Consider the following 470,572-nt stretch of genomic DNA (forward strand, 5'->3'; position numbering starts at 1 on the left):
CCCCAGATCAGCAAGGCCTCTGGAGCTACTACCACCTCCGCCTCCTGTTTGTGGGGTGCTTGGGCCCTCAGGAGGAGGGTAACGTGCAAAGGACACCAGCCAGCCCCCTTCCCCGTGCTTCTGCCCCGCCCCCAGCCCAGCACTGACATCAAAAGGCTCCCAGCACTGCTCTCCGAGGATGTCCTGTGAGCAGCCAGGACTGTTCACGCAGAGGCCAGTCCACGGTTTGCAACTCTAATTGGGTGCTTTTGCAATGGCAGTGAGTTGATTAAAAACATACACACTCACAGAAGACAGAGAGCACTAAAGACTAACTTTGCAAATGTGGTGTAAGACTGCAGCAATGAGTATCCATGGCAACTTCCCAAACTGATGGCTGGACTTGCTGGGGCTATGCAGGGCCCCAGTGGCCTGATGGGGGGCCCTGAATCTCCCCCTCCCTTCTTTATTTGGGGATAAAGAGTCGGCCAGGCTGGAGGCCAGAAAGGTGGTGTTCCGGGCCTGAGCATCGCAGGCCAGCAGGTGGCCTGGGCTCAGGCACCCAGACGAGAGGAGGAAGGGCAGGCCTTTGTCACTACAGGTGCCACGTGTAGATGCGGCTGACCTGGGCCTGGCACACTGAGGGGGTCTGGTCCAGACGGGTGAAAAATTCTCACCGGAGCTGCTTACCTGAGCTGCTTACTCGATGCCTTGGATGCCAACAGGTACCTTAGCTTATCCAGGAGACACACGAGCTTTCTGCCCTCGTCTCCTCAAGCTCTTCGCTCCTGAGGGCTGTGTCTCTCACACGCTTCTCGAAATTTCTCGAGAAAGCAAAAGCATAATTATTACTTAAAAATATCATTTCAGTAGATTCGTGCCATCAGGAAAAGTAAAGAGAGAGAGAGGCAGCTGGTAATAATAACAAGTTACACTGAAAATGTCCCCAAAATAGAGGCGACCACATACAAATGATCCGCCACCGCCCAGCTCGGGGGGCAGCAGGCCACTGCCCAGCACCTGGTTTTCTGCATAAAGTCTCTCTGGCCCACGACCACCCATCCTCCAGACGGCCCTGCACTACGGAGCCAGAGCGCAGGCAGACGGTGTGGCCCGCACGGCCTCTCGGACCACTGCCGGCCTGTCTCCAGGAAGTTCGCTGACTCCTGGCCCGGACAGGAAGAGCCCTGTGCTCTCTGCTCCCTCCACCATGCCGGGCAGCTGCCTGCAACCAGTCCTGAGGCCTCTGAGGCTGCCGTGTCCGTCTGTCTGTCCACTATTGGCCAGTCTAGATTTATCTTTACATTATTACAGGGCCTGGCACATTTTGGGCCTTTAAGTAAGTCCATATTGTATAATTAATTGTTTCTGTCCCCCTTATGTGAGGACGTCTCAGCTGATGTCCCATTTTTCAGTGGGGTCAGGCGTGGTCAGAAAGGTCAGGTCTGTCCTGAGCTGCACCCCATGCAGGAAGCCCACAGTCACTCCCTTCTCAGCCGGTGACAGGGGCGTGTCCTGTCTCCTGAAGCTCCTAGCCACACCGGGCCAGCTGGAAGCTGCCCCTCTAATGCACTCACAGCTTGAGCCAGGTTGGCAGCAACCTGGAGCGGGGACACTTAACTCCCACTGGTCGTGACAAGCCAGGGCAGGGGTGGTGGTCTGCTTTAGGCAAGTCTGACATGCACATTTTTTAAGTAAGAGATTGCCATTTTGTTTCATTCACAGGAAAGTAACTTAACTCATGTTTCTGAAACGTTTCTAAGCAAGTATCATGCAGGACATGAAGCAAAGTGTTCCTGTACTTGGAACTGGTAGCCAACACTATTGCTGTAAAACAGGCAGCCTGGTCCAGTACGTTTAATGTGCCCCCGATCTCACGCCCACTCTGAGTCAGCTTCTTCACACTCTCCCCGAGTAACTGAAGGCCACAGCTGCCGACCGCAGCTCTGCGCCAGGCCAAACGATCCCAGGTCTAGGCTGGTGGGATCCACCCAGGGAGACCAGAGGCAGCCCAGAGTTCCTCCAGTGTGAGAAGGTGTCACGTGGGCCTCCGGGAGCTCTGTGTGTGCATGTGCCCAGGCGTGTTCCAGCCCAGGTCCCGGTGTATATATGTGGGGAGAGGCGGGTGTTTCTGGAAAGTGGTGGTTGCATGTGAAATGCTCTCACGTTGCTGTCTTCTGCGCTCTCCTCTAGGAGACGGCATCTGACTCGAGACCAGCTGTTCTCTGAGCGTCACACGGGCAGAGTGTCCTCTGTCTCAGCCACGGGTGTTAGATGCACATTCAGATCACTTCCTGGGGACGAAGGGTTCTCTCTGGGCGAAGGCTCGGGGCGAAGGAAAGCATTGGGCGCTGCTCTGAGGGAGCTCCTGGGGGTCTCCCTACAGCTTAATGAAAGAGCAACAGACAAGCAGGTCGGCCGCAGACACGTGGACCTTGACTGATTACCATGCTGTACGCATTAAGTTTCTGGTAGGAGCGATCAGCGTGGCCCCCCATGAAGCCGCCGTGTCCAAATTAAGCAGGTCCCTCTTTAGCATTTTCTCCAGAAGTCCGATTCCCAGGTTGCTGCCCACACCAGGTAAAGACTCGACTCTGCTGGCCTGAGGCCCACAGGCCAGCTCAGCCAGGGAGAGCATTTTGATTGTCAGTCAAGATGGACTCTGGGTTCTGAACCTGCCTATTCTGTCCGAGCTGCAGGGGCCAGCGGGCACAGTGACACAGGGCTTCCTGCCCCTGAGGGTTCACTGAGGCACTTTTGGAAGAAGCACAGGCCCCATTCGTCATTTTTCTGTCTCCTTCAAGGGTTCCTTCTACGGGTGTAATTGCTCCCCTTCCTCTGTCATAAACACCCACTGTCTGTGTCTCCTAATCCAAATGATGCTCGGGCTTCTGCCTGAATCTGCTTCCCGAAGGGCTGCTCTCATCGATCTCAAATACTCGTAAATGCTATTGCTTCTCACTGTGAAAGACCCTCTATTTTCAGGTCAACAATGCCAAATAAACATTGGTGCACGATAAACTGGAGTGCGGAGTTCCCCAGAGAGGATGCATTTGAACCTGAGACTCCACCGTGCTCTGCTCCTCCAGGCTCCTGCGTGGAAGCCCCTCCCCTCCCCTGGCAGAATCCACAGCTGCCTTTCCTCCTCCTCCTCCTTCTCTCCACGGTCACTCAGCTCCCTGTCTTCATCGGGTACAAGGAGCCTGTCCCTCCCACAGGAATCTGGTTCCCTTCAAACCAGTGGCAGCTGTCCAGCCTCTCTGTGCTGGGATTTTCTGATGCCCCCAAGGCTTCTGCCCACAGGGTTGGTTCTTCCAGATCCCTCAGGCCAGTGAGCTGTTACAGAGGCTGGGTTTGCTCATCCTCAGGACCTGCGGGGTGTGGGGCGGCCCCCGGCTCCCTCCCCTGCCGCCTCCTTCGCTGTGAGTCTGGCTCTGGATCTGCTGCAGCCCCGTCCCTGCCTCGTGTGTGGGGTGGACCCACTCACGTCAGAACCCTGGCCACAGCCGATAATGCAAAACAGCAGAAGAGTGAAAAAAGTGGTTTTGACTTGGACCGAAGATGTATTACATCATACTTATTATTTTTGGTACCCACTGCTACCAAACACCAGCGGGCCTTGAGCGCAGTTACTATCTTCACAAGGTGGCAATTAAGAGAAGCACGTGTGAAGAGCCGTCTTTTTCTGGGGCACGAGTCTGAATAAAGAAAGATGTGGAAATCACTGCCTTTCCCTAAAGTAGCTCAATATCCAGTTGCTAACAGAGGTCTTGTACTCTGTTTTAATCTAAGAACATGCACGTGAGCTGTGGGAGAGGGGCGGTGGGTCGGGGTGAGCGGAGGAGGGAGAGATGGCAGGGGTGGGGAGGGGAGAGGAGCCGCGAGGTAGGGACCCTGAGGAGGGGAGTGGCTGGGCCCCCACATGCCTGACTGTGAAGTTGCACAACTACATCCTGGTGCCCACTGCGCCCTGTTTGGACTTTGCTCTGTCCCCAGTGGCCCCCAGAGAAGGGGCGAGCTTGCTCCAGCCCAGGAGGGGAGTTCCTCGCCCTGGCCTTGCCCACTGCTCCCTCCCTCTGCTGGGCAAGCAGAGCCCTCTGTCTCAGGGAAGGCAGGACGGTGCAGTGCAGCACACTCAGATCCTACCTGCTCCCACCTGAGCCCAGGCGGACGGGACCTGGGAAAAAAGAGGGTCTCACCAGGCCCCACTCACCATTTCTGGGTTTGCTCAGATGGCCTGGCAGGCAGGATGGCTTGGGTGCTGGTCCTTCTTCTTTATTAACAACGGTTGCAATAATAAAATCAGGTCGTATGACTACCATCAGGTGACTGCACCTGAGCGGGTATAGTGGTCGATGGTCCCTGTGCTCACCACACAGCACACCGTACAGGAGACAGTGCTCATTGTAGCATAGCCTGGGAGCCACACTCTACAGTATGGCTCAGTACGCATCATGATATCATGTGATATACATTAAAATGATATAATGAGACTTGTGGGGATAGTTTGCTCTGTCCAAACACAGCCCAGATAACAAACAAGGAAGCACGAGGTATTCCGTGAATTCAGTAGTGAAGACCCACAGACACCCTTCGACCACATCTTCCCCTCGGCCTGCAGACGTCCTCCTGATGTGGCATCTCTGCCGAGGGGCCTCACACTTGCTCTCGGACTCAGCCCCACCTCCTGGGCCACCTGCTCCACCTGAGCTGGGTGCCTCCTCCTCCAGGCCCCGCCCCAGCGCCCAGCTCGGGGGACCTCCGCTGTCGAATTTGAAATTGCAGATGTTGCTTCACTCGGTTCCGCCCTTGACCAAGCTGGGGGCTGCAGTGTCCTCCAACTTCGCCTCGTGGCCCATTAGCCGGTCATGAAATCCAGGTAGTGAGCTGTGGTCAGGGTCAAAGAGGAAGAGAAAACAAAGGAAGAGGAACAGAATAGAACGTATCAGGATTCATTGGACCCAGTGAAGATCGGCTTGTTTGCAGAAACTGTGTGTGTACTGAATCAGAATAAAATGTGTTTTTTACATTTTATTGTGAATTACGATTTAAAAAATGTTCGAAATCCCTAAGCTAGGAAGCTGGCATTTTCTTGCTCATTTCGTTTCCTTCACTGCCCAGGAAGTGTCTGGTCCCAATTAATGCTCATCAAATGAATACACCAGTTAATACCGGGCTGGCGAAAAAGTCCACAAAATAAAGGCACACCTAAAATTTGTATCAATAACTTTATTAATTTAAATATTTTGAGGATGTCAGCCATCTTCTGCGTGGTATCATGCTGATTGTTCTCAATTCCTGTCTCGACTGGACCGCTATCAACTTCAACTGGTCCACCTGACCATGGCGCATCCCCCAGTGAGAAATCCCCAGCATGAAACTTCGCAAACCATCTTTGACATGTTCTGTCAGTCACAGCACCTTCTCCATACACTGCACAAATATTATCTTGCATTTCACCTGTGTTTTTGCCTTTCTTGAAATGATAAAGCATACTAGGCCAAAAATGTTGCGTATTTTCTTCCATCTTCAATATTAAAATGACTATAGAAGAATTCACCAATTTTGATAAGTTATTTAAAAAAATGCATGCTGATATGACAGCTGTCACAATACAAGCGAACAAAATAACTTCAAATGAAGTTAAAGGCAACTAGGCGCTACTGGAGCCATCCTATGGAAAAAAAACAAAGGAACCTTTTGGCCAACCCGATATATCAACAAAGGAGTTAAATTGATGGACAGGCAGAGTGGTTGCCTATTCTTCTCAACTTGCTTGGTCCTGACAACTGGGTTCCAGTCCCTGACTCTCCCTCCCCAAAGCCTCACCCCCACCCCCAGTGCTGCCCACGTCTGCACACTCTAGCCGCCTGCACAAGGGTGGGGGCAAAAGCCCCGCCCCGCCCCGCCCCTTGGGCATTTGCAAAGCTGCAGCCTGGCCCCACTGCACCCTGGCCCCACTGCACCCTGTGGTTCGTGATATCGCTACCTCTGGGAAGCACTAGTCTCTCCCTGGTCCCCTCCCGCACAGGGGAGGGAGGGCGCCTGTGTCGTTATCAGTGGCAGACCCACCTGAGCTCCACTTCCCTTCCTTTGCCAGGGTCTGCAGGCTGAAGCTTTGCTGGGAGACAGTCAAGATCCCACAAGCTGGTGTTTCAGAGCAGTGAATAGGGAAGGTGACCACTACCTGCAGGTCTCTAGCTCACAACTCCGGGAGCCCTGCCAGCTGCTGCATCTCAGGAAGTGCTGGGTGAGAACCAGAGGCCTCGGGGCACAGTGCTCTGCCCCCCTTCCTGAAAGAATCCATAAGCTTTCCTCCTAGAAAACACTTCCAGTTTGATGGGTCCCATTTGTCACACAGTTTTCTCTCTGGGTGCCTTCGGGAACTGAGTCGGTGCCGAACATTTGGCCTGAGATTAGGCGCTGGGCCAACTCCCTCCTCACATGCTGTGTCAGCAAACTCACGCAGAGCAAAGTGACCGAGGCCACGCCCCCTGGAAGACACCGGCCTCCCTATGGCCAGAACCACTTTCCCCAGGGCTCCTCTCAGACCTTCTCTCTCTCAAGAGAGGAGCAGAGTGCACAGTGACTTGACAGCTATTGAGAACGAGAGGAAAGAGGCTCAGGGACCACAGATCGGCTGATCCCGGGAAGCAGAGAGCAGGGCTGGCCAGTGGGTTCTCCTTGGGACCACCGACACTTCTCTTGCTTCCCTGAGGTAGTGGTGGCTGCATCTGTTTTCCTGTCCTGCACTTTGCATATAAGCTGTGTCCAGTCTAGTGCACCTTGGCACTCAGTTGGCAATTATAAATGATTGTTAATTGAATGGATGAGTATCATTAGAATGCAAAACTTCTAAGTGGTCTGTTTATTCCAGAAAGCAGAATAAATTTCTCTCCTGAAGTAAAGCGTATTAAGCTATAAATTAAAAACAAAGGAAAAGCTACATGTTCCAAGTGGTCTAATTGATTGGGAGTGTGCTGAGGCTAGGGATTCTGGCTTTCATTTCCACACCCCCAGTGCTTACACCATCCCCAGCATAGAAAGTGTGTGATAGCATTGAATAATGGAAACATTTCAGTTTCCAGAGTTGACGAAAACATCCTACCTCCAACTCCCACCCCTACCCGCCCTGCCCTCCCGGCACCCGCCACCCCCTCACCACATACTCAGTCCGATCTGAGGCCAGAAATTCCTTAATCAGAAATACTTTCTTTTACATTGATGTCCTGACCCTTTAAAAAAAACCTTTGTGGGCCCTCGCTGGGTAGCTCAGTTGGCCAGAGAGTCATCCCGATTGATTCCTGGTCAGGACATGGACAGGAAGCAACCAATCACCCTGACTGGTGTGGCTCAGTTGTTTGGGTGTCATCCTGTAAAGTGAAAGGTTGAGGGTTCGATTCCCGGTCAGGGCATGGGCGTCCTGACTGGATGGTTGCAGATTCCGTGCCTGGTCCATCGGGCCACGGGAAAGGGGCAACCGATTGATGTTTCTCTCTCATATCGATGTTTCTCTCCCTCTTCCTCTATTTTCCCCTCTAAGCATGTCCTCAGGTGAGGATTCAAAGTGAAACAAAGTAAAAAAGAAATAAATAAGAAACAATTCATGAATGCATAATTAAGTGAACCAACAAAATCTATCTTTCTCCTTTCCCCCCTCAAATCAATAAATAAAACAATTTAAAAAGGAGTTAAAAAGTCTTATGATTTATAACCAAGAATGGGGGAGCTCGCCAAACCCTTCTACGACAGCATGTTTTGAATGGAGGGCCAGGAAGACAGCAGATGCAAAGGGGAAGCTGGAGGTGATGTAACTGGCAGGAAAAGCCAGGGAGAGGGTCTGAATTCTCCCCCCGCCACCCCCACTCCTCCCCTCACCCACACATGCCGCCTCTGGTCCCTGCAGACCAGAAATGCGGTCTAGACCTTGACCATTGCAATGAAGTGATTGTATGCTGTGAGGGGCAGAGCCTGTCATTTGCCCCCTAAAGAGAATTGGGCCTAATTATACACAGGGAGGCTGCAACCTGGTAGAAAAGGATAGAGACCACCCCCAAACCAGATTTAGATGGAAAGCTCGTGGGTGGGTTTTCTAGTGGCAGTGAATCCAGGGGGCTGAGCACCCAATCTTGGCGGCAGGTGTCACGGCCGTGGGCCCGGAGCACGCAGTCTCTTGGTGTCAGGCTTCACGAAGGAATGAACAGTGAGACTCAGGAGTGGGCTTCAGATTCTTCCCTGTGGAGCTCCGCCTGCTCGGTCAGTTGGGTAGAACAGTCACAGAGACGGGACAGGGGTCCTGAGGCCTAGGGGAGCAATGACTCTTCTGGGGGCACACAGATCATTGTCAAGAACTGGGCCTGAATCCCAAATCCAGGTTCTCAGGCCCCCTGCAGGTCTGCCACCTTCTCCCTTGCTAGCAGGCATGTCCCTGGAAGGCTTGAGGGAGTGGTGGGGGTGCTCACAGGACCAGACTTTGGGAGGATGGTGCCAGCAATCACATAATTGTTTAGAGGAAATAATTAACTAGGGTCTCAGTACAGACAAGTGATGCTCTATTCCTAAAGCTTAGGCCCTGGGATAGTGACGCAGTAGAATCAGCTGCTGGTCTGGGCAGTGGCCTAAGGACACAATTACTAGCAACGATCAACTCCCAGACACACCGCAGGGGCGCAGACCTTGCCCGCTGGGAGGGAGCAGAGGACGTGAGACAGAGACCAGAGCCAGGGAGGTGTCAGGAGCACGCACACTGCCTCACGTGAAGAGAGTCCAGCTGCTCTGGCGGAGCTGGGTCCGTCCTGCTCCGCCTCCTGGTCGGGACCCCGAGGAGGAGCCTCAGGACCTGAGAGCGGCAAAGAACGGTTGCCTCCCAGAAGTGTGTTCTTTCAGTCCGAGCAGCTGAAACACACCTCCCGGTGAGACATTTCCCAGGCTGCTGTCTTCCAGGCTAAAATCTCACCTCCAGACTCCACACTGCAGACCCCACGTGCATGTCCAACAGGGCAAGTCTCTGCATAAAACCTGGAGTAGGGAAAAGCACAGGGCAGGCAGTGAATGAATGGGAAGGAATGAATGAGAAGTGAATGAAGGAATGATTTACTTCATCTCATGAGACAAATACATATTCATTCATTTCTGCAAACAATTACCGAACGCCCAGCAGCTGGCCAGGAAGATAATACATTGTTCTTTCCTGATGTGGTAATTAAACCAGAGGCGGAGCCGACCCATACATAATACCGATTGTACGGGGAATGGTGCAGGTTCGGGGTGTGCTGTGCATGAAGCAGACAAAGGGAAGAGAAAGGAGGCAGCTGGAAAAGGGGGTGTGAGGCAGGAGGCAGGGAGACAGGGAGACAGGTGTCCCCCCCGGGTCCTTGGTGCAGACTTGTCCTAGAAGGATAATGGTTTGCAGGCAATGGTGAGCACCAGCCCAAACATAGTCTATTTCTGGCCACTAGCATTGACCCCATGACTGCGACAGGGCCTCAGGAAGGAAGTAAAAGCAGGGAGGTCAGGTTGTGACCTCAGAACCTGGAAACTCCGTGGCTGCAGAAATTGAGGACTGCTTTCGAAGCATTGGTGGTCCCAGGGCTTTCGGGAACACAGAGTCTCTGAGGATGGTGGCTCAGCCCCTTGTCGAAGCTTCTGTGCCTCTCAGACATCACTGGAAGCTGAAAGGAGGGGAAAGGAGGGAGGAAAGAGAGGCCCGAGGGGGACGGGAGATCGGGAGAACTAGCCATGGACCGTGGCAAGGTGCTCAAGTCTATTTCATTAGATAAAAGAGTCCCAGACTCTAAGTTCCATGTCTTCTGAAATGCCTGCTCATGGACACCTTGCATCCTCCCCCAGGCCCTTTCCCTCCCATCTCTGGCCTTCTTCATTCAGATTCTTTCTGTTCAGTGATAGTCATGTATCAGCTGCCCAGGGCTGTTGGGGTTTGTACGGCCTCCTTCCTCCTTCAAAAGGAAGAGGGACTCAAGCTTCCGGGGGGTCCTGCATGATCTCAGTGAATTCTAACAGTAAAACACGAGGCCTCCCCATTGTACGGGTGAGGACATTGAGGCTGTAAAGGGCATCTCTCACAGGAGCAGAGAGAGTACGCTGGACCCAAAAGTCAATGCCTTCCCAGGGTGAGCGCTCCCCTTCTCGGATCTGACCAGCCTCTCACCCTGATGCTCTGTGACTAGTCTCCCTCAACCTCTCTGCTCTTGCTGTCCCGGGCATGAGGTTCCCCGAAACAACTCCGGTGTTGAAATCCCCAGGAACTTTAAATAAGAGGGTTTATTATGTGGGAATCAGAACGAAGGTATAAGAAAGACAGCAAGGTCATCATCAGGCATCAAGCCTGCGTAGCCCAAAGAATAATGAACTTGGAGCCAAGGTGAGCTGGTCTCATGTGGTGAAAATGAAAACAAAAACAAAAACCTCAGACAAAGCTGGGGGGCAGAGGTCACTTGGTGACCTCATGTTATATTATTAATATTTTCCAAGGATGGATGAAAACGTGCCAGGAAACAGCGGTGAGGAAGGGGCCCTTCAGCTCGGAGCCCCGTGGTAGTGTCCGCACAGGTCCCAGGCCGACCCCGGATGGACTGAGAGCTGTACTCACTGGGAGCACTTGGAGGGAGAGGAGAGGACGAAGGCTTTGGATCACGTTTAAGGCTGGGGGCTGGGAACACAGGCCCAGGAATAAATGAAGAACCAGAGCTGAATATTAGCTCCACGGGTTTTGTTCTTGGGGCTTATCTCCTAAAAGTTAATGAGTTCTTAAGGAGTAGATTCAGTTCCGTACAGAGTGGACTGAGGTGTGGGTGGAATGTCCTGGAGATCTGTGTCTAAAGACAGAGAGACACGGATTCAAGGTCATGCCCCGGGACATTCAGAGAGAAGCTGGCTGGGAATGAAGCCCCCAGGCAGAAAGAAATGAAGGGAAACCCGAGGAGAGGCGGTTCTAAGTGGGCAGGGAAGGGCCCCTGGGAAGCCCACCATTGACCACTCAGGTCACGTGCCATTGAGCACCCCTGTCACAGGCCAGCCACACAGGCACATCCCGGGTCAAGAAGGTGTGGTCCATTTCACCACCTAATGAGTAAATCTCCTCTCCACCTGTTTACTGTCTTTACAGCATTGCTGATGACACTTCTTGATGATCATTCATTACATTTTACAAGATAAATACTGAACCAGAGACACTAGCTGGCCCTCTGAGGGCCTCAAGGAAGCCACTTGGAGTTTCAGTGTTGAAGGACCCTCACCCTGGGTTTAACCTTCCTCGTCATATTCTTCTAATGACATTTGGTCACATTTGCTGTTATTGCCCTTGACGTGGTAGCTGGGACCCAGCCCGAACTGGAGGCTGTTTGCAGTTCAGAACCTGAGTGGCCTAGTTGTCCTCCTGGCGGCTGGGGCTGGGTGCCGACCCACAGGGAAGAATCCCCACAAGCTGTGTCCCGTCCACGTGTCCGTGCGGGTACGTGAGGCGCAAAGCTCCTGGCACTGCACATTTGTGGGATGCATGGATGAAGGAGTTTTTAAATCGACCTCATTACGTGAATAATTAACATAGAGTAAGAACGTTTAACTTGGCCCTGATCGGGCAGCTCTGCTGGATAGAGCGTCATCCCTGTATGCCAAGGTTGCGGGTTTGATCCTTGGTTAGGGTGTAACAGGATGCAGCCAAGGGGAGGGGGCCCGCACAGGGATTTGTAATGGGGTCCAGAACTCAGTGTCCAGGAAATGTTAGAAAAAAAAAGTACATATATGTAGGACGTCCTCATCCCCACAAGTCTGAACTGGGGGATGGGACTCGTGGAGCAGGGCCATTGAGAGCTGTTTTGAATAGCAACAGTTCTACAGCTAACCTCTGGAACGGTCATTTAACACGTCTATAACCTCTAACTGGTTTCATAAATAGCTGTGGCCATGCTTTGAGCCAGGGGGATGGGAGTGACTTCAGCCCATGATGTAACTGGGAGGCAACTCTTCCTGGTTACAGCACCTGCGTGAGAGCTTGGAAAGGACTGGCTCCACACCACAGGGCCACACCTGCCCGGACTTACTATGGCAGCCCAGTAAAGCTGGAAAAAAATACGGGAATGCTGGCAGCTGTGGCCAATTCTGGGAGGAGTCAGAAAGGATGCTGCAGAGGAAGACTGGTGCTAGGATTTAAATACAGGTGTAGCAGCCATTCGGGGTCTTGTTTGGGACCACATGGCTTAGGCAGAGGAGAGCCATGGACTTCTATTTCCCTTTCTGAGATACGGTACCCAGGACTGGGCAGAGGGGGAAGGAAGGACTGTGCGTTTGAGGGTATTCTAAAGGATGCTGGGATCTCAATGAAGACATTAGGTTATTACTCTTAAGTTTGCATAACTCTTTAAATAAATAATCCCTTCCCTTTTCACCCATTCCTGGCATTGAAAGATGTCTATCCCTGGCGGCAGGCAAGGTGAACGTAGTATGGGGTGGGGGACCCCCAGAGCACAAGGGTGGGTCCATTTGGTAATGGTATATCATTCAACACCCTCCTACGTCGCCCCAGTCTGTTCTGGAACAAGGGCACATACAGGATCCAGCCAATGAGCGCACAAATAAGTGGAACAACAAACTGATGTCTCTCTCTAAAATAAAGTTAAAAAAAAGAATTTAAACTTATCATTCTATAGTTTCAGAAAGAGTTTCTAGTGTTAAAAGTGTAGCTAACTTTCACTGAGTAGTTTTTATGTACCAAGTGTTATTTCACTCAATATTCAAAATAACACTATGTGGTTATTACCACCCATTCACAATAAAAGATTACGGAGACTTAAAGAAGCCATATAACATGTCCAAGGACCAGTCTGCCCGAATGCGGAGCCCGCGTCCAAGATACCATACTGATGGCCTGTCTATAAGACCAGATGTGAAGACTGCCGCAAGAGTGTGTCAGAATGGGTAGGTGCAGAAAATGAGATTTTTCCAAGAGTGAAGGGCAAGGCAGGAAGCCAAGCCATAGATTCTTCCCGTGAGCCAGAAGTTTAGAAATGCTCTGACTCTTACAATATTTGTGAAATGAGGTAATTGCCCAAACACAGTGGGTAGATCCCCAGGGTTTATCATCACAAAAAAAGGTCAATTCAAGTTGCCCATCCATGTGCACGCCGTCCAGGAAAATAAGGGCCAGCTTCCACCCAGACAGAATTGTCCTGCCCTGGAGTTGGAGGGGAGGGGACCAGGTCAGATGGTGGGCAGAGCTGCAGGGGCACCACCCAGTCCTTCTGACAGGACACTCCTGAGGCTCTGTGGCCTCAACCCAGGGCTCCCTGGAATAGAATACAACAACAGAGACATTTTTTCTCGATGAAACAAAAATTAAATTAAGAGAGGAACATTCTCAATGTTCAAATTCCACTCATAAAGTGTTCTTGGAACTTGAACGCCTCCTACCACTTGTCTGCTAAGAGGTACAGAGAACAAAACAAATGGAAAGAAGAGTAATTGAATACATGGACAACATCACCAGCAGTGAATTATGCTCGTTTTAATAGTTTATTTTTATGTGTTCATCTGCTTATGATTTGATAACGCACACTTAAAATACAGGTGTGCTCTCTGCTAGTGCTTTTATTCCTGGCTCACATATGGGGATTAAAAAGGGTGGGGGGTGGTAAAGAGGAAGATGCACCGGCCGCAGAGGTGACATGTCACTGTCAGGGACAGACGACCAGCTACGAGGCTCCACGAGGTCACTTGGCCTCTCGCAGCTTTGGTCTCCTAACCGTAGAATGAGGACCAATGGCGCCCACCCGGTCACGTTGTTGGGAAGGTTCAGATCGACGAGGAAGGCCCCTGGAACGGGAGCAGGTGCTCAAAGGTAGTTTTTGAGATCATTGTCTTACAAAGCGGTCCGGAGAGAAAACGGCTCTGTGATTTTCAGTTGCTGGTTACTGGGGCCCGTTTGACGAAGCCTGCCGTGGGCATTGTTGCCACCCGTATTTAAGCAGATTTTTGTGACTCTTCAAAGGCAGAAGGGACGTGACAGGAAGTGAGATCCACATCTCCACTCACTGTTCTTCACGTTACCATCCCCATCCTGAGATCAGGACATCATTCTGTGGAGTTGAGACCGTGTGTGAGTACAGTCAAGGTCAAGCTCACGGTAGCTTCTAAGAACACAAGTCTGTTTTCATTCATTTTATATGACCAAGGTGGATTGACGGGGCTTCTGTTCTGCAGAAACAGAGAAGGAGGCAATCTGTGCGCTGGCTTTTAAACCTTGTCCTTTGGAGAAATACACAGCCCTTCCGCCCACATTTCACGGGCCAAGCCAGTCCCACGGTCCCTTTTCCTTCACCTGAGAAAGGGCGGGGGGTGCAGCCCTCTGTGCTTGAGCAGCTGGAGCCAGACATGCCTGATGAACAGCGCTAATGGCCACCAGAGTCACCAATCACTCTGGAGCACCTCCCTCTGCGGAGCATCGGTCTGTGGCCACCAAGCCTGCAAAGGGCTGGAAAACTGACCTCAGAAGGGGCCAACTGCTTGGTTGAAGGGGCTGGGGTGCACAGGGGAAGTCGACACACAGCTACATCTGAGAATAACACACAGTCGCTGTTTTACCACTTGAAAAGCAGTGAGAAAGCACCTCAGGTGCCAGCTATGCCTGGGAAGCAGAGTGTCATAATGTGTGCATGTCAAGACAACTTCAGGGGGAAGGAACCTGAAATAGTCATAAAGAAAGCGCAGCACTAAGGGGGCCATGAGAAGAAGGAAGAGTGTTCCAGGCTGGGGGGCAGAGGGGCAAGGCTTGGAGACAGACATTTCCAATGCATTCCGACAACCGGGAGCAAACCCATGACTGTAGATCCAATTGCGAAAAGTAAAACAATAAGGCTTCTAGAACGGAACATCAGAGAATGTCTCCATGACTCCGAGGCAGAGGAGAACACAAGAAGCACTACTTGTAGAGGAGAAGATATAGAAATTAAACAGTAGTATTAAACTATTTTAATCAAGCGTGACTTCTGTTCATCAAAATACCCCTTTAAAAGAATGGAGGCATCCGCAACATCTAAGAAAGCTTATACGAAGCATTGGTGAAGGAGCCCTTCTGATCAAAATGAAAAGAACAGGCAGCCCCACGGAGGAGCTGGCCAACCATCTGAATAAGCACCTCACAAAAGAGATTATCCAAACACCCAATAAACACCGGGAAAGGTCCTAAACCTTATCAACCAGGCGGGAAATTCAAATGAAAGCTGTAATGAGATAGCACCTCACAACGGAGAGAATAGTTAGTGATATACTGAAAGAGAGTGACAATGCCTGACACTGGTGAAGCTATGAAGTGAGTTACCCTCACCTATGGCTGGTGGGAGTGTGAGGGGGGGTGACCCCACTGGCGATCTGTCTGTCGGGCAATGAACAGCCATTCGCCCCATGACCCAGCAATTCTGCCAGGTGTGCCTCTTCCCAAGATGTCACCATTGACATCCGTTGCAATAGCTAAAACCAGAAAGAACACAAATGTTCCTCAACAGAACAGACAAATAAATTGTGCCATTTCCATACAATAGATTCCTATAAGCAATGAACATATGCTGTATGCAATAGCATAAATGTAATGTGGAGCAAAAGAGGCCAGGAACAGGACTATTTACAGAATAAAATCTGTACTATTTTATTTATGTAAAGGTTCAAACAGGCAAAAGTAACCCAGGACATTAGAGGGGAGGGCAGCGACAGTGGTTACTGTTGGAAAGGAGTAGCCCTGCCCTGGGGGCGGGGTGGGGATGAGGCAGTCGGGGGCAAGGCTTCTCATGCTTCTCTCTGTTCACCTGGGCAGGGCCTCCGTGTGAAATGCTCGGGGCCACGTACACTTATGGCTCGTGCAGTTTTGGAGTGGACCTGCTTTATGTCAACCAAAGTTTTTTTTTTTAAAAAGTGGTGAACTTCAAGAAGTATATGTGTGTACGTGTAACCAAATACATTCGTGATGTTTTTTCAATGTTCACCTTGTAACAGGGTGCAGCTAAGAGGGGCTCCCAAATAGGGATTTATAAGAGGGTCCAGAAGAGCTTGGAGATGATTGGCTCCACCCCACAGGGCCACACCCACCTGGAATGCTGGCAGGTGTGACCAACTGTGGGAGGAGCCGGAAATGGGGCTGCAGAGGAAGATTGGCGCTGGGGTTTAAATGGAGGCACAGCAGCCATTTGGCGTCTCTCTTTTTGGGACCACTGGCCTGCTTAGGACAACACAGCTTTGCTGTCTTGGTTGGGACCATGCGACTTGGGTGAGAGTCAGGACCACGAGGCTTTGGAAGTGCTGCCTTCTGCCACGTGGAGGGTGTCGGGAGTACTGTGCGCGTTCGTGGAAAACTGTAGTTTGCATTATTTCAAATAAATAGTAAATTCCATTCCTTTTCACCGATCTCTGGCATTAAGAGACGTCTTTCCTCAGGTGGTGGGCAAAACAAACCCAGTAAGTGGGGAGGAACCCCCGGAGAAAAAGGGGGGTCTTTTATATCTTCAGGACCCCCCGCCCGGTCTGTTCTGTAACATTCACATTTGGCAAAGTCACACTTTTCATAACCATCCCTCCCCACCACACACACAGAGAACACAATGAGTTTGTGCAGGATCTCATTTAAAAAATACAATTAAGTGTCCCAATTTGATTCCCTCTGGGAAGTTAGGGCCAAGGCTAGTAGCGGATCTTCTGCCATCTGCGCCACCCCATCACCGCCAGAGCCTGCAGACACTGAGTTTCTGCTGCAGCGACCACATGAGCAGGGTGTCACTGTTCCCCTTTTCATGTTGTTCAACAGGAGGCTCAGCGACCCCTCAGGTCCTGGCACAGACCCAGGCTGGCGGTCGCCCCTCACCTGTGCTTTTTGTCGGAGGCCCACTGCCTCTCCTGAGGGACCAGGAGCACCCTTTCCCGGAATATTTGTTTACTTACACGCATCAGCTGAGCTTACAGGTAATGTGGCTGTTCAAAGCTATCCCTTGGTGTGTAACGAGGGAAGGGGGCACTTGGCCACTCTGAACTAAGAGACACGTTCTCTCCTTTCCCAGTAGCCCCTCTGCCAGGCCCACGTGCGCTGAGCAAATATGTCAGAAAGGTGCTCCTTTGAGTTTTGTTGTCTTTTTTCTTTTTCTTTCGTTTTGGGTCCTACATGGTAGAACCTGAAGCGTCCCACCCTAGAGTTCGAGCCGGAAGATCTTTCCAAGCGCCCTGAGCAGATTTCTCCAGCTCACAGAGTTCAGCTCACGCCCTCCTCCCCCCACATCTGAAACCTCTGAACTGAACAAACTCACATTCCTTTTAGGTGAGATAGCAAGTTCCAAAGGATGAAAACAGTTTGTAACAAATGTGCTAGCGTATTTTGAAAACGGTTTGTACTTGAAGGAATGCAGGAGGGTGAGGCTTTCAAAACTGATCTTTGCCTGGAGAGAAGATCTGCCTTCCATCACACTCTGAGATGCCTTGGCTCAGTCCTGGACAGATGCGCACTGTTTTTCCTTCAGGAGGAAATGCCACTGGAGGGAGGAGAGGGGAGTCCTCCCTGCCCTCTTACTTCCGTCCTGTGTGCTTCCGGGGTCCGGCCCAGGTGTGACCTCCAGCCCCAATCTCGTTCCTCCCTCTGAATCCCTCACTGTCTGTATATTTCCTTTGATACTTACTCAGGTCAGTTTTTATGTTGCATCTGCTTATCTCCCAAAGAAAACTGTGAGCTATTAGGGCTATAACAAATTTGAAATTAAGACAGTGCCAGAAACATTTAGTGACTAAATTAATGTTTATATGTATTGTATAATTGCACGCATTTCAAATAAAATTTTAAAATTCTAATTAGGATGCTTTTGGCTGCAAGAAACAGAAAACGTTGACTCGAATGTCTTCATCGGTTAGAGATGTAGGATCTCATGTAACAAGATGTCTCAAAGGGGGAAGCTCTAAGTTTGGCTTATCTGGTAAATCCATAATATCTTTGGGGGCCAGGGACCTTCCTTTTTCTGCTCTGCTCTCTTCTGCAGGTCGGCTTTGTCTCCAGGACAACGACCCTCATGGTGATAACATAGCTGCATAGTTCCAGGCATCTCATCAAAAACCACAATGTCCAGAAGGACACTTTTTAGTTGTATAACAGTCTTTCCCAGGAGCCCCTCAGCAAACTTTCTCTCACATCTCCTTGGCCAGAACTTGTTTATCCTAAAACAATCAGCAAGGGAGATGGATTGCTGTGGCTCGCTTATAGTCTGGGGTTTAGGATTTGCCCTCGGCCTTGGACAAGGTCACCTTCCCAAAGGGGGAGACCTGGACAGAGCTGTGGTCCTGTAAGCAAAGCAGATGGGGCACCATTAGAGATAAGGCACAATAATGTCTTCCACCGGAAGGCCCGGAAGATGCACAGTAAAACACATCCTGGGTACATTTTAAAACAGGCTCCCTGAGAATCTGTCTCTGGACTTCCAGGGCTTTGAAGAACCCTGATGTCACAAGGAGAACATGGCCCTCAAAGCCAGGAGCAGGGGTCAGTGTTCCAACTCCAGCCTGCCCTAACTCCAGCCGGCAAAACTGGCACCCCCACAGGGAATTAAAGAGATAAAAGCACTGGTGGAAGATCTTGGCAACTTGCTGGGCTTACTGGACACTAATTTTATCGCTGAGCCTGCGTGCCTCAACCTCTTGCTGTAAGGAGACGGCAATCTGGTCATGCCTCGAGGTTACCCCCCAATGTCACCGATCTCCCCCATCAGTCCCAGGCCCTACTGGACTAGCCGCCTGGGGCCCATGGATAAAGATGGTGGGTGCCACAAAATCCAAGGACGTCCCCATCTGGTGAGAGGGCGCAGGCTTCTGCTAAAGTCTTCTAGGGAAGCTCCGTATTTTCAAAGTAGCATGACAAAGCCCCTCTCGTCCACAGAACATAAAACTCCACACCGTCCATATGCAGCCCGCACAACTGAAGGGTGGGAGATTGGAGAAAAGCTTCATGAAAATGCAGCAGCTTAAGAAGTAGGTCTGTGGATCGCCATGTTCCTTGAACACAGCCCTCGGTCCTCCTTCCACAGCTGGCCCCTCTTTTCCCACTGGCCGGTGGCTCTGCCGGGACAGAGGCCAGGTCTTTTCCTGCTCATTCTTCTCAAACGTCCTCCACCTTCGAGGGGCTGGGGACAGGGAGGTCAGAACCTGAGGCAGAGAGCGAATGTTTTCCATTTTAATATTTATTAAAATGAACACACACACATAACAGGAAACAAAGAGGTTATCAGTAATGTTTTCTATACTTGAAATTATTATAAGAAATACTAATTTTACAATTAGTTTCCATTATCTTTTTTCCTCATGTATTATGTTTTACCTGCTAAAAATATTTAGGCTCTTCCTTTCACTTCAACATATTTGTATAATAATTTTGCCTTATGCTAGATAACTGGAAGGTTGAAAGCTCCCTCCCTCCCTCCCTCCCTCCCTCCCTTCCTTTTCCTCTCCCCCCCCCCCCTTCCCTCTCCTCCTTCCTTCCTTCCTTCCTTCCTTCCTTCCTTCCTTCCTTCCTTCCTTCCTTCCTTCCTCCCTCCCTCCCTCCCTCCCTCCCTCCCTCCCTCCCTCCCTCCCTCCCTCCCTTCCTTCCTTCCTTCCTTCCTTCCTTCCTTCCTTCCTTCCTTCCTTCCTTCCTTCCTATTTTCCTCCCTTCCTTCCTTCTTGTTTTTAAAGTGCTGTCCCCAATGCGAAGTGCTCTCATTTTTAGTATCAGGTTGTTAGCTCCTGACTGCTTTGGACCCCCTGGTGCCGAGAGTAGACTATGCTGCAGAGTCTGACAAACTTGACCTTACCCAACTTGCTGACCCGAGGGAAGGCTCCTCCTCAGGGTCCATCCTGGTGCACGGGGGAGGGGGGGTCCAGCTTGAGCTTCCTGTGTGACATCTTCACCCCAAAGACCTGTCGAGTCTGCCCCTTCCAGGCTGAGGGGCAGTTCAGAGGTGAACCTACTATCTTTGGTTTCCAATCCTTGTCTCTATATGTCACTGTAGAAATGTTTTTCTCACCCTTGCCTTCTTTTTAATCTCTTTTCTATCTCCCAGCCGTGCACACTTTTAGCTTCCTTGATGGGAGCCAGTGGATACTAAACTGAAAATTCTGAGAAGAAAAAATGGAAGCAAATTCATATGTATGAAAATAACAGGTTTGGGGAGGGATTCGTGTCCATTTGTGCTTCTTGAGCTTAAGTAGGACATGGATTCCAAGAGCCAGCGTGCGCCAGACTTCACTGTGTAAACAGAACGGCATGGCATCAGGTCTAGGTGGACGGAGAAGGGAGGAAGCAAAGGGAGCCTCCTTTAGTCAAAGAAGCACCACTGCTTCTCTGCGGGAGGGAGCCGGGCGCTGAGCGCACCTCCTCGCTGCCTGCTCGGGTGTCTATCTCCAGATGGCTTCCAGGAAACACAGCTGTGTGGGGCTTTTCATAACTGATGGTGATTCAGAGAAACACTTCCCGGCCTGGCCTTGGCCTCGGTCCTTCTCGTAGCCTGGGGCCCGGGTTCCCTTGGGTGAGCGCAAGAAGACATTCTGGGCAGGGCATTCCACGGGGACTGTGGTTCTGCTTGGGACTTCGGCCTCCTGTTTCATTCAGATCAGCAGCTGAAGTCATGGATAAGGGACCAGAGATGCGTTTTCCGTTGGGTCCCAGACAGCAGCTTTCAAAACTGCGTCCCATCCCGGAATGTAGTGATGTCTCGGCTCCCGACACCCAGGTGGCCAAAGGAGAATCCTCCTCTTCACGCAGGAGGTGCCGACACGTGTTTGCTGCCTAAGCTGATGGGGATCGGAGCCAAGGCAGGCTGCTGAGACAAGGAGCTGGGGGAACGGAGCTTCAGGCTTCATCAGCGTCTTCTTCCTCCGGGTGCTCCTCCCTCCCCGCCCTGCCCAGGCCCTCTGCTTTCTGATCCGCCATCTCTCCCACACCCCGGGCACAAAACCACAGCCTTGGGGAATCCTACTGGAGATTGAGACGGTAACTCTTGACAGGTCGGGAGTGTGACTGTTAGTTACAACAGGCCGTGTCTATATCACACTATTCACCACTTGATTTTCATTTTATGTCTATTTTTTCAGTTTCTCGTGTGTGCGTCTCATCTCTCCAACTACGCATTCAGATTCTAGAGGGCAAGGACTAGGCTTATTCTTCATATGCCCCCCACTTCCACTCTCCACCCCAGAGCTGACCACAGGTGTTCACAAAGACTGGCTGTTTGCCTGAAAAACTATTTTGCATTTCACTGGAGCTTAACAAGTGATAAAATAAACAAAGACATATATTTTCTCTGGCATAACCTTTCTGCAACCCACAACCTCCACGGCATTTAAGAGACTTCTTCCTGTTGAGATAAAGGGGAGAGGCTGAACTTCACAGGATGGTCCATCTAAAGTGTCTGGAGGAAGGGAAACCACTTTGCTAACACACAGAGGCTATCACTTCTAATGGAGCCCACTTAGTAGAATTACACTTAAACAAATCAAAACGCGAGAGCAAGGTTCAAAACGTTCTCTGTGAATGCTCACTGGCTTCCCCGGGGCAATGGGTGTTCTTAGAAAACTCTTTGAGTCCCTTTTGCAGTGAGACCTGCACGTCCGCGGGGACCCACGGCTGAGAGAAGGGCTGAGGCACCGGCCTCCGCCCTCGAGTTCCTGCTTACTTGGTGGCGCTAAGGGTGGGACGCGAGCTTTACAAATGCAGTTGTCATTTTCTGCTCATGTCATCGTCACTGTGATCACGGTGATTTTGAAGGTGATTTTCACTCCAGTGTCGAGTGCTTTGAGGTTTGTTTTCTCCCAAACCCCTTAGGGTTTCACCAATAATTCATGACCCATTCACATGTTAAGTGCCCCCTCACCGGTACTTATTAATCCAACATTGCAAATGACGGCCTATCCTGGGGGCAGCGGTGGCAGGGTCCCTGTTGGGGGCCGTTGCTGGGCTCCATGCAGTGAGAGGCAGGGGATGCTGTGCCTCCCCACTGCCCTGGTGTCTTTCTCAGGAAGAAAGCTGAGCTTAGGAACTGCAGCTGGGAAAGCAGGAGGCGTTGTCTCAGTTCAGCCTGGCCTGTCCTCCAGAAAAACACCGTGAATCTAGGTCCGAGCCTGGAATTTTCAATTTAAAATTTTCACTATATTCCAAAATCTTTTTATTTATTAATTTCAGAGAGAGAGAGAGAGAGAGGCATCAATTTGCTGTTCCACTCATTTATGTGTTCATGGGTTGCTTCTTTTATGTGCCCTGACCGGGGATCAAACCCACAAACTTGGCATATCAGGACAACCATCTAACATTCTAACCAGCTGAGCTACCTGGCCAGGGCATCGGTAAAGGCCAAAATCTTATGAATTGGGTAGGAGAAGAGTTCCTGCCCACGAACGCAGCCAAGGCTGTGTACTTCGGGGAAGGACCCCCAACACGGGCAAACTCCTCCTCTCTGACAATGAACTCAGGCCTTCAGATCCAGTTACATAAGCAGTTGCTTCCTGTGAAATCAGTTCTGCACTGAGGCGGCTTTAGTTCTGCTTCCCAAACCCTGTCTGTACGTGGAACCAGCTGTGGAACCAGCTGCTGACGGGGCCAGTGCCCTCGGGGTTCCTTCCCAGTTGTCTGGCGGGGATGTCGCAGGATCTCGTTAATTACCCAAACGTCCAACTGCCTTCCTGCCAGGCACAAAAAAGCTTCAGGACACCCTTCTCTGCTCCCACAGCATCTAATTTTTTCTAGCCCGTTTGTCAAGGTGATCCTCATTCCTCGAATTGCTTACATTACAACCGCCTCCATGAGATGGTCCCCAGGGTCCACCTTTGCTCTTCCATCCGTAGATGGAAGCTACGGACCACGTTTTAGCATCTTGCCAGCGCCTTCTAAGTGCTGTGTGCAGAGGAAGATGGAGGCAGAAAGCAGGGAGGGAGTCCCTCTCAACCAGGGCCACACGTCACCCTGCAAGTGTGCCCAGAGCCATCTCTCTGTCACCCACAGAGACAGTCCCCTGATTCTCTGACCCCAGAAGGATAAGAAAATGAGGTTTTCTAGGTGGAAACTTGTCCTTCAACACAAGAAACCAGTTACCTGTTCCACGAGGCCCTAGAATCTTTCTGCTTGGGCCTGGCACTGCGGCTCAGGCACTGACGAGGGACCTACCTTCAGCCAGCCGTGGCTTCCTCTTTTTGGAGGAGAAACATAATGAGGGTTCCTATTGCCCCAGGACCACTGGGAGACATGAGTGAAACAACATACTGAAAGCACTTAGAAACAAACATAAAGCACTCAATAATTAATACCCAAGATTCCAAGTCATTAGTTCTAACTAAGCTTTTTTGTATTAGTTGAAACTTTCTGCGCCCTTATCCATACAGTTTCTATGCCTTTAACCGTACTGGCAAGTAAGGGATCAGTGCACACCAAACACAAGTGAGCATCACCCAGACCTAGACAAGTGTGAACATTACCCAGACAGGTGTGAGCATCACCAGACAGGTGTGAGCATCACCCAGACAGGTGTGAGCATTACCCAAACCAGTTAGGAAGATAATTCATTGTTATCATTCTCCTAACACAGTCCGAAACCCAAGCAGAAGGAGTTGGGATCACTCCCTCCACCTCTGGAAATAACAGTCCCCGGGGAATTCTGCCGGAAGGCCAAGTCGTGCGTTTTGTGGGAGAGGAAGGAAGCAGGGGTCTCCCGTGTAAACAGGGCAGGCCTGCTGGAGGAGGGGGAGTGGGGTGGGTGACACGGAAGCCTGGCACCCTTCCTCTTTGGAGTCAGAAAAAGTCCAGCGTGAGCTGGAGTCCCAGAGCCTGAGTCCGAGTCACCGAGGGGACTCAGCCAGTGACACGGCCCCACTCTCCTCAGCTGTGGACATGCACTGTCTCTAGCAGGGCAGGAAGGGCACTGAGGCTTGGTGGGATCCGGGTGGGCCGGGGCCACAGTGCTTCCTCTGGGCTCCGCCCTGCACCCCTGTTATGGACTTTGGGACCCCTCCCTGATATGCTAAGTCACCAGCCTGGCCCTGCTTTCAGAAGGCAGACCAGGAGCCCCGCCCACCCTGGCTCCTCCCGATTCACTTTTCACTTGGTGCTGTGAGCCCCATGAAACATGGAGGGAGGTGCCACCGGGCTGGATCACGTGGGCAGGCTCCCCGGGCTCAGCGGTGAAGCTGCCCTCGGGGGAACGTTTGTCCACCTGTGTCTCATCTGCTGCCCTCTCCCCTTCATTGCCTGCGACCTCTCATGATACTGAGTGTGTGACACAGCACCGAGTGGTCCCTGGAGTGAGTTGGGGTGTGATCTTGGGGGTCACATCATCTGCTGGGATGCTACTCAGTGAAGCCGTGGGGAGCGGCGCAGCCTCCAGTGCCACCGCTGGCTGCCGCTCCTCCAGGGGCCTCGCCCCCCTCGCCTTCCTTCCGCTCTGCCCTACAACCTCCTGATCCGACACACTGACACAACGGACCTGGACAGCTGCACGTGTCGGGACGTAGAGACGAGGCACAGAAACTGACGACAGAGTTGGCCTGTCGCACCCAGGGTCGGGGTGTGTTTGTTTTCGACCACAGCCGCGTGCGGGCCCTTGTGGTTCTAAGGCCTGGCCATCCTGGGCTTTGTCCTCAATCTTCGGCGTCTGACACAAATGCCACTGCTGGGCTTTATCCTGGCCATTGTCCGATATGATTGGTGGCCGGAGAGAAAACTGTGATCAGATGCCCATCAGTTCTCCGTGTCTCCCTCTTAATGGCTGAACTGTGTCCCTCTGAAATCCAAATGTTGAAGCCCTAACCCCGAGTGCCTCTAAATGTGACTATGTTTGGAGACAGGGCCTTGAAAGAACTAATTCAATGAGGATGAAGGCATTGGGGTGGGCCCTACCCACTATGACTGGTGACCTTATAAGAAGAGGAGATTAGGACCCAGACGAGAACAGAGGGACGACCGTGAGAAGACACAAGGAGAAGACAACCATTGACAAGCCGAGGAGAGAGGCTCAGAGGAACCGCACAACGGTTTCCTGATCTACAGGAAGGACTGATGTACAGGTCCGTCCCTGATCTACAGCAGCTTGATCTAGGAGACTGATACAGTCCTCTAAAGTCAAACTAGGAAATATCTGACAGTTGCAAGGAAGAATTAAAATGTTTTCAAAGGAAAGTTTGGTAGGTCATTTTTCCTTGGATCCTTACGACAACCCTATGAGATAGCGCGTCCATGTGACAGATGGAGGGACGGAGGTTAAAGAGAGTAGCAGCAGACACTCATGCAGCAGGAACCAGAGGGGCTGGGGGACCGAGCCAGCCCGCCCTGCTCCATTAGCTCACTCTCTCTTGTCCATTCCCTTTCTTGAAGAAACCCACTTCAGTGCGAACATCCTGGGCATCTGTTTTCTCCCCAGGTCACTATGGGAACAGGAAACAGGGAACAGGGAATGTCCTGTAAGGGCCGGAGCTCTACTGCTTTTTATTCTATACACTTTTGCCCGAATCCATACTTCTCTCTGTTTATGAACCAGTGTCTCACCTGGAAATCTTCGTGGTGACAGAACCGAACACACAGAACACACATTCATAAAGACCAGGTGTCCATGACCAAAGTCCTGCTCCGCCAGGGGACAGACAGGGGCATCAAAGCTGCATCATACATGGAAAGTCAAGTGTGGGAGGGGGTATGGGAGTGTTAAAATGCCTGAGCACGTGGGGGTGCTAGGGAGTGTGTTATGGGCACCTGAAACAGATGGACCTGCCTAGATCTGATTCACGTAACTGGCCACCCACTTGTTCTGCGCTGTCAAAACTTTAAGGACAAATACTGCCTGCATCATTTTACCCAAGTACTATTCCCCAATCCACAGGTTTTACGCATGATTTAAAAAACGAACAGCTTTATTGATGTATAATTAACAAAATAACATGCACATATTTAAATGTACAATTGAGGAATTTTGACTTTGTGTACACATGAGGAACTCTCACCATAAAATCAAGACCTTGAACATACCCATCAGCCCCAAGTGCCCTTGAACCCTTTGTCATCTCTGCTCCCTGCCCCCCACCCTCTGACTCCTTCCCAGGCAATCAATCACTGGTCTGTTGTCACTATACATTAGTTTGCATTTTCCAGAATTTTACAGAAATGGAATCATATAATAGGTACTCTTTTAGTCTGTCTTCTTTCACTTAGCACAATTACTTTGAAATTCACCCATACTTTTGCATGTATAACTAGCTTATGTCTTTGATTTCTATGTAGTATTCCACTGTGTGGAAATACCTTAATTTGTTTATCCATTCATCTGTTAAACAACTTTTGTTGTTTTCCGGTTTGGGGTTAGTATAATAAACCTGCTACAGATATTCACATTCAAGTCTTTATGCGGATAGATGCCTCCACCTCTCTTGTGTAAATAATCAATGGAATGGCTGGAGCAAATAGCAGGTGTAGACTTAACCCTTCATAAGCTGTCAGGCTAGTTTCCGAGTAGTTGTGCCATTTTATATTTCTAACCGCAGTGTTGGAGAGTTCTAGTTTCTCCACATCCTCGCCAACCCTTAGTATGGCTCATTTTTGAAATGATGGTCACTCTGGTAGGTGTACAGTGATTTCTCATTGTGGCTTTAATTTGCTTCTCCCTAATGACTAATGATGTTGGGCATTTTTTCCTGTGCTGACTTTGCCATTTGTGTATTTTCTTTGGTAAACTGTGTTTAGATCTTTTTCCCATTTATAAAAATGGGATCATTTGTCTTTTTGTAATTGAGTTTTGAGTTCGTGATATATCCCAGATCTAAGCTTTTTCTGTGGTAGGTGTTTTGCATCGAATTGAGTATAATACACAAACGGGGAAGGCTTATTAAGAAGAGTTGAACCACGCTGTGAAATGAAATATGCATCATTTATTCCATTAGTATTGTGGGTATAAATTATGCACGCAAGAGCTGCAAATAGCCTAGAGACGCATTACTCATGGGCTGAAGGAAATCTCCCTGCCCCGGCCTGTCCGGGTCTTCTTCATCTCCTTCCTCTCCTCTCAGGCCTTTTTTGGTTTGCACTCTCCCCTCTGACTAACGCATCAGGCAAATCACGTTCAGGATCAGAACCATGTGACCGCTATCTCAGTCTTTAAGGCGGAGGCTTCATTAGCCACCCCCCTGCTACCCTGGCTCTTCCTGTCAGCGGAGGTCAGGGAGGGCCAGCTGTCTGGGGCACCTGTTTTCTCCTCACTGGGCCAGGCGGAGGGGTTTTCTAGATTCTCCTAACTTTCCGCAGGAAAAGACCAATGTTTTGGTTGTATATTACCTTGGAGACTTGTCCCCCTGATATGAAATATAACTCTCCCTTTGCTACTAAATGCCCCTTCCTGGTGGCACAGCAGGGAGGTCACCGCTTCACCCCGTCTCCTGGGTGGGGCGGCATTGTCTCTCTGAGCTTGATAGGTTGCGTGTCATGAAACGCACTGGTTGTCTGCTCCTTGCTGGGAAAGCACAGGCTGCGTGAGGGCAGACACTTGGCCTATTTTGTTTACAGTTGTATTCATTGGCCTTCGAATAGTGCCCGGCACATAGGAGAGGCTCAGTGCATTTGTTGAATGAATGAATAAACAGAGTGGCCAGCCTTGACTGGTGCATGCAGGGCTGAGAATGAGGACAGTTTCCACTAAGGCCACCAGCTAATAAATATAGACAGTAGGTGCAGACCCCGGACGTGCCTGCTGGACAAGGGGCCCCTGCAGCGGAAGTGGGAGGATGCTTCCCTGGGGGCACGTCTGCTGGGCCCTGACAAGGGAAGAGCCATCCTCCTGCCTGAAGGGGTCAGAAAGACTTCCAGAGCGGGGGACGCTGAGCGCTGCAGAAGTTCTCGACACACGCTAACCAGGGCGAAGTAGGAGCCACCTGTGAGGAAGAGGGGCCCGGCAGAGGGCCCAGATCCTCCAGAGATCTCGGCGAGCTGCCTCCCGTGCCCACCAAGGCAGCCACGGGTGTTTCTCTCCATCACTCACTTTCCCTGGCGTCTCCACCATTCAGTGAGTTACGAGTGGACTCTTTTTAAAACCCCCAAAGTAATGGGAAAATTGCAAAGGATAGTGAGAGAGTTTATAAACTCATGAAAAAGGTTACCCTTACAGTGATTTTTATAAATCCTGTAAATCTCGTGCTTTTCTTTTGTCCCCTTCTGAGCCCCTACCTTCCTACTTCTCTGTCTGCCTGCCGCTTCCCTTGAGTCGCTCACTGTCATCTCCACTCAGCACAGGTGGAACCTGCCCGTTCTTGGACACCCCTGTTCCCCGGGCCAGGTCTTCTTCACCACTTGCCAAAACTCCTATTGGTTTCTACTTGGCCCGAGCCTACCCTCTGTTGGGTCCACACAGCTTCCTTAGTCTCTTTAAAAACTTTGTTTGTTTATTTATTTATAGAGAGAGGGAGAGAAACATTGATGTGAGAGGGAAACAAGCAATCGGTTGCTTCTGGTATGCACCTTGACTGGGGGTGGAACCCAAAACTGGGGCATGTGCCTGGACCAGGATTGAACTGGAGACCTTTCAGTTTGCTGGATGATGCCCAGCCCACTGAGCCACACTGGTCAGAGCTCATCTCGTCTCCTTATGATGCTTTTCTGCTGTGCTATTTCCCTGCTCACAAGCTATTACCTGAAGGGTTGGAAAATCATCTCTTTCCGGTCTCACCTGAATCTTCTCACACACATGCTGCTGAAAGCACTGTGAAGTAGTGATAAGTTGTGGTTCCATTCTGTGCTTATAGCCTAGGGAGGTAGAGTGCTACTAAAGAAATAATCATCCAATAAAAAAATGTGCAAATTGTACAATGCCTTCAATGACCTTAACAAAGGGTGGGGAAGAAGACTAGTACAAGAGAACCAGGTTTAAACTGGGGGATAAGAAGAGGGAACACTTTTTTGAGGAAGTGACATTTGACCTGTCAGTTGGAGGATGAGGAAGAGCCAGCCAGGGAAGGACACAGGGATGAGGGGAAGAAAGGTGCAAAGCCCCAGGGTGGGGAGACCTGGGCATGTGGAGGAAATGACAGAAACCTCGATGGTTGGAGTGTGGTCAGTTCAGAAGCAGCTGGAAAGAGAAGCAGGGGTGAGAGAGACCACACCAGGCCTTCCGGGCTGTGCTGGGAGTGACAGACCCTGCTCACTGCTGGAGAGGGAGTGACTGGAAGCCAGAGACCTTAGCAGGCCACTGCGGCAACGGGGGGGGGGGGGGGGGGGCGCGAAAGCAGAGGTTGGCCCCAATGGGGGGCAGGAGACAGATGAACGAGATGCCTTTGATGTAAATGAACGGGACAAAGAGGAAGTGGCCGTGGCTTAGGTACAGAGCAGGGTGCAGAACGATGCCAAGAAGGGCCCCAGATGTCAGACTGGTGAAAGGAGGTGTTGTTTCCAGAATGTGGGAGAGAGAGAGGGGCACGTGTGGGGGCACAGTCTCAGCTCAGCTTCAGGCAGATGAAGCCAAAGGGAGCGTCCCAGCTTCCCTCCTGTGGCTCATTACACTCAGATCTACAGTTTCTACCACTCAAGTGACAGCGAACTCTCTCTCCGGAGTATCCGTGTGTTCTCTCCCAAACAAGGTAAAATTCACTGGGGAGCAGGCCCTGGGTCTGGGGGTCCTTCAGATCGCTCGCGCCGTCCATCTATGCCATGCAGTGGGCACTCTGCGTGCCCCTCGGTGCACACGACTGCGGGACCCAGGACGGAGCGAGTGGGTGAGGCTGGGACCTCACGGTGCATTACCATGATTTCTCAGAGAAGAGAAATGCCACCTCAGGGCCCACCGTGTTTTAAGTTACGACCTTGTCGTTCAGCCTGATGACACTTCCTGGGCTTCCTCAGTACCTACACCAAGCAGCCATTCCGTGCTTACCGTGAGGAGCAGATGCTCATTCTCACTGACACCGCGCTGGAGTGGTAGGAAGGAAAAGTTACACATGGTCTCTTCCTGAACCCACTCCTCACCCAAAATGCACAAGTTCTGTCTTTTGCACATGGTTTGAATTTGCCATTGAGACAGACCAACTTCATCCAATTGAACTAAACCTCGGGAGAAATCAGGCCATACAGCAAGGGGTGGAACAGTGGTAGCCGAAACCGGTCACCCGGTCGTGCATGGTAACACCTCACCACACGGAAGTTAGTCCTGTAGGAGAAGGGAAAACAGCTGGCCCCCGCCAAACAGCGGGGTTCAGTGAAGCCTCGGGGGCTCTGCGGGAAGTTCCACAGCTGATGGACTTCTGCAGGGGGTGGATTCACTAGCAATTTCATGAATCAGCCTCAAACAAAGAGATACAGCAAATGCCTCTTCTCATCTGCTCCAGGGCTTCTCCCTGCTGACAGCCCCTTCATTCCCCCTGAGAGATGAGAATCGAGAAGTTTCCATTTCCCTAACTATCCTATAGACACCCGAGGGAAGACCCTGTCCACCTTCCAGAGCCAGATAATCCATGGCTTCGGGAGTCCCCCCCGCCTCCCTCCCCCCTGAGGTGGAAGCTTGAGGCCGTTTACCAAGGTGTCATGTGGAGTGGCCGGCCAGGTGGCCCGTGTCCGATGGCTGGTCTCATAGCAATGTGACCGGCTCCTCCCGTCTAAAAACTTCTACAGCGTCCTTGGTGTTCTCATTTATTTCCTCACCTGTCACTCACCTGCTTCACTTTCCCCACCCTGTTGGCGAGGAATGGATCCCATCTGCAAGGGGTGGTTCTAATGCAAAGAAAAGATTTCAAGACTGATGTGAGAACACAAGAAAAATCACAGAGATTTAAACAAAATAACTAGCAGCGATTTGTTATTACAATCACATTCTTCATTTTTTACAAAAAGTCCTCACCCAAGGATATGTTTATTGATTTTAGAGATTGAGGAAAGGTGATAGACAGAGAGGGCGGGGGGGGGGGGAGAGAGAGAGAGAGAAAAGTTGATGTGAGAGAGGACATTGAATGGGCTCTGACTGGGAATCGAACCCCTAACCTTTCGATGTACAGGACAACGCTCCAGCCAACTGAGCCACCCGGCCAGGGTGCAATCACATTCTTCATCTGAACCTGTGGCCTGGCAGAGGAGTAGCCACAATCAGCCATCTGAGCATGAACTGGGGTACGAGACAGAGAGGCTTTCCCAGGGGACTTGCCTCCCAGTGCCAGCTCTCTGCCCCGCCCTCTCTGGTCCACCCGGTTCCAGGGGCTTTGCAAGTAGGCCGACCTGCCTGGCTGCTCCGGGTGTCTGACGTGACCCCGGTGAGAGCCACCTCCTTCATAGCCGGGGAACAGGATGAATGAAGGCAGTATTTCTCACAGTTTTTCACCTGGTTTTCTCAGGGGATGTGGAGGAAATGGTGATTTCAAATGGTCGATGGGCGAACACAGGGATGAAGAGACTGGGCGAGGGATGGGCGCAGGGAGCAAGCAAGGCAGGCTGGGCTCAGCACAGGAGGGGGGCTGGGTCTCCGTCCCTGGGGACCCGCCCTGGGTCAGCAGCACCGGGAGGGAGCGTGTTAAGATGTAGGTGTGATTACTGCTCAGGTATGGTGAGGCCAACAGATCAGGAGATGCCACCCCCAAATGGAGAGTTTGTTACTCAGTGTCCGAGTGGTTGAGGTGCCCCATGCCCTGGGGGGAGGGGTCACACGGGGAAGCCCCAGGGTCCGTCAGGAGGCAGAGGAAGTGAGGGGGCAATGGGGGCAAAGAGGCTTTATAGGAAAAACAGGTGAGGCAGGACCAGCAGGCTCAGGATCAGTTGGTGGGAATAATTTCAGGGTCCCTGGTCGTCTGGTCCCTGGCCCTGGGTGACCAGGGAGGGAGCATAGTGGCTCTGAGTGTAAGTCCATGAAGGGGGGTGGGGCTGATTTGTCTACGAAAGGTGCGCTGTCAGGTGAGTTGCGTCTCCTTGTTAGTTAGGGTAGTTAGCTGGGTGACCTTGGGATGGGCAGTCCCTCCAGGCTCAACAAGGCCCCAAGAAATGAAAGCATCAGAAGAGAGAAAACAGGACATGCTTAACGGTGAGAGGCAGGCTCTTTGATGAAGCTCCTGAGATAAAGTATGAACTGACCAAAACTTTACTGAAAATCCTAAGTCAGCTTTTGCCTCTGAACATTTGCATTTAGCGTGTTTCTTCCTTCCCTTTCACTTCTCCTTAGCGCCCAGAAACCCTGTGGTTGGGAAGCCCAGGAAAACCACGACGGAGTTCTCTGTTGGCATTGTTGCCGGCATGAAAGAGAGAAATTACCCCACGTGGGTTTTCATGCATCCTGAAATCTGTCTCAGTTCCACAGCGGCACTTAAAGAGGCGCTAACCAGTCACTGTGTGCCTTGACACCACCCAGAAGTACAGCATATCCACACTTCTAGGGCATCCCCGAGATTCTGGAGTGATGGGTCCATCTAGACAGTGTTACCGCCTCTCTCAGCTACACCACTTCACACCTTTCTGAGAGTGAGCAAATCACCGGGGTCCAATAGGCATGACAGTGTGAGCAGAATGTCACCGATGGCTTTGCAGTGTGCCCTAATGGGACAGCCCTGCCGTGGGTCATGTCTGGGATTGCTTCCCCGAGGACACTCCTTCCTGGCCCCCGTCCTGCCCTTTTCCCACAGGGCAGAAGAGCTCAATGAATCCCAGGATTGTGTCTCCTGGCTCATTTGCTAAATAAATACTGGAGTCTGATAGCAGAGCTCTCTTTTGTTTGGTCTCACTTTGCAGGCAGAGTTGACAACCCACATTCAAAACTGCAGTGGCACTTCCCACAGTAGTAACATTGCATCGCCCAACCCGCACTAGAGGGAGACTGTGAAGAAAAACGCTTGCCCGAGGGTTTTCCGAAGGGTCTGGGCATGCGTACTGCAAGCATCACCTTCCCCACTGTGTGGCTGGAAGGATCGCTGATAGAGGCCCTTGTCTGCTCCAAAGAAAATGAGCCTGCATTTCATCTCTCCCTGCTCTGCCCAGCCCCTCCCAGTTGGTGGCCAGATGGGCCCTGATGAATGTCATCCCATTATCAACGGTCCCCCACTGTGAACAAACCTCAACCCATTCTGTTCTCTGGTTAATACATATTTCAGTAAGTGTAATGATTAAACAAACAAGTTAATGGGAATGCAAGAATTGGAGTGAATTCATCGGGAACATCTGTGTCTGGATACAGTTGAAGTCCATTCCTGTGAAGAGAGGTGCCGACATCACTGAAAGTGAAGAGCGAGGATGACAAGGGTCCAGCGCACACACCCTGCCTGGGTCGGAGTTCTGGCCTGGAGCTGGGCCATTGCAGGGAACCACGCCTGCATCTACAGCACAGTCATCTGGGTGCACCCGGGAGAGTGGACAGACATGCTCCCGGGGCCCTGGGCCATGTGTGTGCTCACTTCAAGTTGCTGTCTCCGTGGTCTCCGTGGCCCTGTCAGTGCCATGCCTGGTCCTCTTGCTATCAGTGACCTTCCTCATCTCATGCCCCTGCCCTGGATGTGGCCATCAAACTCTCTTAAATTGTCACTTTCTTCTCCGCCCACACTGTGTTCCCTCACCGGTCTGTGCTGTAAGGTCCTTTCTGTTACTGCTCTCCAAAGTTTCAGTGTCTTCCCCGACACCCGCTTTCTGTACTGTGCCAAGTTCTACCCTGGACCATTTCTTCTACTTGAAAGGAATACTTGCGTAACTCGGTCCAGTTTAGGTTGCGCAGCTCAGCAAGGCTCTGCTCTGTCCCCGTATGCTTTCTTCGAGGCACCAGACAACGCGTCATTCTTGGATCCCTAGCCCACCGCTGGAGGCGCCTCCATCCAAGGGTGGCTGGGAGGACACTGCAGTTGGAGAGAATGACCCATAATCCCTTCTCTGCCTTCTCGGTGGTATCACTGTGTAAGCGACCATTGCTGTCGTGTGGATAAAGTGGGGGCCTGGGTGAAAACGTGTGTTCTTTCAGGCTTCCCGACCACGGCACACGCTGTGTTCTCTGCCAGCAATGCCCCCTTTCAGGTCTTTACTGACTCGGCCCCTCTTGACGGTTTAAGTTCTATTTCATTTTAATACCCAGCTAAGATCTCGCCCTCTGTGTGCAAACACCCTCCTCTGTGGCCCCATAAGAACTTGTTGATGCTTCTAGGCCCTCTTGGTCTATTATCTGGACTGTCATTGTGCCTGGGTCCCCGTTTCATTACTAATCCATGTGGGCTTCCAGGCCATCCTGTCTCCATTGCTCCACGTCCCCAGGGCCTTCCCCAGGGCCCCGAATACCCGAGTCCCCAACCGCTGTGAGCAGGGCCCGCGGATGAAGACGGAGAAAGCGATGGCTATCAGTGGTGTGTGTGTGTGTGTTTTGGGGGGTGGTACAGGGTCGTAAAGAAAGAGAGACTTAGCTCCTCTGTGTCCATTTTCCCATCTGCAAAGTAGGTGTGATGATGACAATATGTATGTTTACATTGTGGGGGAGGTTGTGAGAATTAAATGAGTTAATATCCATAAAGCACTTAAATCCCCACTTGGAACTGGCTCCTAATAAATGATCAGTAAATGTTAGCTGTCATTTTCTTAGAGAGATGAGCCAGCTTTGACTACTTACCAGAATGAGGAGTGGCATCTTAAAATGCTCACCTACCCACATTCCAATACTCAGTTTTCAAACCCTAGTGAGCTCCGCCCTCCCACTCTCCTGTTCTCCAATGGCCAACCGATCAAACAAGGGCTGGATGGGCTGGGGGTCGGGGTAAGAGAAAAAACAGAATCAGAATAGCAAGAAAGCTGTTTGGTCAGCCCTTGAGTCACATAGAATACTCGGTACTTGTTCATTTGTCCCAGAACATGTGACGAGTGCCAAAGCTGATGAAGCATTTTCTCTTGCGGGTGGCGTTGTAACTCATACAAGTTCTAGCATGTGTGACAAGTCCCAAGCAAGCGCTGGGTGCTAAAATGTCTCTTCCTCATCAAAATGCGACGAGTACAGGGTTCGACAATTCTGAAGCTGACGAGTGCCGAGGTGAGACTGTACACGGAACAAGGCACAGTATGAAATGAGCCAAGAGAGGTCTAATGACTCCAGTTCTGAATATAATTCTGCACACATAATCATTCCATGCTGGGAAAACAACAAAGGTTTTATTTATTTTATCGGCAGCCTTGGAAGTAAGCAAACTTGTAAAACAAACAAAAGCAAAAAAAAAAAAAAAAACTTTGGTAAAGCTAGAGAAGAACCCCAAAACAACCCAAAAGTCAACCTTGACCTGGACCAGGAGGTATTTTTACATTATTCATACTTTTATAATAAAATTCATACAAAGCTACTCATACTTTCATAATAAAATATATATTGTATGTCATGTCTTATTTTATAGGTAGAAATGCATATAAATGGTCATATGTGTCATGGATATATATGGGTAATGGTTTTCATAATGGTCTCTTATCCTCTTATCATTTTAAATGGAAATCAGAACTCGGTACATTATAGAACCCGCACCCAGTTCCAGCAGGTGATCCATCCGGAGGAGCTGATGCTCACAGAGCAGTTGTCCCCGAAGCCCGGGAGAAGCATAAGCAGAGAGCAGCCAGTTTCTGAACAACTCAAGGTCTTGGATTCTCACTCTTCTGGGTCTCGGACTGCCCAGTCTCTGTGTGGGTCAGACTCGGAGGTGTGCAAAGTGACCAGGAAAGAGCCAAATTGGTGGGTGTTGCAAAAATGCCTTGTGTTGTGTCACACCTGTCACCAACAAGGTCCCTGGGGGAGCTGAAGGGGCAGGGTGCACTGAACCCTGACCTGGATTTATGGCTGGGGTTGGGGAGAAGGATGTGGCTGTCATTCTGCTACCACTAGCCGCAGGCCTTTCAAACCTCAGAGCACAAAGATGGGTCCCCGGAGTCTGCAGAACGCTGCCTGCATGGATTGACTCCTGCGGAAAGGGAGCCGCCCGCTCGGGACCCTGTGTGTGCCTCTGAGGCTGAACCAGATTCGGGGGTCCTGTTACTACTTCTTGATCCCTTGAAAGAAGAAGTCTTTTGACTCTTTCTGCAGTTTAAACAAGCTTAACCGCAGTTTGATGTCCCCCAAACCAGAGAAGTGCATGTCTGAAACGTTCCACGTTTGAGGATGTTTTCTTTGGAAGGTCTGAGCCTGCAAGGGATTGTTTTAGAAAAGCCTCCCTCGGCAAGGGAGGCAGTAGGAACCATAGCTACAAAACCCTCTTGCAATTTGTACAATTGTGGTATTTTTTTTAACCATTTTAACCCTTTTAAGCTGCACAGCTCAGTGGCATTTACGTTATTTTACAACCGTCACCGCCATCCATTTGCAGAATGCGTTCATTCTGCAAAACTGAAACTCTGTCCCCATTAAACACGAACTCCCTGTGTTCTCCCCTCCCAGCCCCTGGCAACCACCCTTCTACTTTCTGTCTCTATGAGTTGGACTCTTCTCAGTACCTCATTTGAGTGGGACCATCCAGTCAGTATCTGTCCTTTTGTGACTGGCTCACTCCGCATAATGTCCTCAAGGTCATCCATGTTGTAGCGTGTGTCAGAATTTCCTGTCTTATAAACCCGAATAATATTCCATTGTATAGATGGAACTCATTTTGTCTATCCACGTATCCATCAGTGGACATTTGGGTCACTTCTCTGGCACTTTTAAATGAGATATATCCTGCTAACCTTATTCCCATCTTTGTGCTCTGAGGTTTGAAAGGCCTGCGGCTAGTGGTAGCAGAATGACAGCCACATCCTTCTCCCCAACCCCAGCCATAAATCCAGGTCAGGGTTCAGTGCACCCTGCCCCTTCAGCTCCCCCAGGGACCTTGTTGGTGACAGGTGTGACACAACACAAGGCATTTTTGCAACACCCACCAATTTGGCTCTTTCCTGGTCACTTTGCACACCTCCGAGTCTGACCCACACAGAGACTGGGCAGTCCGAGACCCAGAAGAGTGAGAATCCAAGACCTTGAGTTGTTCAGAAACTGGCTGCTCTCTGCTTATGCTTCTCCCGGGCTTCGGGGACAACTGCTCTGTGAGCATCAGCTCCTCCGGATGGATCACCTGCTGGAACTGGGTGCGGGTTCTATAATGTACCGAGTTCTGATTTCCATTTAAAATAAAAATTTCAGAAAATTTTATTCCCATAGCCCTTACTATATGCCAGCAAAAACAATGTTTTTCTTTTGCTCTGATAACAAAAAAAATTAAAACCCAAACTGGATTAGTAATTGGATTAATACTTTTAAATGACTTAAAGTCTTTGACGTTTACATTGAAACCAACCCAGGAATCCCTCCCCTCACTTCTGCCACCAGCAGCAACGTGGGGGGCGGGGCACCATGGAGACCAGAGTCCACTGGGATGTTTTTTAAAGAAGCAGGGTCAGGTGTGGGAAGGGTCGGGCCCAGGAGGTGCACGGATTGAGAAAGGGGCAAGGGCACCTCTGAGAGGAGCTTTAGGACTAAGACATCCGTTGATAGTGGAAGTGAGGGAGCCCAGAGAGTCCAAGAAGGCTCACCTGTGAGCACCAGGCACCAGGTAGTATTCTGGATGATTAGAAGTGCATCAACATATGGAAGGTTAAGGGGCCTCTTCCTGAGCCTCCAAGTGAACTGCACGCCTCAGACAGCACTCAGCCCCGGGACTTTTAGATACAATCAAATAACTGTGTTTTGCAGCTTCCATTTCGCTAAGAGCTTTTTTTTTTTTTTCCCTTGCTATATGCTCGTGTTATACTGTTTTTGACATGGCGGAATTAATCAATAATTGTTAGTTGGTCAGGGTACTTAGTCCATCCTCACCTGTGTATTACCACCTCTTACACTACATCACGCGTTCTGCCTTCAGATTCGTCCTAGGTGATCCATTTACTTTATATACAACTCTTTGTAATACAACGCAGCGTAGAATTTTCTCCACTGATAATGTAAGTGTTCTGAAAATGAAGGCATTACTATGAAACCAGTGAAGCTAAGTCTTCAACCTCCTTCACTGTCTCCAAGGCCCTAAAAAGGGTCCTAGCCATTTTGTAACCACAATTTATTTATTTATTTTTTAAATGAGGGTTCCCTTGAGTTTTATGTGTTTTAAGCCCTTCACAATCTGGATGTGCCCTGTCTGTGAGTCAGGGCTGAGCTGGAAAACCAGGAGCCTGAGTCACCTTTTCCCAAGGGTTTCGAAAGCTTTTTCCATCTGATAAAGGGGAGGACATTTGCCATTACGTCAATGGTTCCATTTATGTCCGATCAGCCACCCACCCTCGATAACCCCCTGTCCCCTTTCCAAATCTTTCCCACTCTTTATAGAACGATTTTGAAAAGAGATTGGCTGAGCAGAAATGAAAACGCAGCACCAACCTAACTGAGATGATTGTCTCTGTTGAGATGAGAATCTGTGGTTGCATTTTAAAGTTTTGCTTCATTTCCCTGCAGTCGCCCCAATTCTGGTTGTCTTCCCCACCTCGGCCTGGAAAGGCAGCCTCCTGTCCCTGGCGGGGCCACATGTGTGCTGCTGGCAATCCGCAGAGGCGTGAGGCTGAATCAGATCATTCTATTTGCAGAGAAATTGGGTTTGAGCAGCAAACCAGTGGATAATCCAAGTGCATTTTTAATGTCCTTCCCTCCCTTTTAACACTGTCCTTCTACCCAGACACACTCCTCAGAACAAAGGGAGACAAAGGCCCCTTTCCCAGGCTCTGCTGGTTGTCTCCCAGCAGTTGGGCTTTTCAGGGGACTGGGGAGAGCAGCTGGCAGAGGCAGGCTGGGGTGGGGGGAGGGAGGCTAAGCCCTCCCCCCAAGGGATGGAGGCTGGATTTTGGTGACAGATCACCATAATCAGTGCCCACATGGAGAAGGAAGGGCAAACAATAAAAATCTATATTTTCAATGAATAAAACATGGCCAGGTTCACTTGGGGAAAGTGAAATAATGAGGGAGTCCTCGGTGGGTTTGCACACTGAAGTGTTTCTCTTGCACAATTCTCTGGAATTGCTTTGAGTTGCCCGGTGATATGAGGCCCTGGTGGTGATTTTTAGAGTTGGGGTGGTGCTTCTCTGACGTTAACTCCCACAGAGCCCAAGAGCCATTTGGAGAAGGATTTTGTACTTTTCTAAATCCCAAAACTGAACAGTCCTGGCTGGAGTGGCTTAGTGGATTGAGCACGGGCCTGTGAACCAAAGGGTCACTGGTTGGATTCCCAGTCAGGGCACATGCCTAGGTTGATGGCCAGGTCCCCAATAAAGGGTGTGCAAAAGGTAACCACACATTAATATTTCTCTCCCTCTCTCTTTCCCTCCCTTCCCCCTCTCTAAAAATAAATAAATAAAATCTTAAAAAATACATTAAAAAAACAAAACAAAATTGAACATAGTCTTTCTTTTTTTAATAAACTTTTAAAAAGATTTTTTATTTATCTTTAGAGGGGAAGGGAAGGAGAAAGGGAGAGAAATATCAATGTATGGTTGTCTCTCATGCATCCCCTGCGGGGAACTGGCCTGCAACCCAGGTATGTGCCCTGACTGTGAATCGAACCACGATCTTCTGGTTTGCAGGCCTGCACTCAATCCTGCACTACACCTGCCAGGGCTGAACATAGTTATTCTTAGGAAAAAAAATACATTCAACTTTGTGTTATAACATTAAAATTTTTAATTAAAATATAAGATACATGAAGTACATAGATCATAAATATACAGTTTGATAGATATTTACAAAGTCAGCATAGCAAAGACGCCAGAATAGTACACAGAAAAGTAACCAAGCAAGAGAACCCGCAGCCCTCCCTTGGCCCTCGCCCACTCATTTCTTACCCCCTCACCACCCAGTCCAAGGTACCCATGACCCTAAACATTTTAATACCTCAGAGTAATTTAGCTTTTTCTTGAATTTTATCCAAACGAAGCTATACTATGTAGACATCCTTATTTCTAGTGTATTGTGCTCATACTGTATTTGTGAGATTCCTCTATGTTTTGCATATTACAGTAGCTTAACCCTTTTTCATGTGTGCATAGTATTCCACAGATGAACGTAATGTGCTTTACTTTTCCATTCTACTATTGATGGCAACATGAATCAGTTCAAGCCCTGCTACAAACATTCTTATCCATGTCTTTTGGAACATAATTAAGCATTTTAGAGGGGTATTCCTAGGAATGAGATGATTGGATCACAGGGCATATCTACATTCAGCTTTAAATAAAAACCGAAAAGCAACCAAACCAACTTGTTTTTCAATCAGTTTTTGTCCAACAGTTCTAAGGATATAGCACCCTTTCTGACTATGAAGGAAATACAAAAAAAGAAAGACAGAGAGAGGGAGAGAAGACATACCCCCACCGTCCCAAACTTGCAATCTGGTCAAGGGACCTGCTGGGAAAGAGCGAAGAGATAGTACAACTTGTTTGCCTGTGCACTGCATGGAGGTTATTGATGCCCAGTACCAGGAGGCCAATGTCACGGGTGGGGGAGAACACCCAGGCCTCTTTCCCCCTAATGACAGCAGGAAAACTGTCTTTACGGGGACATGCAGGCCTGGGTTTATTGAATCAGTCCCTTTTGTGATATCTACTCTGTGACCCCCCAAAGGGGCTCGCTCTTGCACCCACTCTTTCTCTGTAGCAACCTGGCCTCTCTGCCTTTAATTCTCACTCCATCATTAGATGGCCACAATACCCATGGATGAGGTAATACAACATAAAAAATCAATAATAATAATATAGAGGTTTCTCCTTATGGAAAGTTCAGCCAAGGTTTTTGAACTGACCTTCCTCTCCTAAACAACCCACATTTTAATATTCAAAACATCCCCTTATTAACATGGAATAACTGACAAAATAGGAAAGACCCAGCAGACCAAAGCTGGGTGGAAGGGAACTAGGAGCCCGCAGGGAGTGCTGAGGACACTCTGGCCCTTGCTTCTTTGCCAAGGCAGGTATGCTGGGGCTTCAGATTTGGAATCTTTGAAGAGTGAGAAGCTAGAAGCGAGGGCCCAGAACTGACCCAGGTGGGCAGGCTAATAGGCCACTTTCTCCATATAAACTGGGACTTCAGAGATCTACAGCTTTGGGGTAAAGGTGAACCAGAAATAAAACCACCCCCACTTTCCACCTCTCAGAGAGTGCAGGTAACATTGCCTTGGTGCTAAGCAGAACACAGGGGAACAGAAAAGGAAAAGGAAAAGGAAAACGATGAACCGCCCTTCAGAAGTTCGATGGCAAGCTGACTCTCACCAAGAAACGCATCGTAACCTCACGCTGCCTGGGTGGTACAGGAAACCTCAAGCCATGAGTTTATTTTAATGAGGTTCCAGGCTAGTAATGCCTGGGAGGTGCCTGGGAGAATGAACCACAAGTCCTTTTTGTATAAGTGTTTCTTCCACATTGGCTCATAAACACTTCTACAGAAAAAATGAGCAGCACACAGTCAGAAATAACCAGGCGCACAGGGAAGAAAGGCATCATAAGGAAAAAACAAGCAAAACAACAAACAGAACAAATATGCCTTTAACATTTAGATATTGGAATTACCAGACCAAGATTATTAAACAACTATGCTTCCTGTGTATAAAGAAGTAAAACAGACCTGAAAATATCTGCAGGCAACAGTAATCTATAAAAGCTGATTCAGTATATTTGAAAAAGAACCAAGTAGAATTTCTAGAAATAAAAATACAATGCCTAAAACTTAAAATTCCTTTGGTGGATTCAATAGCAGATAAACACAATTAAAGAGAGAATGATTCGATGTTATGACATCCAAGATCCCTTAAGAGGAATCATTATTTTGAACACAAAGAAAGACAAAATGTCACCAACCAAACTGTGGCCTTCCTTTTACCTCTTAGAATTTTAAATTCATTCTTATTGAAAACACTCTTTTAAACTTACATTGTTTAAAAAATCTGCACTGGCATATCCCATTTTGTGTAGCCATGAAAAGGAAATTGATTGAAATAATCTGGTTAAAAATGCTCCTAAAACTTCTCTGCAGTCAGAATCTGATTCTTGTAGGTCATTAGAACTCAGTCCTAGACTGTGTTTTTCCCACGCTCCTGATGCAGCATTTCTTATAAAATGTTTCCAGGATCTTCTTCCAAGTTCCTAAGACCCACCCCCCTTTTTTTTCTTCTGGTGCTTTCATGACCTCACCAGAAATGATCAATCCATAAAAGGCTTTTCACTGAAGTTCAGTTCCACGCAAAGGTTTTAGATGATGACTGAGACTCCTATTCCTTCCCCAAGTCGCCTTGCTCGTTGTCTGGAGCATCAAAGATCTTCAGTGGTCCCATCCTACTGCCAGGAATACCCATCCTGGTCACACCCAGACAGACAGTGATTATGAAACACCATCAGTCATAACACACAGCCCCATTTCAGGATGTTAAAATGTGAAAAGAGCATGAATCTCAAAGGGGATAAAATATGGTAGATGGAGAGCTGTTTGAAGCCAGACTGTGGGGTTTGGGGACCCTTTTGCTTTATATTCCCACCTCCCCATTTTCACCTCCATGGCTCCTCTGGACCTGGGCTGAGCCTCGGGTGCTCTGAGCAGGAGCTGTGTCCTGCTGTGTGGAAGAAGCCCAGCCCTTCCTCTCCTCCCTCGCTCTCTCCCTCACCTCCTCTTTCTTCTCTTGTGGCTCCTTACCATCTGAGCTCCCTGCTGCTGCCACTGCCCAAGCCTCGTCTCTTGCTCTCTGTGGGTGATACTCCCTTTCCATTTTCTCGACAGCACCTCTTGCCCCAAGCCTGTACCTGCCCCTTGTGAAGCTTCATTAACACCTTAGTACTGAAGACAAGACTCAGTGCATAGACACATGTTCTATGAAGCGGTGGTCACAAACGGAGTGCCTCTGAGCCAACAAATATTTTTGAAATTTTTGCTCTTGGGCCCTGTGAACAGAGCTCCTGAAGGGACCATCAGAAGCTCAGTTGCCTGGACCCTGTCCTCCAGGATGGGTGGTTAGAGTGTGTCCTTGACCATGAGAACAGTGCATGATGGCCTAACAGGGCTTTGTGAAGTCCTAGTTAAGTGTTTGATATACATTTACATTTTAATACTACATACGATAGGTCAGAACACAAGAATTCATAATTGCATTTCTATTGGACATATTTGCCCCTGCTCCACTGATCCAGGCTTCATTTTTTTTTTAAACACAGGACAGTTTATCTTCTTATCTTATTACAGATCCTGTAGAACTAGGATCTCAAATGAGACTGCTTTGTGTAGAATTATACATCTATCATAAATTGTGAGGATTTTTCTTACATATCATTCACACATCATTTCTATTCAACCAAAGTTATTAAAGAGATTCATTTATAATTGGAGAAGGGAAGCATGGGCTTCCTATTTGCCAGTGCTTTCACAAATAGAAAATTTATTTGTAAACTTTCTCTCTCAAGACAGCTTCCTGAGCTGTGAGCTCACTTAAAGTTTGATGGTTCTGCATGAATGTGAGTCTTAAGGTTTGTGCATTCTTTTCTTACTCCTGCCGTAACCCATTTTCTCAAACCTGGTGGCTTAAACAATATAAATTATTGCTTGCAGTCCCACAGGTTAGGATCTGACACAGTTCTCACCAGGCGAAAATAAAGGTGTCATCAGAGCTGCCTTCCTTCTGGGGGCTCTTGGGGACACTCCATTTCTGGCCTTTTCCAGCCTCTAGAGGCCACCGGCATTTCTTTGCTCATGGTCCCCTTCCCCCATCCCCAAATCCAGCAATCTCTCTGATCCTTTTTCTATTGGTTCATCTCCCTCTTCACTTTTAATGACCTTTGGAATTACACTAGGTCCACCCAGAGAGGCCAAGACGCTCTGCCATCTTCAGGTCAGTTCATCAGCAACCTTAATACAATCAGCAAACTGAATTCCCGTTTGTCATGAAACAGAACATATTCACGGGTCCCAGGCATTAGGACGTGGATTTCTCTGCGGCCATTATTCTACCTCCTTCAGTCTGGATACCATTCGAACGAACTGGCAGACCGGAAGGAAGGGAGCCTTGACCTGAATCGCGTCCTGACCCAAGCGCCATACATGGGAGAGAACTGGGCCTCGAGAACCTATGTGAGTGACAAGAGTTGTACCTGTAGATGATCTTTTTTGGTGGCAAGAGTGCCGAGGGCCTACTGGCCCCAAGAACATTTCTATCACCGACAGATGTACCACCTAAGTGTGGCTCATACTTTCAGCATAGATGAGCATTTCAAGCATTTTTTCTGGGCTTGCCATGATTATATGTTTTATTATATTGATTGTTTATGCTATTTCAGTTGCCCCCACTTTTTCTCCTTTTGCCTGCCTCTATCCAGCCCCCTGACCAGGCAATCCCCATATAACTGTCCGCATCAGTGGGTCATGCATATACGTTCTTGGGCTCATCCCTTCACCTCTTTTCATCCAGTCCCCCCACACCCTCCTCTTTGACAGCTGTTGTGGAGAGTTCCCTCTGGACCTCAAAAGGGGGTAAACAGTAGGATTAGTGGGAATTTTTGAAACTAGGGAGGTTGAAAAGTTTACAAACTCTCTTTTATCACTCAAATTCTGCCTAAGTTCAGCAACTTACCGAAATTACCTTGGGCCTCCACACCATCCTACTCAACATGGAGTGAACACGGCATATCCATTTTATTCTCTGTGTTAACCAGTGATGAGTTGCAGAGAAGACAATGCACCCTTTCTAGTTTAATCAGAAGAGGACTTTTTAGGGTTTAGAATGGTTTACCAAATCACTGGGAGGGCTGAGGAAACAGACTGGGGACTACCCTTCTAGAAATGAGCCCCCAAAGTTGCACTGCAGAACTGGCCACCTGAGTGGCTGCCCTTGCTGCTGCTTTTGGGGGTGTTGCCTGCTGAACCAGGATGCTGCCCCCAGAGCTGTTGTTTTTGTAGCTACCCACCTGGGCTTCAGGAGAAAGCCACCTCCAGGAAATCAGAAAACAGTGTGGGCCACAGCTGCAAACTATACAAGCATGAACTTTCAGCTACATCTTGTACCTCAGAGCTGCCTGCCTCGTGTCCAGCCTCTTGCCTGAGGTAACTCAGCTCTGAAGTCAGGCCTTCCAAAAAGGACTTGCTCGAACAACATCATTACATCTGGAGCCTCGAGGCTGGGAAGTGTGGGTTTGAGCTGTCTAGGGCCTGGGTGAAGGCAAGCTGTCTAGGAGAACTGGGAGAGAGGCTGAGGAATGGGCCCACGCTGTCCATCATCACCATTGGTGAGAGGGTGGAGAAGACTGAGTTCCTGGAGACCCAAAAGGACCGCCATGGGAGGTGATTTCCTGCCCTGATGATGGCCAGTTTGGAGTCTGCTTCATCCTCTTTTCTGCCTTCAGCATTTCCTGGGCTTCTGTTGGTTCTGTGTTTGGGTTGGGTCTTGTTTTAGCTGAACAAATTCCCTTTCTGCAGCTTAATGGCTGCCCCTGTGAAAAGCACACATATTTTGCCTGCATATGACTCTCTTTTCCTTTCATCCTTCAGGAAAGACACACCAGGGTGGAGCCCATGGCACTGGTCCAAACGAGACAGCCTGACAAAATGGCCGCCGCCGGCAGAGCCGTCTGGCTGGCTCGAGGGAATCGGGAATGAATGACCGAGGGCAAACAGTGGAATGGTGCCAGCGGAGGCTGGCTTCTAGCAAGTAGTCTCCTGTGACATGTGAAAGAAGAGGCTGGGAAAAGCCCAGCTGTGGGCACCTTGCCATTGGCTGCTGCTAGCTTCCTGCCAATATTACTCAGGGTGCAGTGAATTCTGTTTTCTATAAACAACCCTTCCCTGCTTGCTGTTCTACTGGCCTCCCTGTGGTTGAGAGTCACCTGTAAGGCTTCCTCCACCAGTCAGGCTTAGGCCTATTTGCCACGTTAAAAAAGGGTCGCCAAATTCCTCACCAATGAGAGAGGACACTCTGGTATCCCTAGAATGCTACTTTTAACTTCCACGTGCTTACCAGCAAGATCCTCAGCTGATCTCCCCTGACCAAGGTCAAAGATAGGTGATAAACAGACAGATGAAGGACAGATATGGTAAATATAGATACATTTGATATGAGAAATAAAGATGAAAGCTAAACAGGTAGATAGATAGATGGTAGATAGATGACAGATAAATGAATAATAGATAATGAATGGGTGGCTGGGAGGATGGTTGGATGGATAGATGAGGAATGGCTGGCTGGCTGGATGAATAGGTAGATAGACTGACAGATGATTGATGGCTGGCTAGATACATAGATGACAGATGGATGAATGGATGGATGGACAGACAGACAGACAGACAGATAATGTGCAGACATCATGGCACCAGTCCTTCAGGGAGCCTGAGCATTCACACACATGTTCACCATCAGGCACCATCTCATACCTCAAAACTTTCTTCTCTGGTCCCTGATAGCATCCTCTCCTCATCAGCTGCCAGAGTCATCAGGGACCACTCGGGGATGCTGCAGCCCTTTCTCCCCAGTTAGTGTCCTCTTGGGGACCCCCTCTGAGTGTTCCCAAAACTGAAGAACCTCCAGGGCACTGAAAGACACAACATCTCCTTCTAGTCTCTCAGCCCCAGGGGAGGCCGTGTCCCATGCAAAAGTGAGGAGAATGCCCCCCTTTTCAACTCTGTCGTGTGTTCTCATCTGAGCCCTGAATCAAGGTGGCCTACGCCCGGAATCTTGCAAGACCTTCCTGAAAACAACCCACTTCACACTGGCTGTAGCTCTTCTTTCCACGATGCTAACCGTGCCCTGGGTGCGTGTGAACTCTCAGCCAGAAATACTCGTCTCCCAGTCCTTCTTGGCCAGGACCCTCCCATCAACTCAGGCCAGCCCACCTGCAGGTGTGTGCGCCGTGAGTGGCGTGTTGAGCGTGCTTGTGTGCTAACATGTTGGGAGCCCAGTTTAGTCTTAGTTGGAAGCCCCTTATTTGCTTAGATGGAGGAAATCAAGAGATGGAAGACTCTTGGTAAGCTGGGGGGGGGGCCAGGAACAGCTGTAAAGGGGACGGTGGAGAAGAGCTCACCTTAAATGACAATAGTTTCCAACTGTGCCAAATGACACTGCCACACTCCTAGGTTCCTACTCTTTAGAATGTCTTTTCTGAACTCCAAACAAGACCCATGGTCTGGTCCTGGGACCATGACATGTGATGACTCAGGCCCTGAGTTTGGCTGCAGGCCCAAAGGGGTCAGGAGGGTTTCTAGCCCCAGCTTAACCCCAAGCCCCCATGGGTGGGTGAGAGAACCACCCACACCTCTGCTGGTCCCAATGTGCCAGAGGACAGGTCACTTGATCAGAATGGAAGGGAGGGTCCATCCAGGAGAAACTGATGCTGAGTGGTGCTCACACATCATTGAGAGCGTGGTACCGCCTGAGATAATGCGGCAAGAAAGACAAGATGCAAACAGGAGTATTTGCTTGCCCATGCAGATTTCTGTATTTTTCTGGGAGGCTACATTAAATATAAAGCCTAGTGTAAATCTCAAGTGTGATGTGACCACATGAACCAAGGGAAAGTTCTAGAGCTGATGTTATAACCATAATAAGGCCTTTGCTCTTGCCATCTGCAGGGGCCTGGGATGGACCAAGCCCTTCTAACGTGCAGACCTAACCTGAGGATCAGCTTCCATGGTTTCCTGGCCCAACCCATCCTCCGTCCATGCCTCATAGGCCATGGCAGTGGAAAGGGTCAGAGCTGCCCATGGGGGCAACACCTCACACAGGCCTGTTGGGAATCTAAGATGCTGTGTAAATGCTATAGACCATGAGTAGCAAACGCTTGGAGCCAGCAGGCAGGACAAACGCACGAAATAACTAAGAAAACATCTCTCGACCATTTTGTTTTGGGCTGATTTTTGCTGCTTGTTCTGTGTGGCCGCTTGGAGATGAGGCCACACGTCAAGCAGGGCTGGTGACCCAGGCTTCAGGCACAATCCCATCATTCTTTTCCAAGTCTGAATCCAGAATTTGCAAAAAAAAAACACCCCAAAACAAAACAAAACAAGAAAACCTAGCTTCCTTGTGTCCTGAGAGGAGAAATTCCTAATACGAACTGTTTGGGTTTTTTTTCTTTTTTTTTCTCCCCCCCTGGAGGTAGAGGATGAGGCAGACTGTGTTATGCATGAAGTCTTCACATCTGTTTGTAGCAGCCTAATGAAACACAACACTATTTCAATAACTGGTATGTATCCCCCGGACTCCTGAGCCTCCTTAAAGTTAGAACACGGTTATGTTAGAAAGGCAAAGAAATAAACTCCTATTTCAATCAGAACAATAATCTCCCAAGTCAAAACAGCCCTCATTCTGGATTGCCAGAGTGTGTTCTTTCTCTGCACACTCTCAGTCCCATGTAGGATTTTTATAGCTTGGCTAGATGTTGACCGGAATTGTCATGTATAGTCATGACCCTGTTATGCTAACTGGTTTCTCGTCAAGAAAGGGGTCTTTTATCACTTCAGGAGCCTGGTCAGTGCTCTCTCCCCTGTGGCCGTGATGTTAGATAGTGCTCTCACGCGCCCCAGGTGAAATACAGCCTGACTGCTAGAAGGAGGCCAATCCCCACCCGACAGGGTCTGGGCCCTCAGCACACGAGTGGGGCGCCAGCAGACAGAGCCCACAGAGCCCAGAGAGGCCCCTGTCTTTGTGGAGCTGAATCGGCCACCTGCCCAGGAGTGTCCTTGAGGATGAGACACCACAGAGCAATGGCTGCAAAGTAGCTTTTAAATCAGGCGTCTGTTTGCATTAACAATAGCTCAGGAGGTTGCAGAGAGCTGCGTGAGGCAGCTGTTTTGGAAGCAGAAAGAAAGTGGGCTCCTCGGCTGGCTGCCAACAGCCCTGCATAATGATTCTTCCACTTGCCCCAAGGGCTGAAGCCGAGGAGAGTTGGCCTGTGCATTCACCACAGCCACCCCCCCCCCACCCCCCAAAAAAAAAATAAAAAAAAAAAAAAGATCCACAGTGCTCGTTTTCACTCTTGTGTGTTTTCTAAATCTTCCACCACGAGCCCACCACGAGCGTGTCTTTCTTTTCTTTTCACCCTGAATTAATCCAAGTTCTGGATCATGGGTGGGTCAGGCAACTGGAGTATCCCAGAGTGGGTGACCCTGTGGGGACAGGTGGCAAGCCTACCTCCAGCCAGTTTAGTCCCAGAGCCCGTGGGGGTGTGCCTCCCCGCCACCCTTCATCAGACCCCAAGGGTGAACGTCCAGAAGCTGCTGCTTCACCTTTGCAAGCTGGACTCACTGTAGCTCAGTGGCCCCCAGAAGCACGTCCACAAACTCTGGCCTCAGGGCCTTTGCACTTGCCCCCCACCTCCTTCCTGGGCTTGGCCGGCCCTCCCCAGGTATTTATAAGCTCCCACCCTCCCCTGCAGGCTCCCTGCAGGGAGGCCTTCCTGACACCCCACCCCCACCTCCAGGCCTCATCCCGCCTCCTCTTATTTTTCTCTCTAGCACTTACACCATCTCACACCCTCACCAGTTGCTGTTTCCGTTTTACCCCCACCAGACAGCAGTCTCCTTGAGGGGAGGGATTTGGGTCCATTTTCTGTGCTGCTGCCGCACCCTCGACAACGAGGCCAGAGTCCACACTCAGGAAAATCCGTTTCTGTGCAGTGGAGACTCAACTGCGTATCCCGCTTCTCCATCTAGCTTTCGATCACATCGCGTTTCCCATTTCCACACATGCACTGACTACGTTATGAACCAGAAAAAACATCCGTAAGCATGTCTAACAGTCTCACTGGGCAGAGCGCACTCATGTTTGTGGTAGTCCAACTGTTCATCACGTTTTGGTCTGGAGCCCCCAGGAGTGATTACAACTCTGGATTGTCTCCCAGGAAAAAAAAATGTGCTTGTGCCTCAAGGCATGTTTCCCACCCACCTTCGGGGAGGTCCCAGACCCCTCCTGCCCCAGAGACTGGGAACCCAGGCTTTAGATCAGGGACCCTTGTCCCCTCATGTCATTCCTCCCCAACACAGACACTTCAGGATTGGTGGGGATATCAGTAAAATGATGTTTCCATCTTTGTGTTGAACGCTCTGCCACCGGGCCTACCTCAATTACCCACTGAGGGAGTTTCCCACAATCCCCCTCCCTGCCTGCCCCACCCTGTTGGCAGGATAAAAATACTACCTATCTGTTTTCCCTCAAACAACCTAGGAATAATAGCCTCTGTTATGGACTAAATGCTTGTGCTCCCCTAAAATTCATGTCTTAAAGCCATAACCCCCCAATGTGACTGTATTTGGAGATAAGGCATCTGAGGAGTCGACAAAGGTTAAATGAGGTCACCAGGGTAAGGCCCTGATCCAATAGGGCTTCTCTAAGAGAAGAGGAAGAAAGACGCTGGTGCTCTCTGCCACTCGGAGACACAGGGAAAAGGTGGTCTCCTACGAGCCAGAAAGAGCACCCTCCCCAGGAACCCACCATACTGGACCTTGATCTTGGACTTCCAGCCTCTGGAACTGTGAGAAAGCAGATTTCTGTTGGTTAAGCCATCCAGTCTGTGGTCTTCGGTTATGGCCCCCAGGCTGATTGATACAGCATCCCACACCTCAGAGAGTGTTTATTTGCTAGCTCCAATTTTGATAACAAGGAAATTTGAGGCCCTGAGATGGCACTTTAAAAGCGAAGCTAAAGTCATCTCAGCAGACCTGTGAAGGAAGAGGGCTTTGTGTCTGGACGTCTGGAAGTTCCCTGGGAAAAAAGCTCATTCAGGAGGCCTCAGTGCTGCTGAGGGGGCACCAGACACTCTTCAGACACCCTTGTATCCACTGCAAAGACTCGGTCCAAACAGGACAGTCGAGATTAAAACAGGGACAACAGGGTGGCCAGACACAGTGCTGGTCTCCACAGATTGGTGGTTTGCCAGAGGAGCGGGGTGGGGCGGGGCAGGAGCAATGGGTGAATTGTTTTTGTTTAAATCAACTGCATAAAAGTAACTAAATGACTTTATAAATGAAAAGAAAGAAGCACCATGAGACACACTTGGGGCATGGGGTCCCTCAGCGTGTGAGGGACCCTCCCCTGGGGCTGGTGCGCAGGCGGCCAGGACGCAGCGTGAGCAGGCACGTGTGAGGCTTGGGAGGGACCTAAGGCTGCACCTGGGGCTGAGCCGGCTAGCAGGCGATCTGCGGGAGCAGCTGAGCCCAAAAGGATCGCATCTGCTGAGATTCTGCTCCCTGAGGAGGGAAGGACGGTGTCGGAGCGGTCCCGTGACAGCCCCCCTTGCTTCCTTCCGTGCATCCACTTCGGAAACCGGCCGTGTATGCACGCACCCGCACCATCCTCCACGGCACAAAACGCAGACGCAGTGGGCAGGCGAAGGCTAGGCTGTTCCTAGACAGAATGGAAACCCGGCCAACCGGAACCCCTTCTGGAAGAAGGCAGGCAGTAAATACACACGCATGCGAAGAGAAGGAAAAGGAATTTCCATTGTCCAGACACCCCCATGCCCAGCAAGTTAGACTTACAGCAGAACTTCAGGGGAGATGCCTCCCTCTGCGGAAGAGTGGGCGTGGGGCTCCCCGGAGGACAGGACGGACACCAGCTCACCGCCCCCAGCTGCGCCCAGGTCCCCCTCTCCCTTTCATCTGCTTTTTCCCAGCCTCTGCTTCCTCGCACCCACTCAGGTTCACGCCCCATCGTTTACTGGAAACCTTGGAGCCGTCGCAGATGAACTTTTCATTGTCAGATGTGGTTTTTTAATTGAATTTATTGGGGTGACATTGCTTAATAAAATTATAGATAGGTTTCAGGTGTGTAATTCTAAATACATCATCTGTGTATCGTGTTGCGTGTCCACCACCCCGTGCCAGATGCGATTTCTAATGCTCGCTCCTTGAAAGCTCCTTCACTTCCCACTCAGTTCTCCCCCCCCCCCCCCCCCCCCCCCCCCCCCCCCCCCCCCGCCATCTTTTCTCTCATCCTCAGTGCAGCATAAGCTCTCTACCATGTCCTCGGCCCTCTTTCCCTTTTTCCCTCTCCGGTCTCCCCGGTGGCTCCATCCACTCCAGAGCCTTCTCTCTCACAGCCGGGGGCCTCCCAGCGCAACTCCCTGGGCTGAATATCCCTCCCCAGTCGGGAATCTGCGTTTTCCACCATGTGAACATTTTTTGTACATCCCCTGGTCACTGCCCAGCATTTCTCTTCCCGGCATCCAACTCAGGAGCTTGGTACTTTGAAAAATCTCCTTTGTTCTGAAGACATACAGTGTGGAGCAAAAGTAGGTTTACAGTTGTTCATTTGGAAAACAATACCATAATGAATAAATAATAATACAAGAATGAAGTCCCCACTTCCCGGGCTCACAACTGGAAGTCTCCTTTTGCCCCGCCCTGTACTGTCTTCCTTTTATATCCCGAAAGGGACCAGTTACCAAGTTCTCATTCATTGTCATTGTGACTCTGCCGTCAAAAACCTCTGGCCAGTCATCTCCCTTCTGACCGTATGAGAGTAAACAAACAGGAATCCGAGCCGTATATCTGAAACAGCTGTCTTCAGACCGGGGCCAGCAGGCAGGAGAAAGACTGTGGGTCTCTGGTGGAGGGGAGGCCAATGGGCTGCCCCGCTTTCTGTCTGAAGGCGCTTTCTGCCTGCAGCTGATGGAAGGGATCTAAGGAGAGATGAGACCTTAAGAGATCAGAATATAAAGAGGTTAGACCGGGTCTAAGATGTGGGGGCAAGGGACAAGGACAGGAGGAAACCACAGAGAAAGAGTCCACCCATTTGTTACTGCGCAGTAATCACAGAAAATGTGGAAAGAACTCCGTGAACAAGGCCGAGAATCCCAAGGGTGCTGTAAACTGAGTTCACCCAGGCCAGGACGGATTCAAGCCCAAACCAGACAGAAAGGAGGGGCTTGTTAATCCCAGAAGGTCTTCAGGGGCTATTTCTGAATCTATTGAGTTAAATGCACAGTCTTTCACACAATGTGTTGCTAATATGTTGGTGAAGATTTTTTTTACATCTTTGTTCAGTTTCGGTATCGGGGTGATGCTGCGTTAGCAATGCTCCCTCCTCCTTTGTTTTTAGAATGAATTTGTGTAGGCTTGGTATTGCTTCTCCTTAAATGTCTAATACAATTCAGCTTGGAAGCCTTCTGGGTCTGGAATTTTCTTTATGGGAAGGTGTAATTCTAAATTCAATTCCTTTAGGAGATAGAGGTATATTAAGTATTTCCATTTTTTCTTTTTTAATATATTTTATTGATTATGCTATTACAGTTGTCCCATTCCCCCCTTCACTGCCCCATACCCTACACACCCCCTCCCACCCACATGCCCCTTTAGTTCATGTCCATGTGTCATACATGTAAGTTCTTTAGCTTCTACTTTTTCCATACTATTCTTACCTTCTCCCTGTCTATTTTCTACCTACTGTCTATGCTACTTATTCTCTGTACCTTTTCCCCCTCTCTCCCCCCACCACTCCCCTGTTGGTAACCCTCCATGTGATCTCCATTTCTGTGGTTTTGTTCCTGTTCTAGTTGTTTGCTTAGTTTATTTTTGTTTTTGTTTTAGATGTGGTTGTTAATAATTGTGAGTTGGCTGTCATTTTACTGTACATATTTTTGATCTTCTTTTTCTTAGATAAGTGCCTTTAACATTTCTTATAATAAGGGCTTGGTGATGATGAACTCCTTGAATTTGGTCTTATCTGAGAAGCACTTTATCTGTCCTTCCATTCTAAACAAAAGCTTTGCTGGATAGAGCAATCTTGGATGTAGGTCGTTGCTTTCCATGACTTGGAATACTTCTTTCCAGCCCCTTCTTGCCTGTAAGGTTTCTCTTGAGAAATCAGCTGACAGTCTTATGGGCACTCCTTTGTAGGTGACTCTCTCCTTTTGTCTTGCTGCTTTTAAGATTCTCTCCTTATCTTTAATCTTGGCTAAAGTAATTATGATGTGCCTTGGTGTGTTCCTCCTTGGGTCCAACTTCTTTGGGACTCTCTGAGCTTCCTGGACTTCCTGGAGGTCTATTTCCTTTGCCAGAATGGGGAAGTTCTCCTTTATTATTTGTTCAAATAAGTTTTCAATTTGTTGCTCTTCCTCTTCCCCTTCTGATACCCCTATAATTTGGATGTTGGAACGTTTAAGATGTCCTGAAGGTGCCTAAGCCTCTCCTCATTTTTTTTTTTAATTCTTGTTTCTTCATTTTTTTCTAATTGGTTGTTTCTTTCTTCCTTCTGGTCCACTCTACTGATTTGAGTCCCAGTTTCCTTCCCAACACAATTGATTCCCTGTACATTTTCCTTTATTTCACTTAGTGTAGCCTTCAATTTTTCATCTAATTTGTGACTAAAAATCAACCAATTCTGTGAGCATCCTGATCACCAGTGCTTTGAACTGTACATCTGATGGATTGGCTTCCTCTTTGTCACTTAGTTGTATTTTTTCTGGAGCTTTGATCTGTTCTTTTGTTTGGGCCATTTTTTAAAATCTTGTCACACCTTTTACGTAGTAAGGAGTGGATCCTTAGGTGTTCACCAGGGCAGGTAACCCGTGTGGGTGGGTTGTGATGCTACATGTGTGGAAGGGGTCTGAGAGGGAACAATGATGCTTGCTCCGCTCTCTGCCAGATTTCAGTCATTTCCCCCACTTTCCACAGCAAATTGAGCCCTTCTGGTGCTGATTCCCATTTGGGTGTGTTTGTGTACATTCTAGGGCCCCATAGGTCTCTCCAGTGAAATCTCCCATGAGGCTGGGAGTTCCCACTCCCCCCGTTTTTTCTACTGGTTTATCTGCATATGAATGTGGGACCACCCAGTCTGCCTGCTGCTGCCTTGCCCCCTCCACAATCCACTGCCTTCCTGGGCCCGCCAGCCACCGCCTTGCCTACCCTGGTCCTCCAGTCACCACCTTGCCATGAGTCCTCTCCACCCAGCTGCCCTCCTCTGCCCCACCTACTGGTCTGGATGAATGTGTCTTTAACTCCTTGGTTGTCACACTTCCATACAGTTCGATTTTCTGTCAGTTCTGGTTGTTTTTTGTTTTTAAATTGTTGTCCTTCTTTTGGTTGTGCGAGGAGGTACAGTTGTATCTACCTACGCCTCCATCTTGGCCGGAAGTCCTATTTTTTTCTTTTCATAGCTTTGGTACTATGCCATCTTTCTGAGAATTTGTTTATTTTGTTTAAGGGGTTGAATTTATTGGTGTAAGTTGTTCATGTTATTCTCTTGGTATTCTTTCCCCAATTTTTTAATCTCTCAATTACAGGTGACATACACTATTCTATAACTGTCTAATATATATGGTCCCTCTGATAGGTCCAGGGCCCACCTGGCACCATGCGTAGTTACTGCAACATTACTGACCACATTCCTCTACTGCACTTTACATCCCTGTAACTATTCTGTAACTACCAATTTGTACTTCTTAATCCCTTCCCTTCTTCCACCCGGCCCCCAACCCCCTCCCATCTGGCAACCATTGAGATGTTCTCTGTATCTTCAAGCGTGTCTGCGTGCGTGCTCGCACATATATTAATGCAGAGAGAAAGCGCCAGCAGGATGTGCTTAGTCTATTAAAAGTGTGATATCTGGGTGGTGAAAATATAGCATTTTATCATATTTTTATTTCATAACTGAAAAAACTTATTACTTAAAACGTGCACACACACACACACACACACACACACACACACACTAGCCCCTATGAAAAATAATGTGGCTGGGTATTGGGGACAGCTCTGCTACACACAGTTGCTCAAAGGTCTGGCTTCTTTCATCTTGGGGACCCACCAGCCCCAATGCCTGGCCTTGCAGGTTTTGTCAGAAGGGGTTGAAAAGGAGAGAGTTTGAAGGGAGCTGGTTTATGGGCCAGACTTTTCTAATAATGAAAGGTTATTTTTTCAGAAAAGGTTTGTATTCTGACCTTGCTCCTGTGTTCTTTCTGTTAGTCCCTAGTTCATGCCCTCACTCCATCTTTTCTCGAATACGGTGGTAGACAGCACACCCCCACCCCTTAGCATGGACCCACTGGTATTCTTCCTACAGATTGCTATCGTATTAATTACTACTCCTAAGACGGAAGTGGTTCCTGCCTACACTGTGAAGTCCCAATTTTTCAGCCTGACGGGCTCAGAACTGGGTCCCAACGCACATGTCTAACCTCAGCAACTAATGTCCCCTGCGCTCTGCTTGGCCTGTTCACCACCTGACTCCAGCTTTCCCGGCCTCTGCTCACACAGCCTTGCTGGGACACCACCCCGGCTGCTGAAATCCCACCTGCCTTCCCATGCCCATCTCCATTTCCCCCACGTACCATCCCATAAACGCCTTCCTCTGAAGTTTATTTTTAAGGTTTAATGTCAACAGTAATTGTGTGGTCCATCGCCCTCATCAGTTTTAGCCTTTTTGGAAGCAGAAATTCTTATCATTCACAGAACTAGTTTCATCTGCATCGAGTAGTTCTATAAAATATTACATAAATAAATGAACCAATGATGTTATTTATTGGCTATCCTCATTCAAACATTCTATTCAGGGTCTAAAATAAAGACCCGAAGGTCCTCCAGTTGTACCTTTTTGCTAAAAGAGGTAGAATGTACCCTCCATCTTCACAAAGTTTTCTGAAAGGAAGATCAAGTAAGTAAGCGTGGATGACATTCTATAATCCACAGTGAAGAGTCCATATCAAAACCAGGTTCAGAAGACTCGTTTATTTCTCTCCTTTGGAGACTGTGCTCGGAGCGTCCGACAGATAAGGTGGACCAGCCGGGTTCTCAGTCACGTCCCTTGTAACTACGATGCGGCTGCACTGACTTCCCTTCAGCTTTGCAATCCCTTCAGCTTCAGAGATAAGGGCTCACGGGGGTGGGGAAGGAGCCCGGCCTCAGTCACAAAGGGCTCTTTTCCCGTGGAGCAGATTGAGAAGGTGGACCTGCTGGGATGCACTAGTGACAGGAGTTGTGGGGGGGGGGCACTAAAAGAAAAACTCTTAACCCCAGACAGGTGAGTCTCTCTGAGTTTCCTTTGGGGGGGGGGCGCGAAGCTCAGACTCACCTCCTGGAGTTGCGGCTACACTCGATATGAATTCCAGACAAAAATACAGAACATTATGCCCACAGGGCCAGACCTGCAGAGACAAAGTGGGTAACCCGGCCCCCCCATCTACCTACTCAGCAGGGACTCCAGGGCAGGGCCAGGTATCTTGATGGATAATGTCCCACTAGGAAGTTGGCACTGAGTGACAACCATTTTGCAGATGGGAACAGACCTAGAGAAGTACTGTTAGGGGCTGATTGGTCCCCCCCCACCAAACCCAGTACCTGAGAACTTGATTGTGTTTGGAGACAGAGTCTTTAAAGAGGCCACTAAGGTCAAATGAGGCCCTGAGAATGGGCCCTAATCCGACCTGACTGGTGTCCTTATAAGAAGAGGAGATTAAGGCACAGATAAACACAAAGGGACAACCGTGTGAGGACACAGGGAGGAGATGGCCATCCACACTCCAAGGTGATAGTTCCCAGAAGAAACCAACCCTGCCAACACCTTCATCTTGAAGCCTCCGGAAGGGTAGGGAAATCCGTTTCTGCTGTGCAAGCCACCCAGGCCTAGCACACTCACGCAGTACTCAACACCGGGGAGCTGAGAAACAGCCTGCCCTCTGACCTGCACCCTAGCTTTTCCCTGCCAAAGCCGCTGGGTGGTAACTGAGGAGGTGTGGCCTGGCTCCTCTGGCTTTCAGAAACTCCCCAGGAGTCTTGTCATCATGGGCATAAGACTGCCTCTCTAGGCTCCTTTCTTCTGAGAGTAAGCTCAGTAGGTCAAGAGACAAAGAAAAGCCCAGGGGACCTACGGGAGGAGATGCTTCCATCCTCCGCTTGTGTCTGGGGCTGCACCAGCTGTAACTGCTCTGGCCCGACTTGGCTCCTGTGCATCTCAGGCTGCCTCAAGGGAGGAGTGACTTCATTTCATGGGTAAATACGGGTGGAGAGTCACATTCTCCTACCAGCGTCACCAGTGCTTCTTTCCCGTAGAGCAAGTGGCCTGCCGGGAATGCGTGTTCTTACTCTTCCATGCCCACGTCTTGCCCCTACCGTGCAGAGAAGCCTCCCCACCTCTGAGACTGGCCAAGAAGGATGCCTGATTGGGACATTCCATTAGCAGCACATTTCACTCTTGCAATCAAATGAAAGCCCCGGATGGACAGTCCACACATATAATAAGCCCCAGGTGATGACGTGCGTCAAAGTTTGAGAAGCCCTGTCCTGGAAAATGTGTGCATTCTTTTATCCCAGCTCATTTCCAACCACTGAGAGAGATGCTGAGCAACACGGTTTAATAATAAAGTCCCCCCGCCCCCTCCAGCCCTGAGAAGCAGCTCAGTGACATTGTCCCATGCCATAAAGTCTCAGATTGTCTTCAGTGGATTTTCTTCCACTGGGAAACCCTCAGTCAAGGTTTCTAAGGGTCCTTCTGCTGACACTCAGAGCCTGGTCTCCAGCAGCAGCAGTTTCTGAGCACAGTATGTAGACACTGATAAGTCACCCTGTCCTTCGTGTGGCTTATAGTTTCATTGGAGAGAAGAGAGGACACAAGGGAAATACAGAAACAGGGCAGTGTGGGCCGAGACCCGAGGGACTCACAGACTGTAAAAGCTCCCTGAGGGGAGAGAGAAGTCCAAGGACACAGCAGTCAGGGCAAGTTCAAGGAGAAGACAATTAGCCATCAAAGTCAATGTCAAGGCCCTGGGAATGCTCTCTTACAGAGACAAGGGGAGAGAAAGGGGTCTCCTTCTGCCCAGCCACCCCCGACCACCTTGAGTCATGCATTGCCTCTCAGTTTCAGCTTTTGATAAGAAAAAATTCAACCACACCCCTAGAGAAAGTTTAAAATGCTTAACATTCTCATGGCCACTTGGTATTCCCACAGCATGTTTTCCTTTGATTTTTGCAACTGCCATGAATGGACGGGAGAGGGATGACATGCCTTACGACAGAGGAAAGCTACGGTTTAGGATGATGGGCAGCTCAGGACTCCTGGGCACGGAGACCACACGCGTGTTGCTGTCTGGCTGTCCGTCTCACCAGTCCCGGATCCTGCTCAGCAGCCCCCGTGGAAAATCGTGCGACTCCCCAATTCCAGGTTTTCCTAGGGGGTGTTCTGAGATCAAGCAGAACTCTTTTTTTTTTTTTTAAAGATTTTATTTATGTACTTTTGAGCAGGGGAAGAGAGAAAGAAAAGGAGAGAAACATCGGTGTTCAAGAGATACATGATCAGTTGCCTTCACACGCCCCCAACTGGGGACCTGGCCTGCAATCCAGGCATGTGCCCTGACTGGGAATCGAACCAACAAACTTTCCGCTGGCAGGCCGGCCTGAGCCATACCAGCCAGGGCTCAAGTAGAACTCCTGAAGAACTCAGAATTTGTTTGCTTCATACCTGGCAGTGCCCAGCTCCTCCTTCGTTGAGGGGAAGGGCTGTGTCCCTTGCACAATCCCCAGCAACCGTTGGCGGGAGCAGCCCAGCCGGGGTGGCTCCGTCGCCATCAATCATCATTATCATTCTTACAATCTTATCTCCATCCAGAGTAAAGGGAGCTGTAGGTTCTGTACCAGCTGACTGACAGATCCATTTACACAATTGTCTAAACAAGACAGAAAGGAAAACACTCATTAGCTTTGAACAGAACCAGAAAAACCACAGACTTCTCAAAATGAGCTGAGCTGCCGATTTTCTTCTTAAAATTTGGAGTTAAGGCTGCAAAGACTGGGGAGAGATGGCATATGGTGTGATATGGAGGGGTCCCCAATGGGACGCCCCAGGGTCATAGTGATGAGTTTCTTTCTCCATTGTCTTTTAACTTATTCTTCCAGACCCAGATGTCTTTGATTTCTCACGCCCATCATTTGCACATGAATGGGGAGTCTGGTCAGCGGAGTGACCTACATTAGACACATCCAGGCTAACACAAGGACGGGTAGGACTCAAAACAGTTAGGAGGGGAGGGAGAGATTACAATGATGAGTTCTTCTCTCCTCATTCTGAAACTTCCTCAGCAATGTCCAATTCTAGGAATTAGGTAGAACTCTTCAAAACAAAGGCAGGTCCCCCCTTCAGGGCAGTGAGGGGGGAAATCAAGGCATGGAGAGAGAAGGGGGTGTGTCAAACTCTCAATGAAAGACACATTTGGGGGGGTCTCACACCCTAGAAGCCATTTGGTATTGGTAATCTCAGTACGCAGCTCATTGGGCGAGTAGCAGTCTGGCTTCTTTGTTGCAGAAATTTATCACAAATTCATGAGTAGCTCACAGAAGGCCTAGGAGGGCCATGCATCTCAGAACACTGCCCAAAATACAGCACAGAACCCCACTAGTGAAGCCCCTTCTGAGCTTTTAAAGAAATAAAAACAGGTGGAAACTTGGACAGAATAATCTCTTTCAAGGAAATGACCCAGACCCCATCCTTTATTCCAGTGCTCCAATCTGGACCACTCACTGTCCCTACAGAATTGGGGCCCAAACTGACCCACAAACTTTGCCTCTTGCTTTTGTGCCCCCTTGACTTGACTTTTTCTGTACGTCATCCCTGGCCCTGTCCGCCAACCTCATCCTGGTCACAAACCCGTGTCAGAAATGCTTTGTGTGTGCTCTGCTGATGGCCTCCAGCCCAAACTTCCCTGGTCACATGGCTGTTCACACTGTCCCTGCTTCTTAACAAAACCCAGGGGAGTCCTCAAAGTCCTGCTCTTGGGACTATAGGTTCTTACTGTTATTTCTCTCAAGTAACATGTCTCCCAAAATAACCTGCCTAGAAGAAAAAAGGGGGTGTCATTTAGAGTCTAGAATTACCTGGCTACACTAGTCTGGGATTTAAACTGGGGGCAGGCAGGTGAGTTTCAGGCATGTGGCTAAGTTTCACACTTGCACAGGTACAGCTAGAGAACCCATGGCTGAGAACGACTCGAGATAACTCCTGGTGGAGGCACACAAACACGTCTTTTCTCCTACCTTTAAGTTCTTCTAGCTGGGCTGAGCAGCAGATGAACAGGAGAGAAGTGTCCAAAGTTCATCACGCAGCTGTGCATTGGGGATGTCGTAATGAGACCCCCCCAAGAGGCTCTGGGCATCATGCAGCGGACGTGCCATTCTGGAACTGAGGAGGGCGGAGAGCAGGCATTTAGGCGGGAACATAAGTAGTTCACAGGTAGCCAAGAAAGAGCAGAACATGTGGTTAAAAAAAAAATCCTGCCACACAACCGAGAAGCAATGGGACAGAGGGAAGAGACAGGCTTTGCTACTTTTCTTCCAGTCTGGCCCATGCGTGCTAAAGCCAATATGCTAAGGTTATTCTGCTAAGATTCCTTCCTGAAGCTGGTTTTTCTATCTGAATCTTTTTAGGCAGAAAACGGGGAGATAACAAAGCCTTTCTGAGTCTTGCATTTCTTCATAACCAGCTTAAAATCAACCTCTCCAAAACCATTTTGGGCAGCAAAACCTTGGTCTCTTTCATTACGGTTGTAAGAAACGTCCAAACCTGTAGAGAGTTTTTGTAAGAGTTTATTTGAGTCAAACAGAGGGTACGCTGGGATCTCAACAGATGGAGAGACACGCTTCCAAGAAGTGACAGTTTGCAGCATTTGGAATGAAGGAGGGAACATTAGGAAGATTCCAGGAAGGTGGGAGGAAGCTGCTGACTTTTTCCACTGAGCATCACGTCCTCAAAGCCCATCCATGCTCCACCATGTGTCTGGGTTGCCTCTGTGAATAGCGCTGCTGTTAACGTGGCCGACAAATGTCTCGAGACCCTGCTTTTGATTCCGCTGGGTAGACACCCAGAAGTGGAATTGCTGGATTGCAGGGAATTTTCTGAGGAGCTGCTGTACTATTTTCCACAGCGGCCTCACAATTTTACACTCCCATCAGCAAAACACCAGGGTTCCGATTTCTGCACTTCCTCCTGACACTTGTCATTGCCTATTTTTTTAGGGGGGGGGGGGAATTTAATTTTATTTTTTGTTCTTGTTGTTTGATAGCAGCCATCCTAGTGCGTATAAGCCTCCTTTAAAGCAGGAAACATTTAAAATCATACAAAATACATGAAGTTAGATTACAAGGGTTAAAATTTTTCAAAATGGTATCTTTTTAACAGTTTGAAGTTTACGGAATACTTTAAAATACATTACCTGATGTTTATCTTTATAACCATAAAACAGGTTTGGTCCTCAACCCATTTTACAGATGAGAAGACTGAGGATCATTGACGGAAACCAACAGAGGAGACACCACTGAGAACCCAATCCTTTCTCCTTCGTGTTTCTCATGGGAGTGCATTATCACAATGTTTGCTAGTTTCAAAATGACTTCCCTGGGCCTGCACTTCAACCTCAGAGGCCTTGAGGCTTCCGTTTGTCCTTCTGTCGCCCACCCCAAAGCTCCCTTCTGTCTTCACGCCTTTCCCCGAGTGCCTGCGGAACAGGTGGGACTCAGGCTTCAGAGGAGGCCTGACTCAGACTTGCCAACTGCGTGGCCTCAGACACGACCCCGTGTCCCCTCAGCAGCAGAACTGGGCTAATGAAAGCTTCTCTGAAGGTCACGTGAGGCAAAGAGATGTTGGTGCCCTGCTGCCCTGTGGTGCGTCCTTGCTGCCACGGTGCCTGGTCCAGTCCCAACCAGGAACCGAGCAGCTTTGCTTCGCTCTGCCCACACAAATCACGAAATTGGGCAGACCTGAGGCTCTGCCCTGGGGGCTCAGCCTGGAGGTGACCCCCACGCGTCACCACAACTTCTGGTGTGGCGTCTCTCTGGTATCTCTCGATTGCTCCTCGACCTCCCCCTGCCCACCCTTATCCACGCCACAGAAACCCCCACCAGCCTCACAGAAAGGCTCCGCTACCAGATAAGCGGCCGAGGCCCCCACCCCCAGTCCGGTGCCCGCAGACATGGGTGCCCCGGCTGGAGAGCCAGACCCACACGGGTGACCCGGTGGTCCACTCGTTCACTTCTGCTCTTACAACCGAGTGACCTCAGGCGGAACACTGAGCCTTCGCAGGCTGTGGTGAAGATCGCGCGGTGTACTGTTTGGAGAGGACTCTGCGCCCTGCACAACCTTATCCAACCTTAGTTGCTATTACAGACGAACCAGGCTGTAATCCCCGTGCAGGTGACCCTGTTTTGCCTGGGTCATGGTCTCCCCGAGAGGGTCTGTACTTCATACAGAAACAGGGAACTCCCCATCAGCGCTGTCCGATACTGCTTTCGGGGATGGTCGTATGTGCAAACTGAGAACACGGACCAGATCCTGGTCAGCTCTTCTTTTCCAAGGTGCATAGAATACAAATACCCAAAACCACGTTTGTGTAATTATATACACAGCCTTAGACATGGAAATGTATATACTCGAGCCATCTGTTAAAGCCTGATTTGCTAAGCAGGAGCTCGTGAAGATGTCTGGAGCATACATAATTTTATAGCTGTTTTCCCTCAAATGCTCAGACTTCAACACTCTTGGGAATGTTTTCCCAAGAATGACTCGGCCCCTGGGGTGTGGGTGGGGGCTGCCGTGAGTCCAGCGAGCGAGTCAGAGCTGTGCGCATGCTCCAGACCTCTGACCGTTCCCCGTTCTTATCAGGAGCAACTGGTACCTCTCTCCCCGCGTAAACAGTCAGGGAGAGGGAAGGAAGAAGCCTTAAATATTTGCTTTCCTTTAGAAGACCACCTACAAACTGTTGTCGAGACCCTGCAGGCAAAACAATCTGTCATGACTCCAGCGCTGGGCGAATATAAACACCTAGAGTGTTTGGCAGGGAGCAGGGGTTTCCAGATGTTTCCACAGGGTTCGTGGGGGGAGGGGAGGAGGTGTTGCCCTGCTCTGCTTCTCCTGGTCGCCCCCCGTTCTTCTTCTCCTCTTTTCTCTTCTTCTTCTCGGTGAAATGCTTGACCCCAGACAGTTTGGATTGGAGATGGTATACGTGAATCAGAGGAGAAGGTGGCTCCTACTACAAAGCCCGGTCCCCTTTCTTTTCCCCTAAAGGACACCAGTGCTGAAATGGTGGCTCCTGTGGCTGCAGGAGGCTGTCGGAGGGAGAAGTCCCAATGCCTCAGTCTCCACGAGTCACCTGAGGCCGGGCGGGTGAGCAGCGGAGGTGGGAGTAAGGTCCTAGGGAGCCCCGGAACCAGAGCTCGCCTTGGCCTGGACCAGGCATTCAGGTCGCACTGGAGACCCCAGGGCAGAGAGGACTCATCGGGAAATATTTCACAAGGTGGATGTGTGGTCACTGTCGCCCATGGCGTTTCCCTCTGGCTGTCTGGGGTGGCCTGGCGGAGTGGGGGCGGTGCTCAGGGGGCTGGGTGGTGGGGAGCTGGGGAGTGGGGTGTCGGGAGTGGGGGTCTGCGTGTAGTGAGTGGGGTTGGGAGCTGGGGGAATGGAGGAATAGGAAGTGGGGGGTGCAGCCCCTGAGGAGGCTGTTTCAGGTGAGGTTCTCAGACTTTGGGGCATTCGTTTCCTCAACTTTAAAGTGTGAGGTGGGGGGTCTTGCTGTTTCTCCCCCCCTTTCCCAGTGGAAGTCACGGAGAGCTTTCACTGAGGCAGCGCTGGAGAAGGTAGCCCTCTTCTCAGGTGTAATTGTGACTTGCCCCGTGGAGTTACCAGTGACTCCAGGAGCAGGAAAAAGACGGGACCTGTGTTCTCTGTTTTAGACCAGCTGCCCTGCAGGCTCCCCTGCTTTCGAGGGGAGGTCCAGGCCTCCTTTCACGGGCCGTGAGGGGCTGTGGGAGGGAGAGGCCTCTGCCAGGTGACTGGGGCACCGATCGCCCAGTGGGGGTGGGGGGGGCGAGCAGGGCAGGGTCCTGCCTGGCCTGGCCTTAGTTGGCAACCCCACCCCATGTCCTCCTGCCTTGGATCCAGAGCCCTGAGCAGCCTCCTCCTCTGGTGGCTTCCCAGGCGCCTGCCCTGACAGTGGCCTGTGACGGGGGTCTGGTCCCGGCAGCCCGCTCTGCTCAGGGACGTCACGCCTGCGAGGCCACCTTAAGACCTAAGAGTGTCATTTGTGGACACTGCTGAGGCAGTGCCACCACGGCTTTCATCACGTCCCCCGACACCCCTGTGAGCCAGACAGCAAGTAAGGGTTATCACGCTCTGAGCCTCCCTTTCTCAGTTTTAAAAACTAAATTATTTCACATTAAAAGTGTTATGGTAAAACGGACCTTTTCGAGTGGGTTATGATAGGGAAGCACTTAGCGGTGTCTGGCACCTGCTAAGTACTGGTTCAGTGTTAACAAGGAAAACCAACCAGCCGAGTGCACAACTGAAAAACACTTGTGGATTTTGGCATTTGAACGAGATCTCGGTCTGAGTTTCTGAACCGGCTCACCACCTCCATGGAGCAATTATGGGTTTGGTTGGGTTTTATCCCCAAATCAAAACCCTGGGTCTGTTTTTAAGTTGTTAAGAGGGATTTGAACATCAGGAATATGGTTGGAATACAGTCAGCTAATGGAGGGTTTAGGTCCCCGTCCATTTTCCCCCCACCGCAGGGCCTCCCCAGCCATCCACCCCACCCCCACGCCCATGGCCGGCTGTGTAACTGTGGAGGGGCTCTAGCGGCTGGCAGACAGTGCTGGCCCAGCCAGCCTTTCTCAGCAGGGCTGGGATACAGGCCGGCATGACTCTTCCTGAATGCTGCTGCCTAGGGGACAGCCTCACACCCTCCAGCGGACTTGAGTTTGTGGTCCTGAGCGCGTCCCTGGGGAGCGTGCTTGACAAGCAGGACTCCCGAACCAGGAGCACAGACGCTGCTTTGACCACCTGCGGGACACGGACCCCCCTTTGAGCCACCCCGGTGTCTTGCACACACCTGAGCCCCTGGACTTGCCCGGGCCACAGCACTGGGGGGCAGGGTAACTCCCTCTTCATGCAAGCTCTCTATAGAAGGAATCTGGCCTCACTGCACATGCAAAACCTGGGCTCTGGCAGAGCGCTGGGCACACCGGAGGGACTCAGGAGACAGCTGCTGTGTGGAGAAATGCCTGGAGAGTTAGTATGTGCAGCCCTATCTCCTTGAGCTGCGTCTGCCCGCCCGTGCTGCTGCCTCCTGTGTTAGGAGATGGAGCCCGTGAGAGCAGGGAGGTCTTATCATCTTTGCCCCTCCTGTGCCCCTCAGCTGGCCCGAGGCACTTGTTCCAGCTACTCCAGTATTTGGACAAGTTCCGGCCACCTTTTATCTGAGATCCTGACAGTCAGCGACAACCTCAGGGAAGGCTGGGCAGGGAGGGCCGGGGAGCCCAGATACACTCGCCTGACACCTGACTCCCCACTTTAGAGGGACCTGCCAACAAATCCAGGGCTCAGTGTAAGGGATGGGGGAGTCACAAGGCAGGTGTGCGCCCCTCGTGGCGGCTGTTCCCTGGCGGTGTGTGTACAGACACTGGGAAGGGAGTGGGGCTGTTGGGTGGCTGGGAGGGTGAAGTGTCAGCACTGGGCAGGCGGGACAAACAGGACAGTAGGGCCTGGCAGAGAGCAGGCCGGCTGCCGGGAGACGGTAAGTGCCGATAGAAGCCTGGGGCTCAGACCCCCAACAAGCTCCTGTCCAGGCCCCGGCACGGAGCCCTCTGACCTTTGCTTTGTGACTCTCTTACTCTTGGATGCAAAGGAAAGAGACAGATTAAAAACAAAGTGAAAGCTTTCGTGCTCTGTCAGCTTTCAGGGAAACCAGGCCGTCACCCGCAGGAGTCAGAGGACTTTCTCCTCCAAGACCAAGATGAACTCCAGGTTCCCGACAGTCAACTTGCTGCAAAAATGTGCGGCCTGAAGCTTTGTCTGCTGGGGAAATTCATGTGATAAACTGATCAGAAGACTGAGCCTGGAGTCCAAGCCCTGGTCCATGGTGACTCAGTTTCCTCCCCTGGAAAGCAACCGACCCCTTGCTCCAGGAGGCAGCACCAGCCAACAGAACTTTCTGGGGTGAGCGAAGTCTCCCAGATCTGGGCTGCCCGGTGAGGTAACCTTGTCACGTGGGACCGCAAAGGTGTCTGGTACCACAGAGGACCTAATTTTTATTTAAGTTGATTAATTAATATTTAAATGAGCATTTAATTCACCGGCCCATGTCCCTCTGAGATCTAACCTGGTTCTGACATTAGGTCCCTTCCCACAGGTCCACCCTTACTCTCGTTCTCACGACTATCTCCTCCACTGAGTGGTAACAGAACTTATTCATTCCATGGGGCCTGTGGCTTATAGGACTGGAGTCAGAATGGGAGCGCTCTCAGAGAGACAGTTCCCTTTGAAAGGTAAAGACAATGCTGAAAAGGATGCCCTGGACATTAATGCCACAAGCCCACCCACTCCCCTTTTCAATGATGCTAAGACAACCCCAAATTGTAAATCAAGGTCAGCTCTCAGGCAGATCCAGGCAAGAGCACACTTCCATTATTTTCTTCCTTCCACGGACACCCTCCCCACCCGCCCCTTGGGGTCTGTCCTGATGCTCGTGATTATAGACGTTGTGCTGAGACAGATGGCTTCCTAGGACAGAGTGCTTCAGGACCACAGGGCTGCCAGGATGCCTGGAGGACCCAGACTCCAGCAGGCTCAGTGAGAACAGAAGAGCAATATTCCTGCGCCCAGGGCGCAGCGTGGCCAGCTCAGACTTTGCTGTATTCCCACCTACTTGGCAAGCACTGGTGATGGATTTATGGATCCAGAACGGAGGCAAGAATGCAGTCAGCTGACTTCCCTGCCTTAGGAGTCTAGCACGCAACTGAGGTAATGGGGCTGAATCCAAATTGCTTGATTGGGCTTTTGCGGTGGTTCTTGCTCCTTGCTACTGACTCCTGTATCAGAAAGCCCTGTGGGGAGGGCCATGCGCCCGGCAGACCCTGCTCTACCGGACTCCAGAGATCACATGGAGGGAGGCGCGTGAACGTCATGCAGCAAGCACGTGACAGCACTCCACGTCCGTGCAAAGCTCTGGTGCGTGATGTGCAGAACCAGTCAGATTGGAGGGTGTGTCGAGGCCGGCAGCCAGGACACACCTGTTCTCTGTGTCAACAGTTCCTCTTGGCACATGTTTTTTCTCTTCTAGCTGCTCTAGAAGGAAGAAAAGTGCAGCAACAGCGTCTCTGCTTCATGGTCCAAGTGGGGTCTGATGCGGGTCAGGTCGTTGTAAGCGCCGCACGCACACAGACTGCAGGGGGCCTTGCAGCTGGAATCTGCTTATCTTGCTGCCCCTCGCACAACGCCTGCTTCTGGGCACTGCTGCCTCTGCGCGCCCCCCACAACCAAGCCAGACCCCTGAGTGGTGGGACCACGGTGGAGCAGTGGGGTCGCCTTATCCCATCTCCTCTATTCAGTGAGTCCTGCGTTGTGTTACAGAGACAGAGGGGAAGGGATCCCTGAGCCTTGGGGTGACAACAGCTACTCTCGGGCCCAGTGGTCGCCGACACCTCCATGTGACTCCTTTTGTCACTCACAGCAGACCCAAAATGGGACTGAGGCAGCATTTGGAGGACCCTCCCTGCCTAGATGTGTAGCCATCAGCAGTTTTCAACTTGGTTACTCCACCGAGCACGGCATGCATAGCTTGCTTAGAGGCAAAACAGAACATAAAAAACATCTACACTCGAATGAAAGCTTCGAACTGGACTCAGCTATTTCCAGAAGCAACAATAAAAGGTCGATAAGCTTGCTGATGACTTTGTCCCCGGAGACCACTATTTTCTGAAGCCTCTGTTTTTCCTATAAGACCCACGAGTACAGCCCACGCCGATTCACTGGCTCGCATGAGCCCCTCCCTGGTTTTTCACCGTGTCCGTCTTTTCTGCCTGCCCAGGCCGCTGGCTCTATAATATCCGCTGGTGTTAGTGGTGGCCACAGCTTTCTTTCACTCCAGCACCTGTGGTGACAATGATCACTCTAATCAATGAACAGTGAGCAATGAAAGAGGAGCTGGGGGAGGGGGCTGGTCAAGCAGCGAGAAACTCTCACTGTGACCATCAGGATCGGCTGCATTAACTGCCCCAGAAGCACAGAGAACGGCAGGGCCCCTTGCTTGAAAGGCAGGATAAAACTGCCGCTAAGGATACTGAAATACAGTAGTCCCCCCATCCAAGGTTTCACTTTCTGCCATCTCAGTACTCATGCTCAACCTTGGCCTGAAAATATGAAATGGTAGATTCCAGAAATAAACAATTCGCACGGTTGAAGCCGCATGCCGTTCTGAGCAAAATCTCAGAATGGCATGTGGCGAAATCTCACTCCATCCCGCCCACCCAGGACATCAATCCTCCCTCTGCCCAGCGTCTGCATGTTGCACGTGCAATACAATAAGATATTTTGAGAGAGAGACCACATTCACATAACTTTCATTACAGTATATTGTTACGATTGTTTTAATTAGTCGTCATTGTTGTTAACCTCGTACTGATTTAGAAATTAAACTTTATCGTAGGAATGTGTGGATGGGAAAAAGCATGGTCTATAGAGAGGGGTCAGTATAATCTGTGGTTTTAGGTATCTACTGAGGGTCTTGGAATGTATCTGCTATAGGTAAGGGGGGCACGACTTACAATAGCCAAAAGGTAGAGACAACCCAGTGTCCACTGGCGCACGAATGAATGAGTGAAATGTGATGGATATGTTCAATGGAATGTTATTCAGCCTTGAAGAAGAAGGCAGCTCTGACATCTACTGATAGAAGATACCTAGGAGTCCAATTCGGACACAGAAACTAGAACAGTGGGTGCCAGGGGCTGGGGGAGGGGAATGGGAGTCTTTAATGGGGACAGAGTTTCAGTTTGGGAAGACAGGAAAGTTCTGGAGGTGGGTCGGGGGGATGGCAACAACATGAATGTCCTTAATGTCACCACACAGTATCCTTAAAACTAGTCAAAATGGTACATTTTATATGTATGTTTTACCGCAATTCTTCAAAAGTAAGTAATTTTAAAAATATCTTCCAGTTTTGCTAACAGTTACTCATGTTACTGAGTGATTTCTGTGTGCCAGCTGGGTGTTTTTCCATACGACTACCTGTGTTATTTTGTTGAATTTCCATAATAATCTTATGAAGCGAGGGCTGTCATCCTGTCTACTTTTCAAGATAAAGCTGAGGCCCAGAAAGGGTCAGTAGTTTATCCAAGGTCACAGAGCTTGTTGGTGGTGGTGGATCTGAGGTTTGAACCCAGGCAGTATGATTCCAGATTCCTCATTTTTAGCCACTGTGCAATATCACTTCCAAGATGAATGAGCAATGAGTATGTTATACGTTATTGTTGATTTCATTGTCATCTTGTGATCTTCAGTCAGTTGCTTTGCAACTCTCTCCTTGAATATAAAACTGGAATTGAGACCTCCTTCACAAAGCTGCAGTAGGGGGTGGTATAGCCAAATCCAAGTGAAATGACCTCTCAAACAAAGGGTGAGTCCCTGAATCACTTACTCAGAAGGTCTTTTAAGATTGCCTTCCATGACCTTCAAAGTCTCATTCGTTCCAATGCCAACTCTATTACTTACTTGCTGTGTGACCTTGGACAAGTACTCTGACTTCTCTGAGCTTCTGCTTCCTTATTTAAATAAATGGAGATCATAACCCTTTTCTTGCAGGATTGTCGTGTGACTCAAATGTCCTGAGCCCTCATTGGCTTGTGGATATAAATATAATCACATCAGTGTTAATATGCAAATATCCCTGGCTTAGGGCCCCACCAATTCATCAGACAACTCATGCTCTGAATTCATTTCACAGTCCCCAGAGACTGAATGTCTCAGTATGAGACATACACACAGAGGATCTATAAAGCCATATGTATGCTAAGTAGATTGTAGCTATTATTTTTATTGCTTTAAATAGCATATCAGGTCAAGGCAGAATAATGTCTATATTAACAATTTTCTGACTAATCCTCACCCATTTTGAATAGGGAAATTAGGGGATCCGTCTTCGAGTTGCAATATGCATATTCTTGGGGGAAAAGGAAGACTTTCCAAGAACTACATAAGCACGGAATCATTTTAAAGGAGTCTATTTCTTCAGACTTCCTTAAAACTGGCCTGCCTGAGAGTGTGCCTGTAAGGGAGGCGGGGCCCTCTTTTTCCACCTACAACGCAAAGCGGCCCTTCCACCGTCTTCTCGCGGTACATTGTTTCCAGGAAACATAAACTTCCCAGGCACCCAGGAGACCATTTAAGGGAACGACTGTGAAGGCCGGTGATGGAGTGAGGGAAGCAGGCAATTCTTTTTTTCCTAACACAAGTGAAAAGGGATCTTATCCTGTATACTCCTCGGTCACTAAATGTAATTTTGATGGGTTAAGTTATTATGTAATCATTGGCATATAACTCAGAAAGAGTGCAAAGAATTGAGGGAAATTTCCAACTCCATTCTCAACCACTTATACAATCAACGTTTGTTTCTCTTTACTTGTACCAAGAAGAAACTTAGGAGTAGATGTAAGGCTGAACTGGGCCTCATTCTAATGTAGGATCATACCTGGATATCTGTACTGATAATTTTTTAGATGTTCTAATCTTTTATTGAGAAAAATATTTTGAATTAAATTTTAATATTATGTTTTATTTAAATTTGTCAAAATGTGTGCTATGTTATTGTTTTGATCAATTATAACAAGAATGCAATCTAGAAAAGAAAAACATTTAACCAACCGAGTTTCATGGCCACCAGGATTATTGAAATCTTTACACTTCAATTTATGTATGTTTATCAGAGAACTAAGGTGGGATGATTCATAAATTATTATGATTTTTAGGATTAGAATTATGATACAATTCTGTTTGGGAAACTAAATAGAAATAGACAAAAAGGAAAGTAATTAGTGTAGAATTTCCAACCACTGAATAAAATTTGGTCATGTACCCACGAAGGTGGATATTGGGGATCATCTAAGAACTGGATTACACTGGATAATTCCACTGGATTCCTTTAAAAGAATGATGTAATAGTTGTATTTTAAAATAGCATTTACAATACATTGGGAACCTCCTTTTGACCACTTAAGTGTCGGTGAAAAGCCTTAGACAGCAACTCAAAAACGTGTGAGGAGGGTCAAAATTTCATGAAGAAAAAGGTTAAGAGTATGTGAGGAAAATATCTGAAGACTGTCGACCATTCCTGACCCAGCAAATGACCCCGGAAGGATAGAATTGAATTTGCACTTAGTCCATCTTTACTGTGAAAAGATAATTTGAAACATATTAAAAATTTTAAGAGTTTCTTTTAGCAAAAATGGATTAGAATCAAGCAGTGCCAAACCAGAAATGGTTAAGAGCGTTCTGCCAGGAGCCAGGGGCAGGATTTATACGGAGAAGCTGCAGAAGCAGGGAAAGGAAATATTTGATTAGCTGCGGCTTAAAGCCTTGCTGTCTATATGTGATTGGTTGTCCTTAGGTTTTGATTTAATCACCTTTCAGGTTTAGATTCTGGTTTGCTTAGTAAGCTGCCGTAGCATTAGACTCGCATTAGTCTAATGGCCTCCTTGTTTAATTAATTTTACGCTACCCATAGCCCCCAGCCAAGGGAATGTACCAGGAAGCTTGGTTGGGCCTCCGGACGGTGCTTGGAGTATGTGTGTGTGTTAGGGTGTGTGTGTGTGCGTGTTGGGGGTTGTTGGGAGGTCTGTGTGTGTATTGGGGAAGGATTACATATTAGTCTGTGCATCTATGTGTTGGCATGTGTGTATGGAGCGTTGAGAGGTGTGTGTAAGTGTGTATGAGTGTGTGCTGGTCAGCATGTCCATGTGTGGTGGGGGCGTTGCCATCTTGTACTGTGGCTGTAATTCTCCCCCCACCAGGCCCCCTGGCCCGCTCTGCTCCCCATGACGAGCCTCACGTCTCACCCACGGGCAGATCAGACCCACGCTGATGTCTGAATCCCAGTGTCGTCTCCGGTTGTTGGGTCTGAACACGGCAGGGGAAGGGAGGGTGGTATGAAAATAAGGCTTCGGGAATTATTTCATCGTCACGTCACAACTGCTGGGGAGGACCGTGGCTTCTCTTACGGTAAAAGCAGGAAAGTATAAAAATAGCCAAATGAGGAAAGAGTTCTAAACTATGGAGCTGTCTTCAATCCACGTTGGTTTAATAGCACCTCTTGAAAATACATGATGACCGTGCAAGCCGTCTCAGGTGTCTCAGAGCACGGGAACCCAACACTGTCCTCGTACGTACAGCAGAAACCCCGGCTGGGCGACTGTAGCTTTAAATCCTCCTCCAACTTACTGAGTCAAGAGCAGTGTTCCCGGTAGAAAAGGATAGAAAGAACCGCCCAAGGAACTTAAAAGCCTAGAGGCTTTTGCTACTTAAAAGCCCTTGCTAAGTTAAAGGAACAAGAAATCCTTTAACTTAGCAAGGGGCTGCCACAACTGTGTAGTTGATGTCTCAGCAAATTTTATTCTTACATCCAACCCCTGTCACCTGGGTTGAGAGGAGATGTCCTTTACTACAGACTTCAGGAAGGAAGCAGACCAGCAGCAGATGGCACCTGTATTGGGACAGCAGCTGTCCCCGCACGCTGCCTGCACAGCCACGGCAAGAACATCTGAGAAACCCATGACACGGAACAGGTCAAGTCACGTTTTTCACATCTCGAAAGGGCTCTCTGCTTTATGAGGGATTCCCAGCAGAGTTTATTTCAACAGAGAGTTCCTGGCTAGTCATCCCTTTGCATTCCAGTTTTTAAGACAAGAGAACCATAATTAGACATTAATTATGGAGTGGAGAACAGTGCTGACTACACGTAGGAAAGTATTCATTCCATGAGACGGAAATTCCTTGAGATGCTTCATTTTGTTACTGCAGTGGAGAACAGTGCAGTCGAAGAATGGTGTTCTCATGTATTAATCAATACATGCAGAATTTAATCTGTCGCCATGTATTACATATATAAAGAAATTGCATATACCAGAAGGTTTAAAGATTTTATAAACAGTGACTACGAAAATGTTTCCCATATTAAATGACAAAATTGTAAAACTGGAATCCTCATTCATTGCAAATTCTTCAGTCTGTTAATGTAGAAAGGTCTTCAGGGAAAGAAGATCATATGAGTTATATGACAAATATCAGATGTTAGGCTGTGACTATGGCAGAAGAGGGATCCCATAGAAATGAATGCACACATCACGGCTGACCCTCCAAGGAAAAATAGAAGGTTCCTCTGCTGCATGTACACAGCTCTGCTCGTGAAATATCCGCGAGCAGTAAAACCCCTGGGACCCAGTTTCCTAAACTAAATGAAGCCCACGGCTCCTCAGTGTGAACCGCTGGTCCTCACTGGAGACCACATCTTTAAAAGATGGTGGTGAGGGCACAGGATGAAACAGTGAGTGGTAAGATGATTGCAAAGAAGGCCAATAGATGCTCCAGGAAAGGAATCCCAGTCGGTCATTTAGCGCGGAGGGACAAGGGTACAGGCGGGCTGCTTGGGGAGGTCCAGACTTCCGTAAGAAGGAGGGGCGCACCTGTTACCCGAACCCTGCTCCACTCCGCCCACGCCTGCCCCTTCCTCCTGCTGCAGTCCAGGTGAACAAGGGCACCTTGGGTCAGGTAGAAAGACCCACTTCCCAGGCGTCCCCCGCTATACCCAGAGCCCTAGTCAGCTCGTATGAAATCCAGAAAATGGCGCTTTTCCCATGAAAGTGCAGTTTTTATTAAAATAAGAACATAGGTATCTACAGCAGCACTGACTGGGAGCTTTCCTATGCTTTACAATACATGCATGCGTCAGGAGTCTAAATGTAATGCGGGGAAATAGAAATGCTATCCCACCACTCTGGCACATACTCAGAAGGAAGGTATTTCTTGGTTTAAAGAATGTGACTGAGCCCCTGCTTCTGGCGACCTGGCCATTTTAATGCTCTGGCTGGCTGGCTGTTGTCCAGCTGAGGGGAGATCCCTTCAGAATTGTAGGACTCCGTAAAAGGCCGGTTTCTCATTCATGAGAGACCCCAGGAGGAACAGCTGGGGAAGCGGGGAGAAGGAGGGAGAGATGGGGGGGACAACAGTGTGAAGCCTCTGCTGAGTCAGCTGGGAGCGATCTTGCAGATTCTGGGGCAATTCGAGAAAAGGTTCTCTTCCTTCTCATAAGCGTTATCTCATCACGGACTGAAGGGATATCTTTCCAGCTTCGTAGACAGGCAGCCTCGCACCATGGGAAACACTCAGGCGTTGGAAGGGCGCACCCCTCACCCCAGCGTGAGGACAGGGCGAATTTCTTTGCACCCACAGCAGTTTCCCAGCGGATAAATGGGAGCCATAGCCATCCCTCCACCTTGGCCCATGGTGAAGATGAAATGAAATAACACCCTTTTCATGTTTAGCATAGGCCCTAGCCAACAATAAACACAGTCTGTGGCTCCTGCTATTAATAGATGTTGTTATTAATAGGAACATGCCCCTGCTAATCTTCACCTGTTATTTGTTATTCTTTCATATGCGCATGGTTTCAGTTCATTCGCCTTTCACTTACTTTCTGTTCTATTAATTGCCTTCCTGTCTGTCCCAACTGTCGTTCGGACCTGCACCTTTTTTGCAGGAAAGAGAAGGGCTTTCACCCCAGGCACGCTAGTTATCAGGGGAGGGAGTGACTTTCTCACCCCAGGCTCCAGCGTCTTGAAACTGACATGAGTCACCCACTGCAAGCACTTAACAGGAAAGGATGTTGTCACTCAGCTTAGTGTTTTCCCATCAAGTTCAAAAACTTCCTTTGGAGGGAAGAAGCCTTTCCTTTAATGATCACTTCAAAACTTTGGAACAAAATAGTCTTACGAATAGGAACCAAACCAAAAAAAAAAAAAAGTCAGTTTATAGACACAGCCTGGAGAGCTAGCTCTCTCTATGCCATTGTGGAGTTTGAATGGTATGTGTGGGCCATAGGAAGCTACAGGGGGTTTTGATCAGGGGATAGGCGGGATCTGTCTCATGAGTGGGAAGGCAGGGGACCTAAGGGAGGAGCTGTGAGGAGCTGCAGCCACATGGCAGAGGCTTCCAAGGGCCCCACGTGCGGTCAGGACCTGAGGCTTCACAGGCAAATTCTACCAAACATCTGAAGGAGAATCAACACCCAGCGTTCTCCAACTATTCCCCAAAATTGAAGAGGAGGGAAAGCTTTCTACTCATTTTACCAGGCCAGTGTTACCCTGATACGAAAACCAGATAAAGACCTTACAAAAATAAATAAAATAATAAAATTATAGGCTCATACCCCTGATGAACATAGCTGCAAAAGTTCACAGTGAAATACTAGCAAACTGAATTCAGCAATACATTAAGGGATAATATACCGCGACCAAGTGGGATTTATCCCAGGGATGCAAGAATGGTTCAATTACCACAAAATAGTTAATGTGATACATCACATCAACAACACCAAAGATAAAAGTCACATGATAATCTCAATAAATGCATAAAAAGCCTTGACAAAATTCAACAATCATTTATGATAAAAACTCTCAACAAAGTGGGCATATGAGGAACTTACTTCAGCATGATAAAGGTATATCTTTATACTCAATGATAAAAAGCTGAAATCTTTTCCTTTAGTATCAGGAACTAGACGAGGATGTTCACTCTAATCACTATTATTAAATATGGTTATTGGAAGTCCAAACCATTTTTGCACAAAAAAAATGAAAGACATCTAAATTGGAAAGGAAGAAGTATGACTGTCATTATTTGCTGGTGGCATGATGCAATCATAGAAAGCTCTAAAGAATTCATAAAAAAATAAGACAATAAATGAATTCAGTAAAGTAATAGGTTACAAATTTGATATACAGAAATCCACCATGTTTCTATGCACTAATAACAAATGAGTGAAAAGAGAAGAAAGCAATCTCATTTACAATTTCATGAAAAAGAATAAGATACCTAGGAATAAATTTAAGCAAAAAGGTGAAAGACCTCTGAAAACTATAAAACATTGAAGAAATAAATTGAAGAAGACAAGAATAAATGGAAGAATATACCATGCTCATTAAAATGATTAATATTGTTAAAATGTCCATACTATCTAAAGCAATCTGCAGACTCAGTTCAATCCCTATGAAAATACCAGTGGCAATCTTCTTGAAACTAGACTCAATAATCCTCAGATTTATACAGAATCACCGAAGACCATGAATAGCCAAAGAAATCTTGGGGAAGAACAAAGTTGGAGGTATTATTCATCCTGATTTCAAACTACTACAAAGCTATAATAATCAAAACAGTATGGTTCTGGCAGAAAGACATATAGATCAATGGAACAGAAATAAACCAGAAATAAGCCCTTACATACATGGTCAAATAACTTACAATGAAGGAACCAAGAATATACAATGGAGAATTAACAGTCACTTCAAGAAGTGGTGTTTGGAAAACTGGACAGATATATGCAAACAAATAAAAGGGGACCACTCTTTTAGACCACATACAAAAATCAACTCAAAATGTAAGACTTGAAACCATGACACTCATGGAAAAAAAACATAGGTAGTAAGCTATTTGACATTAGTCTTACAACATTTTTTAGATATGTTCCTTTGAGCAAGGGAAATGACAGCAAAGATAAACAAATGGAACTTCATCATACTAAAAAATTTCTGCAGTGGAGAAAACCGTCAACAAAAGGCAAAGACAACCTACCAACTAGGAGAAGATATTCATAAATGATATATCCAATAAGGAATTGATATCCAAACTATATAAGGAACTCATACAACTCAATAATATAAAAATAAACAATCTGATAATAAAATGGGTGGAGGAGAGACATTTCTCCACGGAAGACAGACAGATGGCCAGCGGACATATGAGAAGATTCCCATCCTCACTAGTCATCAGGAAAATGCAAATTAAACCACAAAAACCCCTCATAGACACAGACAACTGTGTGGTTACCAGAGGGAAGGGGGGTGGGGGAGGTAAAAGAGGGTAAAGGGAGGACAAATAGTGATAGAATGGACTTGACTTTGGTTGGGGAACACAATACAAAATACAGATGATGTACTATAGAATTGTACACCTGAAACCCATGTAATTTTATTAACCAATGTCACATCAATAAACTCAATACATTTTTTAAAAGTCAGCAAATAATATGTGCTGGCAAAGAAGAAAAGGGAACCCTCGTGTACTGTTAGCTAGACTGCAAATTGGTGCAGCCACTATGGACAACGGTACAGAGTCTCCCCCCAAAAACTAAAAATGGAACTAGCAAATGACCCCGCAATTCCACTTCTGGGTATTTATCTGAAGAAATTCAAAACACTGCTTAGAAAAGATAGACGCTCTGCTATGCTCATTGGAGTATTATTTATAGCACCCATTATATGGAAGCAACCTAGATGTTCATCGATAGATGAATGGATAAAGAAGCTATGGCATATATATACAATGGAGTACCATTCAGCAATAAAGAATGAAATCCTACCATTGACAGCAACACGGATAAACCTAGAGGGTATTTCATTAAGTGAAGTAAGTCAGACAGAGAGAGACAAAAACAGCATGATTTCACTCACATGCGGAATTTTTTAAAAATCAAAAATGAACGAACAAAAGCAAACCTAAGCAGAGCCATAGAAACAAAGAATAAACAGACGGTTGCTGCAGAGGAGGGATGGGTGAACAGGTGAAGGGGAGTACGGTCAGTAACAGTGTGATAACTTTGCTTGGTGACAGAGGGGTACTAGGCAGAGTGTGGTGAGCACAGTGGAAGATACGGAAATGTCGAATCTCTGTGTTTTACACCTGCACCTGATATGACATGGTGTGCCAACTATACTGTAATAAAAATATGAGTGATAAAAATATTTTTAGTTGAGGAGAAGGCTGTATACTCTTATAGTATGGGTGCTCTTTCTGAGCATGAAGGAAAGATCAGATATATAGGATTAAATACAAATGACAGGTTTTTTATGATTAAAAAAGAAACTAAGATAATAGTAAAAATTATTCTACTGGGAAAACAATTTCAATACTCAGAGTGGGGAACTGTTTAGAATGTCTAATATTCAAGGAACTCTAAAAATTCAGAAGAAAAAGACACGCTCATTGAGAAAATGGCGAGAAGACACACAGACTTCCCACAGAAGAATCCAAAGGTCAGCAACCGTAGCAAACGATGTCCAACTTCACTGATAAAGTGTAAAACAAAGAGATGTGAAAATGTAAAATGACATGGCAACATAAAATATGCAGCTGACATTCATAAAGAGCAAGGCAGCAACGTCTGATGCTTTTAAGAATGCAGAAACAGTAGCGGGCCACAGCATTAGGGGAGTGGGGATTACTCCAATTTGGGAAAGTAACACATCAGTCGATGTTTATAAAATTGCCTATATTCTCTTACAGATGTACCTCATTTTCATGAACCTGTTCTACAGAAATCAAAGCACCAATATGTAAGTGTATGGGCAGGATGCTAAAAACAGCATTGCTAACGGTGGCAAACCGACGAGTGAACACAGCCTAGACTCAGGCTGGATGCTGTACGGGGAGGAAGGTTTGGAAGCTGGGTCCGTCTGCACGATGAAGTCATAGACGACTTTTAAAGAGACGTCGGTGGTGCCAAATGCTAACCTGGATGTCGTGGTAGGAGAGGAAAGCCATTCCGGAGTAATCTACACAGCATGATTTATACAGCATTTCTGTAGAAGTCCGCAAGATGACTTTTTCTGTACCTGTGCACCTACGTTTGTGGGATGGCGCAGAAGCAGTGGCCCGATCAATAGACAGCAGTGCTGGGTCGTCTGTGCAATTTTTAAATTTATAAATCAAGTGTATTTTAAAGGAGACAGTTTTTCGCACCTTCCCCAGATTTGCGGGCCCCGTTCTGTTTGAGCGAGTGGGCAGAGCCTTTGAGACTACATTCTGACCAGACGCTCAGAGGACCTTGGCGTGGCGGCCACAGACTGCCCCGACCACCCCTGAGGAGGTGCTACAGGACACGTTCCCTGCGACAGTGTGGGCAGCACAGGGGGGAAGACAGAGAGTGACAATGGTGGGCGGCAGGGACCCCGAGGAGAGGAAATGGGAGCAGGAGGGCTTTGCTATGTGAAGGGGCGCCTGGCTGCCTCTGAGCCAAGAAGGAAGGCGAGCGCCCACAAGTGTATACGCAGGGAGGTTCGGAGACGGTTCCAAGGGTAGGCAAAGAATTTGGGGAGTTCGGGGGAGAAAGAAGAACCTGGGGAGAGACCGCGGGGGCTGGCTGTGCTCAGAGGATGGGGTCCGCACTCCAGCGAAGCCGCAGGTTGTGGGTGTCACCCCAGCACCAACAGGACCAGATAAAACGCACAGAGCCTTCTCCCCAGAGAGGGCAAGGCCGGGCGACTGTGCATCCTCCCAGGCGTGAGGGGCCCAGATCGCGGTTTGTGACACGCAGTGTCTCGAACCCAAATTAGGTCAGATTTCTCCCCGCACCTCCATTTATTAAGTGCTGGATGTCGTCCAAAGCATTTCTAACGTGTCAAATTCTTGAGGGAAATCCTACCATACCCACTTCCAGACAAGAAAACTGACGATCAGGAAATCGGCGAGCTTTTTCCAGGGTTCCCTGTTTGTCGCAGCCCTGAGTGGCAGCACTGGAGTCAGCGTCTCCACCCTGTCCCCCCATCCCCCCACCCCTCCACCCCCATGAAAGCTCATGCCAGCACCACAGAGGGTGGGGGAGGGGCTGGCAGACCAGCCCAGAGCCCCAGGAGCCCAGAGAAGGAGCCTGGTGGATAACCACAGCCATTTGTTTGTCTCCAAGCACAAGGAACAGACTGGTCTCAGCCCCTCAGACTGAGCTGGTGGGTCTTCGGGTCTTTCTGGCACCTTCCTTTCTCAGCCTGCTCCCAGTAGCTTTGTTGACCCCACTGACACAGCACTGTTACCTTTCTGATGCCAGAATGCAGAGCAAAGCAGGGATCAGGGCAGCAAGCCAGGCTCCTCCCCAGATCCCCAGGGCACAGCTGGGAGTTCACAGTTAGGCCAGAAGAGTCAGTCAGTCCTATCTGCCCTGCGCTCCTCCCCTCCTGCTGGGACAGTCGTGTCCCTTCCCTGTCTGTCCTCAGCCCATCCTTAGGGCAGGCGGTGGTCCAGGCTCCGGGCCTCCAGCACAGTGCTGAGAGGAGGGGGGTTGGGAGCTGGCTATTGGGGGCTCACCCAGGATGACTGTGTGAGGGCCTGAATCTCTTGTTAAGGGAAGGTCTCAGGTGGGGAGAGCAAAGCCGGACTGTGTTCATCTTCTATCCTTTCATTCAATGAGTGCCTGCTCCGCGCCAGGCTTCTCAGGTGCCGGGACACACCATCATCTGAGAGAGTTCACTGCGAAATCCCCAGAGTTTTGTTCGCTCTGTATCCCCAACATGAGGGACAGTGGGCAGCAGGCTCTCTCAGAAAACATCTGTTGAGGAAAGGAATGGCAGGCCTGACCCAGCCCCTTGGACACAGTCTGGAGAAGCAGATGCCCAACAAGTCACTGTACAACCGATCGGCCCCAACTTCGGGGACGATTGTGAAGGGTTATGAAGTTCAGGATGAACTTGCAGTTATTTCGGAAAGCTGGAAAAATGCTTTCCTTGAGTTAAGCTTGCTTTTCAGGCTGTTCTGTTTCAACGTGGGGAACTTTTTTTTTTTTTTTACAAAATTAGCTTAAGTCTTGGGCAGAATGGCAGCTGTAGAATGGAAAAATAAATTCTGGTTGGTGGCAAGAACAAAACACAGAAAACCAAAACAAAGTAGGGTGTGTGGTGTGTGTGTGTGTGTGTGTGTGTGTGTGTGTGACCACCCAAGCCTCCACATCTGCACAGAGGAAGGGTCCATGGGCTCCTTCAACAGCATCCCTTGGAGGTTCTGTGTCAGGTGTTTGCCATCTATAACTTGGTCCCTCCCCTTCAGGTGATGCAATACTTGACAAACCTTTTGGTCGAGATGCTCTAAAGTGTACCCCTCCCTCGTCCTCATTCCCCAGTCCCACAGTACGGTCAGAGGCTATCTCGCCCAGTCCCTGCTGACGCCAGGCATTGGAACACTGTCTGCTGGAGTAGGTCCTCCCTACAGGAGGGGCTTAGCTGTCTTCCTCTTGCCCCATGAGCCCCCTGTGAAGAGCAGCTGTTTCCCATGGCTTAATTGCCCGAGGATTTTAGTAAGTTCTTGATCATTAAAAAAAGAAAAGAAAAAAAGCGGTAGCCTGGCTGGTGTGGCTCAGTGGAATGAGTGCAGGCCTGCAAACCAAAGGGTCGCCTGTTCGATTCCCAGTCAGAGCATGTGCCTGGGTTGCGGGCCAAGCACCCAGTAGGGGGCGCTCTAGAGACAACCACACATCAATGTTTTTCTCCCTCTCTTTCTCCTTCTTTTCTCCTCTCTCTAAAAATAAATAAATAAAATCTTTAAAAAATATGCAGCAGATGGTGGCCTCAGTGAGAGGCAACGCATTTTGCAGCAAGAAGACGTCATACCTTGGACTGTTTTGCAAAATCAGAACCTTAATCAAGTAACTTAACCTTCTTAAATCTCTGTTTCCTCATCTGCAAACTAGGACTGATAATGGTATCTATCTGACCGGGTTGTTGAGGGGTAAGAACAAGTGAGATTGCCCTGGTTGGCGTAGCTCAGTGGATTGAGTGCGGGCCTGCAAAGCAAAGGGTTGCTGGTTCGATTCCCAGTCAGGGCATGTGCCTGGGTTGTGGGCCAGGTCCCCAGTGGGGGTCACAGGAGGCAACCACAAACTGATGTTTTTCTCCCTTTCTCTCTCCTTCCCTTCCTCTATCTCTAAATATAAAAAAATAAAATTAAAAAAAAAAACAGGTGAGATCATGTGTCCAGGGCTGTCCAAACTTTTGGCATCTCTGGGCCACACTGGAAGAAGAATTGTTTTGGGCCACAAATGAAATACACTGCAACATGTTATCAGAAAAAAAAAACCCTCATAATGTTTTAAGCAAATTTACGATTTCGTGTTGGGTGGCATTCATAGCCGTCCTGGGCCGCAGGTTGGACACTCCTGAAATAGCCCAGGAGTGAGGGGAGATCGTGGCAATGACCATGGAGCCTGCCTACCTCACCCCCTGCCAGTGATGCCCAGCCCTGGGCCCCAGGAGAAGACTGAGATCACCTCTTTTCCAACGTCTTCCTTCCCTGGGAAAGTGCCTGCCTGTGAGGCCACTGTCTGTGTGGCTTAGTCCTTTGCCAGTGCCATGAAAAAGTACCACAGACCGAATGGCTTACAAACAACAGAAGTGTACTCCTCAAAGTCCTGGGGGCTGAGTCCAAGATCAAGGCAGCAGCATGGCTGGGTGAGGGTCCTCTTTCTGGGTCATCATGGGAGCCTTGCCACTGTCCTCACGTGGTAGAAGGGATGAGGGAGCGCTGGGGGTCCTCTTTAAGCAGGGTGCGAATCCCACCCTCATGACCTAGTCACCCCCACAGGCACCACCTCCAAACACCGTCATCTTTGGGGATCAGGGCTCCAACATACGAATTCAGAGGGACACAACATTCAGACCACAGTGGTATAAATAGATTAAAACAAGACAACAGAAGTGACTGGCGAAGCTTGGCCCAGGGTGCCAAGCCCAGTGGGACCCTCTCCAGGTGGCTTCCTGAGGCTGGAGGTGGAGGCTAGTTCAGCCTTTTTGTCCAGTTACAGCTTGGTTGCCACTCAGAGAATCCTTTAAACTCCTGAGTAAAAGCAACTGGGTTTCTTCCTGCCCAGGATTCTAGAACCCTGAGCCCACAGGACACACCTACTTTTAAATCTCTGAACGAAACCATACAGACTGTTTATACCTGCAGAAGGGTGACCACAATGGCCCCTTCCCTCTGATGGTGGAGACTCTTCAGGTGAGTGTCACTTGGTGCTGTTCTCAGGGGCCAAGAGCATGAGTCACCGACCTGTGAGAAAATTCTGGCTCCAACTCAAAGCAAACAGAAGCCCGATTCATAGATATAGGTAAGAAGTGAAGGGAAAAGAAACAACCACAAGTAAGAAGCCAAAAGCAGCGGCTCCACCCTCTAGCTGGGGCTGGACTCTGTCACCGTGGCTCTGGCCAGGGCCGCTGGCCGCCACCCAGGCCCAGCACAGCGGTGGCACCAGGCCTTTGGACTGCATGTGACGTAATTCCCACAGCTCAGCAGTTCGCCAGAGCAATGGCGGAGCTGCTGGTTATGAGCAGATAAGCGGGGGATATCAAGGACATCCCGGCCCGTGACCCCCGCCCCCCACTTCCAGCTCTGGAGCTGACACCTGCTTTTCCACCTGCTCCTCTCTCCCACCTGGCGATAATGATCCTTCTGGGGCAGCAGAAGTGGAAACCAGAACCCACCTCCCTGCATTCGGCTCTGCATCCGTGGGAGCCCCCCAGGAGGTCGGAGGAGTCTCTCCCCACCTGTTGTGAGAGATGAACAGGCAGAAGGCCTGGGCCGGCTCAGCCCAGTGGGTGCTGCCGCCTTCACACCAGGGTGACAGCGCTGTCAGGGGCCCCAGCACCCCCAAAGAGACCAGAACAACAGCCACCAGACCCAGAGGCTGGAGGCCAGCATCAGACCCCAGCTCCCCTCACCTCTCAGGCCCCTCATATGCTCCTGTGTAAAATGGGGAAGTGGGCCTGACCCCCCACAATGCCTGAGAGGGGGCCTCTGGAGAAGGCAGTCTGTGAAGGCGCTGGGTTGCTGCTGAACCCCGAAACCCTCCTGCCCCTCAGTCCCCTGTGGTCAAGGGAGCACCCCAATGTTAGGGCTGCCCTGGGAAGGCATCTAAGGAGGCATTATCGCTGCATATCACTCAGTGCGTCTCAGCGAAGCCCTGCAGGTCAGCAGAACAGAAGGTGGAGTCTGGCCTCCGCTGGGAGTAACGTAGAAAGTGATTTATGTTCTGCGAGAAGTTTTGTCATTTGCTCATTTTTGGTGACAGGCTCTTGCGGGAATTCCTACACTCGAACGTACCGGATCCTCGACCCCGCAATAAGCCATTCTGAGCTGACACCTGAGTAATTCAGAAATGCAGCCTCTCACTCAGGCAGCATGAGAAGTGCTGGACATTCACAGGCCACGAATCCATTTTCATTCAGGAAAACACATGAGAACACCTCACGGAGCAATTTCGAGAGCCACTGCTTCAGGGTTAAAGCAGCGGGGGCCTGTACCAGTCTCGACCACTTTTCCTTTCTCTTGTCGGCACGGCTTACACAATATGCAAAATAAACTCCGGCCTGGAAACTCGGGCTCATCATTTTTTGTTCTAAACAGGTGGAAGCTTCTCACTGCTGCTGTGTGGTCCTGACACCCCCCTCACCCCCAGTTAAAAACAAATAAAAACAGAAACAGCCCCCTTCCCCCAACACCAAATAAAACACCACATGTCTTCGTTGGCCCAGTCACCCCATCCGACACGGGCGAGCGACGGCTGTCAACACCTGGGCCTCCTGGATGCTGGGTAACCGGAGCAGACCCCAGGCAGCCTGTCCCGGCCGCTCTATAAATACACTGAAACCTGAGGAATGAATGCAGGTCTTATTCTAACCGTATTCTTACACGGCCTTGATCTGCACTCTGGTTCATTAAAATGCTGAAGTCGCCCTGTTGATCAGGGACCTTTGAGCTACAGAACACTCTCAGAGGCTGCGAGAAGATAGGGAAGAAAGGTTTTAGAAACTGCATTGCTGCCCCAAGGAGTCTTCCTTCTAAGGAGAAGGAGGCAGAGTAAACATAAACAGGTTCTACGTGGAGACACGCAGTAAGGAACGCAAACTCGCCAAGGCGAGCGACCCACCCAGTTGTGGCATCAGTGGAGGTCGTGGCCGGGGGACTCGGCGGAAATGTGGTCAGGTAGTAAATTCACCGCAGGGCAGCAAATACGATCGCAGGTTGTTGGCTTTTAGACATGCCGGTCGGCACAGGTCACGTCCTCCAGCGTGACTCCTGCATGTAGGCACCCAGGGGCAGGAGGTGTCAGCGGGCTGCCTGGGAGCAAAATGTGGGAAAAGGGACACCCTGGAAGATAAGCCAGTCTGCACGTGGACCGTTGACACCCATGCACATGTCTGTCCTTGAACTCACGAGCATCGGTGTGGGCCAAGGCCCTTCCCCCGCACCCCTTCCTGCTGGGAAGGCTGGCTGGCTGTGATGCACAGGCCGGAACCTACCCGCCCAGCTGCACTGGAACGAGAGCATTTTGGGGCCAAGTGAAGGAATATTTACAGGATAATAGAGGCTGGAGGGGAAAACACGTAAAATAACGGGGCTCAGGAGAGTTTTATTTAGAAAAAAACTTAATGACACAAAACTTGTAGAATTTTGGCCTCCTAGTCTTGGGATCTTTTCAATTGAGCCTGAAAAGTTAGCTGTACATGCAGAGCGCGCTGCCATAAAAGCAGAGGGATAATAAGGTGGGTGTTCACGACCGCTCGTTGATTAAAGCCATTATTTTCTGAAAAATTCAATAAAATCTGCACACGAAACACCTGGACACCATAGAGTTCAAATACTACGCCTCTAAAATGGTCAGAGACGCCCCAAACTCTCCACCCCCCTCCCAGCTCCCCTTCCGGTTCCTCTAACAGCCTAAAAAGCAAGGGAAACGAGGACAATGAATCGCTACTGGCAGACAGAAGAGCCAGCTCTGGTGTTTGGGCCTGGTACTGAGCATTCGGAAGAACCACGGGGCCCCCATTTCACGGCACTGCGTTAAACACTCTGGGCTCTTCTCCCAGAGCTCTCACAGCTGGCTCCCTACAGCCTCCTTCCCCAAGGGCGAGCGTATCTTCTGGGCTCCCCAGGGGCACAGATACCCCAGGCCAACCCCCCAGCATCAGCTCCGGCAGGGCAGGGGGTGTACCCTCAGGAGGCAGCCTCTTCCTGTCTGCGTAAGGTGGTGCTTCACACACTCAAGGGTATCTCGGTCAAGGCAGCTGCTTCTTGCCCTGCCTGGGCTGCCATGTTCTGAAACAGGCTGTCCAAGAAGCAATATACTTATACATGTCTCACGGGGCCCGGCGAGCTTGCAAATTGCAAGAAAATACAACAGTATTTTAACAGGCTAGCCAGCTGACAGGGGTCCTGGGACTTTTATATGGGGACTCCAGGACTAATCCTATCAAAACTAACACAGGGTAGAACAATATTTAGCCGGGGAAAACTGCTGAAGGATGCTAGTGTGTGGTCCTCTGTTTATTAGAATGGGATCGAAGGGCCGGCTAATAATGATTTCTCGGGTTATTATGCGGGCCCTGGGTTTGAGGAGGAGAAGGCGGTTCAGAGAATGTTTACCTTCCACGGAACAATTCCTGATGCCTTCCAAGAAAAATCCCATTACTGCTTTCACACCCCAGAAGCTGGGCTGCACATTTACGGGGCTCTTTCAGGCACTCACTTTGCAGAAGGCCAAACAAGGTTTCCCATATAACACATTATTTTTATTCTTCTAGCTGTGGGGTTGGCAGCTTTTTCTGTATCATCTGCCAAGATCCTGAGCTTTTTCCCTAAAAAAAACCTCAGGATCTTGGCACGAGAGGGAGAGGGAGGCCAGCTAAGAGGGGCAGTGGCCTGCCCCTGACCCTGGCAATGGCCCCTGCAGATGGAGTCCACCCTGAGCTCTCAGAGCTGGGGCCCACTCTCCAAATGTGACCCTTGAGTCCAGGTGAGTCTGATGGGAACTCTGTCCGACCACTGCGCCCTCACACCTCCTTTTCCACATTTTCTTTTCTCTGTGTCACATGCTTACATGCTCTGAATGCACACACGTGTGCATGCACCCATGTGTACATGCACACACATAAGCAAACACACATACCTGTTACACAGATACTCGCACAAGCACGCACACACAGCCCCCGGGAAAACAGCAGAGGCAGACGCACATGCACGGAGCCGAGAAGGCGGAAGCAGAGGGGTGGGCTGGGTGCACAGAGTCCTGTTTCCAGGCAGCTCTGGTCGAGATCTGGGTCAGGGGATGTCGGAATCCCAGTGCCACCCCGGCCAGCTCCCTACGTACTGTTGGGGTCAGAACGTAATCTGAGGCTTAGTTTCTTTTTCTCTAAAATGAGGATGACACCATCTACTCCAGATTCTTTTGTCTTTCAGAATTAAATGAAATGATACATACTAAAATTCTTTATAAGTTGAAATGCCATGAAGAGTCATATAGGAACAAAGAAAAAAGAAAATATGTGCCCCCTATGTACACCTATCAAAATGCTCACTTATTTTGAATCCAGGGCAAGAAGTTAATTAAAGCCCTTTGACTAAAAAATCACGACTCCATCTAAAGCCACAGTGTTGTCATTGTCATCGCCTGTGTTCATCACCTGCTGGGGAAGACGGGACGGCCCGGGCCTGGGAGCCCCGGGCTGATTGGGAGCCGCTGTTCCATTGCACATTAACAGAATTATAAGACTAACAACTTACACTTTTATTTACAATTCTGATAGTTTGTTCATCACAGATTTGTTGCATTAAGTGTCAAGTGTTGCAGTGAAATATTATTCATCTGGACTACTGGGTTCTTCAGTGCTCTTTGAATTTTGCAGGGGTGGCGGTGGGGGGGACTGTGTCCCTTGCTCCCCCAGCTCCAGCCCCAGGAAACTGGAAGTGGATGTCACCCGTGATTGCCACCGGTGGGTCCTCTGTGCCTTCCCAGCCAAGCCACTTTACCTGTCCTCCCCATGCGCCCAATCCAGAGCACAGTAAAGCTACTGTAAAGGCTCCAAAACTAGTCGCAAAGCTGGTCCTTGATGTCAAGGACCCTTCAGCCTGGGAAACCAAGCTGATACGGTCTGGGGACAGTCTGCATTGCCGAGTGACACAGGACAGTGGGGCACATCCTGCTGTTGTAAGTTCTGCTGGAATCCAGAATAGGAGGAAGACTTCTAGGAGCCATGACCCCTCTTCAAAGGATTCATCAGTGTGATCCTTAAGTGAAATAAAAATTTGGACTAGCACACACACACAAAAAAAGGAGAGACATTCCAACAGAGGAACATGGCATGGGTGGAGATGGTGCACGTCCCCCTGTCCTTTTGTCTGGCTCGTGGGGCAAATCTCAGTTCTGAGTGACCGAGACACACGGACCCTATGGCAGTGGCAGCTCTCTCTCTGCAGAAGGGCTCAGAGTCTCCTCCCTCCTCCATTGCGCCTGAAAACTCACAGCACCTGACGATTGTTTTGGACCATTTTGGCCATTTCAGCGCCAAACCTTCAAATGGGCCTTAATGACGTATTTATCCACAACACCAAATACAGAAATCCAAGGTCATCAAAAACAAAGGAGGTCTGAGAAACTGTCCCAGCGCACAGGAGCCCAAGGTGTCCCGGACGGCATACTGGCACAGAATAAGGACGTCAGATGAAGACCAAGGAGATGTGAATGGAGTACAGACTTTAGTTAATAATGTATCAATATTCACCCATCAGTGCTTTATTGATGTAAGGCTTTAATAACAGAGTGAACTGTCAGAGCACAGGAGGGTTCTGAAACTATTCTAAAACAAAAGGTTTATGAGTGTGAGGTCTTCATGGTGGGGTCAGATCAGAATCAGGAAGAGAGATAAAGATAAAAATCTGAAGATGTCAGAAGTCCAAGTCACTTGGGCTGCAGGTTCTTTTCGGAATGTCCTCAAAGGGGCAGCCCTTGAGAGAGCACGTGGCGAGGTGCTGAATTCTGATAAAAAGGTCGGAGGAGGGGTGCAGGGGGCTCAGTGTCCCTCCAGCCAGTAAAACCTCCCGTTGGTCCCCGCAGCCTGAGTGTTCGGCACCGAGAGTGACTCAAGTGAACATCTTCCTGGCAGAAGCACCAGGCACCAGACGGAATCAGGGTCCAGGTGGCTCGGACTTCCTCTGCCCCGTACCATCCTGGATAGCTCTGTGATCGGGGCCACTGTGGCCAGGCGCTGCTCCAGAAACTGGGACTCCAGGCTGGTCCTTGTCTGTCCAATGGCTCTTCCATGGCAGTCTGGACACCCGTCAGTCAGTCCGCCGCTCTCTCCATCGCCCAATCCCAAAGCAGCAATGCCGGTGCCGAGAGGATGAGAGTAACGAAGGGAACAGTGTGGTCCAGGGCACAAGGCCGTTCTGCAGACGCACGGTCCCAGCCTCTGCTCTGGGCCCCTTGTATTCAACTGCTCTTGGGAAACTGAGGCCCGTGCGGAGAAACATGGGAGGTCTTCCTAAAAGCACACCCTGGGTGTATGTGCACACATGTATTTTGAACACACTTGCACACTTGCGCACCCACTGCCAGGCCCAGCACTCTCGGTTAACAGGGCCAGACAAGCAGGAGAGTCCTGTGAGCCCACAGTCCCCTTGGGGGGCTGTCTTCCTCCCCCAACAGAGGATCAGCCCTCCTGGGCTCCGCTCAGACTTCCAACCCCCGGTCAGATAATGGCTCATCCCCCTCATTTGCCTCCTCATTTTCAAAACCATAGAGGAACTGCACCACTCCTTCCTTCTGATGTCTTGGGTCTCTGCCACCTGCCTGGGAGAATTCTCGCACTCTGTACCAGGCAGTGCGACCTCGGGGGCAGTCAGAGATGGGGACGGTGTCCGGTGTGGGCACGGAGCCCCACCACCCTGGGGACTTCGCAACAGCAGGACCGAGACCAGCTACCTCACTCGGCAGGGAGCCTGGCCAGCGGCCCGTGCACGGTTTGCTGACCCGGGTGCAGAGAGCCAGCTGAACTGTCCCCAAAGTGGGCACTGCAGGCACCATGTGGTCAAGGCCCACAGAACTGCATTCACTGGCCCTGGCCGGGCTCTGTCAGGGCCCTGCCTCCTCATTTTGGGGACACAGTCTCAACAACTTGGTGTTGGTGGCACAGTCTCCTTGTTGTCACCCAGCAGGTGCCTCCCACGCCCTCCGGGCCTTTCTTTGGCAGGAACCAAAGCTTTCCTTGCTGACTTCCCGGAACACCTGGGCCTTCGTTTCTCTAGCCTGTCTCCACTGTCGGTGAGCATGCCCCACATAGAATTGTCACCACTTTGTTAAACTGCTGTGGACACCTTGAGTTACCACCACCCCTTCAAGAGCAGTGCTCTGTTCTCAAGCACAGTCTGGGGTTCAGAAAAAAAATGAATGGCAAGCTGTTTGATCTATCCGTTTCCAACTTGTTCCTTTCTAACATTACTGGGTAAACATTTCATTAGAGTTTTCAATGGTTTTCTAGCTCTATCAGCCCTTCCACATTCATTGCCTAGCATTTTTCTGCGAAGCAGAGCGTTCCTTTATCACCGGAAGCTACTTGACCAGTGTGACGGGCAAAATGAACAAGGGCTGTGCTGTACTGACCTTCAGATAAGATGCTGATTCTTTGTTGCAACAAATAGTGAGAGCGGAGGGCCCCCCTGCCTGCCCCCGCCCCCATCATTAGAGTTCATAGATCTTCTATTTCAGTGAAAGAAACATAGCCCACAGGAAGTTTCCTTTTTCAACGTTATGTAGCTAATACGCGACAGAGTTAGGACCTCTTACACCCAGTCTTATACTCAGACCAAACTTCTGACTATGACACTCCGCTGCTCCCCTACGATCTATGGTTCATTCAAGTTTCCAAACACTCATCTGAAAGCACAGATTCTTGCAGCTCACTCGGTTACTCCTGGATTCAGACACTCAGTTCACGGTGCTTCCTGGTGTCTGCCTGTCCTGGGATTTGACTTGCTCTTAATCATCCTCCTCCTCCTCCCTGTTTCCAAGATTGTTCTCACCCATAAAGACAATGGAGGCAACCCGGAAACTGAGGGACTCTTGTGGTTTTTTTTTGCTAGCATTACCGTTCTTCCCCAAGGGGTGGCCAGCCCTTTGTCATTCATCTTTTTTTCTATAAACAAAGCTATAAACGTCACAAACACAGTCCAGAGAGCCCCGAGAACTTCCAGATGAAACACATTCTCTTCCTTTTTCCTGTAATTCTTATCTGAATATTCTCCACTGCAATCCCACCAAGCAGTTTTGCGTTTTTCCTAGCCCCAAACTCCTTTTCTCTTCTCTATTCTGTTTAAATTTTTTGAAGTAGGTATAGCCTCCCTGTTTGGCTCACTTTGTCCTATGTACTTTGTCCAACCTATAAGCCAGAACCCTACCCCATTCTGTATCTGTATCACTACCTCCCAAATAAATAAAGTCCATTTACGTACTTGTGGGTTAAATGAACTTTTATTAACTGGCACAAATCTATCCTTTAGAACATTGGTATTAAATATGAGCCGACAATTTTGTCCTCATTTATCACGAGTTAGGGAGGGCATTACATCCTTTACTCGTAAGATCTTCTTTTATCCTTGTAACAGCCGTTTAAGGGGATAGTCTGTCATCTCCATGTCACAGGTGAGGAAACCAGGGGGCAGAAGTCTAAGAAGTGACCCATGTTAGGAGGTGGCAGAGCCAGCGTTCAAAGCCAGACCTGTGACTTGGGAGCCCGCACTTCCCAGCACTCTCGGTGACACTTAGAATCCCTTTGCCACTTGGAACACGCCGGCCAGTGAAGGGGTGGCTTTGACATCAGGTCGCTCACATGCTCTGCTGTCACACGGATTCTGAGCAGCAGGCCCCCACTTTTAGGTATGACGGGGAACCCTGGGCCAGATCAATGCTCCTTCCAAAAATCATAGCTGGGTAAAACATTTTAAAATAATTTCCCCTGCATCAGAGAGCCACTGAAGCAAAGAGGAAGAAAGGGTCTGAATTCCAAGGACAACAGAACCATGAAGAAGTGGGTTGACTTTGTGTCGCTGTGCGAGCTCTTGGTGCGTTGGCCGAGTCCGAGAATCAGGGCCTGCCAGGCGGAGGTTGCTGCTGAGGACAGAGGCTCGGCAGAGCTTGCGGACTTGCTGGGCGCACTCGAAGGGCCCACCACTCCAATGAGAGTGAAGGGCAAAGAGGCGGACCTGCCACAGTGCCGGGTTTTCTCCCATGAAATTTCTCAAAATCTGCAGATAGGCAGGAGAGCAAGCAGACATCCAGGAAAATGGCCTGGGTGTCCACGGAGCTCTTGTTCCCACTAAAAGCCTGTGCAGTACTTAGAACACAGACATTGAAAGGTGGAGAAAGGAAAATAGGCTAGGGGCCTCGGGGCCCGGCAAAGGCCAGGGTGCCGAGTTCTCTAGGTGTGTTGATCGCTGTGGGTCTGCTTGCCTTACAAACCCAGAACGGGGACTGAAGAAACCGTCCCCTGGAAGCTGCCATGGGCAAAGGCCCGGAGAGGGGCCGAGGGGCCGACAGAAGCTCGCTCTCTTCGGCCAAAGGGCCAGGCAAGGGCAGCCTAGCAAGACAGAAGACTTTTTCCAAAAAGTTATTTATTTATTTATTTTTGAGAAAGGAGAAGGGAGGGAGAAAGAGAGGAAGAGAAGTATCTGTATGAGAGAGAAACATCAACCAGTTGCCTCTTGTATGTGACCTGACCAGGAATTGAACCAGCGACCCAGGTTCATGCCCTGACTGGGAATCGAACTGGTGACCTTTCTCTTTGCTGAACAATGCAGCCTCACCGGTCAGGGCAAGACAGAAAACTTACAGGCGATAAATGTCCTGCTCCAGGCAAGCATCGTGGAAAAGACTGTGGTCTCACCCCCACCCCCTCCAGGCAAGGAGGGAGTCTTCCTCCGAGGGAGGAGCCTAGACTTCCGCCCTCATCACGTCAATTCAAGGTCCCAACACTGCTCAGGGGAGTGTGAGAGACGGCCAAGTGCAGGGCTAGGCTCTCTCACCCACCCCTGCTGGTGGGAGGCCTCCTTCCCCGCAGGGAGGCTGGAGACCACATGGGGAGCCGGGGCTTCCAGCCCCAGCAGCAGTATTGAGGCAGAGCCCTCTTCCTTGGCCAGAGCAAAGCCAGTGAAAAGAGCAGGTTTAGGGAGACCCACAGTCTCCTAACACAATAGGAAACCGTGTAGGTTTCCACTGAAAATGCCCGGTCGTACCGAGGACCAGGACGGTCTCACGCAGAATGAAAACAAGGCAGCCGGTAGATGCCCGCACGGAGGTGAGAGATGTTCGCAGGGTCCGTCGGAGACTTTCCAGCAGCTGTGATAGAATACTTTAATAAAGCACGGCGGTGTGAATGCACTTACTGCTCCCCAAGTGTCCACTTCCTGGCAGTTAAGATGGTAAATTTTATGTTACCTATACCTTATCACAGTTAGCAAACTTTTAAATGTGTCAACAAACAATTATGAACTTGCTTGAAAGACGTTCTGTAAAAGCCTCAGCAGCAGAAGATGTAAGGAAGAAGCAAATGGATCTCTTAAACCTGAGAAGACGATAACCAATTTAAAAAGCTCAGAAAACAGGCTCAGACAGAATGGCATGAGGAATGAGTCACTGAACTGGAAGGCAGACAATAAACACAAAGCACTCCATCTTCACAGGACAGAAAATAGACTGAAGAAAAAATGAACAGACCCTTCAGAGACTTATAACAAAATATCGAATGTTCACATCATTGGAGTCCTGGAAGGGAAGACAGAGGGGGCAGCGCTGAAGAGACACTCAGAAAAACAAAGGCTGAAAGCTGAACAAACTTCAAGTTAGATAAACCTAAAGAAACCCACACCAAGACGTTTCTAATCAGAAGTGAGGGAGGCCAGGAGGAAGTGACGCACTGGTTTTCAAATGCCGGGAGAAGAGGGCTGTCGAACTGCAATCCCGTCCATGGAAAACAGCCTTCAGGGTTGAAGGGGAAATCCAGATACTCTCAGATGCAGGAAAACTAAGGGGGGGGGTGTGTGTCACCAGTGCACCTGCCCTCAAAGAATGGCTAGAGAAAGTTCTCCCGGCAGAAAGAAAATAAAAGAAGAAATCTTGAAATACCAGGAAGGAAGAAAGAGCATGGCAACTAAAAATATTAGCACATATAATAGTCTTTCCTCTTCCCTTGAGTTTTGTAAATAATGTTTAATAGTTGAACAACAACGACAACAAAAATGAAAATAAAATGGCAAACGTATGCTTTAATTTATCAATAGTTATGATACATTCAAGTTTCCTCAATATACCTATGAAAAGACAGAGATTAACAGAATGGATTTGAAAGCAAGAGCTGGTACAAGATTCCTACAAGAAACTCACTTTGAGTACAGGTCTATCTCAGAGATATTGCAGGGGCAGTCCAGACCACCGCAATCACGCAACATCACGACAAAGTTGTAATCTGTTGGCTGATGAACCTTGTGCCTTCAGTGTGCAAAAACATAGCATCTACAAAGCAGAATAAATGAGGTATTGCCTGCATAACTGTATAGCTTGAGAGTTAAAGAATAAAAAAAGACACTCATGTAAGCATTAATCAAAGGAAAGCAGGAGTGGCTATATTAGTATCAGATAAAGGAGACCACAGAGCAAATGAAGTGGCCAGAGACAGAGAGGGACATTATACAATGATGACAGGGTTGATCCACCAGGAGGACATAGTGATTCCAAACGTAAATGCACTAAAACAGCAGAGCTGTAACTAACTGCTAGAACAAAAAGGAGGAACGTACCTGGCTGGCATTGCTCAGTGGATTGAGCATGGGCCTGAGAACCAAAGGGTCTCTGATTCGATTCCCAGTCAGGGCACATGAAGCACAGGGGTGCACGAGAGGCAGCCAAACACAGATGTTTCTCTCTCTCTCTTTCTCCCTCCCTTCCCTTCTCTCTAAAAATAAGTAAATAAAGTCTTTTTTTTAAAAAGGAGGAACACACAAGCCCACACTTATAGCTGAAGACTTTGACATCCCTCTCTCAGCGGTTGTTAGAACAATTGGATGGAATGTCAGCAAGAATATGGAAGAACTCAACCACACCGTCAATCAAATGGATCTTTTAAAAGTGGCATTTATTGACCCTCCATCCAATATCAGAATACACATTCCTTCCGGGTGCTCATGGAATGTCTACCATGATAAGCAGGACCCTGAGCCATAGAACAAGCCTCAGACAATTTGTAAGAATTGAAATCTTACACAGTATTTTTTAACCACAGTGGAATCAAACTGGGGACAGAAGCAAAAGAGGAACCTCCTCAGACACTTGGAAACGAAACAACACACTTCTCAATAAAAACTGAAATGAAAAATTGTGGGGCACAGCTAGGGCAGTACCTAGAAGGACATTTATAGCACAAAACATGTACATTAGTAAAGAAGAAGCATCCCAATCAATAATCTAGGCTTTCATCTTAAAAGCTAGAAAGAAAAAGGCAAAATAAATCTAAAGCCAGCAGAAAAGGGAAACTGCAAAGATTAGAGCCAAAGGCAATGAAACTGAAAACAGAAAAAAAAATAATAGGGAAAATAAAGGACACAATGAGCTAGTTCTTTGAAAAGATCAGTAAACTTGACAGACCTCTCACAAACGGACAGAAAAACAGGGAGAAGACACAAACTACCTTCTATCAAGGGTGAAATAGGGGAAGTCCCAACAGACCGTGCGGACACCAGAAACGTAGCACGAGAATCCTGTGAACACTCTACACACAAAAACTTGACGGCTTAATAAAATGGACTAATTCCTTAAAAAATACAAACTACCATAACTCATCCGATATGAAATAGATCATTTGAATGGCCCAGTCAATATTAAGGAAATTACAGTCATGATTTAAAATCTTCCAGAGAAGCAATCTCTAGGTCCATATGGTTTTGGTAGAGAACTCTGCTAAAAACTAACACCAATTGCACGAATTTTTTTCCAGGAAGTGGAAAAGGAAGGAACACTTCTGAATTCATTTTCTGAAGCTAATATTACCCAGGCTCATAATCAGACAAACGTGGTACAAAGAAAACTACATACTAATATTCCTTATGAGTATAGAAGCAAAAATCTGCAATGAATATTAGCAAATAGAACTTCTAAAACTCCACAGTTGAAAACAAATGATCCAGTCAGAAAATGGGAAAAACACATAAAGAACAGGGAGCTGAGCTGTGTGACTGTCCAATTTTGCCCAAAGGGCCCTGGCCAGAAGTCACGGCCAGGCAGGGGAGTGAAGGGGTGGAGTGAACTTTCTCCCTTCCCCCTCCCTGGGAGCCCTTCAGTTGAGACGGTGGCGCTAACAAGGGACGGTGGCCTCAGTCGCTGATCCACTGCACGGAGGAGAGATTCTCTGGCGAGTGAGCTGCCTTGCGTCCCACAAACAAGAGGCAAATCTTCGGTATGTTAGAGGCTGCAGTTTCTGGAATCACTGGTTCCTGCAACCATAACCTGTTCTGTCTGACAAACGCAGTAGGTGAACTCTAATGTAACAGCTTAATACCCAATTCACATTGCTTACGTCTCTCTATCACGGAGCAATGATACGGCTTCCAGTTGTCCCCACGTGTCATCAAGGACGCTGCAGGGACTCCCTTTGTTTGTGCACTCACTTTGCTCAGGATTTTCTTGGAGTAGGATCTAGGTGAAGACTGTTCCCCAGAATGTTTCTGAAAGCGGTATTATGGGGTGAAAGAAAAGAAAGGTTTCTATGATTCTGTATAGTAGTGCCTTTCTTAGCGTCTGCTATACAAAATTTGGCCGTCATAACTTTGATGGATGAGTCCTCTTCTAATGCCTGCCACCACCAATATTGCCAACTTTTACTATTACCATGGTTTTGGCAAAACAAATGGGCATAAAGGGATTCTTTCCTAATATTTCAGTTTTCATGGTGTTGGTTAGAAGTGAGGTTAAGCGTCTCTTCATATATTTGTTCGCTAATTGCGATTCTTCTCTTCTAATTTCTAGAAGAGATGTTTGTAATTGAGAAACAACACAGTAGCTTTGTCTGGTTGAAGCTCTTCCTTTGTTTCTTCCCCGAAATAGGATCAATTATACAGAGAGGTGAAAAATACACTATCACTTTCTCTGACTGCAGCTCCTTGTGTGGAACAAACTCAGCTCAGCTGAGATGAGCCTTAACTAACCCTCTCAAGCTGAGATTCTCAAATGTGTTTTCATTCTGTTCATCCAAATGTTTAATTAATTTCGGTGATGGTTAATTAATAAACACCCTTTTCTGCCATCTGGAACCAGCTCCCTGCACCTCCTGGCCGCACTGTTTCTCCAGCTCAGTGAAGAACTCAGTGAGTGCATGAGTCCCCTTTTTGGACTGTCTTTCTGCTTTTCCTTCTGATGAGTAACGTTTCAGGGAACTCAAGGTGGGAAAATTGCTGCCTAGAGGAAGCCTAGGAGAATTCACTTGAATTTTCTGTTTGGTGCTACAAATTTCTGCTGCATTTCTTTGCTTCTTTCTATGTCTCTATAGAGCCATAGCAAGTTGTTCACTAGCCAGGTGGCTAAAACACCCCAAAACTCAGAATAACAACAGGGCTTTTCAGGTCTTGCCACCGTGGACTTTCCCAGTCCCCCTCCGAATAGCGCTGGACACCCTTATCACAGGAAAGGGCTCACCCTCCGAGGGTGGCCCCTCCTCTGGCATCCCTGCGCTTCACTGCTTGTGCTGTTCCCTCGGCCTGGAGTGCCCTTCCCCAGCTTTCCCACCCAAGAACTCCTCTTCTTCGTTCTCACCGTGTCGGCCTGTCTGTGGGGGCTCCTCTGCCACCTCGGGCAAGAGCTCATCGCTCTCCCGCCACGTCGCCTCTGCAGGACGCATCATCACAGTTGCACCTTCCTCAGGGCACAGCTCTGTCCCCCTTTGGGTTCAGAGTCCTCCAAAGCACATCTCTCTCTCTATTTGTTCCTAGTATATATTGCAGTGGAGAGTGAGACGTTGTTGTTCAGTGAGCGGCACCAGGTCGAACCATTTAGCAACGCTTTCTGCTTCCACCTACTGACTGGGTCCCACACTGTCCCTGAGTGGTCATCAGAAGTGAAGCTGGAGTGGCTCCTTCGAGCAAAAGCGTCCAGATGAGCATCGTAAGGCCACGGGGCATTTTGTAAGAGCTGGGATTCAGGGCTCTGCGTTCCAGGCCTGGCGGAGTCTTCACTCCAGCCCCCTCCCCTCACTCACCATGACCTGGGGCTGTGAAATACTCTCAACATACACGGGGCAGGGGTCAGCCCAAGTCCAAGCACACAGGTTTACAGCTAACTAGCATTGGACAGGGGAGCCAATAATGCTTAATGGATAAAAGACAGTCTTTTCAATAAATGATGCTGGGAAAACATATGAACATTCATATGTAAAAGAATAAAAGCCCCTATCCTACACCATTCATAAACATTAACTCAAAATGATTAAAGATTAAATGTAAGACTGGAAACCATAAAACTCCTAGATGAAAACACAGGACAAAGCTCCTTGACCTTAGTCTTGACAATGGTTTTTTGGACATGACACCCAAAGCAAAGGCAATAATGAGCAAGCGGGGTGACAGCAAACTAAAAAGCTCCTGCACAGCAAAGAAAACCACCAGCAAAATGAAAAGACAGCCCACGGAATGGGAAAACATATTTGTAAACCATGTATCTGATAAGGGGTTAATATCCAAAATATCTAGAGAACTCACCCACCTCAATAGCAAAAACAAATGATCCCATTTGAAAAGTGGGCAAGGCACCTGAACAGACATTTTTCCAAAGAAGACATCTGCTGGCCAACAGGTGCATGAAAAGATGCTCAGCATCACTAATCACTGGGGAAATGCACACAAAACCACAATGAGGTATCACCTCACACCTCTTAGAACAGCCGTTACCAAAAAGACAAGATAACAAATGCTGGCGAGGATGTGGAGAAAAGGGGACTCTTGTACACATGGGAAACAGTATGGAGGGTCCTTTAAAAAATCAAAAATAGAATAAACCATATGACCCAGCAATTCCACTTCTGGGAATACATCCACGGGCAATGAAAACACTGCGTCCAAGACACGTCTGCACCCTCACGTTTCTAGCAGCCTGTGCACAGTAGCCATGGAAACACCCTAAGTGCCCATCAGCATGGATGGCTGGATCAAAGCGCTGAGATCCATTCACAGTGGAATATCACTCAGCCATAAAAAAGAAGGCAAGCCTGCCACTGAGTGCATTAGGCCAAGGGACGTAAGTCAGAGAGAAAAGGACAAACACTATACAGTATGAGCTCACTTATGTGTACAGTCTAAGAAAAAAACAAACTCGAAAGAGATCAGATGGGTGGTTGTCAGAGGTGGGGGTTGGGATAGGGAATTGGATGAAGAACACATTTCCATTTTAAGATAAATGAGTACTGGGGATGTAGTGCACAACATAATGACTTCAGTTAACACTGCTGCGTGGTTATTTAAAAGTTGTCACGACCCTGGCTGGGTATCGCAGGTGTTTAGAGTGTTGTCCCACTACACTAAGGTTACTAGTTCGATCCCCACTCAGGGCACATAAAATAATTAAGCAATGAATGCATAGACAAGTGGAACAACAAGTTGGTATTTCTTTCTTTTTCTCTCATTGTATCTCTTTCTCCCTCTCTTCCTTCCTCTCTCCCTGCCTTTGTTTCTCTCTCTAAAAATAAAAAAAGGTTGTCAGCAGAGTAAAGAATTCTTATCACAAGGAAAAAACATGTTTTGTATTTCTTTTTGTATTTATATGAGATAGTGAATGTCAACGGCATTTAACGTGGTAACCATTTCACAATATATGTAAGTTAAATCATTGTGCTGTACACCTTAAAATTCTGTAGTGTTGTATATCAATTATATCTCAATAAAACTGGGGAAATATGTGCTTATTCCAGGACTGGACTGATTTCTACCTCAGGTGGTAATCGTCACAAACAGAGAAGAGCTTTCTAAATGGTAAGGATGATCTTACACAGTCATATCTTGGAACACATCATTGCTCTTTTCAGTTAAAATTATATGTGTGTGGAACTTTGAAAAGCCAGAGTGTTTCTCTCTGTGAACCTGGTTGATATCCTTGTTCCAACACTTGCACAGCCCTAAGCAGCTGGGTGTGACCTACATGTGGGCGGGGCTTTCATTCTCGAAGGTCCCCGTGCTACCTGCTGGGCCCACTGTATGAAAGGGACGGGTGCAGACTGCCGCTCATTTGAGTTCCTTAACTGCTTAGACTCCCAGGAGGATGATCAGCGATTGAAAGGGGACTGGAGGAAAGCAAGCAGGAAAAGGAGTGACATGTAACCCCTCTGCAGGGCACAAAGCTACTTCTAGCAATAAAGGTGAAGGTCATTTTCTTATGAGCAAATCACCATTAGAGATCCAAGTCTCAAAAATGATTTCACATCCTTGCGTAGTGTCATCAAAAATCCCCCCTTACACGTGGAAATCTTCAGATGTTGTTGAAGAAACTGCCTTCCAGCGGCCCCACCCCCCAACAGGGGACGGCAAAGGACAAAGCTATCTCCTCGCCTAAGGAAGGGCCTTGGGCTTCGTGGCTCCCATCTGCTCCTGTGCTCAGTTTTAACAGCTCCAGTCACCGGAAGTGAAACTTCTAGGAGCCTTCCACGGGAAATGGGGTATGTTAACTTCCAGACAGTTCAGGTTGTATCAGGGTGCAGCCAAGAGGGGGCCCCAAATGAGGATTTGTAACGGGGTCCAGAAGAGCTTGGAGATGATTGGCTCCACCCCACAGGGCCACACCCACCTGGAATGCTGGCAACTGTGACCAACTGTAGGAGGAGCCAGAAATGGGGCTGCAGAGGAAGATTGGTGCTGGGGTTTAAATGGAGGCGGACCACGCATCTGTTGAGGACCTTGTGGCTTCGGTGTCTTGGTTGGGACCACGTGGCTTTGGAAGTGCTGCCTTTTGCCACGTGGAGGGTGCTGGAAGGACTGTGCATGTCTGTGGAGAACGTCAGTTTGTATTATTTCAAATAAATAATAAATTCCTTTCCTTTTCACTGATCTCTGGCATTAAGAGATGTCTTTCCTCAGGTGGTGGGCAAAACAAACCCAATAGGTGGGGAGGAACCCCCAGAGAAAAAGGGGGGTCTTTTATATCATTCAGTACCACCCCTGGCCTGTTCTGTAACAAGGTCAGTATTATGGACCATTACTCCATGCTTTTGTTTAAAGATGAGTGAGAATTCGTAAGTAATGTTCTTCAACCAGAAAGTTCCCAGAACACAGGGTGCAAGGGGCGTTCGGAGCCCTCCCAGCCAGGGATGCACGTGAGTCAGCTTCATTATGTCTGTTCCATGGTGGACTTTGGGTTCTGAAACATCTGTGGCCTGAAACCTTTGTGGCTGTCGTGGTAGGGGGAGAACACATTCTTTTTTAAATCCTCACCTGAAGTATATTCATTAATTTGAGAGGGAGGGGGAGAGAGAGAGAGAGAGATAGAGCTTTTGGTGTATGGGTCGATGCTCCAACCACTCGAGCCACCTGGCCAGGGCCAGCACATTTAAAGAAGTATAAAAGCTGAGATGAGAAACTTTACCAAAGTAACAAAACATTTTAAAGTTCACTGGCAACAGAATGTTCAGTTCGGAAAAATAGCTCTAAGTGACAGTGCCCAAGAGGACAATGAAGTGACGGAATAACATGGATGGCATGTGGGAGACGCTGAAGACAGGACAGACTTGAATATTCAAGTCCCTAACTGTGTCACTGTTTGAATCTTGGATGTCTGAATACCAGGAAGAAAAGTAATCTAGCGGCCAGTAAACATTAACGAAAGGCCACATGCAAGGGTCCAACTGCCCCAAGAAGAGGTCCTCTGCTCCCCACCCTGTCTCACTGCCACATCCTTCCCTCAGGCTGCATCTCAGGCCCCCCCAGACCAGCTGTGACCCACACCTGCCATAAATATCCCATCTCCTTCTGGAGTCCCCAGGGACCTTTGGACATTACTCAAACCACGGTCTTAGCTTCTTTCCGGCCTCCCGCCTGGGCTGAGTGGGAGAAGGACTCCCCGGGGCAAGGGCGCCCTCGGGGATTTTGCTGCTCATTCCAGGAAACCACTTTGCTGTCCAGCTCCGAGTCCAGCTCCCATAAAAGGAGCAAGTCACGAGTTGGCAAGCTTTCCTCCAGGGAGGTGGCTGGAACGTCATTCAACTTGAACCCACTTCTCCGTGGCACAAGGACAAGAAGTACTGTTGGCTTTGATTTACAGAGAGTTTAGAGAGAGCGGGGAGGTTTGGGGCTAAGAGTCTCTTAGCAAGAGGGGAATCACGAAAGTGGCTTGGACAGTTTCACGGTGTTGATCACAGAGGCCAGCTTCACCATGTTAAAGAGGCACCGAGGGAAATGGGCCGACACAGCCAAGGGAGTCCAGGCCAGTAGGGGCTCTGCTGGCCCTGCTCTTGGGTGAGCCCTGCCCTCAGTGCAGGACAGCCCAAGGGGAGAGGAGGAAGGGATTCAGCCACCCTTTTGTTACGGGCAGATGGAAGACCAGGGCTGAGGGGGAGGAGGCCAGAGTTTCAGAATTTCTGAATTTTTTTGTGTAAGATGACATTCAAGCCTGGATCCTAGACTCACACCCACAGGTACCTTCTGAGAGGCCCAGGGCCACTTTCCCGAATCCCTGCCGCTCCCCACTGACCATCCCACCCTGCCCCCCACTGCAGGGGGCACTGCTGCTCATCTCAGGGCTGCCTGAGGCCGGAACTCACGGGGTGTCTCTGCTCTCCTGGGCCCACCGTTTCTTAAAAGGCTGCTCCTTAGTGGCGGGTGGTGTTGGACAAGGCTGCCTGCCAGCTCCCTCGTTGCCGTCATCTGTGGACCTTCTGGTCCCTCGGCCCTTCCTGAAGACTTTGGTACCTGACTCACAGTCATCCTGTCCCTTTCCACCTGGTACCAGCCTCCCCATTGATTATTGCCATTATCCTCAGTGACTTTGCCCTGTGTGTGATGACTCAGATTCTTGACCATCGGATCCTCACCTTCACCACAGATGCCCACACAACGTGGACATTGTGGCCATGTGGGCAGCTCCCCCTCCCAACTCTAGATGCCCTCCCACCCCCTCCCTCCCCCTCATCCTCCTGCCTTCCTCTCCCTTCCTAACTGGCTTAGCTGCCAATGATCATCTCTTCTGCCATTCCTTGCAAACATTGCCACCCCTCTGCCCTCTTTAGCCTTGCCTGGGGGTGAGCGAGTATATTGGGCTTCTGGGTGCTTAGCCTGAGGCTGCTCGAGGAATTACTCAGCCTGCACAGCTGCTGGTTCCTGCAGGCAGGGGAGAACCCGACACTTGCTGATAGTCCCTTCGCTGCCCTTCACCCGTTCCTGCCTCGAGAACAGACATATAAGGCCTGCATCTGTGGCAGCTGGGGGAAAAAACCTGAGAGAATGGTCCAGATGCAAGCTCTGACATCACAGAGCCTCTGAACTAAAACCGGCCCTGCCTCAACTGGAATTCTGATGGTGTGCCGCATTTTCTTCAGACATACACATTTCAAACGGATGCAGGGATCTCTTTAAATTCACTGTCATCTGTCTCACTTGAGTCCTCATTCAACAATAAATACCTGTTTGTTAGGCCTCCAAAACAACTCTTAATGATCTCCCCACCCTAATTCCCCAACCCAGGCCACACGATGCCAGTATTTCCCGCTGACCCTAAGTGGCCTTCCTACTTCCTCTGTGTCCTTCCCAGGCCAGCAGGGTCATCTTCCCAAAGTGTGACTTGACTCATATTACATCCCCGCTTAAAACTCATTGTTGCTCATTGACTTTAGGACAAGTGCAAACATACTTCGTTTCCTCTGCCACTTTTGCTTTTCTATGAAATGGAAGTAATGGTACTTGACTTGCATGAAGACAGGAAGCTATATCCCGTAATTTCTTGCCATTCCTTCCGGCTCAGAATGGCTGCCTTTCATGACCTTCCTTCCAATCACAGATGGGAACACTCCCCTCTAGTTGGGTCTTTGTATCTTTCCCCTCCTCTCATGCTGTCCTCGCCCTCCTCCTTTTCTTTCTCAGGCTCTTCCACTTCATTTTCAACCAACTGTCTTCCTTGCATGCTTTCCAGGGGAGCCCTCTTCAGTCCTCTCTCATCAGTCAAACAAATGTCATTGGTTAAGTGTAAACCCTAGTCTTGGGAATTGGTGAAGACTTTCCATTTGCCAAGCACTGTGGTAAAAACTTTACATGTGTTATTCCTTTGAATTCCCACAAGGACAGTATCTTTCTTTAGGAAAAGAATAATATAACCCACACGTTATAGATGAGGAAACTGAGGCTGAGATCAGTGAAGTGACGCGCCCGAGGTCAACAGGCCAGTAAGTCGCCACCACGGTTATGCACTGAGCTCCATATTTATTGAGTTTCTGTGTGCAGAGGCTGTTCACTGGCTGTGGATACTGCCAATCACCTACCCTCTCATGTCTGGCCCAACAGAATCCGACAGTATCAGGGAATCAGTGCTTCAATGTTTAGTTTCCTGTCTTATCAGAAGGAATAAGTCAGAGGTTTCCACAGAAACAGAACCAATAGGATATATATATATATATATATATATATATATATATATATATATGTGTGTGTGTGTGTGTGTGTGTGTGTGTGTGTGTGTGTGTGTGTGTTTAGGAAGAGATTTATTTTAAGGAATTGGCTCACTGGGTTGTGAGATCTGGTAAGTCTGAAATCCACAGGGCAGACCAGCAGGTCGGGAATTCTAGCAGGAGTTGATGCTTCTGTTAGAAAGCTGCTTGGGAGCAGAATTCCTGCTTTCTCAGGGACCTCAGTCTTTTCTCTTAATGTCTTCAACTGATTGGATGAGGCCCACTCACCTTGTGTAGGGTAATCTGCTTGACTCCACGTCCACTGCTTTGAATGTTAATCTCATCGAAAAGGTACCTTCTCAGGGACATCTAGATGAGTGCTTGTACTTGACCCATAAAATTACCCATCACAAAAGGGTGAAGATAAAAACAAACTAACTCTCTGGGAGCCCAAAGTGGAAGGACAGCACTTTGGCCAGAGTCAAAACACAGAAGCACCTTCACTGATGCCCTGCATTCAGGTCTGCTCTCTCCTCTGTCCTGGTGAACCACGACAATGTCCTAACACCATGTGCTTATTGGGTGGTTGATGACCTCATCCCAAATCAGGAATTCTCTCCCTCTAGCAGTACTTACCACCTGGCACAGGAGTGCTCATAGGTCAGTATGTAAATGTTTGGCATGAGCCCCATTACAGAAAACACCTGTGGCTCAGAGGTACCTACTGTACAGTTCAACAAAACACTCTGGAATCAATAGGTACAATTATACTATATTTTGTTAGCTTCTGGTAAGGCTACCTCTTCCTTCTTTGAATCAAGTTAGGGAATGACAAGGTGGTATTGGGCTAGTGGAAGCAACTGGAGAAGCAAAAAGAGAAAAAATTCTTCTAAGATACTAAGCCACCTCAGCTAGCTCCTGCTAGTTAAAGGGGTACATCTTGATTCTACTCCAGGTATGGATAACTGAGATGAGCAGGGTTATCGACAGATTATTTTATTTTCTTCTTGTCCATTGGCTTGGAATTTGGAGAACATTCTGAGTCTGCTTCTTAGAAGCTGTCTGTCCCAGACAGGACATAGCTCTGTCTAGAAAAAACTCACTTTATCTTCTGTTGGGATTGGGTTCAACTGTACATAATAGAAAATGTAAACAGTAGTGGCTCACACATACATGATGTATTTTACCGCATGAAGGAACTTTGGATGAGGCAGCCTAAAGCTCTTTTATCACCCTTAGCACTTGGCTGCCATCATCAAGGTGAGTACAAGGCCCAGAATGGCTGCTGGGACTCCAGACACCAAATCTCCCTTTTAAAAAAAATGAAAAGTAAGAAGAATAGAAGTCTTCTTTAGCTTTCTGGCCCTCTTTAAGAAAGAAACCTTCTAGAAGGCCTTCTCAACAGCTTTCACTTATGATGTGCTGGCGAGAACGTAGTCACATGACCATCACTAGCTGCAAGGCAGGATGGGTATATTATCACCCCAAATGATACAGGAGTTGTTTCAATAAAAGCAAAAGTAGACACGGATGGATGTTGGGGAGCAGAAACTGGCAGACTCAGCCATACTTTCCTTCCTTCATTCACTGCCAACAAATCCTACCTCCCAGCACCACGACGCTACTTTTATTTCCACACCTCAAACTGTGAAGTTGCTGAAATACTATGAATGAACGATATGATGCCAGATGTTTGCCTAAAAGTGAACACCTGAGGCTGCGGGTTGGTGTAATGGGTGAGTGTACAGAGGGCACAAGAGACAGTTGATCCCTGTTGAACCTGGATGACAGACACACGGAGCTGTGCCTTACTATTCTATTTATATGTGTGTTTGAAATTTTCCATAATAAATAGTTGTTATAAAAAACATACACTCACCATGTTGTCTTGCGTTGTTCATGGGCCAACACTGCCTGCTGCCACGCTCCTCAAGGACTGAGTCCCTCTCTCCTTTTGCTCACCAAACAGGCCTCATACCTGTTTGGTCAATGAATGAACAGATGCTCCTCCTTCTTTCTGAGAAACCTCAGCCCTCATCTTGTCTGCTTGAAATTCTTCATCCCTTAGAGCCCAATACAAATGCCACCTCATCCACACAGGTTTACCTCGTGCAGCAACCCAACACACACCTACCTGCTCCTTCCTCTTTGGCTCCCCTGTGTATTACCTCATTGCTCCGGCATTTATCACGTGGGTGGTCATTAGTAAGTCACTGGGTCATCACTGGCCATCACTGGGTTGTCATATTTAAATTCATTAGAAGGACAGACACCATTTCTTAGCCATTTCATGCCGCCTTTGGCCAGCACAGTGTCTGGTCTATACAGAAGCCTCTGATAAATGTCTGGCTTGAACACAAAATCTAAGATTTATTTGGGCTTTAAAGTTAGTCCAATCTGTGAACACAATGCATTTGTATTTACAATGAAATTGAGAATTATAGTGTAGGGCCCAGAGGCTTTGCTTACTTAGTTACAGACACTGAAATGAGGCTGAAAGTCAATCATCAAAAGGAAAAGGGAAGAGGATGTAAGAGAGAGGCAGTCAGCCAAGAAATGCCAACCAAAAGAGAGAAAAGGGCTCTTAGAGTTCTGGGAAGGGACAGCGTCATGAAAAAGCACAGAGTAAAGACAGAGAGAGATGGAGACGGCCGTGGGTAAATGATCTTTTTATTGTTTCAGGGAACACTCCATGCCCGAGTGTTCCGGTAAAATGCATCAGTGAGGCTGGAAGGGATATTGATGTCTGGCTGGCCACTTAGCATTCTCCCAGCCCATGCTGCACCTTCCAGGAAGTAGTGTCCCTCTGTGTCATCCACAGTGCCATTGATCTGGGGCCCTGATTTCATGACCAGGACCTCCTTAGAGCTTTGCACAGATACTAGCTTTCTGTGAGAGAGACTCATATAGGTTCATTCTTCTCAGGGAAGTCCTGAGACCTGAGCCATCTTCTGTGGCTTACCCCAAGTGTCTGTAGTTACCACTCTTGGAGCACCAGCATGGGCAAAGGAAGAAGAGATGAAGATTAGCCTGGAGCCCAGCCCATGTTTATGCAGTGAAGCCCATCATCCAGCTCCTTGCTTGGCCCCTCCTCCCTCCCCACCAAAGACCAGGAAAAAATAGCCTCTGCAGTGGGTCTGGCTCTCCTGACTCTGGGTGGCACTTAGGACAGTGGGGGATGAAGGGAGACCCAGACAGGGGGTGAGCACCCATGCAGGTATCGAGGTGAGGACTGGGAGGGGGAAGAAGAGTGAGGAATAGGGGTGTCGGCATGGCACACTTCGCAGCTGGCCCAGGTAGAACTGGCCCTAGGAGCAACGACACAAAGCAACATCATGTGTGGGAGGCAGGTGTGGGAGAAGCACCCACCATCCTGGAGATATTTCGGCCCCGCACTTCTCTCTCATCCTCTAACTCTCAGTGGCAATGCTTTCAGACCTCTAGGGAGAAAATGACCATTATTTCGGTGGGTGTGGACATTCACTATCACAGGCAGCTCTGGGACAGGTGCCTCTCTCAGCTCACAAACAGGTGACCTCTCAGGGACAGCCTTGATGAGCTGGAAGAGAAGGAGGAGTCACAAAGCCACCTGCCTCTCAGTTATAAAGGACTTTTCACTTCCCTGAGTCAAAACTCACTGCTCTGCTTTCGGAAGAAATCCACGTTCTTCAGGTGTCTGCCCCTGAGGACAACTTGTGAAAAACACAGTGAGTTCAATGAGCTCCTGACCCTGAACTTGAGGAGGGAGGGCTGTTCACTGTGATGGGGCCACGTTGTTGGGGCACGTGGCTCGCCACTCCCAGTGCAGGTCTCAGTGAATTTGTTCAGGAAGAGAAGGCAAACTGGAGAATGGAGAAGGAGCAGAATGCAAATATACATCGTTTCTCCTCTCCATGAATCAATCACTTCATTTCTTTCCTTCCCCCCAGTGCTGCCTACATCAAACTGTTGTGCTAACTGCCTTGTTTTTACTCTGAGCAACAGAAAGCTGCGTTTGGGGGGAGCAGCTGTGGTGAGGGGAGCAGGGAGGCCAGCCCTGTGCTCTGATCACAGGGTGGCCCAGGTCCAAAGTCAGGGCAGCCCTGAGCCGAGGTGCAACAAACACAGTTCAAAGTGTTCTTTGCTGTGTGGACACAAGGGGCAGGGGCGAACGGGGCCGGGGGGAAGCTGACTGACTGTGATGATAACCTTATGGGGCAAAAGTCTCCCAGCACTGATAGAGAAAAAGGTTTCAAAGTGGTTTCTTGACGGGGTTTTCTCCGCATGAAACAGAGCCGTGTTGCACAATCCATTTCAATTCCTCCGAGCAGGCAAGGTCTGAGCCTTGGCTCGCTGGCTCCCTGTCTCAAGGGAGAAGGTGTTTACTCCACTTCAAAGCCAAAGTCACAAAGCTCGGTCTGGGGGACAAACTGGTCAAGTGGCTCACTACGGTCCCCGAGGCCCAGAGGCTGGTGGGCAGGTGTGAGAATGTGGGACAGCTGTTTTCCCTCCCAAAAATTAGGATTCGTGCCTCATCAGTAGATGTTATATTTGTCCCAATAAGCAAACAAAATGTCACATGTAGACAATGGTTCCTAAGTTGGGTAGCAGGAAGCTTCTTCCCCTTTTCCCAAGCATCTCCGGAGGTCTCCTTTATGGTGCGCAAGGCAATAAAATCCATGAGGCCCTAATGACAAGGCCATCAGCCAGTACACTACTCTGAAGTCCAGCTGCACCCCCCATTCTCAGATGGAGTTCTAGAATTGGAGAAGAGGGGAGACGGGGGTCCTTTATTGGCCCAAAGAGCACAGAGAACCCCGTTCTCTGGAATATTACAGAAAACAGCGGTTTAGGTCAGAGCAGGCACTGTGATCTGCTGGAAGGCGACTCTGCTCCAAGGGAGGGTGTGGTGTCTCTGGTACAGGACCTCACAGTGTGAGTTTGGGCTTGAACCCTTTTCTTTTGCTTGAACCTGACTGTGAGCCAGCTACTACACACTATAAATCTAAATTTCTTCCTTTGAAAAAAGAGGATTTGAATGCAGTAAGAGGATCTGCATATAGGATTGTGGGGACAGTTACTGGAACGAGGGCGTGCGTGTGACCCGAACGCTACGGGGCCCTTCTCATCTTCCTTCTCCTTGTGCCCATCTCAACAGGTTGTCACAGACAAAGAAAACACACACTCACACGCCTGTGAAGAGGGCATGTCCTTATAGTCCTCCATAACCTGAATTTTTTCCTCTCAACATCTGACCATCTGTATTCTCTCTTTGCACAGCTCTTGTCTCCAAACCCACTTTTCCCACCAATGAGAGAATAGATTGAAGAGGTCAAGAATTGCTGTGGGCTGACTGTACGGATCAAGCCAGGGGAGATGGTTTGTTGGGAGGTAGGGAAGGTGTAGATAAAAAGTGGAAAGATTTTAAAGGTACAAACAATACAAAACTCATAGGGCTGGTGATTGTGGATAGAGTCAAATATACAATTGCTTATTATTCGTGCATTCTATATTCGTGAATTTGCCTACTTGTGAAAATTTACTTGTAACCCTAACATTGATACTGGCTATGGTCATTCAAAGACAAGGGCACGGTGGTGGGAAGTTTGAATCTGAAGACACTCCACATTCTCGTCTCAGCTCTCGGACAGTAAACTGTGGTGCTTGTCACAGTCTATTTAGTACCACAGTTTATGCATTTCTGTGCTTCGTGCTGGTGATTTAACTATTTAAAACACCCTCCAAATGGAGGGCTGACATGATGTTCAGTGTTTCTAAGCACAAGAAGGCTGCCATGTGCTTTACGAAGAAAATGCGTGCTTCATGGAGGCCTGAGTAATAGAGCTGTTATTTGGTGCTAATGAGCCCACAATGTACAGGGGTGGACAAATGCAGGTTTACAATTGTCTGTAAGGAAAATAATACAATAATTAATAAATAGTAGTATAAGAATAAACTGTGTTTCATATAAATTGTAAACCTGCTTTCACCCTATGGGGTATATTAAATAAGGTGTGTTCAGCCCTGACCAGTGTGGCTCAGTGGGTTGGGCATTGTCCTGCACAGCAAAGGGTCACTGGTTAGATTACTGGTCAGGACACATGCCTGGGTTGTGTGTTTGGTTCCTGGTCAGGGCACCTTCGAAAGGCAACTGATTTGTATTTCTCTCTCACATTGACGTTTGCTCCCTCTCTTTTTCTCTCACTTCTCTCTCTAAAAATAAATAAATCTTTAAATTTTTTTTGAAAAAAAAAGATGTCTTTAAATAGAAATGAACACAGTACAAGTTTTATGTATTAATTTTTTGACCAAAATGTTGTGACTAGAGAGCCTGACTCTGTGTTTCCCTAGGAGCAATGAGTCCGGGTTCACAAATTCAGTGTTCACGGCAACTTCACAGAGTGAAGTTCACATCACTGTGAATGACGAAGATCAGCCGTGACTCCCTCCCAGGCTTCTGGCCTGAAGAACTACGTGGAAGCTGGTGTCATTTGCTGACCCAGAGGCCTCATCAGGGAACAAAAAACCCTGGAGCCTTCCTCTTCTCCTGCACATTATTTTGCCATCATGAGCTATGGCTGGACAAGTGTCACCCTATTTTGTGAACTTACCTGGATCCACTAAATCAGAAGACCATTCAAGGCACTTCATTCAGTCCAGTATATTTGCTCCTGAGTTTCCTGTGCATTCTGCAATTTAGTCCACTTATCTACCCATGGCATCTCTTTTCCTAAACTGTGAAGTCCTATGGGCGTGGTGTAAAGAACCTATTTCCGACATAGTATTTGTCACATGGTGGAAGACTACTGAATGTGTTAATATTTTCATGTTTATACAAAATGACTCTCATGCAACAGTTTTATGCTGATGCTCACTGCTTCCTTCTTCACACTTGCCTCCTCTGGCCTCTGGCAACCCTGCTTCCCTCTGCGCACTGTGACCACAGTAATTGTCTCTCCTCTTTCTCCTTCACCGATTTATGTTGGCATTGCTGAGAGGTCAATCTTCAGTCTTCCTTCCCTTCTTTCTACCCGACTTTCAACCACCTTGCAGAGTCATTTTGGCCGTTCCCCTCTGTGCTTGGCTTCCTTGCCTCTTCTGAAGGCTTTCCCTTCTGCCCACTGGAAATCGCTGCATGGATATCCCCACAAACCCTTCATGCCCAACACGTCAAAAACCATCTTCTTCCCTTTTCCCTTTGTTTATTCATCTGGACAGGCAGGGCCCCTGGGCTGAGTTCTTGAAGCTGACACAGGGCACAGGGAAGCGGAAGACCAAGCCCGGCAGGAGCTGGAGTTCTTAAAGTCAAGGGCACCCAATGTCAGTATCCAGAGGGGAGTTGAAATGGAACTTCCATTTGAAAGGGCTCAGTGGACACGTGGAAGGCAGACATGAGACCCCAACCCGCATGCCAAAACAGGCTCGGAGGGAGAGGCTTCTGGGTGGGAGGCCACCCGTGGGACTGCTGTGCAGAAGCAAAGACATGAGCACGTGAAGATGTCACTTTGGATAACATCCACTCCTCCTACATGTCCTTCTTCCTTTCACTCAGCTGTCCGAACTAGAAACGTCAAAGTCATTCTCGATCCGCCCCTTGCCTGTAGCCCACACCAGTTAGCAGTCCTGCTGCAGGGAGCTTCTGGGGACCGCCCCCCAACATTTTCACCCTGTCCCTGTTATCTCTGGTCTGAAGCACTTCGAAAGCCTCAAAAGCAAACTCAGTGTCTACAGCGTCTTCCCACATCAACCACTCCCAACCTGCCACCAAAATTCAGACCTTCATTAAAATCATCAGTGGTCTCCTCTTCACCTCTAGGATAAAATCCCAACTCCTGAGTAGGACACCTGAAGTCCTACACATGCCAACCCTCGCTTGTCCTCAGCCTAGTCTGCTGCCAATCGCTCTTGCTTTAAACCCAGTCCTGCCCGGAAATGGGAGGCCCGCCACACACCGCATCACACCTTGGAACATACATGCTCTCTTGCGTTTCCTACCTGCAAATTCTGGCTCATCTTTCAGAACTCTTCACAATGTCACTTCCTCTGGAGGGCCTTCTGGCCAGTCCCCATTTTCTGGGCTCCTGTGTTGCTTCACACTCACCTCCTCTAGCACGTACCCCAGTATTCTGGGATGCCCATGTCCACACCCCCCCACTAACCAAACCAACGGGTTTCTTACATACAATGCTAGCTTCTTACAAACACTCATATTCCTGGTGCTTGCTTTAGCTTTCCCATTATGGACACTTCAGCATTTGTTAAATAAGCTGTCAGCAAAGATGACAAATAAGAACAGAAAGAAAGAAGACACATTATTGTAAGACAGGCCCCAGTGACTCCACACCTCCCTGTCTTGATTTTCTCAGGGTGCTGGGGCAAAATGCCATGAATTGGGTGAATTATTAACAAAAGCAATTTATCTCTCACAAATTTGGAGGCTGGGAAGTGATACCCCACTTCCTCCTGGACATCCTTCTTCTCGCCATGATCTCACCAGTTGGAGGGGGTGAGGGAGATTTTGGGGCCTCATTTCTTTGTTTTAAAGATTTTATTTATTTATCTTTAGAGGGGAAGGAGAGAGGGAGAGAAATATCAATGTATGATTGCTTCTCATGCATCCCCTGCTGGGAACTGGCCTGCAACCCAGGCATGTGCCCTGACTGGGAATCAAACCACGATCCTTTGGTTTGCAGGCCTGCGCTCAATCCACTGAGCTACACCAGCCAGGGTGGGCCTCATTTCTATAGGGGCTCTAACTCCATTCTTGAGGACTCTGTCCTCATGACCTAATCTCCCCTTCAAAACCCCACTTTCTAATACCATCACCTTGGGGGTTAGGACTCCAACATTTGAATTTGGGGGACACACAGTTGGTTTCTCCCACTCCCCAAGAGCTCCCATTGACTAAACACCCACACTCAGGTAGAGAAGTTTCCTTAGCTTGTCCCGAAAGCAGGACAAGAGGACAGGGGGTGAATAATTCCTGTGCTCTATTGGGGGCTGCGCATTGAGAATGAGGCCAGAGAAACTGACCCAGAATTGATGTAAAACATGAGCACGGCTCTTAGGTCATCAGAGCTGGGAGATTCTTAGCTCTTACCTAGTCTATACCTGTAATGTGTAGGTGAGCAGACTAAGGCCCCGTGAGGGGATGTGACTTGTCTGAGGGAGTGACAGGTGTGTTTGTTACAAGGCAAAGGGACAGACTAAGAGAAAGCAACAGCTGGACAGGGGAATAGATGGAGCCAGAAGCAAATCTAAGTCAATTTAATCCCAAACACTGGTGACGTCTTTCCTCTGCTCGGTAGACACCTACTCCTTGCGTGTACATAGAGTTCACAGCATGTTTGCATTGCTTTAAAAAGAGCTTTTTAAAATTTATATTCAGTAAACAAGGAAGTATGTTGGCAGGTTTTATTTAAGATGCAGTCATCCCTCAAATTACTGGAAAATAGATTTGAAGGACCAAAACAACAGATAGAGCAGGTCTGAGGCTGTTAGAACAGGCAGGCGAGAGATGACAAAGTCAGGTCCAAAATGGGGGTCAGGCAGGGTGACAAAGAGAGAAGAGACTTGGTAGACGAATATTTAGGAGGTAAAGAGCATCTCTGAGCAGTGAACCAAAGAGTGGTATGAAATAAGTGGAGTTTATGATCTGAAGCTGCTCCGAGACGGGAAATTTTGGAGAATCCAATAGGAGAAGGAGGGCAGTCTCTACCACGAAATAAGATTCTGCGCCCTGACCAGTGTGGCTCAGTTGGCTGGGTGCTGTCTGTCCCACGAAGAAAACCATCACCAGGGTGTGAGCTGCAGGCCTGGTTTTCTCCTGGGTGTGTTTTCTGTCGGGTGTCTTCAAGAGGCAAGTGGTAGATGTCTCTCTCTCACCTCAATGTTTCTCTCCCTCTCTTTCTCCCTCCTTTCCCCTCTCTCTAAAAATAAATAAATAAATAAATAAATAAATAAATAAATACATAAATAAATAAATTTTTAAAAAGAACTAAGATCCCAAGAAAGCACACCCTGAGCAAGTGGGAGGCTGTGCCATGCTCTGAAAAAGCCGAGGGTGGCTTAGATCTGGGTTTCCAGACAGTGGTGCATGGTGACCCCAGACAGGTGAGTGACATGCAGGCTTCTCCTGTCCTAGTGGAGAGAATCCAGTGGCTCTATCCTGTGCCCCCACAGAGTGGGGTGTGCAACCTCCCGCCCTTCCCCTCACCCAGAGAACTGATCCCACTGTGAGAGCCCTGAGGGAGTAACTTGAAAACTGTTTCTTCCCTTGAGACAGATGATCTTTTCCTCCGCAACCCTCCCTTCTGCTGCTCACTCCCAGGAGGGAGTGTTTGTGTGCCAGGGAAAGGGAGAGGGTACAGCTTAAGTGCCCAAGTGCTGGGCCCTGGAGATAAAAGGGCTCCATGGCTTACTAGCTGTCCGACCTGCCCAACCCTGGCCTGTTGCTTGTTTCCACCCTGGTGTTAACAGGAGCAGAATGCTTTAGAGCTGGGGTTAGGGCTCACGGGACGTGTGGGGTCTGTGCTGGGCTCCCATTCTCCCCCACTAACCCTGGGCCAGATATTCTGGTCTCCCCCCACCAACTGCACTTTCTATCCACTACCTGCCCACCTTTCCAACTTCCAAATGAACTCTGATTAGAGTAGAAATCAGATCGTTTTCAACTCCAGTTTGATTTCCTTGTACAGACATTTCCTTAGACTTGAGATGCTAGTCAGTGAACTAGAAGCAGCCTGCCCCACATTCAGGCTCCGCATGTATCCCCTCTTATGTCTTATCCTTATGGTTCACACTGACAGCAGCAAAGATGATGGTCCACCTTGCTGCCAGGATTCTCTGGGTTTAGTCATAGGAGCGAAACGAATTCCAAGAGTAATTCAAATAAATCCATTACCTTAGTATTTTACCTATTTTTACATTGGGCAATATGAAATTGTTGTTCTTTGGCCATTTTGACCTACAAAAAGACAGGTTCCTCTGGTCCAAGTTAGTATTTAAACCACTGATGGAATTCCTACTAATGCAGATGGGCTGGGGAAAGCATCATTGCCCAAGAAAACAAGTAGAGTTCTCTTCGGAGGGAACGATCTTTCTCTTGGGGAAATCCCTAAATAAAAGACTTGATGAAATCCCTTCATGAGAGATTTCCCTTCATGAGAAGACCAAAGGGAGCTGAAGCTGCTCTGCTTAAGCAAACTGGGAAGTCCTTCAGGCTTTTTTGTTTAGTTTTGTTTTTTTTCCCTGTAGTCTCAAACAGAGGAGGTTCACCTTTTGTTGCAGGAAGAGTAAGATAAGGGAAGTCTAGGCCCCTGGAGAGCAGACCCTGGTGCTAAGGAACAGACTGAAGAGTAATGGTCTTGAGCCTGGCACTGGGACTGGAAATATCAGGAGCAGAAATGCTTCACGGCCAGTTTGAAGGTGAATGGCTCTCTCTGCCACCTCCACCCAGAGCCCAAGTTACTTACTGGCCTTGGGTTAGTGGAGTTTGGAGAATGCCTGTGCCAGAGCACATGTGCACTGGAGCAGAAAGGAAGGTTCCCCTCGGAGTCAGGAGAGGAAGGGAGGGGCTCCAGCCCACACCACCTCTTGATCAGAGGTGTTGGGGGCATGCCCACATGCAAGCATCCCATTGGACCTCTCAGAAATATTGCACAGCTGGGCAGGCGCTGGAGGTCCTGCAGTTTCATGTGTGGGACTTGAAGTCTGGGGGATTTGGGGGCATGAGGAACCCTTCATTCAGAGAGCCCACGTCACGCTCACCCTCCAGGCTGACTGTTCCCATGAACACTTTTTTGCTCTTTCAAGAAACTCTTGCCCAGGAAAGTAAAAGTTCCAAGTAACTGTGTTCCAGGAACTTCCTAGAAAAATCCATTCAAAGGAACATCACACTGGTGGACTTTTCCATAGGCAGCATCGGTGGCTGTTTTCCATAGACAGCATCGGTGGCTGTTTTATACTTTTCCATGGACAGCATCGCTACCCCCTTGACTCAAAACCCTCACAGTGCTGTCTGTGTTCGCCAATCCTAAACCTGAAAACTCTAATATCCTGAACTTTATCCAATCTGAACTACCCTCCAACCCTGCTGCATTGAAAGACAATCTTGCCCTACCTAGTGTAGCTCAGTGGGTTGAGCATAGGCCTGGGAACCAAAGTGTTGCCAGTTCGATTCCCAGTCAGGGCAGAAACCTGGGCTGTGGGCCAGGTCCCCAGTAGAGGGCGTGTGAGAGACAACCACACATTGACATTTCTCTCCTTTTCTTTCTCCTTCCCTTCCCCTCTCTCTAAAAATAAATAAATAAATACTGAAAAGAAAGATCATCTGAAACCCGCCCCAAAGCCTTGTAAATGCTCCGACTTTGATACATATTCTGAGATGCTACTAAAACAATCCAGGTAGGGCTGTCCTTGACCATGATGAGCCACGGACATGGCTTATCAGCAGGTTATGTGGTGGAATTTATTCAGAAGAGCTTTAGCAGGTGTTGGGGGTACAAAGTCAACAAACTCATCACAAGTAACCTATTCAATAATGGATCATGATTTTTAAAACACAACTGTGGTAAGTACAACAAAAAAGGAAGTGCAGAGCCCCAAACAGGCACCGCCGGACGCATCTCATAGAAGCAGGGGCGTGTGGAGGAGCCACGAGGGCTGAGCCTGTCCAGGAAGCCAGTGAGGCTGGAGCTCAGCCCCACGCTTCCCTACATGGCTCACTTTTCATGATGGGGCAGGGCAGGGTCTCAGGTTTCCTAATAGGGGCCTGAATTTACAGACTGAGAGAAGCACACCCTAGCCCACAGTGAAGGGATCTCAGAAGCTGGCTGTGCACAGCAGCAAATGGGACAAGGAGAGGAGAGGTGAAGGGATGGGCACTGATGGGGAGTCAGGCAGCAGATGGGATAGAGGACTGGAGGTGAGCCATTGAGAAGTATGAGGAAGACTACTCCAGAGCCCTTTGTGATGTGGCTCAGTTGCTTGGAGTACAGTCTCATATACCGAAAGGATGGGGGTTCAATTTCTGGTCAGGGTACATACCCAGGTTGCGGGTTCATTCCTCAGTTGGGTTGCTTATTGGAGGCAACAAACTGATGGTTCTCTCTCACATTTATGTTTTTCTCTCTCTCTCCCCCATTCCTCTTTCTCTAAAATCAATAAAAATAATTTAAAAATATATTTTATTGATTATGCTATTACAGTTGTCCTATTTCCCCCCTTCACTCCCCTCCACCCTGCACACCCCCTCCCATCCACATTCCCCCACTTTAGTTCATGTCCATGTGTCACACTTATAAGTTCTTTAGCTCCTACATTTCCCATGCTATTCTTACCCTCACCCTGTTTATTTTCTACCTACCATCTATGCTACTTATTCTCTGTGCCTTTCCCCCCCTCCAACTTTCCTATTGATAACCCTCCATGTGATCTCCATTTCTGTGGTTTTGTTCCTGTTCTAATTGTTTGCTTAGTTTATTTTTGTTTTTGTTTCAGGTGTGGTTGTTAATCATTGTGAGTTTGCTGTCATTTTATTGTTCATATTTTTGATCTTCTTTTTTTTTAGAGAAGTCCCTTTAACATTTCATATAATAAGGGCTTGGTGATGATGAACTCCTTGAACTTGACCTTATCTGAGAAGCACTTTATCTGCCCTTTCATTATAAATGAAAGCTTTTCTGGATAGAGTAATCTTGGATGTAGGTCCTTGCCTTTCATGACTTGGAATACTTCTTTCCAGTCCCTTCTTGCCTGCAAGGTTTTTTTTTTTTTTTTTTTTTGAGAAATCAGCTGATAGTCTAATGGGAACTCTTTTGTTGGTAACTCTCTCCTTTCCTCTTGCTACTTTTAAGATGCTCTCTTTATCTTTAATCTTGGGTAACTTAATGATGATGTGCCTTGGTGTGTTCCTTCCTGGGTCTAACTTCTTTGGGACTCTCTGAGGTTCCTGGACTTCCTGGAAGTCTATTTCCTTTACCAGATTGGGGAAGTTCTCCTTTATTGTTTGTTCAAATAAGTTTTCCACTTTTTGTGCTTCCTCTTCCCCTTCTGGTACCCCTATTATTCAGATGTTGGAATGTTTAAAGATGTCCTGAAGGTTCCTCAGCCTCTCCTCATTTTTTTTTTGAATTCTTGTTTCTTCATTCTTTTCTGATTCAATATTTCTTTCATCCTTCTGGTCCACTCCATTGATTCAAGTCCCAGTTTCTTTCCCATCACAATTGGTTTTCTGTACATTTTCCTTTATTTCACTTAGTGTAGGCTTCATTTTTTCATCTAATTTGTGACTAAATTCAACCTATTCTGTGAGCATCCTTATTACCCATGCTTTGAACTGTGCATCTGATAGGTTGGCTATCTCTTCGTTGCTTAGTTGTATTTTTCTGGAGCTTTGATCTGTTCTTTCATTTGAGCCATGTTTTGTTTGTCTTGGCTCACCTGTTACTTTTGAGGGGTGGAGCCTTAGCTGTTCACCAGGGCGGGGCAACTCAGTCGCTGTGTTGTGATGTTGTATGTGGGGCAGGGGTCTGAGTGAGAATGATGGTGCTTGCTCTGCTCTCTGCGGGGTTTCAGTCACTTCCCCTGCTTCCCCCAAGCAAATTGGGCCCTTCTGATGTGATTACCATATGGGTGGGTTTGCGTGCATCCTGGGACCCTGTGGGTTTCTTCAACAAACTCTCCTGTGAGGCTAGGAGTCTCTCCCTGCACCTCAACCCCCACAGGTGTTTTCAATCAATGTTATGAGGCTTTATTTCCCTGCATTGGAGATGCAGGGTTGGGTGGTCTGTCTCACTACCCAGTTTTGCCTGGTTTATCTGCACACAAATGTGGGACCACCAGGTGCGCCTGCTGCCTTGTGCACCCCACTCCACAATCTGCTGCCTCGCTGGGTCTGCCCGCTGCTGCTTTGCACACCTCGGTCTACCAGCCACCGCTCTTTTTGCCCTGACCCGCCTCTGCTCGGCTGCCCAACTTTGCCCTTCCCACAGGTCTGGATGTATGTTTCTTGTTTAACTCCTTGATTGTTGGACTTCCATATAGTTCCATTTTCTGTTGGTACTGGTTGTTTTTTGTTTCTAAAGTATCGTTGTCCTTATTTTGGTTGTGGGAGGAGGAACAGTGTGTCTACCTATGCCTCCATCTTGGCTGGAAGTCCTTCTAAGTTATTTTTAAATATGTAATTCAGAGACCTGGTTGGGGGAATGAATGGCTGAGGGGAGTTGTTCTCGAAGCCAAGTTAGGAGCCTGTCCAGTCCTTCAAAGAAGACTTCGTAGAATCCTGAACTGGCTGGCGCTGTGGGAGGAGGGCTCTTGAAGAGGGGACAGACTTGGGGATACTGAGCAAGTGCCTTCTGCTGTCCAGTGATGAGATGTGGGAAGATAAGGGCAAGGGAGGGAGGTTTTTTTAAAGGAATCTTTAATCAGGTCTAGATTTCAGACTCCAGAGGATTGTAAATGTAGTGTCTGGTGCCATGGACCATGAGAGGTAGTCATCACTATGACATACCACTCACTGCACCATGTACTTACCCATGTAAATAACACTCGTACCCCCTCTACAAAGTAAGCACATATATGAACAAGCCCACTGGCAAGATGAGGATTTAACAGCCTCTCCAGCAAAGAGCAGCAGAATTGGACTTTACACCCATGTGCCCGGATGCCAGAGATTTTGGGTGCTCCTGGCTGTGGTGCTATCAACTCTGAGTGGGCATGGGGATGAAGGATTTAGGGCAGATTTTTAAATCCCCAGAACAGTGCACAAGCAAAGAAACAGTTCACCAGCAGGGAGAGGCAGGAAAACAGACTGTGAGCTGGCCCTTATGCACCTCCCCTCCCCCCAGGGGTAAAAGAAGTGGGAGAAAATATAATTCTTTCCTCTCCTCTATCCCCACCCTTCATCTACAGGACGGGACTAAGTGAACTAGCTCACTCCTTAGGAATTAGATCCTTAAACGGGCCCCCAAACTTGGAAGCATTATTGAATTCTTATCCTGGATGACTCATCGGGGCTCTAGGACAGTCAAAGTCCGAGGTGCTGAATGCTAATTTGTTGAACTTTTGAGCTTTGAAATGAATGACAATACATCATCATTCTTGGGGAGGCAAACTCCTAAATATCTGTCTACACACACACACACACACACTCTCTTGCACACATACCTCCAGAATTCTGAGAGTGATGATCAGGGGGATAAGAAGTCTCTTGGCCTCTGGGAGGAGCTGGCTTCTATCTCTGAAACATAAGTGTGGTTCAGGAGTTCCAGCCTGCCCCTTGTTTTCCTCTCCTGGGGACTCTGGGTCTTCAGGCAGTTGTCAGATGAGAGGTGCCGACCTCAAAAACAGATGTCCCAGGCCACCATCAGTAATACACGACATTTAGGCACAGCTAACACCTCTCAAAGGACAGGGAATCAATAGCATTGGTGCCCAGTGAGGATAAAACCACAAAGCATACCTAAATCTCCCTTCCTTCCCATCTGTGCCACTTAAATCACAACACAGAAGCTCGCTTGGAACTAGACAGGGGCTTTTGCTCTATTTTACCCCATCTACTTAAGCAGTGGCTTCTCCTGGGACTGCAGGGAGACAGAGAGCAGCTCACAGCTCACCTGGCCCAGCCTGGCCCCAGTGGGCTGCGTCCCTGGAGAGCTGACATTCTTAACAAGTACAGCAGCTCATCTGATCAGGTTATTTGACACAGAAGAGGAGAGAAATTTCTGAGACACAGTAGGCTTTTTGTGGAGACAAAGAGCCTTTTGTGCTTTGTGATCTGACTCTAATTTGGTCAGTGTTTTTGCCTCAGCCTACAAGTGACCTCTAACAGGAGCTGACGTTTGCACAGATCCACCTTGTCAATGTCAAAAGCTTCCTCCCATTTTAAAACACGGTCTCAGATGATATCTTCTGGCCACCTGGCTGTTGGCTATGACATTGCCTAATTAAGGAGACACTTGTTGTGAGCCCCACCAAAGGTAGGGCCCTACACCCCTCCAAGGGGACTCAGGCAGGGCACAGGAGCAGGGGTCAGAGACATGCAGGCATGGGCCCTGCTGGCAGCTGGAAACCCCTTCTTTCCAGCCCACCCCCTCTTGCCAGGACACCCTGAGCTGACCCCCAGACATTCAGGGCTGGTTTTCTGTGTCCTTGTTTATGTCTCTGCTCCCCGCTTGCATTTGACATACCCATGCAACTGTACAAACGGACTTGCTTCCTTTCTGGTTGTTTTCTGTTCATTACCACCAGCTTGCCTCATCCCGTGCCCCTTTGGTTCCTACTTTGTGTGCAGCTCCTTAGAGTGGGTCACCCAAACTGGACCTGAGTCCATAGGGATTCAGCACTTCCTTACACACCAAACACCCCTTAACTGGATTCCCCGCTGAATCTTCACCCACAAGGGTGAGCGGAGGTCTTTCAAAACACATGATTTAACCTAGTAAGTGATTTTTCCTGGGTTTGCTCAGAGTAGAATGTTCCACAGTGAGGACCACAGCACGAAGCACTGGGTTTTCCTTGTATGCTTGTGAAAATGCAGATTCCTGGGCTACACTCCAGATTTCCTGAGTTAGCACTCCTTGGAGGTGGAGCCAAGAAAACTGCAATTGTACAACCGCACATGGTGTTTCTGACACGTACTGAAGTCTGGGGCCAGGCAGGGCAAAAGCAGTGAAGACTGTGTCTCAGGAAGCCTCCCACGTTGAGGAAGTGAAAAGCACACGTAACTGAAGTAGACAGCAGTTCCCGCTATTCCTCAGCAGAGAAGCTGGGGGGGCCCTTCTGTGCCTCAGGGATCCCATCTCCACACTCTCTGGCTTCCAAGTCTGGCTGGTTGCCGGCCTAGGTGTGTGATTTTCTGCTGCTGAGAAAGAATTATTTTCCATACATCGTTTATTCATTCATCTAAATACTTACTAAATGCCTATTGTTTGTAAGCTCCTGCCTTACTCAGGGCATGCGTTCTAGAGCAAAATATAAGAGGGGGCGGGATTAGAGTTTCTCTTGTCAAAACTTCTCATTTTATAGAGAAAACCCCCCCAGAAGTCCAGAAAAGGAAATGACTTAATAACCTTAGGGACGGACAGGGTCTCGTGGCTTCCAGGACTGGGAAGTAGGAGTGGTTTAGAATCAGGGCTTGTGACTCGGAAACATGGATTCAAAACCAGGCTTTGGCAATAAGCTTGGTATCTAAGGCCTCCTACCCCAGTTTCTTCATCTGTGACCAGGATAGTGACATACCTGTGACATGTCGCAGTTTGCAGGGAACATTAAGGAGCACACGTCCCTGGGAGCGAGCCACACTGGCCTATGCGGAGCCTCCATCAGTGTCATTCTGGATCAGCTCAGGGCCTTAAAAGTTACCTGGCTCTCAGCTCTCTGCCTGTGCCCGCTCCAGGCTGGGCCCTGTCACGGGCTAACTATAATTCACGCCTTTTTCAAGTGCAAAGCCAAATCCAGACCCTCACCCAGGCTCCCTGTGGAATCTGACTACCACTACCCCCTCACAGTTTCCTAAGACCAGGCATCTGGAGCACACCTAGGCCAAGAACCCATCTCTGTGTCCACGTGGAAAATAACAGCAAGAATCAAGGGCTGAACCCTGGCTGGGGCGGCTCAGTTGGCCTGAGCATCATCCAGTACGATGGAAAGTTGTGGGCTCCATCCTCACTCGGGCACAGACAGTCCCTGGTCTGGACGTGTATGAGAGGCAACTGATCAATGTTTCTCTCTCTCTCCCCCCAATCCCTCCCTTCCTTTCTCTCTAAAATCAATGAAAAAATGTCCTCCAGTGAGGATCAAAAGAAAAAAATTGAGGGATGCGTTCATATCCTGAGCGTTGCTTTTTTTCCTCCAGTTGTGCCCATGTTGCAGATGAAGAAGAACCCTCAGGACTGCTGACAAGTCATCAATCCAATCTCCCTTTTTACTGGACATCTGTAGAAAACCAGAAAGTTTTGTCCCTGGGAGGTGAGCCTCAGAGATTCATAGCTGAGTTTCCATGTCTGGTTCTAACCATATCCATGCCAGGATGACATTATTCATGTAGGCAGAGAGGCCAGAAGTGACAGCTCAGGCCACTGCAGCCCAGCTCCCTGAGAGACAGGCTGGCAGGAGACCGTTCTCAGGGGCAAGGGCCCTGGGCCTCGGGGCTGGTCACACAGCCCGGGAGGCTCTGCCCCTGGCGCCTGCCACCCAGCCCCACACAGACACAGGACCAGCAGGCCGGCCTCTGGCATCTAAACACACAGAATTCTGATCACTGACTGAACACAGACAGCCCTTAGCATAGAAACTAAAATCAGAGAGCCAGGGAGAAGCAAAGGATGACCTTGAGAGACTCATTTGGGCTCAAAGCCACTGAGCAGACAAAGAAAGTGTGAATTTTGACATCAACACGAGAGCCCCCAGTCTATCCGCCTGGGGGCCATATCAGAGCCTCCTAGGTTGGGGCTACAGGTGCATCGGTGTGAGACTCTTACCTTGGGCTCCCAAGCCGGCAGCACTGCACGTCCCGCAGGTGGCTAGCGAATTTGAACCCGTAGACACCAAAATCAGGCAATTCCATTCAAAGTATCCCCCACTGAAATACTGCACGTTTTTAACCTAAACTAGTTGGAATCACTTAGACAACCGACCTATGCCACTACTTAACGACCTCTATGTATAGATAGCACTTTTGGTTACGGACTTACCTAAGCAACTCGTCCCTAGAAACTCAATGATTCTGGAAGAAGAAAGACGGGGCCTCCAGGAAGTCCATGTGCACTTTGCCGGGGCGAGTGTGGGCCCACTTCTCGTGTGGCCTTAACATTTGAGTGGCCCCGGGAGCGTCATCCGTCTGCCGAGAATGTGGTTGGCGGTTCTGGCTCGCACACACCCCGCCTGCCTTCGGGCTGGCGCACAGCTGCTCAAACAGCAGCAAGACCTTGGTGTTACTGACATTTTTAACTCCCGTTCTCATCAAAGCAACACATGCCCATGGTTTTTACGTTTAAAGGGCATCACCACAAGCCATGCGACGAGGAAGGGGTCCCTGGACACCTTCTCCTCACCACTGAGCCCTGACCTCCAGAGGTGGCTCTTGTAGATCTTCTTCTGGAACTTACCTCTGTATTTTTAAATGATATACTTACGTAGCCTTTTATATTTCTACAGCTTTAAACATCACTTACTGACTTCCTTTGACACAGGATTGGACTCCAGCTGTCTTCGGCCCCCCAACCTGTCTTCACTCCCACTGAACTCCCACACCCTCATCCTAAGATAGTTACATCACAACTTTGGGCCCAATCAGCACTCAATGGTTATGTTATTCACAACCATTGAACCACTATAGCTCAAGGCTGGGCACTATAATACACCATGATTACATTTCATTTCTAGTGCAACAGAAATGAAAGGAGGTAATAGAATTACAGAATTGGAGGTAATAAGTATACTCTTTCTGTTTGCATAGTTTTCTATCTACCTAAGAATTATTCTTAATCAAATTCTCCAAAAAAAAAAAACAACCCTACAAAATTCCTCGTATATAGATAAAAACATTAGGTAATGTATCTGTATGGTTGTTTCTTTGGCAATATCCCCCCTGAAGCCTTCCGCCCCGGTGGGCTGCCTGGAGGGGCGGCTCGCTAGCCGGCTTCATGTACCTGGGCGCCTTCCACACACCATGGAAAATTCGGGAATTCCCAGGGACTCTCTTTTCTGTGGGATTCCCTGCTTCTTGAATCCCAAATCATTTTTCTCGGTTTGCTTCTTCTTTGGATTGAGTTTCTCAAGAAAGGGTACATGGGAAATACGTATTTTTGAGAGCTTGTCTGTCCGAAGTTGTCTTTAGAGTATCATCGAACTGTTCCCCAGGGGATTGTACCTAAGATTCTAGGACAGAAACCAGCAAGTTACTGATGAGCTTCTCTGTTTTCCAGCTTCTGCCGGGAGAGCTGAACACTCCAGCGGCAACTGAGTTCTCACTCTCTCGATGGAAACGTCTCCCCCGTTGGCAGTGATAGCGTCTTCGCTCTGTGCTCAGCCCTGGAAAGACAGGCCGGTGTGCCTGGGGAGGGTGTTTGTCCTTCGGTGTGTGCTGGTCACAAGGCAGACCTGATGCCCGTCCTTCAGATCTGAGCTTTTACTTAAATAGCGTCTTTGACAAACTCTCCATTTCCTCCACCGTCCCGTGGAATTGAGCAGGATGTGAGCTCTGCAGATGGATCATGGCCTCTCCTATCTTTTTCACTTATTTTGTTTCTTTGTATTTTTGTTCCCCACAGCAGGTATCTTTAGACATCCCTGTTTGTGACTAGCCAGTTCTGGATGAGTGGAGAATAAATGGTGATGGTCTGAAATTCACATTCCTTGGGGAGGAGCAGGAGGCTCACCCCACGTGGACAGTCCAAGAGACACCTGTTGGCAGGTAGTGATCAGAGACGTCATGGGCTCCTCCCACGCAGGAGAACATCCCCCCACAGGCCCAAAGGGAAGCGGTCTCCTCTCTGCTGAGACAGCTTCCAAGTCCAGGGTTAGAAAGAGAGACAAACGTCGTTATACTCACAGAGCAGGGGAACGACAGGTCCCTTTCTCAGTTTTCTTCTTCTTCATCAAAGCATAGGGTGGCGCCTGCTTTTTGGTTCTTCTCTGTATCATACTCCTGTCAAGAGTCTGGCTCCCTCCATTTCCCCTGATTTTGCTGAACATTCCAGCTGGTGAGCCCACGAGCAGGTAGGGTCCCGGGGAGAGAAGGCACCGGACCACCTCAGGAGACGGGTGGGCCAGGCCCCTCTCAACTCGGGGGCAAGAGCAGTAATCCGAAACCCACCACACTTTGCCCCCTCGAGGGGGCGGGCCCAGGCCGCCTGCCCCACTTGCCTCCTTCATGGGTTGTTGGCAGGAAATTCAATGAAATAACTTATGTGATTAAATATGCTCACTCTCTCTTTCTATCCCTTTTTTTATTTTTAGTGAGAGGTTATTTTCTTTTTTTAAACTTTTTGAAGTGCAACCTATTTACAAAAATGTACACAACTTGCAGCGACCTAATTCCAAGTGGACAGGCTTTTTGTGACGCCCTCCGGGGTCAGAGACAGAACAAATCAGGAGCCCACATCCAGCTTTAGGCCGTCTCCCCACCACGAGCCTCACTGATAACCACTCTCTGATATCACAGGTCGGTTTTGCCTGTTTTTTTTCCCCTCAAAGTAAATAAATCCTACAACATACTGTAATCTTCTGGGTCTGGATTCTCTTGCTCAACACTATATGGTGAGATCTAACCCTGCTGTTGTGCAAAGCTGTCATTCTGAGTGATTTTCAACTGTAAAGCAATAGATAAAATTAGGCTTTCGCTGAGCAATTCAATGCCATTTGGAGCAATCCTTTCTTCTACTTGTCTTAAAAGCTACCAACAGAGCAAAGAATCATTTGTATTTGGAACATGTCCACATAATGGATCTGAAATCCTTCCTTTTATGAAAAAGAAATGACAAGGAATCTATAATTTGTCTATTTTCTTCACAGCCTGTCGAATTCTCTGGCGTCCACTGGCTTTTGGTCTGCATGTCTTCTCTGCCGGCTCCATCACCACAGGTATCAGGGGATCCCTTTCTGGGGGTAGATGCCCCCCCTACTTCCCCAAAGAAGCATCCTCTGATCACCCTAAGAGCAGAGAGGAGAACAATGACGGTATCCAATCTCAGATGTTGTTTTTATCTATATTTATGCATTATGCAAATTAGCAAGGCCATGCTGTCCATCTCCAGGGGAAACGTGAACAATTAAACTGAATGCAAACAGGGTTACTCCCTGCTCACACAAGAGCCTATCATCCAGCATAATTACGAGATCACTAAAATTAATGAAACTTACTTAGCTAATGAAATAGCCCGTGGCCTGGATCACATACCCATGAAATTCGTTAACTTCTCATGGACGAAGAAGGAAAGCCAAGTCGAGTTTTATGTGTTAACATTTTCTCAAACAAGGCACAATCAAGCCAAGGCAACAACAAGGAACAGAGACATTTGGAAACTTAGCAAACCGCCAATGTTTCTTCTCTCTCCGCCCTCGCATTACGCCCTGTGCCCGATCCTTGTTCACATTCTGATCCTGGTTCATTGACGGAGACCCCACAGAGGCGCTTCAGATCTCTGTAGAGGAGGCTGTGGTTCTCCCCTAAGCAGCAGTTCATGAAAATAGCAGTTCTTCAGCAGAGGAGGCAGCTGGCTGAGCACAGGGCCCGGATGCTGTGTCTGTACACCTGGGGGACAATGCAGGACAGTCCCCACCTTTGTGCCAGGCACAGGTCACTTCATGATCCAATTCCTACTCCCCTTTACCACACCATTGCTGTAGAAGTCCATGCATCGTGATGGCGAAGAAACCAACTCAATGACTTCCTTTCATGAAGCAGAACTCCCAATCAGTGGCAGCACTGGAGGAAATGAGAACATGGTGACACTGGTTAGAAAGCCGACACTGGAAAACGTGACACTGTCTCCAGGGGCACAGCAAGAACACACTTGGCTGCCCGGCCCCACAGACGGTGATGTCGCCCAGCACATGCAACAAGGCCATTTGCAAACACGAAACTGGCCCCGAGCCCAGCCACTAATTCATCGAAGGCACAAGCGGCTCTGTGAGCCACTCAAGGGCGAGGCTGCTTTGAGAGGAGTGAAGTGGAGATAAGGATGATGAAGTGCTTCAGAAAAAAAAAGAATCAGATGAGAAAGAAAGAAAACAGCTCTCCTGGAGGAGTCTGTTACAAAGGAACATCTACACAATCACCCCGGGGAAGCCGCTTTCTCACCTGTCTCAAGAACAGATTGCATGCGATAGATGAATGAGTGCATGTTGGAGCTAAACCTCACTCTTTTTAATGACTTCTTATTGTTTTGCATGACGGAGTGCCAGTGGTAATTTGAATGAGTGTGAAGAATGCCTCTCAGATGATGCCTTCTAGAGCAGTCTTTGACATTCCTCCCTGAGCATCGCCATTGGTTTCCTCTTCCTAAAAAAAGGGAGCCCCCACCCAGCACTCGGTCAGCGATTCTCTCCACTGGCACAACGCAAACCCCTCTAATGAGTGTAAGGGACCCTCCCCAGTGAGCACCGCCTCCCTCCAGCTTCCGCTTACCCGCTACTTCCCAACTAAACTTCCCAGGGGGTCCCTCCCAGTGCCCCCTGCAGAGCATGCTTGGTCCTGGGCTTGCGCAGTTCTGCTCTCCCCCCTTCCTTGGTTCTGCTGAGTTCTGATGACCCATCACGTTGCAGATAGGATCTCTGGCCAGTGCACTCCTGGGGCCAGGCAGGCTTGGCAGGAGCAGGGACTTTGTGTTCTGGGAAGCTGACTGGACCAAGGCAGATGATCATCCAGGGTGTGCAGAGAGAAAGTCCAGATCCCAGCCCAGGCTGGTGTGGCTCAGTGGGTTGGGCGTCCTCCCATGAAGTGAAAGTTTGCTGATTTGATTCCCGGTCAGGGCACGTGCTTGGGTTGCAGGTTCTTGCCCTGGTCTGGATGCATATGAGAGGCAAGCGATGGATGTTTCTCTCTCATATCAATGTTTTTCTCCCTCCCTTTTCCTTTTTCTAAAAATGAAGAAATGAAATCTTTAAAAGAAAATCTAAATCCTAGCCTATGAGGAATGCAAGGATGGAGGGACCCGAGAAACGGCACTGAGCTTCAGACCCAAAGGGCAGAGGGGGTACACACCCTGGACTCGTTGTGGGGCTACGACCTCCGTCCCCTCCCATGTGGGGTAGCCATGGCCCCGAGGCTGGCATCGGCAAATGAAATGAGAGCGGAGTGACAACTGTGAACAGCGTCATTGCTCTTTGCCATTTCCCTTCGTTTTACAGAATGTTAGCGTGTACCATTTGACTCGAATTCCTTTCTCCCTCTAATTGCAGGCGACACATTTATGGGTCACTCCTGGCCACAAGCCATTTCTAAGACTTTTCACCTTTTTAGGAATCTCATAATGGTACCAAGTGACAGTGTCTGAGAGGCACACCAGTGTGGCAAGCAGCTCCGAGTTCCTGGGTGGATTTTGTGATAGGAAATGACATGCACCTCCTTTTGTGTAATTTAAACAAACTCTTTACTTTAGCATACTATTCAATTTACAAAAAAGCTGCAAAGAGAGTTTCCCGAGTCTCCACACATCCCTCCTATTGCCTCCATTGTTAACACTTCACATAACATGCCCCGTTCATCCCAACTGAGGAGCCAGCCGTGGTCTGCTACTGTCCACTAAATGCCACAGGCTCTTAGGATTTCACTAGCTCTCCCCTAGTGTCCTTTTCTGTTCTGGGGTCCCATCCCCAAAGCCCCATTTGTTGTCCTGACTCTTTTGCCTTCCTCGGGGCTATGACACTTTCTCAGACTTCCTTGTTTTTGGTGATCTTGACAGGTTTGAAGAGTCTCCATCAGGAACTTTCTAGAATGTGCTTTAATCTGGGTCTGTCTGGTATTTTTGTCATGGTTAGACTGGGACTGTGGGCTTTGTGAGGAGGACCAGACAGGTGAAGCGCCCTACTCATCACATCATATCAAGGCTACACACCACCAATGTGACTTATCACGGATCACGGTCATTACCTGGCTGGTGGAGTGTTTGCCAGACTTCTCCACCGTGAAATTACTTTTTCTCTGCTTTCTACACTCTTGGGAGGGACTCACTGAGCATAGCAGGCTTCCTTGAGGGAGGAGTATTTATATATGGTATTTGGAATTCTTCTACACAAGGGCTTGGCGTCTTGTCCCTTGTGCCACTGAAATGGAAGTTCAAGGCCAGTGTTGCCCTGTGCTCTCTTCCCACTGCTCTGAGGACCCTCGATGGTGGCTCCATAGCCAGGACCCAAAGGGAGGATAACGATAGCATAGAGGTGTCCCCAGCTGACCTACGACAATATGTAATGTGAATGAGAAATGGACCCTTATGTTCTAGGCTGTTGACGTTTGGTGGAGAGAATGTTATGGTACAATTGCTGGGTGTTTTCTTTCTCAGAGAAGGATCAGACGAGGTTGGATCTAATGGGCAGGGGTCAGGAGATCTAACGGGCGGTGCACCGACTAGCGGCTGAAGACTGGCCAGCACGTTGCAGGTCTGCTCGGACGGGATGTGACTATGCATCCTGGGAACCAGATGGCACTGAAAGCCCTGCCAGAGGGCACATCTCTCCCATCCAGATCTCTCCTACCCACTGCAACGCACGTGGGTTTTGTCATTCTCCAAATCCCAGATCAACCCCTCATCTCCCCTCACCTATAACCAACTTTTCCCAGCTTAGTATTTCTGTCCATGGTGTAGCCACCTGCCCTTTAGGATTTTCTCTTTGAAACTCAGTGTTGTTGATTTCATCACTTTCATAATCAATTGCATCTAAAGATTCTACCCCACCGTGTTACATTGAACCTCAACTTCTCATTCTCATGGACCTTCTGTACCTCGGACCTTCGTCACCTTCTGTCCAGACCACTGTGATAGATCCGAATTAATCTCCTGGGCTCCCTTCACTCTTCCCTCTTTTTACTTCTAGGTATCTGTCTCTAAATCAAAGACTGGAACAATTATTTCTACTGTGTCAACTACTACCTTCCAGGTCTACCGGTCACAGTCTTGTCCGATTTGGGGCTAGCCTTCCATCTGCCTCATCTCCTGTTACTTCTACATGTCCAGCCTACGCTCCTGATGTGCCTGATGAACTCATATTCCAAGTCCTTACATCTCTCTATAAAAGTGTCCCTCTGCCTATACCATTCACCCTCTGTTCTCCTTCCCCAGTGGCAAATTCTCGTGCCCTTCACGTCTTGGCTCAAGTGTCATGTCTTCTATAAAATATGTACTGACTCTTTTTCCATTCCAGACAGAATGAATCATTTCCTCCTCCTTTTCCAATTTAGAGAAACTATATTCATCCTTTGAGGTTTGATTCAAAAGTCACCTTTTATTAATAGTTCTCTCTTTTTTCCACCCTGCCTTCCCCGTCTGTCACTTCTTTTTTAACTTGCCATAAAAAATAAGTTGAGTCCCGTACTTTCAGTAGAAATACAACAACGAAGAAGGTGTGGTCCTTGTCCTCAGGCTGTATCTGGTCTATCAGAGGGGCAGACACATAACCAAGTAAGAGCCAGCGCCCTGCAGAAGGAACTGTCACCCTCCTTGGGTGCTCAGTCACTCCTAGGCCATTGACCTTCAGGGGGATGCGGAAGGCATATTAGACTTGTAACTAAATCTCTGATGCACAAGACAGCAGAAACAAGAGTTCTTCCTTTACAGTTAAATTCAAGCCAATGTGGAAGTGAGAAGTTTCAGTACAAAACTGTTGGGTGTTTGTCTTAATGTTAATACAGTTGTAGATTTTAGCCTGTCCTTTCAATGCCGGCACTTGCATGACTTTAGTAGTTGAACCTGTGATGTCAGCTGCATCATGCATGTACTGTGTAGATATCATGTAGGCACCCTGCCTTTTGCTCTTGTAAAATATAGGGGGTCATAGGTCTCCTGGGTATCATATCTCTCTTGAAAGTATCTGCAGAGACAAGCTTGGACACAATCACCTCACGACCTGACAGACGACGGTGATGCTCTTTGCTGATGCTTGTGTTGCCAGCAGCTGCTCAGTGGACTGTGGCAGGCAGAGGACGAGACCCTCTAGCCAGCCTCTCACTCAGCCGCCAGCCCCCGAAGGTTCTGCTTCCAATAGTACCATTCTGTCTGGAGCACTAACTGTGCTCCCATGTGGGCCGTGAAGCCATGTGGCAGTTGCATAATTCTGGGAGCTATTAAGACACACGTCCTTCCTGACTCTTTTGCCAGGTCCCCACAGAATCCAGGCTGTTTTATTCTCAGCATGACCACATTCTAACAGGTCAGGGCACCTTTGGGGTGCTGGAGGGGGTGTAACGCAACAGCTGTCCCCAGATACATGTTGCCTCAGCCTCGGTGGCCACGTGCTCTCTGAGGGCTCCTGTGGTGGGTGCTGCGTGAAAGCTCAGCTCTAAAAGGAGGCTCATGAAAGGCTGAAGTTCAATGTGGGCTTTCTAATGTCTGTGCAGGAGCCAGTCTTACGAAGCTGCTTGAGAACAGAAGCAAGGGAACAGAATCTGCTGAAATGTCGAAGGATCACCAATTGTTATGTGTGATGATTGACACTCATCATTAACAGAAGGGTGAGTGGGAGTCATGCCTGAGTGGAGAACCTTCCTGTGAGGTCGTGGTGCAGTTTAGGTGGGATATCCTTGGGCCGCTGGCAAGGGCCTGCTGCACGGCAGGACGTTCACGTACAGGGGAAAGTGAGGACAGGGAGGCTCTGGCCTGTTTTTGGATCAAACGAGCATGAAAGATTAAAGAACATCCAGGAGACAGAAATCAATGATGCTTCCGCAGAAGCGAATAGTGCACGTTGAAAATTCTGAGTCAGTCCATCCCTAAACTTCCGCCGGATGTAGGAAGGAAGTTTAAGCTGATCTTATCAAAGCCATAAAGGGCAGGCTGGCCCAGCCGTCTCTGGGGAACACCTGCTTAGAGAAAGTGCCTGCTGATGAATGGGAGGGAGGAAAAGGGGGGAGGAGGGAAGGACAGTGAAGAGGGCTAGTAAGCACATAGAGGGAAATATTGGAGCAAAAATACCAGAATGTTGGGTAATGGGACTACAATGATTTTTCCTCTTTTCTAGTTTTCTAGCTTTTTCTCAATATTCTTATAATGAGAATATACAAATTTTATGATTTTAAAGTATTAGAATAGCCCTGGCTGAGTGGCTCAGTTGGTTGGAGTATCGTTCCACACATAAAAATATTTCAGGTTTGATCCCTGGTCAGGGATCCCGGGGTAGGTGCATGCAGAAGGCAACTGGCTGATGTTTCTCTCACACATCGACGGCTCTCTCTAGAAAAAAAAATCAACAAATATATCCTCAGATGAGGAGCTTAAAAAATTCAAAAGCACTAAAATAAACTGTTGTGTTTGCATGTTTTATTTATGACTTTAAAATTCCTATTATATTTTCGGGTTGAGGCGATTACAAGCCGTTGTTAACGGTGATTTCCACACACAACTTCTTCCTAAACCTGCAGTTCCCACAACTCACTCCGTCCACACCCCTGCACTGCAGTGACACGCTCAGTAACAGCTTTTTCAATATTCCTTCTGCATTAAATCGTGAGCTCGGCACAGTGTTGCAGGGATAAAGGTCCCCAGTGAGTAAGTGCCTGGGGAGCGGGGCATCTTTGTCAGTTGATGATAACATGATATGTTTAAACTATGGCATACTTGCGGTTGGAGGCTAAGGTTCATTGTTAAAAAGTTAATTGTTATTGCGGCAATAAGAGATAACTCTGGCTCCTTGGGAGAGACTAATTAACTTGGGAAATTTCAGGGAGAACAGATCAGAGAGGGAGCATATTTATCTCTCTGTGACTTTCCATATCAGGCAGAACAAGTTCCTGGAGGTCAAGGCTTCTCTGCATTGAGCATCCCGTTGGCCTCCTTATAGAGGTTGCATAACACGTTCTTTGCTTGGTGACGACCCTCAGACTCTTATGGCGGAAACGCATGTTCATCAACTTCATTATTTTCTCTGTTTTGTACTGTCTGTGTCTTCTCTTTTTCCCCTTTTCTTCTTTCTCTTTAATCTTTAAAAGGGTTTTCATTATTATTTAATCCTCACCCAAGGATATATTTATTGATTTTTTTTAGTAAATTATTTTTTGAAAGATTTTATTTATTTATTTTTAGAGACGGGGAAAGGGAGGGAGAAAGAGAGGGAGAGAAATATCAGTGTGTGGTTGCCTCTCCCGTGCCTCCTACTGGGGACCTGGCCTGCAACCCAGGCATGTGCCCTGACTGGGAATCGAACCTGAAGTCTCTGGTTTGCAGACCTGCACTCAATCCACTGAGCTACACCAGCCAGGTCTATTTATTAATTACAGAGAGAGAGGAAGAGAGAGACAGAGACAGAGAATGAGATAAACATTGATGTGCGAGACAAACATCGACTGGCTGCCTCCCACATGCACCCTGACCGGTGATCAAACCACCCACCTAAGTATGTGCCCTGACTGGGGATTGAACCCACAGACCTTTTGGTGTACGGGACAGTGTTCCAACCAACTGAGCCACCCACCCAGGGCAGTCTTTAATGGGTCTTGATTAGCAAAAAGACCACTCACCGAACCACTCATGCATCGGAGAGTGAGAAACTTTTTGTCTCCCTGGAGAAACCTAGGCTGACTGAGGGCACGGCCTGACGTGCTCTTCATGGCCCTTCTTCCACATTTGTGCAGAAGCTGTACAAGGAGCAGCTGAGCCCAGGGACCTCAAGACATAATTTTCTGTACCAGGGTTTGGTGCAAACTACTGATTGATTAACTTCCTATTGATTTTGCTTAAGATGAAAACTCCTAAGAGATCAAAGCTAAAAAGAAGTGGGGTTCTCTTAAAATTATACAGAAAAGGCACCGTGGAGGGGTCACAACTTCAGCTCCTTGTAAGGTGGAAGAAATTATAGCCCAAAGAAATTTAATCGATCCTCTAAATGCGTAGAGGTCGGTGGCAAAGGCAGGAGAAGACCCCAGGAAGCCTGGAATAAATCCTGGGGCTTCCTCCGGCTGTGCCGTGAAGCGCTTTGCCAGGGCATTGCCCCAGGGCAATCACTGTCATGTAAATCCCACGAGTGGGCATGTTACAAAGTGCTTGGGACAGAAGGGCAATCGGAGGCCTCAGCAGCGGGAGCTCATGCAGAAGAGCAATGACAGGTGGCTAAAGTCTGCTATTTCATCTTGGGGCACAACCATCTAGGAAAACGTCTGGGTGGGAGGGGGCATGAAACCAGCCTGTTTTGTAAAGCAGTTCTTTGGCTTTGGGAAACCGGTTGAGCCTAGTTTCAGTTTTGTGTGAAACAGGCTGCTGATAATCGTGCTGCTAATGGTGATAGTTTTCACACAAGCTTTTTAAAAGGGTTTTACATACTCTGGGCTCTACATTATTGTATTTGTCCAAATACAGAGGAATTCTGCCCGAGTTGCCGGAAATGGGAACATCCAAAGCCTCTCTCGTCCTGTGTCTGCGTGCCCAGCAAGGTGACAATTTTCACTCCTTTTAAGCATGTACTTCCCCCCAAAGAAGGAAGATTCAATGGAGCATTTAGGTGACATATTGTGTCAACCATGTGAAGCGTCAGACCTTACTTAAAATAATACAGGTGGGAATATACCTTATATCCCCAGAAGTCCTGGCTGCTAGAGTTGTGTTCCCCACCTAGATGGTAATGTGTATGACCCACCTCTCTCTTCTTTTAAAAATATTGTATTTATTTATTTTTAGAGTGGAGGGAGAAGGAAATATCCATGTGTGATTGCCTCTCTCACGCCCCCTACTGAAGACCTGGCCCGCAACCCAGGCATGCGCCCTGACTGGGATTAGAACTGGCGACTGCTTGGTTTGCAGGCCCGCGCTCAATCCACTGAGCCGCACCAGCCAGGGCCGATCCAGTTCTCTTTATCCGGGATGGACATACCAGCCCTGGCAGCCTCAGAGCCTCCTTTTCCTGAATTAATCCACCTGGCAGGTCCAAGTAAATACACCTCCCATCCACCTGTGCAACAACCTCCCCCGTCCACCCACATAGTCTGTAAGGTGGGCTTTGGGACTTGCTTTGACCCATGGACATTTACCAGCATGGCACAAACTGGCTTGATAAGCCTTTGCACACTGGAGCGTCCTCTCTTGGCACACTCACCTGTGCAAGTCCGTCTCTATGACGCGGAGAAACTCTGGCTAGACTCGGGCACAGGGAGAGAGACCCAAGGTTTCTTCCAAGTTCATCCTAGCCGAGCTCCTCTAGCTCCATATGATGTCAGCAGAGCTGCCCAGCTGGGCCCAGTGAACCCATGGGACACAAAGAAAAAATAAGCAGCTATTGTTTTCAGCCACTAAATGATGGGGTAGCTAGTTATACAGAAATAGATCATTGAACTAGAGTGTCTCTGCTGGAGATTTTATAAGCTCCCTCTATACCTTCCATAAAGAGCAGAGAGGGAAAAGGGAAATTCAGTCTTAAAATACTATCACTGAACAATGATTGTACTCAGGAAGAGTCTCTTACTTAGCAAATTAGTCTTTTTGTCTTTCTCTTTGATAAATGAGGAGAACAGCCAACCATGCCCGCCATGGCTGGTGTGAGGTTAGGAGAAGTGTTGTATTTATTTACTCATTTATGTCACAACCTGATCTCGAGAAGATTTACACAGGTTAGGACAAAATGGGAAATATTTTTCATGCTCAGTCCATGAGTGTGGCTCATAAATTTAGATATCATGATGTTTACCAAAAGGATTTCTCCTTGTGTAGACTCTCTCTCTTTCCTAGTCACCTCCAGCAACATTTTTATAAGAAAATTTTTTATTGTTTTACCTAAACAATTGTTGATCTAATCAATAATTGATCCTCATTTTTTTTTTTTTACGTTTTGAAATAGAAATACTAGATTTTCAGCAGGACCAGATCCGTTTGGGGGGGGGGGGGCTGAAGCTGAGGTCACCTGGATTAGGGGCCCGATGACTAGTCACATGGGAGACTGTCTAGCCTTGGGTGAGCTCTCAGCAACACAGGGCCAGTTTAAAAAATGTACTGAAGGTTGGCAATAACTACTCATCTGATGCCCCTCCCCCAGTGCTTATCCTTTAGCTTCCAAAATAAAGTGACAAAGGAGGTCAATTGTGTGGATCAAATAAATGCGTTGAAAATCCACTTACCAGTGACTATCTGGTTGAGATCATTAATGAGTAATAAAAGTCCCTGGACGGTCATCTTAGTTTTGTGGTCTGGTCAGAGATTTCAGTCCAGAAAGGAAGTTAGGAACCCAGGAGGGTCAGGGAGAGAGAAGAGACACGGAGAAAGAGGATCTGAGTGGAGGGACAAGTATAGGGTTTCCGGGAGATTTTTTGTATGTGATTTTTCTGTATTTTTACCAATAGAGCCTTTAATAAATAAGTGAGTCAAGCCAAACTATTTCTGCTGTCATTGGTCCAGGCGATGACATTTTAGACATCAGAGTTCCAAGTCCCTAAGAAGAAATAGCCTAATGAATAATGTTTCTCCAACTTCTTCAAAACCAGGCAAAGACATATAATATTCACATCCGCATTTTTAATACATTTGCTCCCCAGTGTAAACAAGGTCCTGATCAGGAGCCACTGTGCTCACGTAACATGAGAAAGCAGTGTTGTGGGACACAAGAAGTTGGTATGATCACTGCATGCTCTCCTTGTAGGGACCTTCCTGAGACACCAAATCACGATCGAGCTGTGGACAGAGTCTTGAAGAATAAGGAGAGACGGGAGATTTGGCTGTTTCATGATACCAAGATAAGACGTGATTTCATCCGTCTCACAGTGGATTTGTTTTTGCCAGTGAGACCAGAAATACTCAAAGTCATTGACTGCTATCCTAGTGGCTCTCACCTCACTGGGGGTGACCTGGCACATCTGTCCCCACTGAGCCAGCAAAGCCAAGGGGGCCCTGGCAACATGGGCCCAAGGACTCCTCCATACCCCCATGTCTGTTGCTGCTGGCTGCTGCGTGGTAGCCACTGAGCGGGGCCATGACTGCAGGCAGCTGATTACCAAGCCCTGTTGACCTTGGAGCCAGTCTGTCTCGTTAGGACAGTTTGTCCAGCTCCGCTCTGTGTTTATCTGATCATTTGCCTTGGGTGTGAAGGGGACACTTGAATTCCTTGACATTCACATTCCTGAACAACTTCTTCACCCTTAGCCTCCCACTGTCAATGGCAGTAGGTAATTGTACCCCTGATAAAGGTATGTACACACTTCCACAGACACACAGTCTCACCTACACATATAATCTCTCTCACACACATGCACGCGTGCACACCTACACACAGGACTATCCATTGGTTTTCAGTTTTGTTTTGCTCTTGCCAACTGTGTTTGGCAGGAAAAAAGCAATTGTTCTCCATGTGCAAATGAATGGAGAGGAGAGCAAAACAGAAGAAAAAGCCAGTGCACAGGAGTGTCCTGGGTCTCCAATGAGTAGGAGAATCAAGCAGAGTGGACCCTCTCTGGAGTTAGGTAGGCAGAGACGTCTGAAGCAAGCTGCAAGTGATTGCTTTTGAGAGAGAGAGAGAGAGAGAGAGAGAGAGAGAGAATGTCTCATTTTGCAGAAAGAGACCGGAAGAAGCACCCAAGTTTGCTGGGGCATTAGAAAGTGACATTAAACCTGAGACCTAGACGGAGGGGCTTATTGTGCAGCCACATGGGAGAAAGAGCTTCCACGTTGTGGGAATAAAGTGTACTGAATCCAGGGATGTGGGCATGCAGGGTGCATTTGGATGAACCAAGCAGAACAGGGGCAGGACGTTAAAGGCGGACAGGAATAAGATCCAGAGCAAGGAAATCTTTGCAGGCCTTGCAAACAGAAATTTAGACTTCCTTCTTCAGGCCTGTGGTTCCCCAGCTGGAGTCCACAACCCCCTGGGAAGCTGTGGCGTTAATGACAGATGTGAGAATCGACAGGAGCACCGAGTATTGCGTGCAGAAGAATGTCACTCACATATACTCCATTTTTTCAATTATACATAGATGCTTTTGTGATGAACTTAGTGTCAACTGAAAGCATTCCCAAACCTAACATAAAATGAACCATTATTTTTGAATTTGCAAAGGCTTTTACTATTGTTATCTCAACTAATGGGACGGTGCAATTACAGGTGGCTTTTTCTCATTATGTATTTTAGCAAAAATAGTCAAACTACAATTGCTATCCAGTGGAATCTGCAAAATTTGGAGGCGTTATGAAATGTTTGGAAGTCAAGATTGGGGTGATGGAGAACCATTCAACATTTTTGAGAAGTGAAGGGACTCAGAACTTCCAAACGAAGCAAGCAAACAAACAAACAAAAAAACTGTTGGCAGACTGGAGGAGGAGACACGAGGAAGGCCGGAGAAAGATAAGGTGTACCTGAATGCCCGCCATGGTGTGGCTAAGGAGGAGAAGGACAGTGAGGAGAACGCCCAACCGTGGGACCTGGTGATTAGATGTGAACATGCAGGACAGGAAGTCTGGGCTGATGACAGTTCTGGTTTGGACAGGAGCACAGCTGTCAGGGTGTGTCCAGAGCATTCCCTCAGGCAAAGAGCACTCAGGGACACAGGAGGCAGGTGTTGGGGAGCAAGGAGCTGACCTCTGGGTGAGCACAATGGCCTGCAGAATGAATGGCCCCCAAAGATGTCTATGTCCTGTGCCTGTGACTAAGTGGGACACACAGCAAAGAGGCATTAGGCCGGGGATGGAATAATGATTTCTAATCTGCTGACCTGGATATGGGGGATTAGTCTGAACGCTGTGGGCAGGCCAGTGTAATAATAAGGATTCTTAGCTATGGAAGAGGACATAGAGGTGTCAGGCAGCTTCCCGGTGAGAAAGACGTGACCGCCACTGCTGATGGTGGTGGTGGGGGGGATCAGGAGCCAAAGAATGTAGGTGGGCTCTAGATCTAGAAGAAAACGGACCCCCGCTCCCAAGCTTCCAGAAAGGAACACAACTTTGTCATCACCTTGATTTTAGCCCAGCGTCACCCATAAAACAAAGCCAACTAAGTATTCCATCACCAAAAGGCTTTATTTGGGGGGAAAAGAAAGGACTGCAATCCAATACAGGCAGCCACGGTGAACACCACATGTACACACTGACCTGGGGGAAGAGGAAGTTCAGGGAGGGACAGGTACAAGCCTGGAGCTCTGCTGTGAACATCGAGCTCTTCCTTCCTGTAGGGCTCTCAGGAGGACCATAGATTGATAGCTCCTCCCCCAGGTCATAGCTCCTCCCCCAGGTCCTAGCTCCCCCTAAAGACCCTCTAGATTGCTGTCCCAGTTAAGGTCTCTGTGGCAAACTTTATCACCAGTGAGACCCATTTTGGATTTCTCACCTCCAGAACTATAAGGTAAAGAAATTTGTGTTGCTTTAAACCATTACGTTTGTGGTAATTTCTTACTGCAGTGTTAGGAAACTGATAGACCAAGTTCAATTCTAAGTACCAGCAGGACATTCAGAAGGAGAATTAGTGGAGATGCGAGATGCTGCTCCAGGATGTATCTTTTTAGAGATAAAGCTCGGGCTCCCAACCACATGCCTCTTTCATATGTCAACTGTGTCTCTTCAAGACCTGGCTTTATTATCAAGATTATGCATTTTATGGGAGATGAGGCAACTGCGGTTGGGTGAGTCAGACGAATAAACAATGACACACATGGCTTTAGATTCACAAAACCCAGAGACGCTAGTCTGAAGCAAGAACTTCTTGCATGAAAGGAGGTGCGGGAAATCCCTGCTGAGGCCTGGAAAACACAGAGATCCCCTGACTTCTGCACAATACTCACTGTGCTGCCTGGCCCTCAGTCCCCAAGCTGCCTCTGTCTGCTAAACCCAGTGGCTAAATCCAATTCACCATCTGCGGGATTAGCACAGAGTTCCTCCTCGTGGGCAGGAGGCCCGCGGGCGTCTCACTGGCTCAAACAGCAGCATCTGTTCCATAGTCGGACTGTGGACTTACTAGAGTAATTTATATTATTTTGCTCTTGTTTCATAAAAATGAGCAGAAATGAAAAAATGAGTGTGTTATTATCCATAAAAAACCAATGCCTCATAAAATTTGATAGAGTTGAAGATGAAAGCCACTGGGGGCCAATAGCAAGTTGATCAACTGACTGTCCTGCTGGGAAAGAAATGAACAAACCTACCAACAAGACCAGCCAGAGTGGACATTTACTGAGCCCTTACGGTGCCCAAGCACTTTGTAACCCCGTCAGCCCGCCGGGGTAGGTGCCCTGCCCATTCCCTTACAGATTTGAAAGTGCAGACACACAGAGGTTGAGAGGTCAAGCAGCTGAAGGAATCACAACTGGTAAGAGGCACAGCAGGGGTCCAAGCTCCAACAGCCTGACTCAGGGTCCCTGCTCTCTCCTCCCCTTCCTTCCCATTGGCACCACCCCTCCCTCCCTGATGTCACGGTCTCCCTGACCTCCTTCCTCCCCTCCCCTCCTCTGACCCCAACATCATTGCCTCCCTGGTATCATCCCCTCCCTGATTCCATCTCCTGCTCCCTGCCCTGCAGTCCTGTCCTGTCCACACTGGCTTCCAGGACACGTCAGACATTTTTCTGCCTCAGGACCTTTGCACCTACTATTCCTATCAGAAAACTTTCTTCCACATACTTCTTATTCCCTCACCTCCTTCAGGTCATCTACACACCCCCATGAAGCCCTCTGAGACCTCCTGTGGCTGGACAGGGCCCTCTGTCAGTGTGTCCTGGGAAGGCCTGTCCGGGGCATGAGAGGTGGGATTGGGGCTGGGTGAGAAGAAACTTCCCGGTGCCCCTGGGCTGGAACCAGGCTGCCCGGAGGAGGCCGGGAAGGGCAAGCTGGCTTTTCACACTTCGGGGCAGGAGCAGGTGGGCTGTGGTTGCTCCCTGCACAGTATGGCAGTGCTCACATTTGCATTGGATATGAAAGTTGTAGCCTGGCCTCAGAGGCACTGGGGGGAGCAGAGTGGGCGGACCCATCCTTTACTAAGATGACCAGGAGCACGGGCCACCCCCGTGAGGCTGGAGGGTGGAAACAGGCTGACGCTGGCCCCTCAGAATGGTCCTGTCCCTGGGGCCACATTCCCTGCAGCCGGTGGTATATATAGGGCCGCATCTGGGTGACAAGACTGACCACGAGAACTTGAGAACAAATACACATGCAACATGAGGGCGTCTCCCAGTGTCACTGGCGATGGCGCAGCCTGTGCCCTGCTGCTCTTCACTGTAAAGATGGGGGGCTCGTGGTGCCTTTGACCTCTAATCCCCTCCACAGGTGGTGGAAATCTTGGACATTTACCTGCATATACAGATGTTTACCTGTGCATTACTGTTTACACACAAGGCAACGGAGGCTCAGACCTACCAATAGCTCCACCTCATCCCACACTGAGTGCTCCTCCAAGTCTGGGCTCCTGGCTCCAGGAACAGCACTCCTTCATCTCACTGGGACACCAGCCCACCACCCACCACAGATGAAGGGCCAGAGAGTTCTTACATCAGGCTGTGACCCCTGAATTCTCAAAACCCCATACCGAATAAGCGTTGAATGCTGGTTGGGGCTGTATTCCCCAAATGCCCCAGGGGGTCATGCCTGATACTTCTCGGCCAGCCCGCTTCTCTGTGTGGCTGAACTTTTATTCCCCTCCAGGGAAACTCTTTTGGAGGAAAGGCACCTGCAGGTCTAGCCACAGGTCAGCATTTCTTTCACACCAGTTCATGTACAGCATCTGCAAGGACAACGCTCTGCTCACTGTCATTACACTTGAAAGGTGAAAGGACAGCTTGGTAAGGCACCAGGTGACGACAGGTTGGGAAGAAGACTTGCCCTCGTATACAAGACCTGGGGGGTTCCTCTTGTCTGTGAAGCCTAGAGAATGTCCCAAAGGTTTGTGTCCACCATACACGGGGACAGTTTTGGAATATATTGTATTTTTAAACCTTAGACAGCCTACACTGGAGGAGGTGAGCCAAAGAATCCAAAGACCTATAACCAAGATTACTCTATCCAGCAAAACTTTCATTTAGAATGGAAGGGCAGATAAAGTGCTTCTCAATTAAGATCAAGTTCAAGGAGTTCATCATCACCAAGCCCTTATTATATGAAATGTTAAAGGGACTTACCTAAGAAAAAGAAGATAAAAAAGATGAACAGTGAAAGGACAGCAAACTCACAGTTACTAAGAACCACACTTAAAACAAAAGCAAACTAAGAGGACAGCTAGATCAGGAGCAGAACCATAGAAATGAAGATCACATGGAGGGTTAGCAACAGGGGGGTGAGAGGAGGAGAAGGGGGGAGAAGGTACAGAAAATAAGTAGCATAGACAGTAGATAGAAAATAGATAGGGGGAGGGTAAGAATAGTATGGGAAATATAGAATCTAAAGAACTTGAGACACATGGTCATAAACTAAAAGGGGGATGGTGGGGGTGGGGGGTGCAGGGTGGAAGGGAATGAAGGGGGGAAATAGGACAACTGTAATGGCATAATCAATAAAAAAAAAAAAAAAAAGTGGCATTTTCCGAAGCACAACTCTACTAAAATCTTCTCTGGGACATGAAGCTTCGGGTTCAACGTGTGTGCTTTGAAGGGTAGCAGCTCTATATTTAACACAAGCACATATTTTCCAAAGCTTTCCACCCACATCTCCTTTTTTCACGGAGAAATAAGAATGGTGGAAACCCTTGAGATGATCAACTGTACCTTTAGTATTCCCTAAACTGCTGCAACGTATTGAAAACTGTTGCGTTTAAATGCCAGTCCCCGGGGTGCACAGGTCGTCTCAAGCCGGATTAAAAATAACCCCCTGGGAAGCCCTCAGAACCGGGCCACACAGGCGTTGTTCAGTAACCACTTCCCACCAGGGCCCCCGAAAGGCAGAAGTCGCCAAAGCCCCGCCCAGGGGGACCAAGGGAGGCCTTCTGCACGCTATCATTTGCATACAAGTTTCGTGTTCTGTCTTCGAAATTAATTTGCTTTGGACTCCTTGACATTTGCTTAAATATAAAATCCTGTTTAAAATGACTTGTCAGTCAAGTAACTACCTCTGCACACTGGGGCAGCCACAGCCTCCTACAGATGGGGGAGCCAGGCACACAAGCTCAGAACGCTTCTCCTCAGGTCCTTTTGGGGCACGTCCACAAATATGGACATTTTATTCACTCGGGTTATAACTAAATGCTTTAGATTATGGATACTGTCAATGTACTGAAGGATAAAGAAGAATGAGCAGTCTACGTATTTGCATTTTTAAACAAAGAAATTAGTTAATTTTATTTACTAACAGAAATAAAAGAAGCCCCTAGCCTAAAAGCGTAACCTAATCTTTTACTTTTTTCTATGGAAAAACACGAATTGGCTTTTTTTAAAACATAAAACACAACACAAGGCCCACAGATAAAACCCTTGTCTGCTGCCTCCACGGAGATTTGCCACTAGGTTGGTTTTGGTACGTCTGCTTCACCCACTGCACATCTGGGATTACGATTCAATGGGTCAGGCTACCTTTTGGTATCTCAGAAGTACACCTGTGGTGTGGCAATTCCATCGTCCAGAAGATTAAGCCCTAAAAACTGCCACCTTGAAGAATACGGATGTTTCACAAGTAGGTGGTTTTCTGGCCGCCTCCCAGTGAGGACAGAGCATAGTGCGGGAACTGTGGCCCAGCACATACCCCGCTTGGGGGCCTCGGCAGACGCCCTGACCCTTTTGACCCCTCTGACCTGCTGCGACAGACTGTGGGTTTAACTGGCTGTTTTAACAAATTTTAAATAGGTTCTGAGAGATGTTCGTGTTTTGTCTTAAGATGGTCTCAAAAATGTGCTTGGATACCCCGAAAGTCACGGGGTATGATCAAAAAGAAATCTGTTCCAAAACATGTCGACCGAAAGAGGAAGCCGCAGGCCCCTCGGTCTGCGTTTATGGCCAGGCCTTTCCCCGTTCACTGTTCGAACGTCTGACTCGGCAGCAAACACAGCCATATGTGTGCATGTGCGCGCATGTGTACAAGTACCTTTGGGCTACTTAAAGAAAAGGTGCGTCTGTGTCCCACACACATTAGCTGCAGGCTTTTCCAGAGTGGTCACGCCCCTGCAGGAGGGACAGCTTAAGTATGGAAGTTTGGAAACAATTCGACAGGTGCTCCCTAATGCTCGGGCAATTTGGTGCGTGTGGACTAACTGCTAACATCAATTTCGATTTCGAGATGAATCACTCCCTAAAGAAAACGTATCTGCTACTGGCTGCCACTTGGCTTTAGTCCACATAAGGTGCAGGCTACGTTTGTACAGCATCAACAGAAATGGTCTCAGAATGGAAAAATCCCACTAAACAATGTTGTCTTTTTGGTCTACACAGTGCTATAGAGTTAGTGGGTAGGTTGTGTTGGTTATTTTCAAATCCTTCAGCAACTGAATATTAACATAGTGACTGGTTTGAGGTTTCATAGGCAGAGGTCTCTCATTTTTTCTGATTTTTGTTCCTTAAAAAAAGAGAGAATAAAAAGTATGGAGTTTCAAAGCAAAGAGTGGTTTTCCCAATAGCTGGCCCTTGATCAAGAACCAGTTAACTAGACCACGGCATTCTGTATGGGAACATGTGGCAAAATTTCATTCTTCACACTCACATTTGAGGTGTCTTTCTCCTATTAGGTATAAATCAAATCCAAAGGTCTAGAGCGCTAATTTCCAACGTTATGAAAAACGCTTAAGGTACTTCGAAAATACGCTGCATAAGAGTCTCATTCCTAAGCTCAGACAAACAACAAGAAAAATCAAAGGCAAGAAAGGATACACACATGGAGAGGCCCCCCCCCCCCGGGACACCACACAGGTTCTCTAAACAGGCTGTGCACCGTAAGAGGAGTCCTGGAAGCTAATATAGCTCCTAATATCGATTTCACCTGAAATGTCTTTCTGGGTCCCCTGCCCACATCATACGAAACAGCAATACTTCTTCCACCAGGACTTGGAGAGGTTTTTCATTTTGTCTGGAGTCCTGCTTTTGGACTTCTTCGGCTGTTGCTGTGTGTCCGAGTACTGAATGCCAGCGACGATGGCCGCGTCAAAGACCTCTTTGAGGTTCTTCTGAGTCAAGGCCGAACACTCAATGTAGGAGGCGGCTTTGATCTCGTCCGCACACAACTTTGCCGCTTCTTCGGGCACGGGTTTCTCTTTGCACTTGTCCAACTCGATGAGGACTTTGACATCTTCTCTGAGATCCGACTGAGTTCCAACGAGGATGATGGGGGCTTTGGGGCAGTGGCGCCGGATCTCGGGCACCCATTTCTCCGTGACGTTCTGGAAGGAGGAGGGGCTGACCACACTGAAGCACAGCAGGAAGATGTCCGTGTTGGTGTAGCAGAGGGGCCTGAGTCTGTCAAACTCATCCTGCAAACAAAGCACCCAAAGGTATCTTAAAAATGCATCTCATCGGCAAACAGAACACCTTAAGTTTTTTTGTGAAAAGGTCTGGCAGGTAATAGAAAGCCCACTGGTTATGGAAAGAAGAGCCCATGTCTTAGAAAGAACCCGGCTGTGCTCACCTAAGTGGGGCCCAGGCTGCACGATGAACAAAATCTGCAAGTGTGTGCAAGTGTCCATAATGCATGTGACCAATCTGTGACTTACCACGGAAAATGCACTTAGATGAATTTCAGAGATAAAAATTCAGGCCAGAGTAACTAACTGAGCTACTCTTCTGAAACGTAAACAGGGTATCCACGCTGATCCCCAAGATCCCCACCGACCGCAGGGAGACCCAGTCCGAGAACACAGCTCCTCTCTGTGTGAACCCAGCCCTGCCCATTCTCACGGCAGTGGTGAGCCAGGCCTCCTTCTTGCCAGCTGCACTGTGCCCACCAGGGCCCACACTGTGCAGAAACCAGAGCTAACCAGACCCGGGGACAGACCCAGAATGGGGACTGAGGACCCCGTCAGGCCACTGTCTCTGACAACTCGAAGAACCTGCGCCTCCCAATGTCATTTACGGTGTCGGTTCATACAGCTTCATTTTTGCTCGATACACCTCTTCCTTCTTGCTATATCATCTCTTTCCCCCTCCTCCCTTCCCTGTCTGTTACCTCCTGTGCTCTGGTCTCTCTGCCAACACCGTAGCTGCATCTTCCCAAAGCCTCCACACACGGTGCTTTGGGAAGATAAAGGGCCAGAGAGAGGGGGTACCCTCCTCCCCTGAGGGTAGAGAGACCAGGCGGAATAGGTCAGAGGTAGTTACTCGGAGTAACCGTCATGTTCCTGCAGTCAGTCTCTTAGGAGAGTCCGTGCAGGGCCTGGGGCTCAGCTGGGAACACACAGACACGGCCTCGGCTCGGACAGAAATGTGTCTCCAAATCAGGGTATTTTCATATCTAACTATAGTTCCCAGTGCTACCATATTCAGTTCATTGAAAGCCTTCCCTTGACTCTCTTGTAGGAAAATATCTACATCCTCCCATTCCTATTTAAAATGTCTATCTGTGGGTACCAACGATCCTCAGGTGTGGTGTGGCAGAGAATTCCCCAGTGGCAAGGAAAGTTCAGGGCATGCTCCGATTATTTACAAACTCCAATGCATGCGCACATTATTCTGCGTGCAATTTTTTTCTAAGCATAAAGGAAACCTGGTGGGTTCCATCTGAACACACTTTCTTCGTCTGAGGCTTGATATTTCCACTGGGGCACATCCACCACCCAACAGTATTAAAGTCGACCAGCTGACAGGATCGGGAATGACTGTGGCATTTCAGAACACCCCTGGCCCTCGGCAGTCTTCCAGAAGCAAGAGTCAGAAAAGAAGGACTTGGGTTTCTTAGTGCCAACGTTGTGCTGAAAGAATAAATACAGACACTCCACCAGGTAGACGATGGCCCAGCTCGGCAGCTCTAGTCATGAAACGTCTCTCTGTTCTCCGGGGCCTCAAAGGAAGGAGTGTAAAACTGAGCCCGGCATGAGGTCAGCTCCCTCGGGCAGCTGCACCGCCGCTGTTGGAAGGCAGTCACCCTTGGCCGGGCTGGAATCTGGGGTTGCATTACCAATAAAAAGAAAGGCAAGCCCAGGGGGCAGGCCTTCAGTCAGGGCATTGGAAATCTGGCTGCCCAGACCTCTTCAGATTCTAAGGGGTTCGGGAAGCAAAGCAGAAATTAAGCCCTCCTGCTCACTGCCCGACGAGAAACCTTAGATATTTGCTGAAATAAACACACACGTGTGCGGTGAGACCAACGGCCGTGTACCTTCCAGCCTCGGCATCTGCATACCTTGGCCAGGTCCGTGGGGAGGATCTGGTTCGGGGGCAGGCAGCAGGCAGTGGGCAGCGGGAGAGTAGCGTCGGCCAAGCTGCAGTCTGATTTTTTGTTTTTATTTTTTTTCAGTATAAAGATTTTCCCAAGTGCCTCATGGGTCAAAAGGCTGAAGAACTTTGACCTCTTATTGGCAAGGCTACAATGAAGTAGTCTTATCACAGTGATTCCTCTTTCTCTCATACCAAAGGCAGATGTCTCCAAGTGCTCAGTCTCGGATCAATTTTCACTTGGTAAGACCGTGAGTGCAGCATTAAAAACTCCTTTTAACATCTTACAGACTACTTACCCTCCCTCACAAGAACACCCAAGGGTACAAGAAGCAACGTGAGGGATTTATCCAGCCAGTGGAGCTGTGTTCTTGCTCTGAGCTTCTCTATGAAACCTGCCCTGGGGCCCCCGGTTATGCTGCCTGTGCTCACATTCTGCTGCAGGTGGAAGTGGAGATGGCTTGAGTCACTGTCAACCACGAGGCTATCAGGAGGACTGCCTGGAGGAGGGGAGTTCCGCTGGCTGAGTCAACACTCAGTCAATATGGCTGGCGTCAAATCAAGTCCCTTAAAAGGTAGTTTTATCAGCTCTGGAGTAAGGACTTAGAAAAGGATGATGGCCAGCTTTGCTAATAGTCAAAACCAATACTTGCTGATACTTGGGAGCAGGAAAAAAAATAACCTTTACCTTTCCCGCTGTGCATTTTTCATAGGGCATTTTTAGAGCTGGTTTTCTACAAATCTTTAGATAGTGGCCTCACTCATTCCACAATCGGGTATACTTTGCTAACCAGTACATCAGGCAAGAAATATACGAAATCCTAATGAACACATTGCTGGGAGATGAGAAAAATTAAATCCAAATAAACCAAAGTTTACCCACTTAGCACTCAAGCTCTAATCCTTAAATAGAAACATCTTTCATGAAAATATTTCTAAAATGATTCTCACATTTCTGTGACTTTTAAACAGCCCATGATAAGAAAAAAATCACTCTTCCTTGAAAATTCCTGATCGTTTCTACAAAGTTTTTTTTCTTTTGTTCCTGATAAAAACCCTATTCCTCTTTCACAGCTGCTCCGAGGTTTTCCCCGGAACCCACCCGCCCTGCACCTCAAGCCAACGTTGCTTTCCTGTTTAGGTAACTCCTCTGAGTTCTTCCACAAGTTCCACAAACTGGTTTGCCTTCCCTACAGACTGTAAGTGTGTTGAGGGGCAGGCTCATGACTAAGTCTGTGTCCTCGGAACCTAGCGCTGCATTCCTTCATGGTGACCAGGTCCTACTGCGTGCCAGACAATGTCCAGACACCAGGTGTGAAGCCCCGCCCAGGAGAACCAGCGCATCACAGGTGATGGGCTGGGTGTGCACAGCACTGCTTGCTCCACCCCCAAAGGGCCCCTGATAACCACGTCTTTTAGTTTCTTGCGTTTTTCTATCTTCCGGTTTATTCCCAGGCTATTAAGTTGCCCCTTCTTGCTTCAGCAGGGAGGTCGCTATTTATTGGTTTATTTCTGCTCCTGGTGAAGGGGAAGCTGCCATGCTCCTTGGGTGGGGTAAGGCCATAACAAGGGAGGCTGGGGGACCACCCAGGATGCTGTGGCCACCGCCAAGGCATTCAGCTGTGGAGCCAGGCTGCCCAGGATGCATTGCCTTGAGCTTTGAGAAATAAAGCTCTGAATTGGCTGCCCCAGAGTTGGTCGGGGGACAGCGTGGCAGCCCTGGCTTGGCTGCAGCTCGGAGCACACTCGAAGCCAACTTCTCAAAAGCTAATGGTCCTGGGACAGCACCCCAGAAAGTGAGACAGGCAAGTTACCTGCCTACAAAGCAGCCCCCGGCACTTTCCCTAACTCCAGCAAGCCCTGGCTCTCAAGCCCTTGTAATAACCTACAGTGTCACTGAGGCAAACTCAAGAGATGGCAGCTGGATTCTACAGAGAACAGAAAGTTCAGTGACTTGAACTCCTTACTGGGAGGTGGGTGGGAGGTGCCAGGTGATGACAGGCCCTGGGGCTCTTGGGAATGCCCCAAGGGGGACTTCACACCCCTGTCCTCCCTGTCACTCCCTGGCTGCCTGATCCAAGTGCCTGGCCCTCAAAACAAGAATAAAATATTCATTGTGTGAGAGTAAGTTCCAGCTCAGTCATTTATCCAGCTCAGGACGGCTCTGACCACCGCATCTCTGCTTCAAGGGACCGGCAGCAGTAGCCCCTGTGAGTCAAACCACAGCACAGGAAGGGAACTGGTGACACCGACTGACACAAGTGCCCTCTTTTTCTTGAGTAAATGTCTTAAACAGTTGTCTTGCTGACCTTTCATAAACTGAGCGTAAGACATTGCCAACTTACTTGGAGCAACGACTACAAAGCATCATTGATAGTTTTTAATGAAAACCAGAAAGTAAATAAGATCAGAAACTCTTGTGAGATAAGAACTGTTCTTGACCTACTTTCCTGCCCCTGCCAAGCTGGCCACACCCCGTTTTATTGGGGGGGGGGCAGCTTCCCCCACCCCAGCCTGGGAGAGAGGGGCCGGTGGCAGGGGCGGGGCTCCTTCCCAGGGCTGCCCAACTACTCAGTTACCGAGGAAGGTGATCTGGGCCGTCCCCTTTCCCAGCAGTGCACGGCGAGGTGATACTGACCTGTCCTGCAGTGTCACAGAGCTGGAGTCTCACCGGCCGCCCATCCACAGACACCACAGCTTAAAAACAAGACCAAAACCACGGTCAGGGGCGTGTCTCTTCACTGTTCTCCGAAGAGTAATAGTTTCAGCCCGCACCGCCATTCGCACCCAAAACCCTCCTGCTCCTACTCTGAGGAGGCAGAGGTTGGCCTAAAACAAGGAGGTCTGCAAGGCATTTTTGTAAACCTCTCTCCAGGACTGACAACTCGCCCCCCCCTCCCCCCCCAACTGCTACTGATGAGGCAGCAAATCCCTAAGCCTTTGATGGGCCCCAGAAGGGCCTGGGTTTCCCTCCTGGTTCAGAAGATTTATTTTCCTGTCACACTAGTTTCAAAAGACCTAAAAACAACCCCAGTGAGGGGAAGGGGGTGGTAAGTGGGAACCAACCTTTAGGCTTTAAATCAGTGGAAAAACCTCACAAATGATTGTTTTCCCTTGGGAAACGGGCTGAGACTTCAGGGTTTATCATAAAATTGTTGCTTGTTTTGAGAACATGTGCAAACACTGGCTGCCTGCATTGTCCTGTTTATGAAAGAGGGCACCGCTTATCTCTGCCCGCTCAAGGAAGAGAGCTTGCACACCTTTCCACCGGGAGGGGCTCTTTGGGGAGCGACCTGCACGGGGCCAGGCCTGGAAGGTCCTACTTGAATTAAACAGTCAGTTCTGTCTCAATATAACTTTCTAGATTGTTTACACATAATTATACTAGTCGGTGGTACAAAAAGAAAGGTAAGAAAACAATGGTATTTAGGTGGGAAACCCATTAGCATAGCACAGATTATCTAGGTAACTCTGAGATGGAAGAAAGCAAGTCCTTGATGTTATGACTTTCTAAGAGATGGAACAGCATTCCCCAAAGAGAGAGAGAGAGAGAGATTGATTCACACTAGCTTCTGTGAATTTCAACTTTTTTGTAAATTTCAAAAAGACCTGAAAAATCAAGAGAAAGGATTCCTTTATCCTTCTGTCCACCAAACCAAATGAAATAGCACCCCAGAGACAAGAGCTTCAAATAGCTGGAAGAGACAGTGAAAGGTACTAAGAATCAGAAACATCCTACGGAGGCGGCGGAAGTGGGGGCAGTCGTGCCGCGGAGGGGGACTCCGAAGACAGAAATCGGGTCTACACTCCAGGCTTAATCCGAACCTACGCCTTCACCAGGGCCGATAGTCCTATTTTCATTAAATCAACTATTTTTCGCTGTCTCCGCGGCTGTTTAAAGTGGAGAAGCCCTTTTCCAGGGAAGTCGAGTAAAGGAAAGGAACTGACACCACAGGCCACAGGTAATGGCACCTGCGCGTCACCTTGCTTGTGAAACTCGGCAGCGGCGCCAGCGAACGTCGACCTGACGCAACTTTCTCTACGAAGCAAACTGACCGGGCAACCTGGACTCCACCTGTTTGATTCCCGCTCTGCCCCCTTCCTCGGGCTCAGGTTCTGACTCCCGTTCCCACCCCCTCCGCGGGCTCTGGTTCTGGGTTCTCCATTCTCTCCGCGCTTGCCCGGCCCCCGAGGCTCGGGGGCCGCCCCGCACTCGGCACCTGGTCCGATTCCCAGCTGGAGCCGGGCCCGCGGTCCTGCAGCCCTACGGGCGTCCTCTCCGCCCGGGGTCGGTCAGCACCGCGTCCGCGGACGGCGGCCCCGCGCCCTCCCCGCCGCGCCCGCCCCCCGGGCCGGCTCACCCGAGAAGTTGTCGAAGGCGGTGGGGATGTACTCGGTGGGGTAGCCGTTGGTGGTGTAGCTCACCACCAGGCTCGTCTTGCCCACCGCGCCGTCGCCGACCAGCACGCACTTGATGCCGCGCCCTTCCGCGCCGCCCGCGCGCCCCCGGCCCCCAGGCGCCCCGGGCCCGCGCCCCCCACGCGCCCCGCGCTCCCGGCGGGGCGGCACAGGCGGCGCCTCGCAGCGGCCGGGGAATGCGGGGTCCCCCTGCTGTGGGGGCATCGGTCCGAGCTCTTGGCTGTGCAGGCGCGGGCGAGCAGGGCCCGGCGCAACCGCCCCTCCGTCCCGGAGCCCTCCGGGAGGGAGGAGCTGTCACCGACCGCTGCGGGCGCGTCCCCGGCCACCGAAAGCCGCGGTTCCAGGCCGCTTGGCTCCCAGACAAAGGCGGCCGGGGAGGGTCGCGGTCTGTGCTCCGGCGTCGCCACCCGGCTCTGCTCCGCACGATAGGAGGACTGCGGGCCGAGCACTGTGGAGCCTGGGAGCTCTGTCTCCTCCCGGCTTTCCGGCGACACGACGCGTGGGGGGCGGGCGGGGAGGGGAAGGAGGCGGGTCCCGCTCGCAAGCTCAGTCCCCGCGCCGAGGCCACAGCGCCCCCAGCCTGCGCGCCGGGCGCCTGCAGCCGCTTCGGAGGCGGTAGGGTGCCTGGCAGGCGGGGTTGCCGGCGCGGGCTCCCGGGACTCGGAACACCCGCTCCCGGGACCGACCCCATCTCGCGAATACTGCTCCGGGGTGCGGCGCTTGAAGGAGCCGCGCTGTCGAAGGGCAGGTTTCTCCTCCCCTGCACGCAAGAGCGACCCCACCTCTGGACTGACCGGGTGGTTCCGCCTCACTGCGCCCACGTGGGCGGGAAGCTTGAGGTTCCTCCGGTTACCTCTGCCACTCGTCCCACTCGTCCCACTCGCCCCTCGCCCCTCACCCCCACCTCCGCTTCTCTATCGGAGCCTGTGCTGCGGAGCCCCTCGCGGGCCACAGCGCTCCAACCAAGGAGGGAGTGGGGGAATGAACTCAGTGTCTGGTGGGGGCATGTCGTCTGAAGGACGGAGTTAACAAGCAACTAACAAAAAAGAAAAGTCCATCGTGTAATTTTTTTTAAAAAGTCATCGTGGGATTTTTCTTCTAAAATAATCTATTCTTTTTCATTTGGGAGCAAAGGATGACAAGTCCATTGTTGGTGCATATTTGACTTTCCCTTTCCCAGGCCGTAAAACAGCACATTTCTTTATGGCCCCAATTCTCCATTGACCTAAATGAAATGTGGTGACAATATTATCCGGAAAGAAAAACGTCCATTTCTGTTTGACGACTTCCTGTCTACTTCCTCTTACATGTAGGCAACAGTCCATTCAGAAAACAGGGACACTTCTCTGAGCCTAGCTGGGACACAAGGGCCCCTTGGGCGGGGGAGGGACGGTTATCGTGGGTGAGAAGAGGCACATACCATGAACACGGATACTAATGCTCAACTAATAATACAAATGACAGTAGCTAATAAATACTGAGCTTTTGTTATGGGCCGGACAATTGCAAGCCCTCTGCATGCACTAGTTCCTCTAATCTCAGCACTGCTTAAACCCATGCTGTGGGTATAAAAGGAGAAAATCTGAGGCACAGAGCTGTGAAGTAAGATGCTCCAGTTCCACAAGCTAGTGAGTGGCGGTGCCCGGATCCAAACCCAAATAGTCCCACTCCAGAATCTAAGCTCTTAATGTCCGGAAAGCAAAGATAAGCCCAGAGGATAAACTCAGACTTGGAAGTACCACCGTGGTCCCAAAGCGGGTTTATCAGAAGCTTCTGAATCAGAGCCCCTCACCAGCAAAGAACCCCTTCCAAGGCCCTGGGGACCCTGGCAAGGTGAATATATGGTTATTCTTTTGTAAATTTTGCAAAATAATATGGTTTAATTACCATCAGTTAAGTCCACTGTTTCTTTCCACCCTAGCTTCCCCTCAAACTGAGTGGCTTTGAAGTGGCCATGTTTATTTTAGGGGTCAGCCAAGGAAATGGAAGTTAGGGGGGGCATTGCCTTAGGGTTTAATGGACACAGGGCCAGGTCTAGGCTGAGGGAAGGGAGACACCATGGGAGCAAGACTGAAGGGGGCCAACGCTGCATTTGCTTGACCCTGAGAATGAGCACCCCTTCAAGTGGTGAGCCCCGGGCACCTCGCTTGCTCCTCCCTGGCCCTGACCCTGACCCTGACCCTGACCCTGATCATTCTGTGGCTTCCAGTTCCTATGTGGAGCTCTGTGATGACGAGCCGTCCAGGTGTGGGAGTGGCTACCTGTGACGTGCCTACTGCCCTCTGTGAAGTTCTGTTGGTGTCCCCCGGAACCGTCCTGTGTTCCCCAACACAGCAAGGGTTCCAGCAGCACAGGGGTAAATTGGGGTTGAGATGGAGGAAGCCGAAAGCTAAGTCTGTGGCAGTTCTTTCCATTGTAAAACACACAGTGTTGTTAGAGAGGGTTTGGCTGTGTGAACTGCACCTGACCCAAACGGAAGTTCTGTCCTGTCGGGAATAAACGCAGCGAGCGCAATCAATGGTAAATGTGCCATAAATTTTGGGAGGCAATCACATGCCATAGAATTGATGTGAGTCCCTACATCAGTGGGGACACAGGCCTCTAGGAGTGACACATGGCGAGTTCACTGGCACGTGAAGCACATTTTTATTTCCATGGAAAATGTATTGCGAAATTACAGAACTGAAGAAGGGGTCAAAGGGTGTGCAGCGAGAGCAATTTGAGGAGGTGTACAGGGGCATAAAGTTTCAGTTGCGCAAAATAAATAAGGTTTGGCGATTTACTGTGCAATAATGGGGCTGCGGTTCACTGTGGTATAGCGTATCCTTGAAATTTGCTAACAGGGTAGATCTTACTGTTTTCAATATACACACACTCACAGATGCACATACACATGAGGAGATGGGAGGTGTTGGGTATGCTGATTACCTGGATGGGGTGAGTGTTTCACAGTGCATACACATATCAGATCATCAAGTGGTGCATCTTGAATACACGCAAGTTTGAACTGTCAACTATACCTCAGTGAAGTGTGGGGGGTGCAGTTTAAAGATACGGAAAAGAACAGTCTTATCAATGTGTGTCAGGCAGTTTATTAAAGTGTTTCCTTGTGGAATTTTTGAAGTTTGTATCGTTGGTATAAGTTTTATAGCTTGTTGTGATGTAGTTCTATATATATATATATATATATATATATATATATATATATATATATATATTTGTACCTAATTTCTATTCTTAAGTTTTTAATCTTATTACAGAGGCTCCCAAATTTGATAAGTTTCGGGATCTACAAAACTTAGCTCTACAGCTCCATCTGGCCATGTGTCCGTTTGCATTCTTGCTTTATTTTCTTTTTTAGATGCTGCACTTTTTATGTTGAACTTCATCCCATCCCCACTCATTTGGGTTCATCTTTCTACATTCAATTCCATCACCTCCCTGCAGCTTTCTCCAAAATGTATTTATTTCTCCTAAATAAATGGAGGGAGAGTTAATGCTCCCCCTATTTATAATGATCGTCTGTGAGCCACGGAGGAAAGCAGCCCACGCTGCACTGCGTGGCAGCGCATTCCAGTCCGGAGTGGAGAGGCGCCTGGGAAGTGCAGGATGCCAGCAGCGAAGACTCCGCAGGGACCGCGTGTGTTCATCCTATAACCCACACTTGGACTTGTGTGGGGCAAATAGTAGGGTGCTGTTTTTATTTTGGGGCACTTACGAAACTTGTTTAGAATGCATGAATGAAGTGGGATTACTTCTTACAGGAGTTAATCCTCAACACCACGCTGCTCTGTTTTAAGAATGGCTTACATGATAACGTCTGGTCAGGATGGCAGAGTAGGTACACCCTGTGTTCACCTCCCCCCAGAACCACATCAAAAGTACAGCTAAATTATGGAATGATCACCCTGGAGAGCTCTGTGAAGACCGGCTGAACGGAGCTCCTATAGCGAGGGAGGTGAAGAGGAGGCCACGTGGAGACTGGTAGGAGGGGCGGAGATGCAGAATGGGCGGGGCCCACATCCCTGGGTAGCGGGTTCAGAATCAAGAGTGTTAACTCCTCTGCGGAGGCCACTCCTCAGGAGTAAGGGGTTCCCACCCCAACCAGATTGGGGAGTTGTGGGGACAGGAAGAGGACTCCCCACAACATGTGGCATTGAAAATCATCAGGGATTTTATCCAGGTGAGCTGGGGGGGCTTCTGGAAACTCAGGTGTCCTCTTAGAAGGCCCACACACAGACTCACTGGCTCACAAACAACACCCTAAGCCCCGGCAAAGGGACAGCAGCTCAAAAGGCACCAGAGACATGGGGGGGGGGACTGAATTGTGTGGCTTCAAGACTAGGGCTGGAGGGGCAGCTGCCACTGTTCCTGTGTTGAGCCCTCCAGCCATACAACCTGCAGGCACAGGAGGGCGCCAGATCTGAGTCTGCCCTTCCAGGTGGCAACCTGAGACCCCGCCCTACCCACCCTGGTGCACCACCTGCTTGTCTTTCAGGGGCTGTTCCTCACAGGCAGCTGGCCTCAGCCCATGCAGACTTTCCTAAAACTCTCAAAGGTTCACAGGCTCCAGGCAGGAAGTGTGGCCAGCCTTGGTGTGCCCTGTGAGTCTTGCTGAGTGGCTACAGGCCTGGCACTGGTGGCTGCTGGCCTCAGCTAGTGGCGTGGCCTCTCTCGTGTGCCTCCAGAGCCAGCACAGACAGCTACCAGCCATGAATTGCCTTGGAGCTCCTGACACGTGGCCCACACCCAGTATAGGCAGCAGCTGAACTTGGACTACACCCGAGCCCCTCCCAAGAAGCCCCAGAACCAACACACCCAGTGTCTGGCTTCCCCGGGTGCTAAGTTTGATGCTCACTGATAAACTAGAAGTCTGCGTGCAGACATTACTTTCTCTTGTGTACGCATTTGTTTTATTAGTAAGCAGAGCCCTTAAAGGGCACTTCCCCTGGTCCACAGATTCAGGTTCCTCTTCATCTTGACTAATCCGGAAGCAGTGACATTCACAAGTCTCCTTGTTAGGAGCAGCCACACAGAGCCAAGCCTGAAGACTATGCTCCATCAAGCATTTTCTGGTAAGCAATTTCCAATGTCTTTTAGAGAACGGTTTCTCAGAAAACACCGTGCTTTTATTCTTGAAGCATTCCGTGGGAACAGCAACAATCCCAAGATTCCCAGTTTTTCCATTGACTTTGACCTGCTCCCATAGAAACTGTTCAAGTTCTCCAAAATGAAAAGTTCCATCTTCTACCGAATGAGTGAGGTCCAAGCTGACGGCCAGGTTCTCCACTTTGGCTCCTTAACTTTCAGCGCTGTGAAAGGGGGTCTGCGTGGTCAGAGAGCCCCGGGCCTGGCTTCCAACCACCACAGAGCGCCACCAGTTACCTCCTCAAAAGGCACACTCATAGGGTGGCCTCAGCTGGCACCAGAGCTTGTCCTCTGTGGCTGTGGTCAGTCCTCACAACCGGTCAGCCTGGGGGTCAAGCCCACCCACTGACGACGTGCCTGCAACAATCCAGGCTCAACTGTGACAGGAGGGCACACATGACCCACCCAGGGGACAACTCTAGAGTACTCTTACAGTAAGACTTAAATATGATGTGATTGAGCAGAATCCTATCTCTACAAAACTTTTCTGTACCATGAACTACTATTTCATGTTACTTATATCTCCAGTGTTTACTGTGAATATCTGTATCATCTTCCACAAGGGCTATTTATAGGTGTTTTTAACAAACCGAATGAGTCCTGCAGGATTATTACAAAAGAGACCATAGGCAACGTGGATACGTGGGCTCCTGGAGAAAAACTAAAGCAGGAGCGAGGGCCCTTGGACAGAGGTGGTCAGTTCACGCTGAGGGCTCGCTGGAGAGGGGTGCTGGGTGCTGCTGATGCTGAAAACAGATGCCAGGCAAGGCGGCTGGGCTACCCGGCAGGCACCTTTCCCTCCGTCAGTCTCGGTTTATTTTCCACTTTTAACCCCCTGTTCCGCGTGTTCCCAGCTGTTGCAACTCTGCTGCCTCTTTTGGATGCGACAGGCCACTTCCTGCTTTGCTGCCTGCCACCCCCTCGCTGTCCCCCGCCAGCTGTTCTGGCCCTTCTGATAGAAAACGCTCCTTCCCAGACCTTGGCAGCAACTCATACGCTTCCAACTTCCGTCCCTGGCACTCATTCCGGAGACTCCCCAGGCCCAACATTTTCCAGCCACCCAAATCCTCCCAGATGATAACAACTCTTTAGAGACCCGTCATAGCTATTGCAACACCATGACCTTCTGTAATTTGTCAGCCACCCTTACGAAGATAAGACCCAGCCACATAATCATTTCCCAACAACTGTGACCACCCTGGCCAGAAATCCGGAAATGACAGGACTCTCCTACTCCCTTCCAGAATCTGCAGCCATCTCTCTTTTCTCAATCTTTCCAGTTAAGGGCAGGAAATTACCCACAATCCTTCAGTGGGAGGACAAAGGAATTTCCACATCCCTTGAGTTGTCAAAATCCATCACCAGGTTTTCTATGGCAGCAAAACAGTTTGAATGCACATCCGAATGCCTTGCAAAGCGGCCCGAGTCCATCTCTGAGCAGAAATAGTGTTGCTGACGGCCCGTTTTCTCTGTCATATGCATCCTAGAGCCACGTCTTAGAAGGTGAACACTACTTCTGCCCACTGAAGGAAATCGTGACCTTCGTTTTACTTCGGAAGGGAAAGAGTGCAGTTGTCGGCTGTGTTACCGAATGGAGGGATCCAAGTCCTGAACTTAGTGTGACTAAGCAGGAATGGGGGGGATCAGCACAGACATGCTTAGAGTCAACACCAAGGAGTTCATAATTCTAGTAAGAGAGAAAAATATTTGCAAAATAACTGTAGTTCAAGACGGGGTATGATGGCCATTGGGATGTGCAAAGTGCAGTCAAAGGTCAGAAGATGCCCGCCATGGTTGCTGGCTCAGTGGGCTGGAGTGTTCTCCCGTGCACCAGAGGGTCTCGGGTTTGATCCCTGGTCAGGGCACACACCTACATTATGGGTTTGACCCCCAGTTGGAGCACGTACAGAGAGGCAACTGATCCATGTTTTTTCTCTCTCCCTTTCCCTCCCTCTAAAATCAGTGAAATCAGCTGAGGATTTAAAAAAGGAAGCCAGACAGTACCTGAGAGCACACCTCTGGACGGGGAAATCCGAGCATCCTTTCTTCAGACAGGTGAGCAGACGGCTCAAACCAAACCTGTGTTCCCAGAGGACCATGTGGGCCGTGGCTTTATCAGCAGGCTGGTGAACCAGCAGGGAGCCTCACGTTCCAGGGAAAGGTTAGCAAGGGGAAGACTAAGTCATAAAAGAAATGACAAAAAAGAAAAGAAAATGAACATAAGTCACAGCAGGGATGGTGCCAGTTCTGCGTGAGCCTGGGAGCCACTGGACTTGAGCTGGGTGGTAACATCATCTGACTCAAGCTCCCAGGACCCCCCGGGCTGTGGATGAAAAGCCACTGTCAGGGGCAAGGGGAGCAGGGAGACCAGTTAGGAGGCGAAGGAGATGAAGGTTCCTGGCCAGAGGCGGTGGGGACTTGACCAGGTGTGGCAGAGGTGCTGGTGGGAAGAAGTTGGGTGTAGGACCTGCCTTGAAGGTAGAGCCAGCACCACCCACCTGGTGCTTCGGGTCTTGGGTTTGGGGGTACGGGAGGAGGCAGGCCAATTCCAAGGATCATGGCATGACAAACCAAACTTGTCATCAATTGGGAGAAGGAAAATTCCAGCAAGTCTCAGGTTCTGGGAGGAAGATGGGAAATTCAGTTTGTATGCAGGAAGTTGCAGAGACCTGTGAGGTGTCCGTGAGGAGATATTGGGTAGACAGTTGAATGTATACAGGTAAGTCCGGAGTTCAGAAAAGGGTGTGGGTCGGAGATGCGAGGGAGTGTTCATCAGCTCGCGGATGAAGGGTGAAAGGGGGTCAGATGATCAGGCGAGGAGTGTACACTAAGAAGAAGGGAGACCCATAAACTCTAGGACTCCAATGTTAAATGACAAAAACAGACATCTAAAAAGCTAGAGATGGGCACACAGTGCAATAGACAGATCAAGCATCATTGAAATGCACCCCCACAACTTCTATGCCCCTATGGGCCAATGCCACCCCCAATAAATTTAATACAAATAAAAATTAGAAATACAAAGTGAAGGCAAACATCAGGGGCTGGGCAGGGAGACATGGAAACATAGCAGCCAAACACACCACCCGTATGAGTAAGAGCTACCTTATCAGGTGCCTACCGCCTGACCGCACAGTTGGACATTTGGCCCCTTTTGAATCTGAAGCAATCCTTGTGTCCTTTGTTTACCAGGTGGCCAATAATGAACCCGATATGGCACCGTGGCCACCCTACTTGCAAACTGATTGCCTCATTGGTTTCTGGGGCTGGGTTGAGTTTCAGTGAGGGGGCGATAGCCAAGGGCTCAACAAAGAAAGTCAGGGCGGCCCTGGGGTTGTGTCCTCGGCACCTAGCCCTGAACCAAACGGTTGGTTTTCTCTGTCCATCACACCCACTGGACCTGGACATTGAGCTGGCTGGGTCGGTAAACAGACCGGCCCTGAGGTTGTTTTGCCTGATAAAGCCCACGTGTGTTCCAAGCTTACTGGAACTAAAGAGCTCTGCTTTCACTAGCAGTGAAACGCCAATCATCAATTTCCTTTTTAAAAGTACGTACTGAAATATCTTATTTATGACAAAGTGTGTCTGAGGAAGAAAAACATTCTCTCAGATCCTCTGAATTATGTGCAAAGCTTTTTATAGTTACTGATTGGAGAGCCGAGGTGACGATCGAATTCTCGTGGCCTGTGGTGGGAGCAGAGAAGACATGGAGGGACCTGTGATCCTCAAGAGGATTGAGGGGTGGGAGGTGGGAAGAGGTGGGGTACAGAGTGACTTCATTAGGGGATAGTGCTAGTTACTGTTTCCTTATTTCCCTGGATCATATTCTGTTGGCAGCGGGGTGCGGGAGATGGCCTCCCCAGCCAGGTGAGCTCACTCCTGAGCCTGCTAGTGCCCCACCCTGGGGCGAGCCATTGTGTCTCTAACCTCAGCTCCCCTCGTTTGTGAAATGAGATTGTCGGTTTGCTGGGGCTGTTATAACAAAACATCACTGACTGAGGGCTTAACAACAGACACATCTTTTCTCACCATTCTGGAGGATAGAAATGCAAGGTCAAGGTGTCAGCAGGCTTGATTTCTTCCCGGCTTCTCTTCTTGGCATTTAGATGGCCATTCCCTCCCTCTTTCCTCCACGGTCTTTCTCTGCCCATGTCTGTGTTCTAACCTCCTTTGCTCATAAGGACACCAGTCATAGTGAATTAGGGCCACTCTAATGACCTCATTTCAACTTCTCTCTTTAGGGACCCCCTCTCCAAATACTGTGATACTCTGAGGTCCTAGGGGTTAGGACTTTAGTACACAAATTATGGGAGGCATAGTTCAGCCCATAACAATGTGGACAACACTACTTGTGGAGGATTGCACTTTGCTTGTGTTGCATATTGAGAATGTATTTAATGTTATGTACACATAAGAATATATATTACCTATTGATAATTAGGGTATATCTAATAATTCAAGTTCTGTTTTTAAATGTTTATTAATGTCCAGACAAAAACATTTTTTGCTTAAGTGTCCATAGTGTAATTCTTATGATTGCAACACGAGACTAATATAGGTGTTTACAAAAAAGTACTTGTATCTAATTTTTTTAAAGTTATGGAGATATTGTAATGCAAGTTTCTTTGGGGTTATTTCAGGTAAGCTTAGGAACCATAAAAAGTCTTATCAAAAGAATCAACAACCAGTGGGGGTCAGGATAGAGAGCCACTGACTTAGGGAAAAGATATGGTAAATCATTTTAGGAGATGTGACCCAAAAAGCATAGACAGACCGGCTAACTTGAACTTAGTTGCAGTTTTAGCACTTGTCCATTGCGTGACTTTCATCCCCATCAATGATCAGCTCTCTTCTCCTTGACTGGTGTGGTAACATCCTCCAGAAACAGAATATTGTGGCAATGACTACTGGAAATCACATACTTTTATAAATTGGAAAAAGCGTGTGTTTTTTTTTCCTGGAGAATCAAGACACAAACTGAATGATCAATAAACAGAAGAATGGATTGATGAGAGGACAGATGGATGGATGGACAGATGCATGGGAAAACAAAATAATATAAGAACACATGAAGATGTTTTGCATCTCACTTGATCTTAACTCTAGCCAAATATTGACTTGGCTGGTGAAGCCAACAGGAAATTTCACTCTTCTTCCTTCTACCCTCACTTACTTCCTCCAGGTGCTCTGGAGTTGATGCTATTAAAGGTCACATTTCTGTTTCAAAGCCACGCTGCCTTTTGTTCTACCTGTCACGCAGCTGAAGGTGGTTTTGGTTGGCACTGCCACCAGGTCTGGGGAACTGTCACTTCCTCCGAAAAACCTGTTGCCCCATCTAGTGAAAGACCAGATCCCTCCTGCAGTAAACATCCGGGGTCATCCGCAGTGTGGACGTCCCCAGGGCATGTCCTGGGCAGAGATGTTTACATCACTTAATGACCAACCTAATTCTTCCAGCTCACACCTTATTCTCTAAGTTTCCAGATGAAAAACGCAGTGTTCTATCATCTCCCAAACATTCTACATCTGCATAACTACTCTGCATGTTCCGCCTTCCCCTGCTTTCCCCAAGGTCCCTAAGTCTCTGGGCCCCTGGTTGTCTAATACTTGTCCCAACCCAATCTTCATCCAGTTGATAAGGCAGTTCTTACCTTTAATGGACTGCAGCTTTTCCTGCACAATTGGCGGCCGACACTGGGCATAACCATTTCAGGTGGCTGGTCCCAACGACCCCACCTCCTGGTAGTCACACCTGGTGTAGTCCCCCTCCCATACCTAGTAAGGGTGACTCATATTTTCAATAAGCTAGTGCAGAAAAAGTGGATTGTGACTTCTAACTCTCACCAAGCCAGTTACAGTGACCTGAGGACTGTAACGCACACCGGGGCAAGGCCCATGTGCCCAAGAACTGAAGGCTCCTGCACGAGAGTGAGCGGCCTTGAAGCCCAGCCTTGCAAACACTGCAGCCCCAGCCAGCACCCTGATTGCAGTCTCTTAAACCAGAACCACCCAACTCCGCAGCTTCCTCATTCCTTCTCGTGTAACCTGGGAAATAATACATGTTGTTCTAAGCCTCTGCATTCTGGGTTCATTTGTTAGGTGGCAGGCAATGGAGGACCCCTCCATGTCCCAAGCTGCCGAAAACCTTAATAGTGAACTCTCTCTGCCCTTGACACTTATATGCATCGTCCTGATATTTTCCCCTCATGTCTGGGGGCAAATTCCCAGCTCTTTGCTCGTCTACCAGAAACCAGGGGATGGATAAGCGTCTTTTGTAGAGGGTGAGGGGACTCAGGGTGGCGTCCTCTCACTTCTCCAGATTCTCACTGTGATTTCTAATTCAAGTGTCCCCAAGAAAATGGCCTTCTAGAATCCTGCTTTTTAATAACAGAATTATCATGACTGTAGTAGCCAATATTCTATAGAGAGAATAAGCACAGACATATTTATTGCAAAGGAAGTTAGACCAGATAAAACAATCTGCATGCATGTCCTATAAGACATTCAGACACGGCACTAACGAGGGACACGGAATTACCCTGAATGGCTGGACTCAAGGCGGTTGTGTTTGGTCCAAGAACCCAGAACTGGGTTTTACTGAGACGGGACTAAGACACTACTCTCCTGAACTGAGATGTCTGCTCACCAACCAAGCATCGTCTCTGATAAGATCATTTCATGAATGTTGATTCTCGACTTTTTCTCACTACAAGGTGCCAGAGGACATGCCTCCAGTGTATCTATAATACAGCTGGTCCAGACAACAGTTTCTCACGGATGGGCTGGGGTGGTAAGTGGAGGATAATGCCCTAACTCCCCACGCCCCACAGTAGAACTAAATATACTCCAAGGGGGCGAGGAGTTCTCAGGTGACTTGGATCGTCTCCCTAACATCTAAGAACCTCTACACTAAGGTGATGCCCACACACCCCAGGGGCCCAGAAGCAGGGAGGGCTCATTTCGGTTCTGGGGTCTGTTGCTTACGAAGAGGTGGCGTTCTGACACTTAGGGGCTCCATCCTTGAAGAGGGCTCTGTTCTTTTTGGCACCCAGCTGACAGACACACAGGCTTATTACAGAGACAAATGGAGCAATTCCGGGCACCCTTTCAAAGCAGATATCAAACAGGTATTTTTAGATGGTTTTAAAGATCTGATCTTTTTTTCTCCTAAAATACTGCTGGAAAAGGGGGCACGACAAGGCCAACTCTTCACTTCAGTTACTTCCGGCTCTGTCGTCCTCTCTGACAGTGTGTCCTCAGCCTGACCCTCGGGGTGGACCATGGTCCATCCTTTCCAGGACGCCTGCAGGGGTGCCAGCTGGTTCCAGGCTTTCTAGTCCCTGGAGGAGAAAACAAAAGTGAGCTCACTCATTCAAAGGTGAAAACAGGAAAAGCTGGAATGTTTGCCTGAATACCAGTGAGGCCCTCCCTCTCTCTTATGATGGATTTCAGGCTGCACCCACCCGGGTGAGAAAACTTAGAGTTGAACTGAGAAAGCGAATCTACATTTTTGTGGGCACTTGCGACTATTCTCCACTAGTCTGGAATATAAAACATACGCGTAAATATAGACAGACCTAAGGATTTATTTAACACATGCTTGTCGGATGCCAACTCTGTGGTGCCCACTGCATTAAGTGCTGGGAATTTAACAATGAGCAAAACGACACACGCCCGCTTTTCTCATGAGGATTATAGACGATGAACAGACGAACGATATCAAAGTACAAATTTTGTTGCATGTGATGAAAGAACAATACATGATGATCGTGAGCTGTCTGAGGGGAGTTCATGGCTTTCTTGTTTACAGCTGCTTCCCCATTTCCTGGAATCCTGCCTGACACATAGTAGGAACTTAACACATATAGAGTGACTTGATGAGTGTATATGTTCATCATGAGAAATTATAATAAAGAGACCACTTAAACTGTGGGAAGTCAGGGAAAGGCATACCAACACCAGTGGGAAAGATTCGCAGAAATTATCCACAGGAAATAAGTGGGTGCAGAAAAGCCTTCCAGAAAGAAAGCAAAACGTGCTGTTCCAAAAGTCTACTCTTTCTAAGCTAAAAGTCACAAATCACAATGGAGCGATTTCCATGATAAATATCTATACATCAAATAATGCAACAAAGCCCTGCCTTTTAAAGCAACAATTACGAGATGAAAAGCATAGACAAAAACACATTAATAATGGGAAAATTTAAAACACCACTCAGAATAAGACAGATCTAGTGAAACAAAGTGATGAAAATGCAGAAGAGCTAAACAACATAATCAATAAGGTATAATAGCTAAATATTAAAGCTCTCACTCTAACAATAGAAAATGTGACTCTTTCTCAAGGTATAAGGATTATTCCCAAAGTGGATTCTTGTAGCAAGTCACAAAGAAGATATCAGTGAGTCAATTAAAGTAGAAATATTAACACCCTGAGCTAGGTGGGTTCTGGAGAACTGATGTGATATCACTTTTGTGTGGCATCTAAAAACACCAAATCTGTAAAAAGCAATAAAATGATAGTGACCAGGGGATGGGGTGGTAAGAGCGATAGTATTTAAGGGTAGAGACTTGTAATGGGTAGTAAATAAGCCATAGAGAGCTAATGCAAAATATAACAAATATAGACACCATAATGCACTGTAACTACATAATCTGATCTATGTTGCTACAGTAGCAATCACATTACAGCATGCAAATATGTCAAATTAGCATTCTGTATACTTTAAGTTTACACAATGTTGCACGTCAAATGTATTCAATTAAACCGAATCAATTGTAAAATAGTAGGGTTGTTTTGAATGTTCTTATACACAAGACCAGCTTTAAGAAAAGCTGAAAGCAGCCTAGATAATGGGGGAGAACACATTATTAACCGAGTGTGCCCACTAAGAAGGGCTGAATTACGGGCATTGCAGTAGCTGACAGAGTGAGTGTGTAAGCTGTAAGCGTGCAAACAAAGGACTCATGAACCTGGTAAGTGACCAACAAGCTTACACTTGTGAGTAAAACAACCAAAGTATCAGTGAAACTCTAGTTAATATCCAAAGTGTACTGGAAAAGAAATCTAAGACCTTCATTGTCTGAAGATTCTCACAAGAAGGGGCCTGAGAAAGACCATTTTTAAAGAAATTAAGCTGAGGCTCGAGAAGCTTCCATAGATACTGCAAAATCACTGATAAAATTTAACATCCATCCCAGGTAAAAACACATGAAAACAGAAAGTACTGAATGCCTTCTTAATCATAGACTGGGAGATATAAATGTATATCTTCATCCCGAAAGTCCTACAGCCAGTATCTTGCTAACTGAAACTAATACCGAGAGCACCAGAAGCACTTCCGGGTCAGGAACAAGACAAGGGTGGTCCACCGTCACCACCCCTTCAACTTCGTACTGGAGGTACGAGCCATGCGGTTAGGCGAGAGATCAATGACAGATTGCTGAGACAAGGATCGAAAGGAAACAAAGCCATGTATAACGGCAGAGGGTAAGATCCCGTAGCTGTAAAATTTTAGATAACCAATGGTAAAACGAATTCAAAATAATCCAGTACAGCAACAGGATATAACACCCACATACACAAATCAGTAGCTTTTATACACACAAACAGAACCAGTTAGCTGAGAAAATGTTAGAGAAACTCCATTTACAATAGCAACAAAAAAAATAAAATACCCAGGGATGAATTCAAGGGAAAGATGTGCAAAACCCCTATGAGAAAAACTTTTTCAAATTTTGGAGGAACACAAAAGTAGACCTGAACATACAAAAACACATCAGCTGTCCTTTGGAAAGAAGACTCAGTTCATAAAGATGCAGTTCTTCCCAAGTTGTTTTAGTGATAAAAATGAAAGAACTTTTTTGTAAAGCAATTTTTGGTAAGATAATACCAATAAAAATGCTAACAAGGTTTTCATTTTTTTATGGAACTGAACTTCATATGGAAGAAAAAATGTATAAGAATAGACAGGAGCCCAGTTTTTAAAAATGTTCATGAGGATTACCTCTGCCAAATATTAAAATGTACTCTAAAGCCTCGAGAATTAAAACAATGTATTACTGGTATATGAGTAGACAGACCAAAGGGCAGAACAGAAAAGCCCAGAAATGGACTGTAGACCCTTTATACATAAGGAACATAGGATATGTGAAATGTGGTATCTCAAATCACTGAGGCAAAAAAGGGGGGCTTTTTAATAAACAGTGCTAAGACAACTGGATAGTCTTTAGAAAAAGATCAGATTAGATCCATGTCTTATACCACACATACTCACCAAATGAATAGCGGAATTGAAGAAACCACACCAATACTGGAATAAATTGTGCATGTATTCCTCTTTAACCTGGGCATAGGGGAAAGTACTAACCCAATAACTTCTAAACACAATATTTGGAACATGTGCCCTAAGGCTAATGTGAAAAGGTTTTCTTTAACTATGGATCAAAATCTAAATGGAATAACAAATAAAAAAGGACAAATTCAACACATGAAATAAATAAATAAAAACTTTAGCATGGAATTTAAATACCCAAGCAAAAATAAAGTTAAAAAACAACTGGCAATCTGGGGAAAAATATTTGTAATATATATCACTGTTAAAAGGCTTCTGCGTGTATAAAACACACTTAAAAAAGTAAAGGAATGAGACCTGGCTGGTATGGCTCAGTGGATTGGGTATCAGCCTACAAACCAGAGGGTTGCTGGTTCAGTTCCCAGTCCGGGCACATGGCTGGGTTGCAGGCCAAGTCCCCAACAGGGGGTGTTCAAGAGGCAGCCACACAATGATGTTTCTCTCCCTCTCTTTCTCCCTCCCTTCCCTTCTAAAAGTAGATAAATATTTTACAAAATAGATAAAGGAACGCAAAAATTAAAATCCTGAAAAAAATAAGCAAGCAATATGAGTTTGGCAGTTTATAAAGATATAAATTTGGTCCTGAAATATACAAAAAGAAAAATGCAAACCAAAAACTAAACTGAGCTCCACGTGAAAGGGTGAAAAGGATATATAATATACCCACTAATCAAACACTAATCAAAACAAAGCAGACTTCAGAACAAGGAGAATTCCCAGGGATAAAAAGGAACAATGTAGGAATAAATGCTTGACTTCTGGTCAAGATGGCTGAGTCCATAATCACACTAAAATTACAACTACATTATAGAACAACCATCATTGAGAACTGGTCTCAAGGTGCATTGTAACCCCCATTCGGTGGCCCCAACCCTGGCATAAAGGAGGTTCCTGTCCTGGCCTGGAGCATAGCTTCAACTCAGTGGTCACAAGCCTGGAACAAGTGGTAGCTGGCAGTCAGAAGATGGGGAGGCAGTCAAAATGAGAAGACAAAGAAACGTGTGTCAAATAAAAAAAATGGACAAAACTGCATAAAAAGAAGTGAATGAAATGGAAACAAGCAATCAACCAGATACAGAGTTCAAAACACTGGTTATAAGGATGACCAGTGAACTGAGGGGAAGAATAGTTAAATTCAGGGAGAAGTTAAACAAAGAGATAAATAAGAAAAAAAAACATAAAAAGGAGGTAAAAGTCTAGAAACCAGCCAGTCAGAAATGGAGAATATACAAATGCAATGAAGAATACACTAGAAGGAGTCAACAGCAGATTAGGTGAGTGAGAGGATCAAATTTCCTATCTGGGAGACAAGGTAGCAGAAAACAGCCAATCAGAAGAACAAACAGAAACAGGAATTCAAAACCATAAGGGCAGTTTATAGGACCTCTGGGACAACATCAAGTGTACCAACATTCACATCATAGGAGGAGAATGAGAAGGAGAAGAAGGAGAAAAAGGGATTACAAACCTACTAGAGAAAAATAATGACTGAAAACTTCCCCAACCAAGCAAAGGACATAAACATACATGTCCAGGAAGCACAGAAATTCCCAGGCAAGATGAATCCAAAGGGCTCACATCAAGACACGTTGCAATTAAAATAGCAAAGATCAAAAACAAGGAAAGAATCTTAAAAGCAGCGAAAGAAAAGCAGTTACTCATGTACAAAGAATCTCTCATTGGACTATTAGCTGATTTCTGAAAAAAAACAAAAACAAAAACTTTGCATGCCAGAAGGGAATGTCATGAAATAGTCAAGGTGATAAAAAACAGAGTCTTATAATAAAGATTTATATGCACAGCAAGGCTATCATTTAGAATCAGAGAAGAGATAAACAGTTTCCCAGACAACAAAATACTAAAGGAGTTCATCACCACTAAACCAGTATTACGAGAAATGTTAAATAACTTCTTTAAGTAAAAAAAAAAAATCAAAAACATGACTAAGAAAATATAGGAAAGAAAAAAATTCTCCCTGACAGAGGCAAACAGTAAAAACAGTGAATCAACCAACTACATAGAAAGCTAGTACAAAGGTTAAACCACCAAAGTAGGAAAACTATTTGTAACGACAACCAACAACGGAAGGATGCCCACATACACGCAAGATGTAAATAAGACTGACAAAAACATCCCTGACCTGCGTGGTTCGGTGGGTTGGGTGTCATCCTGCAAAGCAAAAGGTCGTCAGTTTGATTCCCGATCAGGGCACATGCCCGGGTTGCTGGTTCGGTCCCCGGCTGGGGGACATAGAGCAGGCAACCAATTGATGTTTCTCTTCCTCTCTCTCCCTACCTCCCCCTCTCTCCAGAAATAAGTAAATAAAATTGAAAAAAACTAAATAAAAAATAAAATGCACTACTATAAACAAACTAATAATCTTTAAGACACGTAAAAGACGTAAAGAAAAAAGAATCCAAACATAACACTATAGAGTGTCATCCACATACAAGAAAAGAAGAAATACCATAATGTTTCACTCAGACGTGGAATCTAAAAGTCAAAATACACACACAAAACAGCAGCAAACTTGCAGACACTGACAACGAGTCAGCTGTTGCCTCGTTTAAAAAAATTTAAATCTTCGAATACCTAAAAATAATCTAATAAAAATGTATAAGACTCCGACGCAAAAACATATAAAAATTGTTGGGAGGAATTAATGAAAACATCACGAATGGAGAACAGTGTGTGCCGTGTGGAAGGCTTGAAAGAGTTGATATGGAAAAGGCCGAACTTGTCTTGAGGCGACACAGTCTCAATTAGCATCCCAGGAGTGTCCGTGGGTGTGTGGACATTTAAAAGTACGGAAGAGACAAAGACAACTGAGAAAAGGTGGACGAGGAGGAGGAGAGAGTTGTGCGAACATCACTGCAGACAGACGGACATAAAGACACAACAAAACAACACCGGCACCAGCGCAAGCGCGGACCAGCTGCCGGAGCGCGCAGAGCTTCCGGAAACAGGCCTGCACACTCCCGGGACCTTGATGCAGGATCAGAGGCAATTTAATCAATGATCTTTTCATTAAGTAGCACTGGCTCAATTACACAGTAATAAGGGGGGAATTAAACTCGATCCCGACTCAAGTCATACACGAGCATATCACTGCTGGTGAGTTACAGATCCATCCAAACGTGGAAAGTAAAACAAACAATACTGGCTTTTACAACATGCTATGTGAGACTGTCTCCATGACTTTGGGGCAGGAAATAATTTCTTTAAGGATACAAAAGGCACCGACCACCCAGGGAAAGATTTACAAATTGGACTAAATTAAAAGTCAGAATGTCTGAACATCCAACAAGAGCAGTAGGAGAATTAAATGACAAGTAAAGAGAGAATATGTTTGAATTACGTATCTGGCAAAGGAAGATGATAAGAAAAGACAAAGTGATAGAAAAGGCAACAGGATAATCACTTCATAAGAGCGCATTCAAATGGCCCATAAACAAATGTGCTTAATCGCAACCGTTACTAAGAAATGCAAGTTAAAACCACAATACTTCTATAAAAACCGAAAAAGCCAGCATTGGCAAGAATGCGGAAAAACTAAAACTCTCAGCTGCTACTGGTAGGGTTATAAGTTGGCACGACCACTTCTAAGAGATGGTTTGGAAGAATCTTTGAAAGTGGAGCACACAGATTCCCTCGGACCTGGGAACGCAGCCCCAAGTGTGCACAGGAGAAGTGTATTCACGTGCACACCCGGAGACATGGGCAAGAGTGTCTGGGCAGCAGTATTTGGGGGGCTTAGAGCAGGAAATGTCCTGGACCCCTGAAGCCCATCACAGCGGAATGGAGACATTAATTGGGATGAATTGTGATAGCAAGGCAAGTAAACCGACGACTGAAAAACATGAACAAACCTCACCAGCGTAACGTTGGGCTAAAGGAAATAGTCACGGAAGAGTGCTTGCTGTGCGATTCCGTTTCAGCAAAGCTAAAGAACAGGCAGAACGAATCTGCGGTTTCAGAAGCCAGGTTAGTGGTTTCCCACGGGAAAGTGGTCGGGAGGGAGCTCCCGCGGAACTAATAACGAGCCAGTTCTGGATCCGGGAGGTAGGTACAGGGTGTGCTGTTTGTTTGTTTATTTGTTTGCTTTTAATCCTCACCTGAGGATGTGTTTATTGATTTGAGAGAGAGAGAGGGAGACCGATGTGGGAGAGAAGCACAGATCGGTTGCCTCCCACAGGTGCTAGACTGGAAATCGATCCCGCGACCTGAGTATGTGCCCAGACCCATGATCAGGGCACAAACCTGCAACCCTTTGGTGTATGAGACGATGCTCCAACCAACCGAGCCACCCGGCCAAGGCCAGGGTGCGGTTTTGTACCTATTTGTCATGCTCTACATGGGAAGTGTTTTGCAATTTAGGCACATGTATTTCAATCACAAGTTTTTTAATCAAGTAAAAATGAAATTGGAAATTGAGACGACCCTGGTCATTTGGGGTCCTTGATGCCACTGAGCAAAAAGCAGAGAATAAGCCGAGGTGATTGAATGATTTCCAGGTGGAAACCCTGCCACCGACACCCACTGGGGTGACGGACACCAAGGCCAAAAGCCAGCCCATGTCCTGGGTGCCCTGTAGACACCCTGGCCTGTAGTGCTTACTGGTCAGTGGGAAGCTGTAGCTGCACAGGAAAGACTGACCACTAAAAAAGGGTCTCATGGGAGTGAAGGTTTGGGGTCACACCACCTGGTAGAGATGCTGACCCCCTGCAGTGCTGGCAGAGCTGAGTTATAAAAGTGGTGCATCCGGGTAGTTTAAATGAATCAGCTCCTCCCAGTGCTGCACTGTAAACCTCGCTGTGCACCCCGTCCCTCCAGGGAACGCATCTCCTTCTCCTATTTTTCTTGAAGATTTCAGCTTAGCTAGACAGGTCAGCCTGGCCTGGCCTCAGTTCTCCCTTCCAATTTAAGCGATGAGGTTAAATTTGCACTAACCAAAGTTACTTTAAAAATGGAAAACCATTCTATTGAGACACAGGCCCTAGAATTCTTGTGCTGTTTTCTAGAAGAACATTTTGTCAATTCAAGTAGATGCAGAGATTTCCAGCCACTTGAGCTGAAAGAGCTCCTTTAACATGTGTGTGTCGTGTGCGCACGTGTGCACACATGTGCCCACATCACCTTGCCTGGCTCTCACAGAGTTGCAGTTTTGCCTTTGGTATGCACTCAGTGGTGATCACTCTGTTAAAGTGGAAAATACAAAGTTCAAGGTGACTTTTTCTGTCTCTTCACATCCCCTGAGTTGTCCTATTTTTAAATTTATGTTTTCCACACTGCATCGTAAGAGTAAAACTTGTCACCTGTCTGTGTCTTAAGAAAAAGACTAGAGCGCATCCATGCTGGCAGTGAGGAGGAAAGAAGTCACCATAGACTGTTCCAGAAGAAGGCAGACCAGGACTGCAAGTGGCGATTCTTGTTGCTGCCTCAGCATTTTCCTAAACCTGGACCCATCCCACGGGAGAGGCCCTAGGGGGTAAGAGCTCATGTTCTCTCTCCAGTTTTTGTTTGTGTGTGTAGTTTCTGCATCTTTGAAATGTGGATGGTAATAAAAGTACCGAAATCCTGAGGCTGTGGTAAGATTAAAAGGATTTAAACATGCCTCGTGCTAGCCCGTGCCTGGGACCTAGTAAGCACTTTATAATCATTTACTTAAATAAAAATACAGTCCTGGAGGGAGACAAATGGCTTAGGCTTACTCACAGCGTGACCTTGTCAGTGTCCCTTAACCGCTGTAAAATCAGGACAAAAAGTAGTACCGACCTCGCCACGTTTTCATAAGGTTAGACAGGTCAGTGCGTCGTTTTTAAATCTTGGCAAACGAGCACGCGCTCAGGTTTCAGACCCACTGCACGGCATCCCGCCTCTGTGGGGTAATGCTGCCCTCTGCTGGACAATTATGCCTGTTTTTAAACTTTGACTACTGCTCCCCAATTCCTCATCTCATCAAGCGATAATAAGCCAATCGCCTTCAACAAGGTTGTGTTCTCTGACCACGTTTCTTTGGCTGCTGGGATCAAACGTGGCTTTGATTAAATCATCAGCCGTAAGTGGCTTTCTTCACTCGGCGAACAAATGGGCCACTCGGCCACTTACTTTGCTCGCGGCCCTACTTCCAAGTTTTATTTTTACGAAGAAAATCGGCTGTGTTGAGATATTCCTGTTCACATTTTCCAATTTCCCTGGTTGCTGGCTTCCTCGGAGTTGAGGATGTTGTGTGAGCACCTCGTCTCGCGATGCTGGTCAATGTGCTTTGTTCATAGAATTTTATTCCTAAACGTGGGGATTCACACTTCACGTAACTTCCCCATGCTACCAAATAGTATCCTTTTTTAAAAGTTCCTCTCAGTCGTTTGTAGAAGTAACGGCCACATGCAAACACAGGTGCTGGCCCATTTGGGTCTGCAGTCCTCCACGTGCAGACCCCCAGGCTGGACTCATCCACCAGGATTCGCCGGTTCTGAGGGGACCAGACTGTGAGTCACACAGAGACATGATGGGGACGCCGTCCCTGTGCAGTTCCCACCTGGGAGGGTGGCACTCCTCTCTCTTGATGGCCCCTGTGCAGCAGCGAGTCTTACTCACTTTTGGGCCACCCCTTCTTCCCTTTCTACGGTGAATGTCAGCCCACAGGGCAAGGGTCCAATCTGTGTTGAGAATTTCTTCATCGATGTGCACAAGGGAAATTACTCTGTAGTTTCTTTTCTTGTAGCGTTTTCGTCTGGCTTTGATATCAGGACTATGCTGGACTCATAGAATGAGTTAGGATGTAGCTCCTCCTCTTCCGCTTTTTGGAAGACTTCGAGAAAGATTGGTGTCAATTCTCTAAAAGTTTGGTAGAACTTCCCAGGGAAGGCATCAGATTCAGAGCTTTCCTTTGCCAGGAGGTTTGTGATTTCTTACCCAATCCCATTACCAGTGATAGGTGGCTTCAGGTTTTCTTTGTGATTCAGAATTCGTGGGATTTCTCTGCCTAGGAATTTGTCTATTTCATCTGAGTAATCCAATCTGTCGGCATACACTTGTTCACAGGATTCTCTTATCACCCTTTTTATTTCTGTGTGATTGGGTTCTCCTTCAGTTCTGACTTTAGTAATTTTAGTGACCTTTGTTTCTTATTAGGTCTAGATACAGGCTTGTCGATTTTGTTAAGCTTTTTGAAGAACTAACTTTGGGTTTTTTCTCTATCATTTGTCTATTCTCTATTTTATTTATCTCAGCTCCTATCTTCATTATTTTCTTCTTTATGCTGCTTTGGGTTTAATTTGTTCTTTTTCTCTTTTTGTTCTTTTTTAGTTGTGAAGTTAGGATGTTTATTCGACATCTTTGGAACTTTTTTTAATGTAAGCATTTAAGGCTATAAAATTTCCCCTTCACACTGTTTTCACTGCACCCCATAAGCTTGCTTTGTTGTATTTTTATTTTCATTAAGCTTTGACTATTTTTTATGTCCCATGTGATTTTTTTAATTTGATTCATTAGTTGCTCAAGAGTATGTTGTTTAATCCCAGAATTATGTGAATTTGCCAGTTTTTTTTTATGTTATTGATTTCTAACTTCATTCTGTGGTGGTCAGAGAAGATACTTTGTGTGAAATGTATCTCTTTTAATCTACTGAGGAGACAATTTGTGACCTAACATCCGGCCTATTGTGGAGCATATCCTATGTCCACTTGAGAATATGTACGCTGTTGTCGGGCAGAGTGTTCTGTATATGTTTGTTAGACTAGTTGGTTTATTGTGTTGCTGAAGCTGTCTATTCTATTTCCCTCCTTAACCTCTGTCTGGTTGCTGGATCTGGTATGGACAGTGTGGTGAAGTCTCCAGCGGTTACTGTAGAATTCTCTCTCTGTCTCATCAGTTCCGTCAATGTTTGTTTCACAGATTTTGATGTGCTATAATTATAAATGCTTATGATGGTTATATCTTCTTGCTGTATTGAATCTTTTCTAAAATATAACGTCTTTCTTTGCCTAAAATTTAACATCTACTTTGTTTGGTATTAGGATAGTTACCCCTGCTGTCTTCTTACTATTTACACAAAATGTCTTTTTCCATCCTTTCACTGTCAACTTACTTGCCTCTTTGGATCCAGAGTGAGGCTCTTGCAAACAGCATAGGTGTGGATCCTGATTTTTTAAATCCACTCTGCCAATCTCTGCCTTTCTGATTGCTTACCACGCCCTGGAGGGTTCAGGTATGCGATGTTGTACCTGGACATCTATATATATAACAGCACGGTCCTCGATGGACTAGTTTGCATTTGTTTCCCAACCACTGACTCGCTTTGCCCACCTTGCCCGTTCCCCATCCCCTCCTCCTCTGGCAACCAACATTATGTTGACTGCAGATTTCCTTGGTTTGTTTTGTTTGTTCCGGTTTTTATTCCAGATAGATGGACAGACAAAGGAAGAAAGGGAGACTGGGACAGAGTCTGGGAGAAAGATAGACGAATACAAGGGGTGGACCATAAGAGACCCAGCCATAAAAGTGGTGGGTTGCAGGAAAAGGGGAAATAGAGAGGGGAGATATCAGTGAGCTTGTTCTGCCTGGAAAAGCAAACATTGTTTCCAGAGCCGGGCGATAAGCTTTTTATGCCATGAAGACAACCAAAGGGAAAATTGGTTATTTGATTATTCATTGCAGCCCCTGTATTCTTTCAAACGTGATGGCCAAAGCTCAGTTCTTTGGAAACAGTTTTGCCTTTGAGTAATATCACCACTAGGGGGCGCGGCTGACACGTGGCTTTTGCCTTTCCCGGGAGGCGCCCGGCTGTCCCTCCGGTCCCTGCCGCTGGGAGACCGAGAGCTGCGGAGCCGGAGGCCGCCGGGGGCTCGGGGGTGGGGGCCCGCAGGACCCGAGGCCCGCCCCCGGGAGGTAGCTTGGTGGCTGCCTTTGCACGGAGCAAGGCTGCGGCCGCGCCGGTGTCTGGAGCAAGGCCCTAGGTCCTCAGTGGTCTTAGGAGCGGAAGGCATTGCCGTGGCCCTAAGGCCCCCAGAGGACAAATGACTGGGGTCGAGCCCATTCCTGCCACCTCGTGCGGCATGTGGGGTTCGCACCAGCAATAAGAGGTCATTTGGCTTCACCTAATTATCCTGACTCACATCCACCACTCCAGGACCGTGCCTACGTTTTGGAAGCTGCTCCTCGTCAAAAAAGAGAGTTGACCTTTGATAACATCGAACGGTCTTTTGAAGGTGGGTCCGATCACTTGGAAGTTCGAGATGGGGCATTTCGTTTCTCTCTGCTCACAGATCAGTTCTGTGGTGTGAGGCCCACCCGTCAACCAGATTGACAGGGACAGACGTTCAAGTGGATTAGGTTTAGTTCTGATGAAGCACGTTAAGGACTGGGACTTTGGGCAAAATATTTATTTATTCCAGATCCAGCCTTTACTTACCCAGGAGGCATTATATAAGCTCCAACCTAGACCGCCAGTTTGAGCTCTCAGGAGCTGATGGGATAGTACGTTCTAGTCCCGGTTGGGACAACAAATTCGAGCAAAGCCTGCCCAGGCAGCGGTCTGTATGTGTCGACAAGTGAAGCTACTCTGAAGGCTAAATTTATCTGAGATTTCTAAATTATCAGAGGAAGCACGCCAAAGAATGCAAGAGAAGCCCCGTTGCACTCTAGGATGGAACCAGTGCTGTTGCAAGTGTCGAGGCACTGCGGACAAGGACGAAAGGCTTGAAATAGGAGACGGAGTGATGCGAATGTGGGCGAGGAAGGCAGCTGGCGGGTTTAGAATGCTCTTCACTTCCGCTGTGGGGCCTGCCTGCACAAGCACCGCCTTCTTTGCCATGGCAACGAGTGCATCAATAATTCCTTAGTCTGTGACGGTGTCCAAAACTGTGCATACCCTTGGGATGGAAGGCATTGTAAAGAAAATAAATAAGCAGGACTATTTCAACCAATCACTGAAGCTCATGGAACCATTATCGGCAATACATCAGGAACTGTCTTGGTCCCTCACGTTATTTCTATTTTGGTACAAGTGAAACAGCCTGGAAGAAAGGCCATGGCTTGCAAAACTGCTTTTACTAAAACTGGGTTTCAAGAAGTGTTAGATTCTCCTCCTTAGGAGCTGTTCTCGCTGCGGGACAAGGAGATGTCTGCAGACCGGGAGGGCTTGCGGGAGGAACTGGGCGGGGCTCCGGAAAGACGCAGCAGCACCACCGCCTCCCGCTTCGTTCAAGACCATCACCGCGGGTTGCAAAGCCTGCGGTGGCCAACAAACCTCAGTTCCATGGAATTCCCTTTGAAATGACCTTGCACAGCCACGGCCAAAGAAAACACTTAATAGCACCTTCAAAAACGAGTAGCTACCCTTGCAAACAGGTGCCCGAGTGCCCAGATCAGGTCCTAGAAGACGGAGTGATGGAGGCGATTCCCTGTGACACTGAGGTCAGGGGCGAGGAGACATGGCTGGGGCTTCCAGCCATGAGAGGCAACTGTCCACTTTGAATCTTCCACTGAAGGTGGCATTAATTATTAAGTGTGTGTGTGTTAGATAGGACAAGGGTCTTTAGATCTGGGAACCTCTTACTAAATGCTTTTCTTGCTAAATATTAAAGTATAGGAGAACAGCTGTAGATGGGGTGCGTTGCACAGGAACCCAACCAGAGAAGTGTAGCCAACTGCAAAGAGGAAACTGATGTGCAACTGACCAAATAGTGTGTATTAAGCAAAGGCTAAGGCTCTCTTCCCAGAGACAGGAGTTTAGGGAGTGAATCTCCTGTTTCCTTAACTTGTTGCAAGGAAACAGAGCTACCATAAAACAGCCATGTCTTGTTCTTGACTAGAACATTCCAAGGGATAAACCCCCTGGGTTCAGTAGCATACATATGCAGCCAGCCAGCCCTGTTCTCTTAAATCAGAACTAGGAAGGCTTCTGTTTTCCGATAACCAAATGTAATGGCGAAGTTTTTATTATCTCAAGAGTCTATATGGGTTCAACCAACCAATGAACTTCCTCCATTCAGTGAAAAAAATAATAACCATCTATGGCCTGGTGTCCTACAAACAAAGCCCATGTTAAACACCTCATTTGAGGAGGGGAGTGTGTGAGGAAGCAGGCAGGGGCTGCCTGGTGGTCTTAGCAACAGGAATCTGCTCTGGATTCTCACCACTGTCAATATTTTGATCACACAATAGATTTAAAATTAAGATCTCTCTTTATATTCCTTCTATTTTTTTCCTCTGAATTTAATTTGTTTTGTAAGCCAGCAATTTTACCATTGCATTTTCTTTCATAAATATAACTGGTTAATGTAACACACATATTTCCACATTGGGCATTTGCTCTAGAGTTTGTCAAAATATGATAGTTGCTATCTTAAGTGCCAGTTAAGACCCAGAGTTATGCTTCATCCCTCTGGTTCTTCCTGACTAATTTCTACACCATCACCCTTTATTTACTGCCTCCTTAGTCTTTATTTTCTGTGAGAAGTAGATGCTGTGATTGATCACCTTAAAAATCCTATTTTGTTCTAGTTACACTGGAAAATCTCATAATTCTGGGATGTCTCTGTACTATTGTCAATTATGACCTAACACTTGAAAAAGATGAAAACTTCTAGAAATCCTTTGAAATTTCCCAAATTTGGTCATATTCAGTGACAGCCCATTCATCCTTGTGAACAAAGAGTTATTTAATTCATTTTTTAAGGAGGCCTGTAATTATGCTTATTTTCCAGTATATCTCCACCAGATGTGTTTTATATTAGTTTTATGAAAAGATTATTTAGAACCCTGACTGGTATAGCTCAGTGGATTGAGCACAGGCCTGTGAACCAAACACCTGCGGTTCGATTGCCAGTCAGGGCACATGCCTGGGTTGCGGGCCAGTTCCTACTGGGGGACACATGAGAGGCAACCATACATTGATGTTTCTCTCCCTCTCTCCTTCCCTTCCCCTCTAAAGATAAGCAAATAGAATATTTTTTTAAAAAGAAAAGGTTATTTAGCTTCTTTTGTATTAGTTTATCTTATAGCATATGGTAACCAAGGTTGAGTTAAAGGAAAATTCCTAAGAAACTGTGTAAGACTTACAATTGCTTCTTATGTGGGACAATACATTCTTCCAGTTCTTACCAAGAGTAGCAACTACTTTTTATAAACTGCCCTTTTGACCTTATGTTTCTTATGTAATGTAAACAATAATTTAGAAAAATGATTTAAAAATTCACTTTTTTAGACTTTTGATATTATTTTGTACTGTGCAAATGTTACTAAATCAAGATTAAAGACCCACCTGACAGGTTTCTTTGTGTTTACATCAGCAGCTTTGCATATAAATAAGCTGTGATGGAAACGTACACTATAATTTATTGTAAAGACCTTGGTAATATGCACACAAGCTTTCTGCTTTTTCTGATTATTGCATTTGGTTTATGATAATTTTTTTACTTCTAAATCACTACACAAATCTTGTATGAAAATATACATTGCTATATGATTCTTTAATCATGTTATTTATGGCACTTAGGTTTTGGTGCTCAAACAAACAAAATACTGCCCCTGAGTGCAGACAGCCAATTTTTTGTTTTCTTTTATTTGATTGTTTGTGGGTTTGTTTGCCCATTTCTTCCATTTGTCTCACTTGAATAGACTTTCGGAATTACGGTGTCAGAATTGCATGATGACGGATTCTTATTTTACACCGAGATAGGTTTCAAAAACAAAGAAGAAGACATCTGAGAGGAGCTTGGTAGGGCAAGTTCATGGGCAGGGAGAGCCACCAGCATGGCCACAAGGGGGAGTCCACAGCATCCCAAATGCTTTTTTCTTTCTTTTTTTAAAAATATATTTTATTGATTATGTCATTACAGTTCTATTCCCCCCTTCATTCCCCTCCACCCTGCACACCCCTCCCTCACCATTCCCCCCCTTTAGTTTATGACCACGTGTCTCAAGTTCTTTAGATTCTATATTTCCCATACTATTCTTGCCCTCCCCCTATCTATTTTCTACCTACCATCTATGCTACTTATTTTCTGTAGGGACTTTTTGAGACCGAAACACCCCTTCTGGTGGTTGTCTGAAGTTTCAGATACATGGCTTAGGAGAGAAACCAACGGTATTCGTTCTGACCCCTACAGTGTTCCAGACACGAACAGCCTGCTTCTGTTTGGTGGCTGTGCTGTTTCTTGGCCAGAAAGGCCTTAAATCCTCTGGTCCTAGATACTAGGAAGTGCAGAGACTTTTCTCCTGTCAACTCCAGGGTTGTATCGAAAAGCTACGTAGTGTTGTTTGATGATATCAGAAACTTCAGTGAAAAAAGAGTTGTGAGAAAAAATACACAGACACACTCACACTCAGTAACACGTCAGTACCTGCTTCTGCTTTGAGTGTGCTATTCCTCGTTTCTATATTCTTCCCTAGAATGTTTCCCAAAAGGAAAACCAAAGCAGAAATACGTAAAGTAGAGATTAAAAAGACAATAGAGAGGATTAATGAAATAAAGAGCTGGTTCTTTGAAAAGATAAACAAAAGGGGCAAACCTTTAGCAAGACTCACCAAGGAGAAAAGAGAGAAGACTCAAGTAAATAAAATCAGAAATGAAAGAGAACTTATAACAGGTACCACAGAAATTCAAAGGATTATACAAGAATACTCTAAAAGGGTATACAACACCAAGTTGGACAACGTAGAAAAGGGAAATTTACGCAGCTTTCCGAGACTGAGTCATGGAGAATGAGAAAACCTGAGTAGACCCATCACTAGTGAGGAAATTAAAAAGGTAACCAAAGTCCTCCCAAACAGAAGCCCAGGATGGCTACTGATTTTTACAAAACATTCATAGAAGGTGGAATATGTGTCTTCAAACTCTTCCAAAATATTGAAGAGAAGGCAGTGCTTTTGAATTCATTTAATCAGTCCAACACTACCCTGATATCAAAACCAGGCAAGGACATCACACACAAAAAGAAAATTATAGGCCAAGATCTCTGATGAACTTAGATGCAAAATTCCACACCGAACATATAAGCAAATCAGATGTATAGGTATATACACCACTCTCAGGCTTTGAAAGGTCTATACACCACCATCAGGTGGGACTTATTCCAGTGATTCAGGGATGGTTCTGCATTTGCAAATCAATCAGTGAATCGGAATCAACAAAATGAAAAAAATAATTATGTGATTATCTCAATAGATCCAGAAAAAGCATTTGACAAAATAGGACATTCATTTGTCATGAAAAAAATCTCTCAATAAATGGATATAGAAGGAAAGTGCTTCAACAGAACAAACCCCACCCATGACAAAACCAGAGGTATCATCACACTCAATGGTGAAAAACTGAAAGCTTTTCCTCCAAGATCAGGAATAAGAGCAGGGCGCCCACTCTCACTACTTTTATTCAACATTGTACTGGATGTTCTAGTCAGAGAAATTAGGCATGGAAAAGAAATGAAAGGCATTCAAATTAAAAATGAAGGCATGAAACTCTCATTTGTTATTGCAGGTGATTTTATGTATAGAAAACCATGACTCCATGAAAACTATTGGAAACAATAAACACAGTAAAGTTGCAGGATACAAAACCAATACACAAAAATGTGCTGCATTTCTATATCCTAGCAACAAACTGCAAAAGGGAAAGGAAGACAACAACCATTCACAATCTCAATAAAAGAATAAAGTACCTAGAAATATTTTAAAATATAAAAGGCCCGGAAATTGAAAACCATAATGCATTGTTGAAAGAAATTAAAGACACAAAATAATAGAAAGATATTATATGTTCATTGATTTGAAGAATTAATATTATTAAACTGTTTATATCATCTAAAGCAATATACAGATTGAGTGCAATACCTATCAAAATCCAAATGGCACTTTTTTCATAGAAGTAGAACAAAACCCCCACAAATATGTATGGGACCACAAAAACTCTGAATAGTCAAAGCAAACCTGAAAGAAAAACAAACAAACAAACAAACAAACAAACAAACACCCAAAGCCAGAAATATTATATTTCCCAATTTCAAACTATACTGCAAAGCTATAGTAATCAAAACAATATGGCATTGGCCAAAAAAAACCCCATACATACATACATATCAATGGAACAGAATTGAAAGCCTGAGTATAAAGGACACATGAACAAAAACTAAGGGGGGGTGGAAATGGGAGGGAGGTGGGGAGCACTGGGGAGGTGGGCTGGGATGGGAAAAAAAGACAGAAAACTACTTGAGCAACAATTAAATAAATTAATTTAAAAGAAAGAATTGAAAGCCTGGAAATAAACACACACATATAGAAGGAACCAATTTATGAAAAAGGAGCCAAGAATATTCAATGGTGAGAGAAAACTCCTTTTAATAAATGGTGTTGGGAAAAATGGATAGCTATATGAAAAAGGGTGAAAAACTAGACCACTACCTTACTCCATACACAAAAATTAACCTAAAGGGCAAGATTTGAAACAATCAAATTAATAGAAGAAGACATAGGCACTAAGCTTCTGGACATTGGTTTAGTGGTGTTTTTGTAAAATTGACTGGAAATGCAAGGGAAACAAAAGCAAAAATATACAAATGGGGCTACATCAAACTGAAAATCTCCTCCATAGCAAAAGAAACTACCCACAAAACAAAAAGGCCACTGACTGAATGGGAGAAGATATTTGCAAATGATACTTTTGTTAAGTGGATGTATCCAAAATACATAAAGAACTGTTACAAATAGACAAAAACAATACCAACAACACACCCAAACTATTAGATTTTTAAAAAATGGGCAGAGGGTCTGAATAGCCATTTTTTCCAAGGAAGACATGTAGATGGTTAGCAATCATTTAAAAATAATGTTCAATGTCACTAATGATGTGATAGGGAGATGCAAATCAAAACCACAATGAGATACTACCTCACACCTGTTAGATTGGGTGTTATCAAGAAGACAGGTAATCAGGGGCTAGAGGTGGGGGGAAATTGGAACTCTCATACACCGTGGCTAGAACTGTGAACTTGTGTAGCTCCTTTGGCAAACAGCATGGGGGTGCCTCACAAAGTTTAGAATAAGACTGTCATACAGTCCAGAAATTCCTCTTCTGGGTATTTATCTGAAGAACATACAAAACACCAACTCAAAAAGGATATGTATACCCTATGTTCATTGAAGCATTATTTACAGTAGCCAACATATATAAACAATATAAGTGCTCATTGGCAGGTGAATGGGGTACATATTTACAATGGAATACTATACAGCTATAGCAAATAAAAATTGCCATTTTTAATGGTATTGATGAATCTTGAGTGTTATGCTAAGTGAAATAAATGCCAGAGGGAAAAGAACAAAAACCATGTAATTTTACTCATATGAGGAATGTAAAACAAAAAAGTAACAAACAAACACAATAAAATAAAAACAAACTCATGGAGACAACCTCATGGTGGTTAGCAGAGGGGAAGGGGTTGGGGGGAGGTGAAGTGGGAAAAGGGGGTGAAATGTGTGGTAGTAGGAGGAAAGTAGGCTTTGTTGGTGAGCACAGAATAGGGCACACAGACTTCAAATTACAGTGTTGTACACCTGAAATTTATATAATGTTACTAGTCAATGTCACCTCACTGATAAACGAACAAAAACCTCCTTGAAAAATCAGAAAGCGACTTGCTCAGGTAGAGGTAATGTGGTCAGGGAACCGACCTTTAAAAAACAACAACAAAAACTCACTCTTGGCGTTTCTCGTTTCCGAACTTTGCCTTCCCTTCGGGATTATGAATTCGTTTATTGCACATCTGGAACCATCGCTACTTTCTTGAAAGAATGTACAGCACCAGCCTTTTTCCAAAGTCGGTGTGCACACTTCATGTTGAGCATCATAAATGTCCTGACATGGTCCCCACTCATCTCTGCTTTTCACCTCTGCCCCTTCCTCTTCAGCCACAGATCACCTGCTGCAATAATTCCCACCCCCTCGGCGGCTGCATTCCTTCCTATCTGTGCCCTTTTCTCTGCAGCCCCTGCTTCCTATAGACCTGACTCGTTTGGCATCGAGGCACATTTCTGACCCTCCAGCCTCCCACACCCGGCTCCAGCTCGATTCTGCCCAAGCCCATCTTCTGACTGCACACTTTGTTTTCCTCGCCCACTCCCAAACTCCTGCCCTTGTTTTTTATTGACTTTCCTGCCCAGAACTGCCTCCCACTAACATTCATAAACCTCCTTACTATGATTGCTGACATCATTTCCCCAGCAAGGCTTTCTGCTCTGCCAGCAACCCGGCATTCAGTTCTTCATGTCACGCTTGTTCCTGTCCCTTTCGTAGCGATTCATTTGTCTCCCATGAAAGATTGTATTTGGAACCTGAATTTTGGGGGGTTACTTTAAGAAAGTAATCAGAGGCCCTGGCTGGGTAACTCAGTTGGTTAGAATGTCATTCCGATACACCAAAGTTCTGGGTTCAGTCCCAGGTCAGGGCGTGTGTAAGAATCAACCAATGAATGCGTAAATAAGTGGAACAACAAATCTCTCTCTCTCCCCCCTTCCTCTCTGTCTCAAATCAATAAATAAGTAAAATCAGAGAAATTACAGCATATTACAGATTAATTACATATTACACAAACATGCATAACATTTATTTTCAAGTAAATTCTGCTAACACATGAGAAGTGATACTACTGTCTGGTGACCACGTGGCACAGTGGTACCACGCTTGTTTCTCACGCAGGTGGGAAACTTACACCATTGCCATTACATTGTAATAACTACTATGTCAGAAATTTTTGAACTTTTTAATAAGGCTTCCAGAATGACATTTTAAAAACTGCCTTTATTGACAACAAGAACACCTCGTTCTTTCATCCCTTGAGTAGTTTCATTCTGGGCAGTAGATAAGAATTGAATTGAATGAAACTGTATGTGTCTTTAAAGCTCTGTGAGAATGAATATTATTATTGTATCTTTTTTGACTATAGTAGCTCCCAAACTAGCTTTTGGAGGAAACGTTTGTCACCTACTTGCTGCAATAAAACTTCATGCAGCTCTCCCACAGTGAAATTCTCTCTGTGAAAATCCCCTGGGATTAGCTATGAACTAATACACAAATATTAATATTCACCTAATAGAAATGACCAGCTTTGGTCTCGTTGCAAACAAAGGTCACGGGGAGGGCTGCCAGGTCCCTCTTCAGAATGAGAGCTGGCAGTCTGGGAAAAGATCAAGGATAAATGAACAGCGCACTGCCTCCTGCCAAGGCTCAAAGAGTGCCCTTTGTCCCGACGGGGACGGAGGGGTGCAAAGACAATGCAGAGGTCCGAGGTCTTTACTTTGTGTTCCCCAAACATTAGCATGCTCTCCCCTCTCGCTAATTTTCCATTGACACTTACACTCTGTCATTTATTCTCACTGTTAACAGTCTTTCCTTTCTCTGTGTCTTTGTCTTCCTGCCACATTCTTATGTGAACTTGCTAGAGACAGGGACTGTAGAGTGTGTCCTCTATGCCTGTCACTTTGGCATCAGTGCAATGTCAATGGGGCATAATTTATTCATCAAATATCTGCTGCATATCTATTATGTTCGGGACACGTAGAGATACCATGGTAAACAAGACGAGGGCCCACCCCGCTTCTCCCCCAGAGAACCGAACCCTAGTCGGAGAGAAACAAGTACCATACAAGACAATGAGCGCGATGCTTGAAGCTAGGATTGGAGGTCCCAGGGCACATTTGGAGGCACCTGAGCTGGTTGTGAAGCATTCAGGATGAGCTCTTGAATCAAGTGGCTTCTAACCAGCAATCTGAGGTTAGTGGGACTTAGCACAATAATCAAGGGTTGGGGGAAGCAGAGAAGTTTTCCGGACAGTCCCAGCAAGATCTCCCGAGGTGAAACAGAGCAGAGCACATTGCAGGAACAATAACCATTGAGGTATACTGAGTAGTCGGAGACTGAAAACCTTTTTCTTGCATCTAGACAGGGAGGAAGGGAGTGTAAGAATGTGGGAGAAAAATGGTTAGAGGGCACCCGTGTTTTCAGTACAGTCAACTGAATGCAGGCTAATGAATCCAGAAGTTCTTAAGGTATAAACCAGACATGTTTGCACTGATGGGAAACTGATTAAAAAGGCAAATTCTCTGGCCCCACTCCAGCCCAAGTGAATGAGGAACTTGCGGGTGGAGACTGGTGATCTATGTTTTTTTCCCTTTAAAAAAATGTTGTTCAAGTACAGTTTTCTGACTTTCCCCTCCACCCCAGCCCAACACCCCAGCAGAATTCTAGATGATTCCAACACATAATCAAGTTTTGAAAACCAGGGTTTTAGCTCATAGGCCTTCAAACTACAGGGGCCAGCTTAAATAATGCCCCTTGCTTTATTGCAAAATCTTTTATTACAAAATCATAAGCATGTAATTCTGTAGCACAACAATATCATACTCAAGCACATTATATGACAATTTAGGTGAAATGTTGAAATTAAATCTATAAATAATTACAGTCATATAAATTACTACGCTGATATTCCCCCACCAACCATACTCAAGCAGCCCTGACTTCTGCCAGACCCTGTATTTTGCCCAGCACCCTAAAAGTATGCACCAGAGCCACATTTTAAATTTTACACCTAAAAGTTTTCTTTGTAAGTATAAGTAGTTGCTAAAGATTTAATTTCCAACATATTAAAAATACTGTGTCTTCTCAATTCATTCAGTGGGATAAAAACACTCTAGCAATTGGGTGCCCAGCAAAACACCTAAAAAAGTGAAAAAGCTCTTTCTTGTTTCACAGCTAGAAATTGTATAACTTACTTTTATATCTTAGACATTTATATCCTTTTAATTTCCCTCACTGAATTTTATATTACATTCTATTTGTCAACTTATCACACTTATCTGCCACAAAAATATGAATGTAATCAAACATTGTTTAGTTATAATTACCTTATCACATAATTCATAAAAACAGCTTAACTGTTTTTATAATTTTGATGATAACTCTTAAGCATAAAACATAAAATATTTTTGAAACACATTTCCTAATGACATGAATACAGTTTTATCAATTCAGTTCATGTGTCTGTGCGTGAATATTACATGTTAATAAAATTACACCAGGTTCAGCATCAATCAGATTCAAATTTTCTTTTTATTCATGTAAATATTTTTTTAAAAACTAAACACTGTTTATATTATAAGTAGAGGAAATGAAAGTAGTTTTATTATAGCAATTCTACTTAATTCTCTTTACTCCTTCCAGGATACAGGCCAAAAATATCATAGAATCACCCATCATCAAAAATGTTCAGTGATCTGGGTTCCCTACCTCCCACATTTTTGTTGAAAGCAAAGAGGTAGAAATTAACTGGCCTGCAATGAGACGGGCTGCTCAGTCTCCCGACTTCTCAGAGTTTTTTGTGAGAGACTGAACGTACACACGGACAACGGCCAAACTGTGCATGACGGCAGGGATCTGACCCCCGACCAGCCCAGGAAGAGCCCCCCGCTCATCTCTGCAGGAACTGATGGGGACAGTCAGCGGTCAGAGCCTCCGCTTCTCTGTACTCGCTCCCTCGTTGCGTTTCCACTCAGGACCAACCAGAGAAAGGCAGGCGAGCTCCTGAACCCGGTCATGTAAGGCGCTCACCTCCGGCTTCCCCATGTCAGCAACCTCCACTCGGGGCGCAACTAAAGTCTTCCTTTTTATTTTTTTTTCACTATTAAGTTCTCCTGCTCCTCTGCCTGACTGTGAGTCACCAAGTGCCAGTGATGGAGGCTGAGCCCCCTGCTATGGCAAGTTCTGAGTAAAGAGCCTGTTTGTTCTCACGTGGGTGTTGAATGAGTCAGGAGCCTCCAGAAGAAACAGAACCGAAGGGGTATGTGTGGACATACAGAAAGGGACCTGCTGTGAGGGACTGGTTCATGCAATTCTAGAAGTTAAGTCCCACCCCCTGCCACCTGCAATCAGGAGATCCTGAGAGCCAGAGGGCCACCCGGATAAGTACCAGTCCACACCGGAGGGCTGAGGGCAGGAGCAGAGATGTCTATGGACGGGACCCTGTGGATGTCCCGGTTCAAACACAGAGAGGGAACTCACCCTCCTCTGCCTTCTTGTCCTATTCTCACCCTCAAAGGCTTGGGGGATGCCCTCCGCCCCCCACATTGGTGAGGGTGACCTTTCTCACTCCATCTAATGGATTTGGATCCATTAGATTCGGACCTAATCTTTTCCTGAAACAGCCTTACAGACACTGGGTATTGCACCTTCCCCGTTACCCACCAGCCCAGTCGGATTGACATATAAAATTAACCAGCACAGGTGTCCCTCGTTCTGGGATGGAAAACCCTGTACTTATTATGTCCCTTGGGTCTACCGTGCCGTTTAAGCTCGACACTTCCCTACTGACTTTCTGGTTGGGCGATCTGACTCCTGCTGTGAGTGGGGAGTGTGGGTCCCCTACCATAACTGTGCTTTTGTCGTTTCTCCCTCTAGTTCTGTTAGTAGTGGCTTTATGTGTTTTGGGGCTCCCCAGGTAGTCGCATATATGTTAATGTGTCATGTCTTCTTGATGTATTGTGACCTTTATCAGTCAGTACAAAAGGTCTGTCTTGGTTTATTGCTGCCTTTTCCAGCCGTACCTGCTGCTCTTCGATGCCATTTGCTTGGAGAATTATTTTCCTCCTTTTCACTTCGAGTCTCTGATTGTCTTTGCAGCTGATTTGTGTCTCCTGAAGGTGGCATATAGTTGGGTTTTGTTTTTAATTCATCTGCTATTCTGTGCCTTTTAACTGGCGAGCTCGGTCCATCTGTATTTATTTAGGGTGATTATTGATAGATGAGGATTTGTTGTAGACACTCTGGTTTTCGTTTCCTGGTAGCTCTGTGTGTCCATGGTTCCTTTCCCTTGTGTTTCTGTCTGTTGTGTTAGTTTGGTGGTACTCAGTGATTTTTCCCCCTCCACGTCCTCTCTTTTATGTTATGTATTCGTCTCCATTCTAGATTTTTCTTTTTGGTTAACCATTTGGTTTGTGCAAACAAAGTTTCATATGTACAATAGGTCTTTTTCTTCTGATTGCATCTGTGCAAATTCCGTCCTTTCTCTCCTCTCCTTTAATGTTTTTGTTCTCAAAAATTATTCCTTTACGTGCTGTCCATTCATTAGCTATTGTCTGCTTTTTTAGTTGCTTTCACCTCCTTTAACCTCTGTGTCATATTTAAGTGTTTAATACTCTGTTCTCACAAGAGTTGCGATTTCTTGCTTCTGTCTGTCACTGTACTCTCGGTTTTGCTCTTTTTGTCTCTTTGCTTCAGGTAGAAGAGCACCGTTCAGCATTTATTGTAACGCAAGTCTCGTGGTGGTGAATTCCCTCAGCTTCTGCATGCCTGGGAAAACCTTTATTTCTCTCTTGTAGCTAAGGAGGAACTTTTCCGGATTATTCTTGGCTGGTAATTTTTATCTTTCATTAATTTGATTCTACTCTCTCCTAGCTTGTAAAGTTTCTGCTGAAAAATCCGATGTGAATCTAATAGAGTTTGCTTTCTAGGTTAACAGTGTCTCTGGCTGCCTGGAGAATTCTTTCTCTGTTACTAGTTTTTGACAGCTTTAATACAATGTACCTTCGAGAAGGCCTTTCTGGATCGAGATAATTGGGTGTTCCGGTAGCTTCTTGGATTTGAGGACTCGGTCCTTTCCGTAGGTCTGGGAAGTTCTTGTTGATTATTTGTTCGAATAGGCTCTCTCTTCCCTTCTCCCTCTCTTCTTTTTCTGATATACCGATTTTTTTACAGAATAATTTCTTACCTGATATTTTTTAATTATATTTTATTGATTAAGCTATTACAGTTGTCCCAGTTTTCCCCCTTTTGACCCCTCCAGTCGGCAGTCCCCGCTGCTTCAGCCAACGCCCGCACCCTTGTTCGTGCCCACGGGTCATGCCTATGAATTCTTCGGCTGCTCCGTTTCCTGTCCGGTGCTTTACATCCTGTGGCTGTTCTGTACCTACCTGTTGGTGCTAAATCCCCTCACCCATTACGCTTATTTTGTTCTTTCTAATGGTGTCAGATAGCGCTCATGGAGTTTTTCCTTTTTCTTTTTTACTCTTGATTCTCTCTCTTCTTCCACCTGAATTATTTCTTTTCCCTTTGTTATTTTTTCATTGTATTTTATTTATTACCATTCAGTCCTCTCCTCCCTCCCCTCCCCCTCTGCAACCATCATGCTGTTGTCTATGTTCATGAGTTCTTTTTCCTTTTTGCAATCATTTCTAGATTTATGTGCTGCTCAACATCTCTAATTCTTTCCTTCATCTGGCCTGCTCTATTTCCTAAGCTCATTCTTTATCTTACTTATTGAGTTCTTCAGCTCCAGAATGTCTGTTTGATTCTTTTTTCTTGGTTTTCTTTTTGATTGTTCATTTTTTCTTTTCGGTGAGGATGTTAGGGCTAGAACCCAGGACCCCATGCAGGGTTTGCTTCTTGGTATAATTTAATTAGTTAGGTAAAGTACTCCTTTCATTTGTTGATTTTATTTCTGAGCTCATCGAATTCTCCTCTGAGTTTTCTTGCACCTTGCTAAGTTATTTTAGAACTGTAATCTTGAAAGCTCTGTCATTTAACCCACAGTTTTTCATGTCTTCAAGTTTATTTTTCTGGAGATTTAAATTTTTTCTTCCCAAACTTCATTGTTACTGTGGTTATTTACTGCACTCAATGGAGTATTTCTCTGCTTGGACATTGTGTGAATTAAAAAAATTTGTTTTTAAATAGTTGCCCGTTCACTGGTTGGCAGGTTGGTGGATAGAAGTCTTTCTTATTCCAGTAGGTGGTGCTGAAGCACAAACTTTATTTTCCCTTACCTGTACCTCTAGGACTCCCGGGATCTCTGTGGGGCGGTTCTGCCTTGGCTGTGAAAAAAATGGCTGTTCCCCAAAGAGGTGGGCACATCCTTTACAACCCTTTTAACTTGATTTTGTGGCACGACCCCTGTGGCTGGCTGTGGGTCTCGTGGCCTCCGTGTTCCCAGTGAGACCTTCCTGTAGGCAGAAGCTCCAAGCAGGGCCATGCTGTCTTAGTTTCCAGCTGTTCCTGCTAGGCTGCACCATGATACATGGGCTAAGTGGCTTCATGCATCTGTGGCTCTGTGCTTTCTAGTGGCTTTAGTCACAATAAGTACAGAGCACTTTGGCTTGAAAACTTTTTTCCAGCCCTTTCTCGATCTGCTGAGTGAGGACTTTTCTGCTGGTTGGGCCATAGGAGCATGGGATGGGCAGAATCCTGCCTCTGCAGAAACCTTTTTCCTGGGGTGGTGAGGTCTAGAATGCTGCCACCCTTTGCCCTACTTCTCTGCCCTTGACCCTGGGCTCAGCCTCAATGTATGCTGGCCACCCAGGTTCCTTTGCTGCCTCTGCCCTTCTGGTTCGCCCAGTGAGGGCTGCACCTTGACCCTTCACTGCCATCGCTGCGGTGAGCACCAGACTGCGTCTGAATCCTCTGTCTCTGCCATGCCCCAACCTGTCTCCCCTGTTCACTTGGAAGATTTTTATTTATTTACTTTTCAAGAGAGCGGAAGGGAAGGAGAGAGGGAGAGAAACATCAATGTGTGAGAGATACATTGATCAATTGCCTCTCGTATGCCCCTAACTCAGGACCTGGGCTGCAACCCAAGCATGTGCCCTGACTGGAAATCGAACCTGCAACCTTTTGGTGCACAGGCCAGCTGTCAGTCTGCTGAGCCACACCAGCCAGGGCTCCCCTCTCCACTTTGACACTCTCACGTTCAGGTGTCTCAATGCACAGATCACTCAGGCGTGTTTGTGGGGTGAGCAGGGAAGCCTTCATTGAATCGGAGCTGTCCAACTTGTTGTGACTTAAAGGGGAGGGAGCTGGAGAAAAGGTATTCTGGGGAACCTCCCAGCTACAGGAAGATTTGGTGTACTAGGATGGACTCATGTCTGTTCTTTGTTCTGATGGGTCATTCTCGGATAAGCATCCTTTCCCCGAAGTGGACTCAAAGCTCAGTCAGCCTGAATCTTCTGGTTTGGAGGCCTGAGTGTGCTACTAACTCACACTCTGCGGCTGCGGTAGACAGAATCCAGTATTTAGGAGCCGTAAAACCCTGGACCGATCAGAAGAGCACTCACCCCTTGGCATTCATTTAAGGGTAGCACACCATCGCTTGGCTCATACCCTCAGGGCATAAATAATTACAAGGGCCAGATAGTTCTTAAAAGATAGCAGGCCGTTCATACTGCATCCTGCGATATTGAAAATAGGTAATAAATGGAAATATGAAATATTAAGAGACTCCCCCAGGAACTTAGATGCTGTAAAAGGAAGGGTACGGATTCTGAGGCATGAAACTGCCTTATTAGATGCTTTTCCCAATAAACTGCCCAGCTTTCTAATCCTGATTCACACGTTTTCCTCTGCCCACATAGTTTTCTTGTGCGTTTTGCTTGCTTGAATCCTTCTCACCTCCAGCTTTGCAGATTCTAAGAGTTGCTTCTTGGAGAGATTTTCCCTGACCGTCACTTTAAAATAAGTTATTCCCATTCTTAGACAAAGCACTTGTGCATAACCTCCAAGTTCTCCTGATTACAATTTGTAATCACACAGTTTATTGACTTGTTCATTGTTTGGGGGAAGGGAGTAAGTCAGCTCTAGTCACCACTCTGTGGAACCTACCTGCTTGTATACTGCTCAGCACTTAAAGAATCTCAGTGAGTCCTTAATCACGTCTGCAGTACATCAGAGGGAAAAACATTTTTGTAACTGTGTGATGTGATGACTGTTAATGAAACCTATTGTGGTAACCATTTCACAGCATATACTTATGTCAAATTGTTATGCTGTACACCTTAGCCTTTTATAACGTTTTGTGTTGATTATATCTCAATAAAACTGAGCAAGATAAATGGAAATGAATTAAAAGTAAAAAAAAACACAAGGATTTAAGCAATGCCTTTCGAACCCACCTTTAAGTTCCTTAAATAATTGCGGGGCAAAAGTAGGTTTACAGTTGTGAATACCTAAAGCACAGTTTATTCTTGTGTTTTATTTATTAATTATTATATTATTCTCCATACCAACAACGGTAAACCTACTTTTGCCACGCCCTGCGCTGAAGGGAGTTGCCTCTTTCTGGGAGTCGATACCTGTTGTAGACCAGCAGGTTGCTGGGCACGCAGGTCAAGCCCTGCCCACTTCAACCACGCAGCAGAGACTGAGCCCATTGGAACCTCTCTGACCCATCCTTCCCTGAAGCCCATAATGCTATTGTCTTGTTGGAGACAGGTTATTACACCCGGAGCCTTTCTCTCCAGGCACCTCTAATTAAATAACTTCAGAAAATATAAAGAAGTAACGCACAACTGCTCGTTTTTCTGTGTGTGTGTGTGTGTGTGTGTGTGTGTGTGTGTGTGTACCTGACTTAAAAGAAGTCTTGGAGCTTCAGTGGGGCTGAGAAAGAAATGCCCAGAAACTGTTTCCTCGTCTAGGAAGCATCCAGATGATGAGAAGAAGGGCACTGAGGGCTTGTCCAGACTTTAATGTCGTATTGCAGCCAAGGAAAGGGAGGCTTTCAAATTCGTTTTCCTCCCCTGCCTCTCTAACCTCTGCAGGAGGAAGGGTTTGAAGTGTTGCGGTAGATACTCATAAATTAATTCCTAGCAGGCAAGCAGTGCATTTGCTTTGCCCTGAAACTCTGGTGACAGCCGTTTCTGTACCATTACAATAAAAACTGGCTATGTTCTCAAAGGTAAAATTACCCACTGCCCCAGTGAGCATCCTGAGGTCAGGCGTGTCGGGGTGGGGGGAAACTGAATTTCCACCACAGGTGAGTGCAATCAAGTCACCAACATTTTCCCACCCTTCTGAGAAAAAGGAAGCCAACTCCTTCCCGAAACTGTTGCTTTGTGTTGAAAAACAGCACCATTCCTCCAACAAGCAACCATTACCCAGTGAAGTATAAATTACCTGAGGGCAATTCTCTTGTGGACATGTGCGTTTCAAACTTCCTTCGAACTGGTCAAAATGATCCTTTTAATTTCTGGGTGGAAGTACAAAGGTTGTATGTGGGGGTGTCCAACCCTCGGCCCACAGGCCACATGTGGCCCAGGATGGCTATGAATGCGGCCCAACACAAAATCATAAATTAAACCTGCTTTTTCGCTCATGTTTTCATTAGCGTTTGTGTGTTTAACATGTAGCCCAGGACAACTCTTCTTCCAGTGTGGGCCAGAGACTCCCAAAGTTTGGACACCCCTGGGCCATCTGTTTCATAACAAGCAGGCAAACTGCTGCCTCTAAAATAAAACATTTATTTTCTCTTCTTCACCTTTTTGGCCTTTTTCCATATTGTGATAACTCGCCAGATTGACTCTTGCATTCTAAGAGAAAATGCTGATACTTAGAATTCAATATAAAAGTGTATTTTAAAATATATAAGCAGGATTTTAGGGAGCTGTGTGATTTAGATCAATATTAAGATCATCTTCTGTAACATACATGGACAAACTAATGCCTGCTAGGAAAAGCGCGCGCGCGCGCGTGTGTGTGTGTGTGCGCGCGCGTGTTACTGGCAGTATCTTGCCTTAATGACAATTCACGTTTGGCCTAATTGTTTTGAGTGGCCCTTGTTTCAGTAGTGAAGGAGGAGAAGAGACGGCGATAGCCGAGTAGTCTGGAAACCTAAGGCGAAGCCTGTGTTGTTAAAAAAGGGTGGCCATGCACCGCGCATGGCTAGGGAGCAATGGCAGGGTGACCAGTCTGGATGAATAGGGTGTTGCTGCTATGAAATTTGCATAGTTTCTCAAACGTTTAGTATGTACAAAGAAAAGCAAGGTATTTCCTTAATTTTTATTGATGGGTTGTTGAAATGTTTGGGATATTTTAATTTCATCTGTTTCCATTTGCCTTTTTGATGTGTCTACTGGAAAACTATTATGATGAGGCTCACATTCCCACTGGAGAGTGACGCTCTCAGGCTAAAACTGGCTTCCTCCAAGTTGACTTCTTATTGGCCCTTCTTATTGGTCTATAGGATGCTTCTTGTTGCTTCTTCCCACCATGCACCAAGGTACTACATGGTTTAAAAAGGGTTCTACCACAGTACATTGTGGGCTGACTCACAGGGGCCCGTTTTAGATAATTCTGAATGGTTGACAACTTACTAAAGAGTCCCTGGACTGTTCCTTTCAGGAATGTCAAACAAACTGAAAAATAGCCCGAGGCTTGGCTAGAACTAAATGATAACGATTTATTCAAGGGTCTTAGAGTTTGCAAACTGGAAATCCAGCTAAGCAAAAGAACCCAGAGTGTTCTGAAAAGGAAAGAAAAGTTAAGAGCTCTTATAGTAAAAATAAAAAATAAAATAAAATAGAATAAAAGTGCATTCTTAAGAATAATCAGCCCTGCTTCCCTTGCTCCAGGACTGGCCCGGGATGGTGTTCATCAGATGGCAGGTGGCCTGGATGCTGGAAGCCAGGTGGGCTGGGTGATGGACGTCAGGCAGTCTGGCTATGTGAGTCCTTCAGGGGGGTAATCACAGCGCTGTGTGGGGGCCTGGTGTATGTCCAGGTGTTGATGCAGAACAGGAAAGTTCAAAAGTTTAAGTTTTCAGGTGACTTAGAACAAGAATAGAATTTTCTCCTCCAGTCTCAACCTTCACAATGTTAATAATTTTAGCAGCTTAGTTAAAGTGACTCCATTTCATATATCTCTGTCTTCACGCCTTCCTCAGGTAGAAAGGCCGCCTTCACTTAAAAAAGAAGCGTATGTCTACAGACTCAGCACCAGAACTCTCTAGCTTTGCGAGAGGTTCCCTTGTGACATAGGAACAAAATAGACGTTTTCATTTCTCCCATTCCTCAGTCACAAATAACCCCCACACCTCTGGGCTAAGGCGTGCCTACCTGTGTAGGAGGGAAGTTTATATTCCATCTGTGGCAGGGAGGAGCATACACCATCTAGAACTCTTTACCTTCAACTTTTTTCTGATATAGAATCAAATCTGCAGTGCATTCTCTATTGCTCGGGGAAGTAGTATTTGACTCTTTTCTCTTTTGTAAGCATTTTATCACCAAGGGTCCCATTGGGGATAAAATGGAAGATGATGTTAGTAATTGAACTCGTTTGTAATAGCTGGGTAAGCAGAGCTCTGGCACTTCTCTGCTGGTTGTCATGACGCTTCTGGTGAGAGCGAGGGCTTTTTATAATGTCATCCAGTGTGGGGGGGTTGTGATATTTGTACAGATGTGTCGTTTGATGGAATATAGATGCATCAGAGAAACCGCAGTTCCTCAGTTAGGATCATTGGTACTATGGATAAAGTATTTTAAACCTTATTTATCCTGTTGGGTCGTGCTTTCAAGTTTCTGACTGAGCTTGGTTTAAGTGAGAAATATAATTTTGAAAGAACCTTCACCTTTCACTCATTCAGTGGACATGCATGACTGTCGGCTCTGGTGAGACGCCTCATGATAAAGCCAGTGTCTCTCAAATACAGCACTTTTGGCATTTGGGGCTGGATCCTTCTTAAATTGGGGGGCGGTGCTGTCAAATGCATTAGGTTTAGCAACATCCCTGGGGCCATTAGCTTTCCCCCTCTCCTTGTAACAACCAGAAGTATCTCTAGACAGCGCCAAACTTCCCGTGGGGAGCAAACTCATCGCCCTGGTTGAGAGGCATTGATGATAAGAAGGGAGAATTGTGAGAGTTGGAAGTGGGGGTGGGGGAAGCATGGGAAGGGCATTTGGGATGGGAAATATGAATGGGTTTGAGAGACATTGAGGAGGAAGAATAGAGAAATCTCTGTGACTAGTGACACGTGGGGACTCGGGGAGAGGGAGGGGGCATCAACAAGCCCCATTCAGGCAACTGGAGAGATTGCGGTGCCTTCACTGAAGGAAAGAACACAGGAGGGTGAAGTGTGCAGGAGAAGGTGAGTTCACTCTCAGACACGTAGGGTGTGAGGAGGGAGCAGGACGAACTGGGTACCTAAAATGAGATCTGCTTGTTTTGCTGGAGATTCTCAAATGTTCCACCAAGGTTAAGCAGAGAAGAAAACTTAAAAAACAAGATTCAAAACCATTTTGGTATTGAGAGACACTGAATGGAGACAGTGGTGGAGGAGGAGGAGCTGAGAGAAGAGAAAAAGAAGGGATGTGTAATTCACGCAACAGGCAGGTAGGAGTGAAGAGAGGAAATTACTTATTCATTTAGTGTTTCTGCAGTGCCAATGACCATTACATGATTTTAATTTCAAAGAAGCTGGAAAATGAACACAGTTCTGGCAACTCAATTTCTTATGCAGCATTTTAGCATAAAAAATGGACATTGGCATTCAATCACAGTTGACACTTCCCTAGTGACTTTTCTGTATGAAAACATATAGAAAAGTTGGAAGATTGCCACAGCATCACCCATAGATCCGTCGCCTAAATGATATAATTAATATTTTACTATAATTGCTTGATTACAAATCTGTCCATGATATCGTCCACCCACTGAGGCATCTTATTCATTTGGTGCATTTTAGAGTAAGAGGCAGAAATCAGTACATTTACTTCAACTACGCCCACATGTACATGTTATGACCTGGCATTTAACCTTTGTCTCAAGTTTGTCAGTCCAGTTTTTTAAATATTATAGTCAAAGTCCATATCCAATGCTCTTGGTTGGGAGATGGGTAGCACCACATTTTGTTTTATATACAGTTTTTGTGACCTTTTGCGGATGCTAATATTGAAGACTTTGCCAACAATAATGGTAGGTTAGACCCTTGAACACAGAGGCAGGCCACATTGGCATATTTCCCTTCTGTGTCCTGGGACCTTGTACATTGCTGGGTACAGATTTGGATCTCTAATTATTTGTTAAGTGTGTTCTTGCTACATGATGTTCTTTCTTGATTGAATGGAGTTAAGCTTAAGTCACACCCCAGGCGTTTTGGGATGACTAACTGCCAAGGAATTCTTTGCAAACTTCTGCAGTTTGCCTCCGTGATGCCCTCACCAGTTCCTCAAAGACTAAACTGTGTGGTGTTTGTTATGAAGAATTTGGATCTAAATTTGTAGGTTTAAGCATTGCCTTTGCTGTTCCGTGACACTTGGGAGTTTCACATAATCCTTTGCATGTAATAGAGCTTTGTCAGCTGTGACCTGGTGCACAAATGTCATCTATTGTTTCACTCTCAAAGGATGTGAAGACATCCAGCAGTCTCCTCTCTCCTTTCCTCCTTCCTTGCCTCCCTTTTCCCTTCTCGTCTTTTGTCTCTGGAACTTGTAGAGTGTCTTTTGTCTCTGGAACTTGTAGAGTGTATCACAGAAGAAAATAGTAAGAGAACAAATAGCTCAGAATCAAAGATGTCCTGTGAAAGACAGAGCAAAAATCAAGATCCACTCCATGCTGCCTCAGCACAGACAGCAGCAGACAATTCCAACAGCCTCAGACAGAGTGTGCTCTCGGAGGAGCCTGGGTTCGAGAGGAGGGCAGTCTTGTGAAGGATGCTATACAAAGGCTTTGCAAGCAGCCAGAATTGCTCTGAGACTGGAGACACCCTGGCAAAGTCATTAAACTCGATTTCTCCAAACTAGTTACCCAGAAGGGCCACCTGAGGACCACTGGCCACCTGTCCTTAGGTTATCTGTTTTAAAGAAAGTAATTAGAAAAGAGGCTGGTAATTAATTATTGCTACATATACTTTAACATGACTTATAAGACCATTAATTTTTTTGATAAAAGTAGTTAAAGGGAGAGGTTCGAAATATTGGTCCACAAATACGCAAAAAAACCCACATTTGCTTGCTGCATTTAAATTGCTCCTGCGGGCTCACTTTAAAAATGCTAACATTCGGCATGGTTATTGCATAATTTCAAGTGGCTGACAATGAAATTCTTTTTTTAACATGTTTTTTAAAAATTACGTTATTGTTGTTCAATTACAGTTGTCTGCATTTTCCTCCCACCACTCTGCCCCCACCCCAGCCAAACCCCCTCCCTCGTTCCCATTCTCCCCCTTGGTTTTGTCCATGTGCCCTTTATAGTTGTTCCTGAAAACCCTTCCCCCCATTATCCACTCCCATTTCCCCTCTGGTTACTGCAGATTGATTTTAATTTCAATGTCTCTGGTTATATTTTGCTTGTTTCTTTCTTTTGTGGATTAAATTCTAACTTCAATACTTGCAACATGATTGTATAATGTGACTTTAATCTTATTTTAATTTACTACCTGGAACTTAAAAAAAATACCCATGATGTTTAAACATGCTTCTTAAATATAGGTAACTAAATTTCCTAAGTAATGAAAATAGCAACAAGATTTACAATGAGGGAAAGTTTCATGTTTATGTGGAAGCCAGAATGTGAACAAACTTCATCACAGTGAACTGTTGCTAACTTCTGAAATGACACGAGGACAAAGTTTGCCTTCAGGGGTCTGCTTGGGAAAGTGGTGATTTATAGCCTGACATCTCATTTCATGTGTGTGCCCTGGGTACCTCCTTTCTTCTTCCTTTTTTATGGGCAGCGACAATAGGGACGTGTTTAATATTGATGAGTTTGACCTCCTGGGAATTATAGTATACGCACCCTCTTAACATACAAAGTCTGTCTTATTTATATGGTAAACATAGAATTTGGGGGCTTAGCATTTTAATCAACTCTAATCTCCCAGTATTTTGTGGTTCCTCCACCTCGCCATTCTGTTAAAAAAAAGAGGTTAAAATGAATTGAAGGCCAATATTCTCCCATGGAGAATATTGCAAGGTCTGCGTGGAGCATAAAAGCATGACTATGTGTCGTTACCCTCCCTAAACCATATGCTCAAGTACATAAGTGTTAAGGAAAATCAATGATTAAAGAAGAGTTCATCCATCCCACAGATATTTATTGATGACCCACGCTTCCGAAGGCAGGTGTGTGTACGGATGGGTGTACATGTAAGTGTATGTGACTTAGCACCTCCAAGGTGAAATTTGGCTTCAGTGTTGCCCTGTCCCAACTTCCCCTTTCCGCCTAACTCTTCTTCTGGCCTGTCCGGAGCTTTGAAGTTCTGCGTGCACCTTCCAGCTGACGAGCTCTCGGGGTGCAATCCGCCCTGGAGACTCCAGTCTTGGAGACAGAGGACGCGTTTTCGCGCCCGGCCGGGGCGGGGAGCCAGGCCCCGCCGCGTCCCGCGCAGCCATTGGCTGGCGCCGCGCGCTGCACTGAGCATGTTCGCGCCTCGCGGGTCCCGGGCTGCAGTCGCCGCCGCAGCCGCCGCGCATTGTGCACAGCGGCTGCAGGAGAGCGCGCGGCCAGTGGGGCTCGCGTTGGCCTCGCTTCCCGGCGGCTCGCCCGGCAGCCTGACTGGCCTGGGAGACGCCCCGCGCCCGGGCCGGGGGCCCCGGAGGGCCGCGATGGCCTGAGAGCCCGAGGCGCGGCGGCCGGAGTGCGACATGGGGAACCAGGATGGGAAGCTGAAGAGGAGCGCAGGTGATGCCTCCCACGAAGGCGGCGGCGGCGCGGAGGATGCTGTTGGGCCCAGGGATGTGGAGGCCACAAAGAAGGGGAGCGGGAGCAAGAAGGCTCCGGGCAGGCACGGCAAGGGGGGCGGCGGCGGCGGCGGCGGGGAGCCCGGCAAGAAGAAGGGCAAGTCGGAGTCGAGAGCCTCGGTGTTTTCCAACCTCAGGATCAGGAAGAACCTGTCCAAGGGAAGAGGCGCCGGCGGCTCCCGCGAGAATGTGCTGGACTCCCAGGCCCTGCAGACCGGGGAGCTGGACAGCGCTCCCTCCCTCATCACCAAGACCCCGGACCTCAGCCTGTCCGCGGACGAGACCGGCCTGTCGGATACCGAGGGTGCCGACGCCTTTGAGGTGACCCGTCCGCGTGGCCCTAAGCAGGCGGAGGCTGGGGTCCGGAGCCAGGCTGTCGCCGAAGATTTGGAAACTGCGGCAGGGGCGCAGGATGGACAAAGGACCAGTTCGGGCTCGGACACGGACATCTATAGCTTCCACTCGGCTACGGAGCAAGAGGATTTGCTCTCAGACATCCAGCAGGCGATCCGCCTGCAGCACCTCCAGGGCGCCCAGGGGCCAGCAGTGTCCCCCGTCGCCACCTCCCCACAGCCCGGGGCCTTCCTGGGCCTGGACCGATTCCTGCTGGGGACCAGCGGCGTGGCTGCGGAGGCCCCGGGCAGTCCGGACACCGAGCCGCCGCTGTCCGCGCTCTCCGACCTGCCCGAGAGCCCGGTCGCTGAGCCCCCGGTGCCTGAGCCACCGCCGCCCCCCAGCGGCCGCCGAGCCTCGGAGGCGCCCGTCCTGCCGGTGGCCCAGCCCACGGCCGTGGACTCATCCTCGTCCACCGTCTTCCAGTTTCCCGAGGTCGGGCCCGGAGAGGGTGCGGCCAGAGCCCCTGTGCAGAGGGCTGGGGACACGGATGAGGACGGCGAGGAGGACGCTTTTGAGGATGCTCCCCGCGGCTCTCCGGGGGAGGAGTGGGGCCTGGCGGCGGAAAAGGCCTCGCAGGGGGTGGGGGGAGAGCCGGGGGAGGGGGCGCGAGGGCCCTGCGCTCCCGCGGCCGCCTCCCTGCCGGGCAGCCCGGCCCCCAGCCCGCGCTGCGCCAAGCCCTACCCGCCCGTCACCCCCTGCTACATCAAGACCACCACCCGGCAGCTCAGCTCGCCCAATCACTCCCCGTCGCAGTCCCCCAACCAGAGCCCCAGGATCAAGAGGCGGCTGGAGTCCTCCCTGAGCCGGGGACCCAGAGCTGCCTTCGCCTCCGCGGCCGCCCCGGCCAAGAAGCACCGGGCCGACGGCGGCCTCTCGGGCGGCCTCAGCCGCTCTGCCGACTGGACCGAGGAGCTGGACGCCTGTGCGCCCCGGGCGGGAGGCTCGGCGCACCTGCTGGAGCGCGGGGCGGCCGCCGACAGTGGGACGCCCCCCGACGGTGCGACGCCCCCGCCGCTGGCAGCCAAGGCGTCTGGGGCGCAGGCGGCCGCGGATGGCTTCCAGAACGTGTTCACGGGTGAGCTCTTCCCGCCGCCGGTCCGCAGGTCGCAGGTCGCCTGCCAGTTAGGCCCTCCCCCTGCCCCCACCCTCTTAGGCTCTGAAAAGCCAAGGCCTGCCCGTGGCGTGTCCCTTCGTAGGGATTCACTTCATGTCTTACGCGTTGAAGGGAACAACTGAGTCGTGTCTGTCCTAAGTCATCTCGGGAAAGGGCTGCTCTGTCCATTTCTCCGGAATATCTGTTATTCTCTGTGTCCATTCCACCAGACAGATAGCTGGCCCACCATTCTCTTTCCTTCCTCGTCCCCACCCACAGCATTAAAAACCAAACACACCAAGTCGCTCACGGTCCTTTGAAGGGCCAGTGTGGAGAAATGAAGCAGTCGTTCTGCCAGAGCTGGTCTCTATATAGTCTCCAGATAGTTTCTGTCTTGCTGCAATCTTAACTAGTAGACCGCTTGGTGAAGTTACTCCTGCTTTGTGATGCAATCAAATCGGATGCACACTATTAGGAAAATTAATAAATAATGTATGAGAATGTTAGGGATCATTTTCATTTCCCTAATACTCTGGTCTCATGGTCCTCAAACACAGGGGGTAGGTCGGAGCTAGTGAAGGTGGGAAGGCCCAAAGCACACCGTTCTCCAGCCGCCACCTCTCTTTTGCGTCTGCCATAGACTTTTTTAGGCTCCTGAAAGGCCAGCTAACGGGTTAGTTTACTGCGGTAAATGCCTAGTAGTGCCAATGAGGTTACGCTTTCTCACACGTTTGTAGACGCCAAGGACTTACCTTGAGAGTCCGCTAAAGGAGTGCCAGTTTGCTTCATCCTTACTACCGTCTCCTCTTACTTATTAAAGGAAATACTGAGTGTAAGAATTCAAAGAGCTGGAAAATAATGAAAACTTGTACAAGTACTGATAGGTTTGGAATAAATATTTAAGTTAACTTTGCAAAGTGTAATTGGGAACGCTAAAGTCAGATGTTGTATTGCTTTAATAAATAGGCTGTAAAATGTTACTTAGATTACATTTCTCAATAAGCGTGGCTACTTTTTAGCTCGCTAAATGGTGTTAATATTTTGGCATTTTATCGATCGACCACATTTTTATTTTCATGTATGGGCTACCTTTTATTTTACATTATGGATTCTTAAGTGTAATATTTTACATGCTTTCTCTCTCCCTCTCCTTTTTACTTCTTTTCTTTTTTATTGTGTAGGTTAAGTTAAAAGAAATATTTCTAGTCTAATCCCCATTAGGTAAATTGTAAACAAACAAACAAAACCTCCCAAAAGACTATTTTTGAAGGAAGAAGATGGGAAATTTTTGGAGTTGATTCTTGTGAATTTAATGTTGGTGAGAAATCATGTATTTTCTCTGTATTTAGGTAACATTCTTTTTTTTTAGTGTTCCAGGTCCTTTTTTTCCCCACATTTTTTATTGTTATTTGAGTACAATTGTCTCCATTCCCCCCCCCCAACCCCAGCCCTCCCCACTTCCCACCCTTGATCCCACCCACCTTGGGGATTTTTCCATGTGTGCTTTTTACATATTCCCGAAAACCCTTTCCCCTTTACCCCCAGTGTCCCTCCCACCTCCCCATATTATTTTTCTAAAAGTGAGAACGTCACCATAATTAAGGCTATCATTCATTAATATTAACTGTTGCTCTTTCTAATAACATCAGATTTTGTAAATACAGTCATTTCATTCGTTTAACGAATATATATGTATGTGTACACACACACACGGCAGCCATATGTACCAGGCTTTACACACACACACACACACATACATACATACATACCCCATGGTTCTACCTTTCCCAGGCTCACATAGGAGCACTTAAGGATGGGTATACAGTACCACACTATGGGAAAGTCAAGGATGCAGTGACTTATCCCCTTGGCAGGGGCTAAGGGAAGAGGACTTTATGGGAAGATTGGTCAGAGTCCTGGAGGTAATAGGAGACCAAATAGGTCGAAGTTTTGCTTCCTTAAAGGAATAAAGTATACTCTTTGAACTTGCATTTTATGCTAAGTACTTCCAAAGTTGCAATTCGGGACTCTGTTAAAGGAATCCTGCTAAGGAAGTACCTGGGTTCCGTTGACCTCTCTCCAGGCAGAACGCTTTACTGTGCAGTTAATTGTTTTAATACGGACATCACCTACTTTGTATTTGATGGATGGAGATACTTGGTCAGTGGCCAGTACATCCTTACATAGTAGCTTCCATGTATTTTTATCACTCACTCACTTTCTTTCCAAAAAAGTAAGAAACCCCACAACAAAGAATCAGTAAGTTTCCCCTAATCTTGTAACTGGTAGGGAAATGGGGGTAGAGAAAGAGATGAAATAACTTTCTTAAGGTCAGACCGTGATTCATTCAGAGCCAGAGCCAGAAATAGAAGCTGCCTTGACTGGTTCATGTCTGAATATCCTTGCTTATTACTCATTTTTGGATCTTCACTGCTGTAAGACACCATTGACATAAATTTTTTAAAAATATGATAGAATTTATGGGCCTCACTTCTGAGATTGTTCTGGTTGCCGTGTTTAAGTTTTGACATGGCTGACCATGTGGCCGTGCTTGGGCCGGATAAGAGGCGATTGTTGGTTAGAGTGAGCCGCATTTTCTCAAGGCAGCCCTCCCGGAAGCTGTTCTCGTGGTGCTAGAATGAACCCAGATTGACCCGGGCCCCTCATTCCCAGCTGTTGTCTGTTTTCTTGTCCTCTGGCATCGCATTTGGTTCTTTGCCATCCTTTAGGATTTTAAGGGGGTCTTGGAGATTTTAGGATTTTAAGGGGGTCTTGGAGATTACCAGAGGTCCAAGGAGCACCCGCCTTGTCTGCAGGGAAATTGTTTTTTGGCCTTCATTTTGCCTGTCTTTCAGTCAATTAATTGCCAGCTCCCTTTGAGGCAGGTGATCATTAACACTCTAAATTTCCATAAACATCTTTTATTTTTAAGCCATAAAATGAGGGTTGTCAGCTCTGCAGGAAGGAACAGATGTTTTTTGCTTTTCACTGATTTTCAAATGTAGGGAGAAAATTCAAGGGGAAGAGATCTTTGTGGTATGTTTGCATTGGTTTGGTGTATATGTTTGGTACATCAAAAAACCTTTAGCCATGATGGAGACCAAAACTTTGCTCTTTTTTAGTGGTTAAAGAACCGATAGCATCTTAGGCCATTGCACTGAAATATTTCACAGTTAATTGGAAATACATCTTTTTCTGTGTGTGGGAGAAAAAAACTGCTTGTGAAGTTTGAGGGGCTCCTTTGCACATAAAGTCTAACGGGAGCTTGTGAAGAGAATTTTGCAGTTCATTAACATTTAGACGTGAAATTTGTTAACTTTGTAATGCTAAATCACTTTTGATAGGAATCCAAAGTCAATTATGCGTTCATCTGTGTTTTTAAAAAAATCATGGAATAAAACTTTGGTCTGTTTAAAACAGATTTATGTCATCTTCAGACTCATCATTGCTACATCCCAGGAAAACACTTGTGATCGCCTAACAGTGTGGAAGTGTGTCCTGCTGGCTCCAGCAGCTCGTTTCAGAGTTTCTGTATCGGTGTAGTTTGCACAAGGCCTTCCTTTCGGTCAGCTGCATGTTCCTAGAGCTATCTTAGCCTCTTCTCCCTCCAGTCCATCACGTCTAATTTGATTTTTCTGATCAGTTTGTCACTGGTTTCTAAATCCAGTGATTATGATATTAGCTATATTTGCTACTCTTCTCTTAAACGCCAGGCTCTGTGTTGTTACATTATATAATTATCTCTAGTCATTATCCCAGGCTTAAAGTAGAGCTTTTATCCTTTTTGTTTTCTTTTCCCATTGAGCCAGCTGAGGGTCAGGCAAGTGAAGTAACTTGCCTACAGGCAATAAGCTACTAAATGACCCCTGTAGGGTACGGTGTGCAGAAAACCATATGTGTTGTTAACGAGTATAAAATAAGACCACAGCCTCATCGCACTTTTAGATGACTAGCTAGTTAATAAAGGACTTGGGCTTTAGAATTTGGATTGTGTGATTCTCATTTTGGCTTTTCTAAAGGTTATCTTGATTTTTATATGACTAAGATTCATGTAGCTTATTAATTATGAAGCTGAATATTCAAAGGCCAGAAGCAGCCTTATTTCTAGCAGTAGCATTGGACAGACAGCAGATGTCCACTTAATGTCCAATAAATGAATGAAGATCAGAACTCATCCTGATGCGCACGCGCATTCATCCTGAACGCATCTGTCTTGCTGTCATGGGAATGCAGAAGGAAGGTTGTTGTTTTCCCCATGTCTTGCCTGTGGAACCGGGTTCCATACACCAACATAGAATTTAACAACACAGGCTGGGCCCAGCCTCACTGTTCTTAAATCATTTTAGTTTTGTCGCAAACATCCTTTCTCATTCTTTGTTTTGACTGTGGTTTGGATTGAAGTCAAGTACCCCAATAGCTGCAGTGACGGGTTTTAATTACTGCTTTATGAGCAGAGGACTGGCCTAGTTTTAAGTGCATTTAGGCGGTTGGATATAAGCCACGTGCGTTTGAAATTGAACAGGAGCTTTCTGAGCTGGGCTTCCTTCTGAGTCCATTAAAAAGGGGCTGAACATAAACAGCTGGGTGAAGGTATCTCCAGTAGTTAGAATTTAGCTACTATTATTCCAGGTAAATTTGCATTCTAAGGTTTGCTGTTTAGTTCAGTGACTCTCAATTTTTTTCTCAATGTCGGAGAAATTTCACATTAATAATGTTAAGATCAACTGAAATTCTGTCTGTAAAGTCTCTACGACTCTGCCTGGCACATAAGTACTCTTTGCTTTCGTGTCCCGGTTTATTGCTTCAGTGAACTTCATGGTTCAAAGTGGTCAGAACCAGATTCTTAAAGCAAAATAAAACAATTATGATGTTGTATACACATGTTTGGCGGGCTATAATTAAGTCATAGCTGAGAATTCATATTTCTAGTCCCTAGATTTTTTTGCACATTACGTTATACATCATGTTTTCTTTTTTTCCCCCTCCATTTTTTATGATTGTAAGCCTGTTGGCCACTTTATCAGAAATTCTGGTTTACTTTCAGGTTTGAATAAGACAAGCATCTGGTGGGGGCGTGGCTCTGTGCTGGGGGCGTGGCTCTGTGCCAGGGGCGGTGCTGAGGGCTGGAAGAGGAATCCCAGTGCACACCCTCAGTATTGTGCTCCGCGCAGCATCTGGCTACAAACGTCTGACTTTGCAGCCTTAACCTCCCACAGTCTCCTTCATAAACCTTCTACGTCAGTCAAGTTAATCTGCTTACTGCTCTACGAACATGCATTTCAGTGTTCTGACTGTGCCTTTGTCTTGCAGTTTTTACCCTCTTGGAACACCCTGCTTGTCTCTGTGGATTTCACATCTGAAAAGGGCTGGTTAAATTCCCATTTCTTCGTCTGTATCTGTTCCAGCTACACCTCACTGGCAGTCACCTCCTTGTCTCTGTCCCCGCTCTCTATGTCACCTTTTACATACCTCTTGGGTTTAGGGATTCTTTTGGTCTTCTCTCTCACTTCCTTGGCTTTTCTTTGCTTCTTGCCTGCTTCTGTTCGTTCACCATGCTCTCTTCTATCAACCAGTCCAGAAATATCTCCCCCCTGCCTGCTGTGCGCCGGCCACTATGATAGGCACTGAGACTGCTGACCGAGGTCTCTGGAAATACTTGTGCTCCATTTTTTTTTTTAAACAGTCAAGTTGGGTCTCTTGGCTTTCTGCTAGTAACTAAAACTAATTGAATTTACACTAGAAAATTACTATTTTGGGTAGTTGAAATTAATTATTTTCATGGAAGTGGGATTGAATCTCTGGTGAAAGTTCAATGCTACTTTGGTGGAACTCGCGTTAAGAGAACATGTATTCCTGTTGTCGTCGGTTGGTCTTAAAATAGCAATGATAATGTAGTCACTTTGAGTTTTCAAATATAAATTTAATTGGTAATGAAAAAGAGGTAAAGGAAATAGAAAAACTTCTATTACTCTGCTCATGCCTGCTTTTCGCACTACAGGTAATAACCTGATGTTAATGAAATTCAGCACTGAGGGAGCACTAGGAAGGCACAAATAAGCACTCCCTTGTGACTTGATAGTTATTGGATGTAATTTTAGCAACTGAACACTTTCTAAGGATTTTTATCTTAATATAAATACATGGCTTCTAATCAATGGACGATGGTCCTAAGGCAAGCTATTACAACATCAAAATGATTAGAGCAAATAATAACAGTTATTGGGTGATAGAAGAGGATGCTGACCATGCTAGAGTGTTGCTGCCCTTCGATATCTGCTCCAGCGTGGGTGAGGCAGAGGAAAGATGTACGCCTTCCTCCTTTCCAGGGATATACATGGCTGTGTTGAGTGCCTAGGAAAATTACTGCTACTCTTCTGTAACCTGGTCAGTCTCCATGGCACCCTGGACTGCCTGGAAACTTTATTATTTGTTACAACAGAGCTTCCATGGACTGATAATGGTCCTTTTATTTGCAGGGGTAATGGATAATTTTTGGAGAAAATCAAGCCTTTATTGTGTTTTCAAATTATGCCTAAAGATGCTTAAACATTACTCAGTTTGGCTCTCTTTTTATACTCTAAGAAGGGTTCTTTGTTCTAGTATTCAGTGGTATAGTGGACATGTATGGGGAACAGCTCTCCGTCATTTAAATTGTTGCTTTATAGATACACATGGGAAAAACCGCGTTCGTCAGTAAATTAGGAGCAGCACTATGACAATAGACACATTGAGAGGTCTTTCCATCTGCTTCCCTTTTAAAGTACGTTGTTGATGCTGGCAGAGGCCATTCTTTCTTTGCTGAGCCCCCCGAGTCATATATGAAGGGTTCATTCTGTTTGGGACACCACATCTGAGTCTCTGTCAACCTGGCCGATATCATTAGCCCTGGTCTGATGATTTCCTGAGACCCAACCTGAAGGCCTACCCAAGCTGCTTCCAGTGGCTTTTCCATACAGATGGCCTGTCTTGGCTCATGCTGTGGTCTTTCCTAAACTCTCTCAAAGGCTCACAAGCCCAAAACAAGCAGCAGCTGGCCTCAGCATCCACAATACTTCTTGCTAAGCAGCCCCAAACCTGGCACTAGTGGCATCTGGCCTCAATGTACAGCTTAGCTCTTCCAGACACCTCCAAGCCCAGCATAAGTGGCAACCACTGCAGATCATTTCTCATATGAAGGGCAGGGCGCAGGCAGCAGCTGACCTGGGCTCACAGTAGAGCCCCTCCCAAGAGGCTCCAGAACTGGCGTATCCAGTGGCCAGCTGCAGACCACGCCAGAGCAGCACCCCACCACCTTCACATATAACACACCCAAGGAGCAGATTCTGCAGGCAACAGAGCCCAGTTAATGCAAATCCTGTTATATACGGTTGGCCCCTGCACAAGAGCTCCTCCACTGTCGTCATGGCCTGTCCTCACAGCCAGTCAGCTTGAGGGTCAGTCCCACCCTCTGATGTACCAACAGCAATCAAGGCTCGACTACAATAGGAGGGCACACACACCTCGTATGAGGGACACACCTGGAGCTCTTGCACCCCACAGGTCACATATTATTATACAAGGCTACTCTGCCAAGACTGGAAGACACAGCAGCTATATCTAATTCAAACAGGGGGACAACCAAAGTGAGCAGAAAAAGAAACATGTCCCAAAGGAAAGCATGGCACAAAACTCCAGAAAAAAAACTACACAGAATGGAGACAAGCAACCTACCAGATGCAGAGTTCAAAACACTGGTTCTAAGTATGCTCAGTGCACTCAGTGAGAACTTCAGCAAAAAGAGAGGGAATATAAAAATGGAGATGGGACAACATCAAAAAGAACCAGTCTGAAATGAAGAACACAATAACTGAAATGAAGAATATGCTTAAGAGGGAATCAAGAGCAGGTGAGATGAAAAAGAGGATTGAGTTTATGAGTTGGAAGACGAGGTAGCAGAAAACACTCAATCAGAACAGCAAAAAGAAAAAATAAAAAAATGAGGATACTTTAAGGGGCATCTGAAACTACATCAAACATGCCAATATTTGCATCCTAGGGGCCCCAGAATGAGAAGAGAGGTGAAGAAATAATGACAGAAAACTTCCTTACTTGGCAATGGAAAACACATACAAACCCAGAAGGCACAAAGAGCCCCAAACAAGATGAACCCCCAAAAGGCCCACACCAAGACACATCATAATTAAACGGCCAAAAGTTAAAGACAGAAGGAAAATCTTAAAATCAGCAAGAGAAAAGAAGCTAGTTACCTAAAGGGAGCTCCCATAAGACTGTCTGTTGATATCTCAACAGATACTTCGCAGGCCAGAGGGGATTGGTGCAAAATATTCAAAGAAATGAAAAGACCTACAACCAAGAGCGCTCAGCAAAGCTACTGTTTAGAATTGAAGGACAGGTAAAGAGCTTCTCAGAGAAGACGAAGTTAAAGGAGTTCATCTCCATCAAAGCAGTATTACAAGACATGTTCAGAGGATGTATTTAAGAAGAAGAAAAGGTAAAAATATAAATAATAAAATGACAATAACTACATATATAGGAACAATTACTTTAAATGTAAATGGATTAAGTGCTCCAATCAAAGCACGCAGAGTGGCTGGACGGGAAAGAACACAAGACCCTTACACATGCTGCCTACAAGAGACTCACTTCAGGTTGAAGAACACACAGACTGAAAGCGAAGGGATGTAAAAGTTATTTCACGGAAATAGAAATAAAAAATATGGGGTAGCAATACTTACACCAGACAAAACAGACTTTAAAACAAAGGCTATAATAAGAGACAAAGAAGGACCCAGCAATTCCACTTCTGAGTATTTAACTGAAGAAATCCAAAACACTATATTGATAAGACATATACATCTGTATGTTCATTGCAGCATTATTGACATAGTCAAGATATGGAAGCAATCTGAATGTCCACCGATAGATTAGTGGATAAAGAAGATGTGGTGTATACAAGGTGTTGGGCAAAAGCCCAGAGATATCTTCTGGAGGGTGAGCTCCTTGTAGTACAGGCTTCTCCTGCTAGGTGAGTGTTCTAGGGATCATCTGTATCAGTGTACCAGCTGGTGTTGTTGTGAGAGGTGGCATTTGGCTTCATGAATGTTTTTTGAAGACTTTTTCCAATGCATTTGCCTATTTCATGATGGGTGATTTACGAGTGCACTTGTCCACATCATGCTGAGTGTTCAGCAGTTTTTGACCCAAACCAGCATGACCCCTGTGCCCCATCCTCCCTATTCCCCTGGTCTCACCCCAGGTGACTTTTTTCTGTTTCTCCCAGATGAAAAAAGTCCTCAGGGGGAAATGTTTTGCCAGTGTGGAAAAGGTGAAACAAAAAAATGGCAGAAGCACTAAAAGTCATCAAAACTGACAAGCTCAAAAACTGTTTTGAACAGTGGAAAAATGTCTTAAATTACATCATGTGGAGAGTACTTTGAAGGTGACTAAGTTTAAACATGTAAGAATAAATACAGTTTTTTACCACTGAATTCCAAGGGATAATTTTAGTTCTGTCTTGTACATGAGATATTACTCAGCTATACAAAAATAAAACTCTGCCATCTGCAACAACATGGATGGACCTAGAGGGTATTATACTAAGTGAAATAAGTCAGACAGAGAAAGACATCATATATGGAATCTCGAAAACAAAATAAACAAAACAACACACTCATAGATACCGAGAACGGTTTGATGGTTCCCAGATGGGAGGGTTGTGTGAAAAAGGTCAAGAAATTGAGAAGTATGAAAATGGTAGTTACAAAATAGTCACAGGGATGGAAAGTGTTGTATATACAGTCAGGAATATTGTAATAACTATGGTTTCAGTTGGGTACTAGGTTTATCAGGGTGATCAGTTCTTAAGTTGCAAAAATGCCTAATTACTATGTCGTATTCCTGAAACTAATATAATATTGTGCATCAATTCTAATTGAAAAAATTTTAAAAATTAAAAAACATAAGGTATCGCACGGTTGCAAAAGTGAATGCAGGCTTGCTGGGAAGCTGGTTCCTCCAAGTCCCATCCAACCCTGAAATTTTAGAGAAGCGATGTTTCCAGCAATCACCCTTTTTCCTAATAGTGTTCCCTAATTAGTGTTTCCTAATAGAAGATCTAAACATACTTAGATCTTCTCTTTGTTATCATAGCTGGAGAAAATCCCAATGCCGGAGGATCCATTTATACCGTGGGTAAAGATGCTTTGCGTATCTGTAATGATTGGAAAGGCAGCGATGTTTTGACCTGGAGAGTTTGGTGAATTGTTCACTGATGTCAAAGGAGATCTGTGTTGGTCGGACTGCCCTCATCTGATATGAACTTAGCTCTTTGTGTTTTTTAACATTAAGGTTGTAACTGTATGTGGTGAGCATGTCATTGAACCTCAGTACGTTAGTTCATCAGCCTGTGTGCACTGGCCAAAAGAAAGGCACAAGGAGGGGTTTGCAGCGGAGAAAGGAGTTTGTTGTTTTAGAACTGGCCAGTGCAGAGAACATTCGAGCCCGTGTTCCGAAAGACCTGACTCCTCATTGGCATGTCGGTAACAGATTTTATAGGGCAAACTCACATGACACGGTGGGGTAGGGGTTGGGCCCACGTTGGGAGCTGATTGACTGAGGGCGAGGTAAGAGTAATACATTATTTCCCCAGGTGTGGAGGACAGTTCAGAGGTCTCTTCTGTAGAGTCCCTCTGTCCAGTCTCATGGGAAAGTAGCCAGGGGGTTGGTGCACCTTAGGGCTCAGCCGCTGAAACATAACTTAGGTTCACGTGTGATGTTTAACTTGCCAGAGGTCCGACCCAGTGACTACTAGGTCTGGGCTGCTGTCTTTGGCTGTCTCAGGGGTTAATGATTATCAAGGGGAAAGGTCAGGGCTCTGGTATGGAAAGAGAGAGAGAGAGAGAAAGAAACAGAGAGATTTCCAAAACTGGAGTCACAAATCAAATCAAAATATGAAGACGCTTGGTTCCAAGTGGTTGACCTATTTAATGGTAATACCCAAGGGCCCGGCAGCAGTAAGGGGTGTTTGAGCGTTGTTGGTAGGGTGATGGTGTGGGTCTAATAACATAGTTTTAATTTGAACATTTCACCTAAAACATCATATGGTAGGCTTCAGTGTGATATCGTTATGTTACAGAATTACATGCTTGTGGTTTTATAATAAAAGATTTTATAATAAAAAGGGACGTTATTTGTGCCGGACCCTGTATGGAAGGGAGAAGCTGTGTTGTAGGATGTGTGACCCAAGGGTTTGCTGTGTATGGAGTGTCTCTAACACCGGCAACAAACACATCGAGCAAGTCCTTTTACATTTATTATCTACCATGGAAGTCAGCTGTTCTTGGATGGATTATACTTCGCATTTTTCCTTTTAGTTTAAACTGCTCAACTGAAGTAGTACTTTTAATTATCTTTTTTTCCAGTAAACGTTAATATATTGGTTTTGGTTATGTTTTCAATTTTCCCTATTATATATGTTTACTCAAATAATTTTATGAGTTTATGATATGCCATTTAGAAGTTTTCACCAATATGAAATATTTCTTAGAAACTAGAAAGCTAAAAGGTTGGAAGAACTGGTAGGTTTTTTACTTTTTAAAGAAGTTTTTTTGGCTTTAAACAAGTCAAGCTTGTTTAGGCTCATTAAGAAGCAAATGGACTATAATGGAACTATTTTTGGATCCCAAATAAGTGCATTCAAATGCTCTGTGGAGAGTTTTGTAGGCAATGACTCTCTTCCTTAGTTACATACAAGTTTTATCTTTTAAAAGAGTAATAAGAAAAATGGGATAACAGTGGAGATAGGTTTTTGTGCCTCACTTTTGAACCTATATACTTGGAGACAATTGGCCCCTCTTCCTCATCCTCCCTCTTCCCGTTTTTTAAACTGTAGACAAACCTCTGCCTCTTTGGGGAGGCGAAGTGCAGGACAGGAAATCTCTACGGGAGGTATTGCGTTTTACAACCACCCAAGATGTTCTGCAGGCCCATTCTCTGTTACTGTCCTTGCAGAGCTCCTAAATGGCTTTGAGGGAATAAAATGTTTGCATGGTTCCCTGGCACTTCATTTCAGGCTATACGGTTTGATTGATCTGTCCCTATTTTGGTCTTCAAAAAATCCAAAAGTATGTCAACTCCGTTGGATCTGGTATCTAGGCCTGAGTAAGAAGTGCGATGATTTAGGTGGAGAGACATGTGGGCTGAAAATGTGATATAAGTGACAAGTGACTCTGGGAAGCCTTTCATGTCTGGCTTGGATTATTTCTCTAAGGAGCATCATTTGAATCTAAGTTGACAGATCATTTTTATTCCCATGTGCTTTGGGATAATAGAAGCCAGGGATTGTGGTGTTAGGTTTAATTTTAGGCCAAACCAAGGCTGAGTCACCAATTAATTTCCTTTTGTATGTGCCGTCTTGGTTTCATTACCAACTGAAGTTCCCTATAGACGGCTGTGTCTGTCTCTGTAGCCTGTCTCTCACCTGGGTGTCGGGCACACCCCCCTTACATACTATGAGTCTAGGAGAGTCACTGTCTCTAAACGATACTCATTGTTTTTCCTACCCTCTAAGTGTTACAGCTACAAGTTCATGCACCCGAGTTTCAAAAGAAAGGCCAATATTCAACCCATCAGAGCATGGACTAAAAAAAGGTTTACTGATTGAGAAGGCCCAGCTCAAGAAGATGGGGTTGCCTTCTGGCTTCTCCAAATCTGTCTTAAGAGATCCCAGAATTCATGAGTCTTTTATTGTCAAGGGAAGGGAGGAGAAGTTAGGCAGGAGGTGAGTCTGGACCTTGGACAGCTGGGCTTCTGAGGGGATCCAAAGAAGGGCACGGAATTCCTAAATCTCTTTGTTCCTGGTGGGTTCCTTGACCCTTGCTGATCTGAGTCTGGTTCTGGAGACACCTGTAAATGTTTGAACAATGGTCACTTCTTTGTGTGTATTTCTTACCTTTTGGGGGAGGGGATCTCTCACAAGGGGGTGCTTAAGCCTCTAGCAAACTTTCTGTAGTCAATTGGCACGTCGATAGCTGGAGCTGTCCGCCTGAAGGTCATCAGAGAGAGCGTTTCGCTCTGTTATGTAATCACTTCCAGGTTTCCCAATGAAGGCATTGCTGTCCAGCCTTGCCATCTTCCTTGATTCTTCCACCTTCTCATACTTGAACTTGACATCAATGAGTCTTTCCATTTTCTCGATTCTTAAATACAGGGTGAGGCAAAAGGGGCTTTATGGCCATTCAGATGGACAATAATACAAAAATGAGTAAATAATACAAGAATAAACTGTGTTTTACATCCTCAGAACTGTAAACCGACGTTGGCCCCACCCTGTATTTCTGTGCTAAGTCTTCCTAGTTCTGTTTCCATTGCTTCTGCCATTTCTAAGAACAGATCACTCAACACTGAGATTTTATACATTCTCCCTGCCCATAGTCTGGCTCTTCTCTGATAACTCTCCACAAGGCAAGAGAGTAAACTATTTAAACTGCAAAGATGAACTAGCCACTCCTAGATTAGAAACATTTCAGTGATTCCTTACTGCCCTGAGGTTAAATACACACAGGCGATGTGTGTATTTATACACATAAATTTATACATGTGTATAAATACATATACAGCATATGATATATAAAAAATTATATGTATTTGTCCAATTCTTTGCTTCTTACTGCTCTATAATATTCCAGAGATTAAGAACTTTGCTAGGTTGTGCAACACCAGGGGGCGCTGTTCACGTTTATTGTAGGTGAATACTGCTCCGCTGCCAGCCCATCCCACCCCCCTTCCCCAGAGTCCTGGGATGTGGTGGGCGTGTACATTGCTCACTTTTCATTTAAGTGTTTGCTCCAGGATGAACTGGCACGCCCCCCATGCAACGCCCCCACGGGCACCACCCCGATGAGCACCCCCACCGTGTGTGAGAATTTCTCTCGGATGTATATTCAGCACTGAGACCGCTAGGTCATAAAATGGAGAATTTCTTAATTTATCTATAAACACAAAATGTTTTCCCCAGTTTGTACTTTATTGAAACGAAACATTAGTATTTATCTACATTTTGTAATTTTACCAAGCCAGTGTAGGAAGTGACACCTCATTGTGTTTACTGTTTACTTTGCATTTTATGTTACTACAGCCTTTGAGAAAACCTTCGTGTATTTTTAGCCATTTGATTTTACCATCTTTGAGTTGCTTGTTCATATTCTTCTACCTTTTTCTATGAGGTTTACTGATTTTCCTTGTTTATGCACACGGTTCCTTGTGCATTCCTGATATGATTCTATTACCCGTGTTAGGGATGTGACGGACCGCTGCTAGTCCTCTCTCTGGTCCCCTCTCCCTGTGCTAGAGGCTAACGTAGAAGTGACATTTCTCAGAGGCCCTTGCAGGTTATGTCTCAGATGCGGTTTGGGTTCGGTGGATTTGTGCCAGGTTTGGGATACCTACACAGGCCCAGGACTAACTTCCGCTGTTGCCCTTGTAAGCCCAGCTGAAGAACCACCAGTTCCCACTGGGGCAGGTCAGCGGGGGCCAGGTGTCCAGGTCGTGGGTGGGGCGTGGCGCTTCCCTGCCGCTGGATGGCGGAGCACAGTTCGGGGCTGGCTGGAACGCTGGACCTTCGGGAATGAAGCTTCCTGATCGTAGCCGTGGGTGTGTGAGCCTGGGCCGGGACCTTAGCTCAGAGAACAGGCAGCCACTTCTTTGGTGGCCTCGTCCTGCATTGTGGCCTGGTGAGTAGTTTCTAGAGTGTTTTTCTTCAGCCCTTCCAAAATTCTGTAAAGTAAGTAATCACCCACGGTGTGTCTCTTGTTACATAAAGAATCCTCAATGGATTCAGTTCTATGGAATCAGTGAAGTCTTAACATTTAGAATCAGTTTTAGATGTCATGAATATCTCCCCCAAGCCTTTGGTCTGTCTACAGCCCCTGTGAGTATGCGGTGCCACGGAGACTTTTGGTTTTATTTTTCTCCCTGCAGTGAGCCCATGTTTTCAACACCATCCATGAAATAGGTTTTACTCATTAGTTTTTTTTATCTTAATTTTTACCTTTTAATCCTCAGTTGAGCATATATTTATTGATTTTGAGAGAGGGAGAGAGGGAAACATTAACGTGAGAGAGAAACACTGATCAGTTGCCTCTTGCACATGCCCTGACCGGGGAGGGAACGTGCAACCTAAGTGTGTGCCCTGATGGGAATTGAACCTGTGACCTTTCTGAAGGATGATGCTCCAACCAACCAACCAACCAGGGCAAGTAACTTTTTGAATACTTGGTCTTATTGTGATATTTTGTTATAAATAACATCAAGCACATTATTTACTACTCTAGATATTCTCAGTGTGTCAGGTGGCAAAAATGCATGAAATATGAGTCCAGTTCACCACACAGAGCAGTCAACTTCTTCAAAACAATAATCAAGAAACACTACTTAAGGACTCAGATAGGAAACTAGTGAATCTGCACCCGATTGGCACGTGTTTTAACGTGTTTTATAAAGGGCAAGCTATCTCAATATTCCTGTTTTACCTGGAATTTTGGCCCCACCAGTGTGCTCAGAGGAAGGGAGCTTCCGAAGCAGTGTCGGAATCCGTACTATTTATAGGTTCCCGGAGTTCTGGTTGCCCCAGAGGGAGCAGCGCTTTGTCCTGCTTTTCATCGAATCCCTTCGTGCTGTGGTCATCTTCTCCGAAGCTGGGCTCTGGGCTGAGTTCTCCTCGTGTGTCCTGTGTCGTGTGTTTTAAGGATTTGTGCAGTCATTTGCCTTTTCTGGAGACAACCCTAGATATCCATACCAATAAGCGTCTTCCCCTTCCTGTAGAACTTGCAGCATTTTGGATCTGAAACTAGACACGTTACGTTCTATTTGATTGTAATCGGCCTTATCTGATTTTTTTCTTATTCATCTAGGACAGGCCATCAATATATGATGATACCTGTATGTGATATCTTTGTATTTGCTAGCAGGAAATTTAAGCAATTACCACTAATGTCTAATTCTAGATGTGCTTGTCAACAACCTCATTTCTTCTCATTATTTCAGTTGATAGGTAATGTGGCATTCAGGGGGATTTTATTAGATACGTATGTCTGAGCTGTAACATCAGAAAAAAGTTTAACATAATGGGACTTCTGTTTAATTCTCATTTTGCACAAGATATGTAGCTCGGAAGAAAGAAAAACTTACGTTGATGCCTTTCAAATATTGCACTTGTATTCTCTTCATCCTTCAACCATAAAAAATACACAAAGGGAAAAAATCAATGATGTGCTTGCAAGCTCCTAAATTTATACATTTTAAACAGAAGATTGTAAGTGAATGATACTCTGGGACATGATCCTATAGGAATGATACTATAAAACAATGCAAAACTCACACTTCGTCCTCCCTTCCATGTGTGACCTGGGGTACATTACTGAAACATTTGGGTATTGGTTTCTTTGCAGGCAAGATTAGAGGGCTGAGCGAAATAATCACTAAGGTTTCTTCTGGCTCTAAAATACAGAACATGGAGGGTCGTCACTGACTTAATAGCAACAAGTTGTTATTATCTGGGTTCAATAAAAACAGAAAGCTACGTCCTTCCTCAAGGCTAGTTGCAAGTCTGTTGTCTGTATGGGAAAATTTTAGAGCTGATGGTTTCTCTTCCTGTTGGAGACTTTACTGTTTCCGGAAAATGGAGAAAGAGCCAGATATCCACGTTACCGCCAGTTGGGAGCCAGTACTTTGCATTTCCTCGACAAGAGCACCTGCCAACATTTTTCTCACTACTATATCATTATTTATTAAAGACAGGGAGCGTGTTTTCTTCGTGATGGTGCACCTAGAACATTGTGTGGCAAATGATAGACTCCTGAGTGCTTTGCTATATCTTGTCTTTGCAGCCTTCTCCCCTCCCCCAATTCCACTAAGGATGTTTAATTAAGATAGCATGTTCCAAAAAGCCTGCATTTTAAAAATGTTCCCTCTTGAATGCTGGTCATTGTAACTAGATTGTTAGTCCCTGCAGAGCACAGACCGCGTGGTCTATTTCTTTTAAATCTCAGTACAGAATGTTGGTCAGAAGCTTTCCCCAAAGTTGCTGGCCGATGCGGAGGGGGAAGATCCCTGGAATAAAAATGAGGAGAGTGGGTGTGCACCCAGTTTCGGCTCTGCCCCTTCCTGCTCAGGGAGGCGCCAGAACCCATTCATCCCTGTTAGTGTCTTTGAAATTGTGATGCTTAATTCTTGCTCAGCTTCACAAAGCTGACAATAGGTGTGGAAAGGACTTGACTTTGCGTAGTTCTGTCCAAAGGGAAGCTTTTCTAGTTTTCACAGTGTCGCTGCTCATCCACCCAACAGAACTCCAGTGCAGGCATGGACGAGTGTACTTCTTGCGTGTGCGAGAGGGTCACTGCATTTGTTGTGATGGTGTCCTCACACAGTGTCCCTCTGGCTGCTCTTGCCAGGTTTATCTTGCCCTGTGGTTTCTGCTTGGTAGTGCAGAAGGGGCATTTACAGGCAGTGCGGGGCTGCAAACCTGATTCTGTGTGATAAAGGCAGTGCTCTTTATTAACGAGGGTGTGTAAGTGTCCCTGGGAGAGAGGATCAGTACAGAAATAGCTGGAGAATATTAATGATTAGTAAGTTCCCTCACTGGCATTGGATGCAGATTATTTTTAACATGAATCTAATAAATTTAGTAAAACAATGAAAGCTTTAAAAAAACAAAATAGAGGTTAGGAATTACAGTAAACAGAGTCTTAAATACTATATTACCTTGGCAATATAATTAAAATCTATTGCATATAAAAAAACACCTTGGCTAAAGATATTTTAATTTGTTTGCCTTGCTTATTTTACTTTTTCAAATGCTTTTACAATCATACTTTTTCTAATGCTTTTAGATTATGGATACGTATTGATGATTTTATCGTTTACTTATGATTTTCTTCCTTTTTGTTGAAGCAAAATTTTGTATATCCCATTTATGAGTACAGAGCCCTTGAGCTGTAGCTTGAGAAAAATAACGGGTGACAATTTTTGGGCCCTGTGTCAAACCTGTGTCAACTGATGGTCATTGGTGGCAGTTCAGAGCCAACTGGAACCCCCCACTGGGGGTGTGCAAACAGCACTGAGTGTGATGTAGCAGCGCTGTGAGAACCACATGGCGGTAGACCAGCTCAGTAGTGTTCCGGTTCAGTTAGGAAGCAGCATGGCTGTGGAACAGCATGGCCGTGTGGTGGCCCTGGGGCACAGTGGCACTGGGCCGAGGCAGCCCTCAGGCGAATCCTCTAGCTAGACAGCTCTGTCCTGCCCTGCACTGATCTGCTTCCCTCCGTTCTGGAGAGATAGTTTTGGTGTTTCAGCTTCAGATGCAACTGCAACCTTAAGTTTTTGGTGGAAAGGGAAAGTGCAGTCCCCCCAAGCCCCTGGGGAGCTGACTTTTATACACTGAAGTCCCACCCCTGGTCTCTGATTGGTCTATCCTCATGCAAATGAGAACTCCAAATCCTAACAGTTTGATTGGTCCAAAAAGCACTGTTCTGATTGGTTAGAATGGAGCCACTCTGATTGATTGGTGAAGATACTGATGGAGCTATAGCTGCACAGCTCTGATTGGATGGGGAAAGCCTCAGCCCTTATTGGTTGAAATGCAATTCCAGGAACTCCCTGATGAGTTAGGGCTGACTCAGAAGGCAGAGACACAGTTCAGTGCAGAGGCAGGCAGCTCAGGGCAGGCTTCTCCCTGAGGTGTGGTTTGCATGAGAGACCACCCCTGTTTAGAAATGCCCACTAGGCTCTGCTTTTAAATTTGAGCCCAGGTAGCCCTTCTCTTTGGGTATCTTTTTTACTTGATGTTCACTTCTGTTATAAGCTTATTTCACTTAGTCCTCACAACAACCCTAGAAGGTAATGAGGATGATTATTTCTAGTTACAGATGAGAAAACTGAGGCCCAGGAGAGGCTGAATAACTTGGCTATGGCCATAGCTGTGTCAATGTGAGAATGTCCAAACCTTGGAGGATTTTTAGGAAAACTGATTTGAGCCCAACAGGATATGCTTAAAAGCAAGATCTCCACAGACTGAGAAAATGCTTCTTAGAATAGCCGTCTGCAGCTTCTATTTTTGTATGTAGAATGGAGGGAATGGAAGGAAGATTATATGAAGGCGGGAGAAAGCAAGGTGGGAACTGGATTGCAGGATGACTTCAGCCATCTGAAGCTGGTGTTATTTTTAGTGAAATCTCTCCATTTCTGTAGGCACTTGCAAGGTGAGGGTCTACACGGATTGGACTCTGACCACTGAAGGGCTTGTGAACCTTGGAGGCGTGATTACCCACATGAATTTTAATGTTTCTTGTGAGTCAATTTTAAAATGCTGCAATTAAAAGCACTCACCTAGGAACAGCTCACATAAAGTCAGGAACCTCTACCTAAAGCAGATCAGCTTGGCTTTGGAGAGAAAACTCCCCCAAGTTCATCCAATGAGAAGCAGGGTGCTGGTGGAGCAAAACGGGCCCAGCTAGGACCTAGAAGGGGGTCTGATTCGGTGGAGTGGGCCAGGGTGGGCTTCCTTTGAATCCTGATGACTATGCCAAGTCAATGCCAATGTAAGAATGTCCAAACCTGTAGGGAATTTTTATAAAGATTTTGTTTGAGTCAAACAGAGAATACATCTGGGAGCAAGATCTCAACAGACTGAGGTGGAATGCTTCCAAGCAGTTACAGTTTGCAGCTTCTTGTGTGCATTTGGAATTGAGGAGGGAATGCAAGGAAGATTACAGGAAGGTGGGAGAGAGCACTGCAGGGGTCAGATGACCCCAGGGCTAACAAGGCTGTGTGGTCTCTCGAGGGTGGTCAGGCTTTAGAGGGAGGGGTGTGCAAGGGGGCAGTTCAAAGGCGTGTTAACCCAGGCACTTCCACCACTCTATTCTCTGGGTGAGTCCAAGGTCCATACAGCACTGAGAACCAAGGGAGCAGGTGGCCCTGGGCCCTCTGAGGTCCTCGGCCACTTCTCCTCTCTTGTCCCTTTCAGAGCAATAATAAAAACACAAGTTTGGACCTACGCTCCAGTTAGGCTTCTGAGGTGCGTAGGAGATGTTTTTGAGTTTCTATCACCTTTGTCTTCAGGGTGGCTGTTCTTGCTGGTCAGCTCCCTCCCACCTCCCCCTCTCTTCTTCTCCGCCCCTCCTGCCATCGTCATGCCTGTCAGCCCCTGACCTTCCCTAGGCAAGTGGTGGTGACTCACTGCTTCCTAGGAAGGAGGCTTACCAGTGACATCCCAAATCTTGGGGCCCTTCCTTAGACGGGAGAAGATGTACAGGCTCCTAACATGACCCATCCTCTATTTGGAGTGGGAGGTGTTTGGGAGGATGGGAGGGAAAACCAGATCTGCCCTTTCCCACGCAGTCGCTCAGGCCTCTCTTTCTGTGCGAGTTGGAGAGGCTGCTTTCTGCACACGTCAGTAGCCGTGGCAACTGTGTTGCTGCTCCCTGGCTGTGTTTACCCGTGTCCTCTCCTCGGGGAGAGCTCTGAGGCAGGTGACCTGTCAGCGCTGCCTTCTAATCCCCATTCCCTCCGCAGGACGGACTCTGCTGGAGAAGCTGTTCAGCCAGCAGGAGAACGGGCCTCCGGAAGAGGCGGAGAAGTTCTGCTCCCGCATCCTCGCCATGGGTCTTCTCCTTCCCTTCAGCGACTGCTTCAGGGAGCCGTGCGGTCAGAACGCCCAGTCCAGCTCGGCCCCGTTCGACGTAAGTAGGAGTCCCGGCTGTCCCCAGGGCAGACTGCGTGGAAACAGGACTTGTGCTGTGTGTGGGCCCCCCACCCCATCGTTTAAACACCAGCGTGCGAGCCAGCCTGCCTCTACCCGGCCCCCCGAACTGTTTCTACGCTCGCCTTTTTCACCGGGGCATTCCTCCTTCTTTTTGCTTTTCCACCACAGTTTACATTTAACATTATTTTGTATTAGTTTCGGGTGTACAGCATAGTGGTTAGACGATTATAAAGTTTGCACAGTGATCCCCCTGCTATTTCCAATACCCTATTTCTGGCACCACACATGTTACTACAATATCGTTGAGTATACTGTTCCCTGTGCTGTCTGTTACAGCCCTGTGACTATTTCGTAACTGCCAGTTTGGACCCCTCCCCAATCTGTACTTCTTACTCCCTTCACCTTATACAGGCCCAGCCTCCCAACCCCCGTCTCCCCTCTGACGACCATCAGTCTGTCTCTATGAGTCTGTTTCTACTTGGTTTGTTCATTTATTTTGCTCTTTAGATTCCACATAGAAGTGAAACCATACGGCATTTGTCTTTCTCTCTTAAACATTTCACTTAGCGTAATGCCCTCTAGGTCCACCCATGTTGTTGCAAATGGTAAGATTTCTAGGATATTCTTTATTTGCTAATCCCCCTTTCCTTAACAGATGGCTACTCCTGACCGTTGTCTAGCCTGCTTTAATCAGTGATGATTTAAAGTGGCTCTGATCAGTGTTTCTGACTTCGCTGGTCATAGGCATTCCTTCAGAAGCAGCTCCACAGGGCAAGAGTTCTGGTCCCGGGGGGTCGCAGGTCTCCACGGGCCCTAGAACGCTATTTCATTGTACTCGTCACTCATCTACAAATAAAATATTGACATGAAGCAGCACTGTCTGCTTTCTCCCCCAGCTCCCTGTCACCAAGAGAGTTAATACTGCGGAACGGTAATTCCAAAGGCACATTCACAGTTCATAATGAATATCAGCATAGTTGGATTGGATTATCATTTTCAAGCCAGAGTATTACTAACCTTTCTCAGGTACGTGGTACATGTGTGACATTGGTTGTGATGAGTATATGAATTTCTCATAAGAAAATTAAAGGTCCGGTTGGCCCACGTGTGCTGAGGGTATCATGAAGCGGAGTTCTCAGGTAGATGGGTTATGGTTCCATTGCTTCCACCTGTTCCCCTTACTCTGCAGACCTCTTCAAAATGTATGTGCTTTTGAGTAAGGAGTGAAATAATGACAAATTTTGAAAGACAATGAAAATGAGTCTTGTCCGAGATCAAGATGCAATGTCAATGATAAAATGTCTCTCTGTGCTTGTTTTCCTTCTTTCTCTTCTTTACCCATTACAACGTGTGGTCTTCTGAGTCTCCCTTCAGTAATAGGAAAATAAATCACATAAAATAATTGTGAGATCTTGTTGACAGCATAGGTACTACTATGAAGGAAATAAACCCAAGTAATAAGACACGAAAGAAGATTTCCTAGGATGTGCTGAGACTTGTGAAGCTTCCTTCTTAAGACTTACCTATTTATGTATTTTTTAATGACATGGCAGCTAGTCACTGTGAGGTAGATCTTTTTCTTCTGTGGAAAGAATTGAATGGTTTAAGTTTTTTCTTCCCTTTTCTGTCTTTTGTGAGAGTTGTGTCTTATTGATAAGAGACAGTACCCAGGGAGTGTGGTGGGCTGAAAGTGTTGCAGAGCTGTGTTCTAGAAGATAGGTCAATTTGCAAGTTGGAATTAAAATAAATATGGTGCAAACAAAGGCAAACACTAGGTATGTCTAATGCTTGCTTTTTGATTAAAACGGTTCCCAGGTTGACTGCACATTCCTCCTTTAAACCTCAGAAGTACAGTGTTATTATTCATTAAATGCAGAATTGGAACAAACGGCAAAGAGTAAGATAATTCTAATCATTTTCTTCCAGTCACTGAACTGGCTGCTTCTTATCCCCTCCCTGCGCCATTGCGGTGTGTGAGAGACTAATAATTCCTCCCAGCCTTGTCATTTTGGAAGGCAGTGGGCTGGCGCAGAGAGCAAAAAGCAGACAGCAAACAAAAACCCTTAACATGCTAGGAAATAATTTTCACAGAATGGGCAATCTCTTCCCACCACCTTATGATTGTATTTTCCTCTTGCTTTATTCATTGCTATTACCCTGCACCTCTCACCAAACTGCACACAAAACAATTACAGAATTAAAGGAGCTCTGTTGAGAAACGATATTCCATAGACTTCAACAGCACTCCAGTAATAGAACCGTGCGTTTATTTTATGCGTGGTCTAGGTTTTCTCCAAAACTCCGAAGAGGTACCACTACAGGGAGGTGTGCAGACTGAGATATTAGTGGGGGAATGATGAGGAATGCGCTTATCTGTGGAGAGAGGTTTCTGATAATTAGTCTCTTTGCCGGGTTCTGGAAAACCGCCGGGGAGGATTGCTAACCAACGGTTCTCTCGGGGACAGTTGCCCTTCAAGACAGGGCTCCCTTTGGGAATGAGTTTATACCTGTTACTGTTCCCACCCCCAACTTGGCACCCTTCCCTAAGAACACCCGCCCCTGCTCTGCTCTCCCTTTCCTTTCTCCGTTCCCACATGTGGTTAGAGAAGCAGAGTTTTGATTGGGGATGTTACTGATTCTGCTTACAGATCAGTCTCCTCCAGCCCACCCTTTTGATTTCATCGAAATGTTTTATACATGCGTAGAGCCTGATATTTTGCTTTAGAAATGCTATCCAAAAGAAAGTCACATTTTTTTTTTTTTACATTTTACCTTAAAGTTTCAAGAATACGCAAAGGCAAAGAGCTTTGATTCATTATGTGAATTCAGTCACAGATGTTTACCAAATGCATTCTATAGGCCAGGCAATGTTTTAGGCTCCAGAGATATGTTAGTGAACAAGAGAAATATGATTCTTGTTTTCCCCCAAATTATATACTTTTCATAGTGGGAAGAGACATTAAAGCACACACACACACACACACACACACAAATAAAAGCATAGGTAATAGTATGAAGGAATTAAACCCAAGTGGCATGATAGAGTGAAGGGGGTTGAGGCAGGGTGAATATAGAGGGAAGCCTCACTCAGGAGTCACGAGATGAGGTCTAAGGGAGGGTCATCCTAGGAAGCTCAAGTGTCAAGTTCAAAGGGCCCAGGGAGGGCACAAGCATGGCCTAAGCAAGGTGCAGACTGAGGGCCTGTGGAGATGAAGTCTCACGAGACGAGGACAGAAAGGATTTAGGAGCCATGCAAGGGACATTGACTTTTTTTAAAAAATGTGGGAGCTTTTGGAAGGTTTTTATGCAGGAGAGGAACATATTCTGTATTGCACATGGATTGCATAGCCTGGCCTTTGAGTGGTAAAGTACAGCAGGCAGAAGTAGAAGCTGGACCACCAGGTGGGGCACTGTAGTAGTTGAGCAAGAGATGGTGGCGAGAGGTTGGGGTAGGTGGTGGTGAGGGACACGGAGCAGAGGCAGCAGGTGTGGGGTGGATTCTGGAGGTAGTGCTGGCGGCTCCTCTCCTGGGTTAGACCAGGGGCAACGAGAAAGGAAATCAAGGATGGCTTCTTGGTTTGGGGATTTAAGTAGTTGGTGGACAGTTGCATGGTTTATGGAGATGGAGAAGACTGATGAGTTTTAAGGGGAAAATGTTTTAAGGACAGAAGTGGTATTCATTAAATACTTCTCTTGAATAAAATTCTTTTCATTTAGAACACTAACACCTAGCCTATTACCTGCCAAAGGTTAGAGTCTGATTTTTGCTGAGTGGAACATCACCGACTTTCTTAGCTGATCAAAGTTAAGGCCATGCTACTCACAGTTATGTTGGCCATCCACAGGCTGCCAGCCCTTTTCATAGCCGTGTCCTCACAAACCAGAGAGAAAGACTGAGCTTCAAGTGCCTAGCAGGATTGTCTGCAGTCATTTTCCCATTTTGATTCCTAATCCAGGGACCTAGGAACTCTCAGCCTACTTCTTATTCTCAGTATCCTCGTGTTTGCCGTCTGCTTTTTTGTTTGTTTCTGCTTTAGAATTCAAATGGAAAGGATTCTAAGCTAAAACAGTTCTAAAGCCAGGAAGAGAAAACACAGAGAATATTTTTGCTTGTGACTTGCTAGATTGTATTGTTGAGTGGAAGATCATCGTGATTCTTTGCGGTCTGAGGAGAGATGTTTTTCTTCTGGAACCCATTGTAGTCATTTGTCTGACAGGTGTGGGGGAAAAAATCTCTCCTGGAAATTTTGCTCCAGTCTCCACCTTCTCATAAACCGAAAAACCTTTGCTTGTGACAATCACAGAACTGGAAGTTTTGGGCTCCTGCCCTGCCACCTGTGAGAGGACAGGCGAGTGCCCAGCCTGTTGCCAACCACAGACTTGGCTCATTGCCTGTTAGTTGTGAATGGAGGTCGTTTTGCAAGAACAAGTCCAGTATATGGCCCTTTAAGATCCCTATTCCTTTGAATGCCTTAATGCACATTGTGACCCCTTTTCTCGTCAGCAGCTATTTTCCAGCAAACCACAGTTATCTGACATAATTGTTGGTGATGCCTGAGCAAGCTCTTCTAAGATTTCTTCTGTCATAACTATGTTGGATATCATATTATTGCTTTACAGGCAAAAAATCAAGCAAGCCTACTTTGACTCAAGAATTTTGGCAGGAGTGTATGGTTATACCTACTCAGTCCTTTATCAGTAATCTTAAATGTCCTTTTCGTAGAATATTTTTGGATGCATGTTTTTGGGTGCCGGACCTTTTTTAGTTTGGCAGATCTGTTGATTTTGCGAAATAAGTAGCGATCCCCATTCTTATGGGCAAGAGCTCTTTGGTGTGTATTTAAATGGACATAGATTTGGATGAGGGTATTAGTGAGGCTCGAATTAAAGAAAAGGAAGACATGAGAGTTCAGTCCAAAAAGGAATAAAAGAAATACGACCTTGAACCTGTTGAGAGGTAAGTCAGTGATGATTACCAACAGCAGCCACTAGCAAAAAACTGATGAAACGTACGCTCTTCATTGTTACCAGTGGTCAGAATGAAGACTCAAGTGAACACATAGAATCGATCATTTATATTGGAATTAATTATTTTTCAGAGCAGGAAGAGGACTAGATGCTATTCAGTCAAAGTCACATAAATCTTTTTCTGAGAAGCAGTAAAATCTATGATACCTTTCAGCTCTAAGAAAATAAACATGTTTATTTGCTTATTTTTGTCTTTGAAACATTGTTTACACTATTAACTTTCAGAAAGCTGTTTTTCTTCTAAATTAAAATTATGCTCACTTTGCAGACCAGTTTTTGAAATTACTTTAGCTGAATAGTTCTTCTTGTAAATGTTTCTCTAATCTCAACACAGAAACCACTAGTACAATGGAAGGTTTTACTCACCAAAATTCATTTTGTAGCCATGGTTTACATTGATTTCATTAGCCAGGTAACCATTGCATGAATCCATGATAAGGAGGGTAACAAAAGGAAAGATACTTTTTCTTTGGACAGATACTTTTCCAAGGAAGATACACAGATGCCCAACAGAGATGAAAAGATATTCAACATCGCTGGTTATTTGGGAAATACCCATCAAAACCACGATGAAACAGCGCTTCCCATCTGCCAGAGTGGCTGTTATTAACAAGACGAGAAATAACAAGTGTTGGAGAGGTTGTGGAGAAAAGGGAGCCCTCATGCACTGTTTCTGGGAATCTGAGTTAGTGTGGCCACTGTGGAAAACAGTGCGGAGGTTCCTTAAAAAATAAAGAATAGTACTACTGTATGATCCAGCAATTCCTCTTCTGGAGATTTATTCTAAAAATAGGAAAACACTTATTGGTAGAGAGATGTGTACCCCTAGGTTCATTGCAGCATTATTTGCAATGACCAAACTGTGGGGAAAACCTAAGTGTCCATTAACAGGTTAATAGATAAAGACAATGGAGTACTACTCAGCCATAAAGAGGGGAAATGTCGCCAACTGTGAAAACCTGGATGGATCGTGAGTGTAGTATTCTCAGTGAAATAAGCAAGATGGAAAAGGACAAAAACCATATGATTTCATTCAAATGTGGATAGAAAGCAAAGAGGAACAAACGGGATAACAAAACAAACAAACTCGTTGGTACAGACAACTGCATGCTGGTTACCAGAAGGGAAAGGGGTTGGGGGTGAGGCACTGTGGGTAAGAGGGTCAGATATAAGGTCATGGAAGGAGCTGAACTTCAGATGGTGGGCGGGCAGTAGAGAACTTCAGTGTCGAGTTTTAGTCTTGTGCACCTGAAAATCATATAATGTTTTTAACCAGTGTTATCCCAATCAATTTAATAACTGAACAATTTCAGAGAGGGAGCTGTCATACTGATTCTGAAATCTAGTCTGTAGAGTGGAAGGTGCCCTGTCACTCGAATTGAGAAGCTCAGCCTCTTGGCTGGGACTCTCAGGCCCACAGGACTGTCGGGGAGGAGGCGCTGGGGGAGGAGGTGTTGAGGGGAAGACACAGGCCCATGTGACAAGGACCTTGGTAAGTGTACGGCTGAGGCGGTCAATCAGTGCCTGTGACGAGGGGGGACACATGATGACAGGACAGGATGACGGGGGCTTCAAAGGCAGAGAGGATTTTGCACAGGGTGGGCTTGGAATATTCTCTGGATGATTGTGGGCTCTGGGTTATGAGGCCATATTATACGAGAGGAATCGGGGCAGTCCCCTTGCGGTTCAGCCATCACCTGCTTGGATATGGAACTAATCTTTTGTTTATATACAAGTTAAAAAAATTTTTTGTCTATTCTATTAAAGTTGTACCAATTCCTCCCCCGCCCTTTGCCCTCCTCTGGAATTGGTCTTTTAAATTACCTTCTTAGGTCTGTCTGGCAGTGGTCTCCTGCCCAGTCTCCTTACTCTGGCCTTGTGGTTCTCTGTTCAAGGCCATGGGCCTCTCCAGGGTATATCTGGCAAGGTCTAAAGATGGCTTTGTTTATCATAATGGGGGGTGCAGCTGGCATCTGGTGGGTAAAGGCCAGAGATGCTGCCAAATGTTCTACAAGACATCCCTCCCTTCCCGACAAAGCTTTAGCCAGCAGAAAATGTCAGTAGTTGAGAAAACCCTGTGACGTGCATTCTGCATAAAGCCCTCAGACAAATACCAGTTCCTTGGACGTCCGTGATCTTCCTCCTGCCTTCGACACTGGCATGCGTGTCCAGCTCAAGACCCACATCCCTCTCTGGGCCTCCAAACGCATCCTCCACCTGATGAAACTGTCGGTTTCCTGTCCGGGACCCTGTGAGTACTTCCTGCTTCTGCTCCCACCTGTTAATCCCAGTGAAGTGTACCGACCTAAGTGGAGAGGAAAACTGTAGCAAACTTGAATGACCAGAAATTGAGTTTGCTGGGAAATAGCTGAGGAACTGCCATTTCTGGCAGTGCCTGCGGTAGCCAGGTGCAGGAGAGTCTCCTGAGGTGCAGCTGGAAAGAAGTCTTTGGCCTGGAGTTTTCTCTGTGGACCTCTGCTTCTGGGCTTATTGCCATTCCTTCTTAGTCTGTTTGCTACTTGTAATTTTACTGCTCTGATGATCACGTTTGCGCGCCCCCACACCGTCCTCCCTCCCCAGACCTTTCTGGGTGCAGTGGAATGTGAATGGAGAGTAGGAAACGCTAGGAGGTTAGGTGAGCGCCAATTGTAAAGGTGAATCCGTGTGGCCCACTTGGTGTCACGGCCACCGCCACTCCACAGTGACGACACGCTCTCCCTGGTGCTGCGAAGCGTAACTGAGCACAAGACTCACTCGCCTGTAGCTTTAGGTCTCTGTGTTCATGTGCGTCAACGTTTGGCCGTACAGAGCATGTGGCATGAAGGAATGAAAGTACCACCTTCTGTAGCGCCTCCCCAAAGAATATGGACGTCAGCTTCACACCGAGCTCCTAAGACGGGGAACCAGAAAGGGCGAGAGGCTGGTTGGCCCCACGGCGTTGCTCTTCTCTTTCCCGGACCTCACCGCAGGGAGTGAGGCGGATTTTCTTGTTGGATAATTATTGTGGGATAAAAGTTATTGAAAGGAACAATCAATAAATGCAAACACAAAGAATTCTCTTTACTATTCTTGGTTAAAAAGAGCAGTTTCATCTAATTTTTTAATTTATAAAATAGACTTTTTGCCTGAAGAACGCACTAAGTGGCTATGCAGCCAAAGTGCCAACTTGATTTCTTCCTCTGCAGACTGCTGACTTCTGCGGTTTTGAAACCAGTCTCCTTGTGTTAGCGACCTGTCTCTACCACAGGGCAGCGTGTGTGATGGGTCACGTTACGTCCGGAAGGCTTTCCATATATATTTAAAAAATTGTTATTTCCCCGGACTCCGTCACATTTGTTATTATCCCTGCAATGCTTGGTAACTTGTCCCAGGTCATCGCTCAGTGAACGGGAGTGTCACTGGATCCTGTAGTAATTGGTACCAAGTTTTTGTACATAGGAGTCTAAGAACATATGTTTTGAGATGATTTTATTTCTCAATTTAATATGTGACTCAGTACATTTCTAATATGTGCTGCTTTTTACGTATTTGACTTTTGAAGCCAGAAGAGGTGACTTCCTCCCCATTATTCTGAATTCCAGAGGACCATTGCAAAACCAGGGTTGTGGTTGTAATTTTCTCGACACAGAGTTCTCTGAGCTTAGAAGAAATGCTACCAGTGCTTCATGGATTTTAGAAAAATCTCCAACCATCAAGTTCACTGAAGTGCAGAAAAAGCAATTTTTATTTTTATTTGTTTATTTATTGTTTATTCTATTATAGTTGTCCCAATTTCTTTTCTTCCCTCTTGCCCACCCCACCCAGCCCACCCCTCTCGCCCACAGTCACTCCTTCCCCATTGCCTGTGTCCACACGTCACTCGTACGTGTTCTTCAGCCAGTGTCCCCTTCCCCTTCCTTCTGCCATCCCCCCATCCCGCCTCCCCTCCTACAGCTATCCGTCTCTTCCTAGAAAAATTGCTTTTTAAAAACACATCAGTGGCAGTCACGCTGTTCCAGGCCACGCCATTGTTTCTTCTTTGCGATGTGTTTTGTCTTTCCCACCTGGAACCTTTCATTTGGCCAACAGGGCCCCAGCGACTCGGAATTCATGTTGCATTGACAGGATGGACTTTTATTAAAATGGGTGACTCTGCCCAGCTTGTCTCGTCATGGCTTTTCTGATCCTTCACCTGAAGGTGCATTGAACACTAATTAGTGCTGTGGCTGTGACTCGCATTTCTGGTGGCCTTCCTCGCCTTTTCTCAAGGGCCGGGAGCGGGATAGCATCGTAAGTCTGCGGCAAAACAGACGGGCTGAGCGACCATCACCCAGCCAGGAGCTTAGAAGGTTAGTTTTTCCTCCTGACTTTTACAGCACTTTGGAAACCTGACCAACTTATTCCCTTTTTATTATCTTTATTGTCTAGAGCGGGAGTTGGCAGAGTTTTCCAAAGTTAGCCAGCTAGAAGGTATCTTAGGCCTTAGTAAATATGTTACAGTCTCTGTCACAGCTACGCAACCCCGCCGTTGTGCTGTGAAGGCAGACGTAACTAGTGTGTAAGCAATAAGTGTGGCTGTGCGTTCCAGCTGAACTCAGTTCTGGAGACAGGCAGCTGGCTGGACGTGGCCTGTAGACTCTAGTTTGCACACCCAGGTCTGTGCTCAGGTGAGGTAGGTGAAAAATGAGTTTATTGTGTGAGTTTGACTTTTCTTTCTGTCCCTCACCACGTGTGGTTACCCGTCAGTCACAATGTACTGAATTTTTCCATGAAAAATGCAGATACTCTCCTGTGCTTGTTGGCTTACTGTCAAAAGGATAGACATGGTGGCCCAGCATTTTTTTAATTTACTGATTTTTCAGAGAGAGCCAGAAAAAGAGAGAGAGAGAGAGATTTGTTGTTCTACTGACTCATGCATTCATCGGTTGATTCTCTTATGTGCCCTGACTGGGGATCAAACCTGCAACCTTGGCATGTCAGCATGGCACTCTAACCAACTGAGCTACCCGGCCAGGGCATGGCCCAGTATATACTGGGGGTGATGGAAGAATTCTGAGCTGTTCAGTGGTCGTCATGACCTGGAGCATAAAGGCTCAGCATGAGGAGGCACGGGCAGAGGGGGCGTCTTAAGAAAGGTGCTAGATGGCACCCAGAGCCATTTATGAAGGCTTCCTGAAGAAGAGCTTAGGAATTGGGGTTCAATCTTGAAGGCGTTAGAAGCTGCCAGAAGGTTTTAGGGGAAGAGGTGTGATGCGATCAGATTCATGTTTTAGAGAGGACATCGGGGTGTTCATGGAGCATGGACTGAGGGGCGCCCTGTGGGTACGGTTTGGAAGCTGGGCGATTCTGAGGAAGATGTTTTGATAATCTGGGGGTGGGGTGGGTGGGTGTTGGAAATAGTGCCTGCAACCATGTAAGCAGAAACTCGGAATGAAAAGAGTGTAGTTCTAATGATACTTAGATTACTAGCTGGCAAACCCCAGCGGATATTGGAATCACCTGAAGGACTTATTAAACCACACGTCGCTGGGATCCACCCACAGACGTTCTGATTCTTTGGCTCTCAGGTGGGGCTGGAGAGCTTGTGTTTCAAGCCAGTTTCCAGTAATGATGATGCTGCTGGTCCAGGACCATACTTTGAAGAGCGCCGCTTTGGAAGACGGAAGTGGAAAGACTCAGGGACCCGAAAGCAGAGGGGGAGGGCAGACACAGGGGAGGCCTGGATTTCTGGGAATGGGTAGAGGGTGGTGCTTTGTACTGTGTATAATGCCCAGGAGGAGCAGGTTGGGAAGACGGTTCAATTTAGGTTTCACTGAGTGTGTACTGAGGGATAGGTGAGAGTGATTGGTTGCTGGTGTCCGGGGGTTGGGAGAGAGATTGAGGACTTCGGCGTGGACACGCTGCCTGAGGCCGTTATGTACCGGACCGTGCCTGCAGAGCGAGAAGCAAGAAGCTCCCCACATACAGGTGACCATTCGTGCAACCAACAGGGGGAGGGGCTGCAAGGAGAGTGAGAGAGGCAGAACAGAAAAAAGGAAGATTAAACATAAAGTGATACCAAGTGTTGCCAAGAGGTCACGTAAGATCAAGGCTGAAAAGCAGTCACTGACTTTGCGAAACAGGATTGTGAATAACCTCGCGGGGAGGGATCAGAGTGGGCGCCGTGGCACCGAGGGCTGGGTGGAAGGGCGAGGGTGCCTGTGGGAGATACAGGGGGAGCGGTGGGGTGCGTGGTCGGCTCCAGAGGTTTTGTGTCAGGGAGAAGAAACATAGGGTGGGGTACAGGTGGGGAATGAAAGCTCATTCCTGCTTTTTTTTCTTTTTCTTCATCTTTTTTTTAAGCATGGGAAGGGAGTTAGAACACGTGTAGGTGCTGATGGAGAGGGTAGAGAAGGAAATGCTGAAAGGTAGGGAGAGAAAGGAGAGTTGATAGGTCCTGAGAAAGCTGGAAGGGGCGGGATGCATAGCACAGATGGGGGGATTGGCCCAGGACAGGAGTGGGAACACCTGTGTGAACACAGACCTGGGAAGAAGGATCCAGACAGAGGTGGGCTCTTTTGGGTGGGTGATGGGAAGTTGAGGGAGGCTGCTGGCTCCCTGTCCTCACCTTCTGCACTGGGGTAGGTGAGGCCAGGGGTTTAAAAAGCGGGAGACGCTTCCTGGGACACTGCAGAAATGGGGCTGAGAACTGAGGGGAAGGACACGGGCGCCTGCAGGGGCCAGGCGGACGGGAGGTAACGGCTCTGTCCCAGCACTCCGGTGGCGAAGGTGAAACCTTGCACTGGTCTGAGGTTGGTGTTTTGCCCGGTGGGTGCATCTTGATGGTTAGCGAGAGTAATAGTTGAGGATGTTGGTGTGGGAGAGGCGGCCAGAGTGGGCTACCCAGGTAGAGGACAACACCAGAGGTCAGGTGGTAGGAAGTTGGGGAGTCAGGACTCTCGAGGTCTGGAGGAGAAGCTTCAGGTAGGGTGGCTTTGTGAATCTTTTGACAGGTAAAGTGGTTTGTAGTGGTGATGTGGTAGAGAGTGTGAGCAGGTGAGTGGACTGCTGCCTGTAAGGTCAAGGTGAGTTCAGGGTCAAGGGCAGTTCGTTCACACAGCTGTGGTGCCATCCAACATTATGATGAAAGGTAGACTTTAATTTGGGAACGATTCCAGAAGGAGTCCTTTAATTGACGATAAATAAACTGATTTAGAATGATAATTCATACATGGAATGAACCATATGCATTTATAATACAAGCAGAAAGAAGGAGTTAACGTATGCAATACAGACCATTAAAATCTAGGTGGCTCTATTTTCATCTCAGTCCTTTCTTAGCAGGAAGCTGGGTAAAACCTTTTGCCAGATCTGGCTGGGAGATACATTTCTGTTCTTGTTGTGCGTGCATCCACTTCACGCCCTCTCCACTGCCTCCTTTGTGAGTTATGTGCTAGTCCTGGGTCCCATTCCAGTCTGTGACCGTCTGCTGGGCATTGTCAGTTACTTCCATGCCTCTATTTTTTAAAAATTGCCTTGAGTACTTAAAAACACACTATGGTTATTACATACCAGACACTGCCCTAAGAACTTTACAAATATTAATTCATTCAATCTTCGTAACAACTCTGATGAGATGGGTTTTACCCTCATTTTATAGAATAATGAACTTGAAGTACTGGGAAACGATGTTCATTCTCTCTCTTGCTTCAAGTTCAATTATCAGCACAAAGCCTTCGAAAACCTTTTGCACAGGGGTGGGCAAAAGCAGGTTTACAGGTGCCTCATGACGTCGTTTCTAGTTAACAAAGCCGTTGTAACAACCATAACCCGCATGTCTTTTCCACACAAACGCCTGTATTCTTGCAGTTCTGGCCGTCTCTGACATGAACTCGTCACGGCACAGGATAGACCCACGCACATGGCGCTTTCCTTCCTTCCGGCGCATATTCTGTGAAACGGTCACTAGGGTGTTGTTTCGGTGGGAATGACTTTTCCCCTGTGCTTTATTCTTTTACTTTGTGGTGTTTACAGGATTTTATATGCAGAACAGACTGATGTACGACTGATGTAGGTTAAATGCTTTGGGAACAGCATCTCCCACTTGGCAGAAGTTACTGATTTGTGATACTCTGGTTCACATTACGCAACATGCTCCCAGGCTACGGGGGGGATTTTCCTGTTTCTCCTGTTGCAAGCCGTGTATCTGTGCGCTGTCCTCACCTGATTGACTTTCTACTTGGCAATGGGACAGTAAAATGTCAAAGCTGGAGAAGTCCTTCACGGCGATTTCATTGAGTCCAGGTCTCTCAGTTTGACAGATGGGGTCCCGGAAGCTCGGACAGGTGCAGCGACTCACCTGTGGCGGACGTAGTTTCCACGGAGCCAGCACGTTGGCCTCCTGACACGCAGTTCCATTTGCTTCCCCGAGGGCCACACTGCCTCTGTTACAGAGGGAAAAGCTTTTCCCACTGAGATGCATTCTGACTTTCCTTGTGTGCTCAGTTGTTAATGGTCCCCATGCCTTCATTAAATGTAGCTGGGTAATGAGCATTTGCTTAACCAGTTGCGTTATGTCTGAGTCAGGTGACTGTTAGGAAGAATCTTGGACATTTGTGGAGATCACTGAAAGAGATGCTGGGGACCCAGCATACTGGGGACTCAGAGATGGAAGACAACCTTAGAAGAGAGTGGAGCTCAGGGTTAGCACCCGAGAAGGCTGAGTGACAAGAGAGCTCTGCCTGCGAAGTGAGGGCCGGAGGGTGCGCCTCCATTGCCGCGGGGAAGCGAAGACCCGAAAAGTGAGAAGTTTTCCGTGGCACTTCCGGTGGAGACCTGCTGTCCGAGGTTCCTGTGGGCGCAGGTCGGTTTTGATCAGAGACCGAGGGCACTGACCTCGGGTGCAGATCAGAAATGAGTTAGTCTCCTGCTGTCTTCAAAGTTGGGAGAGAGCCCGCAATGGCAGCTCATGTGCGAGAAAAGTGACCTAGTGAATGTTGTTTTCTGATGCTCGGATTCTCAAGGTTCCCGCTGAGCCGTGTTGAAGCCCCTCCTGACCCCATCAGGGCAAGGAGATAGGGGATCTTTGAAAATGGTATCGAAAGCATAGCCAAAATAGAACTCTGAGGTTAGAGACTAGAATAACGGAACTGCTCTGAATCTGAAAATTGCATCGTATTGTAAATGTTGATTGTATGTCGAGTGTATATATTTATTGAAGCTGGATGGGGAAGAGGACCTATGGACAAATGAAGAGCTATCCTGGGATCACTGGACGTGGTGGAGAAAAGCATTTTTTTCAGTATTATATTAAAAATGCAACCGATATACACTATGATAGGAGGTGTTTTTCAAATTGGAAATAGATGGCCGCAGAAGGCAGGCTGAGGTTCCAGATGGAAATCCTGTTAAGTACCTGAGAATTCTCCAACTCTTGACCAATAGGGTCTGGCCAGTAGGGGGCGCTCCGGAGGCAGGGTCTGAGATCTGGCAGGAAGTCACAGCTCTTTGAGGTGCTGGCTATTGGTGCTTCCAATTACTTACTTTCCCCCGGTGTAAACTGTGAAACAGAGACACTGGCCTACATATGCCGCTTTTCAAAGTACTTTAAAAAAGTAGACACTCAGGCATCTAATGTCTGATTTGCTGCCTAATAAAGTTTCGCTCTCAGTGTAGGCTGTATTGATTTGATATTTAAGAACTTGCCCCTGAATTAGAGGACACCAATCTGATAGCAGTATAGCATTATTTCAGTTGACAACCGTTATTGGGTGCATCCTTTATTTTAAATTTAATTTAAGTTTCAGTATGTGACTTTTATTGCGAGTACATCTTTAAAAAACGGTATCTTGACAAAGCAGGGATTTCACACTCCTTTTGGAGACAGGCAGCGAGGACCTGCTGGTGGTGCTGTTTCCCTAGAGTTGGCAGGGAGACGGGAGAGAGTGTCGTGTCCGCCCCCCCCCTCCAGGAACGGAGGAGAGAGTCAGAAAATTGGAACTTTTTTCTTGTTTCTATGACATGCCGTCGTATTGATTCCTTACTTACCATCTCTGTATATTTTTGAGAAAAGCAAAACATTCCTCGGCAACAGTTCTGGAAAGCTGAAAGTGGTCTTAAGTCTTTATATTCAACATCAGGGAAGCTTTTTTCTCCCTTTAAAAATATACCTCTCCAGAGTCGGCTGTATGGATTAGCTTTTTATGGCGCCAGTAACCACAAAAAGTACCGGTAGCAGCCAGCATTTGCATTTGCTCACTAAAGGCCGAACGCTGTGCTTGGTCAGAGTTTAACTTATCACGTCGACTGACTCATTTAAGTTAACTAGTTCATTTCTTTAATCCTACTTCTGTTTTCTGATGGGAACGCTGAGACTAGGTCGCTTGCCCTGTCCAAAGTTTCTAAGTGGCAGAGATGGAATCCACCCCAAGAAAGCTGACTCCAAAGCCGACTCCATAGCTTGTGCCTTCTCTTCACCCTCCAGGCGAATCTACTGCTGTGCGCTGTGGGTTCAAAGGTTCATCAAGAAACCCTGGCCTTGTTTCTTTTCCTCGGCTGTCACTCTGGTGTAAGCCGCCTTCACCTCGAGTCTAGACTCCTGCGGGGGTTTCCTGACTAGTCTCCTGGTTCCATCCTTGCCCCCCATTCCCTTCTCCAAACGAGGGCGACCATGCGTCACTTGCTGGAGATGCTTTACCCCTGGATAACAGCAAGGCCTACGAGGCCCTCTGTCACTTAGCTGCCTCCCGGCTACATCTGCAGCTTCATCCGCTGTTCCTCTCCGCCCCATCGTGTGCTACCAGGGCAGCTTTCTAAAATCGTAACTAATTCTTGGGCTCCAGTTCCAGAGAGTCTGGTGGACTAGGTCTGAGGAGGTTGCTCTCTGGATGCTGGGGTTTTTGATCAGCCCGGTTCGGGAAAGCCTCGCTCTAGAAAACGTGTTCTGTGACTATGAGTCATGGCTTAGATGTGGAGGCTGCTCCGGGCCTTTCTTCTTTAACTGCAAGGAGGTCCTGTCTTCGAATTCTCAGAGGTCTGTGCTCCACTGCTGGGCCAGAACTAAGCTTAATGATGGAACACTTTCCCCCGGCTACTCATTAAGCCTTTGGTTTACTTCTTGTGTGCAGTTGAGAAACTGCTAGGGGAAAAGGGGAGAGGGAGGGGCAGGGGTGGGGAGGGGAGGAGGGAGAGGGAGGGGCAGGAGTGGGGGGGAGGGAGAGGGAGGGGCAGGAGTGGGGAGGAGGGAGAGGGAGGGGCAGGAGTGGGGGGGAGGGAGGGGCAGGAGTGGGGGGAGGGAGAGGGAGGGGCAGGGGTGGGGAGGGGAGGGGGGAGAGGGAGGGGCAGGGGGGGAGGAGGGAGAGGGAGGGGCAGGAGTGGGGGGGAGGAAGGAGAGGGAGGGGCAGGGGTGGGGAGGGGAGAGGGGAGGGGCCAAAGTGGGGAGGGGTGGAGGGAGGGGGGGAGAGATATTAAGATTGAGGTTGAGTTGGTCTCCAGGGAGTTAACAGAATCTTCAGGGGAACTAATGTGCCCTTTCATTTCTTACAAGAACTTTCTCTGTCATTGTTCTTGTTTGAAAAACCTTGAGAAATATAAGATGCAGATATTCAGACTTGGAAATGAACACAATAAAACCCTATCTTAAGAAATATGAAATTTAATCTTATGTGATATTTGTTGTAATGCCAGGCAAACGTCCCCAGGTAATTGTCTTCCTTTTGCTTCTTTATTTATGTATTTATTGGCCTGTTCTTTTGAAATGTGCTTTTGAAGTACAAGGGGTTGTAGACCATTGAAATTATAGAATTTTAAGACTGAGGATAAAATCAAAGTCTCAAATAACCCTATAGAAAAATCTTAAAACCTTTTCAATAATCTTGTTTATAGGGTCTGCCTTGTAGGTCAAGAAGTTATTATGGACTGCATATATGGGTATAGATCAAGTTATTTTTCTAGATTTATTTTTACACATTTTAATATTCTACAATTCTCTACTCTTAATAGAGATATTTTTAATACTCTATAGTCTCTACTCTGATCACACATACCAAATATCCCCGATTTTGTCTGTGAGCTATTTACTTGTACATCACGTGTCCACATGAACTGAGCAAACTATTAACCTCGCATCGTTCCCTTTCTTTATTCCGTTGAGTCGAAGCGTTTCTGCCACCGTGATTTATTCTGTCGCGGTGTTGGTTCTTATTCCCACATTTTTGCCGAAGAGAATATTAGGTTGACATTTCTTCTTGGCCTGTCTCTGAGCTCAGCATATATGCAAATATAGCAACCGAGGTGCTGCGTTTTCATCAAAAATAGAACTCCTCAGCCACTTTCTGTAATTTCTCCTCATTCACGCCCAGAGATCCGAGCAGGCAGCGTTGAGCTCTGCCCTCTGCTGGTTGCTTTAAATTATGCAAGGAAAATCCTCTGAAGAGTATTCATTTCCAAGTTACAGAGTGGTGTGGATGACAGTTTCAACAACGCAAAATCCATGGTCATACTTTTTATTTAAAAATTATTTTATTGAACTTATTGCAGGGACATCGACCAAGAAAATCATCCAGGTCTGAAGTGTCCAGTCCATAGCACGTCGTCCGCACCCCACACTTCTGTGCCTCCACCCCCCAAGCCAAGTCCCCCTTCCCCCTGGCTACCGCCAGCCTGTGTCTGTCTATGAGGTGCTGGTTTTGGGTTTCTTTTCTTTTGCTTAATCCCTTCACCCTTTTCACTCAGCTCCCCAACCCTTCTCTGCACCTATTAGCCTGTTTCTATTTTGTTAGTTTATTTTGTTCATTAGATTCCACATATAAGTGAAATCATATGGTATATGTCTTTCTCTTCACTGGCTTATTTCACTTAGCCTTATATTGTCCAGGTTGAGCTATGCTGTTACAAAAGGTAAGGCTTCCTTCTTTAAAATTTTTGTTTTACAGCTGAGTAGCATTCCATGGTGTGAATGTACCACAGCACTTTCGTCTGTGCATCTTCTGATGGGCACATGGGCTGCTGCCGAATCTCGTCTGTTGCAGACATCACTGCAGTGAATATAGGGGTCCCGTATTCTTTCAAATTAGTGTTTCAGGTTCCTTCAGATAGATACCCAGGAGTGCAATTGCTGGGTCATAAGGCAGTTCCGTTTTTAATTTTTGAAGTAATTCCGCACTGTTTTCCGAGATGGCTGCACCAGCCTGCACTCCCGCCACCAGTGTCCCTGGGTTCCCCTCCCTCCACATCCCCACCATCACTTGTTTGCTGATTTATTGATGACGGTCATTTTGACGGGTGTAAAGTGACAGCTGACTGTGATTTTAATTTGCACTCTCTGATGATTAGTGACGATGAGCATCTTTTCATAGGTCTATTGGCCACCTGTAATTTTCATTTAGAAAGTTTTTAAAATCCAAGAGAAGTGGAAGAAAAGCTAATGCTCAAGAAAATAGCATTTGTGGTTTATTTCTTCGCGTACACATGAAAACAAATACAGATATAGTTAAGGTTACAATTGCATTGGAGAAAATAATGAAATGTTTTCAATGCTGATATAGATACAGTTAAAGGATTTTCTTGGACATTTCTGACAGCATTTAATTAAAGCTCTTGGTAACTCCCTTGAGTTTTAGGTTAAAAGAACACAATTTCCTTTTAAAAGAGATTTTTCTTTAAGTTGAATTTGCTAAACAATGATCTCCTTTGGCTAAAAACGAGACCTCATTGAAATATTCTTTACTTTTAAGGATTTGTACAAAATGTTGTGAGGAGTGTCTGTCAAGACACAAAGATCATGAAATGCTTATGGGCAGGATGGGCTGCAAGTTCAAATTCACAGCTACAATTTATTACACGTCACTGTCCCCTCCATGTAATCAAGCAGACGCCCACACCTAGCGCTGATGGGAAAGTCTCTTCCGCCCCAGGAGTAAATTGGCTATCGATTAAACATGTCTTCAGTGAATCCCATGTTCTCTGTAGCTGTGAACAAGCAGCAGTGTCTGTGAGCACGAGGAACCTTTTCACGAAACAATACCAGGGAAGGCAGGAGAAAGGCGCGCCCCGCTCAGAAGCTTACTGATTCGTGGCTTTTGTTAAGGTCAATTTGAGACTGGCTTCCAAACCCTGTTACTAATTGTGCAGCCTCACCGGTACAAAGAAATCCAACTCTGGGAGGTCTAACGGCCATTTGCATAATACGAGTTAACCACTTTTTGAGTCCTTACTTTGCTAAGGGTTTGAAATGTTACTTGATTTTTATAACACCCCTGGGAAGCATTCGTGTGCCTACTTTAGAGAGAGGGAGACCGGACATTGTAATTGTCAGAGAAAGGTTCCCATCCACTGTTGAGGTCCAAAATGCCTGCTCTTGACCATTGTGCCCATTATGCAGAGGTCTTTGGGTCTATTTTAGAATGATCGCTACAGGCGATGAGTACAAACATGTGAGCATGTCCCATGCATGGTCAAAGGCAAAGGCAAAAATACTACCAGGAGCCTTTCCTTTGTCACTCGCTTAAGAAAAAAAGCAGCATGTAGTAGAAACAAGACTGAGCTTGTAAACTGTCTCTTCACTAGGACTGTAGGTGGATGTAGTGTGGACACATTTGTTGGTTTCTGAGTCCCAATTGTTACTTTAGTATCAGTACTCAGTCCTCAGAAATGGGTTGTCCAAAGTCACTGCTTTATTTCGTTTAGTTGTATTTGAGTTCTGCAGACCCAAGCACCGCTTGCGAAGGCAGGCCTTGATGTCAGTGATGCTGGTATTGGCTGTAGCCACTACGGCAGCACATTCTGCTGGTTACAGAATCGGGTTCCCCTCTGAGCACCATCCAGGGCTGTCCAACCTGCCGTGCGCCAAGCACCGGATGGCTGTGAACGCAGCCCAGCACAAAACCGTAAATTTACTTAAAGCGTTATGAGATTTTTTTGTGTGTGATGACCTGTTGCAGTGTATTTAATGTGTGGCCCAAGACAATTGTTCTTCTTCCAGTGTGGCCCAGAGACACCAAAAGGTTGGACACCCCTGAGAGGCTGTCGAGTCTGAGCAGCAGACCTCATGACAGATCCCCTCTCTTTCCGGCCTCCGTCTGCGCTGCTGGAACTTGGTGACACATTTTAAGGCGGAGCCTTTTAGCTTCTCTTCCTGTGAGAAGAGACTCCATAGGCAGCTGTCATGTGTGTGCTCTGTATGTGTTTTTCTGGAGCAAATGGTCAAACCTCACCTTCAGCTAACGCCGTGGAGGAAATTCATGCTCTGGTCTGGACTCAGAAGCAGGGGAGTCCTGCACGTCCTGGATGCGGTCGACCGCAGGACTTCCCTCTGGTTGGGGAGTTTCTGTAGGGGCATTCAGGTACTGTCCCCTCAGCCTGAGGTTTTTTGGTATCTGGTTTTCAGAGTGGATTGCTACCGCGTGTAAATCTGCTGCTCACTGGGCAGAGCTGTGTAGCGCCGGCCGGGTCAGTGAACTTTTGAACGTGACTCCGGTCCAAGTTCACCCTGCTCTCAGCACTCCTTCCTTCCGTGGTTCATTGTCGCCAGGGACTCTGACTTACAATTCACACACCTCTCCCCACTTCATCTAAGTGGGACCTGACTTCCTCTCCTCGCCAGGCCCAGTCTGAATGTGCAAGTCCTCCTCCGGCCTGTCGGATACCGTGAGCTCGTTTTAAAAAACAAGTTCGCCCCAGCTCAAAACATTTCCTTTACTTCTTTCCTTAACTCAAACTTGGCTTTCTTTTTATCGGACCATAGTTTTTGAAATCCACTGCTTTGTTGTTGTTCCCTTGGGATCTTCTAATCCCATAGTGCCAGGAGCCAGGTGTGTGCGTGTGTGCATGTGTGTGTGTGTGTGTTACAGTAGTGATGCCGTACAGTAACTTCCGCCAGCCGCCTCTCTCCCGGGCCTGCCCCCACGTGCCTGGAGTCCTCAGCACAACGGCCCTGTGTTTGCTCCTGGTGTGAGCCGGAGGGTCAGGCATGAAGAGCATCCCTAGAAACTAACGCCCTGCTAGAGCACCGATTCAGGAAACTCTTCTTCTGGAACCCCGTCCGCTTTCCTCTGCAGATCTGTGCAGAGATAAGCTTGCTACTGTCGGATCGTTTTTCAGCCTTTGGACTTTCCGGAGTCTCTACCTCACTCCTCACCCCTCCTCTCCTCTTACTCTGAGCGCTCAGCAATCTCTGGAGGGAGACACACACAGAACAGGGGCCATGAGGCCCACTGAATTTTTAAAAAATTTCACCCAAGGGTATGTTTATTGATTTTAGAGAGAGAAAGGAAAACATTGATTGGTTGATTGGTTGCCTGCTATAGGTACCCTGGCCAGATATTGAACCTACAACCTAGGTAGGTTCCCTGACCTGGGATCGAACTCACAAACTTTTGCAACCTTTTAGTGCATGCAACGGCTCTCCAACCAACCGAACCCCTCAGCTAGGACCCTTGGAACTTTTAGGGGGCCCAGTCTGAGCTGCCTGCCTCCTCTTTCCTGCCCTCACTGCTGATCAGCCCCTCCCTCCTTCAGATGCCTGCTTCTTCTCTGCAGTGGCAGCCGTCCAGCCGACTCACCCCGAGCTGGGACCCTTTCTGATTTTGTGGGAAGTTTGCAGTTTTATGGGAACTCCCTCAATATGAACCAACTCTTCTTGCAAAATGTTTGAAAAAAGTTGCTTCTACTTTCCTACCACTGTTTTTTTCCTTTATGCTCCAATTTCCAGTCCCATCAAGTTATTGAAGATATTTCTTAAAAGCTGTCTGTTCCCCTAAGTTTTGAGCATTCACCTTCCTTTACGCTTAGTAAGATTTGGGGCAGTTAACATAAACTTCCTGAAAACTCTTCTTCGTTTGGCTTCTGCAAAACACCAATTTTTCCTTTCTTTTTCTTGCTGCTAACATGTGGATGTTTCTCAAAGTAAAGCCCTTAGAGTTTTCTGCCCAGCCTCCCGGCTCTCTGACTTTACACATAGTGCCTGCTACTGACTTTTGTGTGAACGCCCAGCCCCAGCCGCACTTGTAACGGTGACTGTGCCTCCGTCAGCCTGCGGAAAAGCTGGCATCTTCTAGTCCACGTATGCGAAGTCGGACTGCATTGCAAAATGTCAAGTGGTCTTACTTCCTTGGAGTGGGTGGCATTACTGGCCTCCCTGTCTCCCAGGGACAGAGCCTTGGGTGCCCTCTGCGTGGATGGCCTGTGGCCTGTATGCAGCCCGCCGTGCGAAGGGCCAGCTCTCAGGCCCAGGGGGCCGCCAGCACTCTGCCTTTGCCTGCCAGTAGCCTGCATTAGTCCCGCTAGTTCCCATCCCCATAGTCACTATGACTCATTTTGAGTCTGTGAGGCTACATTGTGTTTCCCGAAGGCAGCATGTAGTTGGGTATTGTTTTCTGATCCGATGCCTCCTCTGTGCCTTTTAATTGGTGAGTTTAGTCCATTTACATTTAGGGTGATAGCGACACGGGAGGATTTCGTGCAGGCATTTTGCCTTTTGTTTTCTGGCACCTCTGTCTCTTTCCCCTTGTGTTTTGTCTGTGATGTTAGTTTGGTGGTAATCGGTGATTTTTTCCTCCTGTTTCCTTTTTATGTTATGTGTCTTGGTTCCAGAACTTATTTTTTTGTGTGGTGACCATTAGGTAATAAGCAAAAGAAAGTTCCATGTGTAAGTTTCTTTTCCTTCTGACTGCACGGTGTCTCCATTCACCTGTGGGAGTTGATGCCGCCGCCCTTCATGTTTCATCGTCACAAGCTGTCTTTCTATGCTGTGCATTCATTTTCAAATTGCAGTAGCTAATGTCTTTTCTTAATGCTTTTACTACTTTAACTCTTCTGTTATATTTGTTTAATATCCTTTTTAAAAAAGATTTTATTTACGTATTTTTAGAGATGGGGAGGGAGGGAGAAAGATAGGGAGAGAAACATCAATGTGTGGTTGCCTCTTGCACACCCCCTACTGGGGACCTGGCCCACAACCCAGACATGTGCCCTGACTGGGAATCGAACCAGTGACCCTTTGGTTCACAGGCTGGCGCTCAAGCCACTGAGCCACACCAGCCAGAGCTCATGTCCTGTTTTTAACAAGACTTGTACTTTCCTGCTTCTGTCGGTCAGTCGTCTTGATCACATTTTTGTATCCTTTTGCCTCTTTGTTTCAGGCAGAAGAGCGCCCTTCATCATTTCTTATAATGTAGGCCTCACGGCAGTAAATTCCTTCAGCCTCTCTATAGTCTGGAAAAGCCTTTATTTCTTCCTATCTAAAGGATGACTTTGCTGGATATATTACTCTTGGCTGGTGATTTCTCTGTTTCCATACTTTGAATATTTTGTTCTACTCTCTTCTACCGTGTGGAGTTTCTCATGAAGCAAATCCAATTATAATCTAATGAGGTTTTGTTCATAGGCTACTGTCTTCTTTTTCCTGGCTGCTCGGAGACTTCTTTCTATGTCATTCATTTTTGCCGGTTTTAACAATATGCTTTGGAGAAGGCCTTTTCGGATTGAGCTATCAATCCTTCCTGCAGCCAGGAGCCACCAGCAGAGCCGCTCTGTCTGAACTGACCCAGCTGCCTCTGGCAGGGGCACCAAGCGGCTGGTGAAGGGGGGGGCAGGGCAAGTGGGTTCAGGTGTCCACGGCTCTTTTCTCCCCAGTGGGTTTAGCCACCATGCGCTCTGACCATGTAGGTTGGAAAGTTTTTGAAGCCCTTTCTAGATCTGTCACGGGAGGATTCTTTTGTTCGGCAGGCCACGAGGAGGTGGGGTGGGTGGGCCCCTGCCCCTGCCCCTGCAGACTCCTTTGTTCAGCGCTGCGGGGCTGTGGGACGCGGCCGTCCTTTGCCCTGCTTCTCTGCACCCGACTCTCAGCCCAGCCTCAGTGTGTGCTGGCCACCAGCCTGGGTCGCTGTCTTTGCCCCTTGGTTAGCCCAGTGGGAGTTGCTCCCTGATGCTTCGATGCTTCAACGCTTTCCTGTCTTCTGGGGCCACAGTGAGCTCTGGGCTGTGCGGGCTTCCATCTCTGTTCTTCCCGCCCTCCTGTGTCCCCGTTTGCTCGGGCACGCCCACTTTCAGGTGTCTCTGTGCACTGATCTTGCAGGCCTGTTCCTGCGACGAGCAGAGAACCCTTTGATGAATGGCAGCTGTCCATCTTGTTGTACCTCGGAGGGGAGGGACCTGGAGGTCTTCTCATGCCCCCAGATGGTGGATGTCACACTCGGGAGGGGTTTTATCGGGTAATTTGTCATTCTTTCTTGCACATATTTTGATGAACAATTAGTCCATCAAGGGAACTCCTTAGCTACGTTATAAAAAATGCTGACCCTCTGGATGCAGGCACATCACACCTAATCAGGTGCCTTTTTAAAACAGGGGCTGAAACTTTGGACTTTTATGAATGAATGTGTATCACTGAACAGAGGCCAGTGCAGAAGGAATATTCAGCTACTTTGAGGCAGATCAAAACCATCTGTTTAAATTCCAAACCAGTCAGTGCAGTTTTATATTAAGATACTTAAACTTTATTGATTGCCCTCAAATTTATTGATTATTGATTCATCGAAGACACAAGCCTCTCCAGAGGGGTTTCCTTTGTAATTCATCCGTGTTGCATATGCTGCGTTTTCAAGAGAAGTGCTAGCGAGGTGCTGAGTCAGGAAGCACCTCTCCATTACTCGTTCCAGTAATGGAGACGGCTAAGTCTCTGAAACAGAGACCGTGAACTTGCTTCAGAGCAGGAAAACTTTTTTTTAACACTTTCAGCAGCAGCAGCAGCAGCAGGCTAGAGCTAGCCCCAGGATGGTGAGAGAACTAATCCACTTTTGTATGGGAGCGAATAGAGCTTTGTCAGAACCTGCATCCAGAAAAGATAAAGAGCCATGTTTTGACCAAGAAGACGAAACTGAAGCATCTGGAGGTTATTAGGACTCATGGGGCAAGCGATATGTGTGTTAGATTTATAGATGCAATGGTTAATTGTCTGAGTAATAGTATACAGGGGAAATGAGAAGAAAAATAGGATCTAGAAAAAAGCAAAATATTTATTTTGTATTTGAGGAGGCTTTTGAAAGCTTTAGAAAAAGTGGCAGAACAGCAGACATTTTCAATTTTAAGTTACTGACTCTTTTAAAAAACGTTTTATTTTCCCAGTTCCATTGGGAAATAATTGACAGACATCACTGCGTAAGTTTAAGCCGTACAACATGATGGTTAGATTTACATATATTGTGAAATGATTACCACAATAACTTTCATGAACGTCCATCATCTCATAAATATACAATAAAAAGAAAATAAATTTATCCTTGTGGTGAGAATTCTAAGAGTGTTGACTCTTACTGTACTTGCTGGCCTCTAGAAATGAAAGCTGAAAATACTTGCTTCATTCTGGAAGACACGTGACTATCCACTTTGTAAAACTGAAGACTTACCGAACACCGTACATGGTTTACCAGGAAAGTTTTGTTTCCCCTTACACTGCTGTACTTTATAAAGCTAGTCCTTTATGGGGTGACCGTCTTCTGGAGCTGTGGGAAGATGGATGACTGGGTCACACTTCCCAGTGTGTCCGACGCGAAGTGGCCGCTCACGGTGAATTAGCCCTGAGGACTGAGGCGTGAGTGGGTCTCTTCCTTCAAGCAGGTGCTCTCTCAGTCACCAGGCATCAGTTGCAAGCTTCCCTTCCCTGCAGTAATAGCTTTTGCACTGTTATACTCTACGATTTGTTTTCACCTTTTCCTGTTATGATAGACAGTCTCCTGAATGTGAAAGTAGTGAATTAGTATAATATCTACTATTATTAGTAACTGTAGGTGGTGCTATTTATCGAACCCTTACTAGAGCTGGAGACACTGTGATTTGCAAAAATTACCCCGTCTTTATTTCACAGAGGGAGAATTGTGGTTCGGGGAGATTAATTTGTTCAAACCTAAGAGTAGCAACTAGGCATTGAACTCACTTTTAAACTTCAAAAGTATCCTTGTAATTGCTGCAAGATTCTGCCTCTTCTATTTCTTTCAGCTAGGTAATGCTAGAAAATGTGTTAAAAATTTAATACAGCCAAATGATATTCAGCTTTGATTTTAAAAAAACATGGTTTTTAAGGTCTGAGAGTATAAGATCCGTATCACAGGAAAGTATACATGTTTAGTTGGACGTTGGAAAACCTGATTTTCTTTTCCTGCATTTGCTGTGACCTTGTGAGGTCAGCTGACCTCCTCAGGTATGACATTCAGAGTATTATCGATGTTATTATATAACATAATAACATAATAATATTCTAATCAATGCCACCAACGAGGTTGTTTAGACATGTTTTCTCCCTAATGTAACATGAGGAAAGAGACATTTAGACTTGAGTAATATTCTTTTTTCTTTGTAGAAGATGTCAAATTGAACAGAAATGGACTTGTAAATGTAGGTCAGGTACTTTTAAAAGTCACATAACTGCACCTCTTCCTCATCGCCACAGTCGATCCATCTACGAAGAGGATCTCCCACGGTCCCGGCCAGCTGTCCCAGGAGGGCATGTGTGACCAGTGCATCCGTCCAGTAACTGGTTAATTATTAATTAACTTTCTTCTGAACCCCTAATGCATCCCACTTTGTCCGCATTCTCTTACACTGCCTAGGTGAGAAAATGATAGGCTGAATACTGCTAATTTATGGGTTTCAATTCAGATGTGACATCTCTTGAGAACCGAGCTAATTAATACCACATTTGTGTGTTTAATATTATATTTCTTATTTATCCTTTGGATTCTTAATTCTTTTTTTTTGACTGAGAAAATAACTTTGTTTCATTTGGGGATGTGGGCAGGTGTCCAGTCTCAGAACTTCTGGAACTGCTTCGTGGTGCCGGTGGCCTTGGTGACCTTGAGCACATTGAAGCGCATGGTCATGTTCAGGTGCCGGCACTCACCCACTGTGACGATGTCGCCGATCTGGACGTCTCTGGAGCGGGGGGACAAGTGCACTGACATGTTCTTGTGGTGCTTCTCGAAACGGTTGTACTTTCGGATGTAGTGGAGGTGGTCTCGGCGGATGACTGTGGTCCTCTGCATCTTCATCTTGGTCACCGCACCAGACAAGATGCGCCCTCGGATGGAGACTTTACCAGTAAAGGGGCATTTCTTGTCAATGTAGGCGCCCTCGATGGCCTCCTTGGGTGTCCTGAAACCCAGACCGATGTTCTTGTAGTATCGCGGGAGCTTCTCTTTGCCACTTTCTCCAAGCAGGACCCTCTTCTTATTTTGAAAGATGGTGGGCTGCTTTTGTGGGCATGCTCCGTCTGATTGTCCGCCATCCTCGTGGCTGCCTGAAAAAAAGGGATTCTTAATTCTTTTTCTCAGTCTCCTGGGATTACTCAAAATTCCCCAACCAAGCCCTGTGTTCGTGGTGCATGGCAAAAACTCATGTAATAATTTTCCCCCAACTGATTTCATCAGTATTTGGATCAATAGTATTCAAAGCATAGTTAATAACATCCTCTGTAAAGATAACTGGGAGAAAGAGAGAAGTTTTCCGTATGTGAGATAAAGGTCGTATTTTATTATCCGTCCCTGGAGGTGAGCATCTGGCGGTGGATCTTTATTCCACTGTGTGTTTGTGCATCGTTGTCCAAAAACGAGAGAGCTTCATTAGTAGGCACTGTAGCACGTCTTAATATCTGGGGTGGTGCGTGTTTTCACTGCGATGGTTAATAAGATTATCGTGGCCATTTTAAGCCCTTTCAATATAAATGGTAGAATCAGTTTGCCATATCTAACTAAAATGCACGCGGGAAGGTTGTTCAGATTTGGCAAAGGAAACAAAACTGAAATGGGACATAACACAGAGCCAGGAATGTGGCCAGACGAGGGCATTACCCTGGAACCCGAAAACCTGTAGCGGCTGGGCCATACACTCATTTCAGATTTTCCGATAGACAAAACCAGAAGCAAACGCAAGTCTTGGAAAAGCACAAATAAGCTCAAAATACCATCCAAGTCTTTAATTCTTCAGATGAAGCTTTGAAGTTCTAAAGTCAGAAATTAATGTTATTAGTGCAGCAGGCGGGAGGTTTTCCCGGCTCTTTCTAGGTCCCAGCCAAGCCCAGTTCCGTTGAAGCAGTTCCAGGCCAGGATCAGCAGGTGGCAGTGAAGAGCCCTCTGCTGGTGGCCACAGGTTTTTCCCTGTGCATTCCAGCGGTAGATTTCAGAGTATCTGTAAAGAAATGGGTGAACTGCATGCTTTTAGGCATTTTTTTTCCAAAAAACATTTTCCCCTCAGGCAAACTTTTGATGTTTGACGGGAGGTTGAGCTTCTTGGATTCTCCGGGATATAGTTACTATATTTTACGGCTCAAATATTGATTCAATGGCTTCTGAGCTGGGGCAGTTCCGTCCGCTAACTAGGAAGTGGGAAACCCCAGCTAAGATTTATTCCCATGAGTATGAACAGCCCATCTCCATTCACTGATGAGTCAGTTGTAGGAACAGCAAAGGGAAGGGCAACAGTCCTCTCAGGGAGTAACTGTGATTTTGTTTCATCATACAGACCAAGGGCCGTGGAATGTTCTAGTGTATAGCACTCTCAGAAGAACATTAGCCTGAAATACCTTCCGGTGATACCCAGACCCTCCTCTTGGCTATAAGAGCCTCAGTGAAGAGCTCTTAGAATGCCTAACTGTGAGCGTTAGTGTTTCCTAGTGGGCCCTTGAGAACAGAGTGTTTGCATACTGTAGTGCTGAGTTATTCCGGGGATTATCATGTATAACTCAGTTTATAAAGATGAGAAAATATTTGTTGAAAGTAACATTTTTTTCCTTTTTATTTTGTGGTTTATTTATACCTCAATTTTAAGTTGTGATTTTTTTAAAAAAAGATTTTGTTTATTTCTAGAGAGAAGGGAAGGGAGGGAGAAAGAGAGGGAGAGAAACATCGATGTACAAGAGGTACATCAACCGGTTGCCTCTCATAAGCCCCCTCTTGGGGACCTGGCCTGCAAACCAGGCATGTGCCCCGACTGAGAATCGAACCACAGAGCTTTCGGTTTGCTCTGGCCCTTACTCTGCTGAGCCACACTAGCCAGGGCGTGAGTTGTGATTTTAAATCTCTCTATATGCCTTTGTAGAAAGCCTGTATTTGTTTTCCTTAACAGGAATAAATTAGCCACTTGAACCAAAGTCAAAACAGACCTTCAGAATTTAAGGAAGTGGTGTATCACTGTGGGAAACACATCTCTGTTTGGACTGAGATACAAAGCTACGATTTGATTTATTCAAAGGCAGCTTTTATTGACCTTGACTCTCGTAGTTCTTTACTACTCACCGTGTGTCTGTTAGAAAGAAAACAAGGGGATATAGGATATGGTATCTGGTAGCAAGGAGTCACGCACAGCACTTGGGACAGTACCAGAGGCACTCCCGAGATGGTGAACAGCAATGCCGCAGAGAGAGAGGCGTCCCGGACAGTTGAGGCCACACCACAGGGTTCGTTGAGTGCGAAATGCAGAGACAGTCGGCACCCAGGCCAGGAAAACTCTGCGGCTCTCAGGGCATGTTCTGGAATGAGCACACGCATCCTATCAGGAAACATGCTATTCGTTCTGGAATCCGAACGAGCAGTTTTCCAAGGTGTTTATAGGGCTTCCAAGCGGCCTCCTTCGTGAGATTTACACTTTGCTCCTTGGCAGGGAGTGTGGTGCCGAGACTTCTCGCTTGGCCAGCAGGTCCCTGTCCAGTTCTTTTGGTCTTGGCAGCTTCGTTTCCTTTTTCATGGTTTCCCTCCCAAACAGTTCCCAGTCTGGACCCCAGATAAGTTGGTTTCCTGGGCCTTTTGTGTTGAAGGCCAGGAAGCCGTTATGTCCTGTGATGCCCAAGGACAGCCTGTCCTTGGACTTTGCCTCAAGTGTTTAAACAGATTTTAAAGGGACAGCATGTTCAAATGGATTAAAGCTGCTCGTCCAAGAAGTTCTCCCGTTAAGTGTCTGGATATTTGGATTTCGTAATTCCCTGTGGGCCCACATGGCATCTCCACATCCAAAGAAACTTCCATTTCACTATGAAAAAGAAATTGAGACAAGCCTAGTTAAGAAATGAAATGACTGTGTGAAAGAATATGTGTTATAACTCTGCATTGAATAGGATTTAATGTTTTATATATATACTAGGGTGGGCAAAGGTAGGCTTACCATTGTAATAGAAATACATCATACAATAATTAATACATAATACAAGAATAAACTCTTTTTACGTACTCACAACCGTAAACCACCCTTGTATCCACACGTCCCACACATATATTTATGTTAGAAATGCTGTTGCCACATATCGGTCAAGATGACGTCATTTTTGTAATCAAATTAATAGCTTTAAACTTTTTTCTTATTTTTAAATATAGCAAGATCAACTTTACACCTGGGCTGCCGTTAGCCAGCCCACACACTCACTGGACTACACAGAAGGGCAGTTCCCCAGGCGAGTCTCGTCTGCTCGGCCACCACCCGACTCTCCTGGCGAAGAACGCAGGCCCAAGGATGCTGAGACAGGTAGGCCCCCGGGACAGTGGGCGTTCTGACCGTGTGTGCCAGCGTGCTCCCTGGGTAGTGAGTTTGCATCTCCCTTCGAGGTATTTCTTAGATTATCATCTGCAGATAACGGAAAATCCCCAGAAGGCTTGTTAAACAGAAAATTCTCATGCTCCACCGTCCTGGCTGCCGAGTTGGAATTTTGGGGGTCAGGACCCTGGAGCTGTCCAGTTACTGCTGTGTATACTGAAGTGGGAGACTCACAGTGTGCAGCTGCAGCTGCCCCCTGAGGCTCAGTGTTCACCTGGTGGACCGTAGCTCCCGACAGCGAGACCATGTGAGAGACAGGATGTGGGAGGCGTCATCTCGCACGGGGCTCTGAGTGTCATAACACAGAGTACAACCGATCGAGGGCCAAGACAGACTCCCTTAATGCACAGATCTTCGGAGATGAGGGCATTCTAACCTAACACCTGCAGACAAATGCAGCACCTGAAGGCATATTTCATTTCAAAAGGAAAAGCAGAGAACTGAAAGTATTGATCCCATTAAATACACTGCTCTATTTGTTTACGTTAAAAATTAATTCCCGGTAGTAAATAGCCAGGTGTTGATAGACAGTCGTGCACATTATGATGTTTCAGTCGATGACAGACCACAGGTAGAGCAGTAGAGTTGAGAAGTTCCTACCTGGAGAGATGCTGTCTGTAGCCAGAAGAATGCTGTCCTGCAGTCTGCCTGTTACTCACACGTGGGCGGTGGTGCCGGCGGAAACAAACCCGCTGTACTGCCTCTCAGATCCAAGTGCAGCCCCTACAATTGCGTATGGTACACAGTACTGGATAACAACGGCTGTTCCTGGTTTATGTGTTTCCTGCTGTACTGTACTATTTATCATCATTCAATCATTTAATTTTCTATTAATTTGATTGGGGTAACACATAAATTTCAGGTGTACAACTTTATGATACGTCTGCAGAGTCCCTTGTGCGCTCCCTACCTGAAGTCTGATCTTCTGTCACCATATACTTGACCTCTATGTATTTTGTCCTGTCCCACCCCATTCCCTTCTGGTAACCACCATGCTATTGTGTGTATCTATGAGTTTAGTTTCTTAAAAAATTAATTTGTTTTGTTGTTGCTTTTTGTTTTATATCCCACATATGAATGGAGTCATACAGTTTTTGTTCTTTTTTTGTCTGACTTATTTCACTTAGCATAGTAACCTCAAGATCCATCCATGTCGTCACAGATGAGAACACCTCACCTTTTAGATGGCTAAGTAGTATTCCATGGTATCTGTGTACTGCATCTTTATCCAGTCATGCGCTGAAGTATGTATGTTTGGGTTGTTTCCATTATTTTGGCTATTGTAAATAATGCTTCATTGAACATAGGGTGCATCTCTATGAATTAGTGTCTTCAAACTGTTGGGTACATACCCAGAAGAGGGATTGCGAGGTCATATGATAGGCTTGGAAAGTTCTCATCAATTATTATTTTGAGTAGGTTCTTGGTTCTCTTCTCCCGGATTTCTCCTTTTGCTATACCTACTATCCTTAGGTTGCTTTTTGTAATGTAGTCAGATAGTGCTCAGTGTTTTTGCATTTTTAATTCTGTTAGTTCTCTCTCTCCTTCCTCTGAGGCCATTTCTATGTTTCTGTCTTCAAGTTTGCTAATTCTCTCTTGCATTTGGACTTCTTTATTCCCAGTGCTCTCTAATGTATCCCTCCTGGCATGTATTGAGTTCTTCAGCTCCAGAATTTGTTTCTTTTTTTATACTTTCAGTATCTTTGCTTTAAGTACTCTCTATGTTCATCAGTATTATTCATGAACTCTTTGAACTGTTACCTTTCTGAGTTTTCTAATATTTAGTATATCTTTGAGTTTCTTCATAACTACAATTTTGAATTCTCTGTTTTTTAAGTTGGTCTTCCATGACTTTGGTTTCTGGAGACTTAATTTTATTTCTGTGTTCCAATGTTACCTTGCTTGTTCATGGTATTTGATGGATTGTTTACTTGTCCATGCATTTGAGACACTGACTTCTTGTTTATCTACCGTTTTGCTCTCAATGACTCAGCAGGTGGACAGGTAGGGTACTTTCTTTTGCTTTTCATTAGATAGTGTCATAGTACGTTTTTTGGTTTTCTCTGACTTGGGCTCTTTGTGCCTCTGGGTGTGTGGTGGAGCTGCGTCGCTTCAGTTAGAGAAAGTGCCACATACCCCCTGGGATGACTGGTGTCCCCTTTATGACTAGTGACATTGATTATGGAGCACCAGCACTGTGCTGCAAATTTGGTGCAGGGTGGAAAACCGGTGTTGCAGCTCCAAGAGAGCTACCTCCTTTTCCTGCGATGGTTTTGACTTGACCAGACTATCTGGGGTGTGTTTAGGGTGGAGGAGGCAAGACTGCTGCCTGTGGCTCCACCCCTTCCGGTCATGGCTGTTGTTGGCATTGCTGGTTCTGCCAGGACAGGGAGGTGGTATGGGAGGTCACCTTTCCAGCAGTAAAACTGCTTCTGTCCCCCTTATGGTCCAGGCTACAGAGTGGGGACTGCAGCTCAACTTATGTCACTACTGCCTGAGTAGTCCCCAAAATGCATCTGTGGCCTCCATCCCTGTTCTTACCCCACTTCTCTGCTTGTTCCAATAGGCCCTCTCTCAGATGTCCTGATGCGTGCATCTTTCCGACATGCTTGTGTGTTGAGTGATAGTTGTCTGACTTGTTGTAAATTTAAGGGGAGAAACAATGGAGTCTTCTCCGTCGGTCATGATGCTGAAGCTACTTGTCATTATTTATGCACTTTTTTCTACTTATAGGAAAAATCTTTGCTGCGGAGCAGTGTGCTGCATTACACTGGCCTCATTCTCATATCTCTCCTGTTACTGTGTGTCTTGATTGCATCATTTTCTCTTGTGCCTGCTTTCATCTTGTGTTGTTTTGTGCGGCAACGTGCTTTACAGGCTCATAACCTGTGAGTAATAGGCTGTGCCCTACAGCCTAGGTGTGCAGTGGGCTGTGCCGTCTGGGTTTGTGTTAGTTCTGTCTGTGATAGCACAACGATGAAATCACTTAGCCACACCTTTCTCAGAATGCGTCCCTGTGGTCACATGGCACGTGACTGTAGTAGGATTGGTCAATTGCATTGAGAGTTCTTTTAATATTGCTTCCTGTCTTATGTTTCCCATCATTGGTTAGGCCAGTATTTTCATTTTCTCTTTTGTAGGGTGTCTGTCTTTCTCAGCTTGTCTAACTGAAACATTTATATTATCATCTAAAATTTTTAGGGCATTTAAAAAACACCTATGAAACCACCCTTGAAAGTTGATCAGTGATAATCTGAATTTAAGTTTGGTAAATGATGCTAGTTGGAATTAATACCAGGAAGTTTGTAATCTCATTTTTATCATTGTTTGATATAGTTTGTAAAATGCCAGAGCAAATCATCTTTAATATAATAACTTGTCTCCTTTTAAAATATGCATTCTTGAAGAGGACGATGGAGGTAAGTAAAGATAATTTACTGTGGTGCCTTGTTTTACCCCAACCGATCTGTCATCGGCTGCAACAGCCATAGAACGCTCTTTGTTCTGTGTCAACTCGCGGCCCTGTCTAAACCTCTTCTGCTGTGACTCCATGTGACGTTCTCATTCCAGAGGGGTGGGGGTCGCACCATCCAGCCAGTTGTATGGGTGACAATGTTCATTATATATAGTGAAAAACTTGTCTAGAGTCTACTATTTTAAAATCATGGTTGAAGTGCTGTTGTGACAGGGAGCCCCTTTCCAGTTTAATTTAAAGTAAAAGAGTCCAATGATTTTTTTTCAAAGAGGAAAGACTAGTGGTTCTGTTTTGGAAAATTGGGAACTTTTCTTTTAGCCTATTTTTTTTCCAGCTCGTCCTAATGTGTTTACTATTTCACATGTCCAGCTAATTCAGATTCGAGGTGCTGCCTCTTCCGCTTTTCTTGTAGATCTCTTCGATTTTTTCATGATTCCTTCTGTGAAAGAGGCTTTTCTTTTGCTTCATCTATTGACCGAGACACTGACCCTCCTCTACAGGCATGTAAAGTGCAGAGGCCAAGGCAAAGCCTTGCGTTCCTCCCACCAGTGAGCGGCCAGAGGGCTGCAGGTTCCTGTGCATCTTTCCCTCCCATCCTGACCCCTTACAGGGGGCCTTGTTTCCACAGAAGAGCCCAAGGTTTTAAAATCAGCCTTTTGTAGAATACTGCTTGGAAAGTTAAGGCTAGCTGGAAGGGAAATTAGGGCGTGATATGCTCTAAAAACTGGTGGCAGAGACATTCATAAGACGAAACCCTTTTCATGTATCTTGTTTTCTCTTAATCTTCTCTCTCTTCATTCACCTTTATTTGTACATGCAACCCTCCCCCATGATTGTCCTTTTTTTCTGGAGTCTTGTGGCATTTTATCTCTGTATTATTAATATCTCTATTATTTGAACTTTTACGTATTGTAATTTATCTGTTTATACATATCTGCCATCTTTGTAGATTCCACCATTTCAACACCTTTGGACACATAGAACATACTTAAACATTTGAGTGAATAAATGAAGGTTTTTTTTTTTTAAAAAGACCTAAGTAATAAATTATCTATTCAGCACATGAATACAAACATTTTAGGGAGAGTTTTGTGCATCCAACACAAACTCTCTGAGACATCCTGTGGAACATTTTAGAAGCTCAACACTAAGTTTCAAAGGTTATTCAATAGCTTTACATAAAAGAAAAGAAACGATTAACTTTAGTTTTCAAATTTATGGAGAACAAGAGCTAGATGTCTAGGTATGAGTAGGGACTTGATTATTCTTGCTGCATCTTTGGGAAATTGCATCCCTTTATCTTTCTTTGAAAAATATGAATGGCCAAGAGAGTGAACATAGGAATGATTTTTGAGAAAGGCAATGTGGGCACAGAAAGTTCTAGAGAAAAATGTATGGACAGAGAGCTGGCAGAAGCATGCAGAAACTTTCTGTGTAAAAACTCTAAAAAGTATATTTACATGCTGGCTGAGAGAACTGGAACCCAACTTTGCTCCAAAAAACGATTTGAGCCGCTCATAAATATCTAAGGTGTGGAAAGGATTACAGATGAAACCAGATCAAACGGAAAGGAATTTCGGCTGGAGCAATAAAAAGAAGCTGAGTTAGCTAGCATATTGAAATGTATTTCAGAAGGACCTGCAGTTTTCAAAGGTCGTTGGAAACATAGCCCTCAGATTTAAAGAAGAAAGTGAAGTGGGAACAATGAATTCCGTATCATCTCCTGTATCCCTGAGACTGAAAGCAACGGTCTCTTAGAGAAGCACTTTTCTGGCCTCTCATAGTTTAAAGAAGTGTTTCCAATGGGTCCTAAGAGAAGGGATCCCACGCGGTGTAGTGCAAATACAGTATCATCAGCTCACGCCCAGGAGTAGTCCAACTATTTTAACACACGTGCAACTGAGACCATGCAGAAGTTACACAGGCGCCGGGGAGAGCTCCAGAACATCTCGTGTCTGAACATCTCACTCGATCGAGCGGTAAATGTTCTGGAACAGCTTGCCTGGGTCTCCTGTATATAACTCTCTGTTTTCTTTTATGGAAAATCTGCCTGCATTTCCCCCTCACACATGCGAGGTCAAGTGTGTGTGTGTAGATATTCTTGTTGGCGATGAGGGGCAGGTCTGCACCATTAAATAGTCCATACGCAGAGCAGAGCGTTGGGCCCTTTGAGGGAGACGGCATTCTGAGCCCTGCCTTCACTTGTGGAAGGACCTGGTGAACTAGAAACAAAAACGTCTGCCATCCATTAGGGAGCCAATCATAAGTCATGCTATTTAAATGAAGTTTCACAAATTATCTTTCAATTAAATGGACTACATTTAAATAGAATTGATGTATACCATTAAAGGAGCTTTAATTTAATAAGGTTGTAGCTAAGTGCATTTTAACTGAAACGTGAGTGTTATAAACTGCTTAATTCACTTTAGAAAGACTATTTTGTGTATTTTAAAGGGTTTGAGTTACTTTTCAGTCAAAGCAGAGGGGCATAGCATACTAATTTTTTTGCTAGCCTCTCTCTGCAAATGTAAAATTCCCCTAAGTGTAGTTTGTTTAATGAGCCATAATCTTATTTTGTGATGATAGATCACTTCTGAAATGTATTTGGAATTGCGAGAAGACCAGATTTTAGATTATACTTAGATGTTGTGAGCTAACTTTAATGGAATGGGACATTTAAAAATTTGTCAGGAATGTTCTTTCCCCGATTCTGCTTCAAAGTAGTGTTTTCTGAAAAACAGTCTAGTTTCTAATTCTTAAGAAGAGTGAGTGAGCACAGTTGGCAGTTTTAAATGTACCCTTGAGAGAGGGCTCACTGGTTCCTCTTTAAACACAGCCACCCCGGTGGGTGAATATTTAATGAGAATGTTCTGGCAGTCCCAGAACTGAGTAGAAGGCGGTTCCCAGCAGCACCCGGGGTTGCAGGAGAGCAGTGTTGGGAACACACGCCACCAAGTTTGGGTGAGGGGTGATCATTCTAAGGATATTCACACTAAGCAGATTTCTCAAATACACCTGCCAAGTGACTAAAGACATGAGCCAGCTCAGAAGCCAGCGATTCCTTCAAAACCTAAAACCATATACCATATGATCCAGCAATCCCACCTCTGGGTATTTATCCAAGGAAATGAGACCACTAATTTGAAAAGATACGCACCCCTATGCTTCTTGCAGCATTATTTACTGTAGCCAACATACGGAAGCAAACTAGGTGTTCACCACTGAGAAATGGATAAAGATGTGCTACATGTACACAGCAGAATATTATGCAGCCACAAAGAAGAACAAAATCTTGCTGTCTGCAACAACATGGATGCACCTATGTTAAATGAAATGTCAGACAGAGAAAGACAAATACCACGTGGTTTCACTTACATGTGGAAAACAAACAAAGCAAAAACAGACTCATAGAAACAGAGACCAGAGGGGTGGTTACGAGAAGGAAGGGAGTGAGGAGATGGGTGGAAAGGGGAACTCAGTCAATAATATTGTGGTAAACTTGCACGGTGACAGATGGTTGCTAGAAATAGTGGGGTGATCACACGGTAAAATAGAAAAATGTGGGGTCACCATATTGAAACTAATGTAACTAAGGTAAGGTTCTATACCAGTTACTCTTAAATAAAAAGGTAAAAAACTGTAAATACTGAAATAGAGAGGAAAAGGGCAGGCAAAACAGAAGGCATTTTGCTTGCCCTGCGCTCCACCTGTTTTCTGCTCACGCTGCGTTTCCCTTCTCCGGCTTCTCTCCCTTGGCTCTTCCCTGCGTCTCCCCTTTTTCTCTTCTCACTTTCATTCACTATTATTTTCCTCCTAAACACTCAGCTCTCTTTCTGCTCCTGACTGTTCTCTTTCACCGTCCCTTGATTTTTAGCGCAGTTATTCTGTGCGTCTCGTTCATCTCCATTCCTGCACCCTCCACGACATCTATAGTTCGGCTTGGGAGTTTAAAGAGAGTATTTTGATATGTTTCTCTTAGATGCTATAACACACTGATTCAAGGAAATAAAAAGCCCAGTGAAAGGGGTTGGGATGGGAGAATTAGCTCCGCTCGCCAGTGAATGAAGTGAGAGTTCAGGTGTGGTGTTCAGAATATTGGCTGATGCATCTTGGCAGCTTACTGTTCTGGTTAACTGCACACATTTCTTATTTACTATCAGAGCCCAGACGTTTGCTTTTTGGGGGCAGGCAACCAGGTCTGGGACTGTAGGAAAAAGCTAGGAAATGCATGCATTCATAAAGTGAAAAACTGTTCATGTTCTACAGTTCTATCTAAATAGCAGAAAGAGTAAGAGAGTTTTCTCCATCGATTCAAAGCCCCAGGATCACAACATATGATCTTGGGTCTGCGGTATTTGGAGAGTGGGGGTTGGTGGTGACCAAGAGCAGAAAACAAAAGCATTCCAGGGTTTGCTTTAATACTAACTGTCGACTTGCTTTGTTGTTGAAGATATTCATTCAAAATTGGCTACCTTGGGTGTTAAGGTCAGAGTACAGATTTATGAGTCTAAGAGAGAAGAGACCCGTTTCTGATGAACTCAGTGGAAAAATGGTTGTATTTTAAGGCCACTTGTTAATACTCCATCACCACGGTGATATGTGTTGGTGGTTAATACATGCTATTCTCAATGATTTCTTTAGAAAGATGTACTCTTAGCTGAGGGGCAGGGAGTAGCTACTGGCAAAGTGGTATCTGCATTGCCTGTTACCGAATTCTATCTCCTTCCTCCTCACATCACCAGCTCTTCACGGTGGCACCCACTGTCATGGTTGGGTCACTCTCTTGATCCAACCACAATATTTCCTCCCACAATATTCATATTGTAAACACCTACTGTGTGCTGGGCACCACTCTAGAAGTGGAGGATATTATGAGGAAGAAAGTGTCCCCTAGCTTAAAAAGAAAACCCTATCCCTTAGGTTTTCAGCATGAAGTATTGGCAGTCTCATAAATTCCAGAGTGATGGACCGAAGGACCGAAATCCCTTATTACTCAGTGCCTCCTGGTGACAGTGTTCATTGTCCCTCACTGAAATCGGAAGGTAATTTGTCAATAATCAGACAAGCCATCCGAGGTCCCATCCTGCAAGATTGGTGAGCTGGGTTCTGTCACTATGCAGACCTAAGCTAAGTGAATAACATAAAAGACGAATTTCTTAGCAAGTATTTTTCTGGCACAAAATAGGAACTAGCGGTTGAGAAAAGTAATTATGATTGATGTGTCAAGAAGGGCACAGGCCTATTCCAATTTTAAAAGTAACTAATGGTACGAGTATTGGTCACTATATACAAGTCTTGTGTAGAAGATGTCCAACCATGTAATGTGAAAAATAGAGACGTTTGTTGAAGAAGATACAAGATACAAGAAGCACTGTACATAGGACAGTGATGTATGTCTCAGTCCCCTTCAAAGTAGAACCTCACACAGTTCTCCCAATCACCAAATACTGTTGTATTTTCCTGAATTTCTTTGATGGTCTGAGATCTCTTCCCTTTCAAAGGTGATTTCCGTTCTAGGAAAAGCTAGAAGTTGCAGGGTGCTAAATCTGGGCTGTAGGGGGACTGGGTCTCCTGGGTGATTTGATGTTTTACCAAAAAACTGCATGAGAGTGTGCATTGTCGTGATGAAGCTGCCAATCACCAGGTGCCCATAGCTGCTGCCTTCTGAGTCATCTGAATAGTTTCCAGAGGAATGTTCAAGCTTAACACAGAATTTGATGCAGAATTGTTACTCCACTTGCTCAGTTATTTTGAATGCAGTGGCCACACAGTACACATGCTCATTTAACAGTATCTACCGCCCCCACTGACTTAGTACAGTAAAATCATCATTATTTATGCACGTGCATTCCAGTCCACTCTCCTTGGCTGCCAGGTTACATCAATGTCACCCAAACCGTTCTTGTTATTTTAACAAATGGCTGGACTTTTCCTGGACAGAACTCATGTGTTTTATATACTAAAGAGCAGTCCTATTCTCATTATATATATGAAGAGCATAATTGGAAGATAATCTGAATGTTTTGGGTACTTATGGTTAAAGATTATAGTTCATTTTATTTTCTGATTGAAGAAAGGGGAAAATTTGTCCTTTAATATACTGACCGTCTTCTTTCCTTCCAACCCAGAATCCCAATCTGCTGTTTTGGAAACTCTGAAAAATTGTTCAGACGCTGTTCAGCAGGTAAGGAGATCTTATCAGGGTGTCAAATCCCTTTCTCCCTTATGTGTTTTAAAATTGCAACAGGCCCTGGCTTGTTTTCATCTGCCTGGCTCGTCAGGCCACACTTGCTTGGTTCACTTAGTCTGCCCGGGGAATCGGCCTGGCAAGAAGGGATATTTTCTTCCATTTAGACTTTGCATAGAAAATCAGCCTCGAAGTGGAACTGAGAACAAGCTTTGCAGAAGCTGCCTCGTCCTGCGTCCAGCCAGAGTCGGGGCCTCCAACAGCTGGCTCCGGCAGGACACGGCGGCCCCTCCAGGAAATGACCCCTGGAGACGGCTTGGCCTAACTTGCAGTCCTGTGGATATGACTTTTAAAAATCTGTCAGAGTGTTTCTAAAATCAAGTCATATTCTTAAGTTGCTTTGGTGGATGAAACATTAGCGAGCATCTGTTTCATTTTCATGGTAACTTTTTTTCTGTTGCTAAAAAGACAAATGTTATGTTTTTTTTTTTTTCTTGTACCAAAAAGGACTTCCTACTAAAAAAAAACATTCAAGAAAGGAAATGCTCATATACAGTGATAATTGTGGGTAGCAATTGCTGTTTTGGGCATAAAACCATGTCAAAATTTTATTTATACATTCTCTCAACTATGGTTTTGAGAGTAACTTAGGGTTAGAAATTATAAAGTAATTAGTAAGTAAGAAGAGCATCTGTTCTCTCCAGTGGGAAACGAGAAGACTCGCGTTGGGGTTCTGGGCGTAGTTCTGTACCGAGTTAGTGTGCGCAACATAACAGGCTATTCGGGGCAAAGTGTTCTTCTCTGTAAAATTAAAGAATCTCAAATTTTTGAGAATTTTGCGAGTATAAAACGATGTCCCTAAAAAAAAAAAAAGCAGTTGTGAATCATACATGAACATTGGGCTCCCCCTGGAGGACAAATAAGAATATAACATCGGTCAGAAAGTTCATTTTGTAATTCACTGGTGCTTTCCAAAAAGTAGGTTGACCATTATCGTAAGACAAAAGATATCCTTAAGGATAGTGTCATAAAACAGGTTTTCCCAGTTTTGTTTTTCCTTTTTTTTTTTTTTTTGGTCATGTGGTAGACTCAAGTTGATGGTTATTTAACTGGCCTTGTAGAGGTTAGCAGCTGTGAAGAAGATGAGGAAAGATAAATAAAAAGAGGTAAAGAGAAATAAAGTCAGAAATAATGAGGAAAAATAGTGCACTCAAAATATTCGCTAGTTATTTTTCAGCTTAAAATATTGGGGGGCAGCGGTGATCACTAAGTTGTGATTTGAGATACTGTATTAGATGTTTCTAAATTCTTACTTCCAAGGCGTATGTTACTAAATTCTGTCCAGAAAGTATCCAGCCACGTGCTTTGAAAAATGGAGACATTTACTGAAGAAGATACAGGAAACACTGTACACAGGACAATGATGCCTCAGGCCCCTTCCAAGTAGGCACCTTGGGACCTCACACAGTTCTCCCAATCACCGTCAGCTGCCCTGTCGTATTTTTCTGAATCTCACTGATGGTCTGAAATCTCTTCCCTTTCAAAGGTGACTTTAGTTTTGGGAAAAGCCAGAAGTTGCTGAGCACCAAATCTGGGCTGTAGGGGGGCTGAGTCACCTGGGTGATTTGATATTTCACCAAAAAACTCTGCACAAGATGTGATGCATGAGGGCGCATTGTGGTGATGAAGCCGCCAGTCACCAGTTGCCCATAGTTCTGGCCTTTTGAATCACCAAATAAGTTCTGGGGAGGAATGTTCAAGCTTAATGCTGAATTTGATGCAGATTTATTGTTCTTCTTGCTCAGTCATTTTGAATGCAATGCAATGGCCACACAGTACACATGGTCGCTCAGCAGCATCTACCACCCCCACCGACTAGTATAGCAAAGTCATCATTGCTCACACATGCGCATTCCAGTCCACTCTCCTTGGCTGCCAGGTCACATCGAGGTCATGCAAACCATTCTCGTTATATTAACAATGGCTGGAGTTTTTCTGGACAGACCCCATATATGATAGTGCCAAAGAAAACCTGGACAAGTAATCCATACTATCAATAGTAATAAAACTTATACAACATTGGTCTATGAATTAAGATGCCAGCTGTAATATGATACTTTAATATATATTTATCCATGTGTATAAAATTGTAGTGACTTTCTGTTTTTGTTGAGCTGAGAACCATGGTCAAATATATTGTAATAAGCAGAAAACTTGAGGAGTGGAGTGATTTTAAGACATTCGATGTTACAGCTGAGACACTGAAGGGTCACATCTGTTGGTTTAAGCATGGTGTCTCCTTTTCTTATTGTCACTGAAGTGTCCAGAGGCCGGGAAATACAGTGAACTAAGTGAGGGGTAAAGTATTTGTAAGCAACTGAGGTTAAGCACTGAACAATGACATTATTTACTTTTGGAGTTGTTGACCCCTTTGTCATAAGTTTATTTTATGGGCCAGTTTATTCTTAGGTGACGTGTATGTTTTGTGAGAGTAACTGGCCATACGAGTGATTCAGGAAATGAAAATTAATTACCAATCTACTGTACACCCAATCTTATTATATTTAGCAATTCTCATGACAATTCATTAAGGTAACTATTATCATTTATCTGTACCTGATAAAGAAAATGATGTTTATAACTTGCTTAATGTCACAAAATAAAGAGTAAGAGGAGGATTTGGACATAGCTCTGTTTGGTTTTATAGCTCATGTTCTGTTCTCTCCACTGTGATAAAAACTATACTTTCACCTGGGTGTTTGTCCGGTGGCTCTTTAATTCTATTTTATGCCCAAACTGTCAGGTGGATGAGATAAGAAGTTTATTTTAAAAGTTATTATATTACATTTCAACTGTACCATTTATGAGAATCAGGTGTCAAGATACATTTTAGAGGCAAAGAGACTCATTAGTTCCCCTAGACATTTTGAACTTTTACTACCCCTTGGTATGCTTCACTACTGTTTTAAAAACAAAATCACAACTTTATTTTCCATGCAATCCACCTTGCTATTTTTCTTCTTTGCCGCTAGATGGCAGTTCTGTATCTCTGTAAATCACCATTGCCGCGGGAATGAGCGGGTTTTAAGCTGTTCTGCTTGTGCAAGCAGTGAATATGGAGGTTTCCTGGTCCCTTGGAGGCTGCCTGGTTTCTCTGCGGCGGTGATGCAGGGTCCCCAGGACTGCTTAGTCAGAGGACGCAGCAGGGCTGGAAGGCGCCCCCCAAGTTTTTCTTCAGCTGGGAGTGCAGGCACCTGTTCTCTCCATCGGAGTACACTGGAATGCATCGAATGAGTTTTGACTTGTCCTCTCTCCCTGTAGTTAATAATTCCGAGAGCCCTCTATCCCTAGAAAAAACACATGACTCAGGAAGCCTTTTCTCAACCACGGGGAGTGGAAGCCTGTGGGGCTGCCAGCAAGTTTGATGCTTAAAGCAAATGCAGCTGGCAGGCCCGAAAGAAGGAACCGGCGCGGCCCCTGCCCTGCTCCGTGGACGGCCCTATGGAATTAGGAAGTCGTAAAACGAAACTGCATTCTTTAGCCCTCGCTTGCTGATCATTGTCATTTCAAGTAGTATGCTCTGAAAATCTGCTGTCTAAAGAATTATTTTATAAAAGTGAAATAGGACTGTCTTTCTACTGAGTTTTTTATTCTTTGGTATTCGAAATACTATTTAAACTGGAAATACCTTTACACTCTACATATATAAGTGGCCAAGTATCATTTATATTTTTTCTAATAATACTTCTCATTAAAGATTAATATATGGTAGAAAAGCTGGTGACCATTCAGTTTTATAAGTTATTTGCTTTTGAAATTGTATGTAAAATGTGTGTTTTGAAGTATCTTCCTAAAACTCTTGATTTTTTTCTAATGCAAATGGACTAGTTGATAGGTAGAGTAAAATTTGATCTTTTAAAACACTGGTTTTGGGTAAGAAGTAATAATATATCAGGCAATTGAAAGTTGGATCTCTAGACATTACAAACTTTATTAATTGTGAATAGCCATGTACATTACAAAGTGAAGGATAATAAGAAGAAATAAAGCAATATCAGTCCTCTTACCCCATACGTTGTATAGTTTATATGCAAATAAATGATCAAAGGTCAGAAAAATGTTTAAGATTCGAGATAATTGGCAAACCCCTATCTCAGTCCAGTTTTAATTTACTTTAAAGTTGGCTTAAAACTCCCTCTCCCCGTAGAGTCCTGCTTTGACCAGTCTTCCTGGGGCTCCTCGGTGCCCCATTTACTTGCAAACAAGGTTGAGAAATTGAATATTCCTTTCCGCTGGTTCTCAGTAAAGTATCTTGTATACTGTTCTTTAAACAGTGATCACTCCATATGATTTATTATTAGTTTCAGAAATGTCTTTCTTTAGCGACAGATCAAGGCAACAGATGTGAATAGTGTGGAGTAACACAGCAGCCGACGGTGTGCCTGAGGCAGGCTGGGCGTGACATTTGTTTGGAGGATAAGATGCATTTTTAATTTGAGGAAAAAGTAGGGTGATTGAATAGCAATGATATATGTCAATTATACCTTAATTAAAAAGAAAGTAGAAATTTAGCAATGATAGCTAAGCAGTCACAAAATGGAAGTGAGGTATTGGTGAGAGAGGAAAACTTGGAAATTGTTGGTGCAGTGATAAGAGATTGGAGATACAAAACTTGATGAGCTCTCTGAGTGTGTAGACAGAGGACCATGGACCAAGGACACTCTTGGCAGTCACTACAAGTTTGGTGTCCTATTCCTGCCCCCCCAGTGAGGGAACAGTAAAAGACATGGTCAGGGGAGAACATAAACCTAGAGAAGCCAGCCAGGGTGGAGAGGGTTTTGAGAAGGAAGGAGAGATCGCTAGCCTTCAATTCCTCATGAAGACCAAGGTCAGAGTGAATTGGGCTGCAAGTAAGAACACAGGTAGTCCCTGCAAGAGCAATTCCAGCCAAGCGAAGTGGGGTTGGAGGCAGCAGTTCTAGCCCTCGCCTTCCTCATCCATTCCACTTCGTGTTTTCCCAGCTTTGTCCTTTATGAAGTATTTTTATAGGGTTTGTGTTAGAGAATAGTTGGGTGAAAAACTGAGCTGCACCGTCTGTCCACAGATTATTAATGAAAGTACACCTGTGATGAAATAGAGTTCCCCTTGTACGCACTGAGACAAAGAATAGATCGCTTTAAAGTATGGTACAGGATTCTTGCCACCCTTTAGCTCAAATTAGGAATGAGAAAACAGAGAAGATATGAGGGAGGCAAAAAGGCTGTTTATTTTCATTTTTGGAGCCTCTTTCCCCAGACATATCGTTTATTACTTCCATTGTTGTAATTTGCTAGTGAAGGCTGATTTGGACCATCAGTCAAATGATACATTACGATGTCAGGGAAAAAAATGTGGAAAGTGATACAGGCGATTCTGATTTCTAACTTACCTTGCTTCCCTTCACCGCCCATTTCTCGTCTATGTGATAAAGGGACCAGAAGAGGTTTGTCATATTCCTTTCAGCTCAAAAATATTACCATTTCAATAATTCATCATCTGTTTCATTGCAAGCATTCTAGAGATGCCATTTTTAGTCTCTCTGTGTGAAACTTCCGCCCCATAATATAGCTTTAAGGAATCCTAGGAAGTTACTTAACACTCAACCATATTTTTTGATAGTCCCTTCTTTCTTGAATTCCCTTTCAGGCTTGAAATTGATGGTGCTTTATATTTGTATATGATCTCATGTATTTGAAATCTGGATTTCCTTTCCTTTAGGATCTCATAGAGCATATGCTGTTTTATCAAAAAATCTGTTTTATCAAAAAATTTTGGAACACACCGGTTGGGGTGTTCCAAAACCTTGGAATGTTCTCGAATTCAAAATATGACAAATAGAGAATTCATATGCTTCTGTTAAGAGTAGGATTCCTATTTTATAAACCTCTAGAGGTAGTCGAACTTGCCAGTAATGTGCCCTTTGAATCTGGCAGGACTTGAAAATCTGAATAGGGCAGAAAATTAATTACGTCTCTCATTAGCATTTACAAAATAAATCCTCACAGTGTTAACTTACCAATAAGTGGATTTTATATTCCAGGCTCTGAAAGTATCCTGCTTACGTAAGGTAACAAAGTCTCAAAGATGAACAAACGAACTTTTCAGGAAGAGCTTGACTTGAGTGTATCTTGGCTTCCTTTCTGAGTTTTAGCCTTAATGTTATGGTAATGTTTTCTTTTCTTAGGAATCAGATAATCTTGAATTTAGAAAAATTGTTTTGGTGAACATTGTATTTTTTAATGGTGACTTGTATTTTGTGAAATGCAAATGTTCAAACAGTTTGTGAGAACTAACCATCGCCACCCACGGGTAAGATTATCCGGGAATGGAGGAGGTTTGGCTGACTTGTGTATATCGTGGGGCCAAAGCCGATGGCAGCCTCTACCGCTTGTAACGATTTAGAGGTTTGAAGTGATACTTTTAAATACAAATAATATTAAAATTGGCAACATATAAAGTATATTATATCCTGTGTGGACTAATTATACTAGATTTACATCTGGTCCATTTGTATCGATGTGCCCATTATATAAATTCTGTACAATATTACAAAGATCACTTTTTTCCTTTCGGCCTTTCAAAAACTTTTAATAGTGAGAATTACCAGCATGGGGTAAAACTCACACAATTACTGGAAATTCTGGAAGTCTCTTTGAAGAGTGTAGAAGAAAACAAAAGCACATTTCTCTAATGTTAAGTCCTTAGAGAATCCGATAGGCATCTGCCTAGTTGTACCCTGAAGAGATGGGAGATTAAGTGCCAGGCACAGGCCGCAGGGGACCAGGCTCCCAACCTGAGGTCTTTCCCTGGACACCAGAGTTGCCTCGCAGGCTCTTGGAGATTAAATCGGCTCTGTCTGTGGGTGGGCCCCGAGGGCCGGATGTTTGCTGAACCGGCCAGAGCGTGGCCGGACTGTTTTCTAGATAATAAATAATATTTACCATGTACATTTTTTTATAAACCTCTAAAAAAAATTACATAGAACCTGTGCAGAAATCCGCTCTTACTGCGGAAAGCCGTGACAAGCGACACGGCTTTCTCTAGAGTGCACTGCAGATAAGACCTCTGAGACTGTAAATTGGTGCTCTCTCTCGGAGAGCCAGCCTGCCCTTGTCTGATGGCCCTGGATAAGGAAGGCCAGATAAGATTCTTTGAAGGCTCTTAACTGCATTTCGAACCAAAAATCCTACATACATTTGGCTATTCTGTAAGAATGGAGGGCCAGCCTTACTTTCCAGGCTGGTCAGTTAAGATCTGAGATGAACTTAAATGCTGTTTTCCCTGGAATGGAAAAGGTGGATTGTAATGCTGATCTAGGGCTGAGATTTTGCAGGTAAAGACAGGGTCACAGAGAGGAATAAAGATTTTAGCAAATGGCATATTTGTTCTCTGTAGTCAGAATAATGTAAGAAGCCAACAGTCTCAGCTCAACTTTTTCCCTTGTGTTTTCAGTATAGAATAATTATCTCCATAAAAACAATTTTCTATAGAAATTCCAGCCTTTTGCCTTTGCAATCTGCTTATTATCATCCTCACGAATTCTTTGACTTTACCAGCTTCTTGGTACCACAAGGCTAGCATTGCCATCTTTGTTATAGATTCAGTTTGGGAATTTCATTTTCTTCTCTATGTCCTCTGCCATTTCTTAGTTCTCATTCTTACTGCATATTGCCGGTGAAAACCTATGCAGCTTATGGAATATGTCGACTCTCTCAACTTTTTATTATCTAACTGCCATCAGTTATCACTTTATTCAGAAAGTGAGTAAAATACATAACAACAATATACTCTCACAAATTGACCACTTAGAAAATTAGCTACAACTCCAAATTCCTGTCCATTGAACACGGTGTATCTGCTGTTTCCTACCATGGTTTAGACGGGGCACGGTCAGTTTATTGGTTATTTGTGGAAGTTTTAAATCACAATGAAATGCAATGGAAGGTGGAATTGTGCATCTTGTGGAAGTTGTAGAATGACCTGAAGTCAGGCAGAACCTGAGTCACATGAAAAGCGATGCATGAGCACCGGACAGAGTTAATTCATTAAGGACGATGCTATGGCCAATAGGCTCAAAAATTAATTCTAGTATCAAAGAATTGTCAGAGGCCACTGGGGAAATTGAGGAAATTCTCAAAGGCTACAAAAATTAACCATCTTTTCATAAAAGATGTTATATATCATGACACTATGTGTTTTTGTTGGGAAATCTGCATCGATGACAATGAGTCATTTTAATTCAAACAATTTGTTCTTGTTTACCATTATAATTACATTTTTAGAATAAAGTGTGATAGTTAATTTTTAATATTCTTTTAGGGGAAAATAATTCTCTTCCCACAGTTTTTAAGAAGGTCTATGGGCATTTATTTTATGCTACACTGACTCCTAGGCTACAAGTTTTTGTTCCTCATTTAAAAAAAGATTTAAGAAATTCTTTTAGGAAGAGGGGAAGGAAAGGAGAAAAAGAGGGAGAGAAACATTGTTGCGAGAGAGAATCATTGATGGGTTGTCTCTCCTATGAGTCCCACCTGGGACCAAACCCTCAACCCAGGCATGCGCCCTAAGTGGGAATTGAAGTGGTGACCTTGCCCTTTGCAGGACGATGCCCAACCAGCTGAGCCACACCACTCAGGCCTGTTTCTCATTTTCATTGGGATATGTTTTCTTCAGTCCAGTCTCCGGTTCTGCTTTAGAAACACCCTGTTCTTTTACAGTAAGGATCAGGTCAGTGTTGCAAGGGCAGCTCGTGTGTGGGTTTAGCTGACCTCGCACTCAGCGCTGTACGGAAGCCTGGCAGCACCTGCTGGGGCTTTCGTTTACCTGCATGTGCTCAGTGACCAGAGAATCTCCATTTTACTCCTTAGGTTCAGTATCACCCTCTGCCGTTTTAAACACGTGCAGCAAAAAGCTAGCGCCCCCTTTGGGCAGTTGATTCTGCATACACCTACCAGCTCCACCATTACCAAAAGGTACCGTCACACACTGGTTCTGTAAAGTGGCATCTTTCAGATACTTGGTGGCTTTTCCCATGTACAGTCCCTTGATGGCAATTCCCTTGATGGCAGTTTTGTCAATGTTCTTAAAGTGAACGTGAATATTTGAACCTCTTGCTTTGCATGATGGTAATGGGTTTTCTGGTGAATTGCGAACCATTTTTAGGGCTCTCCATGAGCTGCTTGCAGAAAGAGCCTTTTTTTTTCTCTATAATTGATTCTGAAATATCAGCACGTGGTTCCACCAGTCAATCTTTGTTGAAGGAACCGGAAATCATGGTAGATACAATCAACAGAAGGGCTTACTGTATAAAATTATTTTTTTTCCCATGGAAAATTAAAAAGGTTTGAATGATCCACTTCTAGGCTATAGCCTTTCAAAACAATCCCGTTCAACTAATATACTAGGAAGGCTAAAACCAAGTAGCCTTCCACTTGACATTGGAGAGCCGATGCTGGAATGTTATTTCAGAGCAGCGTCAAGTTAGACAGTGCTGGTAGCTAGCGGGACGGTGAAGACACACGGGAGTATTGCCCCGACCTGTTTCCACTTTCCAACTCTCTGTGGCTGCGTCTAATGGGATGAACCCCGCCACAAGGGAGTCGACACATGTGGTTTTTCTTCCCACTTCTTTACCCAGAAGGAGAGGGAGCTGGAGGTTCAGACAGCCAATCCAAAGTAACGGCCAAATTGTCTTAAGTGGATTCCACTTAAGAAGTCTTTTTCCGCCCTGGCCCATCGACTCCGTTGGCTGGAGTGTCATCCTGTACACCAGAAGGTTGCAGGTTTGACCCCCTGTTGGGGTGGATATGGGAACATCCAAGTAGCAGATGTTACTAGGCAGGAAAGAGAGGCGACCTGGAGTGAGAAGATCCTCCCTCAGGATTTTCCTGCCTGTTTTCAGAGGTCTGCTCATCTTCCGCGATATCATGTAAAGACTGGACAAGCACAGGCTGCAGGATTTTTTGGTAATGTGTGTAAACCCCTTTGAAATTCGAAGGTGGAGAGATTTCTGATCTTTACAGAAATGAACAAACATCTATTTCGCTTCTTTTTTTTTTTTGATATTTGGAGATTCCTTATTTTGTATTTTAACTATGTCTTTGTTGCCCTTCAGGAAGTTGCAGACATGAAGTCTGAGGGACAGGCGACTGTAATTCAGCAGCTGGAACAGACCATCGAGGATCTGAGGACCAAAATCGCTGAACTAGAGAAACAGCATCCTGCTGTGGACGCGGGCCTGGCCAGCGGCCCACCCGGGGTGCGGAACGGGGTGGCGTCCTCGGAGGAGGTCCGCCTGGAAGCTCTCAGGTTAGGACAAAAGGATGTACAGCCTCAGCGGATTTTACGGGCACAGTCCATCCAGACGTCCCCAACAGAGGAAGGGGGGCTACCGGCACTGCCTTCTGTTACTACACTGCCCGAGCGTCCCTCTTGGCCACCAGGGGCTGAAAGCGGAGTCGCGGCTGTGCCATCCCCACCTGCGGGACCTCAGACAAAATTCTGTTCGGAGATTTCTTTGATTGTGTCTCCAAGGCAAATATCAGTGCAACTCAGCGCACATCAGTCCACGCAGCCTCCGCCACCTCCACCCCTGCCGCGGCCAGACGGTCGGGCAGAGGCGGCCTCTGGGTCGTCCCAGCCTTCCTTTCAGACTCAGCTTGACAGCAGCCACCAGCAGTCCGTGTCATCGCCCCCTGAGGACAGCCCGAAAGTCCCACCCCCGCCGCCTCTGCCTGGCACTGGGTCTTCCAGCTCCATGCCTGGCCTGGGCATGGTGCCTCCCCAGCCTCCTCCCCTCGGTACCGCAGTCCCTCCGCTGCCGTCTATGCCCAGTACAGAGATGCTGCCACCCCCTCCCCCTCCTCTTCCTGGAGTGGGGATACCCCCTCCCCCTCCTCCCCCTCCTCTTCCTGGAATGGGGATACCCCCTCCCCCTCCTCCTCCTCCTCTTCCTGGAGTGGGGATACCCCCTCCCCCTCCTCTCCCTGGAGTGGGGGTACCCCCTCCCCCTCCTCCTCCTCCTCTTCCTGGAATGGGGATACCCCCTCCCCCTCCTCCCCTGATACCCCCTCCCCTCCTCCTCCTCCTCTTCCTGGAATGGGGATACCCCCTCCCCCTCCTCTTCCTGGAGTGGGGATACCCCCCTCCCCCCTCCCCCTCCTCTTCCTGGAATGGGGATACCCCCTCCCCCTCCTCTCCCTGGAGTGGGGGTACCCCCTCCCCCTCCTCTTCCTGGAATGGGGATACCCCCTCCCCCTCCTCTCCCTGGAGTGGGGGTACCCCCTCCCCCTCCTCTTCCTGGAATGGGGATACCCCCTCCTCCTCCTCTTCCTGGAGTGGGGATACCCCCTCCCCCTCCTCTTCCTGGAGTGGGGATACCCCCTCCCCCTCCTCTCCCTGGAGTGGGGATCCCCCCACCTCCTCCCCTGCCAGGTGTGGGTATTCCACCTGCTCCCGCTCCTCCTCCTGGTCCTGGAACAGGCGTCCCCTCACCCCCACCTCCACCCCCACCTGCTCTGCCTCCGGGATCTGGCCCTCCACTCGCCCCACAAGTTGGGGGTAGCACTTTACCAGCACCACAAGTGTGTGGATTTCTTCCCCCTCCGATGCCAACGGGCTGGTTTGGCTTAGGAATGAGCCAGGACAAAGGGAGTAGGAAGCAGCCCATAGAGCCTTGCCGGCCAATGAAGCCTCTGTACTGGACGAGAATCCAACTGCACAGTAAAAGGTAACACGGACGGGAGCTCCTCTTTGCGAAGGTTGTCAGTACGAGGGAAGCATTTGCCTTTACAACTTGGGTGAATTACAGTGTAATGTGTTTTTAAGTACTGCTCTCAAATATTTACTGAAACAAGCTGCTATTTAAAACTTTACTTTTCTCCAGAAGAATCAAAAGGATGAAACAAGTGACGTGTGTGTATCAATGCATAAGATGTTCAGATATCTGCCTAAGTAGTTACTGACTGATCTTTTAAAGTTAGAGGAATATACAGGGTCCGGCAGAAGTAACTCCTGCTTGACTGTGATTGGCAGGGTAATGATATGGGTGTAATAATTTATAGTTTTCATTTGAACATTTCACCTAACACGCCATATGGTGTGCTTGAGTGTGGTATTGCTGTGTTACAGAAATACATGCTTATGATTTTATAATAAAGAAGGGGCGTTATTTGTGCTGGACTCCGTTTTTTTTTTTTTTTTTTAAATATTTATTTTTTTTTTAGCATGCATGCCTTACTGCCTAGTAGCAGAACCTTACCTTGATAATAGCTTATAAATGTAAATCAGACCCTTGGGCAAACTGAGTCTTGAAGGTGTCGTTTGCATCTTTTTGAAGGCACAGCCTTGTGTTATTATTGTGTTTTGTTTGCAGGTGTCTTTCTCTACACAGATGTGTTACACAGAAATGCGAGTGTCCATGCCCTAGATGTGAAATAGTTTTGCTTTGAGAATTTTATGCCACTTTTCACAGGAGATGGGCAGCACCGTGTGAAGTCTTGAAATTATGGTTGTGAATGATATTTGTGAAAGAATACTCCCCCCCAGGTGCCCTGGTGCTGTATTACGTATCCATGCGTTTTCCCTGGGTTGCGTCCCCTGATCCCTGGGACGGTGCTGTGAGGCATGGCTATGGGATGGGCCAGTGAGAGAAAAAAACTCGCCTTGTTCGTGATTCCTTGAATTTGGTTTGTGTGATATGGCATGGATTTAGAAGCAGGATATTTGCCAGGCTTGCTCTCATTTCTCATATTAATGTTTTCTCTCTCTTTTAAAAAGATTTTACTTATTTTCAGAGTGGGAGGGAGGAAGAAAGAGAGGGAGGGAAACATCAGCCTGTGGTTGCCTCTCGTGCACCCCCTACTGGGGACCTGGCCTGCAACCCAGGCATGTGCCCTGACTGGGAATCAAACCAGTGACCCCTTGCTTCTCAGGCTGGCCCTCAACCCACTGAGCCACACCAGCCAGGGCAATATTTTTCTCTTTACTGAATCATATTGGGGGGAAGAATCGATATATTTACTTCTTTGTCGCTCATTTACTGTTTACCTATGTATGTTGCTGCATTTTAAACCATGCCCCCAAATAAGTTTATCCTGATATATTATATGAAGTTATTTTGCTGCTGCTGTTGTTTCTGCATGGATCTACCCTTTGTAGGTGGCATTACCTGAACCTGTAGTTACTGTGAAGTCAGGTCACACCCGTGCAGTGGAAAGGGTAGGGAGATGATAGCTGCATGATCATAAAATGATTTGTTTTTAACACATAAATAATGTGCAGTGCTGATGAGTCCAGTGACAGTTGTGAGATACCAGAACATTTCCTGCCTTCATCGTCCACACTGAGAAGGTGGTCTTTTTCTTTTATGTTTTTATACACTGCCTTGATAATGGAGAATTCCCGGAAATCACTATTTCCAGGCAAAGGTTTCATTCCATGTTGATGCTATTTTAACTTCCCTATCAGGTTGATAGAAGGAATGGCGGTCTTAAAGAAAAGGGGTGTCCTTTCCCTTTTCTCCTCCCCCCTTTGCCTCTCTGTTCCTCCTTCCACTGCTCCCTTCCTCCCCGACTTCTCCTCGTCCTTTTCCCCTCCTCTGCCCCTCTTTCCTTCCCTTCTTCCTTCGCGTTTATGCTGAACCGTGCTCTCTCATAGTTCCGTGTGGTGGTTTTTCCAATTGGTGTTCTGCTTAACTTTAGAGACTCCAGTGCTTCGCTCATTTGGGAAAAAATCGAAGAGCCATCCATAGACTGTCATGAATTTGAGGAATTATTTTCTAAAACTGCTGTGAAGGAAAGGAAGAAACCTATTTCTGACACCATCACAAAGACCAAGGCTAAACAAGTGAGTACTTGTGTGTTTTCTAAAATCTGGCAGTGTTTCGTGTACAAGCGTGAACTTTCATTAGAAAAAAACTTTGCAATCGTTTCCTGGGCTGGATGAAGTCTGCAGTGCTTAAGCAGCTATTAGAGGTTAGAATTAGATAACGTGTGGATAAAGGAGAGTACCTGAAATAGATCAACAGGTAATCATCACCAAGTGATCATCTCAGCAATTGCTTGTCTCCAGAATTACTTGTCTAGAAATGCATTGTCATTTGATTGAAATCAGTCTGAGATGCACTATTATGAATGGTAAGAATGGAAAGAGCTGGCTAAGAGAAACAAGCCAGAAGGCCAGTAGTTTGTAACCGATGGTGGGTTTGGTATTTGGCTGTGTTATGACTGCAGCGGATGCTCTGTGGAACCCAGCTACATGGTCCCACTGTGTTTGACATGGGGAAGAAAATCTTGAGTCCAGTTCCAGCCTGTCTGTACCATTCTGCCCAGTCCTTTGATCTATCCTGTGACACTTGAGTCACGAAAAGAAAGAGCAGTGCCCTTGGAGAAAAACATCCCCAAGCAATATTTTCATCTGGTCCACCGAGTGGACTTGATCATGAAATGATGTTGTAAATTTCTCAAGAGAGGCATTCGGGAAAGTAGAGTTAAAACCCTATAAAAATGAGCTGCAGATAGAAAGTGTTGCTCTTGGTGCCTGTCTTTTATCCTGAATAGGGAGTGGCTACATTTCGTAGCATTTTTTTGGGGGGGGGAGAAACAGGGAAATGCATGGAGACAAGAGAATGGCAAGCAGCTCAGTGTTTTGGGGTCAGAGAGGGAGAGACCGGAAGCCCCAGGTGCCCACTGTTTCCCTGCTGCAGTCTCCCAGACGAATGGGCACCTAATGGGATGATCCTTAAATTTTGGCCTCTGACCTGGAAGTCGTAGCTGGATGTATGACCCCGAGTTGTTCCCACTGACATGTATTTCCGAGCAGACGACAGCTGCCACCAGACAGGAGTGGGTTGGATTTGAAAGGGGCAGCTGGAGCCCTGGAACTTCTAGTGAGTGGGTGGGCGGGCTCACCCCAGGCCTTTCGATTAAGCTGATAATGATGCAAACCCAAATGTTAGGCGGGTGAAATTTTCTGAACCACTTAATCGCACTGTAGCTGGTGGCTGGTGACCTTAGGTCAGTGCCTCTGGTAAATTAGACAGCACCTGGCGCATGGTAGGCACTGAATAAATACTTGTTTAACAAACAAACCAGCTGGCCCAGGGAGGAAGGCTTTCTGAAAAGCAGTGACTATGCTCAGTAAAGATAAAAAACCAGAAAACCATTCATCTCATAACAATCAGTTTGGCCAACGTGGCAGTGTTAAGGGGAGCAAAGGTAAATGGAAAAACACATGTTCTCTGGCAGAGGTAAATATTTCTAAAATCGTTTCCACGGTATATTGGTATATAGCGCACTCAGGCTGAGTCATTGCTGTCTTCTCACGGATGGTATCAGAGATGGAGAGACTCTGCCTTGGAAAGGAAGTTGGGAGGAGGGTGTGGCAGCCGTGATTGACACTTGATGAATGGGAAGATGAGACATGGGCTGTCTTTTGTCCAGAGACCAAATACTCAGAAAAGCAAGCCGTGCCCATCCCACCTCCCTTCACTACTTTATTCTTTTAAGTGAACACAGAAAAGGAAAATGCCTCATATGTTGCTTGAAACAATAGGATTTCCTGATTTACTTGACCTGGTATTCAGTTTTTAGCTGACTAAAATAAGACAGAGCCCTGGTTCGGTAGCTCGGTTGGTTAGAGTGTCATCCCAACATGCTAAGGTTGCAGGTTGGATTCTCCATCAGGGTACATAGAAGAATCAACCAATGAATTTTTAAAAAGTAGAACAACAAATTGATGTTTCTTCCATTGTCTCCCTCCCTTTCTTTCTCTCTGTAGAAATCAATTAATAAATTTAAAAATATATAAAAAATAAAGTTTATATCCGACTCATCAAAATTCAAACTTAGCTGGTCCGCGTGAGCTGGGCTCTTTGCCTGCGAACTGTGCATGTGTACTTCACTTCATCTGAATGCAACCACCTACCTCCTTCATTAAGGCATTTCATACTCTGTGGGTCAGAGACTTTGCCAGTGTGCTCATTTGCACTATCGGTGGTGATGCTACTGTGTGCCTTGAGCTTCAAGCAGGGTTTAGGGCGTGCCCTTCTTGGCGACTCCAGATGAGCTTGTTGAGCATCTTCTTGGCCTGGGTATTCGTACTGAGCTCTGCACTTCAGGTCTGTTTCTGGAGGGATAAAGTACATTTCTCTGCATGTTGGGGAGGGAAAAATCTGCCTCCAAGTGATATATTGCTGAAGAAACCGACTTTTATTGAACTTCGCTGTATTTGGAAGAAAACCCTATCCATTCCATCTACTTGAGACATTTAACATTTTATTTAAGGAAAACGTATTCTCAGGATGCATGCAAATCATTCCTCCTTTTATGGAAAACGCATACTGATTGTATGTGCAGACATTTTGGTACCTCATGATTCATTTCCAGTGAAATTAATAGCTTTCAATGCTGTGGCATATGTTTAAGGAGGTATTTAAAGCAATGTTTAAATTCACTGGAAGCTAGAAATTCTGTTTCTCTTTAAATATCTAAAAATAGCCAAATAATTCCTCTGTGATCTGTCTTCTAGAAAGTTAGGCGGTGGTCAAACTCAGTGGTATGTGATGAGGTGTGTGCACTGTTTTTACTCCATCAGAAAAGACTTTTTCGTTGTAATCCTGGAAGACTCCTTAGCTGTGCACCTTGCCCTCAGACTTAAAGAGAAAGAGGGTTATTCTGTGGACACCTAAACAAGTACTATTCGTGAATATCTTGTATTTCTAAGTGTTTTTTCCTCCAAAAATATATCTTAAAGCATTTCACTTTTTTCATGAATCATGTATTTAAGTTATGTGGTGAATTCTTAGATTAACCTCCTTTATGTTGAATTACATTAAAAACACAAGGAGATTAGTCGAGAAGGTAAATGGGAGTTTATCAGAATATGATGTGTCCTGGTCCTCCTCACCAAGTGAGTGTGACACTTATACATCACAATTGAATATCAGCCTGATAACTTAACACAATAGCAACCACTCCATCTCTTAAGAAATCAAGAAGAAAATCAAAAATAGTCTCCTATGAGGTCAGTGTTTCAACATCAATTCCCATACAAACTTGCTCATTTTTAACGAATGCTCAAGAGCTAGTTAAACACTCAGCCAAACCTCCCCTTTATTGCCAGGGTAACTGAGTGATTAGTAACACTGATAATGACTCTTTACCTCCAGACTTTTCTGTGTGCAGACAAAGGCTAAGATTAACCCAAGCAGTAGCAGCATCGGCAGCAATACTAGTTATAATCAGGGTAATTACGAAGACAATAGTAATAATAGCCATGGAAACCACAAGCCACGTTGTCTTTATTTATCAGATGTCACTCATTATTTTTGGCCTCTTATACTAACTTCTTTTTATAAAATTCTTTTTATATTTTTAAAAAATATTTTATTTTTTAAAGATTTATTTATTTACTTATTTTTAGGGAGGGGAAGAGAGTGAGAAAGAGAAGGAAAGAAACATCAATGTGTGGTTGCTTCTCGTGCGCCCCTTACTGGAGACCTGGCCGACAAGCCAGGCATGTGCCCTAGACTGAGAATCAAACAGGCGATCCTTTGATTTGCAGGCTGGCACTCAATCTACTGAGCCACACCAGCTAGGGCCATTTTACTGTTCCGATTGATGATTTCCACTATTCTGTCTTCCAGATCACTCATCCGCTCTTCATATTCACAAATTGGCTGTTGATTCCTTTTAGTGTATTTTTCACTGCAATGATTGTATTCTTCATCTATGATTGGTTCTTAGTAATATTTTTTGACTCTTTATGGAAATGTTCTCTGAGCTCCTCCTCTCTTCTCCTCTCCAGATTGTCGAGCATCCTTATGGTCCATTCTTTGAATTCCATATCAGGCAGATTACTTAATCTTCATCTCATCAGAGTCGTTTTCCTTCACTCGAGGCATGTTCATCTGTCTCCCCATTTTGTTTGACTTTCTGTGTTTGCTCCTATGAATTAAATGAAATGGTTCTCTCTCCCAAACTTGAAAAAGTAGTCTCATATAGAAATGGCCTCTGTGTAGAATGTGCTTGGCGGGTTGGTGGGTTGGTCGGCATCAGGGTGGTCACATGCGTTGCCAGTGGAGCATCCGTGTTAGCAGTGTCCTGCGGTCTCTTGGCCAGCGGGAGCTGGTTTGGGGCCAAGCTGGTGTGCAAGTGGATGTGGTAGCTGCCTGTTATTCCAGCTGTCTTCAGAATACCTATTTTCTGCAGAGGATTTGAATTTTGTATTGATTTACATACACTTCCAGTAGTTAAGTGACTGTAGTTATACTTATGAAATTGGATGTAGAGACATTTTTTTTCCATAAAAAGCCTTTAAAAGATTTTTACAAGTACATACCAGATTTTTACAAGTACATAAACTATGATGCCACCAAACATAACACTTGCTCAGTTAAACAAAACTTTATCTGAGTAATGTGAGCTTCAGATATATGAGTTTCTGTAAGCGGTAAAAATGAGGACCGTTGGTTTGTGTGGCAGGTAAATAGGGGCTGGAGACATACCGCCCCTGACATTAAACCTAACCAAATGCCATATGATGATAGTTTTGATTCACCCCAGGACACTAAAGGAACCACTTTTGTAAAATATGCCTTAAGTATATAATTTCTACTCATGTTTTAAGAATTGGTAGGGCAGCCTACCACCCACAGTATAAATCTGCACACAGAAGTTAACAAGGGAATAAGAAAGAACTGTGTTGCTTTTTAGATACATACCTGATACTTGTGCATCTATTTAATGCCACGTAAATGAATCTCTTCTTGGCTTCCTTCCGTTCTGTTGAAATGCTTTACCCACAGAGTGGGGGAGGCAATTTATGATAGTTAAATATTTCTTGGGCTTCATTCAACCTCTAGAAGTCTGATTAGTAAAAGAGATATTTGAATCTGCTACTTATTATACATGGAGGCAATAAAAGAAATTCTGAGAATTCCCGTTTAGTACGGATGTAATTGTTGAGGAATTAAAACATTTGTTATCCTGTTCAATCTTTCCATTGTGTTTGCTTAACCTGACCTGTAAAAAAAAGCCCTTTTTTTGCTGTTTTGTAAAAGTTTTTCATAACAATGGGAAAAGAAGCATTTATTATTTCAATGTTCCTCTCAGGGCACATATAATGTAATGCCTCCAAGTATCTGTACATGAAGTAATAATTGCTGTCAAAAGAATTCTTCCCAATCTGTGGGGGCATTGGGGCAATGGGTGTCCTGTTGTTCAAACAGTGTTTGCTTCAAGTAGCGATCGGCCCAAACAGAAAATGGGTGTGTGTTTTACTTGTGCATCTTTGTTTTACTTTTCTTTATTGCAGATACTTATTTGTAAATTAAAAATGTTTTATCACAATTGATAGGTCACCTAAGTTATAATCTGAGGAGCAGAAGTTTAATTTTTTCATATTGGTGTGAATTTTTCCAGTTGTCACCAGCAAGGTTGAATTTCAGTTGATTTGGACAGTTACGCTCAGTCTTTTAGACTGAAGACAACAATGTCTGAAGCATCAAATATCTTATAATAATACAATTTAGATTTGTTTTGGGAATACATAATAAACATTTGGTACTTTGTAACTTTTAGTATAACATCTGTTTTTAATAGACTACATTCCTATTGCAAGCCTTAAAATATATTTACATAGAAAACCACATCAAAATACAAAGCTATAATTAGACAAACATAGGTTTTGTGGAATCTGGATTTGTTTTAGATGTTAAAAGATTTATTATTTTTTGAAGATGCTATTCCTATGTGTAGAACATACCCAGTCAATTCAAATAATGCAACAATAATAACCTCTCTTTAAAAATTTTTTTCAGCCAGAATATTGTTTTTATACTTCGAAGTATATGGCTTAAAAATAAAACTTAATGGCATAATAAAAAGGAAGTATAATTACACTAATGATTTTTGACCTTGGTAGATTATATTAAGAAAATTATATTTGATTAATTGCACACCGGAATTGCACAAACTTCAGTCATGATGCTGAAGGTTAATTCTTTTGGACTTGATATTTATGTATTGATGTTAAGATTCTGTTGGGCTATATATACAAAAAGGGGCAGTGATTTTTAATAGCTCTGATGTCCTGTTTATCATGACCCATGGGCATCGAAGAAAGGGTTGTTTGGAAAGTTCCTTTAAGATTCATTACCTTATTATGATCATCTTTGTAAACTAAAACTCATTCTTGCAAAACCATAAGGAAAGGTTTTTGCTTGTTGATGGAACCTCAGTTCTATTTAGAGCAGAGGGTGGGAGCATGTTTTCTCAATTTTGCTGCTATGGATGGAGCAGCTGGCTACTCAGAGAGCCCCGTGCAACTAAATGGAAGAGGGATCATGATTACTTCCGGTGTTGCACCCCTTTTGTCGTCTGATGAGAGCTGGGTTATTCATGTCAGCAGAGAGTAGAGCAAAGAAAATAAGTTGTGTTCCAGGTACAGCACAGAGGTTTCTAGAGGGCTAATTATTACAGAACATCCTACGAGAGACACTATTTTGATAATTAAGTCTGTTGGGGTAAGTGCTGTGAGTCACCGGGACTTGGGTAGAGCATGTTGGCTGGACTTAGGGGGACACTGTATGGAGGAGATGATAAACTGGGCCTTGAGTAGTTTATTTTGTTTGAATATGTGAAGAGAATGAAGGGAAGAATTTTGAAAGTGACAGTGCATGCGTCGATTCCCTTGCATTGCACTTAAAAGCATAATAAACCAGTCAGTGGTGTAGCAGGCTTCTCCTGGAAGCTGCTGTCTGAGGTTTCAGGACTGCGAGTGCAGGCTGTTGACATTCACCCCCCTTGGCCGAATGTGTTTCCTGCTCATCCTCCTACTTTCGTTACTGGACAGAAGAGTAAGAACTGAGTTTAGCTAAATTAGACTTGAAGTTGATTTTGATGACTTGGTACTACAGAGGGGCATGTATGTTTCTTTACCATGGACAGCAACAGGATTTTGGGTTATCCCAGAGCAAAGGAGAATTGTATTCCTTATCGGACTTGCATGGTTAGCGAGTGCCTACCTGGGAAGTGATGCCAGTGGCACTAGTCAGCTTGTCACAGGGTACCTCCATGCGACCTAAGCTGAAAATTGGTTCCAGCCATCTGAGAACACCCATTTAAGACTTAGAAGAAAAATGAATGTTCTTATATACATAAGAACATGTCTTATACATGTCTTATTATATGTCTCTAATCTTCTTTTCATTTTAAATGCTTTAAATTTAAGCCAAAATATAAACTTGTTTCTTTTTCAAGGCTATGTTTATAATGGAAATTTTCTGGCACTTTTGCTTAATTTTTGGTTAAATGTTAATACATGAATTTTAAAAATGGTAGAATTTGTAACTTGAAACTCTGCCTGAAGTACTTGAACAAGTTTGGAGGTGGGCCTTATAGATCAATAGAACAAGCAAGTGGGCAGGTCCTCTTTCCAGTAAAGCAACAATTTAACTGGTAGAAATTATAATAAAAAAGCATTTATTAAAAAAATTACTAGAACTCAGTAAGATCAGTGAGTTTATGGCATTTGAACCAGGACCCTGTCCAGTACCAACCAACCCAACTGTGTGTTGTGGCAACTCTCCCCCAGGCCCGTGCCACCAAGAAGACAGGGGTCCCTCTTTTTGCAGCTTTATCTCTATAGCTATGGCTTTATCTTAGAAGAGGCAGATGCTGGCATTCCTAATTTCCCCAGTCCCTTATTGCAGAATTTGTGTCTCAGGCAACCATGGAAAGCTAAGGATGGAGGCAGTGAAGGGCCCTCTACAGATCGCGGTCAACTCTGGATGTCAGGAAGGCTATGTACCTCTTACACTGCACACACCCAAGAGCAACCAGCGCAGGACATGGGACACCATGAAAGCATTTCCCAAACCTCGCAGGCTCATTAAAGTCAAGCGGAAGCTTCACAGCCCCAAGAATCTTAAACATACTTTTGCCCAAACTTTTACTGACCAGTATTCTACTTTGACCCAGGGACAACTCCTAAGCCAGGTTTAAAAATAGTATCAGTCTTTTCTGGCAGCCTGGAAGCTGTGTGCATGCCAGGGCCATACCCTCTTGGGAGAAATTAGGGAAAGTCTAGGTTACTGGTTCTTGGCTGAATGTGGGAAAAAATTTTGTAAATTCCCTCTAAGGCATGACCTCCCCTACCCCACCCCCCACACAAAATGGTTAAGGGTAAAGCCCCAAGTAGTTAAGAGGACCGAGGCACAGTCTTTGGCCAATAAGTGGCTCATGGCCACCCAGGGGTGACTCCTGAACTGCCAAACTAAGAGATAAGAACACAGTGGAAGAGTGCACGCAGGAGCATCACATTGCACACCATGACAGTAACGGGCTTTGCTGGACCAGTCTAGCTGCCACTAAGCACATCAGCAAACTATGAGAAGGGTAAGCTCTGGAGCAAGGGTGGGGAAGTCCAGGTCAAGAGTTGGGACAGTGTATTTTCTGAAATGTCTGCTTTTCAGTAAAATAAATAAGAGATATAAAAGAAAGTTCATACAAGAAAGCCAATAAACAAAAAACATTATTCAAGGGGCTCATATATTGTACTTATACATTTCAAAGCACCCATTCTAAAAACCTCCAATGAATTAAAGAAAACTATTTCTCAGAAATAAAACAAGGTCTGATGACAAGGTCGTATCACATTGATAATATCAGTGAAAAGAGAAATTACTTAAAAATCCTGGAGTTGAAAAGTAAAATAACCAAAATTAAAAAAAAAACCCTACAGATTTTTTGGCAATTTATTTTTGGTGGCAGAAAAACAACCAACAGATTTGAAGGTAAATCAGTAGAGACTATGAGAAAAAAAGGAAAATGTCAGACTCAGAAAAATGTGAATACCATTAAGTGACCGGTTTATATGAAATGTGAGAACCAGAAGAAGAGATATTGTATGAAAGGTAGAAACATATTTGAGGTTATAATAGCTGAAAACTTCCCAAATTTGATGAAAAACATTACTATATGCATCTAAATTCAGTGAACTTAGAGTAGGTAAACATGAAGAAATCCCCACCTATTTATATTTTCGTCAAAATGTTAAAAGTCAAAGATGAAGGGAAAAAGTCTTGAAAGGAATAAGAGAAAAACAACTCATTGCATAAAAGGAAACTCCCAAAATATGAACAGCAGATTTAGAATTAACAGAGGCCAAGGGGCAATGGGATGTCATTCACTTTCAAATGCTGAAAGTGAAAGTCATTCACTAAACATCTTATATTTAGCAAAACAATTTTTCAGAAATGAAGGGAAAATAAAAGCATTCTCAGAAAATCAAAAACCAAGAGCATTTGTTGCTAGGATACAGGTCTTCCTTCCGGAAATATTGGAGGAAGTTCTTCAGGTTGAAAATAAATGACATCACACAGTGATGTGAAATCACGTGCACAAAAAGAGCTCCGATAAACATCATTTTATCTACAAAAAGATAATATAACTGACTGTTTCTTCTTTATTCGTTGGACTGACTTTAAGAACAACTGTAATAATGTATTTGAGAACAATGAAGCAAAGGAGACTGGTAGAAACTAAGCTGTATTACAGTAAGGAAGTTATATCATGTGATAATTTAGGTCTATAGGAAGAAATGAAGACAACAATACAGGATAAATTAAAAGGTTAATAAACAAACTAAACTATATATGTATACTTTCTCCTCTGTTAACTTCTTTAAAAGACGTAAGATGCCGTAAACTGATCATTATAACACATTACACCATCTGTAGGTGATACTCACACAGTATGCCTAACAGTAATAGCACAGAAAGGTGGGAAGCAGGGGTAGCTGTAGAGAAGTGAGGTTTCTGTATTTCTGGAGTTAGGTCAGTATAAATCTGAAATAGATCCTGGTAATTGAACACACATGGTAATCTCTAGAGCAACCACAATGAAAACTCAAATCTAAAATAAAGTAAAAGGCAATTAAATGTTCAGTTAATGCCTTTAATATCCTTTCAGTACAAAAGAAGACAGTTAAAGAGAAATAGGGAAACTAAAAAGACATAGCTTATACAGAAAACAAAGTGAAAAATAGCAGATGTAACCTCAACCATATTAATAAGATTATTAAATGTTATTCAAAAGTAAGACATTGTCAGATTAGGTTTAAAAACCTAAGTATAGTATTACAAGACAAACTTCAGATTCAAGAATGAATATAAATTAGTTGAAAGTAAAAGAAAATAGAACAACCTTAAACAACCATCAAAGAGCTGGAGTAGCTATGTTATCAGACAAAATAAAATTTTTTAAAATGGTAGTAGAGATAAGGAGTTACATTCCATAGTAATAAGAGTGTCAGTGAATTCCCTGGGATGGACCACATGGCAGGCAACAAAACAAGACTTAATAAATTTAAAACCATTGAAAAACCAAGTATCCTTTCTCATCATAATGGAGTTAAATTAGAAATGAATAAATAAATTTGGAGAACTTGTAGATATGTATATATTAAATAGCACATTTGTAAATAACAAATGATTCACAGAAGAAATCACAAGAAAAATGAGAAAATAGTTTGAAATGAATATGAATGAAATGGAAACTTAGGGCGTTCAACCAAACCAGTGCTCAAATTTATAACTGTAAATACTTGTATTAAAAGTTATAAAAATTCTGAAACCAGTAATCTAACTTTCCACCTTTGGAAACTAAAGAAAGAGAGCAAATGAAACTCAAGGCAAGCAGAAAGAAAGAATTAGTAAACACTTGAGTAGAAATAAATGGGATAGAACATAGAAAAACAGCTGAGAAAATCAGTGAAACCAGAAGTTGGTTCTGTGAGAAGATGAACAAAACTGACAAACTTGTAGATAGACTGACCAAGGGAAAGAGAACAGGAGATTTTCAAATTACTCAAGTCAGCAATTTAAAGAAGGTGCACCACTCCTGACCTTAGAGAAATAAAGGAATATTATGAACAATTGTATGACAACACATTATTAGATGACTTAGATGCAGTGGATACATTCTTAGAAAAACTGACTTACAAAGAGGGAGCAAATCTGAATAGGCTTATAGAAAGTACAGAGACTTCCTTAGTAGAAAATATCCAACCAATTAACCAAATAAAACTACTCACAATGAAGAGCTCAGTCCCAGATGACTCCACTGGGAAATTCTACCAAAGATTCAGAGAATTACCACTGATCATTCACAAAATCATCCAGAAAATTGGAGGGACCACATTCCATCTCAGTTTGTGAGGCCACCTTGATACCACAACCAGACAAACTCATCACAAGAAAAGAAAGCTACAGACTAATGTCCTTTGTGAATATAGACATGAAAATCTTCACCAAATACTATCAAAGCCAATCTAGCAGTGTATACAAAGGATTACACACTATGGCCAATTGGGATTTATTCTAGGAATGCAATATTTTAGATATGAAAGTCAATTAATGTTACATAAAATAAAGGACTAAAGCCACATAAACACCTCAATAGTTGCAGAAAGAGCAGTTGACAAAATCCTGTACCCTTTCAGATAAAAAATGCCCAACAAACTGGGAATAGAAGGGAACGTCTCACACTGATAGAAAGCACCGGTGAAAATCCTGAAGCTCAATCAGAGACTGAATGCTTTTCCTTTAAGATCAGGAAGAAGACAAGCGTGCCTCTTCTCACCACTTCTTTTTAACAATATACTGGAGGCGCTAGTCAGAGCAGTTAGGCAAGAAAAAGAATAAATGGCACCTGGATCAGAAGAAGTAAAACTGTCTTATATTTTGCAGATGATGTGGTCTTGTATATTAAAATTTTTAGACACTAGCAATTAGCATTGTGAAAATGTGACTAGAAAAACAATTCCCATCATAATAGCATCACAAAAATAAAAAAATTACTTGGGTATCAGTTGAGCAAAAAGAAGTACAAGACTGCCCTGGCTGGTGTAGCTCAGTAGATTGAGTGCGGGCCTGCAAGCCAGAGGATTGTGGTTCAATACCCAGTCAGGGCACATGCCTGGGTTGCAGGCCAGTTCCCAGCAGGGGACGCATGAGAGGCAACCACACATTGATAGTTCTCTCTCTCCTTCCCTTTCTTTCTAAAGATAAATAAATAAAAAATCTTAAAAAAAGTACAAGACTTATACAACTAGAAGTTGCTGAAGGATATTAAAGAAGATCTAAATGCAGTGAACAACATGCCACATGCATAGATTAGAAAACATATTGTTAAGGTGACAGTACTCACTAAATTGTCCTGCAGATTCAATCAGATTCTAGCAGTATCCAAACTGCCTATTTTTTTTCCCCAGATATTGACAAGCTGTTGTTGAAAATTTGCATGAAAATACAAGGGACCTAGAATAATCAAAACAATCACAACAAAATAGAGTTGGAGGACTCACAGTGATTAACCCAGTGTGGTACTGGCATATGGAGAGATGCAATTGGTCAATGGAATGGAATTAAGAGTTTGAAATAAGCCTCACCCTTTATGGTTTATTAATTTTTCACATAATGGTGCTAAGACAGTTTAAGAGCAAAGGAGAAGTCGTTTCAATGTATGGTTCTGAGACACTGTACACTCCCATGTAAAAAACGTGAATTTGTATCTCTACCTCATACAGTGAACAAAAGTTAACATAGTCTTGAATGTAAGAGCTAAAACAATAACACTCAGGACGAAACATAGGAGTAAGTCTTCCTGACCTTAGATTAAGCAGTGATTTCTTAGGTATGACTCCAAAAACACATAGGAAAAAGGAAAAAGGTGAGTTGGACAACATCAAGATGAACAATATTTGTGGTGCAAAAAATACCATCAAAAACAGAAAGACCCACAGAATTGGAGACAATGTATGCAAATCAGATATCTGATTATGGGTTAATATTCTGAATATATAATGAATTCTTACAACTCAACCACAAGAGAACCTGATGAGAAATGAGCAAAGAATATGAATAGACATTTCTCCAAAGGCACCACCGGTTAATAAGCACATGAAAAGATGCTCAACGATGTTAGCATTAGGGAAGTGAAAACCAGAACCACAATCTCACGCCACTTCATATGCTGTTTGGAAATAGGAGCTCCTGTGCATTGGCTGGTGGGAATGAAAAACACCGTACAGCCATTTGGGTCTCAGTAAGAATTCCAACTGTTAATCTACTCATTCATGCATTTGCCAGTCAAAGTCTATTTTTCTTAAGAGGAAGCAAATATTTTTCTGGCAGCTTTAGTTACCCATAGAGAATAATCAAGACATCAGACTATAATATTCTAGAGAAATATTTTTTTAAGCTTAAAAACTTTTGAGATAAACTTCTTCCCATCCTAAAAATATATTGTCAAAAGTGTAAGCTTTTTTAAACCTACAGAACAATATAGTGTTATAGGCTTTTGGATTTCCATTAATTTCCAAAGGAGAAATTTATATCTTTTATCTTTGCTTTTGATGAAAAGACTTAAGATATATGGACTGTGATTTTTCTCTTTAGGAGCATGTGCCCCGGAAATAGAGCTAAACTCCTTCAAACCCCCACTAGACTGTTCTTGAACAGATCACCAGAATTCCCCCAAAATAGATTTGCTGTTTATGAAGGTTATGTCCACTGTTGGTTTTGCTTTGACTGTAAACTGGGTTATTACCTTTTTCAATGAAAGCTTCAAAGGATTTTTGCTCTCTCAAATCCTCATATGTGAAAGAGAACTCAAAGCAAAATCTGTGGTGTTTTAATGTACATACTGAACGGACGCATGTGGCAGAGGAGATTTGCAATATTGAACCTAAATACAAGTGCACAAATTAAAAGCGGCCCATTCTGGCCCTTTTCAGCTCCCTGGCTCTCTTCCTGGCTCTCAAATGTAACATTTGATGTTCTCTTGGGAACTGACCTCACTTAGAGCGAAGACCAAACACTGTTGATTTTTTGGTGTTATAGTTAATGATGCCGCCATAGAAGAAGCAAGACTTAATTTACGGCTAACTAGAATACCATTGTACTGTTTTTATGTGTGTTTAACCTCCAAAATGAACCCAAACAAAAAAGAACCTTCAGTTTGGTGGTTGTATTGAATTGTTTTATATGACATTGTATCAGGATTAAAAAGTAATGAATTGCCTATTCTTCCATGATTGATCCGTTTTAGCTAGGGTAGGAAAAGAGACATAAAAAAAATCAAAGTTTAGGGTACATTTTAATAAAATCTAGTAGAAACCTTGCTACCTAAAAGTTATTGGGAAAAAATATCAGTAGTATAAATGAACTTGAAATGAGAGCAGAAAGAAAAATGAACAAGAAAGAGCTGTGGTCAGCTAAGGCTGTCCAGAGTATTTGGCATATTCTCTCTCTCTCTTTAGTTTTCTGTGTAGCTATAAAAATCACTGTGTTCTGAGATGAATGTTAGCAGGAAGGTAAGCAAGGCTTTTCTTTAATTGATCCATTTGGCAATCTTTATGTATGGTTTTGTGTGTTCTTCTACATGGATTCTGTCATTAAATGTTTTCATAAAGCATAAACAGGTCATTCTTTATAGTTTCTTAACTCTAAGTATAATACAAAATAACATTTTTAGTACCTTTATATATAATCTTTTACTTGAGGCCCTTCTTATTAGAGTTTTGTGTACTTGAATCAATTACTATTATAAGTAAAGTTTTTTGTAATTAGGATGGAACTTCTCCTGCCTTTCTCTAGTGCCAAACAATTGAAACTAGCATGTTCTTCAAGCACCACTAGAAGCTAGAATTTGAGTTGAGATCCACCTGATGCTGCATGCTTTTTAAACTATCAGCCTTTCTTTTACGACCTAGATCAGCACGCAGCGCTCCATAAAAAATGGCTTTGTGCTAGTCTCCACCCTTTGAATTGGCAAGAACAGACAAAAGTCAGTTTTTTTCCTTTGGAAGTAGGGTTGTACTGTTTCCCCACAAAGGCCAGAAAGACGTGGCTGGTTTGTTGTTTTTTTTTTTGTAAGTAAACACCTTTGTAAAAACTTCTTTTGAATATCACTGCTCAGGAAAAAGGTAGAGAATTCTCATCCTCAACACAAAACAAAAACTCTCATTTAGACTGCCTTTTGGTGTTCCATATTAAGTCTTTTAAAAGCAAAGCAATACAAAGCAGCCAAATATAAGACCCAAGCAAATTTCCCCTTCTGAAGATGAGAACTGTTTCCCCACTTTTCTATTGGGTATGGAAAAAGGGTGGCTTTTTTTTTAAAGATTTTATTCATTTATCTTTAGAGGGGAAGGGAAGGAGAGAGGGAGAGAAATAGCAACGTATGGTTGTCTCTTGTGCGTCCCCTGCTGGGAACTGGCCTGCAACCCAGGCATGTGCCCTGACTAGGAATCGAACCGTGGTTGCTTGGTTCTCAGGCCCGTGCTCAATCCACTGAGCTACACCAGCCAGGCTGGAAAAAGCGTGGTTTTTATCTCAAAACCTGATCATTATAAGGCAGGCATGAAGAAAACACTCCGACAGGCCAACAGCAGGATGCTTCATTTGTCCTGAATGTTTTGGTGATACAAAAATTAAAATGGGAAGGGAACAGGTGCTAATGTAAAATATACAGCATTCATTAAAAAAATAAAATGAGCAAAATATACTCTCAGCTAAATCAGAATAGTCTATATAAGCAGGAGGAAAACACAGCTTCTTAATGAAAATGTGAAAGCATAGACGTTTGAGACACTGAGCTGTTTAGTCCTGAGTGACGTCAGAGGATCTCGGCATGGTTACAGTGTCGACTTGAAATAAGAAGTGAACTGATGTGGCGGTTTGCATTTTTCCACTTAAGACATTGTTTATTGAGAGATTTCCTACCTTAACAGAGTAAAGCCCTATGTGAGGTGATCCTCTTTGGTGTTATGTTATTCAACCAATGTCTTCAAGGACCAAATAGTGGTTAGTCACAGAGTCCTCCTGTAAACTGACCAGGTCTTCATTATTCTTTGGAGTTTCTGCTTTTAAAAAAATCTCCATTCTCCAAAGCTTTTCTAGGCGCTTCTTGAATTCATATATACTCACTGCTTAGTTTTCTGCCTGGTAACATGTTCCATATGTTTTCTTTACTTTTGTAGGAAATATCGTTACCTGTATCTGGATTTAGCAGGAGTATCCTAACATTTATGTTACAGAGTCCCTTCCATTTGCTCATTCTCTTACCTAATTGGAAATCATGCAACACTGTGGAATTAAAGGCCTGCTTTAAAAATCTTTTTCATATATTTATAAACTTTATTTTTTTTAGCCAGGCCACTAAGATGTTAATGTTTCTAGAGGAATGAGCATAGCTCTTGTAACTGTACTTAAAATTTCACACTGTTCAATAATCTGTACTCTTTTCTGCATTCCATGTTGAGATACAAAGTAGCGTTCCAAGTATGGCAGTAATACTGCACGCAGAGTTATAGAATGGATGTTTAACACTTGGCTCATACAGCATAGTAATTTGTTGTTTGTTCTTGGTCCACCTTCTTTTTTCTTAATCTAACTTCACAAGTCATGCTTGCCATTCTCGAACATCCTAACATGGCTTTAGAGATGTTACTGCCCTGTTTTAATAACTGTCCCATTCCTTGCTCATAATAGCCTACTATAGGCTTTTCTTCTGGCTGGGCCACCCAGGACTGCATTGAATATGTTATTGTCATCAATATGTGGTCTTGCTGTTTCACTTATATATTTATTGTATCTTTTCTGCATCTCCTTACACAAATATTGTAACTTTAAAATGTGAGCATTATAAATTTTCAGTGGTTTAGGTATTGCTCATGCTTCTTTTACTCATTGAACTTTTCACAGGCACTTAATAAACTCAAGTTCCCAGGAAACCATTGAATATGGGTCTATCTTCTTTTTAGGTTTTCTTTGCAAAACATGGGAAACCATGACTCTTGCCAAGATTGTTTCATTGATTTTTCTAACTACACAGAAGTCATTTGAAGGGATTAATGTAGCATCTTTACGAAGACTCAAGCTAGGGTTCACAGAAAGGTTGACATTTGAAAAGATGTTGCTCGTTCTGAAAAACTTGTTAAAGTAATCTTAGGGGGAATGGGACTCAGACTCACTCACTGCTTAAGGGTAACACCACACTGTTACATTCTTCCTCTTTCTGTGTTTTCATACAAAGAAGCAGAAGCAGGGAGCAGATCTTAAACATCACACACTGATCTCTTCTCCACTCTGACAGCCAAAGTAGGCCATTCCAACAATCTGGAAAGTGGACGTGGACTTCGGACAACTACTGTGATACCTGCTGGTGGCAATCTGTGTCGTTCGTAGTTCCTTTCAAGTCTGGGGCATGTGGTTCAGCCTTTTGCATGAATGGAAGAGATGTGGGCAGGGGTGGAATTGCTACAGTGCATGAGTTCATTCACCCCTAGAGCCTTCTAATGAATGAATATTTTAAACGAATGGATAGCTGTGATGGTTGGTTCATGACTTTTCATTCATGTCAGTCAGACTGTCCTTTAGGCCATAGTGTCAGCTAGTTTTTTTTAGGGGGAAAAATAGGCAGAAAAAATTTGAAAAAGTGATTGAATTTTTTTTGCATTGGCAACCTCTCCAGGTGACACTCCTCCCCCGCTACCCTCACCATGGTCCTTACCTTCTTCCCGGTGACCCCTGAAAAGAAGGGCCAAAGGTGAGGAGGGCGAAAGAAATTTACACACTGGGCAGAGCCTCTGTCGGAGAAGAGGTCAAGTGCGTAGAGACCTTCCAGAAAAGGGAAAGCCCAGTGTAGAAGAAAGGGGGGGAGGTTCTGCAAGGGTGAGTGCGCTGAGCATCGTATGCGAAGATGCCAACTGGTGTCTCTTTCAGGGCAGATCTGGTTTGAGTTTACGTGTCTGTTTTTCCCCCTTACCACAAATAGACGAATGTCACGCTTGTCACAATTGTGCTGCTGGTGAATAATCATATGACTTCTGCTTTAGGAAATGTATAAAAACTTTCTCTTGTTTCCCAAAAGCTATGGGTGTATCGATCTGTCCATGGATTAGTTATAATTAGAAATGGTGTTGAATCAAATGAGTATAATAACTATATTCCCGGTGGTCCTTCTGAGGAAATAAAGGGTTATTCTATTCTTGACTAGCTAGCTTTCTGACCTTATTCTGCAGTCCTGTTTCATCAAAGCAACTACACAAACTCGAACCATTCTCTTTCCTGCCTCTATTTGAGTTACCAGTTGTCTGGCTTCTAGTTCAAAAATTGGAAAGGGAGAAAAAGAAGATGCCTGAGACATTGCAATAAATCAGCCTGAGATATTGCAATAAATCAAGAATGACACCTTACTGTCCTGGGGTAACCCCATGAACGGAGCCCGCATGTCATTCTTGCATGATTATAAATAGAGAGACTTCCAGGCCATATCAATCTGAGATGAAGTTACAGAGTTTCAAAAAAATTGCTGGACGTTCATGTGCTTTTCTTGGAAAAACATCTTTTTATTTAGATCAGTGACTGGTTTGTTAACTACATAATCATGCGTCAGGGAACCCTCAAGATTTTCCAGTCTTCAGATGGTTGAAGTTAACCAATACCTCTGAGAAGAAGGATCCACTGGTACTCTCCTCCCCTTTCCCCAGGTATCACAGCTGGGATGGCAAAAAGAATTGACTCCAAAAGTCTGCTAACTTATTCATAGTCACTCCTAATTATTCATATATTATTCTCTTTTGAAAAAATACTTTATGGTATTTATGTCTACTAACCCTTTCCTTCCTGACTAGGAGATTGTTTTTGGTCTAGAATGAACTTGTTCTTGCTGTGAATGGCCATAAAGAAGATGGGTCCATCATGCACACCCAAGCAGATTTGGTCCATGACTGATCCATGACTGATGGATCATGACTGATTTTGGTCCATGACTGATCTACTATGAGAGGTGTGAGCTTCTGTTAAGAATTAAGGCTTTTTTGCATGGCTTCAGTTCTTGGCATTCTCTTAGTGCCATTAATAGAAGAGTCAATTTCCTTCCAGGTGGTTATCTGAAAATGGATCTTTCTCTCCCCTCACTAGCATTCATTGTTCTCTTAGAATGGAAGCTTTAGCTTCAGAAAAATCTGGGAGGCATTTAACTGCGTACTGCAGGCCTCTAACATATAGTAAGACATTAATGGAATGGGATCACTACCAGTGTTAAAGGTGATTTTTTAAATCATCAGACTTTTTGAAAATGCCACTGATAAATTGAACTGTTCTAGGGTTTTTTCCCCCCCAGGGGTTTTATTTTCCACTTGTTTGCTACTTTGGAAGTGCCTTTAGAAAGTTGAAAGTAACTCTTCCTTTCCAAGTCTTCTAAAATTCAATATTGCTTCTACCAAGAGTAGTGGAGGGTAGGAGGAATGTGATCTTTCATACAAATGGGCCAGATAGAGAAGTGGTTAGGATTTGGATCTGAGGTCCTCAGGTTATATCATAAAACCACAACAAAAAATGATTTGAAGGCTGGGGTTTTTTTTTAGTTATTTATTTTTATTTTATTATTATTTTTTAAAATTTTATTTAGTTATTTTTCAAGTACAGTTTTTTGTCTATTTCTCCCATCCCAGCCCCCCCTGGGTTTTTTTTTTAATAAGAGTTAATTCATCTATTTTACTACTGATGATTTCTGTTGATAGATGATTCTTGAGCAGATAATTAACAGGTATTGTTAGATGAGTTGCCACCAACTTCAGAAATGTTGAGAGATTTTTACAAGAGCCCTTTGCTGTCGGTCGGTCAGTCTTGGCTCAGCTGTGCACATCGGCTGTTCTTGAGCCCCTAGCTGACCCCTGGATCACCCTTGTAATTTGGTCCTGCCCATTATCAGTTTCCTGCCCCGGGCAATTGTTACTATGCATTTTGTTTATTGTTCTGCATTTCCTGTGTCTTTCCCTTCTTTGGAGTTTTAGAAATAGACCAATTCAGTCCTCCAGCTGGCCTTTTATCTTGGGATGGAATCACTTACAGACTGGGACACGTGGCTTCCCCTCATATTGAGTCATTGTGCAGAAAACAACAGGGAATTTCATAGAAGCAGTACGATAACCAGAGGTCCCATGTGGCATTCGTTCTCTCCCAGACCGTCTGTTGACTGCTAACTCCGTGTGAGGCGCTGAGCTCAGTGCTTTGGCTTTGTGGGGTGGGGTAGGGAGATTGCGGAATGAGGCTGGACTGTGAGAAAAGGTCAGCGCTCAGTTATCCATGTAGAATTCTAGAGGATACTCGAGTTACCAGTTTTGGTAACTGGTAACTGGTCTCTTTGATTTCTTGCTGCCCCAAAATGAAGAGAGTAGTGCTGAGCTGAGAGAAACCAACTTTCATAATCCTAAGTAGCATCTGATTCTGAAATTGCTTTCATTTGACTTGTGAATGAATCTTTTAGAAAAGATGATTTACTTTGTTATTATTTTGATCTGACTTAGTTTTTCTCCTGTGAACATATTACCCATGGGTTCTAGGAGTGGTCTCTGGACAAAGCAATCCAGAAATAAACGTTGGCCATAGTGCTCTCCAAGGATGCTTGTATACTTATAGATCATTCAAAACTGTTTTTAATGGAACATCTTTATGCAGCTGACCATAGAATTGACATGATTTAGCTCTCTGTTAGAAATTTATCCAGTAGCTACATATACTTAATAGTTATATTATTCAATAGTCATGTTTTTTAAATAAACATCTTTATGCAACTGACTATAGTATTGACATGCTTTAGCTAGCTGTTAGAACTTTATTCAATAATTATATATTTATGTCTAATACTGTGTGTTTCTATACTCACTGCTTCTAAACACTCAGCCTGTGGTCATGGATAAAGGGATTAAAACTCATTTGGTAAATATCGGGTTTACTTAGTGCCGCCGTCCTTCTGGTGTGTGGTTCTGTAGACTTTGTATAGGAGACCATCGACATGTATCACACTTTCTAAACGACGTGGTTGGTTTGGCGATTCCTGGGTGATTTTGCTCTGAGATATATAGTAATTTTATTCCAACTATGTTTGTAAATCTCCGTGAAAATGATTGAAAAGCTTGAAGTTTTATGTGTTCATTTCACTAGTTAGTACCAAAGTCTCACAGTTCCAGCAGGTTTGCTCTCAGGTGTGTGTATGCAAGAGAAATCCGTTCATGAGCCTGAAAAAATATGTGTGTAAGCCTGCTTGTAGTAGCAGTAAGATATAACTATTGTTATAGGTCTAAACTGCAAACCCTCCAAATATTCATCATGATTAGAATGGCAGAAAAACGGTGTTATAACTACACCATGGAATAGTATACAGAAATAAAAAATAATCATCTACACAAAGGCAAATATAAACAGAATGAGCCCATTTATATGATGTTCAAGATCAAGAACAGAATCTGTGGCCGGAGAAGTCAGAATGGGACTTTGAGGTGATGTATTGATAAGAAAGAGGTAGGAATAGGCCTTGAAGAGTGCTAGTAATATTATGTATAGGGACCTAAGTGATGATTACAATCATATATACATAGGCAAAAATTAAAACTATTACTTCTATTTCTTCACTTTACTATAGTTGTCATTCAGTAATAATATTTAATAATTGTTTTTAAAAGTAACCACTTTAGAAAAACTATGTATTGGAAAGCAAAGCACTAACTTGATGCTTTGGGACAAGAGACGTAAAGATGTCCTTAGGTGTATGAATAATGAATGATTTGATTGCTGTTGGATGCAAATGTGACAGAATTATTTGGTACAGTGTAAGTTTCTTTAAATGCAATCGTTGAAGAAAGGAAAACGCGAAGCTTATACTTCCTGAAAGTGGTGCCATTACAAAAAAAGGCTATTTGTCTTTAAAGACTTAAAGTCACATATTGAAACTTTTATTCTCTAAAAATGAACATCATAAATTAGATCACTGACAAGTCAATGTTTGTTTCTCTTTTATTTCCAAACTCTAGGAGGTCTGTGGAAAATCCACCAGTTGCTTAGTCAGTATGTCATTTCCAGAAATAGACTGGAGACTTGCAAGAAAGCTGGAATTGTGTTCCTCTGAGGGGTAGGATCAAAAGCAATTTTCACCCTTGTATCTCTTCACAGTGCTACAAGCACCATGCTATATCCACTGGGCAGAGCCAGAAATCAAGCTTGTCTCTAGAGAAGGGCCAAAGAGAAGCACTGTGCTTCTCTAGAGAAGGGCTGGAGGGCAGGCGGGGCGGAACGTCTGAACCGGCCTCACACTGGATAACCGAGTGATCAAAAGTGTGTTGTGCAATTCTGTTCAATAAACTTAGGCTAGGTGGTCATTCATTTCCTGAATATTTAATTTCTTTCTTATAATACTGGCATTTAAAAACAACCTAAATTAACACTGGTATTTCACTGTATTATAACTACAAAGGATGGGAGCTATTTTGGATACTGTTTATCTTTCATGTTTTCCCTGAAATTGTGTAATAACCAAGGCAGAATATTCAGACAAGGATTTTGATCTAAGGTTTGCTTTTTAGCTAGCAATTTGAGAAATGAATGTATTCTCTTTATGTTTCATCTGTCTTGAGTTGTGTGTGATAATGCAGTATTTTGAGGAATAGTGGGGAAACTGAGGCACAAGGTGTGAAGTGCCTGGAGAAGTGTGCTCTTTGTATCGAAGGGTCGAGCTGGTGCAGGGCAGTGGCTCAGAGTGTGAACTCAGTGGAATGTGGCCTTGAACAAGCCACTTTGGCTGTAAAATGTGGACGGCAATACTCACCACCTCATTTGTTCCTTTGCAGTGATTACAAGAATCCATAATATAAAGCCCCTTATTTTACGGGCCAAGTAACGTTCTCGCAAAACACAGTTGTCATAAAATAATAATAATACAAGTGAAAATGGTCTCAATAAGAATCTTACTCATCGGGGGTTGTCAGTAACCTTGCTTATTGTATCTGCATTGTATCTTTGATTTGTGATCATTAACATTACTCATCAGAACATGCTGCTGTTTGTATTCCACAGACACATGCGATACCTACATTTTAGCAATATCGCGAAACATTTCATTGTTGCGCTCACGATTGAAGGGCTTTCCAACACTTTCCTTCTCATCGTAGCCTATGAGTGATCCCCGTGAATTTTAAATGCTGAAAACATAATGTTAAAGTTGTAGTTAGAACAGATCTCTAAAACCAGATTTTGAGACGGAATGCTGAAGAGAAAAATACAGCCGAGCAAACTTGCGTGCTATCGGGCAGATGAAACTTGGTTTTCTGATTACCAAGACATTCGAAATGGTGACAGACTAAATTATATCTTGCATATATGTATTCTACATGACAAGACTGGCAAGATGCTATGTCCAAAGACTGGGAAAGAGAGGATTGTGTATTGTTTTAAATTCAAAGACTTTAAACATCTCTGCGTGTTTTCTCTGTGCTTATGAAGTGGAGAGAGATGGGTATTTATGATAGTTTGTTTTAATTAGAAAAACATTTTATTTTAAGAGCTTAGTGGTATTTATTTTCAACTTTTTATTCCATGTCGTTGTAAGATTTTTGAAAATGAAATGCGAAATTTGGAAGTGCAACCGATTAGAATAAAATTTTTATTGAAATAGAACCTAATGTCATTTTTTCTTCATCTGTTTATGATCACTTTACATTTTTATTGGTTTTTGTTTTGTTTTGTTAGTCCAGATGATACTAAGTGCTTCAGTGCAGTCTGAGAAAGAAGTTGATATGTTAAGTATAGAATTCAATTTCTAATTCTTTTAAAACTAATTCCTTTAAATAAAAATATCAACAAGCTCAGTACTTTTTCTTTTTGTTAGTAGATTTTTGGGTATATTTGTTGCTCTGTAAAGGATGCTGTGAGACGTGTGTGGGGGGTAGGGTGGGGTAGCTAAGGGGCTTGGAGCAGGGGTGACAAGTGAGCTTTGCAGAGAGGAGTGGAAGTTCCAGCCTACCCCCGGGAGTCACGTGTCTTTCTGCAATTTACCATTCGTAGCCTTGCTTTCTTCTGTGAATCAATACAGAATAGTTGTTATTTTGGCAGGTGTGATTTGAGCACATTCTATGCACCAAGCTAATAAGCTGGTTAATGACTTTATTCAGCTTGAATTTGTGGCAAACAAGCCTGTGGCTTTGCTCTGTTTTAATAGCAGGCATTTTACCAAGGTACAGAAGAGTCAAAGCCTTGGCTGGGTGAACGTGACTGATCTCATAGGCAAGGTAGACATCGCTTTCTATTCTAGATCATCTTTCTCAGCGTTAGGGGCGGCCCATGTTTCTTTCAGTTCATCACATCACTTTCATGTGCCACAAATTTGCTTTTTTGGAAATGGCGTGTTTGGGGTCTGATTAGATTTCTGATGCAAGAATGAGGTATCATGGTGTGTTGAATGGCAGAAGATGGGGCAGGCAGGTATGATCAAGAAACTACGGGGAGCCGGATGGACAGCTTTCATTTGGTGAGAAAATGTCCTGCAGACTTATCTGCACTTACTTGAAGTTTATGCTTCTGATTAGTTGGGACAACCTGGGATGTGGAGCCAGGAAACCCATGTCAGGACCTCGGGCTAAATGAGAGTAAAAGCAGGAATCACGAAGATGGCGCCAGGAGAGGTGGCAACAGTTCACCCATTCAGTCGAGAAATGGCACTCAGATCTGTCAGAACCAAGGGACACAGCTTTCTAAAATGAAGTCAAAAATTTGTATTAAGACATCCAAGTGGTGGAGATGGACAGACTGGAAAGGCACCCACAGACAGACTTGTCCCTGGTAGCCTTACCAGACTCCACACCTGTCCGGCTCCTCCCGCAGCTGACTCAGACTCCAAGGCAGGTCTGGCAAAGCAAGGTAGCTCCCACCTATGCCAAGAGGGTCTTTGGGGACTAAGTTAAGAAGCAGGCAAACCTGTCAGAATAGACCGTGGCTTTTGTCCAGGGTTGACTTCCAGCTTCTTAATCAGAGAGAGATGGCGAATGTCTCCCCAGTCAGCAAACTGCCTGTTTTGTTTCCCAGATTGTGCTGAGGCTGCCCAAGTGGACAGGACGGTCTGGTGCCAACCAGATGGTCTGGAGATAGCGCTCCTGGGTATGGTCAGTGTCAGTGCTTCTTCAGGTCTGCGTGGCCTTGGAATGCGCTGGAGGCCTGGCCTGTGAGGCGGCCGCCCTCCCCCGAGGCTTAACAGCCATCGGAGTGGGAGACGGTGGTAGTGTAAATAAGATGCAGTCCCCCTGTCTTGCATGGATAGACTTGAAAAAAAAGAAAGAAGACGACGACCGAAAAGGCCCTGATAACCTCTTGCTCTGCAAGATCCCATACAAGCATTCTTTACTTTTGAGTGTAGAGTAGTTAAAATCTAAGATGTTTGTTGTTTCCCTGAACTAGGATTAGGCAGTACCAAGAAGGCTCTCGGTTCCTGATTTTCATGGGATTAAAAATCTAGAGGTGACCCCATCTCTCCAAAGGAAGAATGTTTGAATCCAAATCAGAGTTGTGTGATGGCTGACAGTGTGTGTTTAAAGAGAAGCAGCACTTTGTAAATTTGCTATACACGGTTTGGATGGATCATTGCGTGGCTGGTTCTCTCTTTATTCTAGAACTTACCAAACTTTACTTGGTTTATTTGTTAGCACTTTTTTTAATCGATTGTCTTCCTGTCGGTAGAAAAAGCTCAGGTGCTTTTACAGCCCTATAAAGTATAACTGTAGTTATTGGATTACTCAGCACCAACACCTTGCATTTGCAAGATGTTTTATGCTTTAAAAATACTTTATATTACCTATGGGATTGTCTCAAGTTATGGGAATATTGCGTATGCATTATAATTATATTCTACAGATAGGGGGATTGAGATTCATTGGTTAGAGAACATGTCTAAAGTTACACAGCTGCTAATTTAGGCAAAGGCCTGAGCCAAAATACAGATCTCTTACCTCCACACAGGTCACGTCACTGGAAATTGTGAGTCTGGGAATTATGCCCTGTCTGGATCCCCTTCCATTCTTAAGCCTCTTGTTTGGTTTGGTTTTACTATTTCATATTTGCTCTTATTCTCCTGTTACTTTCTCATTAGAGTATTCTTGGCTGTTTTTTGCATACTATACCCCTTGACACACTGCCCATGCTCTAATATATCTGTGCCGAGAAATGGCGATTTTTACATGGTATAATTCCGCTTTGCAATTTACTTCCACCTAATCTCTGTAGCTGACCCTTCTTACCTTACCCTACTCGGAGAAGGATTTGCCGTATTGGATCTGGCCACTTATCCCTCTGATCTACTCTTCAGTTTCCAGCAAAGCTGTCTGTGCCAAGCCGTTTCAGAGGAAAGCGGCGTACTCTTCGTGACTGGGAATTAGGAAACAAAACCCTTGTTGTGATTCTGTATTTAGACCATGAACAGGTTACGTAGTTTCTTTCTTCAGTGCGTGACTTTACCAGATTGTAAGAAACTGAGTTATCTGTCTATCGGCTACTTCATGTGAAGCCCTTTGATGCATCAGCCTAGTTATCTAGTATTCCTCGTGACAAATAAAATGCTTACTTTTTAAAAGTTCTGAACTAACAACAAACACCGCAGTTGACTAATTAACTAACTAAATGTGGTTCTGCTTACTTACATTATACGTCTAGGTCACATCAGCATTCTGGTATGTTTTGACATGACTGAGACAAGTTATATAAATTTGTATCTTTCCGTTCTCAACTTGAGTTTACTCGCAAGAATTACAGCTCAGTTGTTACTTGGATACTTGCTTGTCATTGGTCCCCACGTCTGCACCAGCATTAGCTGTGGAAGTTTTTTTTTTAAAGTGTATTCCAGGACTCCACCCTAGAAAAAAATTACTTTTCAGAGTGGAGAGTAGGAACCTTCATTTAAGAAGATGATTCTGATGTGTAACCAAGGGTGGAAAATGGTTTTTGAAGGTTATGTGGGGGAGGAAGGCTTCCAAGGTGAGCAAAGTGATTTAGACAGGGCTCACTTATTCTGCGGACATTTGTTGGATGCTTGCAGGGTCCCCATCATCGTGCTGGGGAGTGGGGTGCACGGCCAGCTAGTCTCTGTCTAGTGGTGCGTGTGTTATACTTCAGTGAGCAGTACCCCAATGATTGTTGTAGAGTGTGCATATTACATTGGACAATGTAAAGTATTAAGAAGAGGTCCTAATGCAGCCCTTCTAAGACTACTGTGGGAGGCGGGGGGGGGGGGTTGTCCAGGAAAAGCATCCCAGAAGGGTGATACCTGAACCTTCTTGTCCAGGAAACAGTCAGAGTTTATCTTTTTGACAATGGGAAATAGCACAGAAAAACCATGGGCTTTTAGATGTTTGTTGGAGAGGAATGACTGGGTGAAAGCAGCGTTATAGGATGCTGGCCAGAGAACAGGACTGGGATCGTGGGGGCAGGAGGCTCCTGCCCTCCAGCAGGCGATAAGAACTAGCATTGGGTCCTGAAAGAGAAGCAGGGGTGATAACGAGCCTTGAATGGAACTGACTGGTGACTAGATACAGGAAGTGACAGGGAGGAATGACTCACAGGCTTCCATCCTGATGACAGAGGGCGGCAGTGTCCCTGACTGAGATAAAGGGGTTGTGAATAGAGGCGGCTGGACAGAGGATGATGAGTTCCTTGTCTTTTTCCTCTTTTGTGCATTTACCCCAATGCCTAGCAGAATGCCTATGCTTAGTGGATGTTTTAGTTAAAATGTAGTTTGGCTGCCTCTCCTGCGACTTATGGAAGATACAAAGTTAACGTCCTCTTTCATGGCAGTGTCTGGGCAGGTAAGTCTCCAGGGCGGTAGCACAGCTATCTTCCAACAGGTTGTCTAGGGACTCATTTCCTGGCTCTTCTGGGGCTTTGGCCACCAGGGCGTGGGATGGGGAGGACAGCTCACCTCCATGCTCTTGCCTTGGAGCCTGAGAGCAGAAGGAAAGAGAACGGAGGGGCCGTGCTCTCCTGCTGTCTCCGTTCCCCTGTCTGTAACTGGCTCACCAGGGTATCAAGTCAGCAGTGAAAAGGTTGCTTTAGCCGGCCAACCATGTACCCAGCTAAAACTCTGAAGTTCTACTGCTAAAAGGATAAGCAGGATGTTGTGGTGTAAGTTCTTAAACGTGGGTTCTACTACAGAGTTCCTTAGTTTTGTGCTTAGAATTTGGTCACGTTGAGTGCAAGGAGGAGGAAGGGCTTGCACACAGAAGTGCGCAGGAGGAAGTTAAAGACTCAGAATAGTGGCTCAGAGCTGTGAGCCGGCCATACAATGTGAATACATGAGGTCCTTCGAAAGGCTGCAGATGTGCTTGTTAGACTATAGAGAAAAGCAAGACGTAAAAACAAACAAAACAACCGGGAGACAGTGCTTATGGGTTAGGCGGTAGGAAGTGGAGGAGAGAGAAACCAGGGAAATAATTGGAAAAGGAATGATCTAACGACACTGGAAAATATTGTTTCCGGAGGCGGGAAGATAAATGGATGAAATAGTGTTGTAGAAAGGATGAAAAGTTAAAGAGGACAGAACAAAGGATGTAGGAATATGTACGAGGGAGAAAACTGTTAAACAGGACAAAGGAAGTTAGCTATGATTTACAGCTTGCCGACATTAGGCGGCGTTCAGATCCAGTGGGGCAGTCCGCAGGAGGAAGCTGGTCTGTTGCAGAAGGAAGTCCTTCAGAAGACAATTTACAAGAGGAAGGGCTCTGTTAACGGAGTGGCAGCAGGTCCAAAAAACCCTTGGTGCTGGTGCATCTGAGGGATGGGATTTTGCATGTGGAGTATTACAATTCTCCAGCGTATTGTCTGTCATAAGGTGGAAAGAAGAATCTTTCCAAAGTCACTCAGGGCTTCAGTTTTGCTATCCGTGTTATATCATTTCTCTAAGTCTACTTCTGACATGTTTTGCTTGTGCTACTAGGGGACACGTTTGGCATGTAGCTCGTAAGTTTTTTTTTTTTAGTGACCTGGATGTGAGGCCTGCTCAACGGCCAAGGAAGGGACTTTGACACGGCTGCCGTCTTTGTCTTCCTTTATTTTGGAACTTGAAAACAAAAAGGAATTCCAGGTCTAAGCTCCATGGGTTCGGTAATTCATCTGAAGTTGTTAGAACTTCTTATGATGCCAAATAGAAATATAATGAAAGCTACATATTTTTAAATGTTTCGTAGTTATATAAAAAGTCTAAGGAAACAGTTGAAATGAATATTAATAGTCTATTATATTTAATATAGAATATCTCTAATAGAGTGTCATTGAAACGTCTAATCAGTATAAAAAAGATCAGTGAGCTATTGTGCATTCACTAACAAAGCCCAGGTTTTTAAGTCTGTGCATATTTCAAAGGCCTGATTAGCCACATGTGCTATGTCCAGTATTAGAAAGCTCAGTTTCCAAGTATTCATGAGCTCTGCCTTTTGTTCTCTGCTTATTTCAATGTTGACAATAGTCTGTTGCTCACACTTACCACCGGGGAGTGCGTTAAGGATGTCTCCCTAATTTTAACCGTGGGAGTGGCATTGGACGTTATTGCTAATGTGGCGTGTGTAGTGAATTAGTTTTATATTGTTTTACTTTTTGACTGTCAGGCAGTGAAACAGGTGAATGCGATCTCATGGCCTTTCTTTCCTTCCCAAAGTACTTGGTTTTGCAACGTGACCTGAGACTTCTTGATTATATTTAAAATTACTGGTGGGCAGATTAAAGCTCTTCTCACCCTTTCAATTTTCTTTGAGTACGTGAGTGCTCGCTGATAGTCACTCTGCACTCCGCTGTGGCGTTTTTTGAGGCTGTCACTCAAGGGACATTGGTCTTGGGGAAGGGGAGGCATTATTGTTATGCTGTCCCACTAGATTTAGTGCGCCTTTGTAAAAAAATACATTTTAATTGTATTTCATGGTGGTGATTGGGTTATTAGCCCTTGCTGTTATCATTCTGATGAATTATTAAATCTTTAAAAAATTACATATCTGAAGGAGTAAGTAACGATTGTTTCTTTTCATGTTTTTTTACCACTTAGTTCTTTTTAAAAATTGTATTAATTCAGCAGTAAAAAGAAATCATTTCCCTAAGATGATAAAATCACTGCTGGTAATTTGTTTTTCTTTAAGGTAAAAAGCAGTTGATTTTTTTCTTTCTGCATGTGTTGTTCTACATCCCCTCACTTTGGTTTCCTCACATTGATTTTTTTCCCCTGACTTATTTTAGAGGGAAAATCTGTAATGTAAAATGGATTAAAGCAGCTCTAATATTGAATCTGAGGCTCTGCCTAGGATGCGGTGGGCCGGAGGCAGCAAAACAGAATGGCCTTTCACCTCTGACCCCTGGGAATCCTCAGTCTCCCCGAGGGCCCGGTAGCCCCGGGGCTGCAGGGGAAGGCAGGGGGGAATGATGAGTACACTTTGGTTAAAGTCTCCATTACCATTCTGGATTTGCTTTCCCAGTGCCTCAGTCCATCTAGGGTGCTCTAACAGAATACATCCTGGACTTGGTGGTTTATGAACAACAGAGATTTGCTTCTCATGGTATGGTGGCCAAGAAGTCCAAGATCAAGGTGCTGGCAAACTCAGAGTCCTGTGAGGGCCCTCTTCCTGTTTCATAGACATCTGCTTGTGTACTGTGTTCTGTAGTCTGCAAGGGGCGGGGGGCTCTTTGTGGCCTTTTTACAAGGGCACTAATCCATTCATGAGGGTTCCACCCTTATGACAATCACCAACAAAAGTGCCACCTCCAAATACCATCGTGCCAGGAATGAGGTTTCAATATATTCACTTTGGGTGACACAGACATTCGGTCTGGAACCCCTCAGGACAGTCCTTTGTGCCTGGAGAAGTGCTTTGCCCTAGTACCCTCAAACTGTCCTAGTGAAGGACCGGTTTTTAAATCCAGTCCATCATTTTATGATACTTTTGTAAAATAGCAGTATATTACCGGAAAAATGAAAATAGAGAAAACCCCCCAAAAGACATACCAATCTAGATTCGACAGACACAACATTTATCCATCATACTGGATGGATGCATCATATGCTATAACATTTCTAACACTCTCGATTTCTGTATGTATTTATTGCTTAACGGGCAGGTAACACACAGGACTTGGCATAGGCCTGTGATTCACAGTTTGAGGTGGGAGCATCCCTCTGCGCCCGTGTAATTCTCATAGCAACCACTCCGTGAAGTGTGTCCTCCGTTTTATAGGTCAGGACCCAGAGAGTAGAGTAGCGAAGTAAGATGCCAAGGGCATGCCCGTGCTGGAGCTGCAGCCCCTCTATGAGGGTCTTTGTTAGAATTAAGGGAAGGGATCATCATTTCCTGTGAACTGGCTCGCTTCCTACCTTCACTCTGTATGCTCAGGTAGAGCACACAGTAGGATGAACTGTTCTAGGGTGTGGCTCTGTTCCAACTTACCTGTGCTCTTCCGGGCCCCCTTTGCTAGAAGGGGAAGGCAGTGGGCAGAGGGAAGAAGGTAAGTGAAGACTAAGAGACCAGAACTCAGGTTAGTGAAGATGGCTAGTTTTTAGTATTTCTAATGCAAATTGCACTCGACCTTAAGCTTTTGGAGAATCTATTCATTTAATTACTGTATACTGTCCCGGGACTCCTGTTATTAGAATTTCCATGTATAGTCATGTAATAGAAGGTCAAGATAAATAGGAAAATTAATTAATATTTAATGATCTACACAGATACTTTTAATACATCCTCAAAATCCTTGCTGTGTCTATCATCGTACTTCTACTATGAGTTCCCAGTACTGGCTTCATTTATAAATTAAATGAAGCAATAAAATAATATACAGTAGAAATAAGACGAAGGCTATCTCCTTGATGCAGTATTCTTCAGACCATAATTTAGTTAATATTCATTTTAACCACATTTCTACTTATGCTGCATAATTATATTAACTGTATCAGGTTTCTGAAAGCTTTGACTGGGGCTGTATGTATACTATTCTCTTCCATGGCCTAATACTGTATCTGTTCAAAGCAAATGGGTGTGATTGGTCGTGTAGGATTCCAGGGAAGATTATGAAAAATTATTTGCAATCACTAGACTATGATTCTGAACTAATAAGGGTCTGAGTTTCTTAGGAAAATACCATGGGAGTAAGGAAAAATAATTAATTCTCTTGTCGAATTAAGCTCAGTGATGAAAAGTTGACAGGTATTTTACTTTTGAGAAAACATTTTAAATGCTTTCATAAGTATTTTCCTTTTATAGCTATTATTATTGAAATCCATACACTATTTGTTAAGTATATTTCTAAGAGTTACAAGTGCTGAATATCTATGGCAGCCTTTTGAAGTTAATGCTGTTTTTAAATTTTTTTAGATGAGGAAACTTAGGGTCACTATTCTAAGTTTTGAGAATCAAAACTTAGGTATGTATAATTTGTTCTTTTGAGGAAGCCCCGCCTCTTGTAGGGTGTTGCTCCTTTGCAAGGAGACTCAGAAACAACTGGGAGTTCTTGTGGTTGGTCCTTCTGAAAGTATTTTGTGTTTTTCTCCACCCCCATCCCTGCCACGGAACCAAGAATGCCATTATGGCTGTTGGGAATATTGTTTCACGCTGTGAATTTGTTTGACAGCTGGGCACAATTATTTTATTAGTTTCCTGATTGACCCAACTTAAACCAAAAAGGAAGACAAGGTCAACATCTGTGATAGCTGTTAGAACAGCTGTCACTTCTGGTAATTTAACCATAACCTTTTTTCCCCTTTCCGCCTGCGTTTTTCTGGGTGGGTTTCTAACAAAATGCTGAGGGTAGGTAGAAACTATTGCCCTTCACAAGACTGGGATATGGGGTAATAGTCTCATCAGCAGGACTTTCCAGGGTGTGTTAGTGTTTGAAAAATACAGTTTATGTGTCTATTTCACAGCAGCACACGCACCTCTATTTTAGAACATTTTGTGAGCTTGTATGACTCTTCAAGACTCTCTGGAGAGGAGGATGGAGACTGAGTGTGCACAGACCTTTGGATCTGATGCTCACATCCTTGGTTGATTGGTTGGCATGTGGGCCAGATACAGAATGAGGGGGCCTGGCAGTGAACTCATGAGCTTTCTAAACGACCTGAAGAAAAGCACTTTCCTACTGTGTGGTCGACCTGATGTGATCTGACAGGTTGTCTCTCTGTGTATCTTATTTTGCCCTCGTTGACCAGTTTCAATGCTCCACAATAAGAAAGGGAACTCTTTTTCAATTTCAGGCATGTAGTCGTTATTGTACAGAGACCTCACTGATTTTTTAAACTATTAGAAATTGTACTTGTTGGCAGATCAGGCTCTTAAAAGACCGTACAAGAGCATGACATTGAGGGCAGTGGTGTCTGCTGGGAAAGATGGCAGGTTTTGAAGTTTCGTGACGTAAAACTCCAAAGCTCTTTGAAAACCATTTTTGAATACTTCAATTAATGATTGTATGTGTTCTTCATTTAAGATTCAAAATCACATGTTATTAAACATATCCATGGAGTTCAAATTAACATTTCCCCTCTTTCTTTCTCGAGCAGGTTGTCAAGTTATTAAGCAACAAAAGGTCACAAGCAGTTGGAATATTAATGTCTAGCCTTCATTTAGATATGAAAGACATACAACATGGTGAGTAGAAAAATGAAAGTTCAGCTTTTGAATACTAACATTGGGGCTGAAGAGTATGATGTTTGGTGGTAAAATTATTTCAGAGTCTTTGTGTGTGTTGAGGTTGGTATATTTCCTGTAAGTGCTACCAAGGTTTCTTCCATGTTGGAGGATTTTTCTGTTATTTCTGTGTCTTGCTAAGAGCCTGCTTCTCATGTGACATATTTAGTCTGCATTAATGAATATTTACATTTTAATTCTTCACAACTACTAGGCCCACTGTGCTCCATTACTAGTTAGACTGGATCTCAAGTACTTGCTCCTGCATGCCAGATTCGAAGAGTGACGGGTAAGCAGCAGAAATAGGCGGTAGGGGTCGAAGGTGGTTTTTGGGTGTATCTCAGCCACTCAAAACACCCAGAAAGGAGAGTCCACAGGAGAGAAAAAATTGTTGAGACTTGAGTCAAGTGTTTGATGAACTAGCATAAAGAAGAGGAAGTAAACCTCAAATTTTCTAGTAGATCAGCTTCAACCAGTGTAAGAGTTATAAGAGAGCTTGTTTTGATTGTTGTTTTTAGAGAGTTCTGCGGGTTAGAGATATCGAGTAGAAGACAGAACTGCCAAATTAAGCGATTAAATGAAAACTCAGAACTGTTCAAGAGGCAACTGGGCCTTCGTCTCAGATGTTTCTGGAGCATTGGATGGGGGTGCTGCCCTGGTCACCCATCCCAAGATACTCTGAGATGCCACGAGAATCACTGAAGCTGATTATGATGTATAACTTTTCAGGGTGAAGAACTGGTCTCTCTTCTTTCAGTTATTTGGGACAACTATAGTGTACGCCACTGGGCTTTTCTACCCATAGACGGATTGAATTACTTTTTTCTAATAACCATCAAAGATAGTTTCAAAATATTCTTGCCTACTTATATTATTGTTCGTGGTTCAGACACATGGAAGCAGTAATATGCATGACCTTTTGTTATTTCTTTTATGTTGTTACGTTAATTTATGTCTTCAGCTAGGCTTGTGCAATATTTTTTACATTTGGAATCAGGATGATTTTTAACATTTTCTTAGTGGCTTTAGAGTCAATATTTTAATACTTGAGTTCTACCCTACAACTGACAGACATTCCTTTGCCTTATCCTCTGATCACATTTATACTGAGAGATATTGCCCAAAGGTGAATAGAGGAATTAAATTTATATTCAGAAGGTCCCATAAGCCATCCGGAGCCTTAGAACAGATTTAAAGCAGATTGAATCATCCAATGGAATGCCACTTTACCTATTAAAAAAATGTGGTTTCAAATATAACACAGAGCTTATAAATCATGAAAACCTTTAACTGGCTTTCCAGCTTACCCCTTTATGCATGTAAATTCTATTTGTTAGGCTTAAAATATTGTGTGGAATAATCTGTAAATAGCGCATGTTTGGTACGCCTTGTCAATCGATGAGTAACTCTTAATCACAATTGAAGTTTCTATTAAACTGTTTTGATGGCGAGGAGACTTCCTCCGGCTGAGGAAGTGCTGGGGGTGGTAGTCATCGAACAGGACACCAAGTCTGGCGCCGAGAAGTACTTGGCATTTCTAAGGCTGGCAGATGCAGCCCAGTGAAGTCATAGAGCGAAATCTGAAAATAATGATATGGTCCTTCCTTCAGTGAAATGTTCAGCCCCGGTCGAGTTAATAATGAGAACCGTATGAACAAAGGAGCCCGCCTAACATCTGTGTCTGTGGTCACGCCAGCAAGAGTTCATTGAAAAATTTGCGAGCTTAACATGCGACACTAACAATAACACAACATGGATGTCAGTAGTTGAGGGGCCACACAGCATTATGCATAAACTTTATCCTATTAGGATATAAAGGGATTGCTTGAGTTACTTTGAAACCCCGCACACTGTTTTCTAAATAAAAAGGTAGCCTTAAAAGTTTGAAGAAGCAAGCAGCGTGGCTTTGAATGGGTAGAGCCTTGTTCTGCCTCAGTATCTTGTCTGGAATCATGACTTACGTGTGAATCCCTTGTGGCCTGTAGAATAAACTTGACTTCTACAGGATATGCCTCCACTGAGAAGTCGAGAGAAACATAGACATCATTGATTCTGGATGTTGAAGCAACCACAGAATGTATCTAGACCTCCAATGTCATCTTACAGAAGAATAAACTAAGACCTTTCAGTGGTCAGGTGTCTTTGTCAAGGTCACAAGGCTCTTTAGTGGAATAGACTGAACGTCCACCAGCCCGTCCTGTTCTTTGTATTCAGATGAGATGCTTCTCTAACTAAGACCGTGCTTTTCCTACAGGCAGCACTGCTACCTCTAAAGGAAGATATATGGAATATTGTCTTTAAAAAAGCAGGCATTAGTTTCTCTCTGTCTCTTCTTCCCCATTAAAACTCTAGGAAACTTAGGGTTAAGCTGACTTTGTAATGTTTCTGTTTTAATGTGCCCCGTGAGAGTCGTTAGTGGGAAGGTTTGAATTATAGTTGCCAGAGGTCTAATTGTGGTCTTGCTGCTACATCCACTGAGCACCAAGTCACACCCAGACTTGAAGGGACACACAGGTTATTTCCTACAATAGCAAATGTGGAGCCCTGGCTGGTGTGGCTCAGTGGACTGTGCTGGCCTGCGAACCAAAGGTCATTGGTTCGATTCCCAGACAAGGGCACATGCCTGGGATGTGGGCTGGGTCCCCAGTAGGCAGGGGTGTGAGAGGCATCCACATATTGATGTCTCTCTCCCTTTTCTTGTCCCTCCCTTCCCCTCGCTCTAAAAGTAAATGAATAAAAAAATAGCACATGTGGAGTGCTCAGTGTCACATAGAGTGGAAGGATCGTCGAAGGATAAATTTATTACACCGACAAATGCAAGTGAGGCTGCCCAAACTAATCAATTCTGTGTGTGTGTGTGTGTGCACATGCGCAAAGGTTACAATGAAGGCCTGAGCTGCTGGAATACAGTTGGGAATATGCCTGGTAACTTGTAGATTATTATGTAGGTTATGGCAGTTTTCAGCGGGAAGGGTGGAACTGTGGTTTGCCACCTCTGAAAACCCCCACCCCAATGAGGGTTTAGAATAGCTTCAAGTCTAGGATGAAAGTGCCTTTCAGAGAGGATTTGCACTAGTTTGTGCAGGGGCTTGGGGGCGCCGTGGGGTTTAGCATTCCTTTAAATCCATCTCAGTTGGTCCCTTCAGGTGCTAATGACTCATCCACTGATGAGCTGGCGTTCCTGGGCCCCAGCATACTGTCATAGGTGTCTATACTTTGGTTGGCCCCCAGCTTTAATATTTGTCGCTGGCCCCACGAAGCTGTCAGTAGAAAGCTCAGTTTTGTTGAGAGGGATAAATACTCCCCTGGCCAAAGCGGTTGCTCAGCTAGCTCATTTTTCTGCTTTCTATCCTCCCCTTGTTTAACATGGTGATTCCCATTCTGTGACCTCTCTGATGCCTCTAAGACATTTTACAAATACATTTGTATCCAACGTCTTTAACTGTTCTCAATGGGAAAATGGACTCAAATCGCCTAGACCTATTCCTAGAAATAGGCATTATGAGAGTACTCGACTGCTTTGTAGTTTAGTTTTGTGAAAATAGGTTGAAATTTCTGCACAACATTTTGTCCATATTTCAGGGGTCAGTATGGTATTCACAGCTTGGTAGAGATAGTAGCAGCAACTGAAGAATTTCAAATTTCGTAAGGCTCAGCTTTAATGCTCACAATGTCACTACTGTGTAGAATATCCACACAGTTTATCGTCCATACTAGAGTAATTCTGAGAGTAGAAGGTGGTGCTATAAATAATATTGCCCCGGCAACAGTGCAAAGTGGGAATTTCATAGGCACGTGGGTAGTAGAGGGACCGGACCCCACTTCTGGATCACGTGGAAGTCACTTTCTGATTCTCCTTAATGAACAACTGTTTATTAAAAATATCTACTGGGCTCTGGGTGGTGTGGCTCAGTTGGTTGGAGCATCATTCCATAACCGAAAAATTGAGGGTTGGATTCCTGGTCAGGGCACACGCCTAAGTTGCAGGTTTGATCCTCAGTCTGGGCATGTACAGGAGACAACTGATTGATGTTCCTCTGTCCCTTCTCTTTCTAAAAGAGCAATGAAAAATGTCCTCAACTGACGATAAAAATTTTTTTAAAAATGTGTTGGCCAGCAGGGCCTAAACAGTGTGAAAAGCCTACTTCGTACCCCTGAAGTTGTCTCACTCTCTGGCTTTACAGTACTGTTACCAATGTCTTCTCTGAAAGGTTTGCTCCAGGCTGCTGCAAACACATCCTGGAGGAATCTCCCACCTTTACATTCTGCACCAGGCAACTAACTAGAAGCCCAACTCGGCCAGTGGCTGTGCCCCGGACTACTTAGGGACCAAGCCCCAGGCAGCCCCCTTAAATAACCTGGCTGTGGCCCTCACTAGATTCTCACCCTCTGTGGAAGGGAGTAGTGTGGAGCCTCTCTAAGAGACTTTAACTAATCCACAGATCTTGCAGACTTTTAGTTTACCAATGAATGTCCACTTCAGACGTTAGTAAGCTAATGAGCAAAGCGTCAATTGCTGTTCTAGCTGGGACTAGCTGAGGAGCTTGCCATAGCTGCCTCTGGAATAAGGCCTTTCATACACAGTGCTGGCCAGCCACCCAGGGTGTGTGGACCGTCCTTATCGGGACGGCAGTCTGCACCTAGTGTCAAAGCTTGATCAGGCTCACGTACACTATTGTATTCCCTCTGTATACATATTCACAATGGATTACAGATATTGTAACAAGGGATACCTAGTATGTGTTTAATGATCCCAGCCATGGAAATAAGTCTCTCTGTGCTTCTAGGATGGGCCAGCCCAGGGTAGTAATGGCCCTGGTACTGTTTGTTTTTACATTTGTCCTGTTTAAACCCAGCTGGTATTGTGGGCCCATGGGCAATGGGTGCTAAATTATGTTCATGTTGAAATTTCTTGCTGTTTAAGCCTGATTTATCAAAAGCATGTGCCTTGAAATGAAATGATACAATGACATAAACACCTAGTATTCCATCAGCAATATAGTGGATAGGGTTAATAAAATTATGGTTATGTTTATTCATCTCTAGGCCTAGTCATTGTTTCTTCACTTTTTATTTTTAAAAAATGTGGTTATGGATGTCTCACAAGGACTGTAACATGCGTTCCAGTTTACATCGGAGGGTCCGGAGAAGTCTGCCCATGTGCCGCTCCTTGCGGGTTCTCACTTCTCGTTGCTGTTCTTTAGTCACTGACTTCTCTTGAAGGGGCTCAGAGCTGTGAAGCCTTACCCCGGATAGCCAGAAATTACATAAGGTGTCAGGTACTTAAAAAGAGAGTTGGTTTTGGCAAGCCAGGTACATATTCGAATATCTTTCCTAATAAAATTGTTCTTATTAGCATCTAAAGAAATGGAATTGAATATTTGTTCATAGTGTGTGTAAAATGGTCCAGAAGAAGGGAGTTGATTTTCACTACAGTAAAGGAGGTTGAGGCTGGCGGATGAGGCCTGCCCGGGGGCTTTCCCTTGCTGGGAACAGAATGTGCGTGCGGCCCTTTGGGTTCCTGGTTCGGGGAGGTCTGCAGTGCAGCCTCCTGTTTCAGAGTAAGGACCCGTGTTACCTAATAAAATGAGAATATGCACCACGTGCAAAAACAGAACTGGCAAAAGGCCGTAATACTTAGGCCACATGTTGTTTTGTCTTTAGAGTTGTGAAAACATTACAAATATATAAAGTGATCAAAATTCATTTATATCGCTTTAAGTGCCATTTAAGACAAATCTCAAGTTGGCTTACTGACTCCGTTCCTTAGAGAAATGAAATGGGTTTTGCTGTCACATCCGTGAAATAAATGAAGAAGGTTTTAAAATACATCTTAAAATATTTTGAATATTTTAAAACCAATTAATTGATGGAGTTGCCTGTTCTTGCTTGAACTAAACAAACATAGACACATTTTTTTAATAGAAAAAGTAGTCCGTGCACCGAAGCAGGTTGTGGTCACCCGTGAAAAGCCTGGGGTGAGTGGAACTTCCTGTTTCTCGTCTAGGTTACCAAGTGCTCACAGCGGATAGAGGGAAACACTGAATATCACCCTAGAATGGCCTTTGCGGATGCTTGCTCTCATTTGTACTCACTCCCTAAGCGGAGGTTTTCCTTCCCCGTGTCTCTCTCGTATCTGCAATTTCCTGGGTCTTCCCTCTCCTCTCAGTTGTGGTCTAGCACTGATGAAGGGCATGAGTTCTGGGCCACGCTGCTTGGATTCGGTTATGGACTAAATGTTTATGCCGCCCTCCCAAATTCATGTATTGAAGTTCTAAACCCCAGTATTGAGCAGTGAGGGCTTTTGGGAAGTCATCAGGTTTATACAGGGGGTCCCCTGATGGGATTAGCATCCTCCTAAGAAGAGGAAACAATCTGGGAAGAGAACCTTTACCACCCTCCCCTCCAGGGCTGGGAGAACTAAATTCCTCTTTTGTAAACTACCTGACTGTAATCCTTTGTTATGGCAACCCATACTACCACCGGTTTGAACCTAGCCCTGCCATTGGTTAGCTGAATCAACCTGTGCAAATTTCTTCACACCCGTGTTCCTGTTTCCTCATTAGTAAAAAGATTGTTAAGTGAGTTATTTCCTGTAAAGGGGTGTGCATGCACCCCATACAGAGAAATACACACGTCATATTAAGTACTCAGTTAATATCAGTTGTCCATGCGTGTTCTTTGGGAAATGAGCTGTGTTTACTGCCTTTTGAGGGGTTTTAAGCTTTGAGCCTGTCTAGCCAGTGAGGAGTGAGGACTTAAAGTTTTATTCCTCCTTTTCTTAGTCTGAACAGGTTCTACTACAAGCCTTTGCCATGTGATAAGAGAAATAGTAGAATGCAGAAGCTGTTTGTTCCAATGGAGTTTAAGGGTAAAATGAGATGGGAATATGGGAGTTTAAGTTCAAGGGGAACGTATCTGAGGCAGATTTGATTGCTTGGGTTGTCTGTCAGTGTTCCTGAAACGCTGAGTCAGTACTGGGCTGTGTCCATTTCTGTTCCAAGTGGTGATAAATAGGTGAATCACTTATACTAGCAGCTCTTAGAAGTTGAGCCTGGCTAAGTGTTTGGACTTTGCTTTATCTACAAGGAGAACAATTTATTTTGGAAACTGGGGAGGCCAGGGTGTCCCATAATTATGTGGTTTCTTAATCATTGTCTCTGTGCAGGGGTCGGCCACATGCCACATTCGTCATTCACTGTTGGCTCTGGGTGGCACGTGGCAGTAGTGGTGAGGAGTTTGGCTTTGCTGGCGAAATGAATCTTGGTGAGAGACATGAGCAGAACCTGAGCAGAGACACGGGCAGATGCTTGTATGCATGGCTTTGATGTGACTTTTCCGACAGTTAAACTGGCTTCTCGCTATGCATGTGAAGTATGAGGATACTTCTCTGAGACTCGGTAAATACCCTTTCGAGGCTGTAGGAACTTTGAGGCTGTTCTATGGTAACTCTCCCCTGGGCGTTTGGATAGTCTGAACATGGAACAGTTCATTCTGCCTGCTGCACCGTCCCTGAGTCATGTTTACCTAATGAAATTTTCTACCAAACGAGTTGTAGATGACAAACCTCAGGTCTTTGTCCTAGAGTCTCTGGTTCCATTCTAGGAAACCCAAGCTTTTTCACTTGCCTATTAATTACCATAGAAAAATTTATCCACAATCATTTGTTTATTTTTGCAATATCCTCAAACATTGGGATCAGTGTGGGCGCTGCTGGTTTTCTGCCCAGTGCCTGCTCTCTTTGTGAAACTCTAGTCTACGCGGCTCACTTAGAAATCACTTCCTGCAGCCCTCATTTTAAATGTGTTCTTCTCATGGGATATGGAACTTTAAGACCAGTTTGTTGTGTTTATTGAGACATTCAAAATGTAGTAAATGCTGATGAGAGGGGTAGTGAATTGTTTTTCACTGAAATGCAAAGTTGCTCAGAGTTAGAGATGGGCTCTATGTGGTCTTTCCACACATTGCGTCGTTGTCATGGAGACACGTGCATGGGATATGGGTACTTTTGTTACAGCCTACTCTCCAAAATTTGCCCTGGCTGCTGTGGCTCAGTGAACTGAGCACTGACCTGCAAACGAGAGGGTCGCCGGTTCGATTCCCAGTCAGGGCACATGGGTTGCAGGCCAGGTCCCCAGTAGGGGGCATGCTAGGAGGCAACCGCACATTGGTGTTCCCCTCACTCTCTTTCTCTCTTCTTTTTCCTTTCTCTAAAAATAAACAAATAAAATCTTTCAAAAAAAAATTGAACATCACAGTGGGTTTTAATTTAAAATATGAATTCATTACTTAGAGTTTCTTATGAAAAGAAAGGACCTCATAAATCATTTTTAGCCACATATAGACTATTAACTCAAAGTAAAATGAATTGTAAGTTTTTCATTGCAGAGTTAGCAAAAAAACAAAAAAACCCATGGGTTAAACTCAGCTTACATTTTTTATGACATGATTCCAAAGTTGGACTTTTTGATTACGCTTTTATGGGAAAGAGAAACATAGTACCTGAGGCCGATCTAAAGCTGTGAGCTTTGGAGGTGGCCATTTTTGTTTCTTCATTGCACTTACCATCTGAATTATGTATCAAGTATTCATTTGTGTGTTTATTTTTGCTGCTCTCCCCAAATCCCCACTAGAGGGTAAACTCTGTGGAGCCCGGAGACATAGCCCCCTGCAGGCGGGCACCAGATATTCCCCCCGTAATGCTGGGTCTGTTCTTTATGGTCCTTGAGTGATTGTGAAAGGAATGGCCCAGGCTCACCTGGGGCATGTGTGTGTGTGGGGGGACAGTCCACATTTCAATGCAGACACTTAGGTGAGCACATAGTTAATCATATCAGCTTTGATCTTTGAATGACTGTGTGAAAAAAAATATGATTCTTTGTCAAAATATTCCTCTTGCATAATTATTGGGAGGAGCGGAAATCCGACACTTATTTGGGGGAAAAACAAAGACTCTTCGATAACTGGAATCATGATTGTATTTTGGAATTGAAGTCTTTATGCATTAAGTTGTGAGATAATTTCTTAATTGAGCACAGCATTCAAAGGAATTATCTGCAGAGTTTAATTCTAAGATTTTATGATTGTAAGTTTAAGATGATCCAGTTGTTGATAATCACGCTACTACTGCTACTAATAATAACTGACTCATTGAGTCATTACTATAGGACCTGCAAGAACTCTAAGAGGTAGATGATGTTATTATCCCCATCACAGGGGTGAAAACTGAGGCATGGAATAGCTAAAGAAAGTTAAGCAGCAAGTGGGGAGAGGGGCTGTGATTTGAACACAGGGCCTGGATGAGTCTCCTCTCCGTACTTCCTAAGCACACTCAGTGTTAATCATTGTAACAGTGACTTGAGGTCGCACAAATGATGTGTGATGTTTTTTCATTTCTGGCTCATAACTATAAGCCACTCTCCTGGCTAGCAACTCTATTGGCTATTCACCACACTGACCCCCAATGTTGGCCAATCAGCTCGAGTTCTCATTTATGCCGTGTATGTTGGGGCTGGGGAGGGTAGGCAGTCAAGACCCAGAGAGAGAAGATGACTCTGGTGAAAGAGTTTGCTTGAGGGATACTGGAGAGTTTGCTTTAAAATTCCTTCTGGTGCTCCCTCTCCTGTCCGCTGTCACTTCTGGGATTGGGGTGCTGTTCGGATGTGTTTCACCAGACAAAGCTGCAGAGGGGAGGGCACCCCTTCGTGGCTGACTTCTGTGCCAGTTAGAGGGACAAGGAAGAGAATGCATTCGGAGACCTTGATCACCTTAGTAACATATTTTCATAAGTGGGCGGAAAGTATGAGAATGACCAATTTTACAACAGTAAACGTTTTTAAGTTTCACTTACAACTTTGTAAACAGGCCTTGGGGATCCAATTGTCACTGTAGCAGGGCACTGTGACCTGGCACCCAAAGGTCAGCGGTCATTGTCTTGGCCATCATCTCCGGAATGCAATATTCCTATCCTCGGCTGCGCTAAGTGGAAGGCCTGGATGTCCCAAAGAAATGACATCAGTTTTCTAGCATCCGTGATATTCTTGAGTCGTAACTTCAGGATACTTAGGGAAAGGCCTAAAGTGTTGAAATAAGATGTAGTCTGGGGAGTTAACTTTTAGTCTCAACCTTGAACTGTTCTTTCTATGCCAAAAAAGAATTCCGGAAGACAGCTAGCGTCTTCCTTAGTTGTAGCCTGGCCAGTGAATCTACTTCCTATCCTCTCTCCTCAATAGAAAGAGGGAAATAGGAGGGAGATGTGGGATTTTACGGGAACTCTAGTCACAGGAAATCGCTTCTTACTGAATAGTGAGCATCATGGTTTCAGTCGAGACTAAATCACTAAGTGCAAAGTATTTTAGTCCTGAGCAGCCCATTCTCCTACATGGGTACGTTCAGATGGACTTTGTACACTTTGAAAGAAAAGAGCAAATGCAAATACAAAAAGGATCTTAATGTGTATAAATTGTATGTGTTATTTTTAGTGGTTGACTTTTTCATGGTATTATGTATATAAAGCGGCAGCTAAGGAAAAGGCACTAACATTTTTTGTGATGATGGAAGGAGATTTCTGCTCAGTCAAGACAATAGGTATGGGACGATGGAGAAAGTTCCTAAATTGTAGTTCATTTCTTTGGATGGGACATTTAAGAAACATGTATTATTCATGGAGCACCCTCAGCTTGAACTGTAATTTCTATCCAGTGGTGGGGAGGGGAGGGTTGAGACTTGGAACTTGCGTGATGGACAGACGCGCAGTGAAGACTCATGGTGTCCAAGGCAAGTTGAGACTCCCACCCATGCTTCCACGGCACACTTTTCTAAGTCCTGCCCTTCCTTTGTTGTACTCTTTGGGCACGTTGGCAGTGAGAAAGGGATATCAGGAAGCTCTAACCATAAAAATGGCTTTTAATTCAAAGGACGGTAATTTAGGAGAAGGATGAATGCATCTTACTCAACTAAACACAAATCTGGGTCTGTCGTAGCTGCAGAACTGCTGAAAGTCACCATATACTAAGTAATGAAGGAGGAAGGGGGCTGAGGAGGAGCACATCAGTCCATCCTCTCCTTGTCAAGGGGGCAAGGAGCAGCGGGTGGGGACTGAACTCTGCACAGTGGAGCCTGAGGACAGGACTGTGGGTGGGAGGAGAAGTCCTTCCGCAGTGGCCTTTCCATTCACCAGCTAGCTCCCTGAGTTTCATTGAGCTCAAAAACCTGAGTGATTGAGTTAGAATGAGGCCATTCTGTCTCGTATTTGAAAAAAACTTCTGTTTTATTAAGAAGCAATTTTTTCTCCATTAAAAGGATGTCAGAGAAATCCTAATGTTTGAGAATCCTCCCTGTATTTAACGGACCCCTCATTCCTCTGGACAATGACACGTTAAAACGAATTTTTACCTACTTATGTACATTGAAAGGAAAAAGAGAAAAACCTTCATTAACTGAGCAAGTGACAAAGTATGACTTAACATGCACAGAAACCAGTGCATTGCATTTTTGCACATACTAACCACGTGGTGAGTTAAGTAAAACCATAAAATTATTCCAAAGGGATCGTGATGATTACCGTGGTGGTTCTTTAAACTTGTCATATTTTCTAGAAATTTTGGAAAACTAGTCAGTCATGAGGCAAGTAGTCAGCCATCTCTGTAAAGCAATGGGAAGAATTAGCCGTAATATGCCAAGTTTTTGCATGTAAGTTCTGATCTTCTTATAAGTTCTTCTGTAAGGACTTTTATGTGACAAGTTCACAACTTGGTTGTCTTTATTTTTGCTGCTTTTTAAAACCTCTTGGTTCCTTCCCCTACTTCAGCATGATTGCCAATATGTAAATGGTAATGTATAATATACTAAGGAAGCTATGTAAGCACTTGTTTGGATGAAGTATTTTAAAAAGGGAATTAAAAAAACATAATTACAATCATGGTGTTTGTGTTTGTAAATTCAAGCTTTCTGTTTTGTGTTTCTTTCAGAGTCAGACATGTTTGTATAGAATTACACCCAAAAAAAAGTATGATTAGTATCTGTATGAAAGTTATTTTGGAATAAGGCATATAAAAGTTCTGACAGATTCTGTACTTATGAAGCAATATATACGCTTACATTAACAATAGAATTTAATACCATTGCCCCTATAAAATACGCATTAGAAAATAGTGGCAAATATGACCACTCGAAATTAGGGCACTATTTCCAGGGAGACTCACTGAGCTCTCTTTTACAAGAGCGTAAATGTTTACCTAAGCAAGAAGGTGAAGTCCCTTATGCCCAATAAAGGACATTTTGCAGTTCTGGTTTACGGAAAACATTCAACAGACAGTGGATGTTTTATACAAAGTACAGTGCGTTGTTTGAAACTATTGGCTCATCTATACACTATGCTTAAAATAAACACTCTCTGGGAATATGCCAGTCTTTTTTCTCTGCCCCCTTTGTTCCACACCCTAGATTTTGTCACCTGCCAAAGTCAAATAAACTTTATCTAAACAGTTGAGATAAGCCCTGAGTTGTACCAGTTTGGTCAAATCAACAAAGCTCTCCAAAACCAGAAATGAAACACAATATCGCTAGATTAAACAGTCTACAATGGTGATCGTGTTTGCATTTAAAGATTTGCTTCCAAAAGGATTACAGTCTTGGTATCCATTTTCTCCCCCCTGCCTAGACAAGAAGGCGACACACTGACTCAAACAAAATGCATTTGTTCTCTAACAATTTAACTTGTACAGCTCTTATAAACAAGGCACATAGGTGTATGAAGCCTACCGACTTAATCAGTAACATGTCGTTAACCTTGTATAAGCAAGTACGCTTGAGATGTACCAGTGGCGGATTGGCTAGGAGATTTATTTTTTTTCCAACAGGAAGGTCTTTTTTTTATATAGCCTAAGCACAAAATCTATGGGATCCTGGCATTTCATTGTCTGTCTCCAACTTGTAACAAAACCCCACCAGATTAAACGGCCTGAAAACTGGAGCTCGTATAAACAAATGTGATTTCTAAATTGTAGGATATTTTAAAAGTGCAATTATTATCTTTCCAGGACATAGAGCATTTTAATTGTTTGCTAATAAAGTGTAAACTCTACAAGGGCAGGAAGTGTGTCTGTCAGGTTTACACTGTATCCCCAGGGCTGCAAAGACAAGTGTCTGGGGCACTTAGAACTCTGAATATTCTTTCAGTGAATGAAGGGATGAATGAACGATGTGTTCAGGAGTTACTCTGTTTTCTTTGCAGAGGGACACAAATATTTTGTAGTTATTGCATCCATCACTGATATTTAAGATCGTGTTTATGAAGTGAATAGATTTTGACATATGGTTAAATGGTTCCCTTTCGACATCACACTGCTTAATTGGCAACTTTTTATTTGTACGTAATGACAAATGTCATTTTTAAGAGGAATACCTCTCAAGTGATACGGCATTTGTGCATGTCTTGGCCTCAGAGTGATTATTACTCTGCCTCCTGAATGGAAAATAACCCATTTCCCACTGTTGTTTAAATGCACTTTCATGCGCTTTATAGTTCAGCCTCCAGTCTGGGTGGGAACTAGCTAATTGAATATAGGTGTTTGACACTAATGTGCTGTCCCTTATACTTTTTTAGGCCCCAGCAATAATATGCAACGTGCATATTTATTTCCTGATTTAAATTTTATAAGAGCAATTAAATCCATAAAGGCATATATGATATTTAGACATTTAGAGAGGACTAAGAACCTTCTGTTCTTGGCAAGGATTTTAACAGAGGAATTACCTCTAATCCTGCCAGTAGCCCTTTGAGGTGGGTATTGACATTATCATTACAGTATCAGCATTACAGTATCCACATATCATTGACAGTATCCGAATTTCACAGGTGAGCAAGCAGACCCAGAGGCTGCCTCGTCCCTCCGAGAGGCGCACTCTACGACTTATAGACTCGTGTTTTAAATTCACATCTGTGAATCCAAAAGCATGAGGTTTAAAGTTTTAAATAATTTTGTAGAAAAGCAAGACTTGTGACATATTCAGGTCAATTAAAACTTCTCAATAAAAGTATTAATGTAAAAACTGGGAACTTGAATGAGCAGTAAGATAATTTAGAAGTCTCATGACCCTAGGGAATGAAATGCCAGTATTTTAATTGGGAATCAAGGAAAGAGTACTATAGTGTACCTAGAACTAATACAAAGCAATACTGAATGCAAATGGTAACTGAAAAAAAGGAATGTTATTGGTATATGTGCCATGTAATTCATTATGGTCTTCAGATCATCAAGAATTACTTGAAATATTATGCAAGAACATGTGCTAAAAGCATGTAGCAAGATGTCTTCCAGCAGGTCCCCAGCAGTGTGGACATGTCTGTGTGTGTGTGTGTGTGTGTGTGTGTGTGTGAGACGAGCCACACCCCCAGGTGCTCACGCACACGTTTGGTGGTAGGAGGTGCTGGGATTACCAGGGTATGTTTCCTTTCATCTTTTTACCAAGTGTGAAATGTCCAGGTGGCTACATGGCAGGTGTCTTTCTCTCTCTGAGAAATGTCCCTTTTAAGACATTGTTGGATAGATTCCTTTAAGCCAACCAAAACAAACACAGTTTTAAAAATTGACCTTTACAATTTGTTTGACCTCTAGTGCATTTTGTTAAGTAGCACATTTGGACAGTTTTTAAAGTCCCTCCAGAGGGGCACCGGGTTTCAGATGGGGACTGCCAAAGTCCTTACCAAGGAACGCTCCAGGTTTCTTGACTCCATTGTTATCAAATTGCACAGGGCGTGTACTTAGCAAAGGTTTTTGTGCTTTCCAGACTTTCAAATAAAAATTTAGGGACGATCGTTCTAGGTGTTTGTACCGAACTGTTTTTTTTCTTTCTTTTATCTTTGTATATCTTCCTGGCAGGGGAACTAAGACAGTACCAGAAACTCCTGAATGGGTAAGAACTATTTGCATAGACCGCAGATTATAGACGTGCAGAAGAAAGAGGAACTGTCTTCCTCTAGAAATATGTATTTTTTTTACTCTTTCTTCCTCAGTTCCTTCCTTCATTATCATGCAGTGGTTATTCTAATTTAGTTCTGTTTGCAGAAGATCTTGTTGCCCCAGCCAATCTTTGGCTTTTGCTTTCTCGGGCATTGCTACCTGCAGGGCTGTATGGGGCCAGTAATGCAAATACATCACTTGTAGTGTGTCTTTCTTAAGGTTACCTATTATGGCTCCTCTCTGAAGGTTCAGTCATGACTTGTTTTTCGCACTGTCAGCTTTTTAAATTTTCTGCTACAGGTAGAACGCTGTGGTGTGAGCTGATGATACTTAAGACAAGATCCCTGCTTATAGGGTTTTTAAAAATCTCCTTGGAGGGACGGAATGCATGCTTTTATACAAAAGAAGGAATACCGGAAATGTGTTAGCTGACTTGTATTTATGTTAAAGGGTGGAATTGAGAAGCCAGCAAGGTCTGACTACCATGAGCCATGGTAGGTAGGTAGGGAGGGAGTGTTTCAGCAATTACCCAGGCCAGAGCTTGAAATTGCTGTTTTGTTAGAGATAGTAGCTGGTCCTCATTATTCACACTTTTCAGCCTCAGCTTCATTCTAGGTGACCATGGAAAACTACTTTGGCCAGTGAGATGTAAGTAGAAGTCTGCAAAGAATTAATAATTAATAGTTATCGTGCATACTTTCTTGTTGCATTTTTTTTCTTCTTCATTTTGCCTGGAATGCAAAAGTGATGGACAGAACTATGGCAGCTTTTTTTGCTATATGAGTAAAAGACATTTAAAGACCATTAAAATTTTCTGGCATTAACCTCTTATTTTAGCCCCTAAGTTAATGCCAACCTACTTAGTGTTTCTTTGCCCTTATTTACTCAGACATTCTTTTTGCAGCTGAAAACAATTTTCAATCAGTAAAATATATTTAATGGTTTTGCCATATTGTCAAGTGACTAATTGTCAAGAATTGATTCATATATCAAATATTTGAAGTGTGAACTATTTCACACTTCAGCTGAAGGGTTGACATCACTCCCTACATTAGCCTAAAATGAGCCAACCTTTTAAGTTGTGGGGAAGACTAAGTTATAAACAAGCATGAATAAATAATTTCCCCCCATGTTCCTATGTCCTTCATTTCACTTCCTAATAAATGAGAGATTTTGGAAATCAGCTCATATTTATCTTCAATTCTACCACAATATATTATTTTCAGAAATCTCCCTCCATTCTCCAACTGTCTCCACCTTCTGTTGAACACCCTTGCATTTCTTCACCCACCTATGTAAGAATTACTCAGTGTTTAACTGTTTAGTTTTTTAAAGTCTAGAGACAACCACAGTTTTACCTGGGTAAGAAAAGGGGAATAGTTCTATTGTTAGATAAAGGCTTATGAGAAGATAAGCTGCAAATGTTTCTAAGTTGTGATCTCCCTTCTAGTTTAAGAGTCCTTGAAGTGTTGAAGAGCCTTTTGTGGGGATTCGGCAAAAATGTCATGAGTGAGTTCTGTGATATGGGGACACCAGGGATAGGGCTTTGGCAGGGCTAGAGCGTGGGCCAGATGCCGTGTGTCTGGCAGAAATATGGTCAGAGGAACCATGTGGCTATGGAGTTTCTGTTGCTGAACTCACCGGCATCTGTTTTCTCAGTAGCTCGTCAAAATTGATTGTTTTTCTGTTAGAACTTTTAGTATGGGATGTTGGCCTTCCACAGCTGGTCTCATTTTCTTCACTTTTCCTCCTCTTTTTCTTTTTGATCTACTTTTGGGAAATTCCTTCACATCTATTTTTCATGCCTTCTATTTTGTTTTCCTATTTCTGTTACCATGTTTTTGTGTCTGAAGACCGTTTTTTCCACTTGGAGTGTTGTCACCTTGTGGTGGTAGTTGGGAGTGTCTGGGAACAGGGTGGTAGCAATCAGTGGCGAGATGAAGTCATATCTGCGTGTATTTGGGCTGTAGAGCCCACAGTGTTAACAATGTATTGGGTATGGAATGCGAGAGAAAGAACGGCCTAAGGATGGCCCAGCTCAGCGCCTGGTAGGTGGCGTCTTCATGTGAGGCAGGGCAGAGTGGGCACAGAGTGGGCCTGCCTTGAGGCTTCCAGGTGCGCATGCTCAGAAGGCTGTTGGTTCTACGAGCTGGTAGTTTAGGACAAAGGCTTTGAACTGGAGAGGAAAATGTGGGGGGATTTCATGCCCCCCGTGAGATGGGATGAAGTCACCAAGGGTGTGAGTGTGGACAGAGGTGAGAAGAGGCACAAGGATTAAGCCCTAGAGCACTCCAGAAATGAGATGGGGAGAGAAGGAGCTAGCAAAGAGACCAAGGAGCGGGCAGCATTACAAGCAGGAGGAAAAGAAGAGTCATATCCTGGGACCCCAATTAAACACGGGTCAAGAGGAAGGAGTTATTGGGTCAGATGCCGCCAGGGACTGAGAAGTGCGCATTTGGAAAACAGGCTTGAAATGGCTAGTGACTCAGTAATCACAGCAGAAGCTGGATACGGTGGGATTGAGATGAAAAGGGCAGAGGAGATTGTGGAGACAGCGGGTAACAAAAACCCTTTGGAGGATGTAGAGGAGTTTTACTGATGTTTTTCCTTCTGATTTTTGGTCTGTGTTAGACACTTTCTGCAAAAGATTTGATGGTTGGCTGTCTTGGCTTTAAAGTGGGAGAGGCAAAGGCTGATGAGCACCCAGGGGCCTCCTTGTCAGGTCTTTGGACTTTGAGTTCAACGTAGCATTATCTGGGCGCATTATTTGTTGGGCAGCCAGCAAAATCTTTATCTTTTGTTCTTGCATCATCATCATGGGGTTATTAGATTCCCTGAGACATCCCATTTCTGGGATGACTAGGGTAGCAATGGTCTGTCTGGCAGTGTTCTGGTCCCCAGGGCAGCGAAGAGGGCTGGCTGGTGGCGGAGGCTGTGTATTCAACAGTCCTGCAGTTGGTACCCTCTGCTGGACAGGCACCTGGTGCTGCCAGTCCCTGACTTCCGGTTGGTTCTCAGTGTTCCCACCGACAGCTGTGGAGTCATCATTTGGGGGCAGCTGAATCAGGTATAACCAACTTCCAAATGTTGCTGTTGTCACCTCTTGTCTCTTTCAGTCTTTACAAATTCTGCTTTGGAAAGAAATCTGTTTACTGTAGAGTTTTAGTGGGACTTTGGGACGGAGCAGAACTGGACCACATATTTAGTCTGCCAGCTTAACCAAAGATGGGCTTCCCATCAAAACACACACATCCCAGTTCAAATCAAACGGAGCATTTTGAAAGTCAGGTGATGCCAGTAGGATTCGGGCTATCCACAGATAGTCATTCTGCTTGGAGGATCGTTTCCATCTGCTGCTTCCGCCCCCCTCCCACTTGCACACACTGTCCCTTGTGTTCATGTTGTAATTATTTGTTGATGTCTTTCCCCTCACACTACTGTGAGCTTCTCTAGATAAAATGTTTTGTATTGCATTTACAAAAGAGATAACAAATATTGTCAGATAAATTGAATAGCAAGTACTTCCCCCCAGAAGGTGAATTTTTTAATCTCACTGAAGGATTGAGTACAATAGACATTAACTTTAAAAATCGTCTTTCTCTTGACTTTAAACTATAATGACAAGCTGCTTTCAATTCCTTGAAAAGATCTCTTAGGAAATTTTCGTTCTTCGTGGCTAAGAAGTGATGAGAAGCCTGGCAGTGCATTCAATGAGAGACATTTCTGATCTCTGTTACTTAAGATGAGTTTCTACTCAAACAAAGATCTTCGCTTCTCAGCAATTTGTGAGGCTAACTTCATCTTAGCTTTTCCTGTGGCTTCTGAATTGCAAGTGGGGTGAAGATGGTTTCTTGAAGCCCTTGCCCTCGTTCTTACCCTGTCAGCGAGGAGAGGGCATGAACTGTAAATATGCGCTGATTTGCACTCATTTTGTGTTTAAGCTTCTGCTGACGCCGTTTCCTTCCCATGTACCTTAACCAAAATTGGTGTTGGCGATTTCACTGTGGCTGCTTGTTTAGTTTCCCACGTTGCTATCAGTGCAGCCGAAGCTGTCATTGTTCTCTTTTTCAAGAATGTTTTCAAATGTAGTTTGTCTAAAAATCCCTCAATCAAGATACTGATTTGGAGAGATACTAGTGAAATATTTTTCGTATGTGAACGTTGAAGGTGGGCTTAGTAGTGTAGCAGTGACGACCCATATTTCCTGTGTTTGCTATGGACCTGGCACTCCTTCCAGGTGTCTGACTTGTATAATTTAATCTCCTGCTAATCTCTGTTGGGACTGGGTGCTCTTTTTAGGTGTGTTTTGCAGGTGAGGAAGGTGAGACACCCTAGGTTATACTGATAACAAGCCATAGAGACATCTGGCCTCAGAGACCACCATATATCACTGCCTTCCTGGGCTATTTGGCAGATGATGGTATGATATCATGTATTTTTACAACTCTGGGTTTTATGTTTTGAACTACGAAGTTAGCTAGAGTGAAGTTGGTTGTTTATGAAAGGGTGATCTCAAGGAATGTGTAGTCTGTTTAGTAAAGGTAGTTAATTTTTAGGAATACTCCCCTCAGCCAATTTGAACCTTTACCATGGAACAAAGATGTTTTTCAAAAGCCTCCTATGTACTTGGGTTCTTCAAAAAGCTGTGAATTAGGCAGGATCATGTAAATGTCCATATTATCCCATGCCTCTGTGTATCTCTGTATCATATCTCATGTAATCTCTATCTCAGAGATTATGAGGCTTATCTGATTTATAGGCTACACCTATACAAGAAGTCAGCTTTCCCCGACTAGTGCATTCTCTCTTTCCTTGAATATCATCCCCTGAATTATGATGCTTCTTCATGTTCTTTGTGATTTTAGCCCCAAATAGGAAAGCAGGAAGCATCACCAAAATTAATACAGGTAGAGAACCACCAGTCGAGATTTGAGGCTCAGAGGACAAAGAGCTATGGCTAAGTGACCTCCTGTATTCATACCCTTCTGTAGTCTCCTCCCCTTATGTGTGGGGTAGACCTAGTGACTCGCAATGAATAGACCGTAATAGAGGTCACTTCCAAGATTAGGTTACAAAGAGAAGGTGGCCCTGTCTTGCAGGCCCTTTCCACTCTGAGGGAAGCTGGTTCCCTTGGGAGATGCTCTATGGAAAGACCCACCTGGCAAGACACTGAGCCAGGCTTTTGGCCCACAGCCAGCGGACAGCTGAGGCTCTCCGTGGGATGGACTGCATCCTGCCAACAGCCACGTGACCTTGGGAATGGCTCCCCCTGCAGAACCTTCACGTGAAATCTCAGCCCTGGTCAACAAAGGCACCCAGTTAAGCTGCACCCGGATTTCTGAGCCACAGAAGTTGTGAGATGATATTTGTTTGTTTTTTAAGCCCCTAAGCTTTAGGGTGATTTTCTCTGCAGACATGGATAACTCACACTCATGGTCATAAATATCATTAGGTCTGCCTCTGGGGATTTCTGCCTCCAGTTTAGCAAATGACAGCAGAAGGAAGAGGAATTGAGGCAAGAGACTGCAGTGCCTGGGTTGGGCGTTCAGGGCTGATGGAGGGAAGGGGCCCGAGGCTGCTCTGGTCCTGTCCCATCAGGGGAACCCATATTTAGAACAGATCAAGATCGGAGTAAGTCGGGCACTAACAGAGGATGCGCCATGACTTACAATGTTGCCCTCAACAAGAGTAATCACATCACACCGAATCACACCAATAAAGTGAACTGCTTTCCCGGCTACTCAAAATACGTGAAACATTTACACATTTGACTAATATTTTGTGAACTTTTGTTTTACATGAGTTTCTTTTAACGCAAGCTCTTCAAGTACAGTCCTCTCCCTTCTGCGCCATCCTTTCATGGGAACACAGACACAGGATTCTGTTTCTCATGGAGACAGTGAGACGTATATTATGTGGCGCTCTAGTCTGAGGGTGACTGAATGTTAGAATAAGAAACATAACTGATACACCAAGGTTGTGGGTTCAATCCCCAGTCAGGGCACATGCAAGAATCAACCAGTGAATGCGTACCCAAGTGGAACAACAAATTGATGTATGTTTCTCTCCCTCTCTTCCCCCCTTCCCTCTCTCTCTCTCTCTAAAATCAGTAAAAAATTAAGGAACATGTCCTGCATTTCTGGTGTTGAAGAAGGTGGCTACGGAGAACACTGTAATAATAAAGGCCAAATGTCCAGGGAATGCGAGGTGGGCACATGCCTCTCGCCTACTTGCGGGCCTGTGCGTACAGTGTCATGTGTGCGGTGCACAGCTGGCTCCCGTGTTGGGTCTCTAACCCCTCGTTGTTTGGAATTGCTCTTTTTGCAAGTCTTTTTATGTAATGCAATATTTTAAAGGCAAAAGAAAATAGATTGGTTTGTTGGAATAGTTTATTTTGAGACCTTTTTTTAATATCTTAGGTTAAATTGAATGTTAAGTAGGCTATATCACTCTGGATTTGGTAACAATATGGTTGAATAAAACAGACATTGGATCTCAGTGAGTGTGTACAAGTAGCGTTCATGAAAAAAAAAGCTATTTATGGTGGCAAGTTTTGGTGACTGAAGGCAAATGTTTAATTCTGAGCCTAATTTTAATCTAGCGCATTCCCAGCTCCGCCTTTAGTTTCTAACCAGTATGTTCCCAGATAATATAAATTTTAAAATTAATTACCTAAATTATTTCAAGGCTTCTTGAATTATTCTTCTTACTATAAAATGGCTTATTCTATCCACGTGATCAACATATGTTAACGAAGTGATTATCCCACTTGGTAAAGCCTCAGAGAAGCTCAGTGTCTTCATCAAAGATACACAGCACATTGATTGAAGAGCCGGAAAGCGTACTGTATTCTTCTTCTTCCTTATCACATCCTTGGCATTGTCAAAAAGTTTTAGGCTAAAAAATCAAATTGCTGTCTATTTAATCCTGGAGTGAATGTTAACACATGGTCATTCACAAGTTTTTAGAGAAATTGTAAAAATCTCTGTTTGTTTTAAACTTGGAAAGTTAGAATACTTTACAAATAAGTAAATCATCCTTTTCATGTGCATTAAAAAAGTCAGAGTTTTTTCTCAACATCTTCATCCTTCCACCCTTCCACGTAAAACAGAACAGATACTCCTGGGTTAATTCAAACAGCTTTATGGACCTGCAGGGGGTAGATGGGTGGGAATATGATAGATCCCAGACAATGGTGGGTGTTCCTGAGTGTCTCAGAGCCAAGAGTAGGAAGCGAGTGTGAAATCTTTGGCCTCTCATCAAAAGTATAATCACATTACCATGCACTTGAATATTAGAGAATAAAGTAATATGAATGAAAGATTCATTACTGACTTTTGAATTTATTTATGTTCTGCAATCTAAGTCTAACGCTCAGTAGTTTAAACATTAAGTACAAAAGATGGAGTATAATTGAACACCCCATGGCAGTTTCTCAGGCTGTATGCTTAGCTCTGGTAATTTTCCCCCAGGTGAAGAGTGACAACCCTTGGTAGATGCAGTTGGAATTTTTCTCTTTGGTATGTGAGGGCACAAAAACACAAATAGAAAAGAAAGAAACTTTGGGAAGTTTGGGTTAGATAATAAGGCGTATGAAGGAATATTAACCAACCACCTGCCAGGTCCTTTTACTTGTTACAGCTTTCAGTCCCCACAAAGATCAAAACAGTGCAAATGTTTTCTACTATTCCCTTGTCTGCTCTCCTCATAAAGAAACTAAAAGCTTGTCCAGTGAAGTAACTGGGGGGAAAGTAGCAGCAAATAAAAATGTGAATTTAAACCCAGTTAACTTTGATTCCATGGTCTACATTTCTTCCACTTTGGTAAACTATTTCGTGAAAATCGTATTCCCTTTTGAGGGGACAGAGGGACTTTCTCACCTTGATATTTTAATATTCAGGTGTCCTCTTAAAGAAACTTGAAATATTGAAAACCTGAGATTTCTGAGTATTTTTTCATGAACCCCTTGCCACCTTAAAAAATTCTACGCACATGCATATTTCTATAAATCCCTTACCATGGCCATAAGGAGAAATCTACGTGGGGTGGTCTCTGCCCATAACCAGTTGTTTGCAGCTTTTTGGTGCTGTGTAATTGAGCATATCCACCTCCAATAGCTCCCATTCCAAAGCACTGGTACTCAAATAACTGTTAACTAGTCTAGTGAGCTAGGAGAGTCGCTGAGTTGTAAGAAATATATTTGTTGAGTGCATGAGTGCGTGCGTTATATCATTTGCTTGATTTTGGAATTTCAACAGTTAAAACTGTACCACCTACCTAATCACAGATTTTAAAGGAGAGAGGGCCAGGAAAACGCCACTAAAATTTTAGTCTGAATCCTGATTTCTAAAATATTAAAATGTGCTTTTTATACTGAGCCAATATAGCACCTCAACACCCTTAACTTTTCCCAAATTACATCTATAACCTTTGCCTCCCATCTAGAACTCTATCACTGCATCCATCCATCTGCCAGCATGTAATCTTCCTTATTTTCAGCTACTTAAACATGACTATATTGTTTTGTCAACAGCACTGATTCTCACTGAAGTATGTCAGCATCTCTCAGGTGTAAAGCCAACTGTAGGGAAATTGTATAGAGTTGCTTTTTGTTGAGATTTTCTGGGGATGATTGAAAAGCAAGGTTTCATGGGTTAGAAACTTGTGGACTTGCTTAGGGCCATATATCTATGGTTGGGACTGTATGCCATTTATTAAGATACTCTTCAGCTGATACTGCCTGAGTTTAAAAGATGAGAAGCCTAAGGAAGATTCACAAGTAAGGTTTCACTTGGGGAGAACGTGTAGGATTAATATTATGTTTTAAAATGATGGATAAAGTCAGAAGACAATTGTATCTTGTGTAAGTTTTCATTTGAGTATGAATGATTTTATTGTGTTTCTTCTTCTTGTTCCAAGAATGAAATTGTATGCTAAGTTGACTACTAGCATTTCTTGTATAGTTTTCCCCATCAATCTCTTGCTGTATTGCCAAAGGAATGCAGAAATACCGGATTATTAGCTAATGAATTTGAAATAAGACCTCTGGGTTCACGCTAAGATTTTTTTAAATGGGTAGACTCTGTTCAAATCCAAAGGGAGTAGTTTCATGCAGGAACTTGCTATTGGTATTTGGATTTTAGGCATTTTTTTACATCATTTATAGTCACATGACTTCCCGTGAAAGTCATTTGTTAATCACTTTTATTTAATTTTTGAAATACTGTTAAAGTTAGTTGGGCTGTGTTTTTACTACTTTGAAATGTTACTTGGTCATATGTTTGCTTTATGTAGTCTAAAGAGTGAAAAGATTTGTCTGTGAATCTTAATCAAATTCTTAGATTGATATTTGAGACCTAATTTTTTGGAGGTGGAAATAGTGGAATATTATTAGGATAGAAGTATCATATTCTACTTGCTATAATATTTGTTGGTGAATCATGGGCTCTGTTCACAGCTTTAAGCAGAAAAGCTAAATTATCTTGGTTACCATTCTCACACATTGTATGCTTCAATTTCCCACTTGTCTTTCTTAATTCTTTCTTGAGATTTTGCCAGATTCAACTAGAAAATGGCTCATGTACTTAAAACTTTGAGAGAAAAGATGATGCAAAATGCCCCAGTTACCAAAGAACACACAACCAATTTGTGATTACTCACTTTGTGAGTTTTCTTCCAAAAATCTTTAATCCCACAAGAGCTTCACTGGCTACCTGACACATGTCTGATCATGGCAAATTCACCTCATTTCTAGCTAGCATGTGTGTAGGTAACACAGAATGCTTTCACTTTACGTCCAAACTGAGCTATAAAGCTCACTGACTCCAAAATCCAATACAATTCTCAGGCCAAAAAGTGCACTTAAGAACATACTCCCAATTTTTGGTTATTGATTCCGCTTCTTCCTTGTATAAGCATGGGTGATTGGTATATTAAAAGTGGATTTTCAGAATGCATCTCTCATAATCTCAATACCACAACCAAGAATTATTCTTTTAGTATAACAATTTTAAAATCACAACAAGAAATATGTCCCTCATTGTATAATAAGTCCATCAGTTTAATGATTAGAATGAAACTTTGTCATATGCCTTTAGATAAATAGGCAGGTGTGAGCAGTGGAAAATGAGGACAGGAGATGAGCAGGGACGATTTGCCTCATTTTCTCGTATTAAGCACATTTTTCAAATTCAGGCAGTTGGTCCTTGGAAGACACTCACATTTATCTTTGCCATTTGACTGGGCCATATTCCTGAGATTTTGTATTTGTGGAGCAAATGGCACCTCTGACCCTTCACCTCTGCCTCTGCTGAAAGTCCTTGAGCGTGCTCTTTGTAGTGGGGCAAGGGAATGACTGGAAGTTAGAGCCCCACACCCACTGACCCCTGGTCATGAACTCTGACTGTTTTAGAGAAGGTCACGGCTGCTCAGGATAGCCAGACACCTTTTCACAGCAGGCGTATGCTAACTAACTTATATTCTTTCATCTTCCTTTCCTTTTTTCCCACAGCTGTTGTGAACTTGGACAATTCTGTGGTTGATCTGGAGACTCTGCAAGCTCTCTATGAGAATGTGAGTAATAGAAGGAATTTTAAGTGTGAGTATATAATACATACACAATACTTGTCACTGTAGGCATCTAGGCTCGTTGCTTTAAGAAGGAAATTTAATCTGAGTGTACTGAATTTATGTAAGTACAGATTTGTTAAAATGGTTTCTAGGAACATATTGGACAAGTGTGTGGTTCATAGTTTTATTTTTATTTTTTAAAAGATTTTTTAAATTTTATTTATTTTTTAGAGGAGAAGGGAAAGAGGGGAGAGAAATATCAGTATATGGTTGCCCCTTGTGCATCCCCTGCTGGGAACTGGCTTGCAACCCAGGCATGTGCCCTGACTGGGAATCAAACTGTGATCCTTTGGGTCGCAAGCCCACGCTCAATCCACTGAGCTATACCAGTCAGAGCATGGTTCATAGTTTTAAAGGTTTTGATTCAAAGCATGCTGCACATGAGGTCATTCCCATTCCCTCTTTTTAGCTGTAATAATAGGGAATACTTCTGTGCAGGTTCATTTGAGTTGAGCATTGCCCCATGCACTAATGCGTTTAACCTTCCCATGAAAACTGTAGGTAGGTATCTTTATTTTCTTCATTTACACAGAGGAAATCTAGGCATGGAGAGGCTAGATGACTTGCTCCAGGTCACACAGCTGGCGATGTGCTATAGTAAATAACGGCACATCGCCAGCTGTGTGCTGGCAATAACATTGCCAGTAAACAACATTGATTTACTCCATAAGAAAGCAATTCTCTCTTCAGTCTTCTGATTATGTCTGTGAGAGTCTCGAGATGGCCTTGTTTTCACTTTCATAATGTCATGTTCTTTTTTCATTGTGTTTCTGATCTCACGTGTGCTCCACCTGGTTTTTAAGTTTCTGTGCTCTTTGGGGGCATGGCCTTAGTTGGTCCTTGACTTTTTCTTGGCCAAGTCAGAGTCCTGGCTTTGGGAGACATATGTAGACAAGATGCAGACTGTCTTCCCTGAATGCTCTGTGTGGACAGTGTATTAACCTGCTTGTCTACCCTTGGCTTTGGTACTTTTAAATATACATATATATGGTTTCCCCTATGAGATCAATATCTTGATAAGAGAAAAGATTTCTCATGGTGCATTCTCATGGTACACCGCACAGAATCTATCAATCAACCTTAGAGTTGCTACCCAGTCAGTGAGCACAGGCTGTCAGACTGAATCATTAATGAAGGCTGAGAGGGAATGTTTGAATGGTTTATTATGTAGTTTTTGCTTCGTGATGGAAAACTGGAAAAAAGTAAATTATGTATTCAGTATATTAAGAAACCAGTGAAATGGTTATTTAAAACATAATCATTTAGAGGTACAAAGAATTCTCATTTCTCTTGAATCTTATACTAACCCTTTTCCAACCAGGAGAGTCATATGAAAGAAATGAGGAAATAATAGATAAAATCATTTCTTCAGTAAAGCATAGTGATGTATCATGCCAGTGTATATATAACTATTTTTCCTGTGCATGCATTATACTGGGGTTGGCAAAAATAGGTTTACAGCTGAAAGTACGCAAAACAGTTTATTTTTGTATTATTATTTATTAATGTTACAACTGTAAGCCTACTTTTCCCACTCCTGTATAAACATCTATACCTGCGTTTATGTATATACATAATATGTGTGTATGTGTATTATATAAAGACATATGAAAGTCTTATTTTAATCTGGTACATTCATGTGCAGAAATGTATATGGAAACAAATGCAGAAATTTAAGGACAACTATATTTATGATGGAACAGTAATTTGCAGTGATTTAGAGTATTTTATTTGGGAGTCATTAACCTTTCACAGTAAGTTAGTGTCACAAAATATACATTTCTGATTCTGAACAACTTAGATAGCTACCCAGAACTTGGGTCTTCTTAGCATCATGCTCTATGGAAATAGCCAAGTGGCACTGGTGAGTTATGTGGCAGATCTAATTTCAGCTTTATAAACTCTCTATACAGTTTTCCACAGTGGCTGCATCAGAAGTACACAGGGGTTCCCTTTTCTCCACATCCTCACCAACACATGTTATTTGTTGAGTTTTTGGTGATAGTCATATTCAGACTGGTATAAAATAGACTGCTATGCATATATATGGATATGTATTAACCTCACAATAACCACAAAGCAAAAATAAAGAGAAATGAACCTAAACACAAAAGAAAACCAGCAAATCAAAAGTGGTCAAGAGAAGAAAACAACCAAAAAATTAAGAAAATGGCAATAAGAATATACTGATCAATAATAAATTTAAATGTAAACAGGCATTCCAATCAAAAGATATAAGGTAGCAGAATGAATTTTTTAAAAAGACCCAGTTATGCTATCTACAAGAGACTTATTTCACATTGAAAGAAAGACACAACTGAAAGAAAAGGGGTGGAAAAAGAGATATATATTTTATAAAAATAGAAGTGAAAAGAAAGCTGGGGTAGCAATGCTCCTATCAGACAAAATAGACTTTAAAACATAGAATGTAAAAAGTGACAAAGAAGACATTATAGAATGATGAAGAGATCCATCCAAGAAGAGGATATAACAATTATAAATACCAACATACCCAATTTAGGAGTATTTACTTATATAAAGCAAATATTAATGCATATAGATTCAGGTATTAACAGCAGTACAGTAATAGTAGGGGACCACCTCAATGGAAAATCACCCACACAGAAATTAGTAAGGAAAGATAGCCTTAAATGCCACATTAAACCAGATCAACTTAATAGACATTTTAAGAACATTTCATTCCCAAAATGCAAGATACACATTTTTCTCAAGTATACTTTGTTTTTGATGTCACATTTTGTATCTTTTTGTTTTGTGTGTCCCCTGTCTGTTTATGCTATAAAGTTTGCTATTGTTATGTTTTAACTGCCATATAAGCTTTTTAAGTGATTGATTCACTGTGTTTATTATATATTTGCCCTTACCAGTGAGCTCCACCCACCCTGTATTTTCTTATTTCTGGTCATAGCCTTTTCAATTCTTTATAAAGAAGACCCTTTAAAATTTCTGTAAAGCCTGTTTAGTGATGGTAAGTTCCTTTAGTTTTTGCTTAAGAAACTTTTATCTCTCCTTCAATTCCAAATGATAACCTTTCCAGATATAGTATTATAGGGTGTAGGCTACTTTCTGTCAGCACTTAATTGTTTCCTGTCACTCCTTTCTGGCCTATAAAGTTGCTGCTGAGAAATTAGGTGATAGCCTTAAAAGGTTGTCCTTGTATGTGACTTGCTGTTTCCTTCTTGTTGCCTTCAAGATTATCTTTTTATCCTTAACTTTGGCCATTTTAATTAAAATATGTCTTGGTGTGTGCCCCTTTGGGCTTATTTTGTTTGGAACTCTGTGCTTCTTGTACCTGGATGTCTGTTTTCTTTCCCAGACTAGGAAAATTTTTAGCTATTTCTTCAGATATGCTTTTTAGCTCTTTCTCTCTTCTCCTTCTGGAATCTGTACAATGCAAATATTAAGAGTGCTTGATGTTGTCACAGAGGTTCCTTATACAGCCCAAATTTTTAAAAGTTTTTTTTTTCTGCTGTCCTGACTGTGTGATTTTTCCCTATTCTTACTTTCAGGCCACCAATTTATTCTTCTGTATTAATTGAACCACAGCTGATTTCTTCTAATATATTCTTCATTTTAGTTATCGCAGTCTTTACTTTGATTGTTTTTTATTATGTTTTCTAACTCTTTTTTGAAGTGGTCTCAGTTTCTCTATTGTACGCTCATATTTGTTGAGAACCCTTATGACCATTTCTTTGACTTCTGTATCAGGCATATTGTTTATCTCCATTTCATTAGAGTTTTTGCAGGGTTTTTTCTTGTTGTCATTTGGAACATGTTCTTCTGTTTCCCCATTTTATTTGACTGTATGTTTTTGTTCTTATGATTTAGATGAATTAGCTCTCTCTCCCCATTTAGAAAAAGTAACCTCTATAGACTGTGTGATGAATAGTTTGGTCAGACCAGTTGTAGTGAGGGTGGGTATGTGTGTAGCCTGGGTTGCAGCCCAACCAGAATGAGTGATTTTCCTGTGTGCCCTTCTGATCTGGGTGGGGCTGCCTGACATGCCGTGGCTTGCCCTGTTTCTTAATTGTTGAAGGAGCCGAGTCTGGGCAAGGCTGTGCTGAGTGCAGGTGTTAATAGCTCCCTACTAGTTCTGTACTTTCTCAGCGTCGGGGTAGCCCTATGAATTTTAGATTTCTTTTTTTATTTTGTAAAAAAAAACCCCAAAAACCTAGTGAGATTTGCATAGAGATGGCAGTGAATCTGTACATTGTTTTGGGTAATATCAACATCCCAACAACATCAAATCTTTCCATCCATATACACAAAATATCCTTCTATTTCTTTGTGTCATCTTTAATTTTTTATCAATATTTTATAGGTTTTGGTATACAAGTCTTTCACTTCCTTAATTAAGCTTACACCTAACTATTTTTTATGTTACTGTAAATGGGATTGTCCTCAAAGTTCAATGAATTAATGTATTAGTTCTAGCAGTTTTTTGTATAATTGTTCGAGTTTCTTTTTATGTATAAAATCATATTATCATAAAACAGAGACAATTTTACTTTTTCTTTTTCTGATTTGTGTCTCTTCTCTCCCCTATCCTCCCCTTTCTTCCTAATAATACATCCAGTACTGTATTGAACAGAAGTGTTCAGCGTGGGCATCATTACCTTGTTCCTGATCTTAGTATAAAAGCTTTCAGTGTTTCACCATTGAGTATATATGCTGTGGACTTGTCATATATGGCCTTTGTTATATTGACTAATTTCCCTCTGTTGCTAGTTTATTGAGAGTTTTTATCATGAAGGGGCATTGAATTTTATCAAATGCTTGTGATGACACACAATTTTATTCTTCATTTTGTTAATGAGATGCATCACATTAATTGATTTTTATATATTGATCTATCCTTGTACCCCAGATTTAAATCTGTTTGAATTCAGTTTGCTAGTATTCTGTTGAAGATTTTTACATCTAATGCTTATCAGGAATATTGGCCTATAGGTTTCCTTACTTGTAGTGTCTTTGTCTGGCTTTGGCATTAGGATAATGCTGGCCTCATAAAATGTATTTGGAAGTACTTCTTCCTCTTCAGGTTCTTGGAAGAATTTGAGAAGGATTGGCATTAATTCTGTGTTAAATGTTTCATAGAATTTGCCAGTAAAGCCATCTGGTCCCGGGCTTTTATTTGTTGGGAGATTTTTGATTACTTATTCATTCTTCTTAGTCATTACAGGTGTGTTCAGATTTTCTTTTTCTTGTTAATTTAGTCTTAGTAGGCTACACGTTCCTAAGAATTTATTGGTTTTTATAAGTTACGTGTTTTGTTGGCTTACAATTTTTTTGTAGTTGTCTCTTACCATCTTTTTTATTTTGTGGCATTAATTGTTATGTCTCTTTCATTTCTGATTGTATTTATTTGTATATTTTCTCTTCATTATTTGTATATTTCTCTTCAATTTTATCTTTAAAAAAACAACTCTTAGTTTTATTGATTTTTTCCTTTTGTTTTCCTATTCTATTTCATTTATTTCTGTTCTACTTTTTGTTACTATACTTCTGTTTGCTAACTTCAGTTGTCTCAAGATGTTTCCTAACTCCTGATTTCTTCTTTGACCCATTGGTTATTCAAAAGAGTATTGCTTAATTCCCACATATTTGTGAAATTTTGAGTTCACCTTTTGCTATTGATTTCTACTTTCATGTAATTTCATTGGCAGAGATACTTGGTAAGATTTTAGTTTTGTTCAGTTTGTAAAAACTTATTTTGTGAGCTTTAACATGTGATCTGTCCTGGAGAACATTTTGCACGTGCTTGAGACAAATATTTACTTTATTGTTGTTGGGTTGAAGATTCTGTATTTGTTTGTTTAGTCCATTTGATCTACAGTGTTAGTCATGTCCATGGTTTCTTTGTTGATTTTATGTCTGCTCAGTCAATTTATTATTAAAAATGGGCTGTTGAAATCTCCTACTGTTACACTCATATGCTGTATAATGACGTTTTGGTCAACACCCGAGCTCATATTACAGTGGTCATCTGGTAAGATTCTAATGGAGCTGAAAAATTTCTGTCACCTAGTGATGTCATAACTTTGTAGCACAGCATATTGTCTCATGTTTGTGGTGATGCTCGTGTAAATAAACCTACTGCATTGCCAATTGTGCAGTCCAGTGCACTTGATAGTAATAATAAATGTCTATGTTGATGGTTTGTGTATTTGCTATATTTTCATTGTTCTCATAGAGTATACTTTTTCTAATTTTTAAAAAATGCTGTAAAACAGCATATTGTGTTATTTCAACAGCAGCCTCAAGCATCTTGTGTTCACCGTGTCTCTTGGTTGCATTGTTTTCCTTGTGCTAGGCTTAGTAACATGCTGCACAGGCTTTTGTAGCCCAGGAGCAACAGGCTGGACCATACTGTCTAGGTGTGTGGTAGACGGTACCATCTAGTTTGTGTAAGGGCACTCAGTAATTGCACAATGAGAAAATCACCTAATGATGCGTTTCTCAGAACATATCCCTACCATTTTCTTGGTACATGACTGTGTTGCATTTCTGTCTTTCTTTCCCTGCAGAGCTATCGATGTTTGCTTTATATATTTAGGTGCTCTGATATTAGGTGCACATGTTATATCTTACTAATTGATCCACTTTTATCATTATCTGATGACCTGCTTTGTCTCTTACTGATAGTTTTGGACTTAAAGTCTGTTTTGTCTGATCCAAGTATAACTGCCTCTGCACTCTTGGTTACTGTTTGCAGGGAACTGAATGCCTTTTCGCATTCACTTTCAGTCCATGTCTATCTTTACATCTAATGGCGGGTGTCTTGTATACAGCATACAGGTGAATCTTGCTGTTGTTCTTTTAAGGCCATTTAGCCACTCTGTGCCTTTGGATTGGTGTTTGTCATTTACCGAAAGTAATTTATAGATAGGAAAGTATTTATTGCCATTCGTAAAACTCTTTTCTGTCTGTCTTGTAGGTCCCTCTGTCTCTTTTTATGTTTCATTGTTTGTTTGTTTCTTAGGGGGTGTGGAAGGTATTCATATACTATAATTCTTTTCTCATTTTCTTCTGTGTATCATTAATTATTATATTTTGTATTTCTAATGCTTTGACTTTTATACTGGAATTAAAGGTGATTTTCCTACCTCTGTGTCAGTACTGCAATATTCTGTATTTACTTAGGTATTTATCTTTACCAATGAGTTTTGTACTTTCTTATGTAATATGTTATTGTTTGGTATCTTTTCATTTGAAGTTGAAATACCTTTAGTATTTCTGTAAGACATTTCAAGGGATGAGAAACTTAGCTTTTGTCTGACTAGGGAAGTTTTTATTGCTTCTTTATTTTTGAAGGACAGTTTTGTTGAGTATAGTTTTTGCTCTGAGTACAGTTAAAACTGTTCAAGTGAAAAGTAAAGCTCTCAGAGTTATCATATATGCTTAATTAAATGGTAATTATCAGATGGGGTGGCATTTTCAACTGAATTCTTTCTTCATTAAATTATTAATCTAGTGACCACAATAGTATAATATAGTTTGGAGAATGTTACCATTGGTGCAGTTCAAATAAACTCAGACTTTCAGAAAGATATGTATTATATAATGCCAAGGGAAGTATCTGTTACGTACTTATAACTTAATAGTGTTTTACTTTATTTAACAGTAGTTTTACTTTTTATAAATTATTGAATATATAACTCTTTTCTGTGTATTTTCCCTCTTATAGTTCTTAGCATGAGAATTATTACATGAAAATATCACCTAGGTATTTTAGGGCACTTAATATAATAATTGTATATGAACCATTGTTACAATGATTCATTATAATTTAAAGTCCTTACACAGCATTTTCTAGAACAGATGCATTTACATATTTTTTAACTATTCTGTGCTACACAAGAGAAAAATCGATTTGAGGAAAATGGCGATTGCCCAATGTGATGAAAGAATTTTTTCATATTATTTAAAAGATGGCGGTTTCAGTATGAATTGCAGGAAATGAGGACACAAGTCCACGCGGACACCTCACAGATGACATCCTGCCTGAGGTATTTGAGGAACAGCAGGAAGGCCCACAGGAAGTGGTGCAAGGGAGGGACATGTAATCACATGTGTATGGAAGGGACGAGCCCTGCTGGAGCCTTTAAGCATTTGTAAGATTTTGACCAACTCTGAGTAAAATGGGAAGTTAACACAGGGCTTGGATCAGAGGATTCATGTTTGAGAAGGAAAGCTTTGACTACTGAAGACTAGATCATGGACAGGCAAGGTGGAACATCAGAGACTGCTAGGAGTGAGAAATGACAATGGCTTGGGCCATAGTAGAAGCAGTGGAGCAGAAGCAGAGAGGATTAGGGAAATAGTTTGTACAATAGGTCAGCAGAATTTGCAAATAGTTTGCATATGCACTGTGAGAAAACAATTGAGGGTGATCCCAAGGACTTTGGCCAGAGTGATGGGAACAGCAGGGTGCCATTAACTGGTATGTGGAAGTGATGGGAAAAATCTGCCTTGGTCAAGTTTGGTTCTAGTTATCCACTCATTCAATCAATATGTGGAAATAGGAGCTTCGTAGGCTCAAGGCAGAAAGTGGGCTGTGGGTCTCTGAGTGTTATTAGGAGGCTCTGGTTTATCTGGTTCCAGTCGGGGGACAGGAACTACAGAATAATGTACACAGGGAGGTCTATTACAATGGGTGACTTCTCTGTGACGGGAGCATGCAAGAATGTGAAGATAACTAACTGGTACCCTAAGGCTGAGGGAGACTAATCGAAGAAGGATAAACTTGGAAGGGGGCTCCTAAGGGAAGGAGCCCCCAAGGCTGCTCTGCCGCTCTTCCTGGAGAAGGTGTGGCTGCAGCCCACTGGCTTGCTGGGGCCACAGCCCATGTCCAGTCCTTTGGTGGCAGTAAACAAACTTCTGGGCAGCAGGTGTGCCGCAGCCTGCGGGGGTCACAGCGTTGCATGGAGTATGAAGCCCACTGCATGGAGTGACCATGTGGACGGTGACCAGAAAACAAGCCACAGGGTACAGGTGAGCAATGACCGGTGCAGGTGTAAAGCCCACAGTGTCCATATAAGGAATGTAGAAGTCACTGGGCCTAGGCTAGGACTTCAAGGCTGCTGCGAGGTTTTGCACACTCTTGGGGTGCTACTGTGGCTGTGGCTGGACAGGGGACCCTCAGATGTCCTCACACAGCCCCACTTCTGAGTCACTGTGTAGCAGGTGGAAGAAGAGACAGATGATTGCACACCACAGTCAGGGTACAGAGCCCCCTTGCTCCTTCAGTGTCCCTCCAGTGCCTCCTACTGGCAGAGCCTTCCATTGCATTCACTATAAAGGAAGACATTTAAGAGCCTGTCCCTTACCTACCTCCCAGAGGGTTCAGTGGGGTAAACTGGGCACTGAGAGTCAGTAACTATCTCAGAGCATAAGGATGGTGGAGGAGTGGGGAGGTTTGCTTTTATTTGGCATGGAATTCACAGGTAACTTGTCACCCCGTATCATGGGAGTCTTGCTCCTGTGAAGGAATCTCCAGAAGGAAAAAGTGACATGTACGTGCTTGGATGTGGCTTGACTTCTCCTTGGGAATATTTCAAACTTTATTGTGTTGGCATAACTATAATTACTAATTTCAGGCCCGAAACCGTGTTTGAAAGGTATGGGAATGGAATCTTCATTTTGCCTTCCTCGTTTAATAACGGTATTTGAGGGAACGTGTCAATTGTATCTAGAAAATTTTATCTAGAAAAAAGTAAACTGGAGTTTAATGTTTAAACTCAGTTCTTTGTTATGAATCTAGGAGGAACGATCTGCTTAGCATTCTACCATTTCTCCTTGAGGACAAGCAACACAACTAACCTGAAACCTTTCCCATAAATGCGTGCTTTCTTTTTTTGCCAGATGCTTAAATATCATTGGGCTGTTTTAAAGTAGTTGTATTTGATCTCTGTGAAACAGATGGAAGTATTTGTTAGACCTTATTTAGAATATAATCTTTTTTTTTCTCCCCTAATTGCATATGTTTGGCAGGCAGCTTTCTCTTCTAGATGTGAATGAATTTTGGGCAGTCTCCAAATCTAAACACACCCTAATTTCAAAACGCGCAATCCTGAGGGCCCAATTCCTGTTTACTGAGGAATCAAAAGCTAGTGAAACTACATAGTTACTAAGTACAGTACAAACTTCTAAGTTTTCAAAACCCAAAACGTTATAGTTTCTTCAGGGTTGTTGACTACTATTGAGTTCAGATAGTAGAGGCTCTTTATAAGTAGTATATAACATATGCAATAGTTGATTAAATATGTCTTTTGCTTCTGATTTTTAATATATATATACTCTCTACACATGGCACAGTGAGTTTGTAAGTGGGGGGGGGAGTGATGGGCTGGGGAATGGGAAATGGAGGAGTAGTTGAGGTCAATTCCTGGTTTTTTTTTTGTGTGTTGAATGATTAACATCAAGTCAAAAATATGTCTGTAAAAATAACCATGTGTAATGATTAGTTGAGTTGTGTTTTTCAGATACTAGTACAATTCTTCCCTTATTTTTATATTCAATAGCCAAAAAATATTTAATATTTTAAAATAAAACTAAACCCTGGAAGTGAATCCTATTACAAGTTCAGCTGAAGAAAAAAAAAATTGTTTTAAAGGATTGGAAGGGAAAAAAATTCCACACCCCTTTGGAATTAAACAGCTCTAATCCAATTAGAAGGAGAAAAAAACCCAGGTAGGGTTGAAAGAATGAGAGGTTTAAATTTACACCTCTCAGGATTGGATTTCACAGGCACCCTTTATAGTTTGAGTAACCTTTACTTAGGATGTAGTTGAGGTACCATAAACTTTAATCGGGGACAAAGATAGGACGCATGTCACACGATAGCACCCTCACAAGTGCATACCGTATTACATTAAGGAACATGAATTGGATTAACCATCTGTGTTCCCATAACTTCCTAGAGGTATTTCATTGATTCATATTTTAAGCAACATTTAGTGATTAACTTCTTCGAGCAAATGCGAGCGGAGTATTGACTTTTTTCCACGTAGCTGTTTTAAAAGGATCGTGCTCTCCCACCTCATCCTTTTATTGAGTTGGTTCGTGGAATCCCTGCAAATAAGCTTATTTTCAACTCTAAATGTGCTTAAGGTGAATTTCAGAATTAAAAATGAAAAGCTTTAGATCTTGAATCACTTACAGATTGACTCCATGGCCTTAATAAAAACCAGAAATTATATTTCTTTCTTGTACATTTAGGATGTGATGCTGCCTGCCAAGGCATAAAATCACTGACTGATTCTCACAGCTCTGTGCCTTTTAGATAAGCCAGCTATCTTCAGTGCATTCCTGAAACATGGAAGTTAAAAGGATTAACACTGCTGCACTGGAAATAGGAGGAAATAAATACCACATGATTGTTCATATACATTTTTCATCTTGTTTTGATGTGAGATGAAAATTGGGTGATATTCAAAAGGTCGACTTATTGGAGAACCGTTCCCATTTCTATGTTCACCATTGGCTTGCAACAGTTGATGGCTATTTACTGTGGGCAGGTAGGTTCTCCGAGCACTTGTTTTTCACATTTGTTTTCCGTTTTGCATGGTCTGGCCGTGCGAAACTATGGACTCTCCGCTACACCATCTTGCGGCAGGCTCCCAGCTGTTTGCCCTCCAGCCACCTGGCCTCTCTGTTTCTCCAAATCTCCGAGATCCCACCCCTGGAACAGGAGCCCTGACAAAAGCTGTTCTTTCAGACAGGAAATTTCTACTTACCATCTCCTCCTCGTAAACATTACTGAACCTCCAGTTCTCATTCCCTCCTTCCTTAGGAATTCTTCTCTGTCCTGAATTCTCGTGTTACAGACGCTTAAAGACCTTACCTTTAGAGCATTCAGCTGAGATGGTCCATGCATACATGCTGTTCTTTATTCTCGTCCTTTCCAGTAACAGGAAAGTTCTTTTTTCCTTAGTGTTATATTGCCTTGGGACGTAGTAAGCAGCACAAAAATTATTTACCAAATGAATGTAAACAGTTGTTTATGGTATGTAACACTAGCCTGGACAAGTTCTCTTGAGTAGAATACCTTTTAAAATATCAAAGTTTTGCCCTGGCTGGCATCGCTCAGTGGATTGAGCACAGGCCTGTGAAGCAAAGCGTTGCTGGTTTGATTCCCAGTCAGGGCACATGCCTGGGTTGCAGGCCAGGTCCTCAGTAGGGGACACATGAGAGGCAACCACACATTGATGTTTCTCTCCCACTCTTTCTCCTTCCCTCCCCCTCTCTCTAAAAATAAATAAATAAATAAAATATTAAAAAAAATAAAAATAAAATATCAAGGTTTTGATCCTTATTTTTTAATTTATTGGGATGCCATCGGCTAATAAAATTATATACGTTTCAGGCGTATACCTCTATAATACATTATCCATACACTGTACTGTGTATTCACCACCCCAAGTCAAGTCTCCTTCTGTCACCATCACTTTAATGATGGCATGTGTTTCGAGGACAAAAGAGTAACTGATCAGATGTTCCACAAAGTTAAAGCTGAGGACCAGTTGTTACTTTTACACTTGAACCAAGGACTCAGCCTTTCCCGTCATTGTGTCGGGAAGCTGAGTGTCTGTACATTCCAGAATCCGTTACCCTAAGCTAAGTGCAGTTGTTAAACGCTGGGGAAAAGCTTGGGTTAACTTTTCCCTAGCGGTTACCTATTTGCACATCGAGATTACTGTCTTCCTTCTCTGCGGAGGAAGGAGACTCAGAGGGGGATTGTATTGAAAACTCTGCGGCACCTCTTCCTGCTCCTGACCCCTTTCCCCAGCCAACTATTCATCTCACTTTAAATTGCTAGATCCAATACAAAATGAATCCCTGGAATGTACTATGTCATTTAACATTGCAACGTTTGCTTTTTAGGCTCTTTAGACTCCCATTGTCACCACCTAACCTTTCCTTTTGGAGTCTCCTTACTAAGTGAGCTGTTTACATTTGGAGGAGACATCCTGGAGGTGTGCCCATCAGACCAGGCCATGAATTTTCAGTCCTATGCATCCAGTGCTTCCTTATTCTAACAGATATTTATAAGGTTTTCTTTACCATCCCGAAAAGAAATGGATGGGTAATTCAATCTACATATATAACTTAAATCATATAATGTCTGCAGTATAATATAAAGTAGAAATCACAAAGTAATGTATAATATAATGTTATCCATTTAGTTATGTAAATGCTTAGAAATGATTGAGCCAGAAGATCTAATGAAGCAGACAGATACTTGTCCTTCTAGTATAATCACCTTGAGATGCACTACAGTAGCTGAAAGTAGCTTAATAGAATTTTCCGAAATGCCAAACACTTGGTAAAGTTGAAATATGTTTTTTTAAAGATATGTCTGATGACTCCATTTCTGGAAATCCCATGTGTATTAAGATATAGTATTTAATATTTAACCAAATATTAAAAATAATGTATAAAATTATAGTCTATACTAACACCTTGAGAAATACTTCATGCTTAGTGTTTTCTTTTCCAACTTATGTTTTTGTACGTAGTACACACCTAGGAAACGTGCTGGTTCCCACCCCCTGCTCCCAGAAGGAGAAAATAGTTTTGTTGGGCAGCTGAAAGATGCATACATATTTAATTATTATATAAGAATTCAAGTGCTAACTTTTAACTAAACAATAGTCGAACACAAAATATAAGGGACTTTAAGTCCCACCCCCTAAAAAGACCATGAAGCTGAGGTGTTTTGGGGAGCAGAGATGTGCATCCATCTGTAGCTGGGGGTACAAATGTTTATGGACTGTGTCAACTGCAGGCTGTCACCACCGAGCAACACCAGAAGGAGTCCCCGATTTGGGGTGTATGAGGGTAAAGAGACTTTACTCGGTACAAAGAGCTCAATTGTGGAAGAGCTCAGCTGTGCGACAGCTTCACTATGACACAGCATAGCTGTGAGACGGCTCCATAGTGAGCACAATTCTGAAACAGCACGGTTGTGGAAGAGTCCAGGCCAGGTGGCTCAGGTGAGGCCATTTTGGTGGCACAGCCCAGCGTTGGCCAGGCAGCTCTGTGCTGCAATGGTGTTCTGGCTCAGGCTGGGGAAGTGCAGTCTTCCACAGAAACGGAGGTGCTCTCCAGGGAAACAGCGGTGAAATTGGGAATAAATAGGGAAGAGTTCTCATACCCAGTTCTTGATTGGTCTGTTTTCATGCAAATGAGGTCTCCAAATCCTCTCAGTTTGATTGACCCAAAAAACACTGTTCTTATTGGTCACAATGGAGCCACTTCACTTGATTGGTCAGTGAAGATCCCAATGAGGATATAGTTGCACAATTCCAATTGGACAGGGCTAGTCTTGGTCCTGTCAGTTGATAAAAGATCCTAGGAACTCTCTTATGAGGGTTGACTCAGACAGAGGGAGCACATTACTGCTTTTCCCTGAAGCACAGAGACCATGAGAGGCCATGAGAGGCCCCATTGCTAAATGCAATGACTACTGGACTCTGTTTATAAACTTGAGCCCAGTTAGCCTCCAGGAGCCTTTCTTAACAGGCCCATTCATTCTCTCGGTTCACATATGGAGAGATGCCTGTGCCAGATTTCACACTTCCCTGAGAAATTCTGGTCCAACTACTGACCTACTAAAAATCACAGGCCTGTCTTTAATACGCATTGACCTGAACCTAAGAGATATTCAAGATTTCTACTGTTTGGAAAGAGAGGAGGGGAGAAAGAAAAAGATCTGCTATTATCACTGTCCTCAAATTATTTATAAAGTAGGTGGAGAATAAAATCTCAAGAGATAAAAATTGGTTTTGGAATGACTTTTATGTTGGCTTAACTCTAGCCTTGATTCCTGGTGCTGTTTTTTCTTGTATTTTAGTTCTAAATGGAAACCTTGTTTGATAATGAAAACACTTGTTTGCTTCTCCTTTTAATGCAGTTTTTTTTTAATCCCAGAGGAGGTCTCCCCTCAAAAGAACATGAATTGCACATCCTTGTGTGTGGTGTTGAGTTGTGAATTAGCACCCAGTCTGTCCTTACAATCCATTTTTTTATATTAATTCTTCTGTGACTTGCCTCTTATTTCATTAATACACCATTTAGCTTAGTGAAGTACAGCAAGTATTTTTTGCACATTTTCTCTTTAATAACTAACTAACTACTCAGCTCCCCTGGAGGACAGTGTCTTCTGTTCCATGTGCACTAAACATTTCCCAGTAATTTTCCAAGATGGCAGGCAAGCCGTGGAGAGATGGTGCAGTTGACTAGCAACCATGATAAACTATTCCATCCTGACACCACAAATATTTACTCTACCTCCTTGAAAGCCCTATATTATGCTGATGTTAGAGGAATGTACTCACAGCTAGGAATATTATAGTTCATACAGAAGGCTTTCAGGTTTGGCCTGTGCATGGTCATATTAGGTAGAGATTTTTCAGTGGTAGTAAATATTGATTGTTGTTATAAGTACATGCTAAGAGCCTGAGTTTTTACTAAAGGTGGGTCATGACTTGAAATTATACATGAAGAGTAAATAGCATTTCATGTTTTTGATCCTTGAGACGGTCATCGCCTTCCTTCCTTGATGCCCATGATTGCAACAACTAAAATTTAATGTGCAGTGAAGTTGTTAAAGGAATAGTCAATTCTTTTAAGGATGTAAAACTCCTATCAGACTTATTTAGGAAGTTGAATGATTCCAGATGGTATCTCTTGTGTATTTGGCTCTGATTTTTTTTTGTTTATTTGTATGTTTGCCAATATATGGTCAAGTACGCAAGATTTTAGGTCCCTGAAGAGCTGTTCAGTCCTTGGACACACAACTTCAGTTTGCTATGTATATGCAGCCACTATTTTGCAAATCCCCCTCAGCCCTTTGCATTTAAAGATAGATCAGTTTATTGTACCTGGCAAAGAACGATCTGGGGGCTATGAGATGTGAATGTATGGACCACAAAAAGTGGATCTCTCGAAAAGCTAGTTTTCGAGATTAGAGAAAGTATGCATTAAAAAATAGTTTATAGACCACCCATGAGCTCTTGAATGTGTAATGTTCAAAAGAATCTTTTAAATTGTTTTTCACATAATGTGAAAGCATTTCCCCTTAAAATAGCTAAGAAATCCCCAGTCCAACACAGTAAACATGGTTTCATCCATTAATATACCTTACATACAGATTTTTTCCCCTAATGAAATGATGAATGTCAGGTATGTATGTAACTAAATAATTGCACGTGATTAGTGCTGAAAAAGCAGGATAGCTGCCGAAAGAGCAAACAGGTCTTGGGGGAGCTGGGATAATCGCCATAGTTAGGCGATGCTTAGAGTTGTTCTCTTGTGGTAGAAGGCAGTATGTTTGCGAGGAGAGTTGAGAAGATGTTCCCAGAAGATGGAGCAGTTTGGTCAAAGGTATAGATGCAAAAAACTACAATGTACTTGGGGTGAGAATTGCTGTTTCTGGAAATTAGTATATAGGGGAATTGGAGTTGATGCCAGGGCAGGGATGATCAGGATTTGTTGCTGTTGTTACCGAGTTGTAGGAGTTCCTTATATGTTTTGAAACCAACCCCTATGGGATATATTCTTTGTGAATATACAAGGGTGAGCAAAAGCAGGTTTACAGTTTATATGGAAAACAGTGCCGTAATTAATGAATAATACAAGAATAAACTCTGTTTTGTGTACTCACAACTGTAAACCTCCTTTTGCCTCACGTTATATTGTCCCATTCACTCAGTTGCCTGTGAAGGCATCTACTCCAGGACTTTTGTTTGTGGGGAGTTTTTTGATTACTGATTCAATTTTGTTAGTAGTTATCAGTCTGTTCAGATTTTCTCCTTCTTATTCACTCTTGGTAGATTGGATATTTCTGAAAATTTATCCATTTCTTCCTGGTTGTCCCATTAGTTTGCATATAATTGCTTGTAGTATTTTCTTATAATCCTTTGTATTTCCGTGGTATCAGTTGTCACTTTCCCTTCTGATCTCACTTATTGGGGGCCTCTTGCTTTTTCCCTTGATGAATCTGGTTAAACAATGATCAATTTTATTTATCTTTTAAGGAACCAGCTCCTGCTTTAAGTCCCTTTAGCAGGATTCTTGTAATGCTGGTTTGGTGGTGAAGGATTCCTTTGACTTTTTCTTGTTTTAGAAATTCTGTCTTTCCTTTGATTCTAAGTAATAGCCTTGCTGTGTAGAGCAATCTTGGTTGTAGGTATTCGCTTTTCGTGATGTTGAATATTTCACACACTCCCTCTGGAATGCAAAGTTTCCATCCAGAAACTAGCTGATAATCTAGCAGAAACTAGCTGGACAAGGCAGCTCCCTTGTATATAACTAATTGCTTTTCTTTTGCTGCTTTTAAGATTCTCTCTTTGTCTTTAACCTTTGGCATTTTAATTATGATGCATCTTGCTGTGGGCCTCTTTGGGTTCATTTTATTTGGTATCCTCTCTTCTTCCTGGACTTGAATGCCTACCTCCTTTACCAGCTTAGGAAAATTTCCAGTCATTATTTCTTAAAATAAGTTTTCAATTCCTCTCTGACTCTCTTCTCCTTCTGGTACTCCTATGATGCAAATGTTGGTATATTGATGTTGTCCCAGAGGTTTTTTTAAACTGTTATCATTTCTTAAAAAATTTTAAATCTTTTTGTTGTTATTGTTTTGTGTGGTAGAGCCTTTGGAAGAGACTCAGACCTGCTAGGTGACCCATTGTTGTGGGGTCTCAGGAAATCACAACCCAGGGAAACAGCATTAGCCAGGGTAACAGAGAGCTCAGATTTGGCACCTGCCTGTGCTGCCCTGGCTGGGTGGAGGGGGACCGCCACAGAGAAACAGTGGCACCTGCCAGCACTTCTGTCCCTGGAGAGAGGTGATCTGACCCCTGTCCCTCTATCCCTTCCCCTAAGTTACTCAAGTTAGTTCTCCCATGTCTGCCCTTGGTGCTCTTTGAGCTGCTGTCCCTTCACCAGAGTTGAGAGCAAGTAGGTTTGTGAATAAGTAAATCTGTGTGTGGCCTTGTGAGAGCTCAGCCTTAGTCTCCAGCAGCCCCCTTTCCATCTTGGATGCCATCCTCACCGGCTTTCACAGCCACATGTTGTGGGCTTTCCTGTTCCTGGCTCTGGTGCTCAGATCTGGGGAGTCCAGGGTGGGGCTGGGCCCCTCACTCAACAGGGGACATGCGCAGTGGGGATATCCCTCCCAATTCTTAATTGGCACTCCGTGGTTTGGGAACCTGTTCATTCTGCATTGCTACCCAGCCTACCAGCCTTGATGTGGCTTCTTCTTTAAATCTTTAGTTATATGAGTTTTGTTCAGCTAGTCTTCAAGTTCTGTTTGGTGGTGGTTCTGTCATTTAGTTGTGGTCTTGATGTGGCCATAGGAAGACATGAACACAGCCTTTACCTACTGCACCATCTTGAGTGGAAGCCAAAATAATCCTTGTATTACAAGAGACTAAAGGATTTAATCTTATAAGGGATGTATGACCTGAAAGGAAGTGAGACTGAGAGAGGCAAAGTTTATTATTTGAATGTTTGGAGCTTGGAAATGTCTTTGTTTTGTTAATTGATGTGTAAACATGTAGCTACTTTGCCCTTCTCTTTGGCCATAGGAAGAATCAACCTATTTTAACAAATGACTCCCATCATCACTAATATGGTGATGTGATCACTAGCATCCTCCTCATATATAGAGAGTTGCATATAGGTTTAAAAAGCAGCGGAAGAGATGGCTATACAAGGGTTATGCAAATAAGAGTGGTGTTATGAACAACTTACTATGTTGTGTGGTGGGTTGAAGTCTCACATGGATCTCTTTATCCCTAGTGTCTGGCGTGATACCTGGTACACAACAGACATTGTAATGCGTGGGTGAACAAATCCCTGAAATTCATCTTTTTAAAAGCTTGACCCTGCTGAGTACATTAAACTTGTGGACCAGAGAAGAACACTTGAGACTAAATTTACTTAGAAGGTCAAACAGAGCAAACATCATCCAGATGATTGCTGGACCAAATTCGACATACATTGTGTGGTTGCTGATAAGAATAAGAGTTTGTGTCCTTAGAAGGTGGCAAATAATTGACTTTTGCTTGATCCTTCATGTTTTACAAGAAGAAAGTCTAGATGATGGGATAGAAACAGTTTGTCATTGTGTATTGATGAATAGTGGAAACTTGCATAGTTGGTTAATGTTGCTTAAAAAAACCTATTACGTTTCAGACCTACTTGTTATACCATTGTATTCATAAGTATTCCTGCCTATGAGATGAGTGATGATGGATGCATGAGAGAGCTGTGTTGAATGAAGGTAAAGATGCGTGAAAGTGTACGTACCTTTTCTGGGCATAACTGACTTCCTTCTTTCTTTACCTGTTTGTGTTCTACCCCTGAAAGGACTAATTTTATTACGTGCATTCACAGCTATCTATCTTGGAGTTCAAATGACCTCGTAAGGACCTCCATGAGACTATAAGGATGCTGAGAAACAGTTGGGATTATCTGCACATCATTACATTCTCAGTATTTCTTATATTATCCTGTTATCAGTATCCTTCCTCCTTTCACCTCTGTCTTCTACCTTGACTTGGGAGGCCTTCTCTGTTCCTATTTAATTACTGATTCAGTTTTTTTCTATGAAAAAATGACTACTAACTATATATCATGAATTATGTTCATCTGGGGCCCAGTCTTATGAGTGGTAACTATAAGTAAGTGAGGTGGTGTTTACTCCCCTAAAATTCATGAGCAAGGCCACAAGGAGAAAAATAAAGCTTCCTGCCCTGGTCAGTGTGGCCCAGTTAGTTGGAGCTTCATCCAAAAGGCTGCGGGTTTGATCCCTGGACAGGGCCTGTGTGGGAACCAGCTGATGTTTCTCTTTCACAGCAATGTTTCTCTCACTGCCTCTCCCTTCCTCTCTTCCTCTTTCTCTAAAATCAATAGAAACATTTTTAAAAGAATGTTTAAAAGAACTATGTAATTGTGGTTCTAAATCAAGGGTCTACATTTCTAAAGTTGTGGAGTAGTTTAACATATTTACATTAAATGTACCCCCTTTATTTCTTTATATCCTTTTGTTCTATCGTATTCCAAAAGCAAAATTTATCAAACCCACAGAAGATCCACTGATCTGTCATCAAATCCTCTTCCCCTGGTAAGAGAAGCTTCCTTTGAGGAACTTTCCTTCATCAATCTCATCAACTGAAAACCTTTGTTTCAAAACCAGCAAATGCAAAACAGAACAGAGCTTTGTTAGATGAAATATACAGAGTCTCTAGAAATCTGTCAGGTTCTGTCTGATACAGCAACTCTTGGTTGGACTACTTTTCTGTTGAAACAAAAAGTAATGTTGAAAGGATTTTAGGTTCTGAGGACTAGACTGTGATTCACATTATGGTAGTTTATTCATATCCATCAATGCATTTAGAAAAAGGAGTATTTGATTGTTTTGCAACATGTTTGTGAATTGTAAAAAAGGTAAGACGACAGATAAAAATCCTCCAAATTCTCCGTAAAGAAGAATAGATTTGTGATTCTCCAAGTCTATTCATTCTTCTGCCTTAAGTTAAAAATGCAGAAGATCCTCTCTATAAAGAAACAAATTTAGACGGACACATTTTTAGCTTGATTCTATAAAGGGTTGAAAGAAAATACTTTTAGGAAGAGAAGAAGCCTGGGACCTTCTTTGTATCAAAAAGAAAATTTAGGAAAAGGATCAAAACCTTTTATTTTTCTTCCATGACTTAATAATTCAATTGTATTTTTCTTTCCCCTAAGGAAAAATAGCCATAAACAGTGATTGCAATAGTTAAATAAGTATTTTTCTTTAACAATCTTATAACAACTTTAAGATCAACTGATTTCCAAATTTAATTGATTCCTTCGTAAGAAATACCACTTTAAAATGAAATTCTTGCATTCTGGAGAGTATTATGAACAGCCAAAAAGCAAGAGAAGGCCATATTGTTTTAAAACATGCTTGAATAAGTAAATGTTTGGCAGACCACTGATAGTCAATAACATTTTTGGGAAGATTTTGGGATGATCTGCTTTTCATTAAGCATATTTACACTTTAATGCCTCATGAATGAAGTCAAGCTTTACTATAGAGAAATGCTAAGAAATGTGAAAATGTATATAGTTTTGCTGTATTAAGATCACCATTATCTAAGAGATTCAATTGACCTGATTTTGAAAATCAGCTTGGCGTTTGATTTCCAGAGGGCACAGTCCGACGAACTGGAAAAAATTGAAAAGCATGGCCGGTCCTCCAAAGACAAGGAGAATGCCAAGTCTCTGGACAAGCCTGAACAGTAAGAGCACCTTACAAATCTGCAGGGGGCATCCAAGCTATGGGTGGGCTCCCTCCACTCGGAAAATCCAGTGTCTTCTGTTCATAGTTGTTGGGAATGATATGAAGTTGAACGTGTTTATAGGGTCTGTTTTTCCCCTTAACTTGGCGTTATTTTCTTAGGTTTCTATATGAGCTGTCCCTGATCCCCAACTTCTCCGAGCGAGTCTTCTGCATCCTGTTCCAGTCGACATTCTCAGAAAGCATTTGCTCCATTCGCCGCAAACTGGAATTGCTGCAGAACTTATGTGAGGTGGGTTGCGACCTGCAGAGAGCTGCAGCTTGGATTCTGATACATAATTGGGTTCAGGCATGTTCATATGTCACAAAAGGTTTTATTTATTATTTATTCTAAGTGCTCATAAAATTTAAAACGTAGCAGATCTACAGAAGAGATCATACTGTGTTTGAGGTTCAAGAACAAAGCAGATGTGCAGGAAGGCGCACGGGTCTGCAGGGGACTCTGGTGCCTGAATGTGGTCATTGCTGATAGACCTCTGGAGACCTTTGTCCCTTCTGCTTTTGTCAAAGTAGAACCTTCACTTTTCATGGTCCCCTCATACATCAGACTTACAATTAAATGCAATTTCAGGGCATTTTCTTTTTTTCTTTTTCTTTTCAGTACTTTTTTCTCTCCCCCCCCCGGCATTTTCTTTTTTTCCTTCATCTTCGGAAGGGTTCCTCAATAAAACATGCATGATTCCAACCAAATGATTTAGGAACAGCTGTGTGGTTCCACAGAAGATCAGTATTCTTCTGAAAACAAGAAATTCTTGCTAGAAATCGGCATTATTAACATTTAAAACAATTTGTCATAAATCAATGGAACCATTTCTTCTGGTTGTGGCAAATCATTTTAAAAAATTGTTAGAAGTTATCAAAGGCACATTTTCAGAGGAAGTGACATGCAAATTCAGATTAAACTTGGTGTTTTGGAGAAGTTAAGTATGAATTTGTTAGGGATAAATCTAAATTTGGACACTAATACTTATAACTGTGTTTTAGCTTACCACAACTATGCCAAAAATGTCTGTTGCCCCAGAGGTAGGTACAATTAGGATAATATCAAGGACATTCTTTTGTAGTCGTTGTCATGGTATAATCTTATTTGTTTCTTAGAAATGGCCTAGATTTTTTTCACTTGGAGACACTTCTCTTGAAATATAATAATGAACAATAATAAAGTTGAGAGATGACCCAAAATGATTAGTATAACATGAATATCAGCCAAACAAAATGTTGTATAACTGAGAAATTGCTCTTTATTCTGTTTTTCAGACTTTAAAAAATGGCCCGGGGGTGATGCAGGTTCTGGGTTTGGTTCTTGCCTTTGGCAACTACATGAATGGTGGAAATAAGACTCGGGGACAGGCAGACGGTTTCGGATTAGACATTCTCCCGAAGCTGAAAGATGTCAAGAGCAGCGTAAGTGTTTTGCATGAGTGAATGTAGGCACGTGGAGGATTAGATGTCTTGTTGAGGAATAAGCTTGCCTATAACCCAGTTGCAATAAATATTTCTTTAAATTCCAAGGGCAAAAGTTTCTTTATGTTCTGAACTAGGTAAAAGTCACGGCCATCATATATTTGTGATTTAGCGAATAATAATGTTTCCTAAAGTGAGGGGTTTTGAGTTCTATGCATAATGAATAATTAAGTAGACAATATTTGGAAATAAAAATATTTTTTTCACTCTACCATGAGTGATAATATTTATGTTTTTGGGCCCTGAGGACTAGTTAATTCCCACAAATTAGACAGTGTATCCATCACTTTTTTTCCCCTCCATCTTAAGCAAAACAAAGATGAGTAAAAATAGTTTATACATAAAAGATGATTGTTTTTCTACATATAATCTCCTGATGCTCGTATGTATCGGAGCATCTGAGTCGTTTTGCAGCCTAATTACTTTTTGGTCCCACTACAGTAGTTGTGTTTCTTTAAAATTAACTTCTAAGAGACTATGAGAGTGTCAGTGCAAATTCAAGTTTAGGGGAACAACCATGGTGGTAAAGAGCTGGAATCTGAGACTGTGAACTTTGAAAATAAAAGAATTCTGTTTCTCTGATAAGAGAGCATCCACACAGACCTCTCTAATGAAGGAAATTGGGGTTAGGATTTTATACAATTGTTTACTATTGAATGTAAGTAAACAGTTGGCTTGTAGAGATGAGAATACATCCAGTTGTTCTTCCTCGGTAATGAATTAAACTCTCTTCTAAAAAAGAGGTGCTGCCCATTATTTTCCGTCAGCCAACAACTTGTCGATTCACTCACACGTCCACGCAGCCACACGCGGTGTGTTTCCAAAATTGAGGAAAACACAGTCCCTTCTTGGAACACCAACGACATATAAGTGTTTTGATTTTCATGACTGTTTTTGTTCAGATGCTATTTTATTTGTATGATGTGTACTTCCAGAGGGACCTGCAGGTATGTCAACCTTAAAAATCACATTTGCTCAAAAACAAAAGCTCTCTGAACTCGTGGTGGTTCCTGAATACTTCTTAGCCACTGCTTGTTGGGTTGAAACAGTAACTTTTGAAAATAACATAGGAAAATATATACCACTGACCTAAGGTTTAACTTATAAGAATGTATCTGGCCCTGACTAGTGCAGACCAGCTGGTTGGGCAACATCCCACAAACAGAAAGGCTGCTGGTTCAGTTCCCTCTCAGGGCTCATGGCAGGGTTGCGGGTTTCGTCCCTGGTTGGGGCACATACAAGAATCAACCAATGACCCCATAAATAAGTGTAACCAAAAAATCAATGCTTCTTTCTCATGTTGAAGTTTTTCTTCCTCCCTTTCTCCCTTGTCTCCGGCCTCTCTAAAAATAACTAAATAAAATCTAAAACAAATGTATCTGAAGTGATTTTCATAATCCTTTTATATATGAACAAAGGATTTATTTTATTTGGTTGACATATCTTATCCAATTCCCCAATAAGTTAAATCTGATCAGTTTAAATCACCAAGGAGTAATCTAGACAAAAATTAAACAATGATTCAGGAAGCAGGAGTTTTTAAAAAAGAAATTCACTTGTGTTCTCACAAAAGCTGTGTAAACTCTTCCTGACTTGGTTCTTTTTCTGTCACACAAATGTAACTGTTCTCTTTAATACGATCTGTAAACCTGCCTGTTACTCAGGCCACTCCGAATTTTCATTAGCATGCTATCAGCAGGCATTTAATAAATGTCTTGTTAACTGATTCAGATACTGCTAACCATTTCCCTGATTTACAGCTTAGAAAAGTAAAGGAGGTCAAATAGCTTACATTATTTCACAAGCAAATCTTGTTTCTAATAAATGCATTTAATTAACATTAATATGGCTATATATTACTATGTAATAGATATTACAGTATTAGTAATCATTACTACCACTACTGCTACTACGTATTACTATGAAGGTTGTCTCTAACACGTGTGTTACCATATCATGTCAAGCCCAATTATAAAGGGATGTTACTCTTTTTATAAATACAGGGAAAGTTACGGATAGGTTGAACTTTCTAGGGAATGTAGTTAGTATCCTAGGGTTTTTTTTTTATTTTAATTTTTTTATCATTAGTGTTTGAATACAGTTGTCTCCGTTTTCCCACCACTACTTCCCCCCGCCCCACCTCCCACCCTCAATCCTGCCCCCTTTTGGCTTTGTCCATGGGTCCTTTATACATGCTCCTTATATACATATATCTTTGGTCTCCTACATTCAGATGATCTAATACTAACTTTGAGCCATGCCAGAAAAATAATTTAAAAAATGATGCTTCATAAAGATAGTAGTTACACCTCTTAATAACAAAATATAAAGATCAATACACTGATTTCCTGGCGCAGGAGAAGGAAAACAGGAAAGCATTTGTAGCTGACACCCCACGCTTCACCAGCGGTGCTCAGCACTGCAAGCTGACATGGGAGGAGAAACAGCGTCCTCCGGGCCATGCTTGGGCACCGTCACTAATGTAATTTGAAATAGACAATTTCACATTTCATCCTAATTGTTCTCATTGGTACACACTGAGTTCCTGGAGTTTGTTTTATTTAACACTGCCTAGTTAATAATTTCCCACAAATGCATTTTTTACTTACTTTGGTTTTTCTGCCTAGGACAATAGTAGAAGCCTTCTGTCATACATTGTTTCCTATTATCTTCGGAATTTTGATGAGGTAAGACGATTTTTGCATATAGGTATATTTTGTTATTCTGTGTTGTTGGATGATTTGACCTTGTTTGTTTTTGTTGTTTTGCCATTGCTGCTACTGTGTGATCCTTCTTCATATTAATGCTGATTTGTTTAAAAATTGTGTGTTTCCTGCTGATCAGGATGCCGGAAAAGAACAGTGCGTTTTCCCGTTACCAGAACCACAGGATCTTTTCCAGGCTTCACAGATGAAGTTTGAAGACTTTCAAAAAGATCTCAGAAAACTGAAGAAAGACTTGAAAGGTAACTTACAACCTTAGAGAAGCTCACACTTGTTCTTTATGCTTTTTTTTTTTTTTTTTGCTTTTAAACCAGAATGATATTTATTGAAAGGGAAAAGCTGCTCATGACATATTGGTGAACATGTGTGTAAAATTACATACACAAAGTCGATGTCTTTTTAAAGAGAGAAAACAAACTTTTCAATGTTCTTAGACAGACTGTCTTTCACAGGCTTGTAGAATTAAAGATTGCTTGGCGTGACAAAGAAATCTTACTCCTTTGTTATTTAAGAAGGGATGTGTATTAGAAGTTTAGTTTTGGAAAACTCTTGGTTATTTGAATAGCCATCTTTTTCATCAGGAGAAAATTTGATTGTCTTGTTTTTACTTTATAGCCAAGAACATTTGTACATTTATCTTGTCAGTGTGAAAAGATGACTCGTCCTTCCCTACCCTCCCTTTGTGTACTTGCCCAAGATTCTGAGGCTTGTAAAGTTTCCTGAGAACAAAATATCTTCCTTCACATATTTGGTCAAAAGGCACATCTGTGTATGTTTTATTGTTAGTTGAGAAGCCTTACATCAAACCATTTAGAAGAAAATCGAAAGTTCTTCAGATTTCCAAATTAGAAGTAACATGTACACTAAAGCAAATAGTTTTACACTTTAAAAAATTATTTCTGTAAGTACAACCCCTTTTATTCCCTGTTCATGAGGCTTCTTATTGGTATGGAGCCCAGAACACCTCAGCTGTCAATTTAAACCCCTATGTATTGGATTGGCCAGAAAGTTCATTTGTTTTTCTCCACACCATGACTCTAGTAGTGCGTAGTTGTCTTTAACTTCATTTGAAACAGGTTCGTTAGATTGCATTGTGACAGCTGTCACATCAGCGTGCATTTTTAAAAAGCTTATCAGAATTGGTGAGTTTTTGTGCAGCCATTTTAATAATTGAAGATGGAAGAAGATACACAACATTTTCAGGGTACTATGCTTTATTGTTTCAAGATAGGTAAAAGTGCAGCTGAACCACAAAAAAAAAAAAACGTGTGCGATGTATGTAGGAGGTGCTGTGACTGATCAAATGCATCAAAGTGGTTTGCAAAGTTTCTTGGTACTGTTACCATTTTGGCCAAACAGTTCTTTGCTGTGGGGCTCTCTTATGCATTGGAAGATGTTTAGCAGCACCCCTGGCCTCTACCCGCTAGAAGCCAGTAGTGGGAGATAGCCGACATACTCAAAATACCTAAATCAGTAAAGTTATTGGTGAAAATGAAAAATGTGTCTTTCATTTTATGGAACAAACTAAATGGACTCTTTGGCCAACCCAATAACTCTATTAAGCACAGACAGGGAGTGAATAAATTTACGTGAGATTTTCATTTGATGTGTTACTGCAGAAAAATTACTCCTGTACAGAAACCAAAAAGATGATGTAACTTTTTAAGTGATTCTACCCCAATTTTAAAATTGGGGTAGAATCCATATTCATCTATATGGATCAGAATCAACACAGTAACGTTATATAGTTTGCTTGTAGTTCCTAAACACTCAGCAAACTTGTGATGATCCTGAGCATGTGCATTTGTAGTACTGGGGGCACTCCCCAATGTGGGTGGTCACTTCCTGAACCCAAGGATGACTTCCTTGTTTTAAAAATAAATAAAATTATGGTATGTTTGTTTAACACCATTGCTATGTATTTAAGCATGATTTTTAAAAACAAGGAAAAACAAACTATCCATATATACTACTTATCATACTTCAAAATTATAGCAGGTATATTGGCTTATTGGTTTGCTAGCATTTCCGGGGTATCAGAAATAGTTCATACTTTGCTCAGTGATTCAGTCTTGTAAAGCAGGATTTTATAGTTTACAGGTGGTTTCATAAAGAAGAAGAATGGTCATCTTACTACTAGGGGATTAATGTTTGCCAAAGGTTGGAATGTTATGGCATTTATTTTTCATACTTGTATACTTTCTTACAATCATTATTAAATATACCTGTAGCCATGAAAATAGCAAGTTCTCATAAGACTTAGGTAGAGCGAAACAGAGAGAACTAACAGACCCCACATGATGGGTTTGAAAAGGACCGGTAAACACTCCATTGTCCTACTTCCTATTGTACATTGGTCTTCCCCAGCAATGCGGTGGCCACAGAAGGTGTATCTTAGCAATGTTTGAGTGCGTCAGAGGGGTAAGATGGTAATGATTTTAACACGAAGGGTTTGCTCTTTATATGTAATAAGGCAGGCTTCTCTGAAAGGTCTATTTCCTCAACCGGCCCCTGAGCATTTCCCTACCGTAGTATTTTCTCAAGTGTGTAAACAGTTTGATGTCCTAGAAACAGGGTGTTTTCATGACCACGTAAATATAAAGAATTCACAGTGTTCTCTGAAAGAAGGGTTAGCAGTTCTCCAGTGTATTTGACCAGGAAGCACTTGTTTTTCACAGAATATCTGCTTGGTTCTCTAGTTGGTGGAACACATTTCAAGAAGCACAGGCCCGGTTCCATGTTAGTGACGGAAACGTGGCACTTGTCTTTGACAAGCTTACAGCGAAGGTGGGGAAATGAAACTACAGTTCGTGAAATAGTGCAGTTATGTCTTGCTGTTCTCATCAAATGTGAACAGCTTGAGCTATTTACAAGGCTGAGGCATCCTTTAAACACTGACAAAAAGCATAATTTAATCATACCTCTTTTTTTTTTTTTTGCTTTTCCAAAATTTGAGATTTTGTATAGAAAATCAGATGTTTTGTAACACAAGGAAGGAAATCTTGTGAGCCAAAACTTAATTAAATTCAATTTCTGGGAAGGATTCGGCATGCATGTGGCATTTCCTACCTACAAGGCATAAAATCAAACTGCCTCATGTCCCTGTTTGGAATGAGATGGGTCAAAATAAATGTGGTACGTGCAAACATTTGACTAAATGGGAGTCAAATGGGAGATGATTGTATTATGTTATTTTGGACATAATTAGTTTAAAATAATGTGTATTTTGGTAAATGTAGTCTAGTAACAATGATTCCTTCTAAGTGATTAAATTAGGTGATTCATGTAGGAAAGGTCAAGCCCTGGCTGGGTGGCTCAGTTGGTTGGAGCATTATCGCCTACACCAAAGGTTGTGGGTTCGATTCCTGTTCACGGCACGTGCCGAGGTTGCAGAGATCAATGATCTCTGGTCAGGGTGCTACAGAACTGACCGATGTTTCTCTCTCATATCAATGTTTCTCTCTCTCTCTCTCTGTCTTCCCCACCCAGCCCCTCCCTTCCCCTTCCTCTCTCTCTAAAATCAGTGAACATTTCCTCAGGTGAGGATTAAAATCATTAGAAGAAGATTCAAATATCCTGCCCACATTTTGTCAGAAGCAAGTTGTTTTAAGGAGGTTTGAAAAAAATGAGATGATATATGTAAAGAATTTATCCCCATTCTTTCCATTTGATAAATATCCAGTAAATATTGTCTATTCATAATAAGGAAAAAATGGAATAAATAGTGTGATTAGTTAGATAAAGAGATAAGAAGAGCCATTAAGACACTCATTTTCTGGCTGAATCATTTCCTCTGCCTCAGGTTAGAGACTTGACTTATTTTTAAGGAAAGACCGAGAAGTAATGGGAGATGGCTCAGACGTTTTCCGAAGACAACTGAATCTCATGTTAACGTCATGAGAACAGAGCGTCCCCTGCGTTTGGTTTCTCTGCTTGTTCCCACGATTTCCACAGGGGGCCCCTGGCGCTCGGAGCCCAGTAACATGTGGTTTGTTAAGCAACCTGATCTGCTCTTGATCTCTTCTGGCTGTCAGCAGCTTCGCATGGTGAAGCCATGCCAAATGATGATTTCTGGTCCAGTGCCTTCCTTGGGTAGAAACTGTAGCACTTGCCACATGACTTAAATCAACTCAACACGTACTGAGCATTGGGTAATTGAGTTACCGGAACTGGGCGAGAATGTTTTCATGCAAATTCTTCCCTGTATCCTCTATTCCCCCCCTCACCTCCAGTGCCTGACTCCAAAATGCTTAAAATTATAATTAACTCTGTCTTCAAGTGGAAGTAATTTCAGTATCCAGAGGTATGGGAAAACCGAGTCTTTAAAATTGTTTGTATTGATGTATTTGTGTTTATGCCAATTATTTTTACAATTGCAAATATCTGATATTTATTTTTTGTTTGAGGAAAGAAAAATGACGTTATAAACTCAGTTCAAATACAACCAATAACTTCTTTTAAAATAAGTTTTTACTAAAATTTACAAACGAATATCAGTTCAGCATAGAAGATTAGAGAATACTGAAAAACATCATGTAGAAAATATATTTACCTATAATCCTACAGTCTAATGGTAAATAACCTTAATATTTTGGTATATTTTCATCTGGTGTGTGTGTGTTGTGCATGTATGAACTATACCACTTGAGCTGTAATGTGTATAATTTTTGTTCATATATTCTTTGCTTTATAATTGGATAATTTAATCTATCTACATGTGCATCATGTCTTCCTTATTTTTTTTATTGTCTTGACAAATTGTTCTATGTTCTTTCCCTGACTCCTCCAATATATTTGGGAAGCTACAGATAGTATTTTTATTTATTTGTTGGCTGGTCTTCAATGTTAACATATTTTTGGTAATTTATGTAATTTTATAACATGCTATACATTGATACATATTTTTATCTTCCCAAATAAGATAGGTGTTTTAGAACATTCTAACTAATAGTTAAACTACTTTTCATCTTTCTCCTACTGACTTTTCAGGGTTTTAGTCCTATTATTTTTCTTTTAGAAATTACTGATACTTTGTATTCATTAGGTAATAATATGTCAGCATATTTAATCAATCTTTATGCTGACATTATTGCATCCTATTTTTACCCTTCTCATTTAGCTGTTGCCTCAATGAGGGTTGGTACATGTTAAACTGTTAGTCCAAAAATGATGGAAAAAAATTCCCCCCCATTTTTGAATGATTATTTTGCTGGGTGAAGTAGTTTAGGTCAACTTATTTTTTATTAATATTTTGAAGAGAACTTATTTTTCTTCTGTCATCTCTTATCACTGAGAAGTCTGTTTTCAATCTAATTGTTATTCTTTTATGAATAATCTCTCTTCTCTCTTTGGTGACTTTTATAATTTTTAATTATTTTTTCCATCTTTGGCTTAGCTTTAATATCTTTAGTATCATTTTATTTATTTGTTTGTTACTTTTCTATGTGCTTAGTAAGAACTTTAAACTTGAAAACTAGTGTCTTTTAATATCTTAAGAATTCTCAGTAATTATCTATTCATGTATTCATTATTTTTCTCCTCTTTTTCTGAAACTCATTTTAGATTTTACAAAAGCTGCTTAGTCTAACCTTCCATGTCTCCTAACTTCTCCTTCCTATTTAAAAATCGCTCTGGTTGGTGTAGCTCAGTGGATTGAGCGTGGGCCTGCAAACCAAACAGGTGTGGTTCAATTCCCAGTCAGGGCACATGCCTGGATTGCAGGCCAGTTCCCAGTGGGGGATGCAGGAGAAGCAACCATACCTTGATGTTTCTCTCCCTCTCTCCTTCCCTTCCCCTCTAAAGATAAATAAATAAAATCTTTTTAAAAAAATTGTTAAAAATCCACTGCTTTTGGCTATAATCTTCATGCATTCCTCAACATTGCCTTCCAGTTCATTAATTCTCTCTTTGATTCTGTCCAGCCTGGTATTTATTTATATTATCAATGCAACTATTTTTAAATTATGGTAATTTTTTTTGTTTCCAAGATTTTTAGTATGGTTTTTACCATACTATTTTTACCATTAAATACATTTTTGTTCTTTTTTGCATGTTATTTTTTCTTTATCTTTTTGAAGTTTACAAAAATATATTAAAGCCCTTTTTGCATTTTCTATAGCTTTTGTTTCATCTGAAATGTATCCATCTTTTATTTGTTAATATTTATAACATGTCTTCCTACTCATCAATTTTCTTTGTGATGTTAGAATGTTGATTAGAAACAGGCATTAGAGGGCTGAATGAGGCCTCCTTTGCAAATAAAGTTCAGTGGGAACATAGCCATACATACCCAAGCATTTCTGCATTGTCTGTGATTGCTTTTGTGTTACCACTGAAAACTTCAAGACCTGTGATAGAAACTGTCTACCAATCTGCCTGTCTTTTGTTCTCTCCTTTCTTCTAACTCCCCAAATCCTGTACTTCCTTGGTCTTTCATTGCATGGGCTTGGACTGCCTTTGACCAGAACCAAACCTTCTATCAGCAGCCTGGGCTCTTGTCCCGTGGGCATAGTAGGTTCATTGCAGAGTCAGTCTTCAGGTTAGTGAAGGCCTTGGCTCAGATTGTGCCTGGATATCTGTGTTTGCCTACTCTTGCTGCTCCAGCTGCACAGGGGCTGTTGCTGTTTTTACCCTCCTTTCATGGCTTGGGGAGCCCACGTCAGCTCTGGGTTTTCAGAGGGGAGACCGGTTCCATTCCCTGCCTTGTGAATCTCCCATCAGTAGTCTCTGTGTAAGCCAAGATCTTTACCTCCCTTCCACACGCACACTCAGTTACCTCTCACCGGGGCACTGCTGGTTAACTTGGGTTTCTCTACTAGTTCTGGTCCAAGGAGATGGTAATTTTTTTTAAAGTATATTGTGTCTCTTTGGTTTTCTTGTTTTATGTCCTCGTTCATTGCTGTGTGTTTTCAACAGAAGAAAGTCTCAGCCTATTAATTAATTTATCATTCAAGTTGCCTGGATGTCTGAATTCACTTTTATATATGTTTTTCCCACTGAAAAACAAATCTCAGGTCTCTTAATATAGTTTAAAAACGTTTAAGATGGTTTCATAATAATCTCTTATAGTTGTACCATAATGTAATGAATAATTTGATTCTTGTAAGAAATAACTTTCACTAATTCTTCTGCTCTTCAGAAATATTGTGTTGAACATCCTTATTTAGAACCTTTTTGCTATATTTCTTATTATTTCATTAACATAGATTTTTAAAATTATAATTACTAAATTAGAGGCAGTGAACATTTTTTTCAGATACCTGGTATTTCCTATCAAAATGCTTTCTAGAAAGGCAACTTAACTATATAAGGGATTGGTTATCTCATAAAATAGAATAATACAATTTATAAAATTTATACCAGTAAGGAATCAGAGATATTATAGTCTAATAATTACCATTCAACCAATATTTATCAAATCACTAGAAAATAAAAAATTAAAACATACGCTCTCCCCCTATAGCTCTAGACCAATAAGAAGACCAGTCAGTGGTTGTAGGTATGTATATATTTATGCATACATAAACTGCTATATGGTATGACAAGTATTTTTTTAGTTATATAAATAAGATACTATAGAAATACAGAGGAGGTAATGATGAGATCTGCTTGGAAAGTTATATTTAAAATGGACTTTGAAAGATCAACAAAGTTGTGTTTAGGAGAAAGAAAAGGAGAATTTCAAGCACGGGAAAGAACATGAGCATAGTCACCTGTGTTGCTACTATTTGGACTTTGACTGTCTGTTGATCCATGAGGCCAGGGGTTTCTCAGGTTTAAATCTGAGGGATACAAAATATTCATATATGAGGTTTGGCTCGTTACAGCAGAATTTATAACTAAGGTCAGAATTGTACAGCTGTATGGTCTGGAAAAAACCCATACCTGTAATTTTGATATGCCTTTTGCTATACTTCACCCACCTACAGTGAGTTCCATAGTCCATTTTCTGTTAAATTGAGAATCACTATTCCCTACTGAAAATCCAAGGTCATCCTTAGCATAAAAGTGATGCAATTGAAAAATTCATAGTCTAAGATATATTTTAATTAGAAAATAAGTAAGAGCAAGAATCTTTCAAATTACAGTGCACTTTAGCTTATGAAAGAGTGGAAGGGATACTAATAGAATCATTCTTGTTGAGCTCTATTTTTCTTTTATATGGCAATTATACATGAACCTGTCTTCTATTACATTATGTATATCTGTCTAATGTAATGTACATTTAATTTATTCATTTTAGAGAGAGAGGAAGGGAGAGAGGAAGAAACATCAGTCTGTTGTTCCACTTATTTATGCATTCATTGGTTGATTCTTGTGTGTGCCCTGACCAGGAATTGAACCCACAAACTTGGTGTATTCATGATGATGCTTTAAGCAACTAAGCTGCTTGGCCACTGCTGTCATGTACATTTTTACAAATTTTCATTATCCTCATATTCTCATCTGAAACAGTGGATCTGCCTTTTCAATGCATGTACTTCTCCTCATTGGGATTTCTTTTCCATCAAGCATGTCTGCAAAGTATTGAGTCTGGTCTATTTAAGTCAGCAAAGTTTAGCCAAATATGTGTTGTCCTTCAAGGTAGTTCAACTCAGAACTGACATTTATTGTCTTTTATTGTCAAGACATTTTGCTTGATGCTTGGAGGGAAGCCATACAAACAGATAATTACACTAAAATATAGTAAACCTGATGCTTTAGTTATGACATATGAATACTTTACTGGTGAGAATGGAGTCATGGCATATGAATACTTTACCAGTGAGAAAATTTATTGAAGACAATTTTTTTAGCAGGAGAATCATCCGGTTCAATGGCATATGATGAGTCCATTCTTGGAATTGTGAGCAATCTTACATGACTCAAGTACAGGCTGAGTGCAGGGGACTAGAAAGCAATAAAACCACAGGGATATGCACCAACCAGATCACGAAAGTCAACTTATTCCTGCTGGGCAGGAAGACTCTAAATGGATGAGGGGTGTATGTGTGTGTATTTGGAAAATGTGGGAAGGAGAATGAAGGATGGGGAGGGAAGCATTTCAGGCAGAACAAAAGTCTACTCCTGTATTCTTGGACATTTCAGTATGAAATGGGAGAGTTCACACAGTAAAGTTTATGCCCTGTATAAGGACATTACATTTTATTCTAAATGCGACATCCAGCCACTAAAGAATTGTATTTAGGAAACTGGAGTGATAATGATTTATGTGTTGAAAATACTGCTCTGGCAAGTGTAGAACTTGGGAGACTTAGGAAGGAACTTAAAGATGATAATGATTTTGACCGAGAAGGAGGAAAAAAAGGAGATGGAATGAACTAAACATATGTTTCTAATTTTTAGGGGTGATGAGGGTGGTAAAAGTAATTATTTCAATTTTTCTGTGTACGAGGTAATATGTAAGTACTTCTTTAAAAAATTGTATCACTTCATAATTTCCATCTAGTCAACACTGTGCTGGCTACTGTAATGCTTCTCTGTTTGAGATGCTTACATTTCTTTACATCAGAAAAAGATTGAAAACATTGAAAAAAAGCTTTAAGACATTGAAAAAATGTTTTCATTTATGATGTTTTTTTTCCAGAGTCAATAAGCTTCCAGTATCTTTATTCTCACTGATCTTCCCTCCCACAGACAATATGTATTGTACATGTACTGGGTTCCAATGACCATTTCTCAGGATTCTTAGACTTTTCATTAATTCAGTAGTAACTTTGTCTTGTGGATGGAAGAGTTAATAAGAAGAAAGCCATGCCATTAGTCATTTAGTTCTAAGATTTGATGCCATTTACTCATTCTAGAAAAAAATAGTAAAGTTGTACTTTCTCATTTTCACTAATCGCATACTTTTCTGACCCAACTGCCTTGTAAAAACCATAGTCAGTCATAGATGATTAGATCTCTGACATTTCAATTTAAGATTTATCTTATAAATTCATGACTGTGTTACAAAGCTCATTGTGCAAAATGTTTGTTTTTTTTTAGTGCAATAGCTAACTTAGATTCATTCCAAGCCATAAGATAGTATTTCTCCTGGAGACCCAATATAAGCAAATTATCACGCTTAAGCATAGTCTTCAAATACATGGTACACAGTCACCATGGGATTAAAGCCATTTACAGTTACTCTCCATACAAATGTTTCATTCTCCATGACTGAGGTCCTGCAGTTACTTCTTTTTTCATTTTCAATTGGCCAATGCCAACTGATCCTTCTACACCCAGCTAAAATGACTCCTCACCAGTGACACTGTCTGCATGAACTTGCTCTGTAAGGGATGTTGGTAAAGGTAGATTACCTGAATGGGGATTTGCAGAGGCACATGACAACATATTAAAAGTTCAAGTGTAAATGCCAATGACTTTTCAAATAACACCTAAAATTTGAACCCATTTTCCAGTGGGAACACCTGAGAGCCTTTTGTTCTTTCTATCCTCTAGCTAGAGTTTTCTTTTCCTTTGGGGGCCTAACTCATACTTTCCAATATCAGCTCTTGGACACAGTACAGAATCTTTTTAGATTAGGAATGTCTTTAAATTAAACAAAAGCCTACATGATTGGAATTACTCAGTTATGCCAACCGGCTTTAACAGTATTTTAAAAAAATATTTGGATTTAACTGTAACACAATTTTCCAAGAACTCTATCTTATGTTATGTTTTTAATAATGTTACTAAATGACCCTTAACATTTATGAGATTTCAGTGTTTGGTATTTTTTTAAAAAAATAAAATTCACATAGTCACATACCAATTTTAAAGGTGATAAGTAATAGCTAGGAAGATGTTATGCACCAAGATGCACGACAGATAAGAAAAGAATGGGGCTCAATCCTATAAACTGTCTTATTCAACATATTTGTATATATTATTGAATATGTAAGTGTATATGTAAGAAGTATACATATGTAAGTATATACAAACTCTAGAAATTTAACTTTTCTTTTTACAGTTATCCAATAGGTGTTTCCTTGTGAAAATAGTGAATAAAGTAACAGCCATCCACAAATAATTGTACAGATTATATATCACATTGAAGAGCTTTAGTAATTTGTATTGGGATTTGGAGCACTTGGCCTAAGGTTTACATGTGACCCAGCACTGGATGCTTTGTATCCAGATTAAGGAAAGTCATGGTCATCAGCATAGTTGAAAGTATATTTTTTCCCACACAAAGTCTTAGTGCTTCCTCTGTATTTCAAACACGAGGCACACAGAAGTGAACGCATGGTCCTTGACTTCAGGGGATACAAATTATAATCAGAGATAAATACATGTAAACAAATAAATGCAATAAGATAGTAGTATCATTGACATTTTTTGAGAGCATCTTAAAAGGTAGCTCAGTGCTTGATGCTCAGGTGACCTGCCTTCAACACCCCAATTTCTACTTGAGGAAGTTGGGGCTCAAATAATTTCAGGACTAGCTCAAGATCACATAGCTATTAGTAGGACCAAACCTGCATCCAGATCTATTTTATTGAAATCTTTTCTTTTACTTTATTTCACCCACACATGTTCTGTAGAATAGGGAGATACAAAGTTCAACAGGTGATTGACCCTCCTGGCTTAGGGTAATAGTTGAATCTTGCTGCAGTAGTTGTGTATGGATTAATAAGTCCAAGTTCAACAATTGATCATAAATGGTACAAGTATTTCAGGTGGATGAATAGCATGCATAAAGCATAGAGAAATTTCAATATATATGACATTTTTCCAAGTTAATAAGAAGTTCACATTGACAGGAGAATCCAATTGAGTTTTCCATTTATTCCACTGATAATTGTTGAATGCCTATTGCCTGCTAGGAAATGTTCTAAGTACTAGCAAAAAAAAAAAAAGTGGAGTGAGTAAATAAAAATGAGTGTTCTCATTTGTCCTCAAAGAGAGTGGAATTGTGTGACTCACTAAAGATCCAAACTATCTGTGGTGGGCTTAAATTCTTTTTTTACTTTTTAATGATACAAGTAATGATGTGAATCTTTTTGAAATATTTTAAAAGCAAACTCCAGACATGTCATTCCACAAGGGTACACTGGAGGGGAGTGGGGAGAGAGAGAAAGAGGGAGGGAGGGAGAGAGAGAAAGCGAGATTGATTTCTACTCAATATACAGTTGAAAATTATAATAATTAGAGCAGCTTAGTAAAGAAAAAACTGCCTGGGAGGGACATACATGGACATCACTAGAAACAACCAGATACATGACATGCACCTTGTGTGACCTTGTGGAAGGAGGATGGAAATAAGGTAGACTGCCAGTAACTGACCCGAGAGTTTTTTTGGATCTAAAATTCTACTTGGTTCCCTGCAAGTACAGGAAAAGATGGAAGAAACAGAATAGGTTTTGCTTGCATTTGCATTAAGAATACAGCTCATATAAATGGGCCAAGGACTTTTATAAAATTAAGTGAAATTTAATTTAAAATATTATTTTTCCTTATTAAAATATTTTATTCTACCTTTTGTTTTAAGTTTTTAAAAAAAATATTTTATTTATTTATTTTCTGAGAGAGGGGAAGGGAAGGAGAAAGAGTGGGAGAGAAATATCAATGTGTGGTTGCCTCTTATGTGTCCCTTGCTGGGAACTGGCCTGCAACCCAGGTATGTGCCCTGACTGGGAATCGAACCGCGATACTCTGGTTCACAGGCCCACACTCAATCCACTGAGCTACGCCAGCCAGGGATATCCTACCTTTTTAAAAATCTCCTGTATACTTTTTGTTTAGAAGTTGCTAGGTAAAAATGAAGACCTAGAGAAACTTTGGCACATTTTGGAAGACTTTGTCATGGTTGGTCTGCAGCCCAACTCTGCTTCCCTCACCAGTGAAATCGTCCTTGGAGGCATCAGATCCAGTAGATGAACTTTTGCTCCTGTCTAGTGGTAGAATGTTCTTATAGCTTCACAGACCTCCAGGCATGGTGTGGCGTCATGAAGGGAAGGACAGATTTTACTTCCATTTTCTAATAAAAAGTGGCCAATGAAACACAATTGTCACCAATGGTCAAAGTATTAGTCTTACTCATCTCTGGCTTTTAAGGCTTGAAAGTCAGACCAGGTTAGAGGCTGAATTCTCTTCCCTCCCCCTGCTGACCTAAGCTACTAGACACTGGGCTACTAGTATTTTCCTTTTCTCACTGGGATTGAAAAATAATTAAGAACCATATGGAATAAGGCAAACTCCCTGAGGACAGGGTTTTTTTCCAGCATCTCTGTCCCGGCAGTTGTCACAGGCCTAGAATAGTACCTCGAACGCAGCAGGTGGTCGGTCAGTCCCCGTCTCATATAGGAGGAGATTGGGTAGCAGTTAGGAACTGCTCAGAGACCCTTGGGAATATCTCTTCATGTGATTTTGCCTGAAGTAACTCATTGAAACGATAGAAGGGCTGATAAATCTACCCTATCTCCTTTAATTGATGTATCTTGCCCCCTCTTATATACTAATTTAAATACTTTTAGAAAACTCCCCAAATTAGAGCATTATTAGTATATCTTCACATTAGAGATCAATAAATGTGGTATTTCCAACTACATGGGGCTGTCGTTGTGAGACATGCCAAAGAAAGCTGACTGCTAATGTCTCATCAGTCTCTCTACCATGTTTCTGACAAGTAATAGTCCCCTTCTCTGAATAGTACTGGTGATGAAGTGCTCGCCACCTCGCAAGGCTGGTTACTACATGGGGAGAATTCCCTGAACATTAGCCATTCCCTGTACTTGGAGTGAAAATCTCTTACTCTAACTTCTGCTGGTTTAGTCTCCGCCTTCCTTGGAATCAACGTGGAGTGAAGTCCGCACCCTCTTGTCTCTGGAACCATAGAGACAAGGCCCCAGAGCTGCTTTGAAAGCAGCTCTGTGAATTCACCTGCCATCTTCTCTAAGCTAAACTATACCTGGTTTTATTACAAACGATAGCATCAATAGTTATCATTTTTATGCCCCTACTTATATGTATCCAAGTTTGGTTACAAGGATTTTCCCCTTAGTTTGGCTAATAGTCATACTAATGTTAGAGATTTTCTTAAACCTGTTAGATAAGAAAACTAAGATCCCAAGAGGTTTGATAATTAACCTCAGATCACAAGGGTCATTCAGTGGGTGAGCAAACTGGAATTTAAACTGTATCTGTTAGATTCCCAAACCTGGGATGTTATTTCTACTTCACTAGCTATTTATCCAGCCGCTGACCCACCTGACAGCAAAAATTCAGGCACTAGGAATACAAATGGGAATTAGACTGCCTCTCTCTAAGAGGTCTAGGGAGATAGAAGACACAATTACAAATAACTATCCAGTGTGGTATTTATTCCTGGATCTCATCACATCAACTTACAATCTGTGTCATTTGGCCAGTCTCTTTGTACTTCAGTTTTCTCTGATGTAAAGCAAGAGAAATATTGCTCATGTCCTTCAAAGGGTTTGTGGAGCAGTGTCTGGGTGAACACATGTGAAGTAGCCATACAGAGGCCTTGACACATAAAAATAAGTAATAGCCTTAAGACTGTATGTCCAGGATGCTGTGGGACCATGAAAGAGGGACAGCCAATCCTTCCTGGAGACAGGTGGCAGGGAATGGAAAAAGGGGGGAATCCTTTTTAGGGGCGGTTACAACTGAGGTCTGGCCTGATGTACTAGTGGGAATCGGTGAGTTAAAGGGTGGGAGGAAGGAGAGAAGCACTCCAGGAGGGGAGCCAACATGAACAAGGAGATGGAGGTGACACCATGCACTCAGTCTGCCGAAACTATCAGTAGAGGTAGACGATTTGAAAGCTTGGTGAGCCCTAGATTGTGGAAAGTGCTGTGCTTCATATTAAGGCTTTGAAATTGTCCCCCTAGTCAGGATGTGGCATGTGGGTAGAGGTCACTGAACAGTTTTACGCAATGGCTCAGATCTCTTCTGGATGGCATGTCAAGCTGTGAGAAGGAGCAACGGTTGGTGGAGGGTGTGAGACAGGAAGACCCGTTAAGAGGTTCTAACAGTAGCCCCAGTAAAAACTGTGAGGGTATTTGTACCCAAATAGAGCAGGGATGGAGAGGCGAGGTCTGCTTAAGAAGCACTTAGGAGGTGATACCCACAGGATGTTGGGAGGAAGAGATGGACCCTCGAATAATGCTCCTGGTTTGGTTTGAGTTATTTAGGTTGGGTGATAATATCACTGACAGATGGGGCATAGAATCATGGCAATAGCAAGTCTAGAAAAGGCAGCGATGAGTTCTGTGTGGAAAGTGCTGAGTACTTGGTGTCTGCAGGAAGTTTGACATATGACTCTGAAGCTATGAAATTCCTGGGCTAGAGATGTGGATTGAACAGTCCCCAGTAAGTGAGAGACTGCTCAGGAGAGAGCAGGGAGTGCTGGGAAGGTGGGTGGAAAGAGCCCTTGATGTGTGTGACTGGTTTTAAATTTTCCTACACCTAACTGGATTTTCCATTTGATGGGGGGAGTATGTTAACACAATCCAGCCCTCCTGTGTTCTCATGCTTGGAAAAGCTAATGACCTGGAGGGGAAAGAACGGGGAAATATGGTTTTGTAAGATACAGAAATTATTTTAAAGAGTGCAATAACAAAGTTTCCTTGAGGAGTGGGCAGCCTTACCTTAAGAATTGCAGAGAGAGCATGTTTCCCTGAGCCAAACATGTATTCATCTGTCCTACGTCATGCCCTTCAAGTACATGCTTTTCAATGTTGAATTTGTTTTTTAGATTGAGGTTGTTCACTATCACCATAGTGGCCAAAAATTCTTCAGAAATTTTCTTAGAAATACTTTTTAATTAACCCCAGTGAGACCTATCAGCTACCAAGGCACTTACGGTGGCACAGGTCTGGGAAGAGTGAGCATTTTGGGGACAGTTTGGGTTTTCACCTGTGAATCTGCTACTTGGTGTCTGCGGACCCTTGAGCTAATTGGTGTCTTCTCTGAGACTTCATTTCTGCAGCTGCAGTGAGCTCATAATGTCCCTTTTACTGACTTACTCTAAACATTAAGTTAAGTAATAGGTGAAAAGGTTCTGACTTGGAATGAGGCTCCATATTCATTGGTTGCTCTCCTTACAATAGCACCACAGTTATTATTTGTTCTTTTTCAGAACTTTGGACTTTCCCTGGGGATAAACTTGCATTAGAAGTCAGTTGATGATGATGATGATGATAGGAAATAATAACTGTGTGCCAGGCACTCTTTGAACACTTCCCATCCATTAACTGATTTGATCCTCCTAATAACCCTGAGAGGCAGGTACCAGCGTCACGGCCCCTCTGCAGATGAGACCAAGGCTCAGAGGTTAAGTTGATACACTTTGGAAGTGACCGAACTGGAGTCACAGATTCTTAAGGATTTATAATCCCCTCAAATGAAGCCTTGATTATAGGCTTCTCATGTCAGTATTTGGATGCTTCCAATATATATGTAGAACATATGTCAATTACTGTGGGTAACAAGATCTGCTGACATTAGCAAATAAGGTTCTAACATTGTTTTACTGCTCCATCAACAGCGTTGTAAACAGTGTCTCTCTGATTTCAGCCTGTGAGGTTGAAGCGGGGAAAGTGTACCAGGTGTCCTCAACGGAGCACATCCAGCCCTTCAAAGAAAACATGGAACAGTTTATTGTTCAAGGTAAATTCTGCCGCGATATGTCAGATTCCCCTCCCTTTTCCGCAGAGGGGGGAGGCATTTTTAAAATATATACACATTGGTTTAAAAGGGATGGACATGCTAGAAAAATAAATTATGTTTAATCATGAGTCATACCGTTGTGAGAGACTAGCAATTTGCTAAACATGCTATTTTGTGAATAATATTCATAATTACCATTTCTCTCTAATGACAGTAAATATAATAGATATTGGTTAAAATAGCTCTGAAATATCCTTCTGAGTTTTAGCTCTGCTTATGACCTCAGTTCAACCTGGTTCCAAAATGAACTACTTTGATGTTTTTCAGATCTTCAAAACATTATATGCTGTTTTGTAAAGGATATATACATTCCTCTCAATACCTAACACCATTTTTCCCAAGGAGCCTAGGGGGGATAAATGGTAATGGGCAAAAATAAAATTAAAAACAACTTCACCAATATTATCTCATTGGCTTTTCCTATCTTCCTTTGAGTTAAGCAGGTATGAAAAATTTCAGAAGATATTAAAGAAACAACTTGTGTAAAGGGAAAAATTCTGTTAAATCTGGCTATTTGAAATCATTGAAACTTATGATTTTTTTCATGCATTCGCTACTCAGAACATTTCATATTTGGAATGTTCCATCTCTTCTGTAGATCAGATTTGTGTCATGCAATGCTCTGTGACAGTTCTTGCTGTTCAGGAATTCCCATGGGGTCTGGCATGGCCTGAGACTGAGGCCAAGTGCCACTTCGTCCTCTCACAGGCTATGGCTTTCCAGGTTGTTCAAGTGTCATTAGTGATGTTTGAAATGAATGAGACATGCTGACGTTTAATTAAACCTTAAGTACAGCCCTTTTTTTTAAGGTGGGAAAACACTATTTAATCATTGAATATAATCCTGAAGACTGAAACAGAACATGAAACATGAAATGTAATATGAAATAGATTCATAAATCCAAGCGCTTGTCATTTCCAAATTGTCAGGTGCTCGTGACTTCTAGTGGCATATATATTCATTCACTGATTCCCAAACAGTCCTTTGACTGAACTCACATTCCCATAGTAACATATTAGAGGACCCTGTAAACTCACTCCACTCTTAACGGTGAATAAAAATGAGCCTTGCTTTTTCCATTCAGTGTGGTTTTAGGATCAAGAACGTGTAATTTTAGAAAATGATGTAGGTTAAAAAAAATGGATTTTTTTTGTTGGTGGTGGGAAGAAAGGAGCCCTTAATTCTATGACTCATTAAAAAAAAAGTCAAACAATTTGCTGGATTTCATATTGGAAATGTTGATGCGTGTCACCCATAGACTTGTTCATGTTATATCTGGTTTATTATGCAATATTCTGCATCTGTATTTTGGAACCCAGGCACTGAGATTTTCTTTATGTCTTAACTCATTTTTTGAATGAATAAGAAAGTTATATTTTGAAGCTCAGATGGAATTTCTAGATGTGGGATTAGACATCATATAAGAAACATCATTATTGTGTGGATGTGGTCAGCTAGGAAGAGAAGAAAAATGGACCGGGGTGGAGTTCTGGAGGAGGGGAACACTTCCATTATGGACACAGAGGCCCCCACAGGGGTTCGTATTTACATAAGTCAGAAAAAAACAAGAGAGGCTGTTGGTGTAATGGCAGCCAGAGTTAGGAAGAGTTTCAGAAAGGAGGTACCATTCTAGTGGTACCTGTTTGTGGGTGGAACATTCTAGGGGGTTGGCATAGGCAAAAATCAATTTTGTGAGCTTTTAATATTTAAGAAAAATGAGGCGGTGGAAGAGCCCAAGTCTGCCACAATTTTAGAAGGTGTCGTAGGACAACTACATCTGATGCATAAGTGTTTAACTGTTTAATCCAAGTCACTATAGTTTAGCTATCTCTAACTTACACCAGCATATGCGATTTTAGTCTTGTGCATGGGTTATGGAGAAAACCAATCGGTTATCTCTAGATGGTGATTGAGAATTTATGTGTAGTTCTTGTTAGATTTTCTTTTGTGCCTCTTTTTTTTTTAAAGTTGCTCATTTTAGGAAATGAGAAAGATGAGGCAAATGAGACCACTAGGGAACATGACGCTTTGCTAAGATTTCTCTTAAAACTTGGCACACTCCTTCCTCTTCCTCTTTCTCTTTGAATCCAAGCTGCCCCTTGGACAGAGTATACATATGAAAATCTCCTGCTGCACTATGAATGTCCTCAGAGGCAGCAGGTTGCCTCTGTGTGAGTGCCTGCACACAGGAGGTCGCCGGGAAGAAATAGGAGCTAGCTCTCTGTCGTTAGCCTCCACAGCCTTTTACTCATATGACTTATTTTGATAAGTGTATATTTTAAAACTTCCACTTAACCCATTTTTTTTGGTTGAATGGCAAATTTGTTTAAAAAAAGGTAAAGGTAGCTTGCTAATTAATGAAGTAGAGTCCCTATTGTGATTTTATAAATCAGAAACCTTTAATAAGATTATCATTAGCCTCACTCCCTATAACTTTACCCCCGCTTTTTTTAAACATTTCTTCCTTGGATGAAATATGGTAAATTGTAGCTGAACTAGAGGAATAGAACCAAGATGAAATGCATAAATATGTAGTCATGCATACAGTTAAAAGGGTGTTGAGACCTCTTTTAAATATACAACTTTTAGTATTGGTCATTCTGTGCGTGAGAATAAAGAGACGCACTGGAAGCAAGGGGTATCGACTGTACCAAAGATGAAGAAGTCTGCAGGGGGTGTCTTCTCTCAGAAACGGTACCCATGGAGCCCTGTGAGCTGTGGTCCACATTCACAGGGAGCACATTTGCTGCTTTATTTTCTCTTCTGAAAATATCGTGAGAGCTTCCTTTAGTGATGATAAAAGATAAAATAGATTTGATTTTTCAAAGTAATTTTTCATGGACCATTTCAAGTCAAAAGAGGAACATAATTGTCTTCTAAGCAAACAAGGGGTTTCCTTGTTATCAGCAGGATAGCAATCATGACAGTATTAAGCGTTAATGAAGAGTTAGCCGAAGCCTGTCTATACGCCACATGATGTTAATTTCATGAGTCTTCAGGGCAGTCGGAGCAGCCACTGTTGTCCTACTTTACAATAAGGAAGCAGAGCCTCGGAGGGTTCAGTACTCGACTAAAGTCACATGATAGATAACTATCATGTTGGAACCAGGACCTTTTATAAGAGGTTGCAGCTATAGTTTATTTTATTTTTAAAATCATTGAAACATAGGGACTCCAAGAGGTGGTGAATAAGGCAGTGTGTGATGTCATGTGATTGAAACTGTAATGAAGATGAAACCCATGTAAGATAGTCCAGGAAACTCACGTCACCGATATCAGAACAGGAAAACGGGAAGACTTTTGTATTCTTGCAATACACGTGCTGACACCCTGCACCGGGCAGACATACTCACACTTGCTGGTCCCATTTTGGATTCCACCAAACCTTTCCTGTCACTCCTAACATGTGAGAAGCGTGTGTTTGAAGTGATTCTTTTGAAGCGATCACCCCTTCTATATCAGCACTTCTGTTTGAGAGTTACATTTCCCGCCACCGCGGTCATTCATTCTGCAAGGGCTGATGAGAAATGGTCCAAGACCTCTGGGGAGTGATTGGAATCAGTTACACGTGAGCACTGCTAACTGTCTCCTGCTCATTTCTGCTGGGGTGTCCCCACTGACACCTCATTCTGTGCATTCCACGCCAGATCCTCAGCCCCCAGTACTCACACACCCCAATAAGTACTCATTTCACAGATGCATGAACGGAAGTTCTCCCATGTGGTCGTCTAAGAAAGAAACTTTGGCCTCTTTGTTTATTTTTTAATGAATAAGTGAAAGAAATAATATCTAAACAATACATCTGTTATAAAATTCAGGTATATGATGGGACATAAGTTTCTTAGTATTACTTCTCTCTATTTTAACTCCATTTATATTTCATTTCTATTCTTCTAGAGGTGATTCGTGCATATGAACATATTAATATGCACATATAAATTTGTGCTTACATATATTTTGCTGGTGAATACAGCCTCTATGTGTTGTTTTTGCCCATTTTGTTTTTACTATGAAGTATTTTACATTTATGTGTTTTATATTTGATATATCCAATATATCAAATATTTGATAAAATATAATATAAAATTTTATATGTATATAACATATACATTTATATGTATGCAACATATAAGTATGTTTTATAATCATTTTGTGTATAACACAAAAATAAATACATTTTGTTATTCTTTACATTCTCATTGTTTGCTGTAACTGTGTTCTGTAAAGTTGCCACAAACATTGAATTAGTGAATATTGAACTGGTGCTCCTAGGAGCAAATACAGGGTTAGGTTTCTTCAAGTCTCTGGTCATGTTTTCATCTCTCGGTCAGTATACTACCTTGTTTTATGCGTGTTCATATTTGAAGATACCTTATTTGGTCTACAATGTTGATTCATTACGTCTGAACACACAGCCAGCAGTGCTATAACCCAGACCTGAATGGAATTCACCTCCCACGTATTTTCTCCATAAAGCACTCAGAACCCTTGTTCTTCCCAGCACTGGACGGCACCGCGACCATTTTAGAAATGGAAATTACACACGCACAAAAAGCACAAAGGTGCCAAAAGATGTGTCACAATAGACCATGAAAGGGATGCTTATTTACAATCTGACAGCCTTGTCTTGTTAGTGTCAGCTGGCAAAGTTGCTTGTCAGGTGACAGATTTTCCACTGTCTGCACATGCTTATGACAAGCACAAAAACATTGTAAGTATTAAGTTTGGAGTTAAAATACATTTTAGTAAAGTAGGCAAATTCAAAAGTGCAGATCCCGTGAATAATAAGGATGAAATGTACACTTGAAAGGCATATGAATGTTATATATAAAATCAATACGTATGTGTTGTGTATAGATATTATAACCTAAACGAGAGCTAAAGAATGATAACAAAGTGAATAGCCACACACACCCTGCTCACAGAGCAGAACTGGGTCAACATGTCCAGCAGTTCTGTCTGCCCTTCCTCATTTGCATGCCCGCATTCTCCTCAGGTATGACGGCTGACCCGAATTTCCCATTTACCATTTTACACTGTCTTTTAAAAAAATCATTTCAGCCTTTCCTTGACCCCACCATGCCGCGTTTAGCAACCATCAGCTTGTTCTCTACCTGTGGCTTGCTTTCCATTTTGTTTATTTATGTGTTTTGTTCTGTTTTAGGTTCTCTATATGAGTGAAATCATGTGGTTTTTGTCTTTGACTTATTTCACTCACCCCATGTTGTCACAAATAGCAAGATTTCATTCTTTTTTTTACTGCTGAACTATATATAAATATAAATAAATATAAATATAAACATAAACATAACATTCCAATGTCTATAGTCACATTGTTTTTATCCACTTAGCTATTGATAGACACCTAGGTTGTTTTCGTATCTTGGCTGTTGTAAATAATGCTGCAATAAATATAGGAATGCAGATATCTTTTCAAATTAGTGTTTTGCTTTCTTCCAATAAATGCCCAAACCGAAACTTCTGGGTTGCATAGCAGCTCTATTTTGAATTTTTTTGAGGAACTTCCATGCTGTTTTCCACAGTGGCTGTAGCAATTTACAGTCTCACCAATGGCGTTGGAGGGCTGCCTCTGCTTCACGTCCTCACCAGCAGTTGTTCTTTGTTGGTGTATTGATGACTGTCATTCTGACAGGTGTGAGGTGACTTTGCATTGTGGTTTTGAATTGCATTTCTCTGGTGATTAGTGATCATATGCTTGTCGAACATCCACATGTCCTCTGGAGAAATGTTTTTTCGGGTCCTCAGCCCACTTTGTTAATTGGAGCATTTGGTTTTTTTTCATGCTAAGTTGTATGAGTACCTTAACTATTTTGGATGTAAATCCTTTGTCAGGTATATTATTTGTGAGTATCTTTTTCCATTCAGTAGGTTGTCTTTTTGTTTGGCTAATGGTTTGCTTTGTTGTAGAACTTGAAAAATATTTTAAGTTTTATATAGTCCCATTTGTTTATTTTTCTTTTGTCTCCTTTGCCCAAGGAGACATCCAAAAATATTACGAAGAGTCATGTCGAAGTGTTTACTGCATATGTTTACTTCTAGAAATTTTATAGTTTGGGGTCTTACATTTAAGTCTTTAATTCATTTTGAGTTTATTCTTGTATATGGTGGAAGAAAGTGGTCTAGTTTCATTTTTTGGTACCTTTCCAGTTTTCCCATCACTAGTTATTGAAGAGACTGTTTTTACCCCATTGTGTGCTCTAGCCTCCTTTGTTATAAATTGATTGACCATATAGGTGTGGGTTTATTTCTGGGCTCTCCATTCTATTCTATTGATCTAGATATCTGTTTGTATGCCAGCAAGATACTGTTTTGGTTATTGTAGCTTTGTAATATAGTTTTAAATTTGGGCATGCGATAACTCCTAGTTCATTCTTTCTCAAAATTCCTTTGCTATTGCAGGGTCTGTTCTGGTTCCATACAAATTTTAGGATTTGTGGTTTTAGTTCTAAGAAGAATGCCACTGGTATTTTAATAGGGATTATATTGAATCTATAATGCTTCAGGTAGTATGAATATTTTAACAATATTAATCCTTTCAAATAATGAACACTATATAATTTTCCACTTATCTCTATCTTCTTAAATTTCTTTCTTTATTGTCATAATTTTCAGAGTACAGGTCTTTTACTTCCTTGGCTAAACTCATTATAGATATTTTATGCTTTTGATGCAACTTTTTTTAAAGATATTATTTATTTATCTTTAGAGGGGAAGGGAAGGAGAGAGGGAGAGAAATATCAATGTATGATATTTCAATGTATGAAATATCAATGATTTCTTAATTTCTTCTTCTGATCATTCATTATTGGTGTATACAAATACAATATATTTCTGAATATTTTCTACCCTTCAACTTTACTTAGTAATTCTAATAGATCTTTGGTAGAGTCTTTAGGGTTTTCTATACATAGTATCTGTCATTTGCAAATAAAGAGAATTTACTCCCTTCTTTCTGATTTGATGCCTTTTATTTCTTTTTCTTTTCTGATTGGTAGGACTTCCAAAACTATCTTGAATAGAAGTGGTGGAAGTAAGCATCCTTGTCTTGTTTCTTATCCAAGAGGAAAAGCTTTCAACTTTTCACCATTGAGCATGATTTTAGCCGTGGGTTTGTGATATATAGACTTTATTTTTTGGGGGGTATGTTTCTCCTATATCCACTTTGTTCAGAGTTTTTAACATATTGTAAAAGGATGTTGAATTTTGTCAAATGCATTTTCTGTATCTATTAAGATGATATGATTTTTGTCCTTTTTTGTTGTGTTAATGGGATTGATTTATGGATGTTGAACTGTCCATGCATCCCTGGAATAAGTCTCACTTGATCATTTAACATATTGTTCTGGTTTGCTAATATTTTGTTGAGGAATTTTACATCAGTGTTCATTAAGGATATTAGCCTTTAATTTTATTTTCTTGTACTGTTTTTGTCTGATTTTGGTATCAGGGTAAATACTGTCTGCATAGAGTTAGTTCAGAAGCATTTCCTTCTATTTGATTTTTTGAAATAGTTTAAGAACTCTAGGTATTAATTTTTTAAATGTTTGGTAGAATTCACTTGTTAAACTGTCTGGTCTTGGAGTTTTATTTGTTGGGAGTTTTTTAATTACTGCTTTAATTTCCTTGCTAGTAATTTCTATTTCTTCCTGGTTCAGACTTGGAAGATTGTATGCTTCTAGGAATTTATCCATTTCTTCTAAGTTGTCAAATTTGTTGTTATGTAATTGTTCATAGTATTCTTTAATGGTTCTTTGTCTTTCTGTAGTATTGGTTCTAACCTCTCTTCTTTCATTTTTATTTATTTGGGCTCTATTTTCTCCTTGATGAGTTTGGCTAAAGGTTTGTCAATTTTGTTATCTTTTCAAAAAAACCAGCTCTTAGTTTTATTGATCTTTTTTTAAAATTTTCTATTTTATCTATTTCCTCTCTGATCTTTATACTTTCTCTATAGTTTTGCCAAAAATATAAATTGTAAACATTTTATTAGTTTTGCAAGTTTATGAACTTCATATAAGTGGAATTGTAACTGAACTCTTCTGTGACTTGCTTTTACCCCCACTGAACATTGCTCTTGAGATTCTTTCATGTTTATGCATATGCCTGTATTTTGTTAATATTGACTTCATTGTAGGTATATATCACACCGCAATTTATTTCTCCTATTTTCCCCTTTTGTAGCTAAAAGGCAGAATACTTCTAGAACACATGCTTGTTCTCTTTTTATGGCACAAACCCAGGAGAACAAAGATTTGCTGGGTCATAGGGTTTATGAATCTTTTGCCTCGTGATAAAGCCAAATCATTTAATAGTGATTCGTTGCAATCTACACGTATGCCAATAGAATTTCAGTGTGTCAAATTCGTGACAGCATTTTGTTCTTAGATTGACTATGTCTATTATTTAAAATAGTATTCCCCCCCAAACCCCAATAAACTGTGAGCATCAAGAAAAAATTAGTATTCTACTGTGGTTTTAATCTGCATTTTTCTGATTATATATGGAAACTGGGATATTTTCACATGCTTATACTTGTTTCCTCTTCTGTGAAGTACCTGTTGAGTCTTTTGACTCATTGATTTGCCTTTTAGTTACTGAAAAATTAGGAATTTTTATATATTCGGGATATTAAAACATAGTTAAATTATTACAGACACTTCTCCCACTTTGGACCTTGTCTTTTCATTTTTCTTCTGTTGACAATTGATCAACAGAAATTCTGTATTTCTGTGTAGAAAATGTTATCAACCTTTTTCTTGATGGTAACAACTTTTGCCTTATTTAAGAAATCTTTTCCTAGTATAAGTTTGTAAAGACACTGCCCTATATTTTCCTATAAAAATGTCTTGTTTTTGCTTTTACATTTAATTCTTCAATCTGCCTGATTTTATGTATGTAAATATTTGAATTTTATATATAGCCTGCAAAGGTGAAATTTATTATTTTTTACATAGATGTTATTTTAGTTGTTTAGTACCATGTAATGAACATGTCATTCTTTCTATTCTAAAATGCAGGGCCATTTCTATCATTTATATATTTTTAACATATGTACGTATGGTTTTTCTTTACTTTTGCTTCAGCCTATTTCCATTATTTATTCTCAGAACAAAACCTGTCACTTTCTTATTTCATGTAGCCTCCTAATAAGTTTTGAAATGCGAGGTTAAATTCTTGCCTCCTTTAGTAGAGTTATGCCTCCTTCTTGGTAATTTATTTTTCTGTGTCTAATGAATTCTTCTATATTCTCGTTTTAGAATCAGGTTATCAAGTTATACCAAAAAATGTCTAGTGGAAGTTGGATACAATTCCATAGAGTCTGTGGATCAGCATGGGGATAACTGACATTTTTATGATACTAAAGCTTTTTATCTAGAAACGTGATAAAAACTGACATTTACTCATGCCTCCTTTAAAGTCTGTCTAAATAATCTTACAAGTTTTTATTAAGGTCTTCAGATAAGTTTTACAGAAATACCCCTAAAGACCTTATTTCTTGCCCTAATACATTTTGTGAATTACATTTACTCTTACTCTTTGAAGATGTATAAAATTCAAATAACCATTGTATAAATCTGTTATATTGTAGAAACTCGCTGAATTCTCTTATTAATATAGTAGTAATTAGTGGATTTTTAAGAAGTTTTCTCTTTGGGCATCACTGCAGATAATGAATGTTTTATTTCTTAGTTTCTTTTTCCTTTTGTTTCTTTATCTGGCTGCATTGCACTGACTGGTACCTTCACTATAATGTAGACAGGCAGCGTGGGAATGTTTTATTGCAAATGAGCATGATTGGAAGAATGTAAAGAATTATTTTTAGCCATTTTTGTAAACAAATTACCACAGATTGATTTTTAGATTTTCTTCATATTCAATTTCCCCCCTCTACTATTTTTAAATTTATGTTTCATATCTTTATAACATATGCCCTTGGTATCCTAACCCAATTCTTTCACAATATAAGGTTTAAAACACTAGAAGTCTTTAGAAGGCTTTAACTCTTACCTCGCCTGTTTATACCATATGCCATTCTTTGCAATGTTTTAAAATTATCATACTTTTTTTTGTAACCAATACCATTTTCTTTGTTCACCATACCTTTATCTTATGCCTTCTTTCTGTGACGATTTTTTTTTTCTGAAGTATACTCCTTAAAAGTTCTTTGGTATGAAACTCTGGACTGAAAATCTCTCTCTTTTTTTTTTTTCTGTGTGAAAATATACATCAGGCTTGTTTAGGGGAGATAAGTTTGCTAATTATAAAATCCTGGGTTGTGAGTAAATTCCTTTCAGCAAGCAGTCTGGCTGCCTTGGGCCCTTCCTTACCTTCCGCTACAGCCTTGGCAACTTTGCTGTGCTCCCATCTTTATTTCGTTTCTAAACTAAATTTCTCTCAGACTGTTTTATGTTTTTCTATTTCTATTTCTATTATTTGTCTTGGCCGTACATCAGAGGGCACTGCCAACCAAGAACTGTTTTAAAACTACTCCTTGCCTTATGTTTTAGGGTCACTGACTACAGATTGCAGCTCAGTGCGATGCTGTCGTCCACCGGGGTGATGGATTCTTCTGGGAGAAGGCTTCCCCTTTCATCCAGGGCCACAGATGAGAAAGACTCATTTGCTTGGTGACTGTCCTAGTGGGGTGGTGCTTTTCAGTTTTCTCTTCACTGAGGGAGTGTCTCTGTGGACACCCCGGGGGGAATCCTAGGCCTGTTCAAATTTTCCTGTATGGCTTTTCAAAGAACAGTTTTAGGATGCCCCCAAGGCAATGCTGCTAACTCCTTCTGGAGTCTTGTTCCTGTTTGTTTTTACTGCTTCAGAGAATTTCCTTTCTTTTCTAGCCAACTCGGTCATGCATTAAGTTTTATTTTATCCAGTACCTTCATGCACTTTGTTGTGAAACTTTTTGATGTCTACCTCTCAGTATGGATGAAAATAGAGACCTCTGTTGGAGTTTTACATTTACAATAGTTTCAGGATAATTTTGTATCTTGATGCTTCTTCTTAATGACTTTGTAGTATTCCATTGTCAAAATGCATTTCCTTGCTTATTTACTTACAAACCTTCTGTTCTAAGTTAGATATTCTGTGAAAGCACCTTGACCTAGGAGAGAGGTCACCTGGCCCAGTGGCAAATGGTCCCATCTTGTGCCAAATCTGATAGGTGGAGAGTGGCCTTTTGGAGCCTGGTTGGACCATGATTATTAGGACTCAGTTGGATTCTTGAATTTTAAAGAGTAATTATTGATGTCTGCCATGGGATGGGGGAAGTTGAGTAGTAGCAAATATATTACCTCCAATATTTCTTTTATCCCCTCCATGAGAAATGTATCTTACATAAGAAATATTATACAAGTACAAAATATGTATAAAATTTGGAGAATTTTATTATATATTCAAAAATAGGTTAACTTAAAATAATTTTTATGGGAAAAAATCCACTTCTTTTGATGTAGTTTTGAAAGCTTTAGTAGTAAGATGTTTCAGTGGGGACAAAAGAGGAGATTACAATGTATATCAAATAGTTCTCAGCAAATTTATCCACATGTTCTTGTTGGTTAATTAAAGGATTTAGGCTTATGTTTTGCTATAACCATCAAGCAAATACTTTCTTTGATTTTCCAATTTCTATCCATTTCTCAATAGGAAACTTAAACACACTCTTCACTCTCCACTTGGTTTTTCCTCTGCATTATCTCTCCCATGTATCTTCCCACTTTTTATCTGTGTTCCCTCCTCCCGCCATTACAACCACATCTGAACCGATGTGGTTCTCTGTTCCCTGCAATGCATCTCACAGCTGAGAGAGGGCCCTTTCAGATGTTAACGCCTTCCTGTAAGAGTCTCTAGTGTTTTCATAGTGTGGCCAAGTCCTCCATGTCCATATCGATTCGTATATCTGTCATCGAGTGAAGAGTGTGGAAGTCTGTAGTTGAAATTAATTGTTTATTTTGCCTTGTAGTTTTTTGTCTATTGGGGGTTTGGTCTATTTTTCCTTTCAGTTTTATTAGTTTTTGCTCTATGTGTTTTGAATATCTATCTTGGGGAGCACACATAACTAGAATTGTAATATACTCCCATTGAATTTATTTTTTATAGTATGTAAGGTTTCTCTTTTTTCCAGATCATGCTTCTTCTTTGAAATTCTAATTAGCTGTATTGTGGTAAGAGTTTGCACAATAGACCTTTTTTCTATTCTTTTACTTTTAATTTAAGTGTATATTTGTATTTTAAGTGGGTTTCTTTTAGAGAGTATATTGTTAAACTTTACTTTTTCTAAAACCTAATCCAATAAACCTTGCCTTCTAATTGGAGTGTTTTGAGCATTTATACTTAATATAACTATCAGTATGGCTGGACTTAATTCATCTTTTTTAAAAGATTTTATTTATTTATTTATTTTTAGACAGAGGGCAAGGGAGGGAGAAAGAGGGGGAAAAAACATCCATGTGTGGTTGCCTCTTGCACGCTCCCTACTGGGAACCTGACCATTAACCCAGGCATGTGCCCTGACTGGGAATCAAACCTGGGACCCTTTGGATCACAGGCCAGTGCTCAATCCACTGAGTCACACCAGCCAGGTAGTTCATCATTACCTTCTATTTGTCTTGTTTTTCCTTTTTCTATTCTCTGCCTCATGGATTAGTTGAGTATTTTTTTAGTATTCCATTTTATTTCTACTACTGGCTTATAACCTAAACCTTTTTGGTTTACTTTTAGTGGTTTCTCTAGGGTTTATATTGTGGCTTGTTAATTTACCACAGTCTATCTTCAAATAATAGTCTACAACTTCAAAGATAACACAAGAACATGGCCACAGTAAATTCCCATTTTCCTTCCTATTTTCTATTGTTATTGTCATATATTTACTTCTACGTATATTATAATCAAGCCAATATATTGTTCATACTTTTGTTTTTAACAGTTATCTTTGAAGGAAATTTAAAACAAGGAAATACTTATATTTATTCACCTATTGGCATTTCTAGTGTTATTCATTCATTTGTATAGACCTAAGTTTTTATTTGGTATCATTTTTCTTCTGCCTGAATAACTTTCTTTAACATTTCTTATTATTTAGATCTTCAGGTGCCAAATCTTTTAGCAACTGATTGAACTCTTTTTCTTTTTCTTTCAAATTTAGCTCCATTTTTTGAAGGATATGTTCACTGGATATAGACTTTATAGGTGACATTTTTTCTTGCCAGACTTTAAGATATTCTTTCCTTATCTTTTTCTTCTACAGTTTCTGATGAGCAATATCTATTCATTTGTTGTTGTTTCTAGGATAAATTATCACAACTTGTTGGTTTGAAACAACACAGATTTTTTTGTGTTCCAGTTCAGGAGGTCAGAAACCCAAAATGAATCTCGCTAGGCCAAGAGCATGGTGTCAACAGGTGTCCCTTCCTCTGGACACTCTAGGGCAGATCCATTTCCTGGCCCTTCTCAGATTCTAGAGGTTTTTCAAAGTCTTTGACTCAGGGCCTCCTCACAGCTTCAAGGTCAGCAATGTCTGATAGTCTCCTATTGTATTATTTTGATACTGACTTTCTTGCCTCCCTCTTTCACTTATAAGAATCCTGGGATTACTTTGGGCCCATTTAAAAATATATGATGAGCTCATTTCAAGGTCAGCTGATCAGCGACATGAATTCAATATGTAGCCTTAATTTTTTATCACGTGACAGATTCACAGATTCTGAGAATTAGCACATGCATGTCTTTGGAAGGCCATTGTTCTGTCTAGCACAAAATCTTTGTTAATTTTTCTTTGTGCTCCTTGTTATAAAATGTGTTCCTCTCACATCTCTGGCTGTTTTTAAAATTTCTTGTTTATTGCTGGTTTTTAATATTTTGATTATAATGTGCATGTGTATTTATCTTGTTTGAAATGATCTGATCTCTTGGACTTGGTAGTTTGTTGTTTTTAACAGATTTAGAGAACTTTTGGCCATTTTTCCTTCATTTATTTTTCTGCCTTGACTCATGTTTTTCTAATACTCCAACAACACAATATACTGGACCACTTACTGTTATTGTTCAAGATCATTAAGTTTTGATGAATTGTTTTGGTCTTTTCCCCTGTATTCTTCGGTCAGAATAGATCCTATTGTTATCTTCAAATTCATTCATTGTTCTTAGTTTCTAAAATGTCTTTTCTTATGTTATTTTTATAATGATGCCAATTTTTATTTGCAATTCAAGTGCATTTTTGGGGTCAGATACTATATTTTTCATCTCTACAAGTTCCACTTGGTTCTTAGTTTTTCTATCTTCTGCTGTCATAAACTGCGTGTTTGTACCCCCCTCAGATTTCTATGTTGAACCCCACCCCTCAATGTGATGATAGTAAGAGGTGAGACCTTTGGGGTGTAATTAGGTCATTGGATGGATCCCTCAGGATGTGATTAGTGTTTTTATAGGAGGCAATAGAGAGCTTTCCTCTCCGCTCTGCACTGTGTGAAAATACAATCAGAAGGTGGCCATCCGCCAGTGGGGAAGAAGGCCCTCGCCAGATTCCCGACCGTGCCGGCACCCTGGTCTGAGACTTCCAGCCTCCAGAGCCGTGAGAAATGAGTCTATGTTATTTAAGCCAAACCATCTCTGGTGGTTTGGTACAGCATCCTGAGCAGAGTAAGACATACATTCTTATCTTCATTATGTTAATTTTTTTAAAAAATATTTAAGCATAGTTATATAAGAGGTGCTTTAGTTTCAATGGTCTTATTTGCTAGTTCATCTCATGTCATTCCTGGGTCTGCTTTTAGTGCCTTATTCATCTTCTAGTGTTTGATTACATTTTCCTGATACTTAGTTGGTCTATTGTCCATTAAATGCTAGGCGCTCTGATTGTTATGTTGTTAAGTTGTGGATTTTATGTATACTGATAAAAGATTTTTGGCTTTGTTTGGGCAGACACTTTAAATTACTTTTGATTCAGTTGGATATTTTAAGATGTGTTTTAAACTTTTCTGGGACTAGTCTGGAGTTCCCTTTATACCAATCCAGGTCCTGATAAAAAGGCTCTTACCTCCCCCCCCGCCCCACTGGGGTGTCCAATAATTACCCTTTCCTAGGTGGTCAACAACAGCTCTCCCTGCTGGCTCTTCAGACTTCAGATTGCTCTTGGCCCTCTATGAACTTGGGGAGTTGTTCTGTTTATAGTTCCATGGTTGCTCTTGACTTTGACTTACAGAGTTGCATGCTATACATAGACTGGCTAATATTCAGCAAAAGGTCAGCGACCTCACAAGCTGTTTTCTCTCTGGAACTCTGCCTCCCACACTCAGCCCCTTCAGAGTCCTTGAACTCCTCTCTTCCTTCTTCAGCTCAATGGGACGAGTTGGCTTATTCAGGTTTCCCTCCTAGGGAGGGCCCAAGGTCAGGAAATCGCCTTCAGACAGAGGTTCGGGAAGTCTGTAGGACTCAACCAGTTTGTTTACCTTCTTTTAGAGGTCAGAGTCCTGTGCTGCCTATTGCCCAGTATGTGAAAACCATTGTTTCATATATTTGATCCAGTTTCTGGTTGATTACAGCAGGAGAGGAGTTTGGTTTTTGTTAATAAGGTCTAAAGTAGAAACCTCTTTCCATTGGTTTAAAGTAAATGCAGTCCAGTCGCCACTGCTTTGCTTATTATAGTCACAGGGCAATAAGCTGGACCTGTCTCTGTACACAGCTCTTGGGCTCTTTCCCATTATATTCTCCATCTGGTCTTCTTTATGTTCTCCCTGCTTGACATCCTGGGCTATGGTGCACCCATGTCTCTGCACTGTTTTCCTGCTGCTTGTTATTTAGGTGCCCTCTCAAGTCTCTAGTTCTTTTCTCACTTGATTAAGACTTGTTCACTTTTTTAGTTCCAGCTCAGTATACTCCTCTCTACCTTTCTTACTAACTTCTCTCCCAGTGTTGCGTGGAAATGAAGTGACCAGACACCGAGGGATTCTGGAGTGTGAGGTTTATTCCTTTATGTGCACGGGCCCAGAGGAGTCAGTCTCCAAATTCTGAGCCCCGAACAAAGGATTCTTGGGGAATATATAGATTAGGGGTCTTCCTGTATATGTGGGGTACAGAAACAGAATGTGATAATCATTCTGTCAGTGGGGGTGCTAGTCCCAGTCCTACTGGCCATCCGCTCTCCAGACAGCCCCATTGCTCTCTTATTGCGCCCGGGGTCCTAGGCGAGTCAAAGTCTCCTGGGGCTTCTTCTTCACCAGTAGGGACATGTTTCTCTTAAGCATGCTTACGACACATTTGAAAGTATGGCTTTGGAGTTGGACTGTGTGGGTTTGAATCCTATCTCTTTCTCTTAATATTTCTGGAACCTTGAGCAAGTTATTTAATTGCTAATTTTCTCCTTGTAAAATGGGAATAATTGTAGCGCTTTTTTTATAGAGTGTTATTATTGTGGGTTATTAAATGTGGGCAATTCGAATAGCAATATAAATATTTATGTTAACATTCCCATTAAAATACAGCAGGTCTTTAAATAACGTCATTTCATTCAATATCATTTTGTTAGAGTGTCGATGACAGGCCTTATGAACGGAAGGCTTGTTTATATCAACCACCTTATGGTAACATTGGTTTCATTATATGTTGTTTGACTTAAAGTTGATTACCTTGAGCGAAGACTTACTGTATCTCACTAATGATTATTTCTACATCTCTCCCCTCGTCTTTACATTGTCTTGAAGGGAAGACTGTATAGGACTTATCTGTAAGCCCTTAACAAGGTTCCAAAACATATGGAAACTCAATGTTTGGTTGAAATATTATCACATTAAATTATGTAGTTTTTGTGTCTAGGATTGGAATGCTAGCTTCCCTACTATAATTCAAGTGTTTTTTTGGCAAGTAAAGTTAGGAAAAGAAAGCACATCGAAAAAGATTTTCTGGTTTTCAGAGATGTATTTCAAGCAGTTTTGTGTTTTGATAATTTGAATGTACAATATAGAATTAATTGGTATCACACTTAATATTGAAAGCTTGGTTTTAAAACGTGTGCTTGCGTATTTCTAGTTAAAGGGACACAGAGATTTTTGTTTCATCTTAATTGAAGTGCAGCATGGAATTAGTGAGAAGGTATGCTTGATTTATCATCTTCTTCAGTAAGGAAGTTGCTACTTGGTAAGGGAAAAAGAAAGCAACTGACCTGAATGTGTCTTTATTTTTATGTTGCATTAGTGAAAGTCCATGAGAGATTTGTTTAACCTGTAGGTGGGTTTGGAGTATGATTTGTATAAAAAATTAGATGGAATAAACAATTTTCCATTTGAAAATCAGCACTTTCACGCAGTAATGTCTATAGAATGTAAAACTCATGCATACACATCACGTTTTCCCTTGTCTTTTCCACTTTGAGTTTAAAGTGACGATTTAAGAAGGAGTGTTACTATGGGCCACTTCCATATGTACATCACCCTATGTGATAATAACACAAGGCTTTCTTGTATTTCACGTTTAGCCAGAAGCCACATACAGCAAATTTGTGAGGGAAGCATCGTTTCCATTGTTGTGTGTTTCTTGAGGTTTTTTTTTTATAGCAAGAATGTATGCTTTATGTTTCTATATCCCTATATTTCTGAGGACACAAATGGTATATGATTTGATACACAAGGATGAAGTAACTAACTCTTGGTCGTGAATTATTGCAAAGAGTAAGTTGTAATTTTATACTTGTAGATATTGGCTTTCCTCCTCCACAGCGTTTGTTTTATTGTCCTGAGAACATTTGAAGCATCAACAAAAGACTGCACCGAAACTTAGGGTCTTTATTTCATTTTATTTTACTCTTTTGCTATCTAAAGAAAGGAATTCTGATATTCATTCTCCATCTGGACATGTATAAAGTACCGACATTTACTTGACTTCAAGTTTATTGTCAAAGAAGCAGTGTGTCAAAAATCTCAAAACCAAAGCAATATATCTGCCGTGAAATGACAACTTCACATGACTCAAAAGAAAGGCACTGCGTGTGTCTAAAAAAGAGCCCATTCTGGCTGCACTTAAAAGCAACTGGGATGCACATTCATAGATAATTATAAACAAAAACTAGTTAACACTTTAAATAAAAAGATAAATAGCAAAAAGATTTAGAGCCTAGACAAGCAGATGAAAGGGTTTGCCATTGCCTTCCATCTGATACTACTCAAAGGCGACTCTGTCTCCAATTACCTGGGAATATGTGCTATTCCCTCATGAAAGCTCGAGATCAGAAAGGGCGTCCGTTCCATGCCTCTGCTTACTCACGGCTGTTTGGAGCCAGTTCAGCAGAAATACTTAACATCGCAAATGAGCCTGGAGCCAGACGAGCGGCTGCAGACACTAATCATGGGGTCAGAATAGTAACTTAGTAGGACAGCAACCACCAGAAAACATTTGTGGCAACAGAGATTTGGGGAGGAAGTGTTCATGCTGTTGGGGAAGACGCGCTGAATGCCAGAGACATGCTGAATGCTGGAACGGAATCATGAGATCACTATTTTTAACCAGTTGCATGATTAGGGGCCCAGGACTGTCCATGCCAACAGTTACTGGCAGAACTGGGCCTGAAAGGTGATCTTATGCCCTAACCCTAAAATAAGTATGTAGATGAAAACAAAAGTAACCAAATAAGTAGTGGCCACCTCTGAAAAGTTTCAGTGTTCCTTTCATTATATGGTTTGAACCACAGGCTTCTTCCGCCTCACATTTCAGACCTCTCGCTCCTAAGATTTGGGGGAACAGGGGAACCATTCCTCTAATAGTTGCGATATTCTGATCAATGTCTAAGACTCAGTTTGCCCCTGGGGTGCAGGAGTTGATTGGCTAGCTTCTTCAAGGTTCATTATTTCTTTCATTTTATATTCACACGTATGGAGCACAAATGGTGTGCTGTACAAGAACATGGCACACTTTTCAAAAGTCATTTTATCTTTCGGATTTCGGTGGCTTCTTCCCAAATTTACGGATGACACTGTTGTCACCCTTATAGCAATTCCATTTACTGCTGTGTCTCTCATAAAATGAAAAAAGAAAACCACTGAGAAACTCTTACCTCTGCTTCTACTATGAGCTTTGGCAGTTAGGCCTATGAAAGCCACAGCACACACAATTGAAAAGAGAAGAGATATTAAATATAGTTTAGACTTACTCCTTGACTTGGTAGAGGTCTACTGTGCTTTTCTTGGCCCTTAATTTCTTTGTGTTTTTGTAAGGAGGCGGCCTTGGACCACGTGTAAACCCTATTCTGGATGCGGATTCTATCTATAGTAGAATTCAGATGCTTGTTGCTCCTACAATGAAAAACTTTTTGCATGCAAAAGCAACACATACCAGTTCTTTTTTTATAGTCATCGTAATGTGAAGAGGAGAGGAGAGACAGGAAAATTACTACTAGGCAGTCATTGGTTTATACAGGCACACCTCCGAGACATTGGGGGTTCAGTCCCCAGCCACCAACATCATGCAATAAAGTCAACATCATGAAAAAGCAAGTCTTAATCCTTTTGGTTTCCCAGTGCATATAAAACTTATACCTGCACTGTGCTATAGTCTATTGTATTATTGCAATAGTATTATGTCTGAAAAACAATGTGCATGCCACAACTAAAACCATTTTATTGATAAATTTAAAAATCAATCACCTATCACCTGATAGGTGATAACTGTCACCTGAGCCTGCCAGAAAATGGCACCGATAGACTTGCTTGATGTAGGGTCGCTGCAAACCTTCAATTCATATAAGCCACAATGTTGGCGAAACGTAACAAAGCAAAACACAATAAAACAAGATATGCCTGTACCTTATTTACTCTTCCTAAAAAATTACTACCCTGCTTTAACGATCAAGAAAAGTTGTTAAGTCAAAATGATTACCAAAGTTTTTAAAATCTACCACAACTTAGTGGCTGATCTGGAAGTCACACCTGGGTCTGTGACTTTGAATCCCATATTCTAACCCCAAACACTGGCCTTAGGGGTCTCTGAATATGAGAGGCACGGTGGTAAGGGCGCCTTGCCTAGAAAGTGAAGCTTTTCCATACAAGGGGTGGGAGACATAGTTGTTTCTGGAGATCTGGGGGCCAGGCAGCCCCTCCCTTGTCACCAGGGTTCTCTGTTAAAGGTGGCCAGGCTTTCTGAGAGGCTGTGGCGCAGAGAACCTTTGCTGATGGGGTGACAACTTGAAAACTGCCACAAACCAAGACTTGTGCCTCTTTGTCTATTTTAAACACTGTTTAGCTTTCAGATCATTGCCAATATCGGGACAACAAATGGCTGCTGTCTATGTGCTTGAAAGAATGCAAGAATGATCGTACTTCAAGAAGCAAGTTGGAGCCTTCTCTATATTCTCATATAGTTTATTTAGCCTATTTTATTATAATAAAGATTATTGATGGCAGATTATAACTACTAGGAAACTGTCACTAAATGTGGCACTGGCTTTCAAAACTGGTCACAAAGCTGTATGTGCCATGAGAAATTAACTGAAAATACCTCTTACATTTCAGAAAATATAAGTCAGGGAATAAAATAATTAACAAAAGGATTTACACATAGAAAATAATCTTATTTTTTATGTCATCTGCAGTAAAATCTCAAGGAGCTGTGAAGTAACACTGAGGGCCTGCATTTCTTTCAAACCGAAAACCACAGTTGATCTAAGATATTGGTCACCGCACGCATTTCGCCTGGGGACTCCCTAAACAAATGGCAGAGTTAGGCTTATTGTATTCCTCAAATATCTCAATTTTTCACTAACTTATTTACATTTTATCTTAGTAAGTTTCATCCTCACTAACTGACAAAATCAGCTCCTGCCCTTTGTCACTCAGTTCACGTTGTAAGTGTGTTTCTAACAACTGTGATGGCAAAAGCAACTTCGATACTGCATGAAGCTTTGTGTACAAAGTTTATGTTGGAAAACGGTACCTCATTCTCAGAAAACTGACTCGCACCCCAGCTTCTCAGGAGGGTCTTTATTTCTAAGGGTGCCGTACAGAGAAAGATCTGTTCAACTGCTTGATTTGCTGATGCTCCTTCAAGAGTTGAAATGTGTCTTGTAATGCACTTGATCTTGCATTTGCTTATTTATCAAAGTTCGTTATAGTTTGAATACATATATCCCCCTAGCTTCAATATCCTGTAAAAATCACAGATAATAGAACATTTCAAAGTATTCTTTGCTCTCCCAATTTGGTTTTATGATTGTACTATGGCTCTTAGGTTTGGGAAGGGGGTCTGTTTTATGGTTTATTCCTCTGATAAAAAAATCAATCTTCAGAGGGAAAGGGGGTGGGGAATGATGGGGAAAAGGAGGGGAAGGGTCGTCAAGGAACATGTATAAAGGACCCACGGACAAAGACCTTGGGGCAGAGGGGAGGGCTGAGTGTGGGGCATTGGGATGGGTAGGGCAGGAGAGAGTAATGGGGGGAAGTGGGGACAACTTCAATTGAACAACAATAAAAACTTAAATCTTCTACCACTTTGGATTAAAGTGTTTTTTTCAGCTAAACTTGCCCATGCAGTGAAACAAGCTTTTTTATTGCACATCAAAAGGAACCATTATGAGCAAGTAAAACTCATTCTATTCACCACATTTCAGGGGCTTATATTTTTTGAAAAGCTGTAAGCATATGCTTTCTTTATCTACATATAATACTGTAATAAAACAGCAGCTGATATAATTATGTATTATATCACTTTAAGAATTTCAAAGGCTTGAAGTGCAACATTTTCAAAAGACATTTATTTAGTCCCTGCTAATTACTGGGGACACTGTACTAAACATTTTATGCGTTAACAGATTAATCTCTTTGTCTATTATTACATAGTTAATTGTAGTACCTTGAAGAGGATTAGAACGCAGGTCTCTGGCATTCCAGTGTGTCTGAAATTCCATAAATCATTCACTTGATTCTTTTAAAATAGTCCAGAAATTTTCTTCAATCTTAGTCTTACATCTCTGTATTTTACAAAAAAAAAAAAAAAAAAAAAAAAAGACATGCAAAGACAATCAAAAGAATATCCTCCCTGGAAATGGTATGCACTGTTGTGCTTTGCTGATTTCCCTTAAACAGATTTTATGTGGCTCTATAATTGCTTCTGGAATCAGACCATTTTTATGCATGAGCCCAGAGCAGATTACAAAAGACAATCCATTCCGCTGGAGCTTTTTCGAAGTATAATCATGCAACATTTATTCTGTTTTTTTAGTATATGGCTAATGATTGCCTAGTAAGTGTATGTCAACAATGTAAAGTCCAAATGGGGGAAGGGGGTGGTACAAAAAACAGCTCAGATGATCCCCTTTAAATTTTTAGAATCCTGGCAAAGAGGGACAGCGTGACACTCGATGATGGCTTTGCAGATACTGCACAGACCTTCCAGCAAGCACTGTCTTGAGATTGTAAAACATTAACCAGCCCAAGCTGCACTATTGTGTTTAAAGCAGTGACAGAGACACTTTGACAATTCCCAAGTGACCGTGGGTTTGCCTTTATGTATAGGTCCAATTTTTTATCATTAATTTGCTCTGTTCTACTTTGTCTTCTGATTTCTCCCGATGGCCACAAGTATGACCCAAAGGGGCATGCTTATCCAAAGACAACTTTTGCTTTCACTAGTCCAGGTTTTCTTCCTTTTTTTTTATTGTTTTAACTTTTTGTCTAGAACTCAAGTGATTTTCAAAATGTGTCACAAACCATCCGGGAAGCATGAAATCGATTTAGGGGGTACAGTGAACATTTTCAAATGCAACAGAACAGACTAAAAATATTAGCAAGCATTGCATTGAAGTAAGAGTATTTTTAAAACTTTTGTGTCAAAAATCCTGATGTGGCCCTGGCTGGCATAGCTCAGTGGATCGAGTGCGGGCCTGCGAACCACACGATTGCCGTTTGATTCCCAGTCAGGGCACATGCCTGAGTTGCAGGCCAGTTCCCAGCTGGGGATGCATGAGAGGCAACCATACATTGATATTTCTCTCCCTCTCTCCTTCCTTTCCCTTCTAAACATAAATAAATAAAACATTTTTTAAAAAATGTCCTCGGGTCAGGATTAAAAAAAAATCCTAATGTGTATGTTTGTGTGGAAAAGTAATACATGAGTTTCCAGAATGCTTACCAATCAAGAAGGTGACAGTCTCTGCCATACTTATGTGATTGGAGTTCCTCTGTTACTGTAAATAATCTGAAAACAGTGATGTAATCTCTTTTCCCAGTTCGGTCTGTGGGTTTGTGTCTGGTTATCATTCTTTATTTTGGGACAAAATAGTAGCAAATGAATGGGTACATGATCACCTGCCCACTTTCAATTAATGGGAAATGTTAGTGTCTTAACTCACCCTTTTGTAGAAATAACTCTGTATCTGCTCCACTCTGGTGTGGGAGCAGTTATGAAAAAGGTCACATACTATTTCCATTTAGGTTTCGGCTTGGTTTTTGTACCTTTGTTTGAGATAATTATTTTCAACTAATTTTTGGTATTTAGTGTTTGACAAACACAATAGATATGCCTATGAAATCAGCTACTACTTTATTTTCTCAGGTTAAGAGACTGACTCAGAAGAATTGCTGAGAAAAAAGAAATTACTTAGAATCTAAAATTTTGAATGGGTGGTATATTTTGTTTAATCTGTGTCAATGTAATAGTATAAACTTAATGAAAACTAAATATAATCTGATATTCAGTTATATCTATTCATGTATTTAAAATAAACTTCTGACTAGAGTACATTGGAACTCATAACAAATTATAACATATTTTATATTACTAGGATCATATTGCTTGAGTGAGCATATCTATTTATCATTCATCTTTTTACTTTCTTGTACTTTCAGCTAAAATTGACCAAGAGGCAGAGGAGAACTCACTAACAGAGACTCATAAATGGTGAGAAATTAAGTACTTTTTCTTTAACATTTCTTTTCAGAATAAGATCATAAAGTACTTAATATGCTTTATCTCAAGGAACCAATCATTAACTCAATTTTTATTCTCAAGCATAGAAGAAAAAGAAACTACTATAATGGACTTCAATTTCACATTGAGTTTCTGAATTTGATTTTTATGCATCTCAATGTTGCTAGTCCTGTTAAGTATCGAAGTATTGTGAATAGTTTATCACCTTCACTTTTGAAGAGGATTTAGGACTGGGAAGTACAAGAAAAAGGTGACAGCGGGAATATGTTTTAAGAAAAACAGGGGAAGAGTTTGGTTATAGGAAACAGTTGCATTTCCACATTCAAAAGTAGAGCCCAGGTAGGAAGCTGTGGGCTTCGCTTGTCTCCACCTCAGCTTTTAGAAGGAGGTTTGCCATCACAAGGAAGTGCAGAAAAGTATCTTGAGAATCGCCCTGCTTCTCTCTCTGTTTTCTTCTCTTTTTTTTCTCTTTGTATCAGTTAGGGCTCACCAGAAAACAGAACCAGTGGGATGTATATGCATGTATACGTGTGTGCATGTTGGCGTGTGTGTACATGCAGGGGATTATGGTTGGAGTGGATGTTACAATCTTCAGTCTGAAGGCATTATGGAGACAGAACTCTTTCCTACTGGGGGAAGCACAATTTCTTTTCTTATGGCCCTCAACTGATTGGATGGGCCCATCAACATTATGGAGGATAATCTGCTTTTCTCAAAGCCTACTGATACGCACATTAATCACATCTAAAAAATACCTTCACAACAACATCTAAACTGTGTTTGACCCAGAGCTAGTTACCATGCCTAGCCAAGATTAACCCTCACACTCTAAACAGATATGCTTACTCTCTAAACAGTTATGGTTACTCTTGAGGGAATCTTTAGATTAAAGAAATTCTTTTCCGTTACTTATTAGGCCAGATCCTGTATAGCCTATGAACAGATACCACATAGAGTGTAGTGGTTGATTTGCTATACAAATGTGCTTGGCAAATTGGTAAAAACATGAATCTGTTTCTATGAAAAGCAAAAACTGAGCTTAAGACCTTAAATTATAGCAATAGTTGCAGGATTAGTTGTTTACTAATAACAAAATTATTAGTAAAAGAGCCATATTTCACAATAAAACAGTGACCTCTGAAATTCAAACATAGAAATAAGGATAATGGGCCATAAGACACATCCCCCAGAGACATGGGTCTCTGTGCCATCTTTGCAGCCGCCCCGCACAACGGGCACGGCACAGTCAGCAGGAGCGTGGCGGGGCTGGGGGGCGCCGTGTGGTCCACCACCTTGCCAGTCGGAGCTGGCCTCGTGTGATAACTCTGTGATTTCGGAGCAGTACCATAACCCCAGGATAACTTTGTAGGTTAGAACTAAGTACTTAGTAAGTGATCAGTAGGTGTTAATTGCTGTATTATTTTTACTTTAGCATCATAACCAGAAATTACAAAATGTTTGGTGGTACAAGTAGAAACCAGTGTCTGATTGTGGACTCTGGCTGTGTATTTATTTGTTCATTTCAAGTTCTTTGCTGTCTATGTGGAATGTGGTACTGGACAGTCTGTGGAGCACAGATTTGGGTATCCGCGCTGTATTTCTGCACCTGCTCCAAACTGCTGGCATTGTTGCTCCAGGGAGTCCCCATGACTTTTAAATCTGTGTCCTGATATCTGTGTGCAATAAGAGAAGCGATGCCCGCATTGTTAGTGAGTAGAGATAAGTTCCCAACAGTTAACTTAAATGCAAAGTATATGTGTAGAAACCCCCACATCATTTAGGTTTTTTAGAATCCACTTCCATTGTACTTACCAAAATACTTGAACTTGGGGGACCAACTTCCAGAATGAACTCACTTCCCAAGAAACAACCATTTAACTGGAGAAAATGGTATATAACACTCATTTAACATTTCTAGAAAATGTTCTAAGGGCTTTGGCAAATGGAGAATCATTCATTCAACAAAACCTACTAAATCTTAGAAAGAACCACAAGGGTCTGGGGCATGGGAAGCCCAGCCCATCCTTTCCAGCACCTTTCTTTACGGGAACAACTCTACCAGCTCCCGTCCAAGCAAGTCACCTTCTCCTGAGCTCCCAGTCTCAGGTCATCATTCCTTCCAGAGCCAGCAGGCTGCCAGCTTCGGTTGTCCCTCCAACTGCAGCTTATTTAGAAGTTCTATTCCAGACCAATGATGTAGAGTCGATGGCTTCCTTCCCCAACCCAGCTCCCTCTTGCAGGGTGGAACTCCGCTCCAGGTGTGGCAGACCAAGAATATTGGACCCCAGAGTTTGTGTCCCAATAGACCATTAGGGGCACATTCTCTATCAGGAAGGGTAAGCCAAGGAGACTGGGCTCTGCCCTCCTCAGCTCCTGCTTCTGAAGCAGGTGTCTCAGTCTTGGAGAGGCGGGCCACTTGGCCACCTCCGGCTTTAGCTTTAAGCGCTGAGCACAGCAATTCTGCCCAGAGGTCTGCAGCTCCCTCTGAAGGGACTTTGGGTTTATTTAGAACAGAGGAGCAGTCCTTGCCAAAAGGCTTTGTGGACAGCAATGGCAGGCTCGGTGAAGAGAAATTAAGAGGGTACTGTCAGCTCCAGGATACAAACAGCAAAAGCAAAATGGTCCAACGGGAGTTTAACAGAGACAACTAGGGAAGGAGAAAGCCAAGAAGGGTCCTCCTGGGGTGACAGTGCACATGGGTGCTGGGAAGGCCATGCATCAGTGAACTATGCTGCTGCAGTCAGGAGCAATCAGACCTGCATGGAGCGGATTTGGAAACATTCCCCAAGCTGCATGCAGATCCATCAACGAACGGCCTAGACCTCCTGGGTTCTGGGAGCTTCTCAAAACCTTGCCCCAGAGGTTTTGAGGCAGCTCAGTATTCTGTGTGCTCACAGGGTTACTACGAAGGAGGCCGCTGGTGTGGCGGGCAGGGCCCTGCGAATTCCAGTCCGGAGTTCAGTGGGGTGCACCACATGGCATGCCTGGGCCTCCGTGTTGGTGACTAGAATATGACCCTGTGCTTCCTCCCATCTTCCAAAGCTATGGGAATATCATACTTTGTTCTCTGCCATTGGCAAAACTTCCTCAAGTGCGCAGCTAGTTGAGGCCTTATGGAAAAGCATACTCATGGGAAAATGTTTAGGAAACTGCACAAATTCATGTTTTCAGCTTTCTTTAAAGAGGAATAACAACTTTGTCTTTATGATCGAGTAATTTTTTTAAAGCCTTGGTCCATTTCTTAGTCCGTTTAAAATGGGTAAGTGTCACCTTGGCCAGTTGTTTGGAGCATTGTCCTGTGCACTGGAAGGTCGGGGGTTCGATCCCCAGTCAAAGCGTGTACAGGAAGCAATGATCGATGTCTGTCTCTCTTTCATCAGGAAACATTTCCTTGGGTAAAGGTTAAAATGAACTTTTATCAAAAATTTATTAGAACTTTTTAAAAAAAAGAATTCATTTCTATAGTAGAATATTGTGTTTTTCAGGTTATTTTGTGATTTCCTAACTATAAAACATATTTAAAAAAACAATGGAATATATATATATATATATATATATATATATATAATTTAAATGCATTTTAACCAAATATGTATTTTAATCAAGTCATATCTTTTTCCATATTCTACTTGTTAGCATAATAGTTTTATGTGCTGATTTTGTCTGTTTATTCACACATTTTTACCATTAATCTGAGAAGTGGGACTTCGAGCTTGTTTTGCCTAACAAAAAGTTACAGCTTTGGATAACTATGAGCTCTTTCATTTTCTGAGAAGGAAGGTGACTGAGCAGATGAGTCCTAAACCATAGCCAAAGCCCAAACCCAAACTGGAGGGCCGTATTCTCATCTGCAGATGACCTCACTGGGCAAGCCAGCCTACCATGTTGGAGCACAGCGCAGATTTCAGCAGGTCTGGTTCAGGCTGGCTGCGCCCCTGCTGTGTGTGTTTACTTCAGCCTCTGCTTTTATTTGATGTTTAATTAGCATGCATGCTTTCTTCAGTTGTGGAAAAGTATCATCAGACCAGATAGGATTGTTTTCATTTTCCCACAGACTTGCTCAGAGTCTGTGTCAGCTCATAGGCAGAGAGTGCAGAAATGTTGGGTTTGTCTAATCAGTGGTCATTTCTGTATATTCACATTTAAAGAATAATAAGGATGGAAGTTAAAAAGTTGACTTCTGACACCCAGAGGTTCTTATTTATAAATTGTGGCTGCCTTCACATTTTTCTTAGAATTTTGTCTGTTTCTTTCTTTAAATTCCACGGGTAAAACCCACATTTTATGGTGCAACTGACTTTTGAGATAGAAAAAGAACAGATTTAATTTTGGCGTGAGTAAAGCTGATAAAATGACTAAATGTAAATTCTGAATGATCTAACATAGTAGTTTTCATATAAGTATCTTTGTCAGTTAATGTAGGTGATGTTATAGATAAAGGAAGTCCGGCTTACAAAGGTATAATAACTTGATACATTTTCTGTGAGTAATGAAAAGCAACTTTTTAGTATCACTTCTATTATTTTAAAAGAACTTTAATTTTTCTAGAAAGTTCGTGGATTTTCCTACAGATGAAAACATTGGTTCAAACCTGTTCGTGTATTTCAACAAGACATATGCTACTGAAATTTTTTTTCTTTATAAAACTCTGTTTTTAAAAAATGTTTCAGAGTGGCAGTCTTTTTAGAAAACTTTTTTCCAGGAGCTAAAGACAACTAAATGATTGGAATGTAACTTATCTTTTAATCATAAGACAATAATGAATTTGTTAAAGAGAGAAGCATTTACGACAATCATACTGACAGAATCAATAAATTAATGTTATTTATTTTGGCATATGCTGTGATAAATGTTTGACTGTGTCGTTTTATAAAATAAAGTACTCATAGTATCAATTTTCTTTTAATTTTTAAAAAGAATACATTAATTATCCCCTTTCTTCCATTTAATTAAAATAACAGCAAAAGCAATTTCAAACAACCACTAGTAAAAGGCAAGAAATAGTAGTGGAAGAGAGCACATTTGTAAAAGATTTTAAATCACACATTTTAAAAAATAAATGCTACTTCTGCGTGTAATATTGCTTGAATGGTATTTAACCAAAGCCAAGACTGCATAACAAATGAGTTGAAATGGAAAATTTATCTTTCGTGCAAAATAAAGACAAAATCAGGGAAAGAAACAAAGGAATGTTAATTTCCAATTGTTTCACGTAGTATGTAACTGTTCATTTGTCATGGGAGAGAAAATATTTAATCAGTCCTGAAATGATGCTCTCATCCTTTATCATGTTTAGTGACTTTTAGAGTGTCCGTTTGTAAAGTGTTTATCCAAGGAATGGACTTCTGGAACATGGATAAAATGAAAAGTGAAATGTTTAGTTCATAATAGACATATTTTCCAGAATCCCTCTGAGTAACTATCCGGAGACGAACAGAAAGACTGCAGGTCTGTGTTTATCTGGCCGGTGCTGGCAGACCAGGCAGGCTCCAGCCTGGTGTTAAAACCCAAGTGACACGGAATGTCTCTGCAGAACCCCCAAACAATGACATCACTCTCGTCGCCATATTGATAAAGTAAAACAAAGTTGAAGTTTGTTATTTTCCAATTCGGATTTCTTGGTTAACTACTTTGACTCCCTCCCCAGAAGAGCGAGCATTTGGAGGCCTCAGGGAGGAGGGTCAGGGGAGGGAGCTGCGTGTGCCACCTTTCACTCCCAGGCTGCATGGTGAATCTTCCAGACAGCGCATACAAGGGGATTCTCTCCTGCAGCTGCGTTATTTAAAGTTTTATAAAGTCCATGGACTTTGCACAGTGTGGGACCCATCGATACCCTTTACAGAGTGGCTGGCCTTTGTCAGCCATAAAAAATCTTAGATGTGGTCTCCTGAAATGTTTTACATGTAGCTTCTGTGTATTTTAAATAGAAGGACTTCAGGACCTTCTGCTTCAGAGAATTTGGTATGTTTCCTTTCAGCCTGGGTTGGTAATTCTAAAGAAAAGAAATACATCCAAGTATTTCAGTGCTTCTGCAAACTTTTGTTTTAAAAATGGAAACTTTTTTTCCTGTTGTATATAGTCTTTAGGTGGCACAAGGTTGTTCAGCCCTCCTCTCTTGCTTCTCTCCCAAATAACATCAGCCCATCTGGCTAAGACCAAGGTCATGTTCCTACTAATGCTCACAGAGTCCCCTAAGGAGAAACATTGCAATGAAAATATGTTTTAAATCCTTTGGTAGTACTGTGGTGTGGAAATTTGTACCTATACTGATTTTTGAAGAAGGAAGAATATGATTGGCATACCCTAGATCAGTGTGAGTAAATGTGAGAAAAAAGCTTTTAAAAATTGCCAAACCACATTGTGTATTATTTAACCCACTAAAATTTCCCAAAGGGATTAGGAATTATTTTTAAATATCACAAAAATATATACTTACCAAGTAATTCATTAAGTCTTTTTTGGTTTGTTTTTGTTGGTAGTCTTTACACTGTTTAGCAATAAAAGCACAAGTATCCAGGGGAAAATTTACGACTTGATCAAAATTCTTTGATTCGAAGATATTGAAATCAAGTTAAAGAGAATGAGAATATTTGACATAGTTTCCAACATTGAGCTAAAAACCGTTTGAGGAGCTAGTCCAGAAGACTCTTGCCTTTGACTTACAGCCAAGAATTCACCAGAAGAGCATGGAATAAACAAGGCAGTAAGAAATCGGAAAATAATTTGTGTAAAAAGTGACCTAGAAATAGGGTACGATAAAAACAGTACACATATTTTTTTTTATCCTAGGGTGTTGTAAGGTTGTATGATATTGCATGTTCTTTTTTATGACCTGACACTTAGACCACACCCTTTTGAAGCTGGGGCTGATTTCAGGCATTCAATGACTGTTGAGAAAGCTTAGTTGCACGCTGATAATACAGGTCCTCTGTAGTCACTTATTTCACGATGTTCACTCCAACTGTAAGTCAGCGTGCTGGTTAACCAAAAGGAAAAAGATCAAAATGCCTTTGAACCCCCAAACGTACCCTCTGGACCTGAGCTGCTCTCGTTTCTTGCCAAGGCTCTGATCCTGCAGTGACGTCCCAGGAGAAACAGTGCCTTGTAGGCCGACAGACATATTTTTAAAATCAGTCTTAAGGACTTTTTAAATTTCTCCCCTTACCTATGAACATAAATTGTGGGTCTGCTTTTTTTCAAAACTCATGCAACTTATCTTTCCTTTTTTGCTTTTAGTTATATGCCCTGTGTTCCTGGTTAGATAAGGAGAAATTAAGATAATATTCCAAACCTCTCAACTTTATTTGAAATATGTGATTTATCAACGCTGCTATTTAAAGTGGCCTAGCCATGTTTTCAGATATAGGCTTACAGAATTTCAGCCTCCTTTTAAAAGCAACCTCTATATATTTTCATAGGCTATTTGACATGTCCATGCTGTCAAAAGTGCTGTTCAAGCTCAGCACCTATAGAAAATATCAGCTTCTATTTAAAAGGATCACGAGAGTTAAGTCCCTAATAAAGTGCACACACACAGTGATTCAGAATTGCAGTATTTATGTGAATACCATAAATTATCTTTCATTGTAGTATTTTAATAAAGATGCACAGATTAAAAGGAGGACGGGTAGCAAGAAGTTAAATAGTGATAAATGGTTCACTAAATCTGCAGTTGTTAACGAGTGATTTCAGACAGTGGCAGGTTTTCATAACCTATTATATAGTTCAAGGTTAAATGTACTAGGAGTATAAGGAAATCCATATCTAAGTAACTTTTTGTGTTAATATGTTTTTTAAAAATCAATAACCACAAATACAATGTTTTTAAACAATAACCACATATAATCCCAAAATATTATTATTTTGACAAAAAATAAAAAATTAAGTTTAAAAGAAAACTAAATGTAAGAATCAAGAGCTCGATAGCTCAAGTATAATGTTTAACATTTAATGTAGAATAAATTCAGTGATTGTAATTATAAGGTTTCTAGGCCAATAGGTGAAAATAGGCTATTCTGACTCTCAGATAACTACATAAATTAGAAAAAATAAGAGAAGGTTTGCAGCTAACTGATACAAAAATAGAAGTATAGGTATAGAAAGATATTGGCATTAAAAAAATTATCAGTTCTTTTTAAAAGTTTATCTTTTCACTACAGTTGACATAGTATCAGTTTCAAGTGAACAGCACAGTAGTTTGATAATTACATAAAAATTCTTAACTCTTAATTCCATCCTTGAAAAGACATAATTAGGTCCCAGCTCAGAAGTGAAAAATTGCCATTAACATTTTCTGTTTGGAGTTTCTCACTGAGTAAATCTAGTAACCCAAACCATTGCCAGCCAATGGCCGGCCAGCAAGTGAAGGCATTTGAAATCATGAAATAATGAAACAAGGTCTTTGAATCCAGAGGGGAAAATCAGCTTCAGGACGATGAGGTTCTGCTAGAAGTAGATTTAGATTTCAGCCTCAGGTTGTCACCCCAATAAACTGCAAAAGGATTAGATAAATAAATGCTAAAATGGAAACTTCAGAAGCAAATATTAAGACATATTTATAGGGTGTAGGATGGGAAGAAGCTTTGCAAACACATAGTGACAGAATATTAATGTTTATTTTTATTTTTGCTATTTATTTCTAAGTGGTTCATTGTTTGTTGGTGTTCTAGTAATAAATTGCTTAGGGTACATAGTAGTCAAGTTCGTTTCAGGAAGTTTTTTGATTTTCCTGTTACCCCCGTATTGTTCCACACGTATGTTGCCTCTGTAATTCACTTTACTTTTTAGTAATTTTTATTTCTCTTAAAGTTATAAATGTAGACATAGTTGAGAAAGTCAGAACCATAAAGCTTGTAACAAAAATAGCAGCCTCCTGCCCTGTCCTGTCTGACTCCTTATTTGTCCCTTAGCTGTTCCTCTGACATTGCCTGCCACATTTGTCAACAGTGTCCTTGCATGAGGCCACCCAAGCAGATCTTGTCCACAGATGATCAGTGGCCTCAGAATAAAACCATGAAAGATACCACCTTTGAGGTGCTGGGAGAGAAAGGGACGTAATGGAAAGAGAAGTCACCTCAGGGCAGTAAAGTAAGAGTATCGTAACAGAGGTCCAGGTGAAGCGAAGGTAACAGAAAATCCCGAAAATGATTATGATGTACAGCTAAAAACAAAATCTGCTGGTTTTAGTAATGGGAAAACAACTTGCACCCTTATCAAAAGTAGTTTTAGCTTACATTTGACCCTGTATGAATAAGTGGGTCAAGAGCAATATTGCAGTGGGCTGAAGGAAGTAAAGAAGCAGAAACCCTGAGGGCAGGCGGCTTTTTATTTTGGAAGGACAGAGAGAGAGAGACTGGATGGAATATAGAGGGAAGTGTGTGGTCAGTGTTTCAAATCACCTCTGATCGCTGCACCTGAAGATACAGCTACAGGAAAAGCAACAGCCGGAGAGAAAAATCTTCATTTTAGGACAATTATTATAGCCACGAAGCAGAGAAAGCTGTGATTCAGTTGCTGGTGGCCATGAGGAAGTTAGAACCATGGAAGGTATTGGCTAATAAGCCATGTCATGAACTTCAGAGAAGGTGCAGCTCGGTTGTGGTGAAACAATGGTCAGGAAGGGCATCGGAGGACAAGAAATAGTGAGACTCCCTTTCTCAGCTCCCTGCATTTGAGAGGATAAGAGACAGGGAAATGTAAGGAGTCACTGAACAACATCATAGATGGCAAGGTGTCGTCTCGTTAAAGCCATGCTTTTATTAAGAAAAAGAACAACTAATCATATTGGAATAATGAAGTACGAGGTTATAAATCTGTCTCTGCAACCCCCCAAACAATTGGGAATTCAGAGGGCTTAACATGGAGTTCGTAGAGCCAGTGGGGGCACATATGTCCAAAGAGAATAGAGGGAGTTGAGTTGGGAGGGGCTTGTACTTAGGAAGACAAGCACGCCCATCTATGCATAAGGAAGGGTAGCGTGGAGGCTCATCACAGGACCTGGAGAGATTGTTGGCCGAATTATTTTAATGGTGACTGCTAACAGGTTGCCATGGTTTATGCATTCATCGTGCACTGCTGTAGCTCATCGCTGCAACTTGGCCTCTTGGATTTGTTAGGCTTAAATGGTACAGCTATGTTCCGATTGGCATTATCTGGAGAAGAAGGACATACTTTCTTTGAATGACAAAGACTGGGAGAACAGATAGTTGAAAAAAACAGAGGGTATCTTCAGGCTGAATAACCCAACAGAGGAAGGCTGTCACAGTGGCGTATGCACTTTACGAATGGTACCTCCTTACTGGCATTCGTTAGTGTGCTCAGAAAGCATACAAGATAGTCTCTGTAGATATGGACCAAAAATGCAATAATATTTATGTTTCAAACTGCATTCGTGTCTTCAAAAATGTTAGGATGCTTAAAAATCTCATTAGTTTGCAAATATGGTAGCTCTTGTATTCCACCCCAGCAACTGGTGTGAGGCCCTCTGCTCACGCTTATAAAAAAAAAAAGGTATTCCACTCGGTATGACAATGCTATGCAGTGTGAAACATGCCAGGAATATCTTACAAATATCGTTGGGCTAGAGCAGCAGAGATTTATCCAAGCACTGAAAGTACATTTTTAAAATGCCAGATAATGCCTTTTTTCCAGCCTCTGATCTCTGAATTGACCTCCCAGGAAAATGGAGGTTTCTGTGGACGTGGTTGTGATGCGTCACTACCACACTTCTGCTGAAGGGAGCTCTGTATACTTCTAATTGCTATTGTCACAAAAATGAAGATTTGATCTTTGGTGCTTGTGGTATCTGTGTCTGAGATGAGGATGGGAGGACCTTGGGGACCATAGTCAGTTCTTACCGTATTCCTATGAGAACTGGGTGGCGTAGTTCAGAGTGCCCATTACATACACGAGGACAAGGAGAACATCTGATTTCTGTTCAATTACTTCCCCCACCTCAGAACGTGAGGGGGCTCAGAGCCAGGAATGGAACTGGAGCCACTTTAAAAGCTGAACCTCAGGTGTCTATTGTGCAACTGTAGGATTCAACCATGAAAGTTCCAAGTGAAATGAATGAGATACTGGTATTCGTGGGGATGTTTTACTCCAATTTAACTCTGCCGAATAATAATTTATAACTCATTTCTTATCCTGTTTCTGCTGCTCGATAATTGTTAGGATAAAAGTAGCAATATATGTGAAAACACTTTCTAAATTATGTGGTAGGAGATACATATTAATACAAGACATTTTGGATGATTTTACAAGTGTAGGCAGCTCAGTGAGAAATCAGACAGAAGTAACAGGACAGTGTTTTTTATGCCAGTCTGTCATTTTGATTCTATGTCAGGAGGGCCTTGCCAATCAAAAGGGAGCCCATGTCTGTTACAGGTTTATTGTTACTATGAGGTTCGTGGAGAACAATCTGTGTATAACACAACCGTGTGTCTGAAGTTGATGATCATTCCAATTTCAATGCATTCTAAAAGCCTTATGTTTTTACTCTCCCAGACAGTGTTTTATAATTCTGACATGTTACATACTTTTATTGTATCTGTCCCTTTCTTATTATAAATACAGATGATTTACTACTTTTGATTTTTAACCTTTGTTCTAGCTTTATAAGTGGTTGTTCTACAACCTTTACTGTATGTTTGCCTTTACCAGGGAGAGTTTTTTCTTCACATATTTTCTTATTAGAAAAACGTATTTTCTTACTTTTTCTTCTTTATCGCTTAAAGAAGCCCCTTTAACATTTCCCATAAGGCTGGTTTAGCGGTCATATGCTCTTTCAGCTTCTGCTTTTTGGGGGGAAACTATCTCCCTTCAATTCTAATTGAAACCTTGTTGGGTAGAATATTCTGGATTGTTGATTTTCCCTTTAACCAGTTCGAGTGCATCATGTCATTCACTTCTGGCCTGCCAAGTTCCTACTGAAAAGTCAGCTGATGGTTTCATAGGGGGTCCCTTGTGTATGCCTAGTTTCTTTCCTCTTGATATTTTTAAGATATTCTCTCTACCTTTAATTTTTGACATTTTTTATTTATTGCCATTTTATTGTTCATAGTTTTTTTTATTTTAATTTTATTGATTATGCCATTACAGTTATTCCCCCCTTCATTCCCCTCCACCCTGCACCCCCCACCCCTACCATTCCCCCTCTTTAGTTTATGACCATGTGTCTTAAGTTCTTTAGATTCTATATTTCCCATACTCTTCTTGCCCTCCCCCCTAATCTATTTTCTACCTACCGTCTATGCTACTTATTTTCTGTACCTTCTCCCCCCTTCTCCTCCTCCCACTCTCCTGTTGCTAACCCTCCATGTGATCTTCATTTCTATGGTTCTGCTCCTGATCTAGCTGTCCTCTAAGTTTGCTTTTGTTTCAGGTGTGGTTGTTGATAACTGTGAGTTTGCTGTCCTTTCACTGTTCATCTTTTTTTATCTTCTTTTTCTTAGGTAAGTCCCTTTAACATTTCATACAATAAGGGCTTGGTGATGATGAACTCCTTGAATTTGACATTTTAATTGTAATATGTCATGTGGTGTGAACCAGTTTGAGTTTATTTTTTCAAGGTTCTCTGTGCATCCTAAACCTCGATACCTGGTTTTTTCCCCCAGGTTAGAAAAACTTTTAGCTATTATTCCTTCAAATATGTTTCATGCCCCTTTCTTTCTTCTCTACCTGGGACCCCTCTAATACAAACAGTATGCTTGATGTTGTCACACTTTATTATGTCCATCATTTAAAAATTTTTAATCCTTACCTGAGGATATATTTATTGAATTTGGAGAGAGTGGGGAGAGGAGAGAGGCAGAGAGAGAGAGAGAGAGAGAAGCATCGATGCATCCTGTATACAGGTATACACCCTGACTGGGTATGGAACCCAAAACCTAGGTATGTGTCCTGACCAGGAATCGAACCTGCAGCCTTTTGGTGTACAGGATGATGCTCCAATCGGTTGAGCCACCCGGCCTGGGCAGCAAATTTTATGTTCTGTACATACAAACTTAGAGTTACTCTATCTTCCTAGTAAACTAAATCTTGTTATCAATCCTATCCTCTTCCCTGATGTTTTCTGCCTAAATTTCTATTTTGTCTGATAGTAATATATGTCTATATCAGCTTTTCCTGATTGTTATTTCTTCGTTATGGCACTTCCACCATTTTACTTTCAAACTCTCTATGTCTGTATGGTCAAAGAAACCAATTTAGGGGTTATTCCTGCTGCCCCGGTGTATCGCCATCGCAACTGTGCACTTGGAGAGTGGGCGATTGGCCACTGGGTGGGGCATGGGTTCAGTAGGGCTGCTGCAAACTGTATACGAGTACGTTAGCCTGGATTCCTCTCACCTCCCCTGTAATCCCCCGCCCTGGTAGAGGTGGCCGGGATGGAGCTGTGGGTGTCTGCGCAGGCCCTGCATCCCACAGTCCTCTGAATGTGGCGACATTTCCCTTTGTCCACTATGTAGTTGACAGTGACGGGTGCTGGCCCCTTTGGGGATGGACCGAGGGAATCATTCCTATACACTCGCCATGGTGTTTCAGGATTTTTCCTCACACAGACCCAGCCACCCCTTTGGTGAGTGGGTTCTGGATCTGAACTTGGCTCGATTCTCGGAGCTGAGCAAGGGATCTTAGCTTTTTATTGAAGCAACTACCTTTATCCTGTTCCTCTATCCTTGCCTTTTTCTTTGGTCGTAGATATTAAGCAATTCCCTTGTTGTTTGCCCCTAAGGATGCCATGATCTATTGACTTCTCCACACCCCTGTGCATCAGGCGTCCTTGCCTTGTCAGTTACTGTGGGAATTATGGTCCCCAGGCTTCTGACTCCCAGACTCCCGCCGCCACATACAGTTTATTCTTGCAGCTCCTCGGATGTATACTCTGTTTTCACCCTTGAACCGATCTAGCATTCCTGTAGCTGGGTTATTCTGGGATGGCACCTTAATTATCCTCTTAGCAGCCTAAAGAGAAGCTGGGGCCACTCCCGAGGGGCCCGATTATTTCTTTGTCCAGTGTCTTCTGGCCCCAGGGGAAGCACCAGCTCTAACTAGAGAAAAGTGCACTATTTCTGCAAATGCTCCAGAGTATCAGCGATCTGTAGGAATGACACTTGGGTGTCTCCATCCCTTGTTTCAGGATCCCAGGTTTTCCCAGCCACGGCTCTGACCTGAGCTTAGCAGGCTTGCTTCCGCTGAGCATTCAGATGTCGCTGGAGTTCCGCAGCTCTGATTGTTGGATCTTCTTTGTGTTGCTTAGCTGTTTCTGTTATTGCACCACAGGGCACAGCGGCCTCTTTCCAAACTACCAAGGAGGCCCTCGAGCAGTCTTTAACTGCTTCTTCACACCCTGGGTTTCTCATTGTCCCTCAGCAGTGTCAGTCTCAGTGTCCCTCAGCAGCTTAGCAAGAGTCAGCCAGTCCCTCTGTCTATGTGCCATTGTTCTCACTGTGTTTTCAACAGTCACAATCATCACGCTTGCAAGGGCATCACCCTCCTCCAGGCCTCTTTCTTAAACTAACTCTGGTGATGTCTTAGCAGCTCCTAGCTTTCGATGTGCCCAGGGTCTGTCTGTGCCCCACAAACAACTGAGGACAGTGGGGTGATAAGTGAATCTGCCCCAGAACCCCTTCTCACGGCGTGTTTTCTTGGGTCCCTTAGGGCCCTACTTATGTTATTTCAGGTTTCCAAGTAGTAGGTGCCAACACTGGATTTATTGGGAAAACTGGGGAGGGAGCCAGAAGCAGCTGGGGCTGCTGTTAGCCCTGGACGCAGGTCCATGGAGGACAGGGCAGGGGGAAATAGCTTCAGACTGTGGGGCAGTTACGAGAAGGTCTTGGCAAGGCTGATGGGAAGTGGTTGAGACAAAGTCACCCTTGACAGGAGCCTGAGTCTCCCAGACTTGCACCTGTGTCATTGTTTCTGCGGTGCTCACTTGCTGGCAGGGAGCAACCCCAGGACCTTCCAAAAGTCAAGGGGCTGACCTCAGAGCAAAGCAGCTGGAGCCCTTGGCCATGTCCATTCTCTGTGGTATCTGGGTGTTTGTAAAGATGCCTACTCATGGCTGCCACAGAGACGACCCACTGGTTTCTCTTATTTTTAATACATTTCATTAATAAGTATTAATTTATTTACTGTCTTTGCCCCTTTCTGAAATAATATAACACAGTCAAGTTATTCATGTTTTCTCACCACCTTTCCACGAGTCATCAATCAATGTTTTAAGGCTGACTTTTTTTTTCCTTTTCCTTTCTTCTTTTAAAAGATGTGACAACTGTGCTTAGGTGTCTTTGTGTTTGTCTATTTTTTGCGTATTGATGTTCCATTGTTCCAGCACCATTTGTTCAAAAGATTGTCCTTTACCATTAAGTTGCCTTCGTTCCCTTGTCAAAAATCAGTCACCTGCCCTGGCTGGTGTAGCTCAGTAGATTGAGTGTGGGCCTGTGAAGCAAGGGTCACTGGTTCAATTCCCAGTCAGAGCACATGCCTGGGTTGCAGGCCAGGTCTCCAGTAGGGGATGCATAAGAGGCAGCCACACACTGATGTTTCTCTTCCACTCTTTCTCCTTCCCTTCCCCTCTCTCTAAAAATAAATAAATAAAATGTTTTTTAAAATGGGTCACCTATGTTTGTGTCAGTCTCTCTCAGGGCGCGCTAGGCTGTTTCTTGGGTTTCTGTGTCTATTCTTCCCCAATGCCATGCCATTCTGATTACTGTAGCTTTACAGCAAGTTTGAAGTTGGGTAATGTGAGGCCTTCAACTTTGTTTTGCTTCTTCAGTGAGGTGATACCTGTTCCAGGTCTTTTGCTTCCACTTGTAAACTTCAGAATCAGTTTGTCAATAGTCACAAAATAAGAGTTAGGATTTTGATTGGGATTACAAGAATCAGCTCAAGCTGGGAAGAACTGGCGTGTTTACAGTATTGACTACTCCTAACCATGTCCATGAATATCTCTCCATTTATTTACATCTTCTTTGACTTCTTTATCAGACTTGTTGGTTTTCTCACATAGATCATGTAAATTACCTAAGTATTTCATGATTTTGTGCTACCGTGATGCATATATGTGTGTGTGTATAATTTAAGACTTCCGTTGTTCAATGCTGCTATATAGGAGAGCAATTGTTTTGTATATTGACCTGTATATTTCAACATGCTTTACTTATTAGTTCCAGGAGGTATTTTGTAGATTCTCTGGCACTTTCTACATGGACATATTCACCTGCAAATAAAGACAGATTTGTGTCTTTCTCTCCCACCTGTACACCTTTGATTTCCTGTTCTTGTCTTACTGCATTAGCTAAGATGCAGTGTGATGTTAAAAGGGAGTGGTGGGGAGGATTCGCTTGTCAATCCTTGGAGGACAGCCCTCCGTCTGATATCATTAAAGTATCGTGTTCACTGTAGGTGCTTTTGTAGATGTACCTCAGTAAGTCAAGCCAGTTCTCTGTTCCTAGTTTGCTTGAAGATTTTATCATGGTGTTATATTTTTGTCAAATGCTTTTTTTCATATCAGTTGATAACATCCTATTACTTTTTTATTTAGCTTGTTCATATGGTAGATGAAATTATTTTATTGGAATATTAGACCCATTTTGCGTAACTAGAATAAAGCACGCTTGGTCACTTTTTTTGTTCATGTTGAGTTGTATTTGGTAATATTTTGTTGGGAATTTTTGCATCTATGTTCAAGAGTAATATTGGCCTGAATATTTTCTTTCTTGTAATGTCTTTACATTGTTTTGGTGTAAGCTAGTGCTGGTCTCATAGGATGAGTCAGAAACTGTTTCTTCTGCTTCTGTTTTCTGCAAGAGATTGTGGTGAAATGCTACCATTTCTCCTATAAAAGTTTGGTAGAGTTTATGAGGGTAACTACCTAGGTCTAGTGGTTTCTTTTTGGGGAGGTTATTAATTATTAATGTCATTTCTTTAATAGATGTAGGTGTCTTAGTTTATCTATTTCTCCTGGGACAGTTTTGGTAGTTTGTGTCTTTCAAAGAATTTAACTATTTTATCTAAATTATCAAATCTGTGGGCATAGAATTACTTATAATATATCTGTAAATATTATGGCCGTATTATAAATACAGCTTCCACTTCTAAGGTCTTAGTTATGTCTTTTTTTTCTTCTTCCCTCTCTGTGTGTCTGTGTCCTAATCTAGTCTCTTAGGGGCATCAGTTAAATTGGATTAGGGCCTATCCATAGGGCCTCATTTTCCCTCCCTCCCCCCCTCCCTCCCTCCCTCCCTCCCTTCCTTCTTTCCTTCTTCCCACCCTCCTTCCCTCCCTTTTGTGTGAGCATGTTATTTTTTCATTTTTTTCCTATAGTTACCTTGGCTAGAAATTAATCAAAACTTTCTTGATCTCTAAAATAAAAAACACTTTTTGGTTTTGCTAATTTTCTCTATTTTTTTCTGTCTTCCATGGCATTTATTTCTGCTCTAATTTGTACTAGTTATTTTCTTTTGCTTGCTTTAGACTTTCATTGAACTTTTTACATTAGTTCTCTAAGATGGAACCTTGTTATTGATCTTAAAGAACTTTTTTTTCTAATATGAACACTTTAAGCTATATGTTTTCATCTAATTTGTGCTTTATCTGTATCCTTCAGTGTTGCTATATCATATTTGCAGCTCAAAAATTTTCTCATTTCCCTTGAGAGGTTCTCTTTAATCTATGAATTCTTTGAAAATGATTTGGAAATTTCCCTGTTAATCTTTCTGTTATTGATTTCTAATTTAATTCCATTGTGGTCAGAGAGCATACTTTGTCTGATTTCATTTCCGTTCTCTTTCCCTTACCCCCACGTAATCGTGACATAGCACAGGACTTTCCTATAACTTAAAACCGATGTCAGTGTGTCAGTCTCGGAGGGGACAGCAGGCGGGCCCCCGCACAGACTACCCACCCTTACTGCTTCCTCCTCCTCAACTGCGCAGTTCATCTCATGTCACTGAAGAACGTTGGGAGGAGCTCCTGCCAAAAGAATTCCCTCACTGCCGTGGTATCAATGTTAAGTTCTTAGCCTCGACAATGTGCTGTGGTTGTGCAAGATGCTGATATTCCGACGAAAGGCTGAGTGAAAGCTATACGGGAATTCTATGTCTTATCTCTTCAACATTTCAATAAATCTAAAATGAATAGAAAGTGAAGCTCTTCAGTAAATAAACATCAGAAGATTCCATAACTGAAGCTTTTGTGAAGGGTAAATCAAAATAATGTATTTAATTCCACTTATATCGGTTTGACCTAAAGGAATTAAAAAATATATATCCCTGTTAATGATTTCTTATTGTCAGGTTCAGATAAGCAGCACAATAATGGTTCCATTCTTTAAGGGCATAGGATGAAAATTGCTATGCGTTATAGATTTAGGTCAGGGACCCCCTAAAAATAGTGGGAAAATAGTGGGAGGGTGGTCTGTGAAGCCAGTTTTCAAAATGAGTTAGGGCACAGAAGCACTGAATCATAAACCAGCTCTCCATAGATAACGGCATCTTTCAATGAGTCTGAATAGCTGAGAGGAATATTTTGAATGAGAGAATCTGTATATGCTTTTGCATCAGGAGAAGTGGCCAGCAATAAGAGGTTTTTGATGCTGGAAGTAAGAAAGAATGGATTCGATACTTTCCTACAGAAAGTAGTTGTGGCTAGGATAATCCCGTTTAGGTGAATAGCTTAGTATTGATTTACAGGTGATGAACGGTTTTCCCCCCTCGGAGATGCAGGTGCTGTGACGAGGTTATATAGAGAGAATAAGTTTTAGAGTGATGAAAAATTAAGGAAGTTAGAAAAGTGAGATTTTTGTCACCTGGTTCCTGATTTTAGGGATCAGCACAAGTCTCAATTTGATCGTTTCTTCAGGGCCACATTGTGCCTGAAGATGTGTCACTTGGATTTTTAAGCTTCTCCTTTATGTTTTATATGAGCTGATGTTTGTTCTTATGCTGAATTACCGTTTCCTGCCCCTAAGAAAAGTTGGCTGTTTTGAGATCACAAGTACCCTGGAAGGGGAGACACCACAGTTCTTCATTTTAAGAGAAAAGAAATCCCAGTCTGTGCTCTTCCCAATCTGAATTCCTCTGACTCTCTGTTGTTTGGAGCAGAATGATTGGCCTAAGAGTTAATCTTTGTGCTTTTTAGAAGGTGCGGAAGACCCCTCAAAGGCCTTTTAGTAACGAGTGAAAGGATTTATTCTTTCTTACTAGACTAATAAAATGTGTTATACTTCATATAAGTTTCTCTGGGGGTGTAGGAAAAAAGTGGAGATGAAGGGGATGATTTAAGAGACCAAAAACTTCAGTTATTTGTAGAAGGCTTGCACTGAAAATAGATCTTTCTCTTGAGACTTGAGTTCGTTCTGAAGAATAATATTACAAAACCCAACATTGCACAATAAAGATGGCAAACACAAGGGAAGATTTATGAAGATGACCCTTGGCAGTTCATCGAAACCGCTCTGCTCTCTTGGCCTCCTGTTCAATACTGAGATGCTGTACGTTCTCAGCTCTGACTGTATGAGCTAAATTAACTCACACGTATGTAATTCTCAGTGTGTCTAAACTCTCATTTAGTACCTGCTTTTTTTTTTTTCTTAAACTCCAATAGAATGATGATATTGAGAGAAGGAAGGAGGGACAGTCATAGAGGAAACTGGGCAGAAGTCACCCCAGGCCTGCTTAGAACGACTGGTCCAGGACTGAACTGCTGAAAGGCCCCTTGGATTGTTGAGCATGTCTAAGAAACTTCTTCCTCAGACCCCTCACTTCCTTCCACCCATCAAATACAGCAATACCTCAGAATAGCCTGAAAGGTCCTTGGCAGTTGAACCAGGGAGGGAGGGCTTCGATCCCAAGCCTCGTTGGTATTAGTATTAGAGAGAAATTAATGATTGGCCTGAGTCTGTCTGCACAGAGCTGGGAGATGCAACAGAACATCAGAACAACTCAGATCTGAATTGTGGTATTAGCTGTACTGATAACTACAGCTATATCTGTGGTGGGAGGAAGGGGAAGTGGAATTAAATGGATTTCCTTCTTTCAACAGACCTCTTGGCTTAGCCATTGACAGTGATCTGTGTGTTACATAGGTTCCAGAACGCTCTGTGTGTGTGTGTGTCTGTTCACGTGTATGAAGCACAGGTGATGGGACATGAAACAGTCATGAGAAGTCGAGTCGAGAATAAAGGATGTATCCTGTTGTTACTGTTCACCTCTTATATGATACCAGGGAAAAAAGATATGTTTTTTTTCTTTCTACGTAAATGAAGTGAGAGGAATTCTCTTGGCTGGAGTTACTGTAAACTTTCTTCTGAGCCAAGGGAGATAAGTAAGGAGGAGAGGGTGAGGGTGGTTAACGCACTGTGGGGCTGGCCTGCTGTCCCCGAGGAGACTGACACGCTGACATCAGTTGTGTTGTCTCATAATATGTGGGGGTATGGGAAAAAGAGAAAGGTGTTGCTTTCCTTAATTGTTCACTACGGAGAGTGAGTGCCAGGTCTTTTTACTCTCCATGAACACACATGGAAGACTCAGGAAGAATCTTTCACGCCGCCATCACCAGTGATAGGTGCCAAGAACCATTACTTAGCGGTCTTATTATGTGCCTGGCAACTCCATAAACCACGTTACATACCTGGTCTCATTTAAGCCCCACGATAATCTGATTAGGTAGGAAGCATTGTCATTCTCCTTTTAGAAATTTGGTAATGAGCCCTGGCTGGTGTGGCTCCGTGGATTGAGTGCCGGACAGTGAACTCAAAGGTCACTGTTTGAGTCTCAGTCAGGGCACATGCCTGGGTTGCGGGCCAGGTCCCCAACTGGGGGCGTGTGAGAGGCAACTGGTGGATGTATGTCTCACACATCAATGTTTCTCTTCCTCTCTTCTTCCCTTTCCATCTCTCTAAAAATGAATTAACAAAATCTTTTTTTAAAATTAAAAAAAAAGAAATGAGGCAAGGAAACTTAACCAAAGTTAATTAGGCTGCCATAGGTCCAGTATGGGTGGAGCTAGAATGAAATCTTGGTCTTTCAGGTTTAAATTCTTTGACCTTAAGACCTTAAACCTCAGGCTACAGATTTCTTCTATGACAATGTTCTTAGAAACTGAAATTTTTGTCCCCAGAAATGTGTAGTGTAGTTATTCAGCAGAAATCATTCTTTAGGCAAATATTTATCCCATAATTTCTGTATGCCAGATACAGTTTGGGTACTGGGAATAAAGCAGTGAACATAAAAGATAAAAATACCTTCTAAAGGATAAATTATAGCAGAGGAAGACAAACAGTAAGCAGGTAGAAAAAATCTCTAGTATTTCTGATGGCAGGGGGTGCTGTGGAGAAAAACCAAGCAGGAATATGAGGGGACTCTAGTGTTGCGATTTTACTCTGGCTTTTCATGGAAAAACTTGCCAAGAAAATATCTGAGCAGAGATCAGAAGAGGTGAAGGCACCCACATGATTCCTGGGTGAAGAATATTCCAGGTAGATGAAGAACAAGGTACAGAATCAGAATGTCACGCCCTATAAGGCCGGAACAATCAGAGCAAGAAGCTGGTGGGTAATGATAGGGGGTGATTACTGTAATTGATGTCAAAAGTCTCTTTGACATCAGTCAATAAAAAGGAAAGTGGTAATACCGATGAAGATGAACCCGTGTTTATATTACTCACCCCAGGTTGCTTTTGTGGGTACATCCTTTTTTCTATAACCAGGATCATTTTTGGAGTGACCTGCCACACATCAAAAAGTCCTGTCTTCTTTTGTTTCAGATATACTTTCAGGTGGTTGAAGAGCACCAACCTGAACCTTGTCATGGAGAGTTTGCCATTCTCGAAACATATACTTGAGAGCAGGGAAGTTACGTTTTATGGGGATGTAGTTCCAAGCACAGTGGTCAGTGTCTGGCAGCCTTCAAACTGAGACATAGCACAGTGAATTGCTTTGAATAGCAATTGCATTTTTTAATTATAGCTATTGGGATGACACTGGTGAATAAGATTATACAGGTTTCAATTCTGTAGTACATCACCTGTATATTGCATTGTGTGCCCGCCACCCAAAGTCATATCTTCTTCCATCACCGTATGTTTGAGCCCCTTCACCCTCCCCTCTGGTGACCGCCATACTGTTGTCTGTGTCTGTGAGTCTTTGTTTGTTTTTCTTGTTTGTTCACTCGTTGCTTTCCATTTTATATCCCACACATGAGTAACATTGTGTGGTCCTTAGCTTTTTCTGTCTATTTCGCTTAAGTGTGATAGTCTCAAGATTGCATTTTTCTTTATCCGTGCCTTGCCATTTGTGATGCCCGGTATACCCGCTCACTGATGAAGTAAATGACAGTGGCAGCGTCCTCATCTGCAACTTCGACAGAGTAGATGCCAACAGAAGGGCTAGGCTTAAATTCATGGTTTTCTGTGGTGCTCGACCAAGGCTAAATCCTGTGCATAGACGGGAAATAACAAATAGTATTAACAGGCAATACAATATTTGTAAAATACTTCGTTTGCAGAGAACATGCTTCTCCCTACAGATCATAACTTGTGGCAAGAAAAATGCTATTTTAGGATGATTACTAGGACCTTTTTGGATGTAATAAAAACCAAGTTCTGAGTCATTCTTTATGTGTACCGTTTCCAAAGACTGCCTTGACAACAGATGAGAAGTTAAAAAAAATGTAATTCTCATTGTGTGATGTGTCTACTTTTCAAGTAAGGAGATCAAAGCTGTTTTAATTATCTGTGTAACATAATTTGTAGTCAAAAACAGCCTCGATAGAGGTCTTTCAAGCAATGTGTTAGCCTTTAGAAAATATTTCTAGAATGCCATTTTAAAAGATCCTCATAGCCATTACTGTTTTGTACTAACCTTGTACATGTGTACATTTGTAATTTAACACATTCTTTATTATGAAAACATCAAACATGTGCAAAGGTAAAAAGAATGTGCAATTGACCTTTGCAGATCGCAACCTGGGTTATAGTGTTGTTCATTTTTATTGAATTAGTATTGAAACTAGGCTTTTCAGTGGACAGAACTAGAAGAAAAGAATATATTGTTCTTTATAGTAACACTTCCAATTCAAATTTAGGACAGTTAACTATAGGATTTGACCTTCTATGGTTTTTTTTTCCATGTCGAGAAACCTCATTTGCTAACCCATGCTTTGGTGTCTCTGCTGCTATGTCTATTTTCTGAATCTCATTCTGTAGTGGGCCCTTAATAATCGACCATTTGAACAATATTCCTTGAATTATTTCATACTGAAAACAGTTTTCCGTGTCCTTCATACTTGAAACTCAGTTTGCTTGGCTATAACTATTTAGCTCACACTTTGTATGTTCAGTATATTAAATATGTTATTATATTGTCTTCCAACATAGGGTATTATCTAAATGTTTCATAGTAAGATTTGTTTCCTTTATAAGAACCTCGGTTTGTTAGTTTATTTTTTTGTATACTGACCAAATTTTTTCTTTATTATTTTTAAATACAGTAGTTTTACTAGACTGTGTTTCAGGTTTGATTATTGGAATGCACCTAGAACATGTACTTTCAAATATTTTTTTTCAGAAAAATGTTCTTCAACTATATTATTAAATGTATTCTATTTCATTGCTTTGGTTGTTTTTTGTAGGGATTTGTGTGAGACACATGGAATTTCTTCTGCCCTATATTTGGAACTTTCTCTCAGATGTTTTAAAAAATTTCCCTTTGATTTTTAGGGCTTCTTTCATTTGTCTTCTATTTCTGTTAAGAAATCGTGTTGGTCTTATTAGCTCTTCTGTTACTCAGTTGGGTTTTTATATGTGAAGTATTTTAAATTTTATGTTCTTTAAATTCTGTCACTTCACTTCTGAGTTTTTTTCTGATTGCGAATTGCATTTCATTGCAGCCTCTTTCATTTTGGTCATTTCTTTTAGTGTATTTTAAATATTAGCCAACAGTTTCCATCCATTGGATAGACAGCTCTTTGGCACGTCCTCCTTGGTCTGTAGAACCATTATGTTATTCCTGTTTGTTGGTTTGTTTTTTGTAATAATTTTATTTAGGACTTTATCTTTCTTCCTTCTCATGTCTTTTTTGTTCCATCTTTCTAGTTCTCTACTTTTTCTCTCTGTGTTTCCCTTCTTTATTTGTTACTTTATTGGGGTGACACTGGCTGATAAAATCATGCAGGTGTCAAGTGCACAACTGTGTAGACATCACCTGCCCACTGCACGGTGTCCTCATCACCCAACTGAAGCATAACTCGTGCAATAAAATGGACAGCTAAGGTCTCTGAGCCCCCGTTGCCTCCTCCTGCACCGATGATGCTGCCCATGGGTTTTTGTGCTGCCTGGAGTTTGTGCCACCTGCTTACATTTTGAGGTTTGTGGGGATATTGGACACAGTGTTCTTGTGGCTATTTTTCTATGGGCTTTGAATTTAGTATGTTAGTTGCTCTCTCTTTGGGTGGGGTTTCGGGGAAATCCCACACAGTCCTGTGCTGAAGCCATGTTTTCAGAACTCTGTGGCTTATCTTGCTGGTATTGTGAGCAGCATGTCTGGACTGTTTAATGTTTGTAGTGGAAAAGTGTGATGCTGATCTTTTACTCAAACGAGCTTTGGAGCATCTAGATTAGTGGGTTCTCTGGAGTTGTCTCTTATTGTGACGTTTGCATTTTCTTAATGTTATAACTGCAGTTCTTTTCACCACTGGCTCTTAGTGTCCCAGGGGTATTTCAAGAGAGCCTTACAGAAGAGACTGTGTAATGTAGTAAGGAAAGTGTCCGATAGGACATCTGTCCTTTTTAGTGATCCTGTTTTGCCATATGGTGGATGGTACCCACCTGGCTTCAGATTTATCTGAAGGGAATAATTCAGAAAGAATGGAACCTCTTCCTACCCTCTGTCACCTAAGTGGGTACCTTTCATGTCACATAAATGAATCAGCAGAATGCTGATTAATGTAGAACTGAAAATGCCTCTGAAATTCAAAGTAGCTTGATAATTTGTAGAAATTGCTGCCCTCTTGTTTGCTTGGTTGTTTCTGAAAAGTGCTTATACTTTATTCTGGGCACGAGGGGGCCGAAGGCAGCTGGGACAGAGCTTTACTCTCCTCTTACCCCGCTGGGTGACACTTGGTCTTTCCCCACGGACACTTCCAAAGAGATAGCTGTGGACTTAATCACAGTCTTAGCCAGTTTCACACATTGACCCATTTGTCTTACAAATTCATCAAGTTTTTCACAAAGAGCCCTTTTAGGGAAAACATGCTTGCATCTTAGGAAGTTAATACATGCATTGCCATTCCAGTTTATAACTGGCAAGGTCCTTCTCATCCAGTCTTCACGACACCCTTCCAAGAGCAGGCGCATTTTCTACTTTGCAGATGAGGATACTGAGACTCGAAAGTTGTTACCTACTTAAAACGATGTGGACAGTTTATGACAAGAGCCAAGAGGAAATTACTGATTAATCAGAATAATTATTACTACCTTAGGAAGCCTCTCTGCATGCCAATAACTCAAAAATATCTATAGGAAACATGATCACCTGTGTATCTATTAATAAATCAGCCCCATTTTAATTAGTTACAACTTAGAGAAAAATGTTAGGAAATAAATATTTATATTTTTAAATGTGTAATATATAATATATGTAGTATAAAGTAATACGCAATATTAAATAAATTTACCTTATGTTAAAATAGTCAACACACACTGTGGAAATGTATTGATTTGTCCATTGAACTTCAGAACAATTGTTTATGATACTCTGGTGTATGCGTGAAAAAGCTGAGTCACGGTGCTGTTAAATGGTTTGCTTACACAGCTGGTCCAAGAGTCAGGATTCACTATCCTATGTCTTCTTATTCCAAGTCCTATATTCTTTCCTTTCCACCTGCTACCTTGTGATGAAGCCCTCAAACTGTTTTAAGGCAGCTGAATGAACCAGCTATTACAATGTCGAGAATTGCTCACGTGGCCGGGCCTGCTTGGTAATAACCAATTTTATAAAGCATAATTACTAGAGAAATGATGAAAAAGACTGAGAGTCAAAAGATCTCAGACCTAACTTCAGCCATACGGATCATAAATACTCTTTGGGCATATAAGGGAAAAGACGGGGTTTCCCAGGAGCGAAGTGTGTGTATACTTTATCAGTTTTTGTAAAGTACGACCCAGATATGTGTTGGACTGTGTATGCTCTCTGCCATTCACTCTCCTGGCAGTCTTCACCTCATCAACACATTCTGCGCACACATTCTAATGTCATTGCCACGGCTCGTGCCAGCCAAATGCTCACATACCACATCCACTTCACGGCCGGACTCTTTCTCAGGATTAAAGGACTCTGCTGTGTCATTCTTGCACTAGGCAAACTAAAAGGAAATATATAATTTCTGCAAGCCACATGTTTGATCGAATCGGCCCGGTCATCTGTCCCCAGAATCCAAAGGCTGGTTTCCCTGGTCGCCTTGCTGCTCAGAGACAGCCACAAGGCAAAAGCAAAAATATACGGAGCAAACCAGCCACCCGTGGTAACCCACAGTCAGGGTGGCTGGGGAGTTTTGATTTCGTCTGTGATGCTCAGCATCCTTACCTTCTGAGCGAATCACCTTACACAACTCATTTTTTTTAATTAGTTATTTTTATCTCACTTGATTTTTTTTTCATTGCCTTTTGAGAGAGGGGTTGGGGAGTGAGAGAAAGAGAGAGAGAGAAAAAACATCGATTGGCTGCCTTCTCGTACATGCCCCAAGATCAAACCTACAACCTGGGTGCGTACCCTGACTGGGCATCAAAACTGTGACCCTTCCAACTGTGGGATGACGCTCCAACCAACTGAGCTGCATGACTCGGGCTACACATCCCATTTTTCAGGCCCATGTCAGCAGGGATTGGAAGTCGGCTACCTGGCAAGCTGAATACATGCCCGGGTAGTGTCCCTGTGTGTAAGTGTGTCCACACTTTAAACAAACAGCATCATATGGCAAAGTGAAATTGCCTTAGACATTTTTACTTAAGATTAAATCATACCTGAGTTTTCCATGGCAGAAATAGTGCTGGCCTTAGGGCAAAGGCGGGGGGGAGGAGAAAGGGACCAGGGGTATTGGAGTGCCACTTCTGTTTGCAGTGAGTCTGGTCACATGCGGCATAGCTGCCATAACATTGTCACCTTTATCAGCCTAGGCCCTTTCCAAGGCATTGTGCATGGGGGTGGAAGACTTTTGCTAAGTCGTAAACCTGTCACTTACCCCTGGTATGTTCTTTGTCAAATACCCCTTCGAAGCTCTTCTGAGCTTAATGCAGCTGTAACACGAAGTAGCCTGTGAGTGGCATCTTCTGGAAGCCATCAGTCTATTGTCACAGGCTGCTGCCACATGGTAGCCACTCCCTGTTGGGAGACTTTGTCGGCATCTCCTAGGACTTTTGCTTCTTCCTCTAGCAACATAGGAAGCCAAATGGCATATAAGTAACAAAATATAGGATATATATATTACCTTGGGGGAAATGGCTGATATTTTATTGGTTTAGAGTGTAGAGAGGAAGTATAAACCTTCCACTTCCGGTATATCTCAGCTTGACTCCGGTTCATTTCTGAACTATGTTGGACACACAGTGATTGACCATAGAATTGGACCGGGGAGACTTCTCAGTATGTGGAGGGTTTTGTCAGTTGCCACGACCCATATCCAAACCCCTACATGAAACCATCAGACAACTAGTGTTGGTGCCTGAACAGTCTGTGTCCTCTTGGTAATAATAACGGTGCATGAATGAAATCAGCTTTTGGATGGAGAAGGAATGTCCCGTATTGGAAAGTAATCATCGTTTTTATACTCTGTGTGTGTGTGTGCTTTGACAGCTTTCTGGAGACCACAGCCTATTTCTTCATGAAGCCAAAAATTGGAGAGAAGGAGGTGTCCCCAAATGTTTTTTTCAGTATCTGGCATGAATTCAGCTCTGACTTTAAAGACTTTTGGAAGAAAGAGAACAAACTCATTCTACAAGAGAGGTAGGGTTTTTTCATTTGCATGATGGCATTTTGAAACTGGTATTTTATTAGGTGTGATACCATGAGGGTTGCCAACTTTTATAGCCTGAATGAACAATTAGATGGGCCTCAACCTGGGGTATCAGGTCTAAGAGGGTGCTGAGATTTGGCAAAACTCGGAGTTTGGGTAAAAGAATCGGCATAGAGGCTGTGATACTACCAAGAACGGCTGGGTGATGCTTTGCCAGGACAGCCGTCTGGTAAAACAACTTTTCTGATGAGGAAACAAGACAAAGAGCAGACCATGTAACAGGAGTGGAGCAACCCTGTGGAGGTGACAAACCCACTCGCCTCCAGAGACCAACAGCAAAGAATACAAAGGTAAGAAGAATCAGTTTTGTTTTGGTTTTGCTCAATTCATGGGATATTGTCAAAATTTCACTGTTTGTATAAAAGTCTCTCCCAGGTGTTACCAAGAAACAGATGATCAATGTATCTTTTGAAAGGGCATTCAGGATTCTTGTAGAATTATATCACATTTCCTGAAGCAGAATCTTTTCAGGAATGAAGGGAAATGTCTCCTCTGAAGTATTGAACTAGAGGCAATGCTAGTCATAGCGAGTTCTATGGCATAATCTGGCATTATCTGGCATAATCATGCTAGTATCTGGCTATGATTATGCAGTTCCATAGAGGCATATTAAATGTTAATTCCGGAAGAAAGCTCATGCTCCCAGAACAGCATCCCCCAAGAGCTGGTTCTAGTAGGAGAATGAAAAGAAATTGTAATCAACACTGTAAACCAAACACTAATATTGAAACCACTCAGTCTACTCTCCAACATCCTCTCGCTGACAATGATTTTGCTTTAGATCTTTAGAAAACTTACATCCTAAGGGACTTTGCTCACCACACGCTACTGCATTCCACAGTTCTCTGCTTATTCTCTTCATTTCGGTCTTGCTTGCATGCAAAGCCAGGATCATCCACTCCGTTTGCATTTGCCAGTAGATTCTGGTACATCCTTAAATCAGGTGAAATTAACTGCTAAGATCTGTGGACCATGTACACGCTGCCTGACTTGCGCTAACTGATGTAATTACTCAGATACCACAACTTCATCATAGAAGCAACTCTGCCTCAGTGAATGTAGATGGAAAAACAGAGCAGTTTGAAACGGAGGAAAACATTTGAAACATCCTCCCTAGAGGTTATGAGTTTCTTCTGCTTGAAAATGCATCACAGAGGTTAACGGGAAAGATGATTTCAGTTAAAAGTCAGTCAAGGCAGGTAAGATAGAACAGAGAATTGCTTAAAGATAAGCATACTTGAATTATTCATCTCCTTCAGACTTAGTTGTATGTTATGAATTTTTTTACCAAGCAAGGCTGGCTCAGTTTGGAAAATTATAAGAAGGAAACTTTTTTCCCTCGGCCCATCCCATACAACTTCCGTTCATGAACCTCACTGGATTCCCACAAACCTCTTTTCCTCTCTAGTCTAAACTTGTCCTCCCGAAAAGGGGCCTGAAAAGCAGTCACACTAAGGTACAAAACCGAAAGATTAGTATTTTCACCTTACACAGACACAATATTTGGGATCAGAGTCTAAGGGAGGGTGGAAGCGGTGAGAAGTGGTGAGAAATTAGGCATCGAGGGGAAACTGATGAGCTGTCACTTGGGAGTAGCTGTTCTGATCAGGTAAGTGAATTGTGCAGAAGGCTGGCATCTTGTGGTGGACACCCCAGGACGAGAACATAGGTAGACACTCTAATCTCTTTTATTGCATACGCCAGCACAGAGCAGCTGAGATGCCATCTTGGAGGAAATGTTGAAATTGACTAGAGGCACAGTCCCCGTGAGACAGAGTTAAGCTTCTCTGTAACACTGGCGATAACAGTCTCATGTTGCTATTTTATGCATTTGACATGACCAGAACTTGCTTTTCTTCACTCTCTAAGTATCTCATAAAATCAAACACACACCTCCCCCTTCTTTTGTACTTTACCCTGTGCCGTCATGTCCTACAAATAAAATATACTACGGGCCGTTTGAGTCACACTTGGTGGCTTGCCTTCCATTTTGGCAGAGTTGTGCGCTGGCAGATTCCAAGTGCTCTCCACTGCAGATTGCTCATTCTTCTAAATCATTTCATTTCAATAAAGGGCTAAGGAGGAGCACACAGAAGGTGACAGTGTGCTCCTTGGCCCTTTGACATCCGAAATATATCATGTCTCTTGGCAAACAGGCTGCTTGGAAGAGCATGCCCGCTGGTCTGAATCGTTTGGAGAAAAACATTGTCCCTTCCCCTCGTGCAGGGCCAGCGGTAGTTTCCAGGGAACCACGCAAAGTGGAAATGCTGGGCCCCTTGTTCAAAAATTGTTAACAATTTCAAGATGGCAAATCATTAAGCCACATGTACAGCCCTGTGAGAGTGCGGCCCTGTGCAGTTGCAGAGGTACACACCCATGGAGCCCGCCTTGCCTTAGTGCAAGCTTTACATGGGGCAGGGATGCTCTGAGTGGCGTGGGACATGGGTAGGAAGCACGGGTGTGGTCCGTTACGGGTGTGGTCGGTGAGGAGGATTAAACCTCTGGGGTAGTCACTGTTTGTGTGAGTGGGACCAGAAAGTAGAAGTGTAAGGATCCAACACAAATGTCACTGCTTTTTTATTACAGAATCATAAGCATGTAATTCTGTAATAAAACATCACACTCCAGCACACCATATGACATTTCAGGTGAAATGTTCGAACTAAAACTGTAAATCATTACATCTGTATCATTACCCTATCAGCCACACTCAGGCAGGCCTTACTTCTGCCGGACCCTGTAGATGCTTAAAATGGGACGCTGTTTCCCAGGGTGCTTGTCCCCTCCTCTGTCACTGCAATATGTACTCTCCACATACTTTGTTTGTTAGTTAATCCTGTATTGTCCAATGACATGTCTGTTCTTATTGGATACCGTGACTTAGTTTTTGACATTTGCATTGATCTTTATTTCCCAGCGTCTTCACGTCTGGTATAGTCCTTACAGTGCTAAGCCATATTCCCTCCTTAGCGTCTCATAAACATTTGCTGATTTGACCTGTTGTATCATTGTATTTAACAGACGTGGAAATTTGGACTTAGATTAGTGAAGTAGTGAAGGTGGATTTTTTTTGTATGTGTGTAACAAGTTTATTATTGAATTACCATTGTACTAAATTACAATGTAATTTGTAATTTACAATTGTAAATGGAAATTACAATGGAAATTTACATTGAAATTACAATTACAATGTAATTTCAGTTATTCAATTACTTAATTGAATAATTATTCAAATTATTATTAAATGATCATTACATATGATGGTAATAAAAACCCTACTCCAAACCCTGGGAGCAGAAAGACCCCCTTTGTTTAGACAGGCAGACCCCACACGGGCAAGATGGAACTTGCCAGAGCAGGGGCTCTGACTGCAGTCTGTAAGGTTAGCCAGCCGTGTTTCTCCCTCACTGTCTATCTTTTTGCATGTCCTCCTCCTCCTCCTTTCTCTTGTCTGCTCTTTCTCCCTCTCTTCCTCTCTGTCCCCTCCCTACTGTCCCCCGTAGTTTAGCTTAATTTCCAAGCCAGGCTGTTCCTTTTAAGGAACATCAGTCACAGCCCTCGGCCGTCAGTCACAGCTCTGGCTTCCATTCTCACCACCCACAAGGAAAGGACACAGTTTACCATCTAGAAAATGCCAAGAAGTGACTTCAGATGAGTTGTGCTCATCTGTGAATCCACAGTAGCTCAGGGCACAGCACCGTGATTAGCTGAGCGGTTGATAGGCCCAGTTCCGCAGCCAGAGGGGACAGTCATTCTGATGGATAGCTAGCTCCCTTCCTGGCAATATCTTCGGAGTTGGGGAAAAGCACGTCTCTATAAAAAGTAAACAATAATCTACTACCCGTAACTTATTAAGCCTTTAAAAGTAACCCCATGGTTTAATGGTGTGGTTGAAATTTCCCTTTCTAATTAAGTTTTCCATGCTCTTATTTGGAATTTTTCATTGAACAAGATATTTAAAGTTTTAAATATTGCATACATTTTTCTTACCCCATTATTTCTAACTGGTGTCTGGTTATAAAGTAGTAGTAATGTATTTTCTGGCTCTGTCCTAGTGAGTCATATGGTTTGATAGATATATTTCTTGAAATGGTGAATTTGTATACATCCATGTTGAAAAGGCATGCTGTCTTTCTAATTGATGTGATTTGAAAAACATGAGGATTGTTGAATTAGGTCTTCTTCTGCTTACTAACTATAGTCACGAAAAGCCCTACTTCCTAACCTGCAAAATGGAGCTAAAATGACCTGTCTTGCAGTTTTATTGCTAAAGTAAAAGCTCTGTCTACATGCTGATGCTCATTGGCTGTTCCGCCATCATTTGACATAAATGATAACCTGCCCATGACTACCTACCTCCAAAATGACCTAACATAGTGTGATAAGGCATGTTAAGTATCTTAGGAACATATTGTGGAAATACAAGGGATTGTTGTGAATGAGCTACTTTCTTGGTTAGGTGAAATGCCTTGATTCTCATTCTGAGGGTTAAGTTTTGTTGGAAAATGTTAAGGCAGGCTATCTCCCCCTTTTAAATTTTTTTATTATGCTCTATGAAGGAACTCTTGTTTTGGTGCTTTACACAACTGACCCTTTGGTTTTCACATGAATCAGAAAAAAATGTTTTTTTCCCATATACTTGGAACTAGGCATTTTCAATTGTTAATAAGAAATCATCCAAAAAGAAATGTAGGCTTGTTACCCCTGAGCAGCCCAAGACATAGGAAAAATAATTTTCTAAACGAATTTCAGCTTGACTACATCCAGAAGGCAGTGGGATAAACTAACATTTACTCTGCCAGCGTGGAAGGAAATAGACAGGCCTCATCTCTTCCTTTCAGGAAGACATTGGCTACTAATGAGGCCCCCTGGAGCGAGGACAGCAAGAGCTATAATGTCACTTGGAGGAAAAGAGCACAACTGATTGAGAATACACGTGTTTTTTGTGATCCCGTTGAAAGGATTATGGCCCCAGGAGAGGACAATGAGAGCCCAAAGCGCTTCTCACTTCTGAACTCGGTATTCAGGCAGAGCCTTTAGCTATATAACTGCATAAAGCTATTTGTGATTATATTCTCATTCCATATGGGGTGTTTACTAGGCACAGGGGACACTCGAGGTTATTGGATGAATGTTGTGTCTCCTTAAACTAAGGTTCTAGCACTAATATGGCATAATGTACAGTGGGGGAACTGGGGCTGGGGGATGATGAATCCTGCCCAGAGAAACTCTGACAAGGAGCTTGGAGTTAGAAGAGGATTTTCACAAGCAGTCCTGAGAGATAAGGGCGTTCTAGACCAGAAAATCTGGCTCTGGCAACAGAGACTCAAGCCCCATAGTGTGTAGTGAGGTCTACCATGATTTCATTTTTTTGTTGGCTCAAGACATTTGAATTTAATAAATCAATTGTGACATCTGTAAGAGTTATGTTTAAAGTGATGTCTAACTTAATTTACTGGTTTATTTTACTTTGAGACAGGTAGTCTTTGATGAACCAGGAGAAAGGATAGCTGCTCTTCTATTTAATTGCACAAACATGTGGCAATCAAGTCTGGTTTCAGCCCAACTGAAATCTGTAATTACAGGAAAAGAATTTGAATGCTTGGTGTCGGGAGGTTATGCATTAATTTGGAGATCACCACTTGTCATGGTAACATTTCTAGTTCCAAAATTTGTATTCAACTGAGTTAGAAATTCAGATTTAAGTATGGTGTTATCAGAGTAGAAAGAAGTAGAAGTGGTTACTTTCAAAGCAACTGAAAATAAATCTAAAGAATAGAAATAAGGGAAGAAGCTTTATTATGTGATAATGTGTTTGTTGCGTACCTTATGTGAGGGATTACCTTGTGCCCTGTGACTTAGCTTTGTTGCATTGCATTAGTAAATTAATTTGGCCATCCATTTATATCTGTAATTCAGACATCAATTTCTAGAGAAGTAACCCTGAAAAAAAATCCTTTTTGTAGTTCCAACTTCCGGTAGGTAAACCTTCGCAAGACAGTTGACAAACAAGGCAGAATAGTGGCTACTGGAGTCTGAGAATGTGTAGGGAAAGTGTTCTACATTTATTAAAGGCATAATTAATATGCATTAAGGCATAACAGGTAATTATTTATTAGCTCATTCAACAGTTAATGTGCTACCATGTGACAGGCAAATTTCCTGGCCATGGGGGTCTTAGTCTCTAGTGAGAGAAGCAGACAATAAAAAAAGCAAACACATTTTTAAATTATGACTTGGAATGAGTACTGTGACAAAAATAAACAGTGAGCCATGTTTGCAGGGGAAAAGGCAGAAGAGGTTAATTTGCAGTGTGTGGTCAGAGGGTGGCTTTCTGAAGAGGTAACAACATTTATGTTGACACATAAAGAATTCAAAGGAATAGGGTGGCGAGGGACCAAAGTGGTACCATGAGCCTGACAGGCAGAGATGTAGGAAGTTCGAGACATCGTGGCAGAAAAGACTGAGTGCACGCAAGGAAGATGATGGTCATGAGACTACTTTGATGAAATAAGCAGCCCCCTGATCAGTCAGGCCCTTGCAGGTCATGGTGAGAAATTGACTTTCATTGTGCCTGCAGTGGGAAGTCATCAAAGGTTGTTTGTTTTGTTTTAAGGGAATAACCTAATGTGATTCATGTAATGAAAAGATGGTTGGTCCAAGGGAGAAGTACATTGGACAGTGGTGTTGAGGCACAAGTTAGGAACTTCCTGTGGTAGCCCAAGTGAAAGACAAGAGGCTTTGGACTGCGGCAGGGGCAGCAGAGAGGACCGGAAGTGGGTGTGTTAGATGTATACCTTGGAGGCAGACCGAGAAAAACGTGCTGTTCACTGCTTCCGGCTGGGCCAGTTTTGGAGGTCAGAAAATCCTGTCTCAGCTCAGATGCCAAGAGCTCAGGTTAACCAGCAAGTTAGATCAAGAAAACAAGCCTCCCCTTTCTTCTCCTAAAAGATTTACAAAAAGCCAAGGTTAGGGAAAGATCAGAAACTCTGGGTATCAGGAAATTCACTTGTCTAAAACTTAAGTTCTCCAAGAATTATAAACTATTCTACAGTTTAAATTAGGTGGAAAAGATGTTTGCATTTATATCTCTATGTTGCTATGTTCTAAGAGACATTCTTTAAACTCTGGAAAATCCTTTCTCAAAAGCCTCATGTTTAAAATGGAAGAAACTCACCTTTAGAGGTTGTAGTTCAAGCTCCCCAAGAGAGAATCTGGACCAAGAGCCAAGAAAATAGCCAGCCCAAAGGGACTTTGACTTTGGAAATGATTTAACCATTGTTGCACTTTCTAGTGAGTTTGCAGAGGTTGTAGCGGTATCTGAGCAGCTATTAATTTCCCTTGAGCATTTGCTGAAAATGTCTCTTGGTATCTTAGCAAAGTTTGTAGTAAAACCATCTTGCATCAAAATAAATCTCACAGAGTAAAGATACTTAAAATTACCTCTTGAAAAATAACGGTAGGTAGCTTATATTGGCTGGAGACGAGCTCCTGCACAAGCTGTCCCCTTGTAAGCAAAATGTTATTTTTAGGTTTCTTTAGGATAAGATAAATGATGGAATGGCTATACTCAGCCAGGGGAGCAGGACCAGGTCTGTCTAATTTGTGTAATATCAAATGAACAAATTCTTAGGTGTGTGTGGCCTTCTGCTGCAGTTTTTGAGAGAGCAAAAAATGTACCAAGGCAGAGGCACCCCACAGTTCATTTCCATCTCAGATTCTGCAGGCCAACTTGCAGCCCTTGGGCAGAGGAATCCCACCAGCAGAGAATTCTTCCTCCCGCCCTGTTCAGGATCCCATTCTCAGACAGCATCCCTGCTCCCTTCAGTGGGAGAGAAGCTTTACAGAAGTGAACAATGTTTTTTCTGCACTTAAAAAACTTGGGATCCCAGGTGATGGCAAATATTAGACGAAGACATGTCGGTGCTTATTGTATTTGACAAAGAACAATTAGCTCACTTGGTTTTGCCTGCTCAAGTCTGGTTACCATTTAGAAGCCACTGTGATAAGGCATCAAATTCAATTTCAGAAGGAATCGTTTGTGAAAGCGCGTGCTGAGTGTGTATGTGCTGTGGCAGCTGGGGGTATGTGGAGGGAACCAGGAAAGGAGAACGGTCCTGAGGCAGGTTAAGAATGTGTATTTCAATGGAAGGTACAAAAAGTGAATGAAGTGGTGTTGGTGTGTCTAGGGGTAGGGGCGTTCCGAGTATGGTCCTAAGAAAGTAAGTAGAATGGCCAATAAGCACCCAGACTGATGCTCCACATCACTAGCCACCAGGTAAGTGCAAATCTAACCACAGTGAGATACACTACACACCCACCAGGAGGCCTGTACATCATGCACCGTGTAATGGTGGGTATGTGTTCTGAGAAATGCACTGTAAGGTGATTTCGTCATTATGCCAACATCACAGAGAACACCACCACTTATACTTATAGATGGTGTAGCCTACAACAGATCTACGGTATACACGGTATAGCCCATTGCTCCTAGGTTACAATCCTACACAGCATGTTACTGTACAAAACAACACGAGATTAAATCAAGCAAGGAGAAAAACATACCATCCAGAGATGCCGTAAACAGGAAAGCATGCAGCTGTTGTCCACGTACCACACACAGCATGATGTTTACAGCGAACTGCTTTTCTGTAGGTAGACAGAGTACACTGTGAAATAACAGTAAAAAGTACGGTACGGTAAATGCATGAACCAGTAATGTAATTGTTTATTATCATTATTAAGTACTTGGGACTGTACACATTGTACTCTTCCCTCCTAGATACACACCAAAGAATTGTGAAAACACACATCCACACAAACACTTGTGTGCATGCGTTCACAGCAGCATTATTCACAGTACCTAAAACATTGGAAACGACTCAAGTGTCCATCAAATGATGGCAGATAAATAAAATAAGTCATATCCGAGCTTTGCGCAGTGGCAGTATCGTAGCCAATGAGGTTTATCCGAGGCGCGATTATTGCTAATAAGTCATATCCGTACAATGGAAGAGTATTTGGTAATAAAAAGGAAAATAGCTGTATTATATACTGTAACATGGATGAACCTTGAAAATATTAGGCTAAGTGAAAGAAGACAGTCCCAAAAGACTATATGCTGAATGATTTGCTTTATATGAATGTCCAGAATTGGCAGATGCAAGGTGGGCAAAAGTAGGTTTACAGTTGTTTGTATGGAAAGACACATAATTCAAGAATAAACTCCGTGCTTCATGTATTCACCGCTGTAAACCTACTTTTGCCCACCCCTACATCTAGGATCCAAAAGTAGATCCTTAGCCACCATGTCAATGCACATCTAACCCTTGATAGGAGGTAGGGGGAGAGGAGTGACTACTAATGAAGCTTCTTTTGGGGAGAATGGCATGTTCTAAAATTAGGTGGTTGCACAACCCTGTGACAATATTTTTTTTTAAATTGAATCATCCACTTTAAATGACTACTAAGCCAGTCTAGGGGCAACTAACCCCCCTTCTCCCTCCCTTTCTCTCTCCAAAAAAAAAAAAAAATCTAAAAAATAAATAAATGGATGTATTTTATAGTATGTGAACAACATTTCAATAGAGCTATTTTTTTAAAAGTAGAGTTCTCACATTAGGGTTCCGAGACTACAGAGGACCACACCTGGATGTACTGACCCCATTTAGTGACCTGGTTAGACTGTCCATGGTTTTGAAATCCTGCCGGTTCCTTGTGCTCTTGCCTGGCACACTTTCAGCTTGTCCCCTGTGCTCCGATAGTTCTTTACTCAAGCATAGTGAACCTCTTACCCACTAGCACAAATATTCACTAAATCAAAATCTGAGACAGAACTCTGCTGGCAAAAACTGTAAAAAAAAAAAAAAAAGAAAGAAAGGAAAAGAAGAAGAAGAAATTGCACTTCATCCAAAGTCAGAAAGACCTCTGTTGGTTTAGAGAACGGGTCATTTTGAGTAGCCGGCTCTGTAGCAATGAAATGAATCTGCCTTCCCTGTGTAAACCCATTTCAGGAGAGCGCAAGTCATGCTACAAATGCTATGAAACTATTCATCTGTTGCGAAATAAACATTTTTCAAACCTAATCAGATTGTCCAAGTTTTCTCAAGTTGTATTTCTAATGGAGAAGAGATAAATGCTTAGAAGAGTGAATATAATAATGGTCAAAATAAATAAAATGAAAGGGAAAGAAATTCAACTGCATTCGCTGTGGGGTAAAGCCTCACATTTTTCATCTGTTGAATTAGCACCTCCATCCTCTCCCCAGAATGTCCCTGCCGGGCGTTGTGGTCCCCAGCCCTTCCTTGCTTTTCTGCGTACTCACTCAGGACTTGACTCTACAGGCTTCTGTGTTGCTGTTTGGGATTTTTCTTCTTGGTCATAAACAGTCAGAAACTTGAAATACGGTCATAATAGGGATTTTGAACCTATGGAAGGGAGACTTTTTTTTTTGAGGAGGAGAGTAATAGGGATAAACTTTTTATGTGGTGCTTCCTAGTGTATAATAAGATGAATTCAATGAAGATTAACCATGTTGACGAATTACAGTGTGGTCTTTGATATTGGATTCCAGTAAATGCATGTCTACCAGTTGAATAACTATCATGGCAACTTAGTTTCCTGGGGCTTAGGTTTTTTCACGTATGGGAAAAACTACTGTTTACAGTTTGTTTCTCCTTGAAATGACCTTTAAATTACTGTCATCGCCATCATCATCATCATTTAAATTATGTATGCATAATATTTCTCATATGCATATTATAAAAATCATTTCAAGTTTTAATACTCTTAGAGTGTTAGGAGCTATGATTTTGCAAGTTTTAATAGCAAAGGCATTGCGGAGCCAAAAAAAGAAAATCACATTATACCTAATATAATTCCTAAAATGATGTAAGACTCTTTTTGCAATGCAGGCTTTCTAATTATAGCTATAACATTATTAACATGTAAATACACCAGAGGTTTGTCTGCTCTCTCTTTTTGCATATTATCTTATGTGAATCCTCTAAGCATTTTAATTTAATTGCATTTTGATTTATCATGCATTTGATTTCTGAGTAAGAGGACGTAACAAAATACTTAGGATCCCTGATACCCTGAATATTTTTCTAAGTTTGAGAACTTTATTTGATCAACTTCATCTGTCACTTTATCTTGTTGAGTAATGCTGAACATTCTCTAAATAATCCATCAGCTTTGTCTCTATTTTGTCCCATATGGCCCTGGCCATGCTCCACCTCCAATTGATTACAAAGTGTGCCCCTTAGACTGGCACCAAGTGTCACACTCCGTATCTAGATCAAAGGCAGTGTTCCTGGCCAACTTGTCTCCACAGCTCATTGATCTCTCTCTGGAGAAAGGCTGGTATGTCTCCTTGCGGATTCCTCCTTTGAATGATTTAAAACTTGATGCTGAGCTATATAAAGTCCTGTCTGTATAGCTGTGTCTCGCAGAGTGAGGGTCACGCTGAAAGGCACCACTCCCGTGTTTGCAAAAAGGGCAGGCTGTCCTCCTCTTCCTGCCGGAGCCACGCCCACCATGGCCTCCTGCATCGCACAGGATTAGCCACCCCTGGCCATGTGCAAACCAGGGCTCAGAGGAGAAGGAAGGTGTCCTGTGCTAGTTCACCCTCAGGCAGTAGGCTTGCCCTATCCATGCTTTAGAGAATTAGGCAGATGCAAGCTTTCTGGCTTTTTAAAAGGAAGTCCCTAGTCATTTTCAGAAAGTACTAGTGTTGATAAGGACAGAAGTTTGGCGGCATCAGTGGGGACTGTGATTGTTTGACTTGGAGCAGAAGGAACCAAGGTCATGAAGTCTCCACCATCACTTCATGGGCTTCATCAGGTTCTTCTGGCCCTGGAGTGGTTCTGGACACCATCTGGGGGATGAGATGATTGCAGACTTGGAGAGGAAGGCAGCGTTCAGCATTAGAGAGGTCTGCCAGCTTGCTCCCGGAGAGGGCCCTGACCCCCTGGTTCCACCAACCCAAAGACCACCCTTGTCTCCACCACACAGGGGAACTGGGGCAGTAGACGAAGAAAGGATGTGTGGTTGCCTATCTCATCCCAAGCTTGTGTAGGACCCAGTAAGGAGGCATGATACAAGGGCCATGTTGTTGTTGTTGTTGTTTAATAAAGAAAATAATCTATAGTCATATGAATGAATTAGCCCTTTATATTTAAGCCCTGTTAAAATCTCTCTGTTGTTTTGTGATATGAGCATCTAAGGTGGTCTGCACTTATCATCACTTTGAAAAAGGAGAAAACTTAGAGTTAGGTTAAATTATATAGACATTTGCTGTTTCTCAAAAGAGTATATTGCTGCATATGCCGTATAGACAGTGTGATATTGTGGTTAAAATGAGAAAATAGACGTTTGGTCTTCGATCTCATTCCTAGCAGAGCTCCTAAAACCCTTCCCAAGTGAAAGAGCAACGAAGGTGTCTTTGCTTATCTTAATGAGGTGACTTCAGAAAGCCTCTAGGTTGCCTTGTGTGGGCCAGTGGGACCAACCCTGTGATTAGAAGATGGGAACTTTCAGTCAGTCCCACTGTCCTGACCCCTGAGGAGGAGAGACGTTCTGGACCAATCCCCAGTGACCAAAGATTTAATCAGTCTTGGCCATGTAGAGAAGCCTCCATAAAAAATAAAAATAAAACCCCAAAGAATGGGGTTCAAGGAACTTCCAGATTGTGGACACATGGAGATTCGGAGAGAGGGGTGCACTCAGAGGGCATGGGAGCTCCGCACGGTAAACTGCTAGAGTCCTGTGAGCCATTCTACCAAAGGAATCAAACTTGAGGAGGGCGTCATTGGAACTCCTATCTCCAGCCAGCTGATCAGAAGCACAGGTGACAACCTGGGCTTTCGAGTGGAGTCTTAAGTGAGCTGCGGCGTCTTATGGGACCGAGCCCAGAACCTGAGGGCTCTGACGCCGTCTCCCAGTAGATGATGCCAGAATCAGGTTAATTGGTGGTGTGGGAAAAACACACGTGGGAATTGGTGTCAGAATCAGAGACATTCATTTAGAATTTAAAGTCACCAGAATCAGAAGTTTGCATGTAAGAACCCCCAGTCCTCTAAGCTTTAATTTGTCACAAAAGTATATGGAGAGCAGTGTCTAAGATTTGTTGGGTGAGGAAAAGGGAAGAAGGTAGAAGCACTAACTCTCATCTTTAAAACATTCTAATTATGGTTATAAATTTGTATAATCTATAGTTGACACAAAATACAGCACATCAGAAATAAAAGCATATTTACAGTAGTTCTGAATGTTATGAGATGGAATTATTTTTAAGAACTAACCTCTTTGGCTCAAATTCCTATGGCCTGGGGGTGAAGATTTTTGGAAAGTTTGATAAAATTCCATTTGGCCACTTTAAAGTGTTCCAAGTTTGTGGGGGAGGTAAGTAGGATGAGCAATGGTTGGAAAAAAGTGTGTTTCATCAGTTAAGAGAATGTAAGATGCTTGCAGATAACTCAGAAACTTAAAAGTCAGTCTAGACGTGAGTATTCATGTATTTTTAAGTTCATGTTTTGTTTTTTAGAACAGAAGCACTCTTAATGCTGCACTGGGCTTGTACATGGGTTTATTTCCTACAGCTTCTGACTTTTCTAAGTTTTCATTTTACGAAGGCAAGATGAAAGAACTAGGAAATAATCGAGTATAACAGCAAGAACTTGAGGGTAGATAGTGTTGATGGCAAATTAGAGAAAAAGGTGCAATTACTTTTTTTTAATATTACAGATGGATGGGTAGATGGATGTATGGATGGATGGATGGATGGATGGATGGATGGATGGATGGATGGAGAGTTATTCCCAATCACACATAACCATTCAGAAAAAAATGCAAATACAAGTATAAGTGAAAGTGACATTATTCTAAGGAAAGCTTGTTGTTAATAAAGAAAGAGAGAAGGATCCATGGCCATTTTCCCACTGATGACCTACTTCCACGTCCCAAACATTCAGATAAGAATCAAGGACCATGAATGACTGCTCACCTTTACGGAGGTCAGAACATGATCATCAGAAAGCTGGTGGATCCCAGTGAAAAGGAACAAAAATGTCCTGACTTTCATAAAGTATAAATTTTACTATTCATGAGCAGTTATTCAAAACCAGTTTTCTAATCACACTGATCAAAGAACATCTAACAGTTAAGAGCTCACTTCCAAATTCCCAATTGTTAGTGGCCATTTTCTATTTCCTACCTAAGGATTTAAATGACTTCTCTACTTTGAGAGTTTAATGGACTTCACAAACTTGGGGGAAATGATTGCAATAGATACAGTTTTATTTATATTTTTGCAGTCCAGAGCCATAACCCTGTGTCTACAGTTTGGTGATCCAGAAACCTCTGAAGCCAAAAGTTTTTTCCTAAGTGTGTAACAACTGAACCCATATGAGGCTGTCTATGGTCTCTACCCTTCCGCTCAGTGTGAACGTCTGTACGTTTACAACAGAAGTCGTAATGTGTTTGATTACTGCATGCTGGGTCCGACCCTACTACAGTGTTAGATACCGTTTTTCTGTGTGAAATGAGAACAGTTCTGATTTCTGTAATCCATCGGGCCCCCGGGGTAAAGGATCAAAGAATGAATGGATAGCTGCCTGAGCTTACCCTATACTCACTGGCCCGAATTCTACTCTCTAGATCCACAAAAATAAATCCAGTCTTTATCTGTGTAATGGATGTTCAGGTGTGTAAGGTTATGTGTGAAAATGCTATCAGGTTTTCCGTGGCTGGGTATTTTATTGTTCTAGAATCTCTTTGGACTTCCTTGATCCCTTTAGCTTCCCACTCAGCCTGGACGGCACCCTTCGGAATTTCAGCCCCACCTTCCTTGGAACCATGTCAACTATGACAATAGATCACACTTTTCACCCCTCCCAGTGTCTGCAAGGCCATACCCTTCACCTGTGTGGTTCTGGGAGAAACTTTCCAGGCTGGACTATTTAAAAATCAGTTTTCTTCCACCTAAGGTAGATTCTCTAAGAAACAGCTGTTCTGAGAAAAATCCTGGGACACGTGAGAGGAATGGAAAATCAAGAATGCTTACATTCAGCTTTTCCTTTTTATTTATAATCATTCCTCAGACTGCCTGCTTCCACCCTCTTTTAACCCAGAATACCACATCTGCATTCTGGGATGCGAATTTATGAAATTATACACATGCTTTCCTGGGGCCATTCAACAAGTATTAAGTACCTATTATATAGCAAGGATCTGGTGAACGAACCCCAATCCTTGCCCTCTGTGGCTTACATTATAGCAAGGAGAAACTGTTTAGCAATAAATATCCACTGGATGCTGGTGTGGGGCCAGACCAAAAAAATAAAGTGGGACAAAGGGAAGATGATTTTAGGAGGTGATGGTGTTGTATATAAGCCAACCAGGGAGCGTCTCTCTGAGAAGTGAGCTATAGCAGGGAGTTAAAGAAGTGGGAGAATAAATCAATGGATATATAAAGGTGGAATATTCCAGACAGGGGGCAGTAAGTGCACTCCTGAGGAAGGAGTGTTTAGAGGGGAGGTCGGAGCGGTTGGAACAGAGTGAGCAAGAAGAGAGAGCAAGAGGATGAGCGTAGAGGGAGGGAATACTGGGGCCAGACGGGGTAGCCTGGCAGACCGGGTCGGGAAAGGGCTTCAGGAAGCAGGGCTTAGAGGAAGACCCATGGGCAATGCTGCCCCTGCCTGTGTGAAGGAGACGAGGGCTGAGAGCTGACCTTGGGATCTGGGAACCTGGAGGACGCGGTGACATCCACGAGAGAAGCCTCTATCCAGTGCTTAGGGACAAAGGCCGGATCGGAGAAGAGCAGAGAAAGTGGGCACGGTGCCTGTAGACAACTCTTTTCAGGAGTTGGCACTTCTCAAGGGTCACAGAGAAAAGGTCTAGCTGGAGGGGAAAGTGGGCTAAGGAATTTTTTTTGTTGTTTCAGTGCTGGGATAAACAACATGTTTTTATGCAATTAGGAATAACCCAGCAGAGGAAAAATGGTGACCCTTGCTCTCCCTTAATATGTGTGTTTTTCCTTGATCCCCTTTCTGCCTTGTATCTCCCATATCTTTCTCCTTAATTAAGCCATTCTTCCTCTTACATAATTCTAAGCTGTTATGATCTAAGTAGCTTTGTTTTACTCTTTTATGAGTTTTACAGGGAGGAAATATGATCAACTCTGTATGAACTGATTCTTATGTCTACAAGCCCTTGAACTCCCCACCAAAAACATCTTTCTAAAAACATAAGATCTCAGCTACTCATCCTTATTGTCTTGGCCAGAGAGGTGTCAAAATATAAACCATAGTGTAAGTAACCAACAATGCTTAAGTTGATATCTCGCTAGCTGTAATCAGAAATTTTTCTGACCCATATATAAAATAAAAATTGCCGAGATTAAGAAAATATCATAACACAGGTGGAAATATGTACCAGGTAAAGGTAAAACGCAGTAAAGGTAAATAAAAAAGGATGTTGGCATGAAAAACGTCAGTTGTAGTAACCATCACTATTGTCCTGTAATAAAATATGAGCCTTGCCGTCAAATGTGATTTTATAACAGTTTCGTCCATCATGTATGACAAAATCACTTTCACTGTCATAAGTCTGTGGGACCAGGGAGTATCATTTCACCATTTAATTGAGAATATCTAAAAATCTCCAATGTACACAGGAAGAATTTAGCCATTCTTACAGGGCTTTTTAAAAAAGGCAATTCTGTGGAGTTACTTTTGTAAATTCCACCTAAATCCACATCTAATATTGAATAAAAATTGTCAGTAGTACATGATCTAGGAGAAAAACAAACCTTTCCCCCCCTAAATCAGAGATTTAAATTAGCGGTGAAAAACATGCCTGATGAGAAGCTTGAAATTTCTAACGTGTATGTGAGCATAAATATTCCTATTAAAGTGACTATTAAAGGCCTATCAACTAAGCAATGTTAAAAGTTCTAACCAGCACATTCTAGATTTTTTCATCATTTTTCTGATACCATGTGAAATTCCTGTGGGAGATTATGAAAGAAGATTACTCTTGGTTTGACAGAATATAATTCAGGCTCTTTATTTACACAACGGAATGTGAACTGGGCTGTTTACTCATCCGGTTCCTGGAGCAAAATTTTTCCCCTTCTTCACCAGCTCGGAATTGTCAGTATTTCCAGCACTAGCCACCTACTCGCTGCTGTTCCATTGAGACCACTGCGATTTGAGATAATCGAAAAAATATGCCGACGGTCCTCGGGTTTTCGGAGTTGTATCCCTATATCCGATTAGACACTAAAAAGCCAACAGGACACCCTCCAAGTCCATGCTGACGTCCCTCTCTGCAGAAATGTCTTCACCGAGTTCAAGTTTAAAAGTCAATCTCAGTTTATATTGAGGATTTGTGTTTTTTAAAAAAAGGCCACTGGAGAAATGTCTCTGCCTTCTGTATTTTTAGATTCGTGTTGACTACATTTCACATTTGTTATTCAGAGAACTATGTCCAAAAACTCCTCCTAGGAATTGGAATCAAGAAACTGTGGTGGTAGCTTTGTTTTCTCTGGACAATCTTACACGCTTTCCTTTTCAAAGATGATCACTACAACCCACTGTGTTTCCATCACTGCTTTTCCTTGAATAGAGTTCCCAATTTGCCAATTGCAGTTCTTCCCCCCAGCATCTGACAAAACACATGACTCTTGTTTCTAAATAGTTTCTTTCCCAAAATCATTTGAAAATGATTGCTGTCTGTTCCGTCTTCCCCGGTGTGGTTAAAGCTAGAACCGTGGAGGTCGAACATCTATGTTGACCTGGATTTGAACCCTGGACCTGCCACAAATTGGTGTGCGACCCCAAGCAAGTCACTGGACCACGTCAAGTTTCTGTTTCCTCATTGTAAGAGTTGGGTCACAACACTACCTCCCGAGGTTTTCACAAGATTTAATGAGAATAGAATCTGTACATCGTCTTAGCCCAGTGCCTGGCACATAGTTCTCAGTAAGTGTCAGCTGCTGTCTTAATGAGCCAGGCACTGTGCTGGGCGTGGGGTGTGGAGAGGAAAGATATTCCATTCTCTGCCTTCAAGGAGCTAACACTATGGTGTCTTTTAAGATTCTCACTGTGTGGAAGCTTTCAAAAGAGGAAGAGATATTGAACTTGGGAAATAAATTTAAGATGATCTATTCCATGCTTTTGTACCCTTTCTAGTGGGGAGGGGGGATATGGAAAGGGTGCAGACTCTGAAGTCTGCCAGATCTGGGTTTTCTCCTTCATTCTTCTATTGTGTGACCTCGGGGACGGACTTGAGTCCCAGGCTCCTCGTCCCTAAAATAGCGTTGCAGCATCTCTCACATTGGACTGCCAGGTTTTGAATAAGACGGTGCCCAGGAAATATCCACTGTGTAGGGGGCACCCCACTGGCTCACTGCAAATATTAATGTTCTTCAAATGAAAAGGCAGGCTGGTCATTTTTTGAACACCTGTGATTGCTAGGCCAGTTTTCTCTGGTCTCAGGTTAAAACAACTTGTATAATAAATTCTACCCATTGACTGTGCTCTGAACCTCTTCAATGTGGTGCCCTTTAAAACAGGAACATAACCTTACTGAAGTCACTCTTTGTCGTCCTTGGGCATATTTGATTATTGTGAATTCATCTGCATATCCTCTTGTGTGGCCATCATTTCTCTACCTACTCTGTACACATCCAATGAGAGATTCTTTAACTGCTTTGTTGAAATGAAGGTATATTACATCCATGTAATTTACCTTTTCCACTGACCTAGAAGTTAATAAAAGCTAGTGAAATAAGTTTGACGCAATTTCATGCGGAATCCTATAGGCCACTGGTGTTTCATACAGTGTGTGCAAAATTAGCTTTTCTATAAGAAGGAAGAAAGCGAATATAATAACCTAGAGTTTTCTATAACTTTATATTTTATGTATAATTATTCAAACCAAATTGTAATTTGTGGACAGAATTATAATAGTAAATTGGTCGATTCAATGTTCAAATCAAATCAAGGCGCACGTAGTTTACTCAGGATGTGAATTGAACAGCCAGACTTATTGCTGAAGAGTTCACCAGGAGAAGAAGACAAAAAATGAGAGATTTAGATCTCAGCTCTAGCTATTTGCCCAAATGTATCCCTGTGATAGTTTAGCTTGATTTTGATGGCCTTATTCATCATCATTCATTCATCATGTTAGTTATTTTTCAAACACCTGGTGAATACTTGTGTGAGGTTTATTATTCCTGGTCATGGGAATAAAAAAATTCCTGGTAAAAGTGAATAAATGCACACAATCCCTACTCTTGAGGAGCTTCCTGTTCAACAAGGCAGAGAGACAGGGAGACGCATAGCTGTGCCACGTGCAAGAACGTGGGTGATCTAGACAGTGTGATGCTGAGTGAAACACACTGGGCAGAGCAAGGCAAACGCTGTGTAAAACAAACAAAACCAAAACAGACTCACAGAAACAGAGACCAAAGGGTTGGTTACCAGAAGGGAAGGGCAATACATAAAAGGGGAGCAGGGAATTTAATCAAAAACGCTGTGATAAGTTTACATAGTGACAGATGATACTGGAAGTAGTGGGGTGATCCCATTGTAAGATATAAAAATGTCAAATCAGCCCTGGCTAGTGTAGCTCTGTGGATTGAGTGTGGGCTTGCAAACCAAGTGTCGCTGGTTCAATTCCCAGGCAGGGCACATGCCTGAATTGCAGGCCAGGTCTCCAGTAGGGGGTGTGCGAGAGGCAACCACACAGTGATGTTTCTCTCCCTCTCTTTCTCCCTCCCTTCCCCTCTGTCTAAAAATAAATAAATAAAAATCTTTAAAAAAAAAGTCAAATCACTATACTGTATACCTGAAACTAATATAATCAATATAAGGTTATATACTAACTATACTTGAATAAAATAAGTATACAGTTGAAAACATAAAATAAAAATTTGAACCAAATTACTCAAAAGCAAGCCTGCCATCTTCAGATGTACTTTCTGTAGAAAAGTATTTGTGAGCTGAACTTGAAGGACCTGTGGGAAGAGGAGAAAAGGCTGGAGAGACCCAGGGGACCAGAGGCACAGAGGCCTCCCACTGGGTGGAGAGCTGTTGGTCCTTATGGTTCAGCCCAGGGAACATTGCAGACACCAAGGAGAAGTTAGGTTGGTTGGCAATGGCCTTGAATACCTTACTTACCTCACTGAGGAACTTAAACAATTTTTTTCTTGGCAAATGATCACCTGGATCAGACGATTCCCATGTCAAGGGCATTTGTGAAGGGTGGATTAAACCTAGGTAGGATGCAGCAGTGGCCCAGGTGACAGGAGGAAGAGGTTTGAAAGGAAACAAATCAGGAACAATGGAATTAGAGATGTCGTGACAGGTTTTAAAATCATTACAAAGGAATAAATAATCACTGAACTTGTTAACTATGTGTATAGGCACGGAGGGGTGATGAAGAGGGAGAGAAGGTATTCAAACGGTAAGTGGTTATGTTCTTCACCAAGGCCCAGGTGAGTGGGAGGACAGTAATGTCCCCTGGGCTTGGGGGCAGGAGGTGGGAGGAGGTCCGAGCCACAAGGACAGATCTGAAATTCTTCAGCACAGAAAAGATAGGCAGCGTCGTCGAGTGGAGATTTCCTACAAAATTACAGTCTAGATCAGAGCCGAGATAGAAGCCCTGGGAGGAAAAATAACATTTAAGGGGAAGTTTAATAATTAAGAAGCAGCAAAAGAAATTAAGAAAGCATCTCCAGAGAGATAGTTGGAAAACTCAGACATTCTCTGAGGGCCAAAGGGTAAGAGAATTAAAAGACTAGTTAACCTTTCAGTGATGAGTATGGTGGGGGAACCGGAAGCTGGTGGGTACGCCAGCTAGGAAAGTACTGGCAGTTCTTTGATTAGCAGAGAGGCTGATGGGAATGGAGTGTGTGCGTGTGTGTGTGTGTGTGTGTGTGTGTGTGTGAAGGCTTTGTTTTGTTTGCTTTGAAATGAGAGCCTAACATACAGCCATACCCAGCTTTCCTCATTTCTAGCCATTCCCAGACTATGGGGAAAAGTGGTTTTTCTGAGATAGTTTATCCATGAATTATAATGTTCTACATTTATAGAATCTTACACATTCATTCAGGAGCTGGGATGATAGGGAATTCATTTGTTTGGTTGCATTTTCTTAAATTTCTTCTATCTTCACCCATGTGTATGTCACCAAGAACAGTTTCACAAATATTGATGTCCATCATCTCTGCCTATTGGCTTTGTGGTCAATACATATTTGGCGTTTTTAGGATATAAATATAGAACATATGTATCTAACTGTCATGGAACCCTAGATTTTAGGGTAGAGATATTCCTCAAAATTCAGCTCATATTGTTAATCAAAGGGGCAGGCTTGCATCGTGCCTTACGGTGAAGTGAGTAGAATTTGAGGCCCTTGGGGCTTCCTGGTGAGTCCTGCTCCAGCTCTGAATGGCCATTTCGGAGCCACGGGTCCTGTCACATCAAGCAGCTCAAAGGTGGTTTTTTTTTTTAAAGAAACCTCGGTTTTCATGTGTCAGGGGCTCCTTGGTGTTCATCCCGATGGCCCCCCGTGAGTGTGCGAGGTGCAGATGCAGCATTCGCTCTGAAAGAGTCAGAGACTGTCAGTGATGAAATTCAGAAACTCAGCTCAGACCCAGAAACATGTGCCTGAGGACATTTAAGTTCTTTTCACTTGAGATAATAAGTGACATTTTGGTGAGTGTTTCCATTGTAGTTGCAAGGGGGCTTGTGGTTTTGTGTGTGTGTGTGTATATATATATATATATATATATATATATATATATATATATATATATAATCATTGAGGTTAATACAGGAGAAAAGACAGAGCCAGGAACTCCCCCAAATCACCTTTAAACCCCCAAGGTGTGCAACGCCTACTCCGGCTTTACCTGGAGCGAGACCCACGGCTTCAAAGCTTTTGCTGCTACTCCTCACCAGCCTTTGTCTAGAATCTCTCCCCACTCTCTCCATCTCTCTTTTGGGTTAAAAAATGGTAAAGTTGTAGGCAAGCACGATGGTGTTGTGTTTCAGCGAAGTCCACTGGTAATAATGATAATTATGGCTACTCATAGCTTACTGATAGAAGGGCCGTCCCCACACTGTGTAAGGACCTCAGACCTGTGACATCCCAGCGCCGGGCTGCACTTGAACCTCTCACAGGCGTAGACAACAGTAATGCTCAGGCTTCTGCCAGCAAGCCGAGTTGGAGCCAGCAGGAAATGAATCCGTCTGCCACAGATACTTATTTAGACACAATTATTAATGTTTTGTGGCGGAGCAGTGGCTCCGCTTCTCATTCGATTGACTGATGAGAGTCTATCTGTTTTCTTGATAAGATTGTGGCCATGCCTTTGCTCTAGAAAAAGCAGATAAAAATTATTCTGCCTGAGGGCTCCAGGGACATCTGGTTTCTTTTCTCTGCCTGTGCCAGAAAGTATCTCCCTTATTCATCTCAGAAACTGTCTTTAACCTTAATCACACTGAACCCTTTGTATATGTTTGCGGGACAATGAGTGGGTCTGGGGCCCGGGAGGGAAAGTACCAGGAAAAATGCATCTTTATTAGGATAGAAATAAGAAGTCACACTTCTCGATTAGGATAATCCTTCATGCAAATTTGTGCAGCTATGCTAAGGGCAACATTTGAGAAACTTTTCATTTTGAAAAATACCAAAATAAAAATAGTCATTGGAATTTAAATTAGTCAGTAAATAGAATGATGAAAAGCATTTTTCATTCTATCGCCTACCTGTCTTCTCCATAATATAAACCTTAAATTAAAAATATTCTCAATAAAAGTATTTTTCATCCTATCACCTATCTCTGTCTTCTCTATATTAGCCTTAATTTAAAAATATTCTCATTTTTTTGGACTCAAATTTTCCATGAGTAATAATTTATTTCTAGGCTTAATATCTTAAAACCAAATAAAGTTGTTACAACTTAGAATATCTGTATGTAAGGAATAAAAAATCTACATTGACATATCGATATTGAATTAGTTTCCTTTAGGTTGCATATACAACTTTAGTTTTAAAGGATAAGTTTAATACAAGAGTTTTTCAAAGTATATTTAAGCTTTAATACATAAAGGTGTTTTGTTTTCCTCTGGTCATTTCTGCCCTTTAGAACAATTGCCCTTGAGGGGTGACCTCAGTCACATTTCCCACAAAACGCTGCACTTCCTATCCCGAAGGCGATTCCCTGTGGCATCCCAAACTCTGTGTCAATGCCATTAAATGGTGCCACACTTCTTTACCTCCCTAAGCTTGAACTTCAGGTCTTGCAGTCCTCCCAGTATTACTTTCCACCTCCGTGGACACACTGCTGAGTAAGCAGGTTGGCTGGTGCAATCTGACTCAGGTATGCACTGTCTTGGAATCTTACACCCCTAGGCATGTGGAACAGTAAAGCCCTGTATATCTGTACGTCAGACTGCTGGCCTCTGCCCCCTTCCACACAGCTGTGAACCCTGAAGTATGTGGGAACCGGGGAGAGAGGGAAAGCCCTGCGGCGGCTGAAATTACTTACCGCCTCCCAGTCCGGGAAGTCTGCTCGATTAGTGAGGCCTGAACTCAGAGTCACGGCTGTAATTTGAGGCGCCTTTAGAGCCTCGTTATCTGCTTCTCCCCTCTAACGATGATACAAATTACTAAAAGAAGATAGAGGCTGCTGCATGCTGGTGCTAGCTGGCAGTGATCACAACCTGCTGTCCAGGAACAAAGAGAAAACTTAAACAGTAGACACGGGGTCAAGTGCAGCAAAGTACCAAGTGTTGGGCCAACGTGCGGGTGGGCTGCTGTGCGCATCCCAGGAGGCCTTGGCGTGGCCCTGTGTGAGCACATGATGACAGTGATGTGTCGTGGTGCTCACTGGCCATCAAGTATGAGTTAAATCGTTCCATTTATTTAGGAAAGAAAAGTTCAACCTGAATCTAGTATAACTGATGTATACCATCTATACTTAAGTTTTCAAAAAGGAGAAAGTTTAATTTTTTTCAAAAAGACATCATTCAAAATTTGTTTGACAAAGAGGGGCCCATGCAGGAAGCAAGTGTCCATTTTTCTGGACATTATTCATGTTTTTCTCAGCCATTGGCGGAGCACAACTTTGTTTATGACGAAAATTGTTTTGCTCAGATTGGTCCCCTACTCAGTTTGCCAAATCTGATTCCATATGGTTTTTTTTTTCCCCTATTCCCCGTAATTAAATTAGTCCTCAAGAGATGATGACTTGTATTCGTTGATTGCTTTTGGTCCTCCATTTACGAGACAAGTACATACTTTTGCAATTTATTCATGGTAGTTTTGTTTCTGAAGGTTCAGAGACAGTGAAAGGTATTGCAGTGAAATTTATCGCCACGCCCTCCCAGTTAGCATCCCCCCGTCTGAAAGATAATGCTGCATTTCTGCTCTTCTGGTCTCCACTGTCTGTGCTGCTGCCGTTTCTCCAAAATTAGGAAAGTGCCGATGGAAGACTTTCCATTATCACACAATTGGGTTTTGCTCGCATTTTCCTTCCATTGTCTAGATTGCTGATTGGAAGTTGCAGTAAGTCTATCAAAGATGCCATCCAAAACTTCTTACTTCTAGCTGAGAACTTCTTAGGTCTCAAAAAGAGTGAAGTGCCCTGGCTGGTGTAGCTCAGTGGATTGAGCGCGGGCCTGTGAACCAGACAATCGCGGTTCGATTCCCAGTTAGGGCACATGCCTGGGTTGCAGACCTGTTCCCTGCAGGCCAGTTCCCAGCAGGAGATGCACAAAAGGCAACCATACATTGATGTTTCTCTCCCTCTCTCCTTCCCTTCCCCTCTGAAGATAAATAAATAAAATCTTAAAAAAAAAAAAAAGAGTGAAGTGTCAACTAACATGTGGACACTAACATGTGCCCTGGCCATGGCCTTTGCGTGAATGCAGCCACATTGAAGAGAACGCATCTTTGGGAGTTGTGCTTGAGAGTTAGCTACGTGTGTCTCCGCACGGCATCCGTAGACCTCACCCAGACAGGGGTTAAAACTCAAATATAGGCAACATTTAGAAGCCACGGGCTGAGATTTCAAACCAACGATGCTTTCCCCCTCCTTCTCGTAAACAGAAGGTTGTATTTCTTTATAAATGAAGTATTGCCCCTCCTTTCCAAGCAGAACATATTGGTCATTTCTGTTTATTGTTTGAAATGTCATCACCGCCATTCCTTTTCACTTAAAACCTTTGATGTCTGGTTGTGAGATGAACATCTTTTTCCTGCTGGGCTTAAGGAGCTGGAGGCATCGGCGAATGAGGGATGAGGCGGGAAGGAAAGAGGGTGGAACGCAGACGAGCCGTTACTCAAGAGGCCTGAGCTTGCCGCTGACACCCCACCGCCATCGCCCAGATAGAGAGGCCGAGGAGGAGACCCTGGGGTGGACGGCCTGCCTGGGCCCTCCGCCCCGGCTTCTCCCTCATTATTTTTCTTAACCCCTGCCGACTCTGGCAGTGCGCCTGCCCTCCGGAGACCCATTCTTTTTTTCCTGCCTAAAGTATGGAAAAAATGTCTTGTCGTCAGAGTTCTGTTGAAATGAAATTGGCACTTGAAAGAAGCAACGTTTGCTTAGGAGGGGTGGGACTCACAGAGTGCTGAAGTGAGCAGTTCCTTGTGGTCTGGGGTTGTGACCCCTGTGTTTACAGTCTTTCTGTGAAGTGGAGAGGGGTGAGGAAGTGTAGTTGTCCGGGGCCTCAGTGCGGTCACCCAGTCCGGGATTCGGTTCCAGAGTGCTGTCCCTCAGAGTGGGACCCACAGGTCACCTACATCAGATTATTCTGAGTGCTGCTTATAAATGCATTTCCAGGGGACTAAACCAAAATATAGAAGAGTAGGGGTCCTGGGGTACTGAATTTCTAAGAATGTTTTTTTAATTAATTTTTTCAGAGAGAGAGAGAAAAAGAAACATCAATTTGTTGTTCTACTTAGTGATGCATTCATGGATTCAGTCTTGTGTGCGCCCTGACCAGGAATCAAACCAGCAACTTTGGGGTATTGGGATGATGCCCTAACCAACTAAGCTAGCCAGCCAGGGCCCTGCAGAACTGCATTTTAGTAAATTCTTAGGGACTCCTCTCCTGACTCTGAAGAGTAGCTGCTCCAGATTCTGATGGTCAGACGTCCCAGCTTCCCAGATCACCTGTGTATCTGGAGGTGCTCTCGCTGCAGGGACTGACCAGCCGTCCTACACATAAGAAACTGAATCAGAAACCAGGACGCCAGTGGGAACATCGGCCTCTTAGAAGTGTGGGGATCCTGTGGCTTTTCTTAAGTGTTGGCCTTTGTATTTATTACTCTGTATACAGTACTCTGCTTTTGCCCTCAGTACCATCCCCCCACTTCAAGAAACATATGAAAAATTAGAATTCATCTTTGAAACAAGGCTCAGCCACCAACCTGCCCCAGAATGATTCCCATAACTCCGTCCGCCACCCCTGGTCACCTCCTCTGGGACACAGCTGGACCTCTACAAACCGGGGCAGTGGTGATCAGTGCACCCTTGCAGTCTGCTTGCTTATGTGTGTGTCTTTCCTATTAGACAGTGGATGTAGTTGTCCTTGCAAAATTGAGCCGGACCCAGGGCCTGGCCTGAAGCTACTTCTCCATAGATGATTGTCGCATAAATGGGTGAGTGCAAAGATCTTGTGAGGGCTCACCAATGCGCATTCTTTCAAGTGGCCATCACCTGCGCTGTGAGGAAAGGCTGCATTTGTTTTTTGTGGAAAGTAAATTTGTGTGTGTGAGCCTTGGCTCCCTGTGATCCTCGCAAAAAAAAATGGGTTTTAAGAACAAGATAAATAAGCTAGTGGGAAAATGAAGATGCTTTGGTGATCTAAATACTTGGGAAGTAGATGTTAATAAATGTCATACAATGCTTTGAAGTGCTCTGAGTAAATTTAAGAGATCTACTGACTGAATTTTGGCTAAGTGCTAAAAACAAAAGTTTCCTTAATTCCCTGTCCAAATACTGCGACTTAAATTTACTGATAGTTGTTTCAGGACAAATGGCGCCTCTGCAATCCTCGGTTTGTTATAAAGAAAATATTTTTGTCTTCAAATGTTTGGAGGGAGGATTAAAGGCAATTTATGGCCTGGGTAGAAAGTAATAAACATGGTAACAATGGAGTGTCTTCTCAATTGTCATCATTTTCGGGAATTACTAACAGTATCAATCCTGCGGGCAGCTTATGTCCTAGAAGAATTACTTTCGTTTGTCACTCTGTAAGGTTATAACATTGACCTTGTAGCTCCTGCACTGGATTAATTGTTCCATTGTATTATTTAAAAACAGGGAGTCACTCAGCTATGTAGGAAATGAGTTCTCTCATTAGCTCTTTTGCCATGGGACTCAAAAAATGTATTTACAATTTATTTCTTTGAGGAAGTAGGTTTCAAGATCTATATGCAAAATCTTTTTTTTTTTTTTTTAGATTTTATTTATTGGTCTTTAGAGGGGAAGGAAAGGTGAGAGAGAAAAAACATCAATGTATGATTGCCTCTCATGTGTCCCCTGCTGGGAACTGGCCTGCAACCCAGGCATGTACCCTGACTGGGAATCGAACCGTGATTCTTTGGTTTGCAGGCCCACGCTCAATCCACTGAGCTACACCTGCAGGGCTGTAAAATCTTATATTAAGATGTCATGGCCTGTTTACATTCTTCAGAAATACCTTTCTACTTCCCAAGGTAAATCATAATAACAAAATATAATTAACCTGAGTGGTTGCTTTCCTTCTTATGGGACCTCCTTTTATTCATAGAATTCCAGTTTGTAGATTTCTTATGGCATATTGAAAGTAATTGTGATAACTGTTTATCGTACTTGAAATTTGAGAAAAAAGTTCTTAAATCATGTTTATCTCTGCAAGAACTCTGTGCAGTGATAATATGTTATTGGTCCCTTCTACCTCCTGAGGGGACACAAGAATCAGCGCTGGGAGGATGTTACGCAACGCCTCATAGCAAAGCCAAAACACCATGCAGAACTTCATCTCCAAACGACTCTTCTAACTCTACCTTTGGCCCATTCAGTACGGTTTCCCTTGGAGTGTGTGTTTAAAAAGAAATCCCAATAGTCGTAAAATGTTATCGCTTACTCTCAGTTTTCAATGAAATGATTGGTTCCCATGCTTGATGAAGTTTAATTTTTTCAAAAACTGCCCAAGTATTCATTGCAAATGACTTTCATGCATGCAGAGGTGTGATGTGGAAAGTGCATCTGAGATCATTTTAAATAAACATTTGAAGTTTTTATCCAAAAAGCTGGTAATTTAATTATTCTGCTTCTGGTCTGTGTTATAGTGCCCAACCTAGTTATGTAGTAGAGCCAGTCTGAATAGGCTCACCTGCAAATGGGGGGTATTTCTTTACTTTCTTGTCTACAAGACTCCTTTAATATAGGATGAAATAGACACCTAAAAATGCTCATCTGTGGTGTACTATTCCCTTCTACATCCTTTGATTTTACGTTAAGGACCCCTGGGAGAATTGGCCTCTAGCTCTAACATTCTGTGTTTTAAAACCAAATGTCAGATAAGGTTTCTATGCATTCTTTTCTCCAGTAAATCAAATCCATAATGAGTTGAGCCTTACTCAGGGACAGTAAGGTGGGTTGATGGGATCTCTGCGGGTCTTTGCTCAAATGTGTGTGTTCTCTTCCCACCCAGAGTTAAAGAAGCTGAAGAGGTGTGTAGGCAGAAAAAGGGAAAATCACTGTATAAAATAAAACCAAGACACGACTCTGGAATCGTAAGTATCTATCTTTTCTGTTCTGTAACCTGTGATTTTCTTTGACTTTTAGATACTGTGTTGACAATATATAAGAACATACAACATTTTAATTATTTTTCTACTGCATTTGAATAAATAATGAGCCCCTCACTTAAAGAATTTTCCCTTCTTGGTGCCTCTCATTAGGCCCAAAAGGATAAAAGAATCCCAGTATTCAGCACTCCAAGCTTAAGAATTAAGGTAAATACAGAGTGCTTATATGTGGATATAGATGCGTAGGTGGGATTTGGGAGGGGTGATCTTTCCCTTTCTTCATTGCATATGGTCACAGCATGGGGCTGTGCTTGAACCCTGAGTGGCTCTTCTAATTGCATTAGTGCCGTGGGATTAAAACATAATGGGCAATGCCAAGTGCAGAGCTGTCCTTTGGGAAGACCAGAGGGCTCACACCTGGTTTGTACCCATACACGGCTGTATACAGTTGGCCGCTTACTAGCTGTCAGTCAATAAACAGAGTTTAACAAGGTCTTCTAAGTTTCCTCCTTGCCCGCTTCTTCCTCAAAAACCAAAATGCCAACTTTTGCACCCCGGGAGGGGTCACTTGGGGAAAATGACAAGATTTTTCACATCATACTGTGAATGTTTTGTTGTGTATTTTGGGGGATTATTAGTTGGTGCCACAGAGCAAGTAAATGACATTCTTTTAAATGAAAAATTAGGTTAGGCTTTAAAATAGGAGGATTTTGAATTGCATTAGTCTAACATCGTCCAAATGAAAAAAGAATGAAAACAACCCAAAATTTTATATGATTAAATGCTGTCTTTAGAAAAAGTTATGAATTATGACTTCAGTTAAGGACTGTTTTCCCTTCAAAAGTACTGAGCTGGATGACTTCACAGGTGAGTGTTACCAAACATTTGAAAAAGGACTAACACCTCTCCTCCTCAAACTATTCCAAAACATTCAAGGAGAGGGAAGACTCCCAAACTTATTTCACAAGGTCGCCATTATCCTAATTCCAAAACCACACAAACGTTACCAAAAAAAATTATTGTCCAGTAGCTCTCATGAACATAGATGTAAAAATCCTCAACAAAATATGAGCAAATTGAATTCAGCAACACATTAAAAATGTCGTACATCACGAGCTAATGGGATGCAAGGTTGGTACAATACTCACAAATCAGTTCACGTGATACACAACATAAACAAAATGAAGGATTAAAATTCAGACATGAATAGCATACGATTTCACTTTTTTGTAGAATCTAGAGAACAAGACAAATGAACAAATGAAACAGACGGTAGATACAGAGAACATCCGCCAGATGGAGGAAGGGTTGAGGGGTTGGGTGAAAAAGGAGAGGGGATTAAGAAGCACAAGTTGGCCCTGGCTGGTGTAGCTCAGTGGACTGAGCATGGGCCTACAAACCAAAGGATCGAGGTTCAATTCCCAGTCAGGGCACATGCCTGGGTTGCAGGCCAGTTCCCAGCAGGGGATGCACAGGAGACAATGATACACTGGTATTTCTCTCCCTCTCTCTTTCCTTTCCCCTCTAAAAGATAAATAAAATCTTTTTAAAATTTTTTTTAAAAAGAAGCACAAATTGGCCATTATAAAATAGTCACAGGGATGTAAAGTACAGCGTAGGAAATATCGGTAATAATGCTGCAATAACTACGTAAATTGCCTAGTGGGTGTTGGAAATATTAGAGGGATCGCTTTGTAAATCGTATGATTGTCTAAGCACTGTACCATACACCTGAAACTAATACAAAATAATACTGAATGTTAACTGTAATTGAAAAATAAAACTTTAAAAAGACAGGATGGCATGACCATGAGCGCCTTGAACTATGAGCTAAGCACAATAACTAGCTAGCTACCTAAGTAAATAAATAACCAAATGTGAGAATTTAAAAAAATAAAAGCTGTTTCCCTCTCAGTTTCTAGGTGTCAAAATTATTCTTAAGTCATGACAAGTAGTATGTTATGGCTTACTTGATTTTCTGTCTTTTTGATTAAAGTACAAATTTAAAATGGATTGAATGAGGAGGAATAATTATTTATCAGTGAACCTCAGTTATGCTGATAGAAGGATTGAAATGGAAGAGCGATTCGGTTTTTATATTCACGGATTTGTACATAAAACCGAGAATGAGAAAGTTGAGTTGGCACCGTTTTACATCGATTAGAAACTAAATTTTGAGAATGTTTTTTCCTTGGGAATATTTACTGGTTGGTCTTGGTGAAGATTCTAAAAGATGAAAACATATTCTACTTGTGTGTCTTTTTCTTTATGGGCTGGTTGCTCTTTAACCTTTCCCAGCGAATGGGATCCGACCAAAAAGGTCTTGTTTGGGCTACTCTACACTCCATACATTTTTTAACTTCTTGTTTCTAACTATAACTCTTATCTGGCGCATTTATTTTCAGAAAGCAAAGATAAGCATGAAAACATGAATACAGAAGAGCAACGGAAAACGAGCCCCTCTCTAACTACTTACAACTCGTTCCGCTGACCTGAAGGCGGGAAGGAAACTACATCATCTTGATCATTTTTCTTCTTTACCTCTTGCATAATCTTTGTGTTTTCAAGACAGTTCACCAATGGTTGAATTTTACTGAACATTCATATACAAATGCAAAAGCAGTAGACCAGTGGAGAATTTGACACCTTTCCTTTTTGTAAAAGTTTTTGGTATTCTACCGAGAGACCGAAACCGCATGTGTAAGAGGCGGTGTCCGCATTAATTCCGAACATGCTCACGTGTCCCTAAAGTTTACCTTTGTGAGAATATTCCGTACACAGCACAATTCTTTCCTTTCTACCGACAGCCAGTACTCCACGTTGCTGCATTTAGATTTATGGTTAAAATGTTATTTCTAGTGAATTATATCGGTTTCCCATCTACGTATACATTTTCTGTTCTAAACTTTAAGTGCTATTCATGTGTCATAATTGAGGCTTTCCCAACTTTTGGAGTTGCTCTCCATAAATATGTTTGTGAAAGAAGATGATCATTTTTTTAATTCATCAAGGGATGGGTAGAAAAAATAGATAGAAGGAAACCCCTTTCCTGTGAATCATTGAATATAGGCAGACATCAGAGTTCTGTTTATTGAGGGCTTTTATCAGACTGTCCATTGGAGACCCTGCATAAAACTAATCTGTAGCAGAAGGACGTAAAACCAAAGGCCTGCGTCTCTGTAACTATGCCATTGCTTTGCACAAAGAAAATAGGACTCAGTCTTTTGAAGGAATTTAACTAAATGATGCTCATAAAATTGCCAAACATGACTCATTTTTGGCCAGGGAAAAAAAGTAACTTCTTGGATAGATCAGCAACTTGTTAGTTAAACACACCAGCCTGAATATTTTAACGTCATATACTGGGGTTGTCTCTATGTGTTACAGCAGGTGATTAAAAGCTGCGAAATGGGTATGCAGTGATTCATTATCTGAAGAATCCTAGGGAAGAATTTTATGGTGTGGGGGGAAAATTAAATCTCCTACTCTTCTGAGGATACTTACAGTCAGCTTATGACGCATTGTGATGGTTTTAGCTGACATTAATAGGTGTGGGGGTTATGGTGGTTAATACAGAGGAGAATTTATTGCAAGCCAATTATGGAAAGCAACTCAAAAAGAGAATGTTCTGACTCATAACTATGTATTTATGTAAAGTACGACCATTTACCATTTAGTTTGTCATTTAAGTGCTAAGAAACATCAGTGGGTTTTTGGTTGTAGATTTGTAGCCTTCCTGTCTTCTTCACTCCCTCCGATGTGTATATTAATATTCTTCAATGAAAATATAGGGCATTTAACAAAGATCGCTATGTGCAATACTGTATTTAGTGTTTCTATTTCAATTTTTTAGAATGTTAATTTATATGAAAATAAAATGAGTAATCAAAGAGTTCTGTGTCTACTGTGCGTGTGCCACCTAAAGATACTTGCAAAAGGAAGCCATCAAATTTAAAACTGGGAGAAAAAACGAGTTAGGCCATCTGTGTTTGAAGATTTTTTAATGTTTTTATTCCAGGTTTAACAGTGGTTGGTAGTTACATATTTGATGAATGCTTGTTTTTAGAGATAAAATAATTATCCTGCTACATCAAAACATATTTGGAGAAAAGTTGATGTTTTCCTAATGTAATTTTTCAGGCAAAAAGTATTTTCCACTTAGGAACAACAACCTGTTCATGTTTGAAAAATCTTTTAGGAATTAGATGCAAATATTTATTTGAAACAGATTAAGCGCTATTCAAAGATAAGACAAAGGAACAACTGTGGGGCCGAGAGATGGGTCTGCCCCCACAGGGTGCACTGGAAACTAAGCAGGAGGCTAACGGAGAGACGTGAAGAGGTTGTTTTTTTCCATAGAAAAGCTTTGTGTTTAGGTCTATTCTAATTTTAATATAATATAAAAAATGACTTCTTTCATCACCTGCATATTGGCTTACCATCTACTTAATGCTAAGACATGGTGCTAATAACTAAATATTTCAACAGAGAGAGAACTGAATGTTATCAGTGTTTGAGAGAACTTCCTCTCAAAGAGGCAATGTGGGGCACTCAAGAAAGATTTATTAGTTTAGTGAATAAAGCAAATACATAAATGAGAGGAAGAGGGAGAAAAAGGTCAGGAGTTAAAGGGAATGAAAAATCCACACTATAGGCTGAACATCCAGTTGGCTACGTATGTCAAGTTGGGGATAAAAAGAGTGTAAAGCAGTGATTACAATTCATGGTGACATGCAGTTCAGAAAGCAGAAAGAGCTGAATCTTGAGGGGTTCATAGGAGTCAGGCAAGTGAGGGGGAGGGAGAAATGGCAGATGGAGACGTAGTCCTCGGATGCCCAGAGAAAGCATCCTTTCATTTAGGAGCTGTATGTACCTAGTTCAGGTGAGACGGAGGAGGCAGGACACAACAGGGAAGGAATGGTGGAAGGTGTTGTTTGGACACATAGAAAGAGAATTTGTGGTAGATACTAATGTCATTTTATTTTAGTTTGGGGTCAAGAGCACCTCAGAGCTGCCGTGAAACAGCGGCACAGACCACCAGTGAGCTTGTTTAGAGAGCAGTCTTTTTTTTTTTTTTAAGATTTATTTATTTGTGTATCTCTTAGATGGGAAAGGAGGGAGAAAGAGAGGGAGAGAAACATCCATGTGTGGTTGCCTCTTATGCGCCCCCTACTGGGCACCTCGCCTGCAACTCAGACATGTGCCCTGACTGGGAATCCAACCGGTGACCCTTTGGTTTGCAGGCTGGCCCTCAATCCACTGAGCCACACAACCCAGGGCATGAAGGGCCGTCTTAAAAGTTTTCAAATGGTTGTTTTCCAAATGTTTGGTGGGAAGGGGATGATGCCACGTTTCTAAGAGATGTAGTGGGGTGAGAAAGAACATGGAAAACAGAGGCAAAATGGCCTGCACGCCTGCAGGAGAATGGACTCTACACAGGTATTAGGAGCTGGGGTATAAGGTAGAGCAAGCAGTGAGGACAGGGACTCCGTCCTTGAGGACTTCATTACTAGGAAACTTCATGCAGTAGCTTGCGAAAGTGATAAATCATTTGGAATTGTAACATGACCTACTTTGTTTTACTTTATGAAGCCCGCTCTGGTACCGTTGAGGAGGACAGAGTGGGGGAGTGTTAGCCTGGATGCCAGAGAGGTTTACAGAGCCTGATGCAATGTCAAAAGCAGAAATGGGAATTATGTGATGTATTACTAGCAGAGACGGACACTTGGAGCTGAGGAAAAGATACATTAAGGCGGTAAGATATATAAGGGAAATTCTTGAACCTGTAGATGTGAGGGACAAGAAAGCAGACTGAATTTAAGATGACAGTTGGTTTCTTGACTAGGTTATTTGGGGAAGAGTGACCCCCATGCATTAACAAGGGCAACACAGGGAAAATGCTTCTGTCACTTTTTTATATATATAGATCAATGCTTCAGAGAAATTGTTTCTTTTTTAAAATTTATTTTTATTTTTTAAAGATTTTATTTATCTTTAGAGGGGAAGGGAAGAAGAGAGGGAGAGAAATATCAATGTATGGTTGCCTCTCATGCATCCCCTGCCAGGAACTGGCCTGTTACCCAGGTATGTGCCCTGATTGGGAATGGAACCACGATCCTTTGGTTCTTGGGCCTGCGCTCAATCCACTGAGCTACACCAGCCAGGGCAGAGAAGTCTCTTCTGATAAACCTACCAAGAAAAGCAACCACCAAGTCTTCATCCCCTTAATCAGCTTCATTTTCTTTGTAGCACTTATCAGTATCTTATATAGTTATAAGGTTATTAGTCTATAGTCTGTCACCAACTCAAATGTAAATCCAGACATTTTTGCACCTAGTATTAAATGTGTAACATTGGAAGCAATGTGGGACGCTCAGTAAAGATTTATTAATTTAGGGAATAAATAAATGAGAGGCAGAGAAAGAAAAGGGTTAGGGGTTAAAGAGATGAAAAACCCACAACATGTGCTTAAATTCCAGTTGGATATTTCTAGTAAATGGCAGATATTGATCAGGAATTCGTGAAGAAGGTTCAATTCTGGACATTTTGAAGTAAGAGCCATCTGCATTCATCTGGTAGTTGAAATCAAGTAGGTGGCTGAAATTTCTCAGGAAAGTAGGAATCATTTTATTTAAATGAAACCAAAACACTAACTGCAGTTGAGTTGAAGCCAATGTTTAAAGGAGAAACAAAAAAATAGAGAGGTCACAAAAGAAACCTCAGGAAGATGAACCAGCAAATTAAAAGCTGGTGCCTTGTCTGGTGTGGCTCAGTGGTTGAGTGCTGGCCTGCAAACCAAAGGGTCACTGGTTCGATTCCCAGTCAGGGCACATGCCTGGGTTGCAGGCCAGGTTCCCAATAGGGGTTGCGTGAGAGGCAACCACACATTGATGTTTCTCTCCCTCTCTTTCTCCCTCCCTTCCCCTCTCCCTCCTTGCCCCTCTCTCTAAAAACAAATAAATAAAACATCTTCAAAGAAAAAGCTGGGAACCACAAAAAAGTAAGATTGTAGAAGTCAAAATAAACAGCACTTCAAAAAGAATCTCCACTAACACCTTCTAACTGCCCCTCAGATGCATTATTATTGTAAATAATAAGTTTATAAAATATATGTAATGACTTCACTTCTTTAGTATTCTATTTAAAATCTGCTTAAGGAAAGCAGTGCAGAAGAAGTTTAAAACATGTTCTGGCGTTGCACTCCTGGTATGGCTGAGTAAGCTTCTAACAGACCAACCTTCCCACAAATAATAACTGTAAACTATGAAAAATAAAAGCAACTACTTGGAGGTTCTGGAGAGGGGGCGTGAGAAAAGTGGGCAGGATCTCAGGTGAGAGGGGGTTGAACAAGACAAGAATGGTCTGGGGGCCAAGGGCAGGCTTTAGAAATGGGGTGCATCAGACAGCTGAAATCCCCAAACCAGCAGTCTTCTTGGCCAGAAGACAGAGGGACAACATCCTTAAAGCTTTAGGGAAAGGAAAGACCCTGTCGCCCAGAATCCTATGCCCTATGAAAATATACTTCAAGAATAAAAAAGGAATAAAGACACTTGGGTACATGAGAAGACTGTGAGTAATTGTCACCGGCAGACCCGTACTGCCAGAATGTTAAAGTTCTTCAAGTTCAAGGGAAATGACACCAAAGGGAAACAGATCTTCAGGAAGGAATGACAGTCATCGGAAATGATAAATACCTCGGAAAATATAAAAGCCTAGTTCTTTTGCTTTTATTTTATTAAACACTAACAGTTTAAAGCAAAAAATATATACCATCATCTGGAAGAGTTTATAATGTATGCAAAAATAATGCATAAAACTGTTATAAAGATGGCACAGGGAGGGGGAAGAAATTGCAAAATATTTATATTTTCATGAGGTGATACCATATTAATTCCAAACAGACTGAGAAATTAAGGATGTATACTCTAACGGTATTACAGTGTAACCCTTACTGCAATCTCTAAAAAGTTATGGGAAGAAGAATAGCTAAAAAGCTAGTAGATAAATAAAGTGGAATCCAAAAGATATTTGACTAATTCAAAAGGATATAGGAAAAAGAGGATCAGGGATAACACAATTAGACAAGACAAAGGACAAACAGCTGTAACTGTTTGTAAGCATAACTGTATTAATAATTACTTTAAATGTAAATGGACTAAACATTATTTAAAAGGCAGAGATTATTAGACTATTTTAAAAGGCAAGATTCTGCTTTGGACAAAAACTCTGAAACATGAATCTATGTTCTCATATATGTATGCATTGGTAACAGCTTTAAAATAAATGAAATAAAAATGGACAGAATTAAGGAAGAAATAATTTCATAATCACAGCTGGCACTGCTAACACTCCTTTCTCATCAACTAGTAGAACAACTAGAGAACCAACCAGTATGGGAAGGGAGAAAGGAAGGAGGGAGAGAAGCATCTCTCTCCAGGGTAGTGAGGACCAGTCACATCCCATTTGTGGTGGGAAACCAAACCAAGTTCACTACTAGAGATGGGAGACTAGAGTGGAGCTTACCTGCCTGTGAGAGTCACTAGTACAGAGTAGCCTCATTGGCTGTCGTAGATACGCAAACAAGCAGCGTGCGCTGGCAGGAGAAGGCAGAGAAAGCTCAGCAGAGCAAACGGGGCCCATGTCTACACCTGCAATATCTCCAATATCACTGCCACTTGGGAGCCTGGGGCCACCAAAACAAGCCCGGTTCTGCACTGGGAATGGGAGGAAACCACAGGAAATGACTAGAGAAGGAGAGATCGGGTGAAAAAGAGCATGTCCACCCTCTCAAGTCTGTAAAATACAATTCCCAAAGCCCGTGAGGGAAAAATGGTCAGTAAGAAAAAAATAAATCAACTCGACAAATGCAAGTGAACTCACTTCTAAAAATGCAAACAATAGGCAAAAAATGTGGGTAATTTAAATAATAATATTTAAACCCTGCCAAAAACTTAAAGTATAAAATTATTGAAATAGGAAAAAGTATATAAGCATGTAATTCTAGATGGACACATCAAGAAAACATTAATGTTTTGGAAGATGGTGCTAAGGAAGTCACTGAGATTGTTTTCCAGAGAGATAAAATGTTTTTAAATGTGTAAAAGAAGCTAAGAGGAATGCAACAGACCCAGAAACTCCAATTTGAGAGGCATGTCATAAGGAGGAACTGAAGGAAATAGTGGAAAAGACAGAGAAGTAGTTGAAGAAAAAATGGCCCACAATTTCTAGAATTAAAGAAAGCCACAAATCTTCCGCCTGAAAATATAACCAGTGCCAGGCAGGATAAACACCAACACATTTGCATCTAGAAAAGTCAAAGTGAATTTCTAGCCAGGTGAAAAAAAATCCCAAAATTCCAGAAAGGACACATCACCTGCAATGGAACACTGATGATCATGAAAGCAAATTTGTCTCCAGCAACGACATGTCAGCCAATCGTAAGTAGTAGCTTCAACATGTGTGAGAAAAAAGGAAGACTTAAGACCATT

General features: G+C 43.7%; 2 protein-coding genes and 3 pseudogenes across 2 annotated transcripts; 3 read left to right on the forward strand and 2 right to left on the reverse strand.

Moving 5' to 3' along the window:
- Positions 1 to 142,185: 142,185 nt before the first annotated feature.
- On the reverse strand, positions 142,186 to 154,103 carry RHOU (ras homolog family member U). The gene is made up of 3 exons (XM_037144107.2): positions 153,362 to 154,103; positions 151,639 to 151,697; positions 142,186 to 147,106 (listed from the first exon to the last, which is right to left on the reverse strand). The coding sequence occupies exons 1-3, from the start codon at positions 153,621 to 153,623 to the stop codon at positions 146,651 to 146,653; spliced, it is 777 nt and encodes a 258-aa protein (XP_037000002.2). The 5' UTR covers positions 153,624 to 154,103; the 3' UTR covers positions 142,186 to 146,650.
- Positions 154,104 to 177,938: 23,835 nt separating this feature from the next.
- Positions 177,939 to 179,397, forward strand: LOC119048520 (neuropilin and tolloid-like protein 2; annotated as a pseudogene).
- A 22,777-nt stretch (positions 179,398 to 202,174) lies between these two features.
- On the forward strand, positions 202,175 to 464,874 carry FMN2 (formin 2). Its single transcript, XM_053667283.1, is given in 20 exon segments — positions 202,175 to 203,881; positions 224,465 to 224,631; positions 254,993 to 255,140; positions 264,813 to 264,868; positions 275,025 to 275,979; positions 275,982 to 276,053; positions 276,056 to 276,638; positions 278,611 to 278,755; positions 312,319 to 312,406; positions 337,919 to 337,980; positions 359,260 to 359,351; positions 359,513 to 359,642; positions 360,668 to 360,814; positions 363,502 to 363,561; positions 363,719 to 363,839; positions 380,122 to 380,214; positions 404,118 to 404,169; positions 432,050 to 432,199; positions 460,988 to 461,069; positions 463,490 to 464,874. Coding segments are annotated over 20 exon segments (4,797 nt in total). The 5' UTR covers positions 202,175 to 202,314; the 3' UTR covers positions 463,517 to 464,874.
- Positions 251,441 to 251,916, reverse strand: LOC128627760 (40S ribosomal protein S11-like; annotated as a pseudogene).
- LOC119048525 (uncharacterized) lies at positions 441,200 to 441,263 on the forward strand (annotated as a pseudogene).
- Positions 464,875 to 470,572: the final 5,698 nt, after the last annotated feature.

Source organism: Artibeus jamaicensis, unplaced genomic scaffold (genome assembly GCF_021234435.1).
Source record: "Artibeus jamaicensis isolate MK-2021 breed Jamaican fruit bat unplaced genomic scaffold, CSHL_Jam_final contig_467, whole genome shotgun sequence".
In the NCBI taxonomy this organism is placed as follows: Eukaryota; Metazoa; Chordata; class Mammalia; order Chiroptera; family Phyllostomidae; genus Artibeus; species Artibeus jamaicensis.

What these genes read in the sequence shown, in the direction of transcription:
- RHOU (XM_037144107.2), bottom strand. Translation starts at nt 153,623, where the DNA reads ATGCCCCCACAGCAGGGGGACCCCGCATTCCCCGGCCGCTGCGAGGCG. An exon ending in CGCCTTCGACAACTTCTCGG is followed by an intron (nt 151,698 to 153,361) that starts GTGAGCCGGCCC and finishes CTTGTTTTTAAG; the next exon opens with CTGTGGTGTCTGTGGATGGG. An exon ending in TCTGTGACACTGCAGGACAG is followed by an intron (nt 147,107 to 151,638) that starts GTCAGTATCACC and finishes CTTTGTTTGCAG; the next exon opens with GATGAGTTTGACAGACTCAG.